The 576,716-nt window shown below is 41.8% G+C and overlaps 1 protein-coding gene and 1 long non-coding RNA gene across 2 annotated transcripts; one reads left to right on the top strand and one right to left on the bottom strand.

Moving 5' to 3' along the window:
* Window positions 1-149,093: 149,093 nt before the first annotated feature.
* Window positions 149,094-153,596, bottom strand: LOC122891467. The gene is made up of 4 exons (XR_006381287.1): window positions 153,512-153,596; window positions 153,335-153,394; window positions 152,997-153,121; window positions 149,094-152,246 (listed from the first exon to the last, which is right to left on the bottom strand). It is a non-coding gene; the product is annotated as an uncharacterized LOC122891467 (long non-coding RNA).
* Window positions 153,153-560,206, top strand: GRIN2B (glutamate ionotropic receptor NMDA type subunit 2B). The gene is made up of 14 exons (XM_044227133.1): window positions 153,153-153,238; window positions 154,261-154,692; window positions 277,843-278,271; window positions 384,001-384,599; window positions 454,753-454,867; window positions 510,594-510,796; window positions 511,551-511,722; window positions 511,937-512,090; window positions 515,334-515,459; window positions 517,950-518,179; window positions 550,281-550,441; window positions 552,280-552,467; window positions 555,749-555,987; window positions 558,309-560,206. Exons 3-14 carry the CDS (start codon window positions 277,861-277,863, stop codon window positions 560,163-560,165), a joined length of 4,455 nt encoding a protein of 1,484 aa, XP_044083068.1. The 5' UTR covers window positions 153,153-153,238; window positions 154,261-154,692; window positions 277,843-277,860; the 3' UTR covers window positions 560,166-560,206.
* Window positions 560,207-576,716: the final 16,510 nt, after the last annotated feature.

Genomic DNA, 576,716 nt, shown 5'->3' with positions numbered 1-576,716 from the left:
TTCTAAAGAATCAGGAAAAGGAACAGGGCTGGGTCCAAGGCTGGGTTCTTCTGCTTAACAGTGGTATCGCGAACTAAGGGATTCTGGAAGTACAATCTGAAGTTGAGCAAAAGTACATTATGTAATAGACATAATAATAAACAAATATATAATATATAAACAATAAATATTATTTATATAATATATAAATAATAAATATATAATATAAATAATAATGAATAAATATTTATGCTTTAAACATATTCCCTACTGGGGTGCCTGGGTGGCTCAGGGTTAAAGCCTCTGCCTTCAGCTCAGATCATGATCCCAGAGTCCTGGAATCGAGCCCCGAATCAGGCTCTCTACTCATCAGGGAGCCTGCTTCCCCCCACTCTCTCTCTGCTTGCCTCTTTGCCTACTTGTGATCTGTCTGTCAAATAAATAAATAAAAATCTTAAAAAAAATACTTAAAAAATACTCCCTACTCATTAAAAAGTGCTTTTTTGTTGTTGTTTTGTTTTGCATTCAAGACCCAAATTTATGCTGTTGAAGATTTATTTTGAGAATGGATATTAGAGACAATTGAAAAGGTTTCATTCAGAAAGTTGTAGATCTAACGATGAGCGTGAAACTTCCATTTCAGTACCAAAAAAGCAAACAGATGTGACACACACTTAATGAAAAATTTAGTGCCTTTCTTGAATCATTAGAATATTTATTCTAGTCAGCCACATAATAATGAATGTATAATTTCTACAGGGGAATCTGTATCTATCTGACCCAATCTATGCTAATGTAAACATTTAAAAATTGATTATCATCTCCTGTTTAGTTTAGTTAGAAGAGTAGGGAGTGGTAACCCACAGAGAAATGGATAGTCTACGGAAGTCCTTCAAGTAGCTAATAATAGAAATAACTATGATTTATTATTCTTTATTAAGGGTTAAGTAGTTTACTAAACACTCTGCCTACTATCTATATAAATTATTAGAAAATTCTTATTAGGTATTAAAAATTGACATTTAAAAAATAAAGTTTAAATAAGAATTACCATAATTTTTACAAAAAATAAAGTTTCAATAAGGTGAATGGCCAAAGTCACACGGGCAAAATGTGGTAGGAAGTAGAACAGGGATTTGAACTCCAGAGTCTGAACCCAGTGTCCATGTTTATGCAAGTTACTACTCAAATGAGCAATGTACAATTTTCCCTGGGGATCTCTGGAACTGAAATCTAGGTCTGGCCATTCTAAATACACCGCCTGATTTTTAGCTGTCGGTGCTGCAAACTTGATCTAGGAGGAAGTGTGACTGCATTCTCTGCAACGGTCACTAGATGGAGCCAGTGCACCGAAAAGCCATTACAGTCTTTTGGAGCCTGGCACACAGGATTTATTCTAGGAAGTCAGCAAAGGCTGGTTTTGATTGGAAAAGTGCTAAAAAGATCACTCCCTCTGACAGCTGGCTTTTTTTTTTCTTTTCTGGATAATGTAGATGAAGAGGAAGATGAGAGGTCTCTGGAGGTGTAGAGAATTGCTAGAGCCAAGAGCTATGTGGGATGAATGCATAATCAACGAATTCTGTTCTTTCCCAGGAGTGGTTTTAATAATCTGATGTGTGGCTGGGCTGGTGGGTTGTGGAAGCAGAGCATGATATTACCCTTCTCTGTGTGATCTGCCTTAGAGATTCCAGCCTTTCACATTACATAAAACTGAGTGTACCTCATTGAACCTCTCCCCTTTTTTTTTTTTTTTAAGATTTTATTTATTGGGATACCTGGGTGGCTTAGTCAGTTAAGCTGCTGCCTTCAGCTCAGATTATGATCCCAGTTTCCCGGGATCAAGTCCCGCATTGGGCTCCTTGCTCAGCAGGGAGCCTGCTTCTCTCTCTGCTTCTGTCTGCCACTCTGCCTGCTTGTGCTCTCACTCTCTCTCTCTCTGACAAATAATCAAATAAATAAACTCTTTAAAAAAAAGATTTTATTTATTTATTTGACAGAGAGTGGGAGAGAGCACAAGCATGGGAAGCAGCAGAGGGAGAGGGAGAAGCAGGCTCCCTGCTGAGCAAGGAGCCCAATGTGGGACTTGATCCCAGGACCCTGGGATCACCACCTGAACTGAAGGCAGATGCTTAACCATCTGAGCCACCTAGGCACCTGAACCTCTTCCATTTTTAAAGCCAGTGATGGCTGGGGTCTTATATACACTTTGTTATATTAATATACTGATGTATTTTTTTTATATGTACAAAATGATTTGCTCAAGGTCATTTAATGAGAGAACCCAAGTCCCGTGCCCTCAACATCATGGTTCTTTATACCACATCACTCAGCCACTGCACTAATGTGCCATCGTAAGCACTAGGACTAGAAATGGGTAACGTGTGTCTAAAGAGGCCCAACAGAAAGGAATTGGCTGTCCTGAGTGGGGCAGGTTAATGAAAGAAAACTTTGATAATGTTGAGGCCTCATCCTTCCCACAAAAGTAGAGATGCTAACTTGAGTAAACCTCTGCCGGACAGTGGCAGAGTGGGAAGAAAATAATTGAGCCCTAAGCTCCCAATGAGCCTTAGGTGTAGAAATGGCACCATACCTAATCTGAGTATAATCCTATCAAGTCCTAGCACGTGGCTTTATCTCTTCCACCATCTGAGATAACCTCAGTATATGCCACTACAAAAATCAAGCATACAAAATAATAAAGCAGTGTCTGTAAATAATTCTACCAGTACATCTAAGGGAAGGCGACACATGGGGAGGCAGTGGGAGCTGGAGCCGTGTGTCCGCCCAGAGAACTTTGGCACTCCAGGGTGGCCACAAGAACCCCTGTTAAGCCTCTTGTGTCAACTTGGGGAAATAGCAAGTTTGCATGGGGAATTAATATGTGGACTTGGGGAAAATATGGTGCCGTTTGTGTATCTACAGTGTAGCCCCAAGAGAACTTGCTCAAAAAGTGCCCTATGTGAGAAAGGAAAACTTAGAGAAAAGAGAGCTCTAACAGAGTTGTGGTAATAGTGGGGAAAGAGTAGCTACCCATGTGAAAGCAAACACCGTTGGACAGATGGAAGAGAGAGGGAACCTCAGGGTAATGAGTGTGAACAATGGCAGCTTCAGGTTTCCCTTCAGTGAAATCCAGCTCCATTCATTGGGAAAGCATTTACCATGCTCCAATGATGTGTGGGGAATGCAACATTTTTGGTGTAATCCTTGAGAAATATTTAAGATACACAAAAACAGATTAAGTTTATTGGCGAGAAGGGGATTGTAAGAGAAGACAACCCAGAAGACATGTTACTGATTAGGGTTTTGAAGAATGCATGTTTTCTTCAAGAAAGAAAGAATATTTTCCAAGTAGAAAAGGAAAAGAAGGGCATTTGAAACTAGGGACAGAGTGAAGGCATTCTTCAGACTGGTGGTGTTGTGTTAACCAATCATCCCAAAGTTAACCGCCAAAGATGATAATTTATTTTGATTGTGAATCGAATTTGATCAGAGCTAGTCAAGGATGGCTCAGCTCCGATGAAGCAGCTGCACCTGGGGCTGGTGAATCTACTTTCATAATGGCGGACTCACAAGTTGGTCCTGGCTCTAGGATCAAAGCTCAGCCAGGCTTGGGCTTTGACATAGCTGCTTGGAGTTCTTGGCAGTGTGACAGCTTTGTGGCTGGTTTCAAGAGATTATTCAGAGCACATCAAGAAGCTGTGTTACCTTTTATGACCTAGCCTAAAAAGTCCTATAGCTTGCTTCTACTATAATCTTAAACTAATCCAGTTTCAAGAGTAGAGAACATAGACTCTACGTATCAACTGGAAGTGTGTTAAGTCACATATAAGAAAATACTATTGTGAATGCCTTTGGAAAATACAATTTGCTTTGGGCACCGATGAGTGAAACACTGTGACTTATTCAAGGAATGGTTTATAACACAGGCATTTCTTCCTTCCTAAAAGAGTAAACGATATAGAATTTTTTTGTTTATGGAGGAGGAAGATTCCTATATTAAATCCAGTTAGGCAAATACCAAAATCTGGGGGCCTTAATATTTTATTTTTCAAACAAATGTAATCATACTTCCTTTGCCTACTATCGGAATGCTCCCCCTTTACTCCCAGCTCCACTGAAGTATAATTGACATGTAACATTGTATACATGAAGGTATACAATGCGATGATTTGATACACTTATATATGGTGAAATGATTACCACAGTAGGGTTGTTAACATCTCATTATGTGAGGGGTCATATAATCACTGTTTTGTGTTTTTTTTGTTTTTTTGTTTTTTGTTTTTTGTGGTGAGAACATTTAATATCTACTGTCTTAGCAAATTTCAAGTATATAATAACAGTATTGTTAACTCCAATGCTGTGCATTAGATTTCCAAGATTTACTCGTCTTTTTTTTTTTTAAGATTTTATTTTTTTTATTTGACAGACAGATCACAAGTAAGCAGAGAGGCAGGCAGAGAGAGAGGGGGAAAGCAGGTTCCCTGCTGATCAGAGAGCCCCATGTAGGGCTCGATCGCAGGACCCTGACATCATGACCCAAGCTGAAGGCAGAGGCCCCAACCCACTGAGAGACCCAGGTGCCCCAAGATTTACTTGTCTTAATTGGAATGTTATAAGTTTTGACTGACAGCACCCTATTTCCCATACCCCATAGCCCCCCTGGCAACCACCAGTTTGCTTTATGTTTCAATAAGTTCAGCATTTTTAGATTCCACATATGAGTGGAGTACACATACAGTATTTGCCTTTCTCTGTCTGACTTATTTCACTTAGTATAATGCCCTCAGGATCCATCTGTGTTGTTGATGGCAGGATTTCCTTCTTTTCCATGGCTAATTAATATTCCATTGTACCTATGTATGAATGTCTGTCTATCTCACACCTTCTCTATCCATTCATCCACAGATGGACACTTAGGTTGTGTCCATATCTTGACTGTTGTGAGCAATGCTACAATGAACATAGAAATACAGATATCTCTTTGAAATCCTGATTTGATTTCATTTGGATAAATACACCCAGAAGCAGCCTTGCTGGATCTTATGGTAGTTATATTTTTAATTTTTGAGGAACTTCCATGTTGTTTTCCATAGTGGTTATACCAATTTACATTCCCACTAACAGTGCTGAAGCGTTCTCTTTTCTCAATATTCTTCTTTTTTTTTTTTTTTTTAAGATTTTATTTATTTATTTATCAGAGAGAGAGAGAGAGAGAGAGCGTGCATGTGCACAAGCAAGCAGAGGCAGAGAGAGAAGCAGGCTCCCCGTCAAGCAAGGAGCCTGATGTGGGGTTCAAACCCAGGACCTAGGATCATGACCTGAGCCGAAGGCAGCAGCTTAACCCACTGAGCCACTCAGGCATCCCTTTTTTTTTTTTTAAGATTTTATTTTTCTCAACATTCTTGACAACACTTCTTAACTTTTGTATTTTGATAATAGCCATCTTAACAGATATGAGGTGATCGCTCATTGTGGCTTTGATTTGCATTTTCTTGATGATTAGTGATGTTGAGCACCTTTTCATGTATCTATCGGTCATTGATGTCTTCTTTGAGAAAATGTCTATTTAGTTCCCCTGCTCATTTTTTTTAATCTTTCTTTTTTTATATTTTATTTTTTTGACAGAGAGAGAGAACAGAGGGAAAGAGAGAGGGAGAAGCAGACTCCCTGCTGAGCAGGGAGCCTGATGTAGGGCTCCATCCCCGGACCCTGGGATCATGACCTGAGCCAAAAACAGACACTTAACCAACTAAGCCACCCAAGTGCCCCCTTCTGTTCATTTTTTAAATTGGATTCTTTTTTTCTCTTGAGTTGTATGAGTTTCTCCTATATTCTGGATATTACCCCTTATCAGATAGATAGTTTGTAAATATTTTCTACCATTCTTAGGTTGATTTCTCATTTTGTTGATTATTTTTTTTACTGGGTAGAACTTTTTAGATTGATGCAGTCCCATTTATTAATGGTCATTTGCTTTTGTGTTTTTGGTGTGATATCCAGAAATCATTGTGTATATGCAGGGTTTATTGTTTGGGCTCTGAATTCTGTTCCATGATTTATATTTCTACCTCTATGCCACCACCATGTTCTGATTACTTTAGCTTTGTGTATAGTTTGAAACCAGAAAGTATGATGCCTTCAGCTTTGTTCTTTCTCAGAATTTATTTTTTTAAAAATTGTTTATTTTTTTAAAAAGATTTTATTTATTTATTTGACAGACTGAGAGGCAGAGAGGCAGGTGGTGGAGGGCAGGCTCCCTGCTGAGCAGAGAGCCCGATGTGGGGCTCAATCCCAGGACCCTGAGATCATGACCTGAGCTGAAGGCAGAGGCTTTAACTTACTGAGCCACCCAGGTGCTCCGTTTTTCCGAATTTCTTTGACTATTTGGGGTATTTTGTGGTTCCATATGAACTTCATGATCATTTTTTCTATTTCTGTGAAAAAATGCCATTGGAATTTTGATAAGGATTGCATTGAATCTGTAGATTGTGTGGGTGGTGTGGACATTTTAACAATATTAATTCTTCCCAACCCACGAATATGGAATATTTCCATTTGTGTCATATTCAATTTCTTTCATCAAGTTCTCACCATTTCTAATGTACAGATCTTTCACCTCCTTGGTTAAATTTATGAAATATTTTATCATTTCTCTTTTTTTTTTTTCAGATGTTTACTTGATGTCTAGAAACACACTGAATTCAGTATTTTGATATTGTGTCCTGTAAATTTACCAAGTTCATTGACTAGTTCTAACAGCTTTTGGTGGAGTTGTTAGGGTTTTCTATATGTTAGATCTTATCATTTGAAACAGAGACCATTTTACTCTTTCCAGTTTAGATGATTTTTTTTTTAAATTTTCTTGTCTGATTGCTCTGACTAGAACTTCTAGTATTATGTTGAATAGGAGTGGTGAGATTGAGTACCCTAGTCTTTTCCTTGATTTTTAAGAGGACAAGCTTTCAACCCTTTATCTTTGAGTATGATGCTAGCTGCAGGTTTGTCATGTACGGTCTTTATTATATTGAAGTGTGTTCCTTTTATAACCAAACTACTGAGAGTTTTTGTCATGAAAGGGTATTGCCTTTTGTCAGATATTTTTTCTGCATCTATTGAGGTGAGTGTATGATTTTTTAAAAAAATTATTTATTTATTTGACAGACAGAGATCACAAGTAGGCAGAGAGACCAGCAGAGAGAGAGAGGAGGAAGGAGGCTCCTAGCTGAACAGAGATCCTAACACGGGGCTTGATCCCAGGACCCTGGGTTCATGACCTGAGCTGAAGGCAGAGGCCCTAACCCACTGAGCCACCCAGGCACCCCTGATCGTATGATTTTTGTTTTTATTATATTAATGTGATTTATCACATTTATTGATTTGTGTATGTTGAACCGTCCTTTCATCCTGGGGTAAATACCATTTGGTCATGGTGTATGATACTTTGAATAGACTGTTGAGAATTTTTCCATGTATATTCCCCAGGAATTTTGGCTTGTATTCTTTTCTTGCAGTGTTCTTATATGGCTTTGGTATATAGGGGTGGGGAATGCTGGCCTTGTCAGATGAGTCCAGGAGTATTCCCTGCTCTTTGAATTTTTGGAAGAGTTCGAGGAGGATTGGTGTTAATTCTTTAAATATTTGATATAATTAACGAGGGAAATTACCTGGTCCTGGATGTTAGAAAAAGAAAAAGCATATGGAGGAGTAGGGGGAGGGAGGAAGAGGAGCAGAGGAAGAGGGAGAAGCAGACTTCTCACTGAGTAGGGAGTCCAGTGTGGGGCTCAATCCCAGGACCCTGGGATCATGACTTGAGTCAAAGGCAGATGCTTAACCCACTGAGCCACCCAGCCTCCCCAGTCTTCTTTTTTCTTAGTCTAACTAATGGTTTTACAATTTTTAAAAATCTGCTTAGAAAACCAGCTCTTAGTTTTGTTGATCTTTTCTATTTACTTCTGGCCTTTATTTCATTCACTTCTATTCTGCTCTTTGTTATTTCTGTTCTTCTGCTAACTTTGGATTAATTCCTTCCTCTTTTTCTAATTCCTTGAAGTGAAATTTAGGTTGTTGATTTGAGATCTTTCTTTTTTTTCTTAATTTAGGCATTTATCATTATAAACTTCTCTCTTGGAACTGCTTTTGCTGCACTATAATTTTTGGAATGTTGTGTTACCATTTTCATTTGTTTCAAGATATTTAAAAATTTACTCTTTGACCTCTTGACTCATTGGTTGTTCTGGAGTGCGTTGTTTAATTTCCAGATCTCCATGAAATTTTCAGCTTTCCTCCTGTAATTTATTTCTAGTTTCATACCGTTGTGGTCAGAAAAGATACTTGTTATGATTTCAGTCTTCCTTTAATAATACTTATTTTAAGCTGGAGAACATCCCATGTGCACTTGATAAGAATGTGTATTCTGATGCTGTTGGATGGAATGTCTTATGTATGTTTGTTAAGGCCATCTGTTTTAAAGTATGGCTTAAGTGCAATGTTTCTTTATTGGTTTTCTGTCTGGATGATCTATCCATAGTTGAAAGAGGTACTGACCTCCTCTACTATTATTGAATTATTGTCTATTTCTTCCTTCAGCTCTGTTAATATTTGACTAATATATTTATGTGGTCTGGCATTGGGTGCATATATATTTACGATTGTTATATCCTCTTGGTGAATTGACCCCTTTATCATTTTTATTATATAATAACCTTCATTGTCTCTTGTTATGGCTTTTGAGTTAAAATCTGTTTTGTCTTATGTAATGTAGCTACCCTTCCTCTCTTTTGGTTTCCATTTTTTTTTTAAAAGATTTTATTTTATTTATTTGAGAGAGAGAGACAGTGAGAGAGAGAATGAGCGAGGAGAAGGTCAGAGAGCGAAGCAGACTCCCCATGGAGCTGGGAGCCTGATGTGGGACTCAATTCCGGGACTCCAGGATCACGCCCTGAGCCGGAGGCAGTCGCCTAACCAACTGCGCCACCCAGGCATCCCTTGGTTTCCATTTCTGTGGAATATCTTTTTTCATTCTTTCATCTTGAGCCTATGTATATGTATCCTTAAAGCTGATGTGAGTCTTAGTAGGCAGCATTTAGTTTGGTCTTATTTCTCTATCTATTCATGTGGTCTATGAATGGAGAATTTAATCCATTTATATTTATAGTAGTTATTGACAGTAAGGACTTACTAATGCCATCTTACTATTTTCTGGCTGTTTTGTAGGTCCATTATTCCTTTCTTTCCTTCTTGCTGTTTTTCTTTGTGCATTGATGATTTTCTGTAGTGGTATGCTCTGATTCCCTTCGGCTTATCTTTTGTGAATCTACTGTAATTTTTGCCATATTGTTACAATGAGGTTCATATAAAATACCTTATAGATATAACATTCTATTTTATTCTGATGACAAATTCAGTTCTATACAAAAACTCTATTCTTTTGCTTCTCCCCCTGCCTTTTGTGTGATTTATGGTTTCCATTTCTGTGGAGTCACATTGTCTGCTTACCCTCTCTATTGCATCTAAACTCCTACCTTTTTGCTCCAATGGTATGCTGGAACTTCTTTCTTCCACAGAGACTCTCTGGACTCCCTGTCAGCTGTGGGGGATTGTCTAAGATAGTTTTCTCCAGAAGCTCCTGGACCATGTTTGAGCAGGGCTGGAACCCTGTTCCAGGGCCATTGGAGGGTCCACAGCTAGGATAAGGTCTGTATGCTTATGACCTGATACATGGGTGGGTGAGATGGCATGGACGTTGGTGTAAGCAATTATTAGTTCTCTGATGAATATTCCTAAATACCATTTCCTGAAGCAATGCCCGTGAAATAGGATCATCACTTTATCAAACATGGTTAACTGGTATATGTAAACTAATTGGTCACCAAAGGTAACTTTTATTATAATGTTCAAATTTTATGTTTGTTTCGGCTTCTTTACCAAAGGTAGTGATAATGAAAAACCTTTTCTTGAATACATTTTCAAAGAAATTCTGTTTCTGCTATAACCATACAAATACGTTCAAATAATCTGCTTTATTAGATTTATCACAAATAGCAACTATGTGCTCTATTTGGCCAGAATTGTGTGTTTGTTATCACAGCATCTTTTCAATGTTATACATCTTTCGGTGGCTGCTTTCCAACCTATTCTTGGGTTCACATTATAGTATGACATTATTCAGTTTATAAGCAAACTGAGAAATAATTATAATTTATTTAAACAACAGTATTGTTGACCTATGGTATGAGTTATGGTAACTAAGATGGAAAACTCTACAATAATTTTCTGTTATTTTATTAATTACCAAATATTATCTGTACCTAACACCAAACAAATCCCTTCTTTATACATTATAAAAATTTAAAGACTTTTTATTGCAGTTCAGTATATCCTAGATCTCTACACAAATGCATCTTTGCTGGAAGAACTTCTAGGCTGGTGTGATATATAGTGGTTAAGACCATTGCTCTGGATAAGACAGATTAGATTTTTATAATGGCTCCACAGATACTAGCTATGTGACCTTAGACAAGTTATTTCACTTTTTTAAATCTCAACTTCTCTGTTTCTATGATGTGAACAATAATATCTATTTATGGAGTTACTGAGAAAGCTAGAGAACCAATGCTTATGAAGCTCTTGATAAAATTACTTGTATAAGGTCTCCATAAATGTTGGTTTTTAGTATCTGTTATTTTGACTAAGTTGAGGTGAAGAGGTATCACATAGTTTTATTTTTTCTACATTTGAATTTATAGATATTTTTGTAATAGTGGATTTTGCATGTATTTCATGTAAAATTAGGTTCAGCTATGGGTTATAGAGGCTTAAGTAACAGCAGCTTAAAAAATAGTATCCCCCTGCCCTTTTCCATTTAAAAATTAGCTGCCTAGGTTGGTGTAGTAGTTCCCCTCCAAAAAGTTCCCTGGAATCCACAATCCTTAGAGTTCACCCCGTTGTCATCTTGAGGCTGTGGTCATTGTCCTCAGGATACATAGAATGGTACCTACAGCCCCAGCGTCCAACTTAAGAAGCTGAGTGGACGAGTGCTTGAGAAAGAAAGCAGCCGAGGGATGCAAAGAGTACAAGGCAGTGGCCTTTCAAGAGAGATCTCCAAAAGCTGTTGCATATTTCCATTTTATTCTACTGTCCATAATGTAGGCACATGTTCAAACCTAGATGCAATGAAAGATTAGAAAATGTATTCTCTTTGCATGACTTAGAATTGCAAGTCGTCTTACTGTGAAGGAATGGGGAGCATGGGTACTGGGGACACTGGCATGTATCTCCTACAACGTGCTACTTGTGTATTAAATCAACTCTGTGAATTGGTTAAAATTGATTCATTAAACCCAAGTGGTATAAATAAATTCTACCAACTTTGCCAAATCACCATTTCTTCCTGGGAACCAGGTCCCCTAATGATATTTCAGTCTGGGTCTTTGTACTTTAGCCACTTTGGGCCATGCAGAACGGTCTTGTTTCAGTTTGTTGAGCCCCATTCTCTTCTTTTAAAAACATCTGTCTGATCAGACCTATAAATATAGGACAAACAGATGGTTGCCAGGGGAAAGGGGGCTAGGAGGATGGGCAAAGCAGGTGAAGGGGATCGAGAGATACAGGCTATGGAATACATCATGGGAATAAAAGGCATAGCATAGGGAATACAGTCAATGATACTGTAATGGCATTGTTTGGTGACAGATGGGAGCTACGCTTGTGAATATAGCACAACGTATAGAGATGTTGAGACATTATGTTGTACACCCGAAAGTAATGTAAAATCGTGTGCCAAGTATATAAAAAAAATTAAAATAAAATTTAAAAACCCCATGTACTTGGTATTTGATTAAAAAGCTTTCCCCTTCTTCCCACCTATTCTGATTAGACTAGTAGGGTTCTAGAGGGAAGGGGCATCATGTGCTCTGTTTCATCTCCCTGCTTCTTCTTCTTGCTTATCTCTCTCAGAGTGAGTCAGGGACAGACTGAGTGACACAGACAGAGGCATCTTCCTACCTTTCTTTGGGCCAGGCTCTCTGCTGGCTGTGCACAGGACAGTCTGTTGGTAGCAGTGGACACTGCTTTAGGCTCTGCTGATGAGGCTCGCCCCATGTGCTCCATTGGCATTAGTAGTCCCTTGTGAGTTTCCCAAAGCCACCTGACCTCCATGGTGTCCTGCTCAGGATGCAGGGGTCCAGCCTCGGCAGGTCCAGGTGTTCCGGAAGGAGGGGTGGCATGGGCAAGATGAATGGGAGAGCCACATAGCGAGTTCTGGTCAGTAGTCAGGCATCTCCAACTTTATTCTGATTACCGAGCTTCTTAGATAGGCAGTTTAATTGGGGTGGGAGTTACAAGCACTCATCAGATAATTTCCCTTTGTTTACCACATGTTGTTTCAGTTAAGCCATAAGGGTACAGATTGGCGCCAGGGATGGGGGACAGGGTCTTGCTTCTTGAGTAATCATGTCCTTCAGAAAGCCATGGGAGGTAGCACAAATATGTGCTTTTTGGTAACTTATTCTGGGGTCTGCAGGAAAACAAGATATAGGTTAATGGAAAACCAGAAGCTATCTGAAGAAACAAGGTATATAGGAGAGAAGTAGGAACCAGAAGGCGTGACCTTTGCAGGAGGCAGGGTGTATTTTAACGGCTTGGTTTGTGAAAGCTTTGGACAAACATCAACTTAGGGAGGAAACCGGCTATTGTGGTGCACATTTAAAATTCTCCATTGTCCTAGGTACAGAATAATGTACTTCCTTGGAGTTGCTCTGGCCCATAAACCTGAGAGATGTTTGCCGCAGATTAGCAAGGGGCTTTTTATTTGAGAGAGATACGGGGATCAGAGGAAAAGGCAAGAGACTAACAGACCGTGCTTATCTGCGGGGCTATCCTGCCCTCCGCAGTCACCTGTGGGAGGATCTCTCCCTCTGCATGGTTAGGTCTGCATTAGTTCAAACCTTAACCTAGTGGGGCAGTGCCCTCTACCAGGCCTCATGGCCCCCGACATCAGGATCTGCAGCCAGTTGTGGAATTTATTTTCTGCACACTTCAGGAAACGAGATCCCCAAAGGGACCATCTGTCCCTCCTGGGGCTGGCTGTGCCCGTGTCCTGTCTGTGGTCCTCCTTATCCTACTCTGGGGACTGGTCAACAAGCCCAGGGGCCTTTGGCTGCTTTGGCATTCAACTGGGGTAAGCTCTGACCCCTGTCCTGTTTTTTTCTTCTCCTTATTCTGATTATACAGACATTTGCCATTTAACCCTTTCTGAAGTGTTAAAGTTAGTGGCCTTAATTACGTTTACAATGTTATGCAATGACTATTTCAAAAATGTTTTCGTGACCCCAACAGAAATTCTGCATACCTTAAAAAAACTCCCCATTTCTCCTCCCCACCAACCCCTGGTAAACCTCAAACTATTACAGGTAGTTCTGATAAGTGATACAAAACGGTATTGTCGGGACACCTGGGTGGCTCAGTTGGTTAAGCGGCTGCCTTCAGCTCAGGTCATGATCCCAGCGTCCTGGGATCGAGTCCCACATGGGGCTTCTTGCTCAGCAGGGAGCCTGCTTCTCCCTCTGCCTCTGCCTGCCATTCTGTCTGCCTGTGCTCGCTCTCTCTCCCTCTCTCTCTCTGATAAATAAATAAACTCTCTAAAAAAAAAAACAAAAAACAAAACGGTATTTGTCGTTTCTGTTTGACTTTTTCACTTAGCATAATGTTTTCCTGGTTCACCAATGTTGTAGTACATATCTGAAGTCCATTCTTTTTTATGGCTAATATTCTATTATGTGTATATGCCCCATTTTGTTCATCCACACTTTTTGGCTGTTGTGAATAATGCAGGAAAGAACATTGGCATCTCTGAGTTCCTGTTTTCAGTCCTTTTGAATGTATATTTAGGAGTGCCACTGCTGGGACTTATGGTAATTTGATGCTTAGCTTCTTTTCTTTAAACATTTATTTATTTATTTATTTAATTTGAAGGCCTTCAGATTTTATTTTTTATTTTTATTTTTTATTTATTTATTTTTTAATTAACACATAATGTACTATGTGCCCCAGGGGTACAGGTCTGTGAATTGTCAGGCTTACACACTTCACAGCACTCACCATAGCACACACCCTCCCCAATGTCCATCACCCAGCCACCCCATCCCTAGCCCCCAGCCGCAGCAGCCCTCAGTTCATTTGTGAGATTAGGAGTCTCTTATGGTTTGTCTCCCTCCCGACCTCATCTTGTTTCATTTTTCTCCTTCCCTACCCGCTAAGCCTCCCACTTTGCCTCTCAAATTCCTCTTAACATTTATTTTATTTTATTTTTATTTAAAAAATTTTTAAGTTAAAATTTAAACTTAAAATTTAGGTTAAAATTCAGTTTAGTTAACATATAGTGTGTTACTCGTTTCAGGGTTAAATTTAGTGATTCACCACTTGCATGTAACACCCAGAGCTTATTACATGTCTTCCTTAATATCCCTCACCCAGTTACCCTATCTTCCCACCCACTACCCCTCCATCAGCCCTCAGTTTGTTTCCTCTAGTTAAGTAAGAGTCTCTTGGGTTTGCCTCCCTCTCTGATTTGTCTTATTTTCCCCACCCTTCCCCTATGTTCATCTGTTTTTTTTTTTTTTTCTTAAATTCAAGGGATGAGTGAAATCATAAGGTATTTGTCTTTCTCTGACTTATTTCGCTTAGCATAATACCCTCTAGTTCCACTCGTGACATTGCAAGCAACAAGATTTCATCTGTTTTGATGGCTGAATAATATTCCATTGTATGTGTGTTGTGTGGTGTATGTGTGTCTGTACGCGCACCACATCTTTATCCATTTATCTGTTGATAGACATCTGGGCTCTTGCCATATTTTGGCTGTTGTGGACATCGTTGCTATAAACAGTGGGGTCCAGGTGCCTCTTTGAATCAGCATTTTGTATCCTTTGGGTAAATACCTAGTACTTGTCATACGGTAGTTCTATTTTTAACTTTTTGAGGAACCTCCATACCATTTTCCAGAGTGGCTGTACCAGTTTGCATTCTGAAAAGCACTGTAAGAGGGTTCCCCTTTCTCTGCATCCTTGCCATCAATGTTTATCTTCTTGAGGAATCATGGAACTCTTTTCCAAAGCATCTGCACCAAGAGCTTATCAGTTTCTCACTTTCTCCATATCTCATCAACACTTCTGCATACCATTTTTTGACTATACCCATCCTAAGAGATTTGAAGCCATAGCTCATTATAGGTTTTTTTTTTAAATTGAAATATAGTTGACGCACACTATTACATTAGTTTCAGGTGTACAACATGATGGTTTGAAAAGTCGATGTATTATGCTGTGTTCACTACAAGCGTAGCCACCATCTCTCACCATACAAGGCTATTGTGATACCGTTGACTCTATTCCCTATGTTGTACCTTTCATCCTGGTGACTTATTCATTCCATGACTGGAAGCCTGTAGCTCCCACTCCCGTTCACCCATTTTGCCCATCTTTCTATCCCCTTCATTGTGGTTTTGATTTACATTTCCCTGATGACTAATGACCTAACGCATTTTTTCCCCATGCTTATGGGCCAATCGTATTTCTTCTTAGAGAAGTGCTTATTCAGGTCCTTTACACTTTGTTTCTTTTTTTTTTTTTTTAAAGATTTTATTTATTTATTTGACAGAGAGAGATCACAAGCAGGCAGAGAGGCAGGCAGAGAGAGAAGGGAAGCAGGCTCCCCACTCAGCAGAGAGCCCAATGCAGGACTCGATCCCAGGACCCCGAGATCACGACCTGAGCCAAAGGCAGCGGCTTAACCCACTGAGCCACCCAGGCGCCCTACACTTTGTTTCAGACTAGGTTGTTTGTCTTTGTGGGGGCTCCTCCTTTCTTGCAGCTGCCATAGGGGAGAAGAAAGAATTTTTCATGCTGCTGCATTTGCCAAGAGGTCATCTTCTCCTGCCTCTGGTGATCTTCTTATGGTTCTTGGTTGGTGAATCAGTTCAGGCTCTGCTGTCCCTGTAGTGGAGAAAGGGGCTGGGTAATGGGAGGCTCACAGTGTAAAAACTGTGTTTCCAGGGATCACCTCTGGAGGATCAAAAAATTGTAATCAGATCTTACACAACCTGTTTCATTTATGCATAAAATAATTCATTTTTAGAACAGGAAGTGACCTCAGAGTTCATTGGGTCCAACTCCATTATTTTACAGAGAAGGTCCAGGTCCTGAAAGGTGAGCTAACTTTCCCCATTATTTTGCTAATTTAAAACTGATTTTTAAAATGCCTGGTTTATGTGTCCCTATGATTGGCTGAAAAAGTGTGTTTTCACTGGAAGAGGACACATTCGAGAGACGACCTATTTTTGTTTTCCCTTCACCAGGTGAAAGAGGAAGATGCAAGATGAAAATATTTTGTTGTCAGCTCTAATACATGAATGGTTTCTAGACTTCCTGGGATCAGACTGTTCTTCTCAGTGAATTTAGATGAACAGTGCCCTTGTCCAGCACTCTAGCCTCTGCAAAGTGCTATCTTATTCTTCCAACATTCTGTCTGTCAGCAAGCAGCTTCCTCTACCATTACCTGGGTGAGGACGTGGCCACGACCATCAGTAAACTGGTGGCAGCTTTTGGAGCAGATCACGGTCCCTTGTCTCTGTGACTCTGTGAAAGTGATCTGCCTGCCATTCCACTAATTACCAGCGAGCCGAAGCAGAAAGAGCATCAGAATGTGGGGTTAGAGAACCCAGCCCTGTCCCTCCCTGATGGTGACTAGGGAATCACTTTACCTTTCTGATTCTCAGTCTCCTCATGTGTAAAACAGAGACACAAAGAACACTTATCCATCCAATTTTTGTGGGAATCAACACAGAAAATGGGACAAAGGTCTTTTGTGAATATAGAGAACTATACAGATGTTAGTGATTGCCGTGATGCAGCCGTCTCCGTAGAGGGTCACTTCGTGTATTATAAATAAGACTTTGTAAGGTTGAATGGCATTGGAAGCTTAGGAAAGCTTCAGAGGGCTCCTGCAGCGTAAAAGATGATGTTCTCTTCATCCTCGGGTCTTATCACCACCCGTAACCATTGTTATTTAGAATTCAACAGACATAACAAGCTAAGTCCTCTTGAAATATTCCCCACTTTGTAAATACAGCTTTGCTTTTACAGTTCTCTTACCAGCAGAAAGATGCAACGTTTGCTCATTTCACCTAGCATTTGAAAGGTCAGTCATGAAAATCTGAAAATCTTTCCAACACAGAAATCCAGTCACGACGCTCCTATTATTAAAACCTTTTAACTCCCTGTGGCTCACAGGATAAAGTCCAAATGCCATAACGGCAGATCTTTTTTCTACCCAAGTGGACGGTAAATATGCAAATGAATTTATTAATCAAACCCCTGTCGCTGGTGTACAAGGCCCACTCTGGTCCCGCCCCCGTGTGCTTTCTGCCTCATGGCCTACGTCCCTTTGCACACACCCTTTGCGCCACTGCCCCTCTTGCCCAGAACCACAGTTGCTGTCTTTGTCGTGGCCTCTTTGTCTGATGGGCCACCTGAGCCATGTGGAGTGCCTTTCTTCCTCTCTGCCTCATTGCCCCTTTCGTATTTATCCTTGAAGACCCAGCTCAGAAGCCACCTACTCTGTGAAAACATCTCTGACCTCCTCTTCCTCCCTCGGAGGATTAATCAGTCCTTCTCTGGAGGGGTTCAGGGGCGGGGGGAGAGCATTTCCCACAAAATTCTTTTATTTTGTCATTTCATTTGAGATTTTTGCCTACCCGCTAGGCCACAAGCATTTTGAGGGCTGGGCCAGAATCGTCTTCTTTATATCTCTGTACCCCAATGCTCAATGCTGTAAGTGGAAGCAGCAGTTACTCAATACATATTTGCCACACGAATGGTTGTTGAAGCCTGCAGAGTAAGATACCCCAGTAAGAAAAATAGGAATCCGTTTATACTGTGTGCCTTAAAACCCACCAACAGTCTCTGCCCCAGAATTATGCCCATTAATCCTTTGAGTCTCCCATTTCCTCTGTCCAAGACAAAAAAGATTTCACCATTCTCTAATTCGACATGAATTAGATAATAAAACAAGGGCTTGCTTTAAAGTTGCACCCTCCAGGCCTCTCTTTTAGCTAGTCAGTCCATTATTGGAGACCCAGGGCTTGGGACACGAGGTCCCTGTCTCCTCCTGTCCTAGCAAGCTGTATGACTTCAGCCAGTCTCTCCTGGTCTCTGGGCTTTAGGTTTGGAATCAGGGAGTTGCCTGTGTATTCTCAGAGGTTCTTCTCAGTCCTGATCATTTATCCTCTATGTAGTAGATCCTAGAAAAGCTGAATGAGACAAATGAAAGACAGCCTTTAGACGCACTGGGGGAGAGGGTGTGGGGGCAGGGTAGGATAGGAATCAGCCTGAAACCCTGACATTCCTTCAAAATTAGTGTTTTGTTGTTGCTTCCTCCTTTCTCCCAGCACAGAGTAAGTCCTTCTAGCTTGAAACACACCTTCAGCATGCTACCCCTTCCTCATGCTGCTCCCAAACCCTGGAAATTTTTCCTCAAAGCTGGTCACAGGATCTAACTTTACAATACGCCCCCTTTGAATTCTTGTGAATTCACTCTTTTTTCTGCACCTCTCCAGACTTCCAACAAGTTACGGCCAGTGAGATCAGAAAGGGAAACAACAGAAGGGTCAGGTGATTCCGAGCACATGCTTGAAGGACAGCAGAGGAGCCTGCAAAGTGGAGTGGAAACACCAGGGTCAGTGAGACTCTGGACAGAAAAGCAGACTTGGAAAAAGAGGAAGTCAGTGATGGAAGGGAAGGCGTGGGAGCAAGACACATTTAGGAGTTTTACTGTGGGTCTGTTGTGCTGCAGAGATCCGCCGCCCCCCACGTCCCGGCCCCCGTTTTTGTTTGTTTTGATTTTAGGAAGGAAAATTCTGAAAGAAAATAAAAAAATAAAAAGTATGAGGATTGTCCATCAGTGCATAGGGTGAAGATAAGAGTAATTCAAGCGCATAAAGTTAAATATTTTACAAAAGTCCTTGTACTAATTGGTGGATTTTTTTGCTGTTGTTTTATTTTTTTTGAGAGAGAATGCAAACGGTGGTGGGGAGAAGCAAAGGGAGAGGAAGAGTGAGAGAATCTTAAGCAGGCTCCGTACTAAGCACGGAGCCCAATGTGGGGCTCTATATCATGATCCTGAGATCATGACCTGAGCTGAAATCAAGAGTAGGACACTTAACTGATTGAGCCATCCAGGTGCCCCAAATGTAGATATGTCTTTTTATTTTTTTTTTAATTTTCATTTATTTATTTGAGAAAGAGAGAGAGCAAGAGAGCGAGAGTGAGAGAGAGAGAGGGAGAGAGCATGAGTAGGGGGAGGGGAAGAGGGAGAAGCAGACTCCCCCCTGAGCAGGGAGCCAGACATGGAGCTCAATCCCAGGACCCCAGGACCATGACCTGAGCCGAAGGTAGATGCTTAACCAACTGAATCACCCATGTGTCCCTGATAAGTCTTTTATTAAGTTCAAAGTAGAGACACTTATTGGATAGGCTGGCTCTGAAAACATTAAAAAAAAAAAAATCCCAATATTTATTGCTGCAAAAGGGACAAACCCAGCACCAAACCCAAACTGAGATGGCTGCTGTCAAGAAAAGGGCTAAAAGAAAAATCTTCTTTTATTAAAGGGAAGAAAATGGAAGGCAAGATTAAGAAAAAGGAACCAAAAATGAGAAGAGGACACTAAACATCCAGCTCTGAGGTGGCCGAGGACCAGCCATTATCCAGTGAGCCTCAGTGCAGCCCTTGCTCCCCCATCTCCCATCCCACCAGCTTACCCTTACATAATGAGAAGAGGATAACGCTGGGTAGTCAGAAAAATGTTGCTCAAAATTCAACTAAAGATAAGTAACAGCAAAGATGTATCCAGTCCCTCGGCAAACTACTGATGTTGCATAGCAACAACTGCCTAGTTTTATTTCTGTCACGGAATTGCCACAAGGAAGCTTTGAAATGAAGTATTTTTTAGAAATTTAAACAAACAAGGTAGCATACCTCATCGCACACATCCGAGTCACCTGCTTTGCTCCAGAGTTAGGAAGGCAGCCTCCCAAGGGGGGGGCTGATAATTAAGGTAATAAAAAGGGTAACAAAAATGTTTTGGGTCCTTCCTAATCATTTTTTTGGGGGGGATTTATCTCATTTAATCCTGACAATAACCATGTGAGGCAGGTTCTTACTCCCATTTTGCAGATGGGGAAACAGAACGTGGGGTAACTTGGCCAAGGTCATAACAGCCAATATGAGGCACAATTAGGATTTGAAACAAGCCCTCAATCCTTTTCCTGACTAACGTGTAATCCAGTGCTTTTCCCATCACCTATGCTACAGTGAGGTCTGTGGCTGGTGGTGGCAGCAACCAAGCCTGCAGAAGGAATTGAGGATTTGTCTATAACAGGCTAGTAATACTTTCAGAAGAACGTCTGGAAAAATTTGGACCCATGTCTGACCCTGTGGGTCAGTTGTTTGATGTACAGATTTACCTGAGAAAATCTGAGTTTATCGTTAGTCTAGTGGAAGAAACTCATCCGTCTTCAAGGCCCTTGTGTTCTGACCTGTTTGAGGGGACTTTTGACCACAATTCTTGGTACTGGCATTTGCAGGTAGTTATTAGGTAGGAGTTGTTCAAGAAGTAAGTTCCCTATGAACTGAGACATTTGCTCAAAAGACATTTACATTGTCTTTTCTTAGTAATTGCTTCTGTATCTATAAGCAAGAATAATGGAATCCAAGCTATAGACATTTTTGAAACCTCTTCTATTTACAACTTGGGACTGTGTCATGGAAAGATCCCACCTCTGATTGCTGACCACTCATTTGGTCCTTGTACAGAGGAGGAATTTCTGCAACAGATATTTCTGGGCACCTATTGTATGTTGGTCATTGTGTTGAGTAACACAATGATCTCTGACCTCAAGAAATTCTTCAACCTAGTTGAAGAGACAAATATTATACAGAGGTTAATACTGTGAGATAGGTGAATATTATAACAAATTAGGTTTAAAATCTAGCAGGGGCACAAAAACAGGTGTCATCTAGTCTGGTGCATCAGAAAAGGTTTTTTTGGAAGAGGACCCACTTAATTAACTTAATGTTAATTGCAGGTCTTAGGATCAGTGGGGCATTCTAGGTAGAAGGACAACATGGCATCATGAAACTATAAGCAGTCCAGGAAGCCTGGAGTATAAGTTGATGGGAGTGAGATGACCTTGGAGAATAGATGGGAGTCAGTGATGGCGGGGGAGGTCTCTGTGTATGCTGAGGATGGAGATACGGTGTAAGTTTAGGGAGGGGCATTCGTTCTATGGAAGAGGGGAACCATCGGCAGATTTATAAGTAGGGGAGTAATATCTGGTGGCAATTAGGAAGTAGATATAGCTGGGCAAGATTAGATGTAGAAAGATCAGGAAAACACTGAATAAAATAAATTTAAAGGAATTTCTTTAAAAATATTTTAATGTGCAGGGGCGCCTGGGTGGCTCAGTGGGTTGACGCCTCTGTCTTCGGCTCGGGTCATGATCTCAGGATTCTGGGATCGAGTCCCGCATAGGGCTGTCTGCTCAGCAGGGATCCTGCTTCCTCCTCTCTCTCTCTCTGCCTGCCTCTCTGCCTACTTGTGATCTCTCTCTGTCAAATAAATAAAATCTTAAAAAAAATATTTTAATGTGCAAATGAATACCATAATATGGCCTTGTGGTGGCTATTCTCCTTTTGCCCTTCCAGATCATTCTCTACCTTTCCTCTACCCTGACTCAAGTAGGCTGACCTCTGAAAATGTCCCTTGCCCTTTGGCTTCTTGTTGGGTTCATCAAAGGGGGCACCAGCAGGAGAGTGGAAGGTAGACAGGACAAGAAATTTATAACCCCCTCCTCTGAGGCTCAGTTTGCCAGTGGCCCTACCTGAGGTCACAGTTGTAGCTGGGAGATCCCTTTTCTAAAGAACAGCTTGTTCTGGGTTCTAGAGCTATGGTTCCTCTTGTCCCTTGGAACCCAGCAGTGGCAATAACTTCCTGCTACTACTTGTCTAGGGGAGGATCATCGCCATCCGTTGTTACTTCCTGGAGTCTGCCGTCAACTTTGTAAATGGTCCTTCATTCATGTATCTTCAGTTGCCACTTTCAAGTATGATCCAGTTTCCTGTGGGACCCTGACTGGTACAGTCTTGGAACACTGCCCTTGAGAAACGCCTCTCCTTTTCAAGAAGCACGCTTGATGTGGGGCTGGGAGGATGGGAGTTTGAACCAAGACTGACATAGTAAATATGAAGAGAAGGACACAGATTGGAGAGCTGGAGAGATACACAGGAAGGAGCACTGACCGTGCTGAAGGCCCTGGAGATAGGGAGGAAGACGCAGAAGAGTCTAGGATGGCTTCATGGATGGCTTTGGACTCATTTGAGTCGCATCATCTCCCAAATCACAGAATACAGGATGGACAAGTACTAAGGAGACTATAATTAGTATACGCTGGGACATAAATTCAAGGTGTCTGTGGGGCCCTTAGGAGTAGAGAGGGGCTCCTTCTCATCTACTGACTTGAAGACCGTGCCTACCTCAAATATTATTTTCATTGCTGCTCGGAATTTGTCTTATTTACTTTTGCCAGTCCTTTTCTGACAATCCTCTTTGAAAATAAACATACGCTTGGATGAGGAAATACATAGTTTCCGGATGTTTTCTGTGACTTTTAACAGGAGAGACAGCTAAAAATATTGAGAACCTAGGGCCATATTGATCTTCTGTAAAGGCCCACATTTGTCTCTAGGCTCTCTCTCTCAAGTTAAAACAAGGTCCCTTTAAGCCAGGCACGAAAAAGCTTTGGGCTCCCCTCCAGCTAAGCATGGCTAGGCACCCCCCCACCACACCTCCTAGTCTCCAGCCTCCACTTCTTAGGGCACACTGCCCATGCCTGTCACAAGGTGGCACTCCTGCCCAGCCGACCTGGTGTGAACCTGTGGGTGGGGTGTTGACATTACTCTTCCTGCTTCTGACACCCCCTCAATTCTCATTCCTGATGCAATTTTAGCTCAAAAACTTTAAATCATTAAAGAAATGGAGTTCAAATTCCTTACTCTGACAATCAAGTCACACCCAAAACAATGAAGGAGGAGGAAGCAGCAATCTTCAGAGGCCTGGTGATATTTGCAATGGTAACTAACAGAACCTCCCCAGGGGAGAAAGAGACTTAACAGGGAATAAAGGGGGATTTCTTGGTCTAGATTCTATAGCCCAAGATTAGGGTGCGGTTTAACCAGGAACCAATGGATTTCCTTTACTTTTTCTTTCTTTCTTTTTTTTAGTCTGCAAGTCTTTTTAAATGCTATGGCACACATTGTTTCCCCTTCTTCATTCAGTAGGCAAACATACACTGATTTTATTGTAATTTTTCATTGTATTTGGGTTTTCTCCCTAGCTAGACTTTTAAGTCCCAGTGTTTTATATTCCTTACACCGTGTAGATCATAATATGCTTAAAGCAGGTGTCAGAAAAAGTACTTGTTGATGACAAGGATGAATATATTGCTAAATACACATCACCAAGATAGAGCTCATCTCGATCAAAAGGCCTGAGGCAGGCACCCCAGCTTACTCTTTTTTTTTTTTTTTAAAGATTATTTATTTATTTATTTGACAGAGAGAGATTACAAGTAGGCAGAGAGGCAGGCAGAGAGAGAGAGGAGGAAGCAGGCTCCCTGCTGAGCAGAGAGCCCGATGCGGGACTCGATCCCAGGACCCTGAGATCATGACCTGAGCCAAAGGCAGCGGCTTAACCCACTGAGCCACCCAGGCGCCCCACCCCAGCTTACTCTTTAAGAAGAGTGCTGGTTTCTTTTAATCTTCATTTAGCTAATTATCTCAAGGTCAGTGAAGCTTGAGCGTGGGAAGAAGATTATTATAAAGAATGGAATCGTGTTCAATAGGTTAGGACTGAGGTTCGGCTACTTGCTTGTTGTAGAATCTTGAGCAAATTACTTAATCCACAGGGACCTTATTTCTTTATCTATGAAATTAATCTATTATGGAGAGTCAGCATGGTACAGTGAAAGGAACATCAAGCATAAATCAAAAGACATTGGTTCTACTCCGTGGCCTATTGTTAGTGGTAACCTCTTCACCTCCTTAAGCCTCTATCCTGTGTGTATTAACTCTTCAATAACTCAAACTAAAACCAAGCATGTATGTATGTGTGTTGGGGGGATACTTGGATTAGTTATCTATTTCTGGATAACCGGTTACCCCCAAATTTAGCAGCTTAAAAGCAAAAGTTTCTTAATCTCACTCCTCAGCTTCTGGAAGGTTCTGACTGAGTCTCCCACAAGGCTGCAGTCAGGCCGCTGGGCCAAGGCTAGAGTCATCCCAAGATTCCACTGGGGCTGGAAACACTAGAGCTTCCCTGCTCATTCATGTGGTTTTCAGCAGGCTTCCGTTCCCGTGGGGCCGAAGGCTGGAGGGTTGCTCACATCATGGCGCCCGGATTCCCCCAGAGCAAGAGATCTACGAAAGTTAGAGCTGGAGCTCGAGTTACAGACAGAGGAGGAGGAAGGGGAGTACCCAAGACTGAGGCCACAGTCTTATCAACTAATAATCTTGGAAATGACCCACCATTGTTTCTGTTGTATGCGGTTGGTCACCTAAACCCACCCTGGTACACTGTGGGGACAAATTCCATAAGAGCATGACTACGAAAACCTGGGATCATTGGGGTCCATTTCAGAGGCTGGCCATCGCTGTGCTCAGCATAGGATAAACAGTATTTTCAATTACTGTGCCTACCATTTCTCATCTTCTTTGACTGTCCTCCCTGCCAGAGGAGAATCTTACTTTCCACTTTGTCTCCATGTGCCCGGTGCATGCTGTGTCCCCCACATCTGTTGGAATGAAATGTATGAATGAGTACTATGCTTCATCCATGTTTCAGCCCTACCATTTTTTTTTTTTTAATAAGATGGAAGGAAGCAGAGAGTCTCTGCTGTACCTCATCCCTTTACAGACGCGGAAACCAAGTCCATAAAGGTCTCCTTATTTGTCAGCAGTGAAGCTGACTCTAAAATCTGGTCTTTAAGCTCCCTATTCTCTGTACTTTCCACTTCACTCTCTCTTAACTTCAGTCTTTGTGACTTGGAATTATCCTTGACACAGAATTGAGTAGCTCTGTTAATAAATCATCTGCCTCTGCGATTCTGCCTTTTGTGCCATTGCCTGAGTTCTTCTTCTATTGAAATATTCAGTAATGCTTTCGTCTGATTTTGTAATCTTCTCTTTCTGTTCACCTTCTGGTTTCCTGGACCTAACCCTAAATGCACTGAATGGCCAAGGTTTCATGGATATTAAGTTCTCATATTAACTTGCACTATCATCTTCCATGCTCTGTTTATTTTTTATTCTTGTAATACAATCCATAATTATGTGTCTGAAATGCCTTCTAGTTTAAAAGGCAAAAAGCAAAAATCCTTTTGCAATAGGTCCTATTTAAATTACAGCCCTCATTTTTGCTTCCTTTTTCCATTTTACCCCCCTTATCTGGTACTAGCCTCATTAATTTTTTTTTTTTTTTAATTTGAGATCTCAGCATTTCCAGAGTGAAGACATCTTTTTTCTCACTTACAGTGTAGGATGCTGACTCCTTTACTCTTTCCCTTTTGATGATGGCATGTTGTATGTAAAGCTAGGAGAGTGGTCCCCACACTGCTTTCTTTACACGTCTGTGTCTCCTGTGAGACTGAGCACCTTGAGAGGCGACCTTATGTCTTACTAATTCTCTGTGCGCTCTAGTATCTCACAGTACAGCTCCTAAGAGGATCTCTGGACTTACTTGTCACGTGGAACCAAGCACTTCTTCACATCATTTCGAATATCAGGTAAAAGTGTTTTCCTCCCAGAAGTGATCGCTCTTACCTGAGACCTTTTAGTCCCTCTCTGAGTGAGAGACAGACTCTATTACTGCTTCAACCCATCCTGCGATCTCCCTGGAGTATTCTGGAGCCCCGTATCTGACCTACACGAAGCCCTCCTGCCCAAGGCAGTGTAACCTCTCCCCAAAGGGGACGGTCCTTTTCCCGGATAAGTGCAAACCCTCTCTCAACTGGAGATTGAAGACTTAGTTGACCAGAGCCTCCTTTTGAAATCCACACATTTCCTAACTTGTCTGTCCTCTGCTGGCATCCTGGCAGGATTAACGTTTCAGTAGAAAGAGCCAGAGAAGCCAGCAGGTTCCTGTCAGAATGAAGCCCTTGGTCTGGAGCGCTGGTGGGGAGGGGCTGGCGAGAGGGGAGGCCAGCAGGCACACACAGACGGCAGGCCCGCCCTCCTCACTCCTGCAGCTCTGTACTCCTGCCCTGGGTGCATAGAGGGGAAAGAAGCAGAAGGATGCTTTCCGTCCTCTTGTGCTGGCTCTGGCTTCGTGGTCTTCTGTTTTTCTCCTGTATATTTCTAGAAGTCACACTCCAAACTGGAGAGTTAGCCATGAGGCTGCCGCAGTTCCTGGGCTTTGGCTAGTCCAAGCAGCCTGGGGGGTCACTCCATTGCCTGCTGCTCTAGCAGCATCAGAAATGTTGTAGGGACCCCTTTGCTTGGCAGAGAGTGCTCCTGGCAGCCTCCCTCGCTGCAAAGGATGGTTCTTTCTCCACTATTCCAGTTGCTGCTAGTTTTAAGGTTTCCTTTTGTTTTTACACACACACACACACACACACACACACTGTAACCAGGTTACTGGATGACAAGTGTTTCCTTTTTAAATTAAAGATTAAAATCATTAAAATTATTTTTAAGAATTTTATTCCTCCCTGCTCAGTGCTCAGATGGAGTTCAAGGCTCAGGTGATGTCAGGAGACAGGATCGGATATTGACCGTCCTCCTCTTGTATGTGGTAGGTGTGTTCGCTGCCCTTCAGGTGAGGGCTGAGTGTTCTCTCTCATGTAGGCTACCCACAGAGCAGGGGTAGATCTGGGGTCTCACACAAGCTGTTTTGTCTTTGAGGAGTTGGGTCTTCTCTGACTGAGCCTACCCAGGACAGTCATACCTCTGGGTTTCAGGAAGAGCCTAGCTCAAGGTAGAGTCTCAGGTGGAGTCTAGGTGAGAAGTGCTGGCCTGGATGTGGTCTTCCCAGACGGCCTCCATGGCCTACCTCAGTAGTTCTAGCACCTTCTCAGCCTTGGCATGGTGAGGAGAGTGTTTGGGCAGTGACTGGCCCATGACTAACCTGTCATCACTGATGTGCCTTGGGCAAACCTGGCAGCCAGTATCATGAACTTCAGACACTTTCACTCACACCTTGGAACTTCTGCCCTGTTATTCTTGGGAATTGCCCCAGATGGACACCAGTCCCTTAACCCCTTGGCTTCTGAGAAATTGTTCTCCAGGTTCATTTAGACCTCATGAAGCAGGAACTGATGGAAATGCTTAATGTTTCTTAGCATTTCAGTGTTGTTAAATTTATAATGTTATTCAATTTAAAAATAAATGTATTTTCTACTTTGCAACTCTTATGTTCTCTTTCACTCAGCTGTTTAATAATGTCAAATGCTTAGAACTCAGATTAGAATTTCTTACAATGGTCTCTGATTAAACCCCAATAAAAGCACAGTCAGGAAAATTCATAATATAAGGCATGCTAACTAACTCTTGGAAGCTCAATTTACATTTTGTAAGTCTTAAACTAATTTAAGGATTAGGCCTTAAACTGAAAAAGCTTTATGGGTACTTTGGCAAAATATTAACAATAACAAAATTTTTTTAAATTAAAAAACTTGGATAGTTTTGTTCATTCATTCATGACTTTGCCTACTTTCAAAAAAACCAATTTGAGACAATGTATCATAATTTGTTAAAACCACTGAAATAAAAATACAAGGATGAAGACAAAACAATGATGGGCATTGAATAATTATCCCAGAAAACTTGGACTGAGGAAAATGTCTACTTTGAAGTCCAAGACTTAATTCCAGGTTTTCCCATAGCCAAGGCAAAAAGAAAAGCACATTGTGTTACATATGTCTCATATCTAATATGAATAAGCATATTGGATGAATGTCTTCCTGGAGCTAAATTCTAAAAGAAAAAATTATGTTGTGAATCTTCGGGGATGTTGATCAAGATAGCTGGCATGTCTTTAACTAAATAAGATGTTCTTTATTTAGTATTATCTATACAAAGTTTCAGTTTATAAAAGGAGGGCTTGGTATTAAGTCATAGTTGTGAAACCATTCCTATAAAGAGTTAGAGCAATATTCAGGTATACAACTTTATGTTAAGATAATGTGATAGAGCTTAGAAATTCTAAAATAAATAAAAGGAGAGGGGCACCTGGGTGGCTCAGTGGGTTAAGCCTCTGCCTTCGGCTCAGGTGATGATCTCGGGGTCCTGGGATCGAGTCCCACATCAGGCTCTCTGCTCAGCAGGGAGCCTGCTTCCCCCTCTCTCTCTGCCTGCCTCTCTGCCTACTTGTGATCTCTGTCAAATAAATAAATTAAAATCTTTAACAAAAAGAAATAAAAGGAGAATTAATTAAAAGAAATACAAGGAGAATGAAAAGATATTCATATTCTATCTGTCTTTCTGAAGCATCAGTGATCTTCATTGGGTTTTTGTTAAGAACTTAGAAAAGACACTTCAGAATTGAGGTTACTGGGGGGGAACCTTAACTGAAGTTACTTGTGGGTACCCTGTGTTGTTAGAAACAGTATCTGTATTCTTTAGCTATGTGACGAGTTGGAGTTGATGTTTTATTATACGTATTGAAGACTCTGACTTGTCTTCCTATCCTGCTGATGGACCACTCCAGTTATGCATGAATAAAAAAAGACCTACAAAAATGCTAACAAAGCACCTAGCTGACTGATTGGGACTTAGGAGGCACTTGGTAAGTGGGAGTCTCAACTGGTAGAGGCAGTCTGTATGGGCCTTGTGCATTTCTCTACATTCTTGCTGAGTATGTCAGATTGCAAGGCTTGCTCATCTCCTAATACTAAATAACTAGGTAGGTCTAGGTGACCAAAGTGTGACTACCTTGTAATGACTTGCTCCCCTGGTGGAAGGGGACTAGCCAACTAATTTCAAAATACTCATTATTGCTCCTTTTATTTTATACTACTTATGAAGATTTTACTTTGTATTTATTTTATTTTTAAAGATTTTTATTTATTTATTTATTTGACAGACAGAGATCACAAGCAGGCAGAGAGACAGGCAGAGAGAGAGAGGGGGAAGCAGGCTCCCCACTGAGCAGAGAGCCCGATGTAGGGACTGATCCCAGGACCCTGAGATCATGACCTGAGCCAAAGGCAGAGGCTTAACCCACTGAGCCACCCAGGTGCCCCTACACAACTTTAAAATATCTTTGTTTTATGCTTGCTGCAGTGTTTGCAGCTTGATCAAAAAGTTCTGGTCTTTGGACCTTGGGTTCCGCCCTATAAAGTGACCCCCTGTGCATGTTGGTACCATCTTGTCCCATCACGTCACCCCTGTTGGGTTTGAGGGCAAAGGGAACTGATGGAACTATGCTGGTACTCAGGTTGCCCATGGGTGTAAGCGATGAAGTCCTTCATCTCCCACCGGGAAATCTTTTGTCTTCTGTCCTTCTGTCCAAACTGGTGAACTCCCCAGTTTGCTTGCACAGAGGGGGAAGTCTCAGACTACAGCTTTGACAGCCCTTCTGTAAGTCATCATGCCTTAATCTTCCTGCCTCTTTCGATTGCCTCTTTAAGGCAGATTCATTATCATCATCACTTCTAAGAGTGTTTCCTGCAACTGGCAAGCTTATTTTCCCTTTGCTTTGTTTACAACCACAGTGATTGGGAGTTATATTCTTCAATTTCAATGAAAATTCTAGCAGTATAAGAGACCCTGGGTGGGAATTACAATCCATGATTATTCCTGTCAAAATGACAATAGTAATAATAACAACAATTAGTATTATTTTCATCATCATATATGAAGAAATTGAGGCTCAGAGAGACTGTCTAGCTTCTCCAAGGCCACGCAGCCCCTAAGCAGCAGAAACAGAATGAAAACCTGGGCCTGCCGTTTGCCCTTACTCCCCAATAGTAGTTTCTGGTTCGGTTTCAGATGCATATACGTATGTGTATACAGGTATATACATGGTTCTTACTTTGACCTCTTATTCCTCCTTGCTAGGGATTAGTAGCCTCTTCTGGTTTTTGCTCAAGTCTCATGACTATTCCTGTGTCGTCTTCCTCCTTCCTCAGTGTTGACCTCACCTAAATTGGCCCGAGTTCCCTTCAGTTTGCTTTGGGCTGGTGGTCTTATCAAGTAATGGTGTTCAGAACCAAAGGGGTTACACTGACCCAGGGAATCTTCAGCATTTGCTTACAATGGCCAGTATAGCAGAGAAAATATTCTTCTTCTTTTTTCAAAGATTTTATGTATTTGTTTCTACACAGAGAGAGAAAGCCAGAGAACCAAGTGAGGGGAATGCAGAGTGAGAAGGAGAAGCGGGCTTCCCACTGAGCAGGGAGCCTGAGGCTGGCTTGATCCCAGGACACCACCTCATGACCTAAGCTGAAGGCAGATCCTTAACCAACTGAGACACCTAGGTGCCCCTCAAAAGATATTCTTAATCCTAAATCCAGAATACTAATTGTTGTTCCTCTTATTTTTAATTTCTCTTCCATATCTTTGCCTGATTTTGGGGGTTCATTTGTCTTTGTGCCTGCTGGTGCTGCACAGTGTTGAAACTGTTATGATGGGTGAGAGAGGAGTCTCTTTATCTGTGATATTGGGACAAATTACTGAGCTATCTTTGAGGCAGACCTGGTGTTTGTGGCCGGAAGGACTGGTTTCTCACTGCTCCACTTGGAAGAACACTTCTGACCTCCTGACTCTAAATAGGAACATCGTCTTCCCCATTTTCCACTTTAAAATAATTCACAGCCATACTTGACCAAAGACTCCTATCTCTAGGGTCACAGGTCTCCCAGGTAGATTCCTCATTATCATTAAGTTGCAATAATTTATTCTGCCCTGATTGCAAGTTATAAAACCAGCACGGAAACAATAATATTAATCATAATAGTTACAATTATTATATTCCCACCACCATCATTTATTGAATAGTGATGATTCACAAGGCTCATTGCTAAGGTTTGCATTTATTATCTCATTTAACCCTTTTACCACTATACCAAAGGTAGGTAGTATTACAAATCCCATTTTACAGATGAGGAAATTGAGGCTTACAGAGGTAAAGTAGTTTTTCTTTTTTAAGATAATTTATTTATTTGAGAGAAAGCGTGCACAAGTTGAGGGAGGGGCAGAGGTAGAAGGACAAACAACCTCCCTACCCAGCAGGGAGCTTGATGTGGGTCTCGATCCCAGGATCTGGAGATCATGACCTGAACTGAAGGCAGATGATTTAACCGACTGAGCTACCCAGGCGCCCCTGAAGTAGTTTTTCAATACTATTCAACCAGCATGTGGCAGAGCTAGAATTCCATCTCAGGTGCTCGAACGTCAGAGCCTCTCTTTAAACCATTATGTTCTAAAGATTCACAAAGTGTGGTTCTAAGAACAGTTGCATCAGCATCATCCGGGAGCTGTTACTAAGGCAGATTCTCAGGCCTTATTTTCCACCTACTGAATAAAGAGCTCTATGAATGGGGCCCGGCAATCTGTTTAATCTTCCCAGTTGATTCTGATGTATGCTAGTTTTATAGTCACACCGTAAAGCTTTTTCCTCTCCGTATAAGTATCTAGTATTGATAATGAGAAATAAGTTCCTTTAAAAAGGCATATTTGTTAAATACGAATTTGTTAAAATGCAGGTTGTTGTACACAGTACCATCTCTAAAGTGTTTTTGGCAAAACAAACAAACAAACAAAAAAAAACCAACCAACCAACCAAACAAACAAAAAAACCAGAACCTGATTCTGATGAGCCTCTAGCTCTAACTGCTAGTTTACGGGGAAAATGGGGAACAGAGAAACATGTTGGAAGAAGCCATGGGAATGCAATCAGCAAAATCCAAGCTGTGTGAAATTCTACAGGATTAATGACCTGATTTCTTCACCAAATAAACTGCACTAAAAAAAGATAGGAAGGAGCAATGTATAAGTTAAATGAGATTAAGGATATCAACCAAATGCTGTGTTTGGACTCTGCATCCTGATTAAAATAAAATTTTTAAAACCAAACAAAACAACATAAGCATTGCATAAAACAATCAGATATTTAGGGACATTAATGCTGACATTTGATGTTAATAAGGAATTAATGCTAATTTTTAAAGTTATAATAATGGTGTTATAGTTATGTTTTTTTTTTCCTAGAAAGTCCTTATTTCTTCAGACATACATACTATTTATTGAAAAAGAAGTCTCTGGGTCAAGCCACTGGATTTTGTGAACATTATGGTGTTTCCCCAACACATTCCCCCTTGTCCTAATGTCTACCCAAATTTTCATCTGAGTGTTCCTACCTACCCTGCATAGTCCATATAGTGGGGTGTGTAGGTCAGGCTCAATTTAGCTTAATCTCAAGTCCTAGCTATACTTTCTAGTTTGAAGTAGGACCAATTAGGCAGGAAGAAGTTTTCTGGGAAAGAAGTTTGTTCTTCCGAGCACTCCAAGAAGCAAATCAAACGTGCTTTTCCAGGACGCTGCTGTGGTATCTAGTCCCTCAGAGGTATCCATGGCCGTGTGTAGTCTCCTCTCACACTGAATTGTGGCTGACCTGTGGAAACAACAGAATACTGTGGAGGTAATGGTATGTGACTTTTGAGACTGAAGAGTCTGCAGTTTCCTTCCTGCTCTCTTTGATTTCCTGCTCTGAGGAAATCCATCCATTATGTCACGAAGACCCTTGAAATCCCATGTTGAAGCCCACACAGAGAGGAACCAACTTGTCAGCTGCTCTCAGTCTATCAGCCATGGGAGCAAACCGCCTGGGAAGGGGACCCTCCAGCTCCAGACAGGTCTCCAGTGTCTGCAACTTCAGCTCACGTCTGACTTCACCAGAGACACCTAACCAGGATCCCAACAAATAACCTCCAAATTCTGTATCTATGTTAACTTTGAGAGATAAGTGATTAGTGTTGTTTTAAAGAACCAGCCTTGATGTAATTTGTTGCACAGAAATAAGTAATGAATATACTAGGTGAAAAAACTGCATTCCAGAGAGTCATAAGTAGGCATCTTATGACCATGGGAGAGAGCCAACTTGAGGTGAAGCTTACATTTTGGAAGGCGAGACAGAAGAACTAGAAAGAAATTGATTCTTCACTGAAGCTCATCTCGCTCTGTATTGTGCAGGAGAGGAACAACAAGTATTTTGTTGTTAAAGCCAATTCGGATTCCTATTACTTCTAACTGCCTGACTGGGGTAGGAAGTATGAGAATTTTGGTGGTAGGAGGGAGTACGAGTATAGACACAAGGAGTAGTAAGCGTGTGGAAAGACTCTTGAATTGGTTTCCCAGGGCTCCCATCACAAATGGCCATAAACTGGGTGACTTAAAATAACAGCAATTTATACTTTCACAGTCTGGAAGCTAGAGTCCAAAATCGAGATGTCAGCCATGTTGGTCCCTTCTGGAAAGTCTGAGAGAGAAGCTGTTCCATGCCTCACACCTAGCTGCTGGTGGTTGCCAGCAAGCCTTGGTGTTCCTTAGCTCGTCGACGCAGCCTTCCAGCCTCTCCCTCTGTCATCATATGGCCTTCTTACAAGGTCACCTGCCAGTCATTGGATTTAGGAAGGTCACATTCTGAGGGTTGAGACAGACATGAATTTTAGGAGGACACTGTTCAATATGGCACCACCTTGCTTTATGGTGTTTATTCATTTGACAGATACTCATTGACTGCCTACTATGTGCTGGGCCTGTGTTAGTTATTAGGGCTGAAGTAATGAATAGGATGGATATGGCACATGTCCTATGGGAACCTTCAGCCCTTACAATCTAGGATAGAGGACAAACATGAAACAAATGGCTGCAAGTATAATAAAAATTACAAAAAGAAAAATATTGTGAGCAATGATATCGCACAAGAAGGCATCTAAACCATATGAAACAGGGTGGGGATGATTAAAAAGGCCTCCCTGTGGCAGGAACATCTAAGCCAAACCCAAACAGCAAATAGGTATTAGCCGGGTAAGCGGTCTAAAGGCTAGGTTACTACAAAGTGTGGGGGGTAACAGTTCACACTTATAACTAGCACTTTTGTGATGCTTATGTATGATGCACTTTGAGAACCCCTGCTCTGGGGACTCAGCTAACCCAAAATGTATATTCCCTAACCTGTGGGGAAGACTCTCACCGCTTTCCCACTCAGCCCTGCACTGGGAAAGGCTGGGGAGCCCCCTTGTTACTGAGCCTCCCTACCCATCTGGACACGTGAGCCTCCTTTCCACTCCTGTGCAAAAGCCAACTAAATAAAATGTGATTTTTATCTCATTTAGATTGTTTTTCTCCTTCAGTGAGCATTCTCCAACTTTTCCCTTCCTCCAACCCTGCTCTATTTTCTGCCACATAGCATGTCTATTGCTTTGCATTTTAGTTGATAACTTGTTTGCCATTGAATTGTAGAAGGCCACTTTTGAAAACATCTGAAGTGTATGTTGTGCTCATTCAGTATTTTATAGGAAGAAAAGGCATTTACAGCTTTTCATTTCTCATCTTCATCAGCACAAGAAGCTTTTTTTTTTTTTTGAAAAAATATGATCTTCCCTTCAGAAAAAGAGAGAGAGCCCACAATAACATTTCCCAAATATCACGACTGAAACAAAACCAAAATTGTAACAAGGTTTGGGGCTGTTTCTCAGGAAAACTCTAGTAGATCCTTACACTGCGGCTGCTTTGCAGGGTGGAGGAGACTGACATTTAAAATGATAAGATCATACAATTTGGAACATGAGAGGGTCTTGGCGGTCATCAAAAGTCTGCAAGAGCCTCATGCTCTTTATTTTATAGATGAGGAAAATGAATGTGGAGGTGAGGTGACTTACACAGTCACTCTCAGCCAGATAATTCAAAACTCCTCTTATTCCTCAGAAATTGTTATTTTATTACTATTTTCAGTGACCTTGGTTCTCCACCCTACTTTGCGTGTGTGGCTGCGCTCTTCATGTCTGGTGGCATCTTTTAGGGTTTCTCATATTTGTTGCCCCTTAACTCCTAAGAAAGCTAGCACCCTCCTCACTCAGTGGTCTGAGTCTCAAAAATTGAGGGGTCACCTCCTATCAGCACTTGGGAACTTGCCCCCACACGGGAGCTTGAGCTTCTGAGTCTTTTTTAAAAGGTTATGCATGTCTGAAACATACAGAAAAGAAAAAAAAAATATTTTAAAGCCGTTTTCATTCGTTGTCTTCTGTCTAAAAATAGGGTGACAGAGGGATCGTGGGATAAGCAGCCGGAGCAGGGAAGAGTCGGTTGCCACAGTAACCAATGAGCCATTTCGCTGCATTTGCCTTGACTGTGTGATTGCTGGGAGGTTTTTTTCCCCCTTCCTTCTCCTGTGCGTGGGGGTGGGGGTAGGTGGTGGGGGCATTTTTAGATTATATAATAGGATCCAGATTCCTGACTTCCGGAGTCAACCAGTCTTCAAGAAAGTGCTATTCCCTTCTGCTTTTCCCCTCACTGCAGTAGCCGCCCGTCCATTGGCTTCGTGGGGACCAAGAGAAAAGCTTATGACCACACCCATCCCAGGTTCAGTAGTGCCTTTCTTGGAACACTTCCCCAGTTTTTGACAGCCTGACTCCATAGAAATATTACCCACCCACCCCCCCCACCCCGTCCCTGCCATCTCCCATCCCGAATCCTATCCAGTCCTCAAATGCCCCAGGTTCCAGCAATCCGCTAGGAGACTGCTGGGGCTCACTTCTGTTCTGCAGCAGGGAGAGGCTGCCCTGGGTGCGGGTTGAGTCTGTGAAGTCACTACAGAGCTGACCTGCTTGCGCTGCCCTGAATGCTAAGCTCCGCCTTCTCCCAATGAGCAGATCCTGGAATCTGGATATAGACCCACATTAGAGTAGAGAGCGTGCTGGCTTTGGTAGCCAACAGATCTGTGTTGGAATCCTACACCCACCACCTTGGACCCATAAGTGTTTGACATTTTTGAGCCTTTCGAAGTTATAAGAGGTAATACACCTTGAGCGCCCGCTCACTGCCTGGCATGTACTTGGCACTGAATAAATGTTTATCTCTTGTACTCCTTCCCCAGTTTCCCTGTCCATCCGTGCCTCCTTCTCCCCTTCCGCTCTTGTAGGGCCCGGACTGACCACTGCAGGCTCCCTCCTGTCTCCTGTATAGTGTTCGGGGAGAGTTAACATATATTTGAAGGGGCACCTTCTGTGACTCTTTGAAAGGACCCTTTTCTACTCAACTTTCCACAGTCCTCGTTCTCCTCCCTGGCTACCCCTATCCTTACATGACATCCTTTAATGCTTCAGACCTTTCCTGACGCCTTTTCATTAAAACACATCTGTTCTCTACCCCATTCATGAAGAGCTCAGTAGGTACCTGGATAGCTAATCAAGGTTTAAAGCAAAGTGTAGAACTGTGTTCAGAGTATCCAAATGTGATAAAATGGCATATGAAAAGCTCCAATCTTTACTGCTTATTAGGGTAATCAGGAATGAATGATAAGCTGAATGGGAGTGTAGTAGTTAGAAATTGTTTTTATTTTTTTAGTTGCAGTGCCGGAAATCCCAGCCTGAATTCACCTAAGCAAAAAGAATATGTTAGCTGAAGTAAGGTGCAGGGGTTCCAGGATGGGAGTCATCCACAGGCATTGCCAGAGGAAAAAGACTAGCTTCAGAAATCTCTGTGTTCCCCAATTCTGTTTGTCTCTGAGTTGCTTTATCCTCTGCTTACTGCCGACAGGCTTTCTCAAAATTAGTAACGTGGCCTCAGATTTATATTTTCCCACCTTCTGTGACCTAAGAGGCAAGACTCCTTTCTCAATTGGAAATTGGATAATTACAGGGAAAGGCTTTGGGTCTTTTTTTTTTTTTTTTTTTTTTTTAAAGGTAGGATCCATACCCACTGTGGAGCCCAATGCCGGGCTTAAACTCATGACTCTGAGATCAAGAGTCAGATGCTTAACCAATTGAGCCACCCCAATGCCCCTAGCTTGGTTTGGGTCTTATGCACCCTCTGAACCAATCACTTTGGCTGGGAGGATGGGGTACTGTCATTGACCATGTTGGTTCTCATGTCAGGAAGGTGACTGTCTATAATGGGTAGTCACCAGAATGACATGATTCAAATGTAGCAGGGATGATCAGTTCCCCAAAGGTGGGCAGAATGCTGGTGGAAGGCAGAAACAGCAAGAAGTTCTTCAACAGAGAAGAATAACTTCAATACCTGAGTTACAGGTATTGCCTGTAACTCAGAAGAGTACCTGGGGGCTGGGGGGTGGGGTGGACAGAGGTAGGTACAAAGCAAATGCTCCATTGACTTTGAGGAAGAAAATGTTCTTGCCCTCAGAGAGCCCTGAGGCTCCACCTACACATTTGCCGTGTAGGAAAAATGACTAAGAACACATGGAGAAAGACAGGTGAGGTTGCAGGGATTGGCCAAAATGCCCATACCCAGCCAGAGAGGAACTGGGAGAGGAATGCAAATGAAAACTCAAAATTGCACCCTATGTTAAAGGAACTGATTGCTTGTAAATAACATTATCTGTCACACTGGGCTCTGTGGACCCCCAATATTCCAGTAGGTGCTGCTAGGTGCAGCTAAGAAAAAAGAAAAGAGAGGAAAGAAAAAGAATGGGAATGAAAAAGAAAGGGGGAAAAAAAGGACTCTGTGTCCCTGGTTGAAAATTGTGGCTCAGGGTTAATTAAGCTTTGATATTTTTTTGCTTTCTTTATTATGTTAATGCTCATTCCACACTTACATGATCATAGAACCAATCTCTGTAAGCATAGACCACTTATTAGCATCCATAAAATTTCTGTAGTCTTATGATGTACACTTTACTTTGTGATCTATTTGAGTTAAGTTTTGTATAAGGACAGAGACTGAGGTTGAGTTTTATTATTGTGATTTTTTTTTGCCTATGAATGTCCAGTTGTTCCAGCACCATTTGTCGAGAAGGTGTCTTTCTTCGTTGCGCTGCTTTTGCGCTTTTGTCAAAAATTGGTTGAGAATTTTTATGTGGCTCTGTATCTGGGTTCTCTATTCTGTCCCACTGATCTATGTGTCTACCAATACCACATGGTCTTGATTACTGTCACTATGTGATAAATACTGGAACAAAGTAAACTGATTTCTTCCAATATTTGGGACTGAATGCTTTTGTCCCCCACTCCCTAAATTTATATGTTGAAGCTCTAATCCCCAGTGTGTCTGTATTTGCAGATAGGGCCTTTAAGGAGGTAACTCAAGTTAAATGAGGTTATTGGGGTGGGGCTCTGACCCAATAGGATTAGTGAGTTTGTCTCCCCACACCCCTGCCACATGCACACTCAGAGGGCTATGTGAGGTGAAGGTACTGAGAGAAGCTGGCTATCTGCAAGCCAGGAAGAGAGTTCTCACAGGAAACTGAACCCTGTCAGAATCCTTTTATTTCCCCCAAATTTTTATTTAAATTTTAGTTAGTTAAAATACAGTATAATTTAGGTTTCAGGAGTAGAATTTAATGGGCATCTGGGTGGCTCAGTATATTAAAGGCCTGCCTTTGGCTCAGGTCATGGTCCTGGGGTCCTGGGATCGAGTCCTGGGGCCCTGGGATCGAGTCCTGCATCTGTCTCCCTACTCAGCGGGGAATCTTCTTCTCCCTCTATCACTCCCCACTGCTTGTGATCTCTTTCTCTGTCTAATAAATAAATAAACAAACAAACAAACAAACAAATAAATATTTTTTAAAAAGGCGTATAATTTAGTGATTCATCAGTTATACATAACACCCAGTGCTCATCATAACCCATCATCCATTCAGTCCATCCCCTACCTACCTTCCTCCATCAGTCCTGCCAGAATCTTGATCTTGGACTTTTAGGCCTCTAGAATGGTGAGAACATGTATTTCTGTTGTTTAAGCCACCCAGTCTGCACTGTTTTGTTATGGGGAGCTTAGTATTCTCATATATCCACTTTAATCTTTCTTTTCTTTCTTCCTTTTTTTTTTAAAAGATCCTCCCTTTTCTTTTCTTTTTTTAAAGATTTTACTTATTTATTTGAGAGAGATAGAGATCACAAATGGTGGGGAGGTGTAGAGGGAGAAGCAGACTCCCCACTAAGCAGAGAGCCTGATGTGGGACTCGATCCCAAGACTCCAGGATCATGACCTGAGCTGAAGGCAGAATCTTAACCGACTGAACCACCCAGGTGCCCTAATAATTTTTTTTTTTTCAAAAAATTTTAACTATTCTAGTTCTTTTGCTTTTCCATATACATCTTAGAATAATCTTGTATATACTTAATAAAATATTGCTGAGATTGGGCGCCTGGGTGGCTCAGTGGGTTAAGCTGCTGCCTTCGGCTCAGGTCATAATCTCAGGGTCCTGGGATCGAGTCCTGCATCGGGCTCTCTGCTCAGCAGGGAGCCTGCTTCCTCCTCTCTCTCTCTGCCTGCCTCTCTACCTATTTGTGATCTCTCTCTGTCAAATAAATAAATAAAATCTTAAAAAAATATTGCTGAGATTTTGATAAGAATTTTGTTAAACTTTTATATTAATTTGGGGAAGAATTGAAATCTTTACTTTGATGAGTCTTTCCATCCAGGAAAACAATGTCTCTCCATTTATTTAGGTCTTCTTTGATTTCTTTCATCAGTGTTTTTTAGTTTCAGCAAACAAACCTGTACATGTTTTGTTAGATCTATATCTAAGTATTTTTTAAGCAATTATAAATGATACTGAATTTTAATTTTGGTATCTGTGTCCATTGTTAGTATATATACATATACAGTATGTTTACCTTTATCACATGACCTTGCTGTATTCACATATTAGTTCTAGGTGGATGTTTTGTAAATTCTTTGGGATTTTCTATGTACACAATCATGTCATCTGAAAATAGAACAGTTTTACTTATTTATTTCTAATTTTTGTGGCTTTTATTTCTTCTTGTCTTATCATACTGACTAGGACTTCAAACACTGTGTTGAATAAGAGCATTGAGAGTGGGCATCCTTGCCTAAATCCCAATCTTTGTGTAAAACATTCAGTCTTTCACCATGTAATTTTGAAGCTTATTTTTGAGATGTTCTTTATCCAGTTGAGAAAGATCCCCTACATTCCATATTTCTGAGAGTTTTTATCATGAATGGGTGTTGGATTTTGTCAGATGCTTTTAATGCATTCATTGATACATCATGTGAGTTTTCTTCTCTAGCTAAATTTATTGAATTACATTTATTGATTTTCAAATATTGAGCCAGTCTTATACCTCTGGAATAAACCCCACTTGATTATGATGTATAATTCTTTTTATATATTGCTGGATTCCATTTGGTAATATTCTGTTAAGGATTTTTTTTTTTTTTTTTTAGAATATTTTTTTTTTAAAGATTTTATTTATTTATTTGACAGAGAGAGATCACAAGCAGGCAGAGAGGCAGGCAGAGAGAGAGAGGTGGAAGCAGGCTCCCTGCTGAGCAGAGAGCCCGATGTGGGCCTCGATCCCAGGACCCTGAGATCACGACCTGAGCCGAAGGCAGCGGCTTAACCCACTGAGCCACCCAGGCGCCCCTGTTAAGGATTTTTTGGTCTGTATTCATGAGGGATATTAATTGTATTTTTTTCTTATTTATTTATTTACCTTATTTTCTTATTTATTTACTTATTTAATTGAAATAAAATTAATGTACAATGCTATATTAGTTTCAGATGTACAACATATCGATCCAACAATACTGCACATTACTCTGTGCTTACCATAATAAGTGTAGTCACCATCTGTCAATGAACAATATTATAACAGTATTAATGACTATATTTTCTATGTTGTATTTTTCTTCTCCATAACTTATTTATTTTACAGTTGGAAGTTTGCTCATCTTTTTTTTTTTTTTTTTAAAGATTTTATTTATTTATTTGACAGACAGAGATTACAAGTAGACAGAGAGGCAGGCAGAGAGAGAGAGAGAGGGAAGCAGGCTCCCTGCTGAGCAGAGAGCCCGATGCGGGACTCGATCCCAGGACCCTGAGATCATGACCTGAGCCGAAGGCAGCGGTCCAACCCACTGAGCCACCCAGGCGCCCGGAAGTTTGCTCATCTTAATCCCCTTTATCTATTTCACCCATCCCCCCACCAACTTCCCTGCCGGCAACCAACAGTTTCTTCTCTATTTAAGAGTCTGTTCTTTAGTTTGTTTCTTGATTCCACATACAAGTGAAATCATATGGTATTTGTCTTTCTCTGTTTGACTTATTTCACTTAACATAATACCCTCTTTATCCATTCATGTTGTTGCAGTGACAAGATCTCATTCTTTTTATGACTGAGTAATGTTGCATTGTTTATATATACCACATCATTTTTATCCATTCGTCTATCAGTGGGCACTTAGGTTGCTTCCATATCTTGGCTATTGTAAAGAATGCCGCAATAAACACAGGCACATATGTCTTTTTGAATTAGTATTTCTATTTTCTTTGGATAAATACCCACTATTGGAATTATTGGATCATATGGTATTTCTTTTTTTTTTAATTTTTTATTTTTTATAATCATATATTTTTCCCCCAGAGGTACAGGTCTGTGAATCGCCAGGTTTACACACTCATATGGTATTTCTATTTTTAGTTTTTTTTAGGAACCTCCGTATTGTTTTCCACAGTGGCTATGCCAATTTACATTCACACCAAGGTGCTTGAGGGTTCCTTTTTCTCTACATCCTTGTCAATGCTTGTTAATGAATTGGGAAGAGTTACCTTCTCTTGTATTTTCTGGAGAAGATTGTGTGAAATTGGTGTTAATTGTCCTTTAAATGTTCAGTAGAATTCTCAACTGAAACCATTGGGTCTGGAGATTCATATATTGGAAATTTTTCAAATTATGATTTTAAACTTCTCAATGTTTGTAGAACTATTCAAATTATTTATTTACTTTGCATGAGTTATAATAGTCTGTGGCTTTTATTTTTTTTAAAGGAATTCATCCATTTCATCCAAGTTGTCAAATTTATGCATCTAGAGTTGTTTGTAGTATTCCTTGATTATCCTTTTGTCTATAGCCTGTAGTAATGTCTCCAGTTTCATTCCTAATTCTGGTAATTTATATCTTCTTTTTTTTCCCTTTGTCAGTCTTGTTAGAGGTTTGTCAGTTTTATTGATTTTTGAATGAAAAAAATTGTTTTTTTCATTGATTTTCTCTATTGTCTTTCTGTTTTCAATGTCATTGATTTCTGTTTTTATTTTATTGACTCCATCTACTTGCTTTGAATTTATTTTTCTCTTCATTTTCCAAGTTCTTAAGGCAAGAGCTTGGGTTATTGATTTGAGACTTTCCTCTTTTCTAACATATGCATTTAATGCTATAAATTTCTCTCCTGGCCCTGCTTTAGCTGTGTCCTACAAATGTTGGTATGTTCTATTTTCATTTTCTTTCAGTCCAGTGTATTTTTAAATAAATTTTCCTTCAGATTTTTTTCTTTCATCCATATATTATTTAGAATTGTGTTGTTTGTGTTCTAAGTGTTTGGAAATTTTTTTTTTTTAAATCTTTCTATTATTGATTTCTAGTTTAATTCCATTGTGGTCGAAGAACACTCTGATTTCAGTTCTTTTAAATTTGTTGAGGTTTGTTTTATGTCCCAGGATTTGTTCTATCTTTGTATTTCTTCCAGGAGCACTTGAAAGGAATATATATTCTGCTTTTTTTGGGTGGAGTGTTCTATAAATGTTTATTGATCCTGTTAGATGATGGCATTACTGAGTTCTTCTGCATTCTTGCTGTGTTTCTATGTAATTGAGAGAGGAGTGTTGAAGTCTCCAGTGATTACTGTGGATTGTCCATTTACTTTTTCAGTTCTATTAGTTTTTGCTTCACACATTTTTCAGTTCTGTTTTTCTGTGCCTGTATATTTAGGATTGCTATATCTTTTTGGTAGATTGACCTTTCTGTCTTTAAACAGTCTCCTTCTCTGTCCCTTTTAATTTTCTTTGTTTTAAAGTCTACATTACCTGATTTTCATAGAGGTGCTCCAGCTTTCCTTTGATTAATGTTTGTATGATACATCTTTTTCCATCCTTTTACTTTCTACCTGCCTGTATAACTTCATTTGAAATTAGTTTCTTTTAGACTGCATAGAGTTAAGTCACTTTTTAAATAATTTTTTTTTAAATTTTATTTTCTGTTTGTTTCCTTTGTTGTTTTTGGTTTCTCTGTTTTCTTTTTTCTGCTTTCCCATGGATTAATTGGAGATCATTTACAATTTAAGCTTGTTTTATTCATAATGTTTTTGAGTGATCTCTTCACATAGCTTTTTAAGTGGTTGTTCCAAGTATTACATTGTATATACATACTTATCACTATCTACTGCTATCATCATATCAGTTTGAGTGAAGTGTGGAAGCCTAATCTCTCATTTTATCTTTTCCCATTTATAATATTTTCTTAAATATTTCCCATATATATTCAGAACTACATCAGGCCACGTTTTATTTTTTGCTTTGGCCATCAAGCATAATTTACAAAACTCAAAAGGATAGAGTTTATTGCATTTACCCATTTTTTCTTTCTGTGTTTTTTTCGTTCTTCCTGATGTTCCCAGGTTTATATTTTTAATAATTTCCATTTGGTTTAAATAATTCCTTCAGTAGAGGCAGCCCCTAGTCCCAGGCCCTTCAGACAGACCCCTGCCCTGTCCATGTGAAATGCCAGTGCTCTCCCACCCTGGGATGGCCCCCTACTTCCTGGCCTTATATGTGAGATTACACATTAGCTACTTTAAGGAGAGGAGCTCTGTGGGAAATGTGAACCATGAGAATGTCACTGACACTGATGAGGAGAAAAACCAGACACCTTTGTGACAATGACTGACTAACTTCATTTAGGATAGCTTTGCTTTCTACAAATTCTCTTAGTTTTCCTTCATCTGGGAACATCTACACTTCACCTTACTCTTGAAAGATGTTTTTGCTGGATATAGGATTCTAGATTTACAAATTTTTCATTTAGCATTTTGAAATGTTGTGTCATTTTCTTCTGGACTCTCTGGTTTCAGTGAGAAATCTGGTGTCTATCAAATGGTTTTCCCCTATAGATAAGGTGTTATTTTTCTTTAGCTACCTTCAAGATTTTTCCCTTTCATTTTCACAAGTTTGACCATAACATATCTTGGTGTGGGTTTCTTTGGGTTACACTGTTTGAGGATAGATGAATGCTGCTTTGCCTTCTTCCCTACAAGATCTGGTCTCTTTTTCCTACCTTACCCAGTACCAGCCCACAGAGGTATATTCTTGTCCGTCCTAGTTTAACAGGATGTAAAAATGGGACTCTTTTAATGCCCATGTTACCTAAGGCCTGAAAAAGTAGTTTGATAATAAGCCTGAAGTATCTCTACATTCTAATATGAAGTGTTCAACCACCCAAGGGGTTTAAGAAGTTAGCAGGCCACCCAGCTGGCCAGCGGGGAGGAGCGAGGGTGCTCCCTCTTCATTCAGTCCTTTTTAGGGAACTTCAGTGGAAACACTATAGACACGGACTGCCTCCCGTTTGGAAAACATAAAGGGGAAGGGTATGGCTGGAGTTGCTTGCTGGGATGGTAGAACAGGGAGCGATGGCTCCTGAGGGGCTGGCTGGAAGAAGAGGGAAGCAGAGTTTGTCAGAGGAACAGGATGAGAGAGTGTTTTCTGTGGATCCTATGTGTACCAAAAATGGGACTTGCTTAGAGAGAAGGCTGGCTGAGGTATTTTGTTTATACCACCTGAGAGGGCTGCCTGCAAGGGTCAGGAAACCACATCAGAAAGTGTAACATCAGGTGTCCAAATGCCAAAGGAGGAAACATTAGTGGCTTATCTGAAGAGATGCTTTGCTTCTCTTCTTTTCTCTTCCTTCCTTCCTTTCTTTCTTAAAGATTTTATTTATTTGAGAGAGAGAGAGAAAGCATGAGTTGCAGGGAGGGAGAGGGACAAGCAGACTCCTCACTGAGCAGGGAGCCCAATGTGGGACTCAATCCTGAGTTGAAACCTGAGCTGAAGGCAGACGCTTAAACCACTGAGCCACCCAGGTGCCCCAAGAAATTCTTTTGTTGTTTCAAGGGAACTGCAGATAGGCCATTTCCAGTGGTGTGTGGCAGCATCTCTGAAGTGCTCATGAAAATGCCTGCCAGTCCCAGAGAGCGTCACCACTGGCTTACAGCCCCTGCCAGTGAGATCACACCTTCCCTGTCTGTCTGTGGTGCAGCTTGGCTGCCCTGGCAACAGGTTTATCCCTAAACCTCAATAGCTTAATACAGTAGTGGTTTATTTGGGAACATAGGGATGGAGGAGTCACATAGTCACTTAATTGCCTTGGTCCAGGAGTGGTGTCACTTCCATGGATAGGTCACTGGTCAGAGTAAGTCACATGACCCAACTGTAACTGTCAGGGAGGCTGGAAATGAAGGAAGGGAGAACATGGAATGTTTGATGAGCACAGCCTCTGCTTCACTGTCCTCCTCCCCCTTTTCTCCCACTCCTCACCCTTTAATCTAAATACAGAACCAATTACTCAGCTGAAATGCACCAGTGTAGCCATATTGGTTTTTAAAATTTTATTTATTTATTTGACAGACAGAGATCACAAGTAGACAGAGAGGCAGGCAGAGAGAGGAGGAGGAAGGAGGCTCCCCGCTGAGCAGAGAGCCCAATGCGGGGCTCAATCCCAGGACCCTGGGATCATGACCTGAGCTGAAGGCAGAGGCTTTAACCCAATGAGCCAACCCAGGCCATATTGGTTTTTAAATTCTTTAAAATCTAGGTGATGGTTATAAAGTGGTCATTATATTATTTTTTTCTACTTTTATATATGCTTGAAACATGGAATTTTTAAATTGAACTTTATTATTTTTTTAAATTTATTTAAATCCAGGGGCACCTGGGTGGCTGAGTCGTTAAGCGTCTGCCTTCAGCTCAGGTCATGATCCTGGGGTCCTGACTTTGAGCCCCACATCAGGCTCCCTGCTCGGCAGGAAGCCTGCTTCTCTCTCTCCCACTCCCTCTACTTGTGTTCCCTCTCTAGCCGTGTTTCTCTCTAATAAATAAATAAAATCTTTAAAAAAATTTCTTTAAATCCAGTTAACATATAATATTAGTTTCAGAGGTTGAGTTCAGTGATTCTTCAGTCCTGTGTAACACCAGTGCTCATTATATCATGTGCCCTCCTTAATGTCCATCACCCAGTTACCCCTTCCTCCCCATCTCCCCTCCAGCAACCTTCAGTTTGCTTCCTGTGATTAAGAGTCTCTTAGGGAGACAAGTTGGTGGAAGAGTAGGGGACCTCATTTCATCTGGTCCCTTCATCTGTCAAATCATTCTGAATGACTAGGAATTGAACCTAAGCTATAAGAAAAGAATTCCTGGAATTTTACAACTATAAAAGCAACCACACTTTGCAAGGCAGCAACTTTGGAGACCTGAATCTGAGGGCATATATCGGAAGATAAACAGTATGGGGAGAGAGCCTTCATAAGCTGGCCAATGGAAATTAATACAGCCCCCAGCACAAAATTGGAACTTTTAGAAGTCTGCTCCAGTGAGAACTGTCCCTGCCTGAAAGGTGCTCAGGCAGGGAAGCTGAGCGGAATCCTAAGTAAGAGAGTGTGGTCTCAGGATCCCCCAGGGTCACAGAAATACGTGGGGTGCCTGAGCTGACAGAGTTCCCAACCACTGGAGCAGGCTATGGTCAGTGAGCCCAGGAGCGGGCTCTCAGCTTAGTTTGCCAGAAACCAGGAATCGCAGCAGGATCTGGCAACCACTCTCTGTGGAGGGACCCTGCAAAGGGCAGAAACACAGTGACCCTTCTCCTTCACCCACGAGGATCGGCACCGCTGTGGACCACAAGAGCCTGCAGAGTTTGGCGCATGCAAAAGTGAAGACTACGTATCCCTAAGGTTTCCTGAAGAGAGGGGACTCCAGGGCTGGAGATTGGGAGGCTGCCATATTAACTTTCATCCTCTAAAGTGGTGCAGAAAGCCTTCAGGGAACAAAAGCCCATACAGCAACCTGAAGCAGCTTATACTGAGCCTGGACCCTGGCCAGTGTGGTGTCACTCCACCCAGGCAAAGATGCCTGAAAATCAGTGCAACAGGCCCCTCCCCCAGAAGACCAGCTGGAACATCAGGAGAACACCAAGTTTACAGAGCACACAGAACCGCAAAACTCCAGCACTAGGGGGAAGATAGTGTATAGAATTTGAGGTTTTTTTCTCATGATTCTTTTATCTTTCAGTTTAAAAATTTCCTTCTCTCTTTTTATTCCCTTTCCAACTAGTTTCTTATTTTATCAACTCTTTGTTTTTAAGTCTTTTTAAAACTTTCATTTTTACATTTACATTTTATAGATATAGTCTGCATTTTTGGCTTCCTCTCACTTTATTCAATTTTATTTTTGTGTGTGTGTTTTGCTTTCTTTATAATTTTGGGATTTAGTGTCTTCTAACAAACGACCAAAATACACCCAGGACTGAGAAAATCACTCTCTTTTGTCAACCTGGGAGATTATATTCTCTCTCCCCGCCCCTTTTCTTTTTCTTTTCTTTTGTGGTTTCTGACCTCTTTGGGTTTGTCTAATGTGTATTTTGCTTGGGTCATGGTTGATATTTCTGATCTTGTTTTCTCGTTCATCCATTCCTCTCTGGGCAAGATGATCAGAAGGAGGAATTCACAACAAAAGAAAGAACCAGAGGTACACAGATCTCATTGATATGGATGTAAGTAAAATGTCAGAGTTGGAATTCACGATAATGATTGTAAAATTACTAGCTGAGCTTGAAAAAAGAATGAACAATACTAGAGAATCTTAAGGTGCAGAAATAAAATCTGATCAAGTCGAAATTAAAAAATGCTTTAACTGAGATGCAGTCTGAAATGGTTGCTCTAACAGTTAGGGTAAATGAGGCAGAAGAGTCAGTGACGTAGAAGACAAGATGGTAGAAAGGGAGGAAGCTGAGGTAAAAAGAAAAAATGAATGAACCATTAGGGGAGGCTTCAAGAAATCAGTAACACCATAAAGCAAAATATTAGATTTATTGAAGTCCCCAAAGAAGAAGAAAGTGAGAGAGAGGAAAAGGATGTATCAATGAAACAGAAACCAAAAGAACAGTAGAACAGATCAATGAAGCTAAAAGCTGGTTCTTTGAAATAATTAATAATTTTGATAAACCCCTGGCCAGACTTATCAAAAAGAAAAGTGAAAAGACCCAAATTAATAAACTCATGAGTGAAAGCAGAGAGATCACGACCAACACCAAGGAAATGCAAACAGTCCTAAGAATATATTACGAGTAACTATATGGCAACATATTAGGCAATCTGGAAGAAATAGATACATTCCTAGAAACTTATAAACTACCAAAACTACCAATAGAAGCCTAAACAGACCTATAACCCCCAAAGAAATTGAAGCCGTAATAAAAATTCTCCCAACAAACAAAGTCCAGGGCCAGATGGCTTCCCAGGGGAATTCTACCAAACATTTAAAGAACTAATACCTTTTCTTCTGAAGCTATTTCAAAAATATAGAAAGGGAAGGAAAATTTCCAGACTCATTCTATGAGGCCAGCATTATCTTGATCCCAAAACCAGACAAAGACCCACCAAAAAGTAGAATTACAGACCAATATTCCTGATGAACATGGATGTCAAAATTCTCACCAAGACACTAGCCAATAGGATCCAGCAGTACACTAGAAGGATTATTCACAATGACCAAGTGAGTTTTATTCCAGAGCTGCAAGGGTGGCTCAACCTTTGCAACTCAATCAACATCACATTAATACAAGAAAGGACAAGAACCATATGATCTTCTCAACTGATGGAGAAAAAAACGTTTGACAAAGTACAGCATTCTTTCTTGATTAAAACTCTTCACAGTGTATGGATAGAAGGAAAATACCTTATTATTCTAAAAACCATCTATAAAAACCCACAGTGAATATCATTCTCAATGAGGAAAACCCGAGAGGTTCTCCCTGAAGGTCAGGAACAAGACAGAGATGCCCACTCTCACCACTGTTGTTCAGTATAGTACTAGAACTCCTAGCTTCAGCAATCAGACAACGAAAAGAAATAAAATACAGTCAAACTGGTCAAAAAGAAGCCAAACTCTCACCCTTCACAGATGATGTGATACTTTATGTAGAAAACCCAAAAGACTCCACCCCCAAATTGCTAGAACTCATACAGGAATTCAGGAATGTGGCAAGATATAAAATCTATGCACAGAAATCAGTTGCATTTCTATACACTAATAATGAGACAGAAGAAAGAGAATTAAGAAATTAGCCCCAGTTACAATTTCACCAAAAACTATACAATACCTAGGAATAAACCTAACCAAAGAGGTAAAGGATCTGTGTTATAAAAACTATAGAACACTTGTGAAAGAAATTGGGGAAGACACAAAGAAATGGAAAAACATTCCAGAATGCTCATGGATTGGAAGAATAATTTTTTTTAAAAAAGTTTTATTTATTTATTTATTTGACAGACAGAGATCACAAGTAGGCAGAGAGGCAGGCAGAGAGAGAAGGGGAAGCAGGATCCCTGCTGAGCAGAGAGCCTGATGTTGGGCTCGATCCCAGGACCTTGAGAGAGTGGGTTAAAGAGGTTTTAACCCACTGAGCCACCCAGGCACCCTGAATAAATATTGTTAAGAGGTCTATGCTACCCAGAACAATCTACACATTTAGTGCAATCCCTATCAAAATATCATCAACTTTTTTCACAGAACTGGAATAATCCTAAAATTTGTATGGAACCAGAAGAGACCCTGAATAGCCTGAGGAATGTTGAAAAGGAAACCAAAGTTGGTGGCATCACCATTCTGGACCTGAAGCTCTATTACAAACCTGTAATCAACAAGACAGTATGGTACTGGCACAAACATAGACACATAGATCAATGGAACAGAATAGAGAACCCAGAAATGGACCCTCAACCGTATGGTCAACTAATCTTTGATGAAGCAGGAAGGACTATCCAGTGGAAGAATAGCCTCTTTAGTAAATGATGGGAAAATTGGACAGTCACATGTAGAAGAATGAAACTGGACCCTTTTCTTACACCATAGAAAAAGATAAACTCAAAATGGATGAAAGACCTCAGTGTGAGACAGGAATTCATCAAAATCCTAGAGGGACTGGAAGAGATTATGCTGAGTGAAATAAGTCAAGCAGAGAGAGTCAATTATCATATGGTTTCACTTATTTGTGGAGCATAACCAATAGCATGGAGGACAAGGGGCGTTAGAAAGGAGTAGGGAATTTGGCTAAATTGGAAGGGGAGGTGAACCATGAGAGACTATGGACTCTGAAAAACAGTCTGAGGGGTTTGAAGTGGCGGGGGTGGGTGGGAGGTTGGGGTACCAGGTGGTGGGTATTATAGAGGGCACGGCTTGCATGGAGCACTGGGTGTGGTGAAAAAATAATGAATACTGTTTTTCTGAAAATAAATAAATTGAAAAAAAAAATCCTAGAGGAGAACACAGGTAGCAACCTCTTCAACCTGGACCACAGGAACATCTTGCTAGACTCGTCTCCAAAAGCAAGGGAAACAAAAGCAAAACTGAACTGTTGGGACTTCATCAAGACTTCATCAAAAGCTTCTGCACAGCAAAGGAAACAGTCAACAAAACTAAAAGGCAAACTATGGAATGGGAGAAGATATTTGCAAATGACATATCAGATAAAGGGCTAGTATCCAAGATCTATAAAAGAACTTATCAAACTCAACACCCAAAAAACAAGTAATACAGTCAAGAAATGGACAGAAGATAGGAGCAGACATTTTTCCAAAGAAGACATACAAATGGCTAACAGACATATGAAAAAAATGTTCAACATCACTAGCCATCAGGGAAATACAAACTGATACCACGATGAGACACCACCTTATGCCAGTCAGAATGGCCAAAATTAACAAGACAGGAAACAACAAATGTTGCAAGGAGGCAGAAAAAGGGAACCTTCTTACACTCTTGGTGGGAGTGCAAGCTGGTGCAGACACTCTGGAAAACAGGATGGAGGTTCCTCAAGAAGTTAAAAATAGAGCTACCCTATGACCCAGCAATTGCACTACTGAGTATTTACCCCAAAGATACAGATGTATTGACCCAAAGGGGCTCCTGCACCCCAATGTTTATAGAAGCAATGTTCACAATAGCCAAAGTGCAGAAAGAGCTGAGATATCATCAACTTAATGAATGGATAAAGAAGATGTGGTATCCATATACATGCATGCAATGGAATATTCAGACATCAAAAATGAAAAAAAAGAAATCTTGCCATTTGCAGAGATGTGGATGGAACTAGAGGGTATTATGCTCAGCGAAATAAGTCAATCAGAGGTGGTGCTGGTGCCCCTTAAGATCGCTACATTAGCCATTCTGACTGGTGAGAAGTGGTTTTGATTTGCATTTCTGTGATGTCAAGTGAGAGACAGAATTTTGATGATCACACAGGACTAGTTTTTTACAAATTGTTTTCTGAGCACTTTCTATGTTACATGGCTTTTTCCAAATATTTTCTTTTTTAAATATTCACAAGCTTGTGAAGCGTAGACACTATTAGTATCCCCATTTTCCAGATGAGGACAAATAAGGCGCAGAGAGATGAAATCACTTAGCCAAGTATGTGGCTCTGTAAGTATTTCACATTAATTGCAATTGACTGTTAGTTGTTTGTTGACCAGAATAGGATCTTTTCAGATGAAGGGATCATTCCTTATTCATTTTAGTACTTCTAGCATACTTCCTAGGGCTTGGCACAAAATAAGTATGTAATAAATGGTGGCAATAGTAATTTTAATTACTGAGATGGATGTATAGTATAACTGGAAATAATTTAAGAGACTGAAGAAATTTTAATTATTTGGGAGAGATGGAAAAAGTAATGGGGGTATGTCCTAAACTTCCCAAAGGGGCAGGAAGAACCAGGGTCTACTAATTTGAGCAGAGTGGGAACTTACTTGATAATATACCCTTTAGTCTCCTATGGTCACCATACAGGTGACACTGATTTGGGAGATAATTTTGTAAGACTCATTAAAATATCACTTCACTAGGGCCTTTCTTGGACAGTGGGGCTCAAGCAAATCCCTACTTTTAGCCTCAGATCTAGTCCTTTACTAGGATCCTTTATAGCTCTTACCATGACTTGCAATTTTTTATTTACTTAGAAAGAAGTCTCTAGTAGAATGCAAGCTCTGTAAAGCAAGAACCATGTCAATTGAACTATTTTATCTATTTTAACTCTGAACTATTTTATCCCCAACCATGGGAATGAATCACGCATAGAATGTGCTCAGGAACATGTGTTCAGTGCATAAATGAACAAACAGGATACCTAACTCTCATGGTAGCTCCTTGTTCTGTATCCCCAGATCTGTTAAGGGTGGTTTGGATTTAGCATTGTCTTGTTTTTGGGGAAACTTGGGATGGGAAAGTGACTAAGGAGGCATCTGATCCAAATGCTAGCACAGAAAGATACTGGGATGCAAGTGAATAGTATTCATAGTACCATTGTCTATGGTCTAATACAAAGCTAGCTCTAATACAAGGCTATGCTACAGCTATATTAAAGGATTTTTGTGGGGTTGAAGGACTCTAACTTAGGAAGCTTATTATTAATTATAGTTGTGCTTCTGTGAGAAAATGCTTTCTGAGTTTAAAACCATAGATTCTACATAGTACCTTTAAATCAGCTACTTATAAGTTAGGGCCTGTTGATATGTTATAAATCTCTCATTAGAAGCTCAAGAATTGTTCATGTGTGAGACATTTTTGGTAATTGGGAAATACAGAATAAAAGACACACTTCCTCCCTTAAGGAATATATGATCTAGGTGGAGAGAATGCTTAGATTGGTCATCCTTCTCCTGAAAAATTAAAAAGAATTCTCCCCTTACTCACATCTTTTAGTAAATTCATTGTGGGGGAGATTGGAACATGAAAATAATAGTATTTTTGAATTATGCTTAATGTTTTATGTCTTTTGTAAAAATCTGGATCTACACATGCAATGAAGAATCAGGTGTCATTTAATAAAAATTTAATTTTTATATAAAAATTTAAAATCTCTTCTCTTTCCAATATCTGTATACATTTGCTTTGATGTTCTATATCTTCTACAGCTTGAAACCTGATAAAATATTTGATTTTGTACTACAGTTGGTGGCTTTCGTGTCTGTCTTTTCCCATAGACTGTACATTTCTGTGCTTTAGAATAATAGCTAATCATTGTGCCCCTTCATTCCACATTCTGTCTTCCTCATGCTTGACCCATGGCAGCCTTCCACTCACCATTAATTAAAACATGTGGACTGTGTTTTCTTTTCCTCAAGACACCTTTTGAACACTTTGTGATTCTTGTCATTATTATTATGAAAGAAGAAAAGTATGTTCTGTGTGAACTCTGGCTGTTATCAAAAGTAGTGGTTGTCACCAAAATAGATAATGCTCCCACGTCTTTTCTTTGCGAAGCTACTGATAACTCCATATATAACTATGGTAAAACAATTACATAAAATTTTGTGCAAGGGATAATTTCTTTTCGGTGTTTTAAAATGGGGTGGGAATCTAAATCAAGGGGTCAGTTTTGGTGGTAAAAGCAGAGACTGGTCCTTATACCTCCCTTGTTAATTAAGAGAGTGTTAGGAAGTGGGGAAGTGATATAATTATAGGTATTTTTCATGTATTTCTTATTGTTCTAATTTGCTTCAAGTTTAGAGGTTGACATTTTCTGATTGTCTCCAAATGTGGTTGGAGATTCATTTTGTGTTCTGAAGTCCTTTGAATACTAATTAACTGGACCCCTCCCCCAGAGTTAGTGTTTGTTTCTTCTCTGTATGAAAGTCTTTCTGTATTAGTTAACTATTGCCACAGTAACAAACTACCCCCAAACTCATGGTTTTAAAAAAAACCAAACCAAACAAATGGTCATTCAATTTAACTCATGAGCCTACAGGTCAGAGACTGCATGTCTGGACGTTTCTGATTTCAGCTGTTTCCCCTCCCTGTTGAGCCATCAGCTGACTGGGGACTACTGGAGCCCCTGGAGCACTAGACTGTCAGGCTAGGCCAGCCTTGGCCATTCTTGTGGCCATGACAGAAGCACTTTTGCACATCTCTGGGTATGTCACATCTGCTAACATCCCATTAGCCTAAGCAAGTCACATGACTAAACCTTGAGAAATGCAGCCACCCAGCAGAGTGGCAGAGATACAGGGTAGGTAAAGCATGGGAACACTGATGCAATTAATCTACTGAACCCTCTCAGTCACTATCATATCCCTCACGTTGTATGAAAAAAAGTGGATCAGAACCTTGGCTGGGTTCTACTGTAGAGGAATGGAAATGATTCTCTTTGGTCCTCTTAGGGATCCTATGCCATGGGGAAGGAAGATCATGGAACTGAAACCAGAAGATTGGGTTGAAATCCAGACTCTCCCACGTGTTTGCAATTTTGCTCAACTGGCTTTACCTCCATAAAGCCCATCTGTAAAAGGTGGTTAACGTTCCCTGTCCCACAGCATTGTGAAGATCAAATTTGGTGAATAGATTATGTATTTGTTTGTGTTTGGTGTAGTGTCAGAGCAATAAGCATTTTTCTTATGCCAAAGATTGGCTATTCTCTCACGTATACACATAGTAGAACTTCTCTTTTGTTTTTGCATTTTATTAGTAAGAGGAAAATACTCCCTGTTTTTTTTTTTGTTTGTTTGTTTGTTTTAAAGATTTTATTTATTATTTGACAGAGAGAGATACAGTGAGCGAGAGAGGGAACATAAGCAGGGCGAGTGGGAGAGGAAGAAGCAGGCTTCCCGCTGAGCAGGGAGCCTGATGCGGGGCTTGATCCCAGGACCCTTGGATCATGACCTGAGCTGAAGGCAGATGCCTAACAAGTGAGCCTTCCAGGTGCCCCAATACTCCCTGTTTTAATCAGATGGGTGGCACAGTCATTGCAATATGGGTGTATATGCCATATTTACAACATGGGTGAAGGATAACTCAGGAACAGTAGGTTTCATATCATAGAGCATCTAATATTATAGTTATTTCAGCTCCCTGCAAAAACACAGTATTTATGAGTTAAGCTTTTTTCCCCAATCTAATAGATTTATAATTCATTTCTTGATTTATACTATTATGGTATAGTTCACTCCAACTGAGTTGAGGCGTGAACATCCTTATTCATTAGTTAGGGTACCCATGAAGGACATAGATGTTAAAATCCTTTTACTTCATGGTTATAGGCAGGGCTCAAAACTAATAATTGGAGAAATTTAAACTCCGTTAATTGCCCAAATATGTAAGAAGCTACATTAAGAACAAATGTGTCATATAATTAGTAAATACATTTTCCCTAACACTTTGCTGGAAATCCACTTAGGAAAAATAATCGGGTATAGTTTTTTTTTTGAGATTTTATTTTAATGTTTGCAAAAGTATAGAGGGACCATTAAAAATATTTGATTATAGAGCTTAATGACAGACGTATTTTATCAGCTTCTTATAACAGGTTCTTTAATGTAGGCTTATCCAGGTAATTTTGAAGCTGAAAGCACTGTCTCAATTTAAGTTGGTTTTTACTAGCATTGCAAACTGCATCCATAAGGAGTCTCAGTGGCTGGCTTTTCTGTTCCTTTACTGATATACTCTTGTGGACAATCAACCAGATGGTGTAGAGGGTTATGTATTATTACTGTAAGTCATATTTTTAAAAAAGATTTTATTTATTTGACACAGAGAGAGATCACAAGCAGGCAGAGAGGCAGGCAGAGAGAGAGAGGGGAAAGCAGACTCCCTGCTGAGCAGATATCCTGACGTAGGGCTCGATTCCAGGACCCTGGGATCATGACCCAAGCTGAAGGCAGAGACTTCAACCCACTGAGCCACCCAGGCACCCCTGTAATTCATAGTTCTAAGTGATACATGTTTAGTGTTATAGAGAAATTCAGTTTATAATCAAGTGTTTCATGTTAAATACTCTAAAAAATAAAGGATCGGTTCCTTCCATTGTCCCTGTAATCCCATTTAAAAATTTCTCGAATCCTAACCCCCATCCCCACCCTCCTCCCACCGACTCCTATATTTCTCTCAGATGTTAAATAGAAATTGTGGTATTGTTGTGGTATTGTCTCATCTTTATTTTAAATTTTGATTTTTTAAAATTATGGATTGTTTTCATGTTGATTTTTTAAAAAGGTTTATTTATTTAAAAGGTTATTTAAAACGTTATTTATCGGGGCGCCTGGGTGGCTCAGTGGGTTAAGCTGCTGCCCTCGGCTCAGGTCATGATCTCAGGGTCCTGGTATCGAGCCCCGCATCGGGCTCTCTGCTCAGCAGGGAGCCTGCTTCCTCCTCTCTCTCTGCCTGCCTCTCTGCCTACTTGTGATCTCTCTCTGTCAAATAAATAAATAAAATCTTTAAAAAAAATAAAATAAAACGTTATTTATCTTGATCACTGAACTTGAGACATCCCATCAAATTTTGCACCCATGGCAGACGCCTCACTTACCTCACCCTAGTCTGGTCCAAGGCAGTTTTACAAGTCAGAATGATATGATGTTGAAATTTGTACCCACTCTCAATGTAACTTTTCGGAGAGACACTAGATTTAGGAAGTGCTGCTGAGAAAAGGAATTGTAGTAGTTAGGTATGGTTCTAATACAAACCACTCCAAAACTTATTAGTGACGAACACCCTATTTATTTATTTTTTATGTGGTATGGGGTCAAGATCAGATTTAATTGTTTTCTGTATAGATATTCAGTTATTCTACTGCAATTTTTGAAAACTGTCCTGTCCTCATTGCTCAGCAGTACTACCTTTGTCTTAAAACAAGTGTCCATATAGGTATGGATCCATTTCTGATTTTTGCATTTTTTTCTATTGGTCTTTTTTTTTTCTTCCTATCCCTGCCCCAATATTTACGCTACTAATTATAGTAGATTTGTAAAGTCTTGTTATCTAGCAGAGCAAGTTCTAGAACCTGATTCTTCTTGAAGAACATCTTGGTGATTCTTAGCAATTTGCATTTCCATAGAAGTCTTAAAATTGGTTTGCCAACCCTCCCTCCCCAACTGACAAACTGACACACAAACGTACACACAATACCAGGGATTTTATTGGTATTTCCTTTTTTTTTTTTTCTTTCTTTCTTTCTTTCTTTTTTTTTTTTTTTTTAAGATTTAGTTATTTATTTGAGAGAGAGATAGTGGGGAGAGAGTCTGAGGGATCAGGAGAGGGAGAGAGTCTGAGGGATCAGGAGAGGGAGAGAAGTAGACTCCTTGCTGAGTACAGAGCCTGACCTGGGACTTGATCGCATGAACCCGGGATCATCACCTGAGCTGAAACCAGAAGTTGGCTGTTTAACCAACCAAGCTGCCCAGGTGCCCTATTGGGATTTCTTTGAATCTGTAAATCAGTTTGGGGAGAGCTGATTATCTTTATAATTTTGTATCTTTTAAGGCTATGAATATGGAATATTGTTCCATTTATATAGACTTTTAAAAATATCTTTTAGAAATGATTTTATTTTTTCTATTTTTATTGAGATATAACTGACATATAACATTGTGTAAGTTTAGTGTGTACAGTGTATTTATTTGATACACTTACATGTTGAAAATGATTCCTAGTATAGCTTTGGTTAAACCTCCCTAATATCACATAATTACAATTGTGTTTTTGTGGTGAGAACATTTAGGATCTATTCTCATAACAAATTACAAGTCTACAATATAGTTCAGTTGACTCTTGAACAATGAAGGATCAGAGCTCTGGTCCCTCGTGCAATAGAAAATCCACATACAACTTTTGGCTCTCCCCGGATTTAACTACTAATAGCCTATTGTTGACCAGAAACCTAATCAATTACATAGTTGATTAACACAATTTTCTATGCTATATATATTATATCCTATAGTCTCATGATAAAGTAAGCTAGAGAAAAGAAAGTTTATTAAGAAAATTATAAGGAAAATACATTTACAGTACTGTACTGTACTTAAAAAAAATCCACATATAAGTGGATCCATGCGGTTCAAACCCATGTTGTTCAATACAGTTCAACAACTGTATTATTAACTGTAATCATCATGCTATACATTAGCTCCCCATAACTTATTCATCTTATAACTAGAAGCTATAAGAGCAGAAAGCCCCATTTGGGACTTGATCCCAGGTCCCTGAGATCATGACCTGAGGCAAAGTCAGATGCTTAACCAACTGAGCCACCTAAATGCCCCTCCTCTGCTCATTTTTAAAATTGGATTTGGAGGTTTTTTGCTTGAGTTGTATGAGTTATTTATATATTTTGGATATTTAGTTCTTCTCAGATTTATGATTTGCATATTTTCTGTCATTCCATAAGTTGCCTTTTTATTTTCTTAGTTGTTTATTTTGCTGTACAGAAGCTTTTCAGTTTGATGTAGCTTTGGTTATTTAATTTTGCCTTTGTTGCTTGTGCTTTTGGTGTCATATCTAGATTTTCTTCTGTGTTTTTTTCTAGGAGTATTCTGGTTTCAGTCTTGTGTTTAAGTATTTAATCCATTTTGAGTTAACTTTTTATACCAGTACCATATGGTTTTGAATATTACGGCTTTGTGATACAGTTTGAAATCAAGAAGTATCATGTGTCCAGCTTTATTCTTTCTTTGAATTGCTTTGGCTTTTCAGAATCTTTGATAATTCCATACAAATTTTGGGTTATTTTTCTAGTTCTGTGAATTTTGGTAGGCAATGCACTGAATCTGTAAATGGCTTTGGGTAGAATGCTTATTTTAACAATATTAATTCTTCTGATCTATGAATATGGGATATCTTTCTATTTGTTTGTGTCTTCTTCAATTTATTTAATGTAAGTTTTATAGTTTTCAGTGTACAGATATTTTAATTACCTCCTTGGTCAAATTCTTCCCTAAGTATTTTATTGTTTTTTTTTTTTAATTTTATTTATTTGAGAGCGAGAGAAAGAGAGAGAAAGAAAGAGAGATTGAGAGTGAGCACACGAGTGGGGAGAGGGGCAGAGGGCAAGGGAGAAGCAGACTCCTTGCTGAACAGAGAGCCTGACATGGGGCTTGATCTCAGGACCTTGTGATCATGACTTGAGCCAAAGGCAGACACTTACCCAGCTGAGACACCCAGGCACCCCAATATTTTGTTCTTTTGATGCTACTGTGAATGGGGTTGTTTTATTTTTTTTTTTCAGATGCTGTTTGTTTATAGAAACACAATTGATTTCTGTATGTTCATTTTGTATCCTGCAACCATGCTGAATTAATTTATTCTAACAAGTTTTTGGTTGAGTCATTAGAGTTTTTTTATATGTAAGATAATGTCATCTGCAAACAAAGACAGTTTTATTTCTTTCTTTATAATATGGGTTGACTTTTACTTATTTTTCTTACATATTGCTCTGGCTAGGACTTCTAGTACTATGTGAAATGGGAATGGTGAGAGTGGGCACCCTTGTCTTATTCCTGATCTTAGAAGAAAAGCTTTCAGTCATTTGTTATTCTCTATGATATGGGATTGTCATATATGGCCTTTTACTTTCTTTTATACCCAGTTTGTTGGGCATTTTTTATCATGAATGTCTTTTGTCAAATGCCTTTTTTGCATCTAAGATAACTGTATGATTATATCTTTCATTTAATAAATATGGTTTATCAGATTAATTGATTGCCATATGTTCAACCATCCTTGCATCCCAGGGATAAATTCCATTTGATCATTGTGTATGTTTCTATTAATGTGTTGTTAATTTGGTTTGCTAATATTTTGCTGATAATTTTTGCATCTATGTTCATAAGAGATATTGGTCTGTAGTTTTCTTTTCTCATAGTGTCATTATCTGGCTTTGATATCAGGATAATGCCAGCCTTGTAAAATGAATTTGGGAGTGTTCCCTCCTTTTCAATTTTTTGGAAGAGTTTGAGGTTTGGCATTAATTATTCTTCAAATGTTTGGTGGAATTCACTAGAGAAACCATCCGGTATTGGACATTTTTGCATTGGGAGGTTTTTGATTACTAATTTAATCTGCTTACTCATTATTTGTCTGTTTGGATTTTCTATTTCTTTATAATTCAGTCTTGACAGACAGAGATCACAATATAGTTTGTATATTTGTAGAAATTTGTTGATTTTCTTCTAGATTATCCAATTTTTTTGTGATGTAATTATTCTTAGTGGTCTTCTGTAATCCTTTGCATTCCTGTGTTAGCAGAAGTAATGTCTTTTCTTTAACTTTGGACTTTGTTTAGTTGATTCTTTCCATCTCTCTTTAACTAGTTAGCATTCTTTTGTTTCATTGTTTCAGCTTGAGGAACTCCTTTCAGCATTTTTTATAAGGCAGGTTTAGTGGTGATGAATTTCTTCAGTTTTTGTTTGTTAGAGAAAGTCTTTATCTTGCCTTCATTCCTGAGGGACAGCTTTTCTGGGTAAAGCATTCTTACTTGGCAGTATTTTCCTTTCAGCATTCTGAATTCATCAGAGGGCTCCCTTGTGTGTGAGAAATTTTCTCTTGCTGCTTAAAAATTTCTTTGTTTTTTAAATTTTAGACATAAATTATCTTAGAGAAGATTTTTTTTTTTGATTGAAATTTAGGGGTTATTTATTAGCTTCATGAACTTGAATATCTAAATCTCTCCTTAGAATTGGAAAGTTTTCAGTCATTATTTCTTTAAATAAGCCTTCTATCCCTTTCTCCCTTTCTTTTCCTTCTGAGAATCCAATGATACATACATTATTTTTATTGATGGTATTGCATAAATCTTGGAGGCTTTCTTTATTTCTCCCCTCTCCCTCCCTTCTCTGATAAGATAATTTCAGTTCTTCTGTCTTTTAGCTCACTGATTCTTTCTTCTGCTTAGGGAATCTTCAGTTGATGTTCCATATTAAATTCTTCATTTCAATAGAAAAAAAATTCATTTCATCTTGTCATTTACATTGATGTGGATGGAACTGGAGGGTATTACAGTGAGTCTAATAAGTCAGTCACAGAAAGACAATTCTCATATGGTTTCACTCATATGAGGAATATAAGAAACAACACAGAGGATCATAATGGAAAGGAGGAAAAGACAGAATGGGAGGGGCACCTGGGTGGCTCAGTGGGTTAAAGCCTCTGCCTTTGGCTGAGTCATGATCCCAGGCTCCTGGGATCGAGCCCTGCATTGGGCTCTCTGCTTAGTAGGGAACCTGCTTCCTCTTCTCTCTCTGCCTGCCTCTGTGCATATTTGTGATCTCTGTCTGTCAAATAAAGAAAAAAAATCTTTAAAAAAAAAAAAAGACAGAATGGGAAGAAATCAGAGAGGAAATAAAGAAACGAAATCTTTAAAAAAAAAGACAGAAAATAAATAAATTGGGAAAAAAAAAGACAGAATGGGAAGAAATCAGAGAGGGAGATAAATCATGAAAGACTCTTAACTATGGGAAGGAAACAAGGTTGCTGGAGAGGAGGTAGGTGGGGGGATGGGGTAACTGGGTGATGGGCATTAAGGAGGGCACATGTGGGGACGCCTGGGTGGCTCAGTTGGTTGGACGACTGCCTTCGGCTCAGGGCGTGATCCTGGAGTCCCGGGATTGAGTCCCACATCAGGCTCCCAGCTCCATGGGGAGTCTGCTTCGCTCTCTAACCTTCTCCTCGCTCATGCTCTCTCTCACTGTCTCTCTCTCTCAAATAAATAAATAAAATCTTTGAAAAAAAAAAAAAGGAGGGCACATGTGATGAGCACTGGCTGTTACTTGCAACCCATGAATCACTAAACTTTACATCTGAAACTAATGATGTTCTATATGGTAGTTAATTGAATTTAAATTTAAGAAAAGATTCACACACAAAAATAAATTCTTCATTTTAGTCCTTGTATCCTTCAGCTCCAAAATTTCTATTTTGTTCTTTTCTATGTATTCTGTCTCTTGTTTAATTTCTTATTTTGTTCTTTTATTGTTCTCTTGATTTCATTAAATTATCTCTGTTATCCTGTAGCTCTGAGATTTTCAAAACAATTATTTTTAATTATCTGTTGGGCAATTCCTGGATCTCAGTTTCTTTGGGACTAGTTACTGGTGGTTTACTGCATTCCTATGGTGCAGTCATGTTTCCCTGATTCTTTGTGATTTTGTAGCTTTGTGTAGGTGCATTTGAAACAACAGTCTTTATAGACTGGTTTTGGCAAGGGAAGACTTTCACCTGCGGGTGGAGGCACCTGGGAGTGTGTTGTGATCCTGGGTTTAGCTGTGCAGGGCAACAAGTGTGGGACATTTGGTAGCACTGTCATTGGGGGGCATGATGTCTCTTCGACTCTGGGGTCCACAATATCATGTGTGGTTCTTGGCAAGCACTGTGGGAGGTCTTCAGTGGCTGTAAGGGCTGTTGGGGTCCTCAGCAATCCCTCCAGGTAGCTAGGGACCAGTGCAAGCAGTGGCGGTGACTGGAGCTGGTGATGTACACACTTGTAAATGTGGGGGCAAGCTGTGGGTCTTTAATTGGTGACAGCCAAACATCATGGTCAGGTTCAGTAGCAAGGGCCAGGGCCACCTACAGGCTCTGGTTTCCGCAGGGGCCCTGGCTATAGATGTGCTCTCTTATTTCCTATTGGTGCACACTGCAGTGGAGGCTGGTGATGGGAGTTAGGCTAGCAGCATGCAGACATAGGACAGGAGGGGCCTGCTGGAGGTAAGCATGATAGTGCAGGCAAGTGATAAAGGAGACAAGGCTTGTTTCAGGCTCCCAAGCAGCTGTGGCTGTTGGCATGCTTTCCCCAGTTCCCTCCCAGGCATGCACACTGTAGTGGAGGCTTGTGATGGGTGGTGGGCTTGCAGCATGCCGTTGCACAGCTGGAGGTGTTAGCCCTGGGTGTGCATGGTGGTGAGGATCAGCCACAAGGCTGTGGCCTGGCACTGTGCACTCATATAGACAGAGAGGCCTGAGCTGGTTGCCAGTGTTGTTCCTGGGCTCCCCTGGGGGCAGGGTGTAGGGAGTGGGAGGTACCCATGGGAGCGTGAATACTTGTGGGGCAGAAGCTGGTGAAATCTACAGTGGGGAAATAGGTGGCTGCTATGCTGGTCATTCGGCCATTGGTTCCTTCTTCAGTGGTGAGAGCTGTTAGGCTTGTCTGTAAAGCAGATTGCTGTGAACCACAATGGCTCCCATGCATGGGTGCTATTGATAGTTCCTGCTTTTCTTTATTTCTAGCTGTCTCTCAACATCTCCACTTTGCTGGTCTGGATGGGGTAAAAAAGTGGGAGGTTTGTGTGGTACTCTGAAAGTTTGGAGAAGCTGCTCACTCACCCACACTCTCTTTCCTGGCAAAGGTATGTCTAACTGGGAAGTTCCCTCTTGGCACTGAGCAATGCCTGCTGGGGGGGATGGGATGATTCAGACAAAATGAAGCTGTGTTCCTTCTCTTTTTTTGCAGTGAATCTCAAGTTTTTTGTTCCACTATGTTGTTAGAATTTCTAAAATGGACTCTAGAGCTCCCCTAGAGCTATTTTTGTCTGATTGCTGATCTTTGTTGGGAGATGGAAGTTTGGGTCTTCTACATTGCCATTTTGGTGATGTCACCTCAGAAATGTTAATTTTTTTTTAAGAAAAGCTAATTCTTAAAATGCTTAATTGATTGTATTTTTCCTTTTTAAATATACATTTAAAACTATGACTATCTCTTAAAACATGGTTTAACTGCATCTTACAAGTTTCGAAGTGAAATATTTTGTTATTTAGTTCAAATATTTTCCTATCATGGTATTTTTAAAAACGCATATCTTATTTATAGTGTGTTTCTTAATTTCCAAAGATATGATCTTTAGTTATCTTTCTCTTGTTAATTTTTAGCTTAATTGCCTTTGGTATTGGACATATTTTATACCTTATCATTCTTTTTTTTTAATTTAAATTCAATTATCCAACACATAGTACATCATTAGTTTCAGATGTAGTGTTCAATGACTCATCAGTTGCATACAACACCCAGTGCTCATTACATCACATGCCCTCCTTAATGCCCATCACCCAGTTACTCCATTCCCCTACCTACCTCCCCTTCCGCAACCCTCAGTTTGTTTCCCAGAGTCAAGAGTCTCTCATGGTTTGTCTTCCTCTCTGATTTCTTCCCATTCTGTTTTTTCCTCCCTTCCCCTATGATCATCTGTGCTAATTCTTATGTTCCACATATGAGTGAAACCATATGATAATTGCCTCTCTCTGTATCTTATCATTCTTTTGGAATTTGTTATTTCTTTTCTGGCCCAGTTTATAATCTATCTTTTTTTGCAAATGTTTTATGCACAGTTAAAAGGTATATGTATTCTATAGTTGTTGAGTGCAGTGTTTTATATATATACATATATATGTATATATATATATAGTATTCATATTTGTTAGTTTTGTTGTTGGATCTTCTGTCCATAATGATTTCTTTCTTCAACTTAATCTACCAGTAAATTAAAGAGATTGTTAAAATTGCCCAATGTGATTGTGGATTTGTCTATTCCCCCTTAGAGTTTTATCACTTTTTTAAGCTTTATATATTTTGAGGACTTGTTATCAGGTATATACATTTTTTAAAAGATTTTATTTATTTATTTGACAGAGAGAGATAACAAGTAGGTAGAGGGGCAGGCAGAGAGAGAGGAGGATGAGGAAGGAAGCTCCCTGCCAAGCAGAGAGCACAATGCAGGACTCGATCCCAGGACCCTGAGATAATAACGTGAGCCGAAGGCAGAGGCTTAACCCACTGAGCCACCCAGGCTCCCCAAGTATATACATATTTTTAATTTTTATCTTCCTAGTGAATTAAATCTTTTATCATTGTGAAATTTGCTTCAATCTATAATAATGTTGTTTATATTTTGTCTACTTTGTTAATAATATTGCTACAATTTTCTTTTAGTGTTTGTCTAGTATATTTATTTTTCATCCCTTTATTTTAACCCTTTTAATCCTATTTCAGTTATCTATCAATGCATGACAGAACATTCCAAAATGTAGTGGCTGAAGGTAACAATATGTCATTATCTCTCATGGTTCTGTGGGTTGGTTTGGCATAGCTCAGCAGCTCTCATTTGGGAAAGGGTTCCATCATGCAGTTGCAATCATATGGTACCTGAAATTTGCAAGGGCTTGATTTGGCTGGATGTGACTGGCTTCCCCCAGGGTGCATCTTTGAGGAGACTAAGACAAAAGTCACAGGCTTCTAGCGATATGGCTCTGGAGGTCACATAACACCACTTTGCCATATTCTGTTAGTCCAGAATGAATTAGAGGGCTGGCTCAGATTCAAGGAGGAAGGGGCTACACAGGAGTATAAATACTAGAGGTATGATTTACTAGAAAGCTATTTTTGAAGACCTAGTTACTACAGTTTGCTCCCTGGCCTACAATGATTCCTATTCCTCCCACATGTACTCCTCCACCAGGGCCCCCAAAGTTTCATTCTATTGTGGCATTAAGCTCTGTCTTAAAATCCAGGATCTCATTATCTAAATTATGTCCAGGTATAAATTAAGTTTGTTGGGTACATTACTTGGGTACAGTTCCTCTCAATCTGTATTTCTGAAAACATGGTGATTTTTTTGAAGTTTTTAATTTTAATTCCAGTATAGTTCACATACAGTGTTACATTAATTTCAGCTGTAATATATAGTGATTCAATAATTTCACATATTACTCAGTGTTTGTCATGATAAGTATACTCTTAATTCCCTTCACCTGTTTGACCCATTCCCCTCCCCCCTACCTCCCCTCTGGTAACCATCAGTGTGTTCCCTATAGTTTATTTTTTTATTTTTATTATTATTATTTTTTTATAGTTTAAAGTCTGTTTCTTGGTTTGTCTCTCTTGCTCTTTCTCTCTTTTTTCTTTTGCCCTATGAAAGTATGGCAATTTTGGAGTATTTGTACCTCTTACATGGTGACTATCTTTCCTCAGAGCACATTTTCCAAGAAATTAAGGTGAGTATTATAGGCTTCTTTTGACCTACACTTGAAAGTCACAAAGCATCATTTACATTACATTTTCTTGGTCCAAAGCAAGCCACAAATCTACCCTAGATTTGAGGGAAGGGGACTACAAAAGGACATGAATACCGGGAATTAGGAATCATTTGAGGGAGAGATATTTTTTGTGGCTGGCTAAAACATGACCTTGTATTTTACATTACAAGTAGTATACAGTTATAAGTAGTATAATTATAAGTAGTATAGAGTTGCTGTTTTTAAAATCCTAAAAAATGTGCTTTTGGAAAAATGTAAACATTTAAGCCATTTATATTTAATTTAATAATGCATGTATGTTATGTTTTAATATTCCATTTTACTACTTCTTTTCTATATATTTCACCTATCTTATATTCCTTTTTCTTTCCTTTCTTGACTTATTTTTTATTGAACACTTTTTACTATTCTGCCTCCTTCCCTCTATTAGCTTGGTATTTTAGAGTCATTATTAATGAGTTTATTGCATCTAAATTTTTGATAATTTTCCTGGCTGTATAATTTTTGGATATTATTTCTGTTAACACTTTGAAGATGTTGTTTATTTCTTTCAACACTTTGAAGATGTAACTCCATTGTATTCTGGCTCTTAGTATCTCTGTTGGGATATAATGCAGAAGTCAAATTGTTACTCCTTTGAAGGTAGTCTTATTTCTTTGGCTGTTTTCAAGATTTTTCTTTATTTTATTTTATTTTTTTGTTTGGTCTTGCTTTTATCAATTTTGTTATCCCTCTGGGTGTGGTTTTCTTTTTATTTATTCTGCTTGGTATTCATAAGACTTAATTTGTGGTTTAATGTCTTTAATCTATTTTGGAAAATTACCACTAATGTTTTTTCAACTATTTCCTCTGCCTCATTGTTTCAGTTATAAAAACCAAGACTTATGTCTTGGACAGTCTTCTAGGATTAAAAGTATCTACATGGTTGCCGATATATTTCTTTATTAATATACAGAGAATTTTCCTATTATTTTTAATAACTATATAGTATTCACTTGCATAAACATTACTACAATTTACTTAAATAGATCTCAATTGATGAAAATTTATAAATAATATCATACCTCTATTTCTTTGAATATATTCTCCTTTGCCTTTCTCTCTTTTTTTTAACTTTCTGACAACTCATGACCATTCTTTATGATTATGCTTAAATACAAAGCCCTAACAAAATCTCAAAAAGATTTACTCTTTCCCTTGTTGCTTTTGTACACTCCTATTTCAACAGTTGTTACAATTGGTTGTGATATTTTGCTTGAGTGTCTATATTTTTCTTCACAATGTGAACATCTCATGTTCAAAGGTCATGCTTGAGTCATTTTTGTCTGCCAGTTGCCTAGTGAGATTTTTGGAACCATAAACATTCAATAAAGGCTGAATAAATAAATGAGTTTTCCCCTTCGAGATCATTGTGCCTTCCTACCCCCTTGCTCTGTTCATTAATCACCTCATGAGTTTCAATACTGATTGCTGAAAAGGCTCACAGGACTCAAATCATCTATACTCAAGGAGCAGTTTTATTATAGGCAAAGAATTCAGTACAATATAAAAAAGAAGATATATACCTATAGTGTCTGGAGATTTGATGTCCAGGTTTCTTTGTTTACCCATTACTGGGTGGAATAAGGCATTCTTTGTCTCTAGGTCTCAAACCACCACCAGGTGTGAGCAAAGTGTGTTATTACCAGGAAGCCCAAAGACTGCTCTTGATCTGGGTCTCTTGTAGTGAGCTGATCACATAGGAATATAACATTTATGTGATCAGACTTAAGTGTCAAATCTACCTGGCTCCACTAAAACCAAGTATGAATAATAAATCCAATTATAATTGGTAAAAAATGCTGATAGGCTTGTGTATCCTGCCCTGAAATAACTCATAGACCCATGGCTACAGAACATCATTTATCTTTAGTGAGTGTATTAAGAAATATGGGCCAAAGAGTACTATTAGGCATTGGGAGGCTCTGAAAATAAGCATCCGAAAACTGTTCAGTAACTGTTCAGAAGGATGTCAGGACACTTCTCAGTTTTCAGAGCACCAAAGATTCTTTTCAACCCTAAACATGGGTAACATTGGTCTTTAAGCTTCCCTGCAAATAAACTCAGCCAAACTTTGAAATGCATTTTTGGGAAAATAACTACCTATTCTTGAAATCCACTGTCCATTCTCAAAGCTAGCCATTGTCCATTCTCAAACTAACAAGACATTAAATGGTTCAGAAGAGATTAAGTCAGACCAAGACTGAACAAACTTCAGGTATTGTTTAGTTATGACCTCCTTGCAACCCTTACCATCCTTCAGATCTCATTTCAGGTCCTACTTAATTATACAATCTCAAGAATACAGGAGGCCTTAATTTATCTGAAGCTTAACTTTCTCTTAATTGTGCTATTTGTGCTCATTTTAGTACAAATACTAAAAGGGAGGTCTATCTCATTTCCACTGGAAAAAAATTCTTTCATTCTTCCAGTATCCTTGAAGCCTCCATATTATAGTATACTTCTATACTCTGTTACACCACCCCCCACCACACATAGTTTTTTATTCTTTTGTACATTGAGTCTGGCATATAGTTGATGTTCAATAAATGTTTGCTAAATGAATTAAGGACTACGCAAGTAATTGTCATGTCCACATCAAAACCAGATCTCTCCCCCTGTTGAATTTTCAACTTTTTCCTCCAAACTGTTAAATATAGCTAGAAGACATCCAGCTGGGCTGATACGCCCCTTTCCAATCCGTGCTATTAAATCCGGCTGGGTTCTTATTGCTGTTGAACAATCTTTTTAGGCATGTCTTGTTGCCTTCCTAAAACATTCACTGTACTAATTCCAAGCACTTTAACTCCTCAAAACTCTAGCCCCACCCTGAACTTTTTTTACTCTCTGCAGCAAACCTTTTGAAAATAACTGTCACTAGCGGCATTACCAACTTTCTACCTTCTTAGTGGTTATGTATGGTTGCATGCGGTTGGGTGGTTATGTACATATCTTATTTTGCCTCCTGATTATAAATTTCTTGAGGCCAGCATTCATCTTTTACTACCAGCTCCCTCAACCTGCATTATAGCCCATTAAACACATGACAGGGTTTTCCACTAATTGGAGGTCATCTCTTCTCATCATTGTGGCATAACAATACATAACAATGCATAACAATACAACACAAAGTTTGTAACATGACAACCATCTCATTACCTGTGAGTCAGGAATTTGGCCACAGTCACAATCAGTGTGATTTATCACTGCTGCATGATAGCTGGGGGCCTTATCTGAGAAGACTCGGAGGGTGGAGACTGGGGTCATGGAAGACTCATTTACTAACATGTTTGAGGTACGGTGTAGGAGGATCAAACAAAAATACTGCCAACTGGTGCACTTAGTGGCTTCTCCATGTAGCTTGGCTCTCTCTTAACATGGTGGACTCAAAGTTGTCAGGCTTCTGTAAGAAAGGTGATTTGAAGCTTGGAGTGTGAGTATTCCACTGAGCAAGATGGACACTGCATGTCCACTTATCTTAACGTCTACTGTAGCATTCATATATGTTACATTCTATTAGTTGAAATAACCATAAATCTCTCCCATACTCAAAGGGAGAAGGACCGTAGACCCCACGTTTCAATGAGAGAAAGAGAGAACATTTACATCACTCCAAAAAGTCCCTCCTTTTGACCATTTGTAGTTAAACCCTCTCCCCACCTTGAAAATATCCCTATAATTTTGCCTTTTCCAGACTGTCTTATAAATGTCTATTGTCCTTTATCATAAACCTCATCCTGCCCCAAATTCTTTCCCTGATGCCATTTTCTCTCTACTTAGTTTTCTGTCATTTTCTTTCTCATTCCAAACATATTCCTGTGTCTTACTTACATATTGTTCAGTCATCTTTAACGTTTTGCATTCTGGCTTCTTTCCACTGAAATTTTGCCAGAGGCAATAAATGTATCCTAATTACCAACCCCACACAGTCTTTCCAAAGTTCTGTGCCCTGTAACATTTCTGCATCATTTTATACTAATACCATATGTATACCTATGTAATTTATTTAATTAACTAGGAATATTCTGAACAAGCTTTATTTTTTTTCCGCCCCTGCTCTTATACTGAAAAGCTTCTTTATTATCAAAAAGAGAAGATCTTTATCAAAAAGATTTTCCATTATCTCCACCTTTGAAAACTTTTTTTTTTATCCTTTAAGGAGTGACCTCAAATGCCTCTTCCTCCATAGAGACTTTCACAAACACCCAGTCTCACTCCCCTTTCTGACTTTCTTTAGAATCATTTTTTGTCATCTATTGAAAATCATCTTAGGCATATATTAGAATCCTTTTGATTCTGTCACTGTATGACCTTGGACAAGACATTTATCTGAGCCTCAGTTTCTCTCATTATACAAATGTTAATTTAAGCAATGTTACAAATTTGTACAAGTTTGTTGTAACAATACCATTTAAAAATTTACCCTGTGTAAGTTAAATTTCCTACTCCTTCTCAATTCTACTTAAGAGTTTACTTGAGAACCTTAAAGATACTTCTGTATCCATTTTTATTAAAAATAGAAAAAATATTTCTATATTCACATAGTACATACATGCAGACACATATGATATGCATGCATACACATTCATACATTGTCCCTAGAATAATGAATTCTTACTATATAAAACTTTTGTTAACTTTTTTTTTCTAAGATTTTATTTATTTATTTGACAGAGAAAGATCACAAGTAGGCAGAGAGAGAGAGGATGAAGCAGGCTCCCTGCTGAGCAGAGAGCCAGATGCGGGACTTCATCCCAGGACCCTGAGATCATGACCTGAGCTGAAGGCAGCGGCCTAACCCACTGAGCCACCCAGGCACCCCAACTTTTGTTAACTTTTTATAAGTAATATATGTTTCATACATCTTCCCTCATTTTAAATAGTTTTTATTGCTTTGCATTTTAAATAATTCATGCTCTTAATTTTTTGGTGTATGGTTCTATGAGTCTTAAGCACATATATTGATTTGTATAACCAACATCATATTTAGAAGAGAGCATTTACATCACTCCAGAAATTCCCTCCCTTTGCTCATTTGTAGTTAAACCCTCTCCCCACCTTGGAACTATCCCCATAATTTTGCATTTCCCAGACTGTCTTGTAAGTGGAGTCATGCAGGCATTTTGAGACTAGATTCTTTTACTCAGCATGATTGAGTCTACAAAGAAAATCTTAAGGAATCTACTAAACGGCTTCTAGAACTAACATGTGAATTTAGCAAAATTACAGAATACAAGTTCAATATAAAAATTATATTTTATATACTAGCAATGAGCAATTAGAAAGTGAAATAAAGTACTTTATAATTATTTTATTAAAAATGAAGTACTTAGGTATAAGTCTAAGATCCTTGCCAACACTTTAAATTTGAGTTGTTTGTTTATTGTCGATTGTCTTTTTCCTTGAAAATTGTTGAGGTTTTACTCAGTTCTTCATATGTCAGGTAATTTGGATTGCCTCACTGCTATTGCATCATTTGAGTGTTATGTTATGAGAAACTATATCTTCTTTGAATGCTATGGAGAATGTAGCATTTTTGCTTTTTTTGTTTGTTTGTTTTTAGAGAGGTGGGGAGAAGCAGAGGGAGAGAGAGAGAGAATCTTAAGGAACCTGACGTGGGCCTTGATCTCATGACCCTGACTGAGCCACCCAGGCACCCCTTTGCTTGTTTGTTTTGGGAGGCATATTATATACTGCTACATAACAAATTACCCCAAACCCAGTAGTTTAAAACAGGAAACCATGTATTATTACACAATTTCTGGGTGTCAGAAATCTGGGAATGACTTAGTTGAGTGGATCTGGTTTAGGGGCTATCATTGTTGTGGCTAACAAAGTGTTAGCCTGGTCTATAGTCTTTGGAGGCTTGACTGGGTCTTGGGGATCCACTTCCAAGATCATTTATGTAGACATGGACAGGAAATTTCAGTTTCTTGCCACTCCATAGAGCTTTTCATTACATAGCTTCCCTCAGATAGAGGGATCCCAAGACAGAGTGAACCCAAGATTAAAGCCACAGTACTTATAACCTCAAAAAAGACAAATAATCACTCCTGCTATATTCTGTTGGTGACACAGACCAATTTTGGTATAGTGTGGGAGGGAACAACACGAGGGTGTGAATACCAGGAAGTGGGGTCATGGGGCCATCTTGGAAACTGGGTACCACATGAGGCATTCAGCCCAGTTATATTTAAGCTATAGGTTCCTACTTGTTTTCTGTGGACTGTGTTTCTAACTCAGCTCAATTTTCAAAGCCTTTGCAATGCTTTACAAATCTGTCCTATATGTGCACGACTCAGTGGGCAAACTGGATCCTGGGTGGTAGTCTACCTGATAGTTCAGTCCTCAAGCTTTTGTGTACTGTGTACTGGTTTACATCATTTCATACATCAAGGGTGGACCCAGGATTTCATCATCATTATGTGGGATCCTTTTTTGAGCCTCCTCTTCTCAATCTCTCAACACTCTCTGGCACCCAAAGGTACCTCTTTCTGGTCCTTTGGCTAGAAAGCAAAGTATTTGATCTCTCCACCAAGTGACACACTTCCTATAGTTTGGTCCATCCTTCTATCTAAGAGTAGGAAGAGATAAATAGAGGAAAAACCAGTGGGATTTCCCCTACATGCTACAGATTGCGGTTCCTCTTGTAAGAGAGAAAGAATTCTTCTCAGAGTTTTAGGTGCCTGCCTGGCCACTGCTGCATCTCTGTCTAGCCACCATCCAGCTGGTTTGAGACTGGATTTCTTGAGATCTTAAACTGGACAAGAAAGGAGGGAGGAAGGGAGGGAGAAAAGGAAGAAGGAAGGAGGAAGGAAGGGAGGGAAGGAAGGAGGGGGGGTTGGAAAGATGGAAGGAAGGAAACCAGAGGATCTATTTCAATCTTTCTCCCTCCTTAGACCAGAAAGAGAGAGCTTCTCTTGGAGCTCTTGCTGTCTGTGCTGGATCCATTGCTCTGGGATTTGGGTTGTTTTTCAGTTTAGGCTGGGAGATGAGGAAGAAAACAAATGAACCTCAGAAATTCACCACCAGATTGTTCATAATTCAAGTTCTTGTTCCTTAATCTTTCTGCTACCATTAACTTTTCAGAGTCTTCAGATAACTTCTCTATGTATTTTGTCTAGATTTTTAGTTGCCTTCAGCCTAGGCTTACCAGACAAAACACAAGACATTCTGCATCTTTTTAGTATAACTTTATCAAATATTACACTAAAAAAATTGTGTATCTGAAAATCAAATATAAATGAATATTCTATATTTTGATTTATTGTATCTGGCAATCCTAACCCAGTAGGAGATAGGGTGGAGTGTCCTTACTCCATTCTACCCAAGAAAGGACTTCATTCACCTCCTTATTTTTTAAAAGCTGCCTCCCATTCCCTTGTTTGGAAGACCATGTGTTCAGCTAGTACACTGTTGATGGATATTTAGGCAGTTTTTTTCCCCCTAAGATTTTATTTATTTATTTGAGAGAAAGAGAGTGAAAGAGCACAAGCAGGGGGAGCAGTAGAGGGAGATGGAGAAGCAGGCTCCCCACCGAGCAGAGAGCTGGATGCGGGACTTGATCACAGGACCTGGGGATCATGACCCAAGCTGAAGGCAGGCACTCAACCATCTGAGACACCCAGGCACCCTATTTAGGCAGTTTTTAGTTTTCTTTTCTTTTAAATAATGCCCCAGTGACATTCATTGATATTTATTTTTACACACTTTGAGTCTCAGTTTCTTTATCTGTGCCAAATAGGGAAGTGTAACTGCCTATCTCAAAGGGCTGTTGTGAGAATCAAATGATATAATGAGTGTGAATATGCTTAGTAAGCTGTTAAAGATTATGGAAATAATTTCTCAGCACTTGGCTTGTACTGAGTTGCAATTAGATGCTGTGAGCATACATGTTTAGCTTCCCTATATGATTTTAAAAAAATGCCTTTAGTGGATAGATTTTGTCTTATAGAGCTTTGTGTTCACCTCTATTAAGTTCTAGCACAGTTTCTTGTTCTTAAATTACTCTAAAGAAATAATACTTGGAGAAGAGAATTAAATTTGCCTGTATCTTCTAACATTCTTTCCCTCATCTTTTAGAGGGAAATTATGTTTATCTTAGTTCTCTTTCTCAATTCAACGAATTTTAAAAAGTAATTTCTTAAAATCATTGGTCAAGTTTTTTTTTTTGTAAAGATTTTATTTATTTATTTGACAGACAGAGATGACAAGTAGGCAGAGAGGCAGGCAGAGAGAGAGGGAGAAGCAGGCTGCCTGCTGGGCAGAGAGCCCGATTCAGGACTCAATCCCAGGACCCTAGGGTCATGACCTGAGCTGAAGGCAGAGGCTTTAACCATGAGCCACCCAGGCACCCCTGTCATCAAGTTTTTACATGTATTTTTGCCAAGTTTCCTGATGACTTAGATGATCAGTAGGCCCAACAACCCCAATATAATACACTGTCCCAATCATGTAGGCATTGACATTTTTTTGTCCCCCCCTTTTTTTTAACCACAGACTGGGAGGTCATCTGACTTTGCCTCAGTCAGGGTACAGGATTCACTCCTGGATTCTTGTGGTTGCAAGTGACAGAAAACTCAAATTACCTTAAGCTGTGAAAGTGGGTACACATGGCTGCAAAATCTGGAGGTAACACTCCCTTGATCTGATGGCTCAAATGATGTCACATTCCTCTGCTTTCTAGATACAAGCTTCATGCCCTGGGGACCTCTGACACTTTTCCTTCCAGATTGCAAAATGACTGCAGAAGTTCTAGATCTTTCATCTTCAAACTATATAGTCTAGGAGAAAAAAGTCTCTTCAAGTGGCTCTTGAAGAGAGAGAAATTTTCTTCATCCCAAAGTTCCAGCAACATCTTATTGGCTCTGATTCCTAATCAGATCAATATTGCCAGGGGCATGAGACATGCTGATTGGCTTAAGTCTGATTGGCTTTTAGTCACATCAGCCCTTAGTTTGAGAGGATCTAATTTTTTTTTTTGAAGATTTTATTTATTTGACAGAGAGAGATCACAAATAGGCAGAGAGGCAGGCAGAGGGAGAAGGGGAAGCAGGCTCCCCGGTGAGCAGAGAGCCCGATGTGGGGCTCCATCCCAGGACCCTGAGATCATGACCTGAGCTGAAGGTAGAGGCTTAACCCACTGAGCCACCCAGGCACCCTGAGAGGGTCTAATTCTTACAAATCCTGGGTGGGAATGAAAAAATGATTTTTTGGGGAAAATTCAGAACACTTTTATGGAAATGGAAAGGATGCTGGAGAGCCAAACAATGCCAGATATTTTCTTTTTCTTTCTTTCTTTCTTTTTTTTTTTTTAAGATTTTTAATTTATTTTTTGACAGATCACAAGTAGACAGAGAGGCAGACAGAGAGAGGAGGAAGCAGGCTCCCCACAGAGCAGAGAGCCCAATGTGGGGCTGGATCCCAGGACCCTGAGACCATGACCTGAGCCAAAGGCAGAGGTTTTAACCCACTGAGCCACCCAGGCACCCCAATGCCAGATATTTTCTATAGGAACCTTCTGTGTATGTTTCAGTTCCATTTCACATATCTCCTGAAAGCACCTTATTTTTTTCTTATCTCGATTAATTTATTTCTCTGCATCAGTACCAGAAGCCTACTCAATGGTAGTTCTATTTAATGAAAATGTTTTTCTAAGAGTCAAGTAATTTCCTTTCAGAGACAGGTGAGTTGTAATTAATCATTTAAAAAAAGAAGCAAATCACTTTAACCATCTCCATTGAAAATCTACCATTACACACTTTTGCTTTAATACAAAGTGAAAATACTAACTTCCTTATCCAAAGGCAGGTCTAACATATGGTTACAGGTGGGTTCTCACTTTTAAATTGAATTTAATTATAATGATTTGCCTGGGCAATAATTATCTTAAACTGAATAGGAAGAGGATAGCACTTTTCATTAAAATGCAGAATCAGTTGGGCAACTGAAAGAAGCTGCCATGGATAGGGGCAGACTGAAGGAAAAAAAAAAAAGAAAAAAATCTAGTCTTGGGAAAGGCCAATAGCTAGGAACACTCCTTGGTTTTCTTGCCAATGTCTTTAAAAAGTAATTAAAAGCAAACAAACAAACAGCGGCAACAACAGGGATTTACAGACCAGAGAGAGCACAACCTATTCCACTTTCTAAGCAGTTTCCCCCTTCCTGAGAAGAGGAAGCGTGAGCTGCTGATAGGAAAATTGATACAAATTAAGGACATGGAAGTTTTAATGCCAATCTCATTTTCTCTCCCTCACCCTATTTTTGTTGTTCACTGGATCATCTAAGGTGACAGCCCAACTCCCTCTATTTATAAGGAGAAAATCTTTTGGTCTGGCAAAGAACAGGGTACGTCATGTCAAGTATGGATAAGTCAGCCCATTTTAGAGTGTGTTTGCAGAACTGTACAGGACAGTGGCTCTTTTTTCCCATAGAATGTAGGCTAAATGCTTCCAGGTTATTGTTCTGTGGTTACTGAGCAACCATGACGTTTTTGCCAGTCCCCTTCCCCACAATTTAATCGCTCTGCATAATATCCAGTGATCTAGCCATCTGGTCCCCCTGCTCCTCTCTCTTTGTTGCATCGTCTTAGTGCCTCCCTCTCCTCTGCAGTCAGGTTCTCTCAGTGCTCACCTCTCATGCATGGTCTGACTCCCCATCTTTTGTTCTGCCACTTCAGTTCACCCTTCTATCATCCCTCTAGAACTTCCTCTGTCCCTCACTGCTCCTCTTCTTGCCATCGTAATCATCTGAACTTTGGCAAAGGGAACAAATGCTCTGAAAAACATCAATGATTCTGATAGAAATAGCTGGTTCCTCTGAGCTGGGAATGAAATGAGGGGAGTTGTGAATGGGATTTGTTATGAAAGAAGCACCTAGAAGGGAAGAATTCAAAAAGGATTGTCTTCTGTTTTTCCTGGACTGCTCTCATTCCTTTCACCTCTCTGGTTCACCAAAAATGTAGCTGAGGCATGTGCTAAAACTCCCTTTGAAGTGGAAAATTTTCATTGAGTATTGATATTCATCTTGTAGTTTCCATATCTAATGTGGGAGTTTTAAAGGATCTATTGAAATGAAAAAGTAAATTAACGCAAACATCAAATTGGTTGGCGCCATTTGTAGTATTGTTATCAGATAATTAGTTCTACTTCTTCATCTGTAGTCCCTGGTCACCCTTTCTATTTCTCTTCGCTCCCCTCGCCATTAAAATTTTATAGACTGTCTCAATCAGGGTCCCAGTAGAAAATAGATGACACCCTCAAATTTGGAATGCTGTGGAGAGTTTAGTAAAAGGAAGGAATGGGGGAACCACATGGAGGTGGTGTGGCCACAGCAGGAGCTGTGGCCTCTCTTACCAGCCCCAGACCTGTGGGAAATTTGAGGGAGAGAGTCATGAAGAGAGGACACCTTTGATAGGAATTGTGACCTTTGTGATCTTTGGTTGAGAGACACAGCTTGCCTCCCACTCTCCTTTTCTCTCCTGATCTCCCACCAGGTTTCCCCACTGGTGGAACCCAACCAGAATATGGAGGATAGAGGAGCCTGTGAATGCAGTTTACAGAGGTTAGTTTCTCAAGGCAGATATGAGGTTGGAGAAGCGTAGAGGGGATCTGGAGGGGCACACGGAAGAGATATGACACACAGGCATACTCTTTGTGAGAGGAAGGCAAACCGGAAATAAGGAATACGAGCACCAAAAGCTTACATAAATTTATCAGGATAACACTTTATGAGTTAAGAGCTAATCTGAGATAAAAAAATATAAGGTTCTTTGGTCTTGATCATTGATTTAAATTTTTGACTTTATATCTGTGTGGCTAAAAAAATTTTTTTTTTTAGATCTGTGTGATTTTTGCAAAGGTATTCATGCCAGCAGGTACCCAAAGTATGTGGCAATATTTTAGGTTTGTCTAACAATGCAGCATTAGCGGGAAAAGCTTATGTATACTCATAGTTAGGTATTTTATATCTTGGCACTGAATAATTTTAATAAGTGAATACAAGTCCTTCTGTTTTATGAAGAGATGCAATAGAGGACGTCTGTTGGTTTTAGGCCTCCTTTCTCCCTTCGTTTGGAAATAATTCCTTGAACTTTCAGTGACGACTCGCTCTTCCTCTCAGCCTTTGTGGAGGGGTGGACACGTGATTTGGTCTTTGCCAAAGAGTTCACTCAGTCCTCCTGACCACAGGGATGTGATCTAGGATGAGCGCCTGAAACAAGGTAAGCCAGTCAGGGTAGAATGAAGAGTGCTTTTTCTTCAAACTCCCCTTGAACCCTGGAGAGTGAAGGACAGGAGTGGCTGACAATCATTTTGCTGCCAGGTGGACAGTGACCATGAAAGCAACGTGAAGGAGAGCTGAACTCAGGTGTGGAGAGAGAGCAGACTCTGCTGACAGAGTTTGAGCCCCTGGATAAGCCAGATCTACGCCTGTTACATAAGCTAATATGTTCCCTTTGTACTTAAGCTGGTTTGAGTTAGATCCTCTGTTACTTGGAACTGAGAAGCTCTTAAAAGGACACAAATATATTCCAGTCTAATTATCTGCATACTTTTCCTTAAAGGCAAAACTATAGTCCCACTAACTTCCATTACAAAGTTAGGAAGTTCTTTCTAAAAAAGTGTTTCCACAGGCTGTTGGAAATGAGATCAGCAACACCGTATCATAGGACCTCATTGTCGGTCCTTGCTAGCATGGTGTGTTTTCCCCTTAGTTCTGTGCTTGCAGTTTGCTTTGATCCTCATTTTTTTTTTTTTTTTTTAGTCTGAAAACTTAACAATGATTAACAGTGGAGCTCCCTTCGCAGATCGTGCCATGCACATGGGCACTGAGTACTTTATCGCCCAGAGCGACACATAATGTAGAGCAAATTTGTTCCTCGCCTCATTGATCCTGTATGCTCAGCCTTCAGTGTGCTTTATATGAATGAAAGTTGTTTGTTTTCAGACACACATCTTGTGAGTCGGAGCTTGGCTACTTTGTATCTCAAAAGCAGAAAAAGGCAGTGAGAGTAACTCGCAGAGCTGTTGGGCATCCTAAGACAATGGCAAGAGTAGTGGTTAAATGCTGGACCCGAGTGTCTGCTTCTCAGTCTTCTGATCTGGGAAGAGGGATGAGATGCGAGGCTCAGCAGAGTTTCCCGACCGGGATTCAGCACGGGAGAGGGTCCTCAGCAATATGGTTCCACAGGAGAAGGTACGTGAGGTGTGTTTGGAAGGCTGGAGCCACTGTTTCTGTTCCGTTTGGTTTTCTGCCTCACTAGGGAAGCTCTGCTCCCATCCGCAACCCTAGGGCCCTTTTCTTGGTGACGGATGTGTAGGTAGTCGGTGCAGGTTCTAACAATTCCTTTTTCCATCCAAGTACAGAAAGTGGAAGTGTGAGTTATGTCCTGTCTTCATTTTCAACAGCACAACAGTTTGGCTCTAGAGTCAGGGAGACAGGGTTCAAATTCTAGCTCCCTCTTTACAAGCCTTGTGGCTTCTATAAGATGAAAACAGTAACACAACCTACTTCACAGACTGATGTGATAATTAACCGAGAAAATTCAATACCTTACCTGGCACATGTACATCTTCAGTACATTGTACATCTAGCTTGAGAGGGAGAGAAGGGTACACTACATTTTTTTTCATGGGGAGTCTATGGGAAAAGGGGACTTAAATGTGGCTTACACATGGAAGATTTTTTAAAATATATATATATGATTTTTTTAATAAAAAAATCTTTCCATAATCAACTTCCCTTAACTTCCCTTTGCCCACAATCTTCCCAGAAGCTACTCAGATGGCTCCAAGTTTCCTTGTCACACGGCTGAAAAATGACTGTAGATCACATTGCATTTTGAATAATCTAAGAACGGTGCAGCGAGCTCAGGGTCTGAAATTAACTTTGCCTTTATATTGTTCATGCTAGTTGCTCTTCAAGTACAATTACAATCAGAGAGTTAGCACTAAAAATAGTACCAATTCTCATTTTTTCTCTCGGTGTTATCTGCTGCCACAGTGTTTCCCGGGCATGTTTATTTACCTGATTCACCACAGTGAATCTTCCTTCTTAGTAGCCTGACAGCAATAGCTGGATTCCACAGCAACGCGCAGTACAGCTGGTGAAAATCTTTATTACCGGTGAGGCACGCGAGGCCCACGTCACTGCTTCCCCTTGAGAAGCTCAGGGCAAGTGTGTCTCCGAACAGGAGCTGTGTGAGCAATTTTGCTGGGGAAAACAAAGAGAGGCCCAGGGTAGGACCCCAACTTTGACAGTTTCAGAGTTCTTCTCTCTCTGAGTAGAATGACAGTATAGCCCTCAAATCCTCCCTTATTCCCTTTCTGTGCTCCTCTGTGCCTTGTGTGCCCGTGGGATCTCAGCGCAGGGGGGGAGGCCAGGCTGACAGCCCCCCAGCACACCTGGCCCCCTCTGATAACTCATAACTTGGCAGTAAATGAGAGGACTGACTTGAGAACTCTGCTTGTCATCTGTCTGATGATTGCACGTCAAGATATTGACCAGTCAGGTACATGAAGATAACGGTAACACTGGAAGCATTTCACCCTGGGGCATTTACTACCCCGGAAATGTCCCTAACTTGTCCATAACAAACCTGAAGAGTTAAAATGAGGTGGCTCCCAGTCGCACTAAGGAGGATACGAGGTGAGCACCAATTGCTGTTAATTCTGTAGTTACTCAGTTCTTAACACCCTTCCTCCACTTAATAATAGTCATAGTCATAGTAATAGTAGTAGTAGCAATAATAATAATAATAATAGTAATAATAATTCATCTAACCCTGAGAAGAAGCAACAGGCAGGCTGAGGACACAGCTGTGTAACCTGTGAGCTCCACATACTGCTGTGGCGCAAGGCGGTTTGCAGCCACCCAGCCAGCAAAGCAGCATTGGAGACACACTGAGGGAGAGTGTGGGATGGGGAGGGACACGGAATATAAGAAGGTGGAAGGAAGGGATAGAAAATGAATGCATTCAAAACAGGAATGGAAGCAAAGAAAGAAAGAAAGAAAGAAAAAGAAAGAAAAAAGAAAAGCCAACCAAATCAAACCAAGCCATTTTCGATTCCAGTTCCTTCACTCTTGGGAAAGAAGCGGGTGCCGGAGGGGCCCTGGTTGTGGAGGAGGCGCGAGAGGCAGCCAGGCTCTCTCCCCAGCCCTGCCAGTCACTCACTGTGGGGTTTCTCGCCAGCCTGGGGCTCTTCTCACCACATGTACAAAACAGAGGATACTTAGTGCCGCCCAAGTCCTCCGCTAGGGTCGATGAGAGGCCGCAGTCATACGGACATCTATAAAACCACTTTAAAAATGGAAAAGGCTACCAGCAAATGGAACATATGATCAGTTCCTTTTCAGAGTGTGTATCCAAAGGCCTCGAGCTTCTCTGTTTCTTTCATTCCTCAGAAAACATAATGCTTACTTTAAGGCATCTGAGGCTGTGCTCAGAGCCTTTCATTGTTAAGCCACATGCCATTTTACTCTTAGCAGAGGAGTGAAAGCACAGACCCTGGTCCGCCTCCAGTTTGCAAAGATGAAAAGGGTATAGGCACTTGGTCACCTCTTGCCTCCAGCTGGGCTTCTCCGCCGGAGATCACTCTCCGATTGGCAGTCTCTCTAGGTGTGACGTGTAAGGTGGTCATCACGTCCTGCCATGTATCGGGTGGGGGTGGGGTCAGTGGTAGAAGAACACGGCCAACGTGCCATGGAGCTCTGTGGCCCCTAGAGGCCTCTGCGTGGTTTAGGTTGGAACAGTAATTAAAACCGGCTCTTGCAGTTTGGGGAGGAGGTGGGAATTCTCAGCGTCCATTCCACCCAGTTTTAGCCTATACTGCTGCCAGATGTTTGTTTGGGAAGCCCACCATGTTCACCCTGGGGCTCAAGTTCCACATAGCTCTCGTTTGAACTGAGGATCTGAGCAAGGATTTTCATGATGTTCCTTGGTCTGATTACTTATAAAGATTTTGAAACCCCTGTAACTCCCTGGGGGTGTCTGTTCTTTGTGGCATGCTGGACAGAGAAATAGAGTACTTTCGACAAGATCTTTCTTCATGCATCCTGATAAGAGAATGGTATGTGTGTCATAATCATTCAGAAGTTAGTGATGGTGCTCGCTTCGGCAGCACATATACAGAAGTTAGTGACGGACTTCCCACATTGTCTTATTTGTTAAAAAAGGTTTTTATTTATTTATTTGAGAGGGAGATCGAGAGAATGAGTGGGAGAAGTAGAGGGAGAAGCAGACTCCCTGCAGAGCAGGGAGCCTGATGCGGGGCTCGATCCCAGGACCTTGGGATCATGACTAAGCTGAAGGCAGAGGCTTAACTGACTAAGCCACCCAGGTGCCCTCCCTCATTGTTTTAATGTCTCAACTCTTCATTTACTCACACAACATTAATTTATTGAGTGTCTAATTAAATGCATCATACCACAAAACCAACAATATTTATTAAGTATTTTGAGGACTGCATGTTCTCAAGGTATTTTCGTGCTGTGCCTGAGACATATGAGATATTTCTCTAAAAATATGGTACAGGACATCTCGCAGTGCCAAATGAGTGGTAGGAAAGAGAAGTACTATTGGAGCTCAGAGGATGAGGAGATCCATGCATAGTACTGCAGTCTAGAAGGAGTCCATGGGAAGAGGGGACTTAAATGTGGCTTATACGTGGAAGGCATGGACAAAGTGAAGGACATATCACATGGGAGACCCAGTGGGAGTGAAGGTATAGAGGTACGCTTGCACAGGGTCGAGACTCATGCAAGAGCAGAATGGTAGTCCAGTTCAGTGAGTAGGAGCGTGGGCTCCGAAGTCATTCTGGCACTTACTGTCTGTGTGACCTTGGGAAAGTTAGTGATTACCTCTTCACATTGTTTTTCTCTTTTGTAAAATGAAGATAATAGTTCTTGTCTTGAAAGGTTGGCACGAGGAATACATGAGATAATGCATGTAATGTCTTTAGCATAGTGGCTAGCACCTACTAAGCCCCAAAGAAATGGTAGCAATTATTGGTATTCCCAATGATAACAACTGAGTTGTGGAATTTATCTTTTTTTTTTTTTTTCTGCAGAAAATGGGAAGCTACTGAAAGTATTTGCAGAGGGATATAACACGACCAGAGCCATCTTTTTAGAAAGTGATGAGAGAACGGTATAAAGAGTTTGTGGAAGGAGAAGAGATTAGGGGTAGTGATTCCAACTAGAAAGCAACTTTCATCACCCAGCCACCAAGTAATGACTTTATTTGTGGCAGAGACAAAGATGGAAAGAAAAAGCATTACATAATTTTCATGACTGCATGTAGGGGATAAAAGAATGAAAGATTTCCGGGATCAGAGTGTAAGCTTCTTGAGGACAGGAGCTGTGTTCTAATTCTGTCCATCCCCAGCGCTTAGCACATTGCTTGGAATACTGCAGGCTTCAGTAATGTATTTGAATGAATGAGTGCTTGAAGGTGTGAGTGCAAAGGAGTGAATGAATGAATGAAAAATGACTTCTAGGTCATGAATGTAAGTTGTTGAAAGAACGAGAGTAGCCAGCAACCAAATCCACTCCTTTCTTGGGATATTTTTGGTGCCTGTGTACTCTTTGTCCATGATACTTACACATTGGTATTCATAAACGATCCACATCAGGGTCTGAGATCAGTATGCAATTGCTTCCTTTCAAGGAAATGGTTCTAATTTTAATGAGTGTGGCTAAAGGGAGAGTTTTAGTTTAGGGATTTTAGTTTGATTTTGCTTTTTAACTTGAATAGAGATTTTACATCTATAGTGTGTTCTCTTTAGGATCTTGTTTGTTTGTTATTTTACGTATAAAGGAAGCCTAACATGGGGTCTGAACTCACAACCCTGAGACTGAGACCTCCGCTGAAACCAAGAGTCGAACACTTAGCCAACTGAGCCACCCAGGCACCCCTTGGCTTGGATTACTAAAACTAAAACCTGTGTAAGTTTTTATTCAGTTTCAAGAAATTTCTTATAAGCTTTGAGTATGGAATGAGATTAAGAGGCCTTTCCATTTTTACATTTTTTATAATTCTGCCCCTCTTCTCCTTTTTCTGTTTCACAAGAAATTGGAATAAATTGCTTTGTTTCTTTAGACTAGTAACTTTTGTGGAAAACTCACTCCTTTGGTTCCTGAAAATGGAGAAAGAGATTCTAGTATAAGCCAAACCAGGGGTTTTGCTCTTATCCAAAGGTACATATTCACTATCAATCCATAGGATACCATCTGAGATTGTTTACTAAAAGACACCAACTTCCTTAGATTTAATCTCGCTCAAATGCCTTGTTCATATTTTTTACAGAACCAAGAATCAATGCAGGTACTATGACATGCGGCAGTGGGGACACTATCCTTTTATCTTTGATTCATCCTTTGCAAAAATTATCACGACACTTAGAGAGTTCTAGAACCCTCACTGATGGACATTTACTAAGATCGTTTTCCCTTTTCAGTAACAAAACTGAATCAAGTTCCAGACTTGTCCTGAATGAAATAGGTAGAATTTAGCTGTGTGACTGTGTGAGTTCTTACTGAAAGCAAGATGCCCTCAGGAGCTGCTCAGCACATTCACCTTTCCCTGTACAAATATAATAGAAAATGATGTTGTTACCTGCAGTCTTTTTTTGGGGTGTAATTATGTAAGATTCCAGCTCTTCTAAGAAACTTTAACTTGAAATTAGGATATTATAGTAATTTATAGAGGAATATGGATTTTTGGTATCACAGGGAACAAGGTTAAATAATGGCCAAAGATGCCCTGGCAGGCAGTGGGCATAAGACCTTTTACTTGGTGTCACCAACCACCAAATACCCAGTTTCCTGAGTAATCAGTTATGATAGGTATCCTCACTTTCTTCCTCCTCTCTTCACCACCAAGGCTGGTCCTGGCAGTATGGAGTTGGTGTCCATGTGATAAGAGCATAGGGCAGTAGGAACAGGGAGAGCTTTCATTAGTGAAATTATTATCAACATAGACCTGCTTATATCTGATGTTAGCACTGATTTGTGCAGTAGATGCAACTGTGAAGAAAATTAAGAGACCAGCTTTCCTGATCCCACTGTAAAATAAGATTATGTTCCTGGACACCAGCTTCTTTCTGGCCCCCAAACTGTAAAAGAACATACAGGGGCCAGTAACCCTCTGAAGAACCCGTAGGAGCCAGCCTTGGACTTCTCTGCCACCAAAGATGGGAATGGGGCCAGCATTAACTGAGATTTCTATAGCAGTGAGGAATCAAAATCAACTAAAGTGGTTTATGTGGAAAGAGGACTTATTGGATGAGTACTAGAATATGTCACAGATTCCAATGAAGAGTTGAACAGCCACTTTTCAGGAAGGATGGGGACCATTGCAGTTCTGGGGACCTCTGAGTAGTGACAGCCTTCCTTCCAGAGATCTACTGTTATACAGACTGAGTTCTCAAAGATTTCCAGTCTCTGGGTCTCTATTCCATATTTCATATTCACCATGGAGAGACTAATTCCCTAACCTGTGCTAGTATCCATCGTTGGCCAATTACGGCCACTGGGACAGAATCAAGTAACAAAAAGATGGCTGTGAGAAGTTAATATAATAAGCTTATGCTATGTATCGATTGACATCACTACTTGTAACAAACCTGGGGAGTCAAGATAGCATTCCTTAAAAATGGAAGAAACTCATCATTTTCTGAGGCATTAAAGTTGGCTTCAGATCTTTAGGCAATCTTCACTATTTCCACAAAATAATGGGCCATCAAATCCCTTACTGCCAGTGTATCAGTTATGTATCGCTGCATAACAGATCATGCCGAAACTTAGTGGCTTAAAACCACATCTCTTTGTATTTGCTCATCATTTTTGTGGGTCAGTAATTTGGGAGGAGCCTAGGTGGGTGGTTCTTTTACTGGCATCATCTAGAGTCACTCATGTGGCTTAGTTGTCTAGAGGTTCGAATGGGGCTGGATAGCCCAAGTGGCTTCACTCACTTATCTGCCATTTGGTGGTGGCTTTCAGCCAAACCATGGAAGGAGGCAAGATGCCCTTTGACAGACAAATGAATAAATAAGTGGTTCATATATACAATGGAATATTACTTAGCCATCAGAAAGGATGGAAAGCCACCATTTGCTTCTACATGGATGGGACTGGTGGGGGGGGGATTATGCTAAGTGAACATAAGGAGAAGGAAGGGATAAATGAGCGGGGAGGAAATTGGAGGGAGAGATGAACCATGAGAGACTATGGATTCTGGGAGACAAAATAGGGTTTTAGATGGGTGGGGGGTGGGTTAGTCAAGTGATGGGTGTTAAGGAGGGGACATATTGCATGGAGCACTGTGTGTTATACACATATAATGAATCGTGGAACACTACATCAAAAACTAATGAAGTACTGTATGGTGACTAATACAACATAATAATATTTTTTTTAAAAAAAACATACTGGATTGAGACAAAGGGAGATTAGGTTGTAGATCCAGGCTTGTTACCAACTTTCTATGTGAATTTTATAAAACTCTTAACCCCCAAGCCTCAGTTTCCGCATAGTTCACATAAGGAAATGTATAAACCACACAAATATCATGAAGAAGAGCTCTGTGAGCTGTAAAAATGCTATATAAATGAAAAGTCATTAAAAAATCAAATCATGAAATCTTGTCTTTCTCCTCTCCTAGTTATGTGGCTTAAAACAAGGAATGATCTCAGGCTTATGTTGCTACAAAAGATATGTTTTTACAAAAATTTTCTTTCATTTAAATGCTTTTTGATGATTTGCCAATGTATGTAGTGCAATCTATGGTCTTTCTAAGTGCACAAAAATGTGTGAAATTAAAACACCCAAGAAGAGAATAATTGGATGTAGCCATTTGGGGAAAAAAGGAAATTGTGTGGTAAAGAAAATGAGCTTAAAAGCATAAGAGAGACCGTGTCTTTTAGACTGTGTAAGAATAATTAGGTGAGATTCCTCTGTGTGGACAGTTTTAAGAGAAAATGATTTGAAATGGTAGGGTGTGTGCCAAGTTAGGTATGAGAGCTGAACACACAGTTGACTTTGAAGAAGTAAAAGAAAAAACTTCTCTACAATGCAACAACGAATTTCCTTAGGGAATGGGTCCTGATGAATATAAAAACACCAGGTTTTAGTGTTTCTAGGGGAAAGGTTGGTATGAGCAAGATCAGTGAGAACTTGGAAGAGTCTTGAAAGGTCATTTCATTAAGTATGGGAGAAGGTACATATATCTTGAGTGTTTCATAACCTCCATTTGTCCCTTATTGCATTTGTGATGGACTTCTCTACACCCCCCTTTTCCACTTTACTCCAGCACACTTTCATGTTTCCTTGGCAGCCAATGTTCTGCATAAAACACACTGGCCATCCATTTGTGCTATTTTCTCTGGGTGTCTGCACACCCAGAAATCGGGGGTGCCTATCATTCTTTAGAGCAATCTTCAATCATTGGGCATAGGAATTGGTGGAAAAGGAATGCCTCCCTGTATTCTAGTGCAACATTGACAAACTTTGGCCAAATCCAGCTCATCTGTTTTTATAAATAAAGCTTTATTGGAATATGGCCATGCCCATTCTTTTACATATTTTCTATGGCTACTTTTATGCTGCAGTAGCAGAAATGAGTAGTTACGATGGGTACTGCATGTCCTACAAAGAGAAAAATGATTAATATCTGACCCTTTATAGAAAATACTAGCTGACCTCTGCTTTCGTGGAACAATGCTGAGGCACATTCTACATGGGTTCTTGGTGTGTCCCCAGCAAGCTGGAGACCCAGTCATCCATAGCAGTAACCAGCACTAATGCACACTTAATTGGCTTTGTGCCCTTTCTTATCTCTCTTTCCCTACCTCTTCACTTCTGTTTTCTAGGATCACTTTCCAAGTAAACTCTTTGCATGTGAGCCCTTATCCCTTTGTAAATATAAATGAAGACAGAACTCAATCCTCTTTGGTAATTCTTTTCCATGTTATACTTAGGAGACTTTGCTCAAATATTTTATTTTGTGACTCATCACACATAACATACATGTAACTGAAACACACACATGGATTTCCCATTCCATGTTACTCTCTTATATTTTATTTTAAAAATATTCTGGTTGTGACCATTTAAATAGATTTCAACCACCTAGTAGTCCATTTACCAATTTTTAAACCAATAGGTCAGCGAGTGGTCACAGGTCAAACTTGTGTTGACACGGGGTCCACAAGGCTTCAATTCAGATTGTCCAGCTAAAGAAATGCAGATCAGGTATCTGGGAGAAATCTGGGAAATTTCTACCAATAAAGGCAGAAATGCTTTGGCTCCATCCTAAGAAAAACAGGGGGAAAGTGTTGAGGGGATGAAGTAGTGAAGAACAGGAAAAATGCCCTAAGAATGTTGGAGGAAGCCTGAGGAAGAGACAAAACCCAATGGAAATGTAAAGCTGCCAGGAACTACAAATCGTCCTTTCATTTTCACGTTGCATGAAACTGTACCCATGCATAAAAGCAACAAATAATAACACTTGAGTGAACATAAGTAATCAATTGAATCCTTCCTATATTTAAAAATTGATGTTTTTCATTAGGTACAATTTATGTCATCTTGATGTCGTTTACCCATGATTTCAGATGACCTCCTCCTGCTTAATACCATACTGTGTGGATTCTTCCTACCTCTCAGATTACTCCTTCTTGATCTCTTTTGTTGGATTCTCTTCTAGTGTTTGCTCTTAACTGCTGATGTTTTCCGGGGTTCCTTTCTTAACTTTCTGGTTTGGGTTTTTGTTTTTTTTTCATGCTGCATACTTTCCTTCATCAACTTCACCTACTCTCATGGTTTAATGACCATTTCTGTGCTCCTGGTCTACAAAATAAATACCTTTGGCCTAAATTTCCTCACCCCCAGATTTATTTACCCAACTGCCTACTTAGTGTCTACACCAAATTTAATACATTCCAAAATAAACTCTAATTTGTAATGTCTACCATGTCTTCTTCCCATCTTTGTAATGATGTACCATGTCTTATAATCTGACTTTTCCACCATTGGTACAATTACCTAGATAAGAAGTCTAGAACCTGCCTTAACTCCTTTTGTTTTTCTCCTCTATCCGAATGGTCATATGTCCTAAATATTTTTAAAGTTATTGTCCTCTATTTCTCTTGATATTTTCCTAGTTTTGAGCATTATCTCTCCTTTGTATTATTGAAATAATCCATCTCTTGATATCCCTGCCCTTAGTCTCTCCCCATTCAATTCTTTCTTCACAAAGCCCCAAGCGTCATCTTCTAAAATGCCCAGCCAGGGTTTAGATCAGGGAAGCAGAAACCACATGAAATATTTTGAGCAGGGATAGATTTAATACTGCTAAATGATACTTATAAAATATTGAAAAAGTTGTAGGACTGTAGGTCAGAGAAGGTTATCAGTGGCTTTGAAGCTTGCCTGCAGGCCTACAATGTGGTAGCAAACTTTCTGGGGAAGAGGAAGCAGCTACTGTTGCTCTGTTAAGAACCTTAGAAATCTGCTAATGTTCATAGCTGTCTGTAACTCCACAGTGGGTGTTTCACACACAGTCAAATACTGGTAACAACCTAACATCTCTTGAAGTCACACTTTTGCCTACCACCATTAGAGGAGTCATGGTGGCCTTTGATTTCCTTCTACTTTCTGAAAACCTGTCAGGATACTGAATCAGTGGCCTTTAAACTGATATACTGCTGACAAGAGATCTGGGAAATGTTTTTCCAGACTTCCAACTCCTGTGATACAGGAGAAAGCATAGAAGGTGTCAGAATGGCTCTGAGGACCACAGGTAATCCAGTATACTCTTCTTCGCTGGTAGGATAAAATCTGAACTGCTCAACTATGGCAGACCACATCCTTAACGAGCTGGTGTCTTTCTACTTCTCCCATCATCTCTCTCCACTCCTGTCTCTTCCTTGGTGCTGTCCCTGTTGAATTACTGACTTGTAGTTCCATGACTGAACTTCACAGTTTCATACCTCAGTACCTTTGCATATACTGTTTTCCAGGTCTAGACGTGGTCTTCCCACAGCGGTCTTCTTGACAAACTTCTATTTATTCTTAAGACCCCCATACGAAGATTTCCTCCTCTGTGAAGTTTTATTTTTTATTATCCCCAGTAGAGCTGACCCTCTCGCACCAGCACTGTGCTTTGAACTCACTTCTTTGTTTAGTAGCTTCAATATTCATCTGTGTGTCTGTCTTCTCTGCTACATTTTGAACACCTTAATTCTTTTTCCTTTTATCCCCCCAAGTGCTCTGCCTAGTGTTTGGCTTATAATAGGTACTCAGATCCCATGGAACAACAGGGTAGATGAAAGCTTCTATAAGGCACTGTGCCTGAAGGCCATAGTATTTGTGAAATTGCTTACAAGAGATATGAGGAACCAGACCCCTTGTAACAGAGATACCATGTGCTAAATTCTACCCTATGGAAAATGGTTAGATAGGTAGATTCCAGCTGTGTTCCAATTCACAGCCTGTATTCCTTGTCATATCTAAGTGATTATTTGGCAGCGGCCTGTATTTCTACATCCCAAATATATTTTCAAATGGATTCTGAATTTGGAAATGGTGTTGGACCTTGGCTGGATAGAACTCAGCTTAAAAAATACATGTGCTCATCTAGAATGCCTTCTCGCTTTGTTAGTCTCTGAGCTTTTGAAGAAGGAAATGATTATGGGGTTGGGGATGGGAAAAGGGAAAGCTGGCCATCTTTCTGAACAGAGAATGAGGAGGAGTGAATTGGTTTCCTAGGAGATAAGGCTTTTCTTTATTTGAAGTTTTTCTACAGAACGGTTGCTGTACTGGTGTCTTCTCCTTAGTCACAAGGAGTTCACCATCAGAGATACAGCTCAGAATTGCTTTCAGTCAGCAGCTGCCAAAGGTGAGCTTAACCTTCTTGGTCCTTACTTTCTCTACAGGAGACTAATAAAGGCAACTAAGAATACTAAGAATACTAATTGCAATGGACACTTGAGTTACTTAATCACTAGGACAGGAACTTTTAACATTAAATCTGCTGATAGATCACAAGCTCATTCCCCCTCCATATAATTTCTAGAACAGTTGCTCCACATACTGCCTTCTGAGCTACATTTTCCCACCAGGTTTTCTCATAGTCCCTAAAGGAAGGATACAAAATAAACTGTTAGCTCAAGGACTTTAATAACAGTAGCATCTCCCTTCCAAGGAATCTCTTAGCTTCAGAGGAATTGAAAGGAACCATCTTTTTTTTTTTTTTTTTTTTTAAAGGAGCCATTTTATAAAAAGATTGTGACTCTACTTTCCGGTGTACCTGTGATCAGACAGAGCCAAATTCCTTTGTACACTCCTTTTGCCTTAGATGGGGTTAACTGAGTCTTAGGTAAAGCCATGCAGATGCTAGAATCTCCCCTAGCCCCTATTTTAGCATTTTCCCCACCTTCAGTGATAACTACTCTTCTGCAAGGTCAAAGAAAGACTACTATACAGACTCCAGTAAAGGACTGCACTGCAGTCAACATGTTTCTAAGTTCTTGTTTAGGTCACATCTCTCTTCTCTGAGGACTGTCACTCTCTTTCTCCCTCTGGTGGGGCCCCACCACTCACCCGTGTTCTGAAAGTACCCGAGCTCCTGGTATCTCTTGATTCAGTCAAGGTAGATGTCTAACTTAAGCTGAGCTAGGTAATTCTCCCTCCCCGTGAGTCTGAGACCAAGAAATGCTAGTTTCTAGCTGTGCTGGCTCTGTGATTGGAGAAGATGTCAAATCAAGCATTGTATAGCAGCCCTGCAGGAGGTTGGGGGAGGCAGAGACAGACAGACTGACAGAGAAAGAGAGAGGCTGAAGAGTGGTGAGAACATTCAGTGCAGCTTCTACAGATCCCTCAGTAAGTGTAGTTGGTTGTTACGGTGACTGGGGTTTTGTTTCAGAGTCACACTGAGACTGTGAAGACAGAGAGGTTACTTGAAGAGGAAAGGATTGTGGTCGGTACAAGCATTGCCCAACTCTTCGTCCTCCTTCATTATTTGGGTCTTGGAAGAAGAAAGCGGAACTTGGCAGTTTCCACTTTAGAAAAAGCACAGCTTGAGCAGGAGAGCTGGATGGTGTCTGGAGCTCTTGGGTAGAAAATTTTGTGAGAAAGCTCCCCATTTAGTTACCCTCCCAGCCTTGACTTCTTAACCCGGCCAGCGTGTAATCTGCCTGTGGGGTCTGCTCAGGTTCATGTGGAGGTATTTCTAGAGCAACACTTGCCCTGGAAATGACTATTTCCTGCAAATATGGTTGATTTCTGCAGTTTCCCCAGCCAAGAGGAAAGATGAACTTTCTTCCTGTGCTTTCCAAGCCTCCCCTTCGCCCTGTCCTCTCTGCTTACTTCAAGTACTTACTGCCCTCTCCGCTTCCTCTGGGTCCCCAGGAGATCAAGATGGCAAGGTTAGTTATTTTTGTTCTTCACCACGGAAGCTGTGTCCGATCTGGAGCCACCAGAAGCATATTATCAAGGACTACTCAGCAAAGCATGTGTGCCCAGAGTCCGCCTTCCCATATGTGCCTGGAGGATCCTGTCAGGCGTGACCCCTGGACCAGGATCCCATGGCTCAAGCGTGCAGGCCTTCTCTTCTGACTGCTGCACTGTCTTTTCCTCCATGCTGGTTCTCTCTGCCTCCAGGCTGCCATCCTGAGTCCATAGTCAGTATTCCCTTTGGTTGCCTTTGCCTAGCATCCAGCTTCCTTCCTGGCTTTCTTACCTTCCCCTCTCTTCTCTTTTTCCCTTTTCCTGGATGCATGATGATCAGGGAGAGCTGTCTGTCCACAATTTGCCTGCTCCAGAGCAGGAACCTCATGAGGGGAGCAGTATACTCGATGCCCTGCTCAGTACATCTCGGGGTGCAACAGATGGTAGCAGAACTTGGCAGGCAGTATGACCAGGAGCACCAAAGACCTCAACTATGGGTTGTATTAGGTACAGAAAGAATACTGAGACAGAAGAACATGTAGCAATAGCTTTGGAGCCACGATTCTGGTTTTTTAATGATGCTGGGGATGGGCATTGACAAAGAATTCAGATAAGCTAAGAATGTTGGTGTAGTTTGTTAATTCCAGAGAACAAACAGGGTAAAAGTTATGCTAATTTTAGTAATTTATGAGAATGACTTAATCTTTATAACTAATTACTGCATTACTGTAACTCTTATAACTATTATGCACATCATTAATAGATGTCAGATTAATTTTGTTTTATTTGATCACAGAGCATAATCCCTCACACGCATGCTCAGTCTTTGTGCATGACATTGGCTTTTGCTCAAAACTTTCAATAATCAGGAGAAGCAGTATTAGAGACTGAATTAGGACAGATCATGTGGATATGGCAAAACCTCTATTTATTTATTTAATGGTGTTGCTGTATTTCAAAATGATATGGGTATGATTACTATATACTCTCCTAGATTTCATTGAAAAGATTGGGCTTGACCCCATTCCATTCCATTCCTCTAGGGCTACACTGTCCACTAGCCACACGTGGCTACTGAAATTAAATTAATTAAATCAATTCCTTTGGTATACACCTTTCGAGAGGTCAGTAGCCATATGTGGCTGGTAGCTAGTTACTAAACAGTAAACATACAGAACATTTCCATCAGTGTAGAAAGTTCTCTTGGGCATATGGCCAGAATCTTGGTGGTGGTGAGAGTTAGTCCATCTAATTTTGGTGGCTGATCTCTCCTGGAATGACTAGGTCAGCTGGCTCTGAATTTTCTGCACAGAGGCAGGAATTGGGGAACCTCAGGGCTCCTGCTGTAGGGGGAAGGTGGTGAGTGTAGCTGTGACTGAGAGGAATAGATTGCCCCTTGTGAAAGCTGTAGTAGCAGGTTAGGGAGCTCATGCAGGAAGTGGGGAGGAGATATCACAGGCCATGTGGTGCCCATCACTGCTCCTGGGGGCACGTTGCTCTATTCTGTTGGTGGGATACAGAGAGGCACAACCAAATTAGCTCAATTTCTTGGTTTTACACTGGTTGGAGTATTGTTCAGTAAAAATTTTGCAGAGTGAATGAATGACATAACAGACAGCAGGTTTTTATAATTTTAACAACTTTCATGTATACAGAGATTTACAGTTTATATACCTCGTTAATGCATTCTTTCATTTGATCCTTATAGCCATTTAAAGTTAGTTAAGAAAACCGTTATCCTTCTTTTGATGATGAGAAAGAGTCAAGGCTCAGAGAAGTTATTTTGTTTGTTTGTTTCTTAGGTAGGCTCCATGCCCAGAAGAGAGCCCAACATGGGGCTTGAACTCATGATCCTTAGATTGGGACCTGAACTGAGATCAAGAGCCAGATGCTTAATCGACTGAGCCATCCAAGCAACCCTGGGCTGAGAGAGTTTAAGACATTGACTCAGAATCACCCTGCTAGCAAGTGGCAGAATTGTGAGTCAGATTCGAGGTTTATGACTCTAAATGACATTCCATGCCATTGTATGGCCTAGTGCCTTCTTAATAAGTGTATTTGCAGCAGCAGACTGCTGATGTGGTAGGGTTCAAGGATGCTTTTGGCACTGAGGGCTTCCCAGGGACCAGTTGATTGCACTTTGATAGGTTTTTTAGGTTGTTGGCATGATGCATGGTTTTTATTGTTCACATTTGCCTGAATCCGTGCTTTCAGGCTTTCATAGACAGACTTCCCGGCTTTCACACCATGTCCCCCCAGTTCCAATAGTTTCACAGAGGGGCTGCAGAGGCTGCCATGGGGGTGGGGCTCAGTGGGGAGGCCTTGGGTTTGGGCTCTAGGCTGTTCGGGGTTGATATGCTTTCAACTATTTTTATATATTTGACATTCCACAAAAAAATTTCACTTGAAAAATGTTCCTTTTGCTAACGATTAGAAAAAGAATCACTGTTCTAAAGGATTTTTGTGCCAGCTTGCTTCCTGTGACAAGAAAGTGGGGCAAGCTGAACTCTCTGCCCAGGCATCATCCAGGAACAGGATTCATCTGTAGACCAACACTTTCTTTCTAGCTACAAACAACCCCTAGAAGTTCAGAGTCGCCTACACCCTATGGAGCCAGATGTCAGGCAGGACAGGGGACAGAGGGCCACTGCATTGGGACCAGAGAGCCTGTCATTTGACAGAGCTGCCCTATTGTCTTCTTCTGCCACTTGGCTCTCATTGTCTTCTCAGGCAGGACTCCTCCTCACTGCCTAGGGTCACAGCACCTGCCATACCCTCCCTCTGTTCCTTGACGCTCGATCCTAAGAGCTTGTTGACCTGAGCCAGAATTAGCTGCCAGACTGGTCTCTGCCAGAGACCACCAGTCTGGGCCTCATCATGCCTGCTGGATTCCATTGCTGCTCATCTATTTGGAAAGCCAATAACTTTCTAGAAGGTCAGGTCAGAGAATTCCCTGACAGCTACTTTTGGATTCCTTGTCCCTGCCTTGAATGTGAATACACTAAAATGGATTGACTAAGCCTGGATTTTTACATTATAATTCTGTCCCCGCCTAAGGTTTACGCTATAATTAATCTGAAAGCTCTTAATTTTTTCACTGATAGATCTGAATAAGCATGATGCTATTGTCAGCACAAAAAAGGGAAAATGAGGTGTATCCTGTGGGAACTGCAAAATAAGGTTAACTTGTGACAGTAAAAGTAGAAAAAAAAATCCGATAGAGTGGATGAGATCAGTCATTTTTGAAATTGATACACCTTGAGGAATAATCAAGAAATCGGTGCTTATAGGGCCATACAAGTGTGGTAACATCATAGAGAGCAAGATGACGAAGGTAAGGTTTTAGCAAGATGAGATGGTACCACAACATTTCCTCCAGTTTTATGGAGAAATCATTGATGTGTCAAACTGTATATAACCTTAAGGCACACAGCATGAAGGTTGGATATACATATATTATGAAATGGTTACCACAGTATGGTTCAGCTAACGTCCATCTTCTCATATAGATAAAACAAGAAAAAGGAAAAGGAAGAAAAAAAGAAAAAAAAATCTCCTTGTGATGCAAACTCTTAGAATTTACTCTCTTCACAACCTCTTCTGTGTACCATACAGCAGTGTTAGCTATAGTCCTCGTGCCGTACTCATTTCCAGTACTTTCTAAATCTTATAACTGGACATTTGTGCCTTTTGAGCACCTGCCTCCATTCCCGCTCCCCCACCTTCTGCCTCTGGTAACCACAAGTCTGACCACTCTTTCTGTGTTTTTTTTTTTCTTCTTTTTTTTGATTCCACATATGAATGAGCTTATGCTGTATTTGTATGTCTCTGTCTGACTTATTTCACTCAGCATAATGTCCTCAAGGTCCATCCATGTTGTTATAACTGATAGAGTTTTCTTGTTTTTTAATAGGTGAATAATATTTCATTGTATGTATATACAGATTAGAACTTTTTTTAAAAAAAAAAAATTATTTATTTATTTATTTATTTATTTGACAGCGAGGAGAGAGAGAGAGTGAGTGCGCACAGGCAGACAGAGTGGCAGGCAGAGGCAGAGGGAGAAGCAGGCTCCCTGCCAAGCAAGTAGCCCGATGCAGGACTCGATCCCAGGACCCTGGGATCATGACCTGAGCCAAAGGCAGAGGCTTAACCAACTGAGCCACCCAGTCGTCCCCAGACTAGAATTTCTTTATCCACTTACCCATCAATGAACACTTAGATTATATCCATGTCCTGGCTATTGAAAGTAATGTTACTGTGAGCATGGGGGATGCGGGTAGCTTTTCAAGTTAATGTTTTCAATTGCTTGGCATCTATTCCCTGGAGTGGGATTGCTGTGTAAAATGGTATTTTTGTTTTTAGTTTTTTGAGGTTTCTCCATACTGTTTTCCATGGCGGCTGTATCAGTTTATGTTCTCGCGAACAGTGCACACCCATGCCAGCATTTGTCAACTCTTGTCTATTCAATGATGGCCATTCCAACAGGCAAGTGGGGATATCTCATTATGGTTTTAATTTGCATTTCCCTGATGACTGGTGATGTTGATCATATTTTCATGTACCTTTTGGTCTTTTTGTATATCTACTTTGGAGAAATGTCTATTCAGGTCTTGGACCATTTTTAACTGGGTTGCTTTTTTGTTCTTGAGTTATAGGAGTTCTTTACACATTTTGGGTATCAACCCCTTATCAGATTTAGGATTTGCAAATATTTTTTTCCCATTTTGTAGGTTGTCTTTTCACTCTATTGATGGCTTCTTTTGCTGTGTAGAAACTTTTTAGTTTGGCATAGGTCCCACTTGTTTATTTTTTCTTCTGTTGCTTGTGCTTTAGGTAGTCATAGCCAAAAGATCATTACCATGGCCCATGTCAAGGAGCTTTGTTTCTCTCTTTTCTTCTATGAGTTTTATGGTTTCAGATCTTATATTTATGCTTTTAATCTATTTTGAGTTAATTTTTGTGAGTGTAGAAAATATGGGTCCAGTTGCATTCTTTTACATGTGAACACCCAAACATCCCAGCTCTATTTATTGAAAAGACTGTTCTTTCTTCATTGAATATTCCTGGTTCTCCTGTCAAATATTAGTTGACTGTTTATGCTTGGGTTTATTTCTGATTTTTTGCTTCTGTTCCATTAGTCTATTTGTAAGTTTTTATTTGTCAGTACTATACTGTTTTGATGACTATGGCTTTATAGTAAAGTTTGAAATCTGGAAGTGTGATGCCTCCTGCTTTGTTCTTTTTCAGAATTTCTTTGGCTATTTGGGGTCTTTTATGGTTCCATATAAATTTTAGAAAGTTTTGTTCTGTTTTTGTAAAAAAAAAAATGCCATTGGAATTTTTTTAAAGAGATTTGATTAAATCTATAAATGGATCTTGGTATTATTGACATTTTTACAATATTTATTTTTCCAGTCTATGAATATAGGATATCTTTCCATTTATTTGTGTCTTTTTAAATTTTTTTTTTAAAACCAACATTTTACCATTTTCAGAGTAGAGATCTAAAAATTGGTTTATTTAGGGCACCTGGGTGGCTCAGTGGGTTAAGCTGCTGCCTTCGGCTCAGGTCATGATCTCAGGGTTCTGGGATTGAGTCCTGCATCAGGCTCTCTGCTCAGCAGGAAGCCTGCTTCCCCCCCTCTCTCTGCCTGCCTCTCTGCCTACTTGTGATCTCTCTCTGTCAAATAAACAAATAAAATCTTTTAAAAAAATAAAAATTTGTTTATTTAGTTTTTTATTTCTTCCTGGTTTAGTGTTGGTGGTACCACAATTTTCAAAAATGCAACCCAAATCATTCCAGGAGACAGATGAACAACTGAATTATATTTTACAATAATGACAAGGTCAGAGCTCTAAGCTGACCAATGGCTGCCCCGGTTGGGTATATATTTTGTACATTGAGGGGGGGATAAAAACCCACAGAAGTATTTTAAGTCTCTGACACTGTCCAAAGAATTTGGAATCTGGACACTGGATCTCTAGGACATAGAAACATTTTAGTCATTGGGAGAGGTGGACCCTCTGGATGGGTAGTAAAAGTTTATCTGGCTTTCTAAGAGCTTAGGTGAATGTGTTTGACTTTTTGGCTACAATGTAAAGAGGAAACAATCATGGTTTGCTTCAACCAGTGGGGTTTGTCATAAGATTTTGGGAGAACTGGTAGGTGGTTTACACTCAGGACTCCAAAATAACTCTCAATGGCTGGAGGCCTCTCACTTCATTAGTTTTCCAGGTGTAATGGCTTGGTGCTTCTGGGCTTTGTTTCTTTTTCTACCTGCACATGTTTTATACTTGCAAACTAACAAAATCTCCAATTTTTTCTATATCCTTGGTTCTGGTAAAACATTGTTTCTTATGTCCTAAGACTTTTCCTTATTTTTTCTCTCTCTCCGTTTGTGTTATGTTTAAAATCTCAAAGAAAAATTATCTTAGTTGCCATCTAATACAGGGCCATCTCCTAGACTTCCAGATGATGGTCCATCCCTGTAGCCTCAAGTGGAACAAAGAACAGAAATATATTGATAGGGAAAATTAAAAAGACAAGACTTAGAGCCTTTTTTGGTGGGTAGTAAAATTGGCAGGCACCTAGTAGAATCTGGTCAGTACAGTGATTATTCCATAGAACTGTCTTACTGCCTTTGTTTTGATTCACTTTCATCAAGTAGCTTACGGCTTATTTAATCTACTAGATGCTCTGTTATTAAGGTTTTCTAGCTAGTGGACAGACATACTTTAATTGCTGAAAAGAAGTGTCCCAAATTTTATTTATTTATTTATTTGAGAGAGAGAGAGAGAATGAATGAGCAAGTGAGCATGGGATGGGGGAAGGGCAGAAAGAGAGGGAAAGAGAGAGTCTTAAGCAGATACTACACCCAGCATGGAGTCTGATATGGGGCTTGATCTCATGACCTTGAGATCATGACCTGAGCTGAAATCAGGAGTTGAACACTTAATCCACTGAGCCATCCAGGTGTCCTGGAAGGGTCCCAAATTTAAATTAATGCATTAACTTTTGGTGTATGTTATAATTTTATGTGTCAACTTGGGTGGGCCTTGGTGCTCAGATATTTGGTCAAATATTGTTCTGGATGTTTCTGCAGTGGTGTTTTGGATAAGATATACATTTAAATTGGTGGACTTCGAGTGAAGTGGATTGCCCTTATAATGTGGGTGGGCCTCATCTAATTAGATGAAGTCCTGACTAGAACAAAAGACTGACCTTTCCCCAAGGAAGGAGTTCTTGAAGCACATAGCCTTTGGACTTGAACTGCAATATTGGCTCTTCCCTGGGTCTCCAGACTGACAACACACTCTGCAGATTGCACCCGTAATCACATAAGCCAATTCCTTAAAATAACTCTCTATTTAGATACACATCCTCTGGGTTCTGTTTCTCTGGAGAACTCTTATTAATATAGGTTATGTCAAGTCTCTTGTGAGTTTATTTAGCATGGGTCAGTTATCCTAAGTTCATTACGCAATTTCTCAAGTAGTTGTCCTCTTTAGTTAATAGTTTTCATCTTTTTGCTCTCTAACTAAATTCATCTTTTTCTGAGGCATTCAATGATTTATTTAATGCTCATTGAAATTTCTTGAAAGTCTTAGATTTAAGTTTCCATAACATTGTAAAGGGAGATTCACACAAATCCCCAAATAGATTTTAAGGGACTGATGGACATCCTGGCTCTGGGTTAGTCAAGTTTGAACCCAGAAGGTTATTATGTGTTGGAAATGGGTGGCAAATCCAGGTGGGCAGGGGACTGATGTCTCTAAAATTTTGGTTATTCTCTTCCTTTCCTGTTGTTGCTTTAACAAATGACCACAGAGTTAGTGGCTTAGAAAAACACAAATTTATTCTCTTACAGTTCTGAAGGTCAGAAGCCTGAAATGGGTCTCATGGGTCTATAATCAAATGGGTCTCATGTCAGCAGAGCTTCATTCCTTCAAGAGCCTCTAGAGGAGAATCCCTTGCTTTGTCTTTTCCAGCTTCTGGAAGCTGCCCATGTCCCTCAGCTCACGGCCTCTTTCTAGCTAGCAATTGGATCACTAAGACCTATGCTTGCGTTGCCACATTTCCTTCTCTGATTCTGACTCTCCAGCCTCCCTCTTACAGTCCCTCTTACAGTCACCTCTTACAGGTGACTCTTACATCACCTGTAAGGACCTTGGTCATTACACTGGCCTATCCAGAATAATCTCTCCATCTCAAGATCCTTAACTTCATCACATTTGCAAGGTTCCTTTTGTATATAACATAATATGTTAGCAGGTTCTTGAGATTAAAATGTAGACTTTTGGGTTCAGGCATTATTCTGTCTACCAGTTACATCATTTTCTGGTTTCATATTTTTAATAAGAATATAGTGTGGCTGGACTCTAAAAAATGAAAATAAAGAAAATAGAGTCATTTCAAGTTACATATAAAATCAATACATAACTTACGATATAGGTATGTAAAATCATCTGTAGTGGATGGGGTTACTTGTAGGCAAGCAAGCCTTCACTGTAATCTCTTTAATGTGAGAATTAAATGTAGAATTAGGGTAGCAGAGTAGTGCAGTGGAAGCGTGCTGGGCCCATAAATGTAGAATTAAATCAAACTGAAGAAACAGGAAAATAACTTAGGTACATATTGGTAGTGCTAACTAAACAAACAAAAGGAAAAAGAGACTCAGATATTGCATTTTGATTGTTTCAGTTCTGTGGTAAGTCCCTAAAGGGAGAATGAAACAGGAAGTTTTTATATTTCAAGTGCACAAGGCCCTTGGCAAGTCCATCCCTATGGTAAGATTGTATATCAAGGTAAGGACTTTGGTCAGTGAATCCTAAACTGTATCTGTAGGAAATATTGTTTCATGAGGTACTGATAATTATTCTATAAAAACAAAAGTCAAATTATTCTAGAAAAGTTGCCTATATGAACCCTTGCAGATTCATAATTGACATCTTCCAACCATAGGAAATGTGAAGTTATGAAAGCCGCTCTACTTGGTTTAATCTAGAGTTTCTCAACTTCACTTGATTACTGAAACATCTGTTGTTGAAAGATCTCTTAAAGTCTCTCACAGCACATAACACATTTTGGGAAAAGATGCATTAAAGATTTGATTAATCTACTTCCTGTCATTTTGAGTCCATGCTTACAAAACCACCTTTGATTTCTGTGTGGTTGGACCACTAGAGAAAAAAACAAAACCTTTTAATCAGGCCAGTGTGATATTTATTGTGCATGTGGTGTTGTCCTTCTCACTGTAAATCAACACACCAGCATTTGATGTTTACTTCTGTCTCATGTGCCTTTTAGTTGGTTAGTGTGAGTTGATGGTTTTTACATCGAAACTTCCGTTTACTTTGAAATGGCTGTCTATGCACCAATATCTACAAGACGAAGGGTAACCAGAACGATATCTACTACTAGAGTGAAGGGTGGGAAATAATAATGAGTTCTGGACTCCACATATACTTGTCCTGGTGGCCTGACATCATGGGAATTGCCTGGACTGCTTTGGGAGATGAGTGGAATATGAAAATGAAGGCTTAAGATTACCACATATTTCTGTCTTTAGACAATCAGTTTATTTTTTTCCTTTCTATTAACTAATAGGATGATAGCATTAATCTATCATACATGGTTACTATAGAGTGTATTCATACTACTGATCATAAAAGGATCCTCCAAATCTTGAAGAATACACGGTTATGGAGGGCCAAAATTAGATCAGAAGTAACAGGTAGTTTTATTTTAAAACTCAGCCTATGACACAAAGATTTTTGTAAGAGCAGGTTAATGTTAGGACCATTAGGTTTTTCCTGTTAATGCACTCTGCTATAGCTAGACTCTAATGATAATGTGATTTATACTAAAATCCTCAACAACTCAGAAAAGAAGAAAGCTTTGAGAAAGTTCATATAAGGGTAATCAAGTATTAGACTGCAAGAGTCTTGGAGAAAGATGAAAAATCCATAGTCATTTAGCCCTTTTTAGAAAATAAGATAATTAGTGTCACAGAAATAAATAATATATATCCATAATTCATTAAAAATTAAGACATTTAGGATCTTATTTTGGATGCCCAACCAACTGAGCCACACAGGAGCCCCCAAAAGTAAGACATTTAAATGAACTAAGTTCATGATAAATAAAACCTTGGAATAGCCTTGCAGTCTTCATTCTTGCCATCATTCCTCCTTTGAGTTCTGAATTTACTCAAGCAGAAAGTTTCCCCCTCCACAGTACTGTGAGTCCAGATTCTGACTTCCCAAGCCTCTCCATCTTCCTATGGGTCTTAGTTACCACCTCACGAGAGTAAGTTCATGGATTTGTTCTTCATCTGCTTCTTAAGAATTGATATTTGAGAATTTTCCTTCCTACCAGTCTGTACCGGCCTATGTTTACATTTTCTTTTTGTCTAATTCTTGGCTAAATTTTGTCCTAGATCTCATCTAATGAGAAGGAAGGGAGTTCCTACCTCCTGTATTTTTGGCGAAAGAGGAGGTTGAGCAGAGTATCCCATAGGGCACAGTTCTCAGTAATCCAGGACTTGTAGGAAAGAGATGGAATGATACAAGATCTGAATTAGATCAGTGAGAAAGCATGCTTCCCTAAGAAACATTTTGTTAACATTTCTCGTCTTTTGTGCATAAGAAGCTTTAATTTTAAAATTGCATTATTTTTATTTTAGGAAAAGTGCAATTAAACAAAAGAATTCTAATGTGATTTTAATAGTCCCAATTATAGTGTAAGTATTAAATATTAATATCAAGTTTTCACAAATTTCAAAATTGTACAAATGATTCTAAATCAATACACATTTAGTATGAAACATGCTGTACTTTAAATTTTATTAGATTTATTTAGTAGAGTATTTTTTACTGTGATCTAGACATAGATTAAGATTTAATCTTTGAAAATTCTGTTATTTTAGGGGCGCCTGGGTGGCTCAGTGGTTTAAGCCTCTGCCTTCGGCTCAGGTCATGATCTCAGGTTCCTGGGATCGAGCCCCACATTGGGCTCTCTGCTCAGTGGGGAGCCTGCTTCCCCCCTCACTCTCTGCCTGCCTCCCTGCCTACTTGTGATCTCTCTCTGTCTGTCAAATAAAAAAAAAAATATTTGAAAATTCTGTTATTTTAGAGGTACAGCTTTGAAAATTGAACTTCTCTTATTAATTTCAGAAATGACTATATAAATGGTTTTAGTGCTTACAGGTCTCCTTCCTCCTCTCCAAATTAGAAGAGGACTGTAGCATAAAGGCTACACTTAATTTCTTTTTAAAAAAGTTATTTTATTTTTTGATTGAGTACAGTTGACACACAATGTTACATTAGCTTCAGTGTGCAATGTAGTGATGTAATATCTCTATACATTAGGCTATGGTTACCAGAAGGCTATACTTAATTTCTGAGTGCTCAGTAAAGATTTAACAGAGCTTTTGGGGAAACTCAGGAAATACATATGACTTAATATCTGCATTTCTTCTAGTAGACCTGAATGTGGGATTGAAATAGCATGGCTACATTTGCCTTCATTTCAGTTTTTCAATAAAGCTTCATTTATTGGCAGCTATACTTTCCAATATGGTAGTCATCAGACAAATGTGTCTATTAAGCAACTGAAATGTGACTAGGGGGCACCTGGGTGGCTCAGTCCTTAAGTGTCTGCCTTCAGCTCAGGTCAAGATCTCAGGGTCTGGGATCAAGCTCCGCATCACACATTGTATTGGGCTCTCTGCTCAGCGGGGAGCCGGCTTCTCCCTCTCCCTCTCCCCCTGCTTATGTTCCTTCTCTCACTGTTTCTCTGTCAAATAAAAAAAAAGAAAGAAAAAAGAAATGTGGCTAGTATGAACTGAGATGTGCCATAGTGTAAGTGCATACCAGATTTCATAGACTTAGTACAGATAAAATCTGTAAAAATTTCATTAATAAATTTTATGTTGATTACATATTGGAATGATAATATATTGACTATATTGGGTTAAATTACATTTATTATTGAAAATTACATTTTTAAAAAACTTTTTAACACTGTCTGCTAGAAAAACCTGAAATTCTGTGTATGGCTTCCATTTGTGTCTCACATTTAGATTTCTCCTGAACAGTGGTGATCTAGAGCCATCGTGCAATAAAACATTTTGCACGTTTATATTTTCCAGCTATATTTAAACATTAAATGTTCACTGTATCAGTAATTTTTGTGAAAGTCTTCCTAAATATACTACTGCATCTTCTTAATCAGAGACGTAATTTAATATAACATTTTCTTGATAAGTTAATGTCATCATTATGAAGCTTAACATTTTGTAATATTGTGTTTTATAGATGGCCTCATGAGTGAGTTAGGAAGTAAAGCTTATAGGGCTATTGCTGTTATATATAAAATGACTGCTGGTTGATGTGTGATTACAGTTGGGAATTCGGCTGTGTTTTTCCTAATGCTTGTAATTGCTTCTTAGGCAAACCTTTTTGCCCTTTCCAGTGCAACCTGTATGTCCCTGATCATTTAAGAAAACCTAACAGTTTTTTTTTTTCTTTTTATTTATTTATTTATTTATTTTTCCAATTTATTTATTTTCAGAAAAACAGTATTCATTATTTTTTCACCACACCCAGTGCTCCATGCAAGCCGTGCCCTCAAACCCAACAGTTTTCTAGTTCTCTAGAAAAAAACCCGGCCCATTGCTCTGTCTTGACTCTGTAGAGAATTTCATGATAAATCCATGCCACTTGTTTCATTATCTCTCCATGGCATTTGATGATGCTTGTGACCTAGACATTACCCTTCAGTAGCTTAAGACTACTTTCTTTACTGTTGATGTGGAACAGGTTAGATAAGATACCTCCATTATCAGGTCACTACAGAAGTCAACACTGCTGCATAACAAACAATGCCAAAAATCTCAGTTGCTTATACTAATAAATATTTATTCTCTCATTTATGCATTTGAAGGTGAGCAGGGTTTAAGTTGGGGTTTGGCTGAACCTGACTGAGCTCAGCTGGACTTGGCTTAAGGCTCAAGATTGGACGTAGATCTACTTCATGATCCTTTAGTTTAGGACCAGTGACTATCCGAGGTATGCTTTGCTGATTATGGATACCAGGAGGGCAAGAACCAAGTGAAATCTACTTTTGCTACTCGCAAGAGGTACTACGTACTTATAATGACTTATAACTTAGTCATTATAAGCTATGACAAGTAGCTTATAATGTCTGTAGCTTTGACAGAATTGCAGGTCTTACGCCCAAGATAGGTTCTGCTTCTTCTATAGATAAAGTTCGTAGGTTTTATTATGCCTGGTTTTCTTGTAAGGCAGAGATCTTTTCGGCTTCTGGATTAGTGATTATGAATGAGATATTTGCTGTTACCGGAAATCTTCCTACTAATCTGTTACCTACAGTGTGGTCTTTTCAAATGACATCAGAGTTTATGTATACAATTTTTGGAAAGAATACGTAAAATATATAAGTGATTGGTAGGGAGTAACTAGAATTAATCTGAGGACTTCCGTTTTTTTCAGAGTGCCAGGGGTCCAAGCCACAGTTGCTGTGTTCAAGTGGGGCTGCACAGGCTAATGGAGAATGAGTTATGCACATGTGAGATTTGAACCTGGGTTAGCAGTTGTAGCCTATTGTTGGCTAGCTATTCACCTGAAGGCTTTCTTCACATTCCTTAGAGTTGTAGCTCGGGCTGTTTTGTGTACTGCTGCTATTTCCCAGCAGTCCACAGCTCTGCTGCATTGCTTGATGCTGTGCTTTGATATGTTCTTAGAGCATTTATCCTGCTCTCCTTGCTTGTGATTTTCCCGACATCAGCTCTCTTATACAATAGCTCTCGGAGTGTCCTGCTGTCTTCTATTCTCTGCAGACACACATTCCAGGGGTACATCAATATGAGGACTACTTCAGTGCCAGGACTGACAATATTCTTTATGATGCTGGTGAGAGATCTGATTTTTAAGTTAACATTCTTCGATGGGGGAAGTGGCATTGTTCCCTAACACACAGATGCCTGTTACGACCCGTATCACATTACGTTATGACATCTGTTTGTTGGTGAGCTCTATCATTCATGTGAGGGACAGCAGGATACCTTGTGCTGGCCCTGTAATGCTGTAGGTATTCTGTTGTAGATATCAGGGAATTCATCCAAACTGATAAATCTGCTCAAGAAGCTCCATGTGCTGTGTGCAAAAGATACCTTTCAGCAAAATGGAAGTTTAGAAGGCATTCTTGCATTCTATGGCTCCTCAGTCTGTAATGCAGAGTAAGAGAGTAATGCTGAATCAGCTCTAAACTTGGTCTGTCAGGCTCATAAAAAGCACAGTGACGGGGCACCTGGGTGGCCATCGGGCTCTCTGCTCAGTGGGGAGCCTGCTTCCCTTCCTCTCTCTCTGCCTGCCTCTCTGCCTACTTGTGATCTCTGTCTGTCAAATTAATAAATAAAATCTTTAAAAAAAAAAAAAAGCACAGTGACGTTTTTCATGTACTTCTCTACTTCTTTGTCAATAACTCTTAGAGCAAATGGCTCTTCCAGGCTTACACCCGGCCCATTGCTCTGTCTTGACTCTGTAGAGAATTTCATGATAAATCCATGCCACTTGTTTCATTATCTCTCCATGGCATTTGATGATGCTTGTGACCTAGACATTACCCTTCAGTCTGGATCCGTCTAAGAGGATGTGCAAAGCAGAGCTTAAGACTACTTTCTTTACTGTTGATGTGGAACAGGTTAGATAAGATACCTCCATTATCAGGTCACTACAGAAGTCAACACTGCTGCATAACAAACAATGCCAAAAATCTCAGTTGCTTATACTAATAAATATTTATTCTCTCATTTATGCATTTGAAGGTGAGCAGGGTTTAAGTTGGGGTTTGGCTGAACCTGACTGAGCTCAGCTGGACTTGGCTTAAGGCTCAAGATTGGACGTAGATCTACTTCATGATCCTTTAGTTTAGGACCAGTGACTATCCGAGGTATGCTTTGCTGATTATGGATACCAGGAGGGCAAGAACCAAGTGAAATCATGAGCGTTCCTTTAAAGCCCTTGCCAATATGTCCCTGGATAAAGTAAGACACATGGCCAACCCCAACATTGATGGGGCAAAGAAATCTACTTTTGCTACTCGCAAGAGGTACTACAGAGCCACACAATACAGATATTTCCAGCTATTGTTGTGTAAAGAGGTTAATGAAACCTCTCTGCAAAACAAAATCAAATATAAGATTCTATAAAAATTTCAGTAACAATCATTTCAGTATTATGGATATTGAAAAAAGGCAGATAATAGTTGGGAAGTATTGATTGCAAAAAATAACTAAAGAGGGCGCCTGGGTGGCTCAGTGGGTTAAGCCGCTGCCTTCGGCTCAGGTCATGATCTCGGGGTCCTGGGATCGAGTCCTGCATCGGGCTCCCTGCTCAGCAGGGAGCCTGCTTCCTCCTCTCTCTCTCTGCCTGCCTCTCTGCCTATTTGTGATCTCTCTCTGTCAAATAAAAAAAAAAATTAAAAAAAAAAACTAAAGAATTTTGTGTAAGAAACTGTGGGAATATGCAGCTTTTTGGGGGTTGGAGCTGCTTCTATGCCTCCCCTCGCCCAGGCTGGTCTGTGAAAGCTATAGTTTAATGAGGGTCCTGGTGGCCTTGAATGTCAGCAGTTTTGTTCCTGAGTGGGAGGACTCAATTTGGGACTGGAGACAAAAACCCATGGCCTTGTCATTTAAAAGTGCCAAGCTCTGTAGGAAACAAATGGGAAAGTCTATAGCTTTGTTGGCCTGAGGCTCTGATTCTATTTGGGGCAAGTAGCAGACCAGCTAGTAATTTAATGTAGAGATTTGGGAGGTGAGAGAGCCATAAAAAGGCTTAATACACTTTCCACACATTCTTGGTGTATTTGGGATGGTGAACTATGCACATGGCCAGAGGAGACCAAAAAGAGCCTAGTGGTGAGTAAAAGCCCGGGCATACTTAAGAACTATCTAAGCTATGAATGTGCTATGATCTACATGCAAAATGACTGGCAGACATTGGAAGTGCTTTTGGACTTGGAGTGTTTAAGCAGACTTCAACAAAAATCATTAACTGAGGGGTGCCTGGGTGGCTCAGTGGGTTAAAGCCTCTGCCTTTGGCTCGGGTCATGATCTCAGGGTCCTGGGATCGAGCCCCACATCGGGCTCTCTGCTCAGCGAGGAGCCTGCTTCCCCCTCTCCCTCTGTCTGCCTCTGCCTACTCTCTGTCAAATGAATAAATAAAATCTTTAAAAAAAATCATTAACTGAAGCTATTAGTAATGCAGGGGTGAGTCCTAACAAGGTAAGCTGAAAATAATTATAAAAACACAATTTCAAAACCTAAGTAGAAACATTAGGAACCATATACATGGTGGGAGACAGATTCTTCAGGTTAAGTTCATTCACATTACTTTAAAAAATCCTTCAGAAAAAAAATCACTCAATAGATAAAGCAATTTTAGAATTGCTCCATTATCTTATCTAAAATGTCCAGTTTTCAACAAAAAAAATATGAGCAATGCAAGGAAAGAAGAAAGTGAAATTCATACACAGGACAGAGTCAATACAAACTGAATCTGAGTGGGCCAAAAGTTTGAATTTAACAGATAAAAAACATCTCAAAGCAGCTATTGTAAGTATGCTTGAAGAATTAAAAGAAACCAGGTACAAAGAAGTAAAGGAAAATAGGGTGAAAATGACTAAAAAATAGGAAATCTGAATAGAGCTATAATCTATAAAAAATAGATATTCCAGATTTGAAAAATACGGTAACTGAAATGGCAGGTTTACTAGATGGGTCAACAGAAGGTTTGAGAAGCTAGGAGAAAGAGCTAGTGTACTTGAAGATAGAGCAATAGAAGTTATCCAGTCTAAAGGACAAAAAGAAAATAAGATTGAAGAACAGTGAACAGAGACTCAAAGACCTGCAGGTCAATGTCAAGCCTATCAATCTACTTGTAATGGTAGTCCAGGAGGACTGGAAAGAGGGAAAGGGGAACTGTTGTTGGTTTTGTTTTGTTTTTGAAAAAATAATAACCATAAACTGCTAAGCTTGATGAAAAAACTTAATTTATAGACCAAGAAGCTCAGTGAACAGCAAGTAGAATAAACATGAAGAGATTCACACCCAGACGCATGATCATAAAAACTACAAAAAACCAAGGCAAAGAGAAAGTCTTAAAGCTGCAAGAGAAAAATGATTTGCCATGTCTGGAGAATAACGATACAACTAATGGTTGACTTTTCATAAAAATAGGGGATTCAGAAAACAGTGGAAGAATATATCCAAATTATTAATAGGGAAAATAAAGTCTCATTAACCAAGAATTTTTCTATCCAAGAAAATCATTTTTCAAAAATGAAGGCAAAATAAAGACCTCCCCAGATAAATAAAAACAGTCCTGCCCTATAAGAAATTCTAATGACTGTCTTTCAGGCTGAAAGGACCAGATAGTAGATGGTGACTCAGCTCCAGAGGAAAGAATGAGGGCTTCTAAAAATGTTACATGTGTGAGTTAATATAGAAGACTATTTATTGTTTTATTTTTATCCCTCTAAGCAAGGACCATTGGGAGCCACAATTATGATGCTGTATTGGGGGGCTACATGTACAGATGTAATATGTATGACAATACTAGTACTAAAATGAGAGGAAAGTTGCTATTATTATTATTATTATTATCATCCTGAAGCAGAATGTGATAAATTGAAAATATATATTGTAACCCTTAGATGGACTATTAAGAAAATAATTTTAAAAATATAGCTATCAGAGGAAAGAGCAAGATCCAACTGTAAGCTATCTATACAAGACATACTTTGTATTCAGAGACACAAGTAGTTGCGAAGTAAAAGGCTGGAAAAGCAAATAGTAACCATGGAAGAACTGGAGTGGCTTTATTAATATGCAAAAATAGGGGTGCCTCGGTTGCTCAGTCGATAGGCATCTGCCTTCAGCTCAGCTCATGATCCCAGGGTCCCAGGATCAAGCCCTGGATCAGGCTCCCTACTCAGCGGGAAGCCTGCTTCTCCCTCTCCCACCACCTCTGCTGTGTTTCCTCTCTTGCTGTGTCTCTCTCTGTCAAATAAATACTTTAAAAAAATTAATATACAAAAATAGACTTTAAGAAAAGAAAAAATTCTAGAGACAAAAAACACCCATTTCATAATGATAAAATATTTAATAAATCAGGAAGAAATAGCAATTACAAATGTAGAAATATCTAACACCAGAATCCCACAGTACATCTAGCAAAGACTGACAGAATTAAAGGAAAATAGATAATTCAATATTATAGTGATTGAAAATGTCAATATTCCTCACTTTGTAATTGATAAAAGAATGAGCTAGAATATCAATAAGGATATTCGAGACTTGAACATTAGTACAACCAACTTGACATAAATAACATAGCTGACTCCATCTAGCAACCGCAGAATACACATCCTTTTCAAGTACACATAGAACTCTCATAATGGACCATATAACAGGACATAAAATGAGACTTATATTTTTTGACTCCCTCAACATTAAATAAGAAATCAACAACAGGAAACAATTTTGGAGTTCCCAAATATTTTGAATTTCACAGTATACTTTAAGAAAAACAATGAGTGAGAGGTGAAATCACAAGGTAAATTAGAAAATACACTGAATTGGATGAAAATGAAAACTAACATATAAAAATTTATGAGATATAGCTAACAGAGTGCAGAGAGGTATACTTAAAACTCTATGTTATTATATTAGAAAAGAAAGAGATCGCATATCAACAAGTTAAGCTGCCATTGCAAGAATCTAGATAAAAAGGAGCATATCAAACCTTAAGTAAAAGGAAGGAAAGAAATAATAAAGACCAGAGAAGAAATAAGCGAAGTAAAAACTAGAAAAACAGTAGAGAAAAATCTGTGAAAATGAAAGCTGGTTCATATAAATGATCAACAAAATTAATAAAACTTCAGCTAGAATAACGAAGAGAAAAAATGAGAAAAGACAAATTAGTAAAATTAGGAATGAAAGTGAGAACATCACCACAAACTTTACAGAAATTAAAAGTATTAAAAGGGAATATTATAGGGGCGCCTGGGTGGCTTAAATGGTTAAGCATCTGCCTTCAGCTCAGGTCATGATCTCTGGTCCTGGGATCGAGCCCCACATCGGGCTCCCAGCTCAGTGGGGAGCCTGCTTCTCCCTCTGCCTCTCCCTCTGCTTTTGCTCTGTCTCTCTCTTTCTCTCTCAAATGAATAAATAAAATCTTTTAAAAAAAAGGGAATATTATGAACCACGTTATATAAAGAAATTAGACAATATAAGATGAGAGTTATTATCTTGGAAAGATACACATTATCAAAACCATCTCAAGAAAAAATGAAATCTGAATATACCTGAAATGCATCGACTTCGAATTACTAAGAATCATCCCACACCCAGGTGACGTCACCACTGGATTTTATTAAGTATTTAGGGAAGACACAATACAAATCTTTTACAAATGTTTTTAGGAAAAAAACGAGGAGGGAAAACCTCCCAGTTTGTCCTTGAAGGCCAGTATTAGTGTAAAATCAAAGCCAGATAAAGATAGTACAAGAAAACTATAAAGCTTCAAACCCCTCAGATTGTTTTTCAGAGTCCATAGTCTCTCATGATTCACCTCTCCTTCCAATTTACCCCAACCCCCTTCTCTCTAACTCCCCATGTCCTCCATGCTTTTTGTTATGCTCCACAAATAAGTGAAACCATATAATAATTGACTCTCTCTGCTTGACTTATTTCACTCAGCATAATCTCTTGCAGTCCCGTCCATGTTGCTACAAAAGTTGGGTATTCATCCTTTCTGATGGAGGCATAATACTCCATAGTGTATATGGACCACATCTTCCTTATCCATTCATCCGTTGAAGGGCATCTTGGTTCTTTCCACAGTTTGTTTGAAGTGGCGGGGGGGTGGGAGGTCGGGGTACCAGGTGGTGGGTATTCTAGAGGGCACGGATTGCATGGAGCACTGGGTGTGGTGAAAAAATAATGATACTGTTATGCTGAAAATAAATAAATGAAAAAAAGAGAAAACTATAAAGCAATTATTTCTAATGAACATAAATGCAGAAATCCTTAACAAAATATTAGTAAATTGAAATCGGCAACATATGTTAAGATTATATACCACAGTCAAGTAAGATTCATCTCTGGAATGCAAGAATGATTTTATATCTGAAAACCAATGACTATAATATACCACATTAATAGAATGAATGACAAAAGTTGCATAATTTTTTAAATAGTCACAGATAAAACTTCTGATAAAGTCAGTATCTATTTATGATAAAAATTCTTAATAAATTATTAATAGAAAGGAGCTTCCTGTACCTGATAAAGGGCATGTATGAAAAATCTACAGCTAACATTATACTTAATTGTGAATAACTGTAGTCTTTTGACTATAATTGTGAGTAACTATAGTCTTTCCCACTGAGATTGGGAATAGGGCAAGAATATCCATTTTCACAACTCTATTCAGTGTTTTGCTGAACATTTAAGCCAGTGTGATAAAGGAAGGAAAGTAAAGGTCTTATGCTTTTTGTATGTAAAAAAGCCTAAAATTATATATATATGTATATGTTAGAACCAATAAAGGAATTGAACAAGGCTGCAAGATACAAAAGCAGTATATAAAAACCAATTTTGGGTGTGCACGTGTGGCTCGGTCAGTTAAACATGTGCCTTTGGCTCAGGTCACAATCCCAGGGTCTTGGGATTGAGCCCTGTCACAGGGTCCCCGTTCAGCAGGGGACCTGCTTCTTGTCTGGCTTGTGCTCTCTCACTTGCACTCTCTCTCTCTCAAGTAAATAAAATCTTTAAAGAAATAAATAAAAATCAATTTTATCTGTTTCTATTAGCAATGAACAACCTAAGAATACATTTAAGAAAGGAATTCCAGTCAAAAATTTCAAAAAGAAAAAAATTCAAAAGAATAAATATAACAAAAGAACTGCAGGAGCTATATACTAAAATAGTATGAAACATTGCTGAGTGAAATTACAGAACATCTAAATTCATGGAGCAATACATTGTGTTCATGGATTATAAGACTTCTTAAGATGGCAGTTCTCCCCCAAATTATCTATAGATTTAATAGAATCCCATCAAAATTCCAGCAGACTTTTTTCTTGCAGAGTTTATATATATAAACTGATCCTACAATTTATTTTTATTTATTATTATTATTATTATTTTTATTTTTTTTATTTAATAGACAGATCACAAGTAGGCGGAGAGGCAGGCAGAGAGAGAGGGGGAAGCAGGCTCCCTGCTCAGCAGAGAGCCCCATGCGGGGCTCGATCCCAGGACTCTGGGACCATGACCTGAGCCGAAGGCAGAGGCTTAACCCACTGAGCCACACCGGCGCCCCATGATCCTACAATTTATATAGAAATGCAAAGAACTTGATTAGCAAAACAATTTAGAAAAATAAAGTTGGAGGGTTTACACTGTCTGATTTCAAACTTACTGAGGCTATAGTCATCAGTGTGGTATTAGAATAAACATATAGGTCAATGGAACAGAATATTTTATAAATAATTTCTAAGATTTATGCTGAATTGATTTTCAAAAAAGATGCAAGCACACTTCAATCAGGGAAATAATACTCTATTAACAAATTGTGCTGAGACAATTGGATATCCATAGGCAAAAATTTTGAAATGAACTTAGATCCTTACTTTATACTGCATACAAAAAAAATTATTTCAAAATGGATCAAAGACCTAAAAGTTAGAGTGAGAACTGTAATATTTCTGGAAGAAAATCAGACAACATTTTTGTGACCTTACGTTAGGCAACACCTTTATATTTTATGTATTTTTTTAAAAGATTTTATGTATTTATTTGACAGAGAGAAATCACAAGTAGATGGAGAGGCAGGCAGAGAGAGAGAGGGAAGCAGGCTCCCTGCTGAGCAGAGAGCCCGATGCGGGACTCGATCCCAGGACCCTGAGATCATGACCTGAGCCGAAGGCAGCGGCTTAACCCACTGAGCCACCCAGGCGCCCCTATTTTATGTATTTTTTAAGATTTTTGTATATTTGAGAAAGAGAGAGTGGCGATGCACAAGCGGAGGGAGGGGCAGAGAGAGCTGGAGGAGCAGGCTCCCTGCTGGCAGGGATTCAGATGTGGGGCTCCATCCCTGGACCCTGGGATCATGACCTGAGCCGACGCTTACTAGATGGAGCCACCCAGGTGCCCTAGGCAACTCTTTTTTAGATCTGATGTGAAAAGAATCTGTAAATGACAAAATGGATAAATTGGACTTTATCAAAATGAAAATATTTTACTCTTCAAAAGATACCATCAAGGAAATGAAAAGACAAACCACAGACTCGGAGAAAATATTTGAAAATCATGTATCTGATAAAAGACATATTCAGAATGTATAGCTCTTATAACTCAATAATAAAAAGACAAACAACCCAACTTAAAAAAAGGACAGAAGAACTGAGCAACTGAGCAAAACAAGTCAATCAGAGAAAGACAGTTATCATATCAGCTCACTGATAGGTGGAATTTAAGGAACAAAAGAGAGGATCCTAGGGGAAAAGAGGAAAAAATAAAAGAGGAAACCAGAGAGGGAGACAAACCATAAGAGACTCTTAATCATAGGAAACAAACTGAGGGTTGCTGGAGGGGAGAAGGTGGGGGATGGGGCAACTGGGGGATGGGCATCAAGGAGAATACATGATGTAATGAGCACTGGGTATTATATAAGACTGATGAATCACTGACCTCTACCTCTGAAACCAATAATACATTACATGTTAATTAATTGAATTAAATGAAAAATACTTAGAAAAATAGACAGATGATTTGATGACATACAGATGGCTAATAAGCACATGAAAATATAAAAATACTTGGGAAAGATAAATTAAAACTAAAATGAAATATCACTACAGACTGGCAGACCAACTATTACCAAAAAATCCAATAATAGTGACTCATGTCAAGGCTGTGGACAAATGGAATTCCTTATATAATGCTTTTGAGGATGTAAAATGTTGCATCCACTTTGGAAAAGTTTGGCAATTTCTTGACAAATTAGACAGATGCTTAGTGTGATGCCCAGCATTTCCACTTCTCTGTCTTTGCTCAAGAGAAATGAAGTCACAAAAGTACTTGGATGTGAGCATTCATACCAGTATTATTTTTAATAGCCTAAATTTGGAAATGATCCGAATGTTAATCAACTCAGGAAAGGATAAGCAAATGTGGTACATCCATACAATGGAATACTATTTAGCAACAAAATGGAATGAAGTTTGATACAGGCAACAATATGAATGACTTTCAAAACCATTATATTAAGTGAAAGAAACCAGACACAAAATACGGTATATGGTGTTTCTGAAAAAGAGAAAACAGTATAGGAGATGATAGCCTGGGACTGGGGACAGGAGATGGGATCAATTCCATATAGCATGAAGGTGAGAGAAATGTCCTAAAATTGCACTGTAGTGATGGCTTCATTACTGTATCAATTTACCAAAAATTGAACTATGAGCCTACAGTGGGTGAATGTTATGGCATATAAGTTAGACTTCAGTAAATCCGATAAGAAGTCACATGGTAACAAGTATATAATGTATAAATATATAATAAGAAGGAAGAGAAAAAACTGGAACAATAATTCAACCTGTCACAGTAACCAAATATACTTTTTTTCAAATCCATAAAATACGTTGGCGAATATTCTGGGGTGGTCCAACTTGACCTGGTAGCTTCTCCGGCCCATACCTAACATTGACTTCGATTAGACTAGACATCCACATGTCTGTGGTTCACCTCTACATCCCTAGCAGTTAGCATGGGGCATATAGTAGGTGCTTTATAAATATTTGTTGAACAACATCAAGATATCTTGAAACTATAATTTTTGGTATCTACTATGCAGCAAAAAACCACTCTCCATTTTCCAGTAACATCTAAAATTGCATTGTAATTTTAAAAATATTCTCTTACGATGTTATTTCAGTTTGATGTTTTGAGTATTCTTGCCAGGAGAAATACATTTGTAACTCAGAGTAGCCCAGTTATGGACCACTACCTGTGCAACTGTTGAGAGTCTTATGAAGCCCTGAAGCCTCTCTCAGTCCCTATCAAGTCCCAGCAGCCCAGGGTACGTGTCCTGTGTGCTCAAACGCAGTTTGACCCCCTGACATTCTCGCTGTACTTCTGGAAAGAGTAATTTCCGAGCTTGTCGCTGTTCTCACTCTTCCAGATCTGGGATATGGTGGTGCTTGCCTGCTGGTCTCTGCCACACTGTGAGCAAGCACCATAAAGACCAGCCAGCAACTGGGCCAGGCCCGAGGCAGCAACGAGGTGCTTTGTGTTTGTGCTTCTCCACCATTGGGTGTTGGCCGTATCAGGGGTACACTGGTGTGAGCATGACGAAGCTTTGGGGTGCCCTACTGTGGAACTGGAGAATATGCCTTCCTACCTTTAGGGTCATATCATGATAGAAGTGCCTTAAGGCAGTGATGCTTGGGCCCCAAAGTGTTTGACTTTTAGTTTTACTTATAGCCTCCTTTCTCCTTAGGCTTCAGACCTGTACCAGGGGAGTCATGTTAGGACCAGATTTGTGTCATTTCAACAATACTATTCTTAGAATCCCTATTCTCCTTTGACTTGAGAGGTCAGTCTTGCCATATTTGTATTCTTCCCTGCCACTGAGTTCTTTAGGATCCTCGAAAATAGACTTCTATCAAGGCTACACCCTCAAGTTGACAGACACTTTCAGATATGCTGAAAACATAACAATGAATGATGGTTCAGTATGATTATTACTGACTACATTTGGAATCTCAACCATCATTATTAAGAAGGCCCTGGTACAACACCCGGGACAATGGACTTCTTCTTTTTTTAAAACTGGACTGACCATTTCTTTCTACCTTATGAAGGTTATCTTTATTTAAAACCAGAAATTTAAAATATAAAATTAATTTGTAAGGTATTATTTACAGTTTTGATAATGGGAGGGTTTCTTCTCTTTTTCTGGATTGTGGCAGCTGAAGCAAGATGATGAATAGAACATAAGTGGTAAGTGTCACAGTGAGAGGTACATCTTGCATGATCATTAAGTCTGCTTGCATATGCTGAAACTCTGCCGTATCACAGGCTAGTAACTGCTTCTACAAGTGGATTATCCTCTTACTCCTTAGTAACCAAATCCTTGCAGTGGACCCAACTGCAAGCTTTACTTCCTAGTCTCCTGTGCACATCGATGTGGCTAATGGGATATAAATAAAGGAAGACTTCTAGGAACGCTCCTTAGGAATAAGGGGATCAGCAGTCTTTCTTCTTTTGCTTCTTCAGGGGTGTCTGATAGCTAGAATTTATCAGCCAGATTGTGAGTAAGTCTTGAGGATGGAAGCTATGTGATGGGAGGGTTGAGAAGAAAGATACAGTCAACCTGGGCCTCTAAAAGCTTTGAAAAGTCATCTTGGTGGCTCTGCTCTGTCTACATCCACCTTCTTTTAACCCACTGAGCCACCCAGGCGCCCCCCCCCCTTTAAAAGATTTAATTTATTTATTTGACAGACAGAAATCACAAGTAGACAGAGAGGCAGGCACAGAGAGAGGGGGAGGCAGGCTCCCTACCAAGCAGAGAGTCCGATGCGGAGCTCAATCCCAGGATCCTGGGATCATGACCTGAGCCAAAGAGAGAGGCTTTAACCCGCTGATACATCCACCTTCTTTTAGATCTAAGGGAGAAACAATTTAGTTCTGGGTTGTTAAGATTCTTCTTTTTTTTTTTTTCTGGAATATACAGTGGAGTGTGGTTCCTAAATTATCCCATCTGCTAGGCACAAGAGAAAGATGAAATGTCCCTGATATCAGAAGAGTAAAGCCCCCGATTCAGGAGTGGTTGTTATTACGAAACAACATTGCAATGGAGCAGCTGTTAGAGTGCCCAGTTTATCCTGTGCATTTTAAATATTAGTGAAAAACAAATGCTTATGTTTATGAATCACAAAGTCATAAATGTCTCTGAAGCGAAGCTGGTCTAAATGCTAAACTTCTGAAATTGAAGTCAAGAGAGGACAATTCTTTTTCCCATGCTGTGTCTCCTTGGGATTTTGTTAAAAACAATGCTAAATAAATCCACATTCTGAGCCACAGGATGGATCCCACATTGCCCTATGTCAAGTGTCTTGGTTCTTTTGGCTCTAAGGGAGGACTATTTGTTAAAAAGTAATGCATCCATGTAATAAGAAATTGAAACAGTACAATACAATAGAAGGCGTCTTTTAACCTCCCCAAACCTTCCATCTATTCTGTTCTATAGATCTTAACTAAGAACTTTTCTCCACTTTATTGAGGTATAAGTGACAAAGTTGTAAGATATTTAAAGTAAACAATGGTGGGCGCCTGGGTGGCTCAGTGGATTGAGCCGCTGCCTTCGGCTCAGGTCATGATCTCAGGGTCCTGGGATCGAGTCCCACATCGGGCTCTCTGCTCTGCAGGGAGCCTGCTTCCTCCTCTCCCTCTCTCTGCCTGCCTATCTGCCTGCTTGTGGTCTCTGTCTGTCAAATAAATGAGTGAAATCTTTAAAAAAAAAAAAAAAGTAAACAATGGTGATCTGATACATATGTCCATTGTGAAAGGACTCCTCCCATTGAGTTAACACATTCATCACCTAGTCACCATGTTATGCATTAGATCCTCAGACCTTATTCAAAGAATTTTTTTGTGCTTACCACAGTGCTTAGTATATTTTAGTCTACTTATTGATTAAAAATTATTAAGGTGGTAATAATTTTCATAATCATAACATGTCAAAGATAAAATATAATTAAAATGAAAAACCCTCATAATCATTTCATAGGACATTTTGGGATCCAGATGTTGTAATGGGTTGAGTAACATCCATTTATCTAGATTTGGGTACCCCCTCATCTGAAAATGGTACCTTCTACCCTATAGCTCTCTTTTATATTTGCAAATTTACGATGTGAAGGATTCTCTTCAGAGAAAATCAGCTGGTCCCCTGACCATTCTGTTTTCCAACTAAGGTCCCAATAAATAAGATCTGCCTGTTGTATAGGGGTGCCTTTAGCTGAAGCTGGTGGTGGGACAAGACAATGGGACATTTGGGAATAGTTTCCGTAATGGAGAGGTAAGCCTGTGGCAGAGAATTGGGCTCAGTCTCTAGACACAAGTTATCAGAGGGGAGTGATGGGTCTGGGAGCGTGGACTGGCAACAGAATTCACCCTTGCTCAGTGTATTTATTTCCGGGGGCTCCTGTAACAAAATACCACAAACTTTGTACCTTAAAACAATAGAAATTTATTCTCATGCAACTTTGGAGGTTAAGATTCTGAACAGTGTATTGCAGGAACATCCTCCATCTGAAGGCCCTAGGAAAGATTCCTCTCTTGCCCCACTCCCCCAGCTTCTGGTGGCTCCTGGAATTCCATGGCCCATGGTGGTACCATTCCAGTCTATGCCTCTCTTTTCATATCTCTGTGTCCATGTCTCTTTCTCTTCCCTTGTAAGAACTAGTCATTGAACTTAAAGCCCATTTTAATCCAGGGTGATTGTCTCAAGATCTTGACTTAAGTACTCCACAAAGACCGTTTTCTAAATAAGTTCACATGTATAGGTTCTGGGTGGTCATATCTTTTGAGGGGCCACTCCTCAACCTGCTGGGATCCACGCTCTGGCTCTCCAAAAATTTTATTTGTTTATTTAAGTTTTAAAACATTTAAAAAAATTTTCATTAACATATAATGTATTATTAGCCCCAAGCTACAGGTCTGTGAATTGCCAGGTTTATACACTTCACAGCACTCACCATAGCACATACCTTCCCCAGTGTCCATAACCCAACCACCCTTTCCCTATCCCCTTCCCCCGGCAACCCTCAGTTTGTTTTGTGAGATTAAGAGTCTCTTATGGTTTGTCTCCCTCCTGATACCATCTTGTTTCATTTTTTCCTTCCCTAACCCCCAAGCCCCCACCATGTTGCCTCTCACATTCTTCATATCAGGGAGATCATATGATAATTGTCTTTCTCTGATTGATTTATTTCTCTCAGCATGATACCTTCTAGTTCCATCCACGTCGTTGAAAATGGCAAGATTTCATTTCTTTCGATGGTTGCTTAGTATTCCATTGTATATATATACCACATCTTCCTTTATTTTTTTTTTAAGATTTTATTTATTTACTTGACAGAGACAGAGATCACAAGTAGGCAGAGAAGCAGGCAGAGAGAGAAGGGGAAGCAGGCTCCCCACCGAGCAGAGAGCCTGATGCGGGGCTCGATCCCAGGACCCTGGGATCATGACCTGTGCCGAAGGCACAGGCTTTAACCCACTGAGCCACCTAGGTGCCCCATTATACCACATCTTCTTTATCCATTCATCTGTTGATGGAGATCTAGGTTCTTTCCACAGTTTGGCTATTGTGGATATTGCTGCTATAAACATTCGGGTGCATGTGCCCCTTCGGATCACTACATTTGTATCTTTAGGGCGAATACCAATAGTGCAATTGCTGGGTCGTAGGGTAGCTCTATTTTCAACTTTTTGAGGAACCTCCATACTGTTTTCCAGAGTGGTTGCACCAGCTTGCATTCCCACCAACAGTGTAGGAGGTTTCCCCTTTCTCCGCATCCTTGCCAGCATCTGTCATTTCCTGACTTGTTCATTTTAGTCATTCTGACTGGTGTGAGGTGGTATCTGATTGTGGTTTTGATTTGTATTTCCTTGATGCCGAGTGATGTGGTGGCTCTCCAAAATTTATGTCCATTGCATATGCAAAATATATTTACCCCAATACAACATTGCCCCAAGTCTCAACCCATAACAGCATCAGCCCTTAGACTAAAATCTCATGTTATTATCATCAGCTCAGAGACCCCCAAGTCTGATCATCTAAATCAGGTATGGGTGAAACTTTGGGTATCATCTATCTTGGGACAGAATTCCCCACCATCTGTGAGCCTGTGAACATAGATAGCAGGTTATTTGCATCCAAAATACAATAGTGGGACAGGTGTAGCATAGGCATCTACATTATAAAAGGGAGAAGTTAAAAGAAATGAAAGAGTCACTGGTACCAAGCAAGTTTGGAATCTGACAGGGCGGCTTTCATTAGGTTTCAAGACTTGAGAGTAATCCTCTGTGGCTTGCGGTTCCTTTCTTTGTGCCTGTATGGCTCCATCATCCCCTGCATCTTCAGTGGCAGCTTCATTGCCCTTGAACTCAGGGTCCATGACAGTCTCACCTTGAGACAGTCTATCTAACTTTTTCTTGAAGAGTACCATCTGTTTGCTGCTGGGTACCTTTATAAATCCAATTCCTGCCTTTAGAATTCTAGAAGTAGACAACCTTCTTTCATGTTGTCCAGTCTCTGTCCCTTCTTCAATCCAAACTGGCAATGTTTGTGCTGGTATAATACCATCAAATCCTTATGGGCCTCCTGTGTATCCCAAGGGGGTCCACATCACTAGACAAGAGGGTTCTCCACAGATTCCTCCTGGATGACCTCATCTCTATTCTTGGCTTCTGTTGAGATGCTTCATTGGAAAATGAGTCACACACCAAACCTCTTTAGCAAAAGGTTGTCCAGCTACACTCTTGGCTTTTTCTACAGAGCAGGTTTTCTCAACCGTGAATTTCCCAATTTAGCATTCTTTGCAATATGGGTAGACTGAGAACCTCTCAAATCATGAAGTGCTGGTTCCTTTTTGCTTAACAGTAATTCCTTAATTTATCTCCTTCCTTTTGCATTTTACTATAAGCAGCAAGGAAAAATCAAGCAGCACCTTCAACACTTTGGGAATGTCCCCAGCTAAATATTCAAGTTCATCTCTTCCAAGTTCTGCTTTTCCAAAGTAGAACACAGTTTAGCCAAGTTCTGTGGCTTTTAAACAAGATTTGTCTTTCCTCCAGTGTCCGATAACACATTTCTCATTTCCTTCTGAGATCTCACCAGAAGTACCTCTAACATCTATATTTCCACCAGTCATCTCTGCGGAGTAATCTAGGATTTTTCTGTCAAGCACCTCAGAATGATTTCAGCCTCTACCTATATAACCCAATTCCAAAACCACTGCCACATTTTTAGGTATTTTTTTTTACAGCAGCACCCCATTTCTGAATGTCAAAATCTGTATCAATCAGTGTTCTACTAGAGAACAGAAATGAAGGAAATATAGAAATCTCATTCTTTCTACCTAGTTATCTCTCTGTCTCAACGAATTGACTTATGCGATTGTACTGGCTGGCTAGTCCAAAATCTGTAGGACGTGTCAGCAGGCTGGAAACTCTCTAACAGGAGCTGGAGCTGCTGTTGCCAGGCAGATTTACTTCTTTCTCAGGGAACTACCAGTTTTGCTCTTTTTAAAAAAACAGAATTTATTGAGATAAAATTCAAAGTATACAATTCAATGGTTTTTAGAATATTCAGAGATATGTACAAATATCACCATGGTCAATTTTAGAATATTTTTATTGTCTCAGAAAGAAATTCTATATCCTTTCCCATTCCTCCTTCCCCACATCTACTTGCTCCACCCCAATAGCCCTAAAGAACTACTAATCTGTTTTCTATCTCTATAGATCTATCTGTTTTGGACTTCTATATAATTGGAATCATATAGTATGTGGTCTTGTAGCTGAGGTCTTTCACTTACCATAATATATTTTTTTAAGAGTTTATTTATTTATATGACAGACAGAGATCACAAGTAGGCAGAGAGGCAGGCAGAGAGAGAGAGGGGGAAGCAGGCTCCCCGCTGAGCAGAGAGCCTGATGCGGGGCTTGATCCCAGGATCCTGAGATTATGACAAGAGCTGAAGGCAAAGGCCTTAACCCACTGAGCCACTCAGACGGTCCAACTTATTTTTAAGGTTCATCTTTGTTATAGCATGTATAACTACTTCACTCCTTTTCACAGCTGAGTAATATTCCACTGAATGGATTATAGGATAAACTATTCAGTCATCCATTGATGGATATTTGAGTTATTTCCACGTTTTGGCTAATACGAATCATATTGTTATAAACATTTGTGTATAATTTTCTGTGTGGATATATGTTTTTATTTCTCTTGGGTATACATCTAGGAGCAGAATTGTTGGATCATATAATAACTTGTGTTCAATCATTTGAAGAACTGCAAGACTGTATTCCAAAATGGGTGGATCATTTTACATTCTCACCAGAATTTTTGAGGGTTCCAGTTTCTGCATATTCTCAGCATTTGTTGATTATCTAACTTGTTTTTTTAGCCATTTTAGTGGGTGTGAAATGGTGTCTCATTATGTTTTGAATTTAGTAATGATGTTGAGTATCTCTCCATGTGCTCAACAGCTGCAATATATCTTCTTTGGAGAAATAATTATTTGGATACTTTTCTCATTGGTTATTTGTCTTATTATAGAGTGGTAAGAGCTTTTTATATTATATAAGATATATTATCAGATATATAACTTGCAAATATTTCTCCCATTATGTAGGCTATCTTTTCCCTTTTTTTATGGTGTTCTTTGAAACATAAAAGTTGTTTATTCTGATGAAGTCTAATTTATTTTTTCTTTTGTTGCCTATGCTTTGGGTGTCATATCTAGGAATTATTTGATAAATGCAAGGTCGTGAAAAATTTCCCCTATATTTTCTTCTAAGAAAATGTTTTTGCCCTTTTATTTAGGTCTTTGATACAATTTGAATTTTTGTATATTGTGTGAGATGAGGCACTAGCTTAGTTCTTTGCATGTGATGATCAGTTAATCTATCACCAGTTGTTGAGAAAACTATTTTTTCCTATTGAATGGTTTTGGTATCCTTGTTAAAAATCAGTTGATCATAGATATATGAGTTTATTGCTGAACTCTTACTTCTATTCCATTTCCCTTCCATTTATCTGTATGTTTACTTTTGCCCATATAATCTGCTATACCACTGGTTTGTAAATATGTTTTGAAATTGGGACATGTGAGTCCTCATTTATTCTTTTTTTTTAAGATTGTTTTTTCTAATTAGAATCCCTTGCAGTTACATATCAATTTTAGAATCAGCTGGGATTTTGATAAAGATTGCATTAACTCTGTAGTTCAATATGGGGAGTACTTTCATTTTAACAATGTTAGATCTTCCAATCCACAAACGTGGAATGTTTTTCCATTTATTTAATCTTTAATTTCTCTTCACAATGTGTTGTAGTTTTCAGATGTTTTCCAATTATTTTGTTAAGTTGATTTGTAGTATTCTTTTTGATGCTATCGTGAGTGGAAATATTTTCTTAATTTTAAGTTATATTGCTCATTGCAAGTGTACAGAAATAAAATTTATTTTTGTGTATTGACCTTGAATCCTACAACCTTGCTGAACTCATTTATTAGTTCTGATATTTTTTTTAGTGGATTCGTTAGGATTTTTCTACATATGAGACATGTCACCTGCAGATAGACATAGTTTTATTTCTTCCTTTCCAATTTGGATAACATTTATTTCTTTTTCTTGCCTAACTGCGATAGCTAGAATTTGAACTAATACATTGGCTATGCACAAGGAGATCAGACATCCTGTCTTGTTGTTGATATTAAGGGGAAGCATCTTGTCTTCAATCATAAAGTATGGTGTTAGTTGTGGGTTTAGCTTTGCTTTCAAGGTCTTTCAACTGATTGAATAACTGCCCCAACCCCCCTCCCCAGATTACTGGGAATAATCTCCTTTACTTAAAGTCAACTAATTGTAGATGTTAACTACATGTATAAAATAACTTGACAGCAATACCTAGATTAGTGTTTAATTGAATAACTGGGGAGTATAGCCTAGCCAGATTGACATATTAACTGTGACATCCAGGTTCTTTAAAAGGTGGGTGTACTCTGAGAACAAATGGCTATCTGTGTGGTATAAAAGAGGTATAATAGTGAAGTCTGTAATGCATTAGAGCCTTCTGGTATTGAGCCCTTTGAGGATTAAAAAAGAGAAGCACTCCTTTTTTCACAAGAGGGTTGTCAGGGACTTCAGCTCTGAAGTGCAGCATCACTGTTTTGGTTTCACTGATATCAGATTTTCTAGGCAGTTTCCTAAAATCTACTTTTTCCTTGAGCTTCAACTTGATGAGCATCCCACAAACACCTCAAATCTAAAATATCAAAACAGAACTAATTTCTCCCTCCCATGCTTTCTTTATCTCCTCTATTTTTGCTTCTGTTCTAGTCCCCGCCTCAATGTGTGGTATCATTAAATACATGATCTCTTAATTCAGAACCCTCAGAGTCATCCTAGTTTCCACTCTCTCACTTAACTTCTCGTTCAATTAATACTAAATCCTACAAATTCTTTCCTCTCAGTTTCTTTCAGACTACCTCCTTTTCTAGTCCCTCCATTACTACCATAGCAAGGTCCCCAAATGGTCCTTGCTGTCTGTGGTCATGTTTATTCTTCACTGAATCCTCCACACCATTACAAGAATGATTTTTCTAAAACCTAAATCTGATGACCAAATGCTCTTCTTAAAACTGTTACTGAGAGAAAAAACCTCTAAACCTCAGAGTGTGGTTAGTAGGGCCCCCATAGCCTGTTTACCTGTAGCCTTGTTTGTTATTCAGTAGGATGTCTTCAGCTTTATTATCTGACTCCCACCAAACAAGCATCAAAACTCCAGCCATAACCCAAGTACTTGCATTTTCTTAAATATGTTATGCTGCTTTGTACTTGTTTTTTTTTTTTCAAATTTAAATTCAATTTAGTTAACAAATAATGTATTATTAGTTTCAGGGTAGAATTTAGTGATTTACCAGTTACATATAACACCCAATATTCATTATATCAAATGTCCCTGTTAATGCCCAGCACCCAATAACCTCATCTCCCCTCCAGCAACACCCTCTCCTTCCCTCCAGCAACCCTCAGTTTGTTCCCTACAGTTGAGAGTCTTTTATTCTTTGTCTCCCTCTCTGTTTTTATCTATTGTATTTTTCCTTACCTTCCTCTATGTTTATCTGTTTTGTTTCTTAAATTCCATATGAATGAAATAGTAGTGGTATTTGTCTTTTCTCTGACTATTTCATTTAGCATAATAGCCTCTAATTCCATCCACGTCATTGCAAACAGCAAGTTCATTCTTTTTGATGACTAATATTCCATTATATATATATACCACATCTTTTTTATCCATTCATCTCTTGATGGGAATCTGAGCTCTTTCCATATTTCGGCTATTGTCAACATTGCTGCTACAAACATTGGGTGCATGTGCCCCTTTGAATCACTAGTTTTGTAACCTTTGGATAAATGTCTAGTAGTACATTTGCTGGATCATAGGGTAGTTCTATTTTTAACTTTTTGAGGAACCCCCATACTGTTTTCTAGAATGACTGAACCAGTTTGCATTCCCACCAACAGTGTAAGTGGGCTTCCCTTTCTCCACATCCTTGCCAACATCTGTTTTTTCCTGAGTTGTTAATTTTAGCCATTCTGACCAGTGTAATGTGGTATCTCATTCTGGTTTTGATTTGTATTTCCCTGATGCTGAGTGATGTTGAACACTTTTTCAAGTAACCATTTGTATGTCTTCTTTGGAGAAATGTGTGTTCATGTCTTCTGTCCATTTCTTGACTGGATTTTTTGATTTTTGGGTGTTGAGTTTGATAAGTTCTTTATGCATTTTGGATACTAGCCCTTTATTTGATATGTCATTTGAAAATATCTTTTCCATTGCCTTTTAATTTTGTTGATTGTTTCCTGTGCTATGCAAAAGCTTTTTATTCTGGTGAAGTCCCAATAGTTTGTTTTTTCCCCAATAGTTCATTTTTGCTTCTGTTCCCCTTGCCCTTGAAGATGTGTCCTGTAAGAAGTTGCTTTGTTCAAGGCCATAGAGGTTGTTGACTGTGTTCTCCTCTAGGATTTTGAAGATTCCTATCTTACTTTTAGTTCTTTCATCCATTTTGAATTTATTTTTGTATATTGTGTAAGAAAGTGGTCCAGTTTCATTCTGCATGTTGCCATCCAGTTTTTCCAAAACCATTTGTTGAAAAGACTGTCTTTTTTCCATTGGATACTCTTGCCTGCTTTGTCCAAGATTAAATGATCACAGAGTTGAAGGTCTCTTTCTGGGTTTTCTGTTCTGTTCCATTGATTTTTGTGTCTATTTTGTGTCAGTACCATACTGTCTTGATGACAGCTTTGTAATAGAGCTTGAAGCCTGGAATTGTGATGTCTCCAGCTTTGGTTTTTCTTTTTCACCATTACTTTGGCTATTTCGGTTTTTTTTCTGGTTCCATAAATTTTAGGATTGTTTGTTCCAGCTCTCTGAAAAATGTTGATGGTATTTTTTTTTCTAATTTATTTATTTTCAGAAAAACAGTATTCATTATTTTTTCACCACACCCAGTGCTCCATGCAATCCGTGCCCTCTATACTGCCCACCACCTGGTACCCCAACCTCCCACCCCCCCGCCACTTCAAACCCCTCAGATTGTTTTTCAGAGTCCATAGTCTCTCGTGGTTCACCTCCCCTTCCAATTTACCCCAACTCCCTTCTCCTCTCTAACACCCCTTGTCCTCCATGCTATTTGTTATGCTCCACAAATAAGTGAAACCATATGATAATTGACTCTCTCTGCTTGACTTATTTCACTCAGCATAATCTCTTCCAGTCCTGTCCATGTTGCTACAAAAGTTGGGTATTCATCCTTTCTGATGGAGGCATAATACTCCATAGTGTATATGGACCACATCTTCCTTATCCATTCATCTGTTGAAGGACATCTTGGTTCTTTCCACAGTTTGGTGACCATGGCCATTGCTGCTATAAACATTGAGGTACAGATGGCCCTTCTTTTCATGACATCTGTATCTTTGGGGTAAATACCCAGGAGTGCAATTGCAGGGTCATAGGGAAGCTCTATTTTTAATTTCTTGAGGAATCTCCACACTGTTCTCCAAAGAGGCTGCACCAACTTGCATTCCCACCAACAGTGTAAGAGGCTTCCCCTTTCTCCACATCCTCTCCAACACATGTTGTTTCCTGTTTTGTTAATTTTGGCCATTCTAACTGGTGTAAGGTGATATCTCAATGTGGTTTTAATTTGAATCTCCCTGAGGGCTAATGATGATGAACATTTTTTCATGTGTCTGATAGCCATTTGTATGTCTTGATTAGAGAAGTGTCTGTTCATATCTTCTGCCCATTTTTTGATATGTTTGCCTGTTTCATGTGTGTTGAGTTTGAGGAGTTCATTATAGATCCTGGATATCAACCTTTTGTCTGTACTGTCATTTGCAAATATTTTCTCCCATTCCGTGGGTTGCCTCTTTGTTTTTTTGACTGTTTCCTTGGCTGTGCAGAAGCTTTTGATTTTGATGAAGTCCCCAAAGTTTATTTTCGCCTTTGTTTCCTTTGCCTTTGGAGACATATCTTGAAAGAAGTTGCTGTGGCTGATATCGAAGAGATTACTGCCTATGTTCTCCTCTAGGATTCTGATGGATTCCTGTCTCACGTTGAGGTCTTTTATCCATTTTGGGTTTATCTTTGTGTACGATGTAAGAGAATGGTCGAGTTTCATTCTTCTGCATATAGCTGTCCAGTTTTCCCAGCACCATTTATTGAAGAGACTGTCTTTTTTCCACTGTATATTTTTTCCTGTTTTGTCGAAGATTAATTGACCATAGAGTTGAGGGTCCATATCTGGGCTCTCTACTCTGTTCCACTGGTCTATGTGTCTGTTTTTATGCCAGTACCATGCTGTCTTGGTGATCACAGCTTTGTAATAAAGCTTGAAATCAGGTAACGTGATGCTGCCAGCTTTATTTTTGTTTTTCAACATTTCCTTAGCGATTCGGGGTCTCTTCTGATTCCATACAAATTTTAGGATTATTTGCTCCAGCTCTTTGAAGAATAGCATGGACATTTTAACAATACTTGTTCTTCCAATCCATGAGCATGGAATGTTTTTCCATTTCTTTGTGTCTTCCTCAATTTCTTTTGTAAGCATTCTATAGTTTTCAGAATACAGATCCTTTACCTCTTTGGTTAGGTTTATTCCTAGGTATCTTATGGTTATTGGTGCAACTGTAAACAGGATCTGTTCCTTGATTTCTCTTTCCATTGCTTCATTGTTTGTGTACAGAAACCAGCAGACTTCTGTGCATGATTTTATGCATTTTATCCATCTTTTCCTAATGCTTTTTCTGCCTATGGAGCTTTTCCACCTTCACACATTCAGGATGGCACCTACTTATCTTTTAAGACTCAATGGTGGGAAGGTTACTTCCTCTTCAGAGATGGTTGAGGAAGAATTATATATGAGAAGATACACAAGAGGGTACTTTGCCAGGAATAGTTTTAGGAAATAACATGGTTACTCAAAAAAGATTGAAACTATAAGACATCCAAACAAAATATTTACTTGGGACTCTAAGAAGGTGACAGACTTTTACTTTTTTTATATTCAACCTTTCTAAGAGAATTTTTTTTTAAGATTTTATTTATTTATTTATTTGACAGAGAGATCACAAGTAGGCAGAGAGGCAGGCAGAAAGAGAGGAGGGAGCAGGCTCCCTGCTGAGCAGAGAGCCTGATGCGGGGCTCGATCCCAGGATCCCAGGACCTTGAGATCATGACCTGAGCTGAAGGCAGAGGCTTTAACCCTCTGAGCCACCCAGGTGCCCTGGGAATTTTTTTTAATACACAAAGTTACTTCACAATGTCTTCATATAGCTTTTTAAAAGTCTAATAGCTTGCATTGTAGGTATGGCAGAAGCAATGTATATGTAGCCTATAAAGTCAAAAGACATCGTCCTCTAAAGAGTGATGTGGACTTTAATTCTATAGCCAACGTTATCCATTATCTTCTTGTTTATGTCAGCCATTTGTGTTATGTGTCATAGGACCTGCCATGAGTATATATTGTAATACCTACATGGTTGTCCTACAATTTAATAAACTCACTTCTGAACTTCTGCACAGGACATTTATATCATAAGCCCAAAGTAAGTTATCAGACTTTACGATGTCCAGGGGAAAGAAAAGAGAGTACACAAGGGCTTTATGAAGACTCTGCTGAATTTATGTGTGTGTATGTGGCTGTCCAACATTTGTGTGTACATGTAAATATTTATGCATATGGAACAGATATTTCTGGTGTAGTTTTAAGTATGTTTTCTCCCACCTTGTCCTGAGTGGAATGAAGTTAAGCTTGTCCTCATCTTTCTTAAACATTTTTACCCTTGACTGCTGTTACTAAGCCATCTCTTAGCTTATTCACTGTTCAAAAATTATCTAGTTCTTCTCATTTGTCTTCTTTCTATTTCCCAATTGTGAACTATTTCCATTTAGAAGACATTCATGGTAGGCTTTAGGGGTACAAGAAATAACACTGAAAGTTTCAGTAGGGTAGGAGAATGATTCTTCCTGAGGGTTTTCTAGGAGACACTTTTATTTATCCAAATATTTAAATGATTGCAGCAGTCCTAACACCATTTCGTGTACCAGGTGTCATTTGGAGAATTTAAAAACAGTTAGCAATTTTTTGAACAGAACAAGGGGATCTTGTCGATTTGCACTTCAGAAAACTGCAAACCTAAAAGTTCTTAAAATCTTGGCATTTTTTTCTGAAGTGGAAAGTGGCCCCTGGCTTCCACAGTATTAAAGGCTGTGGCATTCACTGATAAGCGAGCCAGAGTGAAGCACTTATTATCCTGTAAGATTACATTCCAGTTATTGCATAAGTACGTTTTTCATTATACAAATGTACTTCGGTGATTTTATATCTTTGACTAGTTGTAATATTAAGAATACTTTACTCTCCACAAAGATTTTAGTTACAGTAGTATTTACTCAAAAATGCCAAAGGATAAGGTCCCCTCAAATCTGTGTTGAAATGAGCAGGCTACAACTTCAGCTCTGCACGGTTACTGCATACCAGAAAGTGGGAAGAAGGATTCCCTATACTGGTGGGAATTGCCAAGAATTAGTCTGTAGCTTATACATATGAATTTTTCTCTGTGCATATGTAATAAGGGCAGAGTGGCCTGAAGAGAAATACCTTAATATCACATTGGCCACATAGCCTGCATCCCAGGTCCCAGCTGGGGAGGAGGGGAAGACATTGCCCTTCCTTTCCTTATGCCTGCCAGAAGACTGAGATGTCTCTGCAGGCCCTGGGAGCAGAGGAGGAGCAAGAGAGGGAGGAACAATTGTGGGTATTCATACTTCTGGATCAACCACAGTAAGCTGTCCTCACACCGCCTGTATGAAGACCTTGCTAAAAAGAAGGGATGTGTATCTAAGAGGTGATGTAAGGACACGTGTTTAGCAAACAGCTGTAAGAACACCCATGCATCCACTCATCTCCCTAGAAAGAGGATGAGAAGAAACTGCTATATACATTAGGTAAGGGGATCTCCATGTCCAAATCTGCTTCCTGTGACCCCCGAATACCTTATTCTCAAACTCCTTTCGATGAAAATAGTCTTAGCCTTCCCATCTCATTTGAATATTCTTCAAGCTTTTTCTTGGCCCAGGGAGATCATTAAAACATATTTGGTACCATAAAGCTATTGAAGCTTCCCTTTTACTCTTATGAAATGATATTAGAATGAAAATGACCTCTCTGCTGCCCCCATTTTCCTACTGCCCACTTTAAACTAGTAGCTTGCTGTGATTGCTGCCATTGCTGATGGGGTTCCTGTCTGTGAGCATCTATTTAATGACTCAGGAGTAACTTACATGTACTGGGGCATGATAGCAGCCCATTGAACACCCCCATTTCTTAAATCATAACATTTTTAAGTCTATGTTACTGAGCAAGAGTGGTGCTTTTTCAGCTAAAAGAAAAAAATCCAATGAATATTTTTGTGAAATGCATATTTATAGGTCAGAATTTCATTTATATTTGATTGTAATAAATAGGTGGGTTTTTATCTTTTTGGAGGGGGAGTGTGTAAACATATTATTTAGGACAACCAATTATTTAAAGGAATTTCCCTGATTCACCCTATTTTATGTTTCCTTTGTCTTCCCAAACCTAATGTGACCAGTCTGAAACAATTAAGACAGAAATAAATCAGAGAGAAACAAAATCTAGCCCTCCTTACAGCTTTCAGGATTAAATATAATAAAAATAATGAATACTGTTATGCTGAAAATAAATAAATTTTTAAAAAGTAAAAAAATATAATAAAAAAATCTTTATTTCTTCTGCTAAAGGGAGACACAAGATATTAGGAAAGACTATTTTAGATGGGCTCATACTGAGCTTTATGTGTTTTTAACCTAAGAGTTCTTCTAAAAATTGTTATTAATTCCACTTCTTTAAGGAATAGAGAGGAAGCAAACCAGAGGCATGTTTTCTAGGTAGGATGAATGCCTGGGAGAGTTAGCTTGAAGCGCGAGAACTGGGGAGCCAGGAGCATCTGGGTGGCTGGGTTGATAAGAGTCTATCCTCAGCTCAGGCCATGATCCCAGGGTCCTGGGATCGAGTCCCGCATCAGGCTCCTTGCTCAGCAGGGAGCCTGTTTCTCCCTCTCCTTCTTCTGCTCCCCCTGTTTGTGCTCTCTTGCTTTCTTTCTGTCAAACAAATAAATAAAATCTTAAAAAAAAAATTAGGAAGCCATTCATTTGGCTGAAAGCAACACATCTCCCCCCCCCCCTTTTTAAAAAGATTTATTTATTTGACAGAGAGAGAGATCACAAGTAGGCAGAGAGGCAGGCAGAGAGAGAAGGGAACAGGCTCCCTGCTGAGCAGAGAGCCCGATGTGGGGCTTGATCCCAGGACCCTGAGACCAAGGTCACATCTGGAACTCTTTTGAAGGTGGAAGGAAAAGAGAAAAGTGTATGAGAGGACTGAGAAGCATGAATGAAAATGAAGTTAGTTCAGGAAGGGAGGAAGACCTTCAAGCTGATGTGAAAAAAAAGTCTCTTTTTTGTCTTCTTTTCCTTCTCTGGAGTTTGAATAATTTGGGGGCTCAGAAGATAGCAACAAAAAAATAAGAGAAAGAATTCTGCTGACACTCCACTTTTCTGGAATGAAGAAGATCCAGTGGCTCTCATTTTTCTTTTGAAAACATCCTATAAGTAAAAGTAGGCCAAAAGGCTTTGCCCAAGCCATTAACTAAGGTAGTGCCAGAACCAGATTTTCTATCAACTGGTTCAGAAAAATTGCATTTTCTGTGATTAAAAATGATTTTCTGTTTTTTAAACACAGCCTTAGTAATGGAAGATAAGTAATGCTCCTAAATTGTGGCCCTGTCAAAACCTTGTAATTTCGTTTACAAGCCCAGAGCTATCTTTTTTGCTGTTTTATTTTTGTCACTTTCATTTTTTCATCTGTCTTTTAAACATTAATAGCAGATCAACATTTACTTATTAAACATAGAAATTAAAAAGGGGAAATGTTATGAAGAGTAGATCTATAAAATTTATTGTGTAAATTAATATTTCTGTTGGGCTTGGTTGTGTTGAAGTTCCCATTGGCTTTCAAAATTTGTGGGATGGCACCAAAGCATGTGGGTTCCATTCTCCTTATAAATTTTCACTCAGAAATTATTGACGCTGAAATGATTGTCCATAGAATGTACAATGCCCCGAAGAGACTTTATAACATCCTTTATTGGTTATTCTTCACATCGCATGTATATAGTGAGTAAGAATTACCAGGAAGATAATAAAGATAATATCCTCAGACCTGAGACAAAAACTCTGAAAACTCTCTCAATAACAGAGAGTAATGTTCAGGATCAAGGGATAGTTCTAACACTCTACGTGCATATTTACATCCTTTTTAATGAAAATATGACCTTGAGTCTCAAAGATAGCTTCAGCACTGGATACAATGTAAAATTAAATCTTTACAAAAAATTGAGCTTCAAGCCACCAATTGGAGAGTAAAAGAAGAGTTGAAATTTAGAGAAAATACTGTGGAAAGATTTTGCTGCAAATGCCTAGACTTTCAGGACACATGACTCCACAAAGAGGGAGAGCAGGCCTGTGCAGTGGAATGAAGAGGCTCCTTCTTCAACATAGGCAGGGAAACCATCCTCAAATACAAGCAGGGACAGGAGAATCCAGAAGGTGAGTGAGCAAAGGAATCATCACTGGCAGGATCATTGAGCTTTTCCTGAATTTTTATCTCTTTCAGATCCTTCCTGTATGCCACCTGCCTTGTTAAAGTAAGCCCAAGACAGAAAGGCAAAGTGGCAAGAATAAAGAAAACCCTGGAAAATATAGAATAGGCCTCCATTACATGTCTTTCTGTGGTGTATGCAGAGACAAATCATCTGAAAGATGCCTCTGGTTATCCAAAATACGAATTTTTACTTTAGGCCCAAGGGGAACTTTATCATATTCTGCTCTTTGAATGGGATAGCTCTTTGCATATGTTTTATTTAAGAAAATAAATACGAAGATGGAAAATTATTTAAGTGGAGCAGAGTTAAGCCTTGGAAGTGATCTTGGAATAAAATCTGATGAGGATAAAGGCAGCTTTGCTTTTCAGAAGTTAATAACTTAAAAGAAAAATTGTGCATGTGTAACTGGCAATACATTTTAGAGAACTGATTATTTAAGTCCAGAGGAGTTGACAAAACACTCAGCCAAATTTTTCAAAAAAAATTTTTAATTTAAATTCAGTTAGTCAACACATTGTAGTACATCGTTAGTTTTTGATTTAATGTTCAATGATTCATTAGTTGTGTATAACACCCAGTGCTCATCACAACACGTGCCCTCCTTAATGCTGTCACCCAGTTATCCCACACCCCCACCCACGTCCCTTTCCACAACCCTGTTTGTTTCCCAGAGTGAGGAGTCTCTCATGGTTTGTCTCCCTCTCTGATTTCTTCCCACTCAGTTTTGTGTCCTTCCCCCTTCTGTCCTCTGCACCATTCCTTATATTCCACATATGAGTGAAACTTTATAATTGTCTTTCTCTGATTGACTTATCACTTAGCATAATACCCTCCAGTTCCATCCATGTGATGCAAAAGGTAGGTACCAATTTTTAAGGACTTTTTTCTTATTCTTTGTGGGCTTAAACTGTCATCTAAAGACCCGCTGATTTTGCCTTGTCATTGTGGTTAGTGGAATTTTTGTGTTGTGTGATTTGGATATAATCCATATATCACCATGGCATAGTTGGTGCATTTATTAGTATCTATAACACATTAAGTGGCCACAACATTTAAGTTCAGTGTGTTGATAAATACATCCACTATTGAGTTAATAAAGATAATTATAATATATGTAATATTTTATAAGCTTCCACTCCAAAACATAAAGAGATTGTTAGAGATAACTATTCCTAAGGTGAGACCACAAAGACACTTGCGATGCAGTTCTCAACTTCATTCCTATTTCCACCTAGCTGTGTAACATGTGTTATTAATACAGGGCTGGGAATATGTGAGGATGTGAGTGGTAGAGTATATTTCATCATTATTGTAGAATCAGCTATACAAATCTTTATCTGCCCTCTGGTAGGACTTTGCAAGTAACAAACATCCTACAAAGTTGATGCCGTGCTAAGTGGTTTAGACTTTGTCCTGTAAGGAATGAGAGATATTAAAGAATTTTAAAGTGGGAGGTCCCTTGACCAGGGCAGATTATTTAAAGAGCCGTCTGGTATGGTGTGCTAGAGGGATGAGAGGGAACTGAGTCTGGAAGTTGGATGAACTCTCAAGAGTTTAGTGCAAAAGCTACAGAAAGCTTGGAGTGCAATAATGAGGGTAAGGAAGCAAGGGGTGAGATGGGTTTAAGAGGCAATTAAAAGGAAGACTGAATTACTCTAACAGGTGTGAGAGACGTTTCAGGTTCTTCCTCAAAACTTTGGCTTGGACAACTGCGTAAATGTTGATGTTACCCACCCTACCGGGAATATGGTAGAAGAAGCAGGTTTGGCAAGAGAAGAAAGAATATGGCCAAGTGTGGGACAGGTTGAGTGTTCAGTGCCTGAAAGGCGTAAGCACCAGAGCAGCAGTCTCTAGCACATTTGGAAATCTGGATCTCAAGTCCAAAAGAAAGGTTTGGTCTGGCATACAGATTTGGAAATCGCACGATTGGTGTTTGGATTCTTGGAGTAGATGAGCTCAGTAGGAAATAAATCAGTGCAAAGGAGATGGTATTGCTTCAGTGAACTTCCTGATGCAGTGTTCTTTCCATAATAAAAATGAAGCTTCAGAAAGCACAGGGAGTTTCTCAATTTGAGGCTTTTGGCCCTCTAGCTTTGGAGAGGTAGCTCTCTACTGTTCCCAGTAATGATAGTTAGCATTGTTGCAAAAAAGGAACAGGTGGCCCTTTCCTCATCAGGGCTCATTTACTATGAATGTTTGTTTATCTCTATTTCTGATGAGATCTTGGCCTCCATGCTCCTGGAATAGCTTCTAAAAGTATTGCCCACTAATGTATTCTTGGAATAATAGTGTGGATTTAGACTCCTGTGTGATACTGTAAATCATAAGATCTGCTGTCTGAACAGCTACCGGAGACATGTCTTTCTACATTATATTTGCCAACTTCACAGAAGCATTAAACCAGCTGTGTATCAGGCCTAACCATACTCAACATCTATAATACCAGTCTGCTTGGGTAATTCACTAAGTCAAGATGCTAACGCCACATTGGAAGGAAAGTTGGGATTAGTCAAAATTTAGGCACTGAATCAAGACTAACTTAGGCCAGTGTGAATCAGTTTCTCGGGAGTTTAGAGTGTGGTAGTTAGGAATTTCTGTAAGTGCTTCTGTGATAAATATTTTAAAATAACTTTATCAGACAAATCTTCAAAATTAAGATTTGTGCTGGGTAAATGTACAAAATAAGTGTGATGAATATAATGTGAGTATCCATATGTAAAGGGAAAAATTGTAGATGAATAAAACTAATATTTCTTTTCCACAGAATAATTGGCCAAAGAAGAAGAACAAACCATTTGCATACAAGAAAGAATGAACAATAAATCAATAAGCTCGATCATAGCTACATATAAATACATGAAAGACCATAGGAGATTATCCTTCTTATATGTTACATAAACAAAGATAAATAAAATAATAAAAACTAAGTATTCGGGGCAGTAGAGAAAGAAGTACAAGTAAGATTTTACAAACTTATAAAACCTTCCTAGAAAAAATTGGAAATGAAAACAATAAATATGATAGTACTGAGTGATCAATAATTCTACTTTTGGTGATGCAGCCCAAGTAAATATTTCTAAGAGAAAAAATGTATCTGTTTTCCAGATGCTCATGGCAAATTATTCATCATATTAAAAAATTGGAAGCAAGCTTTAAGGCTTGGATTAGCAAATTACAACCTTTATCTTGATAAATGTGTGACCTATGTGAATACTTAGGAAATTACATAAAAAGTAGATTTAAATAAATGAAACACACAAGTAACATCACATACTTACAACTACATAAAATTTAAAAAATAGATGTATGCACCTATAAAAGATTGGAAAAGATGACACAAATAGATAGTGTTTTAAAATTAAGGTAGAGGCCAAAGAGTTCTTTAAATATAAATTAATTAAAAATGCTAACGCAGAAGAAAAGATTTTTAAATCTTTATTAGTTGTCTTAAGTTTAAGTTCCTTTCAAATTAAATGGGATGTTTAATCATTTTCAGGGGGCAGAGGACAAGATAAGACATAAAAATAAATGTTATATTTAACAAAAATTCTGAGAGTGTTAGTGTCAGGGATAAATGTACACTCTTAAAAAAATTCAGAAAATCTCTAGTGGGTAGCATGCGTCTTTGGAAGGTCTTAATTAAGCCAACCTATTGTTCCTTATGCAATCATGTTAGTTAATTGTTCTTCCCTGTTCTTTCTTTAGATGTTGACATCATTGGATTGTTTTTAAGGTTTTGGTTCTAACATTTATCGTGCCATCACAACGATTTCAAGTTAGAGGAAAACCTTAATAGTTTTGACCTTATTAAGTTGAAATTTGTAATAATTTAGGCAAGATGTGTTTTAGTCTCTGCGCATCAGCATCATACTGACCAGTCTTACTAGATCAGGCAAACTCGCCTGTGGCAAGATTTCTCAGGGACAACAGAGAGATTCTGGGAACAACTCTTCTCCAATCTTCTTTGTCTCTTGTCTGTCCCCATGAACTGTCTCTGTCTGAAATTTACCTGTTTTACTTAAGGATTTGCTATCAACCAACACAAAAATCCCTGGGGGAAGCACTCTAAACCAGAGGTCACAGTCTAGATCCTGCCAAGAAGTTGGGTCTTGTTCAATCCACAATGGTGTTTGTGTTTCTCCTCAGAATTTGAAGGCCTTTTGATAGGACATACACTTTTCCGTTCACTGGGATGCTCCTATTGTCCTTACACCTGGCGACTTCATGCATTTGCGTTCACCACTTTAGCTGTGAAAAGACTCTCAGAAAACCATTTCAAAACATTCCACATTTCTTTCCTCGCTGTTCTCTAGTATAGTGTTTCCTATCAGAAGTGCTCACTGCCGCACCTATTTTCTGCTGCTTTGCTTTATGTTTATTAACATTTTATGGACACAGCCTGGGTTCTTCATTTAGTTGTAACTGCTTGAGGGCAGGGATAGGTATTAAATAGTTTTGTATCTGTCACCATGCCTAGTAGAAGGCCTTTTAGTCTAGGTGCTCCGTGACTACTGAATGAGAGAGATAATTGAGGATAAATAAAGAGCCTAACAGCAGATAGCATTCTATTCGTGTTGTCCTTTAAAGCTTGCAAACCATATGGATTATGTCCTTTGATCTTTCCCATCTCCTTTGACAGGAATGGGAGTGGTGACAGGGAATAGGGCATGAACACCCTAGATTCTGAGAAGGGAGTTGGAAGTTGGGATCTATACATATGCTTATCCAAATACATTTCAAAATAGCGCTTTCACCCTGAATTTGAGTTTTAAGACCCAAATGTCTAATTACTGCTGTGTTACAAGAAATGTGCAGTTGAGGAAATAGATACTGCTGCTATGCCTCAGTGTTTATGGCCCCACTCTTCTCTAGATAGAATTGCAGTAGGTGGAATTGTCCCTGCCCCATGTAGTTGGAGTTGGCCATGGGACTAGTTCTGACGGGTGGGTTGCAGGCAGAAATGTATATAAATACATCTCTTTTCTTAGGACAAAACATTGGAGTGCCAGTTCAAAAAATGCAATCCTCTTCTTCCATATGGCTGCTGTCTTGATAGCACATGTTGCTTTGGATGTGACCTAAGACTGAGGCAATCGAGAATGTTCTCTTGACACAGGGAGAACTATGCCTTGGTGATTGGCTAGAATTTGCAGGATTTGGAGAGTGTGAGAAGTGATCTTTCCTTGTATTAAGCATCTGCTGTTTTGGGGCTCTTCACTGCAGTATAGCCTTGACTGTCCTGATGAACAGTTCTTGGGACTGGGGTCAGGCATGTTGGAGGAACCGTTACTGACTGATTCCAGAGTGTGGTTGTCAAGAGTGTGGCCCCAGAGCCCAGTTGCCTGTGTTTCTATCCAAGAATCATTGCTAGTTCTTGAACTTCTCAGTTCCTCAGGTTTCTTAGCAATCATTTGGGATAATAATAGCACCTAGTTCATAGGGTTGTGGTATGGATGAATGAATTGCTTAAGGCAAAACACTATGAACCATGCTCAGTAAGAGTTATTATTAATATTATCACTAGTCAGAAAGCTGCCTAAGATGATAACTCTAGTGTCTGGTTTCTTACCACTGAATCTGCTTTTTCTCTGTCTCCTATCATAGTGGCGTCATGGTTAGTCATGCTAAAAAATGTGGTACCTTCTTATCATGCTCTGTCACCAGCCATATTCAGCCAGTTGCTGGCAGTTTTATTTTGACAATATAAATAAATAAATACTACTATATAATCTCTTTAAAATACATCCTCTCTTCTCTTTTCTCATGGCCACATCATAATTCATTAGCACTGCCTAGATTATAGCAATAGCCTCCTAATTTGTCCGCCTGCATCCAATATTTGGGAAGCAGAATGATTATAGTACAGAGAGAATACAATTTGACCTTCTTGTCATACGACCTGACCTTGAAGCCTGGCTCTATCTCTTGCCAGCTATGGGATTTGGGGAAAGCTACTTAATGTCTTTTTCTTCACCTATATAAAGGGGTACCAATAATTACTTCATAGGATTGTTGAGAGATTATATGAAATAATTAAGGTAAAGCATTCAGTATATAGTAGGGGATCAATCATTCTTAATCTGATTCTTTTTTCTCCCTTGCATTTAGCCCAAATTGTTGCCAATATTATTTTTCAAAAGTCTAGGCCAAATCAAATTCCTTCCTTCCTTAGAACCATAGAGAGTAAAATAAAATGCAGATTCCTTAATATGGGATTCAAGAACCTCCAGAACCTGCTTCCATACTTTTATTACATTCCTCTTTGGCTCTGCATTCCATGGCTTGTTAGTCCTTGAACATGACTCTGAGATTCCGCCTGTGCTTTCCTTTCAGCATAGGATTATCTAGTTCCTTGGTGGTTATAGTTAATAATATGGTGTTGTATCCTTGAAAGTCGCTAAGACAGTAGATTTTCAAAGTTCTCATCACTAGAAAAAGATCATAACTATGTGTGTGGTTGGGAGTCAACTAAACTTACTGTGGTGACCATTTTGCAATACATACAAATATCAAGTCCAGTTATACGTTTGAGATTCGTATAATGATACATGTCAATTATACCTAAAAAACAGCCACTTCTTCTAAGTTCAGAACTAATGCCGTATCCTCTGAGGTGCAAGACTTCCTTCATCCCTCTGTGTATCAGTAAGTTATTGCCATAAAATTGCTGTGCTGTATGCCACACTGAAACTCAGTGGCTTAAAACATCAGCACTCATTCCCATAGATCTCAGGGCTGGCTGTAGATGGAAGTAGGCTGGGCTCAGTTAGAGTGTCTAGTTTTGTTCTGCCTGTCTCTTCTTTTCTATTAGGACAAGCATGTTAGTTAGCCTAGATGTGTTCTTCTCATGGTAATGGTAGAGGTTTGAGAGCTCAAGCAAAAATATGTAGGCTTCTTGAGTCCTGTATATGGAGCAGACACTCCATGAATTTTGCCTCATTCTGTTAGTTAAAGGAAGTCACATAGCCAAACCCAAAGACAAGGTGCCTCTCCCACAATGAACGGGCACTGCAGGGTTACCTGACAAAGGGTGTGGTCATAGGAAGAGAAGAGAAATTGAGGCCACTAACGCAATCTTCCACACTCTGTTGGAATGAATGGGTCTTGTTTCTGGGATCCTAGCATCTTTACTTCTATCTCTATTATAGGGGTTAAATAGTTCTGCATTGATTGTTTCTTTGCTTATGTACTGTTTTTTTTTTTTTAAGATTTTATTTATTTGACACAGAGAGAGAAATCACAAGTAGGCAGAGAGAGAGAGAGAGAGAAGCAGGCTTCCTGCTGAGCAGAGAACCTGATGCAGGCCTCAATCCCAGGACCCTGAGATCATGACCTGAGCCAAAGACAGAGGCTTAACCCACTGAGCTATCCAGGCGCCCTTGTTTTACTTTCTTTAAACTTCTGGGAGGCAGATATGTGTTTGACTTATTCTCGTTTTTCCAACAGTACTTAGCATCCTGCTTTTACATAGTCAGTGTTTGGGTAATGTTTTTCAAATTACTGTTTTATCTATCTATCTATCTATCTATTTAAAGATTTTACTTATTTATTTGAGAGAGAGGGAGAGAGAGAGAGAGAGTATAAGCAAGGAAGAGGGCAGAGGAAGAGGGAAGAAACAGGCCCCTCTACTAAGTAGGGAGCCTGATGGGGGGCTCAATCCCAGGACCCTGCGATCATGACCTGAACCGAAGGTGGACACTTAACCAACTGAGCCACCCAGGTGCCCCTCAAATTAGTATTTTAAAATTTAAACTGAACTAGCTAACTAAGAGATGTGCTTCAGCGTTTTGTAAAGAGAAATTTATGAAGGGTTTTTGTTCAGAAAGGAAGAAATTCAGATATTGTTTCTAAATAGAGGCAAAAGAATTTTTCTCTACAGAGTCACTAGATTATATATGAATTGGTGCTCATAGCAATCTACCAATGGGTAAAAGAAAAAAATTTGCAAAGAAGGAAATTTGGAAGGGTTTATGAAATGTATTAGTAAACATGGATGCAGAGGAAGAGGTGTTTATAAGATGTGAGAGAACATACATTTGTAAGTTTTTGAAAATGGGCATAATAATTTTTACAGGTTAAGAATAAGCACATTGTGTACTGTGGCTTGCCAAAAATCATCATCAAAAAAGCATTTATTAGTGTTCACTGATGATCCGTTGTTACACTGGAGATGGTAAAATGGTGAACCTCTAATTCTATTATTCCTTACGCATTTATTATCCAGAATGTTTGTAAAGAAGAGTTTTTCTTCCCTCTCCCCACCACCATTTCCTTCAAGTGTCCCTGTGGACTAATGGAGTCTTCTTTATTCAATATCTCATAATCAATATGGTCATTATTCTTTCTCAAGCTAAAAGAGCCCCAAATTTGGCCAGTGGGAGATCCTTTAATCTGGATCATATGTTCTTTTGATACATCCTCATTAGTTTTAGAGCACTTCCTTGCCTTCAGGCCAAACAAGATATTCTGGGATCACCTTGTATTTTCCCTGACTCCACCAAGAATTAGCCATTTCTCCAAAGATTCCTGGTTCCTTTTCCTGGAGAATGGTACTTAGAAACCAGCATCTGGCTGTGAGTGTGTTCACTGTTACTGTGAAGTCATTGCTTGTAGGTCCTTTTAGTGGACTTATATCTAAAGTTTTTTATTTCTGCCCATAATTGCTGTACTAATACCATTATCAACAACAAATAACCTATTCAGAGTTTAAGATTTCTTTTTAATACTCTTTGTCCAATTATTAGGAAACAGGAATGTGAGAGCACAATCTCAAATTATCCCAGCAGATTACTTAGTAATTACAAAGAGATAATATACCTTTACAATTGAGAGATCTAGTAGATACCCCGAAATCAACGATCACATTTGCCATTATCAATAATGGGACACACTGACATTTTGTACCTCCTGATAATTTAATGCATTGGAGAAGTTCACAAAATTACCTTGCCAGAAATGTTTATCCTTAATTTATTCATGAGGAAAAGAATCAAACAATTCTTGACTGTGAAGTATTCTGTAAAGTAATTTTGGCCCAGTCTTTCCAAAAATGTCAGTGTCCTGAAAGGCAAAATAAGATGGAGGAACTATTCTAGATTAAAGGAGACTTAAGAGAAAGGATAATTAAATCCAATAAGGGACATTCATGGGACAATTGTAGATGCTGAATACTGATTTAAGTGTAATTATAATCTATGCATATTAAAGATTATGAAGGAAGGAAATGTGCATTTATGTGGTACATTTGTTTTTGTTTTTATTTGTGAAAGAGAAACAAACTCTTATGTTCCATAGTAGGATGTCAATGGACAATGGAGAGGAGTAATGTAAGTGTGTCATTTTGAGCTGTGAGGGTTAGGGTCACCAGTGTGAATGAAAATCACTGAGGGGCACCTGGGTGTCTTAGTAGTTAAAGGTCAGACCCTTGATCTCAGCTCAGGTCATGGCACTATGTTAGGCTTCATGCTGGGCAAGAAGCCCACTTTTTTTTATTTTATTTTTAAAGCTGAAAGTGGTGGCCTTTAGGGAGGGGGAAAGGGTGGTGGGAGGTCAGAGGACTGATGTTGAACAACTTGAATATTTTAAACTTTGCTCATACAACTTTGACAAAACGAAAATCTCAATTTAAAAAGAAAATCGGTCTCAATTTAAAAACAGAATGAAAGGGACATTTGGGTGGCTCAGTTGGTTAAGCTGCTGCCTTTGGCTCTGGTCATGATCCCAGAGTCCTGGGATCGAGTCCCACATAGGGCTCCTTGCTCAGCGGGGAGTCTGCTTCTCTCTCTGCTTCTGCCTGCCACTCTGCCTGCTGTGTTCTCTCTCTCTGACAAATAAATAAAGTCTTTGAAAAAAAAATCAGAATGAAAAAATGAGTGTAGGTGATGAAGAGCTACAGGGGAGAGGGATGTTGGGGCCAGACTGTGAAGGAACCAGCGTGTGAAAAGGGGAGTTTAAACCAAACTCCACTAGCGGGGAGCCTCTTGAGTGTTCAAGCAGGGTCCTGGTGCTTCCACTCCAATAAGGATGGAGAAGCTTTCTTAGGGTCTGCTTAGAAGTTATTCATTCATTTATTCATTCAGACACCGAGCTGGGTGTCGGCAGGGTTGTAGTGAACAAAATGTTCCAGCCTGTCGCCCTGGCGGAGCTCACTTTATGTACGGCTCAGGCTGATGTATAGACTTGGGGCTTGTGAGGAATAATCACGCCTTGCCTCAGATTGGCACCTCAGAATTCTTTGAAAATGCTACTACGTGTGTGTGTGCGTGTGTGTGTGTGTGTGTGTGCGCTCACGTGCACGTGCTTTCCAATGGAATCCAGCACAAGTGATCTTCAAACACCTTTGTGACTCTGCGTGACTCTCAACAGCCTGTCCAAGTCTCCCAGTTGGCTCTTCTTTCTGGTACTTAAGGCCGGAAATCCCTATTCTTTGTGCCTATTTCCTTGAACCCTGGTTCTACGCAGGATCCCTTGGCTGTGAATGGGAAGGGTGCCAGGTGATGGGAGCCCAGAGACCATCGGAAGTGGGCAGAGGTCACATCAATAAAAGCTACTCTGGAAGCTAAAAGGATGCTGATGGGGGTATGAAGAAGAGGGGCTGCCTCCCCAGAGGAGGAGGGCAGTGCCTGCTCCAGGAATAAAGGCCTGCACAGAAGGAGGCAGATTCTAAAAATGGAAAACCAATATTGGGGGAATGGATACCTGGATCACAAGGAAAACCCTTAGAAAACTTCAGAGAAGGACATGAAGTGATGAGAGAGAAGGGAACCTGTGAGAGGAGAGATACAGAATTTATCTCTCTTGTTTTACATTTGCATCATTATCAGACTGCCTCTGATAATAAGATGTTTGAAAATGCCTTCAGATAGAGATGGGATCTTTCATCCATATTGTCTGTAGTAAAAGAAATTAGGGCACATTTCTCAAGAAGCTTGATCAGTCATAATGAAACACCAGGAGTGCATCTTCTCTGCATCATAATGGTGAGACTAGAGGCCATTTTTCCCCCTTAAAGTATTTCGATGGGGGAAAAAAAAGAAAAGAAAAGAAAACAAAACATATTCAGGTAGATAAAATCAAGATTCTAAAGGATTTCTTAAAAAAACAAACAAGAAACCAAAAAACAACAGCTAGTTTGGAAAAAGGGTTGTCATATCTTTGCTATATTGGAGGAGGAGGAAAAACCCAGCAAGGCAGTGCCAACTCTAACTGTGTTTAATTGGGGGTTATTTCCATTCAGGGTGTGTTCTTGCAGGAGTTGAGTGATGCTGGAAATAACAACATGCAAATTCTTCTCTTTATCCCAGAGAACTTACTATCACATCACAACTTCCATCCACTTTCTAGGTTCACTTATTCTTTTCTCTGCAAGTCTTGTCTATTCCCCTCTTCTTTCCTCCCCTCCGCCCCTAGTGTATATTTTGGAAAAGAAAGAGACTATGTAGGGAAGGATTAAAGAAATGTTTCTCTGCATATACAATGCGAATGTGTTGTAGTATATTGTTACAATGTACACAACAGTCTCAAGAAAATGCAGTGGATAATGAAGACTTCTGTAATTCTTGGAGGTCTCCGGCAGGTCTTCAGGCCAGTGGGGAGGGGGTGAAGGTTGTTTATCCCTTTGAAAAAAGACTGCTTAGGTTGAATAATTAATATCATTATGATAAGAACAAAATAGAGTCTTTTAAAAGAGTAATGATGGTGGAATCAGGATCTTAGTATGCTTGTGAGAGTTATTAAAATTGGATGCTCTGTGTTTCCTGTACACTCCAGGAATTGCAAGCAAAAGAAGATGGATTGGATTCAGCAGAATGCATTAATATGCATGTTGTCAACTGAGCCTTTAACGAATTATTTTTTCAAAGATAAAATTCGAATATTTTCTCTAGAAACTAGGAAGCCTGTTTTACATTAGGTAACGAGCAGAGGCAGACTGACTTTGAAGCTAATGCAGCTTCAGATTCCCAGCCCTTCACTTGGGGCCCTTTCTTCTAAGGCTGTGGGAGAGGCCCTAATAATGTGTCCAAATGTTTTAGTAAAATTTGCAAAAGTAGCATATTTTAATTGCAACCATTTTGCTGTCTCTTTCCACTCTGTCTGATTTCACACTGGGTGTCATTGGAGTGGCAGTGAGCATTTCTGAGATGAAGCTAAGTGGAGGTTGAGTTGGGAATAATTTAATTTGGGTTCAGTGAGATATATTTGTGCAGCTTGCCATCAGTTTCCTATAGAGTTAAGTTGTTGCCAGCTTTCTCAATGAAGGAAGTCTGCAGCACTGTGACATGGAAGTCTCAGAGACCATGTGCTCAGTGCAACATCTCCTTATTCAAGCTGGGGCAAAAGCTGTCTCCAGCTTACCTAAAGTTGCAGACTGCTTTTGTATTCCGTAATGCTTTTTTTTTTTTTCCCCCTTTCCAATTTGTCTCATAAATAGAATATTTGACAACTTAGAATTTTTTTTTAAAGAATCAAAGTGTAGGATGTGAGGGTGATCTGGCTGCGACATCTGTCACCCCATTGATCACCAGGGTTGATTTGGCTGATCTGGCTGGCTAGGCGGGTGTCCCCTTCCTCCCTCACCACTCCATGTGCGTCTCTCCGGAAGCTGCGCGCTGGGTCGAAGAGGACGACCTTCCCCGATAGAGGAGAGGACTGTTCTTCGGTCAAGGGTATAAGAGTAGCTGCGCGCCCCTGCTAGAACCTCCAAACAAGCTCTCAAGAATCAAAGTGTAATGCTTCCCATTGGAAAGCTGTTGAAGTTTTGTACCATGAGTACATCAACATGAAGCTTCTAGAATTTTCCATAGGCTGGGAAGGGAAACCCAAACATAGATTTTTTAAAGTTTCTTTAAGAGTTGATAAAGCTTGAGTTTGCCACTTTATCGGCAGTTTGGAAAGGGTTTTTGGACATTGTAAGTGAAACAAGTGAGAAATTACAGACTGCTGTTTGAGCCATAGTTGAAGAGTTCTTTATTATATACATTTATTTGTTGAAGAACCAAGAGAAAATTCATATAATAATTTACACATATGAAATAAAAAATGACAAAAAGATTAGCACTGACATCAATAGAAATCAACCTGACATTAAGAGGCAAATTGTAACATTTTTTTTTTCAGATTATACCAAAACTGTAATTCTTTAAGAAAAAGGAGAAGCTTTTAGGAATGAATAGGCTCCTGGATTATTTGATAATCCAGTAATAGAAGAGGAGTGAACCAAATGAACACTTTGGAAAAAGATTTAAATTTCTGGCTGGTTTGAGACAAAATACTAACATTGATGAAGATAATGCAAAATACTAACATTGATGAAGATAATGCAAATTGATGAAGATAATGCAAAAAGATAATGCAAAAAAATACATTGCAAACTGGTTAAGGAGTGTCATCAGTTCAAGGCGTATTTAATATTAACCACTGTACACAAAAACTTGAAATCCTTGAAGCCTTATGACTTATATATAAAAGAGATTTGAGGGGCACCTGGGTGGCTCAGAGGGTTAAGCCTCTGTCTTTGGCTCAGGTCATGATCTCAGGGTCCTAGGATTGAGGCCTGCATCAGGCTCTCTGCTCAGCAGGGAGCCTGCTTCTCCCTCTCTCTGCCTACTTGTGATCTCTGTCAAACAAATAAATAAAATCTGTTAAAAAAAAAGAAATTTGAGGTTTTCCCTAATTTGACAGCAATTAAAAAAAAATTGCACTATTACCAATAAAAAATTTTTCTAAATGATTAATAATGAAAAAAATTTTTGAGCAACCATGGTAAAGCATAGATTTGACACTTTCTGTTACTTTCATATAAGTGATATTATAAATCATAATGTGAAGAATATAAAGTAAAAAAATATAGAAAAGTGAACATTACAGAACATTTAGGCAAGAAGTAATAAAATTATAATAATTACAAATTTTTGTGGCATTAATATCAAAAAAATGTTTTTAAGATTTTATTTATTTGACACAGAGAGAGATCACAAGTAGGCAGAGCAGCAGGCAGAGAGAGAGAGAGAAACAGGCTCCTTGCTGAGCAGGGATCCTGATGTGGGGCTTGATCCCAGGATTCTGAGATCATGACCTGAGCTGAAGGCAGAGTCTTAACCCATTGAGCCACCCAGGTGCCCCAATATCTAAGAATTTTTTATTTCTTTTCATTTATTTCCTCATTTTAAGTAAATATTTACTTTCACATAAAAATTTCTACTCTTGGGGCACCAGGGTGGCTCAGTCGTTAAGTGTCTGCCTTTGGCTCAGGTCATGATCCCAGGGTCTTGGGATTGAGCCCAGCATTGGGCTCCTAGGTGGGCAGGAAGTCTGCTTCTCCCTCTCCCACTCCTCTTGCTTGTGTTCCTTCTCTCACTGACTCTCTCTCTGTCAAATAAATAAATAAAATCTTAAAAAAATTTCAACTCTTTTCCTTGAAGAGGAATCCCAAATCATAAACTTCAGGCCTTACCCTGTGGTATCAGTGCTTGATATGAAAGATGTTGTGAGATAAATATACTCCCCCACACCTCCTGCTTCTATTGATTGACTGATTGATTGCTGGGCAATTCATGGGCTTTGCATGTGTTGACTGGGCCATGGACAAGAGTGTTCGCATCTCTTGGGATCCTCTCTTTTGGTCAAGAGAGCTGGCAGAATACCTCCACCAGTGTCATTAGCAGCCTCAGGTGAGAGTTTTTCCCTTGATAAATGATGCTGTGAAATATAATCCAACATCTTGTCTTTTTAGAGCATTGCTTTTTGTGCTTCCTGACTAGGAGTTAGGAAATGCATATTTGCAATGTTATGAAATAATGTTCCGAATTTCATGAATCCGGATGATCCTTGAAAATGGTTTTATTGAAAGGCTTGTGGTCCCTGGAGGCAAAGGTCGTTCATGAGAAGTGCCAGGGAGTGTCAGGGAGTCTGAGGAATAAGGAGAGAGATCTTCTCCCATTGAATGGACAATGGGCAATGAATACCATGGAGAAGAGATGCCACCTTCCACTTACAAGCTGCATGGTCTCTAGGATTAGCTTTTCTGAGCCAGAGTCAGCAAGACCGCTTGGGAAAGTGGTTTCTAATAGTCATTTAAAAAACAAAAAACAAAAAACAAAAAAAACCAACCAGACAAACCCCAAACTTCATAATGTATGGAGGCACCACTGCATGCCTGGAATTGTGCCACTGGTAGAGGAGGTCATTGAGAGGAGGTGACAGTCAGTTGAGTCACAAGCTGGTTCTGGTTAATTGGAAGGTCCTTACCCCCTGCCCTGTCCTTGGAATGCCCGTTCTACCCATTATTCTCACCTTAGGAGCCATGTCAAGGATACAGCTTTGAGATCAGCTGGACTGCACACATGACTGAGCCCCATGAAGAACTCTATATAAAGTCTTATGATTCTGGTGGGGAGGTGCTGAGATCCATTTATCTTGTGGCTGCCCAAGACAGGCCTTGTAGGCAAATGGTCCTGCCTATTAAAACTATTAAAACTGCCACCCAACAATCCGGAGTGGTCTCTCTTTTTCTTCAGTCCTTCCTCATTCTCTGTGTACAGGGACCAATTAAAAATTTCACCAGGGGAACTCCTGAGATTGCTAACCAACCATCAGGTGCTGGGAATAGATGGATAGTGTAGATGCTTGTCTAGCTCCTTAAGTAGTTAGATAAGTAATTGGAAAGACTGGAGAAGTAAGTATACAATATTAAGTTTAGCCTTATGAAATTGCCTTTTTATTATAGGGCAATGATGGTTATTTCCTGTGATTGGCAATTTCATATGATTGAATACCAACAGTTTCAATGTGGTTGAACCAGTATGGTTGAATGTAAATAGCTTGTGGCAGTATTCTTTTCCTTTTGGGCCAGTTCTTCCTAATGAAAGGCCAAATGACCAACTTGGTGTGTGTCATATCTCTGGCACCCACATCATGCACGTCAGTACTATCCCCTAGTCATCTGATAACTGACCATACAAATTCCTCTACACATTTCCACGTGCAAGGAGTGGGAGGCAGGGGCATGGTGGTGAGGGCTCATACCTCATTGAAAAACTTGCAGTTGTTACAGAAATCAGTTCAGGCCTGGTGGACTGAAAATATCCTCAGATGAGGTGGGACTTGATCTAGAAATTGAAGGGAAGGGTGGATGTAATTAAGGAGTTGGAGAATTCATTTTTTCCTCCACACTTGCAAAAGTGAATGGGCTGGAATGGAATTACTGGGTTCAGAAAGGGATGAAAAGAAAATAGAGAAGAACCACCCAATTTTGGTGAAGGGGATTGGAATAGGAAAGGGAAGGTGGGCTCTGTGGGGTTTTTTGGTTTTGTTTTTTGTTTTGTGTTTTTGTTGTTGCTTTTACAAGTAGGTTAAAGGTCAACGCTTGAGTGAGTTTGGGTCTTATTCTGAAGGTAATGGTATTCCCTGGGAAACTCAAGGTAGTGTTTCCGGAAAGCCCCATGGGGTCTTTGCTCTGCAACTTAACACCCCTCCTGGAATCCATGTTCTAACAACAGGAAATCTGCACGTAGAGGGGTTTGGGTTGGCTGCTGTGTATCAAGGGGCGCAGCAACTCTGGAGTGGGTCTCTGGAGTAGTTCTCCAAAGAGGTAGAAGATCAGCCCTACCCTGTCTTAGAAAAACAGCAATTGCCTACTTGTGATCTCTCTCTCTGTCAAATAAATAAAAAAAAAAAAAAAAAAAAGGAAAACCGCAATACCATTACTAAGAAAGAGTAATTTCAGTATTTGTGTTTCCATATAATGCTTATGCATTTGTGTGTGCCTTTAGAAATCTTAGATGTGACCATTAAACCTAACAAAAACTAGGAAACATGAAAGAATTAGGTTCAGATTATTATGACTATGGTTTGGTCTATAGGACTGAATATACATCTGATCTAATCTACATAGATCAAAGCTCCAAATGACTAGGTGTAACTGCTTCACACAGGAGTATTACCTGTGTGTTTATATGGCTGCTTCTCGGCAACGCTTGTGAGAAGTTCATGATATAACCAATATGAAAATGCTCCACCGCTATAATATTCTAGATCTTCGAAGAGACAACAGATCAGAATACAAATGGTGCATACATGATGATATTAATATTACAAATAATAATACAGGTGGTGGTAAGTGCTATTAAAACAGAAAACAGGTTAAGAGGGAGAGAAAAGAAGGGATGTTTGCTTTTTGCAAGAGTGTGGGTTCGCAAATGCCATGAAATGTAGTTTCATACAAGGATTATTCACCTGTCTCAACATTTTCTCTCCTCAAGGTCTTTCAATAACAGGATCCACTTTAATAAGAAATGTCCAACTCCTTGAACCTTCACTAGTTGTCAGTAAAGCACATATATTATCTTACTACACCGTTTAGCCCTTAATTCCATTTGCCTTCCTTTGTTTCCCATTGTTTTCCCGGCAGCCTCGTGTACTCCGAATAGATCTTAAGCTTCTTGAAGGCAAGAACCCGGCTTTAAACTGCGTCCAGCGCTCGCGCCGCCCGTGGGAAGCAGAGGCTGGTGTTGTGGGAAAGAGAGCAAGAGGTCTTACATTTCAAACTGCGGCTCCGCCTTTGAGATGCTTTCCGCAGCCCGGTGCGGCTGCCCACCGGGGGCACTGTCTTGCTCCCCACGCCCCTTCGCGGCCCTTCCTCTTTGCTGTGCCCCACTGCAGCCAGCAGGAGGCGCCACGGACTCGGGTTAAGGCTTTTCCCCCCTTCCTACCCCACACTCCCCGGCACGTGACATGGGAAGCTGCCTCTGCCCGAGTCTTAGCAATAGGAGTGAGGGGGTGACGGGGTTTGGGGGTGGGGTGGGGTGGGGGGTGTGGAGAAAGAGGACGCGCACGCACACACACAACACCCTGGGAGCAGAAACATCTTCCCCAGCTTCGTGGGTTTCTCCTCCCACCCGAGCCAGTGTGTGAGAGGTAGGTGTGTGTGCGGGGGGTGGGGGGCACGTTTTTGGGTGTGAGACCCAAATGCAGACCGGGCAACTTGTGATCTCCCGCCCAACCCCCGTCCCCGGTGATTAATACCCATTTTTCTTACTCTCCCCCTCCTCCCCCTCCTCGTCTTCCTCTCCCGCTGCCGCGCGGTTGACTTGCACAACGTGCCCCCGCCCGCTTCCCCTCCCCCGGCTCCGATCATCACCAACTGGAATCTGGGCTTCTGCCTCTCCACCCCCCCCCCCCTTTTTTTTTTTTTTTGAGAAAGGAAGCCCCCCCCCCGCCCCTTTTTCAAAAACCACTTCCTTCGGCTTCTTCACCTCTAGGAAATCTCGGGGCTTTGCTCTTATCGAAAGTGCTCGTCAGGGTGATTTTTGATGACCACAGTCCAGAAGTGCTGGCGTCCGAATGCATTTTCTTTGGCTTCGCCACGAAGAGTCGTGAACTTCAAAACCCCGACACGGATTATCAATCCTGCTTTGCAGGAAAGGAAAACCCTCCATCCCCGGCCACCCGCCACCCGTCTCCGGAGAGTCTGCAATCGCCCAGGCGCTCGGAGTCGGTACGTAAATACTCGCTTCGGAGTCTCCTGTCTCAATGTTGGGGTTTGGGGGTGTCAGGGAGATAAAGGATCGAAGCGGTGGAACCGTTAACTAACCTGGTGTTGGGTGAAGCTCTTGAACCCCGCAGAACCCGGCACTTGCTAATTTGGACGTGGCTTTAAAAAAAAAAAAAAAAAAATATATATATATATATATATATATATATATAATTTTAGGGTGAAAGGGGACGGCTCTCTCTGGTCTCTTTTTGGGAGGGGTGTTAATCCCCTTACCGAACGGAGAGGTTGGGCGTCCGTGCCCCGGGCCGGAGCCACGCGCCGCGACCATCCGTCCAATCGACACGTTGCAGGTGAAGCCCCGTGCGCTGCACATCAGCGCGGCGGCGGCGTGAGTGTGCGCGGGGGTGAGTGTGCGCGGGGGGTGAGTGTGAGTGCGCGCGCGGGGGCGCGTGCGCGTCGGGGGCGTGTGTGTGTGTGCGCGCGTGTCAGTGTGCCCCTTCCAAGAAATGCCCAGTGTGCACCCAGTGCACAATCAGAACCCATTGAGCACAAGCCTGGGGTGGGAGGAGGCGCTGCCGCTGGAGGCGATGGGGAGAGCGAGACAGACATGTCAGCAGCAATGCAGATGGGGCTGGGGGCCGCACTTGCTGGCGAGTTAAGTGGGGATTGTGTTTCTGCGTGTGTGTGAGTGTGTGTTGCTCCCTGGTGCCGCTTCTCCCTCCCTTCCTCCTTCCTTACCGCTTCCCTCCTTCGCTCGCTCGCTCCCTCTCTCCTCTTCCATTCAGGTTGGCATTCCCACCTCTCATCCATGCCTGTCCCAGGAATGGTATAGCCAGACCTTTTCTGAATTATTTATAGACCGGTGCCAGCTGTTTTCAATTCCTCTCGTGTGCACTCTGTGGGAAATGCGGGGTTTCCTCCCCCTTTTTCTTAAAACGAATTGATATCTTTTTCGGAATGCATTTTTCTCACCCTCCGGGGACACTCAGATCGAACCCTGACCGCCTCTTTTTCCCCCTTAGGAAGGGGACGCTTTGGGAATGACCATGCTCCACGGAGGGACAGAGCCGGCCCCCAGCTTCTCTACACAGAGCCTCCTCCTCTAAAGCTCCAAAAAGCAAAAACCATAATTGCCAGAAGAATCATTTAAAAAATAGCCCAGCCACTAACCTCACATGCAAATGGAATAATTACTCTGGATTCTGCATTGTGAGCTGCTCTCCATATCCTGAATTACCTTTGAATTCAGTCTTTTTTTTCCTTTGAATTTGCATCTCTTCAAGACACAAGATTAAAACAAAATTTCACGCTAAATTGGATTTTCAATTACCTTCCTTTCATTTATCCTTCGTCTTTCTTATGTGGATATGCCAGCGAGAAGAGGAGACTGGACATTCCCAACATGCTCACTCCCTTAATCTGTCCGTCTAGAGGTTTGGCTTCTACAAACCAAGGTAGGGCAAATTCTGTTTTATTTTCGTCTCACCTGGGGTAGGGATTCCTTGTTTATCTCTCTTTTCTAATCCCTCGAGTGGAATTTTTGGAAGAAAAGGCAATAAGATAATAAAATTTTGTTTTGGGAAAAAAGGCTTTTTACAAAGGGGGAAATCTCCCATGTATAGCTTTGCTTTTCTCATCTAACAGGTTTTGGGTTTTGGGGAGGCAGTAGGGGGTGGATGTATGTAGGGATGGAAGATGCTGGGTGACATAAGGGTCTGTGTATGTAGACATGCATGGGAGACCTGTGTGATTTTTGAGTTAAATAGCATTTTATTCACCCAGGGCTACAGCTCTGATTTTTATGGGAATCTAGAAAAAAAAATTTTTTTTTAGGCTAGCTTTTTCCCCTTGCCACTTCCATGCCCGTCTCCTATCTCTACCTTCCTAGCCTTTTTTTTAATGCCCTTTTAAAAAAAATGAAAATAATGATTATTGTGGTTGTTGCCCTGAAGTCCACTTGCTGTCTAAAGCATTGACACGGGGCCCAGAGATCCCTGGAGGCCTACTGCAGAGGGAAAGGTCTAGGTGGGGAATCTGGCTGGTCTAGGAACACCTGGAATTGAAGGATGCTGCAGTTAAAAAGGACTTCAGTCTTAAGCTTGCAAAGAAGGAATTCTGTCAATATTCTTTTAATTGATATTTTTTCCCTGTGCTATTATTTTTAAGCTGTAAATTTCTCCTTCTGTCTACACATCTATTTATACCCACACATCCTCCAAGCAAACTGTTACTTCCACACTCTTGCAAAATGGCTATCTTGCAGAGTTCTAAAATGCTGTGCATGAGGAAGGGGTGCAGAATTCGACACGTGAGTCTTTGTGTTAGACAAAGAGATGTGCCGTTTGCATGTGTTCGTCTCTTACCTTAAAATGAGAATGAAGACTTTAACCCTCCCCCCCATTAATTTTTACAGTATGTGAAATGTGGCTAGGCAGTATGTTTTTTATGTACTTGGAATAGCAGGAGAAACGGAAAAGACTTAGCTAATGACTCTTCAGCTAGGCACTCATGCAAGGCAAGACAACTCCTGAGGCCGTCAGACCATCCACAGGCTGGAGGGCTGTGATGGTGAGCTGGTGTGCTCTACTCCTTGGTCCACTGACCGTCCACCCCCAAACTCTGAGGGTGCCCAGATGCAGAAATCAGGTTGAGATAATGATCTTCAAAATCCTGTAGCAGAATCATGGGCATCAGTAGTCTTTCTGAAAGTATTCTCCCCTCGAATCTTTTTTCTCTGGCATTTTAATGACTATACTTAGAAACAGTCCAAAATACTAAAGGGATTGGGGGAAGAAGATCCTTGTCCTTCAACATCAGACCAGAAGATAGTTCTTCATTGTCCAGAAGGGATGGATATCATCCACATTCACTACTCCCCTCCCCCCAGGCAGGTTTCCTTCTTTTGAGTGTTTAACTGGTAATCTGTGCCCATCTGTACTGTCAGCAGAATGGGAGGGTGGGATCCCACTTTGAACCATGTTCTCACCATGTCTACAAATAGCTGAGGTTATCTGGTGTGTGCTCACCTTACAGACACCTGAGCTGGTTCTCCATCTGCTTCTACTCCTTCAAGTGGGAGGATGTATTCTTAATTTTCTTTCAAAATAGAACAGAGGTATGGGTGAGAACAGCAACTCCATGTGCGGTGGTTTCCTACGTTCAGATGAGCAAGGTGAGGTGGGTGTCCCTAGGGCGTAGGCCCCTTTTCTCTCTCCTGGTGTCTGCAACGGTGCCCTACAGGCACTAGACCCTTCCTCGTGTTGGTTGGCATCCAGGTTGACAGCAGGCCTTTGGACAGAGTCTCAGCCACAGTCTCCTAGAATGCTAATGGGATTAAGCCAGGTTCTAGACCATCCTTACTTGGCCCTAAAGCTAGACAAAGGGTAAGAGGCTAAAAGGGGAGGGTGCTGAGGAAGAAGGCGACTGGGTGGTAGGAAAGGTACAAAGAGAGGGGGAGCCATTCCAACTGTTGTTGGCTTATTAGGATTCAAGATGGAATCACCACAGGTGGTCTGTACCTTTACCACAACCAAAGCCATTTGGGAGCCCTGAGGAGACAGGTGTGTTGCGTGCCTATGAGCAATCTTGGCAAGGCTGTCTCTGGGTCACTGTTCTCTCTCTTTATTTTATCTCTCATGGCACAAAGAGCTGACCGGATTCTATTTTGTCTTCTCTCCTTCTGCCGTCCCCCGTACAGTGTGGGTTACCTGAGGAAGAAATGTGCCTATTGGGGGGAGGAAGAGCAAATTTAATTTCAGCCGAGGAGCCTCTGTGATGTACAATTAAGAAAAAACAAAACAAAACAAAACAACCAAAACTAATGGGAAATAAAGACTTCTCAGGCAAGCCTGGCTAAGGATTTTAGGTTGGTGATTTGAAAGGAAGCAGAACAACATGGTTGCCTTCTGTCCCTGTGTGTTTCAAGTGTAGCAAAGCATGACGGGTCTGGGATCACAGAGCCATGTGGCCACCCAGAGATACCTGTTCACATGCAAGGAGAGGAGCAGGGTGTGCCCCTCCGTTGTCTCAGTTCTTCTCAGCATTGGTTCCATTCCTAGGAAGGATATCTGTCTCAAGAGTCTTGCTTTGCTACTGCCTGTGTGTTGTTTCTGGCAGGGGTAGATGCAGAGAAAGCAAAGAAGTAACGAGGCAAAATTAAGGGAAAGGAGGAGGACCAACACATTCTCTAGTCGCTACTTTCCACACCAAGTGCCTTTCTTGTAGGCTGAATGCGAAGAAGAGCGACTCCTTCTGGTGAAGGGGTGAACGGCAGGTAGCTGGATTTTGTATTGCTCTTCATCTCCGGAAGAATGGCTTCAGAACCTGGACCCTCTTCTTTGACCTTCATGCGCACGTACTAGCCTGTGCAAGGAGGGGCAGTGGGGCACCTGGGCGGCGAAAACATGGACTGAACTTGGTTGAGGGGATGAGTGGCGCTGGACAGGGAGAAATGGGACTGAGCTGATTTAGCCCTTGACCACACCACCATTGCCTTGTAAAACATTCTCCCATCTCCTCCATGAAATGTGGTGAAGCCAGGATGCAGGGCTTTGCCCCCCTATTTTCTTGTTCAACAGTACGAAGATGAAGGTGACATGTCCACCATGCTAACAAGTTAAAGCAAAAATGTCATGAATATTTATGGAATAGGATATATAGTGGGCAGGGGAAAGGACAGGTTGTATGTGAAAAAGCCGTAGCAAAAAAAATAAAAATAAAAATAAATCAGCCTATAGAAGCCAGGGGCAGGAGGGAAGTCAGGGTGGAGCTCACCATTCTAAAGGTTGGCAAACTGTTGTTCTGAGTGATAGCCTTTTCTCCTTAATAAGGAGGGCGGGAGCTGACAAAGTCTCTCATCTCATGTAACTTGTGGGGGTCAGGAGTGATTATACTGGCAAGTGAGGTTCCTTTTCCCCACTGCCATTCTCCAGCCTCCTTAGAAATTCTAGAAATTTCTTCCTTTCAGTAAATTACATTTTCAGTCTCTGCTAGTGTGCATGCAATCAGATACGAGTGTCGTCTCTATAAATAAATATAGATCAAAAAGAGTTACTGGTCTAATGAATTGTTCACATTTATTAAAGTGCATCCCCTCTTTGAAACCACAGAAGCAGTCTCTAGGGAGAGAGTAGATTAGTGGTTGAATTGATATGATCTTTCAGAAGGATGCCGAAGCTAGAAGAACCCAAGGCAGTCGGGATGAGGGAGGGGGCATAGTTCTGAGGAGGTGGGCTTCTGGGGGTGCGCCTATGGCCGTTAATGGTCTGTCTGTGGCCCATACACCAGATCCATTGTGTGGATGTGCTTGTGGAGTTCTGTGAACTCAGAGAGGTGTGTTCGGGAACCTTTGGTTGGTTCGTTGATGTTCTCCATCTACCTTGTTTCTGTCTTTGCCCTTCCAGTGTTTGCAGCTGAGGTTGGCAGAGAAGGTTGGCACGGTGCATATGTTGGCCCCCTGCTGAAGTCCTGTGTGACTGCCCCGAGCAGAATGGCTGCTCTGCCTTCTGGGTCTCACCAGGGCTGGTGCATGATCATTACCTAATTTTGTTTTTATGCTCTGTTACCCTAAGAAGTTTGTGAGCTCCTCGAGGACAGAGAGAGATATTTATCCATCCTGAAATCATCTGTTCTGAACACAGTGCCTGGCACAGGACAGACACTTGAGAAAGATATTAGGTGAGAGGAGAGAGGAAGGGAAATATTAATTAGCAAATAAGGCTATCTGTTGTTGGTTCGGGTGGGCATGGGAAGGGTTTGAAGTTACCATGTCAGGTGAGATCAAGAAGGTCAGAGCTTCATGACGGTTCAGAACGCGTTTACTCTGACCTTCTCATTTGATAGGTGAAGGAACTGAAATCCAGGGACGTGAGGTGATTGGCTTAGGTCGTGCCGCTCCTCGGTGGTCATGCTTCATGTCCCGCACTGCCAAACGAGACGCCAAGCTTATCTGTGGATGTCAGATGGCTACCTCAGCATTCGCCAAACTTTCTCGTCTATGGGAATAACCTGGGGATCTTGTGAAACATCGACACTCTGATTCAGTAGGTCTGGGGTGGGGCCTACGATTCTGCATTCCACACACTCTCCAGGGATGCCGCAGCTGTGGGCCTGGGTCTACAATATTCCTGAACCGAATTTTCTGTCATGGTTCACGTGGGCAGCTCCGCAGATGTGTTCTACTTCTGTAACTTTCAGAATTGCTGCTTTTTTTTTTCCCCCCAAACAGAAAAGATCCGAGAGGAGCCTGTGTGTTTCAGTTCACCCACGTCCCCTCTTCTGAGTGTCTCCCACCATGTGTGTCTTTTTTGCCTCTTCTTTTATCCTCTGTGTGTTCTTATTCTGGCCCTTTTTGTCCTCGATTCTTCTCTTTCTCTTTATATTCTTCTTCCCTAGATAGAGTTTATGTATTTATTAGTGTCTCTTAGTCTCTTCTCTTTCATGCTTCTTTTAACTTCATTTTTGTGTCTTTTGCTCCACATCATTCAACCAACATTTGTTAGGAACCTGTATTATTGAACATGGTGTCACAACAAAGAACTAGCTCTGGTTTGTACCTTCCAGTAGCTCTTACTTGAATGGGGGAGACATGTGTAAAGAGATTATTATCTGCTTAGGTATGAGGAGGGACGCCTGGAAGAGTGAGGTGGGCTTCACGGAGGGGTTGACAGTTAAATTCTGTCTTTAAGAATAATTAGGATTGTAGAAGGGGAGAATTGTCAGGTTAGGAGGATGGAGAGCAGATGGAGAGGCAAATTGGTATAAAAGGGCAAGCCTTCTGCTTTTCCTCATGTCCCTTAACCTGGGGAGGAGAGAAAACAGAAATGTGCTGGTTCTTGGATTAGGAATTTTGGGTTCCAAATGAGGCGGCCCGAGAATAAAGTCAGGGTCTTCTGAAAAGGATAAGGCAGAGGCTCTCATTTCTGCTTTAGTGATTCTACAGTTAATGAATTCCACTCCTGTTTATTAGACTCGCCTTTGGAATGAGCAAATGATACAATTTTACTCCTAGACCACTGGATTGCAACTAACTTTGTTGATGGCCATTAGAAAGAAAGGGACAGCTGTTCGTTGGTTTGTGGCCAAGGAGAGAGCTGGATCCTAGCCCAGGCCAGGCTACTCGAAATGAAGGACCAGCCTAGCCCCATGTGTTTCCAACTAGTGAGCCTGAAAGTTGCCATGCTATTCATACCCCAGCCACTGTCTTCAATGGCAGAAGGAAGCGATGGAAGATAAGGGGCTCTGTTATTCCCAGGGGATTCACAGAATGCTTTTTGGTAGCCTTTTCAGCTGACCTGGTGTTTTGGAAGCCTTCTTCCAAATGTCTTACTGTAGAGGGGATGGAAAGACACATCGAGCATTTGATTGAACCGTAGGATGGGTGCCTCAGGGAGGATGGGTTTGACACATGTGGTCCTCTGAATTTTATTTGCACCTTTTTCTGCTGCCCATCCCTCTACCCTTTCACCCCATCCAAGGTGCACCCGTTTTCTGTGTACTGGGGTTTGTATTCCTTTCATTAGCGAAAGGATCCTAGGCTCCCCCTGTAGACTTTTTAAGGAGAGCATTCTGAGTCTGAAGGTATCTGGATGAGCCAGACTCAGCCCTGGCTGATTTGAGGGACATTTGTTCCCAGGTACCCTGAGGGGCGGGGCCGTGGAGGCACAGTGACAAGGCTGCGTGACGAGAGGGACCCGGAGAGGGTAGAGGAGGAGAGGCCAGGCCGGCCCCGAGGGATCGGCAGGCATGGAAGGAAAGAGAAGTACAGGCTTTGACCCTGCTTGGAGTCCAGCTCTACAGGGAGGGGAACATTTGGAATAGAGAGCTTCCTAGATTAAGATAATTTAAGGTTTGGACTAATTAACTCACTCGACTCCTAAAAACCAGGCTGTGCTTCACACACGCCCTCCTCCATGTCTTTGTTCCCAGCCTCGAGAAGACGGTGAAGTTCCTTCTTGAGAAAGAAATGTCAAGTTTCCATTTCTCATTAATCTTTATATAGAGCCTATCAGGGTTTCAGCTGGTTTGAATTTCTGAGGAAATCAGATCTCATTTCTTTGTGAGAGGTGGGACTTCAGAACAACGGTGGGATAAAGCGTGGCATTGTTCGGATGGGGGGAAGAGAGGCGTCAAAGAGACTGGAAGCTGAGGTGATGGCTTTTATCCTCTACTCCAAGCTAACTGGACTCCGTGAAAATGTGTAGACATTGCGAAGCAATCCCCCCACTTCCTAGGGACCTCACTCTGTTCACTCAGCTGCCATGGTGGCTGGTGTCTTTGGGTTAGAAGCCACTGTGTTCCATGTGTGTCCCAACGTGCACACACCCCATGTACCCATACACGCTAGGCTTGCTCGTGTGTTGGTATATTTGCATAGTGTCTTACCCACCGAATAGCAACAGTAAAAAATAATCTGAAATGCATTAAGTGTGTCTGCGGAGCTTAGGTACAGTAATATGTGTGTGTGTGTGTGCGTCTAATACGCGTTAATAAGAGTATTAATACTCTGAGGCACCTTGAAGATGATCTGTCCTCCACAACCCCCATTTTAAAGCTGTGCAAATAGCTCCAAGGTGTAAAGAAGACACACACCTGGGGCAGAGCCGTATCCCCTGACTTCCTTTCCAGTGCTTTCCCGTTCACCGCCCTGCCCCTCGAGTCCCTTCGGAATGCATGTCTCTTCTGTTAGCCGGTGGTGGGCATTTGCTCATCCATGTATCTTCAGAGCCCAGGGTTCTCCTTGGGGTGTCTTCAACAGTGTTAGGGATTTCCAGGGTGTCTGGGGGCTGCCTGAATGATAACGGACGTAGTGGTGGCCTTGAGGGTCAGAAGCTTCTTTCTGTTTCCATGTGTGATATTTCACAGTGTGCGAGCCATTGCCTCAGGGCCTCGATTTTCTCATTTCTGAATCAGTGGGACAGGCTATGCAGGCCTCCCGAATCCCAGCTCAATAACAGAATCACCTGGAGAGCTCGCACAGACATAAACAGAAGCAGCTCAACAACAACACAAGCAAAACAGTGATGTCCATGCCCAGGCCAGACCCCACACTGTGAAATTAACATCTCTCAACAGGGGATCCAGGCAGGGGTCATTTAAAAATATTCCCCAGGGGATTCTCCCGTGTGGTCATGGCTGAGAACCACTTGGCAAGTTGATTGACGAGGCACCTGTTCTCTCTAAACATCAGGCCATCCTAGTGCTTTAACCTCCAGAGGGAGACCCCATCGCCGTCAAGCAGATGCATGCCTGCTGGAGGGTCGCCGAGCTGGAGGGAGAAGAAGGGGCTGGTCCACGAAGGGGCTTAGCGTGCAGAGTACACACAAGGGGTGCAGCCTGGCGTGGAATTAAGTAAGACCAGAGCTGTATTTATTCCTGAGCTCTCTCACCCTCAACGGAGGCCTCGTTGCAAAGTTAGGAAAGTTAGGGAGCTGCTTTCCCCAACACCCTTGAAACAGGTGTGGCTGTGAACTGGGGCGAATGGCCCTGGGTTCTGCAAACCGCCTTCGTTCCCCTTAGTCCTTATTGAGGGCGCCCTGTTTCTTGTTTCAGGGAGAAAGCCTCATCGCACTCCTTTCTGACACTGCCAGTGTAGGAGAACTATTAATAAATGGGGCTGGGTAAGCAGACCCTGATTGACTTGTGAGGGGTGTGAATGGTACAATTATCTTAGTGCTGGTTGGAATTCGCTAGCCGCGTCACCCTCCCTCTCCGTGCCTGAAGTAGAATATTAAAGGCACAAAGAGGAGGAAGAGGGTAGGAGGCACTGAGCTTCGTTCTTCTCTGACTGTAACTTTAATCACTGCTTATTAGGCTTAGCTGGGTTAATAGTTTTCTCGCATCCTTCCTTTCGGGCTCCCTCCCTGCCCGTTTTAAAATAAATGTGAGCCTAAATGTAGAGGTAAGAAAAGAACAGATTTACGGATCTGTGTTCCTTTAAAAGAGACAGACCCAAGGAGAGTGAAAACACTAGTTCTTTTTTGGACATCTGTAAACAGTGGTTGGAAATGCAAGAGAAAGGTCATGAGTGTGGTTTGGACTCTCATTGGTGTTTGGTGGGATATGCAGAGGTGGGAGGCATTAAATATTTAGGAGAAACCCAAGAAGTGTACTCACTGATCGGAATTTTTAGATAAATATTAGTTAACCCTGTGGACGGAAAACATCCCAATCACTGAGATTCTGCAGCCGGTCCCCTTTTGTGTTTCTTATGCAGATCAGCTTTATCAGTGAGTTTTGGGGTGCAGGGGACCAGAGTTGATATCTTCAGCACGCATGGTTCTCCTTTTTATCACCTCGTTAGAAATTCCAGAATTGTTTCCGGACTTAAAGGGGGAAAGGGAAGAATTTCAGTCTGTATCTGGTTCATTTTTATGTCTGTTTCCTGGTTTTTCCTGCAGCTCCCATAGGAAGGACTACAGAAGAAATCCTACCCTGGCCAAATATCCAAATATGGGTGCTCAGATACGGAAGGTCTTTCTTGGGTCAGAGAATGTTGGTCCCTTGGATATTTGAAGAAAAAGTACTGAATGGGTTTTCTTAGAGGCTGCATACGGAAGAGAAATCACTTTTGTTTGTTGATGAATTTGTCATTTTTCTATGAGAACAAGATTCATGCTTTATGTCACTTTATGTCCTCAGTGCTTAGCAGAATGCTCTCCGCACTTGGGCAGTGCTCAGAAAATGCTGGTTGTCGATAAAGATGATGATGAAAATGAATGTGCATTGAGGATGAAGTTGACATATTTATACCTTTTATGTTTCCATTTCCTTGCCATCCAAGCACGTCTCGATGCTTTGGGTGAATTCTACTGAAGTTGAATGGATGAGAGTATCTTTTATGCTAGCTGTAGGCTAGGCTGACAGAATGAAAATATACCCATTTCTTAGTGTCTCCCCTCTTTGGTCTTTATTTTACATTGTGTTCAAAGAGGGTGTTTCTTCAAAAAGCTCTGACTCGTCACTAGTTATATTTTTCCCCTTTCCTTCCAATTCCGTGTCAATACTGTCCATTCCTCCAGTCCGTCCCAAAGGCTCTCTCACCCATGAGGTCTTGCTTCATCTTCCCAACTTGAAATAAGCTCTCCCAAGTTGTTGGCTCACATCCTATTTTTATTTTCCCTTTGCTTGTAGCCGTTTTCTTATGCTGGCTTTTTGGGGAAGATCTCTTGAGGGCCTTTTCATCTGTATCCCCCAAACACCTTCACTGCACTGGGCTTTCTGGAACGAATAGGATCATGGTTGTTCACCTTCTCCACCTCTCCTTTCTATTCTGCACTATTTGCAAAGATGCTTTGATTTCAACATAAAATTCAAGGTTGTCTCTGAAGTGTATGAATGATCTTTCAGTTGCTGTGGTGAGGAATCTAGTTTATTGATAAATCTACATTCGTGCAACTGAGACAGAGGTGGGGGAAAGGCAGAGAGCCCGATGTGGGGCTTGATCCCAGGACCCTGGGATCATGACCCGAGCTGAAGGCAGAGGCTTTAACCCACTGAGCCACCCAGGCGCCCTTATTATCACATTTAATCCTTACCACAGGGCTGACGTTATTTTGTTTCTTGGGTGAACAGAGTGAGAATTAAAGAATTCAAGGTCACACAGCTGTGAGCCGCAAACCAGGCTTCCAACTACGTCCTTGATTGTAACTCTTTGTTCTTTATTTTGTTTATTTTTTTTAAAGATTTTTATTCATTTATTTGAGAGAGACACACAAGTTGGGGGTGGGGGGCAGAGGGGGAGAGGGAGAAGCAGGCTCCCTGCTCAGCAAGGAGCCCGATGCGGGTCTTGATCCCAGGACCCCGGGATCATGACCTGAGCTGAACCTACTGAGACACCCAGACACCCCACCCCTTGATCTTTAAATTATAAGGAGCCGCCTCTATTCAAAAGAACGTTGAGGGTTTATGTTGTATGTAGAGGAAACTGTAAGTAGCATGTACGTTGAAGCCTCAGCTGAGGTGACTTCTCGATCACGTCTCTTTGCATCTTGCTTTTGGCAAAAAGCAAAGTTGTTTTCAAATGAAAAATATGGAACCCTACAAAATAGCCAGGCTCTAGACCTTACTTTAATTCAGTGAGGGCCAAGGGGAGGGATTCGTGGCACTGGCAATCAGCATCTCTTCCATTTCACATGACGATTAAGGCTGGGACACTATCTTCTGAGCCCAGCTCTACCCATCTTTACATACACACCACTGCCAAACTTGAACTCTTCTCCCTTTAAGAGGAAACAGTCCTTTCCTACTCATTTGCTTGTGGACCTTACGAAGAATGCTCATTTTCTGGTGCCCATTTCTTTCTCAGGCACTTGACTTCTACTTTGGGTGGAAACAAATGGCTAGAGTAAGAGAATGGCCGTCAAGAATATGGCTTTGCTGTTAGGGTTTGGTTATTAACAGGAATCATTATTGCTCTGTGGGTAAGACTCCCCCTTATTCCAAAACAAATATGAGGGAGCTAGTTTTGTTTCAAATATTTGGATTAACTTTTGACTCAGAGGGCAGTTTATATATAAACATATAATACGAAGGTTAAATTCTGTGTCTTTATTTTTCTAGCCAAGGCAGGACAGCTTCTCTTGGCACCACAAGGAGCTCTTGTACCTTAGCCCTACCACATACATGTTTTTACACTGCTTTCCAGGGACTCCAAGTACAGTGGTATTGAGGAAGGAACAGTGTGGCTCTTGGGCCAGGAAACCAGGCCCGTTCTCACCCTTGGCTCCGTTCTGTGTGATTTGGGCAGATTCATAACCCTGCTGAGTTTACTTCCTCATCTGCAAAATGACGTCTTCATGGGGGACAGTTATTACCTTGTGGGTCAGATGAGGAAACATCAAGAATCCCCTCAAACTACAAGTTTAATCTACGCACCTACAATGTTGTTATCCCTATCCATCCTGCTCGCAATAACAGCCTACAGTGACCTTTTGTGCAGTGCACCTGCTCCCGGTGGGCAAGGGAAGAGGAAATATTTGTTGGAGAAGATAGGCAAGTGGGGGTCAAGTCACCAGTATTCCCAGTGCAGAGCAGTTCCAAGGTGTTGTGACCTGTGGTTGTTAGTCTTTGGTCCATGTCTCCACAGGTTCTCTGTCACCGTATTTGTCTAGAAAAACGAGAGAAAAACTTGTCAAAAAGGGGGGGCGCCTGGGTGGCTCAATGGGTTAAGCCGCTGCCTTCGGCTCAGGTCATGATCTCAGGGTCCTGGGATCGAGCCCCGCATCGGGCTCTCTGCTCAGCAGGGAGCCTGCTTCCTCCTCTCTCTCTCTCTGCATGCCTCTCTGCCTACTTGTGATCTCTCTCTGCCAAATAAATAAATAAAATCTTAAAAAAAAAAAAAAAAAAAACTTGTCAAAAAGGGAAGCAAGAGGACCCTTTCTAGCTTTATGTATAGAACTTTTTCTTCCGGGCATATCTTTTATCTTTACATGACCCAAGAAGAGTAGTTAACGATGGAGATGGTGACACAAGTTAGCTTAGCCACGAAAGGCCGTTGTACCCTCAGGCCTTTGCTCCTGCCTCTCACTGTGTCGGCAGTGCCCTCTGCAGCTTCTGTCCCTGGCTTCAGTCCTGTTCCGCCTTCAAGAGGCAGCTCGGGGATCCTCTGCTCCAGGTCTTTCTGGCCCCCCCCAGGCCGGGGGCACTGCTGTCTTCGTTCACCCATAGATCCGCAGTTTGAGATGATGCCCTCTGCATCTCTGTCCCACCCCCGCTTTGCCTTCTCTGGTGTGAATTTCTAAAGGGCAGAAACAGCCTCCCCTCCCTGCCCTATGTGTGCCTAGCAGAGAGCTGGCCCCTGGTGGACGTGTAATAACCAGCTGCTTACATGGCACTAGGGCCTACAGGCTCTGTGCTCTGCTTTCTGTGCATTTGTGAATTTAGCAGTTACAACTACCCTCGAAGGTAGGCATAATTATTACTTACATTTTATGCATGAGGATTCTAAGGCATGGAGAAGTTAAGACTTGCTTAGCTCGAGTGGCAGAGCCAGGATTTGAACCCAGCTGGCTGGCTTGAGCTCACATTCTTCAGCTTTATGCTCTACAGCTTTATAGTAAGTTTTTATGGTTGCTCTGAATGATCAGAGACTTAGAGGAAACATATTGTGTGTCTGGTTTTACATAATGACGACAGTAGAAAGAAGAGCAGACAGGGCACAGTGGGACTTGAAGAGTGGTTAGGACTTGGATTTGTAGGAATATTTGTGGACCTCATTCTCCTGATGGGCTAATTAATAAAATACTATAAAATATTAATATATATATTAAAAAATAACCAGGTCTTCCAGAAACACATGGGAATCTGGTTAGTGTAGTTATTGTTGAGTTTTGAATGAAGCAGGCTGTGTTTATAGAACTTGTGCTTCTGACCTGCTTGCTGTTTCCTTTTGGTTTCTTCCATTTTCCTGGCTGCTTGTTCCTCCAGGAGCATGTTAAGGGTGCTGGGATCCGTGTACTCCTCCATCCATTCTTACTGCAGCCCGGTATGGTGATGGGTGTAGGAAAACAGTGACCAAGACCAAGAACTCACGAGTCAGACAGTCAGGGTTTCTGTTGTTGCCGCTGTTAGTTTCGTGGGCGAATGTCTTCAGTTCTCTCTATGCCCAGATTCTTTATCATAAGATGAGGTGTTAGTCATTCTGGCTTTTCAGTTACTGGGAGAGTTAAGCGAGTTGTTTCATTTTGAACAGTACTTGTTATAGAGTAAGCATTCTGTAAGTGTTAACTACTTGGATGGTCCCTGGTCCCAACCAAGTCAGAGCCAGTTCAGGTGACAAGGGTGTAATGTAGGTGGCGGTTGTGTCTGAATTAGAGGCTTCCAGGTCAAGACTGGCATTGACTTCTTTGAGTATCTCATTAAATCATAACAGGCAAGAGAAGAATATAGGGCCATGAGCTGACATGTTTCTAGAATGTTGAGAGGACATGACTTCTTAGTGCAAAAAAATGCAGAAGGTACCCATGGATGGGAACCAATTAATCAAGGATTTGAGGATTGAAATGAGCTCTGGGCAAAGTGACCATGAACTGATCAAACATCGGACAAAAGGAAAAGCTATAAGGAAGTATGCAAACAAATGTAAATTTTGAGAAAGAAAGGAATGGTTTCGATGAAAGAAGGTAACAGAGGCAAAGACAAACCAGCGTGGATGTAATAATGAGAATCGTTTGCATTTCTAGAGTGCTTTTCGGTTTTCTAAGGGCTTTCTCATATGTCTTTCTTCACCACACATGTCTTTCTTCACGACACGTTTTTTTGGTCTTCCTAAGAAGCCACTAGGAAGAATTCTGGGCAGAAAGTCTTATCTCCATTTTACAGATGAAGAAATAGAGGTATGAAGTACTCTAGCAATTGTCCAAAATTGCACTGTCGGGAAGAAAAAGAGGTGGAACTCAGCTTCAGGTTTTCTGAATCCCAAATCCCTTCCTTCTCTGCCTTCACCTTGAGAGAGCCGGAGGGAGCAGCTTGTTATCGTGGTTGAGAAGCTTGAAGGAAGTCTAATGGGATAAACATTTTTCTAAGAAGAAAAAAAAATGACTTTCATGGGCAGGTGGAGACGTTTAGAAATTGTAAAAGTTGTGAAACCTATTATACATATTATACAAAATGTATATACAAAAGATAAAAGGGTTTGGAACATGAGAATTATTATTTCACTTCTTTATATTTTTCTTTATGTTCCAGGATTTTCTACAATACAGCACATTATTTTCATATTCAGAAAAGATGAGTTAGGAAACAAAGGCAAGAACTTTAATTATATCAGGAATTAGATAGAAGGAAATAGGGAAAAGTCATCTGCATACCGGCAGGGGTTGCATTCTTACATTCTTAGAAAAGGGAACTGGTTACTAATACAGTCACACATGTGTGTGTTTGTGTGTGTGTGTGTGTGTGTGTGTATAATCTGGATTCTGTCATGGGTTAGGGAACCTAAAACCCAGTGAAAATTGGAGAGGATTTTATTTCTTAATTTTTGGTTTTTATTTATTTTATTTATTATTTTTTTGAGAAAGAGAGTGCATGTACACACACAAGCAGGGGAGAGGGGCAGACAGAGAGAGAGAGAGAGAGACTCTTAAGCTGTCTCCACCCCCAGGGGGCAGCCCATCGCGGGCTTGATCTCACAACCTTGAGATTATGACCTGACCTGAAATCAAGAGTGGGACACTTAACTGACTGAACCACCCAGGTGCTCCTTTATTATATACTGTCATTTAAATTCAAGTTAGTTAACATATAGTGTAGTACTGCTTTCAGGAGTAGAATTTAATGATTCACTACTTACATACAAAACCCAGTGCTCATCACAACAAGTGCCCTCCCTAATGCCCATCACTCATTTAGTCCATCCCCCACCCCATCCACTCAGCAACCTTCAGTTTGTTCTCTGTAGTTAAGATTCTCTTATGCTTTACCTCCCTCTCTCTCTTTTTTTTAACCTTATTTTATTTTCCTTCCCTTCCCCTGTGTTCATCTGTTTCTTAAATTTCATATGAGTGAAAATCATGTGGTATTTGTCTTTCTCTGATTGACTTATTTCACTTAGTACAATACCCTCTAATTTTATCCACGTCCTTGCAAATGGCAAGATTACATTCTTTTTGATGGCTCTGTAATATTCCGTTGTATATGTACACCACATCTTCTTTATCCATTCATCTGTTGATGGATATCTGGGCTCTTTCCATAGTTTGGCTATTGTGAACATTGCTGCTATGAACATTGGGGTGCACATGCCCCTTTGGATCAGCATTTTTTTTTTTTTTTTGCATCTTTGGGATAAATACCTAGTAGTGCAATTGCTGGATCATAGGGTAGTTATTTGTAACTTTTTGAGGAACCTCCATATTGTTTTCTGGAGTAGCTGTACTAGCTTGCATTCCTACCAACAGGGCAAGAGGGTTCCCACTTCTCCGCATCCTTGCCAACAGCTATTGTTTCCTGAGTTGTTAATTTTAGCCATTCTGACCTGTGTGAGGTGGTATCTCATTGTGGTGTTGATTGGGATTTCCCTGATGCTGAGTAATGTTGAGCATTTTTTCATGTGTTTGTTGGCCATTTGTATGTCTCCTTTGTAAAAGGCCATTTGTATATCTTCTTCTTTCAAAACACCAGTTAAGAGTGTAATAAATAACCTCAGGTCTTGATGGCACATTCTAAATTGCCTCCAACCTAAGGCCACTGGAGGGCCAGAGGCTACCCTTTGAGAAAATCACAGAGGCCTGGAAAGATACCTGAGGGCCAGCTTATAACATTAAAAAAAGAAGAGATGATGTCTGGAAATTATAAGTGTTAGATTGGAAAAAATATCAAACATAATAGTTAGTAATCAAAACCTTGAGGAGACCAGGGCACAGTAACTATCCAAATGGTTTTTGAAAGAACAAATCCTTTGGGGTCTGTGGTTTTATGAGGAGGACAGGCTTGGAAGGCTGTAAGAAACTGACTTAGGTAATTAAGAGAAAAAAAAAAGCAATGAAAGTTTTAGATCCGACTTGCCCTGAGAGTCTGTCTTTTAAACAGGAAATACCGGGTAGGCTAAATAGTTGGTGCTCAAAGTGGAGCCCCATGGAGAATGGCTGCCCACAGAGGTGACGCCATAGCGCCGTGGCTTGTTCACAGCTGGGGGGCCCTTGGGTTGAGGTGGGGAGCATGAAGTGCCGGACCTGCCTTCCACATCCAAACAGAAGAGGGGCTGTGCTCCTGGCTGAGGGGCAAGCTGGTGTTGAGTCAGGGTTGGCTTCCCAGCTGTCAGAACAACCTTCTTTAGGGCCGCCAGGCACCATGCTACCAGGCCCATTCGCTGCTGTGTCTCTGCCTCCCCTCCCGCTGCCCATCCGCATGCTGCGTGTGATCAGCAATGCCCAAAATATCCACTCCAGATCCTCTTTTCAGAAAAACCCACCTTGATGGAAACAGTCCCAGTATTCCACAAAAAGTGTGAGGGCATTGAGGACCCCTGAGGCCCATCCATGGGTGCCAGCTTCAGAACCCTTGCTCCAGATCACGTGCCCTGGGCCCGCCCTGGCAACTGTTCCTCTAGTTATTTGTCTCTGGAAGGTGGGGACCTCGGGGAAGAATTTTCCTTGGGAGCCCCACTCCTTTGTTCTGCCAGGATTAACCAGCCTCGTGAAGTTATTTCCAGAATGTTTATGAGGCCTTGGGCTAAGTGCAGGGCTCCGGGCTCTTTTTTTTTTTCTTTTCCTGTGGAATCAGGCATAACGCCTGTCCTCTAAGAGCTGACAGACCAGAAACTGAGATTTGGGCAGAGCTAGCTGGAGAAGGAGGCAGAACTGAAGTGTCTTTAACATGGTCTATACCAAGTGAGGTAGTAGCGCTGGCCATCTGGCCATCTAGCTTAGACTTGAGCGAGCCAGTGTGGCCACTTGGGAGCTGGGCTGAAGTGCTCTGGAAGGAATGTAATTCAGATGAGACAGACGTAAAGCAACAGTAACTTCATGACTCTACCTACTGCGACAGCCTTCTCCTCATCTACCCCAACTGCCTCCTGACTCTTGTTGAAGGCCCTGAGAACAGATCTAGCCAGAGATGAATTCTCCTTTGGGACCCCAGAGTGACGATGACTTGATTTCTTCTAGAATCCCCCTCACCTCTCAATGGAGTTGAGATTCAGTGGAGATAACATTTTTAGATTTCCTTCTTGCCTTCTCATGATTGGAGCCTTGTTTCTTGTTTTCTCTTGTTTCTCCCTTTTCAGGACACCTCAGGTAACAGTGTCCTCAGCATCTCTAAGCTGGTACTGCTATGACTTTTCAGCCAAGGCAGACCTAGGTTTTGAATAATGTAAGTCCAGAGGTAGACTGAAGCATGGTGACCACTGCTCAGAGAAGCAGCCCATGGGACTCCAGAGCCAGATCTTTGATGTTAAAGCGACTTCAGTTCAGAATCTCAAATTTGCCACTTGCCACCAGGTGATCTTGGATGAGGCACTTTGTATTTTGGCCCTCAGCTTCCCTCTCCTGTAAAATCCAAGTTATATGAAGGTTGGGTGTGGCAAGGTGTATATAAATGATTATTTTTTTAAGATTTTTTTATTTATTTAATTGACAGAGATCATAAGTTGGCAGAGAGGCAGGCAGAGAGGCAGAGAGGAGGAAGCAGGCTCCTTGCCGAGCAGAGAGCCCAATGTGGAACTCGATCCCAGGACCCTGAGATCATGACCTGAGCCAAAGGCAGAGACTTAAGCCCCTGAGCCACCCAGATGCCCTGCGGCAAGGTGTATAAAGTGTCCGGAACTTAGCTCCCTCACCTCTCCCAGCTCCCAAGTGAGCGGGGCTGGGAGTTTGCAGGAGGGCGGGAGAAAGAAAGAATAATGGTCCTTGCTGGGCTTTCCCATCTTCTGTTTCTCTCACACAAATATCTATCCCAGTTTCTCAGTGATCCTCCGCTATGGCTCTAGAGTAAAGAGAAGAAGAAATACAGAAGCCAAATGTGTTCCTTTCTGCTTACGAGGGGGACAGAGTGAAGCATATGGAATCCAGTGGCCCAGGCAATGGGGAGTGTTTTGAAATAAGTCTTGAAAATTAAGTTATGTCTAGTGGGTACAATCTGGGGAGACCTGAGGGCTGAGATCCTTGAGTTATTAGAGACAATGGTAGTTGCGAGGAGAGAGGGAGAGAGAGAAAAAAAGAGAGGTCGACCAAAGGAAAGAGAGGAAAGCCTCACATCCAGGACCTGAACTTCCTTGGCTTTTCCTCCACTTTGTGTGTGGAGGAGGAAAGAGACCGGGAGGGAAGAAATCGAAGAGGAAAGGTGGAAAGCAAGGGGGTGTAGAGGACGATGGGCCCAGGCGGGGGTTTCTACTTCCCCGCCAGCGGGGACGGGTCTAGTGTAGAGTGCTTGTCTCCCTGTGGTCCCCAGAGAGGAGTGGTCCCCGCTGCCCTGGCCACCTTCCCACCCTGGCCAGGGAGGGAGTCGGCATCAGCTTTGGCACGCTTCCGGAGGAGAGTCAGAGAGCGACAGCTGCTCTGCCACCCTGGGAAGTTCTGTCTGGACTCCGGGGAGTGTTCATGACCTCTTCGTGGAGGTCAGCCAGCCCGTCTGCCCGCCAGCCCCTCCGCAGGCTCTGCTGGGCGTTCCAGGCTCTGGGATGATCCAGCAGGCTGCGGAGCAGATCTGTGCCCTGGGCAACTCACTCCGCATACATTTCTTTGTCTTGCTCCTGCCTCTGAATGGTGGCAGACAGACATTTTGGGAAGGAATTAAGCCTCACTGAGTTTACAGAATGTCAAGCGTTCAAATGGCAAATAGACACCAATTTTGAATTTTTCTTAGTTTGAGGTGATTTGTGCCGTGGTGCCTCCCAGGAGCATCGGCAGTTCAGGGAGACTCACCCACAAAATGAACGCGGTTTGCGGAAATCAGAGTTTCGTAACCGCAGGCTGGTGGGCTATTACTGGTTTCGGCGAAACCCTTTTGTTTCCGGGAGGAAGAGGGACGGTGTCTGTTCAAAGCTCTGGGTCCTGGTCTCCCCTTGGTATGGATCGGAATTGGGTGGGAACGAGGCGGGGTGTGCAGGCGAGAAGAGCCACCCTTTGCTCCTGCCTCGTTCCTCGGTGCAGTTGGGCTCTAGCCCAGATGCAGCTGGAGGACGGAGCTGCTGCCAAGTAAAGCCGTGCTCCCTGCTGCTTGCTGTGTGCAAGAGCCAGCTTAGTGCACGTGTGTGTGTGTGCATGTGTGTAAGAGAGGGACCCCCAGAGAACATGAGAATATGAATGAGCTGTGATTCCTTCACAGGGTACGAGAAACTTTAGAGAGCATTCGCAAGGGCACCGATCCTGATTTGCTACTCGGGCACCAGTATATTTGAAATGATGCCCAGGCACTTCTCATGTACAGCCAGGCTTGAGAATTGCCCTTGCAGACCTTCTGCCCCAGTTCGCCCACACCTGCTCCTTTGTCTCGTATGTGTGAGGTTAGGCTTCACCTCCAACAGTGAAGTGCTCGCAGCGTCCACTCTAAGGGAGCAAGCTGGTCCCGATTTCCTGAAATTCCTGGCTGTTCTTGTCTGCCAGTCCAATGGACCCGTGTTTCTAGAAGACATCGTAGATTGACTAAGTAAGTGTTCTTAACCTTGTAATTTTATGCACACAGCTCCTCATGCTGTGGAAATCACTGTTCTTAGATTTTTCATTGTAAGTGGGTTGTTGAGATTGCCCAGAGGGAAAGAACTTTCTCTAATTTTCATAAAACAAGTGTTTATTTAGCTACTCAGTTAAAATAGTCAACACTTTCACTCTTTATTCCATTTTCTGCTCTATTTCAAAATAGGCACTAAAGAGTGTATATGTTGGATTCGTGCGTTCTTGCCCTTTTCCGCTGAACCTCAGCCACTTACCGGCTCCGAGGATCCACCATGTCATCTCCGCAGCACCTCCATTCGGATCTCAGGAACATTCCTTCCCTAACTTACAGTGTGTCTTTCCTACCCAGTCCCCTGAACACCTGGGTTCACCCTCCTTGTGACCTTCAGGCTTTGCTTCCTCTATTTCACTTGAATCATGGACCCTTGACTGTCCATGTGGAATTGCTTGTCGTTTCCTTCCCTCCCCGTTCTGCCACTTTGTGTCTCATCACACTCTAATTTCTCCACTCCAGAGCCGTTCATCTGCGTCATATCTGCTTTTGCTGTCTTGCCACTCATGCTATTGAGGGCGGTTGGAGACAGTCCCTGAGGTGAGGTCACCTGGCCTGCTTCAGAGTCCTTCCTTCTAGAGCTCCACTGTCACCAAAAGATGGGGTGCCTAGCCTTTTCTTATGAGCCCCAGAATGACGCGCTCACCCAGTTCTTAAACAACATCACCTTCCTGAGCATCTTCTCCTCCACGCTCCTGCTTAGTGGATGGCCTCATCTCACATGGCTGAGGAAAACCGCATTCCCTGTTATCAATGTCCATCATCATTCTCTTTTTGATGTAAGAGTTTACGCTTATCTTTTGTGTGCTGGAAACTCAGGAGATGCCCTTCGCTGCATCTTTCGCAACTTGGATGTCCTTTGTTTCTGACGTGGTTCATGTGGTGTCATTTGGAGGTCTCTCGTCATGCTCGGGTCATGAAACTCTGTCTTGCCATTGATCCTTTATTGCTGCTTCCAGTGTGGCTGCCTTAACAACCTTTATCTGTTCAAAACAAAATTCCTTTTTTTCCCCAACCTAACTTATCTTTCTAGGTCCCTGTTTCTTGGCTGAGAGCTAGAGTTCTCCCAGAGCCTCAGTCCTGGTCCTGCAGGGATCTTGTATCTCTCCCTCAGACCCTCTCCCCAACCCCTGATGGATGCTGTGGAATCTGCTTTGCATGGACTCCTTTCCACAGAAAGGCAGTAGAGCCTTGTGGTAAGAATCACGAACCTTGGAGCCAAACTGTCTGATGTCAGTTCCTAGTGGTGGGACCTTTGAAAAATCACATACCTCTCTGACTCTTGGTTTCCTCATTTATATAATGGAGATAATAATTGCACAGCTGTTTCACAATGTTGTTTTGAGGTTTAAATAAATTAATTGCTGTGAAACACTTAAAATAGTGTCTGGCACATTGTGAGTGTTCAGCAAACAAATGTTGGATGTTATTATTGCCTCAACATATGAGGGGTTCTCTGGGGATCGTTTTGCCTCTCAGGGGACATTTGGCAATGTCTGGAGACCTCTTTGAATTTCATGACCAGGGTATCTGGAGGCTGTTGTCATTTAGTGGGTAAAGGCCAGTGATGCCACTAAGTGCCCTACAGTGCCCAGGATAGCCCCTGCTCACAGCTGTCCAGCCCAAATCTCAGGAGTGTTGAGGCTGAGAAGCAGTGCTCTGCATCTTGGCCCCAGAAGCTGCCACCATCTTCTCAAGGTGTAATCTAGTGCCCATTTCTGTTTTTTTATTTTTTTTTTCCCTTTGTCCTCAACTCTTTGGAAGGCTCACTTTATGACATGGTTTCAGTTACAAACTGATTTCCATGGTTCTGAAATCTACATTTCTAGTATCCTGATTATGTCCCCAGGGGTTTTCTAGAATAATCTCCCAATCACCTTCTCTCCATATTGCAAGACGTTAAAGGTGGAAAAAAGACCTCGTGTTCCTCTTCCTTCTCCATTCAAATGGCCGTCCTTTTCCAATATTTCCACCATTGCCAATGGCACACAGTCCTGGCATTGGTTCTCACTGGCTGCGTCTCCGAAAGCCCCCGCTTCTCGTCTACACCAATTTCTGCCAGTTCTTTCTCTGCATTGTTTCCTCTGACCCTCATTTCCATTTCCATGGCTACTGCTTAGTGCAGGACTCTGGCTGGCTTCCCTGCCTCCCCTCCTTGCTGCCATCCTCCACACAGCTGCTGGAATTGTCTTCATTAAACACTGTTTTCCTCTGCTCAAGAATCCACAGTGGCTCTCCATTACCACTTATTAGCAAAAGGAAATTCCCCACAAAGCCCTTTATGGCCTGACCTCCCTCTCCACTCGGGGGCCCCCCAGTGCTCACCCAAGCAAACCACAGCCTTTGTGTTACTCCTTCCAACCCACTGGACGCTCACCTGTCCGAGCCCCTCTTGTCCCGGTCTGTGTGCCTTGGTGTATTATAATTTCCCTCCCTGCAATGCCTTCTTCTCTCTTTTTTGCCAAACTACGTCTGTCACCTCTTTCAAAAGCTGGCTCAATTTGGAACTCCCCTAGGAAACCTTCCTGAATAACTCACCAGATTCTCCTTGTCCTATTACTCAATATTTCATTTTGGTCTTAAGTACTTATTAAACTCAGCCTACGTTAATTTGCACCTGCTGGTGTGTATAAAGAATTCCTAAGTATTTTTAAAGCTTTTCCAAATGTGTATGTTTCATCCCCCCTCCCCTTTTTTGCTAGTACTTTTTTTTTTTTTAAGTGAATTCCCACAGCCCAAATAAAGTGTACTGGATATAGCAGGACTTCAATAAATGATGTCTCTAATAACTGTCATTTTTTTTTTTCCTTCAAAGCTCAGGAGGAACTCCAAGGGCATATTTTATGGGTGACTTTAAAATAACCAGCTCTTCCCTTGCTGCTTGTGTTGGTGGTGGGTGGAAGGAGGGTGAGGGGGGGAAAATCTGGATTTAACCAACACACACCATGAAATGGCTGCTTAGGGGCCTGCCAGTGGGAGCAAGGATGTGGTGCGAGAAAAACACGCAGGGGCCACACCCTCGATACTTGCTAATGGAGGGCCTTCCTAGGGATAAAGGAGACAAGGAGGAATCTTCAAACACCGAGCGCTCTGGTTGCCATCACTTATGAGGTAACACCTAGCTGTGTAGCGTTTTCCAGCCAACAGGCCAATCTTAAATATATTCTCCCCTTGGATTTATGAGGGAGACGATGATATTCCACTCTGCAGCCGAGGAAACTAAGGGCAGGAAAGATTAGGTGACTTGCCCCAGGGATTCGTGACTCTTGGAAATTCTGGGTTCTTCCCATTGTACCCCACTCCCTTCCCTGTGAGGGTAAGGCTTTAGGGTCACCTGTCCAGTTCTGTTTCCTGATCTTACAGATTGGGCTGCTAAAAGAGATTCCCTGATGGCACCAGAACTCTGGACAGGTAAAGCCAGACCTTGGATTAACTCCTCATTAGTGCTTTTTTCACTTTATTGCCAACACTACATTTCATTCTTGATCCGTGGTACAGATAGATCTCTTTATGACAACCTCGAGGCCGACATTGTCCAACAGAACTTTCTGCTGTGATGGAAGTGTTCTGTATCTTTTTTAAAAAAATATTTTTATTTATTTGACAGACAGAGATCACCAGTAGGCAGAGAGGCAGGCAGAGAGAGAAGGAGGGGAAGCAGGCTCCCTGTTGAGCAGAGCTGGATGCAGGGCTAGATCCCAGGACCCTGGGATCATGACCTGAGCCGAAGGCAGTGGCTTTAACCCACTGAGCCACTCAGGCACCCTGAGTGTTCTCTATCTTTGTATTCCCATGTGATGGCCTCTAGCCACGTGTGGCTGGGGAGACTGGAGAACTGAGAGCAGTCACCACGGGCTGTTGGTTTCCACTTTGGACAACCATAGTGCTGGACTCATTGTTTTCTTATATTTGTCGGAATTAGTGGTTTACCTAATCTGGGTTTTCACCTACTCTCCCTTCCCCTTTCACCTGCTGGGAGGTCACCGTAAAGCATGAGGAACCAGGATGTGGGAGTCTGGATGATCAGCAAGAGAGAGGAGAGAGTTTCTTGTCTGGGAAGGCCGACTGCTGTCCTTGGGTGGGAAGTGTTTGTGGACGAGATTCGTCCATCTCCAGATACTGCGAGCTCAGGGGAGCCTTGGTTGGACCTCTTGGGGGAGACAGGCTGAGGAAGGCAGCTGAACTGTTTCTCAGATGCTGGTGGAGGGGGCTGGGAGAGGGTGCAGGGGCAGCTAGCCAGCCTTCTCTGGGTGGTCCAGCGAGAGGTTACTAAGGAGATAGATGTAGGGGCGCCTGAGTGGCTCAGTCGGTTAAGTGGCTGCCTTCCGCTCAGGTCTTGATCTCAGGGTCCTAGGATGGAGCCCTGCATCAGGCTCCCTGCAGGGAGCCTGCTTCTCTCTCTCCCTCTGCCTGCCATTCCCCCTGCTGTGCTCTCTATCAAATAAATAAATAAAATCTATAAAACAATAAAAAAATAAGATAGATGTAAATGAATTCATTTGGTGCTTCTGTCTTTCATTTCCACTGAGAAACAGCTGAGAAGTACCTAGTGGCTGAAGCCTCTCTTCACAGCCCCCCTTCTCTGTCTGTTGTGTGTTTGTGTGTGTCAGTGTGTATACCCACATCTTTCTTCCCATATCTTGCGTTGCTGAAGAGGTACTAGTTACTGTATTTACTGAGGCTGGGACCCCTGGCCCCAACTAGAAGAGGCTCTTAGTGGCACGCTTGTTACTGCTGAGTCCAGTGGAAGCACCCAAAAATGAGAAACCCAAGAGAATAGTTAATGGAAACTATAGGCCGATAATATGGCATGGGAAGGCCTGACCCTCTCTTTGCCGATTTTTTCCCCATTCTTATTCTTATATTCTGTGCAACTTTGATTTTAATCTAGTTCATTATTTATGCCTACAAGAAAAAAAAAGACTAAACTCTTTTTTAACCCAGGGGACATAAGTATTGGAGTTTCACCCTAGGTAAATTGAGTCCGTTGACACATGGAGATGAAAGATAGAGGAAGAAAGAACTTTCCTTAGAAATTCAGCCTTTAGGGTCACTTGGGTGGCTTAGTGGGCTAAGGTTCTGCCTTTTGCTCAGTTGTGACTCCTGGGTCCTGGGATTGAGGCCTTCGTTGGGTTCTCTGCTCAGCGGGGAGTCTGCTTCTCTCTTTGCCCCTCCCCTGGCTCATGCTTGCTCTCTCTCTCTGAAATAAATAAAATCTTAAAAAAAAAAAATCAGCCTTTAATTACAATACTAGAGGGAGGGTTTTGAGCTCTTATTCTCTGAGTCCAGAGAAATGTGGAATAACATGACCTTGACATTAACTGTGTAAGGGACATAGCTGCTACTTATCCATGTAAAACTTTATCCTTTGCTCTTCATCGCCATGTATGTTTATAGGAAAGTAGAAGTGGGACGCTCTGCAGATCATGGGCCTACTGGTGAGCCCTCAGGGGTTACTCGGGTTTTGCTTGTGATGTCACAGCTCATCACTGGGCAGACAGATGTGACACCACACAGGACATCCAGAGTCCATATGGAATGAACATTTGGGGACAGTGACTTGTCCCATGTCCCAGGAGAACAACTGCTTGTTTTCAGACTGAGGCTTTTAAAAGAGAGTTAGGGTATGAGCATTCAGAGGAGTGGTGACAGAGAGAAAGAGCTATGGCCCTGATAAGGGAGTTTTGCAGAAATTTTCTCTGAGGGATATAGATTTCAAGAGCATAACTCAAATTGCCATGAGTTGCCTTCTAAATCAGAGATCTGATCTCATCTGCCTTCCCTGCAACCTTTAATGGCTCGTTACTGCATGCAGAATGAAGTCTTGGCTGTCCCTCGCCAGCGTTCACAGGCACGTGCATGATGTCTGACTCCTACAGGCCTGCGGGCCTCCTGCCCGCCGCACGGCTTCTCCTCTCTCCTCTGCTCTTGTCATCTCGTGCCCTTGACAGACAGATATAGCTTTGCTCAAGCTATCCCTCGTCCCTACAGTGAGGTCCAGCAACCCTGCCTTCCACCAGAACCTTTTCAGAATTCTTTCTGTTCCTCAAGGTCCTACTGGAATCCCACTTCCTCTGAGAAGCCTTTCCATATCCTTCAGTCAGGCGGACGTTTTCTCCCTCCCACATTTTGATGTATCACTCTCCATTCTCAATGGCGCTTGTCACCACCGTGTCTGATTTTGGTTATTAATATCGGTGTCTGACTCTACCGCCTGATGGTAGGCCCCTGGAGGGCCAGGCTTCTTCTTGTTCATCTTCAGGTTCGGCACGGAGTCTAGAAAAGTACACTGCATACAGTAGGCCCGTTAAATGGAAGTGTTCTCTGTTGCTCAACCGAAACTGCTGGCTGCTTAAGCTTTCTCTGTTCATTTGCTTTTTATATGCCTGGTTCATCATTTGTAAGTATTGGGCAGTAAGTTTGGGCCCACTCCTGAAATCGAGCTAAGGAAGAAACTTGCGCCCTCCTGCCCAGCCCCCGCCAGTACATGACCTACATGATGAATTCTCCTCAGTTCATCTCAAAGTCATTTGGATGCAGAACGGGTTTTAGTGAAGGAGGATAAATGCAGTTTGCTTCAGTTAGAACTGGTTCAGCTTGTTTCTCACTCTTTCAGATCATCAAAGTAAGGCTGCGGATTTGAATGCCTCCCAGGTTCTGCTCCTTTGGACAGAACCAAGGTAGTGATTTAGGCCAGACTGGAAGCCCACCATAGACGTGTGGCGACACCTCGGTTTTTGTTGTTAGCCTACCCGAGTCTTGAACGTTCCTTCAGGGCATTGGTTTTGAATGTGTGTTTTCTCAAATGGTATTTACATGTATTTACAGGTCAAATCCTGCTACAGGAAGTAGCTTGGAAATGAAAATCTCTCTGTACCAAAGAGTGCCAGGTTTAAAACACGTGGTTAGTTTGTTTCATGTAACATTCAATCGAATAGGATTTTTGGATTTAAAACTTACGGTCAAATTATTTATAGTTTATTGCAGTATTTCATTTCCTTCAAATATCTTGAAGATGTTTTGTTAACTCTATAATCAATTTTGTTAAATTCTCTTCTCTCAGGATGGAAAAGAGACAAGAATAGGTGAGCTGAGAAGAATTATTTATATATGTACCCTAAGAGGAAAAAAAGGAGACCAGCCTGAACTTGTGCCTGTGTCGGCTCTGTCATGGAGGCATTTTATCTAAAGTGGACACTTTCTCCCATGGTGGGGTAATTGGTGGGCCCAGTTTTTCTTCACTTTTGAAACAAGTTGTGCTTTCTTTATGTCCTAAGATTTTCTTTTTCCCCCTTCACAGAAGAACAAGTAATTTTTTTCATGTGGTTTTTGAACGTCCCCATTTAGTTCCACTGAACTGGGCTCCGTCTATATACATGTAGACTTCTTTCTTCACCGCTCTTCGTCTTCGAAAAAAACTCAACAAATACCTTTTGGAGTTCTTTTTTCTTATTGTCCTACATACAGAGATTACTGTTAATTTAGAGTGTGCTTGTATGAAAAACCCACACGAATAACATATCTGTTCTATTAAGAGTATTGCGGAGTATTTAGAAAAATGGGTTTCTTTTTCCTCTCTTTAATGATGTATTCCCATTGAGAATCTTCTTACTCTCAATTCCCTTATGGGAATCGTGCATGTCAACCAGCTGCTTTGTGTGGTGGCCAGCCACTGTTAAGGTTGTGGGCTTCACGGATAAATTAGACTCTGTCTTGGTCCTGGAGGAGCTCACAGTCTGGAGGGAGAGACAGACAGATGAGTGGATAATCGTATTTTGTCTGATGAGTGCTGTGATGGAAGTAGGTACAGTGTGTGTGGGAGCAGGTGGGTTGGACACTTGGTTTCCATGAGGTCTTCCTAGAGTCTTGACAAATGGGGCAATTGTACAGCTCTACCAACCACGAACTGCATGTGCTTGGCTTTTGGAATCATGTGCTCTCTACAGACAGACTGGATTATTTGACTTGAATATCCTGTTAACGAGACAAGCTAATTTGCCCAAGGGGACCTCTTCACCCCTTACATTTAGGCCGAATGCTTTTCACATTGGATTTTCTTATTCTGGGTTCCTGTCTACTCCTAGAATACATTTTCTCTAGTCTGTCTACCAAGTAGAGAGACCATTTGGGGATTACTCTGGTTTTTCAATATTTCTGCCTCATTTCTGGCCTTGGAACTCCATATATGGGAGGTTCTTTGACCATGTCTAGAGTTGGCAGATTTAGCAAACGAAAACATAGGACACTCAGTTGACTTGGAATTTCAGATGAACAACAATAATTTTTTAGCAAAATATGTTCCAGGTATTGCCATATTTGCATACTTACATTAAATATATATATATATATATATATATATATATATATATATTTAGTACTGAAATTCAAATTTAACTGGGTGCCCTGTATATTATCTGGAAAGCCCTATCACCACTGTCCCTGGCTTCAATCTTCTTGGAAAGTTCCCAAGGGAGTGGGAAGTGTTTGCAACTTTTATCTCTAGAAGCACCACTCTGGGAGATTTTGTCCTTTGTTTTCCTCTTTCCTGGTCAAGCTTAGCTTTTCTTCTTTTTTTTTTTTTTTTTATGTTGTATGTGACTAGGCCTGTCAGTCAGAGCAACTGTGCTGAGCTTACTTCCGATATGGACTCTGGTGATTTAAAAATATGGCCTTTCATTGGACTGCTTCTACCAAAGTGATATTGTACCTAAAACTTATTTTGCTCCATAAACTTGGAGTGGAAAACTCTTTGTAAGGAATGGTGTCCAAAGCATGAGTCAGAGGCATGAGTGTAGGCTCAGGGAGCGAAGGGCATCACACTGTCGGGCAGGGATCTGAGACATCTAATCTGACAGATCTGAAACCCTTTTTGTTTATTTCTTCATCATTGACTGTGATCTGGTAAACTAAAACTCTGGGCAAATAACTACTAGATAGACCAGGAGTCAAACAAAGGCAATGACAGTAATTGAATGAGCATGCTTTTGTTCACGCCGGACACCATGCTAAATGCTTTCCATGCATGTTGACACTGAATCTTGATGACAACTAAATGGACCTTAGTACTCTTACACCCTCATCTTCCAAGAGATGAACCAGGCTTAAAGAGGTTAAATAACTTGCCCAACATCCCATAGTCAGTGGCCACGCTGGGATTTGAATTCAGGTTGGTTTGATGATAGAGCTCCCACTTTGAACTACAACCTTACAGTGCGTGGGGTTAGGCTGGGCTTGGGTGGGGTCAGGGGTGTCTCAGTAAACACTTGCAGGTTGTTCTGTCTATTCTGTTTTAATGATTTCTAACAAGAAGGGGTCCCTTACAACCTCTTCAATAAGTTCCCCCTCTGTGCGATGCCCCATTTTGACAGGTTGTTTTTCCATATATGAATATAATGTTCTTCCTTTGCAGTAAAAACTACTCCTTAGCCTCAGTGGAAATAGCAAACTCATCAGTATCTTCTGTATAAAGTGATAACTTTTCTTTTTCCTACAGCCATCTCTAGACGGTCTTTTAGTTTCTGTAATTAACATCACCATCAAAGATCATTCAAGTGCCTATTTCCTAAAGTTTTGTACTCTTTGTGGCTCTCTCTTTTGAATTTCTTCTCAATTACATGTAGTAAGTGCATAGTAAACACAAATTTGATTGGCTTGGATCTTGCAGCCTTCTCTACTGCAAATACGGCACCGCCAGGTGCCTATCAATAAGTGTGAAGTGCTTTGTGGGTTTCCTTTGAGCTGTACCCCTCTCCTTTCCTTGTTCACCAGTGTGTACTACATTCTTCTTGATATGGTGGTTGGTGATCTTATTCAACAGTTCCTGGACATGCACACAAAGTTTGTTAAGAATCTTGGGTCCACTAGGGGATGTCTGACACCCTGGTGTGGAGGCCGAGAACCGTAGAGATCTCACACATGGTGTGATCATGAAACCATAGAGCTTCTCACAGCTGGAGGGATCCCCACGTCAGTGGCTCTGAGTGGATTGCAGAGTTCCCCTGCAGCTTTTATGTTTCAGTCCTTAGAAGACTACAAGAAGTCCTGTTGTCCCTCGGGCTGAGTGTTCAGTTTGAGGTTCTTGGGAACCTCTGGCAGCCCTGAGAAAAAGATTCAAAAAAAGGGTGAGGACATTTCCTGCCATTGATCTCAGAGGCCCTTTAGGATATGGGAGAACTTTGGAGTTAGAACCATTAGGAACTCTCTTTTTGGGATTTGTCTATAGCAGTGAAGAACTTTCGAGATGTCTGATAATTCTTTGACCCAGCTGAGGTTTGTGAGCTGTACAGGCTGAAAATGTAGGCCCACATCTACCTTCCCCCTGATTTCTGAGTTCTAGGTTCTTCAACCAGTAGACTCAACCCTGATCTGTAGCCCCAAGTGCTCTAGGGATTGAAGCAAGGATTCCCCAATGTCCAGCAGCCACACATATTTCTGCTGTCATCTGCTGCAAGGACTCATGGCCTTCCCTCTTGGGGACCGGAGATATGGGGGAAAGCAGGAGGATCTCTGGGAGCACCAGTTAAATGCTGATTTAGCCAAACTCCTTTTTTGCAAACACTTAGTTCTTTCCAAAGAAAAAGGAGTCGGATGGTGAGTTTGTGGTCCCTGGGTTTCTTGAGTAGCTGCCCATCAGTTTAGAAGATTCAAAGTGCTGGTGACTCCAAATGGTCCACGTGTCCACGGACTTCCCATTGTTCACTGATTGCCTTCCTGACATTCAGTCTGCCTCTCTGAGGAACACAAGTCCTGATCCACCCTGTGGATCAAGATGCGCCGTCTCTGGTCTGCGGAGGGGACTGACAGAACTGACATTCAGAGGAATTTCGACTTTTATGGCTAGAGGTACAGTGGCTTCTTGCAGAATCCAGGTCCCTTAAGTCTCAGCTCCTCTTTGCTTCAGAGACATGGCTTTTGAATGAACAGTCTTATTAAGTCACCAGTGCTGGCTGTGCTATAGGCTTCGGCATCAGAGCAGAGCCGGATGACTCTGGCAAAAATGATTTTGAGATGAGGTGTGTAGGTATATATATATATATAACCTAAGACCCAAATAGGTAGGGCTGTGCTTTGTCTGTGAACAAAGAAAAAAATAGGCCTTCTTTGCTATTTACAGTGCTGTCTCAGCAAGGCACACATTTCCGCATCTTTAGTGCCCCCAGAGGACTGACAAAGGTTGCCGTTCTTTCATCATGGTCCATTTTTGAATTTAGTGTTGAAGCATATGGGGCAGGGTTGGATTGATCCTTATGAGAAGAAAGCGTTTACCCGAAGGAGCCCCCCTGGCAGGGACTTTCTTTAGGCTCTTGCTATGAGGCAATGTGGCTATATTTGCCCCAGAACCTTCTTTTTTGTCTCCGTTCAAGCGCACTTGGCGTTTTGTATTGCATTTGTCTGTGCACTAGTTCTGGGTATCATCTCCTTCCTCCCAGCCTGGGGTCTACATGCAACTGAAAGATCATTGGCTTTTTCGAATGCACAGATGCCGTACTTTCAGGGTCTGGGTGGCACTGTGGGAACTTTTGTCACAGTTTTCTCGCAGAGGTGTCCTAAGGAGAGTGAAAAAAAAACCCACTTCAGTTTAAAATGGGATGCCCCAAAGACTGCAATGCTAAGAGTAAATATTCCAGTGTGGTGGGATTATAGATAACCTTTTTCTTTCGTCTTTCCTAAAGGCTTAATATGCGTTTAATTTCACTTTTTAATGAAAACAGCTGTTATTAAAAACCATCACTGAATATAAAAAAAAAAAATCTGCCACTTCCTTGGTTCTGAGACGGGCCAGTAAACCTAGAGGGTGATAAATGACATGAGTTTAACATTTTGGAAGTGATTTGGAGAAGAATTCATGCTTCATCCTCGGCTTTGCACTGTATGTCAGTGATGGTTGCCATGGTGATGCTTTTGGTGTCATCAACAGAGGCTTTGGGCTGCATCTGGGAAATGAGCCACAGCCACAGGTGGAGTCCTGTAGGATCACTTTTTATGTTAGGGTTTCAAGTTGAAAAGGAGAGGATAAACGGGTTATTGAAAAATATGAGATACAGGATGGAGACTCCCTGTGGAGATCCTCTATTGCAGGAAGGGGGCTAGGGTTGCTGTTGGGTGCTCGGGGAAGACCTGTGTGGGGTTGTGGCTGTCGCTGCTCCCGTCACAGACCATAGCCCTTTAGCGAGGGGGAGGCATGGTTTCTGATCTGTGTTACAACTGCCTTGGCCAAAGTTGGTTCACGAGCTTAGCAGCTTCTTGGGCCAAGCTGTTGACTCTCCCCTACGGGGAGATAATGAAGAGAAGAAAGCAAAAAGCAGCCAGGGTTGGCATAATCCTAGGACATTCATGTAGTGAGCCTCAGTCTTTGCCTACACCGTGGGGATGCAGATAGAGTGGGTACCTGCCCCCAAGTTCATGATTTTTTAGTTACACTGACCAGACCACAGTCGGTGGGAAAAGCAGCGGGCCTGCAGTATTCCGGAAGTTCTCCCACTCTGCAGCCTTCACACTGGAGAGCAGATACTTTCCTGAGTACGTGAAAACTTTCAGGGAATATGAAAGCATGGAGAATTTCAAGGGATTTAGTTTCCAGATCTTCAGTGTTCTACTGTATTCTTTCCTAAAACCAATCAGCTTAAGAAAATGCCATTCCCCAACCCTTCATGAACATTCTTTCTTCACTTTGCAAAAGAAAACCCTATCTCTCATTTTCCCAGAATTTTACTATATACATTGCCCTAAGGTGAAAGAATTTCTAGTGGGGCTGCATAAAGGGGTAATTTGAAATAGTCATGTTAGGGGGAACTTCTTTTATTGAAGGTACCATAAACTACCCTTATAACCAGCTTATTGAGAGATAGATTTCTAGTAAGAGCTTTTATGTTTAAAAACTGTGGTAAAGTACACATAAAGTAAAATTTAGTAAGATTTTACTGTTTAATGCTCCTCTAACAAAATTTATAACATATATATGTTATTTTCACCAAAGGCTTACAATTAATACTTGTCATAACATCTCAGTCCAGAAAATAACAGTTAAACACATAGAGCTTGTGATTACAGGTAATACAAAATAATCATAAACTTCACTTTATGTACATATTTTGGTTGCAAAGTGCTATGATAGAGAGTTGTCCTTAAAGTACTTTCAAGCATTACTACAAAATCTTGAGGGGGAGATAAGAGAGAGAAATACAGTGTTAGGGGGAAAAAAAAAGGAATGATGTGAAATTTATGACACCTCAAGAAGAGCTTCATCTTGTATATTAGTTTTTTAAGATTTTATTTATTTATTTGACAGACAGAGATCACAAGTAGGCAGAGAAGCAGGCAGAGATGGGGGGGCAGCAGGCTCCCCGCCGAGCAGAAAGCCCAGTGCGGGGCTTAATCCCAGGACCCCGACGAGATCATGACCTGAGCCGAAGGCAGAGGCTCAACCCACTGAGCCACCCAGGTGCCCCTTAATCTTGTATTTTAAAAGTGGATAGTGGTAGATAACAAGATATTATGGTATTTATATTCCATTAAATACATTAAAATCAGTGATGTCATGGTTTATTTAAAAGTGTCAGTATTTACTATATGCCAGAAATTCCATCCTTTGCAGCCATTTAGATGACCAAGAGAAAAATTTTATTGTCCATTTAAAAATGGGCACAGGGGTACATAATTTTAAGAATCCTTTTAGTGGGTAACTGAACAAAAAGTTTGAAGATACTATTCATATTCCTCCATCTGGAGTTTTTATATATTTCTATTAAGTTAAATTTGTGCTTTTATATATTTTATATGTTCTATTCAGTTTATACTAATTTTTTATATATTATACTAACTTCAAAACCTGACCTTCCTTGTTTCCTGCTTTGACCCACCAATCTCTTAGCTCAGTATCTCCATGGAGAGGTCTGAATCATCTTCTGGAATGTTCCACAGAGCTGCCCAGCTCAGTTCCCCAATTAGGCTTGTCTGTCCACTTCTTTGCAATCATGCATTCTTATAATATGGGCAGTATTTTGGAGTCTAGGGTTACCCTGTTGGGCCTCGCTGTGCACAGTCATTCCTTGGAATTAAGTCTTTAATAGATGGTCTACCTCCAACTTTGAAGGCTTCCTACTCTGCTTCTGAAATCAAAGTTAGGTGAAGCACCAGTTGCTCGTGTGACGTGATCTCATAGACTTCAGCTGTGGTGGGACGGACCTGTTTTCCCACCACGGTTATGTTGTTGATTCCATTCTTTTGGCAGGATGGGGTCTGGCGGCGTTCTTGGGGTCTGAGCCCTTACCCTCCTGACTCCTGGACATCCTGCCCCTCTGTGGCACCGCCACGCCTCTAGGCATCTGTAGGTGCTGGTTGTACCCATAGGTACTGGTGCTTTCTACTGTGCTCAGTGCAAAGGCAAGCTCTGGAGAGGGAGAAGCAGAGGGGGGTGTACGCAGCTGCTGTCACTGGGTTCCCGGGAACTTAGCACTGTTCTAACAGGTAAGATCGAAGCTCAGGTGTTTGCAGCAGTAGTCAGTTCCTGCAGGAGCTTTCTCCACTGTCACACAGGCAGAGCCAGACGGAAGCCAGTAACACCCAGAAAAGCATCAAGACTCTAGGGATGCAGAAAACACAGTCTTAGGAAGGAAGGGCAGGTTAGTTACAAACTTGTAACACCTCCTAAAAATGCTTACTTTGCCCCTTCTCACTCTTTCTAATGTCATGACGATGATGCATTCGGTGCATTAGGTGGTGGAAACAATTTGTTTGGTGGGCTTGTAGATTTTTTTTTTTTTTTTGCCCTGCTCCAATTTGCTTCAGGCCTTAGACCTCCAAACCCCTCATTATTAGTGCTAGTTTAGGAATTTTATCGAATCTCTCTATTTGAGAAAAGTATATAAGACTGGAAATGCAGATTATTTTTCTAGCCATAGCCCTCTGAGAAGTGAAGTGCTGTATCATAAACAGCTCCCGTGTTAGAAGAACCACACAAATTACCCCACTCCACAGTCCAGAGCTTGGAAAAATGAGAGCTCCGGGCTTACAAGAAAATAGGTAAGTGAAGCCCTGTTCTGTTCTGTGAAGTGACACATAGCCTCTCTCTCTGTCCGAGACACATAGCATCCGCATGAAAATTTCTCAAACCATGGGGTAAAAGTCTTCCTAGTTATCTCTGAGTGACTGTGAAATACCCAGTAGGGGCTGAGCAGTTACACCAGGTCCCTCAGAGACATGGTAGTACTACAAAACTCCCCCCCCCAACCCCTGGCCCCCGCAATGCAGAGGGGGGCCCTGCTAGAACCCGGCCTGCAGAGGGCACAGTGACACACCCAGCCATCAGAAGGGAACTCTGCTGGGCTCAGCCCTCTTGCTGTTGGGAAGCCATATTGGGCCCAGGGGCAAGCTTTGTACCTGTGTTATGGTGGGTGTGAGCAGGAGAGTAGCCTTGCCATTGTCACCTCTTCTGGGCAGCATGTGGTTAGAGAAGGGTTTTAGGAGATGACTGAAGGCATTTATGGGAAAGGGGTGTGTGGAAGTTCAGAGGACGTTTGAGACTTGAAGAAAGAGAGGAGAGAAAGAATGTATAAAATCAGCTGAGGTGGGTCATGAACAGGCGTTGCTGCATAAATGGGGGTTGTCCTTCCTAGAGTCGTTTTACAGATGAAAATTCAAGCAGGCACATCTGCATATATTGATAAAGGACTTTATGTTCGTTCACTGATTCATTAATTTGGTGGATGTTTATCGAGCGTCTCCTATGTGCCCTCAGCTGTTAAAGTGCCAGCAGCCCCACAGTGAGCAGGCGAGGCCGGATCCCTGCCCTGGCGAGGCCTTTGCTGCAGTGACAGAGATAATACACAGACGTGAATATAATGTCAGAAAGTGATGAGTGCTGTCGATAAAACTGAAGACACATGAGGAGACAAGGCTCTATTTTAGATAGATCTGTCAGGACAAGCCTTTTGGGTAAGGTGACATGGAGTGGAGTCGGGAACCAAATGAGGGGGGTCATGTAGCTATCCGGGCTGAGAGGGTCTCAAGCGAAGGGAGCACACATGCAAAGACCCTGAGGCAGGAATATACATTTTCATTTAAGAGGAAGCAAGGAAGCTGGGAGGACAGTGGGTGGGGCAGAAACGGGAGGCAGGTCACAAGAGAGTCAAGGGCCAGGTCATGCAGGACTTCGCACAGCGTGGCAAGAACTTGGGATTTTATTCCGAATTCAGTAGGGAACTGGTTGAGAATCTTGGGTAGGGATATAACGTCATCTGACTTCAAGGATCCTTATGTAAGCAAATTATCATCCTGAAACCAGTCTTATAAATTGCCATTGGATTTGTACAGCGAGCCTGATGGGTTCCTTCCATTTTGGATATAAAGAAAGTAGGGTAGTCTCGCAGTTACTGGCTTGGACTGTAGGCTCAGACAGACTCACATATGAATCTTGACCCTGCTTCTTAAGATTTTATGACTTTGGAAAAAATGCTTAAATTTAGTACATTTCTCTGTTCTCATCCTTAAAATGTTGGAGTAATAATAAGAGCTACCAACAGGGCTGTTTTGAGGATGGGATGAAATAATAGCTCTGAAATGACTGCAAAGGGCCAGGCACAGCATGGAGCAGTGTCCCATGCATGGGGGGGCCATTGCTCTTGTCCTCTGAGAGGAAGAGTCAGGCCCCCTCATCTCCTGGGGTATTCCTGGCTCCACCCCCACCCCATACTGCCTGCCGCTGGGGAGGCAGCTTTTCCCATGAATGGAGATGGGAAGGGCCTCTGCAGGGACCCAAGGGGTCAGGGACATGATCAAAGTGCCAGCCAAGCAAGGTGACTATGACAGCAGCTCTCAGGATTCTCTGATTTGTCCTCACGTGGAGAAATGGTAATGAGATTGCGCTCTATCCCCAAGTATAGCGCTGTGTGCGCAGCAGGCCCTGGATAAATATTTGTTGGAGATGAGAATCCTTTAAAGTGATTATCGTCTCTGTTGAAGGATACTGTATTGTAAATTCCCATTAATTTGGATTCCTTTATGGTATATGAATTCAGACCTGATCTTTATACTTCGTATGAAATGAAGAGTTGGGTATAAGTGACTTACTCGAGACTTTATAAAAAATAGATGATTACCTAATTTAGGTTTATCAGGACTTTCTTAATTAATTTGCCTCTTTTTATTTTACTTATTATTCGGATGTATCTTCATTTAAAATACTATTTGGACAGTCATTAAAAGTCATAAAATAATCATTTCCAAAGGATTTGAGTTTTCATTAATTTTGATAAGATATTCTAACCCTTAAAAATTGCAGGTGATTTAGATTTAATTACATTATTCAGGGGTACGAGTTTAGGCTCAAAACAGTCAGTGTTCCGGCATATGGCTGATGAGCTGACAGGGTATGTAGGGGGTGGTAGGGATTGGAAGAAGAATTTTTCTCAGGCCCTTGAAAGCAATTTCCAGGGCACTAAACAGTGATAGGGGTTGCTGCTTATTAAGTGGATCAGTAGGATGTTCTGAAGTTCAGGGCTGCCCTCCCCACCCCCAGTCACATCCCTGTTCCAGTGGACAATTCCAGTCCCCTCCCCACATCTACCTATAACCCACTAATGGAGTCTGTGGTCTCAGAATCCTTTGGTTCCACTGGGAAAGGTAAAATGGTGGCAGTTGGGGAGACAGATTTGGATTTGCAGGTTTCAAAGGTTTGTAGACTGGAGGATTAAATATTGACTGCCTTGGGGCACACAGACTTGAACCAGTTGTGATTCACACATGTGTACCGTCTTTGACCTTTTGCCCAGGAGAGGGCAGTAACATGCTAACATTGAAGCTTTTCCAGTTGTCCTTACTAGACACTGTGAGAGCCTGTACAGAATTAGTCACAGCTGAGCCTCATTTTTGTTCTTCCCTCATCAACATTCAGTTTTACATTTGAGTTGTTTCAACCTTTGGCTCCCATGATCTGCGTACATACAGACCCGGAAATGGCATTTTGCACCTGTTCATAGGATAGGAACAGGCTGGAAACTGCAGTGATGTTTTCCTATGTTTAATGCTGTTGAGTGTGGCAAGCCTGAGTTACCACTTCTTGGTGGTTCAACTTTAAGGGCAGATTTTACCACTCTATCTCAGCTGTTGAGGTAGCGGTCACATCCCTGATTTTTCTAGACTAGCAAATCATGCTGTCCAGAGTTTACATCCTCCATCCTGCTACAGAGCTCTAGACCATAAGAACACAAAGTCACACCCTGTCCTGTGCCTTACAGAGGGTTTCAAATGAGAGGAGTATCTTTCTTTTGTTTTCCCCTTCCTCTATCTTCCCAGCGGAAAGAGTTGGTGGTCTGCCTCAGCCTTGTCATGCATACAGCTAGGATTGTTGGCTTTTCTCTTGGAGAACTTTTTGACCTCAAGGTCTATGGGGGAAGTTGTGTGCTAGTTGTGGGCATTTTTAGCTTTTGATCAGGCTTAATATAAGTGCATAACATAGTCTCAGAATACTAAAAACAGGAGGAGGCATTGGAATATAAAATCATCCTCAATAGCTAGCAAAAATCTTCTGATCATTCTGGGCATTTGGCTTAGCTTTATTTGAAAGCCACAGAAAAGTGTGACTCGGCCCCTACCTCAGCTCTCTCTCACCCACCTACTTGTGGGTGCAGGTGCCTTCTCTGGGGCCAGGGCCTCCCACAGGGGACACCAGCATAAACACAGTGGTTAATGAAAACAGCGTTAAGGAGCCCAGGGAACCTGTGAGAGAGGATGGAGGGGATGAGTGCTGGGAGGTGAGGAGAAGAAGGATGAGTGTGGACTTGAACCTTGCAGGCAGCATAAGGTACATAGTCACTGTGTTGCAGGTACGATGTTGGAAGGTGTGTAAAGTATGGATGTTTGTAAGATGCACTTGTGTGAGAGAGAGGGAGAATGAGAGAGAGGGAAGGTGAATATAGAAATGGAATGTTCACTAATCACAGAATGAGTGACTTAGCAGAGCAGTTCTCAGATGTTAGTGAAATGCGAATTTCACCTCTGCTCCGTCCTGTCCACCTTGCCAGGCCACAACCCATTACTTCCCATTGTTGAGTGTTTAATGATTTCTAGCCATGGGGCTTCTGTGGCTTCTCCTGGGAGCTCACTTCACACTCTGGTGAGTTTCAAATGTTTCTTGATACTCAGCCTACACTTCCCTTTGCTCAATTTCACCCCATTATCTCCTAGTTATACCCCTTGTACCATCCTCATAAATCAATCTCTTTTGCCACTTCATCATTTTGGTAGTTTGGAGAATCACCTGTTCCTGCGTGTGTGTGTGTGTGTGTGTGTGTGTGTGTGTGTTATGGGCGAGAGAGGTGGACAGGAGGGCCAATAAGAAGATGAGAAAAACATAAAACCACTGGGTGAGAATGCCTTCGGGCAGTGCCACATGGAGTTCTTTCAAGGGGAGGAGGTTTCCTTGTTCTGCTCTTCCATACATCATAGGGCAGTCTGAGGTAAACCTCGTCACAGTGGGCCTGAGTGACTGTGTCACTCTCCCAGCTGATGTGGTGGGTGTGAATGGCACGGGGCGCTGAGAGGTGAGCAGAGTGGAAGGGCTCGGAAAGGCAGGCCCTATTGCAAATGATTTAAATCTTGGTGTCATTTCTAACAGCGAAACTGTAAATATCTCAGGGGACTGGTGAAATTTAGTGATAGGATCTGTGGGTTTTAAGCTCTTTCTCTGCAGAGCTTCGTAAGCTTGCAGTGCATATTTGGTGGGTGGGTCAGGAGCCTGGGTTCCTGGGTGCTTGGGTCACTGTGGCTGCTTCCCAGCTCTACCTCGAGCTCTGCTACCTCGAGGCTGCTGCTAACCCAGAAACACCCACTTCTCATTTTATATTCTGTGGGGTGGAACTATTTCTGGGATTAAGAACACATTTTGTGGTTTTGAACTTGCCCTGGATCCACCAGAAAATTTTAGAAACAAGATTTTAGACCTCTACTTTGTTACAGATCAATAAAGTCGATCAGTAATGATCATATTAATAGATGACATTTCAAAGGCTATGCGTGGAATCGGGGCGCATGGCTGGCTCAGTCGGAAAAGCCAGAGACTCTTGATCTTGGGGTCGTGAGTTTTAAGCCCCACATTAGGTGTTGTAGAGATTACTTAAATAAATAAACTTAACAACAACAACAACAACAAAATCCCACAAAGACTACATGCAGAATAGGCAGGGGGTAAGGAATAGTCCCAATTGTTTCGAGATGTTTTTTATTTTATTCTAATTCTCTACTTGGAAATTTCTTCTCTCTTCCTGAATGGATGTCAGTCAGTCATGTTTGGTGTTAATGGCCAAAAAAAAAAAAAAAAAAGAAAAGAAAAGAAACGAAACATTTAATTACCTTTTTTTAAAAGAAAATGTAAATCAACTTTGTTGAATTACAATTTACATAAAATTTACATAAAATAAAATTAACTTATTTAAAATGTACAGGTCAGTGACATTTGACAGATATACACAACCACATTACCACTGCTCTAAAGAAAGAACATTTCAGTCTTCTTAGAAAGTTCCCTGTTGGGGCGCCTGTGTGGCTCAGTCATTAAGTGTCTGCCTTTGGCTCAGGTCATGATTCCAGGGTCCTGGGATCAAGCCCCGCATCTGGCTCCCTGCTCAGCAGGAAGCCTGCTTCTCCCTCTCCCACTCCCCCTGCTTCTGTTCCCTCTCTCGCTGTGTCTCTCTCTGTCAAAAAAATAAATAAAATTTAAAAAAATAAAAAAAAAGAAAGTTCCCTCTTAACCCCATTTTACTCCACAACTCCCTACCCAAGTCCACCAACAGTATAATCTGTAATCCCTACAGATTAGTTCTTCCTGTTCTAGAATTTCACTTAAATGGAATTAGACCTTATGGCATCTTTTGAATCCAGCTTCGTTTGCTCAGCAAAATGTGATATTTGTCCATGATATTGCTCATCTGAATAGTTCCTTCCTTTTTATTGTATTTTAATTATGAGTAGACCATAATTTGTTTATTCACATGTTTATGGATGTATGGATTTGTTTCCCATTTGGGTTACCATGAATCAATCTGTGAAGAATATTCGATGTCCAAATCTTTTTGTGGACATATGTCTAGGAATAGAAATGCTGGGTCATATTGTTGCATGATAGAATTTTTTTGTTTGTTTGTTCTTTTACTTTCAACCTGAATATGCCTTTATGTTTAAAATGTGTTCCTTATAAATAGTCTAGTTGGATGTTGCTTTTCTATCCAGCATGAAAATCTCTGCCCTTTAATTGCCCTTTAATGTATATATTTATATTTAATGTATATATTTATATTTAATGTGATTATTGATGTGATTGGGTTTGTGTACTGTCATATAACTTGGATTTCATTTGTCTCTTCTGCTTTCCTTTCTGTGTTGTTTCTTTGCTGCCTTATTTAAGGTTAATAAAATATTGTTTAGTGTTTTCTATTTTATTTTTTCTATTGAGTTTTTATTTATTCCTCTGCTTATTATATTATTTAGTAGTTTCTCTAGGGCTAACAGAATGCATTCTTAATTATGGTAGTTTCTTTAGAATCAATATTGTATCTCTTCATGCTTCACATATGACATTGCATATTTCCTATTTCCCTCTTTCACTTCCTACCTCACACCAGTGACTTCCCCAGATCCCACTTCCCATTTTCTGATTTCTGCTTCCCTCTTCACAGATGTCATCTTACAGCAGCGAAATTTCGTTTAACTGTTCACTTTGTTCCTTGTAAGACTCTTATCCTATTTTTTACTTCTACACATATTGTAAACCTTGTTGTATAGCAATCATTTTTGCTTTAATAAACAATTTTTATGTAGATTATGAGAAGAATGACCACCCAGTCGTTTATATTTACTCATTTATTTTCTACTTTCAGTGCTCTTCACTTCTTCCCATAGATCTAAGTTTTTAAAATCTGGTATTAATTCCCTTCTATCCTTTCCCTTAGCTTTTATTTATCAAAAATGTCTTTATCTTACCGTTATTCTTGAGGGATATTTTTTCTAGTAATAGACTTCCGAGTTGACAGTTTTTCCCTCTTCTTTTTAGTTCTTTAGAAATATTGTTCTATTGTCTCTGGTTAGCAGTCATTTCCTTTAGCTTCGAAAGTTTAATTATGATGTACCTACATGGGATTCTGCTTCTGGTTTATATGAATTATGTTTGGGGTTTGCTGAGCTTCTTAGACTGATAAGTCAGTGTTTTTCATTTTAGTTGGGAAGATTTTGATTGTCATTTTTTGAGATAATTTTTTCCTGCTTCAATCACATGCTTTTATCTTTTGTGACTCCAATTATATGTGTGCTGGATCGTTTGATATTGTGCCAAATATCAATACGCAATTTTATTCAGTTCCCCACCCCCCATTCTTTATTTTTGTACTGTGCTTGGACTATAGTTCTCCTTACTGCAATCAGGAAATTGTCTGTAGGCAGAGAGCCAGGGTGAAAAAAGGAAAGAATAAATCAATGATATTATTAATCTGTCATCAAGTTCACCAACTCTCTGCTACCTCCAGTCTTCTGTTAGGTTCATGCAGTGATTTTTGTTCTTATTTCAGTTATTGTACTTTTTAATTTTTCATTTTAACTTTTATTTGTGTCTTTTTGTGGTTTCTATTTTTCTCCCGAGATTTTCTATTTGTTCTCTCATTAAGATCACATTTTCCTTTAATTATTTTAACATATTTTCCCTTGCTTTAAAATATTTATAATAGCTGCTAGTAGCTGCTTTAAGATTTTGCTTGCCAAGTCTGTAATCTGGATCACATTTTCCATTTTCTTTATTTGTGTATATAATTTTATTAATGAATGCTGGACATTGTGGATAATTTGCTACAGAGACTCTGGATTCTGTTATTTTCCTTGGAAAAGTATTAATTCTTATCTTGCAGTTTGAATGCTGGCTGATCACCTTGAACATGTGCAAGCTTGGTTTTATGTTTGGTTATTGCATACCTATAGAAACCCTATGGTATTTCCCAAGTTCCTCTAACTTGGGGGAACTCAGTCTGAATTCTGCTTTTTTTTGTGAATCTTGTTGGGGTTTGGATTTAGTCTTTATTAGGGTAAGATTAGAGGAAGTCTTATTTTAGGGTGTGGTTCCTTCCTTAAGAGTGGCATTTCTGGAATCTACTCTGACAGGGCTGGAACTCCAACAAACTGCAGCAATACCCTTTCCTGCCAGTGCTCAACCTCTAGTATCTATCTGTGTTTTAATTTCAACCCTGTAGTAGCCGCTATCTAGAAAAATTGTGGGTGTCTTGACCTCAGATGTATTTCTAGCCCTCAGCCATGGACTCATAGGGGATCTCATCTTGAGCTTATGGGGACCCTCCCTGTACATTTCTCTCTGCTAGTCCACTCTGCAGATTCCCGCGTTAGCTGCTCACAGCTCTCACTTCTGCCTCCGTAGCATAGTGTGACCACTGTGCTGTGCTGGGAGCTTAGCTCTCTGTACTCCAGTTAGAAAATTGTTTCTAGGCAAAAAGCCAGGGTGATCCCAAGGTGATCGCAGGCTGATCTCATGAATCCCTCTTTGCAGGAATTGAAATCCTGTGCTGCTTTCTGTCCATTGCCTGGAAACAGTTGCCTCGTATACTTTGTCCAGTTTCATACTCATTTCCAGGAGGAGGGCTGGTCTGATACCAGGTATTCCATCATTGTGAGAAGCAGAAGCCCTCTACTTACTTTGATCCTTAATAATGGCTAGCATTTATTGACTTATAAATGCCTTGTGCTGGATACTCGTCTATTTATTTTATGTATGTTACTGCTTTTAATTCTCACTGTAGTGCCATGACATTGTGACTATTGTTACCACGGTTTTATAACCGAGGAAGCTGATATTCAGAGGGTTAAGGAACTTGTGGCAAGACATCCAGCTAGCAAGTGTCCAAGAGTCTGGATTCAAACTGGCAATCTAACTTGAGAGTTCATGCTTTTAAATCATCTACTCCCTCTGGGAATATCACGCAGTGTCTGTTTTTATCACATAAAATATATTTTCCCTCCTCTAATGATGAGGTGAAGTACTTCATAAATGCAAGTATGATCCTTCACATGGGAACCCCCAAGAGAAGGTGTGGCCATGTTATATTTTAGGGTTGGTATACAGGTGGTTTTGTAAGTCCCATTAGTATAACAATTACCAACTGTTGCTTATATTCAGGATTCATATGATAAAGTGGGCTTCTAATTTCTTACTGGTCGCACATACTAGTCTTTTGAATAGCTGAGGCAGAGCCAAACTCACTCAGCCATGGCCCTGGAAAACCCCAAACTTTATCTTTTGTTTTCATATGCTTTTCTCATCTTTGGACCAACTGTTCCTCCTGTCATCTTTGTCTTAAAGTCCCAGGCCTTCTTGGCTGTCCATTTGTAGATACTTTGGGTTTTCTTTAGAGGGTAAATGGGAATAAGCATTTCATCTATTCAGGTGAGGCAGGAACATGAGAAATAAGATGTCAAGCTGTTGCCTTATGGTTGGGGCTTTTATCTGGAGACTAAAGAGAAAACTGAAGCAGACACTATTTTCTGACTGCTGTTCACAGCTACCTTGATGGATGACCAGGGGATAAGGATGTGTGAGCACATTGGTTATATCAGAATCGAGAGCCATGCTTTCCCTGTAAAATGCTATTACTCTCAAGTGTATGCAGCAGCAAGGGGAAGCCAACATTTAGCACTCAGCCATGTGTATTGGGGTCTTGGTTCCTCACCAGTGATAGAGCTATGAATTTTGGTTAGTTGCCCCCATATGTCTCCCTATCATGTTATAATCATTTAATAGCCTCTGGAGGACAGAGGGTTAACCTAGGGGAAGAGATGTGCTAACAGAGAAGCTGAGCAAGGTGGCAGATAACAGATCTGGGTTCTAATCTGATTTTAAAATCATTTACAAGTACCATAATCTTGGGTAAATTACTTAACTGTTCCGAGCCTTGGTTTCACTGATTCTGACATGGGAATCACAATACCTGTTTTATCCAACCTTAAGGACTATTGTGAGAGAATGAAATAATGTGTATAAAAACTCTATTATCTAACCTAGTGTCTAAATGATTTTCTGAGAGTAAGAGAGTCAATGGTATGCAACTTCTGGCAATTTGGTTATTGCGCGTGTTCTGATTTTTGGAGAAAATATAAGTGGAACCGTTTGGCTGGGAGATTTGGACATTCACAGAGAAGGAGCACAGACAGGCTTGGGTTTTCTAGGAGTATTAGAGTCTGAGTCTTTGAAAATAACCGAAATGGGTTGCTGAGATGAGGTAGTGAGTTAGTGGACATTTTCTAAAGTCCTGGTGCTCAGCGCTGTGCCAGATGCTGTGGAGAACATAAGCAGGACCGGGGGATGGAGTTCTATCCCTTTTGGGCATGTAGTCTCCTCACAAGGTAAAACAGGGTGATGGTAACAGATGCTTCAGGAAACTCGGCAATTTGAGTTGAAACTCGGCAAGTTGAGGTTGGTGACCAGGAGATACTGAGGGGTAGGGGGAAGTTTTGAGGAGGAGGTAAATATCCACTGCTACTTTGACCAGTCCTCTTCACCTTCAGGCAGGATGAACCTCATTCTGTCAGCTTTCATCAGTTCCTCTCCCAAGTGGGGCTTTTCCAGGGCAGGTACTTCTAAACCCTTCAGCTGATAGGATCTAGCACAGATGAGGCGGATCCAGGCTCAGGGTCTGACAGACTGAGTAGACTCAGGCCCGCACACCTATACCCTTTCCTTTAGCACTTACTGTCCCCTTCCACCATGGGGCTTCTGCTTTGCTTTCTTGGCTTGACTTCCAGTTCCTCGGAAGGGCAGGACCCCCCCCTGTGAGCCTTAGCTATCTGGGGAGGGTAATGCCCTCTCTGCAGAGGTACGAGCAATACCTGAGCTATGCCATGGATATGGTTGCCTCGGGGGAGCCAGGGCTGGTAGATGGTGAAATTTTAGGCTAGAATTATAAATGAGAGGATATTTGGGTGGGTCTGTATCAGGTAGATGCCTGGGGAAATCGTGATTCAGTGGGTAATTAGCAAAACAAAAACAGATTGGTGTTCAATTAATCTGCTACTCTTGGAGTTCAAGTAGTGACCAATAAAAGAGATAAATGGCTATCACATGAAATTGGCAGGATGGAAGGTGCTGCTGCCCCAGGGAAGGGAGCCATCTTCTGGCCTTCATGTCTCAGTTAGGGTCCTGGCAGGAGGACGGTGGCAAGTTCAGAAGGTTTGGTTGAAGAGAGTTTGATAAAGGGGCTATTTAAGGAGATATGGGAAGAAGTAAGGACTCAGGTTGCGCGGATGAGTAACAATCCAGGGACCAGAAGCTGTTATGACCAATGGCTGAAGGAAGAAGGGGAGGGAAACGGGTAGAAGAACTGTAGTTGTGGGAGAAGGGATTCTCAGGAGGAGCTGTTGTCACACACAGACACATGCGTGCACACACATACACACACACACACAGCTCCCTTGAGTTCAAACACCACTTTACTATCATCTTGGAGTGCCAGCACACACATCACGAGTTTTAAATGCAATCTTTATACTCACTTTAACCAGGATCAGGATAGCACAGAAATTAGACTTTCATAATCTAAGGCCAGACTATTTTCTACTTGATCCTGTTTTGACCACTAAGTCTAACACCAAAGTTTCTCCCAATCCTTTTGTTCTTGCAGCATTTCTCAGAATCTTTCTCAGTTCTGGAAATTGCTCTTAGCTAGTCTTACTCTTTTTGGTAGGAGGTTAGGATAGGCATCCAAGAAAGACTTTCCTGCCTCCCTGTGTTAGGACTTCTCTTCCATCATACTGTCTGGTTTTTGAATGCATGATACCTCTGAAAGAGGGCTTTGCGTGAAAACAAATACACCTGAATGAATGAATGAATAAATGAATGAAATAAAAATGAAACCTTTGCAGAGAATCAAGACTGGGGCTTTCTCTTTCCTTCTCAGTTCAACACATCTCTTCTCTGGAAACCCTAGCCTGAGAGTCCAGGCTCCTCTGGGCTAATCCGTTGTGGCAGGGACTTCTGGGCCCATGTTACATCCTTTTACCTTTAGACTATCTCTTTCTACCAGCTTCTTTTCAAAATTTTTTTGAATTTCTAATCAATTTAGCTAACATATAGTATATGATTAGTTTCAGGGGTAGAATTTAGTGATTCATCAGTTGCATGTAACACCCAGTGCTCATTATATCAAGTAGCTTCCTTAATGCTCATCACCTAGTTACCCCATCCCCTCACTCACCTCCCCTCCAGCAACTCATGGTTTGTTCTCTATAGCTAAGAGTCTCTGATAGTTTGCTTCCCTGTCCATTTTTATCTTATTCTATTTTTCCTTCCCTTCTCCTTTGTTTATCTGTTTTGTCTCTTACATTCCACATGAATGAAATCATATGGTATTTATCTTTTTCTGACTGACTTATTTCACTTAGCATATTACCCTCTAGTTCCATCCATGTCATTGCAAATAGCAAGAGTTCATTATTTTTGATGGCTGAATAATAGTCCATTATATATATGTGTGTGTTCATACATGTATATGTATGTATGTATGGATATACATACATGTTATACACACACACACACACATACCACCTCTTCTTTATCATTCACCTGTTAATGGACATCTGGACTTTTCCCCATAGTTTGGCTATTGTGGACATTGCTGCTGTGAACATTGAGGTGCATGTGCCCCTTTGAATCACTATGTTTGTATCCTTTGGATAGATATGTGGTAGTGCAATTGCTGGGTCATAGGGTAGCTCTATTTTTAACTTTCTGAAGAATCTCTGTACTGTTTTTCAGAGTGTCTGCACCAGTTTGCCTTCCTACCAACAGTGTGGGAGTGTTCCCCTTTCTTCACATCTCTACCAGCATCTGTTGTTTCCTGTGTTGTTAATTTTAACCATTCTGACTGGTGTAAGGTGATATATCATTATGGTTTCAATCTGTATTTCCCTGAGGTTCACTGACATTGAGCATTTTTTCAAGTCCACCATTTGTGTGTCTTCTTTGGAGAAATGTCTGTTCACGTCTTCTGCCCATTTCTTGACTGGACTTTTTGATTTTTGGGTGTTGAGTTTGATAAGTTCCTTATGGATTTTGGATACTAGCCCTTTATCTGATAGGTCATTTGCAAATATTTTCTCCCTTGCCTTTTAGTTTTGTTGATTGTTTCCTGTCCTGTGCAAAAGCTTTTTATTCTGATGAAGTCCCAATAGTTCATTTTTGCTTTTGTTTCCCTTGCCCTTGGAGACATATCCAGCAAGAAGCTGCTGCAGCTAAGGTCGGAGAGGTTGCTGCCTGTGTTCTCCTCTAGGATTTTGATGGATTTCTGTCTCACATTGAGGTCTTTTATCCGTTTTGAATTTATTTTTGTGTATGGTATAAGAGAGTGGCCCAGTTTCATTCTTCTGCCTATGGCTGTCCAATTTTCCCAAACCATTTGTTGAAGAGACTGTCTTTTTTCCATTGGATACTCTTGCCTGCTTTGTTGAAGATTAGTTGACCATAGAATTGAGGGTCCATTTCTGGATTCTCTGTTCTGTTCCATTGATCTTTGTGTCTGTTTTTGTGCCAGTACCATACTGTCTTGATGATTACAGCTTTGTAATACAGCTTAAAGTCTGGAATTGTGATGCCTCTAGCTTTGGTTTCTTTTTTCACCATTACTTTGGCAATTTGGGGTCTTTTTTTTTTTATTATTCATTATTCATTTTATTTTTTTTTCTAATTTATTTATTTATTTTGGTGAAAAAATAATGAATACTGTTTTTCTGAAAATAAATAAATTTGGGGTCTTTTATGGGTCCATAAATTTTAAGATTGTTTGTTCCAGCTATGTGGATCATGATTGTGGAATTTTGTTAGGGATTGCATTGAATGTGTAAATTGCTTTGCATAGCATAGACATTTTAACAATATTTGTTCTTTCAATCCACGAGCATGGAACTTTTCCCATTTCTTTTTGTTTCCCTCTATTTCTTCATCATAAGTGTTCTATCATTCAGAGTACAGATCTTTAAGTTTTTGGTTAGGTTTTTCCTAGCTATCTTATAGTTTTTTTTGTTTGTTTATTTGTTTGTTTTTACCAGTTTCTTCTATCCTGCTGTTTCTGAGCATGTTTTAATTTCCTTTTAAAAACCTCCCTGAGGGGTACCTGGGTGGCTCAGTCATTAAGCGTCTGCCTTTGGCTCAGGTCATAATCCCAGGACGGTCCTGGGATCGAGCCCCACGTCAGGCTCCCTTGCTTAGCGGGAAGCCTACTTCTCCCTCTCCCACATCCCTGCTTGTGTTCCCTCTCTTGCTGCATCTCTCTCTGTCAAATAAATAAAATCGTTAAAAAACAAATAAATAAAAAAAATAAAAACTTCCCTGAAACCTGACCTTGCCTTTTGAGCCATCATCATCTCCACTTACGCTAACAACCATCATTTGTTTCAAATTATTAGCTGAGTATCTTCTCATCCTTTAATCACTCACAGCCCAGGTATTGTTGCTATCATTTTACTGAAACTGAACTCTCTTATTGTTGTTCTTGTCTCCAGATCTAATTGGCACTTCATTAGTTCTTCTCTTTGCTCTTTCTCCATCCTGCAGAGAATTAAGCAGTGGTCAACTTGGTTATTAGACATCATCTACTCTCTTTCTCCTGATGCAGGAGCTGTTTGTATACACCTCTCATGGATAGCCATTTGGCCTCTATTTGAAGGCTTCTAAGGATGACCACTGCTTGATGAGGTAATAGTAACTGTTTGAACATCCCTTTTTTTTTTTTTTTTTGAGAGAGAGAGCTTGTGCCTAAGTTGGGGGGGAGGGGCAGAGGGAAAGGGAGAGAGAGAATCCTAAGCAGGCTCCACACTCAGCATGGAGCCTGATGCCGGCCTTGATCTCACAACCTTGACATCATGACCTGAGCTGAAATCAAGAGTTGAATGCTTAACTGACTGAACCATGTAGGTACCCCTGAACATTCTTATATGAAGCATAAAGGCACTTCCTTCCAATTTCTCTATTCCTTAATTCTCTTTATTCCCTCTCTTTCTGAGAGTTATTATTATTATTAATTGAATTATTCAGTTCAGTTCAGTTCACTTTAACAAACATTATCTGAGTGCCTATTCTGTACAGTGTGCTATGTACTTGGTAAGCATGAACAGTAAGATTCCAAAAGGACTTTCTCAATTTTTCCAAAACTAAGGCAAATAAAGAAGGATTTGGTTCAGAGTTTAGGTAAGATGATAAAAAGTTAGTAGATGAGTGAATTTGGGTTTTGAGTTTATGAGCTAGTCTGATTTCCCTTTTATAGGTCATTCATTCATTAAGCAGACATTAACTACTGCTGGCTATGTGGTAGGTATTGTTCTAGGTACTGGAGATATAGTGATAAAGAAAACAGACAAAAGCTCTGCCCTGTATAACTAACTTGCTAGTGGAGGGCACAAATGTTAATAATGTAAAAGCATTATATAATTTTAGGGGCACCTGGATGGCTCAGTTTGTTTAACATCCAACTCTTGATTTTGGCTCAGGTCATGATCTCAGGGTTATGAGACTGAGCCCCACATCTGGCTTTGAGCTCAGCATGGAGTCTGCTTTTTCTTCTCCCTCCTGTCCTCCCCTTGCTTACATGTGCCCTCTCATTCTCTCAAATAAATAAATAAATAAATAAATAAAGTTTTTAAAGAATGTATGATAAGCATGATATAATTTTAGATAGTGTTATATTCCTTAAATAAAATAAAGGAGCTTCAGGGCTCTTCTAGATAATATAGTCATAGAACACCTTGGAGGAGGTGGCATTGGTGTAGATACCTGTTGAATCAAAGGGGATCGTCCATGGGGGAGGCAACAGCAAGGGCAAATGCCTGAAGACAGTAACAAGTAGCAAGAAGGTCAGTGGGATTGGCATATCTGGATAGTAACATGTCTGGGTAATAGCATGTTACTGGTAATAATAGTAACATGTCTATGCAATTGCAGTGTAGTGAACTTAAGAATATTAAAAGATGAGATTGTAGGGGCCCCTGGGTGGCTCAGTGGGTTAAAGCCTTTGCCTTTGGCTCAGGTCATGATCCCAGGGTCCTGGGATCAAGCCCCTCATCGGGTTTTCGGCTCCATGGGGGAGCCTGCTTCCTCCTCTCTCTCTCTGCCTGCCTCTCTGCCTATTTGTGATCTCTGTCTGTCAAATAAATAGATAAATAAAATCTTAAAAAAAAAAAAAAAAGATGAGATTGGAGAGGTAGATAGAGACCGAATCACTGGAGCCTTTTAGGTTATTGTAAGAGGCTTGTATTTTTATTTTTTGTGTTAGAAAGTTGTTGGAAGACATGCTTTGATTTATATTTTAGTCTAGCAGCAGTGTGAACAGTGTGTAAGGGGCAAGAGACATTCAAGTGGCTGTTTATAGTTCGGGTGGGAAATGATGGGGATTAAGGCTGGTGGAGGTGGTGGGCAGTGTTGGATTCTAGATACATGTTTATTATAGTGTAGTACTGACTTAACTTGCAGATGGATTGCAAAAGGAAGGGATTGGAGGAAAGAGGAATCCTGGGTGACTACACAGTTGGGTAAATGGTGTTGCTATCAACTGAGATATGGAAGACTTGAGGGGTAGTAATTTTGGTGCAGAAAAAAAATTGAGTACATTTACATTTTTTGTGTGTATGAATTATTATTATTTTTTTAGATTTTATTTATTTATTTGACAGAGATTACAAATAGGCAGAGAGGCAGTCAGAAAGAGGAGGAAGCAGGCTCCCTGCTGAGCAGAGAGCCCAATAATTGGGCTCGATCCCAGGACCCTGGGATCATGGCCTGAGCTGTAGGCAGAGGCTTAACCCACTGAGCCACCCAGGCACCCCAACATACATGAATTTTTTTTTCTCCAATTTATTTATTTTCAGAAAAACAGTATTCATTATTTTTTTTCACCACACCCAGTGCTCCATGCAAGCTGTGCCCCCTATAATACCCACCACCTGGTACCCCAACCTCCCACCCCCCCGCCACTTCAAACCCCTCAGATTGTGAGTCCATAGTCTCTCATGGTTCACCTCCCCTTCCAATTTACCCAAAAGCATATACTCTCCCCAATGTCCATAACCCTACCCCCCTTTGCAACATGGGGGCTTAAGTGGGTAGGAGAAGAATCCATGAAACAAGATGGGATAGGGAGGGAGACAAACCATAAGTGACTCTTAATCTCACGAAACAAAATGTATGAATTATTTTGAAGTATTTCTGATATTATCTACTTGAGCCTTCAGGTTGGAAGAGGTCAGGACTGGAGATACAAATTTGGGAGCCACCGGCATAGAGATGGTATTAAGAGCTATGAATTTAGATGTGATGGCCTAGGTAGCTGAGGGGAAAGAAAGGTCAGAGAGTCCTATGGCATTCTAGTTTTAGAATTTATGAAAAGAGAGGGAGGCAGGAAGGAGACAGCAAAGATGACCACCAAAGTGGGAGAGAACCAGGATACTGCAGGGTTATTAAAGCCACCAGTGAAAGTATTTTACAAGTAAGGGGATAGTCAACATTGTTGATTGTAGATGCAAGGGAAAGGTAAGATGGTAAATTGGCTATTGGATTTGGTGGTATGGGGGAGGGGTCATGAGTGACCTTTATATAAGCAGTTTCAGGAGAGGGTTAAAAGGACAATGGAACATGAGTGAATAGTGTTCTGCAAGTATTAGAAAATGAATATCACGGTCTTTGTCTTCTTTTGTACACATTATACATACTGTTTTTTTCCACTGTTCCTAACATGATCTACTTTTTAGATTTTTCGATTTTTTTCAATCATTCGTCAGACTGCTGCTAAATGAGCCCAAATGTTTCTAGCCATGTCCAATCCAGAACTGAATATAGTAATCCATGTGTGATCTGTCCCATGTAGAATATATCAGGAAAATGATTTCCTTCGTTCTAAGTATTCTACGTCTGTTATTGCAGCTAAAGATAGATGGCATTTCTTTTTCTTTTTGACAACCCCATTGAACTTTTGATTGATATCAACTTATCTAAGAGCTCTAAATCTTTAACACATACTCTTTCAAAGCGACTCCTTCCTGTTATTTTATAGACTTTTTTTTTTTAATCCAAGTGCTAGACCTAATGGTTGTCACTGTTGTACTTCATCTTGTTTGATTTGGCTTGCCAAGGTCTGTTTGGGGTCCAAATTCTGTCACTCAGGGATTAAGCTCATCTTTTTATAGGCAGGTTCCTATGCCTTCAAGTCATTAATAAACATGTTACTTGCCTTCACATATTTTGTCGAAGTCGGAAGATATAAATTATAAGTTATTGATACATAAATATAGCTGTAGACAGGCCAAAGGCTTTTTGAAAGCACAATTCAGCCATGAGGGAGGCCACATCAAGTCAGAGGGTCTGGTTCTTACTTGCCCCAGATCAGAGCAAATTGGGTAACTGCTGTTGTCACCTGCATGTGTCTAGACCCGTTCTCTAAATCTCTTTCCAAGCTGGGTTGGTCCACTCGTCTCATCCAGTTGGGACCCTTGCTGACTGCAGCATTATTCTGTCCACTACCGTCTATCATGGCCTCAAAGATCTCATGGGAAACTCGGACAGGTGTCGCACTGAAATCAAGATTCCATATATTTACATTTCTCTGTGTCACCAGTCTGGCAGTCTGATCAATGAAATTTATAATAAGCTTTTATTTAAAAAATAATGTTAATAATAACTTGTAATAATTAACATTTATCTACTGTACTGTGGTGTTCAGAGTGCTTTAATCTATGTTTTCTCACTTAACCATCACAATAACCTGTGTTACCTCGGGTGCTCCATTTTGTAGGTGAAGAAGCTGGTCATTGAAGAAGTTAAGTAGCTTACGATAGGTTTCATGACTGCTTCTAAATGGCAGAACCCGGATTCAAACCGTTCACATGGGAGCCTGGAAATGGGTGTCTGGGCAGGTTACTGAAGCAGTCTGGTATTTCCAGGAGATAGGAGACAGAGGATGGCTGAAGCTTAATGCTTCTGTGGACACTCAGGACTTTGCTCAGGTATGTGACAGAAGACGGTTTTCAGATATCCATCACTTGTGGGGAAGCTCTTCTTTGGCATAGCATGGGGCCTGGCTTTCCCAGATATGGGAGTAGAGGTGGGCGGAGACTATGTTGTTAAGACTCTCTGATTCCTGGCAGATGGCTAGGGCAGATATGGACCAATGGTGAACTTGTGCTGATTCCTGGTAGTCACATCTCTCTCTCTCTCTCTTTCTTTCTTTCTTTCTAGCAACCACTTGTTTAACAGCTCTGTTTTATAGCTGTTAAAAAGCAAAATTCAAATGAATAAATTTGAAGATTTAATTGGTTTTACTAAGCAATTCATGAATCAGTCAGTATCTCATCTAGTAAGTAGAGAGCTCCAAGAAGTTGGACAATATGGAAGGTCTTTATAGGAGGGAGATGGTACAAGGAAGTTATTAACCAAAGAGAAGAAAGGAGTGTTTCAGGCAAGGTCAGCTTCTCATAGTGGGTAAGACAGAGGGTCTTGCTGGGTGGATTGTCTCATCTTTGGGGGTTGGAGAAGGCCCATGTGACTAATATCTTATTGGTGTTTACTAGAAAATTCCTGACCGGTTAAGATGATATTTCTGGAGGAAGTTTAAGCTGTAATTAGGTTAGATATTAAGCCCTGGATTGCTCACTTGGCCTAGGATAAGTGACTCCATTTTGGGCCTGTGGTTTTCTTTAAACAGAGCTTTTAAAAGAATCTGTGCAAGTTAGAGCTGGTCATATATATATATACCACACTCTACTTTAGAGGTCCAGTAACTAACTGAAAACTTGGACAAGTTTTTAACCTCTTATATATTCATTCATAAAATGGGGAAAAATGATAGTACATACTACATATAGGATTGTCTTGGGGACTAAATTAGTTAATATGTATGAAGTCTGATGATTCCTAAGAAGTCAGTAAACACTAGCTAGTGTTGCTTTGCTGTTATTCTGGTTAGTACCAAATGTATTGCTTTTTCACTGTTTCTTTTTTCCACATAGGTTTTCAGTTTTATCTTACCCATGTTTTCCCTACTCTTTTCAGTTTGCAGATCATTCTCCTTGGTAGAATAGATGAAAAGCAAGATAAAAGTTGAGCACCTCTGCCTTCCCTCTGTCATCTTTTAACTTCCTGCCACCATACAAAGCTGTTTCTCTCACTTCCTGGATCATTTTCTTTTGAACACAGCTTTAACTAGGTTTGTGGGATTTTTTTTTTTTAACCATTTTTTCTAAGCTTTAGCCACTTTTCTTACAAGTTTAATCCTTATGTTTTTATAACTGCCCTGTTTTTATATATTATGAATATATCCTGTTATGCATTTTGTTATATATTCTGATTTAATCTCAGATCTTTGTGGGTATCCATATTGTCTCTCTTAAGTATCTTTTGCATTGGGATTATTAGCTGTTATACTACTGGAATAAAATCATTTATTTATTTATTTATTAAGATTTTATGTGTTTATTTGACAGAGAGAGACAGACAGCGAGAAAGGGAACAAGTGGGGGAGTGGGAGAGGGAGAAGCAGGCTTCCCTCTGAGCAGGGAGCCCAATGCCGGGCTTGAGCCCAGGACCCTGGAATCATGACCTGAGTTGAAGGCAGACATTTAATGACTGATCCACCCAGTCTTCGCAGAATAAAATCATGTAAAGCATTGCATATCTTTTAAATTACATTCGCTTCTTAGAAATGGTCATAAGCTCAAATTCATTATTTCCAAATTCTAATTTTCCTTCAGAAATCATCTTTCTAGACTACACATCTTACTAAATTACATATCTTATTTTCCACATTATCCCTTTCTTAGTTAGCACAAATTCCAGTAGGATGTAATTATCACTCACAGGAGTATTATTAGTTCTTCATAACCATCTGGGGTAAGGATAGATAAACTACTACCTAGAGGCCACATTTAGTCTGTTATTTGTCTTTGCAAATAAAGTTTTATTAGAACACAGCAACACCCATTTGTTTACACGTCATCTATGGTACTTTTGCACTCCAAGGGCAAAATTGAATAGCTCTGACAGAGACCACATGGCCCACAAAGTGTAAAATATTTACTGCTACTTTATAGAAAAACATTGGCTGTCTCCTTCCTAGGGCTTTCTTGAGGAGGACGATTAAACCCCTTGTAGCAGCTGCCCTCAAAAGATTTCTTAACCTTCTGAGAAACACTGCTGTCAGAAGGAAAAATCAGATGCCCTGTTTTAAAAGAATTAAGCTTCTAGCATGTCTAAACAATTGAAGTCTCATATCGCTAACATATCTTGCCTGTCTGCCAGTTTTGTGATCTCCTTCAGGAAATATTTTCAATATCCTCTGTCAGGCTAAGATGCCTGGTGGTCTACTCTTAACTGTGATATTATTTTCTGTCTTATTTTATCTCTCATCCAAATACTCTCAGCCATGTATCCTGCTTCGTGGATTTTCATACAAGTCTGTTTCTCTTTAAATGCTTTCTATATAAGTTTGTCTTTTTTTTCCCCCCTTAAAGATTGTATTTATTTGAGAGAGAGAGAGAGGGTGAGAGAGAGAGAGAGACAGAGCGCGTGCGCGCGTGTGTGCACAAGCAGAGGGAGGTGCAGAAGGAGAAGCAGACTCCCCACTGAGCAGGGAGCCTGATGTGGGGATTGATCCCAGGATTCCTGGATCATGACCTGAGCCGAAGGCAGACACTTAACCGACTGAGCCACCCAGGCACCCCAAGTTTGTCTTTTTAAAAAATATAGGCAGAGCCAGATAGGAGATAAAATCCTTGACTTTGTTCATCTGCTGCAGACTTGCTCTGTTCCTTATGGTTCAATTGTTGGACACCCTTTCCTGCTCTCATCCAGGTTCCACCTACCAACCAACAGGACCAGGATGGTACTAGGCAAGAGGGGGGGCAAGAGGGTCATGGTCCAGGGTGGTCTCTGAGTGTGTGCTATCAACTAGAGAAAAACTACCCAGAAGAGCAGCTTCCTGGGAAGAAAGGATGCATACACTGCTTAGGTGTGGATGGTGGCTTGAGATTACCTGGGGCTCAGTAACCCAGGCATTAAGCAAGGTCCAGAACAAGAGAGATGAACTGAAGTTGTGCTTACAAACCGGGGTTGGATGTTGCTTTTCGAGTTCAGTGTGTGAAGGGACAGTTCCTTAAAAATGCTGGATTCTAGATATTCCCTGACCCCATCATCTCACTTCCATTACCTTCAAAGGTTCTGTCTTCTGAATTTGCCATTCTCCCCTGCCCTCTCCCCTGGTCTGGGTGTGCCCCTGCTGGATTTATTTCCTCTCTAAATTACGGCTTCGTACAAACAGGCATTCAGAATCTTGCTCCTTCTTGCCTCTTTTTTCCTTGCCTCTTCTGATTCTCAGTTATGAAGTCTACTCTTTGTGTACCTCAGGTTTTTCTTTTTTTTTTTCCCCCCAATGACCCCTTCAAATTAAAAGGAAGAAAATATTTTAGTAGGGAAAGAATTATGAGAAAAGAAGAGTTAATAGATTAATGGAAAAGCTGGGCTCTCTGTATTCTAACAATAGGTCATTCACAGTACTTATTGCAAGAACCATTAAAATCATCAACAGGTCATTAATGCTGACTTTGAACTAGCTCATCAAAATCTCTCTATTAATAGCCTTAATAGCTTTGGAAACTGTTTCAGAAAGCTTGAATTTTAACAGTCAGGAATTAAAGGTGGAACAAAATGACTGTTGGGCTCCTTCAGTTTTAAGGTCCCAAGGGAAATGCAGGACGTTTGGGGTCCTTTCTAAAAATGTGAGATTGTTGTGGAGGGCAGGGAATTGAGTTCTCTTATAAAACATCTTCTAGAGTGAATAGAGAGAGAGTGCACGACATACTGGTCTGACCTGCCAAGACAGGCACACCTTCCTTTTCAAAATGGTGGAAAGGAAGCCATACTTTGAAGATGCTGTCAGCAGCCATCTCAAAAATGACAGCTGTCCTACTTTCTTTTGCAGTCCTTTCTTTCATTTTGTTCGAGCCTTTTCTAACACGGTACTCCTGAATTACCCCTTAATTTCTTCCTGTTATTCCTGCTTAGTCATGGGCTGTGTAAGAGGATTTTGCAGAAACTGGGGTCCTGGATGGATCAAGTCACACAGGAAGCCTTGAACTGAGTCTACCATCAGGACCTGGGAGGTGCTAAGAGCTCTTCCCAAGGTGGAACGTGGCAGACAAGGTGGGCAGTGTGACACAAAGTCAAGGCTGCTGTTTCAGCCACTTCCTGTCCCTCTTAGTGTAGGGGTGGTTTTTGCTTCAGACATACGTTATGCGATACATGGATTCTGCCTTTTATATGTTGTTAAAGCAAAGATTTTTTTTTTCCTCTGAGCTATTAGGGGTAAGTTAGCATTTTTATCATTATCTTAATTTTTCCTTTATGACTGTAGTCTTCGGGAAGGTTTTGTCCACATTTATGTCTGGGTACATATGCGGGAGAAGAAGAAAATGCCACCTTTGCAAACTAATCTCTAATTTTATAACTGAGGAAATTAAAGAAACTGTAGATTAGCACTTTTAGAGTGCAAGATCTTACACAGAAATAGAAGAGTTAGCATGTGAGGATCGTGTACTTTGAGGAGTATGTGCAAATCATTATGACATGAGAAGGTATAGACAGAGATGTCCGTGTGGATACACATTCCAGATCTTTCTATCCTTTCACTCTGCTTTAACCACTGTGAGGCTGAACCTGGTTTGTGTAATCACTGTTCCCCCATCCCCCACTGATCAGATTAGGATTGGCCAATGGGATGCAAGGGGAGAGAGAGCATCAGAACAATGAGGCTTGAGCTCCATTCCCCCAGTTTCAACCCTATTACTGTGTCTGTACCATGTTGTGGGGGTGGTAATGGCTGCCTTCTTCTCCCAAAGGCCACAGATGCCTAGGGTGACCCCTGTCCCAGGGCCAGCTCCACAAGGTTCTATTATTAGCTGCCTTACCTAGCTGCCTTACCTTGCTTCTGTAGGCATCCAGGGGTTGTAACAGCTCCCACTGTTGCTAGACCCAGGGTGTTTCAGCCAACCACCTTTTTGTTTTCCCTTGACTCTGCACACATCTTTGTTAAATTTGCCTCAGTCTCCCTATTTGGGATTGCCATCTGTTTCCTTTGTGACCCTGCTCGTACAAGACTAGATCTCTTATAGCTACATATTATACCTACTACCATGTTCTCCTTTTATATGCTGTATGCAGTGTGTACCTTAGGTTTTTCTCAGCACCAGCCAGGACGTTGTGCTGGTTAGCTCCCTCAGAAGCATTGCTTATTGATACTGAGAGGAGCAACAGGGGTAGGAATCCCTGTTCCTTGTAGACTAAAACAAGGAGTCTTGGTCTTGTTTTTTTCCAGTAATAAGAAGAAAATGCCTCTTTCCTTCCAAATACTCCTTGCAAGTAAGTAGACTTTTTAGTTGTTGATGGGACAGCTTCGTCTCCTGGCCCAAAAACAGTGTAGGTGAATTGTTGTGGAGACAGTGTGGGGTTTGTTGGGTGACAGCGAATATCCAGTTGGGCTGAATTTAGGCTGACCTCAGCCTTGGTCTTCATCTCCCCTGAGGAGCCTGGGAGGCTGAATGCTTTTGGTAATCAGCAAGTAGGGCACTTAGTATTACATGGAGCAGTTCTTAGCCTCAAGCAAAGATGGTGGCCTCCATACATACTCTCCACCCAGGAGTGCAGGGCTCCTGGAAAAGAAGGTCAGTATTATCTTAGCATTCATCCCTCTACCCTGGATAGCCTGTTTCATTTTTATTACACTTCTCTAAACTCTACTGGGTTTATTTTGTCCCTATTCTTTCTCTTTAAAAGAAGGCATGTACCTAATAATTCAGACAATGTACCATAGAGGTCACTTACCATGGTTGTACTTTGCTAATGTCTGATGTTTTATTCTGTGTGCAATATAGAACTTTAATGGCATTTATAAGTGCCTCATCTCAATGTAGTCTCCTGTCTGATTCTCTGCTTTCACCTTAGTTCTAAGGTTAGGCGATTTGTTCTGTTGCGTGAATATTAGAATCATTTCTTTCTCCCAGAAAAAAATGTCGATGTGAATTTTTTTCAAGTTCAATCAAAACATGGTAATTTTTAAATCATTTGCTTTGTCTGTAGTGGTATTACTTACACTAGTGCCTCAAAAGGATCTTGAGAATTGCTGAAGGGCCACATAAATAGAATGTGTACTATCTACACTCAGTAGAAGCTGTGTCTCTAGTCACTGGGCTTTTTGGTTCTTGTCCACAGAAAATGATATTGGCTAATATAAGGTGGGGGAAAACATACATTAGACTTGAAGGGAAAAGAAAAGGGAAAAAAGCCATAGAGTCCAAGGATCAAGATGACAGGAATGAATACATTTCTTTTCTCCAGAGTTGTATTGTTGGAACAAATGATTCTTGGTGGTTCTATGGTGTCTGAAGTTTTTGTGATAATCTCCTTAAAACTCAAAGTCCAGGGAGAGGGCATTTTTTTGGCCCAGCATGGGCTATCTCATTTGACAATCCCATGGAGATTTTACTCACTGGGGGAGGGGATTTCTCAACATACCACTTGAGTGTTCTTATCAGCAGGAGAGCGGTGCCGGGCAGGCAAAGCCGGCAGATGTCCACTTCAGCATCTCTCCTCAGTCTTTTGTTTATCTCTCTTCCAGATCATTAACTAAGACGTTAAATAAAACTAGACTTACCACGGGTGCCACAGGCTCCCCACAAGGCATTCCTCTGACTATGTGCATTATCACTGATAATTATTCATTTGCCTTTAGTCAGGTTTTAGCCTCTGTGATGAGCTTCACACAACTGCCAGCTCGAATTTCATGTAAGGAATAAACTTTCACGAGCTGCTTTTAGAGTCAAAATGGATTACTTCATGGACTGTGTGCTCCTCGCTACTCATTTTGTAATCCTACCCCAAATAACAGTTCAATCTGGAAGACTGCCACGTGGCCAAAACATCAGCCTTTCCTAGCCAAGCTTTGGTTGTGTGAGTGAAGGCCTGGGCTGGGATGACCAGGGGCACCCCATGATCTGCCATTCTGGCTAATGAACTGGAGACACAATTTCGATTTCGAACAACCTGCTGAAGCACTTTAGTGCTCTCTGAACTATTGAGGAGAGATTGAATTAGACTCAGTATAGGTGTATAATCTAAGCTTATTTTAGGGTATTCAAATCCTGGGAAAATAGGTAATGATCACTGCTAATGTGTATGGGGGACATTACTCCATGCCAGACACCTTATGCTTTGCCCGTATCATCTCTCTCTTGAACCTTCACCCCGATCCTAACAACCCTGTGAAATAGGTACAATTATTATCCTCATTTTCCTGATGCAGAACCTGGTGGCGAAATAACTTGTGTAAGGTTACACATTGAATAATACATATTTTACAGACTTTCACCTCTGGGGCATGTTGCTGCTTGTACTGGCTAAGAATTTAGTTCCCTGTCTATTCACTGATTGCTCAGTGCAGTGAGTGAGATCTGCACTGACTGCTTACTATGGGCCAGGCCCTGTTGGAGGCACACAGTGCAGAAAGCATAGCTTAAACATGGTGCCTTTCCTGCCACGAGGGATCTTGCATTATGGTAGGTAAGCTAAGATATATATAGAAACTCAATTAATTGAGTGCTGCATGCTCTGATTGTGCAGTTCACAGGGAGTGTATAGACTCAACCTGCCTGATGCTGCTGTACCATCTAGAATCTTTCTGGAACAGAACTCAGGAGCAGCTCAGGCAGGTGGGTATGTGGGTAGGAAGGCTGGAATGGATGTTCATTGTGTCTCTAAGTCTTGCACCAACATACTCATCATTGTAAAGGGTGGAAGTACGTCCTTCAGGTACTGAGAGTACAAAGTAGCCTTCTGTAAGAGTTATTTTCTCTTAAGCTCTGTATTTTATCCTGAAATTTTACTTTAAAGTGCCCTTTAATTTTATTATAAAGTGCCTTTATAGTATTTCTGTGATTATTTTAACACAAAAATCGGTTCCTAAAAGTAGACGCAATGGAAATAAGATTCAAGAACATGTGCCATATTTCCCCAGGCTTTTACATATATCTGGTGCCATTAGGGTTGGTATGGGTCCTCCAGTTCATGAAGCATGGAATAGACCAGTGTATCAGTCAGGATTCACAGAAGCCACCATGGGTATTTTGAATAGGAAGTAGTTCAACACCAGGAATTCAAGGCTCCTGAAACCATTGGAAGGTTGGGGGAGGAGGGGCCAGGGAAGCCCCCCTTCAGGAAAAATGTAAGTGTAAGGACTGTAGTGGACAAGGGGGTGATTCTCAGGAGATGCCTGATGTCACGGGGATGTGCCAATGCCCAGCTACTTGCCTCCACTTGTCCCTGGCGTATAGTGGCTTCTGCCCTTCTGCCTTCCCCATCTTACTCTAGTGTCCCTTCCTGGTGGAGTCCAATCAGAAACTTGGCAGCAAGGGCATTTAGAAAAGGCAGTTTCTGGACTTTAGAGACCTGGCATGTAAGAGGGAGCTTAGAGATGAGAGTAATGCTGGGGACCAACAAACAAATCCTATACAATTAAAATAACGGCATTTTGGCCTAGGATAAAGCAATATCATCTCCTTCCTTGTTTTCCCTGCTGCAGCCCTACCCCTTTAAACTTTCTCCTTCAGAAGCTACTGAATCAAGGAATGATGTTTGAATTACAGGCATAACAGAGTTGGGGAAATTTCGTTTTATGGACTCTCCTCCTTTATTACACTTTTCCTGCTCTTTACCTTCTTGGTTCTCCCACTCCCTTCTTTAAAGGAGGAGAAGGACTGTTAGTCTCAGGATTGTGTTTGAATTCCTCTGGGGGCTTTTTTTTTATCAGCCTAGGCCTCTCCAGAGATAAGCTCTTTAGGGGAGACACAGGGTGAAAAGCTGAATTGATTGAAAGGATTTGTAGTGTATTCCTCTGTGGGAATGTGATCTTTCTCCTTTGGTGAAGGGAGTTAAATGCTCCAGCCAGTTCATCTGCAACATCACTGATCTCATTTTCAAGATGCTTCTGATATGGACCCTGAGAAGAAGATTTGTTTTTCTTAGTCAGTGAGCTCCCATTGGCGCTCTGAATTGGGAGAGAGGGAGCTTTCCATTCCTTTTCAAGAAGACTTCTGTTTTTCACCTCTCAACTTTCAAGCAAGATCTTGGTCAGAAGTTTTCTTTGGCTCATTTTGATGTTTCCCTACATTTTTGCAAATGGATATCACCGGGTTTTTTAAATTCAAATTAATTAGTTTAAGGCAATAGACCATCTTAAAAGATGGTATTATGTATTTTGTTGTTGTTGTTGTCGTTGCTGCTATTTTGTCATTAAACCTCTAAGAAAAAAATGCCATATGGCCTCTACCTGGCATCTTTCATGTCAGACAAGGATACTATTTCCAGAATGTTGGGACCATTCCATAAGTGTGTATTAGGGATTGTTAGTTTAGAAAGGAGTTTGAATTTTAGAAAAGTTGTGAGAGAAACAAATGATTTAATTTATATGCATATTTTATTGAAATAGTTGGAATAAATCTGTGAAGAATGGGAGTTTGTAATCTTAAATGTGGTTTAGTCTGCTTTGGGTATCAGTTGCATATTGGGACTCCTAGAACTCTAAACTGTTAGGTACATTCAGAAGGTCACCAAGTACCAAAGTTAGACACTGTGACTCATAAGATTGGACTTAAGGATGGCCAGGTCTGCATGCCTATTTATGGGAAGGTTTGGTTATGTGCATGTTAATGCACTGAAATCAAGCAGGTAAATATAGAGATTTTGGGTTCTGTCTGTGGAAGAAAAGGAGCTTTACTCATTGTGGGAAGTCCCCAGAAAGGGGATTTGGAAGCAGGTGCATCTCTGTTATTAGGTGGAATTAGAAGTCTTTATTCTCTTTGATAACAAGTGAGGTAGTAAATAAGTAAAATAAATAAAAATAGTTTGGTTGGATTCCCAGTAGTTTTGAGTGGGTGGAAAGATTGAGAAGGATTCTGGAGAAAGGAAGCTGACTTTCAAGTCAGTGTTTCCAAAAGACATCACAGTTGGGAGGGACTAAGGAATCCTTTTCCAGCTTTATTTTGAAAAAGTCATTCGTCTTGGAACTACAGATCCTATAGGAGATGATCCCAACTTCATAGTGGGTGGTCTATGAATAATTATCCAGATGCTTTTAGGGGAGGGAACAGGTAATAATCCCTTTAATATGCTTTCTTTTCCCTTAATCAGTGTCTCATTGCAGAATGTGAAATGAATAGAAAATGAAAAGGAACTGGGTTGGTCAACTCTGTTTGTGACTGATAATTAGGTGAGGGGTAAGACGCCAGGAGTTTTGTGGACATTTCACTCAACATGCTTAAATTTCACATCCTCAGACTCCTATTAATGGATAAATGAATGGCATTTCTTAGATTCAACTGAACTAAGACTTACTAACTTCTCTTTTTCATATGCTTTATCTTATATCATTGTATTTAATCTTCCCAGCAATCTCATGAAGTTAATTACTATTCCCCTTTTACAGATTAGAAAAGTAAGGTCCAGAGGAGTTAAGAGACATGTCTGTTTAAATACACACTAGGAGAAAAGGGGAGACCTGGTCTCAAAAGCTACATCTTATAGATATCTGATGGCCAGTCCTATGGCCTACTTGGTTCCAGTTTCTTGGGACCTGAATTCTATCATTGATATTGCCAGCTGACCACTGTGATGTCTTTATTTGGGAAAATCCACCCAGCAGGTCCAAAAAGCCTGGTGAGGTGACCTAATTTATAAGAGATACAAAAAACCCTGCAAAAAAAAAAAATTGGATGTTTTCTAGCATATAGAATAATAAGCAGAAAGAAGCATTTTTTTGTATATTCTGGAATGTCACTTAAAATGAGATATTCTTACAGAAAGCAACATATGTTTTTCATCCAACTGTTATAGACAAGTTTTGAATATATATTCAGTTATATTACTAGATAGTTTCCTGAGAATATCTAGCTTCCCTCTGAACTTGGGGGTAAATTTACCTTCTTATAACTTGGCCTACTAAATGTGGCTTAGAAGATCAATTTTAAGACTCTAATGGCATGTCAGAAAAATTTCCAACATGCCCACATTTACCTTGGTCATTGCTGTCTCCTTCCTTTCACTCTGCATTATTCTATTGTACTGTACTTTATAGCCACTTTTAGCCTTCTGACATTCCTCTCATTAAATTCACTGTCATGTAGCATCTCTTCTCTTTTTAAAGTACTGCAACACTTCCCAATGTAATCAGTCCACTCTGATGATCACCAGCTCTCTTTAAAATCACTGGATCATCATCCTGTGGTGAGCTGGCTACCTGCAGTAGTGGTTTAGGGGTGTCTCTTCCAAGAAACAGCAAACACTGTTCACATATATGGTGGATGGTGGATTGCTGGGGCTTTGTAAAAGCAGCAGAAGCCTTGATTATGTTGGGGAGGAGACATTTTTCTCTACCCTTCAAGATTCTTCTAGCTGGTCTAAGAATTAAATTGACATGAGACAATGAGATCAATAGGAGAAAATCAAATTTAATATTGTACATATGGGGAATTCACACAGACGTGAGACTTCAAAGACAGTCAGGCAAAATGAGATAGGTTTGTCATGCTGAACTAAGGAGAAGAGGGTAGGCGTTTGGGACTTTGAAGGGAAGGGAAGCAATTCACAGGAAGATGAAAAAGAGTGACTGTCTGATAAACAAATGTTTGCGGGGCCTCAGAAAGAATGGGATGTACAAAGGAATTTTAACAAGCTGACTTTGTTAAATTCCTTCCTGTCTGTCACCCCTAGTTCATACTATGTTGTAGTTACTTATGGCAAGAGCCCTCTTCCTGGAGCAGGTTCTCTTATCTAAATTCCTTTTAAGCAGTTAGGTAGAATACTTCCTGAGCCTTTTGGGCTTTGATTTTAGCTCAAAATAATCTGCATGGCAAAACAGCACATTTTGGGGTCATCTGCCCTTTGCCCCTACAATTAGTAGGATCATGGGATTTTGTTTGCAGGCCCCAAATAGGCAGGAGCCTTTTTATAATGTGGTGTGACCCAAAGGAACATGATGTTCTTGGACTGGCCGCATGGATTTGGAAGAAGACCAAGGGGGCTGGGAAAGACTGGGAAGACTGAGAGTCTCCAAAATGAAATGGGGCCAGTTTTGGGGCTTGCCTCGGTTTAGAAGGCTCATTTCACCCTTGGTGTTTTTGACTGTCTCTCACATCCACTTCCTTAAACATAGCTGCCCCATTCCCAACCTTACCTGGCATATTTCTCTCCATTCATCAGTCCCAGCTCAAAAGCTACCTCTTGGTAAAGCCTGCCTTGACTTTCCTGTGGCACGTGCTGCTCTCTATTCCCTGTGTTCCCAAACAGCTTGTGTGTGGACAATGTACCTTGTGTGTTGTAAATACTTGTAGATTTGTCTGTGACTGAGCTTGGAGTTCCATTGTCATTTGTGACTTTCTGGCATGTAGTAAAGGCTAGATAGATATTTATCAAGTGAGCAGATGGGCTTTTCCTCCTGTGCCCACTCCTCTTACTCAGCCCAGGGTTGTTCTTTGGTTTTGTTTTATTTTATTTTATTATTTTTTTTGTCTAGAGCAAGTAGCTGAGAACAACCCAGGGAACACATTTAGCACCTTGGAATGAAGGTCATGAAACAGTGCAAGGCTCACGCATTCCAAGCAAGAGGATGTCTTCTCTCTCAGTCCCTTAGGGCCAGTCTCAGTTTGGCAAAGATGATAATTTGTGGATGATTTCAAACCTAACAAACTTTCCGATTGAAAGTAAAAGCTAACTTAATATTCTTTATTGCTTCTTGGAATCTGATCTTGGCAAGATTAATGTAAAAAATACTGTGAAGTAATTCTTGTGGAATTTTGACTCCATGGAATGGAAATGCCAGGGATCTCATTTTCAAAAAGGTCCCCAGAGTTTTGCCCCTCATCTTCATGGGTTTTTCCTTGCCGGCCTGAAAGCTCTGCCCTTTGGTGAGACACCCCACAGAGTAATCCCCTGGTGGCCAGGGAGACTCTTAGGGACTGTTAAAAGGAGACTTGCAACTTACGTACATTTCCCCCAAAGGCAGTGAATCGGGGGAAATGTTGGTTTTAACCTGCATTCTAAAAACAAGCCTTCTAGTTGCCTTGTGATGGAAGGGTGCTGGAAATAGCCCTGGAGTGACCTCATTCTCCTGTTCTACCAAACTGCCCTTGATGGAGGTAGCAGTGGCCAAATAGAGACACCAGCCAGGTGGTTGGAAGGTTCAGATGTCTTGTTCCCCGGAAGAGTGGCTGGAGTTAGCACTTTGGCGACAATGACAGTGGCTCTAAGGCTCTGTTGTCCAGTGCAGAATACAGTAGCCGCTGGTCCTTATGTGGCTATTTGCATTTGAATTCATTAAAATGAAATGAAATAAAAATTCACTTTCTCTGTCACTGAGCTGCATCTCAAGGGCTCATTGACCACAGGTGGCTGCTGTGTTGGACACTGCAGATATAAATTGTCGTCACTGCAGAAAGTGCTACTGGGCAGCGCTGCTCCAAGAAGCTGGAAGCCTGTAATGGTTACATCTGCAAGATGCTTGACTTTTCCAGAATGGCCAGGAGCAGTCCGGGGAGGTGCAGCTTAAAATAGAGAGGGAGGTCAGTGAATACTGTTCTTTCACCTGTGGCCAGGGGTTGGGTGATGCCTTTGGGTGCAGCTAGCAGGTCTGAAACACAGCTAGTGGAGAGTGAGGAGGTGAAGTGGTTGAGACTCAGGCCACCGTCTAAGTTACCACGTGGCTGACGCATGCCGGAAGTTACACTGGTTGCTTTCACTTCTGTTACGTTACTTCAGCCCCTACGTACTGGCTACCTGCCTACTTTTTACAGATGAGGAAACCGAGATCCAGAGGATCCAGTCAGGTGTCAAAGGCCGCACGATAGTGGGGTCTGAGTTGGAACCGACTGCTTCTAAGTCAAGTTCAGTGCTTTTCTGGCTTTAGGGGTGGGTGGAGCAGATGGGCAAAGGACCATTAGTGAAAAGGGGAGACATTAATTTGAAGAAATCAAACTGCTCCATCCAGTTGTAACCCTTGGAGCCTGGTTAGTGCTCAGCCTCGTGCTCAGGGTCTGTTGTCAAAGGTTGCTGCTATCATGGATTTTTCTTCCATGGGAAGCTTGAAGAATGGAACGACGGTCTGCTGCATCAAGAGTCAAAGATAGAAACAATATTTGTTAGGTACCAGTACTGTTCGGTGTGTGCCAGATACGGTTCTGAAGGGTTTTGCAGAAGTAACTCATTTAACTCAGTAACTCATTTCCATAGAACTACCCTATGAGGTCGATGCTCTCATGATCCCGATTTTGTGGATGAAGAAACTGAGGCTTGGAGAGGGAGGGTGTACCATCCAAGGTCACACACATCCTGACCCTGTACCCTCAAGCACGAAGCATGGGGTGGGAGGCTCACATGAGCTTGTTCTTGCAGACCTGATAACGCTCTCTGACACTTTAAAGGTGGCTTCCTGCCAATCATATTAAATACCTCCCTTCCTCAGGAGTATGAATTTCTCACAGTGTCGTTCACATCTCGTTTCCTTTAATCTCTAAACCTATGAAAAGTCATTCGCTCTCACCTCTTACTTAATGTCTCCCTCCTCTCCTTCCTTCTCTAACCCGATGGTCTCCCTTCTCTCTTGCTTTTTTTTCTCCTGTTTCTCTGTGAGTGCCAAGAGACCCCAGGTGGTTATTATGCACTGCGTACAGTTGCTGAACTGCACACCGCATGGATGTCAGCCAGTGATGGAAGGGCTGCGACATCAGCTCCATCTTAATGACCACCCCTCTTGCTGAGCGGCCAACTGCGGCCAATCCCCTCCCTGTGTCAGGTGCAGTCCCCGAAGGGAGAGGTGGGGGGTGGGTCACATGGGGCCTGGTAAGTCCCTGCCCCCTTGTTTCTACCCCCCATTGTCTGCACCTCACCCTGGCCCTGCCTGTCTGGCACCCATTTCCTCTCTGTCTGTAGCCCTGTATGATGTGGCAGAGCTTCGCGGTCCTGACGGCATGGGCAGTCAAGCCTGCCTTTTCCCAGCCTAAACCTTTCTTTGTGAGGAGGTGGGAAAAAACCCAAGAAGGAGGAGAATGAAAGAGCCCAAAGGAACAGGGACTAGAATGTATTCTTCTGGACGGACTTTCACAGCTCCTCCACTTCCGGCAAGGCAGAGACTCTGTCTCTGAACCCCCAGTGGCTTGTGCCAAATCTTTGCCCTCATCCCATCATTGTGGAGGGTGCCTGTGTGTGCCCTGGGGTGGGGGGAAGCCTCAGGCCTAGATTAGGAGTCAGGACAAAGGGAGAGAGAGGAGATCATCCTCCCTCCCAGCCCAGCAAGCCAGAAGATAGGCTTTTGATTTATTGCCTGAGGTGAGCACGTAGCCAAGAAGAATTGTGTAAAGTGTAATAAATATTGACACAAACCGTACAAAGGTTGTGAGTTGGTTCCTGGTTCCCAGGCTATAAGGTCAGAGCAGATTTCTGAGACTAATTCACTTTTGTGGATAGCGGGGATGGCTCCCTTTCAGCTCACTTCTGGGGCTTCTCCCGTCCCCCACTCGCATCTCCAGCTTCTACCCATATTGGTGTTGAGGTTGGGAGTCCAATCCTATCCCTAGAGGCCGAACCTGTGATCACTCATTCATTCCTTTATTTGAAAATATCATTTTATTCTGCTTTAGGCTTATTGCTTCTCACATTTTTTTCCCTTCTAAATTCTGTGCCAACTGCTAGAAATATAAAAATATATGGGGTCCAGTTGTTTTCTAGAATTCCTGGTCTCCTTGAGGAGACAGATAAGTCTCAGCCTGGTGTCCCAGTAGAGGTACTGTACGATCTCATGTGAGGGCAGATCAGGGCCCGGAGGAGGAGGCCCAGCCCACAGACATGCAGGGGGAGAGGGGTTGGAAATGCCTTCTAAGTGAAGGTGATGCTTGGGCTGGCTAGCTACGGAGGGAAGGACAGGCTGCCTCAGGCCCCCTTCAGCAGAAGTTAAGGCATGGAAATGCGAGAATGCACGATAGATTTGGAAATCTTCAAGTAAAGGGCAGTAGGTTTGGAGTAGATGGGTTCCTGAGGAATCATGCCATTAGAGGAGAATGAAAATTTATGGAAATGCAAACTGCAAAGATCATTTTATGTCACGGTAAGGGATTACTTTGAACTCTATCCTGAGAGCTGTGGGAATCCACTGAAGAATCTTTAAACAGAGAAGTGACACAGTGAAATTTACATTTTATTAAAAAAAATTCCTTGGGAAGTGGTATGCTGGGTGGCTCAGAGTGGGGTGATCGGGCGCAGAGCTCGTGGAGAGGCTCCCGGTGACCCTGGGCCAGAGTGGTGGCAGGAAATGAGGTGGAGAGAGGAGTGGGGTAAAGGGATAAGCTGCCGGAGGGGCTGCACCATCCCTGGGGCTGGAGAGACGGGAGAGAGGAGGCCTGCCTGTCGCTGGCATGATCGCATCCATCATCAAACAAGTTCAGTTCATTTTTCATCCTTGCACCTAACACCAAACAAAGCGTGATGAAGGCATCGGCTCTTGAACATGCTCTTTGGAAGAAATTTGGGAGTGTTTATTTGCGTGTCCTGTCAGTGTTGTGAGACTCTAAGCTCCTCAAGGGAGGGCACACAGTGTATTTATCCGTCCATTATGTGTGGCATTTAGCACACCAGGATACTTAGTAAGTCTTTAATAATAATAAGATCTGAGCCCCAGGAGCGTTATTGTATTTGTCAGTGAAGGAATAAGTAGGTTTGGAAGCAGTTTGGCTAAGTTTAGTTTTATAAGAAAAAGCTCAATTATTTGAACTGTGGAACCTCTTGAAACCCATTCCTGAAACATAATCTGAACAGCTTCTGCTCTTGGTTTTCTTAGGTAAGTATTTTTCGTTGGCTTAATTGGGTGATTGTTTCCTAAAATACAGGAGGAGTTATTTCTTTGTTGTTCAGTAATCTTGGGCGATCAATCAACCTGTCTTTAAAAACAGAGTTTTGTTTTGTTACCAAGTTGGTTGATAGTTTCTAATTCAGGTCCCTATTCTCTTCTCTGATCTTTTTTTTTTTTTTAATTTTTTTTTAAATTTTTTTAAAAGATTTTTATTTATTTATTTGACAGAGAGAGATCACAAGTAGGCAGAGAGGCAGGCAGAGAGAGAGGAGGAAGCAGGCTCCCCGCTGAGCGGAGAGCCCGATGCGGGACTCGATCCCAGGACCCCGAGATCACCACCCGAGCCGAAGGCAGCGGCTTAACCCACTGAGCCACCCAGGCGCCCTCTTCTCTGATCTTTGCATAAATCCAAAGAGCTACTGTTATTTGTCTTGTTTGCAACACTCATTTTTTTCTCTCATGTTCACTTCCTTGTCATGGTTGTCTTTATTACTCTGGGATGTTACTACTTTAAGACCCTCTCTGCCTTTTCTCTTTCTTCCTGAGTCTTTTCTAGTCTTTGTAGCAATTTAATGACCAGGAAGCCATCAGCCACCAGGCCTCCGCATATGTTATATTTTCACAGTGCATCAGTGCTGGGCGCCAGACTGCACTGTGCCCCTGTCCGTTATGATATGTCCTGTTTATATTTTTCCCCGAGACTTCCATAAGCCTGATCAGAAAGTTTTGGTGGATTTAAGAACAAAAGTCACTATTTCTGGCACTCCTCCTACATTTGGGCTCCAGATCCCAGGAGATGCAGCACATACCCAATGGCCCCATCCTGAGGGTACCATTATCACTAACTCTCACAATAGGAACCTTAGACTTTTGAGCTCCTTGTGTGAACCCAGGTAGTCCTTATGAAAGAGGAGCTCTCATGAGGGGGTGGTGCGCTCCTCTATCTACTTGGGCTGTTTCACAGCCAGCCTTGGGTTTTTATGGAGACTTCTACACATAGAAAGAAGAGTAAGTCAACTTTCATGAAGATGTGTGTAACATGGCTTGCCTGTGACGTGGACTCCGGAGCTCCAAAACTGGCACTTTGAGCTGCCGAAGGATCAATGAATTTGACCTAGCTTAAGGAAGGTAGAAGGAGAGAAGGAAGTCTTCTTAGGCTGCTTTCCTGGAACCTGCCCACATTACAGAGTATGAGCTACTGCCTGTTTCTGCTCTGCACAGTGTGTGCATCTAAACCTGGGCTCCTTCTCCTGATCACTTCCCCGTTTACCGAGCATTCTAGCGTCCATTAAGGTGGTCCTTTTCTTGGAGCAGTCCAGCAGTGTGCTTTGTGTCATGCTCTTCTCAGACCAGTTTGAAGGGCCTTTCTGCAGTTCTAGGCAATCAGTGACTGCACTGGGGGTCCATTTTGTGAGACGTCTCAAGCAAAGGGGACATGACTTGAAATAAGTCATATAAAAACAGTAGAAATAAGAGGTGTTTTTAACCTGTAGGAGAGAAGGACAGGGCAGGGCGTGAGTTTTCTTCAAGTATGTGAAATGTTGTCATCTGGCAGGGGATTAAACTTGCCCTGTGTCTTCCCAGGGAGCAGAACTCGGTGCGAGGCAAAGGGAGATGTTAAGTTCATCATAGGGGAGGGCTTTAGAGGGTGATATTTAAGAATTTTCGGGGATGGAATCAAGCTTTTTGAGTTTAAATCCACCATCTGCATGTATTTAGCCATATAAAATTGGGTTAATTTTTAAACCCTTCTAATCTTTAGTTTCCTCATCCATAGAATGGGGATAATATTAGCATCCGTCTTATGAATTGCTATGTTATCTGCTGACATGATGTCAGTTAAGTGCTCTTTATCATAATCTGGGTAGTGCTGGGCCCTCTCACAATAGTACCGGGGCCTAACAACCGTTCCCAGCATTTCCTACAACTGAGCAGCGTCACTTTTTTTTTTTTTTTTTCAAATTTAGAATTCTTCTGCATATTTATGTGTGGTGTTCTTATGTTTTTCTCAGCTGAGGGAAATTGATAGAGAACTACCTACCTTCCAGCGTAATTTAAATGGCATAGATAGTCTGTGAACTTTAGGAAGAGTAAAGTATACAGTGTCGTGAATTCAAAAGAACTGGAGAATGGGGTAGAATGGTCGAGGATGCCATTTTGAATTTGGATTAAGATTTTCTCTTTTGGGGGATGACTGAGTGGCTCAGCCAGTTAAGTATATGCCTTGGGCTCAAGTCTTGATCCCAAAGTGCTGAGATCTAGTCCCACATTGGGCTCCTTCCTCAGTGGAGAGCCTGCTTCTCCCTCTGCCTGTCGTTCCCCCTGCTTGTGCTCTCTCTCTCTTTCCCTGACAAATAAATAAATAAAATCTTAAAAAACCAGATTTTTTTAAAATAAAGAAATGAAATTTTAAGATTTTAAATGTATTGTACACATGTCCAAGTAAGGCACTCATGGGCAGTAATAAGTAAAATGACATTTACTTAAAAAAAAAAAAGATGAATTACTTTATCCTGAATTTAAGAAACATCGAGATGAGATGATAAAATATCATTTTAAATTTCTTGACTTCTTGCTTATGCACTTACAAAATCGAGAGATAACATACACACAGTAAAATGAACTGTATCAAGTGTACAGTTGGGTGAGTTTTTACATATGTATTTGTCTGTGCAGCTGTCCCACAGATGAAGATAGAATCATTTCCAACAAGCCAGAGAGTTCCCTCCTGCCCTTTCCAAGTCTACTTAGACTTCTGTCAACCTTAGATAAGTTTTGCTTGTTCTTGAACTTGGTGTGAACACAGTCCAGGAGTAGGTACTCTTGTGTCTGCTGGCTTAGGCTTCATATCTTTTTAAAAATTATATTATTCACCATATAATACATCATTATTTTCTTTCACATCTTATGGGTGAGATTCTGTCCTATTGTTGCACATAACTCGTTAATGCAAAAAGCTTATTTCTAAATGGCTTTCCATATTACAAATAAATCTTTGGAAGAAATGTGAGGCTGGAAGGAGTTTTATGCAACTTCATGTCCATGTCCTTTGATTTACAAATGAAGCCTCTGAATTAAAGATATTAAGTAATTTGCCTAAATAACTAATGGCCAAGTAATAGGGTATGCTGTATCTTTGCAGAGATAGATCTATTGCAAACATTATTCTCAGAGTCATGCACACAGTGTCTGAATTATACATAGAAAATGTGAATTATTTAAAATTACAAATTATTATGATACAAATTAATCCTGTTCACCATGGGACAGGCTTTTGGGTTGTATACACATTGTGACAATGACATTTTTAGAACAGTTTATTGTGATTATCCAGACAAGGAAGTCATTGTCATTGTGCCCATTCACACAAGTCATAAAGCCCTATAGATGACAAACTGGAATTGCTTCTGCTAGAATAAATTCTAAATACACACATTTCCATTTCTCTGTCTCCTGTGTCGGCATGCACATGTGCAATCACAAACGTACACACTCACAAGCACACATACACCACCTACAACAGACCATGTAAAAAGACGTTACATTTTCCAGAATATAACCACTCACCTCTCTATCACCAAATGGGTGATTGTCTCTCTACAGCCTCAAAATGAAACTCAAAATGTTGTTCTTGAGATTGACTCAATGTAGCAAAGCTGTATAATAAAGTGGAGTAGATGGGAGGGTGTAAAGCCTTGCCCTTCAGTCAGCTTGCACTTTAAATTTTGATTCGGAAAGACAAGAGGTAAGACCTGGAGTGCCTGTGGATTTGTTGGAGTTAGGAGGCCAGGCACAAGCTAGAATGTATAGAGGATAAAAAGATGCCATTCCTTCTCCAGGAATATGGCAATCAGGCTGATCAGCCTGACCCTCTGGCTAAAAACAAATTAAGATACTGGGTTTAAAGGATCTCTTAAAAGCATCGAATTGCTAAAAGAGAGCCAGGAATTGGGAGGCTGAAATCCCAAGGCCAGGAAAAGCACTGGGAGCTCTGTTTGCCCCTTGGAATTTGCTGATCCTCAAAACTGAGCAGCGGTTTTGATGGCCTGGTAAGAGAGGGCAGAAAACAAAACTTAGAATGCAGTCCAGTTGGGAAACCTAGGGAAGACCTCCCCTGTTTTGCTGGAATCTCTAAGCTATGAATGCCCACATGCCATCCCCAAGCAAGTGAACACAGAGAGTTGTCTCCGGAATGAGCAGAAGGGAAGGTGGGGAAGCAAAAGAAAACCTGTCTCTGAGAAGTGGTTAAGGACAGCAGGCATCAGAGTACTTACAACGCATATTTGCATAAATGGATGGTCCAGAACCAATCTGGCAGGGAACTTAGTTTGAAGTGGTTCTGGGTTCCTGGTAGTCTTAATTACCTGGCAGAAGCAAATGCAGACTTCTTTGGAGGAAGATACCTTTGTCCTAGACTCCTGGGACCTACCTTACCCATCCATTTTCAAGGGCAATGAGCAGTACCCTCAGAGGTAACTAACACACAACAAAACCAACAAGAACCAGAAGAAACACCAGAGTGCAGAGACAGATCGGCAAACCCTCCAGACTTTGGAAATATCAGACCTATATTATAAATAATATTCTTATGGTATTTAAAGAAGTTAAAGACAAGCTTAAAAATATATCCAGGAACTAGAAAAGTAAGGAATATATTCTAAAATATTTGTAAACAAACAAACAAGAAACAAAAAATCCAACTAGGAATTTAGGGATTGCTGCTGGGAGCTGGAGGGGAGCAGGTGGGTGCCCCCCCCCCCCACCAAATGGCGGGAGTCAGGTTGCATGAGTGATGCACGCCTCCCACATTGCCCCTGAGCCAAGGAGGCTGACACTCAGCCTCTGTAGGAGGCAGAGCTGGATTCACAGGAACCCTGCCTTACCTACCACTCAGCGGCTTATGCCATAGCAGGAGTCACTGTTGTTGCCGAATTTTCAGTGGGTTTTCATGGGTCTTTCTCCTCCACCTTCTTCTCTTCAGGGATCAGCTCTGCTCCAGGTCCAGTGCCTGGTACCTGCAAATTAAACCAATACAAGACAGATTAAGGGGAGAAGAGGAAGAAAAACTAAAGTATAACTCAATGCCTTGCCTGGAGTCAAGTGTACTTAGGTGACACCTACCAGCTTTGCTACCTCCTTTTCAGGGAAAAAATTACTCAAAAATGGCACAAGTGTTTATGGAATGTGAGGAAGAGCTGGAAGCACAGCAGAAGGAATTTGGAAGTTGAGGAGGAGGGGGAGGATGAGCACTTGCCGATCTCTGTTGCAGAGATCCCAAGTTCAGAAGCAGCAGGGGCAAACATTTTGAACAGGGTAGACCTCAGCTCATCTTCAAGGGGACTGAAGAATGACACACTCAGGTATTACTGCTGCATGCCAGCTCACAGGTCAGTCCTTGTGAACCCAACATTAGATCCAATGGCTGCCTCACCAGTGAATTTTCCTCCTGAATCTAGATCTTTGGATAGTTCTGTTATTCAGGCTTTGCCTAGACCTGTGTTTCTGAAAGTACACAGTCATTCCAGGGATACATTGCATATTACTTATCAGTATCAGTGATTTCTGGACTGTCAGGGGTAGTCATCCAATATGATTGGTTCAGAAAGCATAAATGACATTAGACAGTGTCATCACTTTTATGATACCTCAGCTGGGAACTAAGAGCCTAACCTGTTCAGAAGTGAGGCAATATACTTAAATTAAATAGATATGGTATTGAAAACTGTGCTATCAAAATATGAATGAAAGTATAATCAGGAATGAAAATTGCATAATAACAAGCTACTTAAGATTGTAAACTGGGCCAAGTAGTCTTAGTTCTTAATTTAGAAAATTGTCAAGAGGCTATTGTAGCATTTTATTCTGAAGACATACCTTCATAGTTTCATTAGTTTAAAAAACTCAAAGTAATTGTTAATGGTAACAGTTTTTATTGAGCTATTAATATTTGTAAGGCTTTGTGCTACATGCTACATAAATTAATCTTTTAATGTTTATGAAACAGGCACTCTTGTTCTTGTTTTCTTTTCTTTTTTTTTAATTTATTTTTAATTTATTTTCAGCATAACAGTATTCATTATTTTTGCACCACACCCAGTGCTCCATACAATCCGTGCCCTCTATAATACCCACCGCCTGGTACCCCAACCTCCACCCCCCCACCACTTCAGACCCCTCAGATTGTTTTTCAGAATCCATAGTCTCTCATGGTTCACCTCCCCTTCCAATTTCCCCCAACTCCCTTCTCCTCTCTAACTCCCCATGTCCTCCATGCTATTTGTTATGCTCCACAAATAAGTGAAACGATATGATAATTGACTCTCTCTGCTTGACTGATTTCACTCAGCATAATCTCTTCGAGTCCCGTCCATGTTGCTACAAAAGTTGCGTATTCATCCTTTCTGATGGAGGCATAATACTCCATAGTGTATATGGACCACATTTTCCTTATCCATTCGTCTGTTGAAGGGCATCTTGGTTCTTTCCACAATTTGGCGACCGTGGCCATTGCTGCTATAAACATTGGGGTACAGATGGCCCTTCTTTTATTTTCTTTTTAAAAAATTTTAAAAGATTTATTTATTTGAGAGAGAGAGCGCGTGCACCTGCTTGCATGCAGGTGAATGAGGGGAGGGGCAGAGGGAAAGGGAGAGAGAGAATCTCAAACAGACTCCATGCCGAGAGTGGAGCCCCATGTGGGGCTTGATTGTGTGACCCTGAGATCATGACCTGAGCCGAAACCAACAGTTGGATGCTCAGTTGACTGAGCCACCCACATACTCCATTATTCTTATTTTATAGTCAAGGAAACTGAGGCTCACAAAGCTTCAGTAATTCACTGAAGGTCACACAGCTAGCAAATGGTAGATCTGGAATATCAGTACAGACTCATACACAGTTTGTGTGAGTGCTACATAAGTACGTAGATGTTCTGTTGCAATGTCTATTTTTTTTTTTTTTTAATGGAAGCATTATCTTAGGGCAACAGTTTTCACAGTGTAGTCTTTGATCTTCCTGGGGATCCCCCGAGACTCTCTCATGGGTTTGGGAGACTGTCATAATAATACAAAGATATTGTTTGCCTTTTTCACTGTGTTGATACTTGCACTGAGGATGCGAAAGCAGTGGTGGGGAAAGTGCTGGTGCCTCAGTCTGAATCAACTAAAGTTGATTCAAGACAGTGGTACCAGTCATACTAGCAGTTTTCCATTAGTCACTACTTTGTACTCATAGTAAAAAAAAATACTATAGTCATACTTCGTTTCCTTAATGAAGTATGAAAATATTATTGTTGTTAGCTCTCACCCTTGAGTATGTGTGTTTTTATACTATTTTCTGTGATGTAGTGGGTCATAGGCATAAAGCTGTCTGAAGCATTATGTTTATCTTGCAGAAAAGCACTGTGTGATTGACTTGTGAACTCATCCACTTTTTTTTGTTGTTTTAAAGGTTTTATTTATTTGACAGAGCGAGCAAGCGCATAAGCAGGGCATGCAGCAGAGGCAGAAGGAGAAGCAGGCTCCCCACTGAGCAGGGAGCCCAGTGCAGGCTCCATCCCAGGACCCTGGGATCACGACCTGAGCTGAAGGCAGACGCTTAAGCGACTGTGCCACCCAGGCGCCCCGCAACTACTCACTTTTTAAAAGTAGAGACCATTTTTACTTGGGGTGGATAAAGCACCAACTAGAACTTCTAGGAGCAAAAAATAATTGGAAGTAAGAACCATATGATTGATTTCACAACAGATTTATATACAACTGAAGAGAGAATTAGTGGAATAGAAGATAAATCAGAAGAATCATCTAGAAGGCAGCAGGGAGAGACTGTTCCCAGTGTCCTCCTTGACAAAAGAAAATGTAGAAGAGAGGTTAAAATGCATGGAGAGTAGAGTGAGAAGTGAAGGTAAAGAGCTTCTCTGCATATGATCAGAGTTCTAGGAGTAGTGAGAGAAAATAGGGTAGAAGCAGTATATTTGAAGAAATAATGTCGTAGATCATAGATCACACACAGATCCCATGATCACATCATAAGGGTAAAATTTTTATTTTTATTTTTATTTTTTTTAAAGATTTTATTTATTTGACAGAGATCACAAGTAGGCAGAGAGACAGGCAGAGAGAGAGGAAGGGAAGCAGGCTCCCTGCTGAGCAGAGAGCCCTATGTGGGGCTTGATCCCAGGACCCTGAGATCATGACCAGAGCTGAAGGCAGAGGCTTTAACCCACTGAGCCACCCAGGCGCCCCAAGGGTAAAATTTTTAGTTTACTAGAATTATGTAACAGTTTTAAATTTGTATATACCTGAAAACATGATAACGTAGCTGTATTTATCTAAATGTATATTTACCTACATTATGAATTAGATTTGGAAGAAAAGATCAAATGTACAGATTCAAGAGTTATAATGAATACTAAGAAACAAAAATAAATGTATTTTTAATTTTGATTTTCAGATGATTTCTGCCTTAAAATATACATAATATTACAGCAGAAAATCAACTACATAAAGAATATTTTAAAAGAAGTCATAAAAATGAAGATTAGTATAAAGAAATGATCAAGAGCAACAGCAGAATCCAGAAGATAGTAGAAACTTTATGTGCTGAAAGAAAATAACTAGTACTTTAGAATTTCATAACAGTAAAAATATCTTTTTAAGAATGAGGTAAAAGTTCAAAAAATAAAAGAAAATGAAAGCTTGAATTTTAGCCATCAGTACTGAAGGACATTCTGAAGGTTATATTTTAAGCAGAAAGAACATGAGCTTAAGATCAAAGGTCTGAGATGCACGATGAAGAACAAATATTGAATCTAATTGAGTATTAACCATTTATAACAAAAATAAGAATGAATAATACCAATAGAATTAAAAACGATGAAAGTACATAACAAAAATGCATAAATTAAGTGTGGCGGTTAATGGGACTAACCTCTCTTAAGACAGTGTTTCTATTTTCTGAGAGAAGGGCAAAAATTTTAACTTTAAAATTTGATAAATTAAATAGATATGTTTTAGTTTCAACTATAATGTAGAAACCGAGTATAACTTACAATTAGTAGATGGGAAATAGAAGTGACAAAAATATCCAGTCATCCAAAAGAAGGAAAAGAAAGAGAGAATGAAAAGAAACACATGACAGGCAGTATGAATAGAAAACACAAGATATTCAACTTAAGTCCATTAATTACAGAAACTAAAAATGCTCTACTTAAGTAAATAATTCTCAGACTGGGTTTAAAAAAATCTAATGATACACTGTTAATGGTATGTTACAAGTGACATATCTAAAATGTAAGGACACTGAAAAACTGAGTATAAAAGGTTGGAAAAATATGAGCCATGCAGTATTAACCAAAAGAATGCTGATTTGGCTGTATTAATAACAGATGTTAATAGACAGATGGCTCACTTCAGTGGTGAAAATTTTAGTGTGCTGGGAAGATCTAAAACTTTTGTATTATCTGAACTTAGTAACATGACCTCAAAATACATGATATAATTAACAATTAAGTTGCTGAAGAAAAAATAAAAACATTCACAATTATGATAGGAGATTTAACAAAATCAGTCACAGATAAAACAAGCTAACAATAATTAATATAGATGTACAAGATTTGAGGAATATGATCAATAAACTTGACCTAACCGATATATGCAGAACACTGCCATAAAATGGGGCAGAATACAAACCTTTTCAAGTGTACATGAAACATTTAAGAAATTGATCATTTACTAGAATTTAAGTCACATCTCATTGAATTTCAACGGAGTGAAATCAAGGTCAGGAAACCTTATTCTTTCTAATCACTGTGTAATAATTAAGCCAGAAATCAGTAGCAGAAGGATAACCAGAAAATCTGATATATTTGGGATGACTCACTTATGTGTTAAGGGAGAAATCATCATAGAAGTTCAGGAACCATTTTGATTTGAACAATAACAAATTAGCACATGCAGATGCAGATGAAGCAGACTTTAGAGAAAGATTTGTGGTCTTTATCACTTATATTTAAAAAAAAAGGCTGAAAGTTAATAGATATTTGTCTCATGAAGTTAGGTAAAGGCAAATAAGATAATCTAGAAGACCAAGGACAGAAGGAAGGACTCAAGATAACAGTATAAATGAAAAAAAAAAAGGATAATAAACATATTCATAAAATCTGAAGTTTTTTTGAAAAAAAGAATCTTATGTGCTTAAAGTGTCTGGCAGGACTGGTCACGAAAGAATGATAAAAGGCACATATAATCACTCTGTGGAATGAAAAGGAGGGTAACATTAGAAATGCTACATAAAATAAAAAGATAAACTGTTAGAAAAACCGTATGCTGATGGCTTTGAAAATGTAGTTGAATAGAAAAATTCTTAGAAAATAGAATTCACCCAAACTGATTCACAAGTGAGTAGACAACCTAAGAATTTGATACTCTTTAAAACATTTAATTGGGGGCACCTGGGTGAGCCACTGCCTTCGGCTCAGGTCATGATCCCAGAGTCCCAGGATTGTGTCCGGCATCACTGGGCTCCCAGCTCTGCGGGGAGTCTGCTTCTGTCTCTGACCTTCTCCCCTCTATGCTCTTTCTCACTCACTCTCTCTCTCAAATAAATAAATAAATAAATAAAATCTTAAAAAAAAAAAACCCAAAACTAAAACATTTAATTGGTAGTAAAAGATATCTTCCTAAAAGGAAAATGCCAGGCTCAGAGGACTTCACTGGCAAGTTTTGTCAACCATTAAAGGAAGAAAATTTTACATAAATTCTTCCAGAGAATGTAAAAAGAGATGACAGTCCCTAGTTGTTTTTTTTTTTTTTTCTTGTGTTTTGGTGTTTTGATTATGTTTTTAAAATGAGGCTTACATAGTCTCAGTACCAAAACTCAGCATGGCAGATTGGTGGAGAAAAGAGAGACTTTTTAATTTTTAATAAATACTGGATACATTGGACATCTGTATAAAAAATGTAAAAGGTTCCTCACTTCTTAGAGCATACAAAAACCAATTCTATATGGATTTGAGATGTAAATATAGGAGATAAAACTATAGATAACAGCTAGAATAGTATCTCCTGAACTTGGAGTAGGAAATTTTTTTAATATAAAACAAAATATTCCTAATAATAAAAAGCAAGTTTGATATGTTCAACTACATTACATTTATGATTTTTGTATCATTATACCATAAAGATAATGAAAAGACAGAGAGTGGGTAGATGTATTTGTAAGATATAGCTGACAAAAGACTTATATTCAGGTTGATTGCACTCTTCAGTATGGTAGCCAGTAGCCACATGTGGTTATAAAATTAAATTAGATTAGATTAAATTTACCAAGCCATTCTTTATCTTTCTTAGCCTCATTTCAAGTGCTCAATAGCCATATGTGCCTACTGGCTACCATACTGTATAGCACTGGTTTAGATTTCTTTTTTAATTTAAATTCAAGCAGCCACCATATAGTGCACAAATGTAGTTTCAGGTATCGTGTTCAGTGACTTGTCAGTTGCATATAATACCCAGTACTCATCACATCACATGACTTTCTGATTTAGATTTTTTAATGAAATATATATCTAGGGGTGCCTGGTGTACCGTTGGTTAAGCGTCTGACTCTTGGTTTCAGTCAGGTCCCATCTCAGGGTCCTGGGATCGTTCCCCTCATCAGGCTCTGTGCTCAGTGTGAAGTCTGCTTGAGATTCTCTCTCCCTCTCCTCTGCCCCTCCTGCTTGTGTGTGTGTTCTCTCTCTTAATAAATAATTTTTTAAAAAAATAAATATATATCCAGAATATACAAAATATAGTATCTCTATGTCTATATAAAGTGTTCATAATTTATAAAGAAATGAATATTCTTATATAAATTAATAAGAATAAAGTAGAGAACTCTATAATAAAATGTGTTAGTAAAAAGGCCTCTAAAGGCCTTTCCCAGAAGAGGATATCTAAATGGGCAATAAACATATGAAAAGATATCAACCTCATTAGGAAGCAGAAGAATACAAATTGAAACCATTACATGCTACCAAAATATGTTCAACTTATTGGCTGAAATATTTGTACAAATTAACAATACCAAGTGTTTGTGAGAACATAGATTAAGAGGAAGTCTACTGCTTGTGGGAGTGAAATTGGCCCAATTTGGAAAAGTAGTTTGACTTTGTGTATTAAGTTCGAAATATATAGAGGATAAGTTTGAAATTCAAAGGCAGGATCTATATTTGTATATGTATATATACCTACATATATCTCCTGCGAATACTACATAGAGGTTAAAAATCTTACAGAATGTCATGCATTATTGTTCTAGGTCTTGGATAAGAGTTGACATGGGAAACTAGCTCCAAACTGAAATTGACCCAAAAGTCTTATCTATATTCCAGTGTAGACAAAGAAATTGAAGTACACTTGTAGAATGGAACAGTGTATAGCAATTGAGGGAAATAAATCACAGCTCTACCCAACACCATGGCTATATCTCACAAGTGTGATATACAGTAAAGGAAGCAAAATGTGAAATAGTACATATGGTATGATTCTATTTATGTACTGTTATAAAACTCTACCATACTACTTAGGTATATGTCATTAGGTGAAAATTATAAAGCAAGAGAAGAAAATGATTATTATAATACTCAGTAGGGCTGGTGGTTTCTTCTGCTGGTAAGGGAGAGGGTTGTAACAAAGGAAGGGCACATGGGTCTTTTGGGATATTCTAATAGGTTATTTTTTATTCTGGGTGGTAGTTACATAGGAGTGTTTGCTCTAGAATTATTTGGAAGAATGAATATTTGGAAGAGTGAATACATGAATATTTTATGAACTTCTTATATGAATATTCCACAATAATAAAAAAAAAGGAAGCCCTGAGCTGCATATATTTTTTGAGTATATTTGAAAAGGAATTATCAAAGAGGGATTTTTAAGAGTTATATGAATGCATTCAACAAATAAAACCAGGGAGAGATCATTCTAGGATGGGAACATTGTGAAAACAGTATGGAATGGAAGACAAGCCTTTTCAGGTTTGTCAGTATTACCTGTATCCTTTGGGGACAGGTGGGAAATAGATGGGAAATAAGGCTGTTGCAGGTTCCTTATATGAGAGTTTCCTAGACTGGGAATTTTTTTGAAATTATTCTTCAATTAAAAAAGAAAAAACTCTTCATAGATACATCACCTTCTACAAGGCACATCTGCAGATTTCTTGAAAGAGAGCATAACACTACTTAAGTCCCCATGAGCATCAAATTGAGTAAGAAAAATCTTCAACGTATTAACATGCTTTTCTTTGTTTATGTCACCTAACAGGATGTGGATAATTGGCAGTTTCCCCATTTGATTTATTTAATTACAGATGAATCATTTGGTTTAACTCACTATTTTGACGTAGAAAATAATCATATCTAATATTTATAGATTTTTAAAATATATATTTGGCACTTTTAACAACTATGCTATGTTGCTTAGAAGAGCTTCTTGGGGCAAAAGGAGGCACCCGTTTGAACGTTCCTGCCTGTTTTCATTTTCATTTGGATTGAACATTGGCTTATGTAAGTCACCTCTTCAATTGCCCTGAGACCAAACACTCTTGAACTTGGCACTGGCCCACTCACTTTTGAGTCATATCATAGTGTCTTGTCTTATTTCTACAGAACATTATCCACTCTTTTTTTTTTTTTTTTTTAACTTTGAAAGAGTTAGGGGCCATGCACAAGTTAGTGTCACGTGTCTAATATGGTCTTGATCTAGCATCTAAATCTTTAATAACATTTTGCGTTGAGTCAGATGGTGCTGGACTCTAAATTTGTCTTCACCTTCTAAGCTAATGTGATCTGAGGCAAATGATTGGCTTCTTTGAATTTTAACTTTCCTCATCTGTAAAATGAGGAATATAATTCTTACAGAAACCTAGCTCGGTATCTAACAAAACCTAATTCTCAGTAAGTAATGGTATAGTAAAGAGTATCGATAGTAGTAGTTCTTATTTACAGAAGGGGATATGCCAGGAAATGCAATAGGTGGCTAAGGAAGGGCATTTGTGGGATGTCTACATTTGCGCTCTGCCTTTTGAATTCTACCCACGCCCAGAAAGCCAGGGGCTCTAGCCACATACTGGCCATGTAGTGGCAACAAAGAGTTCTTTCCCCTGTGGTTAAAAGCACCAGCCTGGGGATCAGGCAGGCCTGGGTGCAAATCCTTGTTCTACCATTTATTACTGTGTGACTTCTGGCTAGCAACTTAATCTATCTCTAAATATTTCTAAAATATTGAATATTAAATATAATTACATGAATAAATGGCACAGCAGAGTGGCTGATGCAGAATTATTCAATAAATCAATATTTATTACTATTGTTTCCCTAGGTATAGTTCTAGTAATCAAGACTATAAGGAGCTGGGAATGATGAACAGGGAAAATTCTTTTATCTCAGGATGGGACCCTGTTGGGTCCCATTTGCAGCCTGCAGATTTGGTTAGCTGGGAAAGGAGAGACAGAGTATTTCCTATTATTGTTTCTTTTTCATCTCTCTTCTCCTCATTAAAAACGAGCCTTATTGGCTGAGCTGGTGGCTGTTTAAGATAGCTCTTTTTTTTATTATGAAGACAATGGCAGTGGGAGGTAGGAAGATGAATAAAGACCATATATTTACTGATTTTTATTGTGGTAAAAAGCACATAACATAAAATTTATCCTCTTAATTATTTTTAAGTATGCAGTACAATAGTTTTAACTGTATCCACATAGTTGTGCAAAAGATCTCTAGGACTTTTTCCTCCTGTGGAATCGACAACCCCAACAACTACCATTCTAAGAGTTTGACTCCTTTAAATATATCTTATAAGTGGAATCATAAAAATCATTTTCTTTTTGAAACTGGCTTATTTTGTGTTGCATAATGTCCTCAAGTTGTGTCCATATTGTAGTATATAATAAGATTTCCTTTGTTTGGTAAGTCTATTTGCAGTTTTTTTTTTGTTTTGTTTTGTTTTTTTTAAGGAACTACTGTACTGTTTTCCATAGAGCTGCACCATTTTGCATTCTCACCAAGAGTGCAAAATAGCAGACGTGGGTACCAATTTCTCCATATCCTTGCCAACACTACTTACTATTGTTACTTTATAATGGTGATCATAATAGGTATAAGGTGATCCCTCACTGTGATTTTGATTTGTATTTACCTGATGATTAGTGATGTTGAATGTCTTCATCTCTTTGTAGGTCATTTGTGTATCTTTGAGAAACATCTACTCAAGTCCTTTGTCCATTTTTTAATGGGGTTATTTTTGTTGTTATTGTTGAATTCCAGAGGTACTTTATATATTGTGGGTATTATTCCCTCTAGCAGGTATATATTTGTAAATATGTTCTCCTATTCCATAGGTTGCCCTTAACTCTGTTGATTATTTCCTTTGCTGTTGCAGAAGTTTTTCAGTTTGATGTAGTCTCATTTGTCTATTTTTGCTTTTGTTGTCTGCTTTTGGTGTCCTATCCAAGGAATTCTTTCTAAATCTAATGTCATGAAGCATTTCCCCAATTTTTTTTTCTAGGTGTTTTGTGGTTTCAGGTCTAGCGTTTAGGTCTTTAATCTATTTTTTTTTTTAAGATTTTATTTATTCATTTGACAGAGAGATTACAAGTAGGCAGAGAGGCAGGCAGAGAGAGAGAGGAGGAAGCAGGCTCACCGCTGAGCGGAGAGCCCGATGCGGGACTCGATCCCAGGACCCTGAGATCATGACCTGAGCCGAAGGCAGCGGCTTAACCCACTGAGCCACCCAGGCGCCCTGGTCTTTAATCTATTTTGAGTTAACTTTTGTATATGGTGTAAGGTAAAAGTCCATCTTCTTTTTTTGAATGTGGATATCCAGTTTTTCGTTGAAGAGAGTATCCTTCCCTCTTTTTGGAGCCTTGACACCCATATCAAAGATCATTCGGCCCTACACATGAGGATTTACCTCTAGGCTCTCTGTTCTGTTCCATATACCTGTTTTTATGCCAGTACCATACTGTTTTGGTTACTGTAGCTTTGTAATGTATTTGAAATACATTTGTAATATATTTTAAAATCAGGAAGTATGAGGCCCCTGGCTTTGTTTTTTCTTTCTCAAGATTATTTGGCTCTTTGGAATCTTTTGAGATTCCATGCCAAATTTTAGGATGGTTTTTTTTATTTCTGCAAAAAAATGCCACGGAGATTTTGATGGAGATTGCATTGAGTCTATAGATAATTTTCTTTAGTATGGATATCATAACAATATTAAGTCTTCCAAACCATGAACATGATATCTCTTTCTATTTATTTGTGTTTTCTTTAAATTCCTTCAGGAATATTTTGTAGTTTTCAGTGTACAGGTCTTTTACCACCTGATTAAGTTTATTCCTAAGTATTTTATTATTTTTGATGCTACTGTAAATGGGACTTTTAAAAAATTTTAATTTTCTTTTCAGATTATTCATTGTTGGTGTATGGAAACACAGATGGCTTTTGTGGATTGATTTTATATCCTGCAACTTGCTGAATTCATTTATTAGTTGTAATAGTTTTTTCAATGGAGTCTTTAGGGTTTTCCATGTGTAAAATCATGCTGTCTGTGAACACAGATATTTTTACTTCTTTCCCAATTTGGATGCCTTTTACGTATTTTTCTTGCATAATTACTCTGGCTATAAATTCTATATTGAATCGAAGTGGTGAGAGTAGGCACTGTTGCCTTGTTTTTGATCTTAGGGGAAAAACTCTCAGTTTTGTTTTTCTTAAGATTTATTTATTTTATATATAAAGAGAGAGTATGTGTGTGTGCCTGGGTGGGGGGAGGGGCAGAGGGGGAGAAAGGTAGAGAATCCCAAGCAGACTCTGTGCTGAGCATAGAGTCTGACATGAGGCTTGATCTCATGACCCAAGATCATGACGTGAGCCAAAACCAAAAGTCAGATGCTTAACTGACTGAGCCAGCTAGGCACCCCCAAAACTCAGTTTTTTACTCTTGAGTACGCTGTTAGCTGTGGGTTTGGTATTTATGTTGAGGTAGTTTTTTTCTTTTTTTCTTTCTACCTCCAGTTTTCTGTTTTTATCATGAAATAGTGTTGAATTTTGATAAGTGTTTTTTGCATTAATTGAGATGATCATGTGGTTTATGTGATTTTTGTCTTTCATTCTATTAATGTGGTTTATTATAGGGATTGATTTTCATGTGTTGAACCATTTTTGCATTAAGTAATTAATCCCATTTGGTCATGGCATATTATTCTGTTAACATGCTAGTTTGGTATGTTAGTATAATTAAGGATTTTTACATCAATATTCACTAGGAATATTGGCTTGTAGCTTTCTTGGAGTTTTTGTCTGGTCTTGATAACAAGATAATGCTGGCCTTCCCAAATGAGTTTGGAATTATTTCCTCTTTGGTTTTTTAAAAAGAGTTCAAGAAGGATTCATGTTAATTCTTCTTTAAATGTTTGGTAGAATTCCCCAGTGAAGCCATGTGGCTTTTCTTTGTTTAGAGGTTTTTTTGTTTTGTTTTGTTTTGTTTTTAACAGAGAGAGAGAGAGATCACAAGTAGGCAGAGAGGCAGGCAGAAAGAGAGGGGGAAGCAGGCTCCTCGCCGAGCACAGAGCCTGATGTGGGGCTCGATCCCAGGACCCTGAGATCATGACCTGAGCTGAATGCAGTGGTTTAACCCTCTGAGCCACTGAGGTGCCCCTGTTTAGAGGTTTGGGACTATTGATTTGGTCTCCTTACTAGTTACAGTACTGTTCAGATATTTTATGTCTTCATGATAAAGTCTTAGTGGTTTGTATCTTTCTAAGAATTTATCCATTTCTCTTAGATTTCCCAATTTGTTAGTGTTAATTATTCAGAGTAGTCTCTAATGATAATTTTAATTTCTGTGACATCAGTTAAAATGTCTCCTCTTTTATTTCTAATTTTTGTTATTGGAGTTAGGTAGTCTACCAGAGGGTTTTTAATTTCATTGATCTTTTAAAAAAAAATAACTCATAATTTCATTGACTTTTTTTCTATTTTTATTTACTCTATTTTGTTTGTTTCTGCTTTGATCTTTATTATATCCTTTCATCTGCTAAATTTGGGTTTACCTTACTCTTTTTCCCCTAGTTCCTTGAAGTGTAAAGTTAGGTTATTGATTTGAGATCTTTTCTTCCTTTTTAACATAAGTGTGTAGCACAATAAACTTCCATCTTCATACTGTTTTAAGGCATCTCGTAAGTTTTGGCATGTTGTGATTTATTTTCAGTAAGAACACAGTTATTAAAATAACGTGGGCCCAGGACATAGTTTTTCAGTAGAACTAAATGATTAAGCCATACTTAAATATTGTTATTTTCCCAATAAAAATTGTGCTCTTTATGTATCTATCATTTATCAATCATTTCTCTAATATCTTTCTATCAATCTATCTGTTTTTGGAATAGACCTTCAAGATTTCATAATGTGTTATTATTTCCCATCCTTATTTCCCAGAAGGGAGACACAGGCCCAGAGAGATAAGTATCTTGCCTGAGATCTAGCCACTTACTTCCAAGGGTCCAAGGGCTCCTGACTCAGTGGGAGAGCCTATTCTTGCTATGGACTGAAAATAGTTAAAAGTCAGCAGGCTTCAGGAGACCTTTCTTGGGAAATGATAAGTAAGGAGGTTAATATTTTAATTTGTTCTCTTGTCAAATATTAAAGATTTGGAAGTCTCTTAGCTGGCCGTTTTTCTGTACTCTTCATTCCACAGTGGTGTTTCTCTCCTCTGTGCCTATTTGTAACTTTGGGCTTTCTCAGTGCATTGGGGAAGTGGGAATAAGAAATCTTTTTTTTTTTTTTTTTTTTAAATAGGCTCCATGTCCAGCATGGAGCCCAACCTGGCACTTAAATTCACACCCTAAGATCTAGACCTCTGCCGAGATGAGATCAAGAGTTGGATGCTTAAACCAGCTGAGCCACCCAGGCTCCCTGAGGAGATCATTTATTTAGATATGCTAACAGAGAAGGTGGTGGAGCGATTTGGACAGTCTCTGCAGCGAGGCTCTGGCTGGTCTTGGGCTCTGATTTCCTTTCATGAAAAGGCATGAGTGAGGCTGACTAACCTGAGAAGCTCTGAGGAAATATGTTCTATCGATAAGAAGCTTCTCTGATACATCGGGCTTTCCCCTAGTTCCTGTCCGTTTCTCAGGGAGTTGCCAGGGAGGTGGGAGGCCAAGGGAGGATACTTCTTTTTAGGGCAATCGAAAAGAGCAAGGGGTGGAGAAATTTAAATGTTCTCAATAGTTTAAATAAGCAGCACCCTACTCATTGTAATCATTATCACAAATAGCATCTCTTATGGGGGTAAAGAGGCCGGGCATTTCTCTTGGGTCTTTACATACATTATCTCATTTAATTTTCACAAGAGTTCTTCTGCAAGGTAGGTTGTTATCTCCACTTTACGGAGGAGAAACCTGTGGATAAGAAAGTTAAAACGTTTATTCAAGGTCACTCGGCAAGTGTATGTCCAAGCCAGGTGCGCTCTGTCTAGTCCTTGCTAGATAGTGTAATTTGTAGTCTGTCTCCTACTTGGCCCATAAAGTGATAATCATCTTTATGTATGGCGTCCTGAAGGCCCCCTCAAACACATTTTGTATTCTGGACTTTTCTTTTTCAAGGACTTGACTTGTCCCCAGAGCCATGAGATCACTGTGGGAGGGTAACTGAAGAAATAGAGTGGACTTCTTAAATACGACTTAGGGAAATTATTGCCACGAAGTTGTAACTTATGTTCATTTTGGAGATATATTTCAGATGTTACAAACACCACTGTGGCGTTAGTGATAGTTTGCTTAAATGATTTCTAGTCTCGTCACTTTATTGGATTCTTTGCGTGCCCTTGCTGGCCAGTGGTGATGCCACAGGCCTTCTGAGGGACTAACCTATTGCTTTGCTCTTCTCATCGGACACCCTATCCACTGCTTGGTCCTTTTCCAAATGTCTGCCTTGATCTTTAATTACAATCCTCCAGTGGACTTGTCACAGCCAAGCTTATCCTGCACCTTAGCTTTGTCAGCTCTGCACTCCTGTCCCGATCTTCTTCACTATTACTCATTTCCCTTGGCACGATCCTGCTGTTCTCAGCTCTGAGTTCATTGCCAGTTAAAGGAGACTCGGCAGTAGTAGAGCCCTCTGTTACACTCCATCTTTCCTCTGAAATCACACTGTAATCCCATTTGCATACATTATTTTCTACTTTATTATCACCCATTAAGTTTTTGTATGTAGAAAATACTTGATTATGGAATTGCCTAAATAGTATTGGTGAAATATAAAACACATATATTCTAATAGATACATACACATTTGGCAGAATAAAAGGGAGTTAAGGTGTTCTGCCCGAGTGGTTTAAGTCTTGATTTCATCAATCTGTGCTACATATAATATTGCTCTACTTAATAGGCATAAGTATCTTAAGCCAAAAGATACCTCTAAAGATCCTAAAGTTAGAGGAACTGACATAGCATGAAAAGGATCTGAAGATCTACATTTAAAAACTTTTTCTGAAGCCCTCAGATAATAAGCTTAATAAGTCACCTTGAAATACTTTACACAGGCTAATCACAGCCACCAAGAAATCACAAAGCAGGGATACCTAGCCTAATGTTGTACAAGAACTATAAAATATTTATAGTCTGCAGAGTTCAGTTTACATTATTAATTTACTTTTCTATCATTTCTCAAGAACTTCTGAGATTCTTCGCCTTTCAAATTTTGGAAAAAACTGTTTTGATCATAGCACACCAACAAAACAAATACTGTTTTAGCCTCTACTTTCCGTTTGTTCTGCTAACTGACCACCCAGGACAGTCATTTACAGATCAAAGAGCTCAGCCACCCACTCCCAACAGCTTTTTGAAGTCCCTTCCTTATACAGAATGGTTCATGTGCAAGTGTTCATTTCCTGGGTAGGGGAAGAGCTAGGAGTTACTGCAGCTTTATTTCAGCTTTCTGGTTTCTTACACTCCCAGTACTGGGATGTGAACTTGGCCATATACATTAGTTTGTAAATTAGTAAATTAAAAACTGGTAGTCCAACCATACTGGCTTTGTTATGGGCTGGCCATGAGACCCTGAGAAAATTTCTTAGCCTCATAATTTCTTTGGGCCTCAGTTTCTTCCTCTGGCCAGAGAGAGGGTTGATCTAAACCAACCCATACAACACTTAGTTGCTTTTATATTCTTTATTATGTGTCTACAAGATGCACACACATTCACAAAATTTACACAATGTACACGGGCCTTTATATACACACCAAAGAGGTACAGCCCTTTAAACTTGATAACTCAGAATTAGATCGCTCACTTTATAGAGATGGTTCTTTCTGGAATGATTCATTATGTGATTCCTTTAAGTCAGAAGTAGGAACTATCTGACCCTAGACATATTTATGCACTTAACTTATCTTTATTCAGCTAATGGGGTAAGTATTTCATATGCTTGTAATTGCTAAATCCCACCATGGTTTTAAAAAATTCAGTGGCAGTACCTAAAAGGGGACAGAAAGAGGCCGGTACTCCACTGATTTGTTTCTCTGCCTCATTTCAGTTTTATTCTTCTTTCCTTCTTTGTCTTTTCTTATTAAATGACTGGTACAAATACTTGAAATGTATGTAAAATAGAACTTTAATAACATTTTTTTCTGATTGAAAGTAACATATGCTCATTGTGTAATATTTGGAAATAATGGAAACATTGGTAGAAAGAAGAAAAAAAAACACTTAAATTCTAACAAAGATAATTGTTGTTGACATTTTGGTGTATTTCCTACCAGCATTTTTCTACTCATTTTTGTATAGATTGTATCATGCCATTTTTTGTGCTACTTTTTAATGTAATACCACAACATAAGGGTTTTTTATGGTATTAAAAACTCTTAGTAAACATAATTTTTAAGGTTATTTAGCATTCTGTCTTATATATCTATAGCATGATTTACTTAATCACCTTCTTACTCTCAGCCATTTAATAACTTTCCATTTTTCACTATTGTAAATGAAGCTGCAGTGAGCATTTTGGTATATAGAGCTTTTCTGTCTATATTTTACATTATTTCCTTAGGATAGATTCCCAGAAATTGAATTTACAGGGTCAGAGGTAGGAACAATTTTAAGGCTTTTGGTCCATAATACCAAATGGTTTTTCCAGAATTTTTTTTAATCAATTTATACTCTTTATAGTAATATGTGAGAGTGCCTTTTCCCACCGTATCCTGTTGACTTCCCTCTAAAAAGTAAATAAATAATATTTATGATTTGGTAGGTAAAAATTATACTCTACTGCTAAGTTAATTTTGATTTCTATAATTAGCAGTGATATTGAACAAGTTTCTATGTTTGTTAATCATTTGTAGTTTCTCTTTTGCGAATTTTCTGCTTATATCTGCAGTATATTTTACATTCCTGATTATATATAAATGTAATTTTTGTGTCATCAGTATATAAATCAGATGAGTGCAAACTTGCCTCTTCCTTTAAAAATGTGTTAAGTTGCTTGTTTGGTTGTTATTGGTTGATTTTTTTCCCCCCTCTCGGCCATTAGTTTCTCAAAATCATAGTTTTAAATAGCAAGTTGTCATGCTGTACCTCTGGGTAGATGGCTTTCAGATATCTGAGTTTTATGTATAGGTTTTCAGGCACACATCTGTTAAGTAAAGTGAGATATGCTCATGTATGTCTTCATAGATTTCTGGATAGTTGATTGTACAGTCTGTAGCCTTCTTATGTTCTTTGCAGTTTGGCATTAGTTAGTAATGATTAAACAAAGAACTTAATGAATGTTTTTTTATGAACTGTTTCAGTATATTTCTTCCTTTATTTCTGTGGATTATCAGAATCAAAAGTCAAAACTTTTTCACATTGCTCCTTTCATTTGACATCACAGCTTAAGGACTATCCTATTACTAAAACTCCTTTAGAAATAGAATTCTAATGGTTCCTGCTACCCATACCTCATTTCCAGCATCTGTCTTCTATGTTATACTCTTCACCAGTACAAGGAAAACAGGGACACACACTTTTTCAGTCATTGGCCATATGATTAGAAATCAATGTGTGTACAGGGCCCGTGAATATTTTATTGATAATGGCGGTGAAATAGAGTGCGTTAGCTATTTTAAAATATGGCTGCTCAGATGTTCAAAAGTTGTTTGAAACAATTCAATCAAATATATTTGTACAAAAGCACTTTGATAGGCACCAAGTGCTAGTCATTGGTCAATGCCGATCAAGTTATTTGAATATGGAACAAACCCAGAGCCATCTGGTTGATTCTCAGAGAATATTTTTGGTCATGTCACAACTCAACTCTGACTGTAGGTTCTCATCCCTGATGACTGTTGCTCTGAGCTTTGCGTACTCTAGTTTCATAAAAGAGAATGTACTTTCAAGATGTCCAGTGAATCAGTTTGGAGCAAGCTAGAGAATTCCCTTCTAAAACCTCAGTAACATTTTGTCTTCCTTGGGGACTCATTTGATAACTTCCATTCCCTTCAAGTCTTCAAGAGAACCGTATGGTTAAGGGGGAGGACACAGCTAGCACTTGCGGCTCTTGTTTGAAGTCTTGGTGCTTCGCCATTTTTTCATATACCACCAGGTTTTTGAGAGTGTTTTGTATTTACAGATTGAAGTGTTTTTATACAAGGTAACATGCCTTGCCTCTAGTCTTTCTGCACAACCAAATGGGATAAGCAAGTTGTGGAAGAATAGGGAAAATGTGAGTAGAGTAGAGAATACAGCTGAGTATTGTATACAGTTGAGTATTGAATACAGTGGAGTAGAGAATACAGTGGCCTCTGTACTCTCTTGGCTTATAGTACTTGGGAATCTTGGGGCCTCATAGGCCCTCGGGTCACTTAGGGGATCTCATTTATTCCATTGCCAGCATAGGAGGGATAAATCTAGCCTGTGTGACATTTCATTATGAGAATTTGAAATAGTTTTAAAAAAATAATATTCTTTATAAAAGGACTAGGACTAGAGAACCATGAGGACATTTTATTGAATTTGACAGATAAGCATAAAATACAAATTAGAACTGGGCCATTGGGAGATGGAGCTTCTGATTTCTTTCTTCCTTTATGTTATTATTATAGCCCTGAATGAAAACCTTTTCTGAGAGTTAATTTAAGGATCTCACTTTGGTTCTTTGGGACAGTTGTGTTTAGCCTGTGAAATTTCAGTTCAGTTCCTTTCAGTGATTATTTGTATGTGAATCACAAGGATGACTTCTTTGGGTTGAAATCTGGTCTCAGTCATTTTTTAACTGGGCAACTGTGGTTGTCATGAGGAACCAATGATGTACCTAGCCATGTTAAGTGCTGAGCATGGTGCCTGGTGAAAAGAAGTATAAGTGAATATTAGTTATTATCATTTTATTTATTAGATTTTACAATCCTAAAGTACAAGGCTTATTTTATCTTTATATTTTTGACAACTTAATAGAGTGCCTTGTAGGCTGTGGGCAAGTAACTGTTGAATTTGTCTTCAGTAGCTTCTCTTGGATCTGAGCGCATCTTTCTCTCCTGGTAGCTTTGGTGGTGGTGGTGGTGGTGGTAATGAGGGTAGTGGTGGTTGTGGCAGCATGTGTAAGATACATGTAATTTACTATTCTGAGGCTAAATAGAGGACTCAACTTTACAGATGCCAGTCTGACACCTTTTACCAGCACCATTGAAAATTTCACTTTAAAAAGCTTTGTAAACTGCATTCCTTTTTTTTTTTTTTTAAGAAAGGTTGTGTGGCTGCATCTGTACAGTAGGTGAGAACATTTAAATTTAGAATTACTAAGGAGACTGTCAGATTTCATGAAGTTAAGAATAAAATTCCAGTTTGGCAGTGAAGTACTATGACCCTCATTGCATTTGTAGCACACCTATCGAAAGGCACTAAATAATGTCTTGGAATGACCATTATAGGTTTAAATGTAATTCAGTGGAGCCTGTAATTTTCTCAGGGCTTTGGAGCTTAGTGAAGTTACAAGCTGGTCAGGACCTTGAAGGGAGGAGGGGCAGAGCACTGATGCAGGGGGATGCAAGGAAGATGCTCTTCCTTCTTGAATAGGAATCACAGTCCCATTAAAAGAAAAATGCCAGAGTCTTGGCAGAAAACATAGATTTGCATATTATTCACTTGCATTTGCATATTGAGTTCAAGAGGCTCTATCTTCAAGTATGTAAAATAAATAGTGTAATCTGGTGCAATTGTGTTCCAATCCAGTATCCAGGGCATTGCACAAATGAAATACATAACACATTTAAAAATCACATTCCAGAAGATGAAAAATGACAGTCAACTAACACATCAGTGATTTCGACAGGGAGCAGAGGTAGTGGGGCGTGGCCGGAGTACAGGATTGAAGAAGGCACTGTCCTCAGGTGTCCTCACCTGCAGAGGAAATGTGCTTGGATGGGTGCTGGACCCCCTGGAGTTTGCAGCTTTCCAGACCATGGTGCCCAGGGTTGTGCTTCTCTCCCAGAGTGGGAAGTCTGCATGGCACCCGAAGGGCAGGGTTTCCCTTTAAATCCTCCCTGGGCTGGGCAGAAGTCACAATGGGTCCAGGGTATTGGTGAGCAGGACTCTGGACTTGACAGCCACCATCTAGTCTGTTTCACTGACTCTTCCAGTTTGGTTTTAGAAACCTAAATACTTGAGCTGGTTTGGGAGACAGCAATGAGATAAAAAGTGGTGTGGGGGAAGCATAATTCCATAATATTGACAGCCTTCCTGCGGTACTTGCTGGTCTCAACAAATAGATACACCCAGTAAAAATAGTGCTGGCTGTGTAAATGCTGCTTTATGATAGTCCCTTAGCTGCTTTTTCCAACTGGATTGCTGCCCCTAAGCTTCTCCTAAATAGACCGTCTAGTGTTGCCACTGTGCCCATGGAATGGTGGTGGGATCCACCCACCCCGTTACTTGCCGACGGTCAGATGTCAACATCCAGGTTGTTAGGCTCTGCTGTTTACAAATCTCCAGTGTGGCTTTCAGAAGCTGTAGAATGGTCCATAGGAGAGTCTAAGGACAGCCGTCCTGAAATAGTTTGCTTTCCAGGGGTGATAGGTAGATGGGCAGACCTCACAGGATGTTAAAACCAAGAAGATCTGGGAGAACAGACAGTTGGGGCAAAAGGGAATTCCTACAGGGGGTTAGTAATAACACAGATAATAAGAAGTGGCAGAATATCCAGGAAGGACTGAGAAGACACCCATTCCTCATCAGTGTTGAAATAATATCCCTAATGTTTAAAGTCCACAGTCCTGAAAGATTTGACTTTAAGATGTCATGGGATCTTAGCAGTCCTCACTGGGGAAAGCAGGGGAGAAGACAGCAAGTGACATCAGGGAAAGTAGGACTGATGCAGCAGTTGAGTTAGCTTCAAAGAGAGATGGGTGGAGGATACACCAAGTGGTGGTGTCCAAACAGACACAAGGAACTCAGGGCCTTCCTGGGAATCTGGAGAGCTTTGTGTTCACCTAGAAGGCATAAATGCAAGAGTCAAGCAGAAGTTCAGGGCTCTGGTTGGCGAGCTAGAGTTCAAGGCAAGCCTCCAGCTGTAGCAGGGGATTATAGAGCAATTGAGGAAGCTAGCTACGGACTCAGGGTTGGCATGGCAGGGGCTGCTGGTGGGCAGCAGGGTCTCGATTCCTCCCAGGCATGGTGAGGACAGAGTTAAGGTAGACCATGTCAGTCCCCACTGGTCCCAGAGACTAAGACTATTGCCTTGATCAGACTTCGCTTAGAAGCCTACAAAACATAAATTCTGCTGATCAGCAAGGCTGAAGAATGACTGACTGATGGGAGCTTTGTTCGCCTGATTACACATCATTGTACCTGTTATCATGGTGTATTTTAGTTTTCTGGGCTCATATCTACTTGTGGGAAATGCACTTCTCTTTGCCACTTGAATGACAGTCAGGTGCATGCCCATTTTACCAGCGCAAAAATCCACCCTTGGTGCCATTCTGTAAGCCCTAGGAGCTTGAGAACACAAGCAGTTTGGAAAAAAAAGGGTTTGGTATGGTCTTGGGGAACAGAAATACATTGCTGCTGTTCACACTCGGATTTCACATGCCAGCCGCTCTCTTTAGTTTTAGGTAAGTCACTTAACCTCTTGCTCTTGGTTTGTCCATTTACAAACTGGGTGTTTAATGCATGCCTACCTCGCAGAGGTTTTGTGAAAATTAATTAAGTAAAGGTTAGAAAGTAGTTAGAAGATGGAGCTCTAAATGTTATTAAGTTAGGTAATTATACTGTGCTTACCCAAAATTCCTTTAGCAGACTCAGATACGAAAGCTTCTTTATGCCCTACGCCAAGCTAGTAGGTGGCAAAATTGTTTTCTTTGCCTAGAGGTATTATACAGATTGATTTTGGGGTTAAACTTAAGTGTCTGTCTCCCCCTTTTTTTTACTTCCTTTTTAAGACAGAGTGTGAGCGTGAGTGGGAAGGGGCAGAGGGAGAGAGAGAGAGAGAGAGAGAGAGAAAGAATCTTAAGCAGGCTCCATGCCCAACGCAGAGCCTGACCCAGTGCTTGGTCTCATGACCCTGAGATCATGACCTGAACCAAAATCAAGACTCAGATGCACAATGGACTGATCCACCCAGGCGCCCTTGTCTCTGTCTCCTTTCATACTCATTTCACTTGTTCCCTCTTTCTTTTTCATTTCTTTGCCTTCTCTTTCTAATGCCAGTTCAGTTATTTCATTGTTTGCCCAACTGACTTGGAACTGGGACAAAGGAGCCAACAGGCTTTTAGAGGTGGGTGAAGGTGGATGGGGACTTCACCAGCCCTGGGGCCAAGTCCACAGCCACTCACACAGAGCCAAAGTCACTGTACATTGGAGGAAGTGACATGGTATCCTTTCTCTTTGAGAGGGAAGGTGCTAGTAAATGTAATCCCTGGCCGCAGACATCAGAAGTAAATACCTGGGGGCTTCTTGGCACAGAGAAGCATTTATTGATACTCTTACCTCTTCACTACCATTCCAAAGAAATAAAATACATGAGATTCACAAACCCTCAGTCTTCATTACTCACTTTGCATAATTATTACTTGTCCTAGATGAGTGGGTAAGTGTAAGTAAGACTGCAGTAAATCCCCAAAGTGTTCTGGAAGCAGGTTGCTTTGACTAAGAATTGAATTAGTCTTTTAGGAGTTTTGATTTCGTTTTCTTTTATTTTTTTTACTGCTTCCATTCATGCTATCTCTAGCTGATCTTTTTGTAAGCGTTCTACTGAATTCTGTTTCTTATCGCCCCACCTTATGTATAATTTTATATATTAGTTTTTTTTTTAATTTAGTTTCAGGGATAGAGCAAGGACTCCTTTTCTCCCCTATGACTATTTCTCTATACATACTTAATGAGAGCATTTCAAAACATCAGTGATGGTTTATTTTATATTCATAGAGCTGCATATACACTTATAGTGTATGTTTTTGTCTGTGTAATTGGTACCTATTAAAAAATATTTAAGAAGTCACTTTTGTTACTAAATTCTTATAATCTGTTTTCATCTTTATCCATGTTTTTTTTTCATCTGTATCATTGAATTTTTCTTCAGAAGCATTTCAGCTTATTTTTGTAATGATTTTCCAGCTTGGAATGTTTTTATGCCCTGGCATTTTGAAGGGATGTATAGGGTAGCGATTAAGTGCACGGACACTAGAAATACATGCCTAACTTCATATCCCAGCTTCTCCATTCAGAAGCAGTGTAACCTGCGGTTACTTAACTTGAAAATGTATCACCAGTGGTAGAACTAAAAAAGTGTAGCTTAAAATTTATGCTTAAGTTTTGTATCCCTCAGTTTTATTCATCTGTTAAATGGGCTAAAAATGGCATCTGCCTCATAGGGTTTTATGAGAATGAAGTGATTTACTGGATTGAATTACTAGAGGATCACATAGAAAGCGTTTGGAGCATGGTTATGATACAGGAAGTAAGCGTTTAGGAGTAAGGGTTGATTCTGTGCACTTCTATATTATGGTATCAGCATTTGCGAAATTATTTTGTTGAAAAACCCTGAAGCCCCTGGAACTAGCTTGGATTAAGGAGTTTGGGGAAGGGTGAGTATTGGACTCCCTGCTGGAACCAAGGCAGCTGCTCATGGGCATGTCTCCATCCGTCACTGGCTGACGTCTTGTCTCTGTTTCTCTGTCTGTGCCAATCTCCTTGCCACCTGGCCCTTCCTGCATGCTCGTCAGTGCTCCTCAGCTCACTCACTCCAACTCAGACCTCACCCAGCCCACCAGGCTGTTCAGACTCACACGTCCATTGCCTTCAGATAACATTAGCTTTTCTGAATTCAGATTGCAGTTTTCCTAAAAACTTCCTTAGGGCCCAGCCCTGGAGCAAGCAAGTTCCCATGATGCTGTGTGGGAACAGATGATAAAATGCATGCTTCTCCAGAGGCAGCATCTGACCTGAAGGTCTCCATGGCTTTTCAAAGGAGAGTTCACCATGAGGTGAGCTGTTGTAAGAGTTCTGTATAAGGTGAACAGATCCATTCTGGTCAGTTCTGCGAAATAATGTCGATTGTGGCCACAGTTCGAGAAGCACTGGTCCGAGGCTTCTGTGTACTGGTGGATTGGATTGGGGAGCCTCTGGTTTTGCTGCCCTCCTCGGTTCAGCACGTCTGTACCTGTGGTGCCCCACAGTATCCCTTGTGGCACTTGTGAAAGGTGTGGGTCCTTAGAGTTCTGTCTCCAGAGATTCCGCATCACTTTTTCTGGGGTTAGGACTGCGGATCTGCAAGGTGCCCATGTGTTTCTGAGGTGAGATGCCTGCAGATCATGTCTGGAGGACCCCTATGTTCCGGATGAGTTCTCTAATCAACTGTCTACTTTGCCTCCACTTTTTCCCCCTCTGAGCATGAAGACTGTCTTATGAACAAATTGTATTTCAAAAATCCATTTCTGAGACTCTTGCTTAAACTTGAGGAAGTTTGGTGGATTCCCGAGGCCACCTAAAGTCTAATTAAGCCTTCCTTTGGATTTTGTTGCCAGCACTTCCCAGACTCCTTAGGCAGCCGCCATGCTGATGTGAATGATGTGGGGATCTGGATGCGCTTCACAGGCAGGGGGCAGTGGTGGGACCTCGACCAAGGCAATAGACAGTGAAGTAGACAAGAAGGAAGAAAGAGTGAAAATTCTCACATGAGTGGGGAGAAAAAGTTTGGGAGTTTCTAACCACATCTGGGTAGTCAGAAAGATCCTCTCTTTTATGTGTTTTCAATTTATTTAATTTTATTTTTTTAAGATTTTATTTATTTATTCATGAGAGACACAGAGAGAGAGAGGCAGAGGGAGAAGCAGGCTCCCCACTGAGCAGGGAACCCCATGCGAGACGCGATCACAGGACCCTGGGATCATGACCTGAGGCGAAGGGAGACGCCTAACCATCTGAGCCACCCAGGAGCCCTGTGTTTTCAATATATATAGAGATTTCATCTTCCTGTAGTTGACACTTAACTCAGTTTTGTTTTGTTTGGCCCTGATTGCCCTTTTTCTGTGGTTTAGTGTTTATCTTCCATTGTCTACCAGATTTTCTACAACTCTGTAGTGCAGACCCTTGGAAATTGGTATAAAACACACAGAACTTACTTCCAAAATTGTCTCCCATCACTGACTATGCCACAAATGTCGGTGTAGAGGACAATTTTAATATAATTTTAGACTCCCACCTTCTCTGCATCTTACGGCATTTTACTTTTCACCAATTTCAGATCTATTATCTCCTCTCCAGCAATTTTTTTTTATGGCCTGATTCTCTCCTATGTGAATAGCTGTAATCTCCTTGGTGCCTGCTTACTTTCTTTTAGTCAGTCTCACAGACTCTAACCAAAGTCACCCAACACAGGTGCTAATTTAAATGCACTGCTCCCTTCTCTCAAGTCTCTATGAGCAGCCAAGCTCATAGAAGGACTCTTGAAGCAAAGATGGAAAAAATATTTTCAGTGAAGGAAACCAGTAACAACAACAACAAAAATATAAACCCTGATTATATATACATATGCACAATTAAAAGATTTTGTTACACTAGAAATAGAAAGGAACTTCCTTAACCTGAAAAAAGACATCCACAAAAGCCCTACAAGTAATATCCTACTTCATGCTGAAAGACTGAATGCTTTACCTCTAAGATTAGGAACAAAACAGGATGCTCCTTGTACCTTTCCTGTGAAAAATTGTATTGGAGGCCCTAGTTTAATAAAACTAGAAAAAGAAGTAAAAGGAAAAAAAATAAAACTCCTTATTTGTGATCAATTGGGTAGAAGGTGGCAAAGAAAGTACCAAAAAACCCACTACTGAAAAATAAGGAAGTTTAGTGAGATCACAGGATACAATGTCAATATATAAAAATTAATTGTACTTATATATTCTATCAATAAATAATTAGGAATTGCAATATAAAAATAAATTATGACATCAAAAACATTCATATACAAATACTGAATCACTATACCTCAAAAAAAAAAAAAGGGAGGGGCACCTGGGTGGCTCGATAGGTTGAGGCCTCTGCCTTTGGCTCAGGTCATGATCCCTGGGGTCCTGGGATCGAGCCCAACATCGGCCTCTCTGCTTAGCAGGGAGCCTGCTTCTTCCTCTCTCTCTGCCTGCCTCTCTGCCTACTTGTGATCTCTGTCAAATAAATAAATAAAACTTTTTAAATAAAAAAAAGGGAAAAGAAATCCCTAGTTTCTTTTGGTTGCTCCTCCTACAATAAGCCTATTTCAATACAAAAAAAAAAAGAGAGATTTTCAGGGGTAAATTTTATAAAATATCTGACTTAGTATTGAGATATTAGCTCTCAAATTTTTGTATAGACCCGGCACAAGCACAATAAAAATCCCAGCAAGATATTTTTTATAGAAATTGACAGCTGATTCTAATATTTATCCTGAAAAGCAAAAGAAGTCAGAACAATTTGAATAAAAGGGTAACACTGGAGGACAGATATTGTCTGATTAAAGACTTACTACAAAGAAACAGTAATCAGGATAATGTGGTATTGTCATAAGAATAGACATAAAGATCAGTCAGGCTGAAGAGAGCTCATAGGTAGACCCACACATATATAGTCAATTTATTTTGACAAAAAAAGAGAGAATTGTATGCTATGTGAAAAATTAACTTAGAATGTGTCATAGAACTATCACTAGAAAATACAAAACTGGGGCGCCTGGGTGCTCAGTCGGTTAATCATCTGCCTGCTCAGGTCATGACCCCAGGATCCTGGGATTGAGTACTGCTCAGCAGGTATTCTCCTTACCCCTCTACCTCTGCCTCTCCCCCTCCACTTGTGCTCTCTCACTCTCTCAAATAAATAAATAAATAAATAAATAAAGTCTTTAAAAATATTTATGTCTTTGGGAGAAAAAATGTTGTGTCTTTGGTTTAGGGAAGGATTAACTAGATATCAAAGAGCATGACCATAAAAGAAAAAATTAATAATTGAGCTCATTAATAATAAGAACTTCTGTTCTTTGAAAGGCATTGTTGAGGAAATGATAAGATAAGCCACAGAGCAGGAGAAAATATGTACAAAATACATACATAAAGATATTGTTTCTAGAATATATAAAGAAACCTCACAAGTCAACAGTAAGGCAAACAACCCAATTAAAAAATGGGCAAAAGACATTTAGACAGAACAGAGACAATAGTAAACAAGCACTTGAAAACATCCTCATCATTATTAGCTGGCAGTAAATTCATATCAAAATCACAACGAGATATACTAACCATCCTGTAGGATGGATGATGTTTGAAAAAAAAAAAAGAGAAGGAAGGAAGAAAGGGAAAGGGAAAAGGAAAGGAAGGGAAAGAAGGAAGGAGGGAAGGAAGGAAGGAAGGGAAAGGAGAGGAAAGAAGCTATAAGACCAAGTGTTGGCAAAAATATGGAAGAACTACCCGTGGGAATACAAAATGGTGTAGCCACTTTGGAAAAGTCTGTTTAAAAGTTAAAATTGTTCTTCAGAGTCCATAGTCTCTCATGGTTCACCTCCCCTTCCAATTTACCCAAATTCCTATGGACTCTGAATAACAGTCTGAGGGGTTTGAAGTGGCGGGGCGGGGTGGGAGGTTGGGGTACCAGGTGGTGGGTATTATAGAGGGCACGGCTTGCATGGAGCACTGGGTGTGGTGAAAAAATAATGAATACTGTTTTTCTGAAAATAAATAAATTGGGGAAAAAAAAAAAAGTTAAAATTGTTCTTACCATGTAGCCCAGCATTCCCAACCCTAGGTATCCTCTTAAGAGAAATGAAAACATGTTTATAGTGAGAACTACATGTGAATGCTGTAGCAGCTTTATCCATAATCACCAGGAGTGGAAACACCCTAAATGTCCATCTACAGTGAATGGATCGACTTATTGTGGCACATCCGTACAAAGGAATATCACTTGCTAATTAAAAGGGAGAAAGTGCTGATCCTTACAACAGCATTGAGGATGCTCAAAAGCCATTATTTCAAGTGAAGGAAGTCTGATTAAAAAGGCTGCATAGGGTATGGTGGTTCCATGTACAGTATATTTTGGAAGAGACAAAATTATGGGGACAGCAGTCAGATCAGTGGTTGCCAGGGGGTGAAAAAGTGCAGAAGGTATTAATTACAAGGGGGCACAGGGAACGTTTTGGGTTCCTTGATGATGATTTATAGTGATGGTAATATGGTAATATTAATTACCATAATAGCATACAATTCTCTCACCAATATTAAGATGGTGATGGTAATATTCTATGTCTCGATTATGGTGGTGGTTACATACTGCATAGTTTGTCAAAACTTACAGAACTATATACCTGAAAGGGCAAAGTTTGTTTTCTTTTTCTTTTTTTTTTTTTAATTGCTTTATTTGAGATGCCTAGGGCGCTCACTTAGTTGAACATCTGACTCTTGGTTTCAGCTCAGGTTATGATGTCGAGATTGTGCGATTGATTGATCCCTGACTTGGCTCCATGCTGGGTGGGGAGTTTGCTTTTCGCTCTCCCTCCCCTTCTCTCCTTTTCCCTCTGCCATGCACACACACACGCTTGCTCATGCTCTCCTCTCTCTCTCTCTCTCTCCCCCCAATAAATAAATAAATAAATAAATACTAAAAATCAAAAGAAATTTCTCTATTTTTGGAGAGAGAGAATCTCAAGCAGACCCCTTGCTGAGCTTGGAGCCCCATGCGGGGCTTGATCTCACAACCCTGAGATCATTACCTGAGCCAAAAACAGGAGTCAGATGCTTAACTGACTGAGCCACCAGGTTCCCCCTTGACCCGCCAAATTTTAATGTGTGCAACTTATACCTCAGTATAATTGACCAAAAACACGTTTTATTATTAGTTAAAATTTACATGCTGGTATAGGTATGAGTGGATAATTTGTTAGTACCATTTAATAATAACAAACCTATATACTCACGTAGTGCCTTTCAATTTGTAAGCTACATCCATACCCATTTTCTCATGTAAGTCTCACAGCCCTCAGAAATAGGCATCGTTGTTCATGTTTTGGAGATGAGCTACTTCTCCGAGGTTCAGTGAGACCAAGTGATGGGCTTAAGGTCACATAGTAAGTCTTATTTTAAATCCAGGACTTTTCCCACTATTTCTCGATGCCTCTTTAAGAAAAAAAAAATAATATTTGCCAAATTTGAAAAAAAAATTGTTTGTCATTATGACTGACTTGGCTGTTCTTTCTTCTCCTGGATTAGCTAGGATTTCCTGCTTTGGTGCCTTCTACTTATTCTCTGGTCTACACCAATCCCAGGGAGCTTCCTGATGTTTAGCTCACCTGCCTCCCTGCCCTCACACATCCCCGACCAGAGCTCTTCTGCTTCCTCTGAAGTGCAGGTCTCCTGGGAAAATGCTCTCGATAAGCCCAGAGTCACCCTGTGGCACCCACTCTGTCCCTTTCCTCTTGGAAAATGTGACACGTACTCTCTGTGTCATATATAACTAGTTGATACCTGCATTATTTCTTTGTCTGTCTCCTAGAGAAATTTGTGTAAGAAAAAGCCATGTTGACTCTCGGTGAGGAGACAGATGGAAATTTGGAGAATTGGTGTGGGAATGAATAATCACATGACTTGTGGAAGAATGACTGAATTTCAAGGCATGAATGATTAATTAGATGCAAGGGTAAAGGCTTAGCAGCTCCTTTCATTAAACTCTGTGGAGCCCAGGCTGGATCAGTTATGTCCCATCAGCCCGTATCCCTGTATCTCCAAGTAGATTCTAAGGGAAGAGGAGAATAGGAAAGAAGATATCAGGGTTTAAAGATAGACAAACATAGTTTTGTCAACAGAAGAAGGTGATTCCAGTGGGGATATTTTGATGTGGAGTGTGAGAAGAAGTCAGAGGAAAAGATGGTTGTATGAAACCATTAGGACATTGCATCAGGTGATGAAGGAAGATTTTGGTGCTAAAACTGAGGGTTTGTCTTAGACCTGAACATGAAATAGGCAAGGGGAAAGGACAAGGGCACCTGAGGAGCTGTGGAAACATTTCAGATGTGTTAACCTTGAAGTGAGGGCAGTTAGCCAAAGAGATGGATACAGGTGTAAAACTAGGCCTCTCTTTATAGTTTAGGAATAAGGAGGATTTCAGTCACAGGATGGGTTGGGGAACGGGAAAGTGGAGGGTGGTGGTTAAATGCTGGGTGGAAATGAAGCTCTCTGGAGAGGCAGGGTGAGGAAAGAAAGAGTGGTCCAGAGAAAGTTAGAGAGTAGAGCAAAAGGCTGCCAGGTGTGGGCTGACTTAGGAGATGCAGAAAGTGCAGGTGACGGGAGGGATGGGGCAACGGGGAAGAAGCAAATGATATATCTTGTCAACACATCAAGGGATAACTATAACAGCAGAAAAAAAGGAGGCAGCTAGAATTGTTCACACACGTATGACTTGTGACTTGTGTCCAGGTAGTTCTAATCAAATGGCGTGGATAAAAGGGTGAAAACACTCAGAAAGAACTCCAGAAAAGGAAATGTGAAGAAAAAGAGAAGATATGTGAGAAGCAAGGTGGGGGATGGAGTAGGAAAGACAGAATGAGTGAAGGTGAGACATTCTTTCTCTCTTTTACACACACATGTGCACACACATCAGCCCGAGTGAGGCCAGAGAGGAGCTGAAAAGTATACAAAGGTGACCTGAGGATGAAGGGTTTCATCCCTTCGTGAGGTGAGGCTGTGGGGTTTCCGTGAAAGTTTCAATGAGGCTGAAGAGGCTGGTGACGGGAACACACAGAAGAGCTGGGGGAGTAGACTAAGGATGGAGGTGAGGGGAAAGAGGAGTCTGGAGTTCCCGGACAGGTGCAGGCAGTAGCCCCGGGTCGCCATATTTAGCTTCTCGTCACCACAGGGAAACATTCGCGTGGAGAAGAGGACTGTTTCCATGAATACTCTTTCCATCAGGAACTTCCGTGAATGACATTTCATAAGTGCTTCGGTTTCTTAATCATTATGAAATTGGGGGTCTTAACTTCTAACCATGACACTGTTACCAGGAGGCAGATATGTGGACTTTGGGTGCTGTAGTAAGTCAGCCCCACTGAATGTCCCAAACAGCTCTCCAAGGCAGCTGCCGTTTCCTTCGCCTTGGAAGTTGAGAATGAACTGGGTGTAGTGATGGAGGTCTGTTCCTTCGCTTCCTTCCTGATCTTGTGATCTCCTTTTTTTTCTTTTTCTTTTTTTTTTTTTAACAAGAAGACTTTCTTTGAGAGAGAAAGAGAGAGCACAAGCAGCAAGCAGGGGCAGGGGCAGAGGGAGAAGCAGACAGCCTGCTGAGCAGGGAGTCCAACATGGGACTCGATCCCAGGACCCTGGCATCATGACCTGAGCTGAAGGCAGACAGATGCTCAACCATCTGAGCCACCCATGCATCCTTGTATCTCCTCTTGTTGCCACTTTGGTAGTGAGTCTCTAAGCACCTTCGCCGAGCACCCACATTCCTGTGCATATCTTTTCAGCCTTATCCCCAGACTACCCTTTCCATGGACTCTAGCTACTGGCCAGGTCATGCTGTTGCCCATCCCTGACAAGCTTTGTGCCTCCCTACTTTTCCGCCTTAGTGTCGCCTCACTTGGGTGCCTTCACTTGGGCCCATGTCCTCCTCACCTTATATTCCCTCAGAGCTGCTTCCGGATGAAGTCGTCCTCAGGACTCAAGCCCAGAGCAGTGTTTCCCTGCTTACCTTCCTGCCATGCGTCAGTCTGGGGTTGGGGGAACTGGGTGTGTCTTGTCTCAGTGCCCGGGTGCGTGTCCTTGTGGGCAGACGCCAGGCCCAGCCTCCTTGGAACACCTCACTGTGATTCACACCATGGGCCTCAATAAGGATTTGTTGATTCATTGGATTTTTGAGGTGAAAGGGATTGGAGCTCTGGAGTGAGGTTGTAAGCCAAGATCCTGCTCTCAAATTCTAATATTCTCCCATTTACAGAGATGTAATAGGAGATAGCAGAACGACTTGACTTACATATACTGTGAAATGATCACCACAGAAGCATCTGTCTTATATATGAAAATTTAAGTTAAAATTGGGAAGTTAGAGATACCCTGAGTACACTCCTGGTATGTGGATGTCCAGACCTCTGCCCATGGATTCCTGCGTGGCTCGTAATGGAGTTGGGTTAGGCAGGAGCTTCGTTTGGCCTTCGTGGGGCATGGGAAGGAGTGCAGGCCGTGTCTGTTGTCCCTGCCATTTCTGTGATGATGGCGGACATGGTAGTTCAGGCCAGATGTACATGCTGTTCCAACAGTATAAAAGTGCCAGATTCAGAGACAGTGGCTATGTGTGCTCTTTAAAACAGTATAAAATTTGAAGGGTGACCAACTTGCGACTCCATTATTAGGGTTACAGCAAGGATTCAGACATTTTTTTCATTCTTCTTCTGTTTTAATTTCTGCATATTAAGGGAAAAAATGCCAAGTGAACTGTCACATATTGACTTGAAGTATTGCCTTTGTGTTTTCTTTTGTTACTGTATTTCTTGGTTTATGCTTTGGCTCATAATTTGTCAGGGAAAATTGATTCTAAAATCCATTTTTTTTCCTTAGCAGCGGATTCCAACCAAATCAAAGAGAAAATTAAAAAAAAAAAAAAAGAAAGAAAAAAAGGATGTTAGGGTTTCATTAACCAGTCTGTTTCTTCAGCAGTGTGAAGTCCCATTTAATGACCACATTTTCCTTCATGAAAATGTTCTGCCTTTCTCTGGACTGTGCTTTGTAGTCATTCTGATAATTGCTTGGTGTGTTTTTCTGATTCCCGATTTTTTTTTTTTTTAACATTCCTTACTCTCAAAATGTTCTCTTCTAAAGGCTGTTCTCTTAAAATATTCTACAGATGTTTATCCATCCTTTGCAGAGGGCTGGGCACTTGGAGAGCATTGCTGCTCATGATGCTGCTAACCAGGGCTTGAGCATAAGCAGAAAGCTTTATCAAGAGAGGCTATACTTTATTCTAGTGGGGGGGGTGGTCGAATCAGATTCTGTTTCTGCTGTTTTGAAGCTAAGAGAGATACCTAGGCGTTCTCATGGAATGCGGGAGGAATCTGTATTATTTATGATTAGAGCAGGAAACAGATGACCCCCTGAATCGGTTTAGTTTGAATTGAGTTAAAAAAATGACTGTTTACCAAGATGTGGACAGTGCATAGAAACTACGAGAAGTAATGCAGTGTCCCGGAGCTAGAAGCAACTTGGTATAGTTCCTACCACCTGCAGTCTCGGAGGAGGAAAGTGGGAGCAATTTCTGGAATCTGGAGAGGGTGCTGTGTGGAGAGAGCCATGTGGAGAGAGTCATTTTAGGGAAACTGTGATCTTTAGTCACATGATACAACCAACCCATAGCAGACCTTTGGGGAAGGAAGAATGAATGGTAAATGCCCTAGACTGGTCTTTTTGTTCCCCCGAACTCCAGCTGGTGCTCTCCATTGGTCAAACCCAACTAGAAGTCAGACAATGAGGAAGCTTGTTGATGGGTTTCAGACAGGTCTGCCTCCCAAGGCTCAGAGCCAAGAAGAGTAGAGCACTGAGCTTGAGGGGAAAATGGAAGATGGAGGGATTTACAGATTTTTTAAAGCTAGAAGAGACCAGCCGTTCTTCCTTGATAAGGAAATAGAGCCACAGAGCGGTTGAGTAATTCTTTCTAAGTCACGTGGCTGGTTGGTGGCAGAATTGTTATTGGGCTTGAGATTCCTGATCTTCAGTTCTGTGTCCCTCTGCTACAGCATTGTTATAGAGTAATCTGAGAGGAAGGGGAAGAGAGGAAGAAGAGGAAGGGAAATTAGAGTCATGTTTCAATTTATGATTAATTCTCTGAGGAGATGCTCAATTTCACACATGTTGTTAGAGGGATTTAAACAAGGTCAGAGTTCAGTTATGATTGGTTGTGTGGTCAACAAATATGTCTATGGATGGTAGTAATAAAACTTGCATTTTATATTAAGGAATATATGAGTACGTCTAGAGTTGGCCTAATACCCAGCCAGCTTGAATAGTGTAGCTTTTGTTCCCTATTGATTCCGGCCCTGCTCTTGTGCTTTCTGTGAAGTCTTTTATGGCCTCAGCATCTTGTTTTAAATGTAGGCTCCAAGTGAAGGTGGGATCACATATGGCTGCTGTGTTTCATCAGCAGAATCATCTTAGAACTCAGAGGCCAAGAGTAAGAGGGCTGATTATGTACATATGCATAAATCATTCATACAGGCATTGATTCACATAAGTATGTACACAGGCAAATAAACACTCAGGTACCTAAGCAATTATCAACTAACAACTTTGACCTAGGAATGGTTCCTATATGGTATCAAGAAATTGGAAATGGTGTTGGGGTTGGTAGTATTTTCCTTCATGTTATAAGCCTTGGGGAGTGAAAGACCTAAAACAGTGCCTTCATTTCTATGTCAGTATTGCTGGAGACAGGCAATTCATTGTGGTATTCTTAGGTACTCATTCATTGGTTCATTCATGAGCTGTCATCAATAAATGTTTATTGAGCACCTGCCCTATTGCCAGGCACTCTGCTAGGAATGGGAGATAGACAAGGAACATAGACGTAATCTTTGCCTTAACTTCATTATGGTTTGCTGGAAAGACAACTTACTAGCCAGAGTAGTGAGACTTGGGTTTGCCTTTCCTGTACTCCATGCAGGGAGAATCATTATTAGTGAGTGAAGATGTGAGTGTTTTGATGTCGCTGAAGTGGTTATATTTCTTTGCACAAAATTTGATGGTTGTTTGGTGGCTGGTGGGGAGAAGGAGCAAGTAGGTGCTGCCCGGTGGGAGGACCTAAATATTATTTATATTGGATATCAGTTTATTACTTATAGACTAGTTTTTTAGAGAACAATTTTAGTAATATCACTTGACTTTCTAAATTAATATACAGTAAAATTGACTTTAAAAAAACATACAGGCTTGTGATTTTTAAAACACTGGTTTAGATTTATCGGCACAATTAGGGTATCAGAACTCCCTCTTGCTGCCATTTTATAGCCACACCCTCCCCAAACCCTAATATGTTTTGACATGTGACAACCATTGGTATGTTCTCCATTGGTGTCATTTTTAATCTTCCTGAGAATGTTTATATACATGGTATTATGCCATATGCAACATTTTAAATCTGACTCTATTCAGTCACCATTTTGCCTTTGAGATTCACCCATGTTGTTGTGTGCCTCAGTAGCTCTCTTTATCATTGGGTAGTGCCTGCCTATTTGTACCATAGTTTATGTACTAATCCACTGAAAGATATATAGATGGTTTTCAGTTTTTGGCAACTCTGAAAAGGTATTGTTTAAACAGTTGCATGCAGTGTTTCGCAGAGCAAAAGTTTTCACATTAGTTAGGTAAATACCTTGGAGAGCCAGTCTACACGGTAAACTTGTTCAACATTATTTGAATTCTAAAAACAGTCTTCCAGAGTGTGTACACCATTCATAACCACAGTGATGTATGAGAGTCTCATATGCATTCTACAACCTTGCTAGCCCTTGATATTGATGCTTGAGATATCTATCTACCTATCTATCCATCCATCCATCCATCTATCTGTCCATCCATCCAGCTATGCAACTATGCATTTATCTATCCATCTATCTGTCCATCCATCCCTCCCTCCCTCCATCTGTCTATCTGACATCCTCATAAGTGTGAGGCTAGGCTAACTTTCTAAAACAACCCATTTCTAAGGTCAGTGGAAATTGTGGAAGCAAAAGAGGATGGTGTGAGAGAGAGACTCCTTTCTAAGTAATTTGAGGCAAAAGAAAGTCCTTCTCTCCCTCTGAACAGAGTATATTTACATTCGATGAATAAATGTCAGGTACCTACTATTTGCTGGATGCTTTCAAGTAAATTGTTTAATATTCACAACAACTCTGTGAGGTGAGGATCAACACCCCCATTTTATAATGAAGAAAACGAGGTCTGGATAATTTAAGTTATTGGCTCCCCTCCCCACAAAGTGTCAAATCCAGATTTCAGTTCTAGATTTCTTTGACTTCTAGATCTTTTTCCCTGCACTTGTGTCAGTATCATTTTATTAGCAGGTATTATACCAAAGTTCACATTCACAGGATCCAAGGGACTGTCTTAGAAAATTCTAAGGCATGTGTAATTAGATTTTAACAGGAAGATAGTACATACTCTTATTATAGCACAGCCCTTAAAAAGTCAAAAATAATACTGAGAATTTAGTGCAGGTCTCTGAAACACTAGAAATGAACTCTATATGCATAGTGTCACTTAAAGCCAAGTTCCATGGGATTCTAACACACTTCTGTGGATGTAAATTTCTATGGCAAACATCAGTGGCTTGCTTTCTTCACAGTGTCATAATACCCTTCTAACTAATATTTTGTTATATATATATATATATATATATATTTTGAAGGATTTATTTATTTATTTATTTATTTGAATGAGGTGGGTAAGGAGAGAGGCAGGGAAGGGCAGAGGGAGAGGGAGAGAGAATCTCCAGCAGACTCCCCTGTCCCCAACCCCGAAGTGCAAAGACTGACTCAGGTGAAGCTGGATCCCATGACTTTGAGATCAAGACCTGAGCTGAAATCAAGAGCTGGACACTTAACCAACCATGCCACACAAGCGTCCCGTATATTTTGTTATTTTTGTAATTTCGGTGTATTGTTTCTTCCTGATATCCCAGGCAGAATTAGGTGAACTTCTGTGGTGCCCTGGGCATGCTCTATTATAGCTCTTGTCACATTGTACTGTAATTTCCTGCCTTTTTTCTGTCTTGGCCATGATACTGAAGGCTTCTTGTAGATTGTATCACATTCAGTGTTGGATTCACCTTGTAGCATGTTATCTGGCACATAGAAAACATTCAATAAACACTTGTCAAATCAGCCAGTCTTCACCAGAATCCTGTGAAAGCAGCAACGAGTCTCACGTTTTACAGATGAGTGGGCGGAGGGTCAGAGAGGCCAAGAAAACCGACCCAAGATTGCACAGCAAGCTAGGAGTAAGTGTAAAGCATGTGCTTTTAACTCCACAGCTTTCTTCTGCCCAGCACAACACAGCATGATTCTTGTTGCTTGGTGGCACTGTGGTTTACAGCAGAGGTTTTGTTGATGGTTATAGTGGCTGGAATATACTGAAGCAGTGGAGCAGGTCACCTTGGGGGACTTGGACATGGCCATTTTCAACACCCATTACTTAGGTCTTTTTCTTTTCTTTTCTTTTCTTTTTTTAACACAGGTTATTTATTTGTACCTGAGAACACCTGTGTTTCTTGGTAAGTGTCTATAGGTCTAGAGCCCAGCGCCATGCCTGGCTCACAGTTGCCCTCCTGATATCTTCCTTTGACCTCCTTCCCAGTTGAGATTTTCCTGCTGCTCTGTCCCGTGCTTCTCTTTTTGTCATCCATCACCCATTTGCACTGCTCATTCCCCCCCTCCTTAATAGTCAATGACAAGGCAATAATTTTTATTAACACTTGAAAATGCTATTTTGCTGTTAAACCAATATATGCAATTGCCCTAATCAGCTGCCAAATGGTAGTCATCAGAATCAGGTTTCAAAAGGTTTGGATTTCAGCAGGGCTGCCCACACTGTCCTTTGAGGCATATGAATTAATTATAATTAAGAACCATGTGCAGATGTTAGAAGAGAAACTTTGAACAATTTTGGTGTCTGCTCTTGCAGAATATTAAAGGGGGGAAAAATCCATGAATGAACTGTTGCTGGTGAGAGTACAGATAATCATCTACGTTTGTATTACACATTTCTATTAAAATGCACACACAGAAAGTGATTTATAATCCTTTGTTAGTTATCTGTCCAACCCTTGTGTTAAGAACTTGGGTGACAGTAGAAGCAATCCTTCTGCTTTGTACATAAAGCAGGAAGGAACAGCTCAGATCAAAAAGCCCAGATTTAGCCACTGGAAGTGTTGTAGGACAAGGAAGGTGTTCAGATGGTAGGTCGGCTTGGACCAAATAAGAACAAGAAGGCTCTTATTCAGCAGAAGTCCTAAGAAAGAAAATTTCTCTGCCAAGGAATTCAGTGCGACATTAGTCCTTCGCAGTGATGAGGGTGTCTTCACACAGGGGTTCAAAGGACTGGTGGTCTTCAGAAAGGGCATTCTTGCCTGCGTTGTATAAGAGGACTTAATGGTTCATCTGCTGGGTCATGGGTTTACCTCTATGTTTTCCCTCTGTCATCTGTCTTGCTCTTCTCTGATAAAACACTTTCCCAGTAACAAGTTAACTAAGTCCCTGTTTTCTATAATCATTGTGGCTACGGTATGTTGAAATGCACTTGGGGTTGGTTCTGCACAGGAGTGTCTTTAGATAAGTACATACCCTAATAGGACTGTTTATTGGCATGCTGGTCACTACATTAGAAATGGATTCCGTATGCTCATGGGGTATCTAGGTAGACTTTTCTTTCATTACCAGATTCATGAGTACAGAGTCTTAGCACCTGCCCCTACTGCCCAAACTACCAGGATTTCTTACTGGGTTCCTTTCTGAAGAAAGGGCAGGGTCAATAGAGTTCAGAAGTTCTAAGAGCATAGTGATTGATGGTAATAGTGTGAGATTGAAGGAAACAACAACGCAGAGGGAATAATAATGCAGAGAGAAATTTTAGGTTTAAGCCAACTGAAATCAAAGATTCATGCCTTTTATATGTTATTTCTACAGATTTAGATGATGTTTAGATGATAGTTAGCAGACCCTAAATGCATTTGGAGGACTGAAATTGGGTTTCCAAATGACCTGAATATATAGACAGCATTGTAATTCATTTGCTAGAAGTAGATATTGGTTTTGTATTTCAGAATAGCATTAGATAGTACATGTTTGACATCTGTGATATTCACACTTTCTGTATCAGATGGTTGGTGAACACATTTATTTCCTGAGCTAAGCATTGTGAGTCAAAAGTACCTTTTTGGTTCAGCATTTTCTCTGCTCCTCTAAATTTGAATTTAGAAAATATGACTCAAAATTGACTTGGAACTTAAATTTAATTTATGTTAATTAAAAAATTTGATTTTGGATCTGTTCTGCAGAGTAGAGTTAATCATACTTCTTTGTTCATAACACTTTTATTACTGGCTCAGATAAGGACATCTTATATAATTACTTAGTTATTTCCATACCTTTATCTTCCATATACATTTTAGAATAAGTTAAAAAAAATTCCTTTAAAAATATTGCTTTTAAATTTTGATAGGATTGACTTGAGGTTATAGATTAATTCGGGAGAAAACAGAACTCTGTAATAGTGTAATCACATCCATGAATGAGGTATATGATTACATTGTTCAAGCCTTTTTTTCATACCCCTGAAAAGAGTTTCAAATGTTCTCTCCAGAGGATCGATGTATTCTTCGTTAATTCCTAAATAGTTTAGATTTTCTTTTGCTGTTATGACTATCATGTTTTCTAGTTGGTTAAAAGAGAGCTATTGATGTTTTCTAAGAGTATTGTTTATCCAGCAATCATACCCTACCCATATTAAAAATAATAGTTTTTAAATTCTATTGGATTTTCTAGTAAAGAATCATCATATCTTCATATAATGCTAGTTTATTTTTCTTTCCTTCTTATTCTTCAAAACTTTTGTTTTCTGGGTGCCTGGGTGGCTCAGTTGTTTTCAGTTGGGGTCATGATCTTGAAGCCATGAAATTGAGCCCTGGGTCGGGCTTCACAAACAATGGAGAATCTGCTTCAGATTCTCTCTCCCTCTCCTTCTGCCCCTCCCCTCACTCACACACACTCTCTCTCCCTCTCTCTAAAATAAATCTCAAAAAAAAAACAAACAAAAAACCCTTTTGTTTTCTTGACTTCTTTTATTACCAAAATTTCTAGTAGTAGTGATAGCACTAACCTTGGTTTTTCCTGAATGCCAAAACAAATATGATCAAGTCTTTAGTATATTCTTGTACCAGGTAAAGATTGATGATCTTCTCCATTTCCTAGTATCAAGGAATTTTTTAAAAACATACACTAACATTTATATTATAAATGGGTTTTTCCCTTAATCAAGTGTGTTTCCATAATTTTTTTTTTGAGATAGTCATGTAAATATCTCCCTTAATCCATTAAGGTGGTAAATTATTTTGGTTTATATTTTGAAGTTAAGCCATCCTTACATTCCTGGTATAAAGCACACTTGATTATGATTATGATCATTTTTATTTTTTTATTTTAATTTTTTAAAGATTTTATTTATTTGAGAGAGAGAGCGCACAAGCATGGAGAGGGGCAGAAGGAATAGCAGACACCTCACTGAATGGGGAGCCTGATGTGGGACTTGATTCTAGGACCCAGGGATCATGACCTGAGTCAAAGGCAGACACTTAACCAATGAGCCACCCAGCCACCATGATTATTATTATTATTAAAATATACTATTTTTTTTTTTTTGTTTAGCTAATATTTTCCTTGGAATTTTTTTTTTTTACCTTTATGTTTATAAGTGAAAGATGATAATCTTTTCTTGTACTTTATCTAGATTTAGAACTAAACTTCCTTTGTTTTTCTATTTTGTTCAACTTACAAGAACAAGGCTCTCCACTTCTTACTTAAAAGTTTGGTAGGCCTCTGGGCATCTGGGTGGCTCATCAGTTAAGCTTCCAACTTTTGATTGTGGTGCAGGTCATGATCTCAGAGTCATGAGGTCATGCCCTTTGTCAGGCTCCATGCTTAGCATGTGGTGTGTTTGGGATTCTCTCTCTCCCTCTCTCCTGGCTCCTCTCCCTCTTTGTTCACTCTCTCTCTAAAATACATAAATATAATTATTAAAAAAAAATGCTTGGTAGTCTTCATCTATAAAACCATGCATGCCTGTTCTTATTTTGGCAAAGGCTGAGTGCATGGATGGTAGACTAGTTTTGGAAAATTATAACTGGAAGACTTTAATAACCATTTTATTTTCTTTAATGATTATTAGTGTATTCAAATTTTCTATATCTTCTTGAACCTTGTTTTGCCTTTTTTTAATTAGGTATTTATACATTAAGTTTAAAAGCAATTCATTTTCATAATATACTTTTATTATTTTAAATGTTCCATCATACACACACACACACACACATACACATTGTCCCCTTTTCATTGTCAATTTAATTTACATTTTCTCTCTATTTTCTGTGATTTGTCTTGTCAGAACTCTGTCTATGATAGTCTTTTAAGCAATTAGTTTTTGGTTTTGTTTTTTCTTACATTTACCTTATGTTTCATTAATTTATGCTTTTATCTTTATTATTTAATTTCTCCCTAAGGTTGTTTCAGGTAATTGTTATTTATTTTTCATTTTATGTTTTATTTTAAATATTTAAAGGCATAGATTTCTCTGTCAATTGTTTTAATTATGCTCTAGAAATTTTGATATTTAATGTTTCCATTGTTACTCTGTTCAAAGAACTTTTTAGTTTCTTGTAATTTCTTCTGTCACTTTAGAGTTACTTGGTTCTAAGTTTTTAAAAAGGTTTTTAGATATGTGATTTTTTTTTAGCTACCTTTATTTTTACATTTTTAAAAATTTTTATTTATTTTTTAAATTTCTTTTCAGTGTTCCAGAATTCATTTTTTATGCACCTCATCCAGTGCTCCATGCAATACGTGTCCTCCTTAATACCCACCACCAGGCTCATCCCACCTCCCAACCCCTCCCTTCCAAAACCCTCAGTTAGTTCCTCAGAGTCCATAGTAATTTAGTCAAGTTATAGAAAAATGACAGTTGTTTCATATTGATTCTTTAGAATTTATTGAGTCATTTTTGTAAACTTAATATTTTCCATGTACTTCAAAAGAATATATATTCTCTATTGTACATGCTTATCTGGATTTCTGAACTAGTACAAGCTTATGACTCGGGCTTTATTTTGTTGCTGTTGTTGTTGTTTTCTTCTTTTTTGTTTTTTGTTTTTGAGGCAAACAGCGAGAGGTGGGGCAGGAAGAGAGGAAGAAGGAGAGAGAGAATCTGAAAGCAGACTCCATGCCCGGCTGGGAGCCTGGTTCAGAGTTTGATCTCACAACCCCTAGATCATGACCTGAGCCAGAGTCAAGAGTCTGATACTTAATTCACTGAACCATCCAGGCGCCCCTCAGGCTTTGTGTTTTTGATCATTTATGCCATTGCTTATAGTTTGTCTGTTGGATTTATCTGTATCTCCCCAGGTATTTTAGCTCCTACCTTACACATGTTAAGCCTAGATGTTAAGATTCTGGTATGATTATGATTATTGTAACCTTTTGGTACTTGTATGTGACATCTCTCATTGTCCCTTCTAATATTTTCACATTTGGACTATATCTTGGTATTAAAATTTTGATAGCTATTCCCACCTCCAGGAAGGTTATACTCATTTATGCTTCACTTGACTTACACCGTGTGAGACTCCTTGTTTCCCCACACTCCCTAATATTATGAATTCTAAGGCCTGTTTTTATTGGTAGCTTGGGAAACTGGACCTGATGCCTAGTTCTGGCACTTAGAATCTTCATTTCTCTCACTGCATGTCATATTCTAATCACAGTCTCCTTAATTGGTTCACTCCAAACAGCATGGTCCTGACTGCATTACGGGATGGTGCTTGGAAATTTGAGTTAATCATCTATTAAATCACATTTTATCCTTCCTGTTGGTATTGCCCCAGGACTCAGTTTTCTCTGGGGACAGGATTGGCCCAGATCCTCTCTCAGATGTATTTTCCCTTGGAGCTGCTGTGGGCCAAGTGTGGACTGGTTCCTGCTGTAGTTACTGTGTCCCAGCTGGAGGCACAAACCACAGCTGCTGTGGTCTTCTGCTTGTCAGACATCTGGTGACCCCTCGCCTTGTGCCTCAAGGGAGCAGAGGGACTGGAACTGGGTAGTCATGTCTCCAGTCCTGCCCCTTTGCTGTTGGTTCTGCCTGTGCACCCCAGTGCCTGATTTCTAGCTGTCATGGTCTGGGGGTGATGAGCTCCCCATTACTGACCTTGGCCTGAATGACTCTGAAATTTTGCTTCACTTGACTGGTAAGCCAAGTGTAGCCAAGTAATCGAGCTGAACTTGCTGCTACCCTGAGGCCATTATGGGGCATGTTGTTCCGGGAGTTATATCTGTCCAGGAGCTAATATGTCTTGCCCCCTGGAACATTCTTCTTAACATTCCTCTCAGCCTCATCCTGCCTTTCTCTTACCCCGCCTCCCACATGCTGACTTTCTGTTTTCACAAATAGCTAGTCTCCTTGAACAACTTCTGTAGAAACTTAAAGGTAACATCCTTTGCATTTGTAGAGTACTTTCTATTCTTCAAAGCACTCCCATATACATTCTGCCATTTGATCCTCACAAGACCTCTTCCAGGTATTTAGGTTAGGGATATATCCTGATTTCCCTGCCGAGGACATGGTGACAGCATCGGGCGACTGGTTCATCCTCAGAGGCTTAGTTCATGCGGACCTGATGTCACAGTGCAGTTAGGTGTTGGTTGGTGATTTTGTTCATTCATTCATTCATTCATTCCTGTATTCTTTTATTCATACACTCTTATTATATTGAGAGGTAGCAGAAAGGGAAGAGCAAGGGTTTGGGGACAGACACGTTTTAATACCACCCCTTTTCAGTGGTGTGGACTTTGTCGGGTACTTAACCTCTCAGAAGATCAGGTTCCTCCTTTATAATATAGGGAAAAAGTGTGACTTATGGTGTTTATATGTGATTTATTAATATAAAAAGTTAGGTGGCAGTAATAGAGTCTGGCATATGGTAAGTTACAGGTCAAATGTTACTATAAATACATCATATATAAAGTAGGTTATTATTATAGATAAAAATGGTCGAATGTGGACAGTTTTATAATGGTAGAAATTCAGTGGCTTATGTTTGTTGAGTCCTTCCCTATGGTCTGTGAAGCCCTGCTAGACCCCAGGCATGCCAACAGAAATGAGAAGGGGTGTTTGTGTGTATCTTCTCTTAGACTGTGGAGGGTAGAGCCTGGGCCTCTTCCATCCCCCACACCAAGAGCAATGTCTGCCAGGTGGTCAGGGCTCCATAAATGCTGACTAAGCCTAATAGCCGCTACTTGCAAGGAGAATGCCAGCGAGTTAAGATAGGCAGTTACGTGCAGTCACATAATCATATAATTACAAAAGGCTGGTATTTAAAAACACGCAGGCTATCGTGAGAGCCTGGGGACGACAGCACTCAGTTCTTCCAATGGAGAGGGAAGTCTGGTGAAGGGTTGGGGGCAAAGCAGCATCGAGCAGCTCCATCAAGACTCACTGTGGTCTGTCTCAGGAAAGGAGCAGAAGCAATTTGCTTACCTTGGACAGAAATGGACAGCATGCTTTCTCTCAACTGACCCCCTCCTAAGGTGCGAAATTGAGTTTGTATTCAAAGCAGCTTCTCTGTTTGTCTCACCGCCCCTGTGTTGCTGGTATCTGCTTTAATGTATTGCTTTGTAAAGTGCTCTGCTCTGTCCTGAGTATAAAAGCGACGCACTGTAAAACCAGGTTCTATTCTTTGGGCATCACATCTAGCCATTGCATAACCAAGTCTGATATATTGTGTGAGAAGAAATAGAGGAAACCAAGAGATATTTCAAAAAGAGCAAATAAAACACCAAAGTGGGAGAGTGTAGAGTGCATTCAAGTTAATAAACTGTCATGGCAGAGTAGACCACTTTTCAATGTGAGGGAATCTGATTTAGGGGCTTGTCACTGTAGGGCAGAATATTATTGGAATGAAGTTAGCTGCTGGTTTTGCCAAATTCAGGATCTTTTGGTTGTCCTTGAGAGACAGTCTCTAGAATTGAACAGATTATTCTTATAATTATTATTTTGTGAATAGCTCTTTGAGGTGCTCAGCCTCTCTCTCTTCCCCAAATGTTTAGTGCCGCTCACCCACGTACAGCATTGCTTTGCTTTAACCTCCAGGATGAGGATTGTGTGCCCTGGACCTCTTGCTAGGTTGGATACAGTTCATCAGCCTGGGTTTCCAGGGCTCACAGAGCCTGGAGAACTGTCAGGAGTGAGCTGTGCTCAGGTGAGAACCACTGAACTACTTGTCTTGTTCAGAAGCGATAGACGATCAATACAGCTCTCCTTCTTGGCAGTGTGGAAGGATGAGCACCACAGCAAGAGTTCCAAAATCTTTTCTGCCAAGAACTGGATTGGATTTTGTGCTTCCTCAGCCACAAAATGTCCCCAGCCTCTCATGCCTGAATCTTTAATGCCCTTTGCAGTCAGTCTGCTCAGACTGAATGCTTCTTTATCTTTCTTTTCAATATCCTCATTGTTTTCTTTTTGTTGGTTGAACTCTCAAACTCTCAAAGTTTTTAGATCTCTGGTATCTTACCTTTTCTTTCAAGCAAGTAGGACGTATTAAGCCACACTTTCATCCTTGATCTTTGTAGAAGAATGAGAATCCTGACTTCTGATTTTGGGTACAGTTTGTAGAATATTTCCTTGGAGAACAAAAGTGCTATATTTAAGTATCGGCATGTTGGTATTATAATATTACTGACCTTGGGAAAATTACATAACTGTTTTGAGCTTCAGTTTCTCCATTTGAGAAATGGGGATAAAGGTGACTAATTTATAGGATTTCTATGAGGAACGAAGAGATTGCTTATAAGGAAATGCCTAACACAGGGCACAGACTATAGCAGATGTGCCATAATGATTATTTAAAACAAGTCAAAACAATGTAAGTGGGGTGAGTTCTATTTAAATAAGAAGAGCCCTTGGGGAATGGCAAGAAATGTAAAGAGAAATGACCAAGCTCGGAGCCGTGTCCTCAGTCTGGTGTACAGTGTAAGATTTAGGGGCATACGGGGAAGCAAAAGGCAGGAGTATGTTGTAGGTAAACAGTGGTGAATTTGTGCAAACACGGAGTCAGTCATCTTAAGGAAGTTGCTGCTATAGGACGCTGTGGAAAATTCTTCTAACGTGGCTCTAACATTACTAGATATCAGTAGTATTTGTCCACATCACTGTAGTTTGATATAACAATTCACAATAAAACTATTCCTTCTTATAGGGGTCCCTGGGCATCTGACTCTTGTTCTCAGCTCAGGTCTTGATCTCACGGTCATGAATTTGAGCCTACTTAAAAACAAAAAACAAAAAGCAAAAATCCTATTCCTTGTGATAATAGACTATAATAGACCCCAAAAAATGACAATGGAGAGGCAGTGTGGCATAATGCAATGGAATGCAAATTGGCTGACAAACCAGAAGATCTGGATTCATGTCTGTTTCACTTAATTGGTACACAGCGTTGGACTTTATAGCTTCTTTGAGCCTTAACTTTAACATCTGTGAAAGGGGAATGATGATATCTTTTTTTTTCCTTGTTGGTAATTGTTAGCCTCCATTGATATGTTTTTTAAAGTACTGTCTATGTATTGGTTTTATGTGTTTCTTGTTTTGTTTTGTTTTAGTAGTTGTAAAAGTCAGTTACTTAGAGTTGTTGAAGAATCTTCAGGCTCTTGTCCTCTTTGAGGTGAGCATAGAGTAAAGGGGCTTATGTTTCTATAGCTCCCCATTGCTGGCTTATCCAGACCATGTTTTGTTCCTAACCTCTGCTAGTCCATTTTGCTGCTCATTTGCCTGGTCTCTGCCATTCCCTTGGCCCAAGAGCAATTCAAGGATGGGTTGTGGCAGAAGTGCCAGGGATCCCATAGCACCAGTGAGACCCCTTCTTGGAGATTCCTGCATTTGTGCCCTTGGCATGATTGCCTGGACCCCTATGTCCTCTTTCCCTCTTTTGCCTCTGTTTGCTGCTGATGCCCATAGCAGTAGCTTTCTTGGTTTTGCTTAAAGATGCCTGATGCTTTTGAAAGTTTCGTTTTCTTTCTCCCATTTTGCCTAGCAGACATGAGCGATCGGGGACTAGGCTTGAAGACAAACATGGGGTATGATGATCAGAGAAAGGAGATCAGGCCCTTGACTTGCAGTATCCAGCCCCTTCCAAGATAGGTCATGGAGTGGGGTCATAATGTAACCATTCTCTCTTTGCGTTTTCAGGGAGTCGACGAGTTGAAGATGAAGCTCAGAGCAGAGTGCTGTTCTCCCAAGTTCTGGTTGGTGTTGGCTGTCCTGGCCGTGTCAGGCAGCAGGGCTCGTTCTCAGAAGAGCCCCCCCAGCATTGGCATCGCTGTCATCCTCGTGGGCACTTCCGACGAGGTGGCCATCAAGGATGCCCACGAGAAAGATGACTTCCACCATCTCTCCGTGGTCCCTCGTGTGGAGCTGGTAGCCATGAATGAAACAGACCCAAAGAGCATCATCACCCGCATCTGTGATCTCATGTCTGACCGGAAGATCCAGGGCGTGGTGTTTGCCGACGACACAGATCAGGAGGCCATCGCCCAGATCCTTGACTTCATTTCAGCTCAGACTCTCACCCCCATCCTGGGCATCCACGGAGGCTCCTCTATGATAATGGCAGATAAGGTAAGGGAGGGTGATGGGGGTGGGGCAGGGGGAGGGTTTTGTCAAGAACTGAACTGCGCCTGTGTTTGAATGCAAAACTTGATAAGAGATGGAATGGAACTAGAATGCACTGAATCAGTAGGTAGATCAGGAATTAGTCCCTTCCTTCAGAGATGAAAGTGAGGAGAAGGGACAGGTATTCAGAACTCCTGTAGTCTTGAACAGGGTCCATGTGCTCTTAAATGGACTCCCTGAAATGACGACGAGAGGTTGAAGCTCATAGTTGTGTGGTACATTTTCTTCAAATATGTGCATGAGTAGCTCCTTTAAACCTTTAAAGTAAGGCGTGCTCTATTCTTTCCTGGAAACACATATTACTCCCCCCCCCTCCCCTGCCCCATGCGGGCTCCAAGACTATTAAAAGAAAAATCCCTTGAGGCAGGTTATTTGTCTCCTTGAAGATACAAATGTCATAGGGAAGTACTCCTTGCTAAGTTGTCTGTGCATGTCACACGTCGATCTACACACCAGAGTGGATTTTAATCCATGGAACCAGTAGCAGCTGCATTTTCTCCATGCTTAGAATTGAACGCGGTGGTCCTTACCCTTGGTGACCCTTTGGGTCCCTTAAGGAGCTTTCAACACTGCGGATGCCTGGGGCGCAGGCACACCCAGAGATTCTGAGTGCTGGCCTGCTGTGCAGCCCGGATGGCTGGCTCCTTGAAAGCTTCCTGCATGATTCCAGTATGTGGTTAAGGTTGAGCCCTGCAGCTTCATGGCCTCAAAGAAATTGTAGTCTTCTGCGTGAATGTTAGGCTAACTGTTCTTTGACAAGCTCATGAGCGTCTGACCGTGATGCTTATTCTCTAATTGCAGAGGGTGTTTTGTTTGTGGTTTTATTTTGTTCTTCCTTTAAAAAAAAAAAAAACAAAAAACTTATTCAGAGATTTCCTTCATTGATTGTTGCTCACTGCTTAGGTGCAGTGCTCCTCCCATAGGCCTTGTCCTTTGCAGTTATCATGTCTTAGAATGATTCATTTCACTCCAATTGCGGGATTTATTGCTTCTCATCACTTGGTCTCTATCTCTGCATTGTCTTCTTCTACTTATTATCGTCACTTCCAGAACTGTAGTTTTGTACTTAAAGGACGCGCAGTGGGGTCACTGATGTTTGTAAACACCGCAAAAGCTAGGGCAGACAGGGCAAGAGTGCTCCTTGGCCAGTTGAGAACCACTACAGTGCAGGGTTTAGCTGGCTCCAGCAACCGCGTGCGATCACTACTGCCATCTGTCGGCTGCGGGCAGAGATGACGCGCTTCTGTTAGGGAGCTGCCTTTATTCAATCTAGGAAAGGTCAAGTGGAAGTCTTCAAAAGAGGGGCCACCGTTGCAGATGAGAAAGGTATGCTTTCATTCACCTGGGCAAAGGTAAACGTGTTAAAAAAGAAATTCTGGCACTAGAAGTCCATGCTGGGGGACGTGGTATAAACTGGGCCGGAATGGAAAATAGAGACCAACAGTGACAAACCCATTGAGCTTTTGCTTCAGATAGATTTTTTTTTTTTTCTTCTTAACATCATTGTCCTCAGCTGATGATGTTATATTTTCGCAGTGGTATTTTGAGGGCACGATGTTGCACTGAAAGAAGGCCAAGGTGGATGAGCCAAATTTTTTGAATCATAAACAAGTGCATGCTTATGTTGAGAGCACGACAGGTGAAAATAATTTTTTTTTTTTTTTTTTTTTTTTTGGTTATGCGGGCTATGGTGCAACTTCCATTATTTTAGCACTCCCGCCTTCCTGCCCCCATAGGAAAGGTTACTGGCTACACTGGTTAGTAGTTTCTCTGTTGTGCTTCTTACAAATGTGTAATGACAATATCATCATATGGGGGAAGCTGCAGACCATGTGGAGGGGCTGAGCTCTTTTTGTTCATTGATTCATTCTAGGTGCTTTCGTGTTTACTGTGTGCTCAAGTACATAGCACTTTGCGTGTATTGTCTTATTTTTTAAAAAAGATTTTATTTATTTACTTGACAGACAGAGATCACAAGCAGGCAGAGAGGCAGGCAGAGAGAGAGAGGGGGAAGAGGCTCCCGGCTGAGCAGAGACCCCCATGAGGGGCTCGATCCCAGGACCCTGGGCTCATGACCTGAGCCTAAGGCAGAGGCTTTATTTATATATTTTTAAGATTTTATTTATTTATTTGACAGATCACAAGTTGGCAGAGAGGCAGACAGAGAGACAGAGAGGCAGCTCTCTGCCTAGCAGAGAGCCTGATGCAGGGCCCAATCCCAGGACCCTGGGATCATGACCTGAGCCGAAGGCAGAGGCTTTAATCCACTGAGCCACCAGGCGCCCGGTGTGTATTGTCTTATTTAATACACTTATAACTCAGCGAGCTAAGTGATATTATTTATCTACTTTTGACAGATGGGGAAATTGAGGTTCAGAATGATGAAAAAACCATAGCCAAAGTGAGGTAGCTAGTAACTGGCAGCCAAGACGTCAACATTGATTGCTGGCTCCAAAGGCACATGCTCTCTTGCCTCTCCAGAAAAAGGCAAGGCTCGTCAGGGTCTCACGTACCTTCCTATTCTCTACTTTGTCCTTCCCTCTATAGCGCCATAGTAGATATTACCTGACTAAAATTCATCTATCACTTGATTCATAATGGCAGAACTGGGATCTGAGGAGAGAAGTAATGAAGAGATGAGATGGCGAAGTGCTTGGATGCAGCCCGAGTCCACAGTGGACCTTTTGGTTCCTACTTCTGGGGGTAAAAGGGAGGACTGAAAGCAGTGAGGTGATGGTAAGGAGATCCCTCTCTGGTCTCTTAAACCTCCTGCCATGGCAGCCACACCCAAATATTCCATCTTCTCTTTGTCTCTTTAGTGGTTTTTAGGCAATTTCCTAAAATAGTCTAAAAAATATGTAACTGACTTCTAACCTGAAAAGATTTCTAAAACGTGGGTAGAAAGAAGAAAAGGAAGAAAGAAGGAGGTCCTGAATACCACAGAAACTGGAGAGTGGATGGAAGGCTCATCCCTGAGGGGTCAGACACCTGAATGGGCTGGAAACTGCTGAGGAGGGTGAGCAGGGGACCGCCCCCCTCCGGCTTAGCGGGCAGCAGCGCCAAGATGCCTAGGATGCCCTCCCCCAGAGGGACATCTGCAGGGTTAAGGGATTTGCATGAAGGCAAATAAAAAGAGTCCCCCAGATCTCAGAGAAATAAGCTTTTGGGGCAAGTTTCAAAAATAAAACATCTCAAGTTCTAAGGCCAGTTTTGTTTTATTTTTTTTTTAAATAGAAGTTTATTTTTAAGTACCATGAACATATTTTACAAACCTAGAACGAGGACACGGAATTGGACAACTATGAATCAACTGTGTGGCCACAGGACAAAACATTTTTAAAAGGAACTGATGCAAAAAATCCAAGAAATGTAGCTTTGCCACAGCCTAGTCTTTGAGGTACAGGTACCATCTGAAGGATGATAAAAAAGCCTTCCCTTTTGCGTCCCCCTTCTGGAAGATAGGTAATTGCCGTGCCATTTTACCTCAGTTTTGTTGTTAGTTCGCCCAAGTAAAGCCCATTTACTAAGTGTTCTTGTGGACGGTTATATTGTAGAAATAAAGCCCCAATGGAAGGAGTTCGTAATGGAAGAAAAACACGGATATGAAGATTTTTGACCGGGGCGCCTGGGTGGCTCAGTGTGTTAAAGCCTCTGTCTTCGGCTCAGGTCATGATCTCAGGGTCCTGGGATGGAGCCCTGCCTCGGGCTCTCTGCTCGGCGAGGAGCCTGCTTCCCTCTCTCTCTCTCTCTCTCTGCCTGCCTCTCTGCCTCCTTGTGATCTCTGTCAAATAAATAAATAAAATCTTAAAAAAAAAAAAAAAAAAAAAGACTTTGACCAAAGTAGAGAGAGACACAAATTCAGCATGTGGTCAGATAGCCTTGTACTCAGTTGTTTTTTTGTTTTGTTTTGTTTGCATATGCTAATTAATGAGTATAAACATTAATGAGTGTCTACTTTCCCAATGAGGAAATGTACTCTATACCATGGTGGAAAAAAGCATGGGAGCTAGAAGAGTAGAGCTGTTAGAAGTTCTGAATTTGAAAAACAGTCTGAGGGTTTTGAAGTGGCGGGGGGGTGGGAGGTTGGGGTACCAGGTGGTGGGTATTATAGAGGGCACAGCTTGCATGGAGCACTGGGTGTGGTGAAAAAATAATGAATACTGTTTTTCTGAAAATAAATAAATTGGGAGAAAAAAAAAAAAAAGAAGTTCTGAATTTGCAATCAGAGCTTGTGTTAGCCATTACCTCTAGATGTGGGAATCTGGACTACTCACCAGCCACTCACTCTAAATATTGATCTCCTTGCCTGTATAGAGGGGGCCATAATATATATTACAGGGTGGTTGAAGAGAGAAAATACATAGCAAATGCTTCACTATGTGTCCAGCACAGCATTCTCCTGGCTAAGCTGAAGGTCATATGGAACAATTTGAAGAAAGGGAAGTTTGATGATACATGAAAAGAATGGGAATTGAATAGCGTCCTGGCCAATTGTCGAGATACTTCTGAACTGGAGGCCGACCAAGAAGAGGGGTCAGGTGAAAATCAGGGGAAGGGCTCTGATATGTAAGGTAGGACCTTTGGTCTTTCCCCACCATGAAGCCAAAGCTCATTGATGGTATAGCTGTGCCATAGCCAAAAAAGGCACATTCAGCTATGGAACTGCTCTCAATAGGAGAGTACATTTAGGTGCCTATAACACAAACTGTTGAGAATAATAACAGAGACCATTTAAAAAGTGTATGAGGATTGGGAGGGAGACAAGCTGTAAGATACTCTTAATCTCATAAAACAAACTGAGGGTTGCTGGGGGGTGGGTGGGTGGGAAGGTTGGGGTGACTGAGTGATGGACACTGGGGAGGGTATGTGCTATGGTGAGTGCTGTGAAATGTGTAAGACTGATGATTCATAGACCTGGACCCCTGGGGCAAATAATACATTATATATTAATAAAAATAATTAATAAGAATTTTAAAAAAAGTGTATGAGGTGATTTTTTGGCAGTTCCCTACCTGTGTTTAAAGAGTCTCTTTTATTTTGTCTTGTTATAAATGCTTTTATTCTCCCTGAGATCCTGGGTGTAGGATGCCCATCTCAGTATAAATAATGAACTAAAGCTAGATGGCCTTATGTTTCTTTTCAGGAGGTTTCTCTCCTGCTTTGCTGAAATCTTTCTTGGGTTTTCAGATTTTAGTTCAGAGAGGTTAAATAACCCATCCAGGATACCACAGCTTGTGAATAGTGGGAATGGGATCCAAATCCCCAAAGTAGCTCTCTTGAAGCCCATGCTTCCTGTTGATACAATTCTGCCTCACAGAACCCTAAAGTAAGAATCCTAAGTCTGAGTTTTAGTCTCCATTCTCATGAGCTTTGGAAATTTGAATGAACAAATAATGTAAATTATATGGTACTCAGCTTATAGTTTATGAGATTTTAATTTTGTTTTCTGCCCTACCCACTTCACAACACTTTGAAGATACAGTGAAATAAAATATGCAGAAAACTCTGAGAAAGTACTGTACAAACAGTTGCTTTAGGTGAGAGAACAAAGAGCAGTGGGATAGGGAATGACAGATTTACTGACTTCGGCATTAGGACCAGAGAAAATGGTTTGGGTAGGAGGTAGCAGGGAAAACAGGAAGTGGAAGTTACAGTAGGATCAGGCAAGAGGACACAAGATCTGCTCTTTAATGCTGCAAGAATGGAAAAGGGCATGCCGAGGAGACGGTCAGGGCCTGAAAGCAGTTGTGCTGACCAGAGCGCAGTAGGTAGTTAAAACAGGTGCCATATTCTGTATCTCATCCCTAATACAAGGGCATGTGAAAATATTCTCACTCTGGTGTGTGTTGTTATGATTATTTCCTTTCTAAATTGTTTGGTTGAGGGATGATGCTTTGAATAGCACTGTAATTTTTTTGCACAAAGTGCTACATTTTGAATCTAAGTGGGGCTAGGAACATGGCCTCTACTCTTCATTGGCCCTATCTTTTCTTGCTGTCTTCCTTACTGGCTGTGTCTCTCCCAACACGCATCTCATGGCCATGTGTTTGGAGAGAGTGGTTAAGCCAGCAGTGACGTGTGACACTGTAAATAGACTATTGCCCTCCAGTTGCTCGTGTGGGTCTCTATATCCAGCATAATCTGGAAACCAAGGTGGCTATGCTACTCACATTTTACTCTGTGCTTCTTCCTGAATTTTGGTGTCTTTCAGTTGTTTACCTTGCTTGTGGTCGTCTGTCCTGTGGTCTTCCTGGGGACTGAATACTTCAAGAGCATACTGTGGTGTTACCATATGGATGAGGAGAGTTAAGACATAGTAAATGGGACAGGAGAGCAAAAAATCTTGATAGAGCATGCCAACTTTGTGCCAGGTGCGATGTTAATGATCATTTTTAATTCTAATGTGATCCTGTGAGATAAATAGTAGTAGTATTAGATTTTAGTTGATGTGGAACCTAGACTCAAGTGCGTACCAAGGCCAAAGTGACACAGCTGGAAGAACAGTGGGACTGGGATCCAGATCCAAGTATGTTTGACTTTAAAAGGTTTTTTTGGCTGATTTTGAAACTTGCAGTCCACACGCTGAGGAGTCAGAAAAAGGCTGGGATAGTATTCCCTGCCTCGAGGTCTGTTACTCCTCTCCCATCTTCCCTCCTGCCTTGTACTATACTTGGGGGAAAAATGGGTGGGCCTTTCTCTCTAAGACCCCATACACATGGCAGTGGTGTGGCCCCACACATCTGTGTGGATTCCAGGCCTTTCCACCTGTGTCGGTGGGGTGGGTGTCTTGTTGGCCAACATACCCTCCCTTTTAAAACTGGAGCTAGGGTTTGCTTTCAAGAGACTGGCCAGTTGAAGTCCAGGTGCAGTTTTAATGCTTGGAGAAACTTGGAGAAGCGGGAATTACTTTAGGCATTTATAGACCTGGAAGCACCTGGTGCTAGAAAGTAACGCATGAGCCATCCTGTGTTTCTCCTCCATCCTCCAGGAAGGTGATGACATATCTATAGGAAGGCGGGGGTGGGACACGGAGAGAAGGCAGGCTTTGGCGCCGTTAGTCTGGAGCACTGTGCCTTCACCAGCTACGTGAGCTTAGTGATGCTTTTGAAGCTCTGAGCCTCGACATTTCCTTTTGCAAGACGGGACAAAATAACACCTAGTTCTCAGTGGGTAGTGAGCTTTACGAAGCACGGTAGCTTGATAAACCGGAGGCCCTTTCTTGTATCTTCATGTACGAGACCATTTAACGCTTTGAAGGCTGTGGGATCCTCATGTTTTCCTGTTAACTGAAAGAGAAATGCTTGGGTTGTTCATATCCTTCATTTTAGGCCTGGTGGATAAGCAGTGGCTTGGTGGCCTCTGCCTCTGTGGTAATGCATTTATTGATTGTGACACGGGACACGATCAGGATTTATCAAGATGTTAAAAGCTGGAACATATAGTGATTTCAGTAAACTGATACACACAGGGCATAAGCAATGAAGATAAGTCAGGAACATTAAGAAAGAAAGCCTAGCAGAATAAAATAGTGTTTGAGCTTAGGGTCGCTCATAGATTTGGAAGTGTTGATTTATAAGGAAGAGGGAGTTCTTAGATGAGGAACATATTAAAGGGGCTCGGTAGGAAGTAGTGACTTGTTATATATATAGGGGCAGGGGTCCAGTTAATTCACTGTTAGTCTGGAGTTACCAGCCAGCTTTTAATTGATCATACTGATACCCCTAGAAATTGCATTATGGTTTCTACATGAAGATTATGATTTCTACATGAAGAATATATTTTTATTCCCCTTTCTGAGTCTTCTTTAATTCTTTTTGCCTTATTCTTAGACAATAGATCTATGTTTTATTCAAAATTATATTTTGATTCTGTGGTCTGAGGGTCCAGCATGCATGAGAATCATCCTAAAGGCCAGTTTGATTCCATTTTTTTGAGGACAAAAAAATTGTGGCTACAATTCTCTTTTACAGTGACCAAAAACACCCAAATTACTGTGTGTTGTTAGCCGGTTGCAATGAGCAAAGAACTAACATTGATTGGTCATTGACTTTTGTCAAGCTCTGGGCTAGTCACCTTACGTGAGCTTAAAAATGTTATTCTATTTAATTCTTTCACTGCATTTATGAGGCAAGTATTATGTCCTTTTTCATAGATAAGGAAATTGTAGATCAGAGAGATTAACTGTTTTGCCCAAGACCTTTAGGTGGTGATTTGCTTATATTGGCTTGAACCAATAGGTGCTTACTGGGGTCTCAGAACAAGACACCTGGAGATGGGGACTGCTGGGGGTGATTCAAGTGATACAATGAAGTCAGGGCTGACTTCTGGGATTCCCTTGGTATTTTTGTCATGGTTATGAGGATGCTGTCCTAGCTCTTGGCATCGTGCCCATACTCAAAGAAGGAAAAGGCGGGGTGTGGATATTAGATCAGGAGGAATCTTCTCCACGTCCCTAACCTCATGAGCTCAAACGAGGTCATGTGGCCAACTCTGTGGGCATGGTGAGGCTTTCTGGTGGAGGTGGCAAAGGGGCAAAGTTTGGGAATGACTTTTGGGATTAGTCAGAAACATCTCTCAGAGGAAGTAACTGTTAGTCTGGGTCTTCAACCAATGTCTGTGTGGTTTCAAAGCTTGAACATCTCTCGTGTCATTTCTCTTGGTTCACATTAAATGCTGCTTTTGTGCCCTTTGTCTCATCTCCTCATATTTCCTCCAGAACTGGGACCTTGGCTCATCCGTTATTTCCTTTTTTCCCTTAAGTATCAATTTATTCCTTTCTGCTGGCATTTTTTTTTTTTCTAGCTTAGTGTTCCTCAGGAGATACTTGGAAATGTTTGGCAGTGGGGATGGGGGGAGGGAGGTTTGAGATTTCATAATGACTACCTTTGTAAAGTGTGTGTGTGTGTGTGTGTGTGTGTGTGTGCGTGTGTATGTGTGTGTTTGCATGTGTCTGCGTGCTTTTGGCTCTTAGAACCTGGAAATGGGGCATGTTGAGTGTCCTGCAGTATGTGTGATCGTACCCAACAGTAAAGAATAGGTCTACCCAAAACCCAGTTCTTTTCCCCCCTAAACATATTCAGATCACTCTCATATTAATAAACATAAAGTCCTTCCTTGACCCTAGTTCTTCCTTCCTCTTTCTTTTCTTTTGACAGTTCAGCTCCTTAAAAAGTAGTTGGATTGCTGTTTTCACTTCCTTGTCTCTCACTTTCTACAAAACACCAAATCCAATGAACTTTCTCATTCTTGACCTTCTGCAGCATTGAACACTGTTGACCCTTTTAGTGCTACTCCAAAAATTATGATGACAAGAGTAATTAGGTTTGTCATACGTTTGGTGACAGTGGGGAGGAGAGTGACTAGAATTTAGAACATGGGTAGGTCATATAAGTGGAAATGTTCTAGTAAGCCACTGGATTTGGACTTGGAAGTAGAGGGAGTGATTTGGGCTGGAAATATAGATATGAGTCTCCTTAGTGAGCAGAGGGTCATGGAAACCAGAAAGTGAATGAGATGGCTCAGAACTAACAAGTGGACTTAGGAGAGAGGTGAGTCAAGGACAGAACGACCTTGGGGTGCACCATGGTTTGAGGGACAGCCAGAGGGGGTGGGGATGATAAAGGAGCTGAGATATTTATATTGGAGGTAAGATGAGAACAAGAGAAATGAGGAAAGAGAGGCATTATAGAGACCAAGAAAGAGTTCTAAGCAGGGTAGTTACCTGGTCTGGAAATCAACCCAGGACACTCCCTTCCCCCTCAGGATGGTTGCAAACAGTGAGGAAACCCTGTGATGGTCCTCTTCCCTCCAGGCTCTGCAATGACTGATGATGTCAGAGCTGGCCCTCCTCCACCCTTGTCTACACTACCACGTGGTAGGGTCCCTCTGTGATCCTTCAGAAACTCAAATCTGATTGTTAAACACTTTTGCTTAAAACTCTGCCCTGGTTCTCCACAGCTTGGAACAAGACATCCTCTTTGATCTGGTCCCAGGCTACCTCTCCAGGATTTTCTCTTAACCTCCCTGCCCTTGAAGGGTAATGTCAAGCCACACTAAATTATTTATCACTCCCTGACTGGTCCTTGCTATTTCGCATCTCTGTGCCTTTGTTTGTGTTGCCTCCTTTCCTTAGAATCTCCTCTGCCCTGTCCATCCAGAAACACCTACTCACTTTCCAAGAGAAGTTGTGGTACTTCTGTGAACTCTCTTCTGACTCTTATCTTCATAGAATTTACTCCCCCCCCCACTCCACGTGTGCCCTATTTATGCTTTTATCATATCCTGTCTTATTTACCCATCTGTCTCACTCGTTCTACGATGAGCTCATTGTAGATCAGGGCTATACTTTACTAATTTTTGTATTCCTAACACATGCCATCATGTCTGATGCAATAGTAGTAGCTAACTTTGATGAAACAGTTAACAATGATTAAACTCTGTGCTCTATATACACTGTAATGGGTTGAATCTTGGCCCCCCCAAAAAGATGTGTCCGTGTCCTAACTTCGGTAACCAGGAAATATGACCTGATTTGGAAAAAGAGCCTTTGCAGATATCATTAAATTAAGGATCTCTGGGATCTCACTGCCGAGGTTGTTTCCCAGCTTCGGCATTTACTGTGTGAACTCTGGCAAAGTACTTAACTTCTCTGAGCCTTCGATTCCTCCCTATAAAATGGTCACATAAATAGATCCTATTTCTTAAGGGTATTAAGTATGGTTATTGAAAGTGCTTCAAAAAGACAGTGAGTGTGGGTCTATGAGAGGTTTTCGGTTAAGTCTCCATTGAGTAAATGAGTGAGTGAGGAGGGTGATGTAAATAGAAACCCAAGCCGTCTTAGTGATCTGAACTCACCTCGTTCTGTGCTGTTTGGGCATGAACTTTGGGAGCTCTGTCCAAAGTGCTTTGACATTCTGGAACCCCCCACCCCGACCCCAGGGCCTGGGCCAATGCTGAAAGTGTGAGGTGTCAGCATTCTGGGCAGCTGCTTCACTACTGGGGCCTTCGGTGGAACTTTGGGGCAGTGAGGGCTGTCATTGAGCCCTGGGATTTCCCTTTACACACTCCTCTCCTGGTTTTTGTTCTCGCTTCTTTGTTTTGGGTGCATGTGCATGCGTGTGCTCGCATGTGTGTGAGTGCATGTTTGTATGTTTGCAAATATGGTTGCTGCTCTCTCTCTCTCTCTTTTTTTTTGAGATTTTATTTATTTTTATGATAGAGAGAGAGAGATCACAAGTAGGCAGAGAGGCAGGCAGAGAGAGAGAGGAGGAAGCAGGCTCCCTGCTGAGCAGAGAGCCCGATGCAGGGCTCGATCCCAGGACCCTGAGATCATGACCTGAGCCGAAGGCAGAGGCTTAACCCACTGAGCCACACAGGCGCCCCGGTTGCTGCTCTCTTAATCCTTTCCAGTGCCCAGGATGTTGCATCTCATCCAGGGCTGCCCTCCCAATCCTAAGTCCTCCTGCTTTTAGATTTTTCTTCTTCGGTACCCTCAGGTCAAAATTCCTGCCACTTTTCTTTTTATTCTCTTTCATTCTGTAATTTCTGTAGCCCTTATCATGGCTATAATTAATCATAATAGTTTTTTTTTTTAATTACCTCCCTGTCCTGCTAGACTACAAGCTTCATAAGGGGAGGAACTATGGCTTTTTCATTTTTATATCCCCAGAACCTCACATGTAGCTTGGCACACAGTAAGCCTTTAATACGTTTATTAAACGTATGGATGAATTAATTATTTCAGTGCAGCAGATGTCAGTTGCAATTAAGAGAAAAGTATTTTAAACCCAATTGAAAATGGATGAAAGAATTAATCTCTGGTTGCTGGAAAATACATTTCTGTCTCTCTCTAGACTGGTATGGTCATCCCCCCTTTCCTACTCACATCTGTCAGATGCTGGCAATCATCAACTCACCACTCACTTTGAGAGTTTTAACACCTATGTCCATGTTATTTCTAGCTCCCAGACATGGCAAAAGGGCCGCCTCAAGTTAGGGGTGCATTCTGAGGTAGCAGAGCGAAACTTCCATGCCAAACATTTGGGGGACAGTGATAATCTTGACTTTATTATCCTACTTTCAAAGGAGGAAGCAGAAAGACACAAGCATTTTTTTTAAAGTTCTGGAAGATAAACATATGCAATTCACATGACATACTAATCAGCAAAATATCACCAACTAAATTTAATCAATGCAATTAAGTTTCCAAAGGTAGTAGCAAGAGATTTTGAAACTTTTAGCAAACAGCATCTTTTCTCTTTTATTTATTCATTCATTCAAAAAATATTTATTAGGGGGTGCCTGGGTGGCTCAGACAGTTAAGCCTGACTAATGCCTTTGACTCAGGTCATGATCCCGGGGTCCTGGGATGGAGCCCCTCATCAGGCTCCTTGCTCAGCAAGGTGTCTGCTTCTCCCTCTCCTTCTCCTGCCCTATCTGTGTTCCCTCTCTTTTCCTCTCTCTCAGATAAATAAATAAAGACATAAATCTTTAAAAAAAATTTATTAGGCATCTACTGGATGTCAGGAACTGTCCAAGGTTCTGGAGCTATGGCCTGCAAGAGAGATACATCCTCATGGTGCACTGACTGACAATAAACAAAGATATAAATTAAACAATATTATTCTAGAGGTAAATTTTTTAAATGAAAATAGCAGGAAGGGGTATCATGTAGGGCTATTTTAGGGTTGTCAGGGTAGGTCTCAGGGGAGGTAACCCTTAAGATATATATGATGAGAAGGATCAAGATGCATGAAAATGTCAGGAGCAGCATTTTGGCAGAGAGAAGAGGAGGTGTGAAGGCCTTGAAAAGGCATGTTTTTGTTGTTTGTTTGTTTTTTGATGAGTATCAGATGGTCAGGAAAATTAATTGAAGGGTGGTAGGCAGTTGGGGACAATGGAAGAAAATGAGGCCAAAAGGTACCATGGGGCCAGATCATGTAGGGCATGAGAGTCTTAGAGTGGAGTTGGTTATTTTTCAGTTCAGCCCAGAAGGTGTAAGAAGGGAGTGATGTAACTTGACTTAGCCTCTTTTCTGGTTGGAGATGAATAGTATAGTGGATTGAATATATACCTTGGAGCCATTTTAAGACATGTCTCCACATTTCAGAAGCTCGGTGACCTTTTGCTATGTTGTGTGACTTCTATGATCTTGGTTTTGGTTTTTTTTTTTTTTTTTTTTCCATTGTTATGAGGGTGGTAGTATTCATAAGCTTCAAAGAGTTATTATGAGATGAAATGAAATAACCTTTAAAGGACTCATTACTTTGCCAGGTACATACCTGGTTTTGAATAAATGGCTGGTAGTGTCATTTTTAGTAGCACTGAAATACAAATTCCTCGTGAATCAGGAATGATTTTCTTTTGATGTATCTATAGATTACACAGGTTTCTGTTTTGTTTCATTGTTTTTACAAAGTTTGTTTCCAGACCAGCAAACAAATTAGCAGAGTATCATAGGCAGTCAGAAGCACTAGCTGCCTATTGTTTCCAGTTGTTGGAGTTCCCAGACACCACTGTCCTGTGGCCAGTTCCTGGGTTTGTGTCTACATAGTTGCAGTCTGATATAATTTCCCCTTTTCCCAAGTGGAGGTGATAGCACTGAGAAGAGTGACATTGGGAATGGTGCATTTGGGGTAAGATGTTGGGCTAAGAGGTGTGTCCATTGAGAATGGGAGTTAGTGTGATGGCTCAGCCATTCAGTGCAGCTTGCCTTGACCTGAGGACTTCTGGCACCACCCTCCACTCCCAAGTCCTCCTGGCCTGCCACCATGTGTTTTGGATGTATTCTGTTACCTTGACAACATGTTGTCCAGAGTTGTAAGGCACAGCAGCCTTCAATGTCAGAGCGTCATCATGTTGCTAGGACAACAGACTTCATGGAAAGCCAGGCTCCACTGGAGTTCCTACATGCTTCTGCCACCCACGCCTCCCTCCTCCTCCTCCTGCCTGCCCCTATATCCACTGCCTTCCGTCTGTACTCTTACTTCTTCTGCCTTCACAGATCAACTGTCTGCATGGTCCTTCCAGCTCCCTCCAGACCCTCAGCCTTTATTCACTTGCCATTCAATGTAGTGTTCCCACTACTTATATAAAAGCAAATATTGTCAATTCTCAAACAATAAAGCTGCATGACTTAAGAAGCTGAGGGGATGGTGGGAACAAAGGAGTTAAAAAACATCCAGAAACAGGAGAAAGGAACTTGATAGAATTTCTTTAATCCAATTGTACAATGTGTTCTTACATTGACTGGACCTGAGAATTAACAGAGGGTTTTATTTTATTATTATTATATTATTGTTTTTTTTAATATGAATTTTCTGGTTCCATACCCAAGTATTCTTTTGGGGTAAATCCCACTAATTGCTGTTCTCACAAATTTCCGTTAAGGGATTCTGTGATACTGACAGGTTTGGGGACCACTGGTGAGTAGAACACGGCATATTGTTCTGATGATAAAGTTTTCTGAATATCAGTATCTACCTGTTGAGCTTTTCTGTTTATGGTCCCCAGTGCAATGCAATCATGTGGCTGCTTAATAATTATTAAAAAGCAGGAAGAGGAGTTGGAGAAAGATGAGAAGAAACTAATGAGGAAGAGGAGAAGGGAAGGGAGTAGCAATTAGAAATTATAAGGAGGGGCCATGGAATTGGGAATGGGGGAAAATCAACCATCAGGTTGATTTTGACCTTGACATCAGGTTCAAGGACCTTTTTGTCTCTGAGTTTCAGCTAGAATGCAGGCTGTGAAGTGTTTTGGTCTTGGCTCACTTCACATGCTCTTTGGGGTATGTTGGGACTCCTGGATTTTCCCTGATTAGTAAGAGACCTAGGTGGGGGCTAGATCTGGGGTTTCAGAAGAAATCAGCTTCCTCCTGTTCCCTTCTTTAAAAAAACTAAGTTCCTACTACAGGCTAGTGCCACACTTTATAGCAGACAAGGTTTTACCTATATTGAGCAGATTTAACCCTCAGAGGAGCCCTAGGATTTTGATAGGAGGATTATTCTCCTTCTTTTACAGATTGAAGAAACTGAGGGTAGGAAAGGAAGGTTAAGTGGCCTGTGGTGACACTGGTCATGGCAGTGTGGAAACGGGACCCCTTGCCTGAGTAAAGTAAAGCCCATGGAATCAGCAGTGTGTTGCACTTCCTCTTGAACACTTTCCATTGCTAGGTCTTCCTGGGACATCTAGCTTAACCCAGGAAGGGAATAGCCCAGCTGTCCAGATAGTGGTTGACTGGACTTAGGCAAAGGTGGTTCCCTCTTCTCCCAGTCCTTCTCAATTAGGATGCAAACTGAGAGGTCAGCTCTGAAGGTGGGAGGAGAGTAGGATGAGAGATAAGGAGCAGAAAGGGAAGGAATGTTGGATGAGAAAAGGACTTGGGGCTGAGCAAACCTCTTAGGTCAGGCCCAGTCTGATGGGGTCTGGGACAGAAGCTGCATGGGGGCCCTGGTTCTTTCCAAACTCTGGACTCTCAGGAATGGACCTAGATCCTGAAGCCCAGGACTCTGTGAAAGGTTTGCCCCAGAATTTGACTCCGGGGTCAGATCAGACTCTTCACGATGTTTCTGGGGTTGTGGGGGTGGATTTTTTCCCCTAGCTTTTGCTGTGTGTCAGGAGAAAGTGAAATCAGATGTATGTCAGTCTAAGACTCATCTCAGCAGTTGTGGAATCTGAGGAATCTGACAAAGAGTAAGAGTATCTCTCTCTCACGGTCCTGGATGGCTGTGGGTCTCGGAGCAAACTAGATCCTCCTACTTCCTGAATGGCCTTAGAGAATCCACTGTAACTACTGTTACCTTGGACCAAAATCCTTACCAGTTCCTAAAGGGAGTACCCAAAGGCTGCTTCAACGGACGCCTCATCATCCCCTTCCTCTGAGACCCACCTTTTCCCTGGGCCTTCTGCATGCACTCTCCCTTTTAGTTTCCCCAATGATCAAAGGCCTATTTCTGTGCCAGAGTGATAGTCAGGTGTCTGAATGGTATCTGGTGTCACAGTAGAGGGACAGATATCTAGGTGGGCTCAGGCCACACGTGTGAGAGGCAGATTTATCTCTCAGTATGGCAGCTCATTCCAAAAGGGGAGGGTCCATTTGTCTCCTCCTCTTCTGATTGGGACAACACACAGCACACAGAGTGTACTCGGTTCATATTTGTGGGTAATGATAGATCCTTTGAAATCAGATGGGAACAGGCCATATGCTCTTGGAAAAGGGCCTACATTGCAAGGTGGGATGGATGAGTGAAATGTGTTTTTGCAAGTTCTTTTCATCTCTAACATCTGTGATCCTGTGAATAATTCTCTTCCCCTTGGCCCCTGCTGGCTGCTTGCCTGGGATCCCTGCCAGAGCCCTCCCCAGCAGCCCCCCGGCATAGAGGTCACAGAGGGTCTCCCCCTCCGGGTGGATGGTTCTGGAAGCCGAAGTTGCTACTGGAAGTAGGAAAGAAGGTATGTATCCCAGGGTCAGAGCCCAGGAAGAGAAGAGTTTGGGCAGAAGTGTGAGTGCCCATTTCCTAGAATCAGGCAGGAGAGAAGTGGGGGAACTTCAGCTGAACTTGTCAGCAGCAGCAACAGTAGCAGCTCTGGCTACACACATGTTGCCCGTGGGAGCTTTTCTCAGTCTGAGCAGCAGGACCCAAGATAGGGCTCTGCAGGGTAGAGAGCAAGGATGGCGACCAGAGTCCAGTTCTCATACCATCCTCCCGCTAAAACATTTCCCCAAGGGCAGCTAGTGTCTGTATGAGGAGAAGCTCAAAGATAGGAATACTACTTGTCTTTTTTTTTTTTTTAAGAGATTTATTTATTTATTTGAAAAAGAGAAAGAGAGCTTGTGTTTTTGGGGGGTGCATAGGAGGGAGTGAGAGGAACAAGCAGACTCTGGGCTGAGCGTGGAGCTGAACATGGGCTAGATCCTATAGCCCTGAGATCATGACTCCAGCCAAAACCAAGAGTCAGATCTCAACCTCCTGAGCCCCCCAGGTGCCCCAAGAGATAGGAATACTGTTGTGAATGCCCTGGTCTCTGATCACTGTTGTTCTGAGATGAGATTGGTGATGAAGAAATGAAGAAATTCATCATTTCCTTGGTGATGAATTTCACCAAGGAAAGCAGTGTGGCCTTTGGGTTCTGGAAGTTGTGTCTTTGGGCCCTTCAGTTTCTGTGCCCAAGGGGAAGTAGAGTTGCAGTAGGCAGAGAGAGCAAAGCAGACTCCCCTCTGAGCAAGGAGCCCGATGCGGAACTCAGTCCTGGGACCCTGGGATCATGGCCTGAACTGAAGGCTGGTGCTTAACCGACTGAACCACTCAGGTGCCCCCAAGCCGTTTCAATTTGGCACACCACACAGAGAGGGCTCAAATCTGACTTTGCACTAAGAATTCTTCGCTGCCTTTTACTGCCCCCTGAGAGTCACCTTCTAACCCTGGGTCCTTCTTTGTTTGTCCCTCTCTTAGATTCTTTGATTTCTTCTCTCTGTCCCCCTTTGCCTCCCCTCCCTGCTCCCTGCCCCCCACATTATCTCATTTCTGGTTCGTGTTTCTCTGTCCTTCTCTCCCGTTGTCCTCTCCCCTATCTCCTGTGACCCACTCTTGCACGTGACTTAGACTTTATGTGGTGCATGAAAGCCATCTTCATGCTTCATCCTGTCAGCGTCGAGGTCCCTCAATGGCCTATCTTCAGACCTGGCATAGTTAGAAGTTCCCAGGTGGTCTGGTCTTGACTTTTGGAGCTGACAAGTGTTAGTTTTACAGTCTGTGGCTAGTTGGTTCAGTTGCTCAGAGCTTGGCACGTAATGAGGCCAAGCAAAGATGTGTGCCCTGTCTCTGTAGAACCCTGCGAGCTCTCTCCCTCCTGGCAAAGATGACCTCCAGCCACGAGCTTTCATTTTCATGCCCTTGGTCCCAGAGGGGGTGTGGCTAAGGAGCTGCGGCTGGATCAGTGCCTCATTTATTGGTAACAGGCATCGGTAATAACATTACACATTTTTATTTAATGTTTATTTTGAGGTAATTGTAGATTTACATTTTATGTTTTTTAAGGCCTACTGGTATGTACACAGATTAGCCCTAGGACTCAGGCCCAGGCAGACCTGGACTCAGAGTCTGGCTTGCTTCCTCATTAATTCCGTGACCGTAGCCTGGATACTTAACTTTTCTCTGCCTCACTTTCCTTCACTGTGAAATAATGATAAAAAAAGAACTGTCCTCTTTCAGTCTCCCTCTGCTTGCACTTCTTCCTCTTCCTCTTTTGTTACTAAATCTATTCTGGTACACTGTTTTTCTTCTTTCTTGTTCTTTCCTTTTACCAGTGTCTCTAGAGCACTTCCTCCCTCCCATTCTTCTTTCATCCCTGTTTTGTGCATCTCTTTCCATTTCCCCGACTCCTGGCCCATCGCTCCGCCTCCATTTTTGCTTCCTCCATCATCACCCCTCATTGAATTTCCTTCCCAAGGCACGTTTCTCGATCCATTTCCTCTGTCATTCACTGTTTCTGGGCCCTTTGTGGCTTCTGGGAGAATGTGCAACCCTTAATTATTTATAAGCATGAGAGGATAATTACAGAAATGATTTAATTACTTTTTCACATAGATCCTAATAGCGGCTGCTGGGCTAGGTGATGGTGGAATTGGAGCATATCAGCAGGCACACTTGATAGGAGGAAAGCGTTGGTTTAAGTGGGTTTGAGGTGCAGTAACGTGAGTAACGTGTCTGTAGAAGATTTAATATCCTATGTCAAAGAACTGAAAAAAGAATCCCACAATAGGCAGTTATGCACAGCTAGGATTATGTAAAATGGGAGGTACATGTCACTTAATTGAGGGGAGAGGGACTAGGGCTATTTTAAAAATTCACCTTGGATCAGGTAGGTAGTAGGGTGGATGGAATACTATTGCTCATTTCGGGTGGGGGGAGGAGCTCCTTCTGGCTTTTCTGTGGGGCTGAATGGGATGTTCATTTAGTGGCATTGGGGCTACAGTGGAAAGAGCCTAGATGGAGCTCAGTCTGGAAGCCTGGTTCTCATCCTTGCTCATAACCAGCAATAGCTGTTTGACCCATCACGTCCCTTAATCTCTCATAGTCTTAGGTTTTTCTTCTATCAAATGAAGGAATTGAGATTTATAACATGGAGAATGCATCAGTAAAGGAGAAAATGGCACAGAAATTTGATGAGGAACACTGATTTTGATAAACTAAGATCTGGGAGGCCATTATGAGAAGTATGCAGCAGTCAGCTATAAAAGCCAGGCAGAAAAATCCTTTCTAGAAGTTTCTGATATGTTTAAGAGAAGAAAATGTTGAATGGAGGGAGGGGAGCAGCCGAATAGGGGGAAGACTGAAAAAAGGAGTTGGCATGAGTAGATTAAAGATAAACAGAGGAAATGAGACAAAATGTGAACCTATATTGTCACGTTATGTTTTCAGACTGCGTCCTTTCTGACAGTTGCCAAGGTTTGGCATACGGAGAGCTGCAAAGAGAAGGCTACAGTTCTTTGCATGCAGGGAGGAAGGGAGAGGGGCTTCCTGAGGTGGAGTGCGGTGTCCTCATCCTCACCCCACCCTGGTCCTTATCCCTTCACAGAAGTCCGGATGAATGTATCATCGTGCTGTACCAAGTCACACACCATTCAGCCTGGAAGGGTTCTTAGGGACTAGAGTAGTGCCCTTATTTCATGGTAGAAGACACTGAGGCCAGGAAAGATTTAGTGACTTGCCTGAGGCCACACCTCAGTTCTTTCCTGGAGTTGGCCTAGTTTTCTAGATTACCAGGTTGGCCTATGGTAGTACTTTGACCTCAGCAAAGTGCCAGTCCTGGCCAGTAGTACACAGTCTAGCAGATATTGTGACATAATGAATTGCTGTCCCTCCACTTGGACTCGAGGTGAGGGATAAAAGCAAACCGAAATTAGGGTGGGGAGGGAGAGAATGACTTTTTTTTTTTTTTTTAACCTGGTTCTCTTGTGTCTGCACAGGAGATGTGGTCTAAGATGATTGATTAAAAGTGTATTAATGAACTGTCAGATAGTAATAAAACTGAATATCATTGAATTAATTTTTGGACTCTCTATGATGGAAGAACTGTATGTTGGGGATTGCATGAATTTATGATAACCATAGCAAGCAGATTTGGATGAAGTCAACTCTGTCTGGTTGGGACTCTTCCGTGAAGTAAGAGTAACTTCAGTAACTACCTACAGGCTATAGACAGACCTTCCCTTTCATCCAAAAATGGAGCCCCGGGATGACCCCTTTACTTCTCATCTTGAAGCATCCCTCTAACATCCTTAGGAAAGAGGGACTCAAGAGTGCATGGAAATTTGTGTGCAACTGGGGGATTCATACTGGAAGGGCAAGGAGGCTTCCAGGAGGAAAGAAGAGGGAAAACCAGAGAGAGATCAGAAAAAAAACTTCACAGTGTGTGTGGCTGGAGATTTAAAAGTATACCTCAATCTTACGTTTTATGTTTTACAGTTTTCACAGTGAATTTATGTGCTCTGTCTTAGTTCGATACGATAGTTGTGTAAGATGGGAAATAGAGCATTAGACTGTTTCTCTGTGAAATGATAGCCACTATCACCACCCCCATTCTCCAGAGAAGAAAACTAAGACTCTAACAAGGTAAATGATACATTTTAAGTGTATCATTTAAAATTAAGAAATTTTAAGTGGCAGATCTGGGACTAGAATCTAAGCCTTCTGGCCCCCAATTTAATGGCTACAGGAGAAGAGAACCATGTAAATCACACTGAAGTGTGTTCAGTGGCTGTGAGCAAGCTGGTGTCTGGTCAGGACAGGGGAGGGAAGACAGGATGAAGAGGGTCTGGCCTGGGAAATCTTTGCAGACCTTGGCTGAGGAGATGAAAGTTGAATAGAGTTCAGATGGACCGGAAAAGATCACGAAGTTCTTTATAGGGAAGAAAAAGAAGCTATGGCTGTAGTAAGTCTACATGCTGAAGAACCTAGACTATTAGAAATGTTGGGCAGCTATCTAGGATGGAGATTCGTGGGTGAAGGCCCATGCACAGGAATTTAAAGGTTAAGGGAAGGATTAAACTTTAGCCTTCGTGAACAAAAGACAACCGCATTCCAGCAAAAGATGGCAAACCCAAGTGTACAACGTCTCACCTTCTCTATCCTCTCTTGTTGGGGGGCAGGGGCGGGGAGAGCCACAATTAAAGCTTTTCACCAGGATACACTTAAACCTGTTCTGAACAAAACCCAGAATGGGCTGGGACATTTCCCCTTCATTAACACTTCATTAAGCTTTGTCAGATATAAGCCTCCTAGCCAGATCCTGGCAAGGGACTCTTACCGAGGTGATAATGAGGAGAAAATGTACTAGGTTCTTGGCCTACTCTGGAGTTGTTGAATGTAGACTGAAATGTATTTTGATAACATTGGCTTTAAGATGGATATTAAACACCATTTTACACTGGGCAGTGTAAATAGAATCCATAGGCACAAACAGAAAGAGAGATGCATGCCAACATAACATGACACATTTTGGTGATTTGGTGATTTGTTGCAAGCAAATGATAAAAACCTGAGTCATTTGGATTTAGCAATGATAGGATCTTGATAGATTTACAAATGGTATCTATTATGGTTTTAGAAATGTGTCTTCCAAAAATAGACATAATAATCTTGTGTGACTCTTGAAATGTTGGTGCTTCTAGCCCTAATTGATGTCTTCTGGCTATTTAATATTTATTAATTACCGGGTTTTTTAGAATTAAGTAGTGCTTGCCTTCTAGTAGCTTTTCTGGTGTTTCTAAAAATCCCCTCTCACTGATTTAATATACTGCGAAAGTCTGAAGGTGCAGACATTTTAAGAGAAAGAAAAGTATGTGTAATCTTTGAAGAAGCTTTTGATTTGATCATCCACGAAAAATTGGAAAAAAATTTAAAAGTGGATTAAACGTGAATGGCCCCAGAAATAGTCAATGTGGACACAGTTGACTGGAAGATTATACGCAGAATAATCAGCAACCTGATGTCAAACAAAATTGTGTGTGTGTGTGTGTGCATATACACATGTCTGTATATCCCGGAGAACATGATAAATGGTATAATGTGTTTTCAAGGTGTTTTTCCTTGGTCCAGTGTTGATACTGTAGTTTGTTTGTTTGTTTGTTTTTTAAGCAATGTTGTGACTATGATAAAGCAGATTTCCTTAAAAACAGCAAAGTAAACCATTCCAATATTCCAAAGGGCAACTGATTGAAAATGAGTTTGGGAAGGGGAGAAGGTTGACATTTATGGAATACTGGCTCTGTGTAACAGCTTTATGTGTGTTATCTCATTGTAATTCACTTAATTATTTTGCTGGTGAAAAGCCATCTCTTCTCCAGACCTAACTTTCACCTGATTTCCTTAATGAACTATAGACATTAGCTTTCTTTTCATGGACATTTTCACAAAAAATGTCAACATTAAATAATATCATTGAATTATTGGATGATTAGCTCCTTGAAAAGTGGTCTGCGATTTGTTTATTCACTCAGTGAATGCGAGTGAGCACCCAGCACATGTTGACATGAGCAAATCACTGAGGCTTCGCAGTGAAGTTGGAGAAACAGATGGACAGAAGTAGGATTTTGATCCATGCTAACATGCAGAATGCATCAATAAAGGAGTAGAATGGCACGGAGGCCAGATGAGAAAGACCAACTTTGAGAAACTAAGATCGGGGAGGCTGTCACAGAAAGTTTGCAGCAGTCATCTGCAAAGGTGAGGTCACCTTTAACCCTTTAGAGACCTGCCATAGGACTTCGTGAACTGATGCAAGTGAAACCCTCAGATACAGATACTGGCGCTTGGCAGGCACTTAGGAAGAACACTCATGAGTGTTCATTGAGTGTGGAAAGTAGAAACAAATAAATTGAAGCACAAGTCCTGCATATAACACAGTGAGAACCCCGTGTGACTGAGCGCAGAAGATGTGGAGTGGTGAGTGTGGCGTTGGAGAGTGTGGTTCTAGAATGCTCCCAGAAGTCCCTTGACCTTACTGTGGACAGCACCTTCCCCAAACCCCCACTTCTCACTTCTGCTGGGAGTGCTCCAGTCTCGGGGAGAATTAAGTGCTTCTGGCTCACAGCCTCTGCTGCCCATTCCTTAGAGGAGATGTTTCCTGGCTTCTTGATTCTAATTTCTTGGTAATGAAGAAGGCCGTGGTGGAATGATCTAGGAGGATGTCTTTATTTTCCCAATTAAAGGTATTTTATTTTAAAAACTTTCTATCACATTAAAAAAAAAGGTGGGGGGGAGGGAATGGGTATTAAAAATAAAACTCAGAGGTACATAATCTCAGTGTAAAGGATAGTCCTTTTAAATTGAATACCTTCAGTCATATCAACACTGCATTGTTCTTATTTTTGTTATTTCTCTGCGGCCCAGTGATAACTTTGTCATGGATTGTCATTGATCCATGGACCGGTGTTCAGGAAGCACTGGTGTAGATATTATTGCTAGAGGCAACGTTGGCAAGGAAATTACTTCTACGAGCTATGGTTCCAGATGTGTCCCCTGAATGGTTGCTCTGAAGCCTGACAGGCTGGGGGCCCTGCTCATATCCTGCATCTCTGACAGAAATTGCAGCGCAGCCAAGAATGTGGCACTGAGCTTCTTGAGCATGTCATCACGCTCAGTGGCTGACTGATGAGGCTCAGGGGTTGAGGGGGAGTGAGCGATGTACTCTGTCTTAACTTTAGCAAGCCTTTATTTCTGTCCTCCAGGACATCTTCATCTGTAACCTGAGAAAATAAAATACAGATCCAACTTTCTGGTTGGAAGGTTAATTCAAAATTGTGGTGTGGAGGAGAAAGGACAACCTGGGTGAGAGTTCTGCCTCAATCATGGCTGGTTGTGTGATGCTGGACAAGGCGGGCCATTCATTGGGTCTCCGTTTCTTTGTCTAGAGGAAGAGAATCATGTTCCCAGGGACTCACCAAGATACCTTCAGTTTTCCAAAAACCCAGAAGTAACTTCATGTTTACCTTCAACGAGGCTGCTTAGGCTAAGATGAGTGTATGTTTCTTGGCTTTAACACTTTTTTTTGGGGGGGTGTGTGCGGTTATGCTACTCCAATACCATGGGCACTTAATAAACAGATGGGATATTATGTCCTGCCCATAGTGAGGACTGATTTCCTTTACTACTTCTTGCTTCTGCCTCCAGGGGTATCAAGTTGAAGGAGCTGTTCATAGGTTTATTTTTTAGAAATGTGTAAGAAAATGATAAGACAAACAACTCAAAGCTCAGAATGGAAGGAAAAAAGAAGATTTGTATATCAAATATAAAAATCAGCCATGTAATATTATTTCTAAATTAAATCAACAAAGAAATACCCATTGATTTTTGGACATACAAAAGGTGGAAAATGATTTAACTCAAACTGAATAGTACTTTGCTGAGTGCTTTATGTTTTATTATATCTGGTTATTGCATTTAACTGTATTATCTTAATGAATATTATTCTGACGTTACTATAACCCTATGAGGTAGATGTTATTAGTCCCATTTTATATAGGAGAAAACTGGGGCAACAAGGACCTAAGTGGTTGTCAAGATTGCACAGCAGGTGAGAGTTACAACCAGGATTTAAACCGGGCATCTTTGGCTCTAAATCATGAGATTCCCCCTGCACTGATACATTCATTCATTGTCACTTCCTAATGCAGAGTAAGGGTCTAAGGTGCTCTTCTCAGCCCTGGAATCTCATTTCCTATCTTATTCTGCTGTGTTTCCTTTTTTTCTTTCCAATGAGATGACCCTGAATTCCTTTCCAGCCATATGTTTCTAGAATGCCTGGAATTCTTACCAAATGAACAGGTTGTGGAGGGAGTAGAGCTGGCCCCAGTGGTATGGAGGGGCGCCATGGGGCAAAATGGAGGCTCCAGAACGAACCAGAGCAGTGCTTCACAGGCCATGGTAGTATGCCTCATGTCCTCTTAGAGAAGTGAAGCATACCTCACCATTTGAATTACAGGTGTTTAGGCCTTCATTCCAGGATATACTTCTTCCTTTGGCTAGGTGGGGAGAAACATTCCATTGTATTCTGAAGGATTCAAGTGTAAAAACATTCCATGGTTTCCATATAATGTAAACACACACTTGTGTGCAGATTTTCCACTATGGAGATGTTTGACATTCTTTGAATGAGCTGTTTTGGTCCATTTCATCAAGTCAGAGCTTTTGACCTGGTTCTTGCTCGCTACAGCTGAATTTTCAATAGCCAGTTAATAATGCTGTCGGGTGGCTTTTCTTATGCACATTATTCTTGGTTCTGGGATTTTCTTGCGCCTGTCTTTGTGTCTCTGAGGAGTGTGGACCACAGTGGCATAAATCTGAGGCATGTAGTCACAAGACCTTTGTCTGACACGTGGCTCTTCCAGTTGGCTCTGCTTCTTGGAGGCTGCATGACCTTGGGCAGATGGCTGAACCTCTCTGAGCCAAAGTTTCTTTGTCTATGAACCGCTAATGGATGATGTAATGATTAAAATGAGATAATAGCCGTGAGAGTGCTTTGTTAAGCTGTAAGCACCATGCATGCATTAGGTGTTGTTACTACTCAGGTTAGAGGAATTGAAAAGAACCCAGGGATTTTCACCACGATGACTGGATCTGGGGTTACATTTCATCGGGTTGAACCACTTTCAGATTGCCGTCATCTGGAAAAGGTTCTGGCCCAAACCTTCCTTCTGTGTAAATAAATCATGGTAAAGCTGCTCCTGGGCTTCATCACTCTCATTCAATGACTTCATAGACGATACCCAACCTGTCTCCCTTGTTTTGTGGACGTCTGTGCTCATTATGCCATGTAATTAATTTTAAGTGATGGAAAATCAGCCTGCCAGGCTGCTGTCAAAACCACCAGATTCTTTGCTGTTTCTCTTGTAGATTCATTCACCTTTCTGCACATGCATGCTTCACATGCCTGAGCCGACTTCACCCCAGAGTGTAAACAGTTGATGTTATAAACAGAGTCCTTGATGGCACCTTTTCTGCCACATGTTGGCAGAGCTAGCAGGTGAAAGGGCTGGCAGAGAGTGGTGTAGGCACTGGGGGCCCCACTAAGTGAATGCAGATCCCGTGACCTCCCCAAAGGAATGCCGCTGAGCAAGTTAGCCTGCCAATGAAGGTGATCGTGTGAGTGCCACAGTGCCTGGAATGACATTGAAGGGGAGAGAGATGGGCTTTATGCCACCTTGCCTAAGCAGGACACCAGGAATAAGCTAATAGTTCCCTCTCTGCGAAGCCCCCGAAATACATTGGACTCCTGAGCAAAATGTCTGGCTTTTCCCTCCCTATGTCTTGGCAGCTAGGTTAGAGATCCCCTGTGTCATGTCTGATCATGTGACAACTGGTTCAATGAAGGTTTTGACCCTATTAATCCTTCAGGAGGGGTCAGGAGAGGGAACAGGTGGGGTCGGGGGAGGGAAGAAGACCCTGACCTTGTGGGAGGTGGAGGTCCAATGGGTGGGCACTGCGATCACAGGAGCCCATTTCAGTAATGTGACGGAACAAGCATGTACTGTTCAGACACGTTAGAGTGCACGTTATTTCAACTGATGGATGGAGAGTGAGCTAAGAAGGTAAGATGAGAGGGATGAGAGTCTGGCAAGAAAAACAGTGCCAGAGTCTGGGTTCTGGGGGTCGGGGGTGCTCCAGACATGGAATTTTCTCTGGACCAGATGGATTTAGACTAGGAGTTTTTTTCCTCTGAGAATGAGGCCTCGGAGGGAATTTCAAGGGCTTCAGGGTGGGAAATGAACCACATGGGTGCTTTGGGCCATGACTGGCCAGTTTTGTTCCAGGCCTGGTCATAAGAGGGGTTTTAAGAAGTGAGTTTATTGAACACTTGATTTTCCTCTCCTTTTCTCCATTTGGCTCACTTTTTTCCATTCTCACCCCTCTGACACATAGCCTTTTGCTCATTTATTTTTTGTAACAATGATTGGTTTCAGTTTTCCACTTGTATCTCCCTTCTAAATTTTTTTTTAAAGATCTTATTTATTAATTTATTTGAAAGAGAGAGAGAGAGAGAGCGCTTGAGTGTGAGGGGCAGAGGGAGAGGGAAAGAGAGAGAGAATCTCAAGCAGACTGTGAGCTTACCGTGGAGCCTGATGCGGGGCTTGACCCCAGGACCCTGAGACCATGACCCGAGCTGAAACCGAGAGTCACATGCTTAACTGACTGTGCCCCCCAGGTGTCCCATCTCCCTCCTACATTTTTAACTTCTTTGGTAATTTATAGAGATCCCTCTGGGGGAAAAGGAGAATTGCAATCAAGGAACAATATTATGTTTTCTATTAAACAGATATTTATTCTTACTTGTAGGAAAGGCAGTGCATTCATGGAAGCACCAGGGGAGGCTAGGGGAGGTGGTCTTTAGCCCCTTCACAGATTTTAATCAGCCCCCTGCAACACACATCCCTCCCACCATGTGACTTACCCAAATAAGCATACATAATGAACGCTGACATGGTTTGCTATGAAGGGCACCCTCAGCACAACTCCTCAATCAAACTGCCAAGCCCAGACCTCTCTGTGTGGAAATCCTGAGCCACCAGGAAGAATAAGGTGGTGGTGAAGAGCAGTGACTATGAAAGTCAAGTTGGGTTCTGCCCACTCCCAGCTGCTTGAATTTAGGCAATCACTTAACCATTTAGAACATCAGGCTCTTCCTCTTAAATCAGGGTGATAATACCAAGCTTGTGGGGTCAACAGTCAAAGAAAGGAGGCCTTACAGTGCTTTGGGAACCCTCTCTGTTTGGAGGATGGGATTGGGAACCCTCTTTGTTTGGAGGCTGCCCGTGGGCCAGGCACTATGCCTTCTGCTCCCCAGATGCCTCCTTCAGGCCTCCCAAATATCCCATGTGAGGTGAAGGTAATTGTACAAGTGAGGAAATTGAGGGCTTTGGGGATTATGATTTGATCCAGGCCACACGTGTGTGGCATGATGCAGAAGGAGATATCCCTGGGAGAGAGATGTGCTAGGTGGGAAGGGATGTCACAGGGGCAGGGGACAGGGGGTACAGAGGGTGTTCATGGTAGCAGAGGTGTGGTTTCCTAGAGTCTGGGCCCTAGTGAGGACTCTGCCATGAGGCATGGCCCTTCTGGACCAGAAAAGGCCCATTCTGCGCTAGAATGTGTATGAACCAGGAAAGTTGCTGGTGGAGCACAGCAGAGCAAGTGGAAATTTCAGCTTCCTATATACTAAGACTAAATCTATGCAGAAAATTATTTGCTATAACCCAATGAACATAAAAGGGGGAGAAGGAAGTGTGGGATAACAATATACACCTGTTTTCATTACTGCTGTTGTCAGACTAAGAGGAGAACGCCTTCTCCTCCAAGGTTACTGTGAGGCACACTTTCTACCCTTGGGCATCTGGGTTGGCTGTGGGGTATGGGCCTTTTCTTCTTGGTTTCTGGCTTGACCCTCACCTGCTGGAACCACTGTGTTCACTCTGCTCTGTCTTGAGAAAAGCCTGGGGCCCTAATAGGAGAAAATTGAGAAAGGCACGTCAGGACGGAAGGCCAGGCCAGAAAGGATCTTTTGTAGAAGGGAAGGTTGCAAACGAATGCGGAAGGCAATATGGTTGAGAATTAGTTGCAAGGTAAAATAAATGCCGAACCTAAAGAGCATGGTTTGAGTAATTAATGTTCCAGATGGGAGAACAGTTTTATATTCTTATTCATATTTTCTAAAGGTTCAGAGCCACCCAGTAAACTGTTTCCTGAATTCCTGTCGTCTCTGGCTTGATCCCAAAGTTCCACACATGGCAGGACTACATCTCGGCATGGCTTCCAGGTGGCTTTTAAATTTTTTCATCCATGAAATCCCTTTTTTTGTGCATCCCGAGGCCAGAATTCACCATGACCCCCACCATGAATGGGTACCAGGTGTGGCCAGAGTTTTCCTCTGCTCAGCCCTGTGGCTGCCGAATCACCTTTCCCTGTGGCTCAAGACCACAGTCCCCTCAGGGTCCTGGGAGGCGGCCTGGGCATAGCCCAGCAGGATTGGTGCTGGGGTGACAGTTCTCCAGAGGAAGGTTGAAAAGTCCTGGGTTAGCATCTACATGCCTTTGGGAGAATCTTTCTTAAGATCCAGGTTAACTCTATGCAAATACAGTCCCCAGCCTGCCCAAATCTGAGAGGAAGGCTCCGGTCCCCAACGTGTCTGAAATCTCCCTTGAAGAAGCTCCCTTGTGCTTGGGAAGTGTATCCTTCTGGCCCCTGGCAGGCTTGGGGCTGCTGATTTCTCTTCCAAACCCCCTACACTCTTCCCTTTCTTCTTCTTCATAGTTGAACTATTTAACACCATGTTTAAAGGCATGCCTGGCTGCCTTGTGGAGATTCAGAGTTGCCATGGCAATGTGGCCTGTTTTTCCAAATTAGGACATATTCCTGCTGTCTTTCTTCTTCTTCTTCTTCTTCTTCTTCTTCTTCTTCTTCTTCTTTTTAATGTGGTATGTTTGCTCTCTCACACAACTCTTTGCTACATCAAGTCCTTCCCTCTCCTTCTCCCGCAGAATGCTAATTTAAGTACCTGTCCCCAGGACTGGAGAGGTCCTCAGCCTAAGGGGGTGCCTCCCTGAGGTTCTCCCACCTCCCCTCATCCCACTCCACGTGTGGCTGTGTTGGTGGAGATGCCGTTTCAGTGGCCTTCAGAAAATCCTTCCTGGACTTTTGCTCCTGACTCCTGTTTGCTCCAGGCTGGGCTGATAGCGAAGGCGTTTCTGTTTTCTATAAAAACCAGTTGTGAATGAAAAGAGGTAAGGAAAAGACAGCGGCAGCTTGAATGTTAAATACTATTCCACAGAAGTGTCTTCCTAATAAGCATGTGATTGTTTGGGAGACTGTTTCCTATGAGAAATGGGGCTTTGGATAAATGACGGTGCCTACACCTTGACTTTTCCCTTGTAAGTCATTGTGGGATCCCAGGGCAATAGGGACTTCAAATCAAGCATGCTCTGTAATCTGAGATCAAGGACGGAAATTGGTCAATGCTTTAAATGGGGGGGGGGGCAATGAATATAAGTGTTCTATTCCTTGGGGATTATTTCTGCTTCGTAGATTGTAGATAATTATTTGAGCCACTTGAGTTATTGTCTGTGGTGAAAATGGGGGAAGAAAACCAAAAAGAAAAGTGAGACAGATTTAACTCTCTTTCTTCTCACTTTCCCTCCTGGTGTTCCGTCCTTGTCCTTGGCACTAAAGGTCAGTTTGAAAAGGTTCCTTTGGTCCCTAGAGCAGGGGTGCACAAAGTCAGCTGCACTTTGGAATCATCTGGGGAGTTCAAAAATATATAGATGTCTGGGTCCCTCCCACAGGGAGTCTGATGTAATTGTTCTGGGATGCACCCAAAGGTAATTTTAAAGAGGAGTGCTCTAGGTGATTCTAATGTATATCAGAATTTGAGATCTACTGGCTGAAATGGTGATTGTCTTTGGAACATAGATACCATGGTTTCCAAAAACTTGGCTGCAAGTAGCTGTCTCTGAAATCCTTGGGAGAAAAAGGCACGTCATTCTCAACCCCCTCCCTTCCCCCTACATATCACTTTTAGAAAATGTGAGGTCCTCATGGAACATGACCATTCTTTGACCTATTAAAGGGGTTCAGGGAGAACACCAGGGTAATTAGCTGGGTAAGCAGGCGGGAGCAGTCCCAGGGCCAAGGGTTCCCAGCAGATGGGGGGCGGCAAGAAGGGAACCCAGGCAATGTCAGGGCTTACTAATCTGAGGGCAAGGAGAGGGACATAATGTGCTGTTCTGGTCACTCATGGGTCAAAAGATGGTGCCCTTAGTGATAAGCCCGAGACAAACGTGACTTGGCATTTTGATTTACTTCTGGAGCTTGACTGAAAGCTGCTGAGGGAGCTTCCTGTGGAGGGAATAGTCCAGTTCTAGATGTTCTCAGATAGAAAAGCTGTGCTTTCACCTTTATCTTGCCTGTGCCTGTGGGCAATGGGCATTAAGTAGAGCAAAAGGTAGTGAGCCTTCAAAGGACAGAATTTTGATCACAGTCAGGAAACATCACTAGAATAACCATCAGTTTTGTTTTGTTGTTTCCTCTGTGATATTCATTAGGGAGGGATCCTGGGGTTGTAGGAAGGGCCTGATACCTGCTTTGTCAAAAGCAAGCTGCGGTCCTGTGGAGAAGTCCCTTATCCTCTGGGGAGCTTGTTTCCTCCTCTAGGACATGGAGTGGGAATGAGAGTGAGGGGGACTGCCAGGGTCTCTTCAGTTGTAAGGATGTTGTTCCCATCAGTCTCCCGTGGGCACCTGCCATTTGTCAAAACTTACCTGTTTGGTGGCAACATGGTGAGAGCCCCATTTTAGACCAGTGTCACAGATAAGGCAGATGAGAGGAATTACAAATTTTGAGTAACTTGGGCTCAGGGATCACTCAGGAAAATCAATGAGGAAACAACTGAATTTATAACAGAACATGTCTTTAGTTACTTAAAGAACTGGACTTAGGAGTCAGGGAAAAGCTATGGAGTAAAATTAGCATAAGGCCAAGGTTCTGGGCCTTGTCTGGGGAGGCAGACAGAAAGAAGGTGCTGATGTCCATCATGACTATCCCGAGGCAGGTTCTGTCATCCTCACAATTCTTTTATTTGAGTGGCTGCAAGTCTCTGGATGGATTAATTCAAACTGTGCGATGTCTTAGCAGTCAGCCATCTTGCAAATTCAAGGCAGATTCACTTTAGCTATCTACTTCCAATTCAAGAGATAGTTGTTTTTTATACCGTACCCCATGGCAAGTATTGTTCTAGATACTGTTTGCAAGAAGCTTTGCGACCACAGCAACAACTGAAACTTTAACAGTGACCATTTGTCTACTGTATGAAATACAAGTCATGTTCCTATGACCTCCTTTGTTCCTCAAGCCACTTCCTCATTCATTTGTTTATTCAGTACTTATCTACTGAGCACCTACTGTGTATATTTTAGGCACTGGGGATACAAACATGAACATGGTCACTTTCATCATGTAGTTCACAGCTGAGCGGGTCATGAAAGAATCCTAAGTGAACCTAAAATCCCAACTGTAATACGTATTAGGAATGTGACATACAGGGTGGTGTAATCAGGACTTCATTTAGTTGCTGCAGTCAGGAATGCCAGCTGGGAAAGAGGAGGTACAGTGATCATGTCAGGAGAGGGTGTGTGGTCAGATAGGAGAGTCAGAAGGAGGCTCGTGGGGCTACAGCCGGGAAATCAGGGAGACAAGTAAGGAAAACACAAGATGGGAGACCATCACTACACATAGTTTGCTTTCAGAGTTTCGTGGTGGAGAGACCACATTGGAAAGGGAACAGCAAAGAACCTCTTCACGAATGCTACTCGAAGGAATGTGAGTGTTGTTTTTCAAGAGGGGCCTTGAGAGATGGGCTGGCTCCCTAGAGGTGGAGATGGAGCGGTGGGAAATGAGGCAGAAGGAGGACGAGGGTCTACGAAACCTGGTGTGCCTGGGAGGGACCGCAACTACCTGTTTTGGCTTTTCTAAAAGGAAGACATCAGGGGAGTAACAGAAAATAAGGATGATAAGGAGGAAAACTGATTTTATTCTTTAGGAAGCAGCACATTTTTGAACCGTGGCAGAAGAATACAGAAAACTCCATTTCACTGACATCAAAAAATTCAAATTCGGGCAATAATGAAAAACTGTATTTTATTCATCAGGGTGACAATTTTTTTTAAGTTAAAATACTTTGTATTGGTGACAATGTGGGAAAATAGACACTCTCATAAATTCAAGATAAGAATGTAAATTGAAATGACCTTTGTAGAAGACAGTTTGGCAATAAATGCCTCAGAAATATGTATACCCATTATGGTTGTTCAACTCCTAGAAACTGATCCTATGACAAAAGTCCTTTTTGTCATAATAAATATTTATTTGAAAAATGGTCATTAGCATTATTTATCACTGTGAGGAATTTGAAACATTTTACATGTTCTGTGATGGACCACTTAAATTAAGTCATAGTGTGAAGGATAAACAGTCATTAAAAATCACATTACAGGAGAAAAGAATATTTAATGAAATGGGAAAACATCGCACTCTACAAACACATGAATAAAAGAGGTTGTACCTGTCAGCAAATACTTAACTGAGTCCCGTCTAGGTTCAGGACACTGTATTAGATCCTGGGGATTGGGGTGTAAAACTCCAGAAGCTCGTAGCCATTGGGATGGAGGACTTGTATGCTCTGAAGTTTTTACCCAGTAGTAGAGTGGCAAGGCGTATACTGGAGTACACTGGGGAACAGTGGAAGACTATCTCCTGTGTGGTGTGTGTTTTTCTGGGGGTGGAGAATGAGCACAGGAGGAGCCCATGTATATGAAAATGAATATACTGTGACCATATGGGCATTTATAAAAGGTTGATCTACAGACACCAGAGGAATAAGTTCTTATCTCTGAATGGAGGTAGTGTAGATGATGTAATGTTCTGTGTGTTCTTTGCAATTCCCAAGTTTCCCACAAGTACTAGATATTCTAATATTCTTACAGTAAGCATGAATATTTATAAACAAGTAATGTTTATAAAAAGAGAGGTCTTAGGAAACGTGCTAAATTTTCATGGATTCCATTTTCATTTGCTAACACTACCTTTCTTTTGTGTTGTATAGTAGTATCGGCCAGTGCCAATAAATATAAAACATGTTCCCTCAGCAGGGGGAAAACCCACCTCTACCTGTAGAAGCATGTATGTATTTGGCAGCAGAGGCATGCTTCTGTTATATAAGCAGATGGTCCTGAAAACCTTATAGGAAACCGATGAAAAGCAGAGTGCTGCTTATTGAATTTATTCCGGGCCAGCCGACTTGTTTCTCTTAAAAGCCAGTCAGATTACTTTTTGTTTCTAAGTAAGTCAGCACAGGCTTTACAAGGTGGAGTAAGAAAAGAGACTAAAAATATATAACCAAGGAAGGCAGCCTGGCCTGGCCTGACCTGGCGCAGAGATGGGGCCTCTAGTCTGCTGACTGGGTCTGAAGGGTAAAATTATGGAGAAGTCACCGGGTTCCCCCACATGAGGCTTTTGTTTCTCCTTTCTCCGTCCTTGCCCAGTTTGTTGCCATTCTCCTGGTCAGTTTCAGTCCTGTCAGTCCATCACATTTATGGAGTGTTGCTGACCAGCGGTGGACATTATGTTAGTCTCACTCTCTCTGTCCTTGGCTTTACTCACCAGTCCTGTGCCTTCCTGCCTGTTAGGGCCAGAGCTGGCATTTCTAGGGGCCAGAAAAGCTGGTAACTCCCTATCTAAAAGAGAAGATCACCGGCAATTAGTAAACACACAGACTTCTCTTACCGCTGACATTGTCATTGGGGGGCAATTTGGAATTTACCTGCACTGGTTTGATAGGGAACCAGAAAGTCAACTTCCCTGTGTTTTTCACTACACAGCTGTTATGAGGTATCCTACAGATAAGCTAATGCTTGTGTTGGCTCCAGAGATTATAGCATTCGTTTTTTTCCTCCAATTATATTCTCTGTAGTTTCTCAACAACTCTTATTTTCATTAAGAAATGAAAGAAATGTTATCTCTGCATGTTTGTTATAGCATCATAAAGCTAGAAGTCATATGTCAAAACAAAACAGAACAACAAATGTATTCCTTAAGGTAGAAGCATGAATAAGTTGACCTTATTTGTTTCATTTTTTGTAATACTGATGGTTTTCTTATCTGAAAGGGTCTATATGTTAATGAGTTAAATGAGTCCAGGTGTGAATAAGTCAGGAAAATAATGCAATTCCGTCATAACACAAGGTATAAAAATGGATTTACTGACTTTGTTCTGCTCTGGTTTTGGATCTCTCTCTGAGTTAAAATCCCTTACCTTAGATGCTTCCCTCTATAAGAGCCCTTGCTTTTGTGGAGTATGTTTTATGTGGGAGTTTAAAGGGACTCTGGCTTGTTGACAGACCTCAAACATTTTCTTTTCCATTTTTTTAAAGATTTCATCTATTTATTTGAGAGAGAGGGTTGGGGGAAAGGGAGAGAGAAAGCATGAACAGGGGGAGCAGCAGGCAGAGGGAGAAGCAGGCTCGGTGCTCAGGGAGCCTATGCGGGGTTCGATCCCAGGATTCTGGGATCATGACCTGAGCTGAAGGAAGATGCTTAACTGACTGAGCCACCAAGGCACCCTGGCAGACCTGAAACATTTTCTGATGACACAGTGACAGATTCACCATCTCTGACTGTTAGATAGTGGGTCTCAGGTTCTTTGCAGAGTAGATTAGAACTGCCACACATATTCTTGTCTCATATTGGGAAGAGGGAGGAGAGGACGTTTTCTTCAAGGTGGCTCCTTTCTTTAAGACAGGGCTCTGTCACAGAGGTTCCATAGTATAAGGACGGAACAACTACTTCTGTAAAGAGAATCCTCCTATTCTTGCCTCTGAATTCAGGGATATCCTCACCTGAGAAACAAAGAGGGAGGTTTTCTGAAATCTGGACAGGTTCACCTACCAGGGCTGGTATTCCCTTACCGCCACATCTCCCTCTTAGAGATTTCCATCACCTATGATTCCAAATTTAATTTCGGCAAAGATAAATCTCAAATACTCAACCAAGTCTCAGCAAATCCACATTACCATTAGGTCTTCTCAAATTCATCTGTTAGGCAAGGACTGCAGATAATGAACCAGGGGTGGGAGTGTTGAAAGAACAATTGGAAAGAAAGGGAGTCCGCATCCTTCAGAGCTTAGTTACCTCGCTGCCTTTGCTCTTCATTCTAGATCACAGTCTTCTTTCCATGTGTTCAGAATCTTATTAAAAATGAACAGTTTTATTTAATTCAACAAATATTTACTGAGCACCTAGTATATGCAGGTACTCTCCTATGTGGTGGCTCTTCAGGGATGTGTAGACATGGCTCAGGTCTAGTGGAATTTGCATCCTCTGCTCTTAGGGATGTCTAGATAATAAAGACAGTAATTTCACCTAGTGGTTAAGTTATGAGAATAAAATAAAAGGGAATCTTGGTGCAGAGTGACTGGGAGAGTAGCTAGTTTAGACGGTGTATTCAGGGAAGATATACTAAGGAGGTAAAATTTTAACTGACATTAAATTGTAAGAGGCACCTGTGTGAAGATATATGGTAGATAGAACCTAGGAGGTTAACAGCGAGGGTAAGGATTCTGAAGTGGAATCATGGAGAAGAAAGCAAGCAAATGTGGGTGGAATATAGTGAGCAAAGGATGATTGGTAGGCCTTGAGTTGAAAAAGAGGGGGGGGAGGCAACAGATCATCTACAGTCATATAGACCATGATAAAGACTTTGAATTTAATTCTACATGTAATGTGAAGCCATTGGGGATTTGTAAGTGCAGAAAATATGATCTGATAATATTAAAAAAATGTATGAGACTTTCACTTCCAGCCATGAAGGAGTAAGGCAATCTGGAATTACCTTTCCACCATAAATAAGAAAAGTAGAGGGGAAGGCAAAGAAACAGCTGATTTTTGACATTGGGAAAAAGTGTTATAGGAATATTATTCCTGAGAAAAGGGAAACAAGGTTATCCAAGGTTGTTTACCTGGAGATAATTTGAGGACCAGGCACAGGACTGATAACTCAAGCAGAGTTCAGCAATCTCACCGAGTTGATGAAACCAAGATTAGACTTGGGAGGTTGGGCAATATTTTTGTGAGACACAACACCCCAAATGAGAAAGAGGTCCAGAAATATGTATAGCGTTCCTCTTGAGTCTTTGTCGAAATATCAATCTGTGCATATTTTTGGTGAAATTCTATCAAATTGGACAAGGGCAGTTTCTGACGAAATAACGATTATCAAAGAGCCATAAGAAGAACAATTCCAAGAGCTCCCATGGGGCCAGTTCCCTAAAGCTGGCTTTTAGTTCCCTAAAATCAGAGAAGAAAGACTCCACTGAATATGTGGGCAATGAGTAGAGATCTCAGAAGGGCCTAGCCTTAGAGATCAGGCTAAATTTGTGCTGAAATAAAAGCTATTCAAGAATGCTATAGAAAGGAACAAACTAACCTGGAAGTAACTCTGGCAGAAAATTAGTAGTAATTTAAAAAATTACTACATACACACTTACCATTTACATACATACACAAAGCAGGAACCCCAGCAAAACATAGAAACAGATGCAGAAATAAGATGTTAAAATATAAGTAAAAGATGCTAAAAGAGCTATTATAAATATGTTCAAGGACAAAGGAGGACATGAACATGATGGGGAGGAAAAAATGGAATATATATTTTTTAAACACTCAGTGGAATTTAAACAAAGGGAAATAAAACCCTCAAAAAAGTAAACTGGGTGGTATTAACAGATTAGGCATTGTAGTACAATAAAAAGGAGCTAGAAGACATAGCAATAGAAACTATTCAAAATGAAGCACAAAGAGAAAAAATATAATAAAATAGGAACAGTTTCAGTGACTAGTAGGACAATATCACTCAGTCTAACTTATATATTATTGGAGGCCTAGATGGGAGAGGCAAAGAAAAAAAATACTGAATTAATGCCTAAAATAGAATTCCACATTTGGTGAAAACTATGAAGTTATTTAATAAATATAATTTTATAAAAGTTATAAATCTACATATTCAAGAATTTAAGTAAATCCCAAGCATTAAAAAAATGGAGAAAATTACAATTAAGGCACATGATAATGAAATTGCTGAAGACTACTGATAAAGAGAAAAATCTTCAAAATAGCCAGAGGAAAAAAGCATATTACATTTAGAGGAAAGATAAGAATAGTAGCATACTTATCATCAGAAAGTATGCAAGTCAGGAGAAATAGACCAATGTCTTTAAAATACTGAAAGAAAAGACTTCAACCAATCATTCTCTACCCAGCTAAAAGATCTTAAATATGAAGTTAAAATAATGACTTTCATGGGAACAAAAAGAATTAATCAGTGATACATTTGTACTTAAGAGATACTAAAGTTTTTAGCACAAGAAGTATGGTACCAGATAGAAATTTGGATCTAGACAAAGGAATGAAGATCATCCTAAATAGTAAATATGTGGGAATTTACAAACATTTTAAAATATTTTTGGAAGATAATAGATTGTCTAAAGCAAAGATAATAAAAATGTACTGTGGATTTTAGATTATATATTAAAGTAAAATGTATAATAATAATAGTCCTAATAATGGAGGGGTGAAATTTGCTGTTGTAAGTCTCTTATACTGTCTGTGTAGAGGCGTAGAATTATTCGAGGAAAGAGTGTAATAATTTAAAGATGTATATTGCAAATCCTAAACAATGACAAAGGATATACAGCTAAGCCAGTGGTGGAAATAACAAAGTATTATAAAAACCGGTCAATCTAAAGGCAAAAACAAAAACAAAACAAAACAAAAAAACAGAAAAAAAAAGATACAAAGGATAGATGTGAAAATAGAAAACAAACAAGCAGCAAAATGGTAGATTTAGAGCTAGACATATTAATAATTATACTAATATAAATGTCCTAAATGCTCCATTGAAAGGCATAGATTGTCAGATTTTATGAAAACCAAGAAATTGATATTAAATATAGACATAGATAAGTTAAAGATTAAGAGATAAAACAAGACCCATTATACAAGTGCTAATCAAAAGAAATCTGAATAGGTTATATTAATAATCAGATAAAAATAGACTTTTGGACAGAGAATTGAGAGGTATGAAAAAGAACATTTCATAATGAAAAACAGGATCTCTTTTTTCCCCAGAAGATGTAATAATATTAAATATGTGTACAGCCACCCACTACAAAATATGTGGAGCAAACACTGATGGGTCACTGTTGAAAAAGAAAAATAAACAAAACTACATTTGTAGTTTGAAATCTCAACATTTTTTTCAGCTATTTACAAAACAAGTATGCCAAAATATATTAAGGCTATAGATGACTTGAAGAACATTATCTACCATCTTGACCTAGTTGAGTTTTGTAGAATACTTCATTCAACAACAGGAGAATATATGTTCTTTTCTAGTACATACATAATATTTATCAAGATTAGGCAACATTCTTGGCCATGGCATGAGTCTCAATAATCTTAAACTGATTGAAAGCTTATGAAATGTGTTCTGTGACTACATCAGAATTAACAGAACTGTACCTGGAAATACTAAAAATTTGGAAATTAAACAATATACTTCTAAATAATACATGAGTCCAAAAAACTGACAAAGATAATTAGGAACTATTTTAAAGTGAATTACAATAAAAACAATATTTGTGCAGCAATAACTAATGCAGTGCTTAAAGAGAAATTTATAGAATTAAATGCTTAAATTAGAAAAGAAGCAGGTCTGCAATTAGAAAAGTTCTGCAATCAATGATCTAAGATTCTGTGTTAAGAATCTAGGAAAAGAAAAACCATGTTAATCCATAATAAATAGAAGAAAAGACGTTATAAAGAGAGGAATCAATGAAATGGAAAATGGACAAATGAAAAAATAAGCAATGAAACCCAAAACTAGATCTTTGAAAAGATCAATAATATTGATAAACCTCTAGCAAGACTGACTACATATTAAAGAGATTAAACATAAATTGCCAATTTCAGGCATGAAAGAGGGACTTCATTATGGATCCTACAGAAATGAAAAGACAAAAAAGTAGTATTATAACTAACTTTATTCCAGTAAATATGACAACTTAGGTAAGAGGACAAATTCCCTGAAAGACACAAAACTATCAAAGGTTATTTAAGGAGAAAAGATAACCTGAATAACTTTATATATTTTAAAGAAATGGAATTCCTACATAAAATCTTTCTTGCAAAGATAACTAAGTCCAGGTGACTTCACTGTTGAATTCCACCAAATATTTAAGGAAAGAATAATATAAATTCTATACAAGTTCCTCTAGGAAAGAGAAGAAGGAACATTTTAAAACTCATACCAAATGAGACAACATATGGTACCAAAATGAGACAACATATTATATGGATACTGTAAACTAATATTCCTCATGAACATAGAAGCAAACATTTTCAACAAAATGTGAACAAATATAAATCTGGCAAGGTATAAAAAGATAATACATCATGTTCAAAAAGTGTTCCAGGAATGCTATATTGGGTCAACATTTGAAAATCAGTCAATGTAATTCACCATACTGGCAGGAAAAATAAAAGAGAGAGAAGGAGAGAAACCATATGATCATCTCAGTAGATGCAGGAAATCATTTTGACAAAACTCAACAGTCATTCATGATAAAAATTGTCAACAAACTGAGAATAGAAGGAAACTTCCTCAACCCGATGAACTTACCTATGAAAAACCTGCAGTTAACATCACAGGAGATGGTGGAGATAAGGCAAGGATATTTGCTCTTAACTGTTTCTGCTTAGCATTATACTGAGGGTTGTAGCATACTCAATAAGTCATGCAAAAGGAAAGGAAGAAGTAAAAGTAGTATTCTTCACACAGCATGATTTTTTTTTTATTTGTTTAGACAATTGTAGGGAAGATACATAAAATCATTAGAACAAACAAATGAATTTAGCCAGACCACAGGATTTAAAATTGATATAGAACAATAAGTTGTAATTTTGTGTACTACCAGAGAACAATTGGAAATTTAAGAAATGTAAGTGAAATGCTATTTACAATGGATTAGAAATGTAAAATATAGAAAATGTAACTGAGAAGCATTGCTCAGAATGATTGAAGACCAAGTAAATGGAAGGATGTATTGTGCACATGGATCAAAAGATTCAATATTTTAAGGTTCAGTTCTTTTTACTATAGTCTTTAGAATCACCTAACTCTCAATCAAAATGTAATTGGGAACTTTTTTTATATAAATTGACAATTTATTATAGAAAGTTTATGAGAGGGGCACCTGGGTGGCTCAGTGGCTTAAGCCTCAGCCTTTGGCTCAGGTCATGATCTCAGGGTCCTGGGATCAAACCACACATCAGGCTCTCTGCCCAGCAGGGAGCCTGCTCACCCCCACACCCCGCCGTGACTGCCTTCCTGCCTACTTGTGGTGTCTGTCTGTCAAATAAGTAAAATCTTAAGAAAAAAAAAAGTTTATGAGAATACAAAGGACCTAGACTAGCCAGTAAAATTTAGAAAAAGAATGTAGTTGGAGGACTTAGACTATTTGATTTCAAAACTTACTATAAAGCTACAGGAATAAAGATAGTGTGCTGTTAGCATATGGATGATATATAGATCAGTGGAACAGCATGGGGTTTATAAATGGACCAATACTTCATATAGGTTGATTTTCATTAAAGACGCTAGGGTTATTTGATGGAGAAAAAGACCTCAGAAAGAGGTTGGAACAATTGTATATTCATTTGGAAAAAGAAATGATCGTTCTTTTCAGGTATTTCTACGGAACTGCAACTTGAAATCATAGATTATGTACTTTGGGTGTCTTTTATGTAAGAAAGATTGGAGCTATAGTCATCAAATCAACAAAGAAAAGGCTCTTTTTCTATATCAAAAGATTAGTAAATGGATGCACATTTCTATATTTTAGATTAAAGTAAGATATATAAGGAATAAATATTGTTTGCTTTAACCACAGTTTTGTATCTGATCCTGATCTTATCAGACAAGAGGACTTCTATCATAGTGACCTTGTGTAGTTCTCATGAGATTTAATTGGCATGGAAGGTTTTAAAAATTACCACATACTTTTACTTCTTAGCTATTTATCTCATCAACCTTTATCTCATTCTGTTATGTTTTAGTTACTTTTCCTCATGAGCATGCTTTATTAGACCAAATAGGTTGTAAGTGCATGAACTGTGTACTTCTTTGTAGCCCCTATGACCATCCTCTAGGGCCTGATACATTTAGGTCTTCAGCTACTGCTTGACCAATGGACAGCGTGGAACTACACTACAAATGCCTTTCAGAATCTGTTAGATTGTTTGGTTCCTTTTGACCGAATTATGAGAAGGGTGGTACCATTCTTTTTAACTAAGTACGTTACAGGTATGGTTCCGTAATTTTTTCATGGAGTTCTCTCTTTTGCACATCAAGATTCCATTTTGAAGCTCCTTTGTTACCAATTCATAAGGTTTCAGGCCCAGCTTTTTAGGAAACAACAGTACAGAAAAAAGAATGAAGAGATGCAGCAAAGTAAATTGCTTTGAATCTCATTTTCTGGTTTTCATTTAGTTTGTTATATATGTTAGAGTTAGGACGTATTCCATGTTTAGGATTTAGAATATTTATGGGCCATTCCTTTTTGCTTCATTACCTCCCATATTTATTCTTATAATGGAGAAAGTTAGTAATGTTTAAAAGCCTTAGAAACTCCAAGGAACGTACTTCCTTCATTTTCAGTTTGGTTGGTAGAAACAAATCTGGCTCTGGATAGGATAGCGGGCTTGCAGTTCTTATGAATTCAATGGTTCACTTGATTATAAGCTGCTTGAAGATAATGGTCACATCTTACTTAATCCTATATGGCTCCAAAGTAACTTTTCACAGTAGGTGGTATTTTTTTCTAGAAGATGAAATGATCAAGGGTCTCTGGTTACTACCTGGGCCAGGATTGATCCTAGGCAAATGGTAACGCAGGGAAAGTTTGTTTTATACTCCTTCCCACCTATTTTTTTAAAAATTTTTAAAATTTATTTTCAGCCTAACAGTATTCATTGTTTTTGCACCACACCCAGTGCTCCGTGCATTCCGTGCCCTCTCCAATACCCACCACCTGGTTCCCCCAGCCTCCCACCCCGTCCCTTCAAAACCCTCAGATTGTTTTTCAGAGTCCACAGTCTCTCATGGTTCACCTCCCCTCCCAATTTCTCTCAACTCCCTTCTCCTCTCCATCTCCCCTTGTCCTCCATGCTATTTGTTATGCTCCACAAACAAGTGAAACCGTATGATAATTGACTCTCTCTGCTTGACTTATTTCACTCAGCATAATCTCTTCCAGTCCCATCCATGTTGCTACAAAAGTTGGGTATTCATCCTTTCTGATGGAGGCGTAATACTCCATAGTGTATATGGACCACATCTTCCTTATCCATTCATCCGTTGAAGGGCATCTTGGTTCTTTCCACAGTTTGGCGACCGTGGCCTTTGCTGCTATAAACATTGGGGTACAGATGGCCCTTCTTTTCACTACATCTGTATCTTTGGGGTAAATACCCAGGAGTGCAATTGCAGGGTCATAGGGAAGCTCTATTTTTAATTTCTTGAGGAATCTCCACACTGTTCTCCAAAGTGGCTGCACCAACTTGCATTCCCACCAACAGTGTAAGAGGGTTCCCCTTTCTCCACATCCCCTCCAACACATGTTTCCTGTCTTGCTAATTTTGGCCATTCTAACTGATGTAAAGTGGTATCTCAATGTGGTTTTAATTTGAATCTCCCTGAGGGCTAGTGATAATAAACTTTTTTTCATGTGTCTGATAGCCATTTGTATGTCTTCATTGGAGAAGTGTCTGATCATATCTTCTGCCCATTTTTTTATATTACTGTCTGTTTCGTGTGTGTTGAGTTTGAGGAGTTCTTCATAGATCCTGGATATCAACCTTTTGTCTGTACTGTCATTTGCAAATATCTTCTCCCATTCCGTGGGTTGCCCCACCTGTTTTTATGTAGCTCCTTTCTTCGCTTCGCTTCTCTTCTCTTTTTCTCTCTTCTCTTCCCTTTTTTCCTTTTATTTCTTTCCTTTCCTTTCCCTTTTCTTCTTCTTTTTTTAAACGTTTCTCACTTCTGCCTTTTTCCCTGACACCAGTCCTTGTCTATTACTCAATTGGCCATTAACTAATCCCTGGTAACAACGAACTGGTCATTAGATTAGCCTTAGCATTTTTTGTATGGGTAATCTGGTCACTTCATTTCGGAATTTTTTTTTTTTCCAAAGGTTTCTTTTTTATTATGTTCCATTAGCCAACATATAGTACATCGTTAGTTTTTGGTGTATTATGGGCCTGGTATCCATGATCTGTAAAGAACTCCTCAAACTCAATACCAAAAAACAAATGATCCAGTCAATAAATGGGCAGAAGACATGATCAGACACTTCTCCAAAGAAGACAAACACATGGCTAACAGACATATGAAAAAATGTTCAGCATCACTAGCCATCAGGGAAATACAGATCGAAACCACAATAGATACCACCTTACATCAGATAGAATGGCAAAAATCAATAAGACCGGAAACAAGTGTTGGCGAGGACTTGGAGAAAAGGGAACCCTCTTACACTCTTGGTGGGAATGCAAGTTGGTGCAGCCACTCTGGAAAACAGTATGGAGTTTCTTCAAGAAGTTAAAGATAGAGCCACCCTATGACTCAGCCATCGCACTACTGGGTATTTACCCCAAAGATAACAGACATAGTAAAAAGAAGGGCACATGCATCCCAATGTTCATAACTGCAATATTCACAATAGCTGCAACATTTTATTACATCTTCTTAAAGGCAGAGGGATGCATCTCACAGTCTAAGTTTGGGCTCAGGAATGACCTCTGCCGAGGTCATGGTATGTGTAAGGGTAAACAGAGCCCTCCGTCCTGGGACCCTTACTATATTACTTGGTTTCAGAGGAAGAGAATGACTTTGCCTGAGGAGCTTGAGAAGCTCCATGTAAGAAATGATATTTGAGCTGGACCGTGAACAATGAGCAGTGAATTTTTTTTCCAGTGGGGAGGTGATTTGGGGTAAGGGACGGAGGTGGGAAAGAGGAGCAGTAATAAAACATTACAGAAAAGTGGAACAACTGCCTGGGCAGAGGTACAGAGATGAAAGAGTGGGGTATATTTTAGGAGCATGGAGTAGTCCTGGGTAAATGGGGCAAATGTTGCATGGTAGGAAGTGGAAGGAGACTGGAAAAACAAAAAAAGCAAAGAAAGCAAAACAAAAAAACAGACTGGGCTGGATTGTAAAGGGCCATGTATATGATTCAAAGGAGTTCGACCTGTGGGCAGTGGAATGATTAAATTTCTATTTCAGAAAAATAGAAAAAGGGAATGATCAAATTTCTATTTTAGCAAGCCCTCCTGGTAGTGAGACCAGTTATAAGGTCGTTGCAGTAATCAGTCAAGACATGGTAAAGGGGCAGCAGTGGGGAAGAAGAGAAAGAAGGATTGCCTTTTAGATAATTAGAAGATAGAATTGATAGCATTTAGTGACCAACTTCTCCCTTATCCCAGTTCATTTATTCATTAATTCCATCAACATTTATCTGGCCCCCTAATGTAGGCCAAACACTGTACAAAATACTTGAGAAGCAAATAGGACATGGCTTCTTCCCCTAATAAGCTCAAAGTTCGGTAAGTAAGGTTGACATTTAACAATTAAAATGCAATGCAGTGAATACTGTAGAAGAGGTAAGCAATGTGTGCTGTAGAAGACAGAGCAGAAAGGTTTCTAAGAAGCCCATGAGTGTAAATTCAGTGTTTTACTCACTGTTGCATCCTTACCACTTGGTTTGAGTTGGGGAACCTACTAGGTGCTGAATATATTGAATAAATATTTGAGCTTGGATGAGGACGTATATGGGCAAAAGAATGATAACTCCTTTTCCTCTGTATTGTAGGCTAGAGAAGACAACTTTCTCTTGGTTTTGAAAATGGAAAATGTACCAGACTGTGCCCCTTAGTGGTGGGCCTTAGGATGACATTAGATACTGGGTTCTAGACCTCGTCTCCTCTTTTCTCTTAGGACTCATGTAGATTATTTGGGGGCCTAAAAGCCTCTGAGAGCTGGCTAGCCAGAGAGTAGGGTCAGAATAGCTGTTTGTCGACCCTTTGTTATTATCCTTTGGGATTTAGTAAGGTCTTTTAGAAAGTGCTAGATTACTCCATCAGAGATAAGGGAAACTAAAGGAGAAACTTTGTGCAAACTCAGGCCAGAGATTTAAGGAGAGACCTAACCACAGAACCAGAGTAGGAGAATCCTTTGAGGAAGGTGAAATCCCAGCACAGGAAGCTTACATTGATTGTTCATTGCTCCTGTTCACCAGGAGAATCTCCATTTAATTCTCAACTCTGCAAATTCTGTATTTCATTTTATTACGGAAGATGGATTGAGTCAATAGTATCTTAATGGCAACTAAGAAACCCAACAAATTCTGCAAAATAAAGCATTTCTGTAATTCATTTATTGTTAAAAACTGACCCAATGTGAATTCATTTGGCAGCAAAATATGACCTGAAGTGTTGTGAAGCTATTTATGGTTTAATTGAATCTTAAAAGTGTCTATGTTTTTATGTTTTGGGGGAGAAACATTTATGTATTTGATTACAGGGTCTTGCCCTCAATTTCTGTAGAGTGATGTTGGTTGATATTCAGTAAATGGGCTACTATATTACTTTTTAAAATCTGAAAATTTAAAAATATCAAACTACCTTCTGCTCCTGGTGTTTTAGATAAAGGATTGTGGATTTATATTTCCTTTCAGAGATTAGTAAAGGCTTTTGGACTAAATGAATGGGAGTTGAGAGTGTTTTTAATTGAAGAATAATTAACATATTATTCTTCATCATAACAATATTGTGTTTCAGGTGTACAAGGTAATGATTCGGTATTTATATACATGATGAAATGGTCACCACAATAAGTCTAGTTACCCTCCCTCTAGTTACCGAGTTGTTACGATATTATTCACTATATTTCCTATACTGTACATTATATCTCCATGTCCTTATTTTATAACTAGAAGATTGTACCTCTTAATCCCGTTCACCTGTCTGTCCATCCCAGAGCTGAATTTTGAAGATGCACAGAAACCTTGTTTTGCTTCTCAGCTGAGGGTAGTATTATACCCGTTATGAGTTTGCTAGGGCTGCTATGACAAATGTCACAGACTGGGTGGCTTAAACAATAGAAACTTATTTTATCCAAGTTCTGGAGGCTAGAGGTCCCCAAGATCAAGGTGTCAGCGGGTTTTGTCTCTACTGAGGCCTCTCTCCTTGCCTTGGGGATGGCCACCTTCTTCCTTTGTCCTCCCACAGTCTTTCCTCTGTATGTGCCAGTCCCTCATGTCTCTGTGTGTCATATCCTCTCCTTATAAAGACCCCGGTCAGTTTAGATTAGGGCCCGCTCTGAAGGCCTTGCTTTAGTTTTATTGCCTCTTTAAAGAACTTATTTCCAAATACATTATGTTTTAAAGTGCTGAGGACTAGGGGTTTGGTGTATAAATTTTAGAGGGACTAGAGTTCAGCCTCTCGTACTCCCATAGGGTGTTTGAAAATGCATGAATGTATTTTTTTGGAGATTACAATGACGGTTGAGTGTTAGTCTCACATAATGGAGACGGGCCACGACGGCTGAACAGCTTGTGGTGTAAGAGAGAGCCCCATGTGCTGAAGTGTCTGTCCAAAAGGCCAGCAACCCCTCTAGTGTGAAATACTCAGGGAGGATTGAAAGAAAGGTGTGGATCCATCCCTGGGATGTGGTCCGTCAGACGGTTCTGTCTTTGATGGGAAGTTGAGGCCTGGCGATCTTAAAGGAACGAATGTCCTCATCTTGAAACTGATTTCCACCGTCCCCTCTTTACTTACTTTTTACTTGGTTCCATTAAGCGTCAATCTGGACTTTGTGAAGGAGAAATAAAGCACAAATGGATTCCACTCTATGAAGTTGAGATCAGAGTTGGCCCCTCAGTCTCTAGGAATAATGAGGATTTTACACTTTTTATGTTTCCTCAACTTACTCGTGACTCTTAGACTAAAATAACAGCCCTTTTAAAAAATAAATCCTACCTTGCCTCTAGGCTTACAGTGCTATGAAATAAAATTGCATGCAGTGCTTAGCACAAGTGTTCAGATGGCCAGGGCACAAATTAGGACCCAGAAATGTGCCTCTGGCAGGTGTGGGCTCCGACATCCTCCTAGAATGGTCTTTGCTTCTGGTGTGTCCCTTTTCTTTCCCACTGGATCCCTTGCTCCTGCCTGCCCTTTGGTCCCTTGCACGTTTGGAACCCTGCAGTGCTTTACAAATATTGTCACGTTCATTAGAGCCATTATACGTCATTAATTAAATTATCAACCAGTGCATCATAACGAATGTTAGAATGGCAGCGAAGGGAATCTATTTCTTGGGCCTGTGCTGCCCAGACTGCACTTCATTTGTGTTTTCTTGAGTCATGCTGAATTATTCAGTCCTCTTTTTACAATTTCAACATCCAGGAGAAACAAAAAACTGTAACAATTGCCGCTACAATACATAAATAAAAATGAATAATTCAGAACTCCTGTCTTCTTTTACTCCCCCCTGTCTAACTCTGACTGATGCCGGCTTTGCTTTCCATTTCGTGGTACTCGGCACAGCAGGGGGAGGAGAATTTTCAGGCTTGGAGATAAAGACATAGAGCATTTCAATTGTTTTCCCCAGAAGAACCATTCCTGAGATGCTGGCAAGTCATGGCCCGACTTTAATCCTCTTGGTTCCTATGTGTGGGCTCCCCCTACCTACCCTCTACCCATCATCAGGTTATCTTAAAGAAGTTAAAACATCACCACCTTTTCTTGGTCAGCAATGTTTGAAGCCCTTTTTATTCCTTCTCAATAATTTTACTAGCCACTGGCACCGCAGGTTCTTCTCAGATGGGAAGCTTTTGTGCATTTGTCCATTACATGCGTGGTTGGGTCAGTGGCCCAAGTGCCTTGCATGAGGAGGAGAAGGAACTGAAAATGGAAATGGGAGGCCGAGGGTCCTTGCTGCAGCACCCTGGCTGGGCCAGGAGCTTGTCTGTGGCCTGTCAGGTTACCAAGCATCTGCTGACTAACAGGCTTCCCGACCTTTTTCTTGCCCCCACATCCCAGTCAATGGTCTCCAGCTTGGCGAAGGTACACATCGCAGAGCCAGGATCCAGACCATCACACTGCTGGCTGGCTGGCTGTCACCCCCTTGAAGGGAAAGGAGAAAGAGGCACGAAGGTTACACAGCTTGCTAAATAATCCATGCTTCCTTCTGTTGGAATTTTCTACCTGCTTCTAGAAGACCATTTTTAAACTTTCGCTCTACTTTCAAAGTCCTGACCAAGGGATGGAAACAGAAAAAAAGAAAACCCTACCAAACCTCCATTTGACCACCACTGATAAAGATTAGGGGAGAGCCTCTTTGTACATTCTAATAGTTAATTAAATCTTTCATGTTTGTGTGCTGGCCTCCCAGGCAGACAAAAGAGGATAGAATCACCTGATGCATGGGCTTAGTGGGCCCATCTCTTTAATATACTACTTGGTAAGGTTTTTATTTTTGCAATGTTAGCTTTCAGGGTTTTGGCCTTTAGGTTTTTATTTTTCTCTCTTCATCTATTACCTCCCTCCCACCCTCAATAAAAGAGAAAGAAAGGATCATCAGATTTTTTTTTTCCTTTTCTTTCAGGGACAGTAACGTTTATTAATATAACTAGGTGAAAGCCTGGTGGGGCCCCACTTTCTCAACCTACCCTTTAATCATTTGTGAGGGGTTGGGGGCATGTGATATGGAGGTGGGTGTTGGAGCAAAAAAGGGAGAGATGCTTCAGTTTCAGAGGGCCTGGAGGCAGAGTCCCAGAGAGCGGTTTCCATGGCAGTGCTATGGAAACCAGTTTCTGCCGCTCACTCCTTCCCAGAGTAGAATTTCCATGCTTCGTATAGCTTGGGCTCCGAAAAACCCTGCTGGCATCTCATCCCAGCTGTGACTTTATCACTGTGACCTCATTGTAACCTATGTTCTGACTTCTTTAAATAGGGGTAAATCGGAGGGAAAAAAAAAAAAAAAAGAACCTGGTCCAAATCACTGGTATGAACTCTAAACCTTAAATCTTTTGTGCATTTTCCAGTAGGATGGAGAGAAAAATTAGTTTTACTGTGTATCGGTTGTCATTTCCATACACATCCACTCTTCTGGATTCCATTTTATGGCATTGTCAAATCCCACAGTAGTACAGATGTCAACTCCTTATGCCTTTTAAAAAAAAAATAATTTGTTGAACTAAGTGTACAGGATGTGTGTCTTTAGAGATCTGTCATCTCCTGTCTAGCCATACGTGGTGATCTTATCCTGTACATGTGTGCTGATTTTCACACATGGGGACCAGATGAAGGACTGTGGAGGATTGCTCTTCACTTTGTAAAGGTCTCTCGAGGGTATGCACTGCTGGCAGAGAGTTTGTGGTAGCCTTTCATATTTGGAGAACAGCGTGTGTGTGTGTGTGGGGGGTCTCCTGAGATAGGGTGTTGATTTATATTTGCAATGATCACCTACTTGTGGTCTTTTAATGAGAAAATTGTTATGTAGGGAATGACATCAGAGCAAGCCCACGAAGACAGTTCTAGAAGAAAAAAAAAAGGCAAAAGTCTATAGCACATTGTTAGAAGGGAGATAGAAAATACATAAGTAGTTTAGCCCACCTTTCCACTTCATAGTGGGCTTGAATAAAGACCACCAGGCAGTATTGTTTGCAGTGAGTGCTTATTTTTTTAGACTTTAAAAACGGTCAGACTCGGGCACCTGGGTGGCTCAGTGGGTTAAGCCGCTGCCTTCGGCTCAGGTCATGATCTCAGGGTCCTGGGATCGAGTCCCGCATCAGGCTCTCTGCTCAGCGGAGAGCCTGCTTCCTCCTCTCTCTCTCTGCCTGCCTCTCTGCCTACTTGTGATCTCTCTCTGTCAAATAAATAAATAAAATCTTTAAAAAAAAAAAAAGGTCAGACTTTTTTTTCTTCTTCTCTTTTTTTTTTTTTTTTTAAACTTTTCTGGTTCTCATATTACACAGAAACATTCCCCTAAGCCCATTGTTAGACTGTGAATACATCTTTCCTACAGTCTCTTCAAATGTCGCTATACATGTCCCCAGATCTCCCTTCTCCAGTGACTCCATTTCCCTCCTCAATAAACAACCCACCCTTAATTATTTTTAATCATTTTCTGCTCAAAGAATTTGTGAATCCCTGGATACTCAGTGATTGCTTTATTCCGATGGTGTCGAAGCTCCTGTAGATATATTTTCTACTGTCTGTTCTCTGTTCTCAGGGGTGCCTGATACTAGATGGAAGTCCTGAAACATAGTCCTGTCATGTGTTTTTTTTTATTTGAGAGGTTTTCGTGGTTTAACCTCAGTACCAATGTATTTGCACTGGTCTGAGAAAAGGTACCTTAAGTAATGCTTGTATATCTGCTGCCCACCTCACTTTTTCAATTGATTCAACCAGTATTCTTTTGTTCATGCATTCATCCTTCCATTCATTCAACCACGGATGGGTCCCAGATGTGTAGCAATGTGCCGTGTATCCGCCATGCCAAAGAAACCCAAGATACCCAGTTGAACCCTACAGGATTGTTGACACTCCACTGTTTTTGACCTAAGAAGGGACAATTTTATATGCTTTAACCTAAGATAAAGGTACGGAATAAAAAGACCTAGAAAAACAAGATTGACAGCGCAACATAGCATTTTAAAAACCAAAGAGATGAAAGTTCAGGAAGGAACTGTGACAGAAGGAACTAGAAAATGAGAATCCAAGCCCTCTCCACACGCAGGTTTCTGTGGTGACCATACCGTCGTCACTAGCCACATGTGGCCACTTCGGTTTCAATTTAAATTAGTTAAGATTCAGTCAAGCAGAGAGAGTCAATTATCATATGGTTTCACTTATTTGTGGAACATAACCAATAGCATGGAGGACAAGGGGCGTTAGAGAGTAGTAGGGAATTTGGGTAAATTGGAAGGGGAGGTGAACCATGAGAGACTATGGACTCTGAAAAACAGTCTGAGGGGTTTGAAGTGGCGGGGGGGTGGGAGGTTGGGGTACCAGGTGGTGGGTATTATAGAGGGCACAGCTTGCATGGAGCACTGGGTGTGGTGAAAAAATAATGAATACTGTTTTTCTGAAAATAAATAAATTGGGAAAAAAAAAAGATTCAGTAAAATTAAAAAATCCCTTTGTCAGTAGTTTGAGCCCCAGTTCAGGTGCTCAGTAGTCACACGGGGTGGGTGGTATTTGGATGGGACAGCACAGATGAAGACATTTCTGTTGCCACAGCAAGTTCTGCTATAGAAAAGCCCGATCCCTGAAGAGCTAAATAGGGCAAGAGAACTGAAACTTCCTTGTGAATATCTGTAATGACAGAGAAGAGGTTTGGTGACTTGGAGGAGGCTCTGGTTATTCCCCTGAAATTTATTAGTTCTCTTCTTAAGTCTGGTAGCTGTTTCCGAACAGTGGCCTCAGTGAATTTGGTCACAAATCCTAACAGATAAAATCAGCATCATATTACGAAGACATCCCTAACGTGACGACGCTCTCCTTGGTGGCCATCTCAGCCCAACCTCATGGCTGAGGGTCACATCTGAAGTCTGACCTGGCCCTTCTTTCTCTTTACCATCCCTCTGGCTGAGACTTGAGTGTACACGGAGGAATACACAGAAGTGAGAAGCTATCATTTGCCCACCTTCCCCTCTTTTGAAAGAGTTTTTTTTTAAAAAAAAAAAAAAGAAAAAAAGATTTTATTTATTTATTTGACAGACAGAGATCACAAATAGGCAGAGAGGCAGGCAGAGAGAGAAGGAAGCAGGCTCCCCGCTGAGCTGGGATCATGACCTGAGCCAAGGCAGAGGCTTTAATCCACTGAGCCACGCAGGTACCCCTTAAAGAGTTTTATACTTGAGGCCCTAAGTTCCTAAATCCCAACACTTTCCAGGTTACCTGGTAACTCGGATGTTTGATCCCAGCTGTAACTCTCTACTGTCTGAAATAGATTGGGATGACTTTTTAATCTATGGCAGCTTTCCTGTTTTATCCAAAAGGATCCATTTGGGGAAATCCTGGAGGGGTGACACATTTCATCATTTTTGCCTCTGAGTCCTTGCCCACGTTGATCGGAAGACGCCACCGGTGGCGCCTGAGAGCACACGTGCTCAGAAACATAAACACTGTCAGCCTTGTGCTTTTCAAATCGCCCCAAAGGTGAAGCTGCACACCTTAATTCAGCCAAGGCTGAGAGAAAACTGAAGACCTCGGAGAAGGGTAATTTTGCCACCTGCATTGTTAGATTGGATGTACCTTTCCTGGTTTGGATGTACTCACTTCTAAAAGGGAATGCATCCGAAATTTGTCACTACTTTGACTCTACACCTTAGTGAATGAATTAGCACTTTGGGATGAGGCAGGTCTGGGTCTAAGTCCATATACGTGACCTCTGGCAGGTACCGTAATCCTCCTGACCTCCGATTTCCTTGTTTGTGTAGAGTGCTCATTAGGATGAAATGAGAATATGTTTACAGCACCGGTGCATAGTAGGTGCTTATGAATTTTGGCTGTTCTGGTTACTCTTACTTTGTTTACAGCACCGGTGCATAGTAGGTGCTTGTGAATTTTGGCTGTTCTGGTTACTCTTACTTTGTTTACAGCACCGGTGCATAGTAGGTGCTTGTGAATTTTGGCAGTTCTGGTTACTCTTACTTTGTTTACAGCACCGGTGCATAGTAGGTGCTTGTGAATTTTGGCTGTTCTGGTTACTCTTACTTTGCAGTAGCTTGTTACTGCTGCCAGCAAAATTTTTAATCCTCACCCTGTTTCCAACTCCCGGTACCCAGAGTCCCAGAGTGGAGTAATGTTTGGAATCTACGGCATTCTCACATGCTTGCTTTGCCATCTGGTTCTCATTTTTGCCCACTCTTATTCTTTCCTTATATCATAATTCTGATATTCAGTATTCAAATGGATGACTCTTTAAATAGCTTTATTGCTTGGTCTTTACTTTGCTTGATTTACAGTTTTCCATAAAATTTCCCCAAACTTCTCAATTGCTTACCGCATTAGAGTCGGGATCCCAGTTTACCATGCTTCACGAAATGCCTTTGCTGATCTCCACAGCGGTCACTCTGAGGGCAGGGCCATTAGCTTTCCATTCCCAGTGCAAATGACTTCATGGTTTTAAATATCATGTCTCTGTGATGGACAGCTTGAACAGCGTATCTGTCTTACTATTAATTTTCTCTTCCACTTCCATTACTTTCTGTTGTGATTTAATCTCTTGCAGATACTTCAGATTTAATAGAGTAAAACACTGAATTCTTTATTTCATTTGCACTTTTTATTTGTCGGATTTCATACTCTTCTTCGTCTATTGAATCCCAAGCACTGGAACGGAATCTTGCTAATAGACAATGTTCAAAGTTGAAATAGGTTTAGTAGCGGAGGAGAAGAGGAAAACGGGGTGGGGGGGGTATGTACAGATGAAAATAGAGGGCGGGAGAGAGCTTAAATAGTGGGAAATGCAAATAGAAGAGGGGAATCAAATTCTGTCCAAATGCCTCATCCCCAAAGTGGTTTCAGCCAACATTTTGCTAAGACTGTTATTCCCACGTAGAAGAAAAGAATGCTTGCATTTTCTTGTGGTTTCTTTGTCAGGGTATACCACCAGAAGTGGTGTTAGTGTCTTGGGCGTAGGTAGGGGCTTGGCAAATATTTGCTGAATTGATTTTTTTATGGTCGGGTAGACTGATTAACTGAGAAATTTAACCCTGCCTATGAACACCACTGTATCTTAAGAGCATAGGATGTACTTCCTTTTTTTCATTAGCGACTTCTGTAAAACAGTGGCCATCGGTCATGGAGCCTTTGAAGGATCTCGAGAAAGCTAGAGACCCCTTTTCCAAAAAGATAGCCACATGCCAAATTCTGCATATGGTTTCAGGGGATTCGTAGATTCCCTGAGGCTATTCATGGAGCCCAGGCTTAGATCCCTGCTCCATATTCATAGAATTCCTGTGACATCTTCCTCATTCCTTATCTCCATTAAAAGATGACCCCTTGCCCTGTTCCAAACCAGAAGTCTTAGTGAGTGTCATCCTCTACTTTCTGCCCTCTAGTCATGCTACTTGTATTAGTGCCAGATTTTGTAGCTTCATATATTAAGTAAATGATTCTTTTTAATGAAGGAAAATGCCTTAGTGCTCACATAAGTTATCACGTCCTGAATGTCATTGTGCAGGCATTGGGAGGGTGTCTCTTTCTGACAAAAATGGCCATACTTCTTACAATGCTGGGTCATCTGTTAATAGGGCCTGTACCCTACAGAGTGGGAATGGGCCAGCATGGAGAGTTCGGTTTTCATCCTGACAGCTCTGTTTTATTTTGCATCTCCCTCATTATCTCCTTCCACAGTTACACACGTCCAATGCCCATTTATGGCAGTTAGGCCCCCGGTCTTGGCCGGTTACCATAGGTGTCAACGGTTAATGATGAGACAAATGATTCTTGCTGCTGGATTCAATAAATTCATCCTACTCAATGTGACAAGGAGCTAATGTTTTATTGCCCACTGGTACCTTAATCCAATTCATACAGTTGGACTTCCCTACACGATGGCAAACCATTGTTTGTGGAGGTAATTTATGGGTATTGGAAAGGAGGAGAAGACAGGCTTTCCGCGACCCTCTTATTGTAGAGTGTGGGTAACTGGCCCAGGATTTGGATATATGGATCGAAGCAGAGAAGGGGTATTACTTCTTGTTCTCTGATTCACTTGACAGTTAGGAGCAATCAACATTTTTGAATACCTACTGTGTGCCAGGCCCCATACTGAGCATTAGAATGCAAAAAGTGTTAAGAAGAACACAAAATCTGCCTTCATGGTAGTTGTAGTCCAGAATGAGATATAGACATACAAATTGTTCATTCGGTAGTAACTGGAATTGTTCTCCTTTTCTGGGGCCTGCAGTAAGGGAGGCAGGATGCTGACAAAGTATACAGGCTCACTCACTATAAGAAAATCTTTTAGAATGATGATGTGTTTATTCAACTACATTTATTCAAAAATATGTACTGAGTGCCCATTGCAGTCTAGACCTTGGGAATACCATATGGACAAAGATAGTCCCTGCTTTGATGAAACGTACATGTTCATGAGGGAAACAGAAACGAGATAACACAAAAATATAATATGAGACAGAACTAAGTACTATGAAGAAAGGAAAGCAAGGTAAGGGGATAAAGAAAAATGGAGAATGGGGAGAGGGCTCTTATAGAGAAAATGCCATCTCTGAAGAGGTGGCATTTAAGCCAAGACATGAGGGTGGGAAGGAATGAGGAGCTTTCCAGGTTAAGAGAGCAGCAAGCAGAAAGCTCTGAAGCAGGAATGAGTTTGGCAGTTGGAGAAAGATAGAGAAGCCCTCCTGGCTGGAGCAGAGCAGACAGGGGAGGAGCAGGAGATGAGGTCAGGGAGACAGGTTGGGCCCCACAGACCAAGCCAAGATGTGTGAACCTCGTTCTGCACGGGCAGAGGAGGAGTCAGAGGGCTGTCTGTTTCCAGAAGAGTACTGAGTGTTGGATGAAGATTAGGTGGGGGGGTGGGGGCACACCAGTGGAATGGGGCCAATTTAGAGAGATCCACTGATTCATTCAGTATTTTCCATAGTTCTACTTCATCCTAACATATCCCTGCCTTTGGGGAGCCCATCTTGTAGTGTACCTTGCTGATTTCTCTCTTCTTTTCCCTCGGTGAACTTTTTTAAACGAACCCTCAAGATGACCAGCGGGAGTGGCTGATCCTCCACTTTATGAGTTCTCTCTCTCTCTCTTTGGCATGCGGGTCCTTGCCTTAGATCAGGATTTTCAGATTTTGAGTAATAGTAATTGCCATTGTTTTTTATTTCCAACGTTACAGATGCCAGGCATATATTATCATCTCTTTTAATCCTCACAAATACTCTGCAATGAAGTTGTTGTTATTCTCTTTCGACAAAGGAGGACATGAAAGCTCAGAGAGATGATGTCATGGCCACATGCTAGTACCTGATAGCGAGGACTTGATCACAGGCCTCTTGGCGCCCAAACCACTTGACTTTTCTACCACACCACCCTGTCTCAGAGTTGAAGAGCAGGGTGAGCTTATTTGGAAAGTTAGGAAATTGGCTTTTCCGAGAACTGGTATACGAGAGCCAGTGGTTCTCATTGAAAGGTGACTTTGTCCCCAGGAGAGATTTGGCAGTATCTGGTAGTATTTTTGGTTGTCACAGGTTAGGGTAGAGAGTACTACTGGCATCTTGTGGGTAGAGGCCAAGGATATTGCTAAACATCCTACAGGATACAAAATGACCCATTTATCAAATAATTATCTTGCCCAAAATGTCTGTATTGCCAAGGTTCAGAAATCCTGTTTCAGAGTTATTTTTCTGCATTTCTGATCTGTTCATAACTTTAATTAGCATATATCATCAGTTATCACCCTGTTTATATTTCTTTGCTTTTGTTCTAGGAGAAGTTAAGGTTTAGCTAGAGAAGGGAGACTGTTGCCAAGCTGTATTTGTTTTTTTTTTTTTTTTTTTTGTCAATGAGTGGTTGTCTCCTAGCACCATTTTCTCTATCATTGATGATAGCCTGGGCTCTGATTCTAGGGCTCAGGAGTCCCTTAGGCATTCTGAGTCATTCTGGTACTCAAAGTCCTAAGGTTTCTGCCATCAACTTTCCCATTGCTTCATGCTGGTCTTCCTCTGGGGTGGCTTAGGTCAGGCTGTCAGCACTGGAAATAGCCCTTCTACAAGGAAATTGTGTGAATTGGGAGCAGGTCAATGCTAACTCCCTCCCATTACCAATCTCAAAGTGGTCCTAGAAGCTGTGAGATTTGGAACACAGTCTAGTAAGCAAATTGCCCTCTACCCGCTAGCACCCCTTCAAGCTTTAAAATGCTGATGCACACCGATGGGAGAGACAGAATGACCCCTGCCTCCCTGCCCCCCCCAAAAAAAGTGTACAATACAATCTTTATGGCTTTCTTAATCTAGGCATTACCATAATTCAGAGCTGTTAGCGCAGAGGGCCTTATAAACGTAGCAAGTTCTCTGTACATTTGTATTTAACTTTATAGCATATAAGGTCATCTGTGGTCATCATTTGTTTCTCTAGGTCAGGAGGTTCATCCCAATTACTTAAAAGGATAAAAGATAATGTGTTATGTTTTCGCTTTTTAAATGTCCCATCAGGGGTGCCTGGGTGGCTCAGTGGATTAAAGCCTCTGCCTTCGGCTCAGGTCATGGTCCCAGGGTCCTGGGATTGAGCCCCACATCAGGCTCTCTGCTCGACGGGGAGCCTGCTTCCTCCTCTCTCTCTCTGCCTGCCTCCTCTGCCTACTTGTAATCTCTGTCTGTCAAATAAATAAAAAAAATCTTAAAAAAAAAATAAAAAATAAAAAATAAATGTCCCATCAGAGGACTTGTCCATAGCTGGGTGCCTTGGGTGAGGCCCCAATTCCATGACAGCCTCTCTCTGCAGGAGCGTGGATATGGAAGCAGGCAGAGGGTCCTTGATGTGGCGCCCTGCTTTAAGGAGCCTGTTGACACCTTTACTTTCCCTCCGACTTGCCTGATGGCACAAAAAAAAAAAAAAAAGAAAAAGAAAAAGAAAAAAAAAGCAACCTTCTGCTTAATAAACGTCTGCTTGTAATATTCTGAAACAAGGAGGCTAATCAAAGGCCCTGTTCTGCAGAACAGGGACGCTAAATGACAAGATTAATTTCCGTAATCAAGCAGCTTAATTTGGACATTTTCCCCCTCTCTGTTGCTGATTGAAATTGAGGCAAATTTCGCAGTGGTGAGATTCTGTCCTGGCCTAGTAAAGCTTACTTACTGGGACTGGAAGAGGGGGGAGGCAAGGTGACGTGGTCAGGGAAGATAAGGGGAGGGAAGTGTGAGGGGAAGGGCGTCACATGACATGAAATATGAACGAATGCAAGAAAGTGACTGGGATTTTTCTAGGACCTCTTGTTAGAAGTGGTATGAGTGAACCATGAGAGACTATGGACTCTGAAAAACAGTCCGAGGGGTTTGAAGTGGCGGTGGGGTGGGAGGTTGGGGTACCAGGTGGTGGGTATTATAGAGGGCACAGCTTGCATGGAGCACTGGGTATGGTGAAAAAATAATGAATACTGTTTTTCTGAAAATAAATAAATTGGAAAAAAAAAAAAAAAGAAGTGGTATGAGTCTTTCATGCGGTTGTCCCCACGGTTGACCACTCACCGACCTGGAATGTTTCCATCAGAAATAACATCACAGTTGTCATGGAGATTCATACAGCGATAGCGTGCTTGGGCAGAAGAATCCCAGAGAGATCTTCTCATCCACCTGCTTCTTTTCATAAAGCAGCCGCACAAATGTTAAGGAACTCACGTCCTGTTCATTAACACCAGGCATAATTTTAGGCCAAAAAGTCAAGATGCTTGAGCAATCCCATGGGATTTGCAGGAAAAGAAACAGTAACATGGTGATCTTGTGTTTGTATAAAGTATTATAATTTACAAGGCACTTTCGGCATATTTAAATGGCAAGGCATGCTGCTCAAATTAGAGTTTGAACTGAATATTTTTTTGATCTTTAATAATACAAATGATAACAACCTACGTGCTTATTGTGTCTTACAAAAGCAAACACCTCGCAGTGGGGGTGCAGGCATCTTCCTTTCTCTTGTGCTGTTCTCAGCATTGAAGAGTATTACTTTCAAGAGAACACCAAGTCCTACCAACCTTGTAGTTTAGCATTAACTCTTTGGAATTTTGAGCTTCAGGTTTTCTTTGGTCCAACCTTGTTGAGCTTATGAGGTTATTTTATGCTGATCTGTGAGCCCTGGTGGGAAATGTGGTGGGGTGGGTGCATTTGTGGGCAAGAAGCCAAATAGCTATAGGGTTTAACACTGACATTGTCTTTGATTCTCCATGAGTCATGGGACATTTCTGGGCTTCAATTTCTTTATTGTAAAATAGGCATGCTAATTCTGATCTGCCTCATGGAAGAATAATAAATTATTTCAAAGCTCTTCCCAAATGTAGAGTAACCAAATAAATACCAAAAGATGAAATAGGGCACCTGGGTGACTCAGTTGGTTAAGCATCTGCCTCCGGTTGAGGTCATGATCTTGTGGAGTCCTGGGATGGAACCCGTCATCGGGGCTTCTCCCTCTTCCTCTACCCCTCCCCTTGCTCCTGCTCTCTCTCACTCAGTCTTTCTCAAATAATAATGATTTAAAAATGGTGAAATAAATGGCCTCCCAAATAAAATGTGTTTAGGGAAAATTCAATCAAGACCAAACTGGACTGAAATTAGTAGCTGAGCAGCCAGGCTGTGTGTTATGTTGGGTATGAGAGAGGGGGCAAGTTAATCCTCCATAAATCCATGTGAACTCTAGGTTAGCACAGAGAGGTCTGTGTGGACTGACCACTGTGCCTATTAGCCCTAGCCTTCACGGCCGGGATCTTAGAGAAGTAGGGCTGGGCCAATCTGTTTATTCATTTAAAAGGTATTTAGTGACTACCCATTATGGGCAAGGTGCTATTGCTTCAAGACACTCTTCCAGACCTCATGGAGTTTAGAATTTATTGGAGGAGATAAAACATAATCAATGGTATATAATATAAATCTCCATGAGAAACACTGTAGGAACTGTAAAACTAAGTGTTATATATGAATGCAGAGGGGAGTTTTAATTTGTGTGATCAGAGAAAGCGCCTTTCGGGAAGATTCGAATTCCAAGGATTGCCATGGGTAAGGACAAGGGCAAAGAGGAGAGCATCTAGGTGGGGTCAAGGACCAGCATGGCCAAATGTGAAATTGTATTCATTTTCAAGGATGAGGAGTTTAGATATCTTGCTCTTGTATTTCCATTGAAGATTTAGGACTAAAACCTAGGTAGGGAGAGATTATGGAGAGCCCTAACGGACTGTGGAGAGCCTGAAAGGCCTAAGAATGTATGAAAGTACAAATTGTAGGAATAGCAACTTAAAACATGGACAGAGCACACTGATCTTTCTGGGATGCAATAGGAATAGAGAGTGAAAAATCAATTTCATAAAACCCAAGTAATGCACAGTGTAGGGTAGACAAGCCATAGAGGATTAAAGTAGCATTCAAAAGATTTCTCATCTAAATATAATAGCTCACTAACAAAAAGAATCTGCAAAAACCACAAGACACAGTGATACCAGGAAGAAGAGGCAAAGAAGTTTGACAGGTGCATACTTGACTACCTTGGAATGCACATTCCAGTGCAAAGATGTAATTTGGCAGGTTCAGGGAAAGAGGAAAATGGGTAAATAATGAATAAAGCACTTGGTGAGGTGACAGCTTGCATTGAGCGCAATCTAATTCCATGTAGTGTACTTTACCTAGACCAGAGGGACATAAAATGACTGATTGGAACAAACATAGCTTCAGGTTCACAGGCAGAAATGCAAATGCCCATTTGGAGCTGATTCTCCATCAGCTGAGACTTGGCTGTGGGTAATCTTGTGTGAATTGCTGTTCTGCAGGAGTGTGTCTTCTTTTCTGGCTCCCGGGAGAGCCAGGAGTCTGGTCCTACCCTTTCCCCACTCACTGTAGGCTTTAGGGTGCTTTGCCTAAGATAGAAAGTGAAAGAAGTTTTTTAATTTTTTTTTTTTCCATAGAGAGGGAGAGCAGCTAAGGGAGAGGGAAAGAATCCCAAGCAGACTCCCTGCTGAGCACAGAGTCCCACAAAGGGCTCAATCTCATGACCCTGAGATCATGACCTGAGCTGAAATCAAGAGTGGGAAGTTTAAGGGACTAAGCCTCCTAGGTGCCCCAAAAGAAATCTTTTAAAAGAATTTTTGTGCTTGTTCACAGTCCCTAGCATTTATTTTTGTTTTTGCATTTTTTAAAGATTTTATTTGAGAGAGAGAGTGAGCAAGCATGACTGACCACGAGTGGGAGGGGAGGGGCAGAGGGATGAGCAGACTCTGTGTTGAGCAGGGAGCCCCATATGGGGCTCAGTCCCAGGACCCTGAGATCATGACCTGAGCTGAAGTCAGATGCTTAACTGAATGAACCATCCAGGTGCCCCTGTTTTTGCATTAAAAAAAAAAAAATGTTTTGGTTCAGATTATAGGGAAAACTCTTTAAAAACAGCATAGTAATATCAATGAAAAATAATCTAATTCCAGGGAACAGGTATTGAGGAATGTCCATTTAGGAGTAAAAGGGGGGGTAGTTTGAAACATGATGTCTAATCTCAGCTCTGATAGTTACTAGTTGTCTGAACTAGACAAGTGACTGGATAGCGGCCGTCCTCTGCGAAGCCATGAGAATGTGTGATGGAACGTGCATACCAGCCCACTGCCCAGCACAGGACATGAGCTTTACTTTCTTTTAAAATTAAGAGTAACTTTATTATTTTTCTAATTACAAAAGCAGTACATGCACATTGGGGAAAAGTTGGAAGAGAAGTGAAAAATTAAAGCAGACATCATCTCACCAGATAGTAGTTAGCAATCTAAACATCTCTTGGTGTGTGTTATATAAAATCAAAATGAGGTCATACTATGCATATTGTTTTGTATCCAGCCTTTTTCTATTTATCAATATATAACGGTCATTCTTTTCTGTCAGAAATATCCTTCTGCGTCATTTTTAATGAATGCATAAAACTATGCAATTTAACCAAATTTCCAAATGGAGGGGTTTTACAAATAATACAATGATGGGACATCCTTGCAGAGAAATTCTTTTTTTTTTTTTTTTTTTTTGGTCTAGCCTTAATTATTTCTTCACTATAAATTTGCAGAAGTGGATATGCCTGGTCAGATACTATCAACATTGAGGCTTTGGATATATCTTATCAAACTGATCTCCAGAAATTTTAAACTAGTTTGCATGCTTATCAGTAGTATATGAGAGTATCTATTTCCCCACCTTTGTCATAAGGAAAGAATGTCTTGCATATTTAGGAAGGTTAAATGTTATTGTTTGAATTTCTATTTTAGTTAATTACAGGGAACTTTTAAAATATACTCACTAGCCACTTGATTTTTATTTTGCCTTTGTTCCATTTTTGTGATTCTGGAAGGTACTTTAAAATGGCAGCTCCTCTTTCCCCCTGTGTTTGTCTTCATGATTTGACTTAGTAAATTATTAATTTTTGCTTACATATTTGTTACTTTGGCATGACTTTCCCCTTCAAGGAAGCATCCTTTTAGTCTTTTTCTGTATCCTGAGCAGCCAGGATAAGTAAGGATGCAGTAAGCATCTGGCAGGTGTGTGAATGGATAGGTGTCAGTGTGTGAAGTTAAGCTGGGGTAACACCCCTTTTCTGCTCACCCAGAGTCTACGCTGTCAGTGACTGGGGGTAGCAGGGCTCTTCTAAGCCATGCTTATGAGCTGAGCTCAGAGCTGTTCTCAGGGACCAGGCAAGAAGAAGTCTCAGTCTGACAAAAAGGGGAGGACTGTAAGACAGTGTGCAAGGAGGCCAGGAACTGTGTGTGGTACTGAGCCTGGTGGTCCGTCCAGGACCAGGCAGAGGCCAAACGGGGGACAGCTCTGTGACACGGCTGCATTTCTTTAGTTTCATCAAGTTTTTTCCCTGTCTGACACCTTGGAATTGTTCTATCTGATTTCCTCATCGATCATCTCACCCAGAAGGAGCTCTTTGGAGTATAAAGGATTCTTGCTTTATTTATTTATTTTTTTTTGAGAAGGTTATTTTCTCTCAGCAAAGACCAATTGTTTTCATGTTGGACAGTGGGGCCATTTCTGCAGGCTGACTGGGATGTTGTCACAGGTAGTCTGTCCCCTCAGTCATTTGGAGGTTGGAGCTGGTGCGTGGCCTATCCTGGTGGTACTCTCTTGCCTTCTTGCTCTTTCTCTCTGGAAGTCCTATCTTATGAACTCCTCATATTTATAGGGTAAGATACAGAAATGAAAAAAAAAAAAAAGGAAGGACATTGATACTAGATAATAAGTTATTTATAGATTCTTAGAAGGTTTTGTTATCTGGGAGTCAAAGATTGTGATCTAAACATGTCATGATAGAGCACAGAGTGTCTTACACAGTCTAGTCATGTTGGTAATATTTGCACAGTATATTTCATATAATGCACTTAATGAATATTTACTACTTATATTGACTCAGTTCTAAATCTGTGTCCACTGTCATTAAGTACATATTGATATGGCAAATCCTATTTTATGACAAATTGTGTATTAGTTATAAAATCACGAAATATATTGTTTGTTGATTGCTATTTTAGTAGGGACAGTTGTTTAATAAATCTCCCACTTATTAGGCTTTCAACCATAAATAAAAAAGAAAAAGAAGATAAAGCTCCTTGAGGAATGTATTTTTAATTTGTATAAACTGTTAATATTTGTTGATCTGCTAGAATATTCTCTTTGAAATAAGTAACATATCTAGGCCTTGCGTCTTACATCATTTGCTTATATATTTAAATCAGAATATTACATGACATTTAAGATATGCATATGCAGTAGAAAATGAATTTTTGACATTTACTTGGTTTATTGGCTCATTGTGGATTTCCAAGCCTTGTAACTTAAGTTCATGATAAATGGTTGTTGAACATGTGACATCCAATTTGGCCCTTCATAGAAGTAAAGTGAATCAGTTTATAGCTTTTTTTTTTTAGTTTCAAGAATCTTCTGCCCAGGAATGCATGTTGGTTTCCTCTTCTAATTTCTGTGGTTTTGAGACTAGAGATGTTGATGCTCCTTGGAAGTCTGAGAGGTGGGCAAAGAATGATAGTTTAGACAACTAGTGGAGATTTAAGTAAATTTGTACATGAAGAAAAACCAAGAAAATATTAGTAACTTTGAAGAAACTTTAGCCAAGAGTGATAAAAAAACAACGGTCAGGAGTTTGGATAATGGGAGTCAAACTTAGGATGACAAGTACCGTCAGTGAAGGGAGGGCAGGAGAGGAGGTCATACGATGGTGCTCCACAGATCAGGGAACACTGCAAATAGTCCACTGTACCACAAGCCTTTGCTGGGAGAAGGCAAGTAGAGGCTAAAAAAAAAAAAAAAAAAGATTTATGCCCAAATGTAGCAAAGGCAGCAAGAAGTGGGGTGGTCTTCAAGGTTGACATTGAGCCCAGCTGTAGGTAAGTCATTCGGTTCTAAGTGTGGTGCAGTAGGAGACGTTCTTTAAGGGAACATGAGTTGGACCTCCCACTGGTGCAGTATTGGATGCCGATCAAGGAGCAGAATGGCATGCTTTAGTTGGATTAGAGGGAGCTGCTTTGTATTCCCCTTACCAGAGCTCTTTATATTCTGGGGCTGATCTTTCGTCAACACCAAACGGATGGCTCATGTTGTTCAGGAAGGTCCCCTGGGAGAAATAGAGTATTCTGGAGCTCTGACATCTTCCAGGAAAGCTGCAAGTTTCAGGTCTGGCAGATTTTCGTAGTAGGATCCTAAGTGCCCTCCGTCTCCCTGCTTAGCACACTCTCCTGAAGCATGCGTTCTGTCACCCTCTCTCTCACCATGGGGGGAGCATTTTTAACTTGCCTGCACCCCCTGCCATCTCTGGCAGTCAGTTTCTCACAGAAACAATCTGTGATGCTCCTGACCACCTCCCCTCCTCCTTCCCTTTTCCTCCCTTTCCTCCCTCCCTCCTGCTGATTTGTTATTATGTACTGCAGCTGCCCGGAGGATTTTAAATAGACCCATAATGGCACAGCAGCGCCTCTTGGAAGTTTAAATATAACCTTCTTGTTAATCTTGTCTGTGGCGGCAGCAGGAACAGCACCTGGAGAAGAAGGCGATGGGCAGGAGAGGCCCTTGGGGTTCTACCCCGAGATCATGGTTTAGCAGTCTCTCAGGTGTCCTAGCATCCGACAGCATTTGGACCCAACCTCATGGTCATGGCTCTGCCTCAGTTGAAGTGCATTTGGTGTTAGATTGATAGTCCCTAGAAATGTAAGCACAATGGAAAAGAGACCTCCGGACAAGGGGGAAAGCCTGAACTCCTTTCTACCTTCTGCCGAAGTGTCACTCACCCCTCTCCCCGCCTTAGCATCCCCCTTCTCCCGCCCCAGAGGCAGAATGTGTTTGGTCTTATTGAGCCTTTGGCCCTGTATGGCGGCCTGGAGTGGGAAAGGTGGGTTGGTGTCAGTTGCAGGAGTGGCCCGGATTCTTACGGAACAGGTGCATACATTGTAAGCACTTTCAGTGCACGGTCTAAGGGCCTCAGATGGCTTCTGGACTGCCCTGATCCAGGGCCATGAAGTTGTTCAGGAAGAGAAGAAAGGCTGCAGATTCTGGCCCCTAGTTTCCAAACCTGTCAATGTTTTCTTAGACTTAACAGATGTCAACCCCTAATATTAATTCAGTTGTTCAGTGACTATTTATTGGGTACTGGTGATGATGGGGACTGTTCTGAGATCGGTGAAAGAAAGCGGCTACAGGGAAATGAAGTACCTTGTTAAATTCAAGGACGATCTTGATGTTGGAATAATAAACTGCTCAGAACAGAGATTTTCTGGAGGATGTGTCCTAATATCCATCTGGTTCTGTTGCTTCATGTAGAAATGTTCTAGGATGTGCTGCTTATCCAAGGATAGGAATAAAAGAGAGAAGAAATTTCATGGGGGAAAAAAAAGAGTTTTAGTTCCATAAAGTATAAAGAACTATGCTAAACTCTTAGTTTTGGTGGAAGAGATAGGGGAGTATTTCTCATCTTAAGGCAGTTTCCAGCGTAAGAGGAGAGGCTGAACATATCATGATAAGCCCATGAAACTTTGTTATGGTATATTTTTGAGTATGTGCAGAGTTTATATATATATATAGCTCTATTTTATACTGTGAGGTGAACATCGTTGTTTTCACTTTGCATAGGAAGAAAAAATGAATACAAACAGATTAGTTTCTCCAAGGTCAGCCAGCTAGGAAGCTGTGGGACCGAGGCATCTGTCTCCATCTAAGATTGTGTGCTGTTCATCTTTTTGTCCCTATAGGGGCTAGTATGATGTATATAAAATTACAAAATTCACACTTTTTTAACTGAGTGATTGAATGACGACCCCATGTGATCTTCTTTGAAACACTACAATCATATATTCATTTCATAATAAGCCCATAAAAACCATTTTAAACATTTCAGTAAAACGGTTACGAGGAAAGGGGATGGGTCAGGAATAACCTGGGTTATTAGTCCATAACAGGTTATAGTCTTACCTGTGGGCTATTAAGGAGACATCCCAGGTCACCATAGACACACCTTGGTAATTAGAGGGACATTCCATGTCACAGTAGTCACACCTGGGGGATTAGGGAGAATCTCTGGTCAAGGTAGACCCTCTTGGAGTTTTAGGGTGATATTCAGGTCAGGGTAGACCCACCTGAGGAATCAGGGAGCTATCCCAGGACAAGGCTGGGTGTGATTGATTGCAGAATGCATTCTGGAGTTTTGCTATCGGAAATATAGCCTGAGGACCAGAGGCATCGGTATTTTCCGGGACCTTGTGAGAAATACAGAGTCTTTTCTTTGCCTCAGACCTTCTGAATCACAGCTGTGACTTAAAAGATGGGCTTGGGGGCTGCCTGGGTGGCTCAGTGGGTTAAGCCTCTGCCTTCGGCTCAGGTCATGATCTCAGGGTCCTGGGATCGAGTCCCGCATCGGGCTCTCTGCTAGCCAGGGAGCCTGCTTCCTCCTCTCTCTCTCTCTCTCTCTCTCTCTACTTGTGATCTCTATCTGTCAAATAAATAAAAATCTTTAAAAAAAAAAAAAGATGGGCTTGGCTGAGACTGAGTAGGGAGAGAGGCTTTTTACAAAGTGGCACCTGGAAATTATTGGAGGTAGGAGACAAAATGCTGGTGAGGTATTAAGCACTGCTAGAACATCACTGAAGTGAACCAGCAGAAAGGGCAGAAAGGATCACAGGAGGGTAGCTAGCCGGCTTGTATCTTCCTGTGGGAGAACAGCTGGACCCTTCAAGTTGACCAGCGCTGTTTTATAAGATTTCTAAGAATAAAGATAATACCAAGAAAATTTTTTTTTGGATTTATATCCACTCAATAAGGACATTAATAACTTTTAATTCTCTATTGAGATTGAAACCAGTTGTCACTTTACTCAAAATATATAATTTTCTATCCAGTTGCATGAAGCTGGACTTATTTGAAAGTGGTTAGACAGGTCCTGCTGTCTACTCATATTTTGAGGAGGATGTTAGGGATTTTTCCAAATTATTAGCACAGTCATGTCTGAAGTGAGTGAAATAGAATGAACCAGTCCCTGGCCCAGATGAGAACTGATTTCTCTACTTTCGCTGTTGCGGTACAATTGATACGTATTTTTAATCTTCTGTTTATGGCAGTGAGTGAGAAATTCAAAGGCTGAATGCTTTGTCTTCCTTTAAGGAGCTTGCTGTCTAAATACAGAGAAGTGGAGGTGTCATATTTCTTGTCATAATAAAATCTTTAAGGTGAGAATGAGCAAGGCGGGTATGACAGGTAATTAGGAAAACTAGTGTCTTGTACTGTTTTGCCACTAAGTTTGTGTTCTTGGAAAACACCTTAATTCCTTCAGGTTTCAATTCTTCTCTCTGTTAAAATGGGAAGTTGGGGCTGGGTGGACTCTAAGGTCTTTTTCTGATCACGCTCCTAAGCCCGCAGGAAAAGGGCAACTCAAGGGGCAGAGTCATGGATGGTTTGCCTGGCCAGAAGGAAGGGACTAGATGTGCTATAGAAAGCCTGTTTATCTCACAAAGGTTTTTTAAATGAGCTGATCTTTTTCTTTTTTCTTATAAGGTGACTTACTACTTGCATTACTAATTGCCTGCTTTCAAGGTTAATGGACATTTCCATTTCAAATGGTTCTAAAAGCTTTTCGGAATTGAGGAAGGGCTTTTCTGGTCATTTGCAAGCCCAGCTGCTGTTGATCCTTGCCTGTGACCTATAGTCACAGTTATGCTCCCCTTTGGTCCTCTTTCCTCCACTAATCAAGTGAGATTAAAGGGAAGGATGATCGCTGAGGAGTCTAGCTCAAAGTCTGAGTGTCTAGGCCTTCATTGTATGGGTCTATACTTGGTCAAGTTTTCAGGCAAGGACATATTTTACAATACTTAAGATACATGTTGTTCCCTGAGACCATTCTATACTTTCATTCATCTTTCTCTGGCAATATCAGAAACAGATGTTCCATTAATAGCTAACATTTGTTGGATTCTTACTTCTTGTCATGTACTGTAAAGTACTTTATATATATTACCTCGTTGAATTTGTACAACATAGTGAATTGTATGTTGTTATTATGTCCCATTTTACAGGTGAGAAAACCGAGGCTCGGAGAGTTTGTGCTAGGTAGCAGAGTAAAGTGCATGGCAAGGTCAAATCTAATTCCTCCAAATGTGAAACCTACTTTTAAAAATAATAATAATAAAAATAATAATTATTATAAAAATTATTATTATTATTTGCCCCTGCACTAACCTGATGTTTTCTTCTAGAGAAGGCCTAACCCATATTTTAAGGGTGATAATCCCCTTCTGGTGTTACCTTGTACTCTTAACTTTAGATACCCTGATAACACTTTTTCTTATCTTGTTAGATGACCAAACTCAGTTAGCTTATTGTCTGCTAAATATTCCTAGATTTTTTCCCCCCTCTACTCAGTACAGATTGGCTCAGGTTCTCTGCATGAAGCAGCACTTGTTCCGGTTAATTTTACCTGCTGGGTTCTGCTCCTGTCTCAGTGATAGCCTCCAGTCATTTGGAATGACGAAGAGCTGAGCAGCATTCTGGTGGCTCCTCTAAGTCCTGAAACATCAGAGTGGCCCAAGAAATCCTACAGCTCTGTGGCCTTCCACAGCCATCCCAGGAGCCGGCTCTAAGCATGGGGCAGCGCCTCTCTTGGCCAGGCTACCTGGCAGTGGAGAAACGGGGCTGAATTTCAGCACATACCTGCAGTGCAGTCTGGCTTCTGTGCCCAGGAAGACGAGGTGGCCTGGGTGTCCATCTGGACTCCGTGATCACCTTCTGGGAGGCCAAAAGCTGAATTAGATTGTCATGGCTGAACAGAAAAGGGCATTTGTGTATTCTGAGGCTTGGCGAGGAGAAAAACAGTTGCCAGTATTTGGTGGAGTTTTATCTTTCCGCTCTGTGGCTAACATTGTTTATTTGGAGCCTCATTTCTTCTGGTGACTGAACTGTCTAGAGCAACTTTGTGATATCTCTGTCAGACTATTGGAGAGGAATTTCTTGCTGGAGATGTACTGGCGTGAAAATATTTTATTTTCTTGGATGTCTCTGTGACCTCTTGGGTGGGGGAGGGGTGGTGTCATGGTAATGGAGTTAGCTGAGGTGTGGTAGTTTATCCTGGTGATTACTCATCATCCTAGTGGAGTGTTTAATTTAGTGGAAGGTGTCTTTGCAGTTGCAGTGAAATGGACCTGGTCCTAGAAAAGCGTCTAAGGGGTTATTGCCTTAGAAACGAGGTGGGGGGGAGTTCCTTACTCAGGAACATGGAAGTATGTAAGCTAGGTTCCTTTCCTTTCCTTTAACTTTTTTCCACTTTCATGAAGGTGTAGAAGAAATAGACTTCCGAGGAATCAAAAACCTCCCCTCCTCCATTTTTAGTTCCTAAAAAGTCTGATGGCAGGAGGACATTAGTGATTATGTCCAGTGCTGAGAATATTTTGAAGATCACTGTTGGAATCCACCATTCACATAGTTCAAACACACAGGCCAAACCATGGAGAAAGCCAGGCCCGGCAAGGGCTTCTCCAACATGTACTTGTCAGTGAGGCGCTGCACAGCGACTCTGGTTTTGGAGCTCTTTGGGAATCGGCAGGAAGTGGATTCAAACAAGGCAATGTAGGCCAAAGAAGGGTGGGAACCACATTTGCAAACCACATTTGGCAAGGTCGTTAGTGCTCCGTTCATTCTGTTTGCAAAGGAGGGAAGGTTCTGAACACGTTTGGCCAGAGGGTAAGTGTGGCCTGAAATTTTGGGGGGACCAAAGATTGGCGAGTTTTATAATTTGATCATAAAATATTCAGGTCCACTTTGGGATGACTTTGAATTTTAAACACCACAAATGCTGTTAGGAATATTGCATGTAACATCAGTTTCCCCAGGCCTTACCACATTCTATGTGCATAATATTGGTTAACAGTCCAAATCACATTGGTTCTAGATTCCTCCTCCTAATTCGAGACCAGGGTCCCTCACAAAGCCAACATCTGCAGGTGCTTTGGGGAGTGCTCAGGAAGGTATGGCACATGTTTCCCAAACACTTCTAGTGCTGTCTTTATTGGGAATGGACATTTTCTGTGGGTTTCCTTCTCCCCCTGCCTTGTGTTACTCCTGCCATTTTCTCTTGTTTTATTCGCATGGCTTCTCCTTCTGTTGAGTTCACCTCTGCCTGGCACCCCGACCTCTCTCCCAGACCCTGCTGTCTTCTCCCAATGAGACCACAGCCTCCTTGTAGATAGTATAGTTTTCCCACTAAGCACCTGCCTCACGTGCACTGGGGCCTTCGTCATGCCAAAGCTTCCACGCTCTGTGATGAAGTATGTTACATACCGTTACCAAAGCTGGATGCTTGTGACGTATTGCTTCTAAAGGTTTTAATGAAACAGCTTTCAGGTTTTTACTTATACCACCTCCTTCCTTGTCCCCTGAGGACACACACGACTTGGGCTGGGAGATAGGGTCAAGTGATAGCTATCAAGGTGGCTTCTGAGCCATTCATCCCATCCTGTGACTACTGCATTGTTAACAGACCAAACATTTTTTTTTTAAGATTTTATTTATTTGACAGACAGAGATCACAAGTAGGCAGGGAGGCAGACAGAGAGAGAGAGGGGGTGGGGTAGCAGGCTCCCTGGTGAGCAGAGAGCCTGTTGCAGGACCCTGAGATCATGACCTCAGCCGAAGGCAGAGGCTTAACCCACTGAGCCACCCAGGCACCCCCAGACTGAACATCTTTGATTCCTTCTTTTCTTAGCCTTCCCTAGGCTGCTTCTTCATTTCTCCTGAAAATAGACCAATGCAGAGCCCACTCCTCCAGTTTCCAAGGCATGCCTGAACACTGAAAATGACGGTGCTGGCTCAGCTGGGACATGACCTTCTTTACTGGTCCTGGGCCAGTGGCTGCCCTCTAGGAAGTGAGAGGCCCTGCTTTGAGTTGTGGTAGGCACCCAAGGCTAATTGACAAGAGCACTGGACATTGAGTCAGAATGCATGTTTTAATCATGGCTCTGTCAACTACCAGCTCTATAACCTTGGGCAAGTCCTTAGTATCTCTGACTTTCAGCTTCCTCGTCTGTACATTTGAGTTAAAAATTCCTAGCTCACCAGGCTGCTGAGAAAATGGCAGAGCTAACAGAATGGTATTCTTATGGTTAACTCAGAAATTGTAATACACACACACACGCACCCTAATACGAACTAGAGTGTAGTATATTATCTATGGTACCATCATTTGATTCTTTTTGTCACTTTAAGTTTTGTGACTCTTTTCCACAAGAGGTAGAATGTTAGCTCTGTTGTCATGAACAGATTCTGGTTAAGTCCTTTCAGTTCTGTGTGTGCCGCATTTATTTATTTATTTATTTTATTCTGTAGCTATTATTTGGTGACCTGTGCTAAAATAAGGAAGTACCATGCAGAGGGCTCCCTGAGCCATCTTCTCCTTTCCCTGATGGGGGACCCCAGCTCGAAGCCCGTGTCTCTTTGGACAACCTGCCGTATCTCTGGGGCAGAGCCCCAGCCTTGTCACTGCTGCACCAATGCCAGCCCCTGGCCTTGCTCTGCCTTTCACTCCTGGCCCCACTCACTGGGGTCTTATTTTAGCCCTAGTCTTGCCCAAACCAAACTGCTCACCTTGGGTCCTGCTTTCAGCACTGGATTGGGTCCTAAGTATGGTCCTAATTTCACAGTAACAGCTTCAACAACAGGAACGGGTATCTTAGCTATGTTTGAGGTTCCTATTACATATTTTATAAAATCACTGCCCATTGGTGTTTCCCACTGCCCAGTGTATCACCACCACACCTCCAAACTCCCCTGCACCTCCTCCCCCACCACCAAAATAGAAAAGAGACGATTTTCCACAGAGGGTTCATGGGAGATGCCTATCATTAGATGTAATTACCCTACAAGTTATGGTAAACATAATGAGAGGCTTCTGGGGGCTTCTTGCTTTTGTCTTTAACTATTTGGATCCCTCAAAAGGAGAAAAAAGGACATTTCATCTGGGTCAGGTGAACTTATGATTTAGGACACAGTGGAAAAAAATTAAGGTCTTTTTTTTGTTTTGTTTTTACTTTTAAAAGTGAATCTATGTATCTAAGGAAAACAGATAATGAGCTCAGAGAATGATCATTCAGATCAGAAGGAGTTGGGGATGAGGGGGCGGGAGGTCTGAGGGGCAGGACAAGAGGAGGCAGGAGGGCACGGGAGGGGCAAAGGTTGGTACAGAAACGTGGGGCTGAGGAGCCAGGTCCCTGCGGGGTTATTGTGCAAAGGCCCAAAGACCCTGCAGGCTGAAGATCAGAGAGATTGACTCAGAGAGACCATGTCTGTGACGGACAGGCAGGTTGAGGCCAGGAAAGCTGAGGATAGATTTGTACCTGAACTAGAGAGGCCATGCACCCCCTAGTTCTATAGGAGCTCTGAAGTTTGAAAGCTGGACAGACATCCCAGGAGAGGGGCTGTCCCCAGCTGATAACCTCAAGTATCAGGTATTTCAGGGGCTGCAGGCAGATAGCGATGAGGATGTGTCCTGCCTGAAGTTCACGCCGAGCTTTGCTAATAAGAAACTCTCCTTCCAACTTGCTTCACCTTTGTGATCATGTATGTCCTGGTGCCCTTCCACATTTTGGTAAAAACTAGTCATGCCCATAAATGATTGCATCAGAAGCTCTATGGCCTGAAGACGTTGTGTGTGTGGGTGTGGAGGGAGAAGGGAAAGTTGCTTCTAGTGCCTACTGCTTCTCCAGCCTCCACCCCAATCCTTTCCCCTGGTTTCTCTCCAGGTGGATTTCAGTTGATACGAGTGGTAACAGGAAATGCTGAAAGACGTCCTATTTAATCAGATAAAGCAATAGCTAACATTTATGGGACATTTATTTGTTGTACTCATTGCCTTGCCAAATTCTAAGGTATGGAATCAAGGAATCATTCCAACGCTCTTTGTACTCGGGTCCCGTTATTAGCCCCCATCTACCATCAAGGTCAATTTCTCTGAATATTCAGAGTCACTAGGAAACCAATCTGGGGCTGACACTCAGGTGTAACACCAAGGTATTTACCCCAGATATTCTTCATTTTAGGGTCTCTTGAGGTGTGAGAAGGACTGGCCCAGGGGACGTAGACCAGCTCCCCCCACCCCCCCACCGAGCTGTAGTACCCTTTATTCCCATTCCCTGAGTGTAAACTTAAGCTATCTTCCAAAATCTTCTTGCTGGAATATGGAAGGCATGCACATTTAGTTTAATAGCAACATCCCTTTGCGGTTATTGCCACTTAAGATCTCAATTGGTGACAGGATATCATTAGTGCACTATTGTCCGTGGTTTATCATTCGGCTACCCTGGCGTGGGTCCTATAGAAGCTGTGGTTGTATCTGTGAGTTTATAACCTCCGGCATGCAAGGGCTATGGATAAAACACTCCTTGGCTGTTTTAAAAACATTCTCTCTTGTTTAATGAGGTTTTTAAGTGTATATAGGCAAAGAAGACCAAGACTCCTTAAGAGGCCTTTGGCAAGAAGCTCCTGAGGTTTATCTGGGGCCGACTTGAAATGTGGAGATGAGCTATTAATCAGATGGTCAGCAAATTAAGTGAGTTCAACATTTGTAGGAGGTTTATTGCTCCATCGCTGGTTTTGTCTTCCATTTGCTAGGAGGCAGCTCAGGCGGGAGGCTGATGGGCAGAGCCGAGGATGGCCTTCGTTGGAGAAAACAGAAATGGTTTCTCCTGGCAACAAAGGTGGTTCCAACAGAGTCCTCCAAGTTCAAAGGGAGATGCCTGGGCTCAGCTATTAATACCTTCCCTCAGATAAACAGCCTTCCTGGCTGGGAGCAGGGTTTAACTCCCATGGGAAGCATCAATACAGAGAAATTAAAGGCTCCCCAAAGAAGGGGAACCAAAGTTTATATAAGAGGCATATGACATAGTCTTCTCAGTGGACACCAGGAAATTTCTGTGTCTAAGTAACTGGAGTACCTTTGGGAAATCACTCAATTTTTCCATCCCTTGGTGATCTCATTTTTAAAATGAAGGCATTGGGGTAGATGACCTCCAAGGCTCCGTTAAGTGCAAAAATTCTACGATTCTAGCAAAGTCTTGGCAAGAATTGAGTGTATTGATAAGGTCTTTATATTGAGATTTTTAAAAAAGATCTTATTTGTTTATTTGACAGAGAGAGAGAGAGAGAGCACAAGTAGGGGGAGAGGCAGAGAGAGAGGGAGAAGCAGGCTTCCTGTTGAGCAGGGAGCCTGATATGGGGTTTGATCCCAGGACCCCAAGATTATGACCTGAGCTGAAGGCAGATGCTTACCCGGCCACCCAGGTGCCCTTTGTATGAGATTTTTAAATGATACCTTTCTATAATTAGTATATAATGGTTATGATCTGTAGAGATAACAGAAATGTTATAATTTTAATAGTTACATTTGCTGAAAATAGTATATTTGCAGTTAACATTCTATTGAATTCTGTGGTGGCCTCTCTGATGTACTAAGAGCTCAGCTCTGTCCTCAAATCTCAGCATCTCTTCTTAGGATCAAAGTGGAAAACTTCGTCACACAACGTCTCCCGTTCTCTGATGTCCCCTGCCTTTGGGAGTGATCTTACACCTTTCCACCTCTCCCACCTGAGCCACTCCCCAGCTGCCACACACATAGTTATGGCCCAGATGGAAACTGGTATTTTTTCCTTTCCTTCTACCCACCTCCCTTAGCTCTTAGACGTCAGGATATTAGTCCCAAAGGGACTTAAGACTCCAGGGGACTTCATGGGCATCCACGATGCGAATTGTGACGCAATTGTAGATTGGGTGCTGACCAGTCTAGTTGGTGAGATAAAGCTGAGACCTTTATTCTTAGACGTGTGGGTTCCATGTTTACGCCAACTATCTACCTTTCCCTTTTCTCTTCCATATTGAGTGACTAGGAGGAGGTCTGGCAGCTTATTTACAGAAGTTGCTCCCATCCGCCTAAATTGTATCTTCAAACATGTTGATGAGTCTGTTATATGAGCTAGTAGTCTTAGTTTACCGGCCTTTGGAGAGTACTAGGATATATGGAATCTTTAGATAATTTGCAAACCTTATGAAAGCTCGTATTTTTCGCTGTCTTCCCCCCGAGACCGTTTTCTAGCTGAATTGGCTATTGCTTGTGTTTCATTTCCCCCCATTCTGCCGCCCTTTGGCAGTGGTGCTTATCCTAAGCTCTACCCATCCCGCAGCGGGAGGGGGCTGGGGAAGAAGCAGAGGCTCTGTTATGTCCGCCTTTAAGGAGAGAATATTTGAAATCGAGCCGATGTTCGTGGCAGGTAGATACACAGCACTAGAATTTGAAGACTTCTATCTATGTAAGGGCATTCCTGAAAGCAAAGACCCATCTGACCTGCCATCATCTTCCTCAGTCCTCGATTGTCTAAAATAGAATCTTCGCCTTTTCTGATGATACATGTGAGCAAGGGGATCAATGGCTGAAGAGAGGAGGAGGAGCATCACTGTAGTCTATCTTCTTTCCTATGGGGGCAGCTGGTGAACTTATGAAAGTTCTCCACGTAACAATCCATGGATACTTGGGCGGGCCTCAGTGAGCCTGACTGTTTGTTCTATGCAGTCACTTGTTACGCCTGTTCTTATGGGTCTTAAGCAACACACAGACACACACACACACCCCTCCTAGTCGGATCGGAATTTGGGTAGGTAGAAGATGGACATATGAAGTAGCAGGGAAGAACTGTCCATCGACGTTTCCTCGGAGGAGGCTGCTGACTGGCAGATTTTTTCTTTCTCCTTTGAAATCTGCATTTGTTGCCTCGCTTTTGTGGAAAGTCTCAAACAGGGGGCACTAAGTGCTCTTGAATAGGTCCTTTCTCCGCTCCCTCCGCAGCCCCTGCTGCTCTCAGTGGCAGCCCCAGCCCGCTGTGCCGCTGCATTGATGAAGAAAGGGACCAGACAACAGGCACAGCTGCAAAAACAAGCCAGGCCACTTTCCCTTTCTTCCTTTCGGCGTTACTGAAAGAGCTATTTCCATGCTTACACCGTTCACCTGGGCTTGCATTCAATCAGGACTACCCCCACCCCCCGCCCAACCCTGATACTTTGGGAGCAAAATCAGGCCCATTCCTGGTTCCTCAGGCCTTTTGTTGGCCCCCAGCCTCTGGACACTAGAACACATAGAGCAGCCGCAAGCCTGCTGTCCTCACTGTGTACGTGTGGGCACCAGCGCTGCGAAGTAGCCGGGTTACCACTGATGTAATTAAAAGGGAGTGCGGTTTTGAAAAGCAAGTGAGCTCAGCTATGGCCACTCTTTGGGAGGCCAGGATATCAAGTAGGAAAGAGGGAGATTGCCATGCGGTGGACATCCATGCTATGTCTGTGGCTCCCACGGAGCTGCGCGCTGTTGGGAATATGGGAACTTCCGTTCGGTTGTACATTAGCAGGGTTACCGGTGCACTTCTCCTGCCGCTTGGATCAGAGAAGCCAGAAATTCTCTTAATTTGGTTTTAGACTTAATTTCTTCCGAGCTTAGGAATCCTGGCTGAAGAGCGATGAATGGTGACAGTAGCAGGAGAAAGTGAAATCCGCCTGCTGAGTTTCCTTCAGGCACTTGAGCTGAAAAAAGTGGGCAAAAGGCAAAAACTCTCAGGCTCTGCTGGGGAGGCCAGTCAGCAATTATATTTTCCTGGGCGGTGGAAAATGAGCATAAAATTGGGGACTCGAAATATCTGATGCATGCTCTAACGCTGCCGATGACTCCGTGGCTTTGGGCGTGTCATTTAATTACTTCGTGCTTTAGCTTCTTTTATTATGATAAATATGGGAGGTTGAAATGGAAAGGTGGTGTGGCATAGAGTATCTACTCCCGGAGTCCTAGATTCACACTGTAGCTCTGTTGCTTAGTAATATTTGACCCTGGACTGGTCAGGGTAACCCTCTGAATCTCAGTCTGCTCAGCTAGAACACGTGAATAGTAGTAACGATAGCTATGCCATTCCAGGATGGCCGTGATGATGAAGAGAATGCCTAACGCAGTGCCAGCTCACGCTGCATACTTGATAAATATTATTATTAGTGGTGCTGTTCCTATTATTATATCGTTTTTATTACATAAAGGTATCGTGGAGGATTAGGATCGCTTTTCAGAGTGGGTGGCTTTGAGTGGGATTTTGATTAGTGGGAAATTGCAAGAGTATGAAACAAGTTGGCCAGAAATGTGAAGGTGGGAGCATAGAAGACATGTCCGTGAATGGTGGAGGCAGACCAGTGCGGCTGGGCCAGAAGGCGTGCGGGCGTTTTATTGTGAGACCAGACCGGAAAGTGCTGTTGGGGTGAAAGTGGGAGGAATGTGATTGGCCATTCGGGTAGCTCACACTGTATTCTGTTCTGTACGTGATGGGACCAGTTGAAACGTTGTGAGAAGGGGAGTGACATGATCATACCTATGTTTTATTACATGTGTATTATGTTTATTATGTACATATTACATTTGTTACTGTACATATTATTCCGATGGGCTTAGAATAAGGATGGATGTTCGGGGGCCAGCTAGAGATTGATTTTAATAGACAAATTGAGAGATAAATGAGAGCTTAAAGAAGGTTGTGGGAAAAGAGGAAGGACACAAACATTAGTTATTATTGAGTTAGAATCTTTTCACTTTTTCTTTTGAATTAAATTATTAGAAACTGAAATAGAACACAAATATTTAAAAATAGCATCAGTCAGAAAGAACATAAAAACAGCATTTAGTGAGATGGGTTAGTCTGCCATTATTTTATGTGTAATACACCATCCAAAACTTTAGTGGCTTAAAGCAGCAAATCCTTTACTATTTCTCAAGAGCCTAGTAGTCAGCTGGACAGCTGTCTGTGGGCTTTGGGTTGGGCTGAGTTCTCTCAGGTCTGAGTGTTAGCTAGAAACGGGCTGGTCTGAGATGACCCCAGCAGGGATGGATGGCGCTCTTCCCCATTTAGTTTCTCATTCTCCATCGGGCTGGTCCAAGCTGAGTCTCAAATCACAGTGGGCTTCCAAGAAAGAAAGCAAAATGTGCTAAGCCTCTTGAGGTCGAAGCTGAGAACTACCACAGTGACATTTCTTCCACTTCATACTGACCAACCTGAGTCATGAGGCAAGTTCACTTGGGTAAGGAAATAGATTCTATCACTTGATGGGCGGAACTGGACAGTCCTGTAAAGGAGTGACTATCCAGGGAGGCCATCAATCAAAGCCATTAGTACATTCTTTCTTTTACATGGGGACAGTTCAGATAGAACTGTTGTGTGTTCACATCACAAATGTTTGTTGAGCATTTATTATATTCCAGTCACTACTCCAGACCTTTCCTGTCTTCAGGAAGCTTCCTTTTGAGAAGGGAGAGAGACATCTACGTTCCTAGTTAGGACACAAAGAGATATGTATGTCCTCTGTTAGTTATACATTCAGTCCTGCCTTCCCCTTACCTGCTAAGAGGCAAATTCTGAAGATACTGAACTCTCAGACTCAGACTCTCCAAGTTCTTGAGCTAATCTACATCAGGTCTGACCAGCAGTTCTAGAGTTTTGTTGCCCGAAGGGGGCTGCTTTGTTTATTTATAGTAATTTTATTTCATTTTATCCCCCATGATCATTTGCTTCATTACAGTAAAACATACTTTGTTTCATGGAAGAGCCCCAAGATCTTCACCAGTCTCTCCAGACATTCACAAACCTCAGTCAGCCACCTTGGTCCATGTGCCCCAGAACTGTGTGCCTAGATCATGGTGTCTTAATTACCATGATGTTTTAGCTTCTGAAATATTTCTCTGTTAACACCTACCTCACTCTGCCTGTTGCTTGGAACAAAGGGCTGCATTTCACCCTTCTGTCTCTCTGTGGTTCTCTAAAAATCCGTTCATGTTGATGTTCCTCTTGTCCTATATTTTAGAGATCAATAGAATGTCTGCAACTCATTACATGGGGAATCCTGTTGCCTATCAGCAGAAAGTAGGCATTATACATGGAATCATTAACCTATTCTCCTCTTTAACTCTGGTGTATGAGTCCTTCCATTTTTTTTTTTTTTTTGCATCCTGCCCTTTGATTACTAGAGTGGGAGAAGGATGAGCTACCCTGGGGGATTGGAATGAATTTTCAGTAAAGACATTGAGTAAAGTGAAGCTCTTCCTAATTTTTGGTGGCATATTATAAACTTTGATTTCTGTGTTATTTAAGTTAGACATCAATTAGACAAACAATAGTTTCTTATTTTTTTAAAGGTTTTATTTATTTATTTGACAGAGAGAGAGAGATCACAAGCAGGCAGAGAGGCAGGCAGAGAGAGAGGGGGATGCAGACTCCCCGCTGGGCAGAGAACCTGACGCGGGGCTCGATCCCAGGACCCTGAGATCATGATCTGAGCCGAAGGCAGTGGCTTAACCCACTGAGCCACCCAGGCACCCCAATAGTTTCTTATATTAATCATATTTTTAAACTTTCTCACCTGTTCCTTGGGAAAGTTTGGTTTCTTTTGGGAACCACAGTGTCCTTGGGTGAAGTCGTTGGTATTCTCTGAATGTGGGAGAGCTCTGAGTGCTCACACAGAGAAAAATGGACTGGATAGGTCCATTTTCTCCATCTCCCTAGACTAGAGGCTGGACACCTTCCTTGTCTCTACCTTCAGAGTTTCTGGCTTGCTGGTGAGCTGCAGTTTGACCTTTAGTGGAGAGATATGATGAGGCTAGGTGTGTGATGGGGGAATAAAAATACATGGCTGACTCAGGTCTAGAGCAAAGGGCCTCTGAGGTTGGATTCACCAAAGTGAAAGATAGTTCAAGAATGGTGTCCAAAGTGGAACAACAAAGTAGTGAGGGTATTTTTTCCTTGAATCTGTAAGAAATGAGTCTCATTACATTATTGTCAGGAAGGGAGCCACATTGAATCACCTATTTTAAAACTGGAGAAGCTGAGAGATAATCTAGAATTCTTTTTGTATTTTAGTGTAGCCTCAACTCAAAGACAAAAATGATATCTTACAGTCTGACAAATTTATCCCTTGAGAAGAGGAAAAGCATAATTCTGTTCATAACCTCAATGGCAAAGATCATCTGAATATAGAAGAGGGACATTTTCTTGCAAACTACTTAGAAATGTTGACAGTTGCGGAAGCCTAGTGCCTGGTTGCTACCAGGAGAGTGAGTGAGAATGAGTGTGGTGTGTGTGTGTGTGTGTGTGTGTGTGTGTGTGTGTACCTCAAGCTCCCCCCTCCCTTCCTTTCCTCTGTGTCACCAACATAAGTAGGAAAAATAAAAATGATTCATTTTTCTCTGTAGCCTGTTTCTTTCCCTCAACAGACCTGCTGACTGGCCTATGCTTTCTAATTATGGAAAAGTGAAGCCTATTTCATCAACTCAAATAAATTCTGACCCTGTTTTAGGTTTAGCCTCACTAGCTCAAAGTCCAGCACATAACTCTGTTGACATAATTGATCCACAGACACTGAAGAGCTAAGGTGTGACTCTAGTAATAACACATACTCTGTGATGGGGGTATATATGTGTAATTACCTCACATTTATATTATAGTGTCAGACAGAACTGACACAGTTTGTTCACATTTTACTACATAGATACCATATTAATAGACTCTCTAAAGGAAACTTAAATGTCATGTAGTTCAACATCTCACTTAATGCAGGACCCTGACAGGTGGCCCTGAGCTCTTTTTGTTTGGAAAACATTGGAACATTTTTGGTGGCAGGGAACTTGCCTGGATGACCAAGAGAATCCATTTCATTCATATGTGAAAAATTTTCTTTATATTGAGACAAAATTTCCTGCATTGTAACAGCCATTTTGAGGGTCGTATTCTCCCCTCTGGAGTTCTTTTCCACCATTTTGTCCATCTGGCTGCCTTTAGGTACATTATGATAACTCTCAGGCAGTCCCTGAGGTTTTTTTTTTTCTTCAAACTAAAAAGCCTAATTTCTTCACCTGTTTCTCAAATTCAATGGTTGTCATATGTTTCATGCTGGACATTGGATCCAAGTACAGTGATCAGTTCCTTGTGTTCTTTTTACTGTTAAATCCAATGGAATGATCATCTCCCTTGTTTGGTGCACTATTCTTTTGTTAAAAAAGCTTAAGATGGTGTTAGTTGCTTTAACAGCCTGATTTCCCAAGTTCACAATTAGCTGAGATTCAAAGTAAGCCAAGACTTCCATGCTTTCTTTGTGCAGTTGCTTTTAAATTTAACCCAGTTCAGTACCACTTGCTGAGTTGATCTCATCTTTTTAGCCTGCCATATATTTTTGAAGTTTGATTCTCCTCTGATACCTCCGTCTTGTTGTCATGTGCATATTTTATAAATTTGTTGAAGCAGTCTTCTCCCAGCATACTAACTAACACGAGACTCACTAAGGATCCCTTGGTTATCCATTAGAGATACCCCTTTAAGCTACTTCTCCATTTTTCCACCAAGATTTCATAAGGGTCTTTGTTGAGTGTCGTGTGGAAATATTTGGCCACATCTGTGATCAGGACATATTTTTTCTTGAGAAAAATAAAATATAAATGCATACCATGTGTACAAAATGGCTTTCGTGGTTTTTCCTCCTTGTGCAAGTTTCATAAACCATACCGCTTACCCATGCAAAACATATTTTATATTTCTTGGCAGAGTTGCTCTTACAACACCTTTTCTGAGCCTTAAAAAGATATCCATTTTTCTCTACAAATAATAACATATAACCGAGATCTGCAAATATTCTTGCTCTTAGATTGTTTCTGACTCTTGGCTTTTGACTTTCTCCTCTATAAATTTTCCTGCCCTGTAGTTTTATAGACTCCTGCTCTCTGTTTACAATTTTACCCTTAATAAAAGTGAGTTCTTTAGCTTCCCTTCCCTCCATTCTGTGTAAATCCCTTAAATCCCAACTTTCCAGTCATTAATATTCCCATTTCTCCTGGCATTTACAGGATTTTTTTTTCTTTTTTTAAAGAGTTTTGGGAAACCTGGTGTATCTGCCATTTATTGTTGAAATGAAGCCACAACTAGGGATGGATACAACACCTGCTCAAAGGCCGCATAAATAACATTCCAGCCATTATAATATTTGGGAGGGTAAATCATGGTAAATGTTTTTCTTTGGCTAAACCACCATGAATACTGGCTGGAATTCAGGTATAGAGATAGAAGCTGCTTACATAAGTGAGGAGACTCATGTAAAGCGTAGCTCTGTGGTGAATAAGGATTCAGACACCAGATAAATAAAAATTGTACCTTTCCCTGTTTCTGTACTTGGGCTGAACTGGGCTAAATTCATTTTTGTGTTACCTTTGGTATGTCTAGGCCAGGGGAGGCATCATTTAATCTGTTAAAGATAGGGGACTGTTCTAAGTCATTATCCTCCAACCGGAAAAAGGCAGTGGCTGGGCAACAAGTTCTTAGAGAAGTTTCTTGATGTGGTGATGCTGGTTCTCTTGGATATTGAATACAAAATTGGGATGCAGATAGTAATATTGGGAGACACAATAGCAAAGCTATGCTGGTGGTCACAATAGCTAACATTTATGGACGTCTTGCTATGTGCCAGGAATTGTCCCTTTCCACTGAATTCTTGTAACAATCTTATGAGATATGTACTATTATTATTGCCTTTTGACAGGTGAAAAACTGAGACACAGAGATGTTATTTTCCCAAGATGAAGCAGCAAAGAAGTGGTGGCGCTCTCAGTAGCCGAGTCAGGCGGTCTGGCTCTGTAGAGTAGCACTGTCCCATAGTAGCCCACTAGCTTCCTGGGTCAACTGACCACTTCAAATGTGGGTGGTCTGAATGGTGATGTGTTGTAGGTGCAAAAGGTACACTGGGAACTGAAGACTGTATATGAAAAAAGTTCGTGAATTATCCCAATAATAATTTTGATATTGATTACACATTAAAATACTACTTTGAGTATATTAAATTAAATTAAATATGGAAATGAAATTTACCTGCTTCTGGTTACTTATTTTATTGTGTTTATTCAACAATTTAAAACTATGTATGTGGCTCAAGTTGTACTTCTGTTGGACAGTGCCGTTCTAGAGCTTAACTCTCAAGGACTGCTATTTAGCAACAAACAGATAAACAAACCTGGATATTGTAATATCCGCGAAGTTAACAAGGAATGAAGAACATGAGAGCAGAAGAGTTTGTTAAGTTGTATTGGGTCCTGTAAGGATGGGAGGATATATTATACCTGGAAACTGAAAAGGACACAGAGTCAATTTGGGGTAACTGGGAAGGGTGTTATTTATTCCAGAAATTAAAAGAAACTATTTGGTCAGGAATGAATTGGTTTCCTAGGAGCCAGAAAATCTCAGAACATTGGTCTTGGATTAAAGTATATGAAACCAAAGTAAACAAGCAAGTCAAGGGCAGGACCACCTAAAACAGTGGGTTTGAGATGATTTTATTACAAGGAAGACAGGGGAGAGACAGAGCAACATGTTCAGTTAAATAAAATGGAATCAAATAAGATGATTCTTAATGAGCTGCTGAACTAAGTTTTAGCTGGTGAGCCACAGTGTGGTTGAATAGTAATTAAACTATGGACCTACTTTTATATTACTTTGTAACAGATGATACATGAAAATAGTATGGTTGCTCTGAAGCCTGTGAGTATACCAGTCCTCCTTCTACGGTTTCCCACAGTCTGCATAAAGGGCTAATGCCTGACAGACCTGGGCCCCACAGCCCTGCTCTGTCCCTAAGGCCACCTTTAGTTCTGGTTGGCTGGTGAAGGTACCAATTGTTAAATATTTTGAATATTATCCATGCTTAAGGAAAACTGTGACCTGTAACTTCTTTTTTGTGTGTGTGTGTGTGTGTTTATCTTTTTTTTTTCCAATTTATTTATTTTCAGAAAAACAGTATTCATTATTTTTTCACCACACCCAGTGCTCCATGCAAGCTGTGCCCTCTATAATACCCACCACCTGGTACCCCAACCTCCCACCCCCCCGCCACTTCAAACCCCTCAGATTGTTTTTCAGAGTCCATAGTCTCTCCTGGTTCATCTCCCCTTCCAATTTACCCAAAAGCACATACCCTCCCCAATGTCCATAACCCTACCCCCCTTCTCCCAACCCCCCTCCCCCCAGCAACCCACAGTTTGTTTCGTGAGATTAAGAGTCACTTATGGTTTGTCTCCCTCCCTATCCCATCTTGTTTCATGGATTCTTCTCCTACCCACTTAAGCCCCCATGTTGCATCACCACTTCCTCACTTCTTTAATTTCATGCAGTTTGCACTATCTTGTAATATATTCAGAGGAAGTTTGTATTCTCCAGAACATTCTTCAGAGAGAATAATATATTCTCCACAAGAAACAACTTGGAAATTCCACCTGCAGTGGAAGCTGAGTTTCAGGGATTTCAGAGTGAAAGAAAGGGTTCTTCTTAATATAGTGAGAGATTCATGAACAAGGATACAAAAGCTCCAAGGATAGGAAGATGGTAGAGGAAGAAGCTGGAGAGCATGAGTGTGGAAGTCCACTCTGGTAATCAGTATGGCCTGTCCTTTGCTCTGTCCAAATCTTACATGAGAGCGCTAGGCTCACAGGATGGATGAAAGAGGTAGATTCTTTCCCCCTTTATTTAGAAACCAGTTAAGTCTGGACTTGCTATTTCAACTCACTGGGTAGGACAGAAGCAGACAATCAGGAGAGAAATGGCAACCTGGAGAGAGACAGAGAAAGTAAGGCGGTGGAGTTGGAAGTAAGAAGTTATGAAAGATTTTTTTCTACTGTTCTGGCTTAAGAATTGATATTTGGACCAAAGTCAGTAAGACCGCCCAAGAGTAGGAGGCACCACCTGACATGTGGGCTACAAGCACATACTTAGCTCCTCAAATATCTGTTGCATATAGTCTGTCTTCTGAATATCAGTGTTCTTTGAGGAAGGGGGACAAAGGAGAAAGGCAAGCAAGACTTGGGAGGAGAAATTTCCCCCAGGTCCCCATGATGAGAAGGCACCAGATGATATGGCCCCTTCTCCTGTTTAATTTTCAAGTACTCCCCATTGCCTACCTCCAAGTCTAAACGCTGCAAGCAGAATTCCCAGTTTCCTGCTTATAAAATGGGAATACCACTTATGGGAAGAAAAATAATGTGGCTGATAGATGTGAAAAATGTTTAGCCTCACTCTAATGAAAAATACAGAAATTAAAACAACAATGACAGATCACTTTTCACCGACCAAATTGGCAAAAATTTTAAAGACGGTATGAACTCTGGCGTATAGTGAGATCAGCACTTTTCAGACGACGCTTACAAGAGTGTGAAACAATATGATATTTTTGGAAAACAATGTGTAAAGATGTATTAATGACTTTTAAAAAGTTAATATCCCTGATTCTTGCCTAATTCTGTGAGACTGTCTTCGTGACATCAGATGTGCAGACAGAGAAGCAGAAGCAAATATATCCCTCTCAATACTGTTTATTAAGCATTTACTGTGTCTACCACTACACTAAGTACTTCATGGTATCATCTGGTTTGCCCTGTGAATCAGGTGCATTGCTGACCCATTTTACAGGCCAGGAAGCCATGGCAAGAATGGCTAAGTAACTTATATAAGTCAGCAACTAGCCTGTCAGCGGTAGAGTTCTGTTCCAACCTAGACAATGCACTGCAGAGCTCCTGCTCTTAACCCTGAGGCTATAATGCAGTCAAGTACTTACCTATTATATTATTTTACATATACTTTTTGTTCCTCTAGAGCTCCTCTAGAAGCTTCTATCTCCGTCTCCAGCCTTTAAACTAGTGTCTGGTGCTTATGAGGTCCTTGATAATTAATCTGCTGGAGGAACAACCTAACAGAACCTTTATTGTCCTTAGAGCCAACTCCTCACTCAAGCTTTAACTGTTCCCACTACAAGAATTGGCTTCTTGCCCTGTGAATAACTGGGAATCGTCACCACCACCACCGTCGTCATCTTACCTGTCCTCCATGAAAATGTTCCTGCTTCCTGCTTATGTGTGATCCTTTTATTTTCTAAGCCCCGTGGCATTTACGTTCATTCACTTCCTGATAATGACATTACACTTTGCATTATTGTTTAATGTTCCAGGTGTCAGAACTGCAAACTCTTTTCCATAAAGGATAGCTTCCCATGCATCTTGCATCCTCCTTAGTGCTTAGGAAGGGGTCTTCCAAGTAGTGTTTGTTCAGGAATAATTAAATGCATGTTATGGTTATGAAGGAAGTATATAAGGTGAGACTAATCATAAAACACGTTCCCCAACCAGAGCTCTTGATAAAAAGACTTAAGCAAAGCACTGTGTTATTGGCACCATTGTATAAATTTATAATTTCTCAATTATATGTACTCTTACTTTGTACAAGTGACCTTGCAAGATTAATAACCCAGTGGGAGTTAATCCCTTCTGCTAGGCCCCTGTCCCCCAATTAAGGCCTGTTCTAGACTAAATGCCTGTTCTAGATGCAAGAGTTTCATTATTCCCATCCATATTACTCCTAATTTCTATCCCAGGGATGAGTATTCTCTGATCAAGTTGTCTTGAACCCACATTGAGCTAATGAGCCATAATTAACCCACCTGCATGTTTACCTTTCATCTCATTACACTTCTGTTTTTTCACTTTTTGATAAAAACTCACTTGCAAAATTAACTAAATTGGGCCCAAAGTGGTTCTATCTTTATCTAATGTGTGTAACTGGTTTGGTACTCATTTGTACCAGTCATCAACTTGGGTGAAAAGAAAGGTCACATCTTTTGGTTTTTGATTTGCTGTTAAAACTGTCTCCTAAATTAATAGGAAAAGCAAATTTCACCCTTTGAAGATCTCCTTAATATCCATGCCAGATTTCTCAAGAACACCAAGAGTTTATTAATGCTACGGTTCAGCCTGATTCTAGACTTCAGATGGAAAGAGAACTGCAGTAGAGCAATCTACTGGTAGACCTTGACCTTTTTTTTCCCCCCTCCTAGTTTGTCTTTGGCTTGCAATATTTTAAGTGTATTCATTTTCTCCTTCACTGATCCCAAGATAGGTCCAATCTTCTGGGATGTTTATGTCTGGAAGGACTTCCAGAATCAGCCCTATCAGTGTTAAAACTGGTCTTCCTTTGAGAACTTCCAATTCTTTACATAGAGCTGGGTTCATATTGCAGATTCTCCATTATCTCATGGAGGATTCCCTCATTTTCTTTTTCTGTCAGTGGTCTCAGTCTGGACTATAACAATGTACAGAAGATTTTCCAGTAATTTCAAAGAAGTTGGAAGGTTGGAAGTCTCTTTTCTCCCAATAGGATCTTTCACCCCTTATTACTTCCCCCACCTCTTCTCCAGAGATCAGTGTTGTCCATACCAAGAATGATAGTTTTGTTATGCTTCAAAGTCTTTCACTTCTCCCCAAGGAGAGAATGTGTTTGTTGGTCTGTGAGTGCTTCTGGGAAGATGCAGACTTCTTTTCCAAAGCGATTCTCTGTGCTCGCATGATGAAGAATCAGCCAACAACTTTTACTAATGTAACGGTCTATCTCCCCATGACCTGCCTCATGTATTTAACAGATGTGTGTTCTCTATGTATAGATCTTTCTGTGTTGACTCCCTTCTGCCTTTTTTGCATGTGTACACACCGTGCAGGTGTATGCATGCACGAACTCACAACTGAGAGCATTGGCTCTGTTAGATAACATAAAATTGAATTTGAGAAAAAAAAAAAAGGAAAATTCAGGCCTCTGAATAGAGAAAATTTTGACTCTTTAATAGAGCCTTGTGGTTTCAATATGGCTTAGATGGGAAGGAATTTGTGAAGTCTGTGCCTGAGAATCTGTGCCTGAGGTTTGGGTATACAGGAACAATGGTCAGTTCAACAGATCTGACCATCCAATTCCAACCCAGCACCCCTACAGGAGTCCAGCTGTTCAAGGGTTCCTACTATTCTCGCCTTTGAGTGTGAGATTTCCTCACAACTATAATCGATGACATCACTGAGTTCTTCCAGAGAATGAGCCTCAGATCATTTATTTTACCATTGAGGGTTGGTAAGAATAGAGGTTGAGATTTTGCTAAATGAGAATACATTAGGTACAGAGCTGGGGGTGGTTTTGATGAGGAGGAATAGTGTTGGTGAGTGTGATTATTTTTGTAGACCTGTGAAGATATTTAGAAATGAGTTGATTTGTAAAAGAAAAAACAAATCTGTTGCAAGGCTGCTATGTTGCCTGTGATAGAAATGTACTGTCTTAAGGGATCTGGATATTTAGAATTTAAACTTATTATTTCTGCCTGTCCCCTCTTACTCTTAGTTCAAGTATTCTGGGTGTTAAGCGTCCTCACATATTTAGAAAGTGACAGCTTAGGAGCCCATGCTGTTCTGAGTTGTACCGAAGGTCCGGTCAAGCTCAGAAGCTGTATTTAATTGAATAGAATGGATGCTTACTCCATGAGGACCCTGAAAATGATGAAGAATTTGTCAACCAGTTTGTGAATACGCACAAAATAAAACTTTTCCTTGCTTATATATTTTGGCCATCATATGTGGGGAGTACAGTCACACTTTATTTGACTGAAAACTGACTGTGTGTCAGGCACTGTGCTAGGCAGCTTCCTGTGTGTTGTCTCAGTTGATCCTCTTTATAACTCTATAGAGGAAGAATTAGCACTTCTATTTTATAGGAAGAGATAATGCTTGGGCAAATGAAATAACGGTCTAAGAACACACACCTATAAAAAGTTTCCAGATTTGAATATGAATTTTTAAATTCCAAATCCAATTCTCTTTCCATAGCTGAGTTATGCTTCTTCTCTTACGGGTTATTTTTTTTTGTTTTTTGTTTGTTTGTTTGTTTGTTTTTTGACCTCGGCTTCTTAGTAAAATTTTTTATTTATTTATTTTTTAAAAGATTTTATTTATTTGAATAAGAGAGAGAGAAAGAGAACACAAGCTGGGGCAGCGGGGGGGGGGGCGGTGCAGAAGACTCCCCACTGAGCAGGAAACCCACTGTGGGAACTCAGTCCCAGGATCGCAGGATCATAACCTGAGCCCAAGGTAGACGTTTAACTGACTGAGCCACCCAGGTGCCCTCGTAAATCTTCTTTTTAAATCCATGCAAGTTTATGCCTGAGAAAGAGATGAGTTTTTATTTGTATCTATTGCATAGCTTGCTAAAGGAAAGCGTTTTTAATCTCTGAGTAGACTCTAAACCATCAAGTACATGATTTGACTTTCTTTCCAAGTGATTTGTACCGACTTGCTGTGCCACATTCTATGTTAGCCATGTGTTACATACTAAACAAACACCAGTGGCTGGATAAAGGAAAGAAGGATGGGAGAATGCTGTCAGTGTATACTGTTGCCCTTTCAGGGATGTGCCTGAAAACTTGGGAGCTGTGCAGAAAGCTCTGGTTGCAAGCTTTGTGTTGAAATACTAATCCTAAGGGCTCAATTAAAGTTTATTTTACCTTTAATCTCCAGGCTAAAAAAACAATGTAACCTCCTTTTACACATTAAATACTTCAGAAGTGAGTCTTTCTGACAATTACTTAATCACCGTTGTACATTTCCTGATACCCTCAGAATGAGGGTATTTGGTCAAAGCCAATGAACATTCAGTCCTTTTGTAGTGATCATGGATAGACAGGTCCATATGAGATCTCGCCTGGGAGTTCAGAAGACAGAACTCTAAGTTTGATGGCTAAAGCCAGGTCTTCCATCCTAAACTCAAAAGGAAGTAGGAAATTAATTGATTTGAACTGAGTGCAGAGCAATTGTAGGTACAGTGAGGAAGAAGTCAAAGATTGGGGTGAATTTAGTTTTGTTCAGGGTATGTTGAAAATGGTACTAGAGAAAGAAGGGCAAGGTGGGGGAAATTTCATTTATTGCAACTGTGGAGAATAAGATGTAATTAATATTGTAGGAGTTATTAAAGTATCATAAAGATAATTTAATAAATTTTTATTTAACAATAATAATAATATAATAATTACTACTTAACATTAATAATTAATGATTCAATAAAATATTGTTAATAAAATATTATAGCTAGTAAAGTGGGAGCCATATGCAGATTAGCAGAAATCCAAACAAAATAGAAGATCGGGTAAAAATAAATAGCTCCTTTTCTGAAATGTTATGAATTGGCCTCAAGTTGCAGCAACAGCCTTCCCCAAAGCCCAGTAGAGCTGTGTGTGGGTCCTGGTGGCCTTGGAACCAGCTGTCACATCACTTAGGTGTCTCTGCTCTTTTCAGTGTACATGTACAATCTGCCTGTAATCTTTGGTACCTGACATCATTCGCCAGACTTTTTTCTTTATTTTGCGGGCACATTTACAAGCAACTTCTTAACCCTATCAATGTGTGTCAAAGGGATATAGTTTTGGTAAGCATCTTAAGTAGTATTTATCTCCAAGGATACTCTAAACTATCAAGTACATCATTTGACTTTATCTCCAAGTGAGTTGAACCAACTTGCTGGGCCCAGTTCTATTAGCCATGGGTTATATACTGAACAAACACCAATAAGCAGAGCCTTGGGGGCAGGGTCTTATGTGAATGACCTTGGGTTACTAGATGGGACTCTGTCTAGCCAACCTTTCTACTCCAGCTGTCTCAGGCTCAGCAGTGATTCTCACCAAGGTGAAGGTCATCTAGGAAGGTATTTTTCCCATGAAAGTGGAAAACTGTAGAATAGATTTCAAGCAAGAATGATATAAAGCAAGAACATGGTAACTCGTGGTAGCCTTTTTATTTTTAGTTAGGCTCTTTTGATTGGCAGAGGCAAAGACCAGCTAAGTTATTTCAGAAAGAAGAAAAAAACCACAAAAACAAACCAAGCAAAAACAAAAACAAAACCAAAATATTGGGTAATTTATCGTGAGCTGTACCTGGAAAGCTGCACCTGGAAAGAGCTAGAAAGCCATGAGGAACTAAGACCATACCAGGCTGGCGACCTGCTGGGTCTCTCAACATTTTGGGGTCTGTATTTTGAAGTCTTTCTGATTCTCACATGGATCTGAAGACTTCTACTTCAGTCCTGTTCTGCCATTCCATAGCTTCTGTTTTCTCATTGTTTCACAGTGCGCATGACCTTGCTTTGTCATGGGCCCTAATCTAGTTCATGTTAAAGATTAAAGACCCACCCATTTTTTTCTGGGTTTTGGCTCTGATTCCTAAGAGAGACAGATAGTCTGATGAGCTGGGGCTCTTCTTTTCAGATCAGGCCCAGAGTGCTTAAGGACAGGCTGCATCAGCCATGCATCCACTTCTGGTGAGTAGTACTTGTGCTGTGCAAAGAGAAGCTGAGCCTGTGGGCAAGGGAGGTTAATCTGAAGGAAAAATTAGGCGTGACTGATATACTCCTTGACATATCAAAGGAGGAGGCTTAACTGATTGTGCCTCTAGAAGTGACTCACTGAGCAACATGAAAACCCTCTTCTAGAATATACTTAATAAATAAAGCCAATTAGGTATCTGAAATGTTTTGCTGTGACCAGTGCAAGAGATCTTTGTCTTTATGTTAAGGAAAAGATAGGGGAACCTGGAAATTACTCTCAGGATTAAGAAGTTGAGAGAATTAAGGAGAAATGAGTTTACCCTTCATCACCAAAGTTCCTTACTGAACTTTTGCGCTAACTGAGCTCCTGAGGACATTGTGTCCCATCCTGTTTACACCTGGAATCACCTCTGGTTCAGCTTGTGTCCTTTTTTTTTTTTTTTTTTTTTTTTTGAGAAATGGTGAGAACTGTGTTACTATGTTATTACTCAGGGATGCTATTGGTACTATAGAGCCATTCAATTTGATGAGGCCAAAAATAAAAGATCTTAGAATATATACTTGCTTTGTTAGTAAGAAAGTTTAAAAAAAAAAAGAATATCATGCTTTCTTAATAGACTTGGAGGCAGTTTTGAGAACTGATAGCATTTAGTAGTCATCTGTGTATTTTTCTCAGGGACTTTCAAACTAAACTCGAGAAAATTTGGTATCAGGCTACTTTTGTGAGCTGCTTGGATTTAAATTTGCAATCCTAGGTCATTGCAATGGAAGGAATGCTTAAGTGATTGACCTCTTGACCAAGGTGCAGAATTACTGAAAGATATTAGAGAGCCAAAGGGTCAAGAACACAAATATACTTAGAGAAGGGAAAGACTAGGCATTAACATTCCCCTAGCTTTTCTGAAGGAACACTGAACAGAAATCTTAACAAAATCAGTTTGCAGTTATTGGGAGAGAAGAAAGTTTTTAAACTGGATAGCTTGACTTCATAAAGGACAAGTCCTGTCATCCTAATCCAGTCTTCTGAGATGAATATGAAAGACTGGATAGCTCAAGTAGACAGATTTATATATAATTCATTTAGACCGTAGAGTGCTATGGATATGATACTGTATGGTATGTCCATCAACCCCTACATTGCACCTGAGATAGTGGACACCGGACACCCGTAACCCACCTGAGGACAAATCTAAGGCTGAGTTCAAGGCCAGTGTTACTTTTGCTTTTATCCACAGTCATATTTGAATTGAAATGCATGGGTGCTTAATTTTCTGACTGCACAGAGCTAGTGGGAGGATTGTCAAGGAGAGAGGTAAGTATAAAGAAGCTTAGGAAATGTAACAGTCCAACCATACTGCCCTCTGTTCTCATCATTCCTATGACATATTCTAAAACTCATGTTACCATTTAACTTAAGAAAGTCATCATTATTTGGTATATTTTGATCTTACCTTCCAATCAGCTCACCCTAAGGATGAGGATGATGACTTACACTTCATCTCGAACTCCTTCCTGAAGACCTCATAGGTATTTAATAAATGTTTGATTAACAAACAATAAGGTCATAAAGAACAGGTTGTATGATGTCTGGTAGAAGAATACTGCAGGGCAATAACGTGCACCAACTCTATTACTCATTAGTAGTACCCATGTGCTAGAGAATGGGTGTATATGAGTGAGGCTTAAGGAACTCACGAAAATAACCTGTATTACTAGGGATGAGGTAGAATTTAACTAGATGACTGTGATCATTCATTCTGTGGGTTCACAAAATAGGAGGTATAGATGGTTCAGATGGAGCTACAGAGACGATTAAAGGAAGCTTGAAGATGTATGGGGCACTAGTTGAATGTGTGCATTCTGAAGTCATACCTAGCCAGATTCTCAAACCAACAGTATCCTCAGGTGAGTTCCTTAATGTCTCTAAAGCTCATTTTCTGTTGGTGAAATGGAGGGTCACAGGGTTTACTTCACAGGTATGTGAGAATTAATTGACATAATACATGTATAGCATCTAGTACTCTATAAGCAACTCAGTAAATATTGTAATGGGAACTGTATGTATCCTTCTTGATGCAAGCCATCATCTATCTTGAAATCAATTTGATTTAGTTTCATAAGAATTTTGAAGGCCTGTTACATGCCTTTCATCAAGGAAAGCATGAAAGCCAAAGGGCTGACTCTGCAGCATGATGGAAGAATTTCTGAAAGTCAAGATTGCCACTGGCCTAAGTAACAGAGGAAAATTAAGGCATTTTCTTTGAAGACTTGGTAAATCATCTAGTTCTATCTCATATTCTCCCAAAGTGATTTAATCATAGACCTTTTCTAAGTAGGACTAGTGTCCTCTCAAGCCACTGTGGTTAATATCTGTTCTTTGAGATTTGGGGCTGGCATTATTTAACAGAGTTAAATAAGCCATACTTATAAAAGATTAACATATTGGTACCTTTTAGCAATACTGAATTAATATCAAAATGTTGTTGCTGAGCCATAAGGAGGCTCCATTTTGTTTTGTTAACATGAATCAGGATTCAACAGCCAGCTAATGTGAACCTGATAGCTTCAGGTGAATTTCTCTCCTGCCACTTCTAAAGATAATGAGACTGTGTATGTAAGACTCAGACTTGTCTGAGATGATTCATCCACAGGCAGAAGCCCAACTGTGAAGGATCCAGATTAGAGATTAATAAATGCTGCATCTGATTGTAACAATGACTTTTCTCCAGAGAGTTCTGAGCTTCTTTCTGTTTGGAATGCCAATCGGCATTTTCTTTTAAAGAACTCCCCCCCCCCCCCCCCCCCGTGCTTGCATGCTCCCCCATCAGAGGAAAGGTATTCAGGTGAAATGCTATGCACTATAGAAATGTCGAAGACTACTAAATGTGGTTTAAAAACAAATAAACAAACTTCAAAATACGAATGAGTAAGTGGGCCATTTGTTTAATTCCCAAGTTCTTATTTGCAGGAAGGATCTCGCCAGTTTTGATCTGTCTCTTGAATGAAGGCTACTGCTTGTCCTCATTTGGCTCATCTTCTAGAGTCAAGTTGAGATACTGAGAGCATTTCACCTCCCCGAGACCCTAGAGAGAAGAATGGAAACACTGGTTGGGCTCAAGGTATAGGCCACTGGGGACATTCCAATGGAGTTTTTATCCATTGAACTATAGAAATGTGGGAAAAGAAGGCAAAAAAGGAAAGATCCTCAGATGGGACTGCGGTGTAGCAGTGACAAGGTGGTTTCTGGAAATGTTGGCAGAGTTGGTACAACTGAGACGGAGGGCACAGCCTGGGCCAGAGGGAGTGACCCTTGAGTGAGTTAGAAGCTAGATCTGCCCTATTCTACCTTCTAAACCAAGTATTCCTTCTTTGTATGGGTAAAAAAAAAAAAATGCATAGGTTGTTTTCAAGGAATCTTGGACAAGCTCATGTGGTTGGAAAGAATAGTTTTGGTGTGATTCTCTCTGTAGCAGTTGAAGAGCTGGGTATTGGTTCTAATAGACTGTGTCATACTCTCAGTGAGCCTTATATCCCCATGCTATCCAGAGCATGAGGACAAGAAAACGAAGAGTATGCGGTTAAGAACTCTGAACCCTTAAGGATCCACTTTTAGTGCTAATAACCAGCAGGCATAAATGAGGCATAGCAAAAGTAAGAGTTGAATAATTCTGGGAAAGGAGAGCAGCTTTCCATATGAAATGAAGAAAGTCTCAAGTCATCTTGGATGCAGCCAGTCAAATACGGGATACCAGTTTCACTCTGTTGATGCCATGCATACCAGAATCTGAATGGTAAGTCTAGGGAAGGTCAGAGAGCTGGGAAGCCTGGACTAAATCCTGCCAGGGGGCTGCCTGCCACAGCGTGAGGACCCGCAAGCTCTGAGAAACCTGGTACAATTCAGATTGGCATGATTGCACAGGGATTTGAGATAATAATGTACAAAGCAGCAGACTGTTGGCACTACTCACGTGCTAATCATCTCCCTGTTAAAGTCAGGCAAGGGGTGTCAGACTTCAGCTGGCCATCTGCAGAAATAGGGAACAGGGGCCAACATCAGGGCTGTTGGCAGTTTGTCAGGGACTGTGTACAATAGTTGGAACTTCTGAGTGGGCAACCTCATCCAAAAGTGATGGAAGAAAACTCAAGACCATGAGAAAAACACTTAGTCCTTTGGATTGGACCCATGGTGAGGCTGTTAGGAAGGAAGACTTCTTCTGGTTGGACAGGTCTGTACTCAGCCAGGATCACATCAGGTGCACCAAATTCTGGGCCTAGAGGAACCCCATTAGCTCTAGAATATGTGGGTAAGGAGACTCCTTGGCCAGTCCCAGTTGAAAGATTGGAAGACGTGCCTGGTGGTTCAAGTTCTAAGTCCTACAATTAAGAGAGGCCAAGACAGGCAGGTGCTGACGAGCTGTTGAAGACATGTATATATATTTTTAAAATGCCTGTATGCAATTTTATTTTCATTTCTGGAGCCCTTCAAAATGCGTTGCCTCTTTTAGATGGAGGACCAAATTGGTTTGGGAGATGCGAATAAATTCAAAGCCACATTGATTGTGAACAGCCGTGCTTTGCTGATGTGAGGAAGCAGTGATCAGTTTTCCAATCCAGGGACTTAGGAATACCGATCACTGGATGTTTAGTGCAAAAAAAAAAAAGAAAAAGAAAAGAAAAGAAAAAACAACAACAACAAAAAAACCCAAAAAACCCAAAAACCTTCTCAGAAAACTTTTTTCTACCATTGGAGATATTGGCTTGTTAACCTGTGCCAAATGAGTATGACTGATCCAAATTCTAAATTCAGGGATACTTTGTCTTTCTGTATGGAGAAGGAACAGAAGCACGAGAACTCCCTGTTTTCCAGAGATCTCTTAAAAGACCCATGTGTATGGACATAATCACTATGCCTAGAACCAGTGCTTTTGTTATTTTCAGCAACAAATGAGGTGCTGACACTCATCGCTTGATCAAATACAAAAGCCTTTTTCTATCCTTCCCCTCCTGTGAGCACCTTCCCTCTTCTGTACTCCCATTGGTATGTGAATGTGATGTTCTGATCAAATATGTATGAAGAGATGGGAATGTTAATTTATTTGAGACAAATGTCAACATCTTTATTCTGAAAAATGCTGCTAGTAAGTCAAATACCATCCGCAGCATGTATTTAACCCTGTCCTTTCATTAATAACCACAGTTCTTCTATAAACTCTACCCCCTTGGCTCACGTTAAGTGGAAAGACTTCAAAAGCATAGGCAGTGTGAAAGGTAGTATTTCATGCCTAATATTTCTTTTGTTTTCCCTTTCGATTATATTGTTTAGTTTTATGTTGCCTTTCTTTTTATTCTTTTTATCCTGTGAAATGTCCAGATCGGTAATAGTGTTGGCCACACTTTTTTTTTTTTTTTTTTTTTAAAGTAGGCTCCACACCCAGTCAAGGGCTTAAACTCATAACCCTGAGATCAAGAGTCAGATGTGTTACTGACTGAGCCAGCCAGGTGCCCCCACAATCGATCTTATAAATTTGCCTAAAAAATGTAGTCTGATAATGATAATTCTACTGCCTAATGAATACTGCTTGTTTAATATTTATACTATTTTTTCTCTTTCCATTTCACTTTCTTTTCCTACTTCTCCTTTCCCCCCACCTTCTTCTCTTGCATTTATTTGAAAGTACTTTTATTCAACCACCGAACTTGATTGTTGTTGAACTTGTCAGCTTGCTCTTTTATAGAAAAGAACCTCTTAATAAAAATACAAGCCAATCCATCTGAGAGTTGTTTTGATGTGCATAATGGAGTAGGCCATAGAGATGAATTTTAATTTAAGATGAAATGAAATAGGCTTGTTAAGATTTTGGCAGTCCTGATACCTTACGGGGGAGCACAAGCACATTCTAGAAGTTCTCTTAGTATTAGCCAAGCCCTTTGCTCCCTTAGTTAATTCTGTAATTCATCTGGGTATGCTAGTGAGAGGAACTCTGCCTTTTTATTCTTCTCCTCTTATTGCCCCTCTGCCTGTCTTATAATAAGCTTTCTTCTTGCTATTATTTTGTCTCTGAGTTCTGCAATAGGAAGAACCTTGTAGGCATTCTCAAAGTGAATACCTTTAGTTTGCTTCTCAACTGTGCCTTACACTTAGCAATTGAAGCACATCCAAGAAGGAGACTCAGTCAGTGAGTAAAATGGGGCAAAATTCAAGGAGAAAGCCCAATTATCTTCTGAAAAAGCAAATAAGAAAAAGAATGCTGGCTTTTGCAAGAGTTGTTTAGTTATCCAGAATGGCTCTTAAACTAGACTGATCTGCTTGAATTTTTGTTCCTGGGCTTTTGAAAACCCAGAGTGTTCTTGGTGTGCAGAGGTTTAAAAAAGAATGGATCTGGCATTTAGGAGGCAGGAAAGATCCTGATTCTCCACCAGTGAGCTTCCATCTTGTGTTTCAGTTATGATATTTCTGAGTAATGGCAAGGCTGGAGAACATCAGGCATTTTCTCTGTCTTGCAAGGCATTGCTCACAAAACTCTGATACTACTCAAAGGCACCCAAAGTAGGTAACACCTGCAGCCTTAGTCACCTGAAAAACTAATAGTGTAGAATCAGAATTTCTAGTCTCCAAAGGAAGGGGTTTCTTGGAGTTAGATGGGGAGAGAAAAATCCTTTCTTTATTTTGGGAGAGAAAAGATTTTATCTTCCATATTCTGATTCTACTCTGCTTGGTGTGAAAGAAGGAAAGAAGAAATAGCTAGGAGTAGGTGGACAGTGGGCAACCTTGACCTCTCACCCCATCTTGGGGTAGATGGACAACCTTCCATACTTGTTTCCTAAATCTGGTGGTAGTAGAGAAACTTTTCAGATCGTCTAGCAGTTCTAGCCTTTTATCAAACACAGGTCCTCCTAAAGAACTGAATTTCAGGGGCGCCTGGGTTTAAAGCCTCTGCCTTCGGCTCAGGTCATGATCCCAGGGTCCTGGGATTGAGTCCTGCATCGGGCTCTCTGCTCAGCGGGGAGCCTGCTTCCTCCTCTCTGCCTGCCTCTCTGCCTACTTGTGATCTCTCTCTGTCAAATAAATAAATAAAATCTTAAAAAAAAAAAAAAAGAACTGAATTTAGAAGTACAGGATTTTCTTTACTCATATACTAGAAGGAGGGACTAGAAGGAAAATCAGATTTATTTAATCTGATTCTATATTAATGTTCTAGCAGGATCCTAATCCCTATGATGTTATGAAGTGCTCAGATTATAATAATGTGAAAGACTTTGTGATACTAGAAAAACTTAATCTCAGTGGGAAAGCCAACAAAGATAAAATAGATTTGAGGATTATCTGGTTGCAACATCAGTTACTACATTATTAAATTCAACAGACATCTACTGTGGCCCCATTTCAGGTACTGAATTGTGGTAGCAAACAGTGATCCTTGTCCTGGTGTTTACACTCTAGTTGGGAAGAGGCAGTAAGTTCATAATAAACATATCAAACTACTCATGTAGTCTGTCAGATGGTGATAAATGCTAAGGCAAAAAGAAAAAGTGGAGCAGGATAAGGGGGTCAAGCAGGTGTTGGTATTCCCCTGTAGGGTCAGGATTGGGCTTTATTGAGAACTTGAGGTTTTAGCAAAGACTTGAAACAGGTGTGTGCGAATACCTGGAGAGATGGAAGAAGAGGGTTCCAGGCAGAGAAAAGAGCTAGAGGTCTGGAGCAGGACTGTGTATGTTCAAGAGAGGTCCGAGTGCCTAGACGGAGTGAGAGAACCATTGGCAGGGTGGGACCCGTGAGACAGTGGCAGTCCAAATCGAGGGTGTTGGCTTTTTATTTTTAGTGGATCGGGAAGCCATTGAGGGTTTGAGGAAGAGAATACCATCTTATGATTGAAGTTTTAAAAGGATTGTCCTGCTTCTTTGTTGAGCACGGTCTGTAGGAGGCTGGAGGGCAAAGGCTAGGAGACAAGTTGGCAGGTCCTTACAGTGACTGGCTGAAGGATGATGGTGGCTCTGATGGAGCTGGTGAAAATCGGTGGTGTTCTAGATACATTTTGAAGGTCAGCAGTCATGGTTGGTTGACTGGATATAGGATTCCAGAGAAAGAGAGGAGTTGGAACTGGAGGGATTGACCTGCTTTAACAGAAATGGGAAAGGCAGAGTCCAATCTTGGAAATGTTGGCCATGTTTCTAAGATACCCAAGTGGACATGCAGGATAGGTAGTCTGATATGTAAGTTGAAGTTTTGGAGAAAGAAGTGTTAGAGGAATTTGCATATAAATAGGGTTTCAATCAGGAGATTGGATGAGATCTCTGAGGAGGTAAATGTTGATAGAAACAACCTAAGGCCCAAGGATTAACCATGGGGGACTCAGTTTTAAAAGGTCAGGAAGTAGAGGAGGAACCAGCAAAGGAGACAGAGGACTAGCAGCCAGTAAGCTAGGAGGAAAGCCAAGAGACCATGAAGCCCTGGAAACCAAGGAAAGAAAGCCTAGCTAGGAGCCACGTGATCAGCCATGTCCAATGCTCATCATAGGTAAGGATGAGTGCAGGAGTGTTGGCAGCACTGACTCCATCTTTGGCCCCATGCCTTGTGCCCAGGTGGTACAACTTGAGGTAACTAGTAGAGGCTCCCTTCTGGTGCACAGGTGTTGCCACTTAAGATAACTGGTAGAGATCCTCTGGTGTGCAGATGAGAGCCCCACTTTAGATAATTACCCTATGACCTCACCTCCATGCTCCTCACTCCACAAAAGCTGGAGATTGAGGTCTGGAGAGGGATGGAAAAGAGCTGTGGAGTGCTGGAGATCATCCATCTGCCCATTCCTCTGTAAACTGCTCTAATCAAAATTCTGGGTAAAGGGCATGGAATGGTTTGCTTTGTTTTTTGGCATTAATGTGTCTTCTCAGTCTGGAGGGTACCTTAGTGACCCTAATAGTGATTGCACGTGGACATTGGAGTTGACAGTATCAAGGTCACCTCTCCTTCATTCGACAGGAGGAGTTTTAGTGAAGTTGAAAGTCTGATTGGAGTTAGTGGAATAGAGAATGAGAGAGGAGGAATTGGAGGAAGTGAGTATAGATGATGTTTCCAAGAAATTTGTGGTGGAGGAGTAAGGAAGCGGCCACTAGTATTTTCTGCCTGTCTGCCTGGCTCCACAGGGGAGCCCCTCACATTTTATAAAAGCATGGTTTATATATATGTAACTATTCATAGCTGATTTCTATGAGGTCAGTATGTGTCATCAGCACAGAAATTTGGAAGCAGATGAGACCATCAATTATTTCGGTAATCTCCACCCAATAAAGGAATCTTCTTTTTAAATATTAATTCAAAACCACTTTTTTTTCATATGTCACCTAGGAATCCAGAGATGAATAAGGCACAGCCCCTGCTCTTGAGAAACATGTTTTCACATTTCGTATAGGGTGGACTATATGCCTCCTATGTGATAAATATTAGGATAGAGGCACATGCAAACAATTGTAAAAGTACAAGGCAAAGAACTAACTTACCTGGGGGAAGTTCAGAAAGAGGATACAAATGAAAAGCTGACACTTGAACTAGACCTTAAAGGCGAGCATGACATTTTCCAGGCAGAGTGCTGAGGAGCATCTCTTTATCAAATAATAATCCAACTCCCGTTTAAATGCTTATAGCAACAGAGAGCTCACTACTTAGAGTTTCATTCTATTCTAAATTAACTATAATTTTTGCACACCTGTTTCTTCTGTTGAACCAAATAATGATGTTTAATATTCCTACTCATTAGTTCCAGTTTTCTCTGTTGGAACTAATGGGTAGAGACTTGTCTTTCTAACATAGAGGTCATTTCTGTGTTTGAAAATAGATGTTATGTTTTTTTTTTTAAGGCCACTTCTTTTCTGTTTTGAATAAAGGGAACTGAATAGTCTCATGTTGGGTTCCCAAGGAAGCGGACCCTGAGACCAAGGTGAGCACACAGGAGATTATTAGGGAGTGCTCTTGAGATCAGGGCACTGAAAAGGGAAGATCGGGCAGGAGCAGGTGGAGCGAGAAGTAAAGATGTGATGTGGTCTTAATGCAGGCTCCCACCAGCCCTGTTGGGAAGTTCTGAGAATGGACTGATCCTTCAGAGGTGTCTAGAGTCAGGGCAAGAGGACAAGGTCTTTATACTCCCTGACCAGCAGTCATTCAGGGCAATTTATCCTGGGAAGGGGTGGGGGGAGCATGTGACTTTGGGCAAGGTGGTTCTCTCCAGCTGATGCTATTCCCAAAGTGGTCTGACAGCTACAATGTATCGCCAGGGGCATTAGCAGCAGCTGTGGTGGTTTATCCCTTATTTCCAAGTGGGTCTGTAGGGGATCTGGGGGATGGAGAAGATAAGTCTCACATGCTACGAACTCTGTTTTGGAGACTGAAAGCAGAATGAAAAAGGGCTTGTTTTTGTTTCTTATTAGCAAATAAATACCATGAATATCTAAGCGATGAGGATTCAATCTAATGGTTCTAGACTGATGGGGTCTATTGTGCAATTGTGTCTTCCCTGTATTAATTATGTCTGTTTTGGTGGCCCTTTTTACATGAATGCTTTATGGATGCTTGTGAGGCAAGGTGAAGAAGTACATGCATGCAGTAGAGGTGCCTGGGAATCATTAGGAGATAAAAATGTAAGTGGGGGGAGCATAGTGAGCTGCCAACTGAATTATCTCCCTGTCCTTCATCCTGGAAGATGACAATTCTTGTGATCGCACTGCAGGTTGGGTGCCTGCAAAGACCGGTGTGTGACCACCAGTCCTTTCCACTCTGTGCACACGTGAAGATTGTTCTTTGATTTGTGACTTCAGCCATAATTTGCAGAGCCTGTCACTGCCTGCAACTTAGAGTTCGCCCAAAGCTTTGTTGAAAAAGAGCTGTCCCATTCCCGGCTGCTGTATACCAGATTGATGTGTCAACTAAATTAATAACACTGGCTGGTCATTATAACGCAGAACACTTGCCCAAGCTGTAACTCTGTCTCTTGATTTCTGTTTGGCTTCATTAACCTCTTCTTGGTGCCACAGACAAAATGGGCATGTAAGGTATCCTTTATTTAATGAAGGATTGGCGAGATAAAAAGTTGAAGGGGACATTGGTGGGAGAGAGGAGTCAGAAAGGATGATGGTGGAGGATGATAGAATTAGGTGAGAGGAGGTTATGGTGGGGATGATCTGGAGCCATATTAGTTTTTCTCTTCTTACTTTCACCTTATTTTATTGGATTTCTTCACATAGTAGCTGGCTATTTCTTTAGGAGCTCATTTAAAATTGCGAGAGAGTTTTAAGACTAAGAGAGAAGAGGGTAAGTTTGGTATATATTAGATTAGTTTTTTGTTTTCATTAGCATGGGCTCATTTACGATGGACCCTCATGGATTATCTCTCAGGGCTATCTCTCCCTGTGTATTTGAACCAGCTGTTGTCTTCCAACAGATTGAGAATTGTGGGTATTCAAGAACCTCTTTGTGATAAGATATTTCCCTTATCGTAGAATGGGTTGAATTCCTTTGTTTACAGTTGGAATGCTGTCACCCTTAGCCTGTACATTTTAAGGTATATTTGGAAGCTTTTGTCATTTTGTTATATCCACTAGGTTTTGCAAAAACCCAAGTGGAAAAAGGGAGTCCTCAAGCAGAACATTGTTTGGAAATAACAGGAAAATAAATAGCTTTTTCTCTAAAGCGTTTCTGGGTGGGTGGTTCTGTCCCAGACCTTCCTTTCCTTCTGTGGTTCTCTGTAGACCCATGACAAGCCTTGGAATAATTAAACTTTGTTGTCCTGGCATCCCACTATAATCCTAAAACCTAAGGACAAAGTCACCGTTACCTGAAGAATAGTACTTGTGTTGTGGTAGGAGACCAGGGCAGGGGTGTCGGAGGGCGGGGCTGGTCACAGTTTGGAGTAAGTTCACACAAAGTCCATATTTCATTCTGAATGGATTCCCACTCCTCCCACCATTCTTTCTGCCGTGTCTGCTCTACTTATCTGAATTCTCCCTGACCCGGAAGTTTAAGCCAGAGGAAGGAGCTAGGATAAGCGCCATTTTACCCCTAGCAGAAAGAACTGCCCTCAAACGACTAAGCATCTCCTGTTTCCTTCTGAATTGCCTGTGGAAAATGTGAAAAGTTCAAGCCACATGAAGCAATCCTAGCTCGGCAGAGCCAAAGGGCTAGCAGCTTTCATTGCCGAATCAGGGTCTGTGGATAGCAGCTGGATATTTCCCAACCTGTATTTTTTTCAATAGTGGGTGCCCCCCAAACACTCAGTAATCTCAGTTGTACAAGAATATGTTCTTGAATGAAGAAATCACTGTATAATTTTGTTTAAAAGCCTGGTCTCTTGTGACTGTACTGGGAAGCTCTAGTCTGGGGGGATCGAAAAGAACTGCCCCTTTTAGATACAATTTTGTCCTCCTGGATTGTTATAAAATGGGGATGAACCATCGGATAAAAGATAGGGGCACTGACAAGAAAAGAGATGCCATTACCCAGGAGGAAGTCGGGGGAAATGGATTGAGAAAGAAGGCCAAGGCCAAGAGGGTCTTCATCTGTGCTTGCAGATTCTTCTAGCTGGAAGGCAGAGCTAAAATGCAGGGCTTGACATCTCAGAACAGCAGGTGAAATACGGCTTAAAATGGGAGAAATTTAAAATGGCTTCTCCCTCAAAAGAAGGGAGAAAACCTACATATACTCAGAGTTGACAGAAGGCTATATGTATAATACACAGGTCAGACCGAGACCCGTGGTGTTAGACAGGTAGGAGGCAGAATAATCATCTATGTGTGGCTCTAAACTCTTATCATACATGAGCTTGAATCCAAGTCCTTTTAACCTGTAGCTTAGGTACACAGTCTGCACCTTCTTCTAACTTGTGTTATCTCCTTATCAGGGTGGAAGATGAAAAACTCAATGTGCTATTAATCCAACAGTTATTTCTTTATAGAAAATACACTGGCCAAACCTTCTTCTCCCTGATATCCATACCAGAGTACCACCCACCTACCAGGCCAGTGTGCTTACACCACCTCCGTCTGTAGGTTTCAGGGTAGATGGATGGCCTTTCCATTTATTCACTCTGAGTGATACACTTCCATGGTTGTGATCAGTTCAGAAGGTTCAAAAAATGAAAAGCGTGTGTAACCCTAGAGCTCATTTGACAGCGAAACCTGACCTGAACTGATATGAGGCCATTTAGAGTCTTATTCCCCCTTAATGCGACTCTTTACATGTCTTGCAATAGCAATATTAACATGTTTGATTGTAGGAAGCTCTTTTGTGCCCCAGGGATTTCAGACAACACGGATATAGACCTGTGTTGATTCTCCCCCTAGAGTCTAGAAGGTGGTTTTAGGAAGAAAGGTTTTAGAAATGTTTGCAATTCAAACATCACATCTTAAAAGGCGTGTGAAAAAGTAAAAAATGAACATAAACCTTTGTGCCCAGTTGATTCAGACTCTCCCTTACCATCTTTGTTTTTTGTTTTTTGTTTTTTTGGTTTTTTTGTTTTTTTTACCTTTTTACTATTCTAGGATGAATCCTCCATGTTCTTCCAGTTTGGCCCATCAATTGAACAGCAAGCTTCTGTAATGCTCAACATCATGGAAGAATACGACTGGTACATCTTTTCTATCGTCACCACCTACTTCCCTGGCTACCAGGACTTTGTAAACAAGATTCGCAGCACCATCGAGAACAGCTTCGTGGGCTGGGAGTTAGAGGAGGTCCTCCTGCTGGACATGTCCCTGGATGATGGAGATTCCAAGATCCAGAACCAGCTCAAGAAACTTCAAAGCCCCATCATTCTTCTTTATTGCACTAAGGAAGAAGCCACCTACATCTTTGAAGTTGCTAACTCCGTAGGGCTGACTGGCTATGGCTACACATGGATTGTGCCTAGTCTGGTGGCAGGGGACACAGACACAGTGCCCTCGGAGTTCCCCACCGGGCTCATCTCTGTGTCCTATGATGAATGGGACTATGGCCTCCCTGCCAGAGTGAGGGATGGAATTGCCATAATCACCACCGCTGCTTCCGACATGCTGTCTGAACACAGCTTCATCCCTGAGCCCAAGAGCAGTTGTTACAACACCCATGAGAAGAGAATCTACCAGTCCAACATGCTGAATAGGTGAGCGAGGGACCCAAGGCATCCTGATGGCAGAGGGTTGGGGGAGAGCCTTCAGGACTGGGGGTGGAGGTTCGGAAGCGCTGGGAAGAGCAGTTCAAGATGTCAGAGGGTGAAGCGGGCCACTGAGATGGCAGTTCTTGGTGATGGTGGGAGTGTTTCAGGTCCAAAGCTTGCTGTGCTGGGTTCCTGTTCTAAGAAATACTCAACAGCTCCCGCTTATTGATCATTTCTTCCACACTAGGTGTACTCAAGGGTTTTGCAGGTTTGACCTCATTTAACCCTCAAAGCAACATTCTATTAGGGGTTTAAGAGTTGTTTCCACTTTATGATCCAAGAGAATAAGGGTCGTGGGTGTGAATGGTCCATAGTCGGTCTCCAGGGAAGAGGCTCAGTCTCTCATACTTGACTGCCACGGAAGACACAATGGGCATTGACATGAGGGAGGACCTACTGGTCCCTTTACTTAGGACTGCTGCTATACTTAGAGGGAATGGACAATAGGTTACGTGGGTCTGGAGGCACATGAAGAGGATCCTTTCCTCGGTTTTTGTCTCCTTCGCTTCCTTCTGCCTTTTAAGTATAAGTGTGAGAGTACCACTGTGGAAGCAGCTTCTGTGGTTGCTCTGAGTCCGATTTCTCAGTAGGAAGGGGACATGGGTGCAGTTCCGCTCCCTTAGCTCTCCTCCGAATCCAGCCATGATTCCCAGGTATCCTTTTGCGGGTGTTATGGGACTGTGTAGGACAGAAGATTCTCTCTGAGGCTTCTGTGATTCTGTGATTTGTAGAAATCACGAACACTGTAAAAAGTCAGATCATGCAGAAGACTACAAAGGAGGAGGAGAAGAGAAAAATGGCCTTAAAGCCAGCGAACCAGAGATAGTCATTGTGGAAATAATTAGAGAACATCTTTCCAGCTATTCTCTAATGCGTGTGTACCTATATGCATATAAATCTATAATTTTGCATTAATGGAAACGTGACTATAATAACCCGACTTTCTCTGACTCTACAATATGTTTTGGGCCTCCATTTTACATTCTTTCTGAATTATATCTGACAAATAGAAAACAATGCAGAAAGCACATTACTTTGGTACCATCCAGGTTAAATAAAATATCAAAGTGTCCTCTGGGGAGGTTGAAACACAATTAGTGGAGGCTGAAGGTGTACCTGCTTATACTTGTTTAACCTCTGGGAGGGAGTTAGACTAAAGCCTCTCAGCAACTCTTAATTCAGAGTTGCAACTAAAGCTTCCTTTTTTTTTTTTTTAAAAGATTTATTTTAGAGAGAATGAGTGAGCTTGAGTGAGTGGGGGAGGGGCAGAGGGAGAGGGAGACTCTTTAAACAGACTCCCTGCTCAGCGCAGAGCCAGACAAGGGCCTTGATCCCAGGACCCTGAGATCCTGACCTGCGTCAAAACCAAGAGTGCGCCCCTCATCCCAGAGCTCCTTTTAATGTAGCTCTCTCTGTGATCCAATCCTAATATTATCCCATCTTGAACTCTGCTTTTTGCCATGCCAGTTATTACTACGTTCTTGGTTTCTTCCTCCCTCTCTAGTCATTCTGTCTCAAAGTCCTTGGCATGCTTTTCTTCCTTTTAGACATCTCTTAAATATTGGCATAAAACTCAGGGTTTTGTCCTAGACCCCCTCTTTGTCCTAGACCCCTCCAGTGCCAGGACTATAACTGACGTTTGTGAATGGACTTCTGGCTGAAACCTCTCCCTTGAGCCCCAGTCTGTATCACCAACTATGAGGAGATAGGCTCTTCTGGATGCCACAGGGCCTTAGAACACACCATATCCGAAGCTGAACGGCTTTCTCTTCCATTCCCCTCCCTCTTCCAGGCAGATCTATACTACCTGTAAAGGCTGCATCCTATTACCCAGTGGCCTCAAGTAAAAATTGCCCAGGTGTCCTTGCTTTCACTGCCCTCCCCTCTCCCAGTCTCCTAGGAGACCATCTCCTGCTGCCGTTTCCTGTGGATCCCCTCTGGAGTGCTCTCACCGGCTACATTCCCAGGCCGTGCTCCTGGTTGGCTCTTCCTACCTGTATTGCTGCAGGGCCTCGTAAATATCTCATGGCTCCCGGTCCTGCATCCTTCCAGTCTACATCGCAGCCAGAGTGATCAAAAATGAAAATGTGATTTCATCACTCTCCTGCTTAATGCTTTTCAGTGGCTTTTCGTTGGTTCTGTAATGAAGTCCCATCTCCTTAATGTGGTTTATAAAGTCTTCCACTGCATAGGCCAGCCTGTCTTTCCAAAACTGTGTCCTGCTGCAATCTCCCTTGGACACTGTATTCTTACAATACTGAACCTGCTTTAGTTCTTTGAAAATACCATGTTCTTTCTCACTTCTAGCTCTTTTCCCTGCCTTGAATATATTCCCCAGGAACCCCTTCCCACCAGTAGGTAAATGCTGATGCTCCTTTACCTGCCTCCTTTCCATTCTTCAGGCTTCAGTCCCAGCCTCACTTCCACTGAGGAAGCTGTTCCAGACCCTGGACTAACAGGACTCTGTTATGTGCTTTCGCCACATCTTCTGTTTTCCTAGTAAAGCCACTTTTGAGATGGCTGTCATTCTGTGCTGTGTTGTGGTTTGTCCCCGCAAGCTCTGGGGAAGCAGTGACCTCTCTGTCCTACTTATTTCCATGCCCCCCCCCAGTGTCCCATGTGACAAAAGAAAGACACCTGGAGTGAATGAGTGACCTCCTCCAAGATGCTGAGCTGCCCAGTGCATTTACCTCCCCTGCAGGGTTTTTCTTGTTCTGCTGCTTTTTGCAAGATAGTAGAGATTTCCTTGGAAAAACTTAGTTTATTTGATTCTGTACCTTCAGGTTTTCTCTCATGGTCTTTAGTGTTAAGTTAAAATCCGATGCCGATTACTCTGCCAAATAGTAGTTCATTAAAACCAATACTAACAATGAAGACTCTCTAGACCAAAATGTCTGCCAGACGATGCGAGGAAATGAAATGAGTGTTAACTTCAAGTCCATCAGTTTTGGTCCAGGAATACCTGCTTTTATCCTAAAACTTTGTCCAGGTAAACTGTCAACCTGTAGATATTCTCATTTGCCATTTGGCTTACTTTCTGTTAGAATGCAAGTGTTCCCTCTGAAGCCTGGTCTCTGACCACTCTACCTTTAAAATCGCAGTTGGTTCTAACTTTTGTGACCCTGTCTCGTGGTCATTCAGAAAGGGAGCCCTCCTCAGACGTTGTCATCAAGACGGCCGCAAGTACCCACCGCCATCTTTGCCAGCGCAGCAGTCCTAAAAAGAACAGGGATTACTCAGTCCAGATGATTCATAAATTCCTTGAGTAGCAGGGTAGAGCCGAGAGTCCACCTTGATTTCCCACGTGGACTGCGTAAGAAGTGTCTTCAGATGCGTCAAAACGCTTTTCCACGAAGGGCTTTCCTCTGTGAACTTTCCCTTCTGCCCCAGTTCCCTGATATTATTTTGTTGAGGGTGGGGGTTCCTGTGTCTATCTCGAGACTTCCCTTGGCCCTGTCTGCTGTCTCCATAACTTATCCCTCACTCATCCCCATCTGTTCCTTCCCTCCTCTCAAGTGCGGCTCCTCAGGGCACTTGAATCCAATCTCTAGCCTCTCTTGAGAATATTTTAATATCCTTTTCTATCAAGGCCCAGAAAGGATTGGGGTTGACTAACAGGGACTGTAAGGAGCTCGCCTCAAAGTCTGAGCTATTACCGTGTGGCACAGCACGCGGAATCATCAGTGGAATTCAATTAGGCACACTCAGTCCCAGCTCCTCTTACTTCTCCTGGTCTGAAAGCAGCCTCCTCCCCCACCGTCCTCCCCCTTCAAGGGCTCTGGTCTCACTAGGGTCACTCTTTTAAATAACAAACCAAGCAGCCGCACCATTTAGCCACAGCAGGAGATCTTTGCAAATAAAATTGTTGCAAATGGTTGGTTGTTTTATGAGGATGACTTTTTCTTTGGCTTGCTGCTTTTTGCCACAGCAGTGGGAAGAAACCTCCTTAGGGGGGGTATCTGGAACTGACCAGCCCTGGGTGACACCAGAAATACAGAGTCAGGAAGGGGTTTCTCCTCTTCCCTTCTGAAAAACCAGGAACGTTACCTCCCTGTCCTCTCTGGAAGCTTTGTAAGGGGGAGGTAAAGCTCCCATTTCTACCTGGCCAAATGATGCCTTACCTGGCCAAATGATGCCTTTCTTTCTGGGTAAGGAAGGTTCCTAAATCTAGACTTAGGGAACAGGGATTGGTGACTCCCTGTTATTGCTGAATCCCAAAGAGAGACACACATTTGAAGTGATTCACCTGTTAGTTACCAAAGGAAGGGTGTTTGTTTCTTTTAATGACACACAGGCATTCTCAAAGAGGATCCTTGAAATAAACATTATATATCAAGGTATCAGTCCACATTCCCCACTGATAACTTCTTAGCTCCTTGAAGCTTGGCTGGCCAGATATGGTTTTCGTGACTGTTTCCAGATAGATTATAGGTTGCTGGACAAGGCTAGCAAGGTTTCAAGAAAAATATAGAAATCCAGTTAAATTGCAATTTTAGGTCAACAATAGCTAATTCTGTTAGCACAAATCTGTCCCCAATATTGCATGGGGACATACTGATACTAAAAGATAACTTGTTTATCTGAAATTCAGATTTAACAGGGCTCCCATTTTGTTTTGTTTTTGTTAAATGTGACAACCCTATTTTGTACACTAATAAGGATTAATTTTCTGTTGGAACTTTGTAGCATTCATTTATGCCTTATTAGTAAATATGATCCCATGCCCCATACTGTTGCCCAAGACATGCTGAGATATAGTTGTTTTCCAACTGGGAACTTTATTTGATTGAAGGAGTTGAATAATTTCTTCTGTCGTGTGTTCTCTAAGTGAAGGATCTTCTTAGTTCCTGAGAAAAATCCTAATGTTTTGATACCAGACGATCTGAAAGTGTTTAGTAAGTGATTAGGCCCATCATCTAAGCCTGTCTTTATTCCCCTGAGCTAGAGAACAACTGTTAGTTAGCTATTAGTAGGCACGCATCTATATTTTTCCTTTATCTCTTCCTCGGGGGAGTAGGTAATGGTTATTTTCCTTTTCTATGTGCTCTCCAGTACGCTGCTGGTCTATTTCTGTTGCTCAGGTGGTGGCACACTAGCCATTGACCTCCAGGCTCGCTGTCTGCCCTGAGGACCTGCCCAGTGCTCCCAACTTTTAGAAAAAAGCAGGTGCTCTTTGAGATGGCTGGATCTCAACAGCGCAAACCTCTTAACGAATCTTGCCGAATTATTCCCCCTGATGTGCTCCAGTGTTCCTGCTCAACATTTGTTTTGTAGCCATAAAGGTAGCTATCTAAAAGGCCAGAATCCTCCTCCTGGTCCAGTGTTTGAGAGCCGAGGACCGCTGGTATGAAGAGCTGTTAAGCTCTTCCTAGAACTGTGATGAACTCCATAATCCTCTAACCTTGAGGCAGGCTCCCTAACCTCAGACCCATTGTAGTAGCTGCATTGTTCCCAGGGGATGCCCACTTGACTCTCTTGGCCTGAAAAGTGCTGAGAGGTTAAGAAATAAATGAGGATTTGTGTCCATTCATTTTCAGACCCCACGGGCAAGATCTGCTTGGTCATTACCCATCTTTTCGTTAGTAAATGTTCACAGAGGGCCATGCATAGGCAGATCTCTGGGAAGGCAAATACGTATTGTAGGTTCACTTAATGCAATCTACCTGTGATTAGCCAAAACGTTCTGTGAAGGCATAATTATCAATGGATTATTGAGCACGGTGGCCCTTCACCTGATTAACGAAATCCTCTGGAGTCTAAAGAAAGCTACATTTTCATATGAAATCCCTAGTACAGCAGGACACACCTGTGTGTGTAGAGAGAGATGTTATCTGCTCAGTGGTGTCGGAGATACAAATTGGGGGAACAGTTAACTCAGGAATTTCATAACCGTCCTGAAAGATCTGTTCAGTGCTTTCATTGTCCTTGGAAAAATGACTTCATTGAGGTTTACTCAGATTCTTGTGTTTTCTTCTCATCTTCTACATTCTCCTACCGGATGTGTGGTCTTTTCAGCAAGTGGTCTTAGCTTCCTTCCCTTCAATTCAAATCTGGGAAGAGCATTCATGAATGTTTAGCACCGAGACCCTTCCATGATTCTTTCCACAATAACTATCTAATTTTTTGGCTGACTTGTACAATTTAAAATGCACCTGTGACATCGTTGGTGTTTCTTTCCTGTTTCTTCTTTTCCATTTTCTTCCTCCCTGCTCTTCTACTTCTTCTTCCTCCTTAAAAAACAAACACAGAGCTATTATCAGTTGGAGGAAAGGGCAGGAGATAAAAAAGGAGTGAACGGGAAAAGACTTCCCTCTCATGTGGGGACAAGTTTGAGGTGGGAGGCGATGCGTACATTGTGCTGGGAGCGAAGACACAGGTGGTCCGTTGTCCGTGGGAAGGAACAGAATGGTCTCGAAGAGGATGGAAGCGAGAGCAGAGCATGGCTGTGGCTGCCAGTGGAGAACAGCAGATTCTGCCTCAGGAAGGACACGGGCCTTGGTGGCAATGGTGAGGGTTAAGAAGAGAGTCATAAGGTCTGTGCTGAGAAGCAGCCAGCCTGCGGAGGTTGGGAAGTCCACTGTTGGTTGTCTTTCTGACGCCATACGGCACACCAGGCATCATGTAGTCACCGAAGATGATCCTTGCAAAAATCCTGACCCATGCACAGATCTCTGGGAGACATTCTTGATCACTCTCTTAGCAGGACAACTTGGATGCCCCCCCCCCAAGAACTCATTACCCTGATCTCTTGCTTCATTGCTCTTGGTAGCCCTCACCTGACCTGCCGTGTACATTTTATTCTTAAGTACTTTTGTTGTCTTCCTCCTCTTAGTTGAATTCAGACTTCACGAGAACAGGCTTTTTTTTTTTTTTTTTTTTTTAACCTCTGTGTTCCCAGCACAGTGCCTGATGGCACTTGATAAATATTTGGCAGATAAAAGCATGAATGAAGATGGGAATCACTGCCCCATTTTGTTTTTAAGAGGTTTGAGGTACAGGGCTGCCCAGCTTAGGCGGTGCCTCAGGCATCTGGTTTCAGCCCCTCACTCGGCTGTGCATTAGCCAAACTTAAAGGATACCCCCATCCCTGAAAATCAAAAATCAGAAGAGTCCTTGGCTGAGGGTCTAATCCAACCCTTTCGATGCATGTATTCTCAGGGAATAGACAGTGGGAGAACGAGTGATGGTACAAATGTGGGGTCAGAGTCTCAGGGTGGTTACTGAGCTGTTAGAGGTGGGTGGGGGTTGGGGGCATCACCCAGGTGTCCTAATGGCAGGAGTGGCACTCTTCAGAGAGCATGCACCCTGCTTGACTGTGTCCTCAGCAGGGCTGGCCGGCAGCCGGGCCTGTCCTGTTAACCTTTGCCCTGGTCTGGTCATAGCCCTATGATTCTTGCTCCCTTGGTTCTTACCCAGATAAGGGTGCAAATTCACAGTTAATGGGAATTGAAGCTGGCGTTATTTAGGGATTGAGTGGGAGTCCTGCCTCCATCTGCTCTCGCTTCCCACCAGAGAATAAAGGCTGGCTGGGTGGAGGTAAGGTTGGAGGCGAGTTGCCAGAAAGCTCGAGCGCTGTCATTTATGGTTACAGACATGGGCTGGAAGCCTGAGTGAAGGCTGGACTGCAGCCGGCCGAGGTCCACCTCCTATGAGCATCTGGAGAGCAGAGAGCGTTCCATGGCTTTTGCCTCTATCTGTGACCTCACCCATCTCAAACACATAATGGGTTGAGGCTTTGTCTCGCCTCTCTCCAGCGGAGCTGTTAGGAATACATAGGCGGCCCTCTCCTGGAAAGAGTTCTCCCGGGCCCGATGTGGCTGATGAGGATTTGGGAGGAGCGGGCTGGTCAGCGTGACTGCCGGTCAGCAGACGGCGGGGTCTGAGCCTGCCCTGCAGACAGGGCCGGGGGGAGAAGCCCGGAGCCGGCTAGCAGTGGGCACTGGGTGCAGAAGAACCTTCCCTCCACTCTCTCAGGGTTTTATTGGTGGCTCCTTCTCTTCCGGGAGGGCCTGGCGGGGCTAGCCTGCCCAGACTGGCACCAGTCCCCAAGCTGGGCCGGCTGGTCACACATGAAGGAGCTGCTTCTGACAGATTAGAGCTCCCCGCTGCTGAAATCTGTTCCCCCTTGTCCGGCTTCCAGCAGCAGCAGCCGGCCGGGGGCTGCCTGCTGCCTCCCTCACCGCCCGGGCTTTTCTCTCTTCCTCATTCATCACTGCTTCACTCCACCCCTCCACCTTTCTTTCCTCGTTTCCATCTCTTTCTTGCTGGGGTTGTTCTGTTCATTGATCTTTAGCTGTCCCTCGCTTCTCACCTGCTTTCATTTAAAAGTCTTCCTGCCGGGGCACCTGGGTGGCTCAGTGGGTTAAACCACTGCCTTCGGCTCAGGTCATGATCTCAGGGTCCTGGGATCGAGCCCTGCATTGGGCTCTCTGCTCAGCCAGGAGTCTGCTTCCTCCTCTCTCTCTGCCTGCCTCTCTGCCTGCTTGTCATCTCTCTCTGTCAAATAAATAAATAAAATTTAAAAAAATAAATAAATAAAAATAAAAGCCTTCATGCCTTTCCTGCCTTTTGCTTCTGGTGTTCCCAGATGACCGGATGTAGAATTCTTGCGTGCACGTGTATATATCCACGCGGGTGTGTGTTTCACATTCACAGAGCACATATTTACATGTGTCCATTTGTGTCTGGCCAGTAGAGTCTTGGGTTAAAAGAGCTAGATAGAAACACTTTTGCATATTAAATTCTCCCATTCTTCTTTTCCATAGAGACTGTTTAGGTGATCACCTGAGAAGGCTTGTCTGTGGGTCAGACGTTGGGAGGGATCCTTTCACACGGCTCGCCTGGAGTTAGTTCTGTGAATATTGACTAGCTCTTTCCTTCCAGTCTTAATTCCATTTTCAATGTCATGATGAGTGTAAGAATGGTTGCTGAGTATTTCTGCCACATTCACTGTTTGGACAAAGGAGGTAGACTCAGGAGTCGAGTGGTTCTACATACTTCTAAGAAACCCATAAAGGTCGTCTTTTTCAAAGGATAGATTTTCTCCCAAGAACACAACAGAAAAAGCTATGGAAGCCACACTGTGACACTATTATAGTCATGCAAAACAGTCCTTTTCACAGTTCCCTGGGAGAGATCACAGAAGGAGTCCAGACGAGGATTATGTGTCAGAATACATTCAGTGTTTGACATCAGGGCTGATGATCACAGACCTCAAGCTCACAATCCTGCTAATAATGAGCATGATAAAAATGACTATTTTCAGACAGAGCATCTTCATATATGTAATCTCACTGAATCATCACTACGAACCCATGAGGGCTTCTTGGATCTGCTGTGTAGATTACCTGGGGATATCAACAGAGAAAACTCAGATACTCACTCTTCATTTTCCCAGCGGCATGTCCATATACTCTCACCCACATTTCCCCCCTCTCCTTGAACCACAGTTATCAGGGACTTTAGGCAAAAAAAAAAAAGCACAGTAGACTGTCATTATAATGTAGTTTATCATTACATAGGTTTTAATGTGTCAGATTATTCATCTCCTTATTGACTAGAGAAAAAGCCGCACCTGTGTGTGTATGTGTGTGTGTGAGTGATAGACTTTGACTTAAAATAGTGATCCCACAGGCTGCCCAGGGTCATTATTCTCCTTGTTCTGTTAGCACATTGCACGTGTGTTCATACAGACTTACCCCCTGTTACCTGGGAAAGCACAGGTGATATATGTAACAACCTGATCTATCTAGGGCATAACCCAGAACCATGAAGAAAGCAGCAAAGGATTTTGGACTCTAAATTACTGGTACAAAGTCTTGTCCTAAAGGAAATGTGGTTTATTTTAACTTAGAGTTCATTTACTCTAATTTTATATGTACCCTTAAGAAGCTTGTGGGGCAGTTGTGTTACTTACAGCCTATAGGGTAAGCATCCCAGTTTAAACAGGATATGTAAACATATATACGCAACTAATGAATCATTGAATGCTACATCAAAATCTAATGTTGTACTATATGTTGGCTAACTCAACATTAAAAAAAAAAAAAAGGGTACATCAACATAATTAGGTGGTCTGTCCAGAGCTGTTATGGTAGCCGCATGATTGTCAGGACCCAGATTCCTGCTAGCTTTCTGTTTTCCCCTCTATAGGATCTGGCCTTCATTCCCATGCCTGTACCACCCCCAAGCTCCAGTTTCGAGCAGCAGGTGAAAGTTAGGAAGGAGGACGATCTCATCTAAGGCACTTACCCAGAAGTCCCATACTTTGCTTAGAGCTAATGGTCAGAAATCAGTTAGTGGTCACGGCTAGCTGCAAGGGAAGCGGACAAGTTCAGGTTTTAACCTGGGCAGTAAGAGACCCAGTTAAAAATCAGATGGTCAGGGATCTTTGGTAGGTGACCTGTTGTATTAGAGATACTTGCTTATCTGATTTCCCAGATCTTACAGCTTAGAAGCGATGAACATGATGGGAATCAGGCAGGGTAACTGACAGCATTAGGAAAGAACTCACAGAATGGTGAAGTGCTTAAAATATTAGAAAAATCAAGCAGGAGACTTTGAAAGGAGCCCCTGTCTAAGACCATCTGGGGCAAACTGCACGATACTCCCCAGGAAGAATATGCCCCCTTTAAAACATCCCTGTGGAAAGAATAGCCTAGTCATTGTTAGGTCATTATTAAGAGCTTAAATTATATTGATTATCTTTGGTTTAAGAAGTCAGAGAACTCTATAATATCTTTCTAAAATTTTCCATTTAAAAGGCTTCCTATAATCAAGAAAAAGCTTGGTACTTAGAAATCCTAAGCTTCAGCAATTTAGAAAATTTACTTTAAAAAAAGGTTATTGAGTGAGTACTATGTGCCAAGTGCTGTATAAGGCCTCATTTAATCTTAAAAGTACTGTACGGAGGCATTATTACTTCCATTTTTCAGAGAAAGAAACTGAGATCCCGAAAGGTTAAGTCACTTGCCTACTTTACTTGGGTTTCAGACCCAAGTCTTTATGGGTTTCAGGTGTACTTTGCCCCATATTGTCCATCTGAGGGTCCATTCTGAGGGCCATCTCACTGCTGAGCAGAGTCATTTAGGACTGGGACACACATGAACACATTGTTAACCTGAGGCACAGGTTAGTTTTGTACTAACACATTTCCTTTCTTGGCCTCTGTGGAATTCCCTTCCTAATGTCAGAATAAATCCAGAATCATTCCAAAAACAGCAGCTTGTGTCCGCACACTAGGGATGTCCCGGTCTGAGCCCTGTTTCTTTCCCTGTCCCAAAGCGTGTCGCGGTTCTGTTTACCGGCCTTGCTGTGATCTTGCTCCTGTCTTCCTTTTCTGATTGGAAAGGATGATATATATATATATATATCTTTTTTTTCTTCTTCATGTATATTTCAAATTCCTTTATGCCCATTCTGGGACAACAAGAACTTGTAGTCTTTGTGGACCTGAGAGTCCTTGGAATGGAAGCAGGAACAGGCTTTCTGTTCTAAAATCTGCAGGAGGTGACAGACCCATTGGAAATTCTGTCAAGGACATGTAATAAAACAAAACAAGACCTTGGCCTCTGTCATGATTTACAAATGTCCTCCAGGGCCACTATTCATTTTTGACAGGTGGGATAAGTTCACATTTGTTTAAAGCTGAAACTTGGCCGGCGATTGGAGAAAAGTACAAATGATCTTATCAGGAGTGAAAGAAATGTGATGCCTGGGGGCCACTCCTCTGTGCCTCACACTGTTACGTCTGCTGATGACCGACTTAGTGACGCGTTTGCTATGAATGTGCTGAACCCTTTGTGAGATGGTGGGTATACAGACAATGTGCAGCCTCCATTTCATTGGCCCCGTAAGGAATGGGAAATCCAGAGAAAGTTCTTTTAATTAGCTGACCAGGGCCTATTTTTCTTATAACATAACATGACTTCCCCAAGAGGCTAACAGAACAAGCCTAAGAAATGAAGATCAGAATTTCCGAATATTGTAGTTAAAAGTATCAGGATTTTCCCAGTACCTCTGGACACCAGGCCATCAAGGATCCCTTCTGATAGAGAACAAGATAATGGAGTTAAGGAGGAGAAAAGAACCATTTTAATACAGCAGATTCTAGTGTAATTCTTTGATCTTATAGTCACAAATGATTAGCCACCTGCAAGCTCAAAACCTGCAAAGGAGAGTCTTTTGAAATATATACCAGAGTCCCCTTCCCCACAGGTACCCACATGCACTTTGAGTGCTGGCTCACCTACAAGTTTAAAAATAGGAGCACCCGTGTTGCCATGACTCCCAGTGCTACTGAGCACGCTTCCTCTCCCAGTGGATGTGCTTGAACTTCAGAATACCGGTTAGCCAGGGTCTGGCTCAGAGCGGCCTCTAGCGGCTCCATCCTCAGGGATGTGCTTCCTTCCTGGGTCACGTAGTCCAAGTCCCGAATTAACCCACACGAGACAAGTTGAACACTTGTGTGCTCTGAAACATCCTCCCTGTGGTCAGCTCTTTGCAGAAGTTTTCTCATCGGCGACAAGTGACAAACTAGTTGGCACCTCCCATGTGCTCAGAACTGTGGGGTGCGGTCCAGGCGTTCAGTGTCTTGTAGGGGAACCAAGATCTGCATCCCACACATGCTCAGCAGCAGCAGGGAAGCTGGTGGGAGAGGTAGTGATGACAAATGAGGTAATTCAAATAAAGTATGTTTGCTCTGATCATCAGGAGTTAACATTTTCCTTTTTCAGCTGAAGGAGCCTTCTGAGATGTCTGATCCAACAAGCTCAGGGATGTGTTAATGTGCTGACCTGCTCCCGTGTTGTCTTCAGTTCCCTGTGTTTTGAGTTCCTTGTTCCATGCATCTCAGTCCTCACCCTGTGGGGTTAGAATTTCCTGGGGAGCTTTAAGAAACTGTACAGATCTCAAGGGCCCACCCTGCAAAATTCCGATTTAGTTGGATGGGAAGGGAGTAGAGGCCCTGGGAATGACCATCTATTAAGAGCTCCAAAGTTGATTCTAAAGGGCAGCCAGGGTTGCAAATGGCTGTTCTCAACTTCATCGTCCTTTTTGTGGCCCCAGTGACAGGAATGGGGTGAAAGGCAGTGATAGTTTTGCATAAATTTGAACTTGGCGCTAATAAAAGCATCCTTTCTTTCATTCTTTTCTGATGACCAGTCTAAAAATTGGGATTCCCTATTAGTGCTGTGAAATTCAAGTTCTGGGAAGAGTAGAGGATTTGGACATCTCATCAGTGATGATCCCCTTGCAGGTGGCCCATGATTTCCTGATATGGTTTTTGGTCCTTTGGCTAATGCCCCATGTGTCTATTTTATGCAGAGAGGCAAGTTACCGCCCGGAGAGCTAGCAGCATGAATGTCAACCAAATCTGACTTTAAATGGTGTTCCAGTTCTTCCGTACATAGTCTGATTACAAATCCCAAAGAAACAGAACTTTAAAGCTTCAAAGTTTAAAGCTTCAAGAAAATGATGTCTGCTGGTCTTGAGAAATTTATGCTTTGCTAAATTTTGGAGTGTACAAGTGGTTTTCAAATGAAAGTTATTAGCACTAGAAAATGATGTTCTTTGTATTACTACGCTGTTATTCCATTTAATGGAATTGCTCCCTAAAGTGCCACAGAATGAAATCAAAGGGAAAACAATTTAGAATGAGGAAGACACAGGATGAGGGCCAAGGTGAGAAAGGAAATGGTAGGCCACCCCAATCTCTCCACCCTTCCCTGGAGATGGGGACAGCCCTCCTTCACGGAGACCGATTGAATTGGCCTTGATAATGGTCTGGCAGGGGTTGCAGGTGGTCTCATGATGTGTGGCATTGTTGGGATTTTGACTGCTGTGAACAAGCAAGAGAGGGAGGCCACAGTATAGCTTTGGAATTGTATTAAGGAAAGACGTAATTTTGTATAACAGAGCAATGCCATCTGTCTGACTAAAGACTTTGCATGGCATAGGAGACTTTATGTTTGTCCAAAAAAAGAAGAGAAATATCCTCTATTTTTGTTAAAGCCCTTTGTGATTTGTAAGAGAACCACGACTGTCTCTAGACACAGTCACCAAGTAGGTGATGGTTAGGTGACTGTTCTCATTGCCTTTAACCCCTGGCTTCTACCCACCTAGCCATCTCTCCTGCATTTATCACAAAGGTGCCTGGCTGAACAGATGGCGTTTTGCATCCTGTCCTTAAGGCCATCAGACTTGGATTTCCTTGAACAAGCAGGAGGGAATGAGTCCCAAACACTTGTTTTTCCCTGAGCTCCAGATTCCAGATCTGAGCTGTTCTGTGGAGTTTTCTGTCATCTTTTCACCAATAGCATAGCATGAGGGAGGAATGAAAGACTTATTAGAAACATTTATTAATTGCTCCAAAGTGCATTTTCCCTCTTTGGTTCTCAACCAGGAATGTCTACTCAAGGTTAAATTGAAAATGTCTCATGCAGGCAGTCAAATCTTTATTTTGTATATGCCCAATGACTGGTACCATAAGTAGGATTATGTGTGTAGTTGTTTGTTTCCAGGCATATAGAGGTTTTTCCAGATTTCCTAGCAGGGGCACACCAGACCATACTGGGTTTTGCATCAGAGGTGAAGGGTGGATGGAAGGAGTTAGCACTATTACACTGCGGTCCTCAGAAAGTTCTGGAGCTGCGAATCTTAGTGCCTGGGTGCCACGAACATTCTTAGCTCCCTTCTCTTTACAGGGATTTCTTTTCCCTTCCTGGCATTGTTTCCATCTTGCCTTAAGTGACATCAATTTCATTTCATCCTGGCTGTTTGGTGTAGTCTTAAGAACTCGGCAACGTGGAGAAGTGGAGAAGGGTCATGGTGTTTAATCTCCCCAGAGGACCTCACTGTGCTGCCCACCATGCTTCTGTGTTAAGTCAGAGGGGTGACCTAGAAAATCCATGTATCTCCTGGAGGAGCCAAGGGGACAGCCCAGAGTTGAGTGGTTGCCTGATGGGGGTTCCCCTCACATTTCCGTGGGAGATGATAGTTCATATCTCAGTGTTGTCAGGAAGACTGGGATAGTATTTCTTTTTCCATTGCAAAGGTAAAATTGTAAAGTGGGAAAACAGAAAGCAAGTGCAGCATTTTATTCAGCCTTTGAAATCTTTTGGGTTCTGTGTAAAGGACACACATGCTAAGTCCGTCAGCCCTGGCAGTGACACGTGCTTCACATTGTGAGCTTACCCGCCCCCCCAAATGCCTGTCTCTTCCATTCCTTCTGAGCCCTGGGAAAGGATCCTACTTCTCCACACTTGGTTGTACCAGCTGTCGAATCAGTCATTCTGGTTATTAGTAAGCAGCAGGGAAATGTGTCTATAAAAAAAAAGCAATGGACAGGAGACAGAAAGAAGGAACAGGACCTATCTGAGGGAAAGGAGACACTTCAGAAATGAATAAGAGCAGGGCGTGATCCTAGAATGCCTAGGTGCCGGGGACCCTGGTCAGAGCCCCAGAACATGCGGGGGGAGGGAGGGTCCACCCTGACAGAGGGAAGATGCTATGGAAGGAGCAGTGGTACAGGAGGAGAGTGGTCTGCCTAACATAGCATTGTGCTTTGATAAGAAAAAGAAAACCCTGCTTTTGTGAATTTTATTCAGGGCTAAGGAGGGGTACGTGCTCAAAATTTCTCCAGTATATTAGGCTTTCCTTTACCAAGGAGGAAGAACAAGGGCCTGATCAGACTTCAATTCCAAAAGTATGACAAAATCCCCACTAAGTGTCCTCCAGGAAGAGGATGGCTGGCAGTTGCATTGGATGATGAAAAGCCCATCACCTGGACATCTGTGTTTTTTGTTTTGTTTTGTTTTATTTTATTTTGTTCGATGGAGACATTGTCATTGAAGACCTGAAAGTGCCTAGCATAGACTTTCTTAAATCAAGATGGGGTTGAGGAAGAAGTCATAGCCCATGACTTACTGAATTACGTAGCTTTTAGTATGCTGTAAATAATGAAGAATTGGATATCTAGAGCAGAAGGCTCACTTTTCCATAAATCTCTGATGGTTCCTTTTTATACATTGGATGGACTGTATATTCCCTAGCAAGCCATAAGACTCTTGAATATCTGGGTCCAACATTCATGATTGGGCTTATCTGCATCTCTCTTCCATCTCTCCACTGTGCCTCAACGTACACTGCTTGGCATCTGGCAACTTTCAATGACTGGACCACATGATTGCCTGTTCTCTAAATGTGACCAGTTTTTTACTACTTCCTATATCTGTATGATTTGTTCTCACTAACCGGTGTTCTCACTAACATTCCTCTTTGAGTTCCCCTGGTGAATACATGAATGTCCTTTAAGATCTGACTCAAGTGTTGTCTTCTCATCCTGATGCCTTCTTTAACAATTCTAGGCAGAATTAGTCATTCCTTTCTTTACACTCCAAAAGCCCAGTGTCCATACCTCTATTATAACACTTAGAGGTGCAAAGCAGTTCAAATTAAAAGTATGTCTGGGAATGTCTAAGGTTGGGAATGTCTTTTGTAGCTACCCTAGGACTCTTTGTACAGAAGACTCATACATATTTTATAAATGTGAATGAATCAATAAAGATGGAAGGCGGGGCTTATACATGGGGAGTGAAAGAGTGATTATTCGTTTTAAAAATTAAGTATGCTATCCTTCATGTGTGAAGGGGAGTTTTCTGATTCATTGGCAGAAAAACATGGGCTCTGAACTAGTTTTCAACCTCTGCTTTATGTGCAGAGAGGGGTCATGTGGTCTTTTGCCCTATAATCACTGACATCCTTGGACATGATTCCTCCCTGCCCTTTGCTCCTTTTCTATATGCCATCAGTCAAACTCCAGTAACTCCTGCATGGCCTCTAAGTTATGTCAGTCTTTTCTCTGCTTCCGTAGTCACTGTCCTCATTGACTTGTGCCTGGATTCTTAGAACAAGCTGCTCCATGTCCGCTTAACATCACACAAATTATTTTACCCACTATCAGATTTATAATTTTCAAATATCATTTGGATCATTTTTCTCATGTGATTAAGAACCTGTGGGGACTTCTCTTAGCCAAATTGAAATTTGGCATGGCAGTCCTCCTCCCTGGATAGCAAATTACTGATTTCAAAACCTGATCTCATATTAACTTTCCAAAAGGCATGACTTTTCTAGGCAAAACCTTCTCTTTCCCATTCAGACAACGTGGTCCATATAGTGGAGGAGATAATCTGCAGGGAGGCAGGAGAACATGGTTCTGATCCCAGCTTTGTTACTAATTAGCTGTTACAAGTCATTTTGCCTTTACAGACTATGGTTCTCTCATCTGTAAAATAAGGTTCTTAGGAGAGGTGCTTGCTTGGAAAGAATTCGGAAGAGTTGAGCCCTATGTATGTTCTCTGTGATTCTCCCGTCGTTTGATTCTTTGATTTTATGAGGTATTAAACTTCTGTGTTTCCTTCCAACCTTATGATCAACAAAGTAGCTTGAATAGGTTTTGAATCCAGAACCTTGGCTTCATCCCCGGCACACTGTTCTCCATCAGCTACCTGCACTAGGATGGGAATGGAGGGTAAAGGCCTCTGTTTTAGCCTGCCTTTTGCATAGATCCACAAAATACTGGGAGCAGTCCTTTTTCGGATTAGTTTTAGTTTTTTGTTCAGCCAAGCTTTTGATTCACTTGATAAAGAAAAATAAATGGGCCAGATTTGATTTTCTTTGATTGAGAAGATTTATTTTCTCTTCTTCCTGCCTCAGCAGACACTAGCTTGCATGTATTCACAGTCTAGTTACCCAGTTCTGGGCTGTCTGAGTTCCTTGAATCTGCCTCTTCCTCTTCTCAGGCCTAATTTTTGGTAGAGTATTTACGTTTTAGGAAACCCGCCTAAGGATGAATGAGGTCAAGGTCAGGATATGGGCCTCAAACCACTTCTTGTCAGCTTTTCTTATTTGATAGGGTTCTACTAATGGAATTGCTCCCGTGCCAGAGCTGAATTTTTGTGGTATAACCACATCAACTCTGCCCTCCACCACTTTGCTCCATCTCAGGGGAATGACACATGCATCTTTCCAGTTGCATGTGTTAGAAATTTGCAAGTCATCTTTACTTCTTTCCTTTCCCTCAACCCTTAATCTAACCAATTTTCTAATCTTACTTTTTCTATGGTAAAATATATTTCAGATTTCCCCCATTTTCCCAAAAGCCCTAGTTAAATCAATCTCTCTCTCTCTCTCTCTCTCTCTCTCACACACACACACACACACGATTTCTTAATGTTTGTGTCTTCCTCAGACTAGACTATTAGCTCCATGTTGGCAGCAATGCATTGGTCTCGCACACCACTGCATTTTAATGCTTAGCACTTTAATTGGCTCAGAGCGGATACTCATTAAATATTCGTTGAATGAGCAAATTCACTTAAGCTAATTTTAAAATTAAGGTTTGTATTAAAAGACTTTATTAAAGTCTTATTTAAGTTCTATTAAAGACTTTATTTCAAGTTCTATTCTTAGATTCCTTATATTTTCAACAAATAATGTAGAACCTACTCTGTGCACAGAGGTGTACTCATTGTGAAGGACAACACAACAGAAAAGACATGTTCTGATTCTTTTCAGATTTTAAAATTAGTTGAAGCAAAGCCTGCACACACAAAAATGTTGAGTGAAAGTGCAAGACAGAATATGACAAAATGCCTCAAATATATAGTACAATTAATATACTATAGTCAAGGAATGTTGTCTAAGTAGGCTGAAGTTGCAGCCTTGAAACATTGTGGAGGATTTGGAGGCAGTGGAACTTGACTTAGCCTTTGAGAAATGTGGAATGTAGAGGTCCAAGCAAGGTGACATTTCTCTAGTTGGGAATGATAGCATGAACAGAGTTCATGAATGTTCATGTGAAGGTTATGTTGGGATCAACTTAACCTGCATGGAATTATAGACCAGTAATAGGGAACAAGTGTGGGGGTAACAGTGGGACAAGGGTTGGTTTTTTGAAAGACAATGTGCTATAGTAGGAAAAAGTACCAAATTGGGAGTTGGCATCTTGTATGTGCCCTTAATCAAGTCATTTACTCTGTTTGCATCTCCTCCAAAATAAAAAAAAATATATAGTAAAGAGCATGCATCAGCAAAAGGTAGGATTACGTCAACTTTTAGTTATTCTGTGTTATATTTTTGTAAAGGATTTGAATTAGACACCGCTGGCATATCTGTCTGCTTTATAGTCTTCTATGAAACAACCTATTTAGTTCTTGAATCCCTGGCTTGGGCTGAATGAGGGTCACTATTAACTGGTAAGTCATGGAAAACCCTGAAAGTTAGATTAACATCATTTAACCTTATACTGGGAGGCAACCATAGGAAAAACTTGATTGTGTGGTTATTTTAAGATTAATCTTGTATGACTATATGAGGGAATGGGAAAAGTGACCCAAAGGTGAGGAGACAAGTTAGACCTACTCCAAATGCAAGGTGAAAGGGCCAGAATGTTGTTGAATCTGGAGGAGGATCTGGTGGTATCCCATATAGAGATAATACAGGAGATGCGATATCCGAGTTGGCTTTTCAGTTTGGAGATTGAAAGGATGGTGATGGATCAATGGAAATTGATCAGTTGAAGTAGGAACCTGTTTTTCACAGAAGCTGTATAAAATTCTGAGCTGAGGGCTGGGCATGTTAGTGGGGATATCTTGAAGTGCCTACAGCTATACAGTCTGGAATGTGAAGTTATAGCTTTGAAATTCATCAGCATAGTGTTGGTACAACCGTCAATGGCCAGCTGAGAAATGATCAATTCTCTCGGGAGAGGAGTATATAGAGAAAGTAAACTGAGATTCCTACTAAGCCGCCCAGAAGAGTTGGAGGGAAGGAGGAGGCGGAACATTCAGCAAAGGTCACAGGCCTGGTGGAGGTAGAGGGAGGATTGTGGTCAGCTCTGTAAGGGGCAGGTTACTGAAGTCCAAAGAAATGACTTTTAAGAAAAGAAAAGGGGTCAGTAGTGTCAATTGTGCAGAGAGGGCAGACATTTGTGGACTATACATATCTTTTATTTCCTCTTTGATACCATTAATGACCACTAATTGGAGATTGATTTTTTTTTTTATTCAGGCCCATTGCCTAATTTCTTTTATCACTTTATTATTTTTTAAACAGTGTAGGGAAAGAATTAAAGGGAAGGGAAGGATTTAAGTATTCTTCCCTATTACCAGGTATAAGAAAATGTGGGTGGGGAAGTCACTTAATACTCACTGTTGGTAAAATGAAATTGGGGCCCTTTGCACAATACTAGAAGCCAGATGGGTTCCTTGGTATCCTGGCCTCTAGACCTGTTTGCTTAGTGTGGCTTTGGCCAAGTTGCTTAAACCCTCTGAGCCTCTTCAGCTGTATTAACAGAGGTAACACTAAAGGCTACCTGTTATTTTCACTCTGGTCAAATGAGAATGAATGCAAAGTTTTTAGCAGAGGCCTGATACAAAGAAGGTGCTCATTATTAGTTATGTTTGTTTGTTTGTTTGGTTGGTTTTTTCCTGGACTATCCCTGCTCATATTGACATTAACAACAGAGAATTAAATAGAAAACTGTGTTTATTAAGTGTATACATCGAAGGTTGTATTTTCCTTCATCATTTTTTTTTCCAACAGGGACAGATTTCTTCCACTCACATTTCCTAAGACCAAAATCTCTATGAAATTTGGGGAGCTATGTGCTCCTCCTGAATCTTCCCTGCCATGGGCTCCCAGCATTGATTAGTCTAAAGCATGGAGATAGCACATTTGTGAGGAATGCTGAGGAACAGGCCTAGAAATGCTACTTGATAGGAGAAATGAAGTGATCTTAATCTCTCAGTGTGTTCTACTGATGTCAGAACAGGGAATCATCCTGAAAGGGGAAAAAAAAAAAAGTGTATATTTCTGAGAGCAAGGATGCATGTGCTGACAATTTAGATTTTTGCCCAGAGATGCTGGCATTTTCTTTCTGGGGGCGGTTCTTATGTTTCCAACAGTGTTCCCACTGCATACCATGTTCTCTCCTCCTCCCACCCCCCTACCCATATGTCTTCCTCTTTGTCTCGCCCACCCTACTCCTGGTTTCTTTCTATCTCTCTCTTCTCATAGGTTATTTCCCTTCAGTAACAAAATGAATCCTGTCACAGAAGATAGGGTTACTTTCCCCAAACCCGTTCTCCCCATCTTCAGCTATTTCTTTTCTGAAAGTTCTGGAATCGGCAAGAGATCTGGAAGAAAGAGTCCTTTCTCCATATTCTGTTTTACTTCTCCCATGTTTCTTTCTCCTCTGATGATTCACTTGGCATCGTTCTCTCTCCCTGTCTTCCCCCAGTGTCTTCCCTAATAGCTCTTCCTTTCCTCCTCCTCTGAGCCTGTCTCCCTATGAATTGGCTAGTCCCAGCCCAAGAATGATCTGGCCTTGGGAATCTTCATCATTCAAAAGTGAATTCAGACAGAGAACCACACAGAAATGGGAGGGACGGAAGGAAGGAAGGTTCCTGAGAATGAGTTTGGACATAAGTAAAGGTGACCTGAGCAACTTGATACCACTGGAAGGATGACAGTGAATTATTTGGGACAAAGAGTTATGATAGATGACATGACACCCTGGGAATAGTTTACATTACCCCTCACTCCCATGCAGGGGAGAATGTTAGGTTATTGTTAGCATGTTTTGGTTTCTTGTTTGAAGCACAGGGTAGCCAGTGCCAAATAAATGACAGAAAAAAACCAGAACATCAGTCTTAGACTTAGGTAATTGCTGACATTACCTCTTACCCAGATGGAGACACAGTACCCCAGTAAAAATACCATTGCATTATGTTGTTTGATTTGTGTGAGAAGACACTTATGCATATAGGGGTTTTACTGTTGGACAGTGAGGGAGACAGGTTTCGTTTTGTTTCTGAATGCTTGAATAAAGAACTGAAAATAGATATCAGTGCTATGCAAAGAAAAATCCAGAAAAAGAATTGATGGGTAAGAAAATGCTAGGTTATTTGGATATACTGACAAGAGTTATGCTAGTTTCCAGGTGACTGTTGGTAATGGTAGCAATAGAGAATTATATTCTGTCCGTGTATCCATTCATGCATTCAATTTTTGCTGAGCACTGGCCATGTGCTTAGCCAGTTCTAGGTACTGTGGGAGATCTACCAAGTTTACACTTGATTCCTATGATTAAAGAATTCTCCATATTCTCAATATTGAAGCACCCACATAAAGAATGTATGAATTGGCATCCTCTCTGTCTGGGCCTTTTCTCCACATTTCCTTTCTTAAAATTATCTCTGAACCCAAAAAATATAGCTCTGTCTCCTTAGGGATTGAAGTGCCAACAAGACAAAATGTTGGCTTGAGATTTTTTTTTTTAATTTGATGTTTTTATTTTTTAATGTGTATAGGAAACATTCTGATTCATGGGGAGTTACAGGCACTCTTTAGTGTCTGGTTGATGAAATATTAGAGAACTATCAGTCAGTGGTTCTCAAAAATTGGGTCTAAAAAAAGTTCCCAGCCCTCTCTATATGTCTTCCCACTCTTCTGAAAAGTGCACTGACTCTCTTGCTCCAATATTACCCTACCCAACATACAGCCCTGGGGTGGGGTGGTGGAAAGGGCGGGTCCTACTTAGTATATTGCTCTTTGAGAACAACCTGAATCCTGGGCTGTTGAATGGAAGCAAACTGATTGCATTTAAATCAGATCGAGAAGTCATTCATTCATTCATTCCCACTGTTTACTGAGGGCCAACGTCACTACTTGCTCTATAGGTAGAGATAAAGGGCTCACAATCTCCAGTGACAGGCGTGGCTAAGAAAACAGCTGAACCGCCAAATGCAATCAGTTTTACAGGTTTGCCTGCAATGTGACAGCGAGGGCTGACACATAGAACAGGTGAAGCCATGCCACCGCCCTGCCCAGAGGAAGGGGGACATGCAAAGGTATGTTTCTGTGGACCCCCGGTTTTTCCCTTACGAACAGCTTTACATATTGCCCCCCAACACTGTTACTCAGAGCTGTTAATAGGAACATGGTTTGCCTTTCCTAGCTTTTACCCACAACTCTCCCTGTTCCCAGAAGTAATCTCAGCACCGGACCCTCCCTCCTTGACAAACAATGACCATCTACGTCTGTATCCTTTTCATCATTTCATACACTGTAGAAAAATGGATAAAACATTATGCTTTTAGCAGGACTAATCACCATTATTATCACAGTAACAGCCGCTATTTGCTTCTTACAGTTTTTAGCATTCCGTCCCATTTACCAGCTAGACTTTCCAGAAAGGTGAAGGAACATGCTGTGGTCTCACAATTAACAAGGACACTCTAGAGCATGGATCGCCCGATTCTAAAGCCCCAAAGGACTAGGTGCAAATCCTCACAATTCCAAATGGTTTTCTACATGCCCTTGGTGACATGAAGCTCCAGCGCCATGTTGTAAACCTACAGATCAGTTGAAGAACTCACCGGGAACCTCCAGTGAAACGTAGGCTAGCGGTGACTACTGCTGGACCCTCGGCCATGGGATATAGCACACAAAAGCGCTGATCTGGAAATCAGAAGACTACATGCCAGATCATATTCTGCCTTCTCCCAGTGCAATACACTTAGCTGCTTCGTGTCTCAGTTTCTCCTCTTCTGTAAAATGAAGAGAATGAGTTAAATGATCCCCAAGGTTAAGAGCCCAGATTTTGGAGCCAGGTTGCCTGGTTCAAATCCTGGCTCTGCCACTTTCTAGTTGTGTGACCTGAAGCAAGTTATTGCATTGTTTTCGAGCCTCCATATTCTCTTCCCAGAAAATGGAGATATTAACTATACTTATAGAATATCTGACTTATAGAATTGTTAGGAATATTAAAGAAGTTTATAATTTTTAAAAAGACTTTGTCTATTTATTTGACAGAGCACGCACAAGCAGGGGGAGCAGCAGGCAGAGGGATTGGGAGAAGCAGGCTCCCCACTGAGTAAGGAGCCTGATGTGGGGCTCGGTCCCAGGACTCTGAGATCATGACCTAAGCTGAAAACAGATGCTTTTAACTGACTGAGCCACCCAAGTGCCCCAAGAAGTTCATAATTTTAACTGGCTAAACAGTGTGTGGCTTAGGGTAAATGCTATATAATTGTTTCTTGAATTAAAAAATTGGTCCCTTCAGTTCCAAGGTATTATAGGTCTTTGAAGCTTAGTTATACTGGGAGTAGAGAAAGTACAGTTTACAGAGGACTCGTTTAGAAGGGGAATGCTGAGATGGCAGAGTGTTACGATGACTTCAGCAGGAAACTCAAGAAAGGAATGGAGTGTAATAAGAAAATTTGCTATTTCATTGGCCTAGGTGGATATTCATGCCAAAGATCTTAGGGAAGCAGAGGGAGGTGGTGTCATGCTTTGTGACTTCCAGACACAAAGCAGAACAATTGAAGATCTGCAAGGAACTTAGGCCTGGTCCTGTGGTGTGGGGTGTCATTAAGTTCATTTCTTAGTTAATACAACTGGCTTGCTTATCTACCTACTCCCATTCTTGAAGGCTACCCTGGTTCAGGGGTCCCTTCCTCCTGGTGCTGTGAGAACTCAGGGTCCGGTGAAGTTGGAGTGTCTCCTCCAGCCTTTGGGTCCTCTTCCCTGGACATTGTTTGACATACAAATCCTTAGCACCATTACTTGTTAAATAGAGGGAAAATGAAAATATTCTAATTGCCTGCATTCCAGTTATGATGTTTCCCAGTAGACTGGTCTATCGAAATAAATCCCAGCAAGAAGAAGGCAGAAGCCTGCAGGCATCTGTGTATCCAATCTGATCGGTTTCCCTCATTCTTGATCAAGTCCTGTCTCTTGCTTATGCTGGGGCCCAACTTGTAGCTCCTAGCTGTCCTTCAGCTTAAGAAACGGTTGTATCAAACAGGGACCCTGAGCCTTGACGTCCTCATCTGTGTGACAGGAGAACAGCTGCAAATGTAGTGTGATGATGAAATAAAATGCAAAGTCAGAACTCGTCAACTATAGCACTGTCCCCCTTCTCCCTCCCTCCTTCTCTTCACTGTCATCTGCCCACCCTCTACTCCCCTCCCCTGCCAGCTCCTTTCCTCTCCTTCTTCCTTTCTTCCTTGTATTTAAAGTGACACAGTTTGGTGACTAATTCCTGATCTGCACTTTGATTTCCCCGGAAAGGGATCTAATCCCTCCAGGGGACACTGTTGTCCTGGGGCTAGACAGTGACAATGGAGGAAAACAGTGCCCTGGGAACTGGAAATGAGAAGCGGAGTCACGCCAGGGGAAGGGTGTCCTCAGAGGGGCTTCTGGTAGGCCTAGAGCCAGAGAGAAGGCAGTGGCTGAATTTATGTTAGTGTTCTGTCTCAAGGAGTTGTTTGCCCTTAACTGTCATCTTCATTTACTGAAGGTTATGGGAGAAGATGAAAGGAGAAAATTCCTATCTCTTGAGAACCCACTTAGACACTATAGTAGAATGCATTAGTTTGGGCAGTGATTTCTGGAGTCCCTGGTAGGGCCAGGATCAGTCTCAGGATTCTTCATAGCTTGCTTATAATTTCTGTTCCTCAGAAATAGCTTGTCTTAGCCTCAGCGCAAGAAATTTCTGTGGGACACAACAGAAAATAGGAACAAGGAGACTGAGGTGGGGAAAAGGGAGGCCAAGGCAAGGTGCTTCATTGAGCTGGGAGCCATGTTGGTGGTTGGTGCTTGAGCCCAGGCCTTTCTAGGAGGGCAGACCAGTCAGGTAACCAGTTCTCAGCCCATGTAGTCCTTCTGGTCCAACATTACTACCACCCTAATCTTGGGGCCCCATTCGCAATATTTAGCCAAAGTTGTTCCCTCGTCCACTGTGTCATTCACTAGGCCACCAAACCATTAGCACGTCAGGAGTGCCTCTAGGAGTCCTTGCCAGACCTTGATCCTTAATTCACAAGAAAGTGCTCCCCTGCCAGTAAATTCTATATCCCGCTTTCACTGCCTCAAAATCCCCTTCCACGCATGCTCCCTGCTTTCTGCAAGCTCTATATAGGCCAGGTCTTTCCTGTGCAATTCCTTCGGTATGGAAGCTATTTCTTCCTTGCTATTTGCCTCTTGCTAGGAGCTGTGTTTTCTCGCTGTACTTGTGCATGACCGGACTCTGGTGATTGGCCTGGAGGGAATGAAGGGAGACAGGGCATATTTCCGGAAGGGCAGGAGTCCTGTGGAAATGCGGTTGCTTTAGATAAGGTTTTTGCACCCTCTCTAAGGTCAGGTTTGTTTCCTCTGACAATGCGAGAGGAGCTTCTCTTGAGACCTTGAAAGTTTTAGGAAAAATCTTCCCTCACTGGGTACCTACACGTCCCCCTGTGGGGCTCAGGGTCCCATTCTTCTCCCATTAGGATTTTCATGTAGGAGAGACCTTCGAGGGTTGTGCCTTGAGTCCCTTTTGTGGTATTGTCACTTTTGCAGTTCATTCCTGGGTGTGGTTTTCCTCAGTCTGCCCTGAGGCCACAGGTGAGGCAGGTCTCCTTAAACTGGGGCCTGGGAATCTTTCTGGATGTCACAAAATACCTTGGCTTGATAGCTGGTTGCCATGACCCTTCCAGGTCCTTCTTTCTAGACTTGCAGCTATTTGACAGAGCCACCACCCAACCTGATCCATCCCCCTCTCCCTCCATGTCACCCCACGCCACCACAGGGGACACTCTCAGCCTTTGTGGTGCTGGTCCATGCCAGGAGTTACTGCCATTCCGCTCACCCCCAGCAGCGGGGTCTTTGTTAAACGTCACAACCCCAACTGTAGCCACCCCTGTAGTGCATGATCTTACCCTGAGTCCTCTTGAAGGCAGAGCCTCGGGTAAAGACTTCTAGATAGGTAGGTTTTCTTTTTGTTTTGGTTTGGTTTTTCTGAAAATGATTCGGAAGGAAACAGGAGCTGGGGACCAGAAGAGTGCGACCTGGCAGGAGGGAAAATTGATACAAGGTTATGTTACTGGGTTGAGCATTGCTGAGGGCAAGCGATCCTTCATCCTGCCAGAATCCTCCAAGGAGTCTTTAAAAATGTGTCTGAGAGCTGTGTCCTAAAAGACAACAGGGGGAAGCATTGGTTTTTCTGCTCCTATTTACTCCCCCACACTTCTAGGTGGCATCTAGTTTGGATGTAGCATGGCCTCACAGCAGCAGGGAAGCACCAGGGCAAGAAGCCAGCACTGGACAGGCTGTGCCTGAGAGGAGGTACCACGCCAAGCTGGCTGTAGCCTGTGCACACACCGTCCCCTGGTCCATGACTGGCAGAGTTGGGGAGGGGGAGGGACCGAAGGGGGACACCCCGTGGTGCTGATGCTCATCTGTGAGACCAGCCTCCTCCTTTACATCTGCCTCCAAGCAGTCCAGCAACTCAGTTTTCTCCCCAGTCCCTGGGAGCACAACCGTGAGGACAAAGCCGTGCATCTCCTCTTGGTCCTGCCCAGCTCCTGCTACATTTCCTACTATGTTCACTTTCTCCCACTCCAAAATGACTTCACACTCTCTCTTCTCACTTCAGACCCAAGGCTCTTTCTCTTCTCTAACTAGCACTCTCCTCTGGTAAATCTGCCTTCTAATTCATTGAGAAAATGGAATTATTTTTTTTCCAGGAACGTCTTCATTTTTATACTACCAAATCAACCAGCCTGCCTGCCATCAGTAGTCTTCACATAATGACCAGAAAGGCCGGCGTGACTTTGGCTTTGTCAGAAGCCCTGAACTTGGTAGTGCGTTGGTTTCCTATTCAAGTGCCACAGCCTCCCTTTTCTTTTTCCATTGTTTTATTTTTTTCATCATGATGAATGTACTTTTTAATCCCCATTCCCTATTTCACCCACATGTCTTCCCTCTGATAGCCATGAAGTTGTTCTCTGTAGTTAAGTGTCTGTTTCTTGGTGCGTCTCTTTTTTCTTCTTTGCTCACTTGTTTTGTCTCCTACATATGAGTGTCACTCTACATATGAGTGAGATCAGATGATATTTCTCTTACTCTGTGTTGCTTCATATAGTAATGAGTGTTACTGTCACTTGGTTGTTACAAAGGTTTTCTCTGCCGAAGTGCCAAATGAAAACAAATATTTTAAAAATGTATTGGAGAATTTAGGTACTTTAACTGAAAAGGAGTTATGTCCAAGCTTTGGGATTTTCAACAAATTACCAAGGTGATTTATTGATGCTTGTCTTTTTTTTTTTTTTTAAGATTTTATTTATTTGAGAGAGAGATAGTGACAGAGATAGTGAGAAAGGGAACACAAGTAGAGGGAGAGAGAGAAGCAGGCTCCCTGCTGAGCAGTGATCCTGATGTGGGCCTCAATCCCAGGACCCTCGGATTATGACCTTCGCTGAAGGCAGACACTTAACTCACTGAGCCACCCTGGGGCCCCTTGATGCTTGTTTGATTAGCATGGACACATGAACTAAGGAATAGGTCTACACCTGAGTCTTCATTCAAATGGGGAAGAGCAAACATGAATACCATGTGGGAGTGACAGGATGCCCTGTGCACACTACTTCTACAGGGCATTGCTTCCGGATGCAAGAGGATCAGTGTGCGGAGGAGGGCTAGGAGTGATGGGTTCTACACAGGAGTGACAATCTCCTCTGTTGGATGACGGGGGTAGGTCAGCCTCTGGCTCTGGAAATGGAAGAAGATGAGTGATGATGGGTGAGAGTGCATCTGGAAGTGATTTCGGTGTGTGAGAGACTCGTTGGGGAGGATTCGCACATGAGAGTAGGCGTGTGGGTGGATGGTGGCCCCTGTCTCCGTGAGTAGTCGAGCCTGGGCGCACGTCTGAGCCAAGTAGCCAGGGCAGGACTCTCGTATATTTTAGAGGGGGAGGCTTGGTAGATAAGGGCTTCTTTAGTCATTTTGCATGAGTCTGGGTTGAAGAGAGATGGATATGCACGGAAGCCTATTTTCTCCTCTGTTGCCATTTACAGCGTGAAGGGAACCAGTGAGTGTACCCCTTTTAAAATTAAATACACCAAAGTCACATAGTCAGTGGTAGCCCTGTGTTGCATTAACTTTCTCCTCTCTACCACACTTAAGCTCATGTGACAGAGTGTGACTACCCGGGGTGTCATGTGGTTCACTAAAGGGGCTTCCGGATCTTCGTGCAAGGCAGCATTATAGTTTTTCTTCTTTCCATTTTTTACCATCTCTAGTCTCACAGGAGATTCCTAGAGAAGCTTCCCAACACCATACAATGCTGTAGGGCAAAGCAAGCAATTTACACTTGGGTATAAGCCAGCAACAGCTCCTGCTTCTTCCCCTCACCTCACCCATTCATCTGTGAAACTGCCTTGGTCCAGGTGTTTGCCCTTTTTCCTGGGGACTTCCTGCTTGGCACTTGAAGGCTTGTGTGGACTTTCACAGCTGTGGTTCTCTCCTTAAAATCCTCTTCGTTGAGAGACACCTGGGTGGCTAAGTCAGTTAAGTGTCTGCCTGTGGCTCAGGTCCTGATCCCAGAGTCCTGGGATCGAGCCCCCCACATCAGGCTTATTGCTCAGCGGGGAGCCTGCTTCTCCCTCTGCCTACTGCTCCCCCTACTTGTGCTTGTGCTCTATCTCTGACAAATTAAAAAATAAAATAAAACTCTTCTTTGAGTTTCTTGAATGATCAGTCTGAGAGGCTTTGTTTCCTCACCTTAAGAGTAAGAATGAGGGGCACCTGGGTGGCTCAGTGGGTTAAGCCACTGCCTTCGGCTCAGGTCATGATCTCAGGGTCCTGGGATTGAGTCCCTCATCCAGGCTCTCTGCTCAGCAGGGGGTCTGCTTCCCTTCCTCTCTCTCTGCCTGCCTCTCTGCCTACCTGTGACCTCTCTCTGTCAAATAAATAAATAAAATCTTTAAAAAAAAAAAAAAGTAAAAATGAGGAGGAAGAGCAGCCTATATGACCTGTAGGTGACAGAGATGTTGTTTTGGGAACTGAAGTCCCACTCCCCAACCCCAACTCTTCTACAGAGAAGTACACAGGAACAGCCATAGCTGAATCCCCACTGGAGGGAGTAGAAGAGAGAGAGTTGGGTGTGTGTGTGTATGTGTGTGTGTGTGTGTAGACCCTGTCAAGCATAAAGAGAAAATGGTTGCTCATGAGAGCCAAGACTTCCTTCCATAAGAGAAGCATGAAATCATCATTGTAGATTCAAGAGACAAAGCAGGTCATGGAGGAGAGAGAAGAGGAAAGATGTGACAGAAAACATGGGAAGGAATGGCCCCAAAGCGTACCTCAGTGTCTGCCCCTCTGCTCCATCTGGGATTTGCCAACCTGGTTTTTACTCTGAGTGGAGACTGTGACCATCGGGGAAGCTACCTCCAGGCACAAAGAGATTGTGATTTGTAGAAAAAGCACAAGTTTGTTTTCCATTTTTGACCCCCCATCCACTGCTGGGCTGTGCATTCAGCTCACCTCCTGTGTTTTCTGTATTTTTTACTTTTGATTTAGGACAGTGAAGGCATAGGTAGAGGGTTTCAGAGAGATGGGAAATCCTGAAGAAGAAGTTGACCAGGTAGAGTGGTTTCAGAGAGATCGGAAATCCTGAAGAAGAAGTTGACCATCTGTCATAGTTTTGGAAAAAAAAAAAAAAAAAGTGGTTCTTGTGGGTTTTCTCACTTCCACTTCATTATCATCCAACACATATTTATGGAATGCCTGCTGGGTTCAGACGATGTGCCAGGAGCACTACTGTACCAGCTACAGTCTCGGGCACATTTATAAAGATACCAGATTTATTTTGTGGTGCTATGTTGTCCGGCAGTTTTTCTACCATTTTCCGGACGAGAAAACCGAGGCTTCCTCTCTCACTTGCCCAAGGGCTGGATGATGGCAATAGCATCCCAAGCAGGGCTCTCTGAGTTTAATTCAAGTGATCTTTTCTGCTTTGCTTTTATTTTAAATCAGAATTTTATTTTAAATCAGAATTGCCACGCTCTGCCTGTTTCCTAAGCCGCAGTGTATGTTAGAGTCAGCCAGACCTCGTTACAAATCCCAGATCTACCTGCTACCTATTTAACTTGTATAAAATTCTCTGTGCTTCAGATTTAGCAGATGTAAAAAAGAGATATTAGTTCCTTATTTTAAGGATGTCTATGATTGAATTATTATGCACATATACACATATATACAGATATACCTATTACCATTATGCATAAATGTATTTTGTATAGCCTAACATAATCCATAATACGGTTCTTCAATTAAGAAATGCTAGTCCTGTTTCCCTCATTCCCCCTTCTGATGAGAATTCACTCTCCTTTTCTGTGCTTGCACAAAATTTAGTCGTTTTCTGTAGTTTTCTATTTTCATGATCAAAGAACCAAGCGCTTGCGTATTTAGTCCCATTAGGGTAGGATGGTACTCCAAGGACTGTCTCAGTCATAAAGGCCAAAGATGGAAAAACTAACACCACTGCGTGTAGACAGAACAGGAGTAGAATGATAGCGAGGCTCGACAGCTCTAAACCCTGCCTCTATTTTGGGTTGTCTTGAAGAATATGATACAGCATTCATTCCCACAGGATGGATTAATCCTTCACCCGAAGCTGGGAGAACAGAGAGTTTCTTTCATTGAAAACGTTTCATTCTTTCTACCTTCCTTTTTCACCCTCATTCCATCCCCTTGTCTTTCATCCTTGAGATTTCCGCATTGATCTCTTATGCGGTGTTGTTTCTCACTGCATTGTCTTCCAAAGCATGTCCTGTTTCATCGGCCTTCATCCGCTGTGACAATAAAGCATGTGGCCTGTTCAGCCGCGGTCCCTCTGAAAGAGTAAGATAGCGAATGTTAGAAAAACCTTGGGTAAGATGCTGCTGTGTGATTGCTGCAGATCCTGAGAGCTTAGGACATTTTCATATTAGACATTTACATTACTTTTGGCTCTTAGGATGACCATTTCTTTCAACATATTATTAATTTTTTAATCCCATTGTAGTTAACATACAGTGCTATATTAGTTTCAGGTATACCATGTAGTGATTCAACAGTTCCATCTATCAGTATGCATCAAGATAATTGTGCTTATAATCCCCATCACCCATATTACCCTTTGTTCCACGCCCCCTCTCCTTTCTGGTGACCATCAGTTTGTTTTCTATAGTTAAGAGTCTTTTTTTTTTTTTCTTTTTTTAGTTTGTCTCCTTTTTTCCCCCTTTGTTCATTTGTTTTATTTCTTAAATTCCACATGTGAGTGAAATCATATTTTTAATTTTTTTAAATTTTATTAACATATAACGTATTGTTTGCCTTAGGGATACAGGTCTGGGAATCATCAGTTTTACACAATTTGTAGCACTTACCATAGCACGTACCCTCCCCACTGTCCATATTATCTGAGTCCTGTGTCCTCCACGAAGTCTTCTTTGACTTCACCTCCCCACACTGTGGTCTCTTGTCTCTAAATTTATGCAGCATTTATTGCCTGTTGCATCATCCTAGTCCTATGTCTTCATTTAATCAAGGGATGTTTATTAAGATGTTTTTCTATTCAAAACTTTATCTTAGGTTTGCTGTAGATACAGCAGTAAACTAAATATTTGTGTTCCAGGAGTTTTCAGCCTGGCAATGGCTTAGGTTACCTGCTGTCCATTGATAGTTTAGTTGTCTTTTTTGTGTCTTTCAGCCCCACAGAAAGGATTTTGGGGCTGTTAGCTACATCAGCTATAGGTTAATGATCTGGGAATTGATGTTGTATGGGAAGTAAGTGAACACTGGAAGAACACTACTTTGCGTAGGGATCAAATTCCTCTACTTCCACAAATCTTCTGGCTACAATAGACATGAAAAATTATAATGTCCTAAAAAAAACTTGCACTTGTATCATTATGGCCAATTTGTTATTGCTTTGTCATCAAGAGGTCATTTTTGCAGTATGCTTCTGGAGCACAGATAATCTTGTATTGCTGACTTGAAAGATCAGTGTTCAGTTTTCCCTGATACCATTCTTTTAGAACATAAACACTAGACTTCTTAAAATGTGACTTTACGTGTATAATAAGTATTCTAATAAGCAGAGAAACACAGTTCAAGGAGCCATTCATTCATTTGCTCACTTATGCATATATTCATTCATTTTACAATCATGCATGCATTCGTTCAAAACCTTTACTAAGTGATGATTGCATGTTTCTTGTCTTAGAGGATGAGGAACAAAGACAATTCTTTAACCTTCCATGCACGACTATTTCTGAACAGTCTGATAGTATTAATAGCTTTGGTAGTCGTTTTGTTAATTCTAACCAGAACGAAAAATATTTGTCAGTGAAATAATTGCAGTAAGTTTAACTTGAATACTGTTAGCTAGAATTTTGGGAGTTCACTTTCTGCCACATCTGTATTATTCTGGAAGTGAGTGTTACCTGATGATAGGTGAGAGGCTTCAGAAAAGTGAATGAACGAATACATACATAGTAATTATTCTCAGAATAACTCTCAGTTCACTCTGTCTGGTCACTTAAAATTTTGTTTGACTTAGTCTTTGTAGTGAGCACGAATGTGTTCATTACTTTTACCCTTATAAGCTCCATCACTATCCGGAATTGAGTACCATAAGACCCGCAGGATACTAGCAATGCTCCAGGAACTATGAATGAGAATATTTACCAAAATGATTATGCCACCGTCTTCAGGAGCTTGGCACCTAATTTAACCTTAATAATGTGGCTATAGTGCATAGAGACATATTTCTTAGAATTTTGAAAGCTCTTGGAGAAAACTCCTTAATTTGGTTCTCCAAAGACTTAGGTGCTTTATGTCATAAAATCTATTCCTTGAACATTTGATCTTCTAGGCTTTCTTATCCATTTGGGGGTAGATGGAAGACTGGACACCTTCCCAGAGTTTCCTGTTAGGCTTGAGAATAAGGGGGGGGTGTCATCAGTACTTTTCATCAAAGTTCAAAACCCACACAATGCTTAGGACTCAGCAGGACTCTGTGGAGTGGGGACATTTTATGGAGAAGAAATGACCTCCTTTTCGAAGAGCTTCAAGTCTAGGTGACCTTAAATCATAAGCATAGAAACATAATATTTCTTAGAATTCGCAGGTCCCTAGAGAAACTATTTCTCTCCAGTGAGTCTAAAGAAAGAATTGTTCTTTGTTTAAAAATCTTCTCCATATCAAGCCTCTGTCACGGACTACTTTTTTTCTCCACCGTATCAGAGGAAGCATCTTACTGAGAAGATCTGCTTTCCTCCTGTTTGCTGGGAGTTATTAAAAGAGCTGACTGCAAACAGATTTTTACTGCCCGAGTGTGGACTTACATCAGGTAGCCCCCAATAAGACTTGACAAGCTGACATCTCTTATCCATCAGCGGTGATGGGTGGGGGAGGGATGACAGGAAGGAGAGAATCTTACTCCCACCTACTTTCTGAGAGACGGACTTTGGTTGACTGATATAGGGCCCATTTTTAGAAATCTATTTAATTTCTGAGTTGGGAGTTTTAGAGATTTTGTTTATGAACTATAAGGCTAGAAACAATACCCACCTTGTCAATGCTGAACAGAAGCTGAAAATTACATACCCTTCAGGTCACAAAGGAGCAATAAGTTGAGTCCTATTGGAGGAAGGAAAAAATCCTTACAAAACTCCAGTGACAGAGCATCTTAAACGCTGCATTGTTCTCTAGCCAGGCAGCCTAACAGCTCTGTGTGGTTGGTAATGATGTCAAGCTTTTGTTCAGAAGGAAGAAAGGTCTTGTAAACCCAGATTTCCAAATATGTAAGCTTTATAGCGCCAACTTTTGTCCCATCCTCTGCATATTTTTCTTTCTTAAACATTGGTGACACTGATTTTTTTTTAAAGGAAAAAGTAGCAGAAATTACAGCCAGATGCTGAGTTGTTCACTTACAGAATTTTCGTTTTACACGTGGAATGAGAGATGGATACATGTGACTTCTTGTTCTATTAAGGGTATGTTACAAACACTGATGGCTCATTCCTAGGAAAAGAAGTAATTCTTGGCTACCTTTTCATTGGAAGAATATGAATATTGAATTCTGCTTAGATAATTTTCAGGATAATTAGATTCTATGATTCTTTTGGAAAGAATCTGGTGCCACTTTAGTAGGGGAGATCATACTGGTTGTCTTGTGTAAGCTGGGGATCTCTTAAATATGTGCAGTCTAAACCATTAAGGTCAATGTTCTTTGAAGATCACTTGCTAAAATTATTAGAGCTAATAGGAACAGAGATTTGGTGGAATGAAATCATCAATGTCTGCTAATTATGTTTGCTACAAGCATAAAAGTAACACATCAAATGGACTGGGAGTAGGAGTGAAAAATCATGTTATAAATGTAGAATGCCTTTCGACCAAGGATGTTAAAAGAAGTACCTAACATTTCTCAAATTTACTGTGAATGTTTTCTATCTTGTCGATTCCGTTAAACTTTTTTTTAATTTTTAAAATTTTATTTTTTCTTCTTCTTCTTTCTTTCTTTTTTTTTAAAATTTTTTATTTCTTTTCAGTGTAACAGTATTCATTGTTTTTGCACCACACCCAGTGCTCCATGCAATCCGTGCCCTCTATAATACCCACGACCTGGTTTCCCCCAACCTCCCACCCTCCCACCCCTTCAAAACTCTCAGATTGTTTTTCAGAATCCATAGTCTCATGGTTCACAGGGGTGCCTGGGTGGCTCAGTGGGTTAAAGCCTCTGCCTTCAGCTTGGGTCATGATCCCAGGGTCCTGGGATCCAGCCCCACATCGGGCTCTCTGCTCAGCAGGGAGCCTGCTTCCCACTCTCTCTCTGCCTGCCTCTCTGCTTACTTGTGATCTCTGTCTTTCAAATAAATAAAATCTTTAAAAAATTAAAAATAAATAAATAAATAAATAAACTTTAAAAAAAATTATATTCTACCTTACTCTAGGGGGTCAGCATCTTGAAGAGAAGACTATATGCTATTTTGGATTTCTCACATTCTTTAAAACCTTGCCTTGCACATAGATATGGTCACTAAATACTTACTGAAGTGAAATAAATTGGAATGAATAAATATTTATATTATAACATATCCTGAATAGAAATTAAGCACCAAGAGAAGTTATGCCCAGGAATAGTTTGAAGAACCTTGGGTGGCTAAAACCTTGGGAGATAATGATCATATTAACGTAACATAAAATTTTGAAAATGAATCATGGAACACTGTATCAAAAACCAGTGTTTTTCAGAGTCCATAGTGTATATGGACCACATTTTCCTTATCCATTCGTCCATTGAAGGGCATCTTGGTTCTTTCCATAGTTTGGCGACCGTGGCCATTGCTGCTATAAACATTGGGGTACAGATGGTCCTTCTTTTCACGACATCTGTATCTTTGGGGTAAATACCCAGGAGTGCAATTGCAGGGTCATAGGGAAGTTCTATCTGAGGGATTTGAAGTGGCGGGGGGTGGGGGTGGGAGGTTGGGGAACCAGGTGGTGGGTATTATAGAGGGCATGGATTGCATGGAGCACTGGGTGTGGTGAAAAAATAATGAATACTGTTATGCTGAAAATTAAAAAAAAGAAAAAGAAAAAACCAGTGCTGTACTATACATTGGGTAATTGAATTTAAATAAAAAATTTTTTTGAAGTTAGAAAACACATGCCCTATACTTTATGGAAGATAATTTCAAAAGCTGATAGAAAGGACTGGCTTTACTTGATGTTCAGAGACTAAAATATCACCTAAAGATAAGATTCTAATGAAAACAAAGCTCACTAGATATTTCATCATATATTTTAGATGTATATTCAGTGACTTTGGACAAATGCTTTCATAGGTGGGACCCATACCTCTATCAAAATACAGAGTATTTTCATTTCAGATTGACCTCATGCCCCTTCCTAGTTAATTTCCTACCTACCACTACCACCCCCAACTGCAACACACAAAAGCTACCATTATCTGATTTATTGCACTATAAATTAATTTAGCCTGTCTCAGAACTTCATATAAATGCAATCATGCAATACAGGCTATTTTGTGTCTGGCATCCTTTCAACATAATGTTTTGAGATTCAACCTTGATGTTGCATTTATCAGTAGCTCTGGTTTTTTTAGGCTAATATTCCATTGTATAAGTATATTAGAGTATGTTGTTTCCCGTTGATGAACATTTGAGTTGCTTCTAGTTTTGGTGCTCAAGAATAAAAATGCTGTCAACATTTTTGTTCAGATCCTTATGTGGACATATGTTTTCATTTCTCTTGGGTAAATACCCAGGGGTAGAATTTTTGGGTCATAGGATAGGTATATGTCTAACTTTGTAAGATACAGCCAAGCCATTTTTCAAGGTGGTTATGTAATTTTACATTCCCACCATAAATGTACAAGTGTTTCAGTCAACAGAGGGAATATGATACAGGAAACTGGAGGGCTGAAGGAACAAAAAGAGAATAGTGGGAAGTAATACCTTTAAGAATAGCTCTTGTTCCTGGAGATAGGGTTGTGGTTATCAGAACTTAGAAGCTTATAGGTTATGTACATAGTCATGGTCTCACCTAAATCTGATATGGTACTTAGAGCTCCAAGGAGAAAGTACTGCCCAACTGTTCTTGTTACCTTTAAGTCACTGACTCTTTTTTCTTCTGCCAATGACATTCTAGTCACTGCTTCCATTTGGTGGGGATGTTTTATTTTGGCTTCTAAAATTTCCCTTGACTTCTCTTTTAACTTTTGTTTCAAGAGTGTTTGTGAGGGGTACCTGGGTGGCTCAGTGGGTTAAGCCGCTGCCTTCGGCTCGGGTCATGATCTCAGGATCCTGGGATCGAGTTCCACATCGGGCTCTCTGCTCAGCAGGGAGCCTGCTTCCCTCTCTCTCTGCCTGCCTCTCTGTCTACTTGTGATCTCTCTCTCTGTCAAATAAATAAATAAATAAAATCTTTTAAAAAAAAAAAAAGAGTGTTTGTGATTGCCTGTTTGAGAATTTTTATAACAGCTGCTCTGAAATCTTTCAACATCTGTGTCATTATCACATTGTTGGTGCCTATTGTCTTTTCCCTTACAAGTTGAGCTCTTCATGGTTTTGTGTATTTTGAGTAACTTTAGATTGTATTTTAGGTATTTGGAATATCATAAGATTCTGAACCTTGCTTAAAGCCATCAAGTTTGGTGTTACTTTGAATTCTGGTGTTTTCTTCCCAATATACATGTTGATATCTTGAAACCTCCAGTAGCTGTGTCATGCCTTCTGTCTAGGTTTTGTAGTTGTGTTTAATGGGAGGAAAAGTTGGCATTTGCTACGTTTTACCTGGACCCAGAAACAGTAAGCTTGATTTTCAAAAATTTACATTCATAAGATTAAAGAAGACCCACTTATTCATTGTACCTGGGTTTATTATTTATTGTCTGGTTACCACCATCAGAATTTAAGCTTCACAAGAACAAGGATTTTTGTTATGTTACCAGTGTATGTCAAATACTCAGAACAGTGTCTGGAACTAAATACATATCAAAGGCACTCAATAAATATTTTGGAATGAATGAAAAATAAGCTGATAAACAAGGAATAATAGCAGTTTTGCAAGAAGATAATTTGACCAATACTTGTGACATTATATAAGTTGATTAACCTTTCTGCTGTGTATCAGTGTCTTCTTTTAAAAAATGGGAAAATAAGGGGCGCCTGGGTGGCTCAGTGGGTTAAGCCGCTGCCTTCGGCTCAGGTCATGATCCCGGGGTCCTGGGATCGAGTCCCACATCGGGCTCTCCACTGGGCGGAGAGCCTGCCTTCCTCTCTCTCTCTCTGCCTACTTCTCTGCTTACTTGTGATCTCTCTCTGTCAAATAAATAAATAAAATCTTTAAAAAAAAATGGGAAAATAATATTTATTTTATAGGGGAAAATGTAGAAAGTGTTTATCACATTGTAGGTGCTCAAAAACATAGATTCAGTATTTTCTCTCCCCTCCTCTTCAGATGCAGAGACAATAAAGGTAACTTAAGCTTTGAAGAAAAAAGAACAACCAAAAGAAGGGATCATTTCACAGGGCTGTTGATTTTGTGTAAGTGGATGACAAATGAAAGCAGAAATATTCCATTCCTATTTTTCTTCCATCTTTCCTATTAAGGAAAATGATCTTCAAATGGGAAAGAATAATATCATATACTTGGAAGTGAGATGGGTTTCACAGGTGCCTCTTCTTAACCTCCCTCAGGTTAAGCCCAGTTCTTTCTGTAAAGTGGGAATAATACAACTCCTACATATTTGTTTTAAGTGTGGCAGGATAAAAATCATGGGGGGTTGGGGGAATGGGAGGGCATAGATTCTCCTCATTCCCCAGCCTGTCAAAGCGAATCTTATAATTGCTAGCTCAGTTCCAAAACGAGCTCTGATGGGCAGTGGTAAATTGGCAACCTTATTAGTTTAGTTGCTGTTGTCTTTTTGGTCTAGTATGGCTGGGCTAAGTTTGGCACGACTCTCTGTCTGCTGAATCTCCACCTACTCTTGACTTACTCCTACCTCCTTGATGCCTACAGATGGAAACACCACATTCATTGGTCTTCCAGCTTTGCCTGGGGACTCAGCTTGGATCCACATCAGAGAAACTCTCTACCAGAGCTCTGTAAGAGCTCTAGAAGCCTGTTTCTCTCACCCAGTAACCTTGATCAGTACTTGTTACTGGTTCTCAGGGCATCATTTCTCAGCCAAAGAGTTTTACTGTTTTCATTCCTTTTTTTCTTTCAGGCATTTGATAGAAATACCACCCCCACCAAATTTCCAAAAACCTAAATAAAATTTCTTCACTCTGCTGTCCACCAAGCATTCATATTTTATGTATTTTCACATTTTCCACCTAGCCCATGCCCTGCACTAAACAGCTCCAAATAGGTAATAAGTAAGAATTTCAGACTTTAAGACTGCCACACGCTCATGCAAGAGATCTGTTAAGTGTTCAAAAAAAAAAAAAAAAGCCTTGATTTAATTATTCACTGATAAGACACTACTTAACTTTTCTTTAGATAACGGCAATATTCTAAACACTGTGGGAAGATGCTATTAATGTCTTGGAAACTCTATAAATATGTTGCTAACGGACATCTCAGAGTATTCAGTTCTGTTTATGATTCTTTGGTGTCATAGCTGTTGAATTCAGGGAGATATAGGGATTGAATAAGGAAAGGGGGTCAGAAGCTTCTCCAGAGTCACAGACATGATTTAAAATATGTCCTTCACAAAGTGTGAGGAGCCCTGCTTAACTGGCTATTGTCCATTCTGGAGATTTTTCCAAGATGCCACCTGATGCTAGGGTAGATCTGCTGTTCTCCTTTGAATAAATCTCTAGGATGTAAAAGGAACTGTAAGACCTTCATTAATAGGGTGAGAGGTGACCAGCTTGATAATTGGTACTTTCTTCAGGAATGAAAGCAAAACGAGACTTCCGTTTACCATCTCGGGAGAGAACAAACCAAGAGGCTAAACCAAAATCATAGGGATATCTTCATTTTTGTCATAATCTGTGTTCTAAAAATTCATTCCCACTTATCTACAAGCCCATTGTGATTAAGAAAAATATTTTTGAACAGAAAGGGACTTATGTATGTCTTTATGGGCAGCAAGAAGCAAAGGGTTGGAGAGGCTGATTTCCATTCCATATCCAGGCTCAACAAGAGGCTTGGCAAGGCATAATGAATGTGGTGCAAGTTCTTGAGTGGAGGGGAAAGGAGACCGTGTCCGGAAAGCCTGTCTCAAAGGGAAGGAAGACAGCCATGTGAGCTACTGTCTGGGTCTGGGATGAGGCAGGTCAACATTTCTCCCACTATAGCTGACTGCCTATTGTCTACATCTATAGCTATGCCAAGCCAAGGCAACCAGGGATTGTAGAGCTCTGATGGGTGCAGTGACAAGGTCCAAACACAGTGATACAGTGAAGGAGATGTGTACTCCAACTTGGGGATTTTGGTAAATATCTTTACAGAGAAGTTGGCATCTGTGTTGGGATTTTAAAGGCTGTTAGGACTTTGGTTAGACGTGGCTGAAGGAAGGAGGGATGAATTTATAAGTGCAGGCTGTAGGAGGAAACATGTGAGACTCACTTGGGGTATATTGTTGTCCATTGAGTGGTACAGCATAAAGCTGGACTTTAGATCTGTAGGAGGCATGTTGGTGTACTGGAAAATGGTTAAATAATGAGTCTGCCTTGGCTTTTTTATGCTCTCTACTGATTGAGTTCTGCTTAGGTCACTGGAAGAAACTTTATTTCATTTCTGACCATGTAGTCTCCCACTGGGAAAATATGGGCTTATGCATTTTTCTTTTGATCTTGACAGGGCTTGAATATGATCATATTGGAGGATGGCACTTCTGATATCTAATCAGAACTTAATTCTATTGCTAATCCCCGCTTTTCCTCAGCCTTATTGATCCTCAGCCTTTTACCAGTTCCAATATATTTCTGTGATTAGTAAACACTGTGAGAGTCAACAAATCAAATAATTGGAAAGGACCTCTAGACGTCATTGTGCCTATAGGTAGATGATTTCCAAAGCCTCCCAAGATGGAGATTTTTAATTCTCTCCTTGGAGCCCTCTGGAGATAAAGACTGACAGTCTCCCTCAAGTGGTTCATTCTAGTAATTAATCAGCTGGAAGGTTCTTCTTTATGTCTAATTGAAATCATTCCTGATGTAACTTAATTTATTGTCTCCCATTTTGTCCACTCTGGGCATGGATAGCCAATGATTACTACAGTGCTAGTAATAACCCTTCATGAACTTGAAGACAAAATCTCATCACCGTTCTACCCCTATTCTCTATATTGAACAACTCCAGTTTCTTACACTGGTCATCAAAGGGTTTATTTCCATGTCTTTAGCTATCTTTATTGAAGTTCTCTGAACTGTTGAGTTTCTCTACATTATTTGAAAATAATTCCTGTAGTGAGCAGGAATTTAGGTTGAGCACAAAATAACTATTTGGGAGATTTCATTGGTGACTTTCCATGTGAAGTTCATAGGCCATTTTCAATGGAAGTAAAAATGACTGGACCAGGTTTTAGGTAGGGACATTGGGAACACAGTGCATTTTTTTAAATTTATTATTTTTTTTTTACAGACTTAATCTCATAACATAATATAAGTTATAAGTGGTATAACTATGTTTTTTGGAATCCTTGTAGACATGGTCATGTGCCTTGCTGTTATGAAATGACTTACAGAATTACAGACCTAGAGAAGACAAGGCACTATGCCTTATATTGTCCACTCCCTTTTTGTCTGATCAGTTTGGGAGTGTTTCCTCTAGTGTATTTTAGAGTACTTTGTCCAAAAAATCTGAAATAATAGACATAATGATTACTGAAAATAATTGTAAGAATATATGATATTTATTTACTCGTGAAATGGCTTTGTGGTTTATGGAGAGGTTAAGGAGATAGTGGGTAATGGGGATTAGCCAATGTGGAAGAGCAGGGGATAAAATTCAACATTCATTAGATACTTCTTATGTGTAAAGCACTGTGTGAGGTACTGTGGATATGCAAAAATGGGTAGAGATGGCATATTACCATCAGAGGAAAAGGGAAAAAAAAATAGTTAAGATGGTCCAGTCAGGGTATGCTGGTGTGATGACACATCAGCGTCAGAGAAGGAGAATCTAAGGAATTATCAGTCATGGGAATGTTCCACTGAGATCATCCATTTGACACTAATTTGTCAGATAAGAGGAAACTGGCTCCTTAAAATTTGGAGCTAAGTAAAAGATGAGGAATGTCAAGTGTCAGTGACATGCATTTTATTTATACACAAGGAAACAATCATAAAAATAATTAAATTCTTTGAGCTTTTATAAGACCCCAAAGTTCTCTATTTTTCTACATGTAATAATTCATTTAACCCTCACAGCAGAGCTAATGATGTGCACACTCTTTTATCTCCATTTGATAGAGAAAGACATGGAAATGAATAGGGAGAAGTCTCATGGGAATGGCTGGAGTTGGGGGGTCTGAGTGTGAGGCAAAGAGTTTACTTGGAGATGGTGTTAATAGGATTTAGGGATGAGGGGCCCCACATTAGGTGGGTATATGGGTCCTTCTCCAGTTGGCGTGGCACCGAGGGATGGTGGGGTGACCAAGAAGGACTGTAATGCTGCAGGCATTACTTCAGCATATTTCTGAACACAGGTGAAAGCAGAATAAGAGGTTGTCTGTAGGTTGTGTCAGGATTTGGTTCGAGTCCTCTAGCAATGCTGGGTAACTGCACATGTAGGGATTGACCGGTTGAACACTATGTTCCACAGGGATGGCATCCTGGTTCTCTTTATCAGCCCTTCTCCATTCTTTCTCTTTTCCCACCTGTGGTTCTGTTCTCCTCTGAGATCCCTCGGGAGCCATTTTCCCCTGGCCCTGCATAGCTGCCGAGTGGTTACCTATCTGGTGAGGTCTTCCTCACTCCATTGTGCCCTTGGAGCATAGACCTCACTGCTGGCCTCCCAGTGTCCGCCATCACACCTTTCCTAGCTGGGACCCACCATGTTGTCTTCTCTTCACATAACTGGAGATGCCACTAGCGTGACCCCATTATTTCACATGTCCCTGATAAATCCCTGCCTGACTTCATTTCTCCCACACCTTCAGAACTCCTGTCCCACCCTATCTCCATTCTTGCTCACCCCTAGTCCCACCGCAGCCTGTCTCTCACTTTGGATGACAGAGGCAAGTAAATGCCTGAATCTGTACTCTGGGTGGGCTTCTGTGTGAGTTTAAGTCTGAATCTGAACGTGATTGCGAATAGGAGTGACTGTATAGAGGTGGGTACACAATTAAGGGTGTAGTCGGGACCCTTCATAAATGTGTGTATGTGTTCTTTGGGTGAAAAGAGGCAGTTGGGAGTAAACTGATGGAGGTTGTGGTCAGCCTTACTTAAAATAAAGAAAAGGTTAACTGCACAAAGGCATGCCGAGGAGGGTGATTACCTAGTTTTTATAAATTGAAAACATGTTAAATTTCCATTATGACCTTGATCAAATTTTGGTTAATCATTCAATGAAATATTATGAGTTTTTAAAAATATTACATATTCTTACATGTGTGTATGTGTGTGCGTGTGTGTGTGTGTGTGTGTGTGTGTGTAGGGAAGAGATGAAAGTATTAAGTGAAAACACAAGGTTAGAGCAGTTGTGTATAATATAATCTATATTTCTATTGCATTTATATATTCTTGGAAAATGTCTGAGAAAATTGCCAACATAATTATGTGGTTACCTCTGGAAGGTGACATTATTTCTCTTAACTGCATATTCTGATTTGTTACAGTGAAAAATAAAAAATTACAAGGTTGCAAGACAACAGCAATGTTTTAGGAGCAACAGAAACACGAAGAGTGGGAGCACAGGAAAAAGTCCACTGTTCCAGCCAAATAAGGCCCATTAGCCTTTCTTCCCCTCCTCCAGCTCACCTGATAAGAGGGGAATCACTTAAAGGAAGCCCACCCACTGCACAAAATCTCTTCCCAAAGCTTCTGCCCAATTAGAAATTTGTTTGAGTACATCAATACCCCTGGGAGGGCAAGCATTTATCAGGGATTTGCAGAACACTTTAGCCCACAAGTCACATTGGTGCAAATTAGAAAAAAGTATTCATTCCTCAAAACCCTTTCCTGTCATGCACTGGAAAACTATGATGATGAAAACACGAATTGACCACGCTTGTGACCTGGTGACCCTCCCGTGTCTGTGCAGGGACCTGGCTGCACACTCCTTCACACTGCAACAGTCCTTCTCTGTGGTGTGAATGTAATGCGTAGTTTGCTTTTCTCTGGGTCTGGCTGACACCTTAGCTCTAAGGCATGGGAGTTGAACACATCATATGAAGGGAAAGGAGGAACATCAGGAAATGTGGAACATCTTGCCCAAGATGCCTGAGAGAGCTCTGAATCTGGAAACTTTGGACAGCCTGAGACAACGTGGGACATCAAACTAAGAAAGAAGAGGGACCTGGGAGGCCAGGGTCTAAGAGAATAGAGAGGAAGGAGGTGGGAATCCAACACTGTACTTCCAGTTCTCAGCGCTGGTCTGTGCTCTCCCGTGTCTTCCTTTGCTCTCCATTGGAAGTGAGCTGAAGCCCCAGTTTATAATCAGAATTGCCTCCCAGCAATGGAGAGACTTGAACTATTGTGGTGTGGAGGGCAGATTAATGGGCTCTATGCCTGTGGAGGGCAAATTAATGGGGTCTATGCCTGTGGAGGGCAGATTAATGGGGTCTATGACTGTGTTGAAATCCTGATGCTCATTTAACAGCTGTGCTGCTTGGTTTCAGCACATAGCCTCTTAAGACAATTTTCATTCTAGCTGTTTCCATCTATCCCTGATCCACCAAAGTCAGGAGCCCAAGAGCAGACCAGGAAACCCATAGATCTCTGAGCAAACAGATGCCGTGTGCGTGCTCTGGCTGTGTTGTCATATGATGAAGTGCTCCTTGGGTCTCGAAGCAGTTTTGATTGATTGGTACATAAAGTAATCAACTAAAAAGTAAATATTTGAGATTCCCTCTTCAAGGGAAAGATCCTGGGAAGTGTATTTTTGAACTGGTCAAATCAGACATTTTTGTGTTATTTATTTATTTATTTTTAGGTTTTTAGAAATCTGTTAGCATGAGAGAGAGCGTGCGCACATGCAGGGGGAGCAGTGGGCAGAATAAGGAGGGGAAGCAGACTTCCCGCTGAGCAGAGAGCCTTATGCGGGGCTCCATCCCAGGACTCTGGGATCATGACCTGAGCCAAAGGTAGGCACTTAACCACTGAGCCACCCAGGTGACCCTAAATTAGACATTTCTAACGTTCTAATTCTCTTACTGCGGGAATGATCGTAGAAGCTGCAGAGATTTATCTAAGGCCCCATGGAAAACAGTTCCTGGGAATGATAATGAAAGAACTGTGAGGTACATGAAAGAGATCCATGAGTCATAAGACATTCATTATACAAATCTTAATTAAAGTGATTATTAGTTGGCAAATTGCTAAGGTTCTGTATTGCTGAAATTAGTCAAATTAAAACAAAACAAAACAAAACATAAAACCTTCTCAGGGTTTGAATTGACCAATATTGATTTGTATAGCAAAGACACTACCCTTCTTTGGTAAAGGAGTTGCATACAGATTTTTCAAGAGGCCTTCAAGGACTCTTCTCTTGGCAATCTAAACCTCTACCTTACTTTACATTTGTCTTTTCTCCAGAGAACTCTGAACTGAGGTTGTGTTCAGGAGGGTGGGTACCATTCTCCCCTGGATCTTTGATCGTTAGTCTGGAGAAGAAGCAATAGGAACTTGAAACAGCAGTTCAACATGCAGATTTCAGCGGATCCATTCTGGGCTTCCTGTGGTCTAGGCCAGCCTTCACCAGCAGAGCAGACCCTCCACTGGGATCTGGCATGGATTGTGCAGTGGTAGTGAATTCACTTAGAGCAGATACAGCTGTTGCAGTTGGTGAGATGAACTTTGTCGTCTTTAGAACAAGAACCCTGAGAAGGCAGGGACCATGTCTGTCTTGTTTGCTACTGAATCCCCAGAGCCTAACACGTAATAGTTGTTTGATATCAGTTAAGTGAATATAGTTAAAACAATAATAAATGAATAGATAAGTATTGCAGAGGAAGGTTAGTGGGGTCCCTGAGCAGAAACTAAACAGAAGTTTTTACTTCGATAAAATTATATTGACTGAATTTCTAGTCCCCCAATCTGGATTTTACTCTCTGAGTCAGTAAGTGTCAGGGCAATAATCTGTCCTTACCAAAACATAACAGACTGAGGTATTAACCAGGTGCCTGTTAGTAATAGTTTCCATTATCAATTCTTCATAACAAGTCACCTTCAAACTTACTAGTTTACAATAACAACAATCATTTGGCTAATGGTTTGGCAGAATGGGAAGGACTAACAGGGAGAGCTTATTTTAGTTCCAGGTGGCATCAGTTAGAATGACCAGAGCTGGAGGATCTAATTTCAAGATGGCGCATGCCAATAGCAAACCAGGGATGGCTCTTACATTGGACTCAATTTTCCTCCACGTAGGGCTTGCTACTTGGTGGTACTTTTGCTACTTGGGCTTCCTCAAGGCTTGGTGGCTCGTCCCACCTGGCACAGTGTTACTTCTGTCTTGTCTTGGTCAATGCAGGCTCCACCCAGTTTGGGGGAGGATGGAAGAAATAGACTACCTCTTGAAAGAGGAAATGATAAAGAATTTGTAGCTATTTTTAATGAACTTCCAATATTCACTAAAAATATCTATTAGGAAGATTTTTCTACTGGTTGATTGCTCATTAGACTCTTCCTCGTAGGGTAGTTCCACAGTTAACTAGATCACATAGGTCAAGAGGAGGGGGTTAGTACTTGGCTTTCTTAAAATTCCTGTCAATTGCCCCTTCTGAGCTCTGGCAAATAAATCCACTGTTTTACTTAGGTTGTATGTCAAAAATGTCACTGCAAGTGGCATTTTTAAGAGCTCCAGTGTGCTAACATCTCCCACCCCATCCTCCCCCCAAAACAGACTGCATGTTGCTGCTCTTTAAAGAACTCCTCTTCTATTGAAATGCTGGAGTTGCCATGCTGAGTTTTAAGTTTTAAGAAGATTCCCTGGTAGACCAGATTCCCTGGTCTAGACCACAGGAAAAGAAGCAAATTACCAGGTCTGAGGGGCTGGTGTCACTAAAGTTATGATGTACCTATCTCAATCCCCATCTTACCTGCAAAGGTATTTAGACAAGAAAAAACATTTTTCCAGGTGTAGTCCTCTACAGTGCTAGAAAAGTCATTGGTGTTGGTTCTTCTTTTATAAATTTCAAATGGCAAGTTTCCTTTGTCAGTTCAATCTTTCTTCAGAGATTCCTGTTAAACAAATTGCATATGTTAATTCCTTTGATTCTTTTGCAGTTTTCTTATACCTTTAGAATGACTTGGAAAAAGATCCAGGCTCTGCTTAGTCTACTTTGACTTAGGAGACCCAAGTAGCAATCATTTATTAATTACCTATTAGTGTTAGGCAGTATAGTTAGTCTCCCCACCAACACCCCCCCCATAAACATCAGTACATCTTGGGTATTTGGGGAAAGGAGGCCTTCAAGAGGCCAGCTCACCCAAGGCCCGCATCACAGTGCCATCACAGGCGGGATGTGAGCTCAGGTCTTCCTAATTCCCCAACCTTTGTGATGTTGTAAACCCCTATCAGCCACAATGGGTTGAATTTTACTAGTTTAATCTCAGGGCCAACTTATCTCCATTTCTTGAGGGATTTGGTCCCAACCCATAATAAACTGACTTAACAAGCTATGGTAGTGATTGCATATTTTTTTATTCTTTATTTAAATTCAGCTGAGTAAACATGTACTTTATTGTTAGTTGCAGGAGTAGAATTTAGTGAATCATCAGTTGTGTATAATACCAAGTGCTCATTATGTGCCCTCCTTAATGCCCATTGCCCAGTTACCCGTCCTCCCACCCAACTCCCCTCTAGCAACCCGCAGTTTGTTTTCCAGAGCCTCTCTTATGGTTTGCCTCCCAATTTTCATCTTATTTTATTTTTCACTCCCTTCCCTTATGTTCATCTCTTTTGTTTCTTAAATTCCACATACAAGTAAAATCGTACAATATTTGTCTTTCTCTAACTGACTTATGTCGCTTAGCTTAATACCCTCTGGTTCCATTCACACTGTTGCAAATGGCAAGATTTCATTCTTTTTGATGGCTGAGTACTATTCCATTGTATAATCCACATCTTCTTTATCCAGTCATCTGTTGATGGACAATGATTACGTTATTTTTAAGATGATGCATAGATTGAAAGATTGATAGAAGCAATACGGAAATTGGAGGCAAGAGAAAATTCACCTAAAATCCCACCACTGTAACATAAGTATTTTAATTTTATTCTAGCCTTTGACATGAATATCTATTTTATACATTTGCCATCATAATGTACATCCAGTTTTTCACTATGCTTTTCAGATGATGATGTGATGGATGAATTTTTCCCCAAGCTTCTACATATTACAGTAATAATTTTCATTTACTGTGTAATATGTTGTGCAGATGACTGAAGTAGATCCTTTTTTTGGTTTATAAAATACAATTTATACGCACACACACTCACACTTGAAATTTCACATACGTATGAGAAGAATGCAAAGATTTTTTTATCGCACACGTAGCTAATACTGTTTTATTTTCTTCCAGGCTTTAAAAAGTTTATAAATTTTTTAGAAATGTTACAATTTTTTTTTTATCCAGACACACACACGTCATTTTTTTATGTACAAAAGTGGTATTAGCAACTGCAGTTCGTGTTTTCACGCCTCCACAAAAGGCATTTGTTTTCCTGATGATTTGTTCTTGTATAGGGACCCTCCTTTAGAGGATTGTGTTGTTTTCACCAGGCCAGGATTTGTTGGGAATTGGATACATCCCTAAATGTGAAATCACGTCCTCCACATCAGGCAGCATCAGTATCGGACAGCGCACACATGCCTCCATTAAGCGGTGTGTGTTATGCATTCATTGCCTCATAAACCATGGAGCGAGGCTGATAATGATGTGGAGAGGTGACCTCTGGCTAAACGCGGAAGCTGGGAGACACCGTCCTATTCTGGGCAACATTGGTTACATCTGAATAAGGTCCCAGGCTATGGCCATACCACCCCGAACGCGCCCCATCTCTTCTGAATAAGGTCCCAGCCTCTCAGTTAGGAACACTACCTACCTGATTGGGAATGGTTTATTTATCATTCTACATGTGAGATGGGAAAGTGAACCTTATCTGTTACTTTGGTGCATGTTTTAGAGGCATATGTTGAATTGGGTACAGAAGCCTCATTTCCAGCAGGAGTAAATACCATGTAACAGCAAAATATGTTTCTTAGGATCAACGTTCTCTGCTTTAATTAACTGTGGAACAATAGAACAGGCATAGGTTTGCTGTCTATGTTCCATACAGTGAAACATTTTTAAAATGGGAATTTCCTGAAATGCACAGAGAAGTACAGAAAATCCTATCTCAGATACCGTGTTTTCACCGCACAGACATCGTGTTCACGTGGGCCATATTTGCTTCAGATCTCTTTAAAAGGCGATGCTTCATTGGTGGTTATTTCCTCCCTAAGCACAATCTTGGGGGAATGGAAAACAAAAAACAACAACAAAAAAAACCCTTCAGGGATGAGGAGCGTGGAGGCGGGGCCAACATTCCAGCCTTTCCATTCTAGGCTCTGCTCTCAGAATGTCGCTGCCTAAAGAAATGAAGTTCCCCACCCCCATTGTCTACAGCACCCACAGAAGAGAAAACAAGGGCTAGAACAAAAGGGAAGATGAAATCAGGTGTTGCTCAAAGCTAGTACAGTGACAAGGGGGGAAGGGGTAGGCTAGGAGTACAGGCAGAGCTAGATGTTAATTGCACCATCTGTGAGTGTGTCAGAAGCCCTGATAGACTCAATAGACTTTTTTTTCGTCACATTCAGAGACAAGCTGCTTCCTGAATTGGATGAATTTTAAGGTTATGGTTACACATTTAAAAAGTGAAAATTGAGGCTTTTCCCATTCTTTGCCTCTCTCCTGAGTTGTGGGAGTAATTCACGGCAACTTAGAATTTACATGTTGGAGCAGACTTGCTTGATGGTTTGTCTTCATTGCATGTAGGGGAAAAAAAAATAAGCCTCATCAACCAGGGCCTGATTTTCTAAGAGCCCATCATTTAGGCACTTATTATCCACTTTGTGAAGTTTCTAGGTCTTTTGCTTTTCACCCTTATCCCTCCTGCTGGGATTCGGTCATTTGGCTGCTTGTTAGGACATCCACCAGCAGGTGTGAAGGAGCAAAGAGAACAGTGAAAGCACCATTAAGTTTGCTTCATGATAGCAGCTCTGTAAAAGGCTTGGTGCGAGAGAATTTTGAACCCTTTGCCTACGATAAGGGCTGGAGTTATCTATTGATTTGGGCTACGTATGCCCTCCCTGTCCTCCATTTAGTGCCAATAATGAAGAGTTGACTTGCAGAAAGACAGAATGGAAGGGGACTGCAAAATACAGCCAGAATCGCAGTGAGCCATGACTTAAACATCGTCCTGTAATACAATGCTGTGATGAGAGGGAGCCTGAGTCCATATGAGTTCATTGAAGTATCAAATTGGTGTGCAGTTTTTCTTCTCATTCAGCATAGGTCAGCCACACATTAAAGTAGAAGTTTTCAGTTGTGGATGAGGCTGTAGGGTGGAGACAGATTTTAGAATCACCTGGGGCAACTTTTGCAAATTATTTGTGCTGGCGTCTCTGCATGCTAACATTTGAGGGGAGGTCAGGGTATAGACTTTGGAAAAATTGCTGAGGTAATCATGCAATCTTGTCTCTCACCATGTAAAAGAGATGCCCGTGATTTTGAGAGGGCCTGAGTAAGAAGAATGAAAATAGTTAAAGAGTCTCCAAAAAGGTGAAAGAAAGCAGAATTTCCAAATCTGAAGAAAGGAGGGCTTCTGAAGTAGTTTAATTACTTTTATCAGACATACCAAAGATGGGGCACATGACTAGCTCCTGCCTTGTGAAGCCATAATCTCCTTCCCCACACAGCTTCTGGTCCTTTAGATCATTCTCCATGCTTCTGCCAGCATGCACTTTCAACCTGAAAATGCTTGTGTTGCCTCCTTTCTAGGTCTTTGTTTAATATCCCAAGCTCTGTTTCCTCCTTGACTCTCCCAGCCTTCCTTCTCTTTCCTCTTCCAATTTGAGTAAGAACCAGTCAGCTCATTGCTCACTTTGAAGTCCTAAAGAGGGGAGAGTTACAATAAGAAAGGCCATACATGCAAGGTGTCGTACCTTGAGAGTGGCCGGCAGAGCTCAGAGCCGTGCTGCTTCTCCCTGTAATGAGCAGGAACAATGGATGCAGTGAAATCCATTACACTTCACATTCCACATCCATCTACTGGGTTCACAATAGTCTCTTAGATTGTCTTTAGGCATTTCATCACCATTGCCACTACTGTGTTTCAAGTTCACATTCTTTCTCTTATCTTGACTCTGAGCCCCTTAACTTTTCTTCATGCCAAGCATATCTTTCTTAACAAAAAAAATTAATTGGAAAAACTAATTGGATCCACTTACCTGCCTTGTTTGAAAACTCTTTTTGGTTACTTATTTATCCAGATAGAGCATCATGTGCAAGACCTTCATAAATGACCTCAGTCTCTCTTTTAGGCTTAAAACTTGCCACTGCTTTTCCTGACTACAGTGACCTTATTCCCTTTCCTCCATCCTATCCTGAAGCCAAAGTATCATCATTTCTGCAGACATTTGCCTTTGCACATGTTTTTCCACATGCCTCTCTCTTTTCTTCCAGGTGAACTCATTCTTTAAGACCCAGCTAAACTAGCTCCTGCCTTGTGAAGCCATAATCTCCTTCCCCACACAGCTTCTGTGTGTCCTCCCCTATGCTCTCACTTCCTGGTGTTACTGTACTTGGCATGTTGTACTTGTGGGGTCACTTCTTTGTTTCTTTTTTTTTAATTCATGTGTTTTAATTTTTATTTATTTTTAAAAATTTTTTTAAAATTTATTTTCAGCATAACAGTATTCATTGTTAATTTTTAATTTATTAAAAAAGTTTTTTTTATTATGTTCAATTAGGCAGCATATAGGACATTATTAGTTTTAGATGTAGTGTTCAGTGATTCCTTAGTTGTGTATAACACCCAGAGGTGACTTATTTCTACGCTCTGTTTGTATAAGAGGGGGCAGTGGCAGGCCAGTATTTAGAAGATGAGGAGGAGGGAAAGGACAGGTGAGTGGAAGTGATGATGCACATTTCATGCAATAGTTTTCCATTCTGAAATACATATATATAAAGCTTTTGGGACATACCCAAAATACAGGTTATTTTATTTCTTTGATAAATGCTTCTTCTTGTCTGTTTTCTCTTTGGAGAATTGACTGAGGCATCTCTTAGGAATTTCATTGCAACTTTTCATGAAACATCAAGCTCCTTGTTCTTTGTCTTTGACATCCCATCAAATCCTCATTATTCTTCAGAGTCCATCACCTCTCAAGTAGAAGGAATACAAAGCCTCAAGCTTGAACAAAGGAGAAAATGAAGATAGGCAAAGAGAGATATACATAGATATATATGTATATACATATATATGTATAATCCTTTACTGCACTCATGGAAGGGCTGTCTTCACTTTCCCTAGCCCTGGACTAAGGGATGAAAGTTTATCTCAGAAGAAGGCATTCTTTTTTTTTTTTTCTTTTTAAGATGTATTTATTTATTTATTTGAGAGCGAGGGCATGAGAGTGTGCATGTGTGCATGTGTGCATGTGCGTGTGGAGGGGGAGTTGCAGAGGGAGAGAGAATGAGAGTCTCTAAGAGACCCCCTACTGAGTGCAGAGCCTGACTCAGGGCTTGATCCCATGACCCTGAAATTGTGACCTGAGTCAAAAGGAAGAGTCAGAGGCTTAATTGAGCCACCCAGGTGCTCAGAAAAAGACATTCTTTTTTTTTTTTCTCCCATGATAAGTTCATGCATCCTTGGTACCACTTAGGGGGTTGAAATAGAGGGGAGAAGTGGACGTGTGGCCAGCAATATTAATTTTCATATATGCATTTCTGTTTGTACCCCAATGGTAGGAAACAGCTAGTGCAGTAAGTTAAAAAAGTATAATTTGGGGATCAGAGAAATGTCAATTTTAATTCCCTTCTGTCATTAAATAGCTATATGACTTTGACAAAATGAGTCACCTTTCTGAGCTTTAGTTTCCTCATCTGTGATGTGGGATTACATAGGTAACACATGCAAAATATCTGTAACAGAGTAAGTGCTTGGGAGATGCAATTAACGTCTTTTACTTTTCTCTGTATTCATAGTATCTGATGTATTTTAGGGCCCAGAGATCACTTGTTGCATAAACTTGACATTGCTCTTGTCAGATGCTTCACCCTGTAAATTTCTATTTTGTTGGCATTAGCTTGGGAAGAGATTCCTCAAATGTTGGGTTGTATAAATATGAATCAGAAGGATGATGTTATTAAGAGGTACAAGAACTAAGTTTTGAGATAAGGGATATCAAGGGATCTTTTGAATTCTTTGGGACTTTTATGGCAAGGCCATATGATGCAGGGAAGTACCTCTGAAGATGGATAGAGAATAAAGAGTGCTTTTATTTCTCATTCAAAATTTAGCTGTTTATTTTCCTTTAGGACCTAACTATTCTTGCTTTCTGTCTAAGCCCTTTGGTGTAAACTATGTTCTCTTTCTCCCTAGTTCACCCCTTCCCCATCTTCCACCAACAAGAGTGATTCCAAGAGTAGTTGGAGATCTGGTGCTGGTCTCAGGTTCATTTTTTAATGCCAAATGGTGTTTTTCTGGCCTGGTGAATGCATGAGGGCAACTCTGCTAGGTTCAATGAATCTTCCACTCCCAGGGGTGAGGAAAGGCTTGCTTCCCTACTCTTTACCAAGAGTAGGAGAATTCCCAAGGGAGTAGGAGGGGAAGGAAGTGTGCTTCATTGGATGGTTTCCATACCTATCTGTACAAGAGAACCACCAGGGAGCTTTAAAGTGCATGTTCTCGGGCTCTATTCCAGGTATATTGAATCCCTGTTCCTGGGGTTGCCCTCCAAATTCATATATTTAACAGACTTCTCAGGTGAGCATCAGAGACCCAGCATGGCTCTGAGTATAAAGCTGTGTGGAGGAGCGCCATGCTATCTTGGGGCTCTCGATGAATGCTATGGGAAAGCACAAAAACCCTGGAAGTCTTGATGGTTCTTTTATGTGATGCCCTAAAGTTTTTGCTGGATAATTGTAAGTGTCTCAAGAAAAAGATCTTTCCAAGCACCTAGTTTCCACAGGGTTGTCTTGACTATATTTTTTCAGTGGGCTTCCCCATATGTTACAGGGATAGATTTCACCAACAAGCAAGCAGCCTATACCATTGATGTAGGAAATTTGCACCTGTCTTTACATGCCCAGTAATATTTTCATTAATGTTATTTCCCTTCCTTAAGCCATCTGAAAAATGAAAAAAATCTATTCAAATCTATTCAAATGCAAATGACTGCAGGGGGGAAAAAAAGGTGTGAAAGAAAGCTAATGGCTATAGGGAAATGATTTACCTCACTTTTGGCTTTATTGAGAACTCTTAAGCCTCTTCTCTACCATCCTGAGACCTTCCTGGATGAAATTTTGATTGGGAAGCAGCCACATTTCTTTGCCTTCTCACTTAAACTGGGGCTTTGGGGATGGTTAGAAAAAGAAATGGGAAGAAGGGTTCAACTCACAAAGATCATTTATCTCCTCTGGTGGTTTTTGTCCATTGCTGAGTTCTAATCTCCTCTTTCCACCAACACCTACTTACTTGGATCTTGACTTATTTTGGCAGTTCCCTGTGGATGTGATGTGGTTGCCATGGAAATGTTATCCAGCATGCTGCACGCTGCTTCGTCTTCTCTCCCTCTCTTCATTCCTCTTCAGCGTGTGCTTGCGCCCTCACATTATCTCCCTCTTGTCACCCACCCCAACCCCCTTTGTAATTGAACACATCAAACGCTGCGTTTCTTCAGGCTATTTTGCTCCTCTCCCTCAATCACATTGAATGTGTTTTAATTTTATATAATCCAGGTGACCTCGTAATGATTGGAAGAGATGGAAGGAAATTGACTCAAAATGCTAAATTCCTCTAGGTTATGCTAGGATGCCCAAATATGAGGGAATTCAGGCGAGTGTTAATCAAATTTACTTCCCTCTGCTTTCACAGGGATTAAACCTTTGCTGAGGTTCAGAGAGACTTATTAATAATAACTTTCTGATTTCCACCTGGACTACTATCATGTCCTGGTGTTATCTACAAAGGAGAAAGTCTGAACTATCCTCAGCTCTTAATTTCCCATCTGTGAAACATTCGCTTTGTGTATTTTCTGCATTGACCCATAAATATCTCTGCAGATACTGACATCCTGGATATCAATCAAGATTTGAGCCAAATATAGAGAAGATCTTAGTATGAATATTTGAAAATTCACTCACTTTCTCTTCTACTTTTTAAAAAAGGTTTTATTTATTTATTTTAGAGAGAGAGAGAGAGAGAGAAACAGGGGGAGGGGGAGATAGTCTCTAGCAGACTCCACACTGAGCACAGAGCCTGGCATGGGACTTGATCCCACAACCCTGAGATCATGACCTGAGCCAAAACCAAGAGTCAGAAGCTTAACCAACTGACCCACTCAGGTGCCTGAGTATTATTTTTTCTCTGTCCCTAAACTAATGAAATGAATGTACATTGGTAAAGAACTTGCAAATATTATTTTATACATATGTTTCAGGTTTCCCCAATGGTTTTAGTTTCCAGATAAAAAGAAACCATTGCCAGAAGCCACAATAACAAAAAAATTAGTATTTCTTTTTCTTTCTTATGGAATAAGATTTGGGTGGGTTATATGATTCTCATGGGTGGAGAGATGTTCTCATGGACAGTATAATGGGGACAATATTCAAAGGGGGGAAATTTTTAAAGACCCATGCAAGAATGAAGTCAGCTCTGCTTTTTGTCTTATTGTTTTCAGAAAATAAAGGTTATAGGTATACCCTCTTTAGAACTTAAAAAAATCAATATTTAAGAGTCCCTTTCTTCCACATGAATTTGTACTAAATGGGGTGTGTGTGTGTGTGTATGACATAGAAGGGGTGGATGTTGGGGGGGGGGCTAGAAAGTGAGAACATAGTAGGGGAAACTTCCAAGACTAGTCTTTTGGAAGTTCAAAACAAATCAATAAGTACTTATTGAATACTTAACACAAGCAAGACACTAATTTGGATACTGCAAAGGATAATAAAAGGACAAGATTTGATTCTTACTTCGACTAGTGTATTGTCTATTGTGGGAAAGAAGATACACATAAAAAGTTAAGTAACAAAAAGCAACAAAACAGGTCAGGTTGATAATGAATGAAATACTGAAATGTAAACTGGCAGCTTGAAAGGGCAAGGAAGAGAGAAGAGGAAAGAGGCACCTTGAATGTCACGAATGTGTAGACAGAGGGTAAGATTTGACCTGAATCCATAAACATGAGCAAGATTTGGATTACTCAATTGACTGAAAACAGAAGAGAGGTAGGAAAATGCATGTAATGTTCATGGGACAGTAAAGTTGCTGCTTGGCTTCAGCAAGGGTTCATATAGAGGATGAGAAAGCTCCAAACTGATAAATGGGGCCAGGCTGTAGAGAGTCTTGACTGAAGGTGGATTTTGCTCTTGGTAATGGGGAGCCATTGGAGAGTTTCGAGTACATAGTGACATAGCACTAAAAAGTCTAGCAGGATTAAGTTCAAGTGGTATGTGGCGGGGCAGGGGATTGAAGGTAGAGAGCCCGGGAGGGGTCTGGGTCTGATACGAGATATGACAAAGCCCTGGTTTAGGATAAAAATTGTGAGGTAGAAAGGAAGGGACAAGTGCAAGAATTATATTTGTAAAAACAGGAATGTGTTGAGGTACTCATTGGGCATGGGAAACTAAGAAAAGGAAGCTATCAAAAACACCTGAGAGGTTTCAAGACTAAAGGAATATTTATATATTAATAGTTAATATTTACTGAGTGCCTACTATGTATCAGGCACCATTCCAAGTGCTTGGTAAATACCAATGAGAGAAGGGAATTAGAACATCAAGTGTTTTTAGAGGAAAGGGAAAACAACTACATCTCTAGCACTAAGAATTCGTAACATCAAGAATGAAGTGGAGGGGCGCCTGGGTGGCTCAGTGGTTTAAGCCGCTGCCTTCGGCTCAGGTCATGATCTCAGGGTCCTGGGATCGAGTCCCGCATCGGGCTCCCTGCTCAGCGGGGAGCCTGCTTCCTCCTCTCTCTCTGCCTGCCTCTCTGCCTACTTGTAATCTCTCTCTGTCAAATAAATAAATAAAATCTTTAAAAAAAAAAAAAAAAAAAAGAATGAAGTGGAAATAGCCAGCGAGAGATAGAAATGAGGGATGTGAAAGAGGTCAGGACCACAGGCATAGAATCGGGACTTACCCACTTAGAGGAAAGTTCATGTCCTGAGAATGGCTGAAATGAACAGAGACCCTTACTGAATTTCCCAGAAATCCTCCAAGAAGGAAAAAGAGAAGCAAAAACATACTGGAAAGAAGGTAAAGAAGGAGCAAGTGCACTAAGTGCTGAGAATACTCTGTGTATTTGATTGTTCAAATCATAACTATCGTTCTGCCTCCCCTACTGAAGATAACTGATAGTCGATTATAACTCAAAAAAAGTATTTTAATATTGTATTTTAAGTCCAGAGAGAGGTTGGATATTCTTTGCCAAACCAGAATCAACTTTTTCCAATCTTAACCGAGCCAAATAAAAATTCTAGCTCTTGTCGTCTGTCTCTAACAAGAACTCCAAAAATATGGTCCTGAACTTTCATAACTGACTTCTTCCCGGAGTGTGATCTGAGGACTAATTCCTCCGTTAAGTCGAGGCAAGCTCACTGCTTTGTGGTTTGTCTCCTGTTTTCCTATAAGGCAAATTAATTCCATTTCTTCACTTTTTTTAGTTAGTGCTGGTGAAATATGACAGATGGACAGCCGCTGGAGTCTGGAGCTTTCTTGTTATTCTGTGAATGTATGTCCTCCACTCTTTCTTACGGCTATGGAGAGGCAGTGTGCTTCATCCTCTTCTCTGTAGAACCTCCCTTACAAGGCTGGCACGAGGGAGAGTTAAAGGCAACTGATGCTTTATGTGGTGGTGTAAATAATGATGCAGAGCCCAGGCTGTGGAGCCATTAATATCTGGGTTTAGATTTTAGTTCTAGCACATTAGAAGGTTAGGACTTTGTTGGTTCTCTTTCTCCCGGCCATTGCTTCTCTTGACAACATTCTTCTTAGTATGAGGCAGTGGAAGGAATATGGGTTTTAGAATCACTCAGAATTAAGTGGGATCAAATGCCAGTGCCACCAACCTTGGACCTCCATTATAATGTGATCTATTATTTTATAGCATTGCTGTGAGAATTTAAAATAATGCAAAGCCTCCAGAACGGAGCTTGGCATGTACTCAATAAATAGTAGCATTGTTAGAGGTGTTTTTTTTTTTTAAATTGAATTTAATTGAATGACCAGAACAGAAAATACAACTTCCAAGCAATTTCACTTATAGGTTAGACAGCCATGAGATTCATTTACCTTGGGGAGCAAAAAGTCTGAGAAAGGGACAGTCTCAATCAGTCTATTTTGCATATAATGGTAAACTACAGCTGACATTTTAACTGATCTGACTGGTTCTGAGAATGCAGCTAATATGAGTGGCCAGCACAGTCTTTTCTTCATTCATGTTGTAAAGATGAAATTCTTTACTTTCTGTGCCGGAATTTGAACACTATGAGGAATAGTGGTCTCATTGCTAAAAGACAGAGGAACTTAGCTTGGACGTGGCTGTGTTAAGTTTGACCTAATATCAGAACATTAAGTTAGAATGGCCCAGTCAACTGAAGGTCGGGAAGGAGATGGGACCTCTGACGGAGATTTTGGATGCCTTGGTGTAGAGGGGATTTGCTGATGCGATGGCTATGAATGAGTTTCAGAGGGAGAGAGCAGAGGTGAAAAACAGTCTTGGGGTGCACCCAAGTTCAGGAGTTTCAAGTGAAAGTGGACAGAAAAGGAGAGAGAACTAGCCTAAGAAGTATAAGGAGAGTCAAGAACTTATTTTGTTTTAAACAACAAATAAACAAGGAAAAGGAGAGTTGCTGAAAATTTGGGAGTGTCAACCATTAAAAACTGTATAGTGTCAAGAATGATGTGAAGCAAAGCCCACTGATTTTATTTTTGTTGACCTTGCTTGGATTATTGATGACCTTGCAAGAATGGTTCCAGTAGAATGATAGCGGCAAAAGCCAAGATAGCAGGGGTTAGGGAGTGAGGTCTGGTGGGAAAAAAGGGACAGCAGGTTTCAATTACTTTTTTTAAAACAGTTGGAAGTAAAAAGAGGTAGAAAATGGAATTACTTTTCAGAGGTTGGAAAATAAATCACTTTGTGACCTGCCCTGGTCATCAAAGAGTTAATGGTATAAATGCACAGTAATTTCAGAAGCGTTAAAGAGCATGTTTCCATGGAAACATCAACCTACAGAGGGAGAGAAAGAGCTAGGATCCCCTGACAAAGAAGGAACAGCAGAGTTCTAGCCCCCACACAGTACAGCAGGGAGAAATGATTACATGTTTCTTTTAGCTTCCCTGTGAAGGATGCATTTGGGGTTCATAGTGCTGTCCTTTTGAGGACAAGAAACAGGGAAACAGAGTTCATTTTAAGTAAACTCTTGCCCTTACCTTGCTTCAAATTCTGACTCAAGGGTCAAGCTCGTTTTAGAATATTGGAAAAGATCAATGGGTGTCTTTAAGTAACTAGCTAAAACTAAATAAACAAGTAACTCTGATCTTCCCCTGACCTCTCTGTCCTTACCTGGTCTAGAAATAGTGCCAAAAAGTATTGTGATTTAGAGTAACACTTGAAAACACTCTAGAAACATAGGCTGTGTTTTTGGCCAGTAGCCTTGGACCAGCACCTTTGCGTTGGGTTTTCCATCTTAGTATATTCTCCTTGATTATATATGCATTTCATCTCACAGTTTTCAAGTCTATGAAATCCCTTTCATTACTGCCTGGTATACATTTCCTGCATCTTTGAATTCAACCGTACTTTCAGGGATGAGTCTTCCCACTCAGCTGTAGTCCCAGAAAGCCATTCTTCCAGACAGTGCTACAGGAGCAACATAAACAAAGTTGCTAACCAACTTTCCTGATGGTTCACTTTCTCTACCCCCATTTTAGATTGAACTTTGCATCTCTTTTGTCCCCCTGGTCTTTCCCTGGACCCTAGACTCAAAAACTGACTTTATTTTCTATGTGAAAGGGGTAGATGTGGCTCCCAATTCGGTTTTCTGAAAATAGAAATAAGTTTTTGAATGTGTCAGCAGCCTCCACTACTGTTTCCATATCACATCTGTAACATGATGTGATTATGAAGTGCCTGTCTCCCCTAAAGACATAATCATCACCCAGGCATCTTGACTCCTTTGTCTGTTTGAAACTGTTGCCTGATCCTGGAATATCCTCACTCTTTTGACCCTCTTTCCCTCCCATTCAATACAGTTGCTTCTGGAACTCTCCATATGAAGACATATGCCAATCATTACAGGGAAACTAAATTACAACTCCTTTGTCCATGGGTGACAGCTCCTCATAACTTCCACTCCCAATTCTCGTAACTGAAGCCATCTCGCTAATTCATTTGTTCACCATTTTGCTACCCTTCAGTAGAGCTGCTGGAGAGAGTTGTGAAATTAAGCCTATGGTAGCTACAGAGGGGGTAGGAACTGTGTATATGGCGGTACTCCCAATGTGTAGATTTTGTTGACCACCTCAAATGTAAGAGAGAATAGAGAAGGACCCCAGAACAGAGAAGAACAAATGGAAGAAATAGAGAAAGATCAAAAAGGAGGAGAAAAATCCTCCTTGTTCTTTTCCCTTGATATCATTCCCAGGTCATTCTGGATTCTTGACCAAGAGTTTCTTGGGTGTGTATGCCCAAGTTTTCTTACAATAAGTCTTGAAAGCTCACAAGAAGGAAAAACTCCCAGTCAAAATTGAATGTCCTAGGGAAATCTCTGCCAGTCATTGTTTGACTGGTCTTGGCATAGCCCCTGAGTAGCGTTGCCAGCTCATGAGCTAAAATGGATGTCAGAAAGGCAAGCCTTCACCTTAAAATTATTAGTAAACATAAAGCAGAACATTAGTGTACTCAGGGATCAGCCAGCCTTTGACCTTTCTTGGTGTTTTCTCTGGGAAGGTCCCACCACTTAGCTTTGATAGCCTGTAGGTCTATATTCCAACAGATTGAGCACCTAATCTGTGGAAGAGGAAAGGGATTTTTTGTTCAGTGTTTTTTTTTTTTTTAAAGGAAAGTGAGTTTAATCGATGTGTATCATGGCAGTATGAATTCAAAAGGAAAAAAATTCCAGTGGCAATAACATCATCCATAAGTTCTTGACTCCTTCCCACTGGGGAGTTTTACTTTTCCTACCACCTCTAGTAACTCTGGATTTTCTGTAGCAGTGTAGCACATCTCACCCCTAACAGAGGTGACTAAAGGCTGTGGGCATGAGGACAAGAAAGAATTCCCTCTTCATTATTACAGAGTTTTATCCACAGTTCCCTAAATGAGAAACAGCTTTACTGTTCAGCACACTTCACTGGCATCAAAAGGAAGTGGCGGGGGGGTGGGAGGTTGGGGTACCAGGTGGTGGGTATTATAGAGGGCACGGCTTGCATGGAGCACTGGGTGTGGTGAAAAAATAATGAATACTGTTTTTCTGAAAATAAATAAATTGGAAAAAAAAAGGATGATTCACTGTATTGTACACTTGAAACTAATAGTATACTGTGTATATTAGCTATACTGGAATTTAAATAAAAACTTAAAAAATATACTGTAAACCTCAGTGTTGTGATTGGGTATATCTGTATACCCTATTAGGTATCCAATCTAAGCATCAAATGAAGTAGAGTAGCAATAAAAGTTTTTCTTGTTTTTTGTTTTTAAAAGGTGACCTCATTAGTTCCCTAAGGAATACACAAGCAAGAGTGGGTCTCTTTCAAGGGAATGTTAAAAAGTATTACATAGCATTCAAAGCAGGGCTCTGGGAGGTCAGGTGTCAGGTGGGGGGTCATTTTGAGGTATCATTTATTCTAACCTAAACTATGAGGATATGAACTCACCTTTTGCCTTTCTCAGGAAGTGAACTTTATATTGAAGTATGATTAAGTAATTCCCCACTACACAAAACCTCACAGGGGTTACCAATCCTAGTTCAAAGACAAACATTCCCGAGCCTTCAGGGTTTGGGATATTGTGGGAATGAGAGGAAGTATCCTGGATTGGTAGTATAATAGAAAAGCAGTGATCCAGGAATTGGGAGACTCAGACTCTAGATTTAACGTGCCAAAGAGAAGCAGCATTTCCCCAGGCTTCAGGGTATTTGGTTCTAACTAGGAAAAGTTAGACTGCTCCAAAAGTCTCTGCAAAATAGCATTCTCAGAAGCCAAGCAACCTTTAAAAAAAAAAAAAAAAAAAAGATAATCATCACAGAAGAAGCTAACACATAAGGTTCACTAGGTGATAGGTGCAGGTCTAAGTCTTATATGTGTATTGAATTACTTAATCCTCACAGCTGTTCTATGAGGTAGGTACTATTTCTATGCACATTTTTTATGGTGAAGAAATAGGGACAGAAATTAAATGATTTGTGAGATCATACAACTTCAGAACTGGCAGGTCAGGAACTTGTGCAGAGCTCATCTGACTCCAGTGTCCTTGCTCTTACACACCACATTTCAAGCTCTGGTGGTGTTGGTGGTGGGGTGTGTGTGTGTGTGTGTGTGTGTATGTGTGTGTTTATTACATATTACATTCCTTTCTTCTTTGCTTAATCTCTTCTGTTTCTTTCTTTTATTTGCTTTCTATTCCTCACTACTAAGCATTGTCTAGGCTTTGTCATTCATTTAGGTGTAGGCTATTTTATGAATGAGGACCAGTTCCTGGGTTTGATCCAGAGGGACCCATCAGTCAGTCCAGAGGAGAACTGTCCCCTGGCTACGGCCTGTCACATTGACCCCACTCGGTGAAAGGGTGCTGCAGGTGGCCAGGAGTGAGGTCATTCCAGCTCATGGCCAAGCCATTCCCAATGCCCACTGATTGAACATCTTTCTAGAGGAAAGTTAATGTTCTCTGGCCTCTTACGTTCAAGCTGGGATTGCTGGGCAACTTCCAACAGTGCTATTCTATTTTCTTTCATTTCACATAAAAATAATTCGTGATATTCAGTCATGAAGCAGAATTTATTTTTTTCTCTCTTAGACCTAAGGGCCTGAGAAGCCTTTTCATTGCAGTAGATGGCGAGTTGATGCTTCACCATTCATCCCTTGCACAAATGCAGCATTGCAGTAGATGGCGAGTTGATGCTTCACCATTCATCCCTTGCACAAATGCAGCATTGCAGTAGATGGCGAGTTGATGCTTCACCATTCATCCCTTGCACAAATGCAGCTCAACCCAGACTGCTCAGGGCCCAAAGCATAGTCCTCACCACCAGCAGGCAGGAGGAAGTATATTAAATTTATATCAGTCAGTCCTCAAGATACTTTAATATCTCATTAATTTAACACCATGGATGTAGAATTTAAATAACTAAAGAAGGACTAGCCTAAACTTGAAACTTTTATGAGTTGTGAAGAATGGTTTGCAAAATAAATTAATGATATAAACACCATTTCAGAGCAAACGTTTAATTTACTGGAAGACAAACTACTTTTAATCTTTTTTGAGTAATTATAAATTAATATTACAATGTGCTCTTTAAATTAGTTTTCCCTGAGGTTCTCTATTAAGTATCATTATACAGAAATAAGGGAAAAGAACTGCATTCAACAGCTTAGGAAACTGGTATTTCTAATTCTTTTATTTAACAGCATGGTTTAATATTTTTGTATATGACATTATAGGTTGAAGGAAACCTTTAAAACTTCTTGAAATCCTTTTTCCTTGAAAAGAAAACCATGGTTGGCAATAATAAAATAATTCATGTGTCTTGAAAATATTGCCATGCAGTGTAGGAACCAGTGGGTCCAAGATTTGAACAAGGTTGTGACTGCAACATCCTTGCTCTAAAATACCACATTACGCAGCTTGGGTGGCGGTGATAATGGTGGTGGAGGGTGTGGGGCAGGGTACACAGTGCAGTCCTTTCCTCTTCAGTTATTTTTTTGTTCCCCCTTATGTCTTTTCTACCAGCATTTTGGGGCATTGCCCAGATCATCATTTGCATGTAGGATGTCTTACCAATGAGTTACCTCTTCTGGGTTTAATCCCACAGGAGCCCACTGGGTAGTGGAGACTCATCCCTCGCCATGGGCTGCCATGTTGGCTGCATTCTATTGGATGGTTCATTGTAGATTCCCTTTGATAAGCATGAATTTCTAACTTGGGCAAGTCAGAAATTTCTACTTTGTTTATCAAACTGTAACACCAGCTGTCTAGTTGTTACACATCTCTGCCTCTTTCCCCCAATACTGGTGTCTTAGTAGGTAGCTTTTAAGTGTTTTCAAGTCCATGGTTTCTAATCCTGTGAGGAATTGTTTCTGCTATTTCGAGAAAAAAATGTGTATATGAAGTAGTGCTAAGTGACATAGTAAAATGGTTGAGAGAGATAAGAGAAAGACTGAAAGATGTGTGGTTTTGCTATCCAGCTAATGGAGTGTCGTAATGTAACAACCACAGACAAACTAGAGAGCACGTCAGAGGAACATCCCTGTGCTCCCCTCATCAGGTGTGTCTGGTGGTACGAACCAGCCCATTTTATGGATGAGGGACTTGAAGGCCTTAGCAGGTGAGTTACACGCCAAAGACTCAGTTATTTACAGAGTTATGAAATTTTGGAGTTAGAAATTGCAAACAAGGGGTCAAGGATTCTGGTCTCCTGTCTGGAATTGTTTTTCCTTTATTGCTTTGCTCTTAACATCTAGAGGATAGAAACTGAGAGTAGGAAAAAAAGCCACTGTTTCTGAGATGTGGCAGTGTGAGCGGGATGTGTGCTGGACCCAGGGTGGGGATACCTGCATCCCGTTTCCAGCCCTGTCATCTGATCTTGGTAAAAGCCACGAATCCTCTGCACTTCATCTGCTTCATCTAGCAATGAAAGGATTGGATGAAGTGAGAGACTTATCTTTCTTATTACCGTGTTAACAGATACTAATTAAGAAATCCAGTGCCTTGTAAAAATCTGGAGGGCAGAATGAGTATTGCAGTGCCGAGGCTCTTGGTTCGCTGGGAAGATTCTGGCAGAGCTCTTTGGGATGCCTCCCCCACAGGACATACTGCTAAATCATTGCTTTAGGTACCACTGCGGTGCAGTGGATGAGCTCTGAGTGGCATGGTCAAAGTCAAAGAGGCGTAAGGGCTTTCTTACCTCAGCTTGACCTCATTAAAACCACTGGACTATGACTTTGGCCATGTAAAGCAAATGTATTGGCTCGGAGCCCATCGGGGTTCTGAGGCTCTTCTCAACGAGGAGTCAAGCAAGAAATGAGATGCATTTTATCTTATGCAGTCTGTACTGGGGATCTGCGGGGTCCAGGGCATGACATGTGACATGAGAATACTAAAATGCACATCTGGGGCTTGCAAAACTGCTTTCACTTCCCTTGGTGATAATCGTGAAAAGAAGGCCAAACTGGAAACCAGAAGACTTAAACTCTAGGCCTGAGTAGGCAGGTCACCTTGGAAAAGAGGGAAGCATCTTGGAGCCTGTTGGCCCCTTTCTAAACTGTGAGTTCTCAATGGATAACTTCTAAATTTTCTTCTGGTTCTAACAATTTGGGATTCTGTGTAATATTAGAACTTGATGAGACACAGTAAGGTTTCTTATGGGTCTATCTACATTCTAGAGACTAATTAAATGATATATGTATATTTATATACCAAGCCTTGCTGGGGCTTCCAGGAGTCTCAAGTCTTCTAGGAAAAGCTTCTGAATTTGGCTGCCACTTGAGCTAGGCTTTCTGACTGTATACTTGAGGATGGCATGTTTAGAGAAAAACAGAAGAGCTGTGGCATCTCCTAATTATAGTTTAATCTTTTACACATGGAAGCTTTGAGGTTTTAATTAATGTTCAGAATTGGCAAAGTGCAGCCAGATCCAGGGGTAGTTGGATATTTTCAGGCCTGTGGAAAGTTAAATTGGCTACTATGACCATTTGGCCTAGTTTATCCCCCTACGTGGAATGCAGTCTCCATTCCTCCAGTGTATTCCATTGGTAATTGGGTCTCGTTAAAATGTAGTTATCATACTTTTACTCGGTGAGGTCCAAAATGAGGCAGGTTTCTTACTTTAAATATTCAAATCATGCTAATATATTCTTTTTCTGAAATTTTCCTCTTATATAACCTTATATTTGTATCCTATTTTCTGTGGTTTTCCTATCAATTATTTCATTTTATGAGCACTTCAAACTTACCTGAGAAGCTGGAGGGTAGAGTGGTATTTCCATTTTAAAGAGGAAAGACCGAGGTTCAAGCACCGAAGTCCCACACCTAGAAGTGACCACAGTCCCAGTTATCTTTTTTCACAGTTCTGTTAATAGTGAATGGATTGCCTTGTTCTGCTATTCAAAGGGCATCCTTGTTCAGGGCAGGTGAATATTTGCAAGGTCCTCACTGCTAGCTAAATGTTGGTTCATCGGAGAGAATTACTCAAAAAAAAAGAAAAAAGAAAAAAAAAACCCACAGTGTGAATGAGTAATCTATATTCTGCTGAATGATATGAGTGGTTAAAGGATACTTTGGAAAAGAATATTTTGTTTGTTGTCATTAAATTTATCAATATTTGGTAAGTGTAAACTGTGTGAGAAGGTCCTAGATAGAATAAAATGATCCTGTAGAGTTGGAAGAGAAAGGACATCCCAGAAAGAGTTTAAAAGAAAAATCAGAAAGGAGCAACTAGAAAAATTTAACTATAGAGTAACTACCTTGCCCATAAGTATGGTTTATTTTCTGAAAGTTTGAATTTTAAAACTTGTACACCCGATTCGATGCTGTCCTCTTCAAAGAAGTCATTGTGAGATGCCATTCTTGCCACTTATTACTTAAATTATATTTGGAACTTCTCTTATAATTGCTTTTGAAATAGACATTTAAAAAATCACATATCTTAATTCAGGTAAAGTCAGAATTATTCTGAACCATGTCCAGTAAAAAGGAAGGTACTTAAGCCAGGTGACTTATTTCTCTCTCTTTCCCTTCCTCTCTTCCCTTTCCTTCCTTTCTCCTCCTCCCCTTCCTCAAAAAAAAAAAAAAAATAGAGAGAGAGAGAGAAAACTAAAATTTGTTTGCGTGTCTCATTAACCTTCTCTGTGAAGAGTTCCAGAAATTATTTGAAGCAATGCAGTATCATTGTAATAAGAACATACTTTCCAAGTTAATTACATTGGGTGCTTAAATTCTGGTTTGTTAGTTTAAAATATTTTGTTTTGTGTCTTTGTAATTCTTTCTTGGAACAAATTATATATGGCTTTGCCTGAAGTGTTGAGACTGTAAACTACAGGAGACCTGAGTATAATTTTCCAACTGGTGATGGGCTTGAGCAAGTGGCGAGGAGCTAAGAAATGAGGGGCAGTGCAGGGAACGGGGAAGATGCCACATGGAACATCAAGTTGAATTAGGAGTGCTACCCTTTTACCAATGGGAGGTGTCCAGAAAGAGCAGCCAGGGGATAAGAGGAGGGGACTTGAAGTCATGGCACGTGATAACTACACTAAGGAACAGGAAACGTTAAACCTGACGTGGCATATGACTGTCAGGGTGGGGTGGTGAAGAGATCATGGGACTGGGACTGTGGCTTAACACGTTATCTCTGTTCCCAATTAGCTGTGGGACATTGGGAAAATTTAATTTGACTTCTCTGTGCTTTGGTTTACCTATCAAGGCAAAATTCTAGAACTAAATGAGCTTAAGTTTTCTTCAAAGATTAAAATTTATACGGTAGCCATGATAAATGTCTTTGAATACTTGAAGAGCTTTCCTGTGGAAGAAGGATTAGACTAAGACTATAATATCTAAGGAGAGGGCCAGGATCTAGGGGTTCCAGGGGAGCAAATTTCAACTTGAAGTAAAAACAAAACCCAAAACCTTTGCCCAACAGTGAGATAGCTACATTGAGGTAGAAGGTGCTGTGATAGCAAGAAGAACTAAGAGAGCCAATCTTACGCTGTAGAGGGAAAGCATAAACTGTAAGAAGTGGTGAACTAGTTGATCATGAAAGTCTCTTTCAGTTCTGAGAGTTTGAGTATCTCTCTTCTTTTGCGGTCCTCGGTGCTCTTGATTGCATTTGTGAAGACCGTAAGACCAGAGAATGACAGGCTGAGAAAGCCCAGGCGGCTCTAGAAGTAAGAAGGTGGTCCATGAAGGTTTGGTTCATGCTCTCTAGTCATCTTTAAAATTGCCTGAAGGATATGCATCTTAGTATCCTTGTTGCTTAACCGAAGGTTACCTGGATGAACAAAGAATCTCACAATTTCACTGAATGAGAAGACTTAGAAGGGGAACATTCCGGCTGCCTTCTGATGCATTCTTCTTCCCTTCAGTGTGTTAGGAACTGTTGTCATGAAAAATCCGAAGCCCCTTGGAAACCTTGTGGCAACTACAGAGTATCTCTTTTGCTTCTCAGCAGAGACATGTCTCATAGCAACGTCAGGCCCAAGGCTCTAGAGTAGCACGTCATGTGAAAACTGGGCTAATCATTATTGACTCCTTGGGCCATTATGGTAAAGGGACATTAATTACCATCCCCACAGTTGCACTAATGTGGTTGTAATGCACACGCCTGTGGGAATCCCTAGCGAGGGAACCCTTCCTCAGGTCAGAGCAGTCAACAGGGGAATGGGGTGAGCTGTAGGTGCAGGTGTGAGGAGGAAGACAGTTTCATTGGTCTGACTCTAGTTACTTCCAGGGTTCCTGGTCATTTATGTGCCTGTACCTGGAATACTTTCTAAAATACCTCCCCTCCTTCCCCACAGACCCCTGGGATTTTCTGTTCACTCTACACAAATGCAATAGCTCTGGTCTCCCGATACATCTTGTGCAACCAGTGCAATCCTGACTGCTGCACTCATCACCCAGCTCTTAGAAATATGGGCTGGGCTGCATCTTAATAAGAGTTCACAAATATGTGCATATTTCTGGGAGGCAGAGAGACCTAGTGCTCAATATGCCACCTTTCTTAGCAGAACAGTGTCTTGGTACATTCCCACTTTCTTTTCTTCTACAACCTTCACCCTTTAATGGAGTCCTTCTAGAAGTGAATAATTGTTAACGCTTAAGGAGGGTTGACTATGGACCAGGCCTTGTGGTAAGTTATCTCACTCAAGCCTTACAGACCTAATCAAGTAGGTTTCTTTTTATCTTTTCCTGTTATTCCTATTATGTGAAAGCTTGGAACTCTGTGCATAACCAAATGGGAGCTGGAGGGATACCAGGTTTCTCAGTAATATTTGTATATCTATGTGTCTGTCTCCATTTACCTTTTTCTCTGTCTTCCTAACTATCTTGTTGTTGGCTTACCTTCTTCGTACCAGTAACCTTTTCTTTTATTCTGTCTTTACAGGTATCTGATCAATGTCACCTTTGAGGGAAGAAATCTGTCCTTCAGTGAAGATGGCTACCAGATGCACCCGAAACTGGTGATAATCCTTCTGAACAAGGAGAGGAAGTGGGAGAGGGTAGGACATATCTTTTGGCAATTCTCGAGCAAAGTAGATGACATAGGGCTATAAGATTTTGCAACACATTCAGGGAAAACCAAACCAAACCTTGGTTTTGGTTTCTGAGCTGGGAAGTAAGAGGGCAGTATTTTGAAGAACATAGGAGAAGCTGTTTCTCAAACTTGCATCTTTATTTTCTTGCTCCTTTGGTTAATCAAAAGACTATTTTCTTTATGCATTACCATTTTTATTGGTTACGGTGCTGTCTGAATCATGACTTTGTCCTAATGGAAGAGAGTATACGTGTATAAAATAACATAATTTGGTGAAGAAGTCAAATCAGTGATACGATTCAGAAATTGTATCCTACATAGTATCCTGGGAAAGTTGATGAAACCTAATTTGTAAGCACGCAGGTTTGAATTTACTGTGATTACAGGCTTGCCGTGCTAGGCTCCTTTCAGGACCTCTCCCACTGCCAGCTGATCCCATTGTCTGAAACTCTACCAATTGGAAATTAATTTCTGTGGGTGCTGGACTACTTAGGCTCAATTCTAGCTCCTCTACTCACAAACTTGTCTACTTAAGACCTTGGACAAATCTCTTAACTACTCTGCCTCAAGTCTCCTCATCTATAAAATGGGACTAAAGAACAATAGTACCAGGATGCCTGGTTGGCTCAGTTGGTTAAGTGGCTGCCTTCGGCTCAGGTCATGATCCCAGGGTGCTGGGATCGAGTCCCACGTCCAGCTTCTTGCTCAGCGGGGAGCCTGCTTCTCTCTCTGCCTCTGCATGCTGCTCTGCCTGCTTGTGCGCTCTCTCTCTTTCTCTCTCTTCCAAATAAATAAATAAAAATAAAAAATCTTAAAAAAAAATAGTACCAAGATCACAGCATTGTTATGAGGATTAAATATATTAATATACATAAACGACTTAGAAAGGTGGCTGGCACATAGTAAGTACTTAATAGGTATTTGCTTTTATTGTTATCCCTCATTCCTACTTAAATATAGAAGTTCCTGAGAGTAACGTCAGCCCTGGTGTTTCTTTTGTATGTTCTTCAGGTCATTTGTTCTTTGGGGTGCTTTGCTGAGAAATGGTTCTATGGATAAATAAGGTTGGGGATGCCACCCTCTGCTTTCTCATTCTGGGAGCTTCCCAGAACATGTCAACTTTAGAAAGTTCAGAGGAGTCCTATCAATAGCCAGGAACCATATTTGATTTTACTTAATCTGGTATTTCCCGAATTTGTTTTACTCTGAGACCCTTTTGTTCATGAAATTCCTGTTCTGTAAAACATGCTGGGATACACTGATTTAAGACAATTTCTATGGACTCTGTGGGTCAGTTGGCTGAGAACAAACGTCAGGATGTCAGCATGGTTCTGACTGGAATGGGGACCAGACTATATATTTCTAGAAGGAATAGCCAGGAAAAGAAACCAGGGATAAATTTCTTGAAATTCACCATCTCCACAGAGAGCCCTGGACAGGTAGTTGTATGAATGCTCACCTGGGAAACAGCACGTGTGGCTCACGTAGTAGAAACCCGGGGCCTTATTCTTCAAGTTGAAAGAACTCCATCTGTCCTGTAGTTCCTTACCTCAGGGCACAGCTACAGGGCGGAGAACATCTCTTGCATTCTTGATTAACGTTGCGCTCCCTCTGCTGAGTTATTATTTGTTCAGAAGTGCTTTCCCCTGGGCTCCTGCTCTTCACCCAATCAAGCCGCTTTCACTGCTGCTACAGAGACATAATAATTTAAGAAGTATTCTGGGACCTCATGTAAAACAGGTACTTCTGTGTGTCTCCAGGAGAAGGGTTATTACTAACTGAGGCTTCATACGTGGATCAGAGATGTCCAGCTGGGGTAGCTTTGATGCGGTAGACTCATGATGCCTGCCTCAAGTATGGGGCATCTCACACCTGTCCTTCCTTAAAGAGACACCACTTCCTGTCACTCATGCTGACTCCTCTAGGCTAGAATCTGAGGCCTGTGACCAGCCCCCACTTTCCAAAACCAGACACACCTCCCTGGGATATGGATCCCTTCCCTTCTTAACAATTCTACCTTTACAGTGGCTCTTGAATTTATTCCTCCTTATATGAGCCAGGAGCCATGTGATAATTTTTTAAATGGGCCACCCTGTCCTTGATGCCTACCTTTATCCATTCAGATAAGTCCCGGACATGGCTACTAGGATGAGTTTCCTAAGGCACAACTCTGATTACGTTCTTTCTCTGCCCAAAACTTGCTCGGAGTTTCTGTGGTTTACGCATCAGGCCCAGGCTTTCTTCTTGCATTTAGGACTCTGATCTACCTTTCAAGGTCTATCTTCTCTCCCTTGCTATTTCTTGTCTCACCATCAAGCTACACTGGGCTCTCTCTGTACATCTTGCTTCCTACAGTGTGGCATGATGTTTCCTTTTTCTGGAATGGGTTGTCCAATTATATAAATCATAACCATCCTTTGAAACCCAATTAAAATATTATTGTCTTCTCTGATCTTTGACTGAGATACAATCTCTCACATTCCCTTGTCCCCTGTAGCTTTTGTTCCTACCTCTGTTGTAGCACTGTCCGATCTGTTGGTGTGAGAGTTGCATTTTTGTGTGCTTCCAAATGGCAGAGGCTGTGTCTTTATATCGCTGTGTCCTCCCAACAACTAGACAAGCGTATTGCATAGAGCAATTCAGTAAGTATGTGTCAGATGAATGAGAACCATTGCATAATACAAGAGTCTAAAATCTATCATTAAGAATCCAAGTTTATGCTATTGCCCTTGATGCAATACCTCTTTTTTGAGACAGAGGAGAGATAAAATCTTTATGTAGATTGCGTTTTCATAGATCATACTTTAAATGTACTAGGGAAGCTTGTTATTTAAAGAAAGTCTGTGGTTAATCTTTTTACAAGGCTTTTTGGGAGGCAGTGGGATCAGAGAAAATTTTCATGCTGACTTGGTTAAATCAGGAAACATTGCTAAAGAGAGGGGAGTCTTTACTGTTTATTGAGTTCACAGAGCCAGGAGGCTCCCCAGTGTGGAACCCCTTGTTAGGGCTCACTTGTGGGCAGGAAGGGTGGCAGGAACCAGGCACAGACCTAGAACATGTCTGAGATATGCTAAAATTGTGCCCTGGGAAGTATACATGGGAAGTTTTTTTCCCCATTATCCTGACCCCCAGGACGCTCTGTATTCTCAGGATTTCTGATGCCATTCTAGAAGTTTCCATGTGGTCAGGGAAGAGTTAGTGGCTGTGGACTCCATAGAGGTAGACATAGGGCAAAGAATCTTCAATGAGGAGATGGACACTGGGAAGATAAATGGAGAAGGAATCTAGATTTGTGGCCTCATTAGGGCTAAAAGACAGGACCCACAGCTTCTGGTCATGCCCCTAACTAGCTAGGTGACCTGCTCTTTTCACCTCTCTGGATCTTTCTTTTCTCACATCTAAACTCATGGCATGAGATTAAGAAGACTTCTAGAGTCCTCTCTGGCTCTAGCTTCTGGGATTGCAAATTCCACATTGTAAATAAGTAAGGGCTTGGAATGGAGTTGGAGTGTGAGCTGAAGCATATGAAAGGAACCTGAGTTTGTTTCTTTTATTTTTTTTTTTTTAAAGATTTTATTTATTTATTTGACAGAGAGAAATCACAAGTAGATGGAGAGGCAGGCAGAGAGAGAGAGGGAAGCAGGCTTCCTGCTGAGCAGAGAGCCCGATGCGGGCCTCGATCCCAGGACCCTGAGATCATGACCTGAGCCGAAGGCAGCGGCTTAACCCACCGAGCCACCCAGGCGCCCGAACCTGAGTTTGTTTCTAAGAACAGTAGCTCCCAGGAATATTTGTCATTCTTGTCATTTAGATAAATACCATTTCCTAAGAAGGCCTTCCTTGATGACTCGAGCTAATGTTGCCACCTAGTCAGAACAGCTGATTTTAATTTTCTTCAGTGTATTTTCTACCTGATGTTTTGCCTGTTTGCCTGATTGTTTATTGCCCATCTCTTCACACCAGGACAGATGCTTCCTGGAAGCAAGGACCTTGTTCACCTCTGTAATCCTAACACTTATGAAGAGCGCCTGGCCCAGAGTGACCACTCATAGGATAACTGTTAAATAAGTGAAGAACCCATATGCTTAGGGGTGTTAGTTCACTTCCACCTGAAAGTCTCCCAGGTAGACAGACTGGTTTACTAAAGAGCACGGGAGAGCAGGGGCAGGCCCCTCAGTGGGTGTGAGCAGCGCAGCTTTGGGGTACAGAGTGGGGGGCCATTTTAGCAAGGCCCAACTTCCCAGGGGTGACAAGCCTCAGCAGCTTTCAACAAGAAGCCTCGGGCTGAGGAAGACTCCCTCAGATGCTGGTGTAAACCATGTGATGGGCCATCGCTATATTCTTTCAGGCTTTATATTGTCTTATAAATCTGACTGTTGTCTTATAAATCTGACTCCTTCTGAAAGACTTGACGTCTAGGCAGCATAATCTGGGACTGAGCATGGTTCTGGAAATCAGAAAGAGCCAAGATGAAACTAATGAGGTACTACACATTGGCTGACGGAATTTAAATGATTAAAAAAAAAAAAAAAAAAAAAAAAGCTCAGTTGAATGTCCCCCATTGCCATTTATCAGCTGCATAATAAACCAGGCGACCAAACCACCTGACTCTATTTCCCTTTTGTAAAATAGGGTTTTACACTGTTATAAAGATCAAAGGAGATTTTGTAGTAAAACACCGGTTAATAGTGACTGAAACATTGGCAGTATTCAACAAATGTCGGTCGGTGCCCTCCTTCTTCACTGAGGTAACATTGCGCTCAGTTCTAAATCAGATGGTACAGAAGGGGATCCAGTAAAAAGAACATCCTCTTATCTGCGATTCTCGGTTCCCCCATGTCCCTCCCCTGAGAAATCATTGTTTCCAGGGTCTTATGTATTTTCTCTGAAAACACTTAAAGCATATAAAAATTTTATGTATTTACTCAACCTCCTTAAAAAAAAAAAAAAACAGCTCCTGCTCTTGTGAACTCTTAATGATATCCTATGTAAGTAGCTACTAAGGAGGCATGGGGCGGGGGCTAGCCTAGTGGAGAGCTCTTTGGATCAGAATCACACTCACAGAAAGCTGAGTAATCTCTTCGGTCTGTAGGGACATGGAAAAGACTGTTTCACAGGGAGTGCACACATACATGTGTGCAGGGGCAGCATGGGGGAGTGGGAAAGGGCAGGGGAATGGTTGACAAATGTGTGCAGAGTGGGTTTATTTGTAAGTCTTGTCTCTAAGTGTGGGACAGCTGCATTGACTTGCATTAAAAATAGTCTGGCTGGGAGAAGCACTTCCAACGAGCATTCAGGCTTCTGTCTTTATCAGAGCCTCTCATGATGTGCTTCATTGCTACTGCTCTCTGCTTCCATTTAATCGTTCCTAAAATGGGGATAATAAAAATGAAATGCAGTGGGGGTGTGTTCTGAGTAATGACTTCAAGAAATGATGATGGTGCATTTTCAGGCTGTAAGAGGTAAACAGTCTTTGGAGGGACTTTCCGGGTCTGAATCGCAGGAGGGAATGTATGGGTTACCTCTCTGCTTGCCTTTTCAAGGATAGGAGGCAGATTTTATAAGCCCACTTCCTCTTCTCTGCCTCCGCCTATCGGGAAATGCCCTTCTTTATGTAGATTAAAACACTCTCAGTTCATCTGGTCATATTTTGGCTCCCCAGATCCCAGTTATCATCCAAGGCTTGCACTGCTGAAATATTACAACTCCCTCTACCCCTGAAAGAAGGGCTAGGAATAGAAGTACTTAGCACACACTGCTGGGCCTATAACAGTATTTATGAATTAATGGATCAATCGTGGGGAGAGAAGAAGGGTACTAAACCGGTAGAAGGAAGGTCCCCAAGAGTGGCAACAGCAACAACATAATAAGACCAAATGCTCCCCCAGCATCTGGAGCCTGGGATGAAGGAGGCAGGTTATGAGATGCTGTTTGCCTCCGACCGCCTCATAGCCAGGAGACAGTGGCAAGTCCAGGCTGGGGTTGCTCTGCAATGCAAGCACCTGAGGGTGACGAGGATCGTATTCCAGAATGATCCGTTTGGTGATGATACAACAGAGGTTGATAGCTACTGCAGCAGGTGCTGCTTGAAAGCTGTTAACTGACAAAATAAACAGCCACTCCATCTCCTCCCATGCATGCGTGCACATGTGCACACACATGCACACAGACATAAACAAACGCACACACATACACGCAGACACACCACACCCAGACACACACAGATACACATATACACACACAACACACAGAGACACAAACATATACACACATATACACAGACACATATACACACACAGAGACACACACATACTCAGTCACTCACATCCAAACTGACAGACTACTCGTGAGCAGGAACCCGTCTGTTTGGTTACCCGCGGTGTGTCTGTGCGCAGCCCAGTGTGAGACATTACTGAGTAAATACTCTGTGACAGCCCGAACACACCTGTACAAACTGTTCCACCTCCCACCCTTGGAGAAGGGGCCAGGGAATAATCCAAGCTCTCTTCAGACTCTACAGAGGTTGTCCAAGGAGGTGAAACAGAAGCTTCTCATGTTGGGGGTGTTTGTTCTGAGTCTCCTGGTACTGCCATTTGACAACATGCTATTTTTAGCAACTTGGAACTGAGAACTAATGTGCATCATTGGATTAAGGGATTAGAAAACAGGATCCGTGGAGGAAGGCTATGGGAATTGGGTTTGTTAAGGGGAAGAAGAAAAGGCATCGAAGTGATGACTTACTCTCTTTAAATGTATGAAGACTTAGTGTACCAAGTGTTGAGATCAGCTGTTCACTTTCTCCTCTGAGACAGAACCAGATAAGTGGGCTTAAGATCAAGCAGAGAGGATTTATATTAGCTATAGGGAGGACTTCTTAATAGAGAGAAGTTTTGAGTAGTGGAAATGTTAACACCACCAGGGGATGACTTCAGAAGTCCTAAAAATGGGATATGTCCTCCTCACTCTGCAGTATACAGCCCAGCCCAAACAACTGTGCATGAAGTATGTGGCTTTAATTTTTCCTTCCATTCTCCCTCCCTCCCTCCCTCCCTCACTCACTCCCTCCCTCTCTCTCTCCCCGCTTCTTCCCTGTGCTTTCCTGCCCTTCCTTTCCACAAAGAATTTATTGAGCACCGACCATGAACCAAACATTGCTCCCACCAAATTAGTGTTGTAGCTTTCCTAGTGGCTGGGGAGGAAAAGGAGAAACAACATTTATGATTTTCTTATAAAGATAATTTATTAAAAGACTCATTATAGACATTTTGCTTACTAAAAACACTTGTGGGGGATAAGATAAAATGTACCATTATATATACCTACAAAAGTATTTCAAAGAGAGGGGAGTCTGGGTGGCTCAGTTGGTGAAGCATCTGCCTTCAGCTCAGGTCATGATCCCAGGGTCTTGGGATGGAGTCCTGCATCAGGCTCCCTGCTTGGCAGGGAAGCTTGCTTCTCCCTCTCCCTCTCCCCTTCTCATGCTCTCTCTATCTCTCAAATAAGTAAAAAGGTATTGCAAGGGGAAAGGTGCTTACTATGACACTTAAAATGTCTATAACTTAAGGTGGTGTTTCAATCTTACTCTTTGACATGGTCCAGTAGTTGAGTGGATGTTTCATGTTTCTTGGTTAGTAGAGACTCTGCTCCTATTCATGACCGTGGCTTACAAACAGCGTGCCTGGATGACATGTTTTGGCTGCCTTTCTGAGTTGTGGTTATCACAGCCTCTCCTATCCAAGTGTTCCCCTCTTGTTCCCTGAGCTCCCAGAGCCATGAAACACCCTGTTTATTAACCCCTTTCCTGGGGTTCCAGAAAGATTCCACTGGGGACCAGGCCCTGGGAGGAGAAAGTATACCCTTAACCCCCAGTGTCTCAACACTGCTCTTTTTACACTTGGTCCACAGCGTCGAATCTAAAATAAATTTGAAGAGAAGAACAGGATGTATTGAGGGAAGAGACTTCAAAAATGTCATTTCAGAAAGGCTAGTTGTCTTCATGTTGGTCGTCAGCAGCTGAACAAAGGGATGAAAGAACAAGATAAACTTGGTTGACTTTACTTTTGAAACCTATACGTGCTGATGGAAGAGGAAAAACAGGCTTGAATGTGGAGAGTGAAGCTCTGGCATAACAAAACACAGTAAAGAGGAAAGCATCCCCTAAAGTAAAAGGTGGCTGTCATCCATCTTGTTTAAGTTTTATGGAGATTCTCATTTCATGATAATTATCCGTGGTTGGCTCTTGAATCCTCTGAACTCTCTTTCTAATTTCCAGGTTATAATACTTCTTCCACTAGTGGTATTGAAGAAGAGACAGTGGTATACAGGTTAGAAGTCTCTTGTGTTTATATGCAGGTCAAAACATATAGGATTTTCTTATCATAAAGTCTGCAAATACAAAGATTTAGTATTTACATTGTTTCCACTTCTCACTGATGCTTTTTTCTGTTTATGTTGTGTGTGTGTAACAAAGGTAATACAGTAGAATTGAGAGTACAAATTTTTTTCTTTAAGATTTTATTTATTTTTTTGACAGAGAGAAAGAGACGTCACAAGTAGGCAGAGGGATAGACAGAGAGAGAAGGGGAAGCAGGCTCCCTGCTGAGCAGAGAGCCCATTGTGGGGCTCAATCCTAGGACCCTGAGATCATGGCCTGAACTGAAGGCAGAGGCTTAACCCACTGAGCCACCCAGGTGCCCCGAGAATACAACTTATGAACAGCTTATAATCTACTTTCTTCTCTTACTATAATAGTGTGGATGTTTTCCTATTTCGTTGATATTATCCAAATCATGAAACTTGATGACTGTCTAATATCCCATCGTGAGAATATATCCTATTTATGTAGACTGGTCCTTCATGACCAGATGTTTTGTATTAAATAAAGACTGATACTTGTGAAAGTAATTACAGAGTTTTTGATGGTTCAACTTTGATGCCATACGACTGTTTTTCAGAGTAACAAGTTTGACCACTTTTCCTGTTATCTAATGTCCCTAAATGCTAAAAATGAGAGTCCTTAAGCTGAGAATTGCTTGGGTAATATTAATTCATTAACAGCCAATGGACATAGATGTAATTGAAATGGAAGTTTTTCCTTTGTGATTCCTGGTCTGCAGGGTCTTCTGGAGAGTTTTTTTTTTCTTCCCCTTTTGATCTTCTGGTTGAGTGTGTTGCCCTCTAACTTTGCTGATAAGATTATTTCTTATGTTTAATAGTTGGAACAAACAGAGAATGGGGTTGGCCATGTGGTTATCTGTCTGCAGTTTTCATCATTGGGATCATTGTCTTGAGAGTTGGAGGCTTGGAAAATTCAGACCCATTTTCCCAAGGAACTCGTAGGCCTCATGCTTGGTGTGTCAACCCTTCTTGAGGTATTTTGTTCTCCATGGCACAAGAGGCAAGGAGGAAGGGAGCTCAATCCCCTTCTTGCACCAGTGGGGGAAGCCCTTGTCTAACTCATGTGATCTATAGGCTGATGAGCCCTCCACATTGTCCAGGCCTCTCTAACAGGGTGCTATTCTTTTTATACTTTTACATATACTTTCTGCATACATTCATGGCATGTCGACTTGCGCTGAGATCTGAAGTTTGACATTAAAACTATAATATCTGGATGTCCTATACCAACAAGCTCTATTGACAGCATGACAAGATCATCTGCTTTGGGTTTTTCGTGCAGTGATGATGGATTTGTACTAGTCCGTACACAGCCTCGCTCTCTGCAATACTTATTTATGAGAGCTGGCCTGGAGCAGGATAAACAGAATCCATGTACACAGGGAGAAAAGCTCTGACCTTGGCATGTTAACTCTGCTAATCGGCCTGCAATACAAAGCTTTGAAAGGAAGTATTGGCCAATGAAGAAAATAAATGGTCTTCAAGAATGAAAACTATTAACAAAAAGCCTGGATATAAATCTCTTACAATAGCCACTGAACTCCAATCCTTTGGACTGATTTTATTATTTTCTCTTTTAGAATTGTCTCTATTCATAATTTGGCAAACACTTGGTTCATTGTATGGGGAACATTTGGTTATATGTACATGTATGCATGTCTCTCTATCTGTATGTATGCATAGATCTATTCTATATCTACATAGAGACAGAGAGTTGGGAGGAGAGAGGGAGGGTCCGAGATGGCTTGGAAGTTCTCATCTGGTATAATCCAGGTGTTCTCCACTGTCATAATGGCTGCCCACTGCTGGTTTAACAGGTATTCTAGGACTTGGCTCTGTCAGTTAAATATTCTGAAGGTTTAAACTTAAAGCAAATCTGTGCTAGGGGAAAGGCGAGAAGAAAAGTGTGATCTTGGGGAGGCAAATAAAGAGACTGATGGGCATCTAGTAGAGGAAAACCATTCCCCTTTGCTATATTTTCCAGGGGACACGACATTCTGTGTTTATGCCAAACTGCTCTAGATAGCCTTTCGCATTTTTCTATTTCAAGTGTTTGGTGTAGGATATCTTCTAAAATCATTGTCTTTGGCTATTCCTGTATTATGTACCATTTTTCTTCATTCATCCTCTAGGGAAAGGAACTTGCTGGCAAAGGAACAGAATAGTACCTCGCAAGTAGAATTTCTGGTGGGTAGTTAAGCCACCTCAGCATTCTCTTTATAGAATAGTAAAACAAACAAGACCTTTATTTTCCCTCTAGGAGAAGGGAAAGATGTGCAGTTCTAGAACAGGCTAGCCTAGAATTGAGGTTTGGCCATTGAGGCAACTGACATTGATAGAACACTTCATTAACAAGGTGGTTTATCAGGAACTTTAGTGTATATGATCTCATTTTGATTCCTATTAAACCTTTGGCATATGCTTGTACAGATAAGTAAACTGAGACTCAGGTCACATGATTTGCCCAAAGGCACACAGATGAGGGGCAGAGCTGGGTGTAGACATTTATATCCAGCTCCACTGACGTCCCACATACATTGTGCCTTAACAGGCGAAAGCTAGAAGAATACAACTAGACTGATAGGACCAAAGTGTAGCAACATTAGTGGGAACAGTTGTGTAGACCAGAGGACAAATCATACCATGGAAACGCTTGAGACAGGGAAGTAGTAGCCGTTAGCCCAGACTGTGACTGGCTATTTCAGAATAACATTTTCCTGAGATCAACAAAAAGGAAGAAGGAAGAGAGAGAGGGGAGGACAGAGGCAAGAAAGAAAAGAACAATAACACACAAAAAAAGCTCTTCTGCATTTCTGTATCCCTGTACCTCCTCACTGCCTATTATTACACACACACACACACACACACACACACCCTCTTTTCAGTGGAGAGCAAGAACCTATCTCCTCAAAACTGTGAGGACAAACACGTGTCTTTCACTAATAAAGGCATAGCCACCTACAGAAACAGCTGTCCAGGTCCTGATCTCGTCAAGGGGATTTTCTAGGAAACTGTTATCTTCTGCATACCAGGCTCTTCTAAAAGGCAGCCGCCATGCCGGCGGTGCTGGGGCCACACAGCCCCCTTGATCAGACAGCAGCTGGAAGTGTGGAGAAATGGTGAAACACCAAGGGGAATTTAAAATAGCTGACCTACAAAACAGCCCTTAAATCTTAGGAGACGGACATGAAATTTTAACTTAGCTTTACATAAAACACAATCAACCAAATATTTTATGGACTCAACTCACTAAAAGAGAGGAGTTTGGGGATCTCATGTAAAACAAGAGGAAGGTTCATTAAGATTACATATATCTTACATTAAATATATATATCTTTCATATATATAGATGAAAGAGCCAAATTCAATGAATAAGAACACTCATATCCTGTGATTCATCACAGCCGATTAAATGTGTCCCCAAATGCAGTTGTGGGTCTCACTGCAGTACATGTTAATTTAAGAGGGAGGAGTATTTTTTTATTTAAATTATCATCTATTTATGTTTATAGTTCTCGGTCTTTGGCGAGTGACACTTGTCTCACATTTACAGTAATAGGAAATTTTTAAGTGCATTTTTAAAAGGAAGACTATTGCATATATGAAATTAAAAATAGCCTAGGTGATACACAGATATGGACAAAATTGCTACAGTGGTGACTGAATGAGGGAAATTTGGGAAATGGTTCCACAGGACAAAGTATACTCCCTATCCCAGTCCACGGGTCACAGCATTCAAGACTGACCCACCTTCCCATTTCCTTCGTCCTTCATCTCCCTGCATTTAGTCCCTGCGCCAACATAATTGCCACTAGAGCTTCTCCAACACTTCTTGTACTTTTATGCCTATGTGCCTTTGCTTATGCTCTCCTCTTAACCTTGGATCATTAAACGTGTCCTTTCAGGCATAGTTTAAAGGCCAAGAGGCATCATAGCTCACCTCTGCACAGCACAGTGGTTTGTCTACAGAAGCATAAATGAATGTTGTTCCACCTTTCTTTTCCTCAATTTCATCTATAAAATGGGAAGAACAGCCATGAGGATCAAGTAAGTTTTAATTCATGTCAGATTCTTAGTACAGTATCTGGTTTGTAGCAAGTGCTTTGCAAATGTTCAGTTGCTTTACTGAACATATTGTAAACCAGTGATAACACAATCGAAACTGGGTTCTAGACAACAAGAAAGGGAAGAGAAATGACAATGGCATACACAGAATGAAGTTGAATTTTGGGCTTAGTCACAGAAAGAAAGGCACTGGGAAATAGCAGACTTCTTGACATGCTCAGTGATAAATTCATAATGAGCCAGCTTTCCTCCTTTGTTGTTAAACTTTTTGCACAAGGATTTTTTTTTTTTTAAGATTTTATTTTTGGAGGGGAGAGAGAGAGCACAAACAAGTTGTTGGGGGAGGGACAGATGGAGAAGCAGACTCCCCACTGAGCCAGGAACCTGACATGGGACTTGATCCAAAGACCCTGGGATCATGACCCAAGCCAAAGGCAGATGCTTAACCGACTGAGCCACCCAGGAGCCCTACACAAAGATTTTTAAAATATTGAATCTTAAAATAGTGGCAAAGTCCATGACTTGGCATGGCAGTCCATGCTGGCCCATCAACCAGGCATCAGGGAACTAAAAACCTGCTTTATTAGATTTGTCATATTTGTGGGTTGCGGGTAACCTTTGAATAACAACCAAAACACATTAAACAGTAATGACAGTTTCCGAAACCTTGTAGTGTGTCCTTGTGCCATTTGATCTCCTTGGGTTTTGTTTCATTGTAATAAACCACCACTTTGTGGTTGGTGATAAAGAACCGCCAGGCTCCCCTTCATGGCCTCCCTGCTGTGTGGTGAGGAGATTGGCCCACAACCATTAAAGGAATTCCTTCCATAAAGAAAAGTGGTTTATGTCAAAAGACAGTCCTAGTCAGGGTCGAATATAAAGGGGACGATAGTTAGCAATTGATGTCTGAATAGTGTTCCACAGTTTGCCCCACCGGTGTCCTCAGTGTGGTGTCCGGACCAGTAGCTTTGGCAAGCCTAGTACCTTATCTGAAATGCACACCTCCGGCTGTACCCTAGAAGCTCCAAAAGCAAGGCCCAACGATCTGAATTTTGACCTAGAAAACGCAGGGATAGTTTATCACAGACGTTTCCTTTTCACAAGGACAAGAGAAGTATTTGTTTAATGGATATTTAAGATGGCCACTCTGTCATTGTCCTCCGTTCTCATTTTATTTTCCAGCCATTAACTGTGAAATAAAACTGAGTCTCTGTCCTTCCATAAAGTGGAGGACAAACCCAGAAGCTTGGCAAGAAAGAGTTAAGGCCTGTCCCACTCACTCCAAGAGATTTGGAATTACCCATCCCTGGGGTATGGAGTATTCAGAAACTCCCTCTACGAGGCTGGTAGTCTGGGTTTATTCATTCAGCAGATTTCTCCAGAATCACTACCAAATGCCAGGCACACTTCTGGGTGCAGGGTAAACAGTAAGAAGACCAACAGGTTCCCTGCCCTCAGGGAGTTTATGTCTTGTTAAGGAAGGTCGGACGATGAACACATCAAGTAGTAAATAAATGGGATTTCAGAGGGCACCAAGGTGCTATTAGGGCGGTGAGAGATAGCATGCCTTGGCTCTCAGCCACATGACATCATCCCCCAGAGAGAATTTTGGAAAATGGCTTTATTATTTTAAGTAAGTTGCCAGTTTCATTCCTAAGGAATATGTCCAGTGGCTGTTGTTTGAAATTAACAGTAAAAACTTTTCACAGTGTATTTATAAGACTTTGCTTAAACTTTATATTGATCCTGTTTTATATTGAGACCCCACCTCTGAGCTGCGGGGGAAATGTGGATAGTATTTGATCTTCCGTTTTTTCCCTAGGTTTCAGAGAATTTGGAACTTGACACATTAGGCTATAAACATCCCAATATTGACTGATTTTTCCAAAGAATCAAGACGCATTAGGCCCAACTGTTTAGTAAGTTGCCTGCTTTAACCAGAAGCAGGTGAGCAGGACACTGTTTTTGCAGCTGTTGGGGTAATGACTTTCTCCATTGTCTCCATGTGACCCTGGAGGTCATGATGTGACACTACAGGAGGCCTTAGTGAGGATGTTTAGGAAAAGCGATAAACTGCAGTCCACAGACTGCTTTGGGATCATAGACATGTTCTGTGTGGCTCAAGAGAGGTATATTTAAGATTAACTTGGTTTTTGGCATTTAAGAATTTAGAGATTTCCCCTTAGAACTTCAGATCTCTGGATTTCCTGAAGAAATTGGGGGAGTGGCAACACCGGGCTCACATTCTGCTGGACCCAAGGGATGTAGCCTTCTTTGGATGGAATGCACGCTCTCCAGTTCAATCCAGTCACTCCTCTCTCCCACTACTAACCGCCCCCTCCCCCCCCACCAACCCGCCGCCCCCGGCCAATGTCTTCTCCCTTTTATTAATGATCTCCCTAGTTCTTATAGAAGTTTGAAACTCACAGAACTGAAGTAAATTCAGAAAAGATTCAGCCCCTCCTTAAGATCTAGAATGTCTTCTTTGAGAATGGGTACATTCAGGTTTAAGGAACCGGGTATTTATGGAGCAGACAGGGTCTTTTGAAAGCTTACTGCAGTTCACCTCGGAGTCTCTAGGGGGCAGCTGAGAATTCCGAGTACAGTCTTCAAAAGGACATCTGTGTCCAGGGCAAATACAGTTCTATATTGCACTGATTTTCCAAATTATTGTAGAAGGAAAAAGACATTACTTATCTAAAGGGATTTCTGGTGATCAATGAAATACAGAAATACAAACTGTTGATGCCTTAAAAAGTTTTAGACATATAAAGTTTGTGAATCTGCCTTTTTTTTTTTTTTTTTTTTTGCAAAGTAACAGGTAATCCTAACTGGACAGACATCCTGGAAAGGCTTCATAGGGTGAGCTTTCAAGAGGAATTTGAATGACCCAAGGGCATTTCCTGGCGGAGAGGTGAAGGGTTCAGGAAGAGGAAAGACTCAGCCAGAAGACTAGGAAAATGAAGGAACAGGGTCAACAAATAAATGTGGGATAGGAAAAACTGAAATTAGAAATGAAGGAGGGGACAAATGTGCATCTTAACATAGGAACAGAAAACTGATATAGATGAAAGACAGAGTAATGAGTCTGAATGTAGTGAGAGAACAAGGGGTCTTTAGAGATGCTCTTCTGAAGAACGGAAGTAGGGAAACAGAAAGGAAAAACAAAACAAAACAAAAAAAGCAGAATCAAGAAAAGAGGTTGAAATGGTCCCAGCAGAGGGTCCCCACTCAGACGAGATTTTGAGCATTCAGAATAGAAGGCAAAGAGCGTTAATCATAGAAGTAGTAACACATGTATCTTTATGTGTGCCCGCTGACTATGGATATAAGGGGAGTGCTTGGTCTCTTTCTATCTTGGAGACTGCAGATTTCCCTACCCCAGCCCCAAAGTTAGAGACACTCTGTCTCCAGATGGAACTTTCTAGTATCCAAAGAACTACAGTGAGTGTATAGCATTTTCTCCTACTCTGCAAAGTTCAGATAAACTGTTCCTCTTTGATCTCCATTGGCATTTCTGCTTTCCTTGTGAGATCAGAAGCTCAAAGTCCCTGGAAGAAGATATTGCTTTTCCTTCCTGTATTTAGAATCCTCACTTCTTTTTTCAGGAAGATTCAGTTCAATTCAACAAACATACTGAAGGACTTTTAGTCAGATGCTAAAAGGAAAGAAAGGTAAACAAGATGCCCTGTTCTCCTGAAACATACCCTCTTAAAAATGCTACGTGGGTATAATACAGGGAAGAATAGGATTGTAGTAGGCAGTCATGAAGATAACCCCCAAAGATCCCCATCCTTATTTTTTTTAATTTTTAATTTTTTTATAAACATATAATGTATTATTAGCCCCAGGGGTACAGGTCTGTAAATCGCCAGGTTTACACACTGCACAGCACTCACCATAGCACATACCCTCCCCAATGTCCATAACCCCATCACCCTCTCTCTACCCCCTTCCCTCCCCATTCATATTTTTATTCTCCACATGAATCATTGGCCACTTAAAGATTAAAGGAGGAAAATGCCCAAAACTGAATAGAAACCTGTTGTATGCAAAGCTACAATTTCTTTTTCAGAACGGGAAGAATTCTGTTCCATCTTGAGTGATAACCTCTCTTTTAGGCAACAGTGTTTATGTGTGTCTTATTCCAAAAGTATGATAATTGTTCATTAAGGAAAACCTAATAAAAATAGAGAAAAGCCTGGAAAAGGAAAGTTCACCTCGAATTCTATCATCCAAAGATAATTTCTGATTACCTTTCGGTTTCCATCAGCCTGGTCTTTTTTCTTCTATGTTCTTATATTTTATAAATGTGCTTTAGAACTATAAGTGCATATGGGGTGCCTGGGTGAACTCAGTCAGTTAAGTGTCCAACTCTGGATTTTGGCTCAAGTCATGACCTCAGGGTCACGAGATCGAGCTCTGCATCAGACTCTGCTCTGGGTGTGGAGCCTGCTTAAGATTCCTACTCACCCTTTCCCTCTGCCCCTTCCTCCCTTTAAAAAAAAAAAAAAAAGAAATATAAGTGCATATTTTTTTAAAATTGGGATAATAATATATATCCTGTTTTGTAATCTATCTTGTTAAAGATGTTTTGTGAATAGTGTGTCAAATATATAATATTAAAAATATAAAAATATGATATAAACTATGTCATTAAGTATTTATCCATTTATCTATTATCTATTTATGTTCATCTGGTTATCATATAATTTTTAGTGCTGTATATTATTCCATTCTTTAGAAACGCTGTACACATGTGACAAAATCCCTGCACCTCTTTGTGCCCCCCACACACACACGGAGCAAAATCTTGGCCATGGCTCATTGGTCCGAGTGTGTTGGCAGTAGCAAGATCACTTCTTTGTTGGTGTTTACCCCAAATCACTCACTTCCTGGTGAACTGCTGGAGGAGACAACACCAACAGGTGTTTCGGAGAATGCCAGGACACCTGCCTGGGTTGGCCCTTCCCTTATTGCTAAACATGAACCCTGCTCCTTCTCTAAGCAAGCGCAGCCCTCCTGGGACTGACGTTGAAGTTGCAAATCTGTCTCTTGGTGCTTTTCCCTAAATGCCTTTTTAAACATGCTCAATAATAGATGAGCACCTGGGCCCTTCTTCACAAAGGAGAGCTCGGGCAGTTTTTAGAACATGAAAAAGCTATTTGGCCCTTTCGAGCAGATTCTTGGAACATCCCCAATTCCCCAGGATACCATTTAATAACTACTCGCTCCAGGACAGCAAGTGGTTTGCCTGGTGGGTTTTGTTGCTCTATTTGTTCTTTGAATTAGTTTTTTAATCCTGGATTCAACTTTCACTGCATTTGTAACCAGTCGTTCGGTTACAATTGGGAACATGGATGTTCCCAATCTTCATCCCCAATTTCTTCCTCTACTCTTTCTCTCCCCACTGCTACATAACTCAAGCCAGCGTCTACTGCTTGACTCGGCCCTAGTATCCCAGAAACAGGTGGCATCCATTTCCTTCGGCCTATGAAGTCTCGGCTCTGCCACCAATTAGTGGGTTACCTTGGGCAAGTCACTTAATGTTTCTGGCTTCTTTTCCCACATCTGTGAAACAAGAGGGTCGTGTTAAATCCCTCAGGTCCCTTTTAGTTCAAACAATCTGGTTTCAAGCTCGTATTTAGATTTCCTACGGTTCTCTGACTATGACATATGTTCAGTGACAACTGTTTGTTCATTGATTATAAGAAATTGTTTATTTTTAAACTTCATTTCCTACTTTGGGCAGCCAGTCCTTCAGTATCATGAGCTTTATTAACATCTACCTTCCGGGAAGGGGGCTAAGAAGGGAGGCTGAATTTTTCTGTCATCCTGCTTCTCTTGCCTTTGTAGTAATCTGCAGTAGTTATAAGCTAGAGCAGCCTTCTTTGGAACTTTGCTGGCAGGCAATCAGGGAATAGCCTTTGACCATCTTTGCCTTATGCAGAACCGTCTGCGTCTCCTTCATGAAAGAGACAATGGTGCTAAGAGTCAAGCAAAGCCACCTACATGTCCTGTGTCCCAGCCCCACCGGAAAGCAGGCTCTACCTCTTCTTCTTTTCTTTCTTTCTTTTTTTTTTTTTAATTCTGTGTTTCTTGATATTGTTTTATAAGTAATGACTTCTCTCTCTCTTCATCTCTCTGTGATCCTTTTCTTCAAAATTTGAAATAATTTATAGGGCAGGGTAGTACTTTCTTTTTTCCTTGTGATATTTTAAAGTCATCATTCTATTCTGGGACCAAATTTCATGTTCATGCTTTAGGTTACTGTTCATTCAACAGACTTTTAATCCATGCCAGCAATGTGATGAATGCTGTCCTCCAAGAAAAGAGTGTGAGGAAGATGAGAAGATTGACATGTAGGTGGAAAAAGCCAGAGACCGTGAGGAAAAAAGAAGGCATTGCAAGAGAAGCTAGAAAACGAGGAACAGTGTAGACTCCAGCCAGGGCAGGAAGCCAGGGAAATGAAGGGAAAGGAGTCAAAAGATTGAGCAAGTCAAAATTCTAATGGGTGCCATCCCTTCTAAAGAAGATTCTCTCAGGTGACAGGCACCCTGACTGACAGGCAGTAAACTATTAGTAATAGCTACCCTTCTGATTTACATCAGTATTTATAAACTAGGCATTGTGCTAAGCACGTTACTTATTAATTCATTAATCCCCACATCATCCCTATGGAATCAGTATTTATGATTAAAAAAAACACCAAAAAAGTCATGAGGGCCCAGAGACGTTTAGCGGCTTTCTGGAGGTCACACAGCTAGTGGGTGGAGGTCCTAGGATTTGGAACATGCAGTTAGACTCCAGAGGCTATACCAAATACCACGTACCACTGAATGTAGCATAGGAAAATATATGGTCCCATTCACATTCTGTTGGGGGTCGAGTATGGGTCAGTGCACACTAACTTCTAAGTGTCCTGATGCCTATGTGTTTTCCCCATCAATTCTTGCTGCTCTAAAATTCAAGCCTCTTGCTCTGTGGTTGCCGATGGTATCCAGCATTTGTGCTTTTTAGCCTCAGGCATGGCTTGAGTATGATTAGCACTGGTTGTGGTCTGGCAGCATGGTTCTATTCTGGGCAGAGCCAGGTTAGCAGAACAAGCCTGGGAAAAGACATGACGTTTTGGCCCACAGGATTCCTGGTACACAGAGTCATGCAAGTTACGTGGCTTTTCACTATCCTGAATGTCTCGCGCTTGATGGTTTTTCTTGTCTGAATGGTGATTCCCCCAAGATGATATGCAACTAACACCTCACTAATTTCTAGCCTCTCCAGTTTTCTCAAAAGCTTAGTACAACTATGCAAGTAAAACAACTGCCCCAGCTTAGGTAATTGCTGGCTTTTTTTGTCCTACTCAGAAGGAGAAAGCTGTGGAAGCCTGGCATATTCTGTTCTGTTTCATCCCATTGAAATGTTGTTTCTTGTTGTTCCTCTCCTCTTGGATAGCTGGGAGCCTCTGTTTCTCTTGTGTGTAGACCTTTGGAGCGGAGGAGTAGCCAGAAGTTGGGACAGAATGTCATCCTCAACCTAAGAGCTATTTTTTAAAAAGATTCTATTTATTTATTTGACAAAGAGCACAAGAGGGGGCAGTGAGAGAGGGAGAAGCAGGCTCCCTGCTTAGCAGGGAGCCTGATGCAGGGCTCAGTCCCAGGACCCTGGGACCATGACCTGAGCCGAAGGCAGATGCTTAACCCACTAAGCCACCCAGGCACCTGCTAGGAGCTGTTCTAAGGCCTCAGACTGTGCTCTGTAGACCTGGAGGGCAGTCCAGCTTCATTGCATTGTCAGTGCTATTATAATGGGTGGGCAGGGATGCCTGGATCTTCATAATCTGGCCAGTATCAGGCCAGAAGAGCAACACTCACCAGGAGAATGGCCAGAACTGGACCCCAGAGCTCTCAGCACTTCCAGTTACAAGAGAGAATAGAGTCAGCACTCAGGCACCGCAACTTGCCAAAAATGATACGAGTGTCTGCAACAGAGCCAGGGAACTCCTGGGTAATGAGCCTTTGGGAGAGCCGGTGCCGAGAACACCTGGTGCACTTCTGTGCTGCGTTGCCCTGCAGGGCTCTTACCTGACGGTTTATGCAGACACTGCAAGATACAGCCCATCAGCTGCAGGTGTCTTGAGATGGGCTTCCCATCCGGATTCTTGCTTTGGTCTTTCATACACAAACATGAAAATGGGAGGAGTTCCCTGCAGATGAGAGCTCCCGTTCTCCAGCGTCCTGCTTCTCAACTTGCCCACATCTTCAGATCTTTCCCTGCGGCTTCTTCAAAGAACACTAGGGAAGCTTTTCTTTTCCCTTGCCACCTCTTCCCTTTTTCTTTCTAGCGAGCCCTGCAGTAGGCTTCTCATTACGTCTTTTGTCATGGTGATACCAGAAATAACCTCTACCTCTCCTGTCATGCCTTTTAACCCAGGGTTCCCGTGAGCCACTCTCAGCCCTCATTGGCTGTGCCATCCCTCTGCTTTTGGGTCACAGAGGGAAAGTACTGGAAGCATGGGCACAGCTCTTTTTTTATTTTTGAAAGTTAGGGGAAGTACAGGAAGTTGAGAACAGAGTTTTTGTGATGGATCCTGACAAAAATCATATATTCTGCTCAGCATCTGGCTTAACATATAGTTCCACATGGTGTAGCCGTATAGGAACCATAGGTCTCTGCTGCAGGAGAGAGGAAAGAGGAACCATTAATGTGACCAATCAATGATTACCGGCAAAATATGCCTACTGAAAACGGATGGTGACATACTTACTTGAAACTGTGGAATATTACTCAGTGTTAAAAAAAGGAAGGAAATTCTTCAGTATTTGAGGATATGGATGAACCTGGAAGCTATATGGTAAGTGAAATGAGCCAATCGCAGAAAGACAGACATTACAGATTCCTTTTATCTGAGGTATATAAAATAGTCAAATTCATAGACTCATAGAGTGGAGTAGGGGTAGGAGGAAATGGGAGTTGCTAATCAATGAGCATAAAATTTCCATTATGCTGGATCATAAGCCCTAGAGGTCTGCTGTTCAACCTTCTACTTGTAGTCAACAGTACTATACTGTGCACATAAAAAATTATTAAAAGGGTAGATCGCATGGTACGTGTTCTTACCATAGTGAAATAAAATTGTTAGAAGTTTAAAAATAAAATTAAAACAAATTTGAGGCAAACTTATTTCACGTGGTTCATATAAAGTCACAGTGTTCTTGAGTTCCCCCTGTGTATACTTGATGAACAGAATGGAAGTTGTCTATCGGGCTAACACCGTACTATGTGCTTCTATTATATTTGTCCTTCCTAACACCACTGAAACTTCCTAGCACTCAGTCCAGTAAATGGACCTACTACCTTCCTGATCTGTCTTTGGTAACTGACACTGCTGACTACCACCTCCCCCTCCTTCCCTTCTTATGGTTTCCTCTCTGATTTGTCTCCTTCCCTCACAGGTTTTCCTTCTGCGCCTTTCATCCTCACTCTTCCCTTGCCTACCCTTGTTTGTTGGTATCCCCCAGGGCTCTACTTTTGGTCCTTTCTTCTTCTCACAGGCCTCTCTCAACCCATCCCTACAAGCGATGACTTCCAAATCCCTACACCCAGATTTTTCTCCTGAGCCTTCAACCACATTCTTAAAACTTTTACTTTTATGTTCCACAGAGACCCTAGGTTCACCAAACTCAAAACTAAATTCCCCATCTTGTTCCTCTCTTTCCAGTGTGTTTCTTTTCTAATATTAACCTTGCTGCCACAATCTCCCCAATTATCCAAGGTAGAAACCTGGGATCTCTAGGTGATTCCTCTTTCTTATCTATCTGTCCCATATTTACCTGCTTCTCTTTATTTCTTCCCTTATTGCCTTTGTCATTTATTGCATGCATGACTATAATTGCCTCTTTCCCTGACTCTGATCTGGTCCTATTTTAATGTATCCTTCACACAGTGCTAGAAGGATCCTTCTAAAACATAAAATTATTCATGTGGGTTCCCTGACTAAAACTCAGCAATAGCTCTCTGGTGACATCAAGATAAAAACTCAAAAGCCATGCTGGGGAGCTTTAACTTTCACTTTCTGGCTCCAGACTCCTGCAGACTGCTTCATTCTCATTTTCTGTGATTCCTCAGCTTAAACCCTAAGTTCTATCCGTAAGAAACTGATGGCAGTTCTTTGAATCCACCATACTCTCATCTCCCCGCATATGCTTTTCCCCTTATCGAGGAAGGTGGGCTTTTCCTCTTCTGCCTCCAACCTTTTCCACTTGGCTAACTCGTAATGACTCTTCAAAGCTCAGTTCAGTTGTTGCTTCCATAGGCAAGCTTTTCCTGACCTCCCTGCAGGCATGATTGGAAAGCCAAACATGAGCGTTCTTTTTTTTTTTTTTGAAGATTTTATTTATTTATTTGACAAACAAAGATCACAAGTAGGCAGAGAGCTAGGCAGAGAGAGAGGGGGAAGCAGGCTCCCTGCTGAGCAGAGAGCGGGATGTTGGACTCCATCCCAGGACCCTGAGATCATGACCTGAGCCGAAGGCAGAGGCTTAACCCACTGAGCCACCCAGGTGTCCCACATGTGCATTCTTGAACAAACCAATGCAGACTTCATCCCTACACTTACCACACTTTATTGTACTTGCTCATTTATAAATATCTCCCCTCTCCAGACTGCAAGTTTCTGAAGAGCAGAAATGGAGTCTTTGATCTCTATATCCTTAGTGCATAATGTAGCCTAGAACGTAGTAAAGGCTCAGTACATGTTAACTGAAAGAATAGATAAAATCCTAAATGCTTATTTAATCTCACAACTTCCTTCCAGCTAAATATTATCCCAGTCTTACAGACAAGAAAACCAAGATCTGCAGGAAGTTGGTCACTTTTTCAGGATCCCACAAATACCAAGACATGGAGCAGAGTGAGTCTGTCCAGACCTTGTAGATATTTTGCATAGGCCAGTGGACTGGTTTCTATCTACCAGGACTCCGAAACAGCTTTCAATGCAGAATGTTTCTAAGCTTGATTAGGAGAGGTGGAAGGGGAAGAGTACATACTAAGGATCTAATGTCAGAGTTAGGCTGAGTGAGAAAATCATCAGTAAGTCCTGAAGCTCAGTGAAACAGATAAACTTTATACTGGCCTCTAATTTAGTTCCAGAATTTCTCGTAAGGCCAGTAAAATCAATACCAGCCCACACCAACCAGCTGATATTCACTGAGCTACCATTATATGCATGGCTCCTAATGGAACGATCTGGGAGACAAAAGAGCAGAGCATAAGAGGCCATGTTAAGCCTGTTACATTAAGTGACATTTCCTACAGTCATTTATTCATTAACCATATGTGTGTGTGTGTGTGTGTGTGTGTGTGTGTGTATATGTATATATATATATATATAGAGAGAGAGAGAGAACACATCTACTGTGCACCAGGCACTTATCTAGTATTCTAGCACTAAGATTCAGTTAAAAAAAAAAAAAAGACAAAAATCTCTGCTTTTACGCAATATTCATTCTAACTGGAGAAACAGAAAACATTGAAACTAAGTAAATTATACAGTATGACCGGTAGAGATAAATGCCCAAAGAGATAAAGCAAGGAAGGAAGTATGAAATATAGCAGAGAGGGTATTACAATTTTAGGTAAATAGCCGAAGAAGACCTCATTGAGAAAGGGAAGCACACCTGAGGCACAGAGGGGATGGATTGGAAGTTACTGAACTGAATGAAGGGGGACTTTTTTTCTCTTTGCCAACTGATGGCAATGGGATGTATTTCCTTGTTCGGAACTCCGGAGGAAAGAATGGAATCTCCAACCCTTAAGATTTTGTTGGGAAGACAAGTCAACATGCATGTGAAGGGAATCTTCTGTCATCTTCATAAGAGTGCACACATTAAGTTCTGTTGAATTTTAAGTGTGTGTGAGAGAGAGAGTCTCTCCGCTGGGGTCAAGGGAGACTTATTATGATCTGACTTGCCTCCAAAAGAACAGAATTTATGTTGACGGAGGAAGAATGGGTTTGCAGGTAAGGTAACACTGTGAAAGAAGGAGAAAGAGCACAGGGACAGTGTAATGGGAAGACAAGCAGAGTGACAGATTAGGAGGGGACCTTCTACACAAAACAGTGGGAAGGAGGGAGCTCATGAGGTTGGCGTGGGATTACTGAGAGATGAAGACTACAAACAGCTAGACTCTGGAGGGCCTTGAAAGCCAGGCCAAAGTGATTTCTTTTCATTTCCACTTTGTTCATAAGGAGAGTCCTTGCATTAACATTTTGTTGAGAGAACCAAAGAGTTCAGAGCTTCTCTCACAGAGCATGGCATGTGGTGGTGGGTGCTCCGTGAAGGCTTCACTGAAGTGAATTGCTGGTCATCTAAGAAGGGCATTGTAAATAATGGGTATAATTTTTGAAGGCCTAATCATGTAGTTTACATCCACATGGAAATATTAGACTGTTAGAGCTAAAAGAGGACTTTAATATATGCTTCTCCAGCCCCTCATTTTTCAAATGAGAAAAGAGAGAGCTAGAGCTTTGAATGATTAGTTCAGCTTGGTTGATGGGGAGGATGGGGTTGTTCAGGATTATTTTTCCAACCACTTCTTTTGGGGAGTTTTCCCCACCAGACAGTTCTATCTCTTCGCCATACAGGCATTGTGCTCTCTTGATCTAAGTCAGTATTTCTGATGGGTAGTCCATGGAACCCTAGCCTCACATGATCCACTATGAAAAACTTTCCTATTGAGTTCACTTGGGAGAGCTTGTCCACTATATATCATCATCTTGAAAAATTAAAATGCACATGGGAAAAATATAGGCTTTAAAGTTCCTGTAATAAAGAAAATTGTTTAATTTTGCTGTAGCATTTCTCCAAACATATTTTACCATGCCTTTTTGTCACTAAGTACCTATAATCCTGTGGAACTCTCCAAGGAATCATGAGCAATCAGTCCTCAGCACCAGCTGGCCTCTCGCTAAAAGAGCCTCTGTAGTGAAAGAGGAAGGTAGATAAATCCCAGAAGGGGAAGGCCTTAAAATAATCAAGGAAAATTAGCCAATTGAGAAAAATCCAGTGCTCCTCCTTCTGTTTTCTGTCTTCTCTGCCTGTCTGCCTGCCTTAATTCCTTCCCTCAAAAGAAATAATAATAATAACTTTTGAGTGTCTACTCTCTGTGAACTATCATGCTACCAAGATATGCATATATTATCTTGCCTGTTCCTAATAACCCTCTGGCAAAGTTAGTAACAGGCTCTCCAAATGAGGAAAGCAAGCTCAAAGATAGTAGGTAATATGTCCGTCCTCATGCAATTTAAATTAGTGGCAGAGCCCAAGTTCAAACCAGTATTTAATTAAAGCTAGTATTTTTGTCTGTTGTACTCGTCTTCTCATCCCTCTCTCTGTTTCTACTGTCCCTTCTGATGTCAACCACACAATGCAAAAATGGTAAAACCAATCCCCTAACAAGCGAAAGAAGATACTGGACTCTCAAGGAGATTCAACAATGAGGCTTCTATATCTGTTATGCCTCTTAGGTATTCAATTTAGCATGTAATTTCGTTTTCCTTAACTAGATCACAAGATCCTCCAGGGCAGGGTTTTGTTAGGCATATTCTAAAGTCCTCATTCCACATTGCCTGTGCATGTCTTTTACTTGGAAGGTGAAGATGATAAAGTCCAGAAATATTCATTGATGTCATACCCCTTTTCAACTAGACCCTCCCTTTTACCATAGGAGGTAACTGCAATAAGTTCTTTCATCAAAGGACAAGTTGTTTTCTTTGTGACAGTGGGAGGGAATTTGAAATTCTAGAAATTCTTATAGCAAATGACAGTCTGTCCCCTTAGGTCTTTCACACCTGCCACCTGGTCTTTCATGACTTAATGTCATCTAATTGACTGCATTAAATCTGGGGCAGGCTGTGCCTTTCACCATTGCTTGCTCTAAAGATGGCAAATTCCAAGTGTCTAGAAGGTTGTTTAGTTATTGATGTGCATGCTTCTCTGTCTTTCCAGATTTTAGACTCTGGGAGAGTGAGAACTGTTTCTGTCTCACCCCTTCTTTCCTCATAGCACTTGGCCCTGGGCCTGGCATGGTATAGGCTCTCAACTGTTTGTTGAGCTCTTTCTGATGCTGTGCTTTAGAAATTGAGCATTATGATGGACTAGATAGAGCTAAGGTTTATCCTACTCCCTATATGCTCCCGTGTAATTTGGTATGTCAAAATTTTGATACACATATTTTACTACTGTTCCAGTAATTTAACCGAGGCACATATAAAGTACAGTCCAAGTCTGCCCAACAGCAGACAGGCCCAGCCAAGCCTCACCAATGAAATTTCAGCCTTTATGATGTACATCAAACAAATAGCCCCTAAGATATCTGAACCAGTGCTCCTTGACTTGTCAAGCTCAGTCAGCCCTCTGCTAGCTTTCTTTCATCCAACCCAAACCAATTGTATTGAAGCAAAGCTGCAGGTTTCATTGTTACCCAGCATTAACCCAAAGAATGGAACCTTATTCATAGCTCTAGGCTCCTGCCTCTGGAGTATTCCTGGTGGGAGGCTCATTACTGTGACCCTCAGAGCTTTATTCTAGTTGGAACAGTTCTTTTTTGGAAGACATTCCTTTAATTCCACCTTTGAGTAGATGAGAACCTCTCTCCAATGCTAGTAAGGCAGCCCCCTCCATCCTACTCTACCTCTTTTGTCTCTTCTTCTCCTCTCTCTCAGAAGTGAGGAGTGGGAAAAATTCCTAAACATGATGGCCAGGGAGGAGTGCATGGGGAAGGGGATAAATATTAAAGTTATTTAATTTATAACTTCAAGACCATGTACATTATTGATTTATAACTGCCAGAAGTCACATTATAACCCTGTATGTGTTAATATCTCATCAGTTGTAATGCCACTCAATGAAAAGAAAAGCAAGGAAAGGCAGCATGATGTATTGAGAAGCATTTGATCCCTGAGCTTTAGGGAAACTTAAGTTTAAATACAAGTTCTGTTGCTTACTGGTTATGTAACCTTGAACAAAGTTACTGACGTTCTCAAAAGCTCACAGGCCTAAGTTCTCCAAAATTGTTTTCCTATTGCATGAAATAGAGATAACAGTTATATTGGTTTCCTGTTGCTGTTCCCACAAACCTGGTGGCTTTAACAGCACACTTATTAACTCAGTTTTGGGAGGTTAGGAGGCCAGGCACGTCTTTAGGTTTTCTCCTCAGGGTCTTCGAACACTGCAGTCAAAGGGCTGGCCATGCTGTGTTCTCATCTGGAGGCTAGAGTGAGGACCACTCTGCTTCCAAGCTTATTCTGCTTTGTTGGCAGAGTTCACTTGCTTGTGGCTCTTCAACTGAAGTTCTTACTGAGTATTGGCTAGAGGCTGCGTTCAGCTTTTAGAAGCCACATGGAGCTCCTGGCCATGTGACCCTTCTCTGTAGGCAGTTGACAGCATGACTGTTTGCTTCCTCAAGGCCAGGGGCAGAACCTCTCCCTCCAGGATGACTTTTTAAAAATTATTATTGTTTTCCAGACTTAGGGCCAAATATATTTAGAAAATAGCCTTATATTGTTCTTAAAGAGAATTATTTACATATCCCTAGTATAAGAAAATTGACTTTGTCTCCAGGAGCTGAGTTGATTATCATTCATCATTGAAAAACAGATGCCCTTACGTAGTGCACTGAGGAATTTTAGTTGATTGCTGATGTAATTGATAATATTTCTTTTATAGTATATACTATACTGAATGAACACTAAGTCAAGAGACCAGGGGAGCATGACATATAGAAAAGGTATAGAACTCCATGGCCAGGAACCTAAGTTCAAGCCCTACAAACCCCCAAGCAAGCTCTGTGACTCCACACAATCGTGAAGCTCAGTTTCCTCCTTTTTCAAGTGAGAAATCTGAAATAGAATATTGGTTGTTAGAATATTCACAAGGAAATTGACAAGCATCAGAACATCTCACACATAGCTAGCATTCAAGTATTTGGAACTATATATAAAGAAGGAATATAACAAATAAATATGGATTTTAGCAAATCCTAGACTATTCACAGCATTAGTATAACCCTTCTTAAATGTGTTCAGAGTTATCATATTATATATGAATGTCATGGGAAAGCAAAGAATGTGTAGTATTCTACACATTCAGTATGCCACTGAGAATAATTAGGCCTTTAATCAAGAAAGAGTCCTAGCCTCTCAGATATGGAACACACATTTGCGGTCATCTGATTGGAGCCCTTCATTTACCAATGAGGATAAGGTCCAGGTTGCAAGGTTGGGTGGTCCACCCAAGGACATATGCCAAATGGCCAAGATGGAATGAAAAGCCAAGGCCTTGCTCTCCCTGCCCACTCCCCCCTCAGGAGCCAGAGTGTACATATGAGTGATTCCCAGGGAAGAATGATGAAAATAGGTAGTGACTTTTATGTTCAAAATAATGAGGTTTGTTTTGTTGTTATTGTTGTTTTTGTTTTTGTTTTGTTTTTTTTTTAAGAAAGAAAGTTACATTTTGAGCGGTGACTTTGGTTAATTTCATTTCACTGGCGTGGAGCTCCAGCCTTGAATTGCCAGAAGTGTCACAAATTCTACCTGAGTGATCCCAGATTCTGAAGAGAGAGGCTTCTGTTTTCTAAACTGAACTTGTTAAAGCCCATGCACATACATTTCTTTTGACAAGTAAACACATAAATGTGGTGTCGCACAGGGCTCAGTCCTGGATCCACTTCTAGTTAAGATTGTCATCAGTGACTTGGATGCGGCAACAGCACACTCATTAAGTTCACAGATGAGACTGAATTTAAAGTGGAGGCTAAAGCCTTGGGGGATGTGATTAGAATTGGAAATGACCTCAACAAATTGGACAAGTAATCAGAAACTAACAGGATGCAGCTCAGTAAAGACAAGGGCAAAAGGAAGCCGGGAATTCAAAATAAAGGCAAAAAAAGCCTGAGACATGGAAATGGCCAGGTCAGGCTAAGAACTCCCGAAAGATATGAGGGTAACGTGGCAGGGTGACCAGGATGCCCATCAAGTGTGTGTGTTTGCGGTCCCCCATTTTATGGAAAGGAGAACTATGGTTTTGTAATTTTGGTGGAAGGTTTACCACCTAAGTGCTGCCTCTTACGATAGAATTATGTCCATTGGAAAGTAACCTGGTATAAGAACTCGTGGTTAATATTGGTCCCAAATCTTAAAAACGTCCAGTGAAAAAAAAACAACTCTGTTATCTTCTGGCTCTCAGATAGGTAATGAGTATGGTCGTTACCTATTCAACCTACTGAGTGGGTAAGCTCCTTCTCAGTCATACATTTCATTCCTGGAGGTACAGGGCACCCTGGCTATTCCTTGGCTCTGGGCTCCTTATTATTTTTATTATTTATTTATTTATTTATCTATTTATTTATTATTTTTTCAGTGTTCCAAGATTCATTATATATGTATCTCACCCAGTGCTCCATGCAGTATGTGCCCTCCTTAATACCCACCACGAGGCTCACCCATCCCCTCACCCCCTCCCCTCCAAAACCCTCAGTTTGTTTCTCTGAGTCCACAGTCTCTCATGGTTCATCTCCCCCTCCAACTTCCCCCCTTCATTTTTCCCTTTCTTCTCCTAGTACCCTCCATGCTATTCCTTATGTTCCACAAGTAAGTGAAACTGTATGATAATTGACTTTCTCTGCTTGACTTATTTCACTCAACATAATCTCCCATAGTCCCATTCTTGCTGATGTAAAAGTTGAGTATTCATCTTTTCTGATGGCTGATCTGATGGGTGAATAATATTCCATTGTTTATTATGGACCACATCTTCTTTATCCATTTGTCTATTGAAGAGCATCTTGGCTCTTTCCATAGTTTGGCTATTGTGGACATTGATGTTACGAACATTGGGGTGCATATGGCCCTTCTTTTCACTACATCTTATCTTTGGAGTAAATACTCAGTAGTGCAATTGCAAGGTCATAGGGTAACTCTATTTTTTTTTTTATTTTGGGGAGAATCTCCACACTATTTTCCAAAGTGGCTGCACCAACTGCATTCCCACTAGCAGTGTAAGAGCGTTCCCCTTTCTCCACGTTTTCTCCAACACTTGTTGTTTCCTGTCCTGTTAATCTTGGCCATTAATAATAATGGCTCAGGATAGTTTAATATTGTTGTTACTATCATTCCTTAAAAGCAGCATGTCACTGAGATGCCTGAACATTTTGTCTACATGCAGCATTCTATAGTGTCTAATTATGTCCACTTGATGTGGACTCAGACTAGAGGAACATAGGCCATCAGGAGAAGTCAGCCAAAGAGAACCAACCCATCACATAGTGAAGGGGAAGGAGCTGGAGTGATGAGCAATAACCACGGGCAACAGCTATGGGGAGGAACAGAGGGAAGGTGGGATTGTGGGAGAGAAGGTTGGATTAACAGCAGTGGGACAGGAGACAGGACAGAAATAGGGGTTTTGCCTATGATTTTTAAATGTCCTACTCGCATTCAGAGGCCTAAATTGGATTTACACACAGTTTGTCTTTTTACCATACATGTATTTGATTTGATATCCGCATGTTATAGGTAGGAAGACAGAAGGAAGGGGCAGTGTGGTTACTCGTCCAAGGGCATGCTAAGTAGAAGTAGCCTTTGACTCAGGTTTGTGTGACTCCAGCATCTGTAGTTGTTGGTTTTTTGGTTTTCAATTTAACTGAACTGACTATAAAAATGGAGGGAGAGAGGGTGAAGGATAAGAGATGAAGAATGTGAAGGAAAAGAACATGGGAGAGTCAAGCAGTGAAAGGGAGAACAAAAAATGAAGAAAGAAGGACTAGACAAATGAGAAGAGGAAAAGAAAGAAGGCACAGTGATAGGGAGAAACAGACAAGAGACAGGAAGTGAATGTGAAGTGAAGTGAAGTGAAGTGTGAAACTCCAGCAGAGGATAGTAGCCTTCTGATAAGAGCGTTCTGAGTGTTGATGGAGACATTCTTCTCCCAAGACACCCCGTGCTTTTCCAGTCTTCCTGGAGGACTGGGTCCTGTTGAAAACTGCAGAATTTATAGGAGTTAAAAGAGAACTTGGTGAGTCTGTTGGAAAACAGGAGGATGATTAAAAGGGCAGTAAGTGGAACACATGTGGGAACTTTAAAGGAAATGGGACGTTGAAGTGACCCATTAACAGTCTTCAGGTATGAAAAAGCTATCAACATTGTGACTGCTAAGAACTGCAGAATTTATCTGGTCTTAGAGCAGACCTCAGTGTCTGTGAACACTGTGACAGCTTTTACTACATTTACCCCTGCAGAATCTTTTTATTTTTATGATCTGTCCGAGGCACGTCTGAAACTAGGGTCTGCTCTGACTGGTTGCCACAGTATGTGACTCCGGCAGCACTGTTCCTGAAATTTTACTGGGGTCTTTAGTAGGATGGGAATGCTCAGAACCAGACCTCTGGAAAAAATGTGGCTTTGTGGGAGACAACTGGGTTTACATACTTGGCACTGAAATGTATTGGCTGCTCACTTTAGACAAGTTACTCAATTTGCCTGAATATCAGTTCCCTTCTCAATAAAAGGGAGAAAATATAACTTAACCTCAGTGTGTGTGTGTGGGTGAGCACGCACGTGCGTGCCACACACATATATACACCTACCTTCCTCAGGGCTTGGGTGATGGGAGGTATTCCATAAATATCATCTTTTATTTCCTTTCCTTTTCCCATGGAGTACAACAAAGATGAAGAGAGGGGCTTATCTTCATCCTGGACTGTCCTATATAAGGGAGCCAGAAATAGGGTAATTGGAGTAAGAGGACGGGTTATGTCCTATGTCTAGAAAATTCAGGTCCATTCCATTACCATAGAGAGGGGCAGGATGGGGCTTGCTTTACTGAAGTCACCATGAGTACACATTCTCTGGGTAACATTACTTACTAGACGCTCCCTCCAACCCCATTTGCCAAGTGGTTCTTCACTGTTAAAGGCTGACATCTGTGCTCTGATTCTTCCATTTTTAAGACCGAACCATTTTGAAATGAGCTCAAGTGCCCTCCCATAAGTGGAGAGGGACTCCTACACCTCGGGAGGTATGTTTAACTTGCAAGTTCAAAAGACTCTTTCTCGTGCTTTTGATGGGGATCTGAGGTGCAGCAGGCTGAGAACCACAAACCCCAGCTCTGACTCTGTTTAGAAAGCATGGCCTTTCCCAAATATTATTTTCAGTGATCAGTGCCCTGTGATTGCCTCTGCTGATACCTTCCTTTTGCCGGTGAACGCATGTCTGTCCCCATTCATTCAGCATGTAGTACTTTCTTTTGCATATGGACATACCTTGGCTTGGTTTACTACTTGCAAAAACAAACAAACAAAACAAAGCAAAACAAAAAAACCCAACAAGTTCCAAGTCCTTTAAATGTGTTATTGTCATTTCTAGGAATTGTGGGACACCTTGGATTAGTCTCTTAAGAGACTTTTTTAAGTTACCTTGTAAACCGCCGTGTAGAAAACAGGGTCAGGGAAGGTGTCCTTGTCATATCTTGTGCACTTAAAGTCATCGCAGATGGGCTCTTGCTCAGTTTCTTTGAGCAGGTCTTGCTTGTCTGTTTTCTCTTATATCGGCTTTGGCTTAGGTCAAGGAGTGCATAACTTTCACCATCTGGGACAGCAGAAAGATGACAGCAGGTCTTTCTGAAGAGTAGAAACCTTTCTTTCCACTTCAGTGGGAAATCTAATCTCATGTCTTTTAAATCCCCTTTGCCAGACAGACCTGCACACTTACTTACAGCCCGGTGACATCATTTTGGCCTAGACTCTTAACAGAACTCGGTTGGAGTTAGTGAAACAATTTACTGGTGCAGAAGGAATTTTGCTTATTTGGTACATAAGGTAGAAGGGAAAGGGAAAAGAGTGTGGAAATGTTTGGTGGACTATTTGTGAAGGCTTCTTTGTACATACAGCTTCTGTGTAGGTATTAAGGGCCTAATGTCCTGAACAGGGAAGAAAACTAGTAAACCTTTTCATCCGGGTCCTGTTTACACATAGGTCATAAAGGATAATGATTTGTTAGCTTAGGTAAAGCCCTGTGTCGTGATTATTGTTCTCATTTTGAGAAAATGCTGACTAAGCCATGGACTATTTCTTGCAACAAATACAAAATGTATGGAAATTCTGACATTTCCATTCTCTGGTAGAGGCCAACACTTTGCTAAAAAATGAACATCTCAGTTAAGATGACCAGTTGATGTTTTTCTTAGGGAAATGTGTATAGGTACACAGCTGATTTTCTCATTGTCCTTTTCTGTACTTTTGGTTTTTAAGCTTCTTGGTATAGACCATGAGCGTTATGACTAAAAATATAGAAAGAGAGCAGTGAGCCTAATTATGAATGGAAGTTCTACCACTAGGTTTAACGTCAACCTCACTTGCTCAGGGAAATCTTGCCTGTCCCCCAAGTCTAAGTTAGCTCCTCCTCTTGTACATTACTCTACCACCCTCCTTTTTCTGTTAGCTTCCAGAATATAATCATTACTTCTCTATCACCAGTGTTTCCTGGATGAAGGCAAGATTATACTCTCCAGTCCCTTGACCTGCAAAGTCTTCTGCATGTGAATGTCTTTCAAATGTATCTCCAGTCTGGAACTCTCACCTGGATGCAAACTCTTGTGCTTACCCTACTGACATTTCTGCTGGGACCTCTGACCAGTGACTCAGATGCCCCTGTCCCAAATCAAACTCTTGATATTCTCTGCATATCTACTTCCTGCCCTCCATCTTCACTTTAGCCAGTATTTACTGAGAGCTTTCTCAATCCCAGACCCTGTTCTGAGTGCCTTACAGGCATTAACTTATTTCATCTACATAATAACCCTATGAGGTGGATATTATTAACATCCCCATTTTACAGAAGATGAAACTGATGTACAGAAACAACTTGCCTGAAGTCCTAGGGCTTGTAAGCAGTAGATCCATATCATTCTCAGGCTGTGTGGCATCCGTGTCCATCCTGGCCTCAGCCTAATCACTGTTCCTTGTAGGGTCCCTGTAGACCATATCACCCATTGTTGGGACCCAAAACCTCAGAGTCATTTGGGATTCCTCTCTTTATCTCCACCAATTCCCAATTCACCAGCAATCTGGTTGTTTCCACCTTCTAAACATAACTTGAAACTAACCAATTCATACTTCCTCTGTTGCCACCACCATAGTCAGAGTCACCCTCATTTCCTTACTTGCCTTCTGCATCTACTCTTGCTCCCCATAGTCAGTTCTCTAGGTCACAGACAAAAGGGTCCTTTTAGAACATAACCGTTCATATCAGTTACTTGTTCAAAACCCTGCAATGGGTTTGCATCAAACACTGATGATCCAAAGCCTCCCTGTGTGGACTGTCTCCTCCCAACCCTGCCAGACTCCTTTCCTACCACCCTTAATTTGGGTCCCCATCTCCAGCTGAACTGGCTGACTTGCTATTTCCAACACACTCCAAGGAACATCCCATCGCAAGATCTTTGCCCTCATGGAGTTTTCTGCCTGAAATCTTCCTCCTTCAGATAGTCATGTGACTCTCGCTTTGTTCAAGTCTCTGACTGTCACCTCTGTGTAGAAGACTTCCCTGACCACATTGCCTGAATCACATCACACACCATTCTCTTTTCCATGCTTTATTTTCTTACTAGAAGTTCTCTCTAGCTGCCATTTTATTATAGATCTGCTTATTGTCTTTCTCCCTCCCTATAATGTAAACTTCTGGAGGGCAGGGACTGGAATGTTCACCTCAATCCCTGGCACCTAGATGATCGCCTCTTTCCTGATAGGTGTATAATAATATTTGTTGAATTCATGAATTAATGAATTAAAGAACAAAAATGTATATTTGCATTTTAAGTATCAGTACATGAACGTTCTTCTTGGGCTCATGATTCCATCATAAAATGCCAGAGGTGTAAAATGTGCAGTTTAATGTCAGGAACTCAAACACAGACGCATTTCCTCACAGCTGCTAATTGCCTAAATGAAGCATAATGTCTTGCTTAAAGCAAATAAATGGCTAGATTCAGGGCACTGAGAGCATATTTGCTCTCAGGGTAAATATTCAGGGCTTATTTGCTAAATCTTCTGTGCTCACACTCAACCTTTTGATTCCTACTTCTGTCTGCTGTTGTGTCTGTTGATTCCAATTAGAAAATTATCTTTGTAGAAAATAGTGAAACCAAGGAGGGGAAATGTAAGCCCAGATATATGCTGCTTTTGCATCCTCCAGTGCTCCTCTCAGGGCTCTGAACTAAAGGTTCTCTGGGAGAGTGCTAGCACGGTAGTGAGGAAGAGAAATAGATAGGTAATCTTCTTCATCCATAAGGAGCTCTTAAAGAGGGTCTATTGATTTCCCTTCTTTATAGAAATCAGGGGAATAAGGCAAATACTGTCTCCCCTTGTCCAATCCTTGTTTAGTATCCTGACTGTTTGACCATCCCGTTCTCATTGTGAAGAGATTTTCCCCATACTCCTCTACATTCTATGTTTTAAGACTTCCTTTTAGCATTGACATCCCATCAGGCCCCAGAACAAACATTCTTGCTGAGTAAAACAGTTGGTGTTTTGCCCTATTGGATCCTCTCTTGGCCCAGGGACCTGAATGCAATTCATCACTTGCTTGAAGTGCCAACACTGAGGTGGTTTTCATGCATTGGCAGTAAGCAGAGAGTTGTTGGCTAAAAGGAGGTACAGAAAGAGGTCAAGGTAACATCATTTGAAAGTTGCTACCCCTCTTTTGCTGAATTTTGTCATAGCTTCCCAGTAACACTCCTTCCTAGAGTGGACTGTCATGTACAGTATTCCACTGAGCTCTAGGAAAAATCAAGGGGAGTGTCATGAGTATGGAATCTTCAGAAATTATAAAAGTAACACATGATAGTGGGAAACAATGAAACAAGGCCCCCCACCCCCAGCTCACAACCCTCCCCAAGCATGCCTAACATGGTGGAGGTTGTAGGTATTTACCAAATAAATTTTGTTTGCTCTTCTTTCTGGCTGTACAGCTGGATTCTATGTCCCAGCTTCTTTTAGTTAGGCATGGCCATGTGACTGATGCTTAGCCAGTGCAACACGAGCAGAAGTGATGGGTTGCACCATTCCAGGTTTGCCCCATTCCAGGCTTGCCCCATAAGATCCTCCCACATAAGCTCAATTCTGCTCCTTTTGTCTCTGGCTAGCTGGGATGGAGACCCCTCCATGGGGGCCTGAAAGCTTCATGTTAAAGATGCCAGAGTCTCTGCTGGCCTGGGTCCCCAAATAATTGCATGCAGGAGGCTGCCTTGTGCCAACCTCAGTGCACTGACATGAACTAGTTATAATCCATTATAATGTGTTATAATCCTTTTCATAAGCTATTTGGTATACCAGTTAGCCGATCATAGCTGCTACATGGGACATTATAAGTTGTTTTTTTAATATGTACATTTCTTTGTTCCCCCATTTGATTAGAAGCTCCTTGAAAACAGAATCTGTGTCATTATCTTCCGTACCCCCCTGAAGTTTCTCACATAGAGCCTGGCATAGGACACGTGATCAATAACTAGCTATTGGTCAGAGAGTTTATTTTGACCTGTTATTCTAGGGTGAATTAAAACACGAGTCAGAACATGGCCAGATCGTATGGGTTTTTCATTTTGCTTTGGAATCTGTCTTGGGTTTGAAGGATCTCTTATGTATGTAGAGCAGCTCAGAACTGACATGGTCAGCCAAGTGTGACACACATTTTTTATTATCCATAAGTGGATTATCTGCTGTGACCTAGCTCTTCCATCATTTTGGCACATTCCTCATATCAACAGCTGTGTGGTAGGTGCTGAGAAGGACCCTGAGCCAAGAAAGAACGAGAAACGGGGTGGGGTTGGTTTGGGAGTAGGTGCTCCTGCCACTGACGGGGTATGAGTTGTGAATAGATTCTTCCAGCAGATAAAACATTGATTATCTTTTTACTATTAAATTTATCTCCCTTATTCTCTCTTGTGAGACATAATCAGGAGTTGAAAATAGGAATATTGCAGTTGAAACGAGGCAGGGTATTGAATAAACCCCTGTCGTAGGCAAAAACGGAAATTTTTCAAATCAGTTTGGCATCAGATCTCTTCGAAGGAACAAAAGGCATTTTATTTTCACCAGCTAGCTGTAGTCAGGCAGGTGAAACAGGGTAAATATTAAAATCCTCACCGTATATGGTGATACATTTTATTTGCAGCCCTTGATTCATCCAGAGAAAACCCCGCCAGCCTTCCACCTCCGTTGCAGGGCCCAGGGTCCTCATGAAATTCCTGCCATCATGACCTCCACTCTGCATCCTGCCTCTCAAGAGCCCTTGGAAAATGAGAGTCCTAACCAGAGGTTCTCAAACTTCAGCAGGCATCGGGCTGCTTAAAACCCAGATTCTTGGGTTCCATGCCCACAACTGCTGCTTCAGTCGGTCTGGAGGGAAGCCTAAGAATTTGCCTTCCTGACATGCTCCAGACGCTGATGCTACTGGTCTGGGGACCACAGTCTGAACACCGCTAGTCTCACCCCCTTCAGCCTCACACACACATGCCCAAGTGTGACACCCTGACGAGGGGAAGGAGCCCAGCAGGAACAGCTCTCTTTCCCATAAAGGGAGATTAAAGCTGTAAGCAAAGAGGGAAGCTGGTCCGGACAACTCCTGGCACTGTCACCTAACACCGTTGACCCACACCATCTCTTTTGCTTCTCCAGATGTGTTCCCTCACTTCTCCCATTATAAAGTGAAGGAGTCATCAGAGAGGAGCGGCTCTCAATCCTGTGGCCCATTAGAATCACCTGGGGAGTTTTTAAATAAGGCTGTTGTCTCCTTTATTTAAATTTACTATTTCATCCTGCTTAGAGATTCTAGTCGAACTGGCCTGGGGATAGGGTTCAGGAGTTGGCATTTATTTACGAGAGAGCGAGAGGGCACGTGTGCAAATGTGGGGCGGGACAGAGGGAGAGCATCTTTAAGTCGACTCCACACTGAGCACAGAGCCTGACATGGGCACAGCCCTGAGATTGTGACCTGGGCTGAAACCAAGAGTCTGACGCTCAGCCCACTGAGTCACACTGGAACCCCCAGGAATCTGCACTTTAATAGTTTTACAGGTGACTCTAATATAGAGCCTCTAATATAGAGCCTGGTTTTACAGGTGACTCTAATATAGAGCCTGGTCTAGATCACCTCCAGATCCAAGAGTCTGCATTTATGCCCCCCTCCTGTGGAATCCCATCATGGTTTTCTGTCCCCCCACCCTCTGTCCAGGCCCCCAGACCTCAAGCCTCACCTGACTCTTTGCCCCGACCTGTCACTTACTTCTCTTTATGTGCATGATGTTCTGTTTACTGTGGGGCACAAAGTCACTTCATACCTCATTAACTTCCTCTGCTTAATTAGGCAGAGGACAAGTCCCAAACAACAGAAGAATACATGGAAATTCACTGATGAAAATATAAACAGCAAATGAGAAGCCCTTTTAGAACTCCAGGAAATGTGAACTGTAGAAGCAGAGAAGGGAAGGGACCCATTCCTAAAAAGTGACTTTGATTTGTAAAGTCACACAGAGTTTAGTATGCCTTTCATTGAATGTTAGCTCCCCATTCTTTATTCTCCAGGGCTGACCCAACCCCATTTTTTTGTGATTTCTACAGATTTCATGCCTAGTTTCTATTTACAACAAGTCACTTGGGTGAAAGGAGTTCTTTTCCCCAAGTAACCTCTTACCCTTTCCATAAGCAAAATGACATAGAACTTGGAGGCAGTGTCCTGGTACTTCAGCTTTTCCCAGACACACTTGTTTGGCAGCCACCAAGATGGTGGACATGAAGGTAGTGGCTTTGCCTGGCAGAAGTTCAAGGGCTACGGGTTTATTTTCCATTTTATTTAGGTACAGATGTGGAATTTCCAAGTGCCAGTGGGATGTGACTTTACTTCACTTTCATTTTATTCTGACCCTTTGTGACATGAACTGGAAACACTAGAGACGACTTTCCTTTCTGGACCTCACTTGTAGCTTTAGTTGGTGGCCCCTTTCCAGTTTGGTTGTCATTCTCAATGAGGTGCTTTGTTTTGTTTTCTTTGTGGTGGTTGCTGTTGTTTTTATTCGTTCCCGATCAAATGGCTTTAGTTAAGTTGAGGGACAGTTTAGTTGAGGTGAGGGACACTGAGGCAATTTAGTTATTTAAATCCACCATGTGCTCTGGACAGGAGTCCAAGCCTGGTGCCTTTCTGCTAATTAATTCCCCATGTCAAGCATCTGGAAACCCGCCTCCTCTGCCTCATCTGAGTTGACTAATTAATTAAGCTGTGTTTGTAAACGGGCATTTTCTCCCCCAGCACTTTTTTCATCATCTGTTTCTTTAGCCACAAGCTGGTGACCCCATTTAATGGTAAACTACCTGGCCAATAATTTTGCTCTCCTGCAGACTGAGAAGGTTCCATTTGGAGGCTGCCCAGCACTATGGAAGAATCCCAGGCTTTGGAGGGAGGCAGATAAGGATTTCTATCCAATTCAGCCATTTTTTTCTTCTTCTTTTTTTTAAATTCAGGTATTTTTTATTTCAGATATTTATATTTGGTATTCCAGGCTACATACACTTTCATACATTTTATTTATTTTTATTTTCTTTATTGTATTATGTTAGTCACCATACAGTCCATCATTAGTTTTTGATGTAGTGTTCTGTGATTCATTGTTTACGTGTAACACCTAGTGCTCCATGCAGTCCATGCCCTCCTTAATACTCATCACTGGGCCAACCCATCCCCCCAGCCCTCTCCCCTCTGAAACCCTCAGTTTGTTTCCTGGAGTCCATAGTGTCTCATGGTTCCTCTCCCACTCCGATTTCTCTGTCTTCATTTTTCCCTTCCTTCTCCTAACATCCTCCATGCTATTCCTTGTGTTCCACAAATAGGTGAAACCATATGGTAATTGACTTTTTCTGCTTGACTTATTTCACTCAGCATATCTTCTCCAGTCCCGTACATGTTGATACAAGAGTTGGGTGTTCATCATTTCTCATATTTAACAGAGAATCAAACTCAGCAGGGCTAAGAGACAAGGTCCCATGGCTCGTGGGAGGCAGAGTCTGACCCAAGTCCTCACACTCCTGGCCAGTGGGTTTGCTTTGAGATCAGGTATTCTCCTGACCTTTAAGAGAGGGTGTGACACTGGATTTTAAACTCTGGGGGGAAAAAAGTGTTACATAAGGTATCTCAAAAGCACCCTATACGGAAAATGATGAGATAGCACCAATACTAAAGGTGTTGAAATACCTACTAGAGAAACATCATTCAGTACATGGAAGGATATGGACAGTTTATCTGCTGAATTTCCCATTCCTTATCATCTTCCTCTGTCCCACCAGCTTTTGCTGGTTTGTGGAGGAGTTGTTAGTAATTGTTGTGATCCAAAGTTATTAACTAACTCCAATAGCATTAATGCCTCCATTTGGGCAGTTTGATGGACATTTGATTCTCTCACCAGCCCTGTGAAATTAATAGAATATACATAGGTACTTATCTCCCCACGTTGACGACAAAGAAACTCAGATTCCCAGAGGCTTGGTGATGTGTCACATTCAAAGGACTTCTCAGCAATAGTAGGGCTGGGCCTGAAACTCACCTGTGTTCAGCACTCTTTCAACAGCATTAAAATTCAGAAGTACTTTTACATCAGCAAGGTACTTATTTATATTAAAGAACTCTAAAGAACTTGGTGCCATTTTGTCTTTTAATTTTACCTCTGTCATCATCTTGTTTCTAACTTCAATTTTGCCTGATATGTGTAGCCTTTTCCAAAGTGGATGTATTTTAGTTAACCTCTGCTGTGGAAGAACCACCCCAAAACTTAGTGGCTCGAAACAACTAACATTGTATTACTCACTATTCTTTGGGGAAGCAGTTTGAATTGGGGATGAGCTGAGTGGTTCTTGGTTTCATCTCACACGGCACCACTCATCTGCTGGGTTGACCTGGATAATCCAAAATGGCCTCACTCCCATGTCTAGCTGTTGCTACTGGCTGTCCCCTAGGACCCATTCTGCATGTTTGCCCATCCTCAAGGAGGCTGGCTCAAGTTTCTTCAGAGTTATCAGCAACATTCCAAGAAGGTAAGGCCCATTGTACTGTCACTCATCGAGTCTCTGTATGTATCACATATTTTGCAATTCTGTGGGTCAAAGCAAGTCACAAGGCCAAATCTAGAGCCAATGAGAGAGGGGACTATGCAAGTATGGATAATGGAATATAGGACTCATTGTGGGTACCACTAATACAATGACCTAACGTGAATGGCTATAAAAATAATATCTACCTTATGAGACTACCCTGAGAGTTAAATCAATAATACACGTGTCTTGCTTTTAGCATAGTCCCTGATATATAGTGAATGCTCAGTAAATATTAGCTAGTATTATTAGCAGAACCACCATCATTTATTATTAGCTACCAAGAACAGGTTCTCCTTTTAAAATCCCACTCACTCATTTGTTCAGCTAACATTTACCCAGTGCACACTGTGGTACTGTTCCTCATGCTAGGCATTGCAGATATAATAATAATAATAATAATAATGTTAACTTCCTGCCATTGAGGAAACTATAGTCTACTAAAGGAGACCAGACACATAAGCCACCAAATATGTGTGCTATAGCAAGTTCGGTGATTTAGATATATACAGGGTATTTGGAGAGAACAAAACAAGGCTGCCTAACCCCTCAACCCAGCCTTTGGGGCATGGTAAGGAAAGACTTCTTGGAGTAGATACCACCTATGTTGAATCCTAAATGTTGAGTGGTGTCATTCAGAGTAAGATTAAAATAGAGAATTCCAGGAAGGGTGAAGCCATTCTGATAGGAAACAACATAATGTGTTATTATCAGATCAAGGTTAAGGCTAGGAACCTTGAAGAGATAAGTTAAAAAGAAAGCAGAAAGGCCAGAAAGAAGAGAGAAAGGAAGAGAGGAAGGGAGGGAAAGAAAGGGAAGGGGAGAGAGGAGGGGAAAGCATGGAAAATAACTATGTACTCATCCAGGGAGGGTGGAAATCATTCTGTAGATGAAGGAGGAGGCACTGACAGTCTTTGAAAAGGGTAAGGGTGGGGTCAGATCTGAAGGATCAACAGGTCATGCTGGGGGCCTGGTAGAGGATGGACTGGAGGCAGTAAGACTGAGGTTAGGGAAACCAGGCAAGAGATGGAATGAGAATGTGAGATCCTTTCCTGCCATTTCTGGCTTCCAAAGCTGGAGAAAGGCATTTCATGGAGAAAAGGAGTGACTTTGGATAGCATAGTCCAGAATATTCCAGAAAGACTGTTTTGCACATACTTGGCAGGTAGGCGTGTCCACAAAGTTGGATGATTCTGCCTCAGGAGGGTGGTGGAGCTGGGATAATCTTAGAAGGAGTGGTATCACTAGGGACTTAGTCCTCTAGTCCTGGCCTCAGTGAGGTGTGAGGAAGCCATTCTATGAATTCCACGGGGCATCTCCTTAGAAGCCTATCTTTCATAATTTTTTTTTTCTTTTCTCTGTCGTCTAGTCTTTTTAAATTATAATGTATTTTCAATGACGTTGACCTCTCCTATTTGTGCTCCTTCATCGCCTCGGTGATTTTTATGTGTCTTTTCAATGTTCACGCCTTGTTTCTTTTCATATATATTCACAGCCTTATGTCGTGGATTTCCTGGATGATCACACTCTCAACTATGCTGCTTCATTGTCCCTGAAAACACATTCATAATTATCAGAGTTTACATTCAGATTTGTGGTCTGGAAAACATTGTCATTATACTTACACAATATGTTCCTTTTCCACAATCCCTCCTGTTAACTTTCTTTTCAGCCCTTGCACACGAACACCCTGCCACACTAAAAACAGCTCACTACAGTCTCCCCTGATGAGGTCCTGGTCCAGTTCTGGCCACCTTTTCTAGCTCTGGATATTTTGCACGAGAACCCAGTTTTCTTTGGGGTTGCTTTACTGAATGTGAAACTACTTGCATCATTTTCTTAAGCATCCTGAGATATACTTTGGAGGTGCACTGGCCCAACGTGTCCAAGATCAATGATCAATTCCTGTGTGTTTTCAAATAACCTTTTCTTTAAACATCTTAAACACATTTGAAATTCAGAGAAGGATCATGAGGGGGGAATGTGATGAAACTTATTACCAGGAGGCAAAGGGCCGAACAAGCTGGGATCCGACCAGTAAGCAGTGTTTGAAGAGCGGTAGTATAACCATCGCTGGCTCCCAGGGGTCTCCCATGAGAAGTCAGTGCCTTCTGGGTAGTGGCACTGCTTGCATTCCGTTCATTTTATCCTCCAGCCGCTCTGCATTCCTAGGGCCTCTAATGCTGTGGCAGACCCGAGGCATGCCTATGGAGAGCAAGACAGATGAACTATTCTGAGTCAGTACCATTTGCTGAGCATCATTATTACTCCATGCCTGATCCTGTTCTTATGCCTCTTATAGAATACTGGAGGCAATACAGAGTAGTGGGGAAAAGCCAAGGTTCTGACATCAGATCGCCTGGGTTCACATCTTACTTCTACCACTTGCTTTGCCAGGGAGAGCCCCAAGACAGGGATCTTACAGAAACCTTCTGCTTAGGTTTCTAATGCTGAAGAGGGCTTGTGGAAAGGGTGCATGGAGAATAAAAAGGGAGATAAGAAGGCATGGGAGGTTTGGCCACGAGGTTTGGCATGTGGGCCAGTTGGAAGAAGATGCCAAATTGGCAGACACTGAGACCCCGTGACTGTCCAAGTCACCCCCTCGAGGCCTGGGGGTCAAGGGGCCAGGTGGGAAATGCAGTCACAAGCCACTGTCAGACTTGACAAGAGAAACGTTAGCTCATTGGCCCTGCTTAAATCCAGAGAGCTCTGAGCTTGAGTGCGGGCCTCCTGCTTCTCCTTCCCTTGGCTCTAGGCAGGGGAGCAGTTGCTCAGGAATGGCGAACTGGTGAGCCAGCCCACTTTGTGGCTCCTGAGATGTTCACAAAAAGCTGATGCTAGATACCACCATGAGCACCACAACTGCTGGCATTTCCTCGGGGCTCGCTGTGTTCCAGGCATTCCACAAAGCAGTGTATGTACATTATTTTACTTGACTTTTATCAAAATCCCATGGAGATAGTTTGAGTTATTCTCTATGGCCTTTTATAGGTGAGATAAACAATGTGTGATGAGGACTTGCTTTGATTATAAAGAATAGACACCCAACTTGAACTAGCTTAAGCAAAAGGCAAATTTATTACAAGGATAACAGGCTCTCTCATCAGAACCCACAACAGAACTGTGGTGGGACCTCTAGAGTAGCTACAAGCCAGGACTCCGATGCTCTCAGATATTTTACTCTCGCCCAGTTGTATATACTTGTCTCTGGCCGCTGGCTTCATTCTTCTCTCTCTGCATAAAAAACGGGTTTTTTCTTAGGGTACCAAACATGCTTGCCCACTGCATCTGAATTTTTTGTATTCTGGCTTATGCTACTGGGGTGACACTGACTTGGCACTTCTTTTGGTCCTGAGGTTACAAATCCCAGGGATTTCACCCAGCAGTCAGGTCCCCTGGCCCTGAGGCCAGGGAATGGACTGAGAAGTGCAGTCACATGACAGCTTCCACAGGACCATGCAGTTGGAAGAAACAGTGCGCAAAGGAGGAGAGACTGAACTAAGGAAAGAGGTTGGGGGAGAGAGTGAGCGCAGAGTCAGGTGGAAGGTGGCAGGTAGGTAGAGCAGCAGGCATCCAGAACAGAGAGTTTAAATGGTTAGGTCAAACCATATGATAATTGACTTTCTATGCTTGACTTATTTCACTCAGCATAATCTCCTCCAGTCCCATCCATGCTGGGTATTCATCCTTTCTGATGGCTGCATAATAGTCCATTGTGTATATGGACCACATCTTCTGTATCCATTCATCTGTGAAAAGGCATCTCGGCTCTTAGGAGAAGGAAAGGAAAAATGAAGGAGGTGAAATCGAAGGGGGAGATGAATCATGAAAGACTGTGGACTCTACAAAACAAACTGAGGGGTTTTGCGGGGGAGGGGGGAGGAGTTCGCCCAGCGATGGGTATTCAGGAGGGCATGGATTTCAAGGAGCACTGGGTGTTATACATAAACAATGAATCTTGGGACACTACATCAAAAACTAATGATGGATTGTATGGTGACTAACATAACATAATAAAAAATAACAATGATTTTAAAAAATAAATAAATAAAAAGTAAATGGTTAGGTAACTTGTCCAGAGTCATACACAAACCAAGTCAGGACTCAAATTAGGCCTTTTGGACTTCCAAGCCTATGTGCTCGACTAATAGGACAAAACAGAATGAGGTAATGGATTGAATGAATGAATGAATGGACTAATCAATACATTAGTACATTCACGCATGCATGCATTGTGTCTATTACGTATATACACAAATACTTGTGAAGCCAGTGCTCAAATCCAGGAAGTCGCATTCAGACATTACGCACCTCCCTTTCCCCTGAGAGCTTCTCATTTGAGGATAAAGGAGGAGAGTAAGAAGCCGACCTGATGATGAGCAGTGTTCATGATTGGAGCCTATGGCCCGGGCCCCAAAAGCGGATGCTAGCAGCACCCCTGGTGTCCACCCACATCCAGCAGTCAGCAGCCTGGCTGAGCTGTGTTCTGGGGCGAGCCCATGTTCTGAGCATGTTGCACACACATCGAGAGCCCGGCGATGTAGGAGGAAGTTGACTCGGGGAAAGCAGGACGAGCCTGGCTACTGTTGAAATTTGACCTGCATGTCCCTACCTGCCTCCCTTGTGTCCCAGAGGATGGCGTAGGGCTCCGTTTGGGAGCTTCAGAGGAGGGCCTTTTTTGGGAACAGGGAGCTTACGGGAGATGGTGGAGCTCAACCCCAGTGACTAAGCCCTCGGAAGTCCCCAGATGGGGCTCTGAGGTTCATGTCCAAGGACAGGGGAGCAGCGGCTTGGGAGATTTCAAACACTTCAGGACAATGTGCTGAACCTTTCAGTCTATTTGAGCCTCTGTGGCAAGCTATGAACAAAATGCTCTGATCTAGAATGAATGCCCTTTCTAAAATCTTCATCTCATCCCAGGGCAGGGTTTATGAAGAGGGAACCCCTGGCTCTTTGGGACTCTTTGGATTCAAGGCCTTTGCTAAATCTAGAGGGCTCACAGCATTTTTAATCCTTGTGGTTTCTGTTTTTATTTGTATGAAAATAGCACACAAAACCAAAAGCATTGCACGGACTTTACCCTGACACGTTGTAATGAATTGAGTTAAAGTTTGAGAAGTTGGTGTTTGTTCAGTATTTCCCCCTTGCCACTTGCAAGGAAAACAAACAAACAAACAAACAAAACAAACAACAACAACAACAAAAAACCCCAAAACAAAACAAAAAACCTGTATATCTGGGAGTAAGTTACGCATGCTAAAGAGTTGTACCCATGTTTCAGTCGTAGGCGTAATAGTGATAATGAAGAGGGGGAGAAGGAAGAGGAAAACGGCAAATACTTGCACAAAGCTGAGATGTACCAGGCCCAGAGAGAGGAAGTAACTCACCAGAGGTCACACAGCCTGTCAGTGCTGGGCCTCCCACTGCCACCTGCTACCGTCCTGTCAGGCCTACACTGCAGACTTGCCACAGAGCCTGTAGACACAACCATCATTCACAGTTTCGGGAGGCTGGGGTGGGGGTAGGAGGCTATGGGGTTGAAGCCGCCTCCTCTCTCTTAGATCACAAGAAGGTGAGGAATAAAGAGGTCTGGAATATTCTCTTGACAACAGGGCAGACTGAAAGAAACATGGACTTCTAGAGTCAAAGAGGTCCGGGATAAGACCCTGGACCTTCAATGAGTCTGTGTTTTGTCTCTATTATGGGCATCACAACATTCCCCCTTCTGGGGAATTAGTGACCAAGGAACGCCACAGCTCCCTGTGAGGTTCCTGGCCCAAGGTCTGGCCCTGAAGAGCTGCAGTGATTCCAGTATTATCGCCGACCTCATTCTCTATCACAGGGCCTCATCCTTCTTTCTCTCTCTCTAGGCCACGTTTCTCATCACATCTGTTCATGGAGTTATCTGAAATGCCCATAACTGTCCTCTGCTCCCCAGGAACTCAGAGGCTTCCAGCCATAGCACCCCCTTCTACCCTAGCTCGCCATTTCTCCCTTCCTCTGCTCTCCAGAGCAGGAGACACAGAGAGCAGAACGAGTCGAGAACAAAGATCTGTCCAAGGGCCTTGCATGGCGGCACGGCGTGGGAGGAATTCACAGTCCCCGGGAGCCCCGGGCATCAGGGAGAACAGCCGAGACCTGGGGTGACAACCATTGGCTCTGTCTCCCTGGGAGACCCACACCAGGGCCAGGCAAGAGTGGCTGGCTGGACCTCCCTGTGGCCCATGTGTCCCCAGGCTGCTGGTCCCCAGCTTCCTGAGCCCCAGAGGAGCCATAATAGGCCCAGGCGGTCATGGATCAAATTTAAATATGGAAATTACTTGCTAATGCATTTTTCAGATGGTGGTGTTCTAAACCTAGATATCACTGGGTCTGCAGATGATTGGGAGAAGGGGCTTCACGCTGTGCTGGTGGCCCTGTTAGGTTCTCAGGGCACCAGATTTCGCCATTATACTTACAGCAGTGAGCACAGGAACTGAGTCAGTCCTGGGCAGCTCTATAATCAGGATGCTGGAGAGAGACAGAATGGAGAGAAGCAGTGTGTGTGGCAGCCTTTGCCTCCAAAGGCCTTTTTGGGGAAGGACACCAGAATTCAACCTGGTGCAGCCTTTGGAGGCTACTGTGTATTTTTTTTCCCCTGGTGACAACACTCAGTGATTTAGAACACACTTGCTCAAGCCAGGACAAGGGACAACAAGAAATAAAATAGTGTGGTCTCTGCCCTAAAGGGCTTAAAGACCTATTCAGACACAGGGATTTGTATATCAAACTCCAGCTAGCATTTTAATATCACAGCAAGAGGGAGTGGTTCACTGGAAAAGGTATTCCGGAAGATCAAACAGAGCTTTTTCTTGGAGCAAGGTGAGCAAGCTCAGCATCTTGGAAGTGAGGAGGCTTGAGAAGGGCTGAGAAGGATGCAGAGCACTTGAGAGGGATGGGAGGACGGTCAGAGGGAAGACTGAACAACACGGAGACAAAGCTACATGTCCATCAGACAGTAGAGGACAAGCTCCATGCAAAAGGGAGGAGCGAGGAACGCATGAGAGGGGGGTAGATCTTTTGTTTTTAAAGTGGGAAAACCAAATGTTCCATGTATAGAGACGTGAGTCTATGAAAGAAAAAAAGGTAAAGGTAAAATTCTGTGCATTAAAAAATATATATATAGCAAAAACAGAAGACAAAGCTCAGAGGGAGGACCATATTTCAAGCATGTCTGACAGATAGGGGATTACTCTCCTGCTGCACCAGGAGCTCCCTGCAAATAGATAAAAAAGACAAACAGCTCAATGGAAAATGCGTGAAGGATAAGACTAGAGGATAAAAGGGGAAAACCTAAATGCTAATGTGCAGAGGTGCTCTCACTCACTGCGAGCCAAGGAGATGAAAATTCAAGCAATTAGATGCCGTTTTTCTTTCCTTTGATTGGAAGACGTTAATAGTGTTAAAAATCTAGTGCTGGAGAGAACGTGTGCAATGGGCACTTGTGTTCTTTGCTGATAGGAAGTTCAGTCCCTACACACCTTTGGGAAGGTATTCCCAAAGAACATTTAAAAGCATAAATATCCTTTTATTTTGCTTGTTCAGATTAATGAGCATGAATGCGTTGGAAATATCAACATATGTATTATGTATTTTGGTTACATTTATTTTTAGGAAATATCCTAAATATTTACTAATAGGGGCACACCTAAATGCATTGAGACATGTCCATTACTAAGGATACCTTGTAGCTGTTTAAGGGAGTTAGTGCTAACTGGGGGTAAGCCCATAATGTATAATGAAGTGGAAAAAGCAAGTTGCAGAGACAAGTGTATATTATGATACAATTTTGGAAAACACACACATGCACACCCACACACATGTCCCCCTTTTCATATATTTGTGTATGTATTTTGTATAATATAACGGGTGGCCATACATCAAAATGTCCTTTTGGTTCCCAGTGATGGGGAAGAGGGGCAGATATGGAGGAATAAATATTGAGCAAAATGGGATACTAGCAGACACTCAACCTTTAGAAGTCCTCAGTGCTAAAATGAGTGGCTTTAGGGAAGAGAAATGGGAGTGCCTTCCTAACCTCAGACTTCTGCTCTGTTAGGAGTCTCAGACCTGGCACGGCTTTGGGACAGAGTGGTATGTGTGTGCAGGCTGCCTGGCAGGTGCTGTGCCTGTTCTTTTAGCGTGGTCAAGGAAATCACATGTAGTTTTAAGTTTTGTATTTTTAGGACACCTGGGTGGCTCAGTTGGTTAAGCATCTGCCTTCTGCTCAGGTCATGATCTTGGGGACCTGGGAGAGAGCCCCGCATTGGGCTCCCTGCTTGGCCGGGAGTTTGCTTCTCCCTCTCCCTCCGTTCCTCCCCCTGCTTGTGCTCTCTCGCTCTCTCTGTCAATTAAACAAATAAAATCTTTTAAAAAATATGTAAAAGTTTTTGAGATTTTGCATTTTTAAAGTCAGCAGAATGCATACAATAAGCAAGTGTTGAGTGTTAGAGCCAGATGCCATCTCAAACAAGAAACAAAAACATTTTGATTTTTGAAAAATAACCTTTGACACCTAAAGAGGCTCTCATAAGTGCTTTTGTTCTAGGATCTTAAAAAATTACTTTCTGTGCTGATGAGAGAGGCCGGCCCGGGGAGACTGATGTCCTTTGCTATCTGTGCAAGGACTACGGCAGCCTTCACAGCAGCTATGTGCTGCCCAGGCCCCGCTCCCTTCTCCACGATGACACACTCACCAAAGGGACAAACTCAGGGACTTTCAGCAGGAACACGGTCCCTGTGGCTACCTTTTTTACGTGTGGCCTTCTCAGGGTTTCAGTTTCACTAATGGTAATGGAGGAAATCCTTTAGCAAAAAGGAAGACTTCTAAGTCTAAAATCACCACAGATCAATTCTCTGGAATTTTCCTGAACGGAGGCTATGGATTAATATGTGGCAGGTTTGTGAGGTAGACTTCCTTTTGAGGAGAAGTCCCCAGCTGAACAGGTGTTCAGCTTGTACCAAGCGTACCAAACCAGAACCCCTAAAAATGACTCCATGTTTTTCTGAGGAAACTCATCAGAGTTTTTTTTTTGGGGGGGGGGTCTCTTGAGAAAGATGATTTCAGTCCTCAAGAGCTCTTTTTAAATGTTAGTATGGAGAACTGCCTTTTTTATAGACAGATGTTGTTGGTAAATGTGCGCCTGGTAATGATGTTTGTTTAGTGCTTATCTCTGAGGAATTTAGAGCACTTTATAGGCATTTTCTTCATTATTTCCTCAAGGTTTTTCTTTTTCTGATCATATTTTAACTTCAGCTACAAATTCTTCATTCAGCTTTTCTCACTGTATTTTCTCTGAAATATCTGCATTTCCGGTATTACAAACTCACACCAGCCCGGATATTCTAGGAAAGCATTTAGAAGTTTCCCTTTTAGTGTCTCAGGCTTCTCTTTGTCCTCTTGCCGTTCTTCGTCACTCTGAACAAACCCTCCCATCTATAATCTCTCCACCATACTTCCTCCCTTTTAAACAAGTTGTTGAGACATACTTATTTTTCCACACAAAAAGTTCCTATTATACTTAGTTGTTCACTTGTTTCTAAATGCTTGCTCCTTGCCTTGAGGTAGCTCATTTGAGGTGATTAAACATGGCCTTTCACATGAGCACTGTGTATTGGTATTGTGAATCTGATATTTATGGCGGAGGGCTCTTTTGCTTTTCCTTTTTTCCTCCCAAAACTGTTTCTCCTTTCAGTCCTGGGGAATTTGTGAACTTCTCTTCTTCACGGCAGTCATCCTTGAAGAAACAATAAAAAAGAATCATTACTTGAAGACAAGCTAATCTTTTTGTGTAAACAAACCCGACACTTCCCTCCCTTGAGGAAATAATCACGTAAAACACTTTACACTGGATTCTAATCAGGTGGAAGTGTGGTAGAGAACCTCCGTCCTAAAAAAAATTCTGGGATCCTGAGATTTTATGCAAGGCACCTTAGAAATCATTCCCTTATTCTACCAATATGGGCACTGAGACTCAGAGTTTTAAACAATTGTCCATGGTCACAAAAATACTTAGGGTTACATTCAGAATTTAGGGTAGGAGACAAGACACCTGAAAAATTAAAGTCACTAACTGCAGTAGTGAGTGGCATGAGATAATGAATGATTTGGTAACTCCGGGCCATGTGTGGACTGGCAAATGTTTAATAACTGGAGGATGGGCAAGGGAAGCCCTGAATTTCGGTGTTTGCCAATTTCAAATTAGTCCCAGTTAATTTCAAGCTACCGGTGTGACACCATTGACCAAGGTGTTGGGAAGGGATGAGTGCTGTCCATCTGGCTTTCTAGAAAATGAAGATTGTCCAACTAGAATGAACAGATCTTTAGGAGGAGGAGAAGTGAGCTAAGCCGATTCTCCCCGACATCATACCTTTCAGCTGTGAAGGGCTGTCCTTGGTCTCTCCTTGAGCAACTGTAGGACTTTGATCCTTTGCTCTTGCTACTGCCTGGGTGGATAGACTACTCTTTGCCTCGTGCTCTACCACATTTCAGGGCCCAGCTCAAAGATAAGGATCTTCACCAGGCTTTTCCCCAATCCTTTCAGAAATAATCACTTCTATTCTGAATCCCAGAGTACTTTAGTTATACCTTTTGTTAGGTAATTACCAAAGCCTAATTTGATCTTCTTATCAAGAGATAGTGTCTTTTCCCCCTAGACTGTCCTCAGAGGACAGGGATTGTGCTTTACTCTCAAGGTCAGAGCAGCAGTGCAGGTACAGCCCAAGGTTGGGAGCCAGAGCATTCTGCTTCAAATCCTGCCATTACACTCACTCACCATGACGGTGTGGGTAAGTCATCAAACCCCTCTGTTCTCAGCTATGAAATGAGACATTAAATAATAGTCCCCATCTCACAAGCTGGCTGCGATGATTAATGAGATTTTTAGAATGTTCAGTGCCTACTGTATCCTAATCCCTTGCTAAATGCTACCTGGTATTGTTATGTGTAACATAGCCCAGTGCCTGGGACAGAATTGGCATGCAGCTGCTCTAGGTTGAATTGAACTAACGTGAAGCAAGGAATGACACGGCTCGCTCACTGGGAAGCTGAGAAAAGGTATGCTAGTGGGGCCTTGTATGCCCGTTATTGCTGGATGAAGGAGAATGATCTAGTAAATAACAATCATTTGATCGTAGAATTATAGGATCAACAGCTAGTTTCCCAGCTGTGGTATGATGGATGAGCAGCAGAATGGGATCATCTGTGCCCTTCCCTCACCTCACGTGCTAGATACCGTACAGCCGTAAACATACCGTTTGTTATTGCAATAGCTCTTATAAGACGCTGTTAGTTGACGTGTCTTTTTTTAAATATTGTGCATTTGCTTTTCAGAAAAAATCTAAGTGCTCGACGTCATGTATAAATATTACTAAATTTCATTCCATTTGGTTTAACCCATTCCAATTAATTCCTATCACTCCCAACCTTGATTCTGCAGTGCCGCAGTCGTCCATCTCATTTAGCCTTGTGCTATGTGCAGTTTTGTAAGCGTTGCTTCTGTTTGGTTTTAGGAAACTCGATGCAGGCCACTTGTAAGGACAGAGTCTCTGGACCTGTCAGTTAAAGACCTCTTTCCCAGCTGGCACTGATTTATTAAACAATCTTTTTTTTTTTTCTTTTTGGGGTAAATATTTTAAACTCTTTTCAAATCTATGAAAGTATACTATAATCGATACTATGTTGTTGTACCATGTTGTTCACAAGGGTGTCGTGAGAAGCTTGGCCAGAATGCTATCTCTGCAGCATTTTGTCTTACAGAGAGAGTCAATCCATTAGAAAAGGAAATACTGCTGGCTTGTTGAAACCTGTTCCTGATTAACCTATATTAGCTCTCAATGTCAATAATCTCCTTTTCCACTATGAACAAAAGGTTCATATTTCAAAATAGTGATGTTAACACTGTCAAGGTAGATTAAGCTGCATGCATACCCCTCTACCATCTAGGTGAGAAGTTTGGACACATCCCGAGGGCAGTGAGAGGCTGTCGGAATTCTTAAATAGCGATTATATAACCAAGTGATGTTTTAGGAAGATCCATCTGGCAGCAGTGTCCACAGTGCACTCCGGGGGGTGGGGACGCTGTGTGAAGTTCAAAGTTACCTGCAGTCATCACACAGTGGGCTGCTGCACCCCTGGACTACACCAACAGCAGTAAAGCTAGAAGAGAACAGATTTGGATTTAAAAGAAAAGACCCACAAGGGACTATTGAGAGAAGATAATAAGACTGAAAAATAAATAAAAATAGGTACATGAGGGGTTCCCAACCTTTCCCCATCCTTGAACGTATAGAAAATGATACCAGTTTGGCCACTGGGATAAATAGGGTGAGTTGGAGGTGACCCAACACCATGGGTCCCCAGGGTGGGGGACTCCCTTCCCCCAAGTCCTGCCTCCCTTCTAACCGCTAGCTGAAGACATAAATATCCCCATATGGCTGGGAAGCTATTTGGATAATTCTGCTTGGGAAATAAGTACTCTTAGCAATATGAAGAAAAACAGACTTGCACCAAAATAGGACCTTCGGTTCGGAGAAGATGATACACAAAAAGGAAAGCAAACATTTGGTTCAGTGCCTAATTCTGAACACAAAAGTAAAATATGGCTTATACACTTGGAAGAAAACTAGCACCAAGGTTAATGACCAACAAGTCGATCCAGGACACCAAGCCACTGTCCATGGTACAGTGATACAGTGAAACAAGGGCTGTGGCTGTACAGACCTACTAGGTGTCTACTAGGCAGGTGGGAGGGAGGTATAAACGACACCTAAGAAGTTACTCGGGAGAAACCCAACTAGACAAAAGCAGACACAAAGGAGTCTGGGTTTTGTAGGAATGTAGAAATCTAAGCCAATTTGCTTGAAAACTTATGAAGTGCTGCCCATCTGTTACTCCTTATTGATTTATGTACTTAATAATTAAGTAGTTTTGTAGTCCTGGGGCCTCACTTTGACTGCTAATTTGCTTTGTTGCGTGGAGGAAATTATAGATTGGAAAAACGCAGGAGCTTACAGTCCATAATTCCTGGGGTAATTGAAGATGTTTGGTTATAGAAAATGAAAAGGTATAAACTCCAGGCAGAGTGAGAACAAGAACCCACCAACAAAGTCCTGCAGATTCTATTACAACAACAGGAATGAATGGCTCTTCGAAAAGATAATGGAAGCCACACATTTCTCCTGGTGATTGGCCGCAGGACCACCACGTGAATGATTCCAGCGGGCACCCACTTCTCACACTGGAGCATGTTTGAATGGCGCTCCCTGAAGTTGGGGAACGCAGCCTGTGTACACAGAAAGACCTATGTGATTCATCCTGGAGCTCCCACCCAAGCCAGCAGATGCATTTCTGCACGGACCCATGGCATTCACCACCACCCAAGCACGCTTCCTTCCCCGGCTAAGTGGCATCAGCCTCCTTTAACCCTGACTTCTCATTTTCTTCCAATTCAGATCTACCCAGTTCTCCACAATGGCTTCCCACTGGACCTCTGTTACAAGCCAAAACACATCCTTCTGGCTCATTTGCTCCAGTCATTCTGTTGACCTTTCCAGAGCTATTTGCTGCCCTCACTATCACGCTCCTTGTTACAGTTAAGTGGGAAAAAACCGGCAGTCACACAAGGCAGGGAAGTTTGGCACCCTCCCAGCACTTGTACGGGCTTTCATGTTAGCACTTACCATCTATCTCTGTAAACATTTGTTTACATTTCTGACTCCTTGACTCAGTGTGAGCTTGGCGGAAGGGCGGAAGGATGCCTCATTGAGCTCCAAGGTTTTGCAGGGTGCCCGGCACGTGGTAGATCCTCTTACCAATGTTTGGTATGTGAGTGAGCAAATGAATATATTACCTTTCTTACATACGGACATGGTAGACTCCTTTTGAGCATATAGGTAAAGAATTTCCCCTCTATTACATATGATGCCTGTGTCTGTTTACCTGGGTGATGCCAGGAGGGGCTGCTAAGGTCTCTTGCCAGTGGTTTCTGAGTCTCTTGTTTACCTCTGTGCAGGTGGGCAAGTGGAAAGACAAGTCCCTGCAGATGAAGTACTACGTGTGGCCCCGAATGTGTCCTGAAACAGAAGAACAGGAGGACGACCATCTGAGCATTGTAACCCTAGAGGAAGCCCCCTTTGTCATTGTGGAGAGCGTGGACCCTCTGAGTGGAACCTGCATGAGGAACACAGTCCCCTGCCAAAAACGCATAATCTCTGAGTATGCCCCCTTCCCCAGTGCTCTGGGTGGCGTGGGATAGGCAGATCTAATAACAGCTGTCGGCACCTGCCTGGGTAGGGACCTGAGGCATTGAATGAATTGGGCACCAAGTTGAATTTTCAGTTACTACTGGGCAGTGAATTGCTGAGCAGCCCCGTGGTTCTGTCCAAATCATGACCTGAGAGACTTGCTGTGAACTATGCTCACATAGCTCTGTCCTTGCCTGGTCTCAACAACCGGAATGTCCAATTTAGAGCCATTTAAATTTGTATTGGTGTTGAACGTGTTTCCTTGAGCCATTGTGCCCTGAAATTTTGAGATTTAGAAACATTTTTGGAAATAGGTAAAAATAAGCTACGATCCCATTAGAAGTCAGATAATGGTTCTCTTTGGTGAGGGTGGGAAATGCCTGGAAGAGAAAAATAAAAGGGGAATTTTTCTGTCTCTCGATTTGGTGCTGGTTAAATGGGCGCCTTCAGAGTGTACAGATTTATCCAGTTGTACCCTGAGGGTATGTGCACGTTCCTGAGGTACATTATACTTCAAAGGAGCACTAAAAATTGTGAGAAAACACAGTTCAGTGTGGTGAGCTAATGAAAGAACCGCGGTTCTGTGGTCTCATTTATTTCCTCACTCAGGGCTGGTACACATTGTGCTCAGCAGTGAAGGGGAAGACCTGCTTTTGGGTTGGAGTTTTCATGGTAAAGGGTAATATCTGCCTTGTTTTTGTGTGTGTGTGTGTTGCGTTGGTTAGGAATAAAACAGATGAGGAGCCAGGTTACATCAAGAAGTGTTGCAAGGGATTCTGTATTGACATCCTTAAGAAAATTTCTAAATCTGTGAAGTTCACCTATGATCTCTACCTGGTTACCAATGGCAAGCACGGGAAGAAGATCAATGGAACCTGGAACGGGATGATTGGAGAGGTAAGTATCCAGAGTGTCAGGGCCATTTCTGCTTTTCGTTTATTATGTTTCACGTCAATACAAAAAAAAAAAATGCTCCTTTATAAATTTGAGGAAAGAGAAAATATTAAATAGACTTCCTGTTCCTGCTCTACTAAGGAAACCCCTGCTGGGCTCTGTCTCCCTTGCGGTGGCCCCTTGCCTTCCTAATTAGAGCATTGTGCCTTTGTCCCAGGTGGTCATGAAGAGGGCCTACATGGCGGTGGGATCGCTCACCATCAACGAGGAGCGATCCGAGGTGGTCGACTTCTCTGTGCCCTTCATAGAGACCGGCATCAGTGTCATGGTGTCACGCAGCAATGGGACTGTCTCACCTTCTGCCTTCTTAGGTAAGTGTCACACTGGCCGGCGTGAAGCAGGCTGACATTGCGGGGAGGAACACGTGACCAGGCTCTTTCAGCCAGGAGGTGGTTTTCTAGGGGAGGTGAATTTGGGGGACTTTCAAAATCAGTTATTCTCCCACGTGAAAACCGAAGACACCCAAAACCAGTGGGACAGTGTAAGAAAACAGTGCTGGGCTGGCAGTCAGGGCTCCCCCTCTAGTCCCATTCCTGCTGCTCACTCATCACTTGACCCTGAACCGATGTGCTCCATCCTGGGCCTCAGTTTCCCTCATCCATATAAGAAGCCGTTTCAACCAGCTAATCTCTGAAGCTACTTCCTGCTTTAATAATTTCTAATTCTTGTTATCATTGAAATACCTTTTTAATGATCTTCAAGAATTGAGTTCCACGCTCCCAGAAGAGGTTTTCTGGTTTTACCTGGTTTTTCTGAGCTTTGCCAGATTCGACAGATCCGACATTTGCTTTCACTCAACCCCGTCCTTCCTCGTGCGGTTCTGTACTTCTCTACTCTCCAGCATCAATTTTGTGTCGAAAGCTTTAGATGTGATATAAGACCCGGTGAAATAAGGCCAAGATTTCAATTAGATGAGCTCCTCTGTGAGCTCATACCCCATATTTTTTGCAGGGGCCATGAGAGCACGGGGTTGGAAAATAAAATGTCACCTTGAGTACAGGACATTGGGCTAGGAGATAGGAGGTCTGGCTTGGCCATAAACAAGCTGTAAGCCCTTGGACAAGTCACAGACTCCCTGAAGGACAGCAACTTTTTTTTTTTTTCCATGAGGATATTGAAATAGACCTTGACTGATGTTTCTTGAAGCTCTATCCAGCGGGCAGGGGGCAGGGGGAAGTTTTTAACTAAGGTACTATAAAGTGGAGTTATAGGTCCCATAGAATGTTCCCATAAATTGCTCCAGCTTCTCAGCTCGCCTTCTCACAGTGAGGCGATTCTGGCCCTGCCAATTTTATGTGACGTGTTATTAGATAGCACACACACTATGTGCATCAATCCTCATAGCAGTTTTATGTATTTCATTTGCTTTTTTCCTTTGCAAAGGTAATTGGAACATTAAGAAATACAGACGAAACTACATTCTAATTCTAACCCACCAGTACAGCACTCACCTCAGCTTCTGAACTGGAAGAGCCAGGGATATATCAGCATAGCCCTACAGTGACATAGCAGGGTGTGTGTGTGTGTGTGTGTGTGTGTGTGTGTGTTTAGAGGAGAAGCAGTTTTTGCAGGGGTCAAAGAAGCCAACATTTATTGAACATCTGAACACCTGTTAGGTGGTGTTCCAGGCATCACTGTATATCCTTTTGTTACATTATCTCATTGATACTCACTGGTAATATTTTTATTACCATTGTATGGCTCAGGAAACAGAATCTTAAACCCATTAAGCAATTTCCCAACGACCTGTCAGTTCACAGCTGGCAGGTCCAGGATTAAGGCCCAGATGTGACTTCCTGCAGAGCCTGCATTCCAGTTCTCACGGGGGCATTTCGGAGGGCAGCTCCCAAATCAGGCACTGGTGTGATGAGCAGAGACGAGGAAGGGATAGAACACAATGAGGAAGTACAAAATTTGCCCCAGAAGACCTCAGATTATAAACTGGCCCTGCCACTTTCTGAGTATGAACTTGAAAAGGACCTTGACTCCAGGAAAAGAGATATGGTAATACCATAATGAAAGGGCCATTCAAAGGATTATATCAAACATATGGTCAAAGTACTTTCTTAAATCGTAAGAACCAATACAAATGTTTTTGTATTCTGTGGGCAGAAAGTTGCCCTGGGCTCCATGGGGAGGAAAAGGAAGCCTCGAGAGGATGCTTTTACTCCTTGTTCCCTAATCTTAGACAACAGTGAAGTCAGGGTAGGATGGCAATCAGTGAGAACCGAGGGGGCTGGGGGCTTCCCTGCTCCACCAGATAGAGGCTTTGAGTTAAACTTGCTGCCCTCGCATCTCGAGCTGCCACTGAAAGCTTTTGCATTTCACAGTGGGTTATGGGCCTTATCAGGGTCCTTTTTAAATTGTTAAGTGACCAGGTTTTTAATCATTCCCTTCAAAGTGCAAAAGTAAAGTAGGTTTCATGTAAAGAAAACAGATTCTAATTTCCAGCCAACTTCTCCCCTTTCTCAAATTCATCTTTATTAATGATTTGGGAAATGGAAAAAACAATATGTTAATTCACATAGTTATGAGTTTACAATGTGATGTGACAGCTCAAAAGGCCAGAACTATTTTGAGACACAATTGAGGGAACATCGTACCATGGGAAAGAATAGCAATTGTCCCTTTTTGTAGGCCTATGGAGAGGTGGCTCTTGGAAGGCACTGTTCAATTTCTAGACACCTCCAAGCCAGAGAGATTGAGATCTGTGGAAGGGATTCAGCAGGGATGATTCAAGAAATTAAAGAAACACATGGAGAACATTCTTGCTGTCTTGCCTGGTCTTATCCCATCAACCCTTTCTCTTGGTGTGAGGGAACAGCTCGTAGTTGTTTTGTTAATTACAGCCAAGCCATGTTATCTGGTCATGGGCCACTTTCCCACTGTTACAGATACTGACTGTCAAGGTGGATGGATTTTTTTTTTTTTTTTTACATTGACTTCTATTCTCTTGCTCTAATGATACCCCATATACACCACATTCAAGTGGATTGAAAGGTAAATGTAGGCTAGAAAGTTTAGGAGAGGTGAGGCAAGGGGACAAAGGGTTACTCATTGGGTGTGGTGATTACTGAATCCAGTCAAGCCTGAAATGGCGACTCTGTGGAGAATGAATTGGCACGCCAGGTTTGGAACCATTGGTGAAAGCTTCTCCAGGCCTCCATCCTCTGGTGTGGCCATCTAGGGGACGGCATCAACCAAGACCCAGTCCCCTCTGATTCAGGTACCCCACTCTAATGCTTCTTGCAGATACACATTTCCCAGCAATAGCAGAAACTGTGTCCAAAAGTTCATAGGCAAGAAGCTCTCCTCCTCGTGTGTTTGAAAGAAAATAGACCTTGACCTGCCCATCAGGGCAATGGAGACACTCAGACACAGCCCATCACTCCTCCCCGACCCAGGCCCTGACTCTCGGGAGAGACGCAACACACCTGTGGTTTGTTTCCCCCCGACGAAATACGTGTTGCCTGAGCAAATGAGTATGCAGATTAATCAGAATCTGCTTGTTCCCTGTGTTAATTCTGAGCACTGATTTTTTTTCCCTTCCCCAGAGCCATTCAGTGCTGACGTATGGGTGATGATGTTCGTCATGCTGCTCATCGTCTCAGCCGTGGCTGTCTTTGTCTTCGAGTACTTCAGCCCTGTGGGTTATAACAGGTGCCTCGCTGATGGCAGAGGTAAGGTCGCCTACGACTGTCGCATTTCTGCGCAGGTGTCTCTCGTTCTCCATTCTGAGTCTCTCTACTCCTCATTTGGTGTCTGCCTGCTCCTTGACTTCCCCATTTCTGGAAGTGAACCCACAGCCTTCTATGTCAACAGCTTGACAGCTCATTAGAGGTCCCCCCAATTAAGAGATTAGTCTGGATCTCTATGTCCCTTGCTGGCAGAAGCCTCACCCGGTGAACCCAGTTCTACCCCTGGGGTAAATGAGAGGAAAGCTGGCCGTAGATTCGTGTAGCATAAATGTGTCAGAGGAAACTATTTTGATAACCTTAGGCTGTGAGCAGCCTGTCTGAACAGATGGACTAACTAGGCAGATAAAGCCATATATTAAGACTAAAGAAAATTGGGCTCCCCGAGATAGATGCTGGGTAGCTGTGGCAAAGGAGTTCTCCACCTCTGAGATGCAAGTTCTCCAAACCTGTGACCCTGGCTCATCTACCTCTGCCAGGAAGCATACACATTGTGGGCCGGGGAGGGGGGTGTGGAAATTAAATGGCCAGCAGATAGCACTTATCACCTATCCCTACCATTGGGGGCAGTCCAGTTTTCTGGCTCAGCGGGTCCAGAGATACAAGGGCTGCTCCTGTGTTCAAGCCATTTACGAGACTTCACAAAACATTTACTAGATTCCTGAAGGGGGTACTTGGGATCCCCGTAAACAACTCATCCAAAACTTTTTGAGAATCCCACAATTAGGAACTACTATACTTTTTTTTCTTCTCCCATCCAGAATGAGCTTTCTTCTGCAATCAGGCCTCTGGGAGGAAAGTCCTTTTTAAGTCCAGCTACACAAAGAATGATCTGTGGGGCACTTAGAAGACAAAGGTGCTTGCACCCCATTTTCTAACATTCTGACTCACTAATTCCGGGTGGGTCTTGGACCACTGCTCTGTGTCAGAGTAGTGGTTTTCCACCTTGGTCGCAGTTAGAGTAACCCCCCATCACAGTTTAATAAGAATCTCCGAGGTTGCGGGGCTAGGCAGCAGTGTTGTGTCAGAACTCCCCTAGTCCTTCTCACAGTCCAGGCTCTGAATCCCTGCCACACGGGGACATTTCCAGGTGCGGACCTATCTTCTTCTTCGGCTCACGCATTCTGGCCTGTAAGTTTCAATGTCTTCACTATATGGTGCAGTCAGGGGGTTTGTGCCTGTGCTAGAGAGTCTTCCAGAAGCCATGAGCTCCCCCCATCCTGAGGGGTATGATTAGTCACAAGCGAAACATCTGAGAAACCCCTAAGTACATACATACGTTGACAGCATCAAGAATGGAAGTGAGGATGTGCTATCCCTTCACCTTGAAAAAAATCAAGGAGGCAAAAGATCATCCAGCCACAAAATCCAAAGCCAGGGCTTTCAGTTACTTACTTACTAAGGGGCACCTGTCTTCACGAAGGATTTCAGCATGGGATTGCTTTAAATATCAAGTCTCCGGGGCATTTTACAGTGGAAAGAACTTTGATTTATGAACAACTTTGGAGTTACACATCTGCTCCATGAAGTCAGGTCCCCATGCACAGATGTGTGTGCACAGTTAGATACGAAGCTTGACGTGTGTAGTCACTGATTTACTTGTCAGAGCAGATGCTCTCAAGATCACAGATCGCATTGTAAGACCTGCGCTAATGGTGCGGTGAAACTGTGCACGCAGATGTTTGTTTCCGTGGTGGAGGGGCATATAGGCAGACCCAGACATCAGGAGAGATTTTGCCATTGCCAGACATGGAAAGCAGCGAGGCCACAACAAGTCTGGGCAGAAGCCTTGGCACTGTGGATGTCAAGGTTGGGTGGAGGAAGGTCAGAGACAGTCTGCCTTTCTGCCCTCCGATGCCGTGGCCAAGCCAGGGGTCTATGACTTCCTCTCTGGATGTCCTGACATTCTCATACACAGGACCTGTCATGATCGGAAACCCAGCTGGGATGCATTGGCCTTGGAGTGGGGTCAAGGTTGTCCTGGAAACATTTGGTTCTAAGTGCTAGAAGCTAAAGAAAAATTAAGGATAAAGGACATTCCAAGCCATCCGGCATCCGTGTGAATAAAGTTGTAGCAGGTCCATGATGAAGGTAGAACATTCCACACAATTCTTGTTGAACTTTTTTGAAGTTGATCTCCTTTCTTGGCCGATACAAATAGAAATTTTAGGAACAACAGTAGTGAGGATGCGAGTGTGGCAGTAGTGGGGTTGCTGCCTTTGTCATTCAGTTTTTGTGTGGTCTTGAGGGTCTCGTCTACATTGGGGTAGGAAGCTACCTCCTCCAGGGAGGGGGGTGCTCCCAGATGAGAGGCACAGACTCTCAACTTAAAAATGCCTGCGTCTTAGTCGGAGGGTTTCCTGCTCTGAGCGGAAACTTACCAGCTGTATTTGTCTATGCAGAGCTGGTATCTCTGTTTAACTAGAGCCCGTGACTCTGTCGTAACTTCCTATCCTTGTCTTTTCGCCATGACAGAGCCAGGTGGCCCATCTTTTACCATCGGCAAAGCTATTTGGTTACTCTGGGGTCTGGTGTTTAACAACTCCGTACCCGTGCAGAACCCAAAGGGGACCACCTCCAAGATCATGGTGTCGGTGTGGGCCTTCTTTGCTGTCATCTTCCTGGCCAGCTACACTGCCAACTTAGCTGCCTTCATGATCCAGGAGGAGTATGTGGACCAGGTTTCTGGCCTGAGTGACAAAAAGGTAAGAGGACCGTTTGAAACCTCCCATCGTTCCCCCAGTCCCATTCTGAGCCATACTCGAAGTTCTCATGTACCTGTTAATTTTCTCCATCTTTAGAACTGGCAGTTCTTTCTTGTGTCTCCTTAAATTGGGACCTGGGAGCAAACATCAGTTTCCCTACTGAAATAATAGTGCTTCACATTCGCTTTCTGATTTGTGAAAGGTTGGCCCCAGTATGCCCCGGGCTGCAAATAAGGGGCTTGGTGTGCTAGCAGTTTCCTGAGAATGGGGTACCTCCTGCTGAATGTGCTTGGGTGGCCTGTCAGCACAGGGCTGCCCATTTGGGGTGTTATTAGGGGACCGCCCTCTGCACCCACACTGAGGGCTCTGGCCCATTGTGGCCTTCATTTTCCTCCCAGTGGTATTTGACTGTGGGCTCTCTGTTTGTTCATCGGCATGCTTGTGTGTTCCTAGGGCTGAGAAGGAGAGTAGTTCACAGTGTTCCCAAAGAAAACTGACTGCTATTTAACTTGATGATTTCCCTGTATGGTGCTGATGAATAGGTAGCCCCCATACCAACTGCAGACCTCCCTGGTGAGCTGTGCAGTTGTGAGACGAAGGAAAGTGTCCACTGGTTTGCATATTTCTGGACAAGAATGTGCCAAACCTGTCCTAAATACCATACTCTCTGGGTCTGCTGGAAGCATCATGGTTCTGTGGGCGATCTGTCTCCTGAAACCGTGATGGTCCAAGAGGAGTGAGAGGAACTGCCTCCATGGGGTGTCCAGTCGAACTCATGGATGCCCCACATCATTCTGGAAACTTCCACTCAACAAATTTCCTACCCTTTGTTTCCTTCAGATTTAGAAAATGTGATTTCCCATCCCTGTCCCCAGGTTGAAGCTATGAGGTATGGACAGGTGTGGCTTTAGAACACATAGGTCAGATAGTTAATGATTTCTAAGGAGGGGTAGGTCTCCCCCCAAATAAATCTTTAAACCCTTAACAAATGGTTTGAGAAGAGTAAGAAGGAAGAGCTAATCTTTTTGAGGGCCCACGTTCTGATTTCTCCATGTAGCCATCTCTACTCACCAGGAACACTCAACAGCATGTGAGGAAGGTAAACAAGCCTCTAAGGGAATGGAAAAAAAAACCCAAAACTATGTGTACATATTTGGATCATTCACTGTGTTTACCCTTTCATGTTACCTCTCTCTTCAGTTCATCTTCCTTTATTTTCTTCTTCTTTTTTCTTTTAAATAATACCTCCCTTTTTATTTCCTTCTCCCTTATTTTTAGGTTTTTATTTACTTCTCTCTTCTAACGCATGATTTATTATTCATATATTCCTGCATTTATTACTTAATTCATTTTAAACATTTCCTTTGTTCCTTCATCAACATCTTTTATCATTATGATGCTGGCTCAGAAAAGTTGAATGAGATACCTCCCTTCACCTCCTCTTAACACCAATTTTTGTGCCTGTTTGTCTAGCCTGGGCAGTAGTGGGGTTAAGAACAACTACCTCCTCAGGGCTCTACACTTGAATGTGGCATTGGTGAGGTGAGCTGTGACTATCCTAAAACAGGGATGTGGCAGTAGATGATGTCCTCACACGTGGATTTGTCAGAGGTATGGGAGACCATGTCCTGATGTCAGGCTCTGCAGAAGTGTGGTGGATCATATCCCCAGATGCAATATGGCAGGACTATATTGCTGTGCCTCCATAATATGGCAGATGTACCGTGGAACACGGTCCTTCTTGGAGCTCTGGGCTACTAAGTGAGGGATCCACCATATTTATCATTTTGTTTTCTTCAGATATCTCTGAGGGTTACTTAGGACACTGTATTTATCTCCCCTATACATTCATGAGCCACCGGTTGACAACTCTACAATCTTCTATTTGAGATAAGCCTAAGTAAGATGCAAGGAGATTGTTTTCCCTTTTGTGGTTTCAAAAGGATATATTGTTCAAGGTAGCTTACACAGAGAGGTTGTGCACCTGTCTGTCCTTCACACCACGTTGGTTATGTTCTGAAAAGTTAGCTCCCATCCGTTCTTTGCTTAGAGAACTTCAGCGGCTCCATTGCATAGAGAATAAAGACTTTTTCCTGATGTGCCTCTGAGGGCCTTCACGTGTGATTCCCACTGAGTGTGGTTGGCCAGGGCTTACGCTTTTGCTGCCTACATCCCAGGCTTCTTGACTTCTCGTCCTTCCGGGCCATGCCTCTTTGTCTGTGATCTGCCTGGGATGTTCTTCTCCTGACTTCTTCACTCACCAAACTCCTGTGGAACTCTCAAGGCTCAGAGTAGAGGTCACTTCATTTGTGGAGCCTTCCTTGGCTCATCTGGACAGTGAGTCATCCTCTCCTATGACCCGGCAGTCTTTCATCCCTTCATTAATAACACCTGTCTTCCACATTATTCTGTCATAATCTGGACACCTGGACCTGACTGGATCTCCCCTGTCTGACCATGAGCTCCACTGGATCATGATCATAATCTGGTTATCCTGTTTGTTTTTTTAAAAGTCTGTGGGGAGGGGGCTCCTGGGTGGCTCAGATGGTTAAGCGTTTGTCTTCAGCTTAGGTCCTAATCCCAGTGTCCTGGGATCAAGCCCCATATCGGGCTCCCAGCTCAGCAGGGAGCCTGCTTCTCCCTCTGCCTCTGCCTCTCTCCCCTGCTCATGCTCTCTTTCTGTCTATCTCCCTCTCAAATGAATAAATAAAATATATTTTTAAAAAAAGCCTGTGGGGTGAGGGCTAGGCATTAGAGCCTATAGCCTATTATAGGCAAAGAAAGCAACAGGAGAGCAAGAACCCTTTAACAGCTGCCTAATTTGAAAATACTTGAAAATGGTTATCAGATACATTTTAGAACTTTACAGATGACAAAATCGTAAAGTGTAAGCATCCTACCAGACAGTGTCAACATAATTTACATAATTATAGCAAACATTTAAGTAACTAATGACATATAACGCACATCAGTGTCAGGAATGCTAATACAAATCAGAAAGAGCGTTTTCTGAAAGTGCACTTAAAATGTCAAAATCAATACTAGTTTCCCTTCGCAACACCTTAAGAAAACAAAGTCTTGGGCTGATTCTGCATGACAGCAAGTGTATTCTGTGAATTTAGAAAAAGAAAAGGTAAAGAATGAAGTCGTCAAGACAGGAACATTGAGAATAGAAATGAGGTGATTTTGAAGACTCTTTTTTTCAATGGAATTGTATTTTCATCAAGGAAAGTAACATTTAAAATGGAAAAGAGTTCTTAAACTTGTTTTGACTATCACGGATGGCTTATCTTCCATACAACTGAGATCGAGTGGTAGATATCTTGAAGTGATGATGGGAAGGTATTTATAGCCATTAAATTTATATATCTTTAGGAAATTGTCTTCAACTTGATGGCAGAAAAGTGTTTTCCAGATCTCATTTGTGAAGGTACAGAATCAGAACGTTCAGAGTTAAATTTCCGTGAAAACCTATTTTGGGGCTCCCTTTTACTGGACGGCTTCCATCTTGCAGTAGCACATTACATCAGTGACTTGGGAATTATTCCACTACATGCTATAACTAAATATGGGTACACGTTCTAACATTTAGCAGCCCTACTGTACAGTCCATCCGTTCGCCCAGTGGGAACAGAGTGTAAGGAAGCTGGTGACATCTTTCTGCTCCTAACAGAGAGTGCCCCATGCTCATGTTCCTGTGTCTCCCCTACCCAGACGGATTTCTCAGTTTGTAGTCTGCCAACCATAGAAAGGAGGGGAAGGAGCTTGGCCACCTGGTGAAGGAAGGTCCAGCCATATTTGCTGGGCCCTACTATGTATGTCATGCACATTACATCTATTTTATATGTGTCCTCTGCTTATAGGTATGACTATTCTTATTTTACAAATGAAGACCCCGAGAGTCTGGGAAGTTTCCGGACTTCCCTAAAGTCCCACATTCTCAAGTGACAGAGCTAAAGGTTTGTGTCCCTGTGTGTTTGGCTCTTAGACCACTTCATCAGGACATCTCCCTTGTAACTCATCCCAGACAAAGTTATGATGTCAGGAAGGATTGGTATCGACACCCCTCCTCCCACTTTTCAGGGAGTTTTTGAATCTCTCATTTAATGATTTCTCTGTCAGTTTCACTTAACCCTGAGGTCGCCATACACTACCCCTACCAGGACTACCATTGCTATGGATAAAGATAATAACAATCCTGACTATTAATAATATAACTTCAACAATGACAGCTCTGCTCACGTTTTTTCAGTCTGTACAAGCCAGGCATAAGGCCAGCTGAATTACACAGACAATCTTATGTAATGGTGCTATGAATGTTTCATTTGTTGATGAGGAAACTGAGCCTGGGAAGGGTTAAGTCATTTTCCTTCTGATGTGCTTGCTGCCTCCAGCCCCTAAGCCCTGTGCCATCCTGTTCAGATAGCAGGGCTTGGTTTTCATTCATCTTCTTTCTTCCTATCCTCCCATCTACCTTGTCAAAGCATAGCAAGTTAGATCCTTTTCCTCTCCCAAAAAGCAGGTATCTGATGAACTGATAGTATTTTAACATTTTCTTTTTCTTTAAAAAAAAAAAAAGATTTTATTTATTTGAGAGAGAGCACGAGCAGGGTAAAGGGGCAGAGGAAGAAGCAGACTCCCTGCTGAGCAAGGACACCCCCCCTCCCCCGCCGGTGCAGGGCTTGATCTTGGGACTCTGGGATCAGAACCTGAGCAGAAGGCAGATGCCTAATCGACTGAGTCCCCCAGGCGTCCCTCATTTGCACTTTCTTTAAGAAGTTTTTCAGAGGCATTCCTTTAAAAAGAGAAGGGCGGTGATTTCTAGTACTTGTACAGGCTGATGGTCCACACATTGACTTTAACCTGAGCCTGTTGTGACCCTGAGCTTTAAGCCACTGTTGGATGATGGTGGGAGAGGGGCGGCAGCAGGGGAGAGAAGGAGAGGTTCTGGAGTCATGGGGTAAAGGAAGCAGAGGCTGATGTCTGACCATTGGGCTCCCCAGGTGTTTGGCATCCTCTTGCTTCACACATCCCTATCCCTGTGTCCTACACACCCACAGTGTATTTTGTGGTTTTTTTTTTTTCTCAAGGAACCGTAGGAATTTTTATTAACTTTAAACGTCTGAACGGTACCTGTCTAATTAATGAGGGCAACCCCCTTTGCCTGTACATTGAAGGTACTATTAGGACAGCATTCTAACAGCTAATGAGGACTCATGGCTTTTCTAGATATTGATTATTCTATGTGAAGTCCCATAGCATCTCAAAGTCCCCTTATATGCATCCTTCTGGAATAGAGACCTTGTAGGACTTTTAAATTAACATGCGAACAAGTCCGTATGCATTCTGGAAGAGAACCAGCCTGGTGAGAAGCCTATACACACCATAGTACACTGATATGTAATGAATGGATGGCATATGAGCATGGGAGGAAATGGGTCCTGTTCTTTCCCTCGTACAGAGGTGTCTTCCTTGCCCTATTCATTTTAGGCAGAAAGCCAGTGAGAGACAGCTGACCTCAAACTTGATCTGCCACGCCTTGGTCCTGGCGCAGAACTTCTTGGTCAGATCATGGAATACTGAGCCAAAAATAGCTTACTAGGGAAAGTGGCAGGCATGACTAATGAGCCAGGGAACTAGAAATGGGCGCCTGGACTGGACCTTCAGGTAGCTGAGCAAACTAGGGTGTGATTTCTTACGTGGGAGTCCTGTGGAGCTGTCAAGCAACGAGTCTTCTTGTAGCAGCTGGTGGAGAGCAATTCTGGAGGAAGTGATAAGAAAAGAAAACTCCCCCAAGCCTGGGAGGATGCAGGGCACAGGGAACACGTGCGGAGGGGAAGGGACACCTGCACCTTATGTCTGTCAGTTACCAGAACCAATCTGACATTGCACGTGGGCCACTACCTCAAGCACGGAGTCCTCCCTCATTCCTTGCAGGCTGGCCTACATCCAGGTGCCCCCAGAGCAATGACTAGAGCTTGCCCAGCCCAGTGGCATTGTTCAGGGTCAACTCTCACCACTTTGTTAGTGTTATTTGAGAATGGGACTACTTTTGCCCACTTCTGATTCCTGAGTTCATTTTTGACTAGCCTGGACACCTTGACTGAGGCATCTAGTAGGGCTTTGCAGTGGTCATCCTCCCAGTCCCAGGATGCAGATATCTTGGCACTGGCTACTGGGCTCCCAAGGGGGGCGGGGCAGAGTCTCCTTCCTCTCCTTTCTGTGTACCCATGTGCAGCATCAGGCTTCACTGTGTCGCTCCCTCCTTGAGTGACCCTTCCTGACATTCCATGGCTCCCTACACAGGTTTCCTCACCCCTGACCTCTTCTGTACTGTTGGGGTTTATCATAGGTTGAATGGAGCTCCCCCCCCCAAAAAAAAAGATACGTTCATGTCCTAACCCCTGGATCCTGTGAGTGTTACCTTTATTTGGAAAAAAAAGGTCTTTGCAGATGTGATTAAGTTAAGGATCTCAAGATAAGGTCATCCTGGACTACCCAGGTTGATGCTATATCCAATGACAAGTGTCCTTATAAGAGAAAGGCAGAGATTTGACTCAGAAAAGATCAGGAGAATGCAGAAGCAGAGATTAGAATTGTTGCAGCCACAAGAACCATCTGGAAGCTGGAAGAGGCAAGGAACAGACTGTCTTCTAGAGCCTCTGGAGGGAACACAGCACTGGCACTTGGATTTCGGACCTCTGGCCTCCAGAACTGTGTGAAAATAACTTAGGGTTGTTTGAAGCCACCATGTCCTTGGTAGTTGGCTATGGCAGCCCCCAGAAACAGATATGGGCCTTTGCAACTCTCCTCTGACCTGCTCTCTGAGTTCCCCGCAGATGTTAGACTTCGGGGTTTCTCCTACTCATCTCACCCCCATCCTTCCAAAGTGGCTGTTTCTTACAGCAGGATCCAGTCCAGCCCCTCTTCTCACGAATCTCCTTCACTTCGAAGAATTGATCGCCATTACACTGAAGATTTGCAGACGTGTTTTCCACACCACAGAAGTCTTCTGCACGCTGCTGAATTTTTAGGGAAATAGTAAAAAACCCAAGTGTCCTTGAAGGCTCCCGTTCGCGCTGCGCTTGGGGCCGACACGTGTGCACTTCCCACGCAACCTTCTCCTAGACCTTTTCGTAGTAATGTCATTGTCAAAAGGGATTGAGGACAGGTTTTTGTGCACTCCATCATTTCCACGACTCTTTTCTGTGGACAGTATTATTAAGTATTATTATTACTTAATTACAGTATTATTAAGTATTATTAATACTTAATACTTATTAAGTATTATTAAGGCACCCCTCTCATATTCCAGATTGTGTTGCATTGTTCAAATCCCAGACCTGGAAGGGACTTTATGTGCTCCTAAGGCACTGGGGACATTTTTCTCAATAAAGGTGAACAGATGTCCTCTCTTTGTGTGGATGAACCCATCTTCCTTGTTAGATTATTTGTGACACAGGAGTGCATGCTCATATATGTACATGTGTGTTCATATGTGTATATGTATACACACATGTATGTGCACGCTCATGCATGTACATGTGTGTATACATACACATACGTGCACACATGTGTATACATACACATAAGTACACACACAGTTGTCCTTTAAATAGCGTGGGGGTAGGGGTGCCAGTCCCCTGCACAGCAAAAAAATCTGAGTAAGTTTTGACTCCCCAGAAACTGAACTGCTAATAACCTACTGTTGACTGGAAGCCTTACTGATTACATAAATAGTCAATTAATACATATTTTGTATATTTATAGGTATTATTAACTGCATTCTTATAATAAAGCTAGAGGAAAAAATTAAGAAAATCATAAGGAAGGTGGGAGCACCTGGGTGGCTCAGTGGGCTGAACTTCTGACCCTTGACTTTGGCTTAGGTCATGACCTCAGGGTCCCGGGATCAAGCTTCACATCAGACTCCAAGCTCAGCGGGAAGTGTGCTTGAGAATTTCTCTTCCTCCCCCTGTGCCCCTGCCCCCTCCACTCAAGCTCGCTCACTCTTTCTCAATCTCTCTCTCTCAAAAAAAAAAAAAAAAAAAAATGGGGAAAGAAAAAAAATCATAAGGAACAGAAAATGCATTTATAATACTATACTGGATCCAAAAAATCCTCATTTAAGTGGGCCTGGGCAGTTCAAACCTGTATTGTTCAAAGGTCAACTGTATATCCATCCTCCAAGAATACATACAAACAACAAGATAATGATCTGGATAGCTAGGAACTTGACACAGAGCTACGTTAGGAACACAGTTTCACCTGTGCACAGAACATAAGCTTTACAATATGGATCTGAGAAGGTTGTCCTTCTTATATGGAGAAAGAAGAAAGTTTCGTCTCATTCTGTTGATATTAGAACCATCATTCTGTGAAATGAATCAAAACAAGAGAAAATGAAATGAAGGCAGGGAGGAAGAAAGAAGGAAAGAAATAGAAATAAAGGCAGAAGGGAAGGAAGAAAAGAAAAGAAAAAAATCAGAACTAATCTTTGGCTCTGTATAACTTTTCTTAGAAAGGTGTCCCTAGGTATCATATAAGAGGAATAGAAGCCTTCCTGGAGCCATAACAGTTTTTAAAAAGGCAATTAAACACAATAGCATGAGTATGAATTCATAATTTCCCCACCTCCATTGAATAGAAGTGGGCCCCACCCAAAAGCCAGCAATAAGCAATAAATGATTTCAGTTAAAAGAAATCAGAGCATACAGTGTGGCATGCATCCTTAAGTTTTAGGTGCTCTGGGAGTGGGAGAAGCTTGAGCATGTCTTTGAGCTGTTCAGATCGTACATTTATCTGCCTGGCTTCCGTCTCGGGCTTCTCTCTGTCAGGCTGTCTCAGGCTGGGGAGAGCTGGAGGCTCTGGGACCCCCAGGGATGATGGCCTCTACTTCCAGCTGAGTCTCTGGTCCTAAGAAAAGACAACTATTCCCTTTAGCTGGCTATGGAAGGCAGGTGCCTCATTCTGAAATTGACTTACATCAAAGGAAAACAAGAGAGGTCCTCAACATCTTTTTTTTCTCTCATTAAAAACAAAAACTAGAAATAAGTATTTGAGTATAAGGGGGCTAAACTTTTTTATGCTCGTTAAATCTTAGCTTGTGGGTTGAGGATTTATTAAGAATTAGTGTTTCGTGCTGGGCAACTAAGTTCAAGTCCTTGGAGACAAATTAACATAGCTGTGAAAACTTAGATGTGGCCAAAGGCATCAGGCCTAAAATGAATTCCGTTTTAGAGATGCCACAGTTGTATCCACGGTGAACACTGTGGCCTATGCAGGCTCTGGGCTCTATGGGTGTTTTAACCTTTTGCCCTTCCAGTGCCCGCCTCCTTGTCCTAATGACGGCAAGAGTGGATGAGGGGCCCAGTGGACTGTGTGAGGCCTGTTCTGTTTTTGGAAGCTTTCTGCACAGCAGGGTACATGCTCAAGCCAGCGGGGGCCTGAGGGCGCCAGAGGCTGCTGAAGTCCAACCATGTGGTTCACAGTTCGACTCTGGGTTTTTCCTTTCCAGCATGGCTCTCGGGGAGCCATGGGGAGACCACCCACGGCCTGTATCTCCTCTGGTATTTCACCCAGTCTTGTCTGGGGGGCTTTGATTCAGAGTATCAAGGGTGTTACCTCTGCCAATATGATCCTGAGAGCTGCCCTAGTGGAGAGAAGAAAATAAGGCGGCAGGAAGCTCCCTCAGGGTGCACACAGCTTGGACTTTGGGGGAGAGAGTCAGGCGGGGGAAGAGCGGAGTCTTGGGTCCTCACTTTAACAATGAGATGGTCAGTCCATTCGACTAGATCTTTCTATTGTGGAGATGCAGGAGAAGCGGCTGCCTGGGAAGAGGTGGCAGAAAGCAGAGTATAAATATCAGAGTCACTTGGGGGAACCTTTTCAGATAAATGGGCCTCTCTCCATGCAGGTGGAAGTTAAAGTACAAGTTTGTAAGCACCCACCTAACAGGATCTGCCAGGAGGCGGCCGGGAAAACACGAGTACGAGAAGGGTCATGAGAGCAAACTGCTTTGGGGGAAGTTATTAGGGCTCTGGCGTCCCACTCCCCTCAAACCTGCTGGAGGAGCTTTGCAGAGGTTGTTGGGAGAGCTTGGCGTTCACCCTCTGCAGTTAGAATGGAGAAGGGCTGTCGCTGGCCTGAGAGGACAGGGTGACAGGTCTAGGTTCCAGCCAGTCACCTGCTGTGTGGGCCTTGGTTCCTCTAGTCAGATCAGGCCAGGAGGGCAGGAGGGAGTCAGGCTGGGCCAGGACTACAGGTGGGTATTTTTAGAGATCCCCCTGCTCAGGTTGAGGCAGCCGAAACAGAAATACGCAGGAAGGGCATCATTGGACAGAGAAGACGGAAGGACCCATGTAAACAACCAGGTGCCTTCTGGGAGTGGCAGACCAGTGTTCTCCCTTTGAGAGAGTCTCTGAAGTACCCATGAACTTGTCTGATGTGGGGAAGAGTCTTCTTTGAACACTGCCTTTCTTCTCAGCCCAGAATGGGGGGTAAACAGCTCGAATACAGGATCTGTAATGGCTGCCTTCGCTTGGGCTTTTGTCTTGGCCAGCTCGTAGTCACTGGGATTCCTGGGGCCAAATCTGCCCGATCCTCTCTGCCCTTCTTACTGAACATGTGATGAACTATGTAATGGGCAGGTGCTAGATGTCTGCTGTTAGACTTCCCATCTGTGGCTACTCTTAGTCCTCATAGCCACCCTTGAAGGTAAAGATTAGTGACACCATTTTCCAGATGAGGAGGAGAGTTCTGTAAGGGTCAAGCAGATTCCCCGAAGTCACATAACTAGCAAGGGAGGGTGTCAGGATTTGATCTGGGGAGAGCTGCCCCGGAACCTGCAGCTGCCCCATTTTACCACCCCGACATAGCCGTGTGTCCTCTCCGTGCGCTCCTAGAAGTGTTGGCCTGAGGCGTCAGAATCCAGTCAAGCCCCCTCTCATGGGGATCCTGCCTGGCCTGCCTCCTCAGCTTCTCCAGGTGGGGGGGTGATGGTGGACCCCCACAGAGAGCGGATAGACCACTCTCTCCCCAGCCGTTAGTGCGCAGGAACTTAGAAGAGACTCTGTCCGCTCGAATCTGGGCTCTGTTGTCGTTGTTTCTGAATTCATAGTCCCTTGCACGTCTAAAAGCCTCTGACTTAATGAGGGTTGACTGGATGAATGAATTAGACGCAGAATGTCACTGGGGGCTGAGTTTTCTCTCTCCTGGGAAGGAACCCATGTACTTACTTAATCCAGCTAGAAAGGAAAAGATCCCACTCTCACGAACCTTCCTCTGAGAGGAAAGGGCAGGAAGGCAGGGAAGAAAGAATTGGAGAGGAGGGAAACGTACCCCATGGCATCCCTTCGTCTTCATCACTGTATTGGCTATTTCTGAAGTCCCCATCGCAAGGAGACCATGAGTAGCTCAAGTCTGTAAACCGCCTTGGTATTAAAACTGTTAAATGCTTAGTTCCTGAAAGCTTGCTCCCACGCCTCTCAGCTTATCGCTAGCACCGCAGTCTGATCCGAGCGAGGTGCACGCCTGTTCCGTTGCTTGCAAGAACTGATTGCCAACAGACCCCGAGACAGCTGGGACTCAGCCTTTTTTGGACTGAGTACAAAAGAGATGTGGAGCTGGGTGTCATCCTGGTACTAAAGAAAGAGTGCTGGGATGTCTAATGATGTCTCCTAGTGGCCTCAACGACAAATTGAACAAGATGGCTAACAGCATTGCGTTATGAAGGATGCTGCAGCCGCGGCCCCTCCCGAGCATGGGAACCTTGGGGGGAAGGAGCCTTTTTTTTTTTGCTCCCATGGGAAAAAAAATGCATTTGAACACACGAGGTTACCACTCACAGGCCTGTATGTGACACACCCACCCCTCGCTGCAAACACACGCATGCACACACTCCCACAGAGGGCGCAGATGCAACTCTGACTTGGAGCACTGAGCAATTTTCTGCTTTTTCCTTTTCTCCTTATAAAAGCGCGTCAAATTAATTGCAGCCAATTATGTACAAATCCCTCTCTCTCTCTGCCAATCAGGGCTGCCTGAACGGGCAAGAGGCGCTCTCACCTGCTTCATTATGCAAATTGATATTCAAACGTGGAAGAACAATGCAGCCTTCAGCACAGCAGTGGTTCCAGGTTGCTAATGAGAAGAGGCTGCCATCAGAGGAGTTGTTCTCATCCTCTGATGCTGACAGGAGAAGGCTGGGAAAGCTTGTGGTGGAGATGGGGCCGAGTCAAAGTCAGCCCCAGCTTCCAGAGCGCCCACTCCCCCGCTGCAGCTCAGCCCCCCACGGGGAGGATCACTGCTAGGTCTGACACGGTTCGGGGTGGTTTGGAGTCCACGTAGTGTAGACAGGACACCTTGATTCCTTCATGGTCTGACAACCATAAATACATTTCCCAGGACACAGCGGGCGTCTGGAAGCATGAGGTCAGGTGTGGCCCTCAATGTCCCGGTGCTCAGAATGCCTGTGGTCAAGGTCAAGTGTGATCCACCACACCAATATGCAAAAACCGTCCATACCCACACACACAGGAAGAAATCAACAGACACTGAGATCTCACATGATGAGATTAATTTACTGGGAAAAGGGCTAGCTGTTCAGCCAGTCGTTCATTCCAGAGCTACTGAGTACAGCGAAAGAGATCTTTGATTCCCTGCTAACGGGGCAACGTCTGTAATAGCTGTCTCACCTGGTTGCCTTGCCTCTGCACTTCAGAATCCCTTGAATTGGAATGACAGTCTTGCCCCTCAACCCCAAGTCGTGGAAGAGAGACTTTTAACAAAATTATGTCATTGTCACTCTGGTCCTCTCTGCCAGGGCTGGGAGAGCCAAACACCACGTGCAGCAGGGCGGGGCACTCTGCTTGGCTGCTGTGGTCTCAGTGACGTGGGCTGGGGCTAGGAGGAGGTTGGTGCTGGGAAGCTGGGCGGCTTTCCAGCTCCCAGGAGGAGTCTTCCTAGGGCGACTTCAGTTTCCGGTTCCAAGGGCCGTGAAACCACACATTGTTCAGTACACCCATGTTCTAGGATGAGGCCCTCCAGGCTCCCAATGACCCAGACAAGTGGCCATTCTGCCACCAGTCCTCCCTCCTTTGGCGGTCCCAGCGCTGCAGGTGAGCTGCTGTGTACACAGAAACCCAACACGACATCCTTACAGCATCTAAGGACGTGTGATTCAGTGAAGGAGTCGGAATCCCTGAAAGAAAGATAGCTCCCAAGGCCGTCCACGAGCTGGGCCAGTTGGTCTGTGCAACCATTACTTTTTTCAAAATGGTTTCATGTGCTTATATTCCTAGTTTCCACATTTACAGCGAGAACAAAAGGGTTTTAAACTCTCTGCCTCTTAAAATGCAGATACCTTCGGGACATGGAGTGATGGTGTAATAATCACAGATCCGGGAGACTCTTTTTTAGATCGTCTTCCCCTTAACACCTGGATGTGATCTGTTTGGGCTGCAAAAAGCAAGGGTTTTAATTCTGTGGACATGGGTCAGGTAGGAGGATAGGGACTTCAGGTTTTGGATGGCCTGGAGGAGAGCTGAGGAAAGCACCAGGCCCAGGAATTTGGGTTTGAGCATACAAAGTAGAGTGCAAGAGCCAGCCCTGAGCCCCAAGCAAGGGAAGTAACTTCTTTCTTCAAATGCTTCCTCACCCGTCTCCTGCCCCCGCAGCATCCCCAGATCGGGTAGGCTAGACTTTGTCCTCCTACAATAGCCGGTGGCCATGTCTGTTACCGTCCACTGAAATAAGTGATCAGATGCCTCTTTCCTTCATGGCACTCTAGGAGCCTTGAAGCAACAGACACTACTTCCCATATCTCTCTTCAGCTCCCGGGATGGTGCCTGCTACATCTTAGAAGTGTGTTAAGTGAATGAATGTTCCCAGAACACAAGCTAGTAGCATGAACACTAAAAGTCTGTCCTCCTATGGATTAAGTGGTCATTCATGAGTTAACCATCTACAGTATTGTTTCTCTGGGGAAATCTATTTCTGTTTCTGAACAGCTGATTTATAAATGAACGGTGGGGACAACATGTTCACAGGTTGGAGCCAGCCTATTAAAAATTGCATTTCCGAAGCCAAAAACAAATTGACCTTTGCATGATGTGTTCCTTTGCAGTGTTAGCAGCCGTGGCCCTCCTCTGTGGTAGTCACTGTGTAAAGCCACTTCTGTAGCTCCAGCCTCAGAGAATGGACCAGTCCTTAATGACCATGAGTAGCGTTCCCCGGGCTAGAAGCTTTACATGCTCTGCCTTGTTTCCTTATCCTCCCAAACCTTTTAGGCGGATGCTGTCTCTGCTTTAGAGAAGAGAAAAGTAAAATTCAGCCTCTACAAAATGTGGGCTATGACTGGGACCCCAGACCCCTTCAGTGCTTCAGGTTCCCACTTATAAAATAGGGATAAAAATGTTGCCTACGTTAGAACTGTTATTCTAGTAACAACTTAGAACACCTGGAGAGTGCTCAGAACAGTGTCCCACACATACTAATTCCTCAATCAATGTTAGGACTCAAATCCTATGGCCGACCCTGGGTTCGGGCCTAAACCATCTCACAAAGCTCATGCTATTTCCAGTAGATGATTCAATATATGGCCTTGACAGTCACAGACCGTCTGCTGCTGATCCACTCTAGAGCCCACTGTGTGGCCCGCCTCGACCCTCCTGGCTCCCTGCACTTGCCTATTTCAGCGAGACTCAGAGCGGGGGTGTCAGTGAGGGGCTGATAATGTCAGGGCTGGACAGGCTGCAATAGCTGTTTCTTCCCTGGACAGGCAGAGCAGAATGGACAGGTCACTCCTCTGGGCTTAGATTCCCAGAAAACAGCTCTGGATCCAGGGCTGCCTGGAAAAGGGCATGGGCCAGAGGGGCCTTGTACCTCTTCCAGCCAGCCTTCTAAGTCTTTCTTAGTATCCTTCTAGATGCAGAGTAAGAACTCAGTGCATGTTTCTGAACTCTGTCTGTCACCCATCACTGGGATAGAAAACAGTTACTTCCAGAAGAATCTCCTTTGACTACCGGGCCCCACCCCTAACTGTTTCTTACAGGAGTGGACAGATTATAAAACTGGGTTTCTCTTAAAGCCTTCTCTGCTCATGTGGTCTGTATTGGCAGAGAATCGCCTGTCCTTTCTGACTCTCAGGAGAAGCACACCCAACTGCTCCCGCCCCAGGCTCTCTTGGAGACTTAGGAAAGAGCCTCAGTATCTTTGGCAATTATTGGTGAAACCACAGGATTTGTAACATTCTTGACTTTATTATCATTACCCATGTTGATTAGATTATTTGGTAATGAAAATTATGTTCTTATTGCTATAAATATCACTATGCTGTCATAATTTGTCCACTAATGAAGGAAATACTGATGCACCCTGATGACCCTTTTGCCATTTGGAAAATTCCCAGAATTATAGATTCGGTGCGGGTTTGGGAGAGCCAAGGTCCAACGGTTTCAGTCCCTAAAGCTCCTCTTCTAGGTTCCCAACCCTTTTGTCCCCCAAACTCCTTTGGGTCTCTACCAGCCAATTCACACTTAACACGTGCTGCCTTGGTGCCCCTGACCCTGCATACGTGTACAACGCAACCAGAACGCCAGTGTTCTCTAACTAGTGTCTTTGCTTTCCAGTTTCACCGCCTGACCTTTATTTATTCAAGAGACAGACCCTACATGTCTTACTGGAATAGGGTAAATAAAGGCAGGTCTGAACAGCTCTGTGCAGACCTGCTCCCGCTAATCTTTTTGTCAGCCCTGAGCTCAGAGTCCAATCACACAGTCGATCTCGGGAGTCCTAGAAGCTGCCGTGTTGCTCAGGACTAATGCCTAGAGGCCCTGGAAAAAGAAAGACCAATAGTTGTGCTTCTGCATCTCAGAGAGTCTCTCCAAAATCCCTCTGCCCCTTGGTAAGCCCCTTGTTCAACCAGGATTCTGCCTCCTACCAGAATCCTGACTTTCCACAGTTCTTTGGATTGACAAAGGCCTGTTTGTACCATCTGGCTTTTTATTTCAGTTTTTCTATTCCCTGCACTTAGCATAATACCTAGTACATGATAGCAATTAATTCAGCAAGTATTTATGGGAATGGCCATCTATGACTCTATGGGTAGGTTGCCAGATTTAGCAAATAAAAATGCAGGGCACCCAGTTAACTTTGAATCTCTGATAAGTGGCAAGGGTGGTTTTAGTATAAGTATGTCCCAAAATTTTGTGAAAACTCTACATGTGAGGTATTAGGAACATGTTGAGACTGCCCATGTGTCATAGTCCAATGAGCAAGGCAGACACTGAAATAGTTCTTAAAACAGAAGATGGTAAGTATAGCGGAATTTCCTCGGGTGCTCATTTTCAAGGTTAAATAAACCCAATCTTTTAGGCTTTTACCTTAAAATTTGTTCTCTTGCCCTTCACTCACTTTCTTAACCTTCTGAAATTTCTTTGTGAGTTACAGAAAAGAGCACACAATGACCGTAGAGCCCTCCCAGTGGTGTATCAGGGACCTGACGTTTTCCTTCCCACCTGCCACAATTCCTATTACTGGCTCCCTATTTAAATAGCAGCACCGAATTGTCGATTCATGCAGCTTGTGGTCCACTAGGGCTCCGCAATCTTTCTTCACCTCGCTTTTGACAAAGCCAGTTCCTGTCACTTCGCACTTGAGGGCACTCTGGTTTTACATTCTGTGAGAGTTACTTTGTATGTTTCCTAATTGAACTTCATCCTTTTAATATCCTCTTTCATCATGCCAGACTTACTATTTTGAGGTTTAATTCTGTTTCCCAAATGGCCAGCTATCCAATCCAATTGAGTGTCATAGCAGATTTAAAGAGCAAGTTTTCCATCTCATCACTGAACTTAACTAAAGAAAATGAGACCTTTCCTATTGAGTAAGTTACCCCACACTCCCAACTCAAGCTGATCACATCTCCCCTTTTACCAAGTATCCCACCCAAGTCCCAGGGTTCTCTTTTTTGATAAAACAAAACAAAACAAAAAAAACCCTATTTCTTTATAACTACTTTGGCATTGGCTAGAGACTTTCTCCCATTCTGTTAATTGACTCCTGATTTGGAATTTATAGAATAACTTTAAAGTAGGCTAGCTTCTCTATAAACCATTGACTAAAGGAACATGACACATGTCCTTGGAACCATTCAAAGGACTCAGTGGCCTGGTGTCTTAAATGAATCATTGTGGAGCTCAGTAAGGGAACACTGGAATAGATCCTACTGGGTAGCTGAGACAGTGTCTCCGTTAGTGCATATTTCCTTTGACGAGGTCCATTCAGGATTTAAAAAAATCTAAGTGTGGAATAGATTCATCTAGATTAGTTTCCCAAATAAGGTGTTGCAGTTCATAGGCAGGCTGTCCTGCTGGTAATCCTGTCTCTTCAACCCATTTGTTCATTCTACCAAAAGTCTCTTCACCCAGCCTGGAATAAAATTCACCTTGGGTTTTATTTTAAGTGGAAAAGTATATTTTAACATGTTTATCTGATGCCAGCTTGAAGTGTTCCTCTGAAGATGTGCATGGACCAAGCTGGGAAGACTAGTTTCAAAGAGGAAGGCACTTACAGGTAGTTTATTGTTGGAAGCAAGAGTTCTCAGGGAACAGTGACAATGTGTCCCTAAAAGGTAGTCTAAGCCCAAGATATCCTGTAGGTGGGCCATTAAATACGCATCTTATCTAAAATCTGGAAGAGGCTCTAAAACAAGATTATTTCTCTCTCAGGCTTTCTATCTTTTTTTTTTTACATTCATAGAATTATATGTTATATTGTGTAACATACTAATAACATTTATCATATTTGTCATATTTGTCTCTCCCTGCTATACTGTATCCTCCATGAGGACAACAATTTTTGTCTCTGTTCACCAATATATCCACCATAACTATGCAGAACCTTGCAAATAGAGGTGCTCAACTATTTGTTGAACAGATTAATCCTTTAGCCAATCAGTGCCTAAGATAGTTATCTAATTCATTGAGTGTTCGTGGTATAAGCCAATACTTTTCTTCCTTTCTTAGTCATTTGGATTTGAGAAACAGTGGAAGGTAGATTCGTAACTAATGGTTTGGGGGTAGGTAATGTAGATCAGAAATATTTGACATTTATAGTAGCAGATAGAATTTGCTCATCTTGTGGTTTCTACTATTAAATCATCCCAATTGAGGAAGCAGTATTGGAGAAGAGTAGTGAATGAAGGGTGTCTCCCACCCAACTGCCATTGTGGTTTGTCAGATCTTAAATTACAAAGTGATTTCAGGACTTACTTGGCTAGATACTTGATGTCTTCGAAGCCCTGATTACTCCCTTCCTCCTGCATGAGAGGACTTCAGTGGCCCGTCTGTGTTCGTGCCAGTTGTACACAGTTCTTTGAATGGTAAGACTCCGCCTTCTCAATCTGCGGGTCGTCCCCTGGTTGTTTCTGCTCTCCCATGACACCTCTAACAAGAAGTGGCCAACCCTGCCGTACTGCAGCGGAACCGCTCTCCGCTTTCATAGGGGAAGAGAGATAAATGATAACAGAACAAGCTTATATAAATAGGAATTATGAAAAGGAGAAACGGTGTCTAAGATTTTCCTGGAAGCAATGCATGTTAAACGTAACCTCTTAAGCCATCTATGATCTTCTGTGTCTAAATCCCTTCTACGCTATAGAAGCGTAGCTTCTATATCCCGGTACCGTGACATGGAGCTGGTGGCTATGAGCTCACAGAATATGCCTGCATGGAGAATAACCCCAAAGAGGAATGTGAATTAATGTCGTTCGGAATGATTTTCACCAAAAGGGTTGGAAGTAAAAGGACTGTTTGGCTTAACCCTCAGTCAGTTGGCAAAATTAAATTTCATTCCTCTACCCATATGGCTATTGATCTTTTACTTTTGTAGCCATCGCCTTAGAATACCTGTGTTACCGTTGTAATTGGAGGACCATTAAGGATGACTTAGGAACGTTGAACTCCCATTACCCCTTACAGGCTGGGGCCTGCCTTGGCTGTGGTGCAGGACGGGGCCCAGTGGGCTCTCAGTTCATGTGTGGTAAGGTGGTGGGGGCCGTGCATAGGGGACAGGAGCTGGGACTGGCTATTCGGTCTTGGGTAGTTCATAAAAAGCTATAAATATTCAAACTCTGTTGAGACATTTTACTAACTTCATCCCCTTTTTGGCCTGTAAGACACTTTAGAATTTACTAACAGAGTTTACTGTTATTTAGAAATTTGCAAGGGCTTCTTTGCTGCAAATGCCACCAGCAGATTATAATTTTATCAACAATATTGTCATCTCCTTTTAGTGCCACCAGACTTAGACCTGCATCATTCATGGTATAAACTTTACACTTGCAAGATAACTACCATCTCTCTCTTCAAATGAGATCAGGTTATCAAAGGATAAGTATGTACAGTGAGGAAATCACTCAGTAGGCATTTCCCAAACCGTGTTTCACAGCTTACTGAGTGTTCTAGGAAACACACTGGGTCTTCTTTAAAAAAAAAAAAAAAAAAAAAATCCATGGCAAAATTGGTTTGGGAAAATTCTGTGTCAGGGTTAAATAAGTTTCTTTACCAAAGAACTCATCAGAACCCTCCTCTGAGAGGGTCCACTGTGAAGCCCAGTAAGGCATGCAGTAGGCACTGTGGGGTCACTAAACCTCCCTCCCAGCCCTGACATTCTATAAGCCAGAGTGCCCCCAGCACAGGGCTGAATTTATTGACCAAGGCAAGAAGTTCTGCTGTGCTGTAAATGGGTCACAGTGTAACCGTGTGTGCTCCTGCTGGCATTTCCATTTCTCGGTGTGGAATTGACTGATCTGATTGATTTGCCAGGAAAGCAGAGGTGTGCCTGTCCCCCATGACGTGCCTCTCCCTGGATCCTCACTTGCCCTAGGCCCCGCCTGGCACGGTCCATTGGCAGTCCTATCCCCAACCCTGGCTTCATGTTAGGAACCTTGGGTTATCATGCTAACAATGGGAGCGCTCCAGAATTCATCAGGGTATCTTGCGTGTGGAAATTCTGATGGTAACCTTTAGTATTCTCCCCCAAACTTTGTAGGAGCTGTTAGGACTGCTCATGAGGCTCCCAAATCCCAGTTTCCATGGTGAATCCATCTGTACCCTTTCCTTAAATCTTTAAAGGCCACTTCTCTTTGCTAGCACCCACAGCTTTTTATAAAATATCTGCAGCATTCCATGCGCTCTCCCAGGCTGGTCTGAGAGGTGGACTGGATGACCAGAACACCCCTTTGTTAAGTGTCCACTATGGGCAGGTCAAGGGAGCACAGCCGAGGCCACCTGTCACACACAGGCTGACTTAGGAACCAAAATCAAATGCCATAGTCCTCACACTTCTGTTCCACTTCGTCTGCGTGTTACCATAATCATCTCCAATTCTGTCACATTTTTGGTGCCAAAGAAATACTCATATGCATTGTCAAGTCCTAAATTTGACAAGCTCTTGTGGGATCTCAGATCTGACATATTTTTTGAAGGGAAGATGGAGAAGGTGCCAGGAAAGATGTCCTCAGCTAGCACGAGGACGAATTAACTCCTTAGTCACCAGATAGGTGAGGACAGCACCAGCTCTCAGAAATCCCAATGTTCAACTTCAAGTTGGACGGGGATGCGTTCGCTAGGAAGGAGTATACTTTGAATGATTTTTTTTTTTCATCTATAACATGTGGTTCCACAGATCATTCATTCCTTTAGTCACTCATTCATTCATTCACATCAAGAGATTCTAAATACAAGGGATGGTTCGAGGCACTAGTGATACAGTAACAATCACCACAGACAAAATCCTCTCCCTCACATTGCTTGCATTCTGAAAGGAGGAAGAAGAAAATAAATATAAAGAACAGTTATTGACAATATCAGGTGTTCACCTGCTAACACAGAGCAGAGAAGGGAGATAGTGAGTGCCGTCAGGGGAGTTGAAATTCGAGATGGAGTGGCCGGAGAAGGGCTCGGTGAGAAGACCATCAAGTCTGATCTGAAGTCAGCGAAGGGGAGTGATGGATATCTGGGGCTTTCTGAGCGAAGAGAAGAGCATGCGAAGGCAGGAGCTTGCCTGGCACGTTCCTGGAAGTGCTAGGAGGCCAGTGTGGCTACTGAGGGACAGGGGAAGGAGGGAGGTGACAGATGAGGGGTGAGGTGATGCTGACCCTACGGCTTTCCCTCCTTCATCCTCCTGAGTATACAGACATGCATCCTGTCAGAGCTGCCATCTGATGGCTTTGTCATGTGTTCCTCCCATTATATTGCCCCCGAAAATCGTCCAGACCCTTAGTCATTTTCCAGTAAATATCCCTGCCCCATGCTCCGTGCTCTTCAAGCCGTGTTGCTGTGCCTCCATAATGTCACCTCTGCACCATGGTAAACACCTGGCGTCCTTCCGAGCCTGACCCTTCAGGGTGCTCTGTGGTGTAGCTTCTGGCTGTGTGCCAGCTCAGTGTTCCAACATTCCCATGTACAGACATCCTTTCCAACTTCAGGGAAGTCACAGCGCTTGGGTCCCTCCACACCTTGGCTCACACCACGCCTCTTGCCCTGAGTGCCCTCCCCACTCAGTAGAAGCCTTGGCCAGTCTGGAAGAGCTCCATCTCTCCCTCCTGTCACTGGCCTCCTAACCCACCCACACATGATGATCTCTTCTCCCTCCAAACTCGCAGAGCTGTGACTTGCCTCACATCTCATTTGGAACTTGGCACACTCACCTCATTGTTGGATTCCTCTACCCTGCACACATTAGCTGAACATCTGTTTTCTGTGCATAGAACTCTGGGAGGTGTTTTATGGTTCTTTGAGGATCCTGGGTTTGAATCCTTGCTCCGCTCGTTTCTAGCTGTGTAGCCTTATTCAAATTACTTACCTCTCTGGGCATCAGTTTCCTTGTCTGTTAAATGGGGATAACAATATACCTTGTAGGGTCGATGGAGAGATGAGTGAATGACTGTATGTCAGTTGTGCATACGTTGTCGTGGAAGGGTTAGCTGCTTCTCTCATTACACTACCATTTTAATTTCCAAATGTACAGAAACGAAGGGAATGTATCTGTGGCCTCATTTCATTTCGGATATTCATTTCAGAGCCCAGTGACTTATGCATGGGTTATAGCCATTAAATGTGTGTTGATGATGTTTTATGGTCAGACACTAGACTTTGCCAAACACATAAGACTTCAGAGTACAGGCATGACGTGGCAAAGCTAATATTGAAGTAAACTCATCTGCTCAGAACTCCTAGCTCCGGGCCAGACCTCAGATAGCTCACACAAACTCTAACGCTGTCATCTGATTTTATGATGTATTTTAGGAAATAACTTATTAAGGTTCATATATCTAAATTTTGTAAAATGCCAAAGAGGTACAAACTAATAACCAGATTCCAGGAATCTGAAGAGCTGGTGTGTTTTACGTTCTAGATGCAATTCTGGGGACACCGCAGGAAGGCAATGACTGCAGAAGCATTCTGTTCCCTCCCTTCCCCCGCCCTTCCTCCCACCTCAGCACCACACTGAGCCCAGAGAGGTGAGGGCCTCCTTCCCCAGCAGCACAGCATCCAGAGTTAGGAAGACATATTTACCAGGCTTCTCCCATCCAACTGTGAATTTCTTCATCTGCAAACTTCTGTGTGTTTGCTGCTATGGACAAGCAGTTCTAATATTAACAGAGCTAATATTAGTGATAAGAGGAAAAAGAACAGAAATGACTCTGGTCTTCAGGGCTCAGTATATGCTAACTCCTTTTCTGGCAGTCGCAGAATGGTATCGGGTTCTCTAGGGGCCCAGGAAGAGAAGTGAATTACTTTCAGCCCTTCTATTATATTCCTGTGTCTTCTAACTATGTTCTATAATGTTATCATTAATTGCAATTCAGTCACTTAGTCTGAATGAATTTGAACACTGTTCTCTCCAATGAATAATTTATGATGAAATGTAGAATAATTGTTTTTTCCTCCCACCTCCATCCCAGATTATAACTTTCATGAAAGTGTGGAATCTAGAATGTTCTAATCCATCACTGTATCCGCAGCAAGCTTGTTCCACAGGGAGGGTCCTGACCCCCGAGTTTTGAAATAGAGGCTTTGTAATGGGATGTTATGCCTTATTTCGCCGCTTAGAATATAGTTGAAATTCAGTTTCAAAATTAATGGCTTGTTTATTAAGTTGTTTATTAACTCAGTTAATAAGTGATGGAGCTCAGATTTGAACTTCAGTCTTTGGAGATTAAGATTCTCCCTCTTCCTCTGCCTTTCCCACTCCTCTCCCTCTCTAAAAAAATAAATGAAATAATTTTTTTTACTTTAAAAAAAAATAACACAAGAGAGAAAAGACACAAAAAGTGTTGCCCTTTGAGCAGGGGATGCACATGTGACCCAGCACTCCTGGGTGTTTACCTTAGAGAAATGAAAATTTATGTTCACCCAGAAACCTGCACATGAATGTTACAGCTGCTCTTTTTGTAATTACCCCAAACGGAGAGTAACCTAAATGTCCTTACATGGGTAAGTGGATAAACAAGCTGACACATCCATCCAATGCAGTTCCACTCAGCATAAAAAGGAATGACCTACAGATACACGCAACCGCATGGTTGCATCTCAAAGGCATTATTAGAAGGACAAAAACCCATCTCAGAAGGTTATGTCCTGTATGATTCCATTTAGATGACATCCTGGAAAAAATGCCATTTATGGAAATAGACAACAGATCGGTGGTCACCAGAGGTTAAAGCAGGGGGGAGGAGAGCATAAAGGAGCAGCAGGAGGGAATTTTGGCCGGGGTGGGGGGGGGCGTGGTGGTGGTGATGGAATTGTTTTGTGTCCTGATTGTGCTTGTGGTTGCAAGATTCTGTATGTGGTTACAATTCGTAGGACTAACGAGGGTGTAGTGTTTCACAGGTATGTGGCTCCAGTTGGGGGAGACAAACACCCTGGAGGTGGGTTGGGGTAACAGTTGCACAAAAGTATGAATGTGTTTCATGCCACCATCCTGGGCACTTACAGATACAATGAAAAGGGGCGCCTGGGGGGGCTCAGTCATTAGGTCATTTTGGCTAGGATTTTGGCTCAAGTCATGACCTCGTGAATGGTAAGATGGAGCCCAGTGTCGGGCTCCACGAGCAGCAGCATCTGCCTGAGATTCCCTCCCTCTCCCTCTGCCCCTCCCTCTGCTCACACTCTCTGTCCCTCTCTAAAAGAGATAAAATCTTTAACAAAATAAAATGAGACCAAATTTCAGACTAAATTTAATGTTATTAATACTTTTACCACAATTTTAAAATGAATGAATGAATAGAATAACAAATTTCACAAAAACAGTAAAAGTCAGTACTAAGAGAAGTGGTGAAACAGGGTAGGCATGGTAATGAGAATGATAATGGGGGGTGCTGGGTAGGTAAAAAAAAAAAGTGGTCCCTTCAGGATTCTGATGTTCTGCTGCAGCCTCGTAATTAGTAATATGGGCCAAACGCCACCCTGGTATCTGAAGTCTTCCCACCTTTTCCCACGGGTGCCTTGGAGGGCTGAGTGGCATTTGGACATTGATCCTTTTTGTGATTCAAATGGAAAAGCAGGCAGAATGGGATGAATATTTATGTGCAGGATTGTCAGGCTTTGAAGACAAAAGCCCCCAGATTCCATGTCCCATGTGGATGGACCCTGCAAACAGGACATACGGTGTCTGTTCCCCGCAAGGTCAAGCTCCTGGTTTGCCCTAATCTGCGCATGCTGACCAGACTCCCACTGAATGACAAGGACCATTTTTCAGGGCAGCCAACTACCCCAGAAGGCATTTTCTTGCCACCTTCTCCACTTTAGTAGAGCTGCCATCATTCATAACATCTAATTCTAATTAACCTCGCTGGGCTTTGTCTGGTGCTCAGCACGACAGCCTGTACACGGTCAACATTTAGGAGGGTTTTTGTTTTGTTTGCAGAACCTGCTCTTTCTCCTGGCATCACATCCTCAAAGACGACTCTAAAAGGTTTCCTCACTCACCACGGAATCTAAGCAGTGTTGGGGGAGGGGTCTGAAAGCAGAGGGATTTTTGCAATGTAAACCAAAGTTAACTTCCCGTCTCCACCCTTCCAAATCCAGCCCATCCTCCCTGCTGGCTTAAATCCAGCCTCCTCATGAAACCCTCCAGGCTGGTTGCAGCCTTTCTCTTTCAGAATTCTGGTGGTGCCGGTCCATGCCTGTGCGGTCTTGTGTTTTATCTCGTCGTGCACCTGCCATTTTTCATATTCTTGGGTGGGAGGGTCATTGTCTAGAGATGCTTCTGTTCCTCCTTGCTTCCCCGGGTGTGTAGACCATCTGGGGGGCTCAAGTTCTGCTCTGCCCCTCTCAATCTCTATCCTCCCAACTTTTCCTTCATGCTTAGACCTCTGGGCTCTTTCTAACACAAAAACCCACTCTTAACACACTGCCGGAGTCCTTCAGTTGCTTCTGACAACAATGGAAGCCAACAATAATGATAGCAGTAACAGTATGGTGTCTTGATCACGTGCCAGGCACCATGCAACATTGTGCCCAGATTAACTGCTTGACTATTGAGAAACCTGATGAGGTAGGCTCTGTTATTAGCCCCACCGTACAAATGTGGAAACTGGGGCACAGAGAAGTTAAGCAAGATTCTCCAGGTCACACAGCACTCCAGCAGCAGAGCCAGGATTTGAATGCAGACAGTTTGGCTCCAGAGGCTCTGCTCTTTCTTATCCCCTAGAGCATGAACTCAAAACTACTTTGCACCGAATTCAAAATTCAATTCCCTTTGTGATTCCAGGTTCTGTCACTGTCCTCAGCCGTGTTGGGCTCTGACAGTGACAAGGCACGCGTGATCTCCAGTCATGCCCAGACCCTTTCACCGCCCTATGTCTTGGCACACCTGTCACTATCTAAAACTCCTTTGCCCCTCTCGTTGAAGGGGAAGGCTCTCTCTTCCAGCCTTGACCCCCATGCTGCAGCTTCCGGACTGCTGGGTAGGCATGCCTGTGCCCCAGCATGTCTCACATGCTTCACTGCCCCCCTCCCCACACCGAGCTCATCCCTGGTCAGGCCTTTGTGTCTGCTGTTCGCTGGCGCCGCTCCACACTCCCCCTCAGTCCTTGGACGCCTGCTTCCTTCACATCACGTGGGTCTTTACTCAGATGCCACCTGCTCTGAAGGGCCAGGGCAGGACAGCCGGTCAGAACTTGTTCTTCTGCCTGTCACTCTTTCCTATCTGACAGCTGTTTCAGCTCCTTCCTAGCCCTTCGTTTGCACTCCATGACATCGTTTGTGTTCCAGTTATCTGTTGCTACACAGCGAGCTACCCCAGCACCCAGGGGCTTGAAGCAAGAACCATTCCATGGCATTTGACCATTTGGTCGGGGGTGAGGGAGAGTCGGGGTCATATATTTGGGCAGGGCTCGACCGGCTGATTCTTCCACCTCATGTGGCATCAAGTGAGGTGACTGTGGTAGTCATTGGACAGCTGGGCTGGGCTGCAGGGTCCATGATGGCTTCGTCTCCTACCTGGTACCCTGACTGGAGTCACTGGAAGCTGGGGCTAGGCTGGGATCTTGCATGGGACTGTGATGGCTCCAGTACAGTGGCCTCAGTGCTCTTGGACTTTCTGCACAGTGGACTGCTTCCCCGGAAGCGAGGTTCCAGGAGGCCCAGGTGGAAATTGAAAAGCTTCTTATGACCTAGCCTCAGAAGTCCCAGAATGTTACTTCTGCACGTTCTGCTGGCCAAGCAACTTGCCGAGGCCAGGCCAGAATGAAGGGCAGGGAACATAGACCCCATCCCTCGGTGGGAGGAGGAACAAGGAATTGGTGGTTGTCTAGGAGTCCACTACATTTAAAGAGGGGGCGCTATCATTTGCCTCCCTCCTTTACGATGTGCACTCTATAAAAGCAGCATCTTCTTCTTCTTCATACTGTGTCCCCAGCACCCCAAAGAGCAGGTGCACGTGGCAGATGCCGGCAAATCCTTGCTGAATATCTGCATGAATGAAAGAATAAAGGGGTGAATAAAGGAATGAATGAAAAAAAAATGAATGAATGTTTACATCTCTGACTCTCTAATAGTTAAATCTTTCAAAAACAGAGCTGGATTTTCTTTTTTCATCTGTGTATCCATAGTTCTTAATACAGTCCTCTCCACTAACAGATGCTTGGCAAATATTTACCAAATGAATTGATGCATTTTAATTATTACAGTTAAAGGAGATAATGTGAGTTATTACCAGCAAATACATAGGTGTTGGATACAGGTAAGACTATGAGTGAATTAATAATGCCTTATACACATGAAAATAAGTTTGTATATTTCTTTAATAAGTAAAACGAAATGGAGCAGATCCCCGCATACCTTTCCCCTTCTCTCTGCGGAAGGCTCTATGAGAAGGTCTCTGTTGGGAAGGTGGCAGTCATGGCAGCCCCAGGACCCTCCAGTCCCTTTGTCTTTGGGAGAGGCAGGGGCCTTTGCTCCTGGCCTTCTAGCACCTTTGTCTTGGCACGGCTGCCAAGACTAATTCACTTGGAGGTTACTAAGATGGGGGCTGAGACGATGGTCTGAACAGCTAAGGGGGCTGAACTCTGTTTCCCTGCCTCTGTCCAGGAGGATCAAGTAGGATGACAGTTCTCAGTACATTCAGCCTGGTTTTGCCCTTGTGCAAGTGCAGGCCCACAGTAATTGCTGGAAGCCATGTGTTGATTCCACGGGGTGAGTGTGAGTCAGCACTTGATGTGCCAGAAAGGGAAGGATATCCTCCCCTGGGGCCCCACTTCGAGCGAGCATCTTCCATCCCAGCACACAGGCGTAGGGCTCGTCAGCCAGCGTCGGAGTCGGCAGTGGGAAGGCTCGGCTCCCAGAGGTCAAGCCTCAGTTTGTCTTCCTGCTTCCCCATATGGCCTTGGACAACTTACTTGGTCTCTTCCGGGCTTCAGTTTCCTCACCTGTGAAGTGCGGCTGATCCTTAAGTTTCCTTTCTGCATTTTTATTTCTCTGTCTAAATTTGTTGTTATAATTCTAATCGGCAGATCTCTGGAAAAAGTTTCTATGTTCAAGGCCGGCCATTACATGTTATATTACTCATTATGTTTCATGAGGAATACTGTGTTAAAGGTCACTACCGTAAAATCAGGCAGAATGTTTTAGTCCAATACCACTCTCCTAAGTGTATTTGGGTTTTTAAATTTTTTTCTAATTGTTTCTTGGGGTCCTCCCTGTTCTGTAGATTTTAAGATGCTTGGTTCTTGACAGGCCAAAATACTACTCCCTCCCCAAGCCCCAGAGAGCACTGATTACCATTCAGGTTAAACAAGTGCTCTGTAATGCCTCACAGCTTGGGGTACGGTTTATTATGGGACATTTAGTGGAAGCATCGAGGTATTTGGAAGATCATTGTCTCCTTCTTCCCCTACAGGCCTCACTGAACATGCAGTTCTCAGTGGTCATGAATTTTAGTCAAGTTCAAGTTCCCATGACAGTTTTAAAAAATTATTAAAAAACAAAACAAAACAAAACAAAAAACCTGAGTTTTATTTAAACCTCACAAGCTGGGACAAGAAGTTTCAAAGAAAAAGCCAAGCTCACTCCTGCTTCTGCATTGGTTAATTCTAGGGCAGCAAACTCACATTCCTGGTCACCAGAGCTGGCCTAGTTTAAGGAACAAATTAGAGAACAAGAGTTTCAGGAAACACTGGCTAACATAAGATAATTTTAGATATTAAAGTTTCGCCCTCACAGAAGCAGTTAATAATTTTAGAATCCGCCATGTGCCAGATATTGGGTTAAGTGGTTTCCTATCTATTATCTTATTACTGATCAAAAATAATGCTTCCAGAAAAATGGGGCTCTGTAAATATGAGTAACTTGCCTATGTTCACAGCTGGTCAGAGAAAGAGCTAGAAGCCAAACACAAATTATCTGCCTCCAAGACCAGTCCTTCCCAAGACTATACTTTCCCATTCTTTCAATGTGGCTGGTTCCTCTGATTCTTAACTTCTGGAAGATGTTTTCAATCAGAGCCCTGCTCTGTTTTCATTTACTTCCTTTAGATTTTTAATAGCTTTAATCGATTTTCAAATATTTTCTCTCCACTGGTGGCTTGTCTCTTCATGATCTTAACTGTCTTTCAAAGAGTTCTTAATTTTGATGAAGTCTAATTTTTTTTTCTTTCTTTTGGTGGCTAGTGTTTTTGGTGTCATATGTAGAAATCTTTGTGTAACTCGGGGTTACAAAGACTTTTTCCGGTATTTTCTTCTAGAAATATTATAGTTCATATTTAGGTGTCCGATTCACTTTGTGTTAATTTCTCTGTATCTCGTCAGGTGTGAAATGAAGTTTTTTGTTTTTGTTTTTGTTTTTGCATATGGATATCTAATTGTTCCAGCACCATTTGTTGAAGACACTCCCATCTCCACTTTATCTGCCTTTACACCATATTTGTTGGTGTACGGATGGGCACTCTACTGTCTTCTGATGAATCTCCTTATTCTCTCTATGCTAATGTCATACCTTCACAATCACTATCATTTTATGACAAGTCTAAAAGTCAGATCTTATAAGACCTTCAACTTTTTGCCCTTTTTTATGAAATTATCTTGTTGGCTATTTTAGATCCTTGATCATTTCTTTAGTTTTTATTTATTCAAGGACATAGTTATAAAACAGCATCTGGAAATCTGAAGATAACTTAAAATTTAAAGTTATGAAATAGGAGTCCGGAAACTTTCCATAATCTGGTTTCATCAGTAAGTGAGGCACTCACGGCATCCGATCCCATTTGGTTAATCAAAATTGTTGTGTATACCTTATGTGGATTGCCAATTTAAAAAAAAAAAGTAGAAATATAATAATTTATACTGGAATAGAACTGGACATGATTTCAATTTTCACTGATGTTTCAGAAAATACTCTGGGCCCTAGAGTATCTTGATCATTGTGAGCATCGGTTGTCACTGTTCTAGCAAAGTGGGGAATCACTGATTAAAGGGAGTCCATTTATTTGTACTGCTGCCCACCAGAGTATGTACTCTGCTTTTGATCTGGGTGCCTTTTTTCAAACAAGTGAGGTGTTATAATTGACAATGATAGGCATAGCATTCTGTCCCTTCCAATAAAGCATATTCCTGTTTACTTAAACTTGCTATCTGCTGTGCATAGTGAGGAATACTATTAATTAAGCCAATTGATCCCAGAGAATGTTAGCCATTACTACCACTGCATGACATTGAGCAAATTACTAGTCCTCTTTGCCTCAGTCTTTGTCTGTGAAATGAGGGGCTTGGACTAGTTAACCTTGAATGACTTATCCAAATCTAAAATTCTTAGTGACTCTTTAATTCACTTAAAAATCACAGCCCTTTCAAGACCAATTAAGCAAAAACTCTTAATGGCAAAAAGCACCGTGGTAAATCAGACTGGGAGCCTTTGAGTCAGGAAAGTAGTGGTCTTTTGATGCATCACAGATCGCCTAATACTACTGCATGACTCTGCTTTTGACTATGGCCAGCTCTGAGCCCTGAGGATGGCATTTGTGGCTCCTGGTGCTGTGATATTTTGTGGTTTATGAAATCCCCATATTCTGAAAAGTCCTGAGATTTCCAGGTCAAGGAAAAGTGAAAGGAGAATGTCTTTAATCTCACACAAGTCCAGAGGACCAGAGTCCTCTTAAGTTTGCAGGTTAGAGTTTAAAATACATCTCCAAAGTCAATGGTATAGTATTGAAACCAAGAGGACTTTACATGTCTCCATTGTCTTTCGTATGCCAAGGTACGGCAGCATTACTCTGATCTGTCTGATCACAGGTATACTAACAGAATGGGAAGGTTGGAGAGGGAAGCTTACTGGGGAATGCACAATACAGACATGAGTTAAAAATAATAGGAAGAATCTGTATTGTGGACTCACTGCATGCAAGGTCTATGGCAGGCACTTCTTAGACATTATATCCTTTAATCCACATAACAGCCTTGAAAAATAGACATTATTGTCTTCCTCTTGCAAATGAGGAAATGATGCACAGAGAGTTCATGTTATTTGCCCAGGGTCGCACAGTAGTAAGTGATGGAGCTGATCTTCAACTTACATCTTTCTCAATCTAAGCTCAACCTCTTAATGACTGTATCAGAGACTAGCTCTCAGAATCTAGCCAGCTCATTTAGTGCGTAATTGCATTTGTAGTGTGATAGAAACTAAGAACATAAGTAGTCCTTTTGGGTAGACTTGATGGAAGAAAGAACTCAGAAGGTGTCCTGAAGAAACTGCTTTGAGTTACTTTTTGAGATGAAGGACATGAATTGGCCTCAAGAGAAAAGCGAGTTCATGCTGAGGGGACAGACTATTTGAGGCCATGAAGATACAAATGAATAAATTATTTGTTCAGGAAGCAATGTACAGACTTACTCATTGCAGGACAATACCAGAAATAAAGCTTGATGTCATAGGGGTGAAAAATCTAAGAGATTTCACTTTGTTATGCTGGGCACTGGAGATCCACTCCCAGTTCTTAAGCAAGGGAAGGAACATAATTAAAATTGTATTTTATTTTGCAATTTATTCTATAACTTTTGTAGAATACATAATGGGCTTTTAATGCATCAAGGGAGGTCAAGAGAAAATTTCTTAGCAAAATATATTTGATACCCAACAAATTATTTTCGGGAGTACATTGTAGCTCATCCCACTGAAGTCCTATAGCTTCCAATGGTGCAATGACAGTGTATTCAGGCCCTTAAGTTAAGAGGGCTGGAAACATGTTTTACACAGTTTTCAGGTATAAAGGTGACTAGCCCACTGCAGTTAAGCTCCATACTCCCATCATCACTGGTATTGAGCAGTATGCGTAAATGGAACACACAAAGGTTATATATTAAATCCAGGGTTGGGCTGCTAGAAAGCCCTCAACGATATGTATTAAGTCAAGTTGAAGTCCTCTTTCAGTTAGCATCCACTGTTCCTGAGTGAGGGACGATGTATTTGGTGAACTGTAGCCGGGTGCCTTCCCTATAAATCCACAAATGCTAACTTAATATCTCTTCACATTTTCTGAAGCATTTTCTTCCTTTCTCTCTCTCTCTCTCCCTCTCCCTTTCACTCTCTTTCTCTCTCTCCAGTTCCAGAGACCTAATGACTTCTCACCCCCTTTTCGCTTTGGGACTGTGCCCAATGGCAGCACAGAGAGGAATATTCGCAATAACTACGCAGAAATGCATGCCTACATGGGAAAGTTCAACCAGAGGGGTGTAGATGATGCATTGCTCTCCCTGAAAACAGGGTAAGAACTGCTTCCAAGCTCAGAGTCTTTGATGTCTTTCTCACATTTATTAAATGTACACTGAATCAGGTATATTGTGCTTGGGTGCCAAAGTTAAACCAAAGAAGACTGCATTTGTTTTCCGTGGATTTCCAAGTTGAATTTGACAATATAATTCAGGCCAGTACACAAAGATTCCTATGCTATCAGATACCTCTATGTATTTTTGTTTTACAAATTATATTCTACTTCCATTAATGTAACCATGAAACAGGAATGAAATGGCCATAAAAGTAGAAGGGATGAGTCAAGGCTAAGGTTCAGGTATTACACATGAAATGCACAGCTGTTGACCAGAAGGTGAAAATGAATGAATCTGGGGTCTTGTGGATAAGGGAGAAGTGAAAGAAGAAAAGGGTGAAGGTTTTTAGACAACAAGCAGTGAGAATGTGTTGACTGATCTCCAGTTACAGTTTTTGTTGGTGTTCTTTGATCCAGCTTTATACTCTAGAAAGTATTTATTAAAAGGAGCTCACAAACTGCAGATATGTGGGCTTGCATAATCCCAGCCACACTGGTCCCTTTATCCATTTGGTCTCTCGAAGCCACAGCTGTGGAATAAGACAGATAATTGAGCATCATAGATATTGGGACTTAGGGGTAAAGGGGTCTTATAACTGCTTTCCTGTGTTGTATGATGACTAGCCACACTTAGACCTCCCAGTGGCTCCAGTTCTGGAAAAGCCACCCAGATGCCTGTTTACTTAAATACTGTTAGACTCTGTCTTATCACCATAAAATCACAGGAGGTATCGGGTGACGGGATTTGAGCTTGGGCATGGGACCACCGTGGTAGGTCATCTGGCCCCTGGTATAGCCACAGTTGACAAGCATATTGGAGTTTGGGGGGTTTTTTGGTGTGCCACTTTTCTATCGGGTACTTATGGGCTTTTTGGAAAATGTTTCATATCTTATCATACCATAAAGGGCTTATTTTTCCTCAAGGAGGGATAAAGCTAACTTACCTTGTAAATGTGAAAGGGAGGACGCATGCTTTTCTTTCTTGCAGACCTCTCTATATTACCTACCTATATGGCTGTATCTGAATTTCTTTCTCTACTTTTGATGTGTTTAAATGTTGGTTTGAAATATTGGTCCAGGCCTTCTTGCCATTACCCCTAGTTGTACTCCCTTCCCTGCATATTCCTTCCTTGGAAAGTACACTATATAAAATGAGATTCCTAGATGTTTCGGAACTTGAGAGGTCTGGATGCGTCTATACGTTGGGTTCTCCTGTAGTTGCACACATTTGCTCTTAATAAGCCTGTGCTGCTACCACCCAGAATGCTCCTTTCTTTCCTTGTGCTGCAAAACAGAATATTGAAACCTTTCTGACCACAAAAATAGCATTGCACAGCTATTGAAACACATACACCTACACTTATCCCCACTCTGGACTGTAATGAACTGAGAAATGAAAAATGTTATATAAATCTAACCCATGCTATTTGTTGTTATCATCGTGATGGTTACTTTTCATTATTTCGGTTATTATTTTTATTGATTCCTTTTTACTCCTTCTCCTTTCAGACACAGCTTATGAGTTGGCTTCAGGCCCAACTTACATTCTCATCGTTCCCAGTGGGAGGGAAAGAACTCCTCCTTTCAACCTGAAATCACATAAAGAACAGCCTGGGATTTAGGCTTTAGATTCTGGCTGAGTTCCAGCTCGAGCCTCACTTTGAATGGGTTCTCCCCATCGCTTGCTGGAACCCTACTGCTTCATATTAATGGCCCCATAGGTAGTTTTGTACTAAAATTCCTCCACCGGGTGGTTTGTTTGCTTCTGTTTTGCACAGGAAACTGGATGCCTTCATCTACGATGCAGCAGTGCTGAACTACATGGCCGGCAGAGATGAAGGCTGCAAACTGGTGACCATTGGCAGTGGAAAGGTCTTTGCTTCCACTGGTTACGGCATTGCCATCCAAAAAGATTCTGGCTGGAAGCGCCAGGTGGACCTTGCTATTCTGCAGCTGTTCGGAGATGGTGAGTCAAAGATGGCGGCTCTTCTGATAGCCAGTCCAGAACACCGACCCTTCTTTCTTCTCCACACCTGTAACCCCAGCCTTTCCAGAAAAGTAACTTGGGGGATAGGTATGAGTATGCTAAGACTGCCTAACAAAGTACCACAGCTGAGTGACTTCAGTGATAGAAATTTGGCTCACCGCTCCAGAGGCAGAAGTCTAAGCGTCAGCGTTGGTTCCTTCTGAGGTCCTCAAGGGAGAATCTGTTCCATGCCTCTGCCCCAGCTCGGGGTGGTTTGTTGGCAACTGTGAGCATACCTGCACTCGCAGACACATCACCCATCTCTGTCTTCATGTCTGCATAGCATTTTCCCTACGTGCCTGCTGCCTGTCTCTACCTGTGTGTGCCTGATTGATGCCATTTTTAAGGATGCCAGTTATGTTGGATTAGGGGCCCACCCTACTCCAGGATGACCTCCTCTTAACTAATTCTGTCTGTAATTACCTCATTTCCAAATAAAGTCACATTTCAAGGGATTGGTGATGAGGACTTCCAACAGAGGACTGTGGCATGAGGAGGGGAGGTGTTGGACAGGGACACAATTCAACCTACAACTGGGTGAAATTTAGGAGAAAGGATTAGAGTAGTTGGTCAGGGAGGTATGTGTCAGGATCACAGGGTATGATTAAACTTGAGGGATAAAGTAAGAGAAGCTAGTATAGCTACATGTGGCCAGAGCAGTGGATAGGCCTTCAAAAAGGTCTCTGCTTTTTCTGGGTCCAGAGAAATGGTACAGAAATATACTTGTGGCCTTCTATCCATCTATCCATCCATCCCTCTCTCCCATCTTGCTCTTTCAGCTAGAAGAGGCAGGAATTGGGGACAGGGTCCTCTGAGGCCGACACTCATAAGGTACTCCCCAGTGTCATCCTGGGAAGAGACCAAGCAGCCAGCTTGCTTTGGAAAAAAAAATCTCATCTCCACTTTCCTTTTTTTTTTTTACTTTTATTTTTTTTTAATTACTTTTCAGTGTACTAGAAAAGTACATTGTTTATGCACCACACCCAGTGCTCCATGCAATATGTGCCCTCCACAATACCCATGACCAGGCTGGCCCAACTTCCCACCCCCCGCCCCTTCAGAACCCTCAGATTGTTTTTCAGAGTCCACAGTGTCTCATGGCTCATCTCCCCTTCCAATTTCCCCCACCTCCCTTCTCCTCTCCATCTCCCCATGTCCTCCATGTTATTTGTTTTGCTCCACAAATAAGTGAAGCCATATGATAAATGACTCTCTCTGCTTGACTTATTTCACTCAGCATAATCTCTTCCAGTCCCATCCATGTTGCTACAAAAGTTGGGTATTCATCCTTTCTGATGGAGGCATAATACTCCATAGTGTATATGGATCACATCTTCCTTATCTATTTGTCCGTTGAAGGGCATCTTGGTTCTTTCCACAGTTTGGCGACTGTGGCCATTGCTGCTATGAACATTGGGATACAGATGGCCCTTCTTTTCACTACATCTGTATCTTTGGGGCAAATACCCAATAGTGCAATTGCAGGGTCATAGGGTAGCTCTATTTTTAATTTCTTAAGGAATCGCCACACTGTTTTCCAAAGTGGCTGCACCAACTTGCATTCCCACCAACAGTGTAAGAGGGTTCCCCTTTCTCCACATCCTCTCCCTCTCCAACACACATTGTTTCTTGTCTTATTAATTTTGGCCATTCTGACTGGTGTAAGGTGGTACTTTCATTATACTTGTGTCTTCTGCGACCCTCTTCACTTTGTTGCCTAGAGTACATACTCTTTCTGTTAGCCTCCCAGGAGCAAATCCAGTTATGCAGGAACAGCCTGACTCCACTTCGCCGCACAGGCCATCAGCCGGGCGGTTCTCTAAATTATATCTGTAGAACCTTCGCTGTTAGGGATGAGATGAGAGGCAGAAGAACACAGCTGGATTTTAAGATCCAGGTGAAGTTGGTTGTTCCACTAGTTAGGAAAATCATAGTTTGATCAAAGCAATGAATGAAAAGTGATTTGGTTAACACTGAAAAGATAAGGAGGTGCTAGCTGGAGTGCTAACAGGCTATGTTGGTACGAGGGCTTCTGGAGTTCTCATGTAGCTCTCACTCAAAGGCAATTAACAGAGCCTCTGTCAGTAAGGAAGGGCGGCAGTAGAGAGGACTGGGAGAAGTTAACAAAGCTCCAGTCAGTTTACGCAAAGTTCAAATTTTTAGCCAAACTGGAATTATTAAAACAGGCAGTTTAGTTCATGAGATTTTCAGAATTTTGTTTGCCTAGAATCGGATGCATTCTAGGGCATGTGAATTCCTTCATTTTCCTTTTGTCTAAGGTTTCTGTCTTGCTAATTCCTTGTATCCAGTGAAGTAGATAAAGGTTATTGTCCCTGGCATGAATCGAATTAATCAAAGCTTCTCTAAAAGGTGTTACAAGGAGGCAGGTCTGAATTCGGTGGTCTCGTTTGATTCAAGCTTCCTCCCCTTCAGTCTTAACATTTCTCTTTCCCTCTGCAACAAGAGATCAGTAAGTGTGAGGGTCCATGGGGAGACAGTCAGTCTCCCTGTTTATCTCTTTCTGTCCCTCCTGCCCCAGCCCCATCTGGCTTGCATATTTTCAAGAACAATGTTCTGAATCTCGTGTTTAATTGATGTTATTTCTTACTATCTTAAAAATAAAATACAAATGCTTACTTAGTCTGATACTCAAGCCCTCAGCAATCTTGCCTCAACCTTTTTTGTTCAGCTTCCTTTGCCTCCTTTCACTCTGGCTGAGCTGTTCTGCATGTCTTTCCCAAACAAACCTTGTGTGTTTTCCCATTGATCGTGCCATTTCTGCCACCTGGAATGCCTTTTCATGCAAGTTAAATTAAAATTCACCCATTCGTTCTGTCCTACCTTCCTCGTGAAAACCCACTGGCCACCCTATCCACAAAATTAGTCTCCTGAATTTGAACCCCTGTTACCTGCATATTGCTAGTCATATTAATTATTTCTATACAAGTGGCCACTGGTTAGATAATGGAGAGCAGGGGTAATGCCTCATATCTTTGTGTCACTGCAGTACCCACACTGAGCTGTCACTGAATACTTTTTGAGTACATGGGTGAGTTAATACATATAGTGATATTAATAAAATTACTGAGAACTTTATTAATTTTCTTTCTCCATGTCTCCTTCTCTGTCATGTTCTTCTCTTTCTTCCCTAATACCCCTTCTTGTCCCCTTTCTCTGCTCTTCTGTCTTCTCTCTCGTTTTCCTTTCTGCCATGTGTCCAGGGGAGATGGAGGAGCTGGAAGCTCTCTGGCTCACTGGCATTTGCCACAACGAAAAGAATGAGGTCATGAGCAGCCAGCTGGACATTGACAACATGGCAGGCGTCTTCTACATGTTGGGGGCAGCCATGGCTCTCAGTCTCATCACCTTCATCTGCGAACACCTATTCTATTGGCAGTTCCGGCACTGCTTTATGGGTGTCTGTTCTGGCAAGCCTGGCATGGTCTTCTCCATTAGCAGAGTAAGTGGTTTGATGGAGGTGCTGGGAGCTTGGGAAGGACGGCTTAGTCTGGCACTGCGCGAAGCAGGGAGACCCAGGAGGGCACTGACTCCAACCTTGTGCAGCTAAAGCCAGAAACTACATCATGTACGTTTCCCCAAGGGGTCGGGTGATAAAATTTCAGGTGGCTCAAAAACAAAACAAAACAAAAAAACAGGTGATATTATTTTTCCTTCAAGGAGCAGCTTTGTGTGTGGGGTTTGGGCATTTGGTTCCCAGTAAGAACTGACAGATCAATCAAAATGAAAAATTTGGCCTTCTACCAAATGCCTTCTATCACCACTAGTTAATTCTGTATGGGATGTATTAATCATTTAATCTTTTTTTTTTTTAAATCACATCTCTATTCAAATAGTGAAATGTAATATATCTCTCTTATTCTGACATACAAAGATATATTATTGGTAGTTCCACTGTTCATGCTGTTTTAACCATGTGTGAGTTGTGGGGGGTTAAAGAGCTTTACAGAACCTTCAGAAGTAAGTACTGATCTATGAGAAATTTACATTCCAGAAACTTCCTTAATTGGAACACGAGTGTAACTCTTAAGGTGTTCTTTACTTCGGTCTTTTCTAAGTTTCAAGTCCAAAGTGAGGATCCGGAATTCAGTTTTAAATATGAACAGAGGATCACAGGGGGACGGTGGGGGGAAGCAGGCCTCTTTTAATTTCATCAGTAAGGTTATGGGATTCATTCATGAGACGTGACCTCAGATATCCTTTTAGAATAGAGGTCTAGATTTCAAATATAACTAACTTCGGCTCTAATGGAGTTATGTAAGAGAATGGATTTCTCATTAAGTTGTTCTATCTTTTCATCATTTCCTATAGTATTTTAGTGATAGAGAACAGTTTCCTCTCTGGCTGTGAGCTGATTCAAGCCATTCAGTAAGTAAGCAGGAAGAAGGAACGTGTGGTCCCTGAGCCACATTGCTCCACGGTGCAGTCCTTTCTAAGGTCCCGGATAGGGTGCTGGCAGAAGCAGTGGGAGTTGGTGGCCTGTAATAGAAATCCCATTCATAGGCCTACAGCACAATTAAGGCCTTTGTAGAGGAAAAACTCTCAGCACTTTCCCTTAGCTGTAATCAAAAAGGGTTCGAAAGCAAGGAGAGTAACTTTACCTTGAAGGTCTTGGGTCTCGCTACTGCCCTCTGGGACGGCAAGGCTCACCTCACCTAAATCTCTCTTCTTTCCCACTTAGCTGCAGTTCTCCATTCTGATCTTCTCTGCTCTCCTTCCCATCTACCAGGGCAACTTCCCTTCCAGATCACTCCCCTTTGTTTCAAAGACCCAATTCAAATGACCTCCCCATCACATATTTCCTTGCCAGAGAGAAAAGTTCCAAGTGTGTCCGCTTATCAAGGCAGAGAGCAAGACATTAGCAGCCTAGCTTGACTTGGGACTTGACCCCAACCCATTACCTCTCCTGGACGGTGTTCCTCAAGGCCTCGTACACAGAGCTGCACCAGGGAGTTCTCAATCAATACTAATTTGTCACAATATTAATTATGTATGATAAGATTAAGGGAGTGAGAAAGTATTAGAAGGAAACCAGGAGCTAAGGAGAACAAGGGAATTATTTATTCCTACTCAGTACTTGATATCTGTCCCAGTTCTGCCCTCCCACGGTGTAGGGCACAGCAGGAGAAAATTCCTTCTTTGACCCCAGGGCTCTCTGACTCTCTGTGAATTTGGTTCATGCTTGGCTCAAGAAGAGAACCCCTCAGCCATTCTTTGGTGACCAAAATCCTAAGAGGCACTCAAAATGTGTCAGAGCTAGAAAAGAGTGGCTCTTGTGAGCTCTGAGCTCCCCTGTGCTGTACAGGCAGCCGGGGTGGCCGGCCAGGACAGAACAGTCCTGATGCCCATGGCACATGGCTGTCGATTTCCAGGCAGCCGATGGTAATTTTTGCCGTCTGTTGCTATCACGACCTCATTTTTAAGGGGCGGAAACTTGGGCCTAGGAAGGAAAATCAATGCAAGTCAATGGTGGAGTTGCAGTGTAGAATGTCATGTCTTGTGATTCCAGTCTATTTGCTCAAGTCACCTGGAGTGGCCGTGTCCCCTCTTGGAGAGCCAGGCCACGAAGCTCAGCTCATGATAGGAAACTCGCCCAACTCAGATGACAACTCGGGCGAGCTTCTAGCCCTGTCAGCCTATGAGTATACTAAGACTTCCTGCTCTCCCTGACTTTTCTTCTCCAGCGAGACAGACGGTAGTGGGGCGGGGGGGACGAGCATTGTCCGTGGAGACCTGACCCATGTCCTCCTCTTCCCGCTCCAGGGTATCTACAGCTGCATCCATGGAGTGGCGATCGAGGAGCGCCAGTCCGTGATGAACTCCCCCACCGCGACCATGAACAACACACACTCCAACATCCTGCGCCTGCTCCGCACGGCCAAGAACATGGCCAACCTGTCCGGCGTGAACGGCTCCCCCCAGAGCGCCCTGGACTTCATCCGACGCGAGTCATCCGTCTACGACATCTCCGAGCACCGCCGCAGCTTCACGCACTCCGACTGCAAGTCCTACAACAACCCGCCGTGCGAGGAGAACCTCTTCAGCGACTACATCAGCGAGGTGGAGAGAACTTTCGGTAACCTGCAGCTGAAGGACAGCAACGTGTACCAAGACCACTATCACCACCACCACCGGCCCCACAGCATCGGCAGCGCCAGCTCCATCGACGGGCTCTACGACTGTGACAACCCGCCCTTCACCACGCAGCCGCGGTCCATCAGCAAGAAGCCCCTGGACATTGGCCTCCCCTCCTCCAAACACAGCCAGCTGAGCGACCTGTACGGCAAATTCTCGTTCAAGAGCGACCGCTACAGCGGCCACGATGACCTGATCCGCTCAGACGTGTCCGACATCTCCACCCACACGGTCACCTACGGAAACATCGAGGGCAACGCCGCCAAGAGGCGTAAGCAGCAATACAAGGACAGCCTGAAGAAGCGGCCGGCCTCGGCCAAGTCCCGCCGGGAGTTCGACGAGATCGAGCTGGCCTACCGCCGCCGGCCCCCCCGCTCCCCTGACCACAAGCGCTACTTCAGGGACAAGGAAGGGCTCCGGGACTTCTACCTGGACCAGTTCCGCACCAAGGAGAACTCCCCGCACTGGGAGCACGTGGACCTGACGGATATCTACAAGGAGCAGAGCGACGACTTCAAGCGTGACTCGGTCAGCGGAGGCGGGCCCTGCACCAACAGGTCTCACCTCAAGCACGGGGCGGGCGACAAACACGGCGTGGTCGGCGGGGTCCCGGCTCCCTGGGAGAAGAACCTGACCAACGTGGACTGGGAGGACCGCTCCGGGGGCAACTTCTGCCGCAGCTGCCCCTCCAAGCTGCACAACTACCCCACGACCGTGAGCGGGCAGAACTCGGGCCGGCAGGCGTGCATCCGGTGCGAGGCTTGCAAGAAAGCCGGGAATCTGTACGACATCAGCGAGGACAACTCCCTGCAGGAGCTGGACCAGCCGGCCGCCCCCGTGGCGGTGCCGTCCAACGCCCCCAGCGCCAAGTACCCCCAGAGCCCGACCAACTCCAAGGCCCAGAAGAAGACCCGGAACAAGCTGCGCCGGCAGCACTCGTACGACACGTTCGTGGACCTGCAGAAGGAAGAAGCCGCCTTGGCCCCGCGCAGCGTGAGCCTGAAAGACAAGGGCCGCTTCCTGGACGGCAGTCCCTACGCCCACATGTTTGAGATGCCAGCCGGCGAGAGCACCTTTGCCAACAACAAGTCCTCAGTGCCCGCTGCCGGACACCACCACCACAACAACCCCGGCGGTGGCTACATGCTCAGCAAGTCGCTCTACCCCGACCGGGTCACGCAGAACCCTTTCATCCCCACTTTCGGGGACGACCAGTGCTTGCTCCACGGCAGCAAATCCTACTTCTTCAGGCAGCCCACGGGGGCGGGGGCGCCGAAAGCCAGGCCAGACTTCCGCGCCCTTGTCACCAACAAGCCGGTGGTCTCGGCCCTTCACGGGGCTGTGCCAGGCCGTTTCCAGAAAGACATCTGTATAGGGAACCAGTCCAACCCCTGTGTGCCTAACAACAAAAACCCCAGGGCTTTCAACGGCTCCAGCAATGGGCATGTTTATGAGAAACTTTCTAGTATTGAGTCTGATGTCTGAGTGAGGGAAGAGAGAGGGTTGAAGGTGGGTACGGGAGGGTGGGGCTGTGGGCGTGTGGTGCGCATGTCACGGCGGGTGACGGGGGTAAACTTGGTTCCCATTTGCTCCTTTCTTGTTTTCCTTTATTTACGGAATCCTGGAGTTCTGATTCCTTCTGAGGGCAACCCGGGTGACCAGCACCGTCTCTCCTCCCTTTCCGGCTCTCTCCTCCTTCCCCACCTGTCAGTCGCTCCTGGTCGTGGGAAAGAGTGCGGTGGGCTCGCTCAGCACAGCACCGGGAAGGCAGAGTGGAGAGAAGAAGGGGCTGCGCGCAGGCTTCCTCCCAGCACGGAAGGACTGTTTGCCACCCGCGCGGAGCGAAGCGGGAGGAGCAAAAGGAGGCCGCGTGAGCACAGGATAGCTCTTCCCAAACGGATCTTTAGGTGTAGGTGAGAAAGCAAAAGCGTCCCGATGGGACCATTTAGCCTACTGCCTGTGAAGGCAAAGAGGCTTTTGCTAAATTCTTGCCACTTCGGTGACATCTCTTTGGGGCCTGCGTGCCATGCAGAGGGCAGGAGGCCATGTGTGTTTATATATAAGCCAAAAAAAAAAAAAAAAAGTTCGTTTCAATTCCTTGAGACCCATTGGTGGTTAACTGGGATAGAAAGGTCATGGGTGGATGATGGAGAGAACATCAGAGTCGTGCTCTGTGGTGCATTGGAGGCAAGAGAGGACAGACTGCATGTGCACCAGTGTCCCTGTACACTTGTATGTGCCTGTCATCTACACAGCCACGCAGTCAGGGGCCTGTACCTGTAGACAAGGTGACCTTGACTCATGACGCTGTTTCTTCCAGTGTCCCCAAACAGTTGCTCGGTTTGGCTTATATACAAACAGAGATGGTCGTGTGTTACCCGAGTGTTGGCTGTCTCTCCCCTTCACCCTTCCTGAACAAGGAGGATGGAAGTTCTTGACCGAGAAGATGATGCGGTCCAGACAAAAAGGGGATGAACCATCCTACAAGAGCAAGGTGCAAGAGTAACTGCTCTGTGGTTCAACCTGCTTTGACCGAGAATCTTCCAGGAAGGCGACAGGGAAATAGAAGCAGCCCTGATTCTTTGGCCCACGCTCGAGAGCAAAAGATCCTCTAAAGCTTTCCTGAGCTTTTTACACCTTCAGCTGGCCCAGGTTTGGGGAGGAGCTAGCTCAGGCTGGAAGAACAGGGGAGCTGTGTGTGGTAGGGTAAGTGAGAGAGGGGGATGTTTTCAATGCTTTGATCCCTTCTTACTTAACCTGGAGCGAGGAGAGCTTGTGCCACAGAACTGGTCACAACTGATAGGGAACAGACAGACGGCTGAGGCGGATGAGCTTGCTCCGTGAGTACAGCTCAGGAGACGTGGAGGGAAGGGGAGAGATTTGGAAGTGGAGAGGGTGCGGGGGAAGGGACTCCCTCACTACCCCCAGTGGGTCTGGCTCCCTGAGAATGTGACCTTGAACCCCATGTGGACACTCTCAGTAGAAGCCCTTCCACCTTCCTGCTGCACCTTCTTTCCCTCCCAGGTGTACCATTTCGAGAATAAAAATATATATATAAATATGTGTATTTATATATATATATATATATCTCTATAGAGAAAACTCCAGGGATGAGGGTACTGGCAGATGCAATGCCCCCTTCACTAAGTCGGACACTTGCGAAGGGAAATGAATATCTGTCACTGCCGGTCCTGAAACTTGGGGAGGGGGTGTTCTGCGGGTCAGCTCCACTGTCCTGCCTTCCTCCCCTTACCCAGGGTGGCAGCCCAAGAGCCCCGGGTCTGTTTGGAAGCTTGACTGCAGGATCTCCATGTTGCACACAGGACACATAAACCAGAAAGGTGCTCAACCTCCTCTGGAAGGAAGCTGCCATGTCTCTTCAAGTCACCCCCTCCAGGGCTGCTCTTTGCCTTCCTGTTTGCCCTGACTCACTACCCTTCCTCATTCCCCGCCCTTGATTGCTGTCCCCTGCCCTCCTCCTTGATTTTTACCTCAGTATCTTTCATTTTCAAGCCAACTGAAGGCCTTGTAAAGCTATGTTTCCTTTCTAAAATGAACCTGGGGGCAAGGGGCTGAACCTCTCACAGATTTGGAGAGAGGAGCGTGGAGTGCTTTACCTTAGATTCAAGGAAAAGACTTTGAGAGAGAGGACAGAGGGTGTGAGGCGTCTCCAGGAGGAAGAAGGAGAAGGGCCATATAAACATTGCTTCGCCCTGACTCTGTCCGGGTCAGGGGCTCCTCCCCTCACTCTTCCTCTTACCTCACCCCTTTCAAATAAAAAACCAAACCAACTAAACCTAGCGAACAGCAATCTAGAACAAAGGGGGCTCTGTCGGTCTCCACTGGTGACAGAAATCAAGATGGTGTTTATTTCATATGTAAATATTTTGTTTTCTAATTAATTTTGTATAGATAAAGTGTTCTCTTGTGAGTATTCAGGGTGGTGGGCTGGAGGGAGTGGGGTGGGATGGGAATGAAGAGGGGGGAAAAGTGTTTTGCTATGGGTTTTCATTTTCCATTGGGGGAATTGTTTTGTATGGCTTTTGCTTCAGGGTGTCTGGGGACAAGTGTATGTGAATGGAGGCCACTGTGGTGAAAAAGCCAGGGAAAAATAATTTGTTGTCCATGCCTCCCTGCCTCACCAATCTTCTTGGTCCATGAGAAGTGTTCATGCCCGTCCGCCTGGGCTTGGCACTGGGTCCGGTTTGGCTCTAAGCGAAACCCAGGTCCTGCTCCTATCTTCTAGGTAAACCCCAGCTTACCACATTCCATGCAAAGCCAAGCTGGGGGCACCATATTTTCCACGTCAGCACAGGGAAAATGGATAGGAAAGATTCCCAAAAGGGCTTAAATCAGAATTGAGGTCAAATTAACCCTCAGCCTTGATGTGGCTGAGAGGTTTCAGGAAGCTCAGTCCTGAGAAATCTCCCAAATACCCCCTTGTGATGTCAAACAACCATCTCAAACCCGCTCTTTCTTCCTAGTCCCTGAGTACTGGCCCCCTCCCGACTCCCTCCCTCACTCCTTAGGGATCAGCACTGCAAGCACACCCAGAAAATTCCCACTAAGTCTACTCTTGAAAGCATGTGATATCTGATTACAGGGAGGTCGCCCTGGATATATGTCTTACACATGTGCATGCCTTTCTAGAAAGATGACCAGATCTGCTCAAAACTCAGTGGCCAAGGTTGGTTGGAAAGGTTGCAGAAGTTGGTTTTAGAGGTAGAAGGGTGGGTACGTGAGGGACCGTGCCAGTAGTGACTTTATTTTGCCCTGTCCTCACTTCTGCGCTCAGGAAGGTGCTATTTGCCTCGAGCCAGGGACCCATCCCTGACCTTGCATTGACCAGACGAGCAGAGTTTCTTTCACTGGATCATTTGTTTTGTGAAGGGTGGCAGCCTCCCTCAATCGACCATGGGGTGAAATGCCCAGATCCGTTTACACAAGATGATACATCCTATTTTGTCCTATCCTCCCATCGTCAAAAGCTGTCAGCTGGATAATTTCATTTTTCTCAACCTTTTCCTTGGCCCCCTTGGTCATTTCTCTTCAGCTGGATTTTTGAATTGGGACCAAATAAGGTACTTGTGGCCTGCTCAAGAAAACTTATAGAAAGGACGGCCAAGTCTTGTCAAGTTGTAGATGTTACTTCATTCCTAAATAACAAGCCAGTAAAATGCATGAGGATGAATTCAGCAGTAAGCCTCTTCTACTCCACAGATTGGTCTGCACAAAGACCCGATCGATCCAAAACTCTGAGATTCCACAGACACCCTCGAGAGCACCAGTTCCAATTTTCTTTAGAATCCATGCTTTCTATCTTTGGTGTCCTCTCTCATTCCCTTCCACCGGGAAGTGGGTTGGTGGGTGTGATCCTGTATCCTTACAGTGGCAATGCTTAAATCTCAGCATTTCCACCAACCTCAGATGATGTTCCCCTTGAATTTGCCCAAGTCAAGAATGTGCACACCCTTCAGAGTGATGCATGTGCAGTGGATCTCGTGATTTCAAAGTATGTCGCTGTGTATCTTCAGCCAGAACGTGGGAAACATTCTTGATGTCAATTCCCCCGTACTGGCCGCAGCCATGTTGTGACTGGGGGGTGAAAAATCCCAAATGATTTCATTAAGTGTTGGTGGTGTCAGTAGTGCCAAAACGCATGTGTGATGTGATAAAATAGGAGTCTTCTATACAATTAAGTGACTCCCATCTGCCCAGTCTTCTGTGGCCATGGGGAGTTGCCCAAGGTGGAATTCTCCACACGGGAGGTGAAGAAACTACTACCAAAACTGCAGCGTGCTGGTCACCTGCACATCTCACTTAAGAACTAGGGTTTCTTTGTTTTTGCTTTTTGTTTGGCTTTTAGTTAGTCGGAGATTTAGGGATAGAATAACCAGATTGTTTGGGCAATAGCCTTTGGAAAAATGCTATTCCAGAACTCACTTTATTCTTTTAATCCCCATCTTTGTACGAAAGCCCTGTCGTTGCTTGTGTCTGTCTGGTGTGTTAGGAAGTGTTCACACGTGTGCGTATGTGATGCAGCTGCAGTGCTATCGATGAATGCATTGGGAATTTCCAGATCTTGTGGCCATAACTCCTATGCTTTCTGAGCCCAAAGCCATATAAGAAATGTGTGCTCAGTAGACTGCCAGGCACTTTGGTAGGACATTTACATTCTTCACCTGAGTGTCATAGACTCTTCTTTCTGTCTAAGGAACTGATCATGGATGATGAGCAGCTAAAGGTGGACAGTTACACTGGAATGGGTCTGGCCTTACAAATGGTGTATGATCCATGGTGTGACTTTAGAGGTCCTAAGAGGACCTTTTCCTTTTCATTTCCTGCCTCACTTCAACTACTGGCTTCCTACATGCATTTTTTCCTCTAGCACTGAGCTGCTCATCTGTCATCTAGATGAAAATAATCCCAGGAAAGGTGACATATTAAGCCATATTAGGGATTTATACATTTAAACACCTAGTTTACATTAAGATTCTTATTTCTTTTCCTGGGAAGAATAATACAGGAGAAGATAGTCATGATACAGAAGAGGGAGAGAGCAAAGAACACTGAGTGTAACAGAGAAGGGAGTGAAAAATGCAGGCCCCAGAGTATAAAGACATTTAGACCATCTCACCCTCTACATGCTTTTATTTAAGGCTCATGGGATGCAGGGATAGGGCTTCTAGGTAGGAATTATTTTTAACAAGCAGTCACATGAGTGTGTAGTTTGTGAGTTTCTAAATTCAATGCCTTATAAGGACAGGTAAAGAATTAGGACTCTTTCTTTCTGTAGGAAATAGAAGACTGGAACTTCTTCTCCCTTATAGGTAACTGAGTAGGCAGCTAGAAAGATAAAACTGAATCAATGTTATGATAATAAAAAGGTACTGTACTTCTCTGTTCTCTATCCCAGTTCACTTAATCTTCCAGTTTAGCCATTGTTCTATGTTCTGTGTGTCCCCACCTCTGGAGGGGGTGCCCAGTGATCTCAACATACACTAACTGTTAAGGAGCTCCCATACTACCAGGTGCTACTTAACCAGTGGGCAGTTCTTTCTTACACCTACCAGATATTTGGGACATGACTAAGATGTAGATTCAGCAGTCTGAAAACTTCTAATGCTGATCTAGATCTAGGATTCCAGTCTAGTTTGAGGGTTCCAACATTACATAAAACCATGGGCTCTCTGAACACATCCCACCTCCATCCCATTCCAACCACCTTGACTCAGCCATGCGGGAGCCCTGTGGATTCTATCACTTTAAGTATCTAGGGCTATCTATTCTCAATACAAAGAACTCTTACCCCATTAAAAAAAAAAAAAAAAAAAAAAGGGAAGTCAATGCTATTTCCATGCCTCAGAAGACATTAGTGAAGTTTGGAGACTCTAATTTATGATAATGAAGCAAGGAAAAATTCTTTTATCCAAAGAGTGTGATGGGTTAGGACAGCAGTACTGGGATTAAGTGGGAAAAGTTAGAAATCATCCCTATTTCTCTGCCAGAATGTCCATTTGCATCCATTTCAGAGCTCATCACAATGAGCTGCTGGCACTATTTTGTGTTTTAAAACATAATTGCTGGTGTGATTGCAAGGGTGAGGACTCCTGATGAGAACTGAAGGTGGCAAGTGGAGTGAATGAGTAGAATTCCCCATAGCCTTGGGACTCTGGTGTGTAGAATCTGTATCTTTGCAAAGGAAACAAATAGAATTCAGCATCAGGATTAAGGGTAAAAGCACAACACTAAGCCCAATTTAAAAATGTCATTTTTCAAGATTTGGTTTCCACGCTTCAAACCTGAACTCTCTTTGTTTTTAATTATTTTAATAGCATTATGATCTAGGGGGTGAAGCAGATACCAGTACTTTGCAGGAGTCAAAAATAAAAGCTCTAATTAAGTACGTTGGTTCAATTAAGCCAGTGTCTGTTGAGCACATACTATGCCCCTGGGCTGGTACTGTGAAGAATATAAAAGATTTTCAAATGGAGTATATTATACCCCCATGCAATAAATGAGTGCAAAAGTCTCAAATATTTAAATGTATGTATTATGTTTGTAGTAATAGATATGCATAAATTAATATATTTATACATGCAAGTTTTAATTTTTTCTGGTTTCAGGGTGTGAATAAAAGGTATTACCCATTGTTTGTTTTTAAAAACACTGGAGAGATTCAGCTCTCCCCATCACAGCCAGGCCTAGACCTCTCTCCTTTTTTTTTGGGGGGGGGGGAATCATGCCACCTCCTGGGTCTGAAGCTCTGAAATTCCCTCTCTGGCCACAACCTTGCACTTTCTGATCTTATCTCCCTTCCTCTATGCTCTATCTGCTATTCTGGTCCATCTAACTGCAGTTACTCGCCTCTGGTCTGTTCTCTCTTCACCCGTATCAGCAATATGCTCAGCAGCACTCCCTTCTTCCTCTTGCCTTCTCAACACAACTAATTGCCTTTTTGTTTTGTTTTAAGATATTTATTTATTTGAGAGAGAGAGAGACAGAGCACATGCATGAGCTAGGGTAGGAGCAGAAGGAGAGGGACAAACAGACTCGACATAGAGCATGGAGCCTGACATAGGGCTTGATCTCACGATCTGGAGATCATGACCTGAACCAAAACCAAGTCAGATGCTTAACCAACTGAGCCCCCTCAGCTCCCTGCCAGTTGCTTTTGTAACTCTGCATCCCATCCTGCCATCATTCGTTCCACCTGCAAGAGCAGAGAGTCTTCTACCTATGCGAAGAGCACAGATTCAATCCATTTAGTCTTACCTGAACCCTATCCAGCTTAGACATCTTTTTATTTCTCCAGTGTTACATCCACTTCATGTTTTCGAGTGGCTGTTAAACTTGCTTTCCACGTTCCTTTCACTTTCATCTGTTCTCTTTCAATAGGCAGTCTTTCCTACTGTATTGCTAAGAGCAGGTTTGGGGGGTTCTCCTACAACCTCTCTACCTCTAAATCCCTGCTGTCCTTCATTCATCTTTTCCGCCCTCTCTCCCAGCTCAGTGTCCCTCATCTCCGTGCTCTGCTGCCTACTCTCTGACCTGTTCTAGGTCCACTCCAGCCCGCAGTCCTTCCTTGGTGCGTCCTTCCTCTCTTTCACACATCTGCCCACCGCCACTTCTGACAGCACATCTCTCATCACTAAGAACAAATCCTACACAGTCTCTAAAAACAAATCTCTCAGTCCAATTATACTGTTAAATTCCTGTCCTCTGTTTATCTTTTCACTTCCGACACTTCCCCAAACGGTAGCCTATCTTCACTTTGTCACCTAATGCTCATGGTTTAACCTTTAAACGTGGGCTGAGCCTTGGCTACTCTACTGAAATCACTCTGTGGCAGTTTTCCAATGAGCTTCTTGTTACAAAATCCAATAGCCCTTTCTCCTCCCTCCTCTTTGGCTTCATGAAGGCGAACCTAAATTTACCACTGGGAAGCAGCACGTTCTGGTTCTCATCCTAGCCCTCTGGTTTTCTCTCTGTGTTCTCTTGCTGGTTCTGTCCTTCCTCCTATCCCCTCAGCATTGACTTACCATAGTGTTCTGAGCTTGACCCTCTTGTCCTTATCTCCATGTTTCTGTAGCAATATTTTTGTCTTCCACCACTTGACAACTCTTTGGGGATAAATTCCAAATCTTTACACCTAGCCTCTCCTTTTCACTTCAGCTTAATGCACCTACTTCCAATCACCTCCTGGATGATTTCATTGTGAGTCAAATACTGAGACAATCCCTGCAAACCATGATCACCAAATTCCCCCTTCTGGTTAAGGGTACCATCCTTCCTTCTCTCACCAAACTAAAGCTTTGCAACGACTTTGCCACCTCTGTCTCCCTCATCCTGTGCATCTAATCCTCTGGAAAGCCTGTAAATTCTTACCCCTAAGATTTCCCAGTCTCCCCATTTCATTCAAGCCCTTCCCTCTAGGCTGAGTGATTTCAGTATCTTTTAGCATGGTTCCAAGATTTTTCTCCTCCTGTCAGTATTCACTTCCTAAATATAAATTAAACGTCATTCTCCAACTTAAAAAAAAAAAAAAAATCCAGCGGGCTATACTTGCCACAGTTCAGCAACAAGAATACCTTCTTGTTACTTGCCTGTGTAAGCCCATGAAGCAGGACAAGCTGAATCATACATTTGTGTCTTACCTTTCCTTACCAACTTGTTTTCCCATGTGTCTTTCCTTCAACTGCTTCCTTAGCCCAGATTTCTCTCCTCCATCTCCCCCATCTCCATTCTTCTATAATATCCATCTCCCTCTATACAGGTCTTCAAGAACAGAACAAATGGACCACCATGTCCACCTTCCTTCATCCTAAAAAAAAAAACTATAAATATGCCTTTTGTGAGTGTCCATAGCACTTTAATTAGATCTCTCTAGTGATAGCTATCACAGACCCCTCTTATTTTATGATTATTTATATATCACATCTCACCTACCAGATTATAAACTCCCTGTGGTGGTCAGGGCCGTACATGTATTCATCTTTTTTATCTCTTGTAGCACTTATCAGTGCATCTCATATATGGAAGGCACTTGTACATATTTGATATTATAAATTAAAATGGAAAAGAAGTCACTTTATTCTGCCCAGAGGATACTTGAATCTGCAGTAAAACCCAAGGTTGAGTCCCTCCACATCTATCTCTGTATTTCTGCACCTACCCATATCACAGCAATATGCTGAACGTATATATTTTCATGGTAATTATTTCCAGTGGGAATTTGGATTCTTTGAAGCTTTGTTCTGTCAAGTTACTCTGTGACTGTTTTATGGTTAGTAGTACTTGGAATACTACATGCACAGGAACCAAGTATGTGTCAGAGGGAGATATCATGGAGGATATTGATCAAATGTTAGGTTTCCACACTTTTCAGATGCTTTCAGTAAAGCTTGTCTCCAGACACTTCACTCCTGGATGGAGTCTAACAACCTGACCTATGCTGGGATTGATCTGGCTTTGATGCAGTCTGTAGCCTTTTATCCCCCTTTCTTTTGGGTGGCGGGGGGAGGGGGCAGTGCTGGCGGCAATGACTTGCAGCACCAGAAGGACCTTGTCACAGTTCAGGTTCACTAGTCACATATTCAAATGAGCCCTGAATGGTGGTTCAGCAGGACTGCTATATCGTGCTGTACACTTGGTGCTTTCTGCACCCGTATCTATGCTCGGCCAGTTTCGAGAAACTCTCTGTGCTGCTCACAACCTTGTCTTGATGCTATCTCCTCTTTTCTGGGCTCTCTGGGTTCTCATTGTAGCTGTATCACTGTATCTATTTTCACCTGTAATCTGAGATGTAGCAGAAAAGGAAATAATTTTAAGAAAATTAAAAAACACTTTCTGAGGACCACGGGACTCCTTCCCCACCAAGGGAAGTCAGAAGTTGAAATAATCAAGCACTCCATTTCTGATCCATATTGCAAATGAAAGTAGGTTAGGATTTGGATGAGCTGACTCAGAATTCTCGTCTCTGTAGCACTCCTTTTTCTCTAAATGTGAAGGGATTCATTACCTTAGACTTGACAACATCACCTCTGACTTTATGGCTCTCCTATCCCTTTATTCCTAGAACCCTGCTCAGCTCCTTGTGCCTCCCTGTTATTCCACTAAGCAGTTGCCCTGTTCCTTCTAGTCAGTGTCAGTCCCTGTTTGTCCCCCTGATGAAACTCTTGGAGCTGGTACTGTCCTTTTACTTAAGCCGCTCTGGTACCTGATAATGTTCCCTTCTCCTGGCCAGCTTCATCTATAAATCTCATTATGTCATTGATCATGAATTATTCTCCTTTGGGAGGCCATCTTCTGCCACTGTGTGCTAATTTAAAGCGTACTATACAGAACTGAGCTCAAATAAGTTACAGGCCGTGACAAGTCTCTTCTTCAAAAAAGCGAATAAAGTCCATTCTTCATTGAGACAGGAGGGAGGTAGAGGAAATATGATTGGCAAGATGGGACAGAATGTGACAACTTGGGAGGCACCCTAACAAAAATTAAAATGTAAGTCTAGAAGGAGAATTTTTCTTCTTCAAAGTCCTATCAAGTATAGACAGTCCTGCTCCTGGGAATGGGGCAGTTAATATTTTAGAGCAAAATCCAGCTCATTGTGTGTGTGCGTGTGTATAACTTTTTTAGATGATGAAGCACACACACACCAATGAATCAGAGTCTGATAATAGCTAGTGGGAGGGTAGGAAGTCACCATCCTTATGAAGGACATTCACAATTCATTTTTGGACCAATGGAATGAAAATAAATCTAGGAAGTCATAATATAGCCTTAAGATTTTTTTTTCATGAGGTGTTCATCAATTTTTTTTTCCTATAAATACCTGAAACATTAAGGCAGAATAAGAGGAAGAAAAAAGTTAGGAAGTCTACAGTGGAGTTTCGCTTCATGTCACAAAGCCAGGAGCCAGCACCTGAGTCTCTTGGATCCTGAGACTTGGGTTACTGGTTTTGATGATAGCTTCAGAAAAAGGGCAAGACCCAATGCTGATGACCTTCCAGATGTCTGTCTGCTCCTTTAGTTCCTTGGAGTGAAAGCTCACTCAAACTTAGCTTATCCCAGGGGATAATTGGACTGAGGATAGAAGTACACCTACCTGATATCTATTTTCACCTGTAATCTGAGATGTAGCAGAAAAGGAGATAATTTTAAGAAAATTAAAAAACACTTTCTGAGGACCACCTTTGTGCTCAGGTATAGACAGGAGGTTGTTTGCTCCAATGCCAAAAAATAGCAGGGAAGGGGACAACTGTCCAGAGCACCGCTAGGAAAGCAAGAAACACAGCACACCTGCCTTCGGCCATAACTGTGCCTACCCCTGATGAGTGAGGGTCTGGAACCAAACACATCCATGAGGATGTGTCCACAGGGGGTCAGGCCATGCGTCAGCCCTGAGCCAGTGTCCCTCAGACTATGGAGCCCACAGGCTCCTGGGCAGAGAGGAAGGGATTCCCATCACACTACCCTGCCCCACAGACTCTAAGCCACCAGGCCATCTTCGGTCTGTCCTGCTTGCATTAAGAGACTTGTGTCTGAGATCTGACAGGAGTTCAGCTTCTCCTGTGGATGTGGCCACAGGAAGGTGAAATGTGCTGAGCTGCCTTTTCTCCTTGGCTAAGGATATTACTTATTTTCAGAGGGGACATTAAAACACACACACACACACACTAAAACATGCCTGCCTGAAACCTCAGTCATTCAAAAGAATCTTCCGTGTAGTTAACTCCCAATGTCACTGTCACATTTTAATTATAATTGATCATTTTCTTTTGAAATTAAGGGCTATTTAATATTCCCTCTGGCTGCAATAAGAACCATCTGGAAACCACAGTCTGGGCCATAATGCTGCCTCTGCCTGAGTTGTGCTCTCAATAACTCACATGTTGCTCCCACATATTCATCCAGACAGCACAACTGGACCTAATTTGATCTCTTTGCCATGAGCTCCTTTACGCTCGTACACCTCCCCAATACATACACTCCTAATGGATTCAAAATTGTCAATTTTAGTCACCTTATGGAGAAACAGGGATACATTCCTGGTAGAAGAAAGTGCTCATTTAGAGCTGGATGGACGTATTCTACCTTATCAAGCTAGTGTTTTCTCTTTTGTTCTACCTAGCCTGTGAATCACTGACTACTCAAGATTTGACAGAGTGTCTAGGCTTTACATGAAAGGAGCATTTTATTTGAGGTGGAATAACCTAGTAGTCCTGTTTCCTGCTCCTATCTTACCCTGTGGAATTTGCGTGGAACTCTGATGTCCTGTTGTTGGATCCCATTGATGCTAGAAAGATGGAGAGACAGAAGCCAGCCCTCCCCCCACCCCAGTAAGGACAGACAGTCCTATCACTCAGATACATACTTATTCATATGTGCCAACATCTATTCTTGACAACACCATGAACAGGACTGGAGAAGTCTATCCTCACGGAGGAAAGAAATGGTGATAACTGGTTTGAAAGATTCAAGAATCTTTCCTCTTCCAGGGTCAGGAGCAGGGAAAAGATCAAGACTTCATGTCAGTAGGAAGCAAGGAGCCTAGAGTAGCCTCCAGGTAGATTTCTTACTGAGAAAATTAAAATAGTAAAAATACCCTTTCTTTGATGCAAATGTAATTGGAAGACAACTCAGGCACTTATAGCTTTGTTTCCCCTCATCCACGTACCATCTCTTGCTTTCTCTTATTGCTCTTTCTCAGTCTGGGGATCTGGAGGTAGTCTATGTCCTGATTCACACACACCGCACACTGTGCAGATGAGAAGTCAAGAGTGCACAGAGCTTGAACATGTGCATAGTATTTAATGAATTCAAGCCAGAGTCCAATAAGCCTAGTAGCATCAGCCCCTCTGTATTTCAGTAACTGAGGACAGAACCTGCTGTGCATGCTGGGTACCTTGGATCCCAGAGCAGAGACGGCATGGTTACGAGACTGCTCCTGAATTTCGTGGGCACTTCCACAGATCAGGGCAATTACCTTGGTTATTTCTTGGTCGTAGGCACAAGACATGGAGCATATAGAAATTTGAGGAGTTCTTCCTTGAGCATTCTTCACTTACTTCTTTTGTAGAAAGGCCCTGAGCTATGGCACTTTACAGCCTGCTACCCCTCCTTGGAGGATAGCATTTCTAGGGTTACCAGCAGTCCCTTTAGGCTATTACCACATTTAGCTTGTGTAAATCAAAGTCCTCAGTATGTGAGTATGGGATAATCTACCATAACCATTTCTCCAGATGGCCTTTTTAGGCATGGAAATATGATCACCTTTTAATTTTACAGATGAAAAAGTTGAAGCACAGCAAAATTTGATGACTAGCCAAAACTAAAGTTATTTAGGAAATTCTTGGCAGTACCAAAGCTTGTCTGAATTTCCAACCCTCATCTTAGCTCACTCAGTAATGCTACCTGAATTGTCCATCCTCACCTCTTGTTAATAACACATCATTTTTCTCTAGTGGGCAAAAATCACTAAAGCCAGGCAGCTGATTTATCCAAACCTGTCCCATGGAATTTTGTCTTCTTTGTAGACCCATAAACACACACACACACACACACACACACACACACACACACTGCACAGAGTCCTCATAACTCTACAGAGACAAGTTAGAAGAGTTAAGAATAAGGCAGGAACTTTGAAAAATCAGAGAGTGGTAGAAAAGTTTCTGTATTGAATCGTTGAAGGCCAAATGATGTAAACATTTTTGAATTTTGTGGGGTAAAACTATGAATAATTTTTTATTAAAAATTTTTTATGTAGCATGTAACCCACATAAATAAAAAACTTAAGGAAAACTGAGGCAGAGGCTTTTTTGCAGTGTTAATATGGGGAAGGGAATTTTCAGGAATGCATACAAGGAAATCGAAATGCTCTGAAGACATCAGAAGCTTTGGTCAGCCCACAGTGAGCAGAGAACCTCAGGGGAGAGCATCCCAGACTCTTCTGGGTACCCCTATAATTTAGTTAAGTTTAAACACAGCAAGCCTGATTCCAATATGAAGGCATGCATTTGTTCTGGAAACAAAAGTAGAAGTTTAAGGAAGTTCACATATACAATGCATCCAGAAGGAAGATCTATAATCATTATTGCCTGCCTAAAACATGAGGAGGGGAGACTTGAGCATTATAAAAACTAATAAAGTTCTCCTCAGAATTTTTATGAAACTTTGATCTTACCTCCAAGATTATAATGGTGAATTATTTAAGCATCCAGAGCCCGGGGATCCTGCAACCACCTTCTCCTGAAATCTACCTGTTCACAGATGAACGATATAGAGCTCAGGAAGTAATCAATCTTTCCAAAGAGGATAGTGTCTTTAGTTTAATCCTGCCACAGAACAGATTTTAGTTTATGTATGGAGGGCATTCTGTTTATATCAAGAGCAATAAAAGAGCTCTAAGTGTCTTAGCTTAATGTAGAAGAAAAAAAATTTTTTTTTAATTTCATCAGATCATCATGTCCCTAGAGGGAAGACAGGACAGGAAGTAGGAAGGTGGTAAAGTCCTTAAATGAGTGAGTGGGGAATCTTCTGTATCATTGATTGCACAGCGTGGTCATTCCCAGGAACCTAGTTTCAGGAAAGAACATGAGCATAGAGAGGAGGTAAGCTTTAATGTAGTTAGATGATGCAGAAGAGGGTATTAGAACTCCCCTTGAGCTCAAAGTTTAGAATGAAACCAATTATAAATGTCTTCTCTACTTTTTGTTTCCCAATGAGCCATATGACATTGTGATGGTATCATAGTAAACCAAGAGGTTCCATGGTGACTTCAGCCTTCACATGAGTGCCATTAGGGATATATGGATCATGATGTTTGTCATTGATAAGTAACGGGGCCAGGAGCCATGAACATTTGGAGCTTCCTCATCCCTTGAGGTGACTGTTCCCTGTTATACTACAGCTATATCCTTTTGTGGAAGGGGGAGAGAGAAGACGATTCATGGGGACCCTAAAAGCATATAAAATGACAGAATTATTCAACGGAGCATCTTGTGCTTAGTATTAAGATTAAATAGAAAGGAGGAAGACAACCTCAAGCATGACCTTGAAAGGATAGCTCAGTTAGCATTATGAAGGAAAAGTTTGACAAAATTCATGTCTGCACAAGACTGAAGCTGCTAAGATGACCGTCTACATAAAATGAGGGTACTTTCCCATTTGGGGTAGATTTTAGTGATCCTGGATGCTCAGTGTTTTATGGAAAGGCAGACCAAGGTAAAGCCAATTTCAGAGCCGAGGAATCCCTGCGGAGCAGTGAACTCCACAGGAGACTCTTTCTTAAACTCTTTCTCCCTGAGATAAGGAGCAGGATTTAATTCCTCTGATATGGTGGCTTTGATTTCTTCCCAAACCAGGCTTGTCCATTTGGTCATTGGCACCCAGACAGCTCACACCTCTCCTTGGTCTCTTGCTTTCTGTGTCTGAGATGAAAGAATAATCTGTATAACCTTATTTGGATAAGGTCTCGTAGACAGAGAGATAAATGAGACCAAGAACAAAACTGTTATCTTCTGGGGCAGTTACCATTGTTTTCTGATATCTTTTTTTTCCTTTTCATTTTCTTTGTCGTATCAGAGGGAAATCTACTTGGTCATCGTCAATTACACAACCTATTGGCAAAGTTTGCTATAGAAGTTCGTGAAGAACAAATAGAATCAGCATATTTCATTTAATCCTGACCATTTTGGGGGGGGGTTGTTCTCTCCCCCAAAGCAACCTCTTCTTTGAGGCACTTTATCTCCTCTTTCCTTTCCTGGCAGCCATGATCCAAAACAAATTTTAGTGGTTGGCACTGAACAAAGAGAATAATAGCTGTAATAGGAAATAGACTGAAATACCTATGTTTTTAGCAATTGCAAAGTAGGTTTTAGCATTGAACCTTCCAGGTTCCTTACTGGAAACTCTTCCTTGCCTCTCAGTCTTCTTGGCAGCTCTCTTGATTCCTTGTCATGATTTTAGTTTCCCTCCTCTCCTCCACTCCATGAAGGAGGGCTGTGTTCCTTAAGCTGCATTACTAAATTATTAGATTGTTAAAGAAAATCTTGGTAATTTCTCATGGTTTTCTCCTTATTTTTTAACTTAAGGAGATGGAGAAGGTAAAAAGAAAAAAAAAGGACAATGATAAGCAAATAAGAAAGGCCTTATTACCAGGTGCTTCAATTCAAGGTCAAGTGCTGGGAAAGTATGTGCCCTCCAATGACAGCCCGCAGTTCTACTAGTGGAGAAGAGTGTGCTCTGGAATATTAAGCAATCTTTGTGAGAATGCACACCAGGTCTTTGAGGTGCCTGTCGTGTGCACAGAGACATTTGTGGTTGTTACTTCTCCTCTCTTTCTTATTGTCTCAAAGCACAAGCCCGTGTGATGGGGGATGCTTGGGTTTCAGTCTGAGTGTGCTGGTGATATAACACTACCCTGAGACCACAGAGTTTCTAAGTATCTTGCCCAGTGAGTTGTTGTACATTATTTTTTTAAGCATTAATATCGTGTCTCCTTTGGAATGAAAGAGAAAAGGTGAAATAGGA

The sequence above is a fragment of the Neovison vison genome, chromosome 12, assembly GCF_020171115.1.
Source record: "Neovison vison isolate M4711 chromosome 12, ASM_NN_V1, whole genome shotgun sequence".
Classification (NCBI taxonomy): domain Eukaryota; kingdom Metazoa; phylum Chordata; class Mammalia; order Carnivora; family Mustelidae; genus Neogale; species Neogale vison.
Note: the sequence above shows the minus strand (reverse complement) of the source record. Positions and strands in the feature narration are given on the sequence as shown.

Bases quoted from the DNA above. Each gene is read 5' to 3' on its own strand.
- GRIN2B (XM_044227133.1), top strand. From the start codon at position 277,861: ATGAAGCTCAGAGCAGAGTGCTGTTCTCCCAAGTTCTGGTTGGTGTTG. The intron at 384,600-454,752 runs GTGAGCGAGGGA...CTGTCTTTACAG, and splicing joins CAGTCCAACATGCTGAATAG to GTATCTGATCAATGTCACCT. The intron at 550,442-552,279 runs GTAAGAACTGCT...TGTTTTGCACAG, and splicing joins TTGCTCTCCCTGAAAACAGG to GAAACTGGATGCCTTCATCT.